The sequence below is a fragment of the Cydia amplana genome, chromosome 21 (assembly GCF_948474715.1).
Source record: "Cydia amplana chromosome 21, ilCydAmpl1.1, whole genome shotgun sequence".
In the NCBI taxonomy this organism is placed as follows: Eukaryota; Metazoa; Arthropoda; class Insecta; order Lepidoptera; family Tortricidae; genus Cydia; species Cydia amplana.
This window is the reverse complement of record NC_086089.1, coordinates 4,196,097-4,683,683: the sequence shown is the minus strand read 5'-3', so window position 1 is coordinate 4,683,683 and position 487,587 is coordinate 4,196,097. Positions and strand designations below refer to the sequence as shown.

The following is a 487,587-nucleotide window of genomic DNA, read 5'->3' as shown; positions in this document are numbered from 1 at the left end:
AATTAGAACTGAGATAATTAACAAAGAACGAAATTTCGTTCCTATACAAAAAATACCGGTATAAATATCTCCCTGAAATTTCAGTACAATGCAATAAAGAACCACCACATTTCGCTATCTGCTACACGTTTACCGTAAATAGGCCAGCGGGCCGCCAGGCGGACGTTTTGCTCGTCAGCGGAATTCCTGCTTTTTGCTGTCGTGCGGCGTTGTTGCATTGTGCCGTCCCAGTTTAACTCGGCCGAGTCAGTTTAAGAAGTCTCAATGGCCCAGTCTAGTAGTGCTCAATAGGAATAGTAAGAAATGTAAGAATGTCATATCAATTCAGCTTAAACCATCATTTTTGCCTTGGACAATCAACATCGGACGATTCGCAATACCGGTATTGAAATCTCAATACCGGTATTCCGGAAGTAATACCGGTAACCGGTAATATGCATTATTTAAAAGTCTTTAATGCTTAAGTATATAATATTTTTTGTTTATATTATAATTTTCGTTTTATAGAATACACGCTACGGAATAGATTTTGCACAAACTTACCCGTAAGAATGCATAAATATCCCTCTAAGCTCAATAATGATGTAGCATTTGGCATGAAAGCTTAGCATGGTCTGCTAGGCTTCTTGGCAGAATTGGGTTGGCAAGAGTAGCAGTACCCACCACGCAAAATAGGCGCAATTTTATGACGCCGAGTTGCGGAAACCAAACCCGTGAATACCTATAACCTTAGCATGGTTGGACTCTAATAACATATTATTTACCACAAAGTAAATAGGTATACAATTATGCATCATACAATGATGGCACCTAAGCACAAAGACATATATCATTATATAGAGACCCAATCATTAAAACACTGACTAATAGAGTCAGGTGTTAATAAGTTAGACCTTGATATACATCAGCGGTGATTACACAACTGGAATCTGACCAGTGGAATGTGAAGCCAATTGATTTTATTGTCAACATGTCCACCATGCAGTTTATATAGGCAGGCGTGGCTCACTCCGCGATTTCGTCGCTTTGCTACAGGTAGCTAAAAGTACATCCGTTCCGCCCCAATTTTGGGGAAAGCCATAAGCCGCGCGTGGCGCTGTCGCCACCTAGCGGCCATATCTGTGCTGATCGTAACAGACGTGTTTTTTTAGAGAGTGAGTCTTCTGTACTTAGTACTATTATTTATTCTGTGTCATGGTTGTTTTCTATGTATTTAAGTATTTGTATATTATATATATCGTTGTCTGAGTACCCACAACACAAGCTAGCTTACCGTGGGGCTTAGTCAATTTGTGTAATAATGTCCTATAATATTTATTTATTTATTTTATTTATTTATACAAGGTTTATTTATACATAACACTAGGGCTGCCATCCGTCCAGGTTTCCTCGGATTTGTCCTAGTTTGGAGGCCGAGAAAACCCAGACACTTTTATAAATGAAAAATAAAGTGATTGTTTTTTTAAATATATTTTTTTCGGACACGTCTGTGGAAAAAATGCTATTTACGCCAAATGTTTTGTCCAGGTTCGGTGAATTTAGAGATGGCAGCCCTACATAACACAATCCAAGCTTACAATATAATATTTATTTGAGATGTTTTTGTGTGGTGTGCTTAAAGCTCACATCAATTTATTATTCTACTTTTAATTACCCAAACATGTTTCTCATACAAACTGAATAGGGTATTTGACTACTAGTCAAATCAGTTTCTTTATTTGAAATGTCAAAACAATTTTTCTAACATGGAATTTATATGAAACACTAGCATGTGAAATCACAATCAAATTACCTACTCTTTATAGTTTTATATGAGTTTTAAAATGGAATATGTGTCTTAAAATAACTGCTGTCTATGTTTCTCTAATAATTTTCTGGTGCTTTATTTCATGCACAGTGTAAAATAATTTATTTTAAATGGGTGTTTTCTAAAATAAATATCGAAAACCTGATTCTTTCAAATCTGGACATTCTTGGGCTCATTCTACTCAGAATCGACAGCATCCTCCATCCTTCCATTAAAAAAGGATGTCCCAAAATGTCCATTCCATTACATCACGTAAAACGTTATGAGAATTTTTTTCACTTGTATGGACGTGACATAGTGGAATGTATAATTATCATACAAATTTTTGGGACAAGTTTTTTTATCATCAGGATTAAATATGCTAGTGATTCTGAGTTGAAAGAACCCAAAAACATCAGGATCTGTGAGAATTGGGTTTTCAATGTTTATTTTAGAAAACGCCCAAATACAGTCAAATACCCTATTTGTCTTATGATTACTCATGATATTCATTCATTAAAAAAATATTCCTTTACAATGTGTAGGTTTATTAGTTATCTTTTCTCTGTCAGAGTGGAAAATGGAAGCCCCGTGAAACTGGACCTTGTCAACTGGTTAGGTTTTATGAGATGAACTTTTAAATGAAAAAATCTCACGTAGTGGATAATGTTTTATGGAAAAGAATAAAAACAAGTGAAAGTAGAACAGGTGCAAACAAGTTAGTACAAGAGATTTAATACAAATAATACAAAATATTTTAAGAAATGGGTTGAAGCGTTGGAGCCATTCAATGTAGAGTTAGGTATGTATCCTAGAGTTTTGAAATTGACAGGTAATAGGTACCCACTGAGAAAACCACAAGTACCTGTAACTTGCCTGTATGTATAATCATATTCATATTATTGCTCATACTATCTACAGGAAAATTGTAATTTCAAGGCAGGCGTAAAAAATTACCTATTTTTAGTGGCAGAAATTTATTTCTATAAATATCTCCCCAAAATATGGAATGTTTTTAATGTATAACTGATAACATAAAATGTATCCATTTACTTGTTTAATACCTAGCCTAGTATGAGGATATGTAAAGACATAAGGAGGCATGTTCTGAGGCGTATGAGTCGCTCTAAACGAGACCAAGTGACACTGATTTCTCGGCGCGGTGTTTACGCTAACCGGTCCAAGAAATGCCACCGTATCAACTTACAAAAACTACTGTTTCGCTTCATCTTACTATAAACTTGGCATACGTTTACACACAAACCAAATACATAGCGCATATACGAGAACTAAACAATAAAAGATTTAAGAATCTCGAGATAGGAAAGGATGACATTCGGTGACACAAAGTAAAGATCAATTTCTCATCTTATCTAAGCGAATTAAAGCAAATAACTTACAGATTTAAATTTCAACAATAAACACTGCACAGCACAGCACTGGTTTCTGTCTTTATAACAGTAAACAATCACAATTATAGAGAAAACAACAAAACCACAATTGACTAAATCCAAATATTGAAATTATTGACACCCTTTAAACCATAAGCAAATTGTTTTGCTTTTTAATTGTTTTACTTTCAATTTCGTTTATTCCAAATCATTAGCTTCTAAAATTACTAACTTTTATAATTACATACAACTGCATACAATTAAATTTGTATGTTTCATTCGTAGCTTATTAAAATAGTAAACAATGGTTAAATTTTATGTTTCTTTTTTATGTTGTCTATGCTTCATATTCAGTTTATTTTTGCTGGCAACATAAAAACTAATGTCAAAAACGAACGTCCTTTCATTTGACGTCCTGTCATGGTCCTGTCTAATCCATGTTCTTTTCCAAAGAGTATAATAACTATATATAGTAAAAGAGAGCCAACTCGCGATAAATGTCAAAAAACGTCTACACAAACGCTCCAAGCGGAATTTGACCAAACTAACCTTTACGTATGTGTGCGTGCACAGTGCACACATGCATACTAATAAAACTATGGCGCCTTTTTCCTTGACCGTTTACAGTGAACTACAAATTTGAGGTTTCCATTCTTTCACCTTATTGCAAAGCAATCACGTGAAAAATGAATACACCTCATTGTAGTACACTGTACACGGTCAAGGAAAAAGCGCTAATATATTATGTAATACCTAATTACCTATTCATGCAGTGACGATTTACTACAACCTATTTATTTAGTATTTTATAAATGTTCACACCAAAGAATACTTTAGTCGCAAAAGTAAAAACACGGATGTATAAAAATGGCATTTATTTTTCATTACTTACATGCATAACAAACCATAAAAAATATATTTTCTACGGCTACCACTTATAGTAAATTAGTTCGAAATATAACAAATCCACTATTAAAACTTAGACCACACTTGGACGTAAATTTGACTAGCTATAGCACATGCCACGAAGAATTGACGCGTTTTGGAGTAATTTTGTTTTGATTCGCACAGCCGATAAGGCAGTATCGTTTTTTTCTCCCAGGCGCACACATTTTCATCAATTTATAGTGATTAAATTAAATTATTAATATATAATTTCAGAAAATTTAAGTTTTCTGTTTGACTTTTATAGTTTGACGGTTACTATGTTTTTTTGTTTTAACGTTTCCTTTCACGTAGGGCACTTGGCGAATCTATTTAGTTAGTTGTTGTTAATAAAAACGATTATATTATGTTCATATAAATAAAATGATATTAAAACTAATATAAACGATATAAAAAATGTGAGGTACTTAAATTACAGAAAATTTTAAACGTTTTATACTTGAAACGGAATTTGTGTCAAAAATGCAAAGACAATTTTTTTTTCTTTTTAATAATTATGGGTTGGATGCGAGTTTTTTAAACACATGTTTTTCCGATGTTTTTCCGCAGTGGCGCCATCTGTTTGATTCATTTGGAAGCATCAGGTGAGGAAATATTGCAGTGACATGATGCTACTGCGGATACAGCGCTGATTTCCATACATAAGGTTTAAGTTTCCTGCCCCTGTTCTTTTCATTGAGTTCATCGGTCGCATTTGCGTAAACACACTTATCTTTATAAATTCAAGATTGTGCAGTACCAAATAGTCCAGATAAAACAGCACCGTATGGCGTTTACAGATAATCAGTGAACCGCGTAGTGATACGTGAAAGTTACAGTGATTTTAGTGCGTAGCTCGAACGATGACGGAACAAGCGAAATTCGAGGGGAACTCTGACCCTATTTTATCGAATGCAGCCGTGACGCCTGGTGGAAGTGTGCCAGCCTTCAGAAATCCCATCCCATCGACCTCTTTTGCAAATAGTACTTTAGGACCCCCAGTTTTACCACCTAGGCCAGACTTGGCTATACAGCCTTCTTATTCCATGACCCCCGGGTATTCTTACGGAGGGATGAATTCGTACGGTATGGGTGGTATGGGGATGGGAGGGATGGGATACAGCAATTATGGATATGGGGGTTTAGGAGGTGGCTATGGGATGGGGGGTATGGGAGGTATGGGTGGTATGTCGCCTTATGGGGGATACAACAGATATGGACCGATGTATGGCGATATTGAAAACAGGTTTATTTTTCTCTATGGTTTTTGTTTGATGAGTCATACATTTTTTTTGTATTTAACAATTTCACCAAACATGATTAGATGTAGGTAAGTTAGAAAGGTAAGGTGTAACTAAATGTTGTGATATTCTTAATGTAAGAATGTTTTACACCAAATTATGTAACTCAATGTAAACATGAAGAAAGATAACATGATGTAATTGAGTTAGATTATTAAGATAATATCTCAATTAACATGTTATGCTATGGATATCTCAGTGAAGTCAATTTTTAGCTACATTTTCATTCATATCATTTCAAAAATGACTTGTAGAGTATAAATAAACAGTGGCAGTGCAGACATGACAAACTTCACATTTTACAATGAGGAATACTTGATTGACTATTTGGGCAGTATAATTTTTTAGAACATTAAAAAAATTACTTAAGAATGTATTATCCACCAATACTTGACCTAGTACAATTGCCATCAGATATATCAGAGTGGCCAAGGTGTTCACAATATCTGAACACACACACACATTTACTGTACACATTTACTGGATGATCTCTGTGTTATGTATTTGTTTTGTGCAATAAAGTTTACTACTACTACTACTACTACACACTCTAATGCCCTGACAATAGAGGTGTGTTCAGATATTTGTGAGCACCTTGGCCGCTCCGATAATGATGGCGACTGTTCATTTGACAGTTAAAACTACAGCTGCATAAAAATATAGGACTTGTGTGGTTAAAATACAATATGTATCTTTTCCAGATTTATTCAAATGGCAGAAGAAAGCTCACGGCCTGCCTTTGATTCGATACAAAGTCTAGTCAATGCAGTCGGCAGTGTCGCCATGATGCTTGAAAACACATTCTTTGCTCTCACCAGCTCATTCAGAGCTATTTTAGGTAAGTTAGACTCTAGACTTCTTAATAAAACTTCTTCTTTCTCTTTGCCTTATTCAGGCTTATTCCCATTATTTGGGGTCGGCTCTCCTCGTTCTCAGGGAGCGTTTAAGTATTACGTAACGCAATTTTTGGACATTTTTGACCCCCCCTCCCCCCCATGTAACGCGCCGTAACGTTTTTCTGTGCCCCCCCCCCCCCCTAGTAAAACGTTACGTAACCACCAAGTGACCATTTTTTTACCTAAAGGCCACAATTATGTGGCGTAAGGTTTATTCGGGTAATTCCGGAAATCGGGTAATACCGAAAATCATTGTAAAATCACTCGTATTCCGATGTAGTAAGAGTCAGCTTTCGGAATTATCCGCCACTATTCGTCATTCGGAAATATCCGAATACACCTTAAAGTATCGTAAAGTGGCGAAAAGTTCTGAAGGGTTAAAAAACAATGATACGTAACGCGTAGTTCAAAGCCCCCCCTCCCGCCCCTGTAACGAGTGTAACGCATCGTAACGTTTTACAAGACCCCCCCTCCCCCCAAATTCGTTACGTAATACTTGAACGCTCCCTCATGCGCCAGGACCGTCTGTCCTGAGTTGTCTTTGGGGTAAGTTGGGCTCGTTCCAAGTCGCGGGTCACTGTAGACCACCACGTGGCTTTAGGTCTTCCTTTTCTGCTCGCTTCCCTGTTCGGCAATGCCAGGGCTTGCCGGACTACATGGTCTTCGGGGCGTCTCATCACGTGGCCATACCAGCGAAGCCTACTTTCCGTGACTTTGTTTGTGATGGGTGCAACTTTGTAACTACCTCTGATGTATTCATTTTTCACTTTATCGAGTCTTGTTACTCCTGCCGCCCACCTCAACATCTTCATCTCTGCCACGTGTAATTTTTGTTCGTGCGCCTTTTTGATCGCCCAGCATTCTGCCGTGCTAACAACATACGCAGTAATCGCAGTTGTAAAGTCATGCAATTGTTTATCTTGTTCTCTTTGAATAAGTTCTTTATTTAAACGATGATTTTCATGCAAGTACTGCACTTACTATTAGCAGGGCAGCATTCAGCACCGTACTTCATTGCCGGTCTCACGGCTGTCTTGTAAACTTTGCCCTTAACTTTGATTGGCAGACTTCTTAATAAAACTATGGGACACAATAATAATTTAAAAGTCAAATACAGTAATATGAAAATATAATCATTGGTTTTAGTTTCCCCACCATATAGCTAATAGCACATGCACATAGCCAATAGGATCATGAAATGAACCCAATAGGGCCCTTAGTGTTCTAAGCAATAAATTAAATTTATTAAAAAAAAATACTCAGAGAGATCAAAAATATATTCAATTTTGAAATTGTTAACCACAAAAATTTATAAATTGTTAGCAAACTTTCAAACATTATAAGCAGAAAATGATGTTTGTGTTCAATGTCAATAACTCAAAACAGGTTTTTGGTCTCTAACAACTTGTTAAGTTACATAAATACGGTTTTACCGCGCGTCACGTTTCGGAGATACTATTTATTAAGATTTGTTTTTAAGGGGCCCACTGATTAACAGTCCGCCGGACGATATCAACCTGTCAGTTAGAACAAAAAGTTGACAGTTCCGAACAACTGACAGGCCGATATCGTCCGGCGGACTGGTAATCAGTGGGCCCCTTTAGGGTTTCCCCAAAGGGTAAAAACGGGACCCTATTACTAAGACTCCAACTGTCCGTCTGTCTGTCTGTCACCAGGCTGTATCTCATGAACCGTGATAGCTAGACAGTTGAAATTTTCACAGATGATCTATTTCTGTTGCCGCTATAACAACAAATACTAAAAAGCGGCCAAGTGCGAGTCGGACTCGCCCATGAAGGGTTCCGTATTTAGGCGATTTATGACGTATAAAAAAAAACTACTTACTAGATCTCGTTCAAACCAATTTTCGGTGGAAATTTATATGGTAATGTACATCATATATTTTTTTTAGTTTTATCATTCTCTTATTTTAGAAGTTACAGGGGGGGGGGACACACATTTTACCACTTTGGAAGTGTCTCTCGCTCAAACTATTCAGTTTAGAGAAAAATGATATTAGAAACCTCAATATCATTTTTGAAGACCTATCCATAGATACCCCACACGTATGGGTTTGATGAAAAAAAAATTTTTGAGTTTCAGTTCGAAGTATGGGGAACCCCAAAAATTTATTGTTTTCTTTCTATTTTTGTGTGAAAATCTTAATGCGGTTTACAGAATACATCTACTTACCAAGTTTCAACAGTATAGTTCTTATAGTTTCGGAGAAAAGTGGCTGTGACATACGGACGGACAGACAGACGGACAGACGGACAGACAGACATGACGAATCTATAAGGGTTCCGTTTTTTGCCATTTGGCTACGGAACCCTAAAAAGTAGGGAACCCTCGGTGGGTGAGTCCGACTTGCACTTGTCCGCTTTTTAGGGTTCCGTAGCCAAATGGCAAAAAACGGAACCCTTATAGATTCGTCATGTCTGTCTGTCTGTCTGTCCGTCTGTCCGTCTGTCCGTCTGTCTGTCCGTCCGTATGTCACAGCCACTTTTCTCCGAAACTATAAGAACTATACTGTTGAAACTTGGTAAGTAGATGTATTCTGTGAACCGCATTAAGATTTTCACACAAAAATAGAAAAAAAACAATAAATTTTTGGGGTTCCCCATACTTCGAACTGAAACTCAAAAATTTTTTTTTCATCAAATCCATACGTGTGGGATATCTATGGATAGGTCTTCAAAAATGATATTGAGGTTTCTAATATCATTTTTTTCTAAACTGAATAGTTTGCGCGAGAGACACTTCCAAAGTGGTAAAATGTGTGTCCCCCCCCCTGTAACTTCTAAAATAAGAGAATGATAAAACTAAAAAAAATATATGATGTAGATTACCATGTAAACTTCCACCGAAAATTGGTTTGAGCGAGATCTAGTAAGTAGTTTTTTTTTTATACGTCATAAATCGCCTAAATACGGAACCCTTCATGGGCGAGTCCGACTCGCACTTGGCCGCTTTTTTAATACATATATTTGGATGGTGCAAATTACTTCCAAATACTAGCTAACTTTAGAATATTTAACACTCCTTTCATCGGTGATAATGAAGGAATAATACATAAAGAATTCAGAATAATTTTAATGCTAATTGTCTGTTGCATTTCATTTACAATTTTAATTAATGAGGTTAAAAAACGACAGATTATAATTGTTCCGACTGCCTTTGAACCAAACCAAAGTCTGTAGAATATGATTTATGTTTCATTGGATTTGCCATATCTAAAGACATGTTTTTGCAGTGATTGCAGCGATATCTGTAATAGGTATACTGTTGTTAAATGATTTATTCGTTTATTTTATTTCTGTATAAGGTTCAAGGGTCAGTCAAGTTGCATCTTTGCAGTATTTTCTACATATAATGGCTGTAATAATGTTTCCCTGCACACACCTAACAATAGATTCATAATGATGAGAAACTTTGACAGCTATTGTTTATGTCAGGGACTCCCAACATTTTTATATGATTTTATTTTTTGTTTTAGTCCAGTCTCGATGCAAAAATGACTTGCTTGAAAAACATGCGGTTTTTTTTAATAGATAGAGTGATTCAAGAGGAAGGTTTATATATAATTTTTTAACACGTGCGAAGCCGGGGCGGGTCGCTAGTAAAAAATATGATTAAAAAAGAGATCCACGGGAAAACCAAAGTTGTCGACATAGCTCACAGTGGGTAGGCCCCAAATTAGATGGACCGACGATCTAGTTAAAGTCGAGGGATACCGTTGGTTGAGGGCAGCGAATGACCGTTCGTTGTGGAGATCCTTGGGGGAGGCCTTTGTCCAGCAGTGGACGTCTTTCAGCTGAGATGATAATGAGGATAAAAAGAAATTAGACAATCGACTTATCATTTGAGTGTTTCAGATATAAAAACAGAGCTTAGTCACAGTGCGGACACGCCATACATCAAAAATGATTGGCGTTTATATGTGTGCGCGGCACGTCTGTACACGCGTCATTGTGTATCTGACGGACTTCTGGCATGCTCTCAGTAGAGCGACTTATGCACACATTCATGTCGCGGCCAGTCACGGGGCGAGGGAATCCGAGCCGGGGCGGGGCGGTGCGTGTCCGTTCTGTATGATAATGGTATTACTTATTCTGTGGCTTAGTTCAATGTTTAATCGTATAATTACAGGTGTAGCAGAGAACTTCGGTCGCCTCAGGTCTCTGTTCGCGCAGTTCTGGTCGACGTTCGCCGTGGTGCGATCTCTGAACTGGCTCGTACGGAAACTGATGGTCATGCTTGGAATTAGGACTGAGAACGAGTTCAAGGTATTCAAATAGTACACTCGTGCGCGAAGCCACGAACGCGAGTGTGAAGTCGATTTTCGCAGACAGCGAAATCGACTCCATACTCTTACTCGCGCACAGTCTGGAGGAGGCTTAACACTGAACGCCATACCGCATCTAAAGGGGCCCACTGATTACCAGTCCGCCGGACTTTGACGATATGAGCCTGTCAGTTGTTCGGAACTGTCAGCTTTTTGTTCTAACTGACAGGCTGATGTAGTCAGGGGGACTGATCATCAGTGGGCCCCTTAAAGTAAGTACACTATCACACTAGGTATGCACGAAGAACAGTAAAGGAAAGTCATTTCGTATTTCTATCGACGACGAGCATAATTTTATCCTCGTGCAGCCCAATGTACATTAGGATGTACACTCAGTTTCGATGGAATGTCAACCTTATATAAAAACAAAGTGGGTAGCATTTCATTTGTCTCGTAAAATTTTCGAACTAATGAAATTCAACCCAATTGAAAATACAACAAGGTTCAAACTTCCTTGGCTATAATTTTGTATGGTGGGCGGCATGAGGATATTGCTGCCCCGCTCTCTTGCTGCAGGCTTTCAATGCCACTGTGCGAGCTGAGTAGGAAATAGCGGGTGAATTAACGGAATTCTTCGTGTTTAGCGCCTTTACTTTACAAAACCGTTAGTTAGTTAAATAATTATCTGTTTTAAGAGTCACACGAACCTAGTTGCATTTTAAAACAACACTGAAATAACATGAAGTTTGACATGAACATTCAAGCAACATATATCTATACTTAATTACACAATCTATATTTAATTACCGCGATATAGTTTCATTGTTTTTACCTTAAATACCGACGTGTCAGCGGAGTTGCACCAGCTGTGGTCACGGAAAGACTGACGTCCCAGCAAATGTCAACGGAGATATAAATAAAACAACACTGAACTACCCGAAATTAGTTTATAAAAATGTTCGGGGTAGACAAAGAAATTGCAACTACCCGTTAAAGTTTAATATGTGAAGCACAGAAAAGCGTCCGCGCTAGGGCGATGAAAATAGTAGTTTGTGTTACAAGGGATCAAAATGATACCTATATTTCCGTCAAGGGCGTACATTGAATCCTGAGCGTAATGAGGGATTCAAGTGTTAACGTCCAAGACGAAATAATTTTGATACCGTGTGACACATACTGCTTTTCACATCAACTATGAGGAAAATAAAAAAATCTTAGTGTTGACACAATCTGATGCTTAAACAGATAATTTAAGCTAAAAAAATGTAAAAATAGTGTCCTTGAACAGAAAAGTGTTACTTTGATCCCTCCTATCAGGGAGGAAAAAGCTCTTTTCCGAATAGGAGGTGTGAAAGTTTAATTTGTAAACGAATTTGGAAAATTAGGCTCAGTTTTTCTCTTTCAAAATCTAAATTCCATATATAACAACAATCTATATTTTCAGGCATGGGCCGAAGCAGTTGCGGCTACGCAAACGGGCACAGGCACACCCGAGCAACGTGCCAAGGGAGCCAGCTGGCCTATCCTCCTATTCTTCGGAGTGATTGCCGCCGCCCCATACATCGTGCTGAAGATGCTGAGTGGACTTACCACCAGCGTGAATGAGAGACGTAAGTTATACCTACCGTAAGAGCCCATCAACGTGCACACTAGCGCCACTGTTAAATAAACGTGATTATTTAAATTTAACGTAATATATTTAAAAAAGGGGGCCGCTACGGACTGTATCATGTATTAAAGTACCTTTTGAATACATCAAACTAAAGTCTATTTTTTAATTCCGTAGACTGAAATGACAGTTAATAGTATGAACATGAAATGTCATTTCATACTATTAACTGTCATTTCAGTCTACCGAATAAAAAAATAGACTTTAGTTTATATGTTGCTGGATTCGTCGATCTATGAACTCAAAACTAAAACGGCCGTTTTATAACTTTGGACGCAATAGTTTTCTAACCCCTTTTGTTTTCTCCACAGTAAACGATCCAAGATCCTGGCAGAACCCGCTCCGTTCCGTGGCCCAACACGAATTCCAAGCGACATCACCTCAGGAGCTCAGCTTCCGGAGCGGCCAGGTCATCCTCCTCGCACCACAATATCTTCAGGGCCAGCTCTGGAACAGCGGCTGGCTCATGGGTAGCACGGACAGACAGACAGCCGGATTGGTACCGGTGAATTATATTAAAGTTATTAAGCCGGAGGAAACAGGTGAGAAAAGTATGGAGGAGATGAATAAGCATTTTAAGCAGGAGTTGTGATGCTACTGACTTTTGAAACTGAAATAAACATTATATATCGCCGCTATACTTACTCAACCTCGTATCTGCAACACTCATTTGATGACAAAAACACCCGTATTCCGAATGAAAGAAAAGCGACATTTCCATCAAATGATTGTTGCAGATATGAGGTTGAGTAAGTATAGCGACGATGTTTGAGATGGAACATAATGACTATGGCGTCTGGTAAATTTACTGGTATACTAACGCCATCTAGTAAAAGTCTCTTCCAAATGTCCTTGCAGAGATAAGCAGTCTATTATCTTTGGTATGAGACATTGTATATCTGAAACACTTCGATTATTATCGGTTGTATGACGTCATTATTTATCCTGGAAAACTATACGTGTCGTTTTATTCCCCGAAATTATAAACATATTATACACGGGTTATCATCTGTAGTAAATGAGTAACAGGTTTATATTTATATACTAAATTATATTCAATATAATAAGATTTATGAAATTTCTGTCGCATCGGGGCTTACGGAAAGGCGAAATAATTCTAATTTTATATTAAATTATAGTTTTAATTTTAAAATAGACATGTAAACATTGTAAAACTGGCTATTTCCACGCAACGATTCTCTTCATGTATTATTTGGGGGAAAACATTGCTAAAATGCTGCCATCTACAACAATAATATGTTTGAGAACGCAAATGTATAGAAATAGCAGTCTTTATTTACGTAAATCTCTAAGATGTAGTTACCAAACAGGTGTGGAAGTAATTTTAATATTATACGTAGATTAAAGAAAATCAAGCAGCGCTTGGCAAGCTCTCTTATCGATACAACATACGAAAAAAATAATGTACTAGTTTTGGATATTTCCGTACAGTCTACATTGTTTATGTTTAGTAAGTTGTTTCCATACAAATACCGGGTGATTTTTCAACCCTTTGAACGCTTTACCAAACATTAGTGAATTATTTAGTTCGTATAAATCGATACTCTTTTATTCAAAAGACATTCCAAATTAAGCCAAATGAAATAACATTAAAGTAGGTAACAATGCAGCCCTATTTGCATACAATCAGTATAATTAAATTCGTATACTCATACTCATACTCATACTCGTTTATTCATAAAGCCAATTTACATGTCAAATAAATTATACACTTACACTTAAACTTAAAATTATATATACAATCAATCGAAAATTAAAACAAAGCTTATTTACATGTCGAATTAAAATTGGAAAACGTTTAAAATTAAAATTGAGGTCAAGACGAAAGACTTAAAATTTAAAATTAGGATACATTTTAAAATTACAATTAATATAAAAAAAGCTGATTCCCGTGTCTAATAATATTGAGGTCAAAATTGAAAAATAGTAGAAAAGCAAAAGTCAAAATTTAAGTTTAAAATAGTAGGTAAATATGATACATTTTTAAGATGTGGTAAAAATAATAATTATTCAATGTTAGTATATCTCACAATGGTTTAAATTTGAAAAATAATACATTTAATAACTGAAAGTCTGTTCAGATGGGCACTGACCCTGTATGCATAATGAACTCCCCGTAGGTGTAGAACGGGTGATCGACGAGCCAGTTCTTTAATCGATGCTTAAAGTTGCACAAACTTGGTGCGTCAATAACGTTTTGTGGTAGTTTATTATAGACAGCAGGTCCCATTACATGAGTTAATTTATTCGATTTCTTTAATTTCCTACTAATTCCTACAAGTTTTTTAGCATTACGCGTATTGTAATTAGACCCCATCTCTTTCGTTTTATAAGTGTCTAAGTTTCCTCTCACGTATATCGCTACCTGCATTATTACTATTGCGGGCAGTGTGAGAATGCCGAGTTTTTTAAAAAGCTCTTTGGCAGGGGTGTCAGCGGGCACTCGTGCAATGGTCCTGATGGCACGTTTCTGCAGGCGAAAAACTCTTTCCCATTGCGCACAGAAACCCCATAGCTCTGCACCATACTGTATCAATGAGTGAACAGTAGCGAAATAACAGGTTCGTGCAACCTCTGGAGCCACTATCTTCGTAACACGACCCAAAGCGAAGCATGCACTTCCTAATTTGCCACACAACCTGTCAACGTGCAGATCCCACTTTAAGCCTTGATCGATTTGGAATCCTAAGAAGGTGGTGGAGGCGGTTTGTTCAAGCATTTTTCCATCGATCTGGACTCTCAGTAGCCTCGTACTGCGGCCCGACAAATTGAAGTGCAAGAAGTGCGTCTTTTTTAAATTTAATGCCAGCCCGTTCCATGCGAACCACCGAGACAGCTGTGCTGCCGCGGTGTTCAGTCCTTGCTCTAAACCGTCAGTGGTAGGCGCTGTAACGATCGCGGCAACGTCATCGGCGTACATTAGAGTTTCGGCGGCCTGAATGGACTCGGGTAAGTCGTTGAGAAGTAGGGAAAAAAGTATATTTGATACAGATGATCCCTGCGCAACACCCATAGTCGCTTCCAAAGGATCCTATCTTATCTTACCGCCGTCACCTACTACAATTTGGGATCTATTTCTGAGTAGGCTAGTAAATAGGGACAGTGTTGAGCCTTGAATGCCGTAATGTTGCAGCTTTGCCGCTATCACAGCATGGTCAGCGACATCAAAGGCCTTGGAAAGGTCACAGCACAAGATTGCGACCTGCTGTTGACCTTCCCTGGCAGCCATGGTACGGCGGATTAGTTCCCGAGTTAGAGAAGTCGTCGAATGCCCTGTACGGTACGCATACTGCCGTTCAGATAGCGCGTTCGTAGCGACCAGGAAGTTGGAGAGGCGTCTACTCAGGCCACTCTCAAGAACCTTCGATACCGCTGGGATGATAGAAATAGGCCGGTATCCATCCATATTTTCTCTCTTACCTTTGCCTTTGAAAATCGGAGCAACTTTGCTAGTCTTGAGCAGAGGGGGCATAATGCCCTCCTCTATGCAGCGGTTGAAGAGATGTGCCATAGCAAACGCAAGCGGGATTGGGGCTAGTCTTAATAACTTCATGCTTATGCCATACACATCCTTCGAGGCTTTTGGTGGTATTGTTGTTGTTATGAGACGGTGCACCTCATCAGCAGTAAATGGCTGAAGAGAGAGGGTTCCGGTCGCAGCCGGTCGAACGGCACGCAATTCATGCATCGCGCACGCAACATCGGCGCTCGGCGCCCCGCACGCCGCTGCTGCACTCAAAAACCTACTATTAATCGCATTCATGGCGTGTTTCTTGCTGGGGAACTCTGATCCATCATCATCTACAATAATATCTGCGACATCTAACGCAGGACTGTTGTTTTTTCCACGTTCCTTGTTTATTACTGACCACAAAGTTTTAGATACATTATCGCTGGATTTTATTAATTTATTGTAGTGACTAGATTTGCTATTTTTTACCAAGTTGTTATAGTGTAGTCGCATATTCTTTATAATTTCATCAATTAATTCATTATTGGGTTGCCTATCTCTTATTTCTACCATGTCAAATAACAATGACTTGTACAGTTTCACTTCCGTTGTAATCCACGATTCCGTTGTACTCTTCATGATTCGCTTTCTAAGGGGGAAACTAACTTCATATTTATTCACTATTATATTTAAAATGGCTGTAGTTAGTTTGTCAGCATTAGTATTTTTAGTAACTATTTCCATCCAGTCAACACTAAGAATAGCATCAGCAAAGATAGCCTGGTTGCATTCAGTGAAATGCCTACAATATGTATGGATGTTGTTTACCATTTTACTGTTTCGTAATCGCACTTCCGCTTTGATTGCAAGGTGGTCGCTTAAATTAGTTGTTAATGGGCTAACATTGACGGAGCCTGCCGATAAGTTTGAATACAAATGGTCCAAGCATGTTGCTGTATTGTCAGTTATACGCGTGTAAAAATTTACCTCATTAACAAATCCGTGCGTACACAGTAAATCGGCCCATTGTTTAAGGTTCGCATTGCTATCGCCTAGGCAATTTACATTAAAATCCCCAATTACAATGCAATGTAGTTCCAGGTCATCTATTTTGTCAAGCACCCGCTCGAACACCACAAGGAAATCATTTATACTGACAAGGTTAGTTCTATATATACAAAGTATCGTTATACTATAATCAATAAGGTCTATAGCCGAGATTTCACAATATTGTTCTATGGATAGTTGCATCAAGTCAGTATTTTCAACACATTTTACACCATCACGCGCGTACAAACATGACCCACCGTGTAATTTATTTGTCCTACAATAACATGATATTAATTTGTAACCGTCTAAATGTACACATGTTTTGGTGCATGTGGAAGGAGTTGCACGAAAAAACCCCGCCCTCTCCGGAGTCTCCGGTGCTTCCGCGTCAACAGTGGGCAAGATGTTCGTTTCTCGTTCTGGGATACTTGGTATATTGTTGTTGGTACTATGTGCATTCTCTGATTGTACTGTTGAGATAAGCCGCGACAAGTGTTTGAGTATGTTTTGGACTCCTGTTCTGCCTATTTTACCTGTTGTTTGATAGTAATGTTCTAGGTTTAAATGTCTGTTAGATTCCAAAAGAAAGCCATATTTGTATTCTCTAATGTCAGGTATTAGAAGATTAATAAATTGCTTCACTCTGCTATTGTATAAGGGTGCACCACAGATATACGTAGGTGTAGTTAATATTACGTTCGTGTTCAGGATAGGCTTTAAGGTCTCTCTAATTGATTTTACTAGTTTGTTGTAATCGTGAGTACTGTTGAAATCTGACTCCCCAATCATAATTACGCAGTAGTCTTGATTTGTGTATTCTCTTAACTTATTCTGTAAGGATCGGAGAAGTATATTGATGCCCACATTTGGCATGAGTAAGTGGCAGTAATCGTATTCACTGTAAAGATCGCTCGACTCTATGTTGCGTAGAATGTTATACCTTTTATTGCTAGAGATGATACATAGCTTACGTTTAATTGTCGATTCCAGTTGTTTGTCGAGGGTATTTTTTGTGCCTATATAGGATGGAGTTTCGGGGTGTACAACATGTGGCTGATTGGGAATAGAATATCGCAACTGTTGTTCGAGTTCTGTAATGCATTCTCGTAGGCGGTGCACCTCTTGTTGAGCACTGCATAGTTCATTTTGCAAGTCTCTAACTTGACGCTCCAAGGCAATTGAGTGTAGTGTATATTTTGACTCTAGGGTAGAGTTTTGAGTGTTATTGCTAGACAAACTCTTTCGGTCTTTTCTCGACTGTGCCGGGGACTTGCATATATTTTTGAGTGCCGATATTTCTCTAACCAGTTTTTCGTTTTGACGGCAATATTCATTTTTTTCCATTATAATAGTTTGGAGTTCGTTTTCAGTGCTGGATAGCTCTATTTTCAATCTTTGAATTTCATTTTTTAGTTCTGTTACAAGGCTTACGTCGTTTTGTATCTCTAAACTTCTTGACAAACTATTGAAACTGTCGTCCATAAATTGAAGCGAGTCGGTGTCATTTATAAAATCACCCTGTATTAGTAATTCGCTAGATTTAGATTTAAAGAGCGTTATGTTTTCTACTTCTGTTTCAGTAAAGGCCGAAATACGCGGCTCAGGTGTGTTTGGAGCCCTTTCAGATTCTGTTACCTCGTAAGTAGTTGGAGCCCTTTCAGATTCTGATTCTGTTACCTCGTCAGTAGATGGAGACGCTGGTGGCGTGCTGTCTTTTATGGTTACTTTAGCGTCAGAGACGGGCGACGCATTGTTCAAGCTTAACTGCTCGCTGTTGCTGGGTGACGCTGGTGACATAATATCTGCATAATCCGAGCTTAATTGAATTTTAACGCTGGGTGACACTGGTGGCGGACTTGCAGTATTTTCTAAGTTGAGAGACGCTGGTGGCGTGCTGTCTTTTATGGTTACTTTAGCGTCAGAGACGGGCGACGCATTGTTCAAGCTTAACTGCTCGCTGTTGCTGGGTGACGCTGGTGACATAATATCTGCATAATCCGAGCTTAATTGAATTTTAACGCTGGGTGACACTGGTGGCGGACTTGCAGTATTTTCTAAGTTGAGAGATGCTGGTGGCGTGCTGTCTTTTATGGTTACTATAGCATCAGAGACGGGCGACGCATTGTTCAAGCTTAACTGATCGTTGATGCTGGGTGACGCTAGTGACATAATATCTGCATAATCCGAGCTTAATTGAATGTTAACGCTGGGTGACACTGGTGGCGGACTTGCAGTATTTTCTAAGTTGGTTTCGGTGTACGTAGGCGCTGATGGCGGGCTAACTGCAGATTCTACTCCTAATCGGTCGTCGGTGCTCGATGAGGCTGGTGGCGAACGCGCTACATTTTCTAGGCGTGTTTGAGTATCGGCGCTGTGTGAAGGTGGCGGCGATGTTGTTGCGTTTTGATAGTCTAATTGAGCTTCCATGCGGGGTAATATCAGCGACGGGCTCGTAATATTTCCAGGGTCTGTTTTGGCGCAAGAAATAGGCTCTGAAGTTTTGGTGACTTTTACTTTTGTGGGGGAAACAACTAACGTCGGTGTACTTTCCGTATTGTTTTTCTTTTTTTTTGTTACGTTGTTGAATTCTACGGTTTTTGTGGTCACAGGAGACATTTTTTTCGCAACAGTGTTGGGCTTGTATTTGTTGGTTCTACATGTAATACATACCCATTCTTTCCGTCTTTCAACTGTCATGAGTTGGAATAATCTCTGTGACCTTCCCGCACAATGCGCATGGTAGGTTTGTATACATATCGAACATCGCAGGACGTCTTTGCCTTGTACGTCCTCTTTACACTTTGTGCAAGGTGTGGTAGTTGGGGCCATCTTGCGGTGTAATCCGAAATTATTTATACGATTTAAGCACAGATCCTCGGTACGAAAGTTATGCACTCTTCGTATTCTTGTGAAGGACAAAGTTTGTTGTACTTCCAATAGATGGCGTGATGCAGCACTAACAACTAAAGATTAAGTTCCATGCGCATGAGAGTGCTAGCTAGCAGGCAGCTTACGTGGTAGTTATGTAAGTTTGCGGTAGATGGCGTCCGAAGTATGATACTTAGTTATTAGGCGTGCAAAGGTTTCGTCGTCGTATACTTGCTGTTTGTCTATAGGTGGCGCTGAGTAACATATGATCGAATCAGCTGATGTGTCAATGTCATTGCTTGGCCTTTGTTTATATGTAGTTAGATGTTTTGAATTGTAACGGTGTTATTTCTGTATGGATCGCGTCTTAAAACCGTAATCACTCACGTTTTCGGGTTCTGTTATTGTTGTAATGATTCAAAATATCCGTATTTGAGTTCTGTGTCACTGAATATTATGTTTCTTCTTATAAAAGTCACTAGTTCAATTGATCACTTCTAAACGGTAAATATTTCTTGTCTCAATTAATTTTATTTAAGGATAACACTCACACTTGATAATTAGGTATTGTTTTGCACATTTGTAACTTTTAACTAGTATACACCACTTTTTTGTAATTTTACTTGCATTTTTTTAACGGAGCCGAAGTTGCGCGTGGCAGTGGCGCCACCTATATATATACTACTGGTGTAGGCAGCCTATGAACTATAAATGAACTGTTTGTTTTTATTTTATTATTTGAGATTGTTATTATTCGGCATTTTAAATGTACTATATTTTGTTTTTATAAAGGCCTGTGCACTCCGGATGCGTGTGCATATATGTTCATGTGCGCGTTGTAATATACGAATTGCGTGACAGAGCTGGTGTGGTGTGCACATGCCTTTAATTTTGCATTTTTTCTAAGACTGCATTCATCAATTGGAATTATTTTAAGTTTTGATCGTAAATATGCAATTACGTCTAAAAATCTTGATATTAGACAATGGCTAAAAAATTAAATTAGGTTTAGTTTAGGGCAAGACAAGAGTAATGCGAGTTTATTGTGTGCTTTTTTAATTCAAATTTAAGTTTTTTTATAAAAGTGCACCATTAATAAAATACGCACACTAAAATCGTGACTCGCGTTACTTTTTCGTAGAATCGACTTTTAATGTGACTTAATTGTCAATCTATGTTCAATTGTACACAATATGGGATGGACTGATTTGTTAAGATTAAGCAATAAACGATTTCTTATTGGACTTCTGTGTTTATTTGTACACTTTTAGACTATTTTAGACTTAGACTTTCGTATGTGTGGTGAAATCGCAATTTTTTTAAATATAAAACGCTCACGTCCCGTCCGGAAAACGCGCCTGTGTGACGGAACTTTTAAGGCTTCGTCACACAGGCGCGTTTTCCGGGCGGGACGTGAGCGGGGCGCGCCGCTTTTACATATAAAACGCTCACGCCGCGCCTGGAAACGCGCCTGTGTGACGGAACCTTTACGATACGCACACGATAGGCGTGTTCAAAGACTTCAAATGGTTAACGTGTGAAATGAAACTTGTCAGATATGGATTTTGTTTTATTGTAAAGTCATAATCTAGTTTACAAGTAGGGCTCCGGGAACTCGAAGGTCACCTCGCGCCCCGTCAGCTTCTTGTACACAGACTGGAAGGTGTCAACCTGTGGACAAACAAAACTATTGGTTACAAACACTGACAATCCAACCTCTACACTGAGCTTAGGCCAATTCTTTCATGAAACCGATGCTGCCAAAAATACGGGGGTGCGGGGGGACGAGGTGAGCGAATCCCGTGCCGTGATTGGTCCGTTCAAAGGCACGGACCATTCACGGCACGGGATTGACCCGAAGATGGAGTAACGCTACCGTATGTGTGGCAGAGGGGGTAGCGCGACTATGCTATGTCTAGAGGTTGGATTGTCTGTGGTTACAAATAACTCTACACCTGAAATCTGCAGGCACATAAATAAAATAAATATTTATGGACATTTTTACACAAATGACATGAATGATCACATGAGATGATGTTAATTATAAGATGTAATTGGGCGGTTTTTTTTTCAAATTTGGGTTTTTTATGTTATTTCTACTCAGAATCACGAGCTCTTTCTATCCTAATAGGAGAAAAAAAGTGTTCCAAAATTTCCATACATTTTTCAGTCTTTCCATTCCGCGACCGCCATACAAAGACTATGAAAAATGGTGACGGAATGGAAATAAAAACCTTAGGACACTTACATAGTCTGACAAGAAATTGTAGAAATAAAAACCGGCCAAGTGCGAGTCGCACTTGCGCACGTAGCGGTCCGTACCATTACGCAGAAAACGACAAAAATTCACGTTTGTTGTATGGGAGCCCCACTTTAATATTTATTTTATTTTGTTTTTAGTATTTGTTGTTATAGCGGCAACAGAAATGCATCTGTGAAAATTTCGACTGTCTAGCTATCACGGTTCTTGAGTTACAGCCTGGTGACAGACGGACGGGCGGACGGACGGATAGCGGAGTCTTAGCAATAGGGACATTGCACAACTGGCTTCGGCTAAGGCAAAAACAAAGGTGGAAACGAGAGGTCCGATCGCTGTGTCTAGCTCCAACCTATGGTTGTCGCCTTAGCCGAAGCCAGTCGCGCAATGTCGTGGCCAGGCCGTTATATTATACAGTCTGCCTGGTACAGTCGACGTTATAGATGTTGTTTTACAATTGTCGCCTTATTAAAAAGGCATAAGCTGCACACAATTATTGGTGCAATAAAGAATATTTACTTACAATTTTAGGGTTGAGGCTCTTTTACTTATTTTACTGGGTCAAATAAAAATGCGACAGAACGTGCCACTGCTGCTTGAGATCTACAGGGTGTAATGGTCAAAGTGGTCATCACTACATAGTATACAGGGTGGATTTTCTTTTTGGGTCAGTGAGGGCAGCTACCAGATCCCGTGCTGCTACGAGAAAACGGTCTAAGAAGACCTGGAGAACATGTGAAATTTAATTCACATTTTTCTATCTGGCCAATCAGTCCTGTTACATTTAAGGACCATAATACTGTATGAAGACATTGCTGTAGGACTGATGGGCGAGATAGAAAATTGAGAATAACATTTCACATTTTCCCCATAGTAAATGTATGGAAAAAGTTTTTATTAATTTGTGGCTTTTTAGTACATTACCGTAAGTTGACCCCTAGGAAACTATTGATACTGGATAGGAATGGAATCGATTGGCATACAAAAACGGCATGTGAAAAATAAAAGTTTTCATTTTCATACAAATTGTATGGGAAAAGTTTTCCTCCATTAGTGGCTTTTCTAGCCGGAAATTTTTTTTTGGTTCCATACAAGCTTTTGATCCTTAATAGGAATGGGATCGATTGGCATCAAAAAAAAAGTTTGTCAAAAATGACCTTTTTCTCGCACCCTGTATGTCTTTTCCAAAATCTGTAAAAGCCAATCTTCATTAATTTGAAATCGAGGGAAGGTCTTCTTAGACCGTTTTCTCGTAGCAGCACGGGATCTGGTAGCTGCCCTCACTGACCCAAAAAGAAAATCCACCCTGTATAACAAAGTCGCTTCCCGCTGTCTGTCCCCATGTATGCTTAGATCTTTAAAACTACGCAATGGATGCGGTTTTTTTTTAATAGATAGAGTGATTCAAGAGGAAGGTTTATGTATAATTTGTTAACCCGTGCGAAGCCGGGACGGGTCGCTAGTATAACCATAGAGAAAAAAATACATAGAGTGCTCACTCCATACATCAGTTTTAGTACCAAAAAGACTATTAGCATCGAGTAGCGGAACTATCAGTACTGCTACTTGACAATAGATGTCGCCACCGACCGGAAAGTCTTATGCTGTTGAGATAAGACTCTCCGGTCGGTGCTACATCTATTGTCAAGTAGCAGTACTGATAGTTCCGCTACTCGATGCTAGATGTAGACACTGAAATTAATAGTCTGAACTGATGTATGGAGTGAGCACTCTATGCATTTTTTTCTCTATGGTATAACATAAGCTTGTAATACCTTGTGTTCAATAGTAGTCTGCTGGTTCTTGTCTAAGTGCACCTTGATCAGCTGAGACCCATCCAGCTTGATGCGGATGCGCTTGCCCACGATCTCGGCGGGAAACACCAAGTCCTCCAAGATGGCGTCGTATACTGACGTTAGGGTCCTGAAAGATAAGTGGCCATGTTTCTAAACAACGGGTTCCAATTATCCCCCTTTCTCATGCAAAATAGGCACAACAGTTGTTGGCGTTGGAAAATGCCCAGAAAACTAACCAAACTAAGTTTTAGCATAGAGAAATATAGTAAGACAAGAGTGCTCACTGCATACATCATTGGTACCAAAAGGACTATTATTTTCAGTGTCGACATCTAGCATCAAGTAGCGGAATTATCAGTACTGCTACTTGACAATAGATGTAGCACATATGTTGTTGAGCGTAAGACTTTCCGGTCGGTGCTACATCTATTGTCAAGTAGCAGTACTGATAATTCCGCTACTTGAGTCTTTTTGGTACCAAAACTGATGTATGCAGTGAGCAATCTTATGTATTTTTTTCTCTATGGTTTTAGATATAGAAGTATAGCAAACTAGACCAAAACCAAACCTGTTTCAGTTTTGGCAAGAAATATGGTATTGGTTGGACACTAATAATCATAAACATCTATCAAATCTAAGTTACAAGTTGGAAAACCCAGCGACGTGTCGCGACTGCAGACGAAATGTCGCATCCGCGTGTCATGTACTAATCATTGGTCAGCCGCGGTCATCTGCAACGCGACACACTAGGTTCCAACTTGTACCTTTAAAGTGCCATTCATAATTGTCTCTCCCTATTCATTCAATTTTGACATTCGTTTGTTAGTAAAGGACAATATTTACACATTAATTGCCACCCAGCCAAACAAGACATCCGCGCCAGGCCACAAAAATTCGTCAAATAAATTCAATTCAATTCTTTATTGCAGATAACAAATGATCCATATTAAAAACAATAAATAGGAACACTTAAAAATTATTACAATTAAATTAAAATAAAGCTGTAGTACCACGATCCCGACAATCGGGTCGTCCGGCCTGGGGACGAAATCATAACATACCCGATAGTCGGATTTTTGGCACTGAATGTGTCAAGCACCAGTTCTGAACAATATTAACACGGGGTTAATTTTTACCTTGATCGTGGCCTCTTCTGTTTGTTGGCGACGCGCGTCTTGTGGCTGGGCTTGGGCAGAATCTTGCGGTCTCCGATGAACACTACGTGTTTGCCGCTGAACTTCTTCTCCAGCTCTCGGACCAGGCGGATCTGGATCTTCTGGAACGCCTTCAGCTTGGGCATCGGCACGTAGATGATGATTGACTGGAAATTAGAGAGAAGTTTGTGAATTGTGTATGTATTAATAACTAGGAATAACTATTAACTAATAGAAAACTTTTTATCCTGGAAGTCAACCCCTAAGAGGGTGAGATGAAGGTTGAATTTTAGAATGAGGGTGCTCTATTTGAAGAAACTTATGCTTTCCAACCAAGCGTGATTTGGTTAAGTACTGATGTCAATTTTTTTTTTGTTGACACTTGTATATATATTATATGTAATATATGTTTAGTATTTATGTATGTAGCATGTGGGTGGATCAACTATTTCTTGTTGTTATTCTGTCCGGTCACCCAAGAGACAATAGTAGCATAGTTTGTTAGAAGACATTGTCCACCACCTTCTTCTGACACGCTTGGTAGACGACCCTCAATGGAAAGGGTTTATAAGTTTCACAATAAAGCGTGTTTGGAGAATTTAAATGCCTAAAAATCAGATTTTAATGAGTGACCCAGGGGAACGTAACCATGGCAACGAGTGACAAGAAAAAGTTGATTCTCCCATGTATTTTATTTTATAATATTATTTATGTATTTTATTTACTTTTGGACATTTTGGTTGGGTAGTTTACTTTTAAATTGTTACTGTGCATTCCGTAAGTTTGTCTATCTAATTTGAATTCTCTCATCTACTCGAAGGTTAGCTGGAAGAGATCCCTTACAGGGATAAGTTCGCCTTTGTACCTTTATTTTTGTAAATATTATGTAAACCTGTGTTGTGTCCAATAAAGTGATTACTACTACTCTATGGAGAGGCCAGTGGGGCCAGTATAACATCTAGGAATATAAATCATTGGTCACTACTTGGTAAAAATAAAGTAAGTGCTTATATATTATCCTGTCAATTCAAGCTATAAAACTCATAGTATAAAGCAGGGGTCACCAAATGGCAGACCCGATCCCTATCCGGACCGCCAACATATTTTATTTTTTTGCTTATTTAATAAACTCAAGGAGAGGCAAGCAATGGTCAATTTATTTTAAGAATCGGACCCCTGAAGAAATAATTGGTGACCCCTGGTATAAAGAATGAATGTATTATTTTGTAATGGAAGAGGATTAGTTTTTCTTTAAAGTTGGATCTTATTAAAGATCCTTTCCACAAATTTCGACATTTGAAACTTAGATACTTCTGTTCGTTTCCTTTTAAAATACTGATTAGTTAATTACATCTGATATTTATTCCATTTTTCATGTGCATCAAAATAAATGTCACATAACTTAGTTTGGCAGAGTATCATCAGTCTATCCCAAATAGTTTGACTTGCCTTGGCTTATGAGATGACTGATATGCCATAGAGTCTGTGCGGAAAGTGAAGAGTCGTGGAATGTATGGGGCCCAATACAATCCACGACTCTTCTCTTTCCGCACAGACTCTATCTTAGACATGCTGTATCAAATTTGAACATAAACAAAACACGACACCCCTTCTAAGAGACCCTAAAGTTGTTTCTAAATCAAATAAATTTATTGAATAAATACCTTTTTGTTGTGCAGTTCAATCTCCTTAGCCTTGGTAATGTACAGCTCCCTAAGCTGCGCCTTCAGGTCGGAGTTGGTCTCCAACTCGACCAGGGCCTGCGAGATCGACGTCTCGAAGGGGTCGGCATCCGCCGCGCTAGCTTTGATTATCTTCGTACTCATCTAGAAACCACAATTCACAATTTCAACACGGCCATACATTTATAGGTTAGAAAACTTATTAACCTCACGACTTAGCAATTAACACCGAAATTCACTAAGGAATCACCACTAACAGCTTTTTTAATAAGGCTTTAAGAACTGCTAAGGTTAAATTTAATTTTTATTTCACTTTAACCAACAAAAACAACGTTGAACACAGAGGGATCCGAAGTGTCACCACAAAATATCTATGTAATCTTTACCGTAACTGCGGGATTATGGGAATAATTAAATTCCTAATTAAATAAAAAGCTGGATAAATGTATTATTTGTGGAATAATGCAATTTATTTTACTAAAATTATTTAAAAATTCTCATCGACAGCTACCTTGAGAACTAACCGGGAGCGAAAGAGATAGAAAATCTATGTGCCCAGCGTCAACACTTAAAAATCTCCCATGCGTAGTTCCATTTTAAACAACATGAAAGTAGAGTTAAATTAATTTTAAATATATAATTATGTTTATCAATGACTGAAATAATCTTATTTTTTTAGAAAGAGGAGTATTAGTTCGTCAAATTTAATAAATTTGATCATAGATATTCAAATAAACTACTAAATAGCATAAAAGTTATGTCTGGTAACATTTAATTCGTTCGGAAATGTAGTATTATTATCAAACTAATTTGAAAAGAATTATTTTTGAGGTTACAAAGACAAAAATTATATATTTTTTAAAGATTCTACTGGACTATCGACTTTTAATTTAAATTCAGTCATCAAGAGATTAATATCAAACTATAACGTAACGTGTTTCATTAAAAAAAAACTCCTGAACGAGCAGTGCTGTTGCTGTCAGTGTCACTGTCAATGTCAACCAACTGTTTCAGTTTTCAGTTCAGACCGTAGATGTATAAATTAAAATAGTTTAGTGCTATTTGCTATTGCTATGGTGTTCCGGTAATTCCTATGGGGAAAACCAAACCAATAAAATGCGCTGACTGCGATACCTAACGTGGATCTGATTTTATTATTAGGACTAGCATTCGTAAACTTTCTCGTGCTAGTTAATAGGATAGCCGTGTAAAATATATGTAAACAAACATTTCAGCCGCCTGTTTAAAGCTATGAAGGAAAGAGTTAATTTTCATTGAATAAACAAACCTTGAAATTGGACGCGTGTAGTCGCGTAAGCATTTATGTTACATGTTACAGTCTTGTGATACAATGCAGCCACAAACTAATGGAACTAATGGGTGAGTAATATTAAATACATTTTTAAAATATTAAAATGTGAGAAAAGCAATGAGTATTAGTATTACCGTTGTAAGCAGTGGGTAATCATGTTTTAGATTTAACCTTATGATAGTACCACTTAAACGTATAGGTACAATACAGTCACCTGCAAGAGTATGTTACTCTTTGAAGGCCGCAAAAATATGTGACTCTCGTTTTCTTGCAACTATGTTTCAGTTAGTTATCATGTTTTAGAAGTATACCGACAATGTGAGTAAAAGAAATAGATGCCAGAGTTAAAGTATGGGTTATTGTATTTTGATAAATGTAAAACCTAAGTAAAATGTAACCTGATGAAAGAGAGTACTTGAAAAGTTCTGGAGGAGCTTACATTTTACAGTAGGTACAACAAGACAAGCATAATAAATAGTTATTTGTACAACAAGTGATCAAAGTTTGATATTTCTTCGAGTGCTTATTTTGAGTCCCGTGCAAGCGAAAGATTCTATAATAGATTCACGAGCGTAGCGAGTGAATCTAATTTAGAATCTTGAGCGTAGTAAGGGACTCAAAAGCGCACGAGATGTAAATAACTTTGATCTCGTGTAGTACACAACATTTTTCACCTCAGCGCAGTGAGAACATACCTATTAGACAACTTGAAAAATGTAATCCTTCTTCATCACTTAATACCGGCACTCATGTTTTCTTAAGATATACAAACAATTAAGTTTAATTACCGCAATGGAACACAAAAACAAAACGTAATAATAAATTCCAGTAAAATAATATAGAAATAACAAACATTAACTGACACTTCAATCGACAATTTGTTTTTGTAAAAAAAATCTTTGTAAGATACGGTCCGAATTGCGGATACCTACTAATTGTCAACTATGGTAGAAATTCTTAAAAGTAAAATAATTAATTTTGTGTGATGATCTGTGTATTTTTTGAGTTCGTTATTTTAATTGTACAATAAAATACCTAAAATATAATATTTTATCAGTTTTTATCAATTCTTAAACTTTATTTTTATTTATTAATTATTAAGAATTCATACTCGTACGTGGTTTGGAACGATGCGGTCTGAAGTTTTTCGGGGGTCTATTATAAATCGTGAATATACTGTTGAATGTCGTTTTAACTTTTTATTGTCTGTTTTTTTTTGCTAACAGTGTGAAAGGGACAGAGATAATAGAACTCAAGTATTTCGAACTTTTATTAGACCCCACATGTTGAAATGACATTTGACTATAAAGGTCACTTGAATGCCATTTTGTCTCACTCAGTGAGCAAAATCGCATTTTGCTCACTGTTTTTAAGAATCAAAGTACCCTTGTTCGAGCTGCTGAGGTGAAAAAATATTTGCCATATATGTATAATAAGGTATTTATTTTCCTACTAGTAATATGGAGGTTATATGAAACAAAAACATTACATTGTGACGTTACGGTCAACTCACCTACTTTTTATATTTCTATCTGATTTATCAAATAGAACTTGTGTTTAAAAATAACTGCTATCTAAAGTCTATTTTTTTATTCGGTAGACTAAAATGACATTTCATAGTATGAAATGACATTTTATGTTCATACTATGAACTGTCATTTCAGTCTACCGAATAAAAAAATAGACTTTATGTTTTTCTAATAATTATCTGGTGCTTTATTTCGAAATGTGAAAAAAATAACTTCTAGTGGAAAAATAAAAAAAATAAATGAAAAAAAAAACATTGAAAAATTGTAGACATGGTCGTTAAAAATACCACTAGGGGTGTCGATTTTTATTTTTTTTTGTAATTCCATAATAAATTGAGATATATTTTTTTCTTTTTTTTCCTCGAGTAGTCATGAGCAGGTCCATCTTCTGGTGCCAGCTTATCGTTGAATTTTGGGACATGTTGTATGTGAAGTGTCATTCTATGGAACTTTCTAACTATGTAAACAAAAGTCACTAGTAAATTCATAATTCAGAGACGATTTCAATATGGCGGTTTGTTTACATAGAAGTGGTTAGAATTTAGAAATGATAAAACAAAGGAAAATGTGACCAAGGCCTACAGCACCCAGAGTTGTAATCAAACTAGTGACCTCTGCAATTGTGGCAGATGCCCAAAACCGCTTGGCCATTTGGGTCACAAAAATTCAGTTTTATAGGGTGGTTAAAAATTTAGTTTTTTACGGTGACGGTTTTTAGTTGTTTATGGTGAATTCCGGCTGTGGAATGAGCTCCCTTCCGAGGTTTTCCCGAGGGTCTACAGTATGGGGTTCTTCAAAAAAGGAGTGTACAGGTTTTTAAAAGGTCGGCAACGCCTATGGACGCCTGCAACTCCAGAGGTGTTACATGCACACCTCTGGAGTTGCAGGCGTTCATAGGCTACTGTGATTGCTTACCATCAGGCGGCCCGTATGCTTGTTTGCCACCGATGTGATATAAAAAAAGTGCGAGTCCGACTCGCGTTCCAAGGGTTCCGTACATTAAGTCCGACTCACGCTTGACTGCACATTTCTAATAGGTTTTCCTGTCATCTATAGGTAAAGAACTATTTTGTGTATTTTTTTTCAAAATTTTAGACCCAGTAGTTTCGGAAATAAAGGGGGGGGAATGGTCATTTTTTGCCTATTTTCTTGAATTACTTCTAAATTGTTTATCCTTAAATTATAAAAAATATATATTTGAGATTCTCACAATAAGCTCTTGTTTTTTTTTGATACGATTTGATACGTAACACGACATAGTTTGAAAAACTTTATTTTTTAATTTTCTCATTTACCCCCCAAAAGTGACCTCCATGTTCAAAATTCATTTGTTTACGTTATATGTCCGTCATTGGGTCACAAACTTACATATGTGTGCCAAATTTCAACTTAATTGGTCCAGTAGTTCCGGAGAAAATAGGCTGTGACAGACGGACGGACAGACAGACGAGACGAGTGATCCTATTAGGGTTCCGTTTTTCCTTTTGAGGTACGGAACCCTAAAAAATCAAGTTTGTAAAGGTACCTGGTCCACATTTATGTAATATATGTATTGTCTCTAACCTTCCCATTTTCAGGTAAAAAAATTATATGTTTTCTAATAAATCAATAATTAATATTGTCTCTCAACAAAGATACGAGGGGCGTTCAATATATAATGAGAATGAGATGCGAACTCTTTAAATATTAGGAAAGTAAATACTGGCCGGTAAAGCTAATCTACCTAGCTGATTGCCATGAAAAAAAAAACTAACTGTTTTTTGTTTAAAAATAAAATACGGCGATTTCTTTGCGATGCTATTGAGTACGTTAGCGAAAATGGAGAAAATTGAACTGCGCGCCGTTATCAAATACTTGTGTTTGAAAAATTTTTCTACGGACCAAGTCAATTTAGATTTACGGGACACTTTAAGGTCTAATGCTCCTCCGTATTCGACAGTCGCACGTTGGTGCGCCGAATTTAGACGTGGAAGAACATCGACCATGGATGACCCCCGCTCCGGACGCCATACTACAGCAGTAACTGAATAAATTGTGAAAAAAGTCGAAAACTTAGTTTTGGCGGATCGTCGTGTCACGGTTCGTTTTATTGCTGAAAATGTAAAGATTTCAACGGGGAGCGTGCATAATATTTTACATGAACGCTTGGGTATGAAAAAGGTATCAGCGCGTTGGGTACCCAGAATGCTTATTGACACACAAAAACAAACTAGAGTCGAGATTTGTCAAGAAGTTTTGGACCTGATACAGCAAGACCGGGAACTTTTTTGGCGCGATTTATAACAATGGACGAAACATGGCTCCATCATTACGACCCTGAAACGAAACTGCAGTCTATGACATGGAAAAGGCTATCATCTCCAACTCCGAAGAAATTCAAGGTGGGCCCATCTGCCGGTAAGGTCATGGGCTCTGTTTTTTGGGATGGTAAAGGGGTCGTAATGATTGAGTATCTCGAGCATGGAGCCACTATTACGGGCTCTTTATATGCCAAACAAATAGCAACATTGCGCATTGAGATCCGTGAAAAACGGCGAGGTAAACTCTCGAAAATTGTGTTGTTCCATCAGGACAATGCACCGGCACACAAGTCCGCCGTTGCAATGGCTGCAATACGTGATGCTGGGTTCGATATCCTTAAGCATCCTCCGTATTCACCAGACCTCGCCCCTAGTGATTTCTACCTATTTCCGAGATTGAAGGAATACCTAAGAGGCAAGAAATTTGAAGACGACGACGCGGTAGTCGCTGCAGTACAAGATTTTTTAAGTACTCAAGATGAAACCTTTTTTAGAAATGGAATTTTAAGTTTAGAAAAAAGATATACTAAGTGTATTATGCTAAAAGGTGACTATGTCGAAAAGTAAAATTACATTTAATAAAAGTTGTATATAACATACTCATTCTCACTTTTTATTGAACGCCCCTCGTAGGACAATATGACTTTTAAACTAAAAAAAGTCTTATTGCTAAAAGAATAATATTTTCAAAGGTTGAATTTTAGTTCTCACAAATTAAAATGTGTATTGAAACAAGTGTTAAGCATCTATAATTTATTGGTAAGTAGAAAATGTAATAATACGAGGGGCGTTCAATAAAAAGTGAGAATGAGTATGTTATATACAACTTTTATTAAATGTTATTTTATTTTTCGACATAGTCACCTTTTAGCCTAATACACTTAGTATATCTTTTTTCTAAACTTAATATTCCATTTCTAAAAAAGGTTTCATCTTGAGTACTTAAAAAATCTTGTACTGCAGCGACTACCGCGTCGTCGTCTTCAAATTTCTTGCCTCTTAGGTATTCCTTCAATCTCGGAAATAGGTAGAAATCACTAGGGGCGAGGTCTGGTGAATACGGAGGATGCTTAAGGATATCGAACCCAGCATCACGTATTGCAGCCATTGCAACGGCGGACTTGTGTGCCGGTGCATTGTCCTGATGGAACAACACAATTTTCGAGAGTTTACCTCGCCGTTTTTCACGGATCTCATTGCGCAATGTTGCTATTTGTTTGGCATATAAAGAGCCCGTAATAGTGGCTCCATGCTCGAGATACTCAATCACTACGACCCCTTTACCATCCCAAAAAACAGAGCCCATGACCTTATCGGCAGATGGGCGCACCTTGAATTTCTTCGGAGTTGGAGATGATGGCCTTTTCCATGTCATAGACTGCAGTTTCGTTTCAGGGTCGTAATGATGGAGCCATGTTTCGTCCATTGTTATAAATCGCGCCAAAAAAAGTTCCCGGTCTTGCTGTATCAGGTCCAAAGCTTCTTGACAAATCTCGACTAGTTTGTTTTTGCGTGTCAGTAAGCATTATGGGTACCCAACGCGCTGATACCTTTTTCATACCCAAGCGTTCATGTAAAATATTATGCACGCTCCCCGTTGAAATCTTTACATTTTCAGCAATAAATAAACATCGTACTGGCTTCATGTCAGATTCGTTCTGCGTGCAGGTAGCGCGCCTTTGGAACCGACTCCCCCTTAGTATTAAAAATGCCCCAAACAAGTTCGCTTTTAAGAAATCGGTACGTGCTTTCTTTGCTGCTAGAATGAAGGATTCCTAGTTTTAGTTATATAATTTATATATTTTATTGTATATATTTAAATTGTTAGGTATATGTATTTATATTATATGTATCGTGTATATTATGTGTGTAAAATTTTTTAAATTAGCTTTGCGGTTTATATTAAATTTTGTTAGTAGTAGTAGCAGTTGCACCGCCCACAATCTCTCTGCTTTGCCTTAAGGTTGACTGGTAGAGAATGCTTTTGGCATTAAGTCCGCCTTTTGTACGATAAGTTTTCTTTTGTGCAATAAAGTTTAAATAAATAAATAAATAAATAAAACGAACCGTGACACGACGATCCGCCAAAACTAAGTTTTCGACTTTTTTCACAATTTCTTCAGTTACTGCTGTAGTAGGGCGTCCGGAGCGGGGGTCATCCATGGTCGATGTTCTTTCACGTCTAAATTCGGCGCACCAACGTGCAACTGTCGAATACGGAGGAGCATTAGACCTTAAAGTGTCCCGTAAATCTAAATTCGACTTGGTCCATAGAAAAATTTTTCAAACACAAGTATTTAATAACGGCGCGCAGTTCAATTTTCTCCATTTTCGCTAACGTACTCAACAGCATCGCAAAGAAATCGCCGTATTTTTTTTTAAACAAAAAACAGTTAGTTTTTTTTTTTCATGGCAATCAGCTAGGTAGATTAGCTTTACCGGCCAGTATTTACTTTCCTAATATTTAAAGAGTTTGCATCTCATTCTCATTATATATTGAACGCCCCTCGTATATGCAAAATTTACTCAAGGTGTCAAATTGTACGAGGGGCATTCAATATATAATGAGAATGAGATGCAAACTCTTTAAATATTAGGAAAGTAAATACTGGCCGACAAAGCTAATCTACCTAGCTGATTGCCATGAAAAAAAAAACTAACTGTTCTTTGTTTAAAAAAAAAATACGGCGATTTCTTTGCGATGCTATTGAGTACGTTAGCGAAAATGGAGAAAATTGAACTGCACGCCGTTATCAAATACTTGTGTTTGAAATTTTTTTCTATGGACCAAGTCAATTTAGATTTACGGGACACTTTAAGGTCTAATGCTCCTCCGTATTCGACAGTCGCACGTTGGTGCGCCGAATTTAGACGTGGAAGAACATCGACCATGGATCACCCCCGCTCCGGACGCCCTACTACAGCAGTAACTGAAGAAATTGTGAAAAAAGTTGAAAACTTAGTTTTGGCGGATCGTCGTGTCACGGTTCGTTTTATTGCTGAAAATGTAAAGATTTCAACGGGGAGCGTGCATAATATTTTACATGAACCCTTGGGTATGAAAAAGGTATCAGCGCGTTGGGTACCCAGAATGCTTACTGACACGCATAAACAAACTAGAGTCGAGATTTGTCAAGAAGCTTTGGACCTAATACAGCTAGACCGGGAACTTTTTTTGGCGCGATTTATAACAATGGACGAAACATGGCTCCATCATTACGACCCTGAAACGAAACTGCAGTCTATGACATGGAAAAGGCCATCATCTCCAACTCCGAAGAAATTCAAGGTGGGCCCATCTGCCCGTAAGGTCATGGGCTCTGTTTTTTGGGATGGTAAAGGGGTCGTAATGATTGAGTATCTCGAGCATGGAGCCACTATTACGGGCTCTTTATATGCCAAACAAATAGCAACATTGCGCAATTAGATCCGTGAAAAACGGCGAGGTAAACTCTCGAAAATTGTGTTGTTCCATCAGGACAATGCACGGGCACACAAGTCCGCCGTTGCAATGGCTGCAATACGTGATGCTGGGTTCGATATCCTTAAGCATCCTCCGTATTCACCAGACCTCTCCCCTAGTGATTTCTACCTATTTCCGAGATTGAAGGAATACCTAAGAGGCAAGAAATTTGAAGACGACGACGCGGTAGTCGCTGCAATACAAGATTTTTCAAGTACTCAAGATGAAACCTTTTTTAGAAATGGAATTTTAAGTTTAGAAAAAAGATATACTAAGCGTATTATGCTAAAAGGTGACTATGTCGAAAAATAAAATAACATTTAATAAAAGTTGTATATAACATACTCATTCTCACTTTTTATTGAACGCCCCTCGTATAGCATATCAATTTGTATAAACTTTGTGAAATTTGACACTCCTTTGGTGGTGTTATTTCACAAAAAGTTATATAAATTGTTCCAACTGCCCAATTCTCGAGTATATGCAATCTTAGAAAGACTAGGCGTCTTTGACCAACTCTAAGGACGAGCAGTACAGTCGCCATCAAATATATCGGAGCGTTCAAGGCGCTCACAAATATCTGAACACGCCTCTATTGCCAAGGCAATAACTGCTTGCAGCAGTAAATTCTATTACTCGTATTTCGAGTCTATTAGTTAGTCATAGATGTTATAATACGTACTGTAGATGTAGATATACACCTACATACTAATATTACTAATATACAGTCATCATTATGTAATTTAGTTAAACAAAATAAGTAGGTACTTATATTTTGGTTCTACCATGTGTAACATACTTTCAACTAAATGTTTACTTAATGGCCTATACAAATATGCATTGTAGGGCATTTATCGTTCACCGGATATGTCGCCTTGCCACTGTTGTTTACTATTTGCAGTTCTATTTATTAGATATGACCAGTAGTACATACGTATTAATTTCCGATAGTAACATGTGAAAATTTGCATCATTGAATATTTGGATGTGTGTTCAAGTACTCAAAAACGGCTGATTCTGATGAAATTTGGCATACAGACAGTTTATAATCTGGAAAAGGACATAACATAAGGAAATACTTTTTATTCCCCAGTATTCATCCCGAAAAAGCTTTTATGTGGATTGCTATTTAGTACAAAGTACAGTCTCGCTCTATGATTGTTACGCCATTTAGGGTTCTAGCTAAAATTCCATAGCGTAAGTATGGAACAACCAATTTAGCTAGGACGGTAGGACCCGTATCAATCCCGTGTGGTGACTCTACAATAGTCCTAAAAGGGGAAGGGGTAGTTAAACCGGTTTAACGACTTGATAGTGGCTAGTAAAACCTAAATTTACTTCCTTTAACAAGATTATGCCAATCAATCATATTTTACACACAGTATTACTGAAATATCACTAAACATTACAACTGATACAAGCATTGATAACGCAAGTAGCTGTAATGTACAATTGATAACTTTGCCTCAGTGACCGCACCGCAGCCACGTTGGACGAACGCGCGCGTGTTCGTTGCCTTTATTAATTTAAAAAGTTAGTATTTCTTTTTAAATTGTATTTTTTTAATGTTTAGAGTTTTGTGTTTCTGTGTGGCCAGTGTGTTTAAAGTTTAAGTACGCGTGTGAAAGAATAAGTGAATTGCCTAGTTAAGTTTACATGCATACTATATTTTTTTCTTTATTTTCTCTACATCTCTACTATGTGAGTTGTGACTAATTTGGTAGTAAAATAATCCTATAAAATTTTCCTATCACTTGATTGACTTGATACTTCGACAATACAATAAAATACTTAGACGGTTACATCATTTGTATTCTTAATAGCTAATCCTAGTATTTAATTCGTTATCGTAATGTTCGAAATTTTATTCTAATGCTTATTGGATGTGATAGGTACCTACTCGTATACCTAACATTATTTGGAGAAAATATTCAATAGGTATACCTACCTTAAAATGTATTTCGGTTTACGTGTATAAATATGAATAGGTATCTGAGAGACCGAGCTTTGCTCGGAAAACATATTAAAACTCAAAAATGCGCGTTTTCCCAGATATTATACCTAGCTAGATCGATTTTTCACCCCCGGAAACCCCCATATAGCAAATTTCATCGAAATCGTTAGAGCCGTTTCCTAGACCCTCAAAAAAAATATATACATATAAATAAATAAATACCTACCCAAGAATTGCTCGTTTAAAGGTATAAGATTTACTTATTTATTTCTGCATCGCTATACATACCTACATATATTGGTCGTTTTTAGGGTTCCGTACCCAAAGGGTAAAAACGGGACCCTATTACTAAGACTACGTTGTCCGTCCGTCCGTCCGTCTGTCACCAGGCTGTATCTCACGAACCGTGATAGCTAGACAGTTGAAATTTTCACAGATGATGTATTTCTGTTGCCGCTATAACAACAAATACTAAAAACAGAATAAAATAAAGATTTAAGTGGGGCTCCCATACAACAAACGTGATTTTTGACCGAAGTTAAGCAACGTCGGGCGGGGTCAGTACTTGGATGGGTGACCGTTTTTTTGTTTGTTTTTTGTTGATGGTGCGGAACCCTCCGTGCGCGAGCCCGACTCGCACTTGGCCGGTTTTTAAATTAACTATCAATAGTATCAATATCAAGTATTTATTTAACTAAAAACTCGCAACATTTTCAGCGCAATGTCCTCATCGATCCTTATAACCGGCGGGGCGGGGTACATCGGCTCCCACACCGTGGCCGTCCTCCTCGAGGAGTCCACGCCCCACGAGCTCGTGGTCGTGGACAACCTGTCCAACGCGTACAGAGAACCGGGCCAGAAGAAGCCGGAGCCTCTCAGGATAGTGGAGGAACTGACGGGGAAGAATATACAGTTCTACGACGCTGATATTAGGGATGCGGAGAAATTGAGCGAGATTTTTAACAAGGTTGGTCTGGGGTCCCTTTGTTTCCCATAAAGTTTTAGGCTTAATGTTTATACTAATAGAAATATATTTAGCAATCCGGGCTAACGCCTTGAACCCCTTGGCCACCCCGCCACGGTGGAACCCGTCTCAATTTCTCGACTACATGCCATCTTACTAAGACCACAGAATAACTAATAGTACTACCGTCTAAGACTAGGCGTCTTTGAGCAACTCTAAGGGCAAGCAATATGCGCTTGCACCTCCAATACGAATTCCTTACGGAATTACGAATTTATATATACTATAGTAGTGTGACTACTTAAAAAAAAACACAAATCAAAATGTTTAATAAAATAGTTTGATTTGTTCCCAAAGTTGTGTAATAATGCATTGTTTGTCATATCATACTATCATTAGTCCTAAAACTGAAACCGTTAACTCTTCAGGATTTTCGTAAGGTTATCCTATAGATGGGTTAGGTTTGAACTGTTTAGACGACATCGGTTTCACTCACTTAGATTTTTAGTCGCTATTGGCGACATGTTTCGGGCCCTTCGTGGGTTCTTCCCCAGACTCGAGTGCTCGCAGCGGCTGCCCTTCGTGCACTGAGCGCGAAGGTTAGGTTATGGTTTGTTTTATGGCAATCCTTTAATAAATTATGACTAACGAAATAGTACATTACATACGGTGAATTCGTGAATGCTCCAGATCGTAGGCTCCAGATCGCATATTTGTGGCCCTCACCTTCGGTTCGGGCCACAAATATGCGATCTGGGGCTTTACGAATTACCGCCCGTGGTTTGTCTAAAGTTTTACGTCTTGCCTTGGCCAGCAAGTGAGATTTTCTCCTCGCGTAGCGGGGAAAAAATCCCACTTACGGGCCTAGGGTGACGTAAAAGATATATTGGTACTTGAAGATAGATCATGGTTATTTAATTAGTCGTTCAAGACTTACTAAGCTCTTTTTTATTTCAGCACAACATACAGTACGTCATCCACTTCGCGGCGTTGAAGGCAGTGGGGGAATCAGTAGACAAACCATTGGAGTACTACCAAGTCAACATATCTGGGACATGCACGCTCTTTGATGTAAGTTTGATAAAAACCTATCATACCATCACCCACACTGTTAACTGTCCATCGGTAAACCTTATAACAAAAGGCATAAGGTCCACTAATGGACAGTTAAGAGTGTTGTTGTTTGTACATTCCTATTAGAGTCTGTGCGGAAAGAAGAGTCGTGGAATGTACGGGGCCTAATACATTCCACGACTCTTCTCTTTCTGCAGGCTCAGCACGGTTCCATTTTTATCGACTATCACTATGCCCGTCACTTTCGCACTTACATACTTGTTAGAACGTGACAGGCATGGTGATAAACGATAAAAATGCTACCGTGCTACTAGGGCTGAACAGACTACAATTATGAGTAAATTAACACATTCATTGCCACCCAGCCAAACAAAACCACGATAGTACCACGATCCCGACTATCGGGTCGTCCGGCCTGGGAACGAAATCACAAAATACCCGATAATATAATCATAAAATACCGGTTTTCGGCAATGAATGTGTTAAATAACTAAATTAGATACGTGACAACACTATTTTTTTATCGTCAAACCCAACAATGGTGCTTTCACACGATGGCAATAAGTTACGTACCTATAGGAAGCATTTTATTTATGCGTCAGGACGAGATCCGCCTAATTTGTAATAGATATAAAGAAAGAAAAGTCCATAAATGGCACATTTTTTTTTAATTAAAAATGGGCTTACTCATGGCCACAGACTAGACGAGGCGAAGACGTGGCCTACGATGGAGCGGTGGACATATACAGGACTAAAAAAAGAATAATATATACCTCCCCACATAAAAGAGATTTGCTTCATTTATTTTCCTTGAATGCTTAGAGTCATGAATTAGTATCAACTCTTTATTACCGGACTGGCCCCGTAGACAACATGCCAATCGCTAACGATCCGTAGCGAACGAAACGCAACTGTCACACTTAGTGATTGCAAATCCGGACATACTTAACAAAATCCGGATTTTCGGATTATGCTTCGGCTGAAATCCGAAGTTCGGATTAAATCCGGATTTTAGTGTTTTACTATAAAATTTACGAAAAATTGAGTTAGAACCCCAATTCTTGCTATATTTATACCAAAACATTACTTTTTTATTGTATTCTACATGTACATACTTAAAGGATGGCCTAAAAATATGTTGACCTAGGTTTTTCTAATTATTTTATTAAGTACTAATGTAACGAGTACAGAATAAGTTAAAAATTCAAACTACAGTCTTTTTATTCAACAAAAATTAATTCTCTTCAAAATAGCCTCCTTTCGCTTGGATACACAAACGCAAAACGTTTGTTAAAATTTTCAACGAAATGCCGCAGCTCCTCCAGGGACATTTTTTCCCATTCTTTGGTAAGTGTTGCTTTTTGAACGTTTACACTTCTGTGTTTAGTAGCACAGGCCCTTAATTGTCTCTAAGATTGACCACAAACTATAATCCATTGGATTTTGGATCAGGCGAGTAAGGTGGCCACTCTTTTGAACGAATGAATCGGGGAAAATTATTTTTGCAGCACTGTACGTATCGTTATATTTTATGTCGGATACCAATCAGTAGTATGAATATCGGAGGAGTCCAAACGATTTCATTTCAATTACGTTTGATAGTGTAACAAATTTTTTTCCACTTTTAGAAGATCTTCGCTGTCGATCATTTTGTCGGTTAAGGGATGGTAACTATCAATAGTTACAAACACGTCGGGAGAAATAGTAGATTATACCTACGTCAGGTGGTGCTTGTTAGTCGTAATTTGGCTCAAAGTCCAAATTTACAATGGGTTTACAGTTGAGGCAAAAATATCTCGAAAAGGCATTATTTTTTAATGCAAAAACATCAGACCACATTTTAGTCACTGAAGTGTCGTTAAAACCCTCCCGGTGCCTCCCGACCGTGTACTCGTATATAGATGATTACATTTTAGATTTCGCAGTAACGTTCCTTCACCATGCGTATTTGACTTATGTATATGCGTATGATTTTAATCTGCTGTGACATAAACCCTCAGTGGTTGCAAGTTGCAAAGCACGTTCGTTGAAGAAAATCACCTTTTCGGCTCGACACTTGTTATTTATATTGCTAATAATGTGTTCAAAATTGAGCGAAAATGAAAGCTCTTGCTTAAAACGCATATAAGTTAATTAATCGTTTGAAAAATATAATTATAATTCGAATTTGAGCTATGGCAGTAAGTTACACTCGTTAATTTGCAATATTGCATGGTTATACAAAAAAATCCGAAAATCCGGATTTTGTAAAAAAAAACCGGATTTTAGAACGGATCGGAAATCGCCGTGAAATCCGGATTTTCGAACTTCGGATAATCTGGATTGCAATCACTAGTCACACTAATATCGGAGAGTGATAGAGAGATACAAAGCGTTCCGAGGCAAAGCGCAAGCGATTGTCACTGGTGATGCGGAGAAACTTACGTACATGCACTGGTTCTGCGTTTTCCTCCTTATAGAGTCTCCAGTCTCCACTGATTCGGCGGCACTTTATTTTTAACCGACTTCCAAATCTAAAAGGAGGAGGTTATCAATTCGGTTGTATGTTTTTTTTAATTTTTTTTTTTTTATGTTTGTTACTCCATATCTCCGTCATTACTGGACCGATTTTGAAAATTATTTTTTTGATTGTATGTATATGCATACAGATTGGTCCCGTTTTTGTCAAAACCCAGTTCTGATGATGGGATCCATGAGGAATCGAGGGAACTCCTCAAATCTTAAAGGCACACATATAGTGATTTTTGTATTTTTATCAACAAATCAAGCATATACATTCAAAAAAGTGACATTTGATGAAGTGGAACTGCTGATGATGATCAGAACGGAACTCTTTAACGATGCATAGCACACGTCTGACGATTTGTCCTCTTCGTTATGTTTGTTAAGCAAGTTAAGTTTTTAAGCCACAATTTTGTCAAGCTCGAGTTCTGATGATGGGATCCACGAGGAATCGAGGGAACTCCTCCAATCTTAAAGGCATGCGTATAGAGATTTTAGTATTTTCATCAGAAAATCGAGCATTTTCATTAAAAACTGTCGCATTTGATGAAGTGGAACTGCTGATGATGATCATAACGGAACTCTTCAACGACGCATAGCTCGCATTTGGCGATTTGTCCTTTTCGTTATGTTTGTTAAGCAAGTTAGGTTTTTAGGCACATTTATGTCAATCTCAAGTCCTGAACATGGTATCCATGAGGAATCGAGGGAACTTCTCAAATCTTAAAGGCATCCGTATAGAATTTTATATATTTTCATCAGAAAATCAAGCATTTACATTAAAAACTGTGGCATTTGATGAAGTGGAACTGCTGATGATGATCAGAACAGAACTCCTCAACGACGCATAGTACACGTTTTGTGATTTTCAATTTCGATTTTGACTTGGATTGGGCCCCGGACTCCGGACGCGGACCCGTACTCGGACTCGGACCCAGACCCGGACCTTGACCCGGAAAACCACTATGATACCTAAACTAAATCAACCACTATGATTACCATAAAATGTATACATATTACCAAATAAAGTATAAGCACCGTTAAGTGGGTTAGGCTAGTAGTTAGAGAAGTCGGTTTTTTTCTATTAAAGATTATATTGTATGTATACTTAATTATAGGGATCCCTTTGGTTTCATTTTCTTCAACACACAATATCGAATCGAGTTTTATTTTACATGTATTGACGTGACATTTTTCTTTTTATTATCGCCTTGCCGTCTATATTGAAAACCCGACAAGGAGGTCAGAATACATAGGTTAAGTATTTAATACGTGGCGCAAACATTCCCCCGGCCTTGAAAGGAATAGCTTTCAAAAAGTTATTTAAATAAATCATTTACTACATAATAGCATCCTTATTGCTCAGAGAAAACTAAATTGACATAAACATATGAAGCCTCCATAACTTGAGAGAGATAACTAAATACTAATAGAAATATGAAATTATATTATTGAGAAGGCAAAGGACATAATTTTACCAAAGGTCTTTTAAGTGTGCCTGATTTTGTTTTAACCAAAGCAACTCTGGCAATACCGTCCATGCCTGGAAAGAGTTGAGTTATAAGACCTAACGGCCAATGTAGAGGCATAACATTATCTTGAAGGATGACTACAACAGTTCCTTCCTTAATAGGCTGAGAAGGAGTATTCCATTTTTGTCTGGTTTGCAACGTGTGCAAATACTCATCGCGCCACCTCTTCCAAAATGATTGCGTTAAACGATCTAATAATTGATTTCTTTGCAAAAGATGATCAGATGTTACCTCCGCTCCGCAACAGACGCAGCTGGAAGATATTTCAATGGAGTAACATTAAGAAAATGAGCTGGCGTCAATGCGGAAGGTTCAGCTGGATCAGAGCTTAACACGGATAGCGGCCTAGAATTTAATAAAGCCTCAATTTCACATAGAACTCTCATTAATTCCTGAAATGACAAGATTTCTTTACCTATCGTACGAAACAAATGTGATTTGACGCATTTAACATTACTTTCCCAACATCCTCCAAAATGTGGAGCACTGGGGGGAATAAATCATTTGGAACCTCAGATAAATATTTTTTATCAATATGTTCACGGATAACTTCATCATAAGCTGGTTTTAATTCAGGTTGCATGACGAATTTTCTTTCAAGCGCTAAAAATCTGCGTTCAACAGTCTTGTAAGAATCGCCTAAATTGCTTGGGTCCAATTTAAACGGAAGTGCTACTTCATAACGTCCGTCTTCCAAATGATTGATTGTATTCTTGAAAATAACTTCAGCTTTTTTCTCGTCTGGACTATGAATCACTCCTCCATCCAAATCTTCAATTTCCCAGAATTTTTGCATTAAATTTCCGACATCAACCGACGTAAAATACCCAGCTGCTGAGTAGGAAGCGTTAACTGCGGGAGCATCGCCTAGTATGATGTACCCCAGTGTAGTTTCTAAAGCGTCAGGCAAACCAGGCTCGTTTTCAATTTTATCTGACATTAATAATTTGGTGAATAACTTAACACCAAGAAGTACGTCAATTTCACCTTGAATCGCCCAAGAGTCATCTGCTAGATGTAAATTATCAAACAGATCAGTTGCAGATTGATCAATATGACAGGTCGGTAAATCAGGCGTGATCTCATCTAAAACAAGCGCTTCGATAGTATATTGATGTTTAGGATCATATCTTGACCTAAATGTTAAGTTGACAGTTCCTCGGATGGGTTGTGTTATCGTTGTTCCACCTAATCCATTTATTGACGTCACTGGGCTGCTGTGTACAGGAAGACCTAAATTCTTGCAGCACTTCAATGTAACGTAATGTTTCTGTGATCCTGGATCCAGCAGACATCTCAAAACCTTGTCACTGCTTAACTTTGGAATCATGTCATAAATATTTTGTAAACGCATGAAACATTGAGCACGTTTTGCTTCCGCGAGCTTAAGTCGCGTTGCCATGGTTACCTAGTTATTATTATGATAGCACGAAAAAATATTATGAATAATTGTGCTAAGATGCACAAATAATTATAAATTATATTCAACCTGTATAGTACCTTAATGCAAGTCGAAGGAAAAGGAATTAAATACGAACGTTCCGCTTGTATAATAACTTAATACAAGTGTAACCTTCGCAATAGGTTAATTACAGTTTATGAAAAACTGAGGCTTTCAGGAATAATTTACCCGTAGCTTTCAGTTTAGTTGAGTGTATTTAGTAACTTAAAATACACTGAAATTATATAACGATAATGGCATGCAGAAAATGTTCCGTGAAAATTATGTCACAAATGTCACAATATGACTGTTATAAAATACGAAATTTATTTGTAACGCATTTATTAATAAGGTAACGCGATGAATAATCTCACACGCTACGCGTAAATGAAATATTAAATAAAATAACAGACAATAAAAATAAATTAGTTTACTGACCGTACTTTGAAATAGAATTATGACGGGAACATTTGTTGAAAAATTAAGAAACCGAAATGCTAGTTTTTAATTTCTTTTAGTAATACACTGTATATACGAGGGGTATTCAAAATATTCTCGGTATGAGAATGAAAACAAACAAGTACGAAAAGTTTGATATTTTTATTTTTCAATATACTCCCCCCCTATGTTCATACACTTAAAAGATCGATCAATTATTTTTTTTAATCCCTCGTAAAAATATTTTTTATCTTTCGTGTAAAAATGCTCCTCCACTGCCGCCTTCAATGCTTCATCGTCAGAAAATTTATTTCCACGCAGATCCTTTTTAAGATTGGGGAGCAAAAAGAAGTCGCTGGGGGCTAAGTCCGGACTATACGGTGGGTGAGTAACAGTTTTAAACCCACGTTCAACAATAGCTGCCTTGGCAATATGAGCAGTATAGACGGGGGCGTTGTCATGCAGAAGCAGAATACCTTTGGTTAACTTTCCTCGCCTCTTTTCTTTAATTACATCCTTTAATTGACGTAGAATGTTAGCGTAGTACTGTCCTGTGATATTTACACCTTTTTCTTTATAATCGATTAGTAATACTCCTTCACAATCCCAAAATATCGTGGCCATGACCTTGCCAGCTGAATGGATAACCTTCAACTTCTTGGGATGAGCTGAACCCTTAATGTGCCACTGCATGGACTCTTGTTTACTCTCTGGGTCATAATGATGAACCCAGGTTTCATCTCCAGTAACTATTCTTTGCAGCACCTCATCAGGATTTTCACCGCACAGGTCAATAAAATCGGAACAACAAGCTACACGCATGTCTTTTTGAAGCCGAGTCAGCATTCGCGGAACCCATCTTGCACTTACTTTTGACATATTAAGATGGTCATGTATAATATCATGTACGGTACCAATAGAGAGATTGGTTACTTGTGCTATAGATTTTACCTTCACTCGACCATCTTCCAATATAAGTTTTTCCACTTTATCAATATTTTCTTGTGAAGTAGCTACTACAGGCCGGCCAGGTCTAGGGTCATCTTCAATACTCTCCCTTCCGCGTTTAAACTCGCTTGACCACTTTTGAATGGTAGATAAAGAAGGAGCAGACTCACGGTAAACACAATCCATTTCCTCTTTTATGGTTTTTTGATTTTTACCCTGTTTTGTCAAGAATTTTATCACGCATCGATGTTCTAATTTAGTTAACATTGTCAATTCGCACAGGATGTTCATGTTTGTTCAGCAATTGCAGAAAAACAAAAGACTATCTCGGTTCGAATTATACTTTTTTTTAATGTCAATGAATAAACCTTAGCGGCCAGTAACGAAAGAAATTTTAGAAGAGGTCGTAAGATATCAATACCGAGAATATTTTGAACGCCCCTCGTATCTTGTTTGTAAATAAATGATTATTTAAAGAAACCGAAAGGAAATCCGAAATTATATTTTGTACCTACGCAATTCAGTGAGCAAAGGTTATTATGTAATATTTTTAAAGGTAAATTTGGAAACCGGTTCAAAGGCCGAAAATGGGGATGCGGAAAAACTTACATGCACTGGTTCTGCGTTTTCCTCCTTATAGAGTCTCTAGTCTCCACTGATTCGGCGGCACTTAATTTTGTTGTATGTATACTTAATTATAGGGATCCCTTTGGTTTCATTTTCTTAAACACACAATATCGAATCGAGTTTTATTTTACATGTATTGACGTGACATGTGACATTTTTCTTTTTATTATCGCCTTGCCGTCTATATTAAAAACCCGACAAGGAGGTCAGAATACATAGGTTAAGTATTTAATACGTGGCGCAAACAGTCACCTTGGCTAGACCGCCTGTACCTATACGCTTTAAAAAAGGGCCTCATTCATGTAACTTGTTTCGCAGGTAATGCGTAAACATGGCGTCTACAAACTAGTCTACAGTTCTTCCTGCACCGTGTACGGGGAGCCTCAGAAACTGCCGATCGACGAGTCCCACCCCACGGGCCTTGGCCTCACGAGCCCCTACGGCAAGTCCAAGTACTTCTGCGAGGAGATCATGAAGGACATTTGCAGGAGCGACCCTGTAAGTATACAGGCTACCCATCACACATGGGTACTGTACGGGGGCCTCAGAAACTGCCGATCGACGAGTCCCACTCCACGGGCCTCGGCCTCACGAGCCCCTACGTCAAGTCCAAGTACTTCTGCGAGGAGATCATGAAGGACATTTGCAGAAGCGACCCTGTAAGTATACAGGCTACCTATCAGACATGGGTACTGTACGGGGGCCTCAGAAACTGCCGATCGACGAGGCCCACCCCACGGGCCTCGGCCTCACGAGCCCCTACGGCAAGTCCAAGTACTTCTGCGAGGAGATCATGAAGGACATTTGCAGAAGCGACCCTGTAGTTAGTTAGTTAGTTAGTGTTTCTGGGCATTTTCCGCAAATCGACAACCATTGTGCCTATTTTGCGTGAAACGAGGTAGCGCTACTCTAACCACCCCAGCTCCTCCATGAAACCTAGCAGTGTTTTCAGGTTGCTGACTGCCTCTTTTAGTGTGCTCGGAGTTCCTAGGTATTTGTTCCTGTATGTTTCTACCTGTTTGCAGTCTAGGAGTATGTGTTTTGTTGTTTCCTCTTCTTCCATGCATGCTCTGCACAAGGGGCTGTCCGTTTTACCCATATTGTGTAGGTGTTTGTTTAGTGTGTTATGTCCTGTGATAAGTCCTATTATTTTACGTAGTTGTTGCCTAGGTGTTTTCAGTAGTATTTTGGTGAGCTTGTAGTTCAGTTCCGGTAAAATATCTTTAGTCTGCCTGCATGTGTCCATTTCATTCCAGTACTTATTATGCAGTTGTCTGTGATGTAGGTCTAGTTGGTTGTGTATGTAGGATATTGGAAGGGGTATAATGGGCTCGGGTCCGTATGCCGGTGTCTCTGAGCCTTTCCTGGCCAGTTCATCCGCTGCATCGTTTCCTCTTGATCCACTATGCCCCTTTATCCATTGGATTGTTACTTTGTTGCCTTCCTTGCTCACCTCAGTAAGTCTTCGATGACATTCCAGTATAAGTTCCGAAGTTAGTTTGTCACTGCCTAGCGCTTGTAGTACTGATTTACTGTCTGACAGTATTAGTATATTCTCGTGTTTCACTTTTCGTCTTGTTATAGCATTGCAAGCTTCTATTATACCTACGCATTCAGCTTGGAATACTGTGTTGTATTCGCCCAGGGGTTTTGAGATGTGTATGTTCAGGTCCTCTGAGAAGACACCACATCCTGTTCCTGTGTTTGTTTTTGAGCCATCTGTGAATATTCTTAGTTTTGTTTGGTCTAGTCCTTCTTTAGGATCTTCTGTTAACGATATGGTATAGTCTTTCCAGAAGATCATAGTTTTTGGTATTTGGTCAATTGGCGCTTCCAGCATGGGCAGTTTTGAGATCATATTGTCATAGATCCTCTTGTGCGGTGAGCTGAAAGATGTCCATAGGTTTAGATTTTTCAACCGAAGAGCTGTGGCAGCCGCTTCTTTTTGTATGTATATGTGTAATGGCAGGAGTCCTAGCATTGTTTCTAGGGCCGCAGTCGGAGTAGTTCTCATACAGCTCGTCGCAGCTACACATGCTAGTCTTTGTGTTTTGTGCAGTTTATCTATTGCCGTGGTTAGCTGGGTGCGGGGCCACCATACAACCGCTCCGTAGCTGATCATTGGCATTATTACCATTTTGTACAGCCACAGTATAATGTTAGGGGCAAGTCCCCATCTCTTGCCCACCATCCTCCGGCATTGCCAAAAGGCTACTGTTGCTTTGTTCAGTTTATTTTCTAGGTGTTTGTTCCAGTTCAGTTTATCGTCCAGTATTATGCCTAGGTATTTTACATCCTTTGAAAGTGTCAGTCTTGTGCCAAACAGGGTTGGCATTTGGTATGTGCCCAGTTTTCGTTTGTGTGTGAAGAGAATTGTGTCGGTCTTTTTTGGGTTTACCGATAGGTCATTCTCCTTGCACCATTTCTCTACTATTTTCAGTGCTGACTGTGTGAGATCGCACAGTGTGCTTATTACTAGGCCGCTGATTAGTATTACTAAGTCGTCCGCGTAACCTAAAGCGACCCTGTAAGTATACAGGCTACCCATCACACATAGGTACTGTACGGGGGCCTCAGAAACTGCCGATCGACGAGGCCCACCCCACGGGCCTCGGCCTCACGAGCTCCTACGGCAAATCCAAGTACTTTTGGGAGGAAATCATGAAGGACATCTGCAGAAGCGACCCTGTAAGTATACAGGCTACCCATCAGACATGGGTACTGTACGGGGGCCTCAGAAACTGCCGATCGATGAGGCCCACCCCACGTCCATCTGTATGTCTGTCTGTCCATCCGTATGTATACCATACGTGTGGGGTATCTATGGATAGGGGTTTACTAATGAATGGGCCAAAAACGTTTCCCAAAGTATCACATCCCAAACTATGTTTCCCAAATTATCATTTCCCAAAAAAATGTTTGGCAAAACAACTTATCGCAATTTTTCAGTTAGCAATAGTCTTTTTTGGCAAGTTATTGTTTAGCAAATAATTACTTGGTCAAGTTTCATTTTATCAAGTATTATTTAGTCAAATGTATCATTAAGCATAACTTACATGTCCCAAAATATTACATGGCATACAATTTACATACCAATAATAGAGGGCAGTAATTTTATTTTTGCTTTCATTTGAAATACTTTATTCCGACCTTGGTATTTTTTATCATTTTGGTTATGTTTTATGCAAACGGATGTAATTTGTTGAACCATGAATTCTATGCATTTCGCTCTTACTGACATATTAGTGCGAGCGAGATGTAGGTACTATAGAAAGTAAATTACATGGTTACGTATATGTCAGTGTTGACACTGTCAGTGACTCATGGTTCGGGGTACTGAATGGTAACCGTAAAGTTCCAATTTTAAAAGACACGTATTTAACCGGTCAACTAATTAATCGAATTTGGGTAGTTTAAATAAATAGAAATGGCTACTAAAATTAATAGTTTGGCAACAAAAATAGAGCCTTAAAATATATCAATATGAGTTGTATTTTAATGCCGTTACAGGTTTTGATTATTTTTAGGCAGGTACCATTTATTTGGCAACTGAATTAATATATTGGAGACCATTTATGAAGCACATTTAAAAAAGAAAACGGCTATCTATTAATTAAAAAATTAAGTTCTTTTAAAATATTTTGTTTGGTCATTACACGGTCAACCTAACACGCTCCTCCTCGCTTCGCTCGTCGTCGCACCTATCAGTTGACTCTAGCAGAACACAGTGGTAACTATTGAAATAAGTAATTAAAAATTTAAAGATCTAATGGTATGACATTTTGATGATTAAAATTTTTAAAAACATAGTAATTTTTTTGGTACTGCATTGTACCTACCTACTATAACTTAATTTATGAAGATTACCCCCAATCTGCATTACACAGAACTGTGATTTTTTGTATTATTTCCAGTTAGAATCACGAGCTCTTTCGACCCTAATACGAGAAAAAATGTGTCGCCAAAATTTCATACAAATGCAGCAAAAACGAACGAACGAATTTAGGTTCAAATTTAAATAGTGATGCCTATTTGCCAAATTTGCGAAGTAACAATTTGAGCAAACATCTTTTTGGAATATAATATTAGCCAATAAAAAACGTTTGCTAAATAAGTTTTTGTCCTAATAACATTTGACAAAGTAAAATCATGCCAAATGATAATTTGACCAAATAAGTTATTGCGAAATGCAACTTTGCTAAAGGTTCCTTTGGGAAATGAAACTACTGCGATAAGTTTGTTGGGAAGTGAAATTTGGCGAAATATATTTGGGCCAAACGGAAGTACACCATGGATAGGTCTTCAAAAATGATATTGAGGTTTCTAATATCATTTTTTTCTAAACTGAATAGTTTGCGCGAGAGACACTTCCAAAGTGGTAAAATGTCTCCCCCCCCCCTGTAACTTCTAAAATAAGAGAATGATAAAACTAAAAAAAATATATGATGTACATTACCATGCAAACTTCCACCGAAAATTGGTTTGAACGAAATCTAGTAAGTAGTTTTTTTTTAATACGTCAAAATCCCCTAAATACGGAACCCTTCATGGGCGAGTCCGACTCGCACTTGTTTAATAGATAGAGTGATTCAAGAGGAAGGTTTATGTATAATTTGTTAACCCGTGCGAAGCCGGGACGGATCGTATTTAATAATAATCTTAGAAACTAAAAATAATGTTCGTGAATCTTGGTATAAAATATTTCACATTCTTTATTGAATTTACTGATCTAACCTTAATTTTTACATGTTATAGAAATGGACAGTGGTGTCTCTGCGTTATTTCAACCCGGTCGGAGCTCATCTGAGCGGCCGCATCGGCGAGGACCCCGCCGGCACGCCCAACAACCTGATGCCGTATATATCACAGGTTTGTCCTAGTAATTGACTTTTGTACGAGTAATGGACGTTTGTACCAGTAGTGGACAGTGTCCGTACAACCCTTTGGAGCCCATCTGAGCGGCCGCATCGGCGAGGACCCCGCCGGCACGCCCAACAACCTGATGCCGTATATATCACAGGTTTGTCCTAGTAATTGACTTTTGTACGAGTAATGGACGGTTGTACCAGTAATGGAGTGTCCGTACAACCCTTTGGAGCCCATCTGAGCGGCCGCATCGGCGAGGACCCCGCCGGCACGCCCAACAACCTGATGCCGTATATATCACAGGTTTGTCCTAGTAATTGACTTTTGTACGAGTAATGGACGTTTGTACCAGTAGTGGACAGTGTCCGTACAACCCTTTGGAGCCCATCTGAGCGGCCGCATCGGCGAGGACCCCGCCGGCACGCCCAACAACCTGATGCCGTATATATCACAGGTTTGTCCTAGTAATTGACTTTTGTACGAGTAATGGACGGTTGTACCAGTAATGGAGTGTCCGTACAACCCTTTGGAGCCCATCTGAGCGGCCGCATCGGCGAGGACCCCGCCGGCACGCCCAACAACCTGATGCCGTATATATCACAGGTTTGTCCTAGTAATTGACTTTTGTACGAGTAATGGACGTTTGTACCAGTAGTGGACAGTGTCCGTACAACCCTTTGGAGCCCATCTGAGCGGCCGCATCGGCGAGGACCCCGCCGGCACGCCCAACAACCTGATGCCGTATATATCACAGGTTTGTCCTAGTAATTGACTTTTGTACGAGTAATGGACGGTTGTACCAGTAATGGAGTGTCCGTACAACCCTTTGGAGCCCATCTGAGCGGCCGCATCGGCGAGGACCCCGCCGGCACGCCCAACAACCTGATGCCGTATATATCACAGGTTTGTCCTAGTAATTGACTTTTGTACGAGTAATGGACGGTTGTACCAGTAATGGAGTGTCCGTATAACCCTTTGGAGCTCATCTGAGCGGCCGCATCGGCGAGGACCCCGCCGGCACGCCCAACAACCTGATGCCGTATATATCACAGGTTTGTCCTAGTAATTGACTTTTGTACGAGTAATGGACGTTTGTACCAGTAGTGGACAGTGTCCGTACAACCCTTTGGAGCCCATCTGAGCGGCCGCATCGGCGAGGACCCCGCCGGCACGCCCAACAACCTGATGCCGTATATATCACAGGTTTGTCCTAGTAATTGACTTTTGTACGAGTAATGGACGGTTGTACCAGTAATGGAGTGTCCGTACAACCCTTTGGAGCCCATCTGAGCGGCCGCATCGGCGAGGACCCCGCCGGCACGCCCAACAACCTGATGCCGTATATATCACAGGTTTGTCCTAGTAATTGACTTTTGTACGAGTAATGGACGGTTGTACCAGTAGTGGACAGTGTCCGTACAACCCTTTGGAGCCCATCTGAGCGGCCGCATCGGCGAGGACCCCGCCGGCACGCCCAACAACCTGATGCCGTATATATCACAGGTTTGTCCTAGTAATTGACTTTTGTACGAGTAATGGACGGTTGTACCAGTAGTGGACAGTGTCCGTACAACCCTTTGGAGCCCATCTCAGCGGCCGCATTGGTGAGGACCCCGCTGGCACACCTGATGCCGTACATATCACAGGTTTGTCCTAGTAATTGACTTTTGTACGAGTAATGGAGTGTCCGTACAACCCTTTGGAGCCCATCACAGCGGCCGCATTGGTGAGGACCCCGCCGGCACGCCTAACAATCTGATGCCATATACGAGGGGCGTTCAAAATATTCTCGGTATTGATATCTTACGACCTCTTCTAAAATTTCTTTCGTTACTGGCCGCTAAGGTTTATTCATTGACATTCAAAAAAAGTATAATTCGAACCGAGATGGTCTTTTGTTTTTCTGCAATTGCTGAACAAACATGAACATCATGTGCGAATTGACAATGTTAACTAAATTAGAACATCGATGCGTGATAAAATTCTTGACAAAACAGGGTAAAAATCAAAAAACCATAAAAGAGGAAATGGATTGTGTTTACCGTGAGTCTGCTCCTTCTTTATCTACCATTTAAAAGTGGTCAAGCGAGTTTAAACGCGGAAGGGAGAGTATTGAAGATGACCCTAGACCTGGCCGGCCTGTAGTAGCTACTTCACAAGAAAATATTGATGAAGTGGAAAAACTTATATTGGAAGATGGTCGAGTGAAGGTAAAATCTATAGCACAAGTAACCAATCTCTCTATTGGTACCGTACATGATATTATACATGACCATCTTAATATGTCAAAAGTAAGTGCAAGATGGGTTCCGCGAATGCTGACTCGGCTTCAAAAAGACATGCGTGTAGCTTGTTGTTCCGATTTTATTGACCTGTGCGGTGAAAATCCTGATGAGGTGCTGCAAAGAATAGTTACTGGAGATGAAACCTGGGTTCATCATTATGACCCAGAGAGTAAACAAGAGTCCATGCAGTGGCACATTAAGGGTTCAGCTCATCCCAAGAAGTTCAAGGTCATCCCTTCAGCTGGCAAGGTCATGGCCACGATATTTTGGGATTGTGAAGGAGTATTACTAATCGATTATAAAGAAAAAGGTGTAAATATCACAGGACAGTACTACGCTAACATTCTACGTCAATTAAAGGATGTAATTAAAGAAAAGAGGCGAGGAAAGTTAACCAAAGGTATTCTGCTTCTGCATGACAACGCCCCCGTCCATACTGCTCATATTGCCAAGGCAGCTATTGTTGAATGTGGGTTTAAAACTGTTACTCACCCACCGTATAGTCCGGACTTAGCCCTCAGCGACTTCTTTTTGCTCCCCAATCTTAAAAAGGATCTGCGTGGAAATAAATTTTCTGACGATGAAGCATTGAAGGCGGCAGTGGAGGAGCATTTTTACACGAAAGATAAAAAATATTTTTACGAGGGATTAAAAAAAATAATTGATCGATCTTTTAAGTGTATGAACATAGGGGGGGAGTATATTGAAAAATAAAAATATCAAACTTTTCGTACTTGTTTGTTTTCATTCTCATACCGAGAATATTTTGAACACCCCTCGTATATTACAGGTTTGTCCTAGTACTTAATGGACTTTGGTACGAGTAATGGACGGTTGAACCAGTAATGGACAGTGTCCGTACAACCCTTTGGAGCCCATCTGAGCGGCCGCATCGGTGAGGACCCCGCCGGCACGCCTAACAACCTGATGCCGTATATATCACAGGTTTGTCCTAATAATGGACTTTTGTACGAGTAATGGACGTTTGTACCAGTAGTGGACAGTGTCCGTACAACCCTTTGGAGCCCATCTAAGCGGCCGCAGTAAAGGAAGATATTTATGTTTTAAATACAACAGTTTTTAAGAGTTGTCCAGTGGAACGTAATCCCACAATCTCCCGGACGGTTACCCATGGCAACGAGGGACACTAATAAATTGAGTGAAACAATTTGAAGTGAAAATGCTTGTTCTCGATAAGCACAATGTACAGCGAGCGGTGATCCAATTGACATGTTATATTTTATTTCTAAAAAGACCGGTGCCTATAATTTAAGTTCCTTATAGTTGGTGTGACGTATAATGCAGTGGGTGTACTGAACCAACGGAACTGCTTAATCAAACTTTGTACTCGTACCTATTCTACTAATTTTACTTGTCATGTGATGTGTGTGTGATGTGACGACTGGTCTGGTCTAGTGATCCTGCCTGTGAAGCCGCGGTCCTGGGTTCAAATCCCAGTAAGGGCATATATTTGTGTGATGAGCACAATTATTTGTTCCGGAGTCATGGGTGTTTTCTATGTATTTGTATATTATATATATCGTAGTCTGAGTACCCACAACACAAGAGTTCTTGAGCTTACTGTGGTACTTAGTCAATCTGTGTAAGAATGTGTTATAATATTTATTTTCTCAAAAATGGACGGAAAAGTCGACGTTGCCGGTTAAAAAATTGGTCACGAAGTGCGTAGTTTATGGTCAGTCAAAAAATTAAAAAGTTAAAAACATTGCAGTCTCGATTTCGGGACTGCAATGTTGCACACAAATTTCATTATTTAACGAGTTCCAAACTTTTTAAAAGTTGAAATGGCCATATCAAATGAAGGCATAGGTCCAATTAAACAGGTTGGCGTATTTTCAGCAGAAAAATACACTTATTTTTTTTAAAGGCGGCAATACAAGTATTTTCAATGGTTTTACTTTTTTCTGTGATAAAGACCGTTGCTCAGGTAAATAATTACTATTTCTTGCACCATTTTTGAGAAAAGCACTATATATGACTCGGCTGGAAGGCTACTTGCTGGCTTCGGATTCAATTAAACGGACTCCCAAGGTCGTCCGTTTAAAACGAATCCTCAGCCTGCAAGTAGCTACTTCCGAACCTCGACAATAATGTACTATTATTTATTACTGCTATGGCCATAAAACATAATTATGGCATGGCATAGGACCTAACTCTTTTGACACTTTTTATTTAGATTCTAATGTCTTCCAGGTGGCCGTAGGCCGTCTTCCAGAGCTCCAGGTGTTCGGAAACAACTACCCGACCTCGGACGGCACCGGCGTGCGAGACTACATCCACGTGGTGGACCTGGCAGCTGGACACGAGCGCGCCGTGCGCCTGCTACAGCAGCCAGGTGCCAGCGGCTTCCACGCTGTCAACTTAGGTATGTACTGTAATACCCATTAAGCAACGGTTTGGTGAACTATAATGGTCATATTGCAACAACTACCCGACTTCAGACGGCACCGGCGCGCGAGACTACATCCACGTGGTGGACCTGGCAGCTGGACACGAGCGCGCCGTGCGCCTGCTACAGCAGCCAGGTGCCAGCGGCTTCCACGCTGTCAACTTAGGTATGTACTGTAATACCCATTAAGCAACGGTTTGGTGAACTATAATGGTCATATTGCAACAACTACCCGACTTCAGACGGCACCGGCGCGCGAGACTACATCCACGTGGTGGACCTGGCAGCTGGACACGAGCGCGCCGTGCGCCTGCTACAGCAGCCAGGTGCCAGCGGCTTCCATGCCGTCAACTTAGGTATGTACTGTAATACCCATTAAGCAACGGTTTGGTGAACTATAATGGTCATATTGCAACAACTACCCAACCTCGGACGGCACCGGCGTGCGAGACTACATCCACGTGGTGGACCTGGCAGCTGGACACGAGCGCGCCGTGCGCCTGCTACAGCAGCCAGGTGCCAGCGGCTTCCATGCCATCAACTTAGGTATTACGAAACAGTTTGGTGAACTATAATGATCATTATACAACACTTTCTAGTGCTAGTTTATTCTATGCGTCAATGGTTTGGTGAACTATAAATACTATAATGACCATATTGCAGCAACTACCCAACCGCCGATGGCACGAAATATATCTAAATAAAATTAATTATTTTACGATACAAGTAGGGCATGCAGTACCGGTCCCGGTACCAAGAATTTCATTTCCCGGTTCTGAGCATGACTGGAACCGGGATTCCCGGTTCTCAAAGCATCTTAATATTATTTTAATGAAATTGATTGGGTAGCATACAATCTTTATGAATGACTTATTTTCATTTAAATAATTGCATAATTATTAATAAATGACTTATTTTATGAAAAAAAAAACTTCAACTAGCGTTCCAACCTATTTTACGAAATTAACCGCACACTTTGCCTCCGCCAGGGCTGGGCTTAACGGTTTACGGCCGTAGTCGATGCACTCGGCACTATGACGGCACGGCATACAGAAGTTAAAAATTCACCTGAGAACGGAATATTTTCATATAAATATAAAACCAACTTCCTAGAAGAAGAATATATTCGAATGTAAGATCCTACTTAAGATTTAAAAGTTGTTTAAAGATATAGCTTAAGTCACCCGGGTGTATGTATGTATGTAAGCGGCATAAAAGTAATGACCGATGTTTTAGATAAACACAAAATTTTAATAGAAAACTGGGTGAATTTTTACAATTTACCATTATCAGTAATACTTATAGATTGGAATGCCTACTTTACTAGGTTAGTTTGTCGGGTTATTTGGGTCCCCCGTTTCATAGCACCATTATTAAAATGTTATTTAATGTCCCGAGCTAAAGTACTAAAACATAACTACTATTGAAATAGGATTAAATACGCATACTGATGAGAACCGGGAAGTACCGGTACCGGGTCTTCAGTACCGGTTCTTTCGACACTATAAAATTCCCGGGAATTTGGGAACCGGGAATTCCCGGGAGCATGCTCTAGATACAAGTGCGGAATAAGGAAATTCGCAATGAGTGGCGATAAATTAAAACACGACCAAAGGGAGTGTTTCAAATCGACCCGAGTTGCGTCAAATAGCACCATATGTACTGTAAAAAACATTACTGAATGCCAAAGATGTGTTACATCATTTGAAAAGTGCTGATACCTCTTTAAACTGCTGGATCGACTTTTATCAAGCTAAGAACTACCACAAGGAACCTCTATTTAACGTAAAAAAACCGCATCAAAATCGGTCCATCCGTTTGAGAGCTACGATGCCACAGACAGACATTGCAGTCTAACTTATGATACCCCTCTTTTTTCGTCATGTGTTAAAAAAATAAATGTGCCATTCTCAACCAAAGGGGTACTTATTGTCGGTTGTCAATAAGGCGCTATTTCCATATAGCGTCAATTTGAAATCAACCTTATCGACAGACAATGTGATACCTTTTGGTTGAAAACTTGGTCACAAATAAAGTCCAATTTCCAGGCACCGGAGTTGGCTACTCCGTCCTACAAATGATAAAAGCTTTCGAAGAGGCCAGCGGACGCAAGATCCCATACAAAATAGTCGGCCGTCGCCCAGGAGACATATCCGAGAACTATGCCGACGTCTCGCTCTCGCACAGGCTGCTGGGCTGGCGTGCGACAAGGACGCTCGAAGACATGTGCAGGGATACTTGGAGGTGGCAGAGCGCGCATCCTAACGGGTTTAAGAGTTAGATGTTATTGAAAAATGAATTTTATTTGCATCAGCATAAGGTTTATTTCCAAATGTTATACCAAATTTTACTAAGTGAAAGATTTATTTTAAGTGCCATTTTGACGAATAGTTGACAGAATTAAGTTTATTTTATTTATATTTTAACAAGGCGTTCCTATTATGTTGCCATACTTATTTTAAATGGTACTGTAAATGTACATGAAATATTTAGTTTATTAATTATTAATATTTATTTTACCAAAATGAATACCAAAGGCACTGTTTGAAAAACTAATTATTTATTTAAGCATTTAATGTGAATTATGCATTTGCTTGGTGTTTTATTTTATTACGATTTACACATTTTATTACTGGTAAGTTTCAAAAGGTATTTTCAACACCTATTTTCTATGATTTAAATGTTTTAACTATATCTAGAACGGATGAACTAAAAAATGAATGTTGATTTATTTACATTTATATAAAAATCCAGTGCATTTTTTAATGTTATTATTACTTATCATTCCATTTCATCTCAGTGTTATAGATTTCAATTATTTCTTGGTGCTACTTACTAGCAAACTTATTTCGTGTTGACTTGTGTATTTCAACTTGTTATGAATAAATGGATTATTAAAGATCGGTTTTTTATACTTTTAAAACCAATTTAATCTGTAGAGTGTAGAGGGTCATTTAGGCCCTTAACCCCTCGTATGCGACCTGTCAAATTTGATCATTGAAAAAATTGACCTTGACAATTAAAACAATAGATTTAAATTCTCACGCACGGATCCGTGTTTAAGCGTACGAAGGGTTAACAATAAAAATTTGTTCAACAAACTACAAGGGAAGTTTTCTCTAGACTTTAGTCTAATAGTGAATTGGTTCAATTTTTGTTGGCAAAAAAGTAACACTAGTACTGTTACTTTTTTGCCAACAAAAATTGAACCAATTCACTATTAGACTAAAGTCTAGAGAAAACTTCCCTTGTAGTTTGTTGAACAAATTTTTATTGTTAACCCTTCGTACGTTAACAAACCGCCATATTGAAACTGTCAAAAAATATGAATTTACTAGGGACTTTTGTTTACATAGCAAGTTCCATAGAATGATTTTTTTAAGAAATGTACAAACAGCAACACTCTTTAACTGTCTATCGGTGGACCTTATTACTAAAGGCATAAGGACCACTAATAGACAGTTAACCCCTCGAACGCCAGTGTCAAAAATTAGCTACTGATTAATAACCTTCCAACTGTTAATTAGGTACAGTCCAAATTGTCAGGGACGGATACGGGACAAGGCAGTTGCGGCACAGAATAAATAATAGTACTAAGTACAGAAGACTCACTCTCTAACAAAACGCGTCTGTTACGATCAGCACAGATGTGGCCGCTAGGTGGCGACAGCGCCACGCGCGGCTTATGGCTTTCCCCAAAATTGGGGCCGAATGGATGTACTTTTAGCTACCTGTAGCAAAGCGACGAAATCGCGGAGTGAGCCACCACCCGCGCGAGCCAATGTTCGATGGTTTGCCGCGCGATATGGAGACGAGGCTGTACGGTTCTGACAAATACGTCGAATTATGTAGGCGCTATGAAAGTTAAATAACAGGGTATCGAATAAAACATGCCATTTATTGTAATCCTTTGTATTATCTAAAAATTACAAATCTTTCATAATTTCAATCATTACATACTAGCTTCATGTGATCAGCACGTTTCCTGTCTAAAAATATCTATCAGATTTACATTTTTACAACATTCACTAACATTAGGCTCCATACAAACTTGTCTTAGTCTAATTAAAATGGAGATTCATTTTTAATATTATTGGATCCTTTTATAAATTTTACCACGAAAAATTCAGCTAGTTAAAAACTTTTTAGAAATACAAGACAGCATGATAAATATGATAATACTTATACTCTGTCAAGCCATTTCCGTCAGTAGAAAAGAGCGGCAAATTTAAAAAGGGTAAGCGCGAAGAAAATGGAAAGATAGAAAAACCCTTAGAAAATTAGAATTTCGCGCCTTTTTCTACTGACAAACTTGTTTGACCGGCTACATTACGATTTTATGTGATAAAATTTAAAAGATTTTTTTAGGATACTCGATTTAATGGTGAAACTAGTCCAGGCTAAGTTCTATGAAGAAAAGGCACATTTGCTATCATAACTTCAAATTATGTATGAAAAAAACGAGTAAGCCAAGATCATACGGAGCACGGTTGAAAACAATTAAAAATAATGCAAAGAATTTACCCGACTGCCAAAAGTGAGGTAAATTGATGGCATTATGTTTTACTACAAAAATATAGTGGAATTGTAAGCAGAACTAGAAGTGCTGAAGTCTAGAGATAGCTTAAAACTAAAAAGGTGTTTCCTGTTTATTTTAAATCTGATTTTTGCAACTTTCGTGATTAGGGGGGTCCATACAGAACGAGCCGCCTTATATAGCAGATGGCGCCATCATAGCTTGCCCTGTCAATCCCTAGAATTGTCAAATTTTTGTTATATTAATGCCCCGGATGCCAGCACTTTAAACCAAATCTGATAGAAAAAGGGGCAAGGTATGATGGCGCCATCTATGCAAACCTTTGAAAATTCTAACCCCATTGCCTCGGACGAGGCACGTCTCCGACGCGGCATTTCCTCGCGAGGCGGGTGGTTCTGTGTGGATCAGTCTGATGACCCATAGATAATAATATATCATTATAGGAAACTAATGGTCATAATTAGTAGACACATCGAAAAAATATTACTTACAAAACTTGAAACAATGCCTCGAAAATTCACAAAAAAATCAACCTATAAAATAAACAAAATTAATTTTAATCGAAGAATCTTCTAAGTTATCGTAAAGGATATCTTCGTTAAAATTAGTTCGATTGAAAATCACCCTAAAGAACATAAGGATAATTGAAAGTAGCAAGTTTAAAAAATAAAATAAAAAATAAACCTTAAGCCAATATTCAGTTCATTGGATTTAGCTTGTAAGATACATACAATTAGTCCAGTCGCCATCAGATATATCGGAGCGGCTTACGTGCTCACAAATATCTGAACACGCCTCTATTGTCAAGGGGTTAGAGTGTTCAGATATTTTTGAGCACTTCGGCCGCTCCGATATATCTGATGGCGACTGTCCATACATTCAAAAGGTATACATTGAAATAATGCACTTAATCTTATAAGAAATGAACATTGCACCTATTGATATAAATATGTTTAGAAATTAAACACAATTATTTGTGAATCCATGACTTTCCCAAGTCGGAACTACTATGGTGCATAAAACCTGTCATTTTAATACATTTTATAAACTACCAATTATTTTTAGGTTACAAAATGTATTCAAATAACATGTTTATCATATGGGGACAAACCATATGTTATCAAGCTTAGAATAAATTTAAAAGTGGAAACATTTGTCTTGGGTGAGACTTGAACTCACGGCCTCTGGATCGATAATTATGATACCATCCTAGTTGGACCAGTTGGACCTAAAGGGTAAGTATATGCCTCGAGCTCGAAGAATAAAACTGAAAACTCAATCACTATTGCAAAATGTCTGCAGCACTATGTATAATTGAGGTTAACGCCATCTAGCGTTATTTAGTCGCATTACTTGAAACCCCTAAGCACATCACTGTTAGTACTCGAGTTATATTAATACCAGTTAGAGCGAAACTCACTAGATGGCATTTAAATCAATAAAGAAAAACTCAATGACATTGAAGTAACAGTTTTTCGATCAGGTCACGTGTCCGTCTTACGTCTTACGGTCACGTGACACCTCTCGCGAGTTTAACATTTTTTCCCCATCACAAAAAGTGCACAGCGCCGCTAAAGAAGTTTTCACTTCTAAAAAATCGGGCCTTTTATGCTACCAGTGCTTGCGAAAGAGACATAGATGTGATACTTACTATACTTAGCACAACTTGACCATCCCATTAACCCGGGGTTAACCCGTTAAACCGTTAACCCAGTGTCAGTTCTAGTAACCATGGTAATAACCGGTTAACCCCGGGTTAGTGGAATGGTGCAAGTGGGCCTTAATGTACAAGTTTGGATTATAACTAGATTAATTAAAACTATGAAAACGTTACTAGATAGGTATATTCACAGAAATTATTGCGGGGTGAACAACAACAGCCTTATTATTAAATAGATACACTATTATCAGTAATAATGAAAGTGTACATCGATGTTAAATATGACGTTATCTATGAAAAGGAACCTCGATTTCGAGGAACTTCAAAGCAATATTTGGGGCATTCTCTATGAAAAGGGACCTTATTATCGACGGCGCTTACGCCATTATTAACGATGCTCCGATATAAATACAATGCCGCGCGACGCTGTGCCGCGTAAGCGCCATCGACAATAAGGTCCCTTTTCATAGATAATGCCCCAAATATTGCTTTGAATTACGTATTGTAAGGACAATATGGTATCATTTGGTATGGTCAAAGAGAATTTGAAATAGAGGCGGATTGTCAAAGTAAATTATGTAACCAGAGTAAATTCACTGCCATCTTTCGACAAAAGATTAAAACTGTTAGAACGCCATTTGACTTTGATCCTTATTCTTTCACTGATATGTGTTAATTTGTTAAATATCCAAAATTAACGCCATCTACTCGACAGTAGGCCAAAGGTATGGTGAAATCTTCTCGAGCGATGGCGCCATTACCTGTGTACCAAATGGCGCTATTATTTACTAGAACTGTCGAATTTATTTAATAGTTCTGCACTACTTTCGCGTAGGTATTAGTTTTTTTACGTTAATACTTTTTATGATTTAGGAGGCAAACGAGCAGGCGGAACGACTGATGGTAAGCAAACCGTCGCCCATGGACACCTGCAAACCAGAGGTTGCAAGTGCGTTGCCGGCCAAGATGGGAGTACAGTATGCAGCAATAGTTGCAGGCGAGGTGTTTAAAATTATCTTGACGCGACTTTATTATTAAATTATGCAACGGGACTTAATCGCGTATCTAAGTTTTAAGATTTACCTCCGACGTTTCGAGGACGGCGTTGTCCCTGTGGTCTCGGAGAAGACTGGCTTAAGTTGACATCAGCATCTTCTAACCGCGCGAGTTTTTCGAACTACCCGCACTTGGTCTTGTTTATCAGCTTGAACGTTTTGCGCACTAGGGATGTCACTCTGTCGACACACAACACTAACGATATTCGATTTATCGAGTGTCGATATTCGTTTACGCTTACATTTACTAATGACTGGATTGTTGTGACTTTATTGTTAAGAGAATAAGAGCGTGTCAAGGTACTTTTGAACACCTCGCCCGCTTAGCAACTTCTGCTGCTGACTGTACAGGTTAAGTTACAAAATCAATGTACAACGTTCATTATTAGATATACCTCGACAATAGTAAGGCAACCATTGGTAGAGATAGTGTGGTGATGTTAGCACAGAATGAACTAAATACTTTCCACTCATAGCTGTTGAAATCATTCAAATTTTAATAACATAACTTTCGTCAGACGGTAGTCGGTCAGTAATAGTCAATTGCAGCTTATTTTTAAAGAAATAAAACCGGCCAAGCGCGAGTCGGACTCGCGCACGAAGGGTTCCCTACCATTACGCATAAAACGGCAAAGCAAAAAATCACGTTTGTTGTATGGGAGCCCCACTTAAATATTTATTTTATTCTGTTTTTAGTATTTGTTGTTATAGCGGCAACAGAAATACATAATCTGTGAAAATTTCAACTGCCTATCTATCACGGTTCATGAGATGCCTGGTGACAGATAGACGGACAGTGGAGTCTTAGTAATAGTCCCGTTTATACCCTTTGGGTACGGAACCCTAAAAAACCGATATACTAGTAGTAGTGTAGCTATGGAAATAATATCTTATACCTTCAAACGAGCAATTTTTTTATATTTATTTATTTATGTATATATTTCGGGGATTTTGATGAAACTTGCTATTATGGGGGTTTTCGGGGGCGAAAAATCGATCTAGCTAGGTCTTATCTCTGGGAAAACGCTCATTTTTGAGTTTTCATGTGGTCTCCCAGATATTTAGTGTTTAAATCTAATTCAATTCGACATCAGCTATGGGTGAAAAGTTAGAAGTTATGGAATAACTAACTTTACGACGCTTTGGCTGCTAGGTAACTTGGGTATTGAAGGGATGTACGTTCTTTCTGTGCTATACATTTAGAAACAAATCTATCGCGATTATCACACTGACGCCTCTCCGGTGTGTGAGCGGGACAGTGCTATGCACGTGTACAGCGATCCCGCTCGCACACCGGTTAGGCGTGCGGGCATCCATGTGACGACCGCCTAACCTAAATGTTGCTCACATACAAACATTTCAACTCATTTTCGCTTAACTTATATAAGATTTTTGTGTTGTGTTGAGAATTGGATTTCTATACAACTGAAAAGTTTTGTTACAGAATTCAAAATATTGTTTTGACATTTGACATTTGTCAAAATATAGTTGATCTACCAATTCTGGCAAGTTAATAGCAGTCACTTTAAGCCATAGACAAACAAATACTAAGACATGTAAAGTTCTTGTAGAATATTGATGCAAATTTTACCGCTGAAGTAGAAGGCGCAGCACGGCCCTGTACACCCAACTGCAAAAGTGCATGGCCACTTCCACATGAATTCATTCATAATGTGTTCATGCAATTTTGCAGTTCGCTGTACACCATATACCATAAGGCCTAAGTTGCCATGGCTGTATTTATTTATCATAATTTTATCTTAGTATTTCTTGTCTATGATTTTTACTGAAATGCAGTTATTTTGAAGTTAAAATAATTATCTATTTTGAATGAGTGAATTACAAACCTTGCTGTGAAGTATAAAATTACAAAAAAAAAGAAGTTTTGATTCCAGTGTGCTAAAAAGGCTTATTTATATTGCTAAATGCACATTAAGAGCATTATACGTGATTTAATTTCAACAGTCAAATACACACTCAAAAACATGATTTGATAAAATGCTTTAGAAAAGCTAGAAAAGCCGAGATTCACTATTACTCGTAGAGTAATTCGCCAGTAACGGCCACCCTAAAGTAAAAATGAATTCTATTCACCTATAAACTGAATTAATTTTATTATAAGGGCGTTTTTTTTTTAAGTTGTCCCCTACACTTTTTTTTTCAAATTTGGGATTTTTTATGTTATTTCTACTCACAATCACGAGCTCTTTCTATCCTAATAGGAGAAAAAAAGTGTCCTAAGGTTTTTATTTTCATTCCGTCACCATTTTTCATAGACTTTGTATGGCGGTCGCGGAATGGAAAGATCGAAAAATGTATGGTAATTTTGGGACACTTTTTTTCTCCTATTAGGATAGAAAGAGCTCGTGATTCTGAGTAGAAATAACATAAAAATCCCAAATTTGAAAATAAAGTGTAAGGGACAACTTAAAAAAAAACGCCCATAAGATGATGATGATGATGTTTTAGTTATTGAAGGTTGGCCAGTTATTGAAAGCTTATACTAAAATAAATTCTGTTTATAGGTGAATAGAATTCATTTTTAGTTTAGGGTGGCCAGTTATTGGCCGGTAATTACCCTATATGGATTTATAGAAAAATAACACAATTTGGTGCCTTATACGTAGCACAGTTTTAACAAAAGTACCCATGGTAGGTCGCTAAGACAAATTTAAGCCAATCACCGCACGCACACATACAAGTTTAAGCCAATCACCGCTCGCCCTAGAGGTATAAATGTGTGCGTTGTGTGGAAATTAGCGTGTTATGAAATTAAAGTTAGGTCTTAGCGTTCCTCTCTGGCTTACAAGTCTGTGTGTGTAAGTATCTTTAATATATTTTATGTCAAATATAATTTCATATATGCCCGAGACCGCATCGGAAGTTTCGAATCATTGACGTTTTATTTTGTTAGTAAACTGCAAACACATGCATAGACTGTTTAATCAGGTGATATTTTCGCCAATATGGATATTCCGCTAATAACAGCTTTTAATAGCTATATCATCAATATTTGATTAATATTGTCAATGTCGAATTAACTAGTTTTTTGTGGTAAGGTCATTGGGACTATTCCGTCCACGAGCGTATATTTCTTTGATTTTTCGTAGGAAAAATAATCCATTATCTTTTGATTGCCGAAACTAAAAGCAATCGCTGCTTTGTCGATGTATTTATAAATTTTGTTCGTTGTTCGAGAAAAACGCTAATGGACGGAATAGTCCCTATGACGGAATTAGCCACATTGACCTAATGAAACCTGACCTTAGTGTGATGACATTTAGATTATCAAAGATTAGCTGATCGTATAAGATGTGTAATGTCAAAAACAAACAAACAAATTCGTGCTTCAAATATGATTTTTCTTAAGAGTTGATAATCTTTATGCAATCAATAAATTTTTAGTTATTTCATATTAACGCTGTCTTATTTGTGGCGTTAGTTATAATCGCGCCACAAGCCTCAATTATCAATTAAAGGTCTTTAATTACCTTAATCTGTTATCTCAACTTATGTAGGGTCAGGTGGCGTAAAAATAGGACTAAGTTTTTAACACTCAAAAACTTATTATACTTCATTCCTATTTCATAAAAAGAAGTGTTGTGTGTGTTCTTTTTAAATGGAATAGGAATGAAAAATAATAATATTTTGAGTTTTAAATCTTAGTCTTATTTTTACCCCACCTCACCTTTGTAAGAAAGAGATATCCTCCTAAGGCCCAAGGTCCTACCTATAGTACTGCTTCAGTTCGATGTAATTTAGACCATGTTCGATAGAAACAGAGTTGCTTTTGCTTTGTTTCGTTCAATTTTAAAACAATGCAAAATCAACTCTATTTCCTATAGTTTAGGTTCAAATTTCAGTGGATTTTGGATGTTTCGTTTGTTTGGCTGGGCCTTAGGAAGATAAATAAACCATGAATTAACTAATTGAGGCTTCTAAAGCTTTATGAATAGGTTTAGTAACTAACTTACAGTCTTCAACACTGTTGTTTGATAGGGTCTAAACGTTGGGGATACAAAACTGCCGGGGTCCCAGGGTCTGCAGGCGGGGACAGGTGCGGAGGCTGTCGTTAGCCTTCCCGCTTGATGCTGGGCATCTGTGGCGGCGGCTCGGCTAGACCTTTCACCTGTAAATGTCCATTGATTAGGATATAGCAATATATACTTGGTCAACCAGATCCTGACAGTAGAAAAAGGTGGCAAATTTGAAAAATGTAGGCGCGAAGGGATATCGTCCCATAGAAAATTTGAATTTCGCGCCTTTTTTTACTGACAAGATTTGGTTGACCAGCTATACATAAATGCCCATTCATTTGGATATAGGAAAGATCTGAAAACTAGGTATGTATGTTTTTGGAAAAAAAAAAAAAAAAGAATTATATTATTATTGTATTTTATAAATATGTGGTAGTTTATATATATTTTATTTATTTATGTAATTTATAAGTATAGTTTGCTTTTTTAACTCACTCAATATATTATCTCTCTCTACACCAATTGAAGGTAAGTATCTCTGTTTGGCCCTATGGTTGACTGGTAGAGAATGCCATTTGGCATTAAGTCCGCCATTTGTACATTGTTGTATATATTTTGTGCAATAAAGTTTAAATAAATAAATAAAATTGGTACGGAACAATCGGTGGGAGAGTCCAACTCGCACTTGTCTGGTTTTTTTATACCATGTCAAGCCATATGTTCACTTCATGTTAACGTTTAACAATCCAGTTACTACGAAACATATAGTACGATATATGGTTTTCTCATGTAATACCAACAGTTTTCTCTCAAAATTTCTTTCTTCTATAACACATTCATTGCCACCCAGGCAAACATCCAAAACATCCGCGCCAGGCCACAAAAATTTCGTCATATAAAGGTGTAGTACCACGATCCCGACTATCGGGTCGTCCGGCCTGGCAACGAAATCATGAAATACCCGATAGTAGGGTTTTCGGCACTGAATGTGAGAATGTGTTAATAAAATTTGCGCGAGGAAATTTCCACGCGAATCAGCTCGGTGGAGACGTGCCTCGCCCGAGGCAATGCGTGATCCATAATTTTTTGCTATTGTCAAAGGACAAATCAGTAAACCACATGACGTTTCTATCAGAAATATAAAAGGTGTAGTGATGGTAATACCTTGAGGCGGGCGGCGTTCTTCAGGAAAGCTGGCAGCTGTTTTTGCGACACGTTCACTTCCCCCGCGTACATGAACTCCAGGATGGCTTGCAGGTGCAGGTACGACACATCCTTCAGGATTATTATAAAAGGTGTAGTGATGGTCATACCTTGAGGCGGGCGGCAGTCTTCAGGAAGGCTGGCAGCTGTTCTTGCGACACGTTCACTTCCCCCGCGTACATGAACTCGAGGATGGCTTGCAGGTGCAGGTACGACACGTCCTTCAGGATTATTATAAAAGGTGTAGTGATGGTCATACCTTGAGGCGGGCGGCAGTCTTCAGGAAGGCTGGCAGCTGTTCTTGCGACACGTTCACTTCCCCCGCGTACATGAACTCGAGGATGGCTTGCAGGTGCAGGTACGACATGTCCTTCAGGATTATTATAAAAGGTGTAGTGATGGTCATACCTTGAGGCGGGCGGCAGTCTTCAGGAAGGCTGGCAGCTGTTCTTGCGACACGTTCACTTCCCCCGCGTACATGAACTCGAGGATGGCTTGCAGGTGCAGGTACGACACGTCCTTCAGGATTATTATAAAAGGTGTAGTGATGGTCATACCTTGAGGCGGGCGGCAGTCTTCAGGAAGGCTGGTAGCTGTTCTTGCGACACGTTCACTTCCCCCGCGTACATGAACTCCAGGATGGCTTGCAGGTGCAGGTACGACACATCCTTCAGGATTATTATAAAAGGTGTAGTGATGGTCATACCTTGAGGCGGGCGGCAGTCTTCAGGAAGGCTGGCAGCTGTTCTTGCGACACGTTCACTTCCCCCGCGTACATGAACTCGAGGATGGCTTGCAGGTGCAGGTACGACACGTCCTTCAGGATTATTATAAAAGGTGTAGTGATGGTCATACCTTGAGGCGGGCGGCAGTCTTCAGGAAGGCTGGCAGCTGTTCTTGCGACACGTTCACTTCCCCCGCGTACATGAACTCGAGGATGGCTTGCAGGTGCAGGTACGACACGTCCTTCAGGATTATTATAAAAGGTGTAGTGATGGTCATACCTTGAGGCGGGCGGCAGTCTTCAGGAAGGCTGGCAGCTGTTCTTGCGACACGTTCACTTCCCCCGCGTACATGAACTCGAGGATGGCTTGCAGGTGCAGGTACGACATGTCCTTCAGGATTATTATAAAAGGTGTAGTGATGGTCATACCTTGAGGCGGGCGGCAGTCTTCAGGAAGGCTGGCAGCTGTTCTTGCGACACGTTCACTTCCCCCGCGTACATGAACTCGAGGATGGCTTGCAGGTGCAGGTACGACACGTCCTTCAGGATTATTATAAAAGGTGTAGTGATGGTCATACCTTGAGGCGGGCGGCAGTCTTCAGGAAGGCTGGCAGCTGTTCTTGCGACACGTTCACTTCCCCCGCGTACATGAACTCCAGGATGGCTTGCAGGTGCAGGTACGACACATCCTTCAGGATTATTATAAAAGGTGTAGTGATGGTCATACCTTGAGGCGGGCGGCAGTCTTCAGGAAGGCTGGCAGCTGTTCTTGAGACACGTTCACTTCTCCTGCGTACATGAACTCCAGGATGGCTTGCAGGTGCAGGTACGACACGTCCTTCAGGATTATTATAAAAGGTGTAGTGATGGTCATACCTTGAGGCGGGCGGCAGTCTTCAGGAAGGCTGGCAGCTGTTCTTGAGACACGTTCACTTCTCCTGCGTACATGAACTCCAGGATGGCTTGCAGGTGCAGGTACGACACGTCCTTCAGGATTATTATGGGGTGCTTCGAGGGGTTTTCCTGTAAGCATACACATCATATCAAAAACTACTTCATAAGAAGCGCAGGGCCCTGGTGCAGTGTTATAAGGATCCTACAGCAGTGATATTAGGGATATTTATCTATCTAATACCTTTAAACGAGCAATTCTTGCATATTTATTTATTTATGTTTTCATATATATATTTCAGTGATCTCGGAAACGGCTCTAACGATTTCGATGACATTTGGTATATGGGGGTTTTCGGGAGCGAAAAAGGTCTTATCTCTGGGAAAACGCTAATTTTTGAGATTTTATATGTTTTCCGAGCAAAGCTTGGTCTCCCGGATATTACAATATTATGCAACTATTGTTTATTTTTTTAATTCTTACTACTAGGCACAGATCTACAAACCAATATTTACTTTGATTTTATTTCAAATTTTAGGTGTTTACCACTCTCTCAGAAAAAATATTGTGTGCAACGGTACGTAATTAGGTCTTAAAATACTCGGGCCTGTCTTTACAAAACTCAACTTTTGTTTTGTAACTTTGAACCTTGAATTTTAAGAACCCTTATTATGTACCTGTTACACAAAATACTATTATTTATTTCCAGTTGTTAAAACAAACGGGAAATGTAACAACAAATTTCTGAGTAAATATTAGATAGATAAACAAATGGCCCCAATAGGTTGTTAATGAGGTGATCTATAGTACTTAAAAAAAAATTGAGCCTATGTACGTCCCACTGCTGGGCACAGGCCTCCTCTCATGCGCGAGAGGGCTTGGGCTATAGTCCCCACGCTAGCCCAATGCGGATTGGGGACTTCACATACACCTTTGAATTTCTTCACAGATGTATGCAGGTTTCCTCACGATGTTTTCCTTCACCGAAAAGCCAGTGGTAAATATCGAATGATGAATGATATTCCAAAGAACTAATTGGTACGAGCCAGGATTTGAACCCGCGACCTCACTCCGCGACCGCGACTCAGGGAATGGGTCAAAGATTTTCACGTTTCATGATATGCCTGATCTTACGATCGGCCGCCGACATCAATATAGGCTTTAAGCAAAGCAAAAGTTCACAACTTTGTCTGCGTTAAAGTAAATCATTCCACCCAATTTTCATTTCTTTGGATGATAATCATCCCCTAAAAGTGCTTTTGTATGTCCGGCCTTTCATCTCTACAGGTAGCGTTTCTCAACTGATTCTTGTGAAATTATGAATTTTGACGTGATAACGTCTTATAAATCGATGAACACGAAATGCACGAAAAAATGTCACGTTGTGGACAGATCTCCATGGTAATGTTGTGGACAGATCTCCATGGTAACATCTAAAAGTATGCAAAGTTTCATCAATGTTTTCATTATGACGTTATCACGCAAAATTATCGTCCGTAAACCGACTTTACAGACAACCATTTTTTTTTGCTTATCTAGTTTAATAGTTTTTGGTAAAACCATAGAGGTTCACAATGTCTGTGGCTCAGAGCCACTAGTATATTTAGAAGATTGTACACCACTCACCTCTAGTAAGCTTTTAAAGTATGGACTACACGCTGAGAGCACCATTTTGTGCGCTTTGCATGTTTGACCTTCACAAGCTAGTGTCACCTGAAATGTAACAAATAAGGAACATGATTCAAGTTCATTTAAGCCATACATATTATGTGCAATTAGGCCAAATAGTTTCAGTTATGCCATATACAATTGTAGAATTTTAAAAGTATGACACCTGACTCTTCAAATGGCAGTCCCTATGGGAGTTCCTACTAGTCTCTTTTTGGTGGGTTTTATAAAAAAAAATGATTGTGTTTCAGTCCGGTGAAGGAAAACATCAAGGAGAAACCAGACTAATCCCAATAAGGCCTAGTTTACCCTCTGGGTTGAAAGGTCAGATGGCAGTCGCTTTCGTAAAAGCTAGTGCCTATGCCAATTCTTGGGATTCATTGCCAAGCGGGCCCCAGGCTCCTATGAGCCGTGGCAAAATGCCGGGACAACATGAGGAAGATGAATCATAATAAAAATAACTAACAAGATATATACAGTGGTATTACTAAAAGAAATTAAAAACAAGCTTAAATCTAAAATAGGCCCTTGAGGCATTGTACCAAGGATGCTGGCGACATTTCCTCGCTGTATCGCAATGCTGATACATTGTGCGAGGTAGCCACCAGCTCAAAGTAACTCGGCACCTCTGTATGGCCTAAATCTGCATTACTTACAAGAAAACATATTTCGGTGTCAAATACTTGAGTTTTAATCATGTAATGCAGGCTAAAAGAATAGCACTGAGAATCATAAACAATACGTAGTTTGAGTGAATGTCATAACTTTGTTGTCTAAATGATCTTATCCTGACCTTTGACTCTAGTTTTAAGCACTAATATTCTAGTGTGTACATATTAATCTTACAATAACAATAAACATTGATTTTGTCATTCTTTGTGATGTTTTAGTAAATAAACAATAACAATATGATGATTTTTAATATGGAGAGCATATCGAAATAAGCATAATCGAAATTTTGAAGCTTTCAAGAATAAAAGTGTGTTAGGTTAAAATGCCATATTTGTTTGTTTGTAATCAAAACAGCCATGGAGCTGACCATAACTTTGTTTACTCACGTCGGTGAAGCTTTTCTCGTCCCTTAAATGCCTGAACGAAGTCACCATATTCGTTTGAAAATCATTCCATTTCAGGAAAAACTGTTGATCGCCCATTTTGGATATAATATTCTAAATACCTGTAATGTAAACAATGTTTAGAAACACTATAAATCGTAAATATTAAGAGACTATACATGAAATAAAGAAGATATAGGGTTATTATTGTTAATACGATAGTGTTTGATGTTCATAGTTTGTAATTGTTTCGGCAAAGGCCACCGAAAGAAATAGTGTACCTACGTCACTATGTGAAATGCTTACTGCATAGAAAACAAGCTTACCTATTATTTATTACAACTATAGCCCTCACACGAACTATCTCTATCCGTTCTACAAGGGCACAGTGTAATGTTTCGCAACTGTCTTTAAAAAGTTAAGCAATTGAAACTCAAAATGAAGACGCCGTGTCGCATAAATTAGCGACTTCTTTCTATTTCTTAAAAATTCCTTCACTCACATATGGGGTGACCAGCGCAAAACTATTTTTTACCATTATTTGCTAACTATTTATTTATTTAATCGTATGGCTACCAAAAATTGGTCACTTACTAACAAAATATTTGTGGAATTATAGACTGCACAGGAGCTCCGCAATCACAAGTCGATAAATTTATCTAGCCACACTTAAACATGTAGTCCCCGCAGAGTCCATTTTCTGTTCTAAGCCTGTTCAACTGGCACTGGCACTAATCCCGTCTGGAGGCTGAGAAGCCGAACGGCTTCTGCTTGGGGTCATAAGTTGCAACGTATGTATTAAAAGTTTCGTAAACTTTTTCTAAGTAGCAATGTTTACCCCATTTTATTGAATATTTTTTTACACCGGCATCACAGACCGTTGATTGGCTAGAATCGGCACAAGTGGGCTTCCGATGCATTCATAAATTTATTGCATTGCAATTTATTTTTGTGTATTTGTCACTAATATTACGCATAATTAATTGTAATACGTATAAATGTAAGTATATTGTAAAATAATTATGATAAAGTATTTTGCAATAATTTAATTAATTATAATTTTTTTTTTATATGGTAACATTTTTGCTGCCATCTAGTAACGAGTAGTCATGATAAAGTTTACTGCTACTTGCCACTAGATGGCACTAAATTTAATAGTTTAATTTTGTGAAACATTTAGCCCTTCGTACGCTTAAACCTTAAACACGGATCCGTGCGTGAGAATTTAAATCTATTGTTTTAAATGTCAAGGTCACTTTTTCAATGATCAAATTTGACAGGCCGCATACGAGGGGTTAGATTTTATAAAATTAACTGTTTTCATAGAGAAAAAAATACATAGAGTGCTCACTCCATACATCAGTTTTAGTACCAAAAAGACTATTAGCATCTAGCATCGAGTAGCGGAACTATCAGTACTGCTACTTGACAATAGATGTAGCACCAACCGGAAAATCTTATGCTGTTGAGATAAGACTTTCCGGTCGGTGCTACATCTATTGTCAAGTAGCAGTACTGATAGTTCCGCTACTCGATGCTAGATGTCGACACCGAAATTAATAGTCTGAACTGATGTATGGAGTGAGCACTCTTGTCTTACTATATTTCTCTATGCTGTTTTACACTTATGTTGGGTAAAGGAGTTTTGTTTTTAATTGTTCTTGGAAAAACCTTAAAAAATATAATATTGAGAGTAGTTGTAACAGCATTAAATGTTGAATTGAATGCTAATGCATATTACCCTAAATTTGTATCTAGGTATGTACTATGTTGTAGTCTGCTAAAGCATATTTCGTAGGTATCATTGCTGAGTTTCGACAAACTTTAAGAAAGTCGCAGGTTTTAAGAGCAAAAACAGACTCCAAAAAGGATGAAATAAAATATTATCCTTTTTGAAGTCTGCGTTACCAACTGATATGTTTGAAGTCGGTGCCAAGCCAAATAGTAACAATACCAGTCAAAAATGGGATTTATAGCCATAAAGCTGATTATTTTTGTCTGGTATTGTTACTACTTGGCTTGGCACCGACTTCAAACATATCAGTTGGTAACGCAGACTTCACAAAGGATAATATTTTATTTCATCCTTTTTGGAGTCGGTTTAATTTTTTTTGTAAAAAGTTTTTATTTTTCCATTTTTAGTTTTAACGCATTGTTAAGAGCGCGACACATGAATGAAAAAAATCGTTTTCCTACCCTTAAGGTTGTTTTTTTTTTTTCAAATTTATATGGGACCAACTTCGGGGTATACCCTTTCCAATAAAAAAATAATTATCAAACAAAATCGAACTACTAGATCAGTCAAATCTTACAATAAAAAACCATTGCGTGATGTAGTTCTATATTTTTGTGTATGTTGTTTGGAGTCCTTGGAGGAATGTAAAACTATGTTTTGCAAGCAAAAAAAAGTTGTGCTCCCTTCGTAATTTGCAAAAAACTGCAAAAATTTACCTAGTGTGGGTAATGGTAGCTGATTCTGATGTATCAATTTGTTGTGGTTAGGATATTATCGTGATCTTGTATTAACACGACTCACAGTACACTCAAGAGCACCAAGAAGCGACAGCTAGACATCTAATGACACGACTTCCAGTGATCCCAGTGCGTTTCGCCAACACCACGCCAATCACTGTGAACTATCGTCAAGGTCGTATCAAAACAAGATCAAAACCAAAACTAATTCTTAAATAAGAATCGGTATCGTGGACTACAATCAATGGCTACGACCAAAAAGTGGAGCCGAAAAACAAGCCAAACTACAGTTTGTATCTAGATTTCATTACTGAATGAATGAAGTGCTTACTCGTAAGAGGGGAGTGCATTTTAAAAATGGTTGATCTCTAACATCGCTCTGCTGCTATCGGAGAAGGCCGGTAAAAGCGTAGATGGCACTCTCGTCGATGGTACTGCCTTTTGTAGGGATTTTGACAATGCCTTAAACAATACATTAGTTGCCTTCCTCATTATAGCAATTTCATTTTTAGGGTTCCGTAGCCAAATGGCAAAAAACGGAACCCTTATAGATTCGTCATGTCTGTCTGTCTGTCCGTCCGTATGTCACAGCCACTTTTCTCCGAAACTATAAGAACTATACTGTTGAAACTTGGTAAGTAGATGTATTCTGTGAACCGCATTAAGATTTTCACACAAAAATAGAAAAAAAAAACAATGAATTTTTGGGGTTCCCCATACTTCGAACTGAAACTCAAAATTTTTTTTTTCATCAAACCTATACGTGTGGGGTATCTATGGATAGGTCTTCAAAAATGATATTGAGGTTTCTAATACCATTTTTTTCTAAACTGAATAGTTTGCGCGAGAGACACTTCCAAAGTGGTAAAATGTGTGTCCCCCCCCCTGTAACTTCTAAAATAAGAGAATGATAAAACTAAAAAAAATATATGATGTACATTACCATGTAAACTTCCACCGAAAATTGGTTTGAACGAGATCTAGTAAGTAGTTTTTTTTTATACGTCTTAAATCGCTTAAATACGGAACCCTTCATGGGCGAGTCCGACTCGCACTTGGCCGCTTTTTTTACGATAACTAGAGAACTGTAGAACTTACTGACCCTTTCTTGCACTTAAATGAAAGGTAATTAAATTTGCTACAACTTTATTCACGCAATATATCTCATAGCATGAGCGGTTGTGCCGATATTTGTCCTGAAATATAGGAAAAACTAAAAAAAATCATTCTAAGGAAAAAAATACCCTTTTTTTAAAGTTCCATATCTCATGAACTATTTGACATACGGCGCTGTAAATGGGCTTAAATTGTACCAAATTTAATGTTCTTTCAACATTACATAGCAAGCTTTGACCAACAACCCATAGTTTTATAATAAAAGTGCAAAAACTAAAAAAAGTCCGAAATTTATGCAGTTTTTTGCAAATTACGAAGGGAGCACAAATTTTTTTTGCTTGCAAAACATAGTGTCACATTCCTCCAAGGACTCCAAACAACATACACAAAAATATAGAACTACATCACGCAATGTTTTTTTAGGAGAATTTTTTGTAAGATTTGACCGATCTACTCTGTAAAAAGTTATGCGTGGTCATACATTAAAAAAAAAATATATACGCGTCGACTGGAGAACCTCCTCCGTTTTTTTGTCGGTTAAAAAATAAAACATTTGTATTTATTATACACAAAATTTAATTCACAAAAACGTTTTTAAAACGACACCCATATTGCATTAAAGAAAGACAGGCATAAAGTGAATAGTAAACATCTTACTACATTTAAAGTCAAGAATTATAAGTCACATATTTAGTATTGGTATATATTTTAATTCATAATTATTAATTACTAATAGTAATTATTAAAACGACACACTACACACAAATACTACGATTGAAAGGCCAAGCGGTGTTGCCACTCTTAAATATTAACTTACCTATATTTTATTACTGGCTAATTAAGTAATTAACTACCAATACTTATAATTAAGTGACACAAAAAATAAAGTCATGCACATGGCCCTAAGTAAAAGTAGCAAATAATTTTAATTGAAATAAATAATTACACAACATGTCGAGAACGTTCTCTTTTTTCTAACTATAATTGACATCAAGCAGGATTTTGTATCAACTTAGAATTAATTAACTTACTTTGGTGTACGATAATATTATTAATTATTATTTTAAAACAGTTTCAATTAAGAATATCTAATTAAAACGCTAATAAAACGTACAGTGACTTACTATATTGCTCACAAGAAGTACCTTGATGAAGATTCTCTGAAAATCAGACGAAATTTAACTAATGCCTTGCACGAAGCAAGACGCGAAGGAAAGCACGCAATAATTCGAAATAATAAATTGATTATAAATGGGAGGGAGTGCTCATATGAGCCGTCGCAAACAGTAAACCAGACACCATCAGATAATTCTGCCATACCAGGCCAACAAACACAAGACGTGAACAATAGCCAAACAACCCAAAACCATTCCTTTCGAGTCTAACTTCAATATATTAGTACAAAACACACAGAGTTTAAAAAATAAAACCCACATAATTGAAAGCCTACAACTAGACCACCAGTACCAGGTACTATGCCTTCTAGAAACATGGATCACTCAAGAACAAAAGGACTATATACAAATAGATAACCATACCATTGCCGCCAGCTTCAATCGTGTTAACCACCGCGGCGGCGGCGTTGCGATCCTGGTGCGGGACGGGGTGCAGTACAGCGCGTGGCAGGACATAGCGGACCTCTCAGTTGAATGCGTCATAGAGTGTTGTGCCATTGAAATAAAACCCGATATAGTACTAATAGCTATTTATAGACCGGACAGAGATATTGAAACCTTTTTTGAAATATTGAGTAAGATATTGAATAAAATAAAGTCAAAAAATAAAAAGCATATTATACTAGCAGGTGACTTTAATATAAATAAAAACGAAAGCTGTAATACTTACTGTAAATTAAAGAATATTATGCTAGAATATAACCTCCATCAGATAGTAGACCAGCCCACCAGAGAAACCAACTTAAGTTCGACTTGTATAGATTTTATCTTCACTAACAACAAATTTTTTGACAAAAAAGTAGAAGATTTGGGCATTTCGGATCATAAAAGCATATTGTATTCGTTTAAACAAAATTGTCCTTCAAATAATCCAATTCATAAACATAAAAGATATTTTAATGTATCTAATATTATGTCATTTAAATCTGCACTGTGTGAGGTAGACTGGAACAATATTCTGGTTGATACAAATAACCTTGATAGTAACTACAATTCCTTTGATTCAGTGCTGACTAAGTTATTAAATACTTACATTCCACTAAAAAATGCAATACTCAAAAATAAAGTTCGAAAAAGTTGGCTTACAACCGGATTAAAAATTGCCTGTAAAAACAAAAGATCCTTAAAAGCTCTTGCAAACCAAACAAACAGTAAAGAATTTAAAAAGCATGTTGCCACATACACAAACATCCTTAAAAAATGTGTCAATAAATCTAAAAAACTTACCTTTGCGCATCAAATGTACAACTCGAAAAATAAAAATAAGACTATGTGGAATATTGTTAAACAGGCTACAAACAAAAATACAACACAAAACCACAAAAATATGACTATTAAAAAAGATAATAATATCATAAAATGTCCAAAGATGATTTCAAATACTTTTAATGATTTTTATGCATCAGTAGGCAACACCCCGATAGATGACAGCAGCGACAATACGTCTGCAGCCGGTCGCCCTGCGATACAAACCTCCCTCAACTCCATGTACCTATATCCAGTAACAGATAAGGAAATACGTAATATTATAAACCACTTACCCAATAAAACAAGCTGCGGCATTGATGAAATCCCCTCTATCTTAATAAAAGCATGTGTAAACGAGCTAACTTCACCGATCACCAAACTAGTCAACCAATCATTTAGTGAATGTAGCTTCCCAGAAAAATTAAAAATAGCCAAAATAAAACCTGTCTTAAAGAAAGGAGGTAAAACAGACAATCCCTCTCACTATAGACCGATCGCGCTGCTACCCGTTATTTCAAAAGTTTTTGAAAAATGTATGACAAACCGCATCTACAGTTTCTTAGAAAAACACAATTTGTTAAATGATAATCAGTTCGCTTTCCGTAAAAAACGTTCTACCACCCTCGCAGCTTTTAACTACGTGCAAACAATAGTTGACTACTTAAGAAATAAACACTACGCAGTGGGACTATTGTTAGACATGTCCAAAGCATACGACAGAGTGTCACACCCCATACTGTTACAAAAATTAAACGCAATAGGCATACGTGGTAAAGCACTAGATTGGATGAAGTCATATCTCACGTCACGACAACAATATGTAGAAATAGAACACCTTGAAAACCAAACCAGAACATTACACAATATCCAATCCAATATACGATATATCGAGAACTCAATCCCACAAGGAAGTGTCATAGGATGCATCCTATTCCTCATTTACATAAATGACCTTCCAAAATCCACTGAACACAAAGTTGTTATGTTTGCCGATGACATATCGATCTTATTCCAATGCCCAGATAACAATAGCAGCAGTTCCTACATAGAACAAACTTTTAACTCAATAACTCATTGGCTCCACGATCACAACCTCATAATAAATAATGACAAATCAAAATTAATCCAATTCAGACCAAGACAAAAGCAACCCCTAAATCTCAACACTGTAATAAACAACCTAAATATTGAAGAAGTACCCGACTGCACCTTATTGGGCCTTACACTGGACAGCCATTTGACATGGAAAATACATGTAGAAAAAATTAAAAATAAACTTGCCCGATTTGTGTATGCACTTAGCGTACTGAAGTGTAGCACTACCTTAGAGTGTGCGCTGGCGGCGTATCACTCGCAAGCAGTCGCATGGCTACGCTACGGACTTCTCTTGTGGGGCCACAGCACCGACATTCAAAACGTTTTCATCATGCAGAAAAAATGTATCAGGATCCTAGTAAATATACATCCACCCCACAGCTGTAGACCACACTTCAAAAATCTTAACTTACTGACCCTCCCCTCTCTGTACATTTTGGAAGTAGCTACATTTGTCCGAAAAAACCTACATTTATTCCAATTTTGTCAAAACCCTCGACGTCAACACTACATAGAACTCCCGGAGCCTAAATTAGAAATATACAAGAACGGACCATACTACAGAGCCATAAATGTTTACAATAAAATCCCCACATATTTAAAAACAGACTCTAACTTCATAAACCGCCTTAAAACTATGCTGATGGATAAATGTTACTACTCAATAGCCGAATTTATGGAGGATGATATTATGTAAAGCTATGTACCTTGTATGTAGCTTGTACTTGTAACTTGTGTTGTATATATAAACATAATTGTATATTATAACATATTTTATATTAAGTAAAACGAACGGTTATACTTAATACGAATATGTAGAAACCCTTGTTTATAGGTACCTAACAAGAAGTATTAGTTAGAAAGTGCAATTTAGAAAATTTTGAAAATGTATAAGAATGATAATAATTAGTAAGAAGTAATAATAAGCAAACTGTGATATTGTGAACTACCTAATTTTTGCTACACCCTTTCCAGGGTCCATGTATGTAACATCTATACAATGGTATGCAAATAAAGATCTCTATCTCTATCTCTATCTATACAGATTTTAGAGAAAATAACATAGGTACTTAATTACTCATAATATACAATATTACCGTCTAATAAGTTTTAAGTCTAATATATAATCATTTATTCGGTATTTTATTAGCAATTCAAAATATACAAAGCACAATCGAACTTAGGTATATTCTAGCGTATGATTCGTCGATCCACTGAAGGAGACTCAAAAATAACCTAAAACTATTATATAGGATTTATAACCCTTTAATTATAATATATTGCCCCACCGAATAGACATGTAGAAATAAAATAAAACGTTTCTCAAAAACTAACAAATAAATTTAATAAAATTTCTTACCAATCTGGTAAACTAATGTCCACCTTTGGTTCAAAGCATAATCTTAATTTGCATTCAAATCCTATTATATTAAGCTTACATGTTTATCCATAATTATAACTATGAAGTATCTAAAATTAGTAGTAAAGAAATGCTGGTTTTGAGCAAATAAAATGTCATTCATATAAGTACTTACAAGAATTAATAATATGTAAAAGTACACTAAGATGAGACCTACGTATTTAGATTTTTGAAGAAACAGGAAGTAAATAGGAAAGATGAAAATTGAAAATACGATGAAACTCTTAAAAGTTCTTAATTCGAAATCTAGGTCTATTCATTGGTTGGTATTATGAGGTCTATTCAATATAACTGACTTACATTACTTACATGAAATTTAAAAATTACTCGCAATTTGGTATCATAGCTTAGGTTCGATATAAGAATAACGTTTAGGTAAATGACTAGAAATTTTGGATTTGCTTCAAGTTTTTTGGCTGGATTCACTACGTTCGAAAAAAGTGTGAAAATAAGACCAAAGTGGGAAATTATGCGACTAGATGGAAATGCAATAAATTCTGGCTCAGCTCGAAACCCAGTAACAGAAACGTGCTGCTCGATATAACAGTTAAATATCAAGACACTACCACAGTATTCAGTCCCTATTCCTAGTAAAACTACGTCTAATTATAATTACAGATAAAAATACAATCATGTACTTTTATAACTGGCACTAAATAAAAATCGTTGCTCGACACCCACTTTAAGAATTACAAATAAGGCAGAAATAGGACGGTTTACACTTTCATTATAATTTAAGGCAGCTAAAGGCACCTAGTTATCGAATAGCGATATTTGAAACACACACAATAAAATTTATAACGTGAATCATAGAGAAATATAGTAAGACAAGAGTGCTCACTCCATACATCAGTTCAGACTATTAATTTCGGTGTCGACATCTAGCATCGAGTAGCGGAACTATCAGTACTGCTACTTGACTATAGATGTAGCACCGACCGGAAAGTCTTATCTCAACAGCATAAGATTTTCCGGTTGGTGCTACATCTATTGTCAAGTAGCAGTACTGATAGTTCCGCTACTCGATTCTAGATGCTAATAGTCTTTTTGGTACTAAAACTGATGTATGGAGTGAGCACTCTATGTATTTTTTTCTCTATGCGTGAATAAAATACGCGCTAGTGCGTCTACTCGTTGCTAGATGGCGTAACGTTCGTTGACGTTTGGAGCGGCAGTTTTAGTCCTCGCGGGCCCAGCATGAGGGTAGCGGGCATAACGAAGACTAAAGCGTACTCTCATTTGTTTACTCCGAGGAACTTGGCCGCCTCGTCTGGAGACGATAGCAGTTTGTTGATGATAGTTTTGTCGGGGATCCCTAGTAGTTTCCCGATGAGATCGCCGCCATTTTCCGTGTCGTTTTCAGTTTCCGAGGAGTATTTGCGGGAGGTCATCTGTATTTTGAGCTTGTTGTCATATTGCGACGGTGGGGAGTTGTTGTTGTTGACGTTGCTCGGGATCTCGTTGCCGGAACCGTCGTCGTGGTAGCTGTATCTGAAATAAACATATAACGTTAGTAATGCCACAGAGAAATAAATACATAGATTGCTCACTCCATACATCAGTTTTAATACCAAAGACTATTAGCATCTAGCATCGAGTAGCGGAACTATCAGTACTGCTACTTGACAAATAGATGTAGCACCGACCCATAGAGAAAAAAATACATAGAGTGCTCACTCCATACATCAGTTTTAGTACCAAAAAGACTATTAGCATCTAGCATCGAGTAGCGGAACTATCAGTACTGCTACTTGACAAATAGATGTAGCACCGACCGGAAAGTCTTATGCTGTTGAGACAATACTTTCCGGTCGGTGCTACATCTATTGTCAAGTAGCAGTACTGATAGTTCCGCTACTCGATGCTAGATGTAGACACTGAAATTAATAGTCTAACTGATGTATGGAGTGAGCACTCTTGTCTTACTATATTTCTCTATGGTAATGCTACGTTTTACAGGATGAAATCAAATTGGTCGGATCAAAGTATGACCGATTTGCTCTACGATGTCTAAAGATATCGATTTGCGTCATTATCTTGGAATTCGATCTTGATTTTATCTTCGATTTCTTGGTCAATCTATTAGTGATTTACGAGGGGTGTTCAAAATATTCTCGGTATGAGAATGAAAACAAACAAGTACGAAAAGTTTGATATTTTTATTTTTCAATATACTCCCCCCCTATGTTCATACACTTAAAAGATCGATCAATTATTTTTTTTAATCCCTCGTAAAAATATTTTTTATCTTTCGTGTAAAAATGCTCCTCCACTGCCGCCTTCAATGCTTCATCGTCAGAAAATTTATTTCCACGCAGATCCTTTTTAAGATTGGGGAGCAAAAAGAAGTCGCTGGGGGCTAAGTCCGGACTATACGGTGGGTGAGTAACAGTTTTAAACCCACGTTCAACAATAGCTGCCTTGGCAATATGAGCAGTATGGACGGGGGCGTTGTCATGCAGAAGCAGAATACCTTTGGTTAACTTTCCTCGCCTCTTTTCTTTAATTACATCCTTTAATTGACGTAGAATGTTAGCGTAGTACTGTCCTGTGATATTTACACCTTTTTCTTTATAATCGATTAGTAATACTCCTTCACAATCCCAAAATATCGTGGCCATGACCTTGCCAGCTGAAGGGATGACCTTGAACTTCTTGGGATGAGCTGAACCCTTAATGTGCCACTGCATGGACTCTTGTTTACTCTCTGGGTCATAATGATGAACCCAGGTTTCATCTCCAGTAACTATTCTTTGCAGCACCTCATCAGGATTTTCACCGCACAGGTCAATAAAATCGGAACAACAAGCTACACGCATGTCTTTTTGAAGCCGAGTCAGCATTCGCGGAACCCATCTTGCACTTACTTTTGACATATTAAGATGGTCATGTATAATATCATGTACAGTACCAATAGAGAGATTGGTTACTTGTGCCATGGACTAACCTATTAGGACTCGCAATCGCCATTTTGAGTAGCGTACCCCGGAAGAAAACATTTTTTTTGTATTAGACTTAGATGGCGTCGGTCATTCAGCGGGCTGTAGGTTGTGTAGCCCATTCCGCAAGAGGGCGCTGCCACTAGAAGAGTTGTAGACGTTGTAGTTGTTAAGGTGTAGTTCTTAGTTTTTCTTAAACGAATGGATAGATGGCGCAATAATTTTAATATTAGGTAGCTGGTCAACCAAATCTTGTCAGTAAAAAAAGGCGCGAAATTCAAATTTTCTATGGGACTACATTTTTCAAATTTGCCGCCTTTTTCTACTGTCAAGATCTGGTTGACCGAGTATACTACCGCATCATTTGCGTTTCTATGTGTGAACAGCGCATCTGTACACGTGTCATTGTGTGAGTTAGTTGTTATTATTATAATTAGGGCTGACTTTCGTTTTTTGTCACAGATAGCAATCAAATGTATATGTTTTAGATAAAAATGGTCTTCACAGCAAGATGTGTTGTCGTTAATTGTGTAAACACTAGCAGAAATAGTGACTGCAAATTTTATAGATTTCCAAAAGTAGTGTGGAAACAAGAACACGCAATAAATGGATAATTGCCGTAAGGAGAAAAAAAGTAAGTCACCTAACCTAACCTCTAAAATCATACCTTCCTTAAATACGCAAAAATTTGATTTATGTTGTAAACGTATCAAGTTTTAACGGTGAATTATTTTGTTATAGTCCCGATGGCACTCAAAACCGGACGACAGAATTTGCAGTGCTTACTTTATTGTTGGTAGAAAGGCTGATGAAAGTGATGAACAAGCCAGTCCCAGCTATGTTCCAAGAATCGAGACAAATCAAGACGGATTGACGAAAATGCGGCAATATCGAGGTTCCAACGTTATATGGAACGAAGAAACGCGAAAAAATAGAAGCTGTTAGTGCTATTAATACAACTAATACAAGTGACTTTGAATTGCTGGAAAATAGTGTTAGTGTGACTTCAAAATATTGATAGTGAATGTCAAGTGGACCTGTATACAGGTGTACAAAATCCAGGAAAGACGTTTACGTGCAACAGGTACATATTTTATGGTAAAAAAACGTGATGCCGAAGTTCAAACAGAAATATGTAGATATCAGTACCAGTGTACGAAGATTATTAAGCATTTTAAAATAACAAAACTCGAAGTCTGTAATACTGCTAAAAGTATTTCTCTGGATCTAGCCACCATAACTGACAGTAAATATTTTGCTGGATTTTAATTTATTAAAACCAACGAACAGGGGCCGATTGCATAACAAACTACAACTAATAATACAACCGGAACTCCTTATTTAATAAGTTAAATTAGAAAAGGAGTTCCGCTTGTAATATTAGTTGTAGCAAGTTGTAATTTGTTATGCAATCGGCCGCAGCTTGTAGATCTTGCAGGTGTTACTCTTAACAACTTCAACTTTTTATTAAAAACTACACAAATAAATTATATGGTGAGCGAAAAAGATAGACTTCTACTTTTCTTGATGAAAATAAAACTTGGTGTCACATTTTCAGCACTCAGTGTTTTGTTCGGTATTCATAGAACAACAGTGTCAAGAATATTCTGCCCGTATGTTGAAGAAGTAGCAGCTGTTACATCAAATTTGGTTTTTTGGCTAGAATGCTTCCGTCCGGAGTATAGTAACACTTGAGTACAGAGTTGCCTATAGTACCTACAGAGCAAGTATAGAAGTACCATCAAGTTTTGCTAATCGTGTGTATTGCTACTCACACTATAAAAAGGGTTTTACCTCAAAAGTGCTTATTGGTATTACTCCAGGGAGGCTTCATATCGTTCAAGTCAAAAGAATGTGGTGGAAGAAAAAGTGTCTCCCAAATAACGAGTCAGGATTAGTAGACTACTTAAAAAATTGGGATATTGTCTTGGCTGATAAGGGATTTCCGGCAATAAAGAATGTAATTGATGAAAGTGGAAAAGAAATTGTTTTTTTAGACTGGAGGAAACCGGCCTGTTTTGAGAAAAGTCGTCGACATCTCTTCTAAATACCTAAAACTGGTATGGATGTGTTCCTCGTGATCTCTAGAATACGAATTGACCGGTTTTGGTTTATGGAGGGGGGGACGGGTCGAAAAAAGGGGGGGGGGCAAAGATGTCGGCCGACCATCATTGATATTTGTGCTATTATCTATGAAAAGGGAGCTTATTGCCGATGGCGCTTACGACACTGACATCGATAAGCAAAAAACGTAGTAGTTTAAAATTGGGGATTCTGGCACATGTTTAGTTGTTTTGATTCCCAATTTAGCAATTAAGTTTCTTTGAATACTGGAACATTCAATGTTGCTGTCTATCCAATGCGGAGGTCAATTTATGTTATGTGACGCTGATGGACTGATCAGTCATGTTGTGTTAGAAAACTTAAATCGGATTTAAAGGTCCCTTTGTAGTTTTTTATAAATAACTCTTAGACATAGACATAGAAAAGTTTTATTCAACATCACATGAAGTTGCACGCTTAAACGGTGACCTGTAGCAAAAATGATCTGATACATAAGTAATCTTCATAAAATTTTCTACATTAAATATTCTATACGCTTTTTCGCTAGGATCAATATTTAAAAAAATATTTAAGGGAAAAAGTTAATTATAATCAATTGTTAATATTTTTTGTAAACGGTGGCCTGTAGCAAAAAATGTTCTGATACATAAGTAATCTACATAAAATTTTCTACATTAAATATTCTGTACACTTTTTCGCTGGGATCAATATTTAAAAAAATATAAAAGGGAGAAACTTAATTATAATCAAACAATTAATCAATCAATTTTTTGTTAATAACTCGTAAACGGTGGCCTGTAGCAAAAAATGGTTTGAAACATAAGTAATCTACATCCAATTTTCTACATTAAATATTCTATAAAAAAATTCGGTAGGTTCAATATTTAAAAAAATATTTATGGGAGAAAGTCAATTATAATCAATTGTTAATAATTTTGTAAATAACTCGTAAACGGTGGCCTGTAGCAAAACATGTTCTGATACATAAGTAATCTACATAAAATTTTCTACATTAAATATTCTGTACACTTTTTCGCTGGGATCAATATTTAAAAAAATATTTATGGGAGAAAGTTAATTATAATCAATTGTTAATATTTTTTGTAAATAACTCGTAAACGATGGCCTGTAGCAAAAAATGTTCTGATACATAAGTAATCTACATAAAATTTTCTACATTAAATATTCTGTACACTTTTTCGCTGGGATCAATATTTAAAAAAATATTTAAGGGAGAAAGTTAATTATAATCAATTGTTAATATTTTTTGTAAATAACTCGTAAACGGTGGCCTGTAGCAAAAACTGTTCTGATACATAAGTAATCTACATAAAATTTTCTACATTAAATATTCTGTACACTTTTTCGCTGGGATCAGTATTTAAAAAAATATTTAAGTGAGAAAGTTAATTATAATCAATTGTTAATATTTTTTGTTAATAACTCGTAAACGGTGGCCTGTAGCAAAAAATGTTCCGAAACATAAGTAATCTACATCCAATTTTCTACATTAAATATTCTATAAAAAAAATCGGTAGGTTCAATGTTTAAAAAAAATATTTAAGGGAGAAAGTTAATGGGGAAGTTAGTGCACTGAGTTGTCCCTTTTGTCCCAGGCGATGCCGCTTGACACAATTGTTCCTTTGATCATACTTAATTGATGTGAAGCCTTAACCTGGATATTAACTTTTGGCTTACCCCCAAAAAGGGAGAGGAGAAAAGTGGTTCCGGCTGTACACTGCGCTCTGTTTGATATAAAGCCGCAATCCGATGATTGATTGACATAATTGTTCTCCCAGGAGGTTCGTGGGGTATTTGTCTTTGGTACGGTCGTATAGAGAGCGGCTGGGTGACCTCCAGAAAATTCCGACTTTTGGTCTACCGCTTCCGGTCAGAAAAATGTTTGACGGCCCGGCCAAACGGTCGGACCTAGGTGGGGGGGGTGCTCGACCAAATGTCATAGAGGTACCCTGGCAGTTTTTGACGCCGCCATTTTTTTGTCAAAATGGCAGACTTTTATTTTTTATTTTTTCAAGTTTGTCCTAGCGCGCTGAAATTTTGGTCACGGAAACTTGGGGTCCCCTAGATTATTTGTAAAATGTTTTAATTGCGGAAAAACTGGGCACTTTTATTTTGTATGGTAACTTTTAAACGGTGCGTGATAGGTGGGGGGTGCTCGACCAAATGTCATAGAGGGCCTCGAGGGAAATAAAACTGCATTGAAAAAAATTCAAAATGGCCGACTTTTTTTTAATTTTTTCAAGTTGGTCCGAGCGCTCCGAGATTTGGCATGGCAGGAGATAGAGGCCTCTAGATTCCTATAAATTTTTTTTTTTTTTTATAAAACCCAAGATGACGGAAAAAATGGTAATTTTTATTTTGTATGGCAGCTTTTAAACGGTGCGTGATGGGTGGGGGGTGCTCGACCAAATGTCATAGAGGGCCTCGAGAAAAATGGAACTGCATTTAAAAATTTTCAAAATGGCCTTTTTTTTTTTAAGTTAGTCCGAGCGCGCTGAGATTTGGATGCGACAAGCCTGGGGGCCCAAGAATACTATGTGAAAAATTTATTTGGAAAAGTCCAACATGGCGGCGGACACGGGCAAAAGTCAAATTTCCAAGTAGGTTAAGCGAGCCCGTAGGGCGAGCTTCAGGCTGGGAGGCCGAAGGCCGACCCCGCGGAGGGCCGTTAGGCCTGGAGCTTCACCCCGAGTGTCCAAGCGTGGCCTACCCCCAGTAATTTTAGGCGAGGCCGAAGGCCAAGCTGCGGGAATGACGAACCAAGCAAAATCCTATACAAAAACTGTGTTAAGCGAGCCCGAAGGGCGAGCTTCAGGCTGGGAGGCCGAAGGCCGACCCCGGCGGAGGGCCAAAGGCCCGGAGCCTTCACACCGACTCCCAAGCGTACAACCCCCAGTAATTTAAAGCGAGGCCGAAAACCGAGCTGCGTGAATGCAGCGCTTCCAAGCGTTCTACCAAGTCAACTGTCTTGATAAGCGAGCGTTGGCGAAGCGTCGAGGTTCGCGAAGGCCGAAGGCCGAGCTCCGCGTAGGGCCGAAGACCCGAAGCGTTACACGAGAGGGGGAAGTTGGAGCTTAAACACGACCCAATAGTAAAAGTGGCTTAGACAAGCGAAACGGCGGGCCGAAGGCCGTAGGCCTCCTGCCATGCCAAATCTCGGTGCGCTCGGAGCAACTTGAAATTTAAAAAAAAAAAAGTCGGCCAGTTTGATTTTTTTTCAATGCAGTTTTATTTCCCTCGAGGCCCTCTATGTTATTTGGTCGAGCACCCCCCACCTATCATCCATCGTTTAAAAGTTACCATACAAAATAAAAGTGCCCAGTTTTTCCGCAAATAAACATTTTACAAAAAAAAAATTTTTCATAGGAATCTAGGGGACCCCGACTTTTCGTGACCAAAATTTCGGCGCGCTAGGACAAACTTGAAAAAATAAAAAAATAAAGTCGGCCATTTTGAAAAAAAAAATGGCGGCGTCAAAATCTGCCAGGGTAAAATATGACATTTGGTCGAGCACCTCCCACCTAAATCCGACCGTTTGGCCGGGCCGTCAAACATTTTTCTGACCGGAAGCGGTAGACCAAAAGTCGGAATTTTATGGAGGTGACCCAGCCGCCCTCTATACGACCGTACCAAAGACAAATACCCCACGAACCTGCTTCTGGGAGAACAATTATGTCAATCAATCATCGGATTGCGGTTTTATATCAAACAGAGCGCAGTGTACAGCCGGAACCACTTTTCTCCTCTCCCTTTTTGGGGGGAAGCCAAAAGTTAATATCCAGGTTAAGACTTCAGATCAATTAAGTATGATCCAAGGAACAATTGTGTCAAGCGGCATCGCCTGGGACAAAAGGGACAACTCAGTGCACTAACTTCCCCATTAACTTTCTCCCTTAAATATTTTTTTAAATATTGAACCTACCGAATTTTTTATACAATATTTAATGTAGAAAATTGGATGTAGATTACTTATGTTTCAAAACATTTTTTACTACAGGCCACCGTTTACGAGTTATTAACAAAAAATATTAACAATTGATTATAATTAACTTTCTCCCTTTTATATTTTTTTAAATATTGATCCCAGCGAAAAAGTGTACAGAATATTTAATGTAGAAAATTTTATGTAGATTACTTATGTATCAGAACATTTTTCGCTACAGGCCACCGTTTACGAGTTATTTACAAAAAATATTAACAATTGATTATAATTAACTTTCTCCCTTAAATATTTTTTTAAATATTGATCCTAGCGAAAAAGCGTATAGAATATTTAATGTAGAAAATTTTATGAAGATTACTTATGTATCAGAACATTTTTGCTACAGGCCACCGTTTAAGAGTTAATTATAAAAAACTACAAAGGGACCTTTAAATCCAATTTAAGTTTTCTAACACAACATGACTTCATCAGTTCATCAGCGTCACATAACATAAATTTACCTCCGCATTGGATAGACAGCAACATTGAATGTTCCAGTATTCAAAGAAACTTAATTGCTAAATTGGGAATCAAAACAACTAAACATGTGCCAGAATCCCCAATTTTAAACTACTACGTTTTTTGCTTATCGATGTCAGTGTCGTAAGCGCCATCGGCAATAAAGTCCCTTTTCATAGATAATAGCACATTTGTTCACATCTTGAGTCCTATGCGACCGATCGGTTCGTGTGAGGTGTCGTTTGAAAGAGTATTAAATGTGCTATTATTGTTTCATAATAACTGTAGTCAATTACAAAATATTTTAAAATATTTGAGTTTTTACCGTGCATGGATGGCATAAGTAATGAAATGATTAACTATGCGTCTAACTCAATAAATTACAACTATACCGCAATTATTTTATTACAAAATATACGAGACATTTCATTAGCTTACCAAAAACATAATAGACCCCGAGCCAGGCGCAAATTTCGTCAGTCATCGCCTCCCGGGTGAAAACTCGTATACTGGTTAACGGCCATATATGATGAGCCCTCGTGGACGTCAGCTGCCGCTACGTTATGACTTGGTTATATAATATCATACACCATTAAAACTTATAGACCGCGAGCCACGAACAGGTTTCCATGACCAATTAACGGCTACGTATGATGAATCCTCGTGGACGTCAGCTGCCGCTCCGTTGGTGGGTTGAGGAATGGCAGCCACCGAAACATGTAAAAAAAATTGCGGTAAAGTTATAATTTATTGAGTTAGACGCATGTTTTGTCAGTACTTATGCCATCCATGCACGGTAAAAAATCATATATTTTACAATATTTTGTAAACGACTACAGTTATGACTACGGTTATTATGAAACAATAATACCACGTTTAATACTCTTTCAAACGACATCTCACACGAACCGATCGGTCCCATAGGAGAGCGTTCAAGTATTACGTAACGCAATTTTTGGACATTTTTGACCCCCCCTCCCCCCCATGTAACGCGCCGTAACGTTTTTCTGTAACCCCCCTAAAGGCCACAATTATGTTGCGTAAAGTACCGTAAAGTGGCGAAAAGTTCTGAAGGGTTAAAAAACAATGTTACGTAACGCGTAGTTTAAACCCCCCCTCCCGCCTTTGTAACGCATCGTAACGTTTTACAAGAACCCCCCCACCCCCAAATTCGTTACGTAATACTTGAACGCTCCCTAGGACTCAAGATGTGAACATATCAATGCTGGTCGGCCGCCCACTATCCCCCCTTTTTTTCGACACGTCCCCCCCTCCATAAACTAAAACCGGTCAATTCGTATTCTACAGACCACGAGGAACACATCCATACCAGTTTTAGGTATTTAGAAGAGATGTCGACGAAAATCGTGAAGGAGACGACTTTTGTTTAATTTACCTATAGACTATTATTATGCCACCTTTTCTCCAGAATAAAGGTGAATTTACAAGGGAAGTGACCGATGCAACTTATAAAATAGCTCGAGTCAGAATTCATGTCGAAAGAATAATGCAGCACTTAATAATTTATCAGATACTACATAAAATTCCTGTAAATGTATTTTATCATAAACTGAAATAAATGTCATATACTCAGAAAAAAACAGAGACCACCGACCGAGATCGAGAGGTAACAGGCACCTGCCGCGATAGCAGAGGACGCTGGTTCGATTCCAGCCTGGGGCACTAGAGGCTAGGGTCACTTTTTCTGAGTATATGACATTTATTTCAGTTTATAATTTATATAGTAGTGTGACTACTCAAAATAATAACAAATTAAAATATTTTCTAAAAATAATTTAATTTGTTCTAGTATGTTATTTTATCATATTGATGATATATTACATGTTTAACCCTTTAACCGCCAGAGTCTGATATATAAGACATTACATATCCAGCTCATCTCGCCACAGTCTGATGAATAAGATAAAGATCTGATTTGGTTTTTACAGCACATTTATAACTCCCGTAACTATGCCAACCTTACTCTGCGTGGTACAATTACTGTCGGTGGTGACACGAGCACGCTCGATCAAAAATTGCTGACGGTTAAAAGGTTAATTGTTGGGTACTAGTAAACCTGCAACCACCTATATTTTCAAACAAATAAAACAACAGTTATTTTTACAATATTTACATTATTTAAAAAGCTATTAAAACATTGCATTTTTATTTAAATTTGTTTTTATTTCACACATAAAACCTGTAAATATTATGTGACTTTTCATGCCTGAAGGACCCTTATGCACATGGAGCATAAGGAACCACAGGCATTGACCACCACATATTTATAACATGGGCCCGTGGACCTATGAAAATGTGTCAGTCAGGTTAGGGTTTAATATGTCCAAGCACTGGACTGATCAACATTTTTATAAGTCTAATGTACAGTCAAGTCAAGTACAATGGATTAAGGTTAAGAAATGCATACATATTTATGAACTCTACTGTACATACCATTAGTCATATTCCTTTATTTCAGTCACATGCATAAACTTACAGCTAAGGATGCCAAAACGCTTATGTGGTAGGGACAATACATACATCAGAATCAAACATAGTCTAAAGCTAAAGATTATTAAAACAAAACAAAAACAATCAAATAAGGTCAGGTTAATATTTAGGTATGCTAGGATTCTAAGATATAAAAATGTTGAGTTCCTTACTTACAGGCCTTCCAGCTAGGTATGCGTATTGCAAATTTTCACAAAGCGTGATACTGCAATATTCAGCTTTACTATACATATAAAAAAAACAGTAATAAACATTTTGAGTTAACAACATTTAAACATATTATTTTACTTAATACTACTACTACATACTACTATTTGAAAAGTTAATTACCTAACATTGTATTGATTATATTTTTTCTGTAAAACTACGCTTTGGCTGGTTTTTCTCACTCAAAGTTTGGTTTGTTCTTGTAGAATACAAGAGCCGTAGATAATGAGCGAAGTAAAATTATTCACTTATTAAAATTGCTGCTTTAATAAAGTCTTTGTCTCTGTCTACTCTTACTATACAACTACCTTTTGGTGAATATATAAAGAGATCATACATAGTCATACCAGTGACATACATTTGCACTTGGATTTGGGTATAAGTTAATATGGTTTGCTTCTTTTTAATTCTGGTTGATCATTCACAAACTGCGAATATTGCACATTATGACATTACATTTTTGTTTATCAAAATCTGCAATAGGTGGTTTTTACAACATACAGGACATTTAACTTCTACTAACACTGACACATTCATCGCATATAACAACACCATCTACACTAGTGCACAACCAAGGCTGATCTTTGCTAACAATCACTCCGACACAAGAAATTCTTAGTCTCCTCGCCGAGTACCACTCTTCAGACATTGATTGTTCTATTGGGTCACTACAGAATTTAAAAATGTCTTTATCTGCCAACGCAACATTTGCTTCATAAAAGTTTTTCTAATGTTTTTTCTATGACTAAAAAAAATTTTTCTATGACTTTTTAGTCTAGCTTCACTTTTGTACACATCAAACTCTTTTCTAAAAATACTAAAGTTTTCAAGACATGTAACACATTCTTCTTTTTTTTTATCAGTCTGTTCTACTAAATTTTCCGACAACCTTGCTAACGGAAATTTCAATATCTTCTGTACAATTTATTTCAGCAACTTCCAGTACACGTTTCAAGGCACAATCTTCCTTTAAATCTGTGACATCGAACTGAAAAGGTTCACACTTGTGTTTCTTTGATGTAGGATACATTTCGTGGAAGTATCTCCCTTTGGAATACTTTTCGTTCGTAAATTGTCGAACACTTGGCTTGCCCCATTTTTGTTCCTGGCTGGTTTAGGTGGAACTCTCTTCATGATTGATGTAGTAAATTAGTGCTGCAATGCTGCTTGAATTTGCCACTTTTGTTATAAACAATCGCATGTTACTCTAGTAACATGACGATTGATATTACGAATTAAGGCTGTCTTATACGCTGTCGCCGTCACAGAGGCTTGACGAACCACTCGGGCTTTGATTATGTAGCTCCTGTCGCCTTGCCAGATGTCTTGCACCTCCAGTACGTGCCGGTAACGACCAAATTTCATGGGTTATGGCACGAAAAACCCTGTTCCCGTCAGAAGCACGTTCATTTTAACTGAAAACCACAATGCTAATGTAATTGTCAATACAGCCGTCGTCCAAATATGTCGAATAATTATACTGTAATATCATTAGATTTCATTGAAATTATTACGATGTTTACTTACTTCACGTTTGAAAGTTTTCTGACAGAATATCTCAAAGTTGCGCTCGCTAGGACAGAGAGTCATACTATCTTTGTCTTACACTAGTACTATCACCCAAAAGAAAAGGATGAGTATAGTTTTTTTTGTTCCTATTTACTGATCTATACCTATATTCGATTTTTCAAAGATATCTTTGATACGTCAAATACGTAAAGGCGTATCCAGATTAGTCAATTTTTCACCAATCTGGAAGGGAAGGGAATCGAATCAGGAGGTGCGGACGCAAACGGCAATTTGGCTCACTGATTCGATTGCCCGATCAAATCAGGAGGTGCGGACACAAAAATGCCAATTTTCGAAGCTAGTATCTATGGAATGCTAGGATCTGTACGTACTTTTTACAATCTGATCAAATTCTCGTGTCGAATCAGGCCGTGCGGACGCAAATACCAATTTGATTCCCCGATCACATCACATTGACACAAAAATGACAAATTTCATAGTAGAATGCAAATTGGTGATTTAATTTCTGTACGTGTGGACGCTAGGCAAGATAAGATTGGCCAAATATTTTCCTGAACAAATCGACTGATTTGATCAGTCCCGTCTGGATACCCACTAATTGGCCAATCTCATTTAGCATCCACACGTAGGTACACAAATTAAATCACCAATTTGCATTCCATAGATAATTACTGTGAAAATTGGCATTTTTGTGTCCGCACCTGCTTATTTGATCGGGGAATCAAATTGGTATTTGCGTCCGCTCGGCCTGATTCGATCGGAGAATTTTATCAGACTGGCGAAAAATTGACTAGTCTGGATACGCCTTTATGCATTACTTACCTTTTTAGGGTTCCGTACCCAAAGGGTAAAAACGGGACCCTATTACTAAGACTCCGCTGTCCGTCCGTCCGTCTGTCACCAGGCTGTATCTCACGAACCGTGATAGCTAGACAGTTGAAATTTTCACAGATGATGTATTTCTGTTGCCGCTATAACAACAAATACTAAAAACAGAATAAAATAAAGATTTAAGTGGGGCTCCCATACAACAAACGTGATTTTTGACCGAAGTTAAGCAACGTCGGGCGGGGTCAGTACTTGGATGGGTGACCGTTTTTTGCTTGTTTTGCTCTATTTTTAGGGTTCCGTAGCCAAATGGCAAAAAACGGAACCCTTATAGATTCGTCATGTCTGTCTGTCTGTCCGTCTGTTTGTCCGTCCGTATGTCACAGCCACTTTTCTCCGAAACTATAAGAACTATACTGTTGAAACTTGGTAAGTAGATGTATTCTGTGAACCGCATTAAGATTTTCACACAAAAATAGAAAAATAACAATTAATTTTTGGGGTTCCCCATACTTCGAACTGAAACTCAAAAATTTTTTTTTCATCAAACCCATACGTATGGGGTATCTATGGATAGGTCTTCAAAAATGATATTGAGGTTCCTAATATCATTTTTTTCTAAACTGAATAGTTTGCGCGAGAGACACTTCCAAAGTGGTAAAATGTGTGTCCCCCCCCCCCCCTAACTTCTAAAATAAGAGAATGATAAAACTAAAAAAAATATATGATGTACATTACCATGTAAACTTCCACCGAAAATTGGTTTGAACGAGATCTAGCAAGTAGTTTTTTTTTTAATACGTCATAAATCGCCTAAATACGGAACCCTTCATGGGCGAGTCCGACTCGCACTTGGCCGCGTTGATGGTGCGGAACCCTCCGTGCGCGAGTCCAACTCGCACTTGTTACATATGTTGAGTATAATATTTGAGGTTGTCATGGTACCCAGTGTAAATAAATATGTCAATAAAAAAATAGAACTTTATCAAATATATTACAAATAGGTAAAAATACTTTTCTCCAATATGCTCGGAAATGTTCACCTTATTGTAGCAAAAATAGTACGGGAAGATCTTCGTTATTGTCAAACTCTAATTTAAAAAAATCAAACTATCGCTGTCCTTTTCTAGCGGACGGGAAGTAAAAAAACACTACAGTAATAACTTATTACTGTAGTGTTTTTTACTTTTTAAAAATAAAAAACGTAAACAGCCAATTATTATAGCCGCGAGCCGCGTCTACACGACCCGATCAGCTATCATTTCAAGCTATAGGATAGAGTGAGATAGTAAGCCTTTCATGTCTCGTTCTTACAAGACCGTTGTGCTCGTGTCTGATCGTGCGAATACTGCTTAATAAAATCAAAGATTATTTTTATATATTTTTTAAGGATCTAAATCCGTGTTAATATTAAAGCTTTTATAGTTTGTCAAAGGACTATCTCATTTCAAACATAGACAGAGAGAATCATACTATCTTTGTCTTACTCTAGTACTAGCACCCAAAAGAATAGGATGGGTATAGTTTTCCTGGTTCTTACTAACTGACAAATTGGTTTGACCAACTATATTGCACAATTATATTGAATGAACGAATATTGAATGGTACTGAATGGCCGAATAAGTTTGTGCCTTTAACTTTTAAAAATTAATTAGAGGGGAATTGTTTTTGACATTCTTGATGTGAAGGTTCGATTTGAGTGATGCTTGATGCTTAAATAATTATTATTTGAGCTTATTTCCTCGCATGTTTGGAGAAAAGCACTATATATGCCTCGGCAGGAATAGCAATTCGTGGATTCGTCTTCTTTGTCGGACTCCGCTTCGCGTCGTCCGACAAAATCGAAACTCATCCACGAATTGCTCTTTCCCGGCCTCTGCAATAATGTACTATAAATGTAATGTATCGTGTTACCGCGCGTCGGTAACATTAATATTATGTGACAGAAAAATGTATTACGAGTTATTAAAATTAGTAAGACATCGCTAATGCTATTATATTTATATTTTATATGAATGAATATATTTATATTTTTTTAATATCAAACATCAAAAAAAAATGCGTCAAATGAAACGAATTCAGTACGGGGTATGGTCGAAGCGCCATCTCACGAAATATATTATCAACATTGAGGCAAGACGAGAGCATGACGATAGTTGTCATTCCAACCCGTCACATGGCATTGATACAGAATCACACTTATTGCAACATTTGACACTACTAGAGACATCTGCTATACTTTTGGGAACTAAATATAAAGTCACGCTACTCAAAATGGCGATTGCGAGTCCTATGCTTGTGCTATAGATTTTACCTTCACTCGACCATCTTCCAATATAAGTTTTTCCACTTTATCAATATTTTCTTGTGAAGTAGCTACTACAGGCCGGCCAGGTCTAGGGTCATCTTCAATACTCTCCCTTCCGCGTTTAAACTCGCTTGACCACTTTTGAATGGTAGATAAAGAAGGAGCAGACTCACGGTAAACACAATCCATTTCCTCTTTTATGGTTTTTTGATTTTTACCCTGTTTTGTCAAGAATTTTATCACGCATCGATGTTCTAATTTAGTTATCATTGTCAATTCGCACATGATGTTCATGTTTGTTCAGCAATTGCAGAAAAACAAAAGACTATCTCGGTTCGAATTATACTTTTTTTTAATGTCAATGAATAAACCTTAGCGGCCAGTAACGAAAGAAATTTTAGAAGAGGTCGTAAGATATCAATACCGAGAATATTTTGAACGCCCCTCGTATATGAAAACGCCAAGAAAATACACATCCATGTTACATGTTAGAATAGTCAATTAAACATATCAGCACACGACATATTATCTCACTTCTACTTGACGATTAAAATGTGTAAGGTAGTTTACCTACTACGTGTACAGTAGTGACTGACTTGAAAGTCCCATGTCTCCTATGTGAGTCAAAGATCGTCAACAGCGCGCCGCCATTTCTTTTTGTCTTATGCTGCGTGTTTCGCCTCGGTTCATGATAGTCCGATTACATAGTTTGAAACTATTGTCACGGTTGAACTATTTCATTTCATTTATTTATTTCAATCAATTAGCACTAACTGCAGGCGCGTCTCACTCCGCGATTTCGTCGCTTTGCTACAGGTAGCTAAAAGTACATCCGTTCGGCCCCAATTTTGGGGAAAGCCATAAGCCGCGCGTGGCGCTGTCGCCACCTAGCGGCCATATCTGTGCTGATCGTAACAGACGCGTTTTGTTAGAGAGTGCATGAGTCTTCTGTACTTAGTACTATTATTTATTCTGTGCCAACGGCTAAACTTTACGTGCTAATTGGCTTATATTACTTATTGTCTATGACTTTATAGGCACTACGAACTTGTACTATCACAATACTCACCCATTGCCAACAGTCTGAGGAGTATCCGGCAGCGTGGGCTCCTCATCATCAGTCTCATCTCTATGCTTCTTCCTGTGTCGCAGCATACTGTGCTTGACTGCTCATTTCTAATAGGTTTTTTTGGTTAATGACTAAATTACCTAGCAGTCTAGCACTTACGCCGATGCTAAGACGTTCCTGTACCGACCTGTTCCACATCCGCATCCGCATTAAATCCGCATCGATTTTATGCGGATGCGGATGTTGAAAATAATACGGAAGTTCCGCGGTTGCGGATGCGGATGCGGATATTCGCAACATCCCTGATCACAATACTCACCCATTGCCAACAGTCTGAGGAGTATCCGGCAGCGTGGGCTCCTCATCATCAGTCTCATCTCTATGCTTCTTCCGGTGTCGCAGCATACTGTGTTTGAGGGTGAACCGCCGCCTGCAGAGCCCGTATGATGCGGATGCAGATGCGGATGTTCAAAATAATGCGGAAGTTCCGTGGTTGCGGTTGCGGATATTCGCAACATCCCTGGTGTCTATGACCTTGTTGGCACTATGAACTTGTACTATCACAATACTCACCCATTGCCAACAGTCTGAGGAGTATCCGGCAGCGTGGGCTCCTCATCATCAGTCTCATCTCTATGCTTCTTCCTGTGTCGCAGCATACTGTGCTTGACTGCTCATTTCTAATAGGTTTTTTTGGTTAATGACTAAATTACCTAGCAGTCTAGCACTTACGCCGATGCTAAGACGTTCCTGTACCGACCTGTTCCACATCCGCATCCGCATTAAATCCGCATCGATTTTATGCGGATGCGGATGTTCAAAATAATGCGGAAGTTCCGCGGTTGCGGATGCGGATATTCGCAACATCCCTGATCACAATACTCACCCATTGCCAACAGTCTGAGGAGTATCCGGCAGCGTGGGCTCCTCATCATCAGTCTCATCTCTATGTTTCTTCCGGTGTCGCAGCATACTGTGCTTGAGGGTGAATCGCCACCTGCAGAGCCCGTATGATGCGGATGTTCAAAATAATGCGGAAGTTCCGCGGTTGCGGATGCGGATATTCGCAACATCCCTGATCACAATACTCACCCATTGCCAACAGTCTGAGGAGTATCCGGCAGCGTGGGCTCCTCATCATCAGTCTCATCTCTATGCTTCTTCCTGTGTCGCAGCATACTGTGTTTGAGGGTGAACCGCCGCCTGCAGAGCCCGTATGATGCGGATGTTCAAAATAATGCGGAAGTTCCGCGGTTGCGGATGCGGATATTCGCAACATCCCTGATCACAATACTCACCCATTGCCAACAGTCTGAGGAGTATCCGGCAGCGTGGGCTCCTCATCATCAGTCTCATCTCTATGTTTCTTCCGGTGTCGCAGCATACTGTGCTTGAGGGTGAATCGCCACCTGCAGAGCCCGTATGATGCGGATGTTCAAAATAATGCGGAAGTTCCGCGGTTGCGGATGCGGATATTCGCAACATCCCTGATCACAATACTCACCCATTGCCAACAGTCTGAGGAGTATCCGGCAGCGTGGGCTCCTCATCATCAGTCTCATCTCTATGCTTCTTCCGGTGTCGCAGCATACTGTGTTTGAGGGTGAATCGCCGCCTGCAGAGCCCGTATGATACGGATGTTCAAAATAATGCGGAAGTTCCGCGGTTGCGGATGCGGATATTCGCAACATCCCTGATCACAATACTCACCCATTGCCAACAGTCTGAGGAGTATCCGGCAGCGTGGGCTCCTCATCATCAGTCTCATCTCTATGCTTCTTCCGGTGTCGCAGCATACTGTGTTTGAGGGTGAACCGCCGCCTGCAGAGCCCGTATGATACGGATGTTCAAAATAATGCGGAAGTTCCGCGGTTGCGGATGCGGATATTCGCAACATCCCTGATCACAATACTCACCCATTGCCAACAGTCTGAGGAGTATCCGGCAGCGTGGGCTCCTCATCATCAGTCTCATCTCTATGCTTCTTCCTGTGTCGCAGCATACTGTGTTTGAGGGTGAACCGCCGCCTGCAGAGCCCGTATGATGCGGATGTTCAAAATAATGCGGAAGTTCCGCGGTTGCGGATGCGGATATTCGCAACATCCCTGATCACAATACTCACCCATTGCCAACAGTCTGAGGAGTATCCGGCAGCGTGGGCTCCTCATCATCAGTCTCATCTCTATGCTTCTTCCGGTGTCGGAGCATACTGTGTTTGAGGGTGAATCGCCGCCTGCAGAGGTCGCACGCGAAGGGCCGCTCGCCCGAGTGGGTGCGCATGTGCCGGCGCAGGTCCTCCGCGGACCAGAAGCGGCGCACGCAGAACGCGCAGACCACCTGAGGATAATGGGGGGTTAGTACGGGTTGAAGAGGGTTTAGATTTTTTTAAGCCGAATGATATTAAGATATGTAAGTACAATTAACCTGGTTTATAAGTAGCCGAGTAACAAATGTGGATGTATTATATTGTCTGAATAAAGAAATTATTTATTGGAGTTAGTGGGTTTCAAAAAATTGTGTTGAATTAGTTTTTCGCTGATAACAGTGATAACTTTTATATAATAATAACCAACAGCCAAAACTTGAAAAAAGTCAAACGAAATTATAGTAACCAATAGCAAATATACTTACATATGAAAAACATGTTTTTCATTCGTGTTTAGGGTAAAAATTAGTGAGATTTTATTGCAATTGTTTATTAAAGGGGGTAAACAAGAATTTACGAATGAGCCCGAAGCCGAAAGGGAGGGCTTAATTAAAACAACTTCTTCACCACACTTGTGAGGAAAAAATACTTCTGCCTAATTTCGGATGAACATTTCAGCTTTAGGTCCAAATTTTGGATTTACGAACCGCTTTGGCTAGCAAGTGTGATAAAAAGTAACAAATAATAATAATGGCCACATGCGACCAAACAATAAAGAGGCTAAATTTCTTAAGGATGTTTTCACCCACACACAAAAAAATATCAAAGTAAACACATTAAATAACAAAACTTCCGTGAGATACCGTTAGCGCAAGCTCCCGATGACGCCCCTCGGTACGGAGAGAAACATGTCGAGCGTTTTCGACTTAAAATACGTGAGTGACCCGTTTTTATTATTAATATATCTATCTATCTAATCTAATACCTTTAAACGAGCAATTCTTGTATATTTATTTATATGTATATATATTTCGGGGATCTCGGGAACGGCTCTAACGATTTCGATGAAATTTGCTATTTCGATGAAATTTCGGGGGTGAAAAATCGATCTAGCTAGGTTTTATCTCTGGGAAAACGCGCATTTTTCAGTTTTTATGTTTTCCGAGCAAAGCTCGGTCTCCCAGACATTTTAAAGTGAACACTGACCTTTCTATTAGCATGATCCGGTAGTTTCCCCTTCTCGTCATCATCGGCGCTTTCGCTGCGGTCGCTGGCCGCGTCGAGCGCTCCCTTGCCCACCAGTTGCCCGTATTCCGCCGCGTGCGCGCCCGCCAGGTGCCGCAGCGCGCCGCCCCGATCCCCAAACGACCCTTCACACAAGTGACACTTGAACGACAACTCCCCATTCGGAGTCTCATCTTTTAAAGTGAACACTGACCTTTCTATTAGCATGATCCGGCAGTTTCCCCTTCTCGTCATCATCGGCGCTTTCGCTGCGGTCGCTGGCCGCGTCGAGCGCTCCCTTGCCCACCAGCTGCCCGTATTCCGCTGCGTGTGCGCCCGCCAGGTGCCGCAGCGCGCCGCCCCGATCCCCGAACGACCCTTCACATAACTGACACTTGAACGCTAACTCCCCATTCGGAGTCTCATCTTTTAAAGTGAACACTGACCTTTCTATTAGCATGATCCGGCAGTTTCCCCTTCTCGTCATCATCGGCGCTTTCGCTGCGGTCGCTGGCCGCGTCGAGCGCTCCCTTGCCCACCAGCTGCCCGTATTCCGCTGCGTGTGCGCCCGCCAGGTGCCGCAGCGCGCCGCCCCGATCCCCGAACGACCCTTCACATAACTGACACTTGAACGCTAACTCCCCATTCGGAGTCTCATCTTTTAAAGTGAACACTGACCTTTCTATTAGCATGATCCGGGAGTTTCCCCTTCTCGTCATCATCGGCGCTTTCGCTGCGGTCGCTGGCCGCGTCGAGCGCTCCCTTGCCCACCAGCTGCCCGTATTCCGCCGCGTGCGCGCCCGCCAGGTGCCGCAGCGCGCCGCCCCGATCCCCGAACGACCCTTCACACAAGTGACACTTGAAAGACAACTCCCCATTCGGAGTCTCATCTTCAGGATTAGGTGATTCTGGCTGGGATTCCCCAGTGCCGTGGCGCGAGGACATGTGTTTCTTTAAGGTTTCTAGAGAAGAAAACGTGCTGGTAGGACAGGAAGCGCATTTGAACGGTCTTTCGGGGACGGTTCGGACATCGCTTGGCGGGGACACTGCTTCTATAGGCTCGGCTAATATAGCTCTCGCTGAGCCGCCATGCTTTCGCAAAAGATGACGGTCGCAGTTGGATTTGGTAGTGAAAAGTAAAGGGCAGTGCGGGCATTTGAAGGGTTTCTGCCCTGTGTGCGTGAGGACGTGGCGACGGAGGGATGAGGACCAGGGGAATTTCCGGTGGCAGTAGGGGCAAGAGACGCGGTTAGGGGCGAGGCTGTACGCGGACTTCTTCTTGGGCGGTTGGGCGCTCGTGTCCGCGTCCGATCTAAAACAAGGTGGTTCGTCAGTATATAGAATTTGCTTGTGTTTAAACCAGCACTAATAGTATAATTTTTTAAAGTAAAGCGCGTTTTCACTTCGGTGGATGGATAATACAATTAACACTCGAAAGAACTATTATCGAGACTTTATTAGTAAATTATTTATTTTTATAGTGTGTCAAAGGTCTGTTTGATTTCAAACATAGACAGAGAGAATCATACTATCTTTGTCTTACTCTAGTACTAGCACCCAAAAGAAAAGGATGAGTATAGTTTTTTTTGTTCCTATTTACTGACAAGATTTGGTTGACCCAGTATACATGTTAGTAAACATCTTTCTTTTTGACAGACTGTTATTGACATAGTAAAAGTTGTTCAAAATCATGAAAGATTCAGGTTTGATTATCTTGTATCACGTTTTTGATTACACCCTGTATATGACATTATATACACATTAAATATCTTGTATAATATAAGCACAATCCTACAAAATTTTTACCTATCTGACTTACGAATATCTTGTTGAATTAAATAACAGTCAGTGGGTGTAAAAATTATTTCAAAAGTGAATTTATTTCAGTGCTTCAAGATTGTGGTGGTCATAGTGTGTCAGTGCTTATCTTACAAGACTGTAAGTAACTTTTTTTAATAAATATTAAACTTTATTGTATCTAGGTAGATAGGTGTAATCAGGGGCGTATTTTGAAATTTGGCGTCCCGGGCCAATACGTTTCGCCGCCCCAGAAGTCAAGGAAGAAAAACAAAATGCAATCCGCTAGGGGCGGCATATGCCGCCCCATGTCGCCCCTGAGGGTTGGCTCGGGCCATGGCCCGGATGGCCCTAGGGTAAATACGCCCCTGGGTGTAATAAAATTTCGTAAATATACCAGCTTACAAAAGTGTTAAGTTTAGTAAGCAATACTTACTTGTTTTCATCACTCCCGGAGTTGTTGCCCTCGCTAGTAGACGCAACCAGCCCCTCCTCATCCTCCTCCTCATCACTCCTGGTCGGCACCACCGCCACCATCAGCGGTTCCACCGGCACCGGGACATCCTGACCTTCAGCCTTCTCGACTATAGGCGCCGGCTTGTTGATCAAATTCCCCGCAATCTTGAGATCAAAGTCCTTATGTAACTCCTGCTGCCGCGAGGCCATTAGGATTTCCTCAGCGACCAGATGCGCGGCGCGGTGCTCTGTCTTAACTTCAGGCTCTTCGTCTATAACTAGAGTGTCTTCCTCGTTATCGGCGACTTCGTCGGAATCGCGACGGATTGGCGAGCGATCTTGCTGAATCGGTCGCTCTAAATGTCGAGCTAGGAGCGCGAACTTGACTCGGTCAGCTAGAGAGTCTGATGAAGGGTACGGTGGCGCTCGCGGCGCTGGTCGACGCACGCTCCAGTGCTGAGGGTGCTGCTGTTTGACGTGACGCTCCATATTCGAGCGGAGCGTGAAGCGAGCTGAACATTGCGAGCATGAGAATGGTCTTTCCGTGCGGTATCGCCGCTGTTTCTGCTTAGGCATTAGCACGCCGTTTTTGATCACCATTTTAACTGAATCGTTCTGCTGGATTAAATTGTTTAACGGCCGAGGCGGAGATTCAGGGCGGGGAGGCGGGACTGGAGAGCTGTCTCGAGTTGGTTCCTCTTCTTCCGGTTCCTGTTTAGGCTGAGGTTCCTGCTCACCGGTCACGAGTCTACCACCAGACATGCTCAAGCCGCGGATGATTTCTTTCTGGATACGCTGCTTTATTTCCGCCAGCTCTTGGGAATCAGATGGGTGGGGAAAAAAAGATGGTTGAAGAAAGTAGGGGTTGATAGGAAAGGATGGCGGGAGGCCGGGTAAACCTGGTAGACCTGGGACGGAGGCGTACAGTTGCGATAGCTGAGTAGCGTAGTAGGAAGGGTCAATTTTGGGGAGGGAAGTCTCGAAGAGTCTCTGTTGTGCTAGCAGGAATTGAGTCTTCTCGAAAGTGGACGCGGCGACAGCGGCGGGATCAGGTTCAAACGCCGGTCGAGAGTTGGTTTTAGGTTCCACATCTTCTACATCACGCTTCTTTTTACTGAGATCAAGAACGTCACAGTTGTCGTTGGTGCTGAGATCCACTGGCGTCTCTTCGTCATAGTTGTCAAGGTCATCGTTGTTTTTAATGGGGAACTCTGGAGGCCTGAACTCGGGTATTTGCCTCAGCTGCCCGATGCCTTTTACTTTGATTCTAGGCGCAGGCGGCTCTGGGTCTCTAGGTACGATAGGTAGATCTACTAAAGGTTTTGGAGTTAGCGATGCGACGGGGTGTCTATCGGTGATGAAGCTAGGCGTAAAGTGAGACAGAGGGGTGTCGCGTCCGGTGGGTTCAGGGCGTCTGTCGGACTCAGGCGGTGACTGAAAAGCTAGAGATCTCTTCACTTCGTCACGAGCTAGCTTGGAGTTGACCTCATCATTGTTAGGATCCTCTGAAGGATGGTAGATGATTGAGCGCTTGACGTCTTCTCTAGTGACTTTGGCGTGACGATTCCTGAGATGCCGTTCGCAGTTAGCTTTGGTAGTGAAGGCGTAGTTGCAGACGGCGCATTCGTACGGGCGGTCACCGTTGTGTGTTCTCATGTGTCTTACCAAAGCTGCTTTGTCTAGAGACGCGTGGGGGCACATGTTGCACTGATAAGGCCCAGGTCCGGTTCCACTTAGATGAACTCTATTATGGCCTTTCAAAGCTCGAAGATTAGGAAACTTGGCTGGGCATAATCGACAAGGGAATTCACCTCTGAGTTTCATTCGCCTGAACTCAGCAGCGAAGTTGTCTTGCGTCTCCTCTTGTTCTCTCTCCTTACCAACAGTATCTGGAGGGGTCAAGACCGAACTTTCCAAAGGCACTCTAGTGCCGGTAAGTCTTTCTAAGAGACTTCCAGTTGAAGTAACGTTTAAGATAGACTGGATATCGGCCAAGTCTCTCGCAGCATCAATGTGACGGATGCCGTTGCCTGTGTAATGGGAATCTTCGAATTTGGGCGTGAAGCGTTCCATGGGAGGTGTTAACGTGCCGGGAATACCGTATCGATTTCTCAAGTCGAGTTTGGCAAAGAAGTCTTCTCTACGATCGATGCGTTCCGGGCTCTGCATACTGACGGGATCAGCACAGGTTTTCCTGTGTATGTCCAAGGCCTGCCTGCATGGGAAGTCTCTAGAGCACATCTCGCACCTGTACCTCTGTTCTGTGATGGAAACGTGAGGGTTTCGCTCGCAGACTCCTCGCGCTATTTCGGGGAACTTTTTGCTGGAGAAATCTACGAAGGTGAGATCGTTGAAGCCGCGCGTTTCGTCTCCGTGGACGGTGAAGCGGTGGAGATCACAGGCGTTGCCGGATTCAAAATGTTGGCCGCATTTCGGGCATTCGAATCGGGCGAATATTTTGTCGAGTGGCATTGGGGATGGTGATGTTGACGCAGCCCTTTTGCGCGCTCTCCTAGAGTCTTCCTCCTCGCTCCTGTCCGAGCGATTATCGCTGTCGATGCTTGTTGTCCTTGTCACTCTAGGTTCCTGTTTCTCCGCCCTCATGTCTTCCATCTCGTTCGTCTCGATCTTCGCCTCCCTGATGACCTCTTCTGTTTTGATTTCTGCAACGACAAAACAGTGTGATTACGATTGATTCTCTGTTTGAATAACGCATTGCTTTCATTTTCCTATTCCAAGAAAACTCTACAATGGGTGACTCAGCCGGTTCGTTGGTAATACTAATGTAGATGGTTTTATTAAAATAATACAATGAGATGTAACACTCATTGTGGGTGCGAGGTTACACGTACGTCAATCAGTTAATAGATTTGCATTGTATTATTCAATTCGTCATGTTACCAAGCCGGGTTTTAACTAAAATTACGCTAAACAATCTTTGAAACTGCTTTCTTTGTCGCATGTTCTGCTACCTGGCAACAGATGGCGCGCGCAACCAAAACCCGAAACGACTCCACAACAATATCGATCGCTATTAGTTACAAAACAAAGCTTTTTATCTGATTCATCATCATGCCCTTTGTCTCGAAAGATTCTGTCGCACGTACACAAGTGTTTCAACTACGTAGGTATTCCATTATTTGCATAGTCTGCCGCGGTTAGGGCATAAAAATCAATAGTGCCGTCGACACCCTAGTCTAAAGCCTGCACATTTCTCTGTTCTGAAACGACCTATGTTTGCAGGATTCTAGTAAATATAAGCCCTTTTCTCCTAACGCGTTAAAATATACATAGAGTTATAGATATTTGCAGGTGAGTCACGTTAGAAGATATCGTTGTTTTTATGGCTGTTCTCGGTTGCTCGCTCTATAGCAGGTTTATCTTTAGGTATTTAGATTAAGAAAGATAACTTGTAATCGATACTTCGGCAGTAATGAGCGACTTACGTGTCTTAGACTTTGCTCGCTTGAAACTTAGGTACTTACTGAAAAAGTAAATATTGTGTCAAACGGGTAGATATTAGATAGGTCATCATCATCATCATCATCCTGGCGTCAATCCCAGCTGTGCCCCCGCGCGGGGCGCGAGGACCCGGGGTCCGCCTTCCGACTCCTTCGTGTCCACTTTGCCCGATCTTCGGCGTCCCTGGTGGTGAGTCCGTTGGCACGCATGTCCTCCTTAACGACATCAAGCCATCGCTTCCTGGGCCGGCCTTTTCTTCCCGTACCGGGAGGAGGCGGCATGGCCAGGCATTTGTTACCCACGTAACTTGCCGGTCTGCGCGAGACGTGGCCATACCAACGAAGGCGGCACTCTTGCAGTTTGTCAGCGATGTCACGGACGCCAAGACTACCCCGGATGTGGGCGTTTCGGACGCGATCCTTGCGTGAAACTCCGCACATCCACCGCAGCATCTTCATTTCCGTGACACGCAGTTCCTGCTTGTGCCGCTATAGTAAAGGCCAAGTCTCGCTGCCGTACAGAAGGGCAGGTCTAATGATGGTCTTATAGACCTGTCCCTTCAATTTAATCGGCATTTTGGGGTCACACATAACCCCAGTCAGGTACCCAGCTAAAACCTAAAGGCATCTTGTTTGAGAGAAATATCTGTGTCAAATTTACACGATAGACGCAATATAATTCATGTCAATACGTAGACTAACGCCAAAACCTACGATTTACACTTTAATTCCCAATTTAGGCTTAGGTTTAGGTTTGGTATTTAGTGTAGGTCTACAAAGGTCTTGGCTGTGCGTTGTCTTTCCAACGCGGTAACTTGTAGGTATTGTAGAAGAAAATGCATTTCTTTTGCAATATATCACGAATCACCCTTAACAAATGAGTTTGATAACTAGGTATTTGTACGTCATAATCCATCAAATATTACTCGACATCTTAACTGTCAAGGAACTTTCACATTACGTACGTACGTGTAAATGAATCACCATGTACCTGAGTCTCATCAGTTGGCGATAAAACACTGAAATGGTCAGCTGGAGCTGTCACTGTTAATTCCCGATTGACCGTGCCGTGACTCAGAATTGTTTAGGCAATTTAATCCGTACTTAAAACCACCCAACTAAAGTCTAATACTATAAATGTGGTCCACAGTTTAAATACCTACGTAATTAATAGTCACGCTTAAACAAATATACCTACTCGTACTTATATGAGTTAATTTTAGACTATAGTTGAGTGATTTTACGGTAGGTACGCAAACCTGTCAAACATAATTTTTTGTCTTTACATAAAATTGTCTTTTCAGTACTCAAAAGTTGAAGATTGCTGAAAAATATTAAAATATATCTTAAATTTTGTTCTAAAATTACGTCGAGATTGGTTTAGGTCAGTGTTTTTCGATCTTTTTCATGACGCGACCCCCTTAGTATGTACATGTACAAAATGTTTCGCTTATGTATTGCCTTACAGCTGGTAGGAGGCTTCGCGACCCCCCAGGGGTCCCACAGTTTGAAAAACACTGGTTTAGGTTAATTGACTACACGTGTTACAAAATAGTTTTAGGGGTTTAGTAAAAATGTAGGCATAGGTACCTACTTTAACTTGGCCAAATGAAAGATTGCATTTTTAACCAGACATAAACACGTTACATCATGTACTTACCAACCTACATTTTATAGGATTAATGGTTATAGTTTTATTGTTGGAATGATTAATGTCTATGGGAATTGTAGCGTACGTAGTACGTAAGTAATAAACATTACTCAAATGGGAATATTATTATAAATTTATTATTTTTACAATCAGTCAATAAAGTTCGAAAGCTAAAAACCAGTAGGTATATTGCAATATTTAACTCCAAAATAAAATGCCCAATTTTATGAATTCCAGGATATTATGAAAAGTGAATTTCCTACAAAACCAACGATTTCCGACCGAATCGGATTACGATTTATCAATGAAACATTGTTTTCGTCTAAAACTGCCGATTGTCGCAAAACAATTGCAACACAGCAATGTCACAGCACGAATTAAAACTAAACCGTAACAGATAAGCAGCCCTCATTTAAATATGCATCTTAACTCTAATGCATCAAGGTATAAGTTTGTTCAGGGTTTGTTGAAGACTTGTGACAGTTTTGTTTTTTAATCGTGATAGAATAAGACACCTTGCCGACGCCGGATTGGTATCTCATTCATGAATTAGAAACATGTTATGGAGTGCAGATTATACGTCCGGTTACGTAAAGAGGAAATCAGAAACTGAGAGTTTATAAGTTTTCCATGAAATATAGTCATTCATCATTTTGGTCGAGATCGTTTCAGAGATATTCTAGGCATATAGTTATATATTACCACTGAGGAAAAATTACCTAAATAAAAATATTCCCGAGTCGCGAAAAACTGTTTAATTTCAAAGGAGGCCGCAAAAAGTTTTATTTAGCCAAGGGACTCGCGCCGTGAAAGGATAAGAGGGCTGAACAGACTAATTTTGAATCGTAGAATAGTTTTAGGTGATTTACAATATAGGTAAGTAGGTCTCATTGCTGGATAAAGGCATCCGTTTTATTGTACCTATGACCTACGAGTATTATGTACCTATTTTGGTACAACAGGATTTTTGGGTTTGGAAGGATAAGAGACTGTAGATGAATGAATCCACATTTTAATATAATAGGAATGAGACTGTCCTGTAAAACACCTAGTTCCTAGTTAGCCTACTCTAAAATGCCTTATTTAGGTATTTTATGAAGTATTTACCTGTAAGCAGTGTCATGTTCCGTCAGATCTGAGGTAATACGACCCGGCGGCGTATTAAAAGAAACAGGTCATATACTCAATGTGTGATTAAAAGAAAGATTTATATTTGTTCTAGAATCTAGGTATAAATTGACAAATACTTATATAGGTACATTTGCTTAAAATTCTTAATAGCGCACTTCAACAGTATATTAATGAAAATATATCTACATATGTATTAGAATAAGTACGTATGTATATAAAATGCCATATATTATTATAGGTTACCGAGCGGACCCCAGGCTCCCCAAGTGAGTCGTGGCAAATGCTGGGAAATATCATGATAAAATACATAATTGAATCACACTAAGTAAGTTTTATATGTACCTATTACAAAAATAATGAGGTGCATGGAATAATTCCCTGTAGAAGAAAAACACAGTTATTTGTATTAGAAAAATTCTCATCTAGGTATCTACCTAATTTTCAAATAAATCGCTAGTCACTACCTAAATCGTATAAAACAAAGTCGCTTCCCGTTGTCTGTCCCTATGTAGGTATGCTTGGATCTTTAAAACTACGCAATGGATTTCATCCGGTTTTTTAATAGATAGAGTGATTCAAGAGGAAGGTTTATGTATAATTTGTTAACCCGTGCGAAGCCGGGGCCGGTCGCTAGTGATTGATATATAGAACCTAGTCAAGAAACATTTTTATTCATTTCTCTCAATTTGGAAATGAAGTGTCCAACCCAATAAAAGGAATTCAACGCGCTATCGTATTCGTACAATACAAACACATTTCGGGGAAGTCATCTTTCCAAAAATGCAGATTTTAGACGAAAACGCAACTCGATGATATTAACCGATGACATGGCACTTCAATTGTTTCGTATCGTATTTAAAATGTCGTATTTTAACCGAAACTATACGCGAGAATTCTTGGTATTATGTTCAAAGAAATGCGAACGAAATACGACCAGGAATTATACCTTACTCAAATGGTCGAGGTAGATGAAAAATGTGAGAACTCTGGTAATGTTATGTCCATTATTATAATGCGATCGAAATAGTTGCTGGTAGAAAGAAATACATAATTATACATTACTTAAGTAAGTATTTAATTCAAGACTAGCGACCCGCCCCGCACGCTTCGCACGGGTTAACAAATTATACATAAACCTTCCTCTTGAATCACTCTATCTATTAAAAAAACCGCATACGCTAAATCCGTTGCGTAGTTTTAAAGATCTAAGCATACATAGGGACAGACAGACAGCGGGAAGCGACTTGGTATATAGTGATTACTATCTGAAATCTACTTCTGATTGCAACTCGATTCTAAATCCAAACCGGACGGCAACCGATAAAATCAACGATTCTCCGCGAAACATAGTCGTGCTTCAAAAACAATCGCCTGCTGATTTATTCCCCTGGCCATCACGATAACCGGACGAAAACCATCAAATCCTCAGGTTCACTCGAGTTCAAATACGGAGAAAAGGTGTGACATAGATGCGCACACGTCTCAGACTTCCTCCTTCCCGCTTATTCAGAATTTAAATCGACCTATCGCCATCCCGACTCGTCCTTCGCGTCAATCGATTATACTCCTTATTTATTCGTCCATAAAGTGCTCACGCGCATATTATAAGCGTTTTGATTGATATGGCGAGGACGTCGCCGGTCCCGCTGCTTTCTTCCACACTCCAATGGGCCTCAACGGTACTGGATTACACCGTGTCGTATCTCTAAGCCCTCATTTATGGTGTCGCCATTGACAATTACTGCCTACCGTCTACTTACTTGATAAGTTCTGACGATTTCAAAAGTCTCAGCCCAAGCGAATTGTATCTTTATGCGACGGCGATAGGATTGAGATTAGAATGTTTACGGGAAACAGATAAAAGGCGAGTCCGATATGTGACAACGGTAAGGCTGCTATTGTCTAGAAATTGATAATACGTGTAGCACGGTCATTTGCGAAGTTCGTCTTGAGAGAAATTTAATGAAAAGGCCGCCGAAATTACGTGGGATACATCTACGAATTCCCATGTCACATTTTCAATCGGGCTCGCTGCAATTTTTTTGTTTACGTAGGTAAATCATGGCCAGTATTTTTGTCATGTTTTGACAGGTTAACTAGATGAAACGTGAGCGTTAACCACTTAAAGGTTTCCGTGTCTTTTTTGAAAGTTTTTTTGTAATTTTGAGTGTGATTAAACTACGGCAGAGTTGAAACAATGTTAATACAAGGAAAACACTAATTAATAAATGTTCTTAAAGCATAAACGTCGAGCAAACACGAAAGTTAGAGTATATATTTAAAGTTTTGAAAGACATTTTCCATGTAACCTTGCTCAAGCATGCTATTCAGTGAGTTTTTATGCAAAAAGTTATATAAGCATCAAGTTATACCAAGAATCCATTGACAACAGTAATAATGAACACTACAATTCATTACAACATATACAAAACCGAGGCACGTCGCCCGCTCCGTTACTCTCAGCCCTTCAAGAATTAATATTCTCGCTCGATTCATTCAATCGTTCACTCGTTCATTCAGTTCACTCGTTCAGCGCAATTAGGACACTTTTCCGTTCGGAGAAAGTCGGTTCGATTGGTTTTCGGATGTCGAAGGTTTCATAGCGCGCACATAACTGCGTTTCGCTTCTTGTCATATTAGGACGTATCAATGTACTGTACGTTAATATTCCAATGGGTGTCTGTATCGGTTCCTTATAAAATAAACGCTGGAGTAAAACCGGTGTAAGTATTCGGTTCCTTATGCAAAAAAACGCTGGAGTAAAACCAGTGTAAGTAATGGCCTTCAAAAATTCAATGGAGTGGAATACTTATACAAAATGAGCTTAGACGAAACAAATCACTTTATAAATAAGTAAGTAGACAGTGTAAGGCATATTTCAGCCTCGGATTATAAGAGCTTCTAAGTTTAGATGTACACCCTTCTTGCATGATCGAACAAGATGATCGATTAAGAGGCAACAGGAGTGGTCATTTCTCCATACAAACGTACTCGACTGTTTCCTCCGTGAGCTTTGAAACTAGAGCAATGATTTTTTCAACACAGATAATATTGTCAATATCTGTGTCAGACCGTTTCGCTTTTTTTGATATTTTTGATTTTTAAGGCGCTAGAGCAGTGGTTCCTAACCTTTTCAGTCCGGTCACCCCTATGACTAACTAGGGAACCTGATTTTACCCCTCCACCCAATGGTACCTAATAAAAAATAAAACGTGTACGTTTGTTGTATTGTTATATTAGGTTAGCTTATTACCCCTGTAAAATACCAGTTTTACCCCCACGGGGGTAATTACCCCCAGGTTAGGAACCACTGCGCTAGAGCCCTTCAAAAATGGCGTGGTATTCAAAACTGATATCAATTAGCCAGAAAAGCAAAACGGTTCGACACAGATAATTTCATAATCATTTAGATTTCCAAATTTGGTTACGATTGGTTAAGTTTTGGAGGAGGAAACAGTCGAGTACGAAACCTCAATTTTTGAGATTTTTACGCAGGTTTTTTCGCCTTGTCCTTATCGCACTAGTTTTAGGAGCCGCTTTCGTTAGCGAGACGGGTATATTTACCTAAAATATTTAAATCTCAGCTCCTGTTTCGTCTTAAGCTAGTTAACTAAGGAATAGCTGACCGTCCATAGTTTAAAGTGTTTAAACTGAGTGTTACACTACTTAGGGGTTGTTCCACTGTTGGACGCTGGGGCAAAACGCAATTGACCACGAATCTCAGTAAAGTTTTACCTATTAAATTGTCTTGACTCAAGACAATGTATTAATAGACAAACGCACTCAAGATTCAGGAGTGTCATAAGCTTCATAACCACCGTTAGGCGCGGAAGGCGCAATCCTGACGTGCATAGCGATCATTTCCAAGATGGCGGCGGTTTCTTGCTCAAGTTGGTCACATAGTTATCGATTTGGTGTGTTTTAGTACTAAATGATGATAGCAAGAAGCATACAGCTTACAGATAAGTAGTGACCGAAGATAATAAATAAAATATCATCACACATAGCAATGAATACCGTATAGGCGTATAATGTTTAATACCCAAGTAAGATGATCCCCAATATGCGAAAGCAAAGTTTATGATATGTTTTCGGTATTTTTTCTGCACGTTTATTGCCAAACCTTCTTGCACTTAGTTTCGATTACTATGACAATTGAAATAGACGCAAATGAGAGACGTAAATATTAAATGAAACAGTCGTCAACAGTTATAAGTAATAATCCCTAATCCGAACGGGAATTTTCTAAGTGGCAACTTGCATGAGATTTTTTTCATGAAAGTTCCGGGACATTTTGAGAATATTCTGCAACTCGCTATTGCTAATTACGATCACTTAGGATTATGAAATATGAATCAGTTTGCAATCATTAGAATGTTCGGAAACAGCAAAAATCTATTGTTTATCAGAATTTCCTGTCCGATGCAAAGGTAAACAACCTGGGCACGTGTAACAAACCTACGAGTAACATATTATTTAAAACGAGACGTGACACATTTCGTAATGGTTTATATGAAAATTGTGACCATTTCCTGATGAATGCGTGAAGTTACTTACAATTTGAAGAAGAAAAGAAAGAGGTTGATTTTTATTTTGGGAAAATTTTAGCATTTTACCTTTTTACAGTTTATCAGATAAATATCCTCTATATGTACAGTTATACTCGTAGGTATATATGTACAGAAATTACAGAATTATTAAGAGTAAAATAGCAGCAGATACGTTATATAAATACATATACCTACCTATAGGTCTGAAAAGTCATGTAAATAAAATAATGTTTAATTCATAATAATCATAACGCGGCAATCTTATGAAACCATAGAATTAGATGAACAAGAACAACTGTCAATCTTCAAAAGTGTGACCAAAAATGAAATGCAAGTGTGTGCGTAAATTGTCTATGTGAGATCAAAAATTGTGATGTCAAGTTACAACATATTAATAATCTGTCGATGTTTGATTGCTTTATCGACTACATTTTCAAATTTGTTATTTTAAACGTTAAAATTCTACGACATTAAGACGTATAAATAACACTTGCACTGCGTGTGCTATCAAAATCCTTGCAGATTTATCTTAATTTAACTCTTACTGTGTTGGACAGTGAAGTTTTAATTTATTGCTAAACATGAGCACCTTCAAAAAGGTATAACATTCGGTATTATTTCAAGTCGGTTATAATCTTAATGATGTCTTGTGAAGAAATAATTATACTTGGTCAACCAGATCTTGACAGTAGAAAAAGGCGGCAAATTTGAAAAATGTAGGCGCGAAGGGATATCGTCCCATAGAAAATTTGAATTTCTCGCCTTTTCTTACTGACAAGATTTGGTTGACCAGCTATATATAGCTATTAATATACCGACAAGTTATCGATACTGTCATATGAACATTTTGTCAAGCCCTAGCGTAAAGTAACAGATTATGTTTTTACACCAAATATTTTAAATTATAGACTAATATGATAAAATATTAGCACACAAAGGAAGAAAAACTTATAATGAACTGTATAAACCGGCTTCTTACACTTTTTACGCTGTTAATTTGACAAAATATCGTTATGAAAATTTCGCTCGGAATATCATAAAACCTCTGAAATGAGTATTTGCTTGGATTATTTGGCCCTGTGACACTGCAACCCGGCACACTACAAGACACCATCTTCACTGAATTACTTTATTTAATACTTTTCGTCCTAATCCGTGTATATTTTTCAATTTGAAAATGACCGTGATACGCTCTTGGCCGTCAGCGGCCGTCGTCAAACTCAAAAGTGGTTACGTTTTCTCATTGGTAGTCTGACTCTTTCGCACTCAAGGGATGTTCATATATGTGATGGCTTCCCTTTCGCACACTTAAGCTGTCTGTCAAGCGCGAGCGCGGATTCTAGGTCTGTGTATGAAACGCACGCACTATAACATTTTTACATACCCAACTGCTTGGGTAAGGTGACAGCTGTCATCTCAATACAATTTATATAACCTTCAAATGCAAAATTTTATTGAGATTACAGCTTTAACCGTACCCAACCTATGAGAAAAATACTGTAAAGTTTACATTCGAATCGAGACTCCACCAGCGTTACTGTTGCAGTGTTGCTGTGCAGCATTGCCGTCGGCTGCACGCTGCATTAGCGCAGGCGCAGTATGAATCCGAATGCCACCTTAATCTTGATATGAGCGACATGTGTCCATGACGTAGTATTTATTCTGTTATTTAAAGACGCGCATACTTTGATTTACGATTTGCGATTAGAAATTAACAAGCTACATTCACAACGGATTCCAGGGAAACAACGCAGTAAAAAAATATCAAGGTTCCACATTTACATAACTACAATAAAATTAAATGTAGGTATATACATAAGTAAAGAAATTATTTGCGCGTACAGCGGGTAGGAATCCAGTTTGCATTTTGCTTTTAAATATTTGGGAGACTGAGCTTTGCTCGGAAAACATATAAAAAATCAAACATGCGCGTTTTCCCAGAGATAAGACCTAGATCGATCGGTTTTTTGCCCCCGAAAACCCCCATATAGCAAATTTCATTGAAATCGTTAGAGCCGTTTCCGAGATCCCCGAAATTTAAAGTATACGATAAGAATGTTTAAGGCTAATTAAAGTAATTAAACAATCTTATATTCTTTAAATTACACTCAATACTATAGATTCATAGGGTTGACGGTGTCCTAATCTTAACCTTAGTCGCTTCGCTAGTGACCTTGCCTACATCAGGAGGTCCCGGATTCGAATCCCGGTAAAGGCATATTTATTTGTGTTTACCACAAATATTTGTTCCTTAGTTATGGATGTTGTCAAGTGACACCAGGATGCTGCTATATCGTCGTCTAATATCCAAAACACATGCCATGCCATCTTACTGTTGGACTAGGTCGATTTGTGCAAAATTGTTCTTTAATATTTAATATCTGATCTGGGAGACCGAGCTTTGCTCGGAAAACATAATAACTCAAAAATGTGCGTTTTCCCAGAGACCTAGCTAGATGGATTTTTCGCCCCCGTAAACCCCCATATACCAAATTCTATCGAAAACGTTAGAGCTGTTTCCGAGATCACCGAAATATATAAATAAATAAATATATAAATAAATATGCAAGAATTGCTCGTTTAAAGGTATTTAATAAATTAATATTTATTTGTTATAGCTATAGTTAAAAGACCTATAGTTCGTCTGTCTAAAAACGTTTTTTTTTTAAACTAAGGGTCGGTTGCACCAAACTGTTTGTCTTCGTTAAAGAGTTCAAATGTTATTGTATGGAGAGTTTTACAGTAAACCGCCACGGCGCGCCGGTGACGTTGATCAGCCTGTCAAGTACGGATGATGGTGCAACTGGCACTAAGCCTTTTCTATCAATAACTATCTTGAAAAACCGGCCAAGTGCGAGTCGGACTCGCGCACGGAGGGTTCCGCACCATCAACAAAAAATAGAGCAAAACAAGCAAAAAAACGGTCACCCATCCAAGTACTGACCCCGCCCGACGTTGCTTAACTTCGGTCAAAAATCACGTTTGTTGTATGGGAGCCCCACTTAAATCTTTATTTTATTCTGTTTTTAGTATTTGTTGTTATAGCGGCAACAGAAATACATCATCTGTGAAAATTTCAACTGCCTAGCTATCACGGTTCGTGAGATACAGCCTGGTGACAGACGGACGGACGGACGGACGGACGGACAGCGGAGTCTTAGTAATAGGGTCCCGTGTTTACCCTTTGGGTACGGAACCCTAAAAACTAAGTCATCAATGCCCCGTTTAAACGTAAACCCATTACTCACCTTTTATCAAGTCGGTCCAATTGCCCTAACTCGGCACCGGAACCGGTTATCTCCAGATAAAGGTACCGTTTAGATGTCCAACGCCTTCGACAAACTGATACAATGAGTAAATGTACGATTTTGTGGCCTACTTAGAAAGTATGACTAATGAGCTGATAAGTCGGCTAATTATTGAATTCGGAAAGTGTAAAGGAGATAAATTTACTCAAACATACTCAAACTCAAAACCTACAGTACTGATGCTGATTTACCGTTGGAAAGTTTCCATAAGTAATTGCAAAATTTCTAAATTTTTTGGAAACTTCTTTCCCATTTCCGAACGTTTCCTTTATTTCCTGTGATTTTTTACCGTTATTTCCTGGAAATTTCCGAGCTTTTTGGGAACTTACACTTTTGTTATGTTTTTTTTTTCATATATTTTGAGAAAAGCACTGTACCTATCTCGGCCGTGATAGGAATTATACCTACCGGCCTTGTGTTCATAAAATGGCCTCGCTTCTTGCTCTTTATGTCACCCTCGGCCAGTAATCTTTTTCCTGGCCTTTTTTAGGGTTCCGTAGCCAAATGGCAAAAAACGGAACCCTTATAGATTCGTCATGTCTGTCTGTCTGTCTGTCCGTCTGTCCGTCTGTCTGTCCGTCCGTATGTCACAGCCACTTTTCTCCGAAACTATAAGAACTATACTGTTGAAACTTGGTAAGTAGATGTATTCTGTGAACCGCATTAAGATTTTCACACAAAAATAGAAAAAAAACAATACATTTTTGGGGTTCCCCATACTTCGAACTGAAACTCAAAAATTTTTTTTTCATCAAACCCATACGTATGGGGTATCTATGGATAGGTCTTCAAAAATGATATTGAGGTTTCTAATATCATTTTTTTCTAAACTGAATAGTTTGCGCGAGAGACACTTCCAAAGTGGTAAAATGTGTGTCCCCCCCCCTGTAACTTCTAAAATAAGAGAATGATAAAACTAAAAAAAATATATGGTGTACATTACCATGTAAACTTCCACCAAAAATTGGTTTGAACGAGATCTAGTAAGTAGTTTTTTTTTATACGTCATAAATCGCTTAAATACGGAACCCTTCATGGGCGAGTCCGACTCGCACTTGGCCGCTTTTAATTTTTATAGTTATAAACTATTTCGGTGCAACAGCGAGACAAATAAAGAGAAAACATCTCATTACGCCATTGGAATGCGTCAGACTCTGAGAGGAAGCATCCTTTTGTACCGCCACTTGTGTCTACAGACATCTTTCTGAGACGTAGACGACTTTCTATAGATCCCGCATCAGAATAGGTATAGGTACATACTAGTTAGCATAGAAGGCGTTTTTTCCCCAATTTCTCCCGTATAGGCAAAACATCCGAGATAAAAAGTATCATGCCATGTTAATCTTGTTATAAGCTATCTATTTGCCAAATTTTGTAGAAATATTTGCAATTTATTCGTCATTGAGTAAAAAACATGGAATCGTACAAATCGTCACATTTACTTAAAACCTAATAATTAGTAGAATTTACGAATATGACTTAAGATATCTGCTATTCTTATAATTGAACTAGTCGCAAGCCGATCCATTCAGTTCCATTGCATCATTTGCATCACATACGCGTTTAAATTTTCACAGATGATGTATTTCTGTTGCCGCTATAACAACAAATACTAAAAACAGAATAAAATAAAGATTTAAGGGGGGCTCCCATACAACAAACGTGATTTTTGACCGAAGTTAAGCAACGTCGGGCGGGGTCAGTACTTGGATGGGTGACCGTTTTTTTGCTTGTTTTTTTGCTTGTTTTTCTCTATTTTTTGTAGATGGTGCGGAACCCTCCGTGCGCGAGTCCGACTCGCACTTGGCCGGTTTTTTAAATATTTATTACGCGTGAACAGGTTCTAAACTGCATTAGGTATACATAGAGATCTTTATCGCATCCAAGTATGTATTTACCCTTGATCCTGGTAGGATGACGCAACACTCGCAGCATACATAATGCTAAAGAAATTAAACGGCCGCGTGGTTGCGCGGGTTTAATTATGCCCCATCTAGTGGGATGTGTTCTGAAGCCTTATAGAATCGTTGTGCAAACACGAGACAACACGCATAATTACTAGAGTATGCGACTATCAAACGTAGATGGAGCAAAGGATACCGCTTTTACTTAGTCTGAACAAATGGTTTTCAAAAACTGTGCTAATGAAATAAATTGTTCTTACTAGTTTTTAATCGTGTGTTTTCTTCAGTTTTAGTTATTATAGTATACCTACTTATGTAAATAAATCAATTTAAAATTAAACAATGTTGTATTACGAATTTTTGTGGCCACAAGTGGAACAGGACTTGAAACGTCACATTAACGAAACGCGCATATTCGTACACCTCTCAGCTGGTAGACGTCATTTTGTATTGTTTGAATAACAATCTTTTGTTAACTATTTCAATTCTAAATTTCATTGAGTCAATCGTCTGAATTTGAGCCGCTTAGGTCTAGTTGCGAATTAGATATTTACTGTCATTGCGTCTCACTCTCTCATTAAGCAAAATGTGAGACGCAATACACATTGGACAAAGAAATTGGATAGGTGGAATACTACCCTTAGGTACTAATGGACTTTTTGCATATACATGTATACCTATTTTAGCTAATTAAAAAATTAAAATTAATACATGTGATTTTTTTTCATTCCACCAACCCAAGCCAAAAACTTCACCTAGTTCTAATGTCTATTTCAAATCATTTGACTCATTTACATTTTTCAATAGATCTGCATAACGCTACACATATACGAGGGGTGTTCAAAATATTCTCGGTATGAGAATGAAAACAAACAAGTACGAAAAGTTTGATATTTTTATTTTTCAATATACTCCCCCCCTATATTACACTTAAAAGATCGATCAATTATTTTTTTTAATCCCTCGTAAAAATATTTTTTATCTTTCGTGTAAAAATGCTCCTCCACTGCCGCCTTCAATGCTTCATCGTCAGAAAATTTATTTCCACGCAGATCCTTTTTAAGATTGGGGAGCAAAAAGAAGTCGCTGGGGGCTAAGTCCGGACTATACGGTGGGTGAGTAACAGTTTTAAACCCACATTCAACAATAGCTGCCTTGGCAATATGAGCAGTATGGACGGGGGCGTTGTCATGCAGAAGCAGAATACCTTTGGTTAACTTTCCTCGCCTCTTTTCTTTAATTACATCCTTTAATTGACGTAGAATGTTAGCGTAGTACTGTCCTGTGATATTTACACCTTTTTCTTTATAATCGATTAGTAATACTCCTTCACAATCCCAAAATATCGTGGTCATGACCTTGCCAGCTGAAGGGATGACCTTGAACTTCTTGGGATGAGCTGAACCCTTAATGTGCCACTGCATGGACTCTTGTTTACTCTCTGGGTCATAATGATGAACCCAGGTTTCATCTCCAGTAACTATTCTTTGCAGCACCTCATCAGGATTTTCACCGCACAGGTCAATAAAATCGGAACAACAAGCTACACGCATGTCTTTTTGAAGCCGAGTCAGCATTCGCGGAACCCATCTTGCACTTACTTTTGACATATTAAGATGGTCATGTATAATATCATGTACGGTACCAATAGAGAGATTGGTTACTTGTGCTATAGATTTTACCTTCACTCGACCGTCTTCCAATATAAGTTTTTCCACTTTATCAATATTTTCTTGTGAAGTAGCTACTACAGGCCGGCCAGGTCTAGGGTCATCTTCAATACTCTCCCTTCCGCGTTTAAACTCGCTTGACCACTTTTGAATGGTAGTGGTAGATAAAGAAGGAGCAGACTCACGGTAAACACAATCCATTTCCTCTTTTATGGTTTTTTGATTTTTACCCTGTTTTGTCAAGAATTTTATCACGCATCGATGTTCTAATTTAGTTAACATTGTCAATTCGCACATGATGTTCATGTTTGTTCAGCAATTGCAGAAAAACAAAAGACTATCTCGGTTCGAATTATACTTTTTTTTAATGTCAATGAATAAACCTTAGCGGCCAGTAACGAAAGAAATTTTAGAAGAGGTCGTAAGATATCAATACCGAGAATATTTTGAACGCCCCTCGTAAATAAATAAATATTATAGGACTTTCTTACACAGATTGACTAAGTCCCACAGTAAGCTCAAAAGTCTTGTGTTGTGGGTACTCAGACAACGATATATATAATATACAAATACATAAATACATAGAAAACACCCAAGACTCAGGAACAAATATCTGTGTTAATCACACAAATAAATGCCCTTACCAGGATTCGAACCCAGGACCGCGGCTTAACATGCAGGGTCACTACCCACTAGGCCAGACCAGTCGTCAACACAAATCAACAAGTCAATCAAACAAGTCGTCAAAATAAATGCTTATACAGACCATATAACCCTTTAAAACTCAGCTGGTCTTATGAGCTGAGGGGTCATAATGGCCGGTGTCAACTGCAGCGCGTGCCGCGGTCAGCTTACGGTCATTTTAGGGTCATATTGCGGTCATAAGCTACAGAGATAAGGATGTTCTGTATTGGGTTCGCATCCTGTTTATACGATGGGTAGTTTGATTTGTATTGAGCAGAAAAGCCTAGGTATATCTAAGTTTAAACGGTGCTGTCGATTTCTTGTTCTAACTATTTAGTTGCTGGAAATCTTGCACACTTAACTAACTCCTGATTAGACTTTAAATATCGACCGGGATATGATCCGTGATCGATTACTTTTTGTATTGTTTTCGAGCTCCCGATATTTCGACGCAGTTACATGCATCTTGTAATGCATGCGTCCGTCTTGTTGGTCGGGTTTTACCAAATTTGATGTGGTTCCTATTCCACGCGTTTGGATCGCTAATATATGTCATAGACCATAGGCGCGTGACATTCCAAGGGCTCCTGACCTACTTGCCTAACCAGAGGGCTATGGTCCGCACGTTCAACGCTTACGCCGATCGCCATTTAAAACAAACTAGCGACCCGCTCCGGCTTCGCACGGGTTAACAAATTATACACAAGCCTTCCTCTTGAATCACTCCATCTATTAAAAAGAACGCATCGAAATCCGTTGCGTAGTTTTAAAGACCTCATCATACATAGGGACAGACAGACAGCGGGAAGCGACTTTGTTTTATACTATGTAGTGAAGCACGAAGGTCGGTGCCTGCGTTCCGTCCGTGGCCATCGGGTTGGGGTTTCTAGTTGAGTAAGGAATCTTAAAAGCGGCCAAGTGCGAGTCGGACTCGCCCATGAAGGGTTCCGTATTTAGGCGATTTATGACGTATAAAAAAAAAACTACTTACTAGATCTCGTTCAAACCAATTTTTGGTGGAAGTTTACATGGTAATGTACATCATATATTTTTTTTAGTTTTATCATTCTCTTATTTTAGAAGTTACAGGGGGGGGGGGGACACACATTTTACCACTTTGGAAGTGTCTCTCGCGCAAACTATTCAGTTTAGAAAAAAATGATATTAGAAACCTCAATATCATTTTTGAAGACCTATCCTTAGATACCCCACACGTATGGGTTTGATGAAAAAAAAATTTTTGAGTTTCAGTTCAAAGTATGGGGAACCCCAAAAATTTACTGTTTTTTTTTTCTATTTTTGTGTGAAAATCTTAATGCGGTTCACAGAATACATCTACTTACCAAGTTTCAACAGTATAGTTCCTATAGTTTCGGAGAAAAGTGGCTGTGACATACGGACGGACAGACAGACGGACAGACAGACAGACATGACGAATCTATAAGGGTTCCGTTTTTTGCCATTTGGCTACGGAACCCTAATAAAAGCGGCCAAGTGCGAGTCGGACTCGCCCATGAAGGGTTCCGTATTTAGGGGATTTTGACGTATTAAAAAAAAAGCGGCCAAGTGCGAGTCGGACTCGCCCATGAAGGGTTCCGTATGTAGGCGATTTATGACGTATAAAAAAAAAACTACTTACTAGATCTCGTTCAAACCAATTTTCGGTGGAAGTTTACATGGTAATGTACATCATATATTTTTTTTAGTTTTATCATTCTCTTATTTTAGAAGTTACAGGGGGGGGGGACACACATTTTACCACTTTGGAAGTGTCTCTCGCGCAAACTATTCAGTTTAGAAAAAAATGATATTAGAAACCTCAATATCATTTTTGAAGACCTATCCATAGATACCCCACACGTATGGGTTTGATGAAAAAAAATTTTTGAGTTTCAGTTCGAAGTATGGGGAACCCCAAAAATTTATTGTTTTTTTTCTATTTTTGTGTGAAAATCTTAATGCGGTTCACAGAATACATCTACTTACCAAGTTTCAACAGTATAGTTCTTATAGTTTCGGAGAAAAGTGGCTGTGACATACGGACGGACAGACGGACAGACGGACAGACGGACAGACAGACAGACATGACGAATCTATAAGGGTTCCGTTTTTTGCCATTTGGCTACGGAACCCTAAAAACTACTTACTAGATTTCGTTCAAACCAATTTTTGGTGGAAGTTTGCATGGTAATGTACATCATATATTTTTTTTAGTTTTATCATTCTCTTATTTTAGAAGTTACAGGGGGGGGGGGGGGACACACATTTTACCACTTTGGAAGCGTCTCTCGCGCAAACTATTCAGTTTAGAAAAAAATGATATTAGAAACCTCAATATCATTTTTGAAGACCTATCCATAGATACCCCACACGTATGGATTTGATGAAAAAATTTTTTTTGAGTTTCAGTTGTAAGTATGGGGTACCCCCAAAATTTATTGTTTTTTTTTTATTTTTGTATTAGAATCTTAATGCGGTTCACAGAATACATCTACTTACCAAGTTTCAACAGTATAGTTCTTATAGTTTCGGAAAAAAGTGGCTGTGACATACGGACGGACAGACAGACGGACAGACGGACAGACAGACAGACAGACATGACGAATCCATAAGGGTTCCGTTTTTTGCCATTTGGCTACGGAACCCTAAAAAGGGTAAATAAGAAGGCACTCACGTTGTGAAGGGGGCGGTTCGGCCGCTGGCGCCGCGGGCGCGCTGGCCGCTCCCTGCATGGCCCGCGAACTGCGACCCCGACGACGCCTGTTAACAAATACGTGTTTAAAATTATATCAAGTCTATGGCCTGATTCCGAGGCCACGAAAAACGCTCGAGCGAATTTAATATACCACAAATAGATAGTTAGGTATTGGTTTTCGGCGCTCTCGGCGTTAATGTCATGAAAATAAGGTCCATCCAGGAAATGTTGAATTGTATGCTATGTTTTGAAGTTTATTGATGTTCCCATTGCGTGGTTATATTTACAAACTGTTGAACGCTATATAACATGTGATTAGGTACCTAACATACATACATATCAACATATCCGTGTAGCAATATTTATTATCCCTATATTTTCATGTATTCACCTTCTCAGTATACCTGATTCAGGCATTACGAGTATCTCAGCGAAGTGAGTCAAGTGTGATCCCTTATCTGTAACGACTTCCCGTACTTACTTAGCTTTCATCGATCGGTTGTTGTAGTGTAAGGTGACCACGCCTTGCTTTTTAATGTGGACAAGTTTTGACCGTCGCGGACTTATTTTCTACTAGCGCCCCGCCCCGGCTTCGCACGGGTTAACAAATTATACATACACCTTCCTCTTGAATCACTATATCTATTAAAAAAACCGCATCAAAATCCGTTGCGTAGTTTTAAAGATCTAAGCATACATACAGACAGACAGCGGGATGCGACTTTGTTTTATGTTATGTAGTGATGTAATGTGTAGTGTGTACCTAACTGTTATCCCGGCGAGATTTATCATCTAAGAAAGCAACCCCAATCTCAAATGTGAAATGACAATGCAATGATAAAACATCGCTAGTAAAATAAATATATACTTAGGTATTTCAGAAACAAACATAGGTATTTAGGGTGGGGTTTATCAGGACTGCCCGTCAATTTCCCAACTTATGGTCAACTCTGCCAGCCATACGCGATGACGCGCGCTCATTCGCGTAGAATATGCATGCTTAACCTGCATACACATGCATGTTGGCATGTTGTTTAGACGTGGATTTCAGGACTGTTCAATGTGTCCATCTGCTCTTAACTTGTGGTCGCTCCAGCGTACCATATGCGCGAGCGCCTATTCGCAGACAATGCGTGCTAACAACCTGCGCGCTATGCGCATGCACATGCGCCTTAGAAATAGGAGCGCGGGAGACGTTTGGAGACTTGAGTTACGTGTGAGGAATCTTAATATGTTATAAGAGGAGCGAGATGATACTGCCAGAATGTCTATATTAATGGCGTTATTCATAAGCGGCTGCTAACTTAATCAGTTGATGATCGTCGTTTGTCCTTATCTGTCGTTATGCCATAGAGAGGGACAAAACGATCATCAGCTTATTAACTAAGCAGACGTTGATGAATAAGTAGTTAAGCATTGTAGTTATAGGGCTAGAATGCGCCGTCTTTCTTTATTATTTCTTATCCTACTGCCTACAAGCAAGAGAAAACTGGGAGATGTCTGGATGGAAAAGACCGACATTACAAAAATGTCTGAATTGGAACTAAGTAGACCGACATTTGAAAAATGTCTGGATTGGAACTAGACCGACATTTGAAAAATGTCTGGATTTTGGGATTCATATCTGCATTGAAAGTTTTTTATTAATATAAGTACGGTGTAATCTATTATTTTCTTTATGTCTTGTCTATTATTTTCTTTATGTCTTGGCTAAGCGCATGGTGGAGGAACTAAAACGACAAAAATGTAAACTTAATTCGACAAAATAATTACAACAATTTTCTCATGGGACCTAACATCTTGCAGAATATCTAGAATGTAATACAATGTTCGGATCGAGTGGACAAAGGCGCCGCGCGGCGCTTTAGAACTCCGGGAAAGTAATACTATATTACTGGCCGATAAGCTTGTTTAGACAGTTAGATACTGTAAAACTTATATTCGTTTTTCAATATGATTTTGAGATTAACTGAAACGTTTCTGTTGCAGTATCTTCTTCTTATTATTTAAGAGCTGTGCTCTTGTCAGTGGAGCAATCTCCAACTCGTCCGGTCCTCTGCCAACTCCTTAATATTCTGGTATGACACGACCTGAACCTTTTCTTTTATTTGGTTGAAAAAAAAATACTCGGTCTTCCTCTCCTTCTCTTTCTTTTTATTTTTCCTTCTATGATGTTCTTAAGGAACAGGTCGTGTCTTAGCAGATGTCCAATTAGTGTTGCAGTATGTTTTGATTAAAAGATTCGGCTCGGAGCAAAGCTTCGGTAGCTTAGTTGGTTCATAAATTACCCATGGACCGGTATCATACCTCATGAGCCTCGACCACTTCGGAACTAGCTTGATGTCCTTATATCCGTTTTTAAAAAATAGCCACAAAAACTCTGTGTTGACATTTTCTTCAACAACATCGGCTCAGTTATTTCGATATTATCGACCTTATCGTTAATTGATTGCATTTTGAGTTACATCGTGGCATTCGATCGATGGATCGAATTCATTGCGCCTACTTAGCCGGCAAGCGATTTGCTGCAAGGCCTGTAACATAGGTCTTTTGGTGGAACAAACAAAATAAGAATAGGTATTAAGTACAATACATTCATTTCACAGACCGTTTCGTTATTTATCTTCTGGTTAACATAAATACAACAGCATGTAAGTATATTAATTGTCTATGCTCAATTAAATAGTTCACACCTTAACTTCTCATGAGTTTTCTCATTATTATTTCTCTCTAAATGATTTACTAAGATTCTGCGAACGATTTATGATGTTTACAGAAACGGTTAATGATTGTTCAATTATCAGTTTATCGATTTATCATTATCTTCCTCGAAATAGTTAAATAATTAGTCAACAAGAATGATTACCGCAGGTGACAAGAATATAATCAGATAAGTACCTGATTATAAACGAGATATTTTAAATCCCTATCTCAAAACGTTCGAGCATTCTTAATGTGTTTGGCAATATTATATACCTAATATCCCAGGTAAACCGCATAAGAATATTGAAATGATAATCAGTTTCGCCACTTTTTTGTCCAAGATGTCGAAAATCATTAGATTACCCCTTACAACTAAGGAACAAAATTTAGATTTTATTTCTAGTTTGGTCTAGGGCTAGCGCTTAGTCACATACCAAATCTTTTAGATATTTTTGAATCCAGGACTGCCCATCGACTGTAATTAAAATTAACAAATAATTTCTTAACACAATAATGTCACAAAATGTTATGTAACCAACTTGTCACATTGCCTTTATCACGGCTCGGTTAGCCAAGATTGATTCTTATTTATCTATCACACGTCTTCCGACAGGTATTTAGATAGCGGAGCCAATTGGTTTACAATAGATATACGATGCGGTTATAACTACGTAAGACCATAGATAAGAAAATGAAGAGATGTCAATTGAAAGTAGCGTGAACTTTCCGGAAGATGCCCTAGATGGCGCTCGTGAAAAATGCCGCAGACAAAGTAAGCTTGTCGGGGCACAAACCTACCTATGGCCTCTCCAAACGTCACCGACAATCGCATGCGATTTGCAATACATTGCGGCATTTGGTCGAACGATTGAATTCTTGCTCCTACTTAGCCAGCAATTATCTAAAATCGCATGCCATTTGTCGCAACATCTGTAGAAGCCTTTACCAAAGTATTATTGAGGCTATGCAGACGCTAACTACGCAAAACATTAGGATTAATAACAGCTGTTGTGTACACCTTTCAAATAGGTACCTATAGTTACAACAGGTGTGCAAAGCGTGTAGGTACATGGTAGGAAATAATCACATTCTACTAGATTGTAAACAGTCAAAGAACCTAGGACACAGGTCTGTGACCTAAGGTCCCCGAGCGCCCTACACGAAGCAAACTCAAGGAATTGCTAAGCTTAGTAGGCAAATTAGGCATCATCATGGAATTCATGGAGGAGTTGAGGTTTGAATATAACACGACCTCTTTTCATGCTAAATAGACATCTACGCGAACAAATTGCCAAAAAAACAATCAAGATGGTGATAACAGGATTGTCCTACTAGCCTTTGAAAATCTGGTTACCGTCATTCAAATATTTTACTTTTCTTTTGTAAAATGTAGATGTAAAAATAAGAAAATTCGTTTAGCGTAACGTAACGGCGTGAAGGGTCACGGTCCTTGCAGTCCTGCAAGAGCGAGAGGCAGTTATCTGCTAGAGTGAAATAGAAAAGATTGGATGGAATGTATGAGAGATGATATGAACAGGAAGGAAGTGTAAACGAAATTACAGAAAATACAAACGATATTAATGAGTAGTAGATGATTAATGAGAGACTAAAAGGTTTGGACAATACAATTAATACAATTATAAATCAGATTTAATTAATGATGTAGGTAGGTAGTTAACATATTTAAGGCACTAGGAAAATAAACTTAATGTTTTAGAAGGAAAATGGTAAATTATCCTAATGTTTTTAGGGTTCCGTAGCCAAATGGCAAAAAACGGAACCCTTATAGATTCGTCATGTCTGTCTGTCTGTCCGTCTGTCCGTCCGTATGTCACAGCCACTTTTCTCCGAAACTATAAGAACTATACTGTTGAAACTTGGTAAGTAGATGTATTCTGTGAACCGCATTAAGATTTTCACACAAAAATAGAAAAAAAACAATAAATTTTTGGGGTTCCCCATACTTCGAACTGAAACTCAAAATTTTTTTTTTCATCAAACCCATACGTGTGGGGTATCTATGGATAGGTCTTCAAAAATGATATTGAGGTTTCTAATATCATTTTTTTCTAAACTGAATAGTTTGCGCGAGAGACACTTCCAAAGTGGTAAAATGTGTGTCCCCCCCCCCCTGTAACTTCTAAAATAAGAGAATGATAAAACTAAAAAAAATATATGATGTACATTACCATGTAAACTTCCACCGAAAATTGGTTTGAACGAGATCTAGTAAGTAGTTTTTTTTTATACGTCATAAATCGCCTAAATACGGAACCCTTCATGGGCGAGTCCGACTCGCACTTGGCCGCTTTTTTGTTAAATACGTCCGAAATCCCGTCAAGTAACTAAAAAGCGGCCAAGTGCGAGTCGGACTCGCCCATGAAGGGTTCCGTACTTAGGCGATTTATGACGTATAAAAAAAACTACTTACTAGATCTCGTTCAAACCAATTTTCGGTGGAAGTATAAGTAATGTACATCATATATTTTTTTAGTTTTATCATTCTCTTATTTTAGAAGTTACAGGGGGGGGGACACACATTTTACCACTTTGGAAGTGTCTCTCGCGCAAACTATTCAGTTTAGAAAAAAATTATATTAGAAACCTCAATATCATTTTTGAAGACCTATCCATAGATACCCCACACGTATGAGTTTGATGAAAAAAAAATTTTTGAGTTTCAGTTCGAAGTATGGAGAACCCCAAAAATTTATTGTCTTTTTTCTATTTTTGTGTGAAAATCTTAATGCGGTTCACAGAATACATCTACTTACCAAGTTTCAACAGTATAGTTCTTATAGTTTCGGAGAAAAGTGGCTGTGACATACGGACGGACAGACAGACGGACAGACGGACAGACGGACAGACGGACAGACAGACAGACAGACAGACAGACATGACGAATCTATAAGGGTTCCGTTTTTTGCCATTTGGCTACGGAACCCTAAAAATGGGTGAAAAATGAATACTATGTAGGTACCTATATATATGTGTACCATTGTAACCCTGATCGGTCCTGCGGTTTCGCGGAATTCCACGCGCCCATAGGCTACGGTGACCTTAGTATCAGGCGGGCAGTATGTTTGTTTGCCACGTGATATGAAAATTAAGTGTCCACTTATTCTAAAAAAAAACCCGTTTTAATGCGGTTTCAGTACCTGTCACTAGAAACAATCTTTAAGAAATCCTATTCCTATCAGAATTCCGTGACAGTATTGTCATAACATCTCAAGATTTGACGCAACATCTCATTACTTCTTCGTGTCTCGACCATACAGATAATGCTTTAACGATAGCATTAAGTACATAATGCTTTTCTCAAGAGCATCTGATAGGATATCGTTGCGAGATATGATGGAACTAATGGCTCAATCTGTGATATGGAGTTACGACAAAATCTGGTTCACGGTTGGGGGGTTTGATTTGTTTTTAAAGGGGTTTTCTGAAGCGCGAGTAGGAGAGTTTATACAAAGTAGTTAATCTTCAAGGGTACCTACTCATCTACATTTCACGCAGAAATCGCAGGTACAAGCTAGTTTTACCATAATCGAGTAAAAATCAGGCTTTTTGGACGTCAAATAACGCACCTCCGTTAAAATTTTACATATCGACAAAATACGGACAAAATTAAAGCTAATGGTCTGCGACTGCGATAAAGTATGAAATTAACTTCCTTAACTCTTTTATGGATGTTGTTTAAAATATGTACCTCTGATTCAAATGTTTTTAATCTAGATGGCCAGGAAGTGTATGTGCGTTTTTTTCAAGTAAGCCATGTTTTTAGAGTTAGACAACGCTAAGTTCTATGAAATAAAATAGCACTTGCAGTTTTGCACAATCTGGGCTATCAAAATTGCTGCCAACTTAGCTTCGTCTCTACCTATATCCCAGATATATTCGATTGGCCAATTTAATATTCAATCATTGCTTTTGTATAAATTTAATAATTTTGGATAATTATTGTAATAGTATGTCTTTTCCCGGTAGGTACCTACTCAAACAGTATCCGTACCGAATTAAGTCAAAATCAGTTCAGCGATTTAAGCTTGAACAGACTCGTATTTTTCGCTTTAATAATATTAGTAGGTCTCTGTAGTAGTCTGTATCCCTTATACAGATTTCCATAATCGGCTAAAGATCGATTGAAATTAACCGATTTTCCTACATTCGTAGGATTTCTAACTGATACCGGTACTTGGTAACAGTCCCTGTTTTAAGAGGACCAGGAAACATCTCAATGTATGCACATCCGCACACCGGTAAACAAGCCACAACACAATCAAAGATGAACATTGAACAATCACTCATGTTACTTACAATCATTCAAGATGACCGTTTCCCCTTTCAATGTTGATTGCTGATCTTGTTTTGTGTACAAAAGACAAGAGATTTGGTTCTGTAATGTACCCAAGGTAGTTTTGTTCTTATTTGTTATTACAATAATATAAACTGATTATTGTTAGAACAAATACAGTTACCCAAAAATACGTTGCCAAGTTTTTTAGGAATATTTTTTTCTTAGTTACACATCTTTTACTAAATTTCATTTAAAATTAAAACAACAATCTTCTAAGTGAAACAAAACGTATTAATTTCAAAATATTCTCATTTGAGTTTTATACACAAATGCAAACATTTGTTAAATTAAAATGATCAACAATATGTAAGTTGTACAGTAAAAAATCTCTCGGTCAACGTCAGTAGGTAATTTATATTTGCGACCGACCTGTAAAATCTATGGGTAAGTATAGGTAAATTAACCCTTTTATTGGCAAATAAAGAAAACATGAGTTCAAGCTTGCGCTTGATAGAGCAAAAAAATAAATACAAAAGAGGGTGTAAAATATTTATCTTGAAAGATACATTGCCAAGAAAAGTGTTCGTAAAGTGTGTAGTTTGATTAACTTTTTACTAAATTAGGGGTTATTAGTTAAATTCTATGTAGTTTAGTATGTGGTTATATCCTTGTTTGTATGAATTGTGCATAAAATGAGGTGTCACAGGGAGGTAAATAATCCGATACTTTTCCTTTTCGCCGTCGCAATAATCAAAGAAGAAAAAAAAGCGGCCAAGTGCGAGTCGGACTCGCCCATGAAGGGTTCTGTATTTAGGCGATTTATGACGTATAACAAAAAACTACTTACTAGATCTCGTTCAAACCAATTTTCGGTGGAAGTTTACATGGTAATGTACATCATATATTTTTTTTAGTTTTATCATTCTCTTATTTTAGAAGTTACAGGGGGGGACACACACATTTTACCACTTTGGAAGTGTCTCTCGTGCAAACTATTCAGTTTAGAAAAAAATGACATTAGAAACCTCAATATCATTTTTGAAGACCTATCCATAGATACCCCACACGTATGGGTTTGATGAAAAAAAAATTTTTGAGTTTCAGTTCGAAGTATGGGGAACCCCAAAAATTTATTGTTTTTTTTCTATTTTTGTGTGAAAATCTTAATGCGGTTCACAGAATACATCTATTCACCAAGTTTCAAGAGTATAGTTCTTATAGTTTCGGAGAAAAGTGGCTGTGACATACGGACGGACAGACAGACGGACAGACGGACAGACAGACAGACAGACATGACGAATCTATAAGGGTTCCGTTTTTTGCCATTTGGCTACGGAACCCTAAAAAACTGATTCCGCTTGCGCTTTTCTTTTATTTAATAATCTCATTAGTTTTTTGTTAACGGGCGTTGCTTTATTTTCCTGGTAAATTAAACGGCCATCGGATATCTGTTCGGTTAAATTAGTAGCATCATTTTTTTTTACTCATTTTGAGGTATTTAAAAATTGACAATAAATTAGGACTGACGTACCTACTCGATTTTTATTGTTTCAGGATCTTGTGCATTAAATCTTAGCTGTTTAATGCACAAGATCCTGTTAGGTTTTATTTTCTTATTAGATTCTAATGTTTTTCTTATTATGGTGTATAGGTCGGTATAAACCTTGCATTTATTTTACCGCCGGTTTTGGAAACGGGTTCATAAAATTTAGATTTTCAACAATTTTAATTTTAGTCATTTTTAGTCGTTTAGGTTTTTTTTGGGTGGCTTATTAAAAAGGTTGCATACTTAAATTAAAAAAGTTAAGTCGACTTTTTCAAGACAGTACTTTGGTTAAATAGGTACATCAGTAAGTGTTACATATTATCTCATTTAACATTCTTAGTGCAATAATAAGTTTCTTAAGAAAATGCCTTATCTCTTATTACTAAGTGGCTTGCATGCGTTGGTTATTAAGTAATTGGGAGATTGCGCATAAACAAATGAAGTTTAGACATTAGGTACTTAATTAATTAATTATTTTGCTTATCAGTTAATTAATAATCGATAGGTGTTATTCTTAAAAGACAAATCTGACATCATCGTTGGCAGTTATTTATTATTTCAATGATACAGATTTAAATATTTTAAATACCTATTTCAGCAGTTTCAGTAGGTAGTAGGTACCTACTAGGTAGGTAACGATGAGTTGACTTTTTACATAATAGTTTATAGTGAATAAATATTGTGTTAATTAATGTTTTTGAAATTATTACCTAATAAAAATCAACAATAACAACATAACTAAAATAAAGTCGAAAATAAGCTCGCAATACTTACTTTCACTACCAAAAGACGTTAAATCCATTTCAAAAAATATCCTGCAAGATTTCCGAATCGTGTTCGATTTTCAAACGGATTCTAACTTTTTTTCGCGCATTCCCGTGACCTGAGGTCAAGACTCGATTATTTGACAGCCGGGGCAACCACGCGCGGCCTACTGGTTCAACAAAGGACAGGGCGACGGTCCAACGATAATTTGCATTGTAATCTAATCGAAATAGCACTCACCCAATCGTGGATAATTTCGCGGTATCAGTACACGCCGAAATTCAATAAAAAGTCCAATTTCACCAGCGTCTCAGTCCACAAAAACACCTTAAACTTAATTATTTGAGCACAGATTTACAGTCTTATAATGAAAACACTACGAAAATTAAAACTTAAAAGGCACTTATTGGAATTGAATATTGTTACGTTTTGCGTCCGCAGCGCATCTTGCGCGAGCGACAACCTCACTCAGTGAGATGTCGTCTCCTTGTGATGACTCGATGAGAGTACGCACTGTCGCTCTGCTCTCGGGGGAGCAAAAGATGGCCGCCGATTGGTCGAGAGCGGCCGCCGGGCGCAGGGAGAAAACGAGAGGGCGCATCTCGCGCGGGCCGCGAGTGAGCAAGACAGATAGCGGCGTTCGTTGCGTCGCTCGGCTACAGAGATTGTCTACGGGCGCGTCGTGGATCATTTTGTTTGAGAGCGCGCTATCATAGGATGGAGATGCCGAACGGGCCCTGTATTATTTATCGGAGTTAGGTATTGTTTTTATCTAACTAAAGATATTATTATAGAGATAGGCAGTTTATGTATTGTACAGTACGTTGTGAACATTAATTATTTCAGACGATTTCATCAGCTTAAAGTAAATGTTTGTCTTAGTACATAGGAAGCAAATATGAATAGGATAGGATCATACCTACCTTACATGTAATTCTAACAGGTCATTAACTTAATGAATATGATCAATGTAGTTAATTACGTAATTATAGGGTAATTGTGTCAGATACCGTCCAATTATAGGAGATGCCAACTTTGAAATGCGAAAAAAAATTTATTTAAGTACTCTTACTTAAATGTGTATTTTTTTTGTATTGCTCATATTGTCTATTTCAGGTTAAAATTACTAAACCTTAAATAACATTTACGGTTTATTTTATTAAAAAAATATTTGAAAAAGTTCTGTTATTTTAGTTTCCGACCACCTATGAGCTAGTGTTCGTCCGCGTGACAGATACCTGGAACGGTTCTCAAGGGTAAGATATACGTATGTCCGTATCAAAATATTCAAAATTATAAAACTATAAATAATATTGTAAAACACGAAATGTTGTACTTTTTAAACGCATCGTCAATCAAAACGACTTCTAATAAGATTGCAGTTAGCTGCCAATAAGAATTTGGGGAATAGCAGTGAAAGTGTTCTAGATACACCGCTCAAGAATGATTAAAATACAAAATCAAATACGTAGGTATTAATTAGGTATCATTCAAGTAATTTAATTTAACACTTCCTTTTTTTTATTGTTAATACAATACAATACAAATCCTCTTTATTGCACAACCTCGGAATAAATGTACATGGAAACACAAGTAATACATGAAGACCGAGGTAAATAACAGGCGGCCTTATCGCTAAGGAGCGATCTCTTCCAGACAACCTTATATTCCGAAGCACAAATTATATTGTACAGAGCTACATTATGGTTTTCAAGGAGCAGCGTAGTGTCCGGCTTACGTACGGCCAAGTTCGAAGAAAATACCTAATATATACGTAAGTGTCAACACTTTATTTTTTTACAAAATAATAAGTGCGTGTCCAGATAATTTTGAACACATCAGCAGCTAAGCCACCTCTGCCTCCTCTTTCTATGTCTGTAATTTTACCCATCAGGTTAAAGTTGACTACGTAAGTAGTAGTTACGTAGGTACCTATTGTTTACTTGTTCTTCGTCTAACTAAAGTTAGTTTAAATTCTGACCATAACATTCTACAAATCAAGTTACTCATTGGAGCATTAATTGGCGCGCTTAATTACGAAACTACCTACCGACGACTTAGATCAAATCAGATATGTTTTGTATTAGATGTACCTATAGAGGTAATATCACATACAACGGATCTACTAAAAATCCTAAACATTTCAAAAATCAATACATTATCGTTCCTACATCTCCAGTGACCTCTGATATCGGTCAAACTTCCCTCTTACAAACAGAACGTCACAATTTCTACCACGTATGAAGGCGCTTACGTCATTTAGTTCTAAACGCATCTTGCCCAGGCGCATCTGTCAACACGTGGTCAGCTTTGCTATAACCATCACTTAACGGGCGCTTGCCTTTACAATCCAGTGTAAGTCTGATGAATGCGCATATTTACTATGGATATAAAGCCCATTTTTAAATTGGTTTTTGAGAAATTTTTTTCAACGATCGACGAAAATACACCGGCATTGGTAGTTTCCTCCTCCATTGACCCGATAAGGCGTATTTGGTTTCGGCTATGGATTTAGATAGAGATAAGGGAATGAAGATTTAAATTATGTTGTTTTTGAAGGTCTAGTTTTGATTAAGATTTTTTTTCGATAAAGAAGCAAATCCTAAATGCGACTGTTTGCTTTTTTTGTCCGTATTTATGGGTTTGCAATCATTAATAGCCAATACCTACGATAATTAGGTACCTACAACATTTGTTGTTAGAAGTTATGTAACTTTTCAACTGTTTTAAGATCAAGGTTAGCAAAACTGTTGCAAAAGTTACGATGAAAACTACAACTCAACAGATGGCGTTAGTATACACATTCACCTTAAATATAGGGGTCGTAAGTCGTAACGTAAGTACAATCGGAGTAGGTATAGACGGTAGACCTCCAGTGTTTGAATGAACAAGTCAGTTTTAAAACTTTTAGCAGTCTGAAAAATAAAGTTTGTGAGTCGTCATGGGGTGGAGGATTTTTGAATGATCAAACGAACTTACCATAAGTGAAGTTCGATCATAATTATCTTGTCTTCGTCGAAGAGATTTAAAAATATTATGTTTTACTAATGTAGTTATGTCCAGAGCAACTTGCGAACCTACTCGCACCAGTATTTTAGCGCTGAAGGAGGGTAAAAAGGAAAAAACTTTTCGATACCTACCCGCAACGCTACCTTATATAAGGTCTGCCAGCAGCTAGCGACCTCATTATTTTCAGAGTATACCGTAAGCATTGATTTTGAGGGGCCCAGAAAGGGAGGGAGGGTTTTAAATCTCTTCGACGAAGACAAGATAATTATGATCGAACTTCACTTATGGTAAGTTCGTTTGATCATTCAATTATCTTGTCTTCGTCTCTTAGATTTAAAAATATTATGTTTTACTAATGTAGATGTTCAGAGAGTAAAAATCAATGCTGCAAAATCAAAGGTATAGCGACAGGTATATAAATTATAATAAAAAACATGTATAGTCACATGATATTTATTCTAAATTAACAAATAATCGACAAATAGCTTTTACTTAATTAAGGATTATTAATAACCGGTCTATTATAAAAATTTGCAAAAACAGCTGACTGGTTAGACCAGCCAGCTGCTTTTCTGATCACCTCAATGCTAATGCCAGCCCGTGAGGCTGCGGAGGTTGTGGCATGGCGCGTCGAATGAGCGCCAAAAATGCTAGTATCAATGCCACTCTCCTGGAGGACCTGTTTAATCCAGCGACCGATTGTTTGTGATGAAACAGGTCTGTAAGGCTTCTTATGGGTGAGTATGAGTTTGTCTTCATTCGACCTATAGGCTGCAGTAACTGCAATATATTTTTGTAACGTAGCCGCCGGGCATATGCCTGGCCTTTGATTAAAAAATGGTAACTCTATTACTGGTTGTGCTCGCCCAATTCCCGATGTTTTAATTAAATCAGTTATGATAATTACAACCTTATCGCTGTAAAATTTAATATTTGAGATTCTAATCAAAGATAAAGTTTGGGTCCTTTGAGCAGTAGCCAAAGCAAGAAGCATAACCAGTTTTTTACTTAACTTCTCTAAATCAATTGTATCATTTGATAAAGAATCTAAATAATCTAATACCGTACTAGGATTCCATGTTACACTGTAACGAGGGAAAGATGGCCTTAATTTAAAAACACCTCGAAAGAACCTTCTAACATTCTCGTTTTGACTTATATTATTAGATGAGATCAAAGACACGGCGGATCTATGATTATTTAGCGTACCATAGCTTGATCCGCTTTCAAAACATTTAGACAGGAAATCTAGCAATGATGGAGTTCTAACATCAAAAAAATCAACCTTATTTTCTTCACAATATTGCCACCAGAGCTTGAGACTAGAAGAGTACTGTGACTTGGTACCTTGTGTTACTGAGGAAAGTAAGACATTTAAGGCAGACTCTGGTACCCCTTTTTTGATAAAGCTTTCCCTGATAACACGCTCGCTGCCAGGGTAAGGTGTTGGTGCAGCGGGTGGGTTAATCTGAAAGCAGATGAAAGGAGATATTTATTCGGAGAAAAGAATTCTACTTCACCCATACTTAATATCTTAAAAAGGGGATACCAGGGTTGCGACGGCCAGTAAGGAACGATAACTATACCAGTCGCGTTATCCGTAACGATTTTATTTAAAGTTTTTAAGATAAGTGCAAACGGTGGAAATGCATAGAAGAAAAAAGGTTTCCAATTAATAGTAAATGCGTCAATATTATACGCGTACGGATCTCTTTTCCAAGATATATATTTAGGGCATTTAGCATTTATGCGGGACGCAAATAAATCAATTTCTGGTCGACCAAACTTCTGGATAACCTTAATGAAAGCTTTGTCCTGCAATTGCCATTCGCCGTCAATGTTAATTTTCCTAGACTCACTATCTGCTTCAATATTTAATGAAGATTTAATATAAGATGCAAAAATAAAGATCCTTCTTTCCTCGCACCACTTCCATATCATATTAGCCACATAATTAAGGTGTGGATATTGCACGCCACCCATTCTATTAATATACGATATGGCGGTGGTATTATCAACGCGAAGGAGTATATTACAATTAGCTTTATCCTCAGCAAATGATTTTAAACCGAAATAGACTGCTAACAGTTCCAGATAGTTAATGTGATTTTTACGTTCTATATCAGTCCATTGACCTCCGGTTTTCTCACCATCCGAGGCAGCACCCCACCCGGTAGTGGATGCATCGGTAAATATTTCTTGTATATAGTTATACTTTTGAACAGGGTTAAAGGCTGTCAAAATGTTATTTTTCCACCACCGTAAATCATCACGCACACTATCTGGAACTGCCATAAACTTATCGTAATCATCATTAGATTTAAGTAAAGCCAAATATTTTGCTCTCTCCATTGACTTAGTGTAAAGCCAACCATATGTGATTGCCGGGCATGCAGCTGTAAGTGTGCCTAGAAGGCTTGCGAAGTCACGAATACGAATGTTTTTAGTATTTAACAATTTATTTGTGCGTTCTAAAATATTGTTCCGTTTTTTTTGTGGTAATTTTAAACACATCATTTTAGAATCTAGAACAAAACCTAAATATGTACTTTCTTTTTCCGGAATCAAATTGCTTTTAGTATAGTTAATAATGAATCCTAACTTTTCTAGGCATTCAATAGTTTGGTTAGCATTTTTTAAACAATCTTCTTTAGTATGTCCTATACAAAGTATATCATCGAGATATCTTACAGACTGAAAACCTAATGTTCTTAAATATGCCGCGACCGGTTGTAATATTTTTGTAAAAATATACGGAGCTGAAGAGAGCCCGAATGGGAGAGCCATAAATTCATATATCTTATCCATAAAAGAGAAACGTAAAAATTTTCTATGAGACTGGTGAATAGGCAATAACAAATATGCTTCTTTCAAATCGATATTTATCATATAGCATTCTTCTGTAATAAGCTTTGTCGCTGTTCTGATATCTTCCATTTTAAAATGTTCAGTGTGAACATATTTATTTAATTTTTTAAGGTTTAAAATAAACCTCATACTTCCGTCACTTTTTGGAACAAGGAAGATATCAGACAGAAACTGGCCCGGTTCGGGTTGACACTCTTTTATTGCATTAATATTAGTTAAATGTAATAGTTCTTTTTCAATCAGCGATCTGTCAGAGATGGAAAAAGACTTCTTAGGGTAACTTTTAGGATCTTGTTTAGGTATTGTTATAAAGGGAATTTTGTAACCTTGTATCGTATTTAGAATAAATTTATCATTAGTTATGGACTCCCACGCATTTAAAAAATATTTTAAACGACCAGCATGTACCTGTGAGTCTATGTTTGTGGCTGGTTGGCTGACGGGCGCGCTGCCTGCGCCGCTTGTCGCCTCGGTGGCGGAGGCGCCGGCGGCGGATGCTGCGTCTGTCGCCGGAATGCCGTGTTGTGGGCTGGGGGCGCTCGGCGCCTGGGCTGGTAGTACGAGTATCCTCGGAGCCCACCGCCGCGGCCGGGATACGGCAGCTGGCCGCCTCGCTGTAGGCGTGGGCGTGACGGTGGGGGCCTCCAGTTTAAACCGGAACTTGAAGCAGATGCTGTGGGTGCTGCTTGAATCAACTGCCCAGTTTTCTTGATGCCGCGGGAGCTTTTAACTAAATCGCCAAGCTTTTCGCCAAATAAAAAGCTATCCCTTTTCCTATCTTTGAAAGGGTCAATGAGCGATTTGTCAACCAGTGGAATTACGACAGACCGACGAGTTTCAGTTTCGGCGAAGTGAGCGTCGGCAACTAATTTTCCGACGTCGCTTAGCGTACGTATAGCTTCAGCTATATTAGGCTCCTTTTTCAAAAGGGAGTTCATAGCCTTGCCTAGACCTAAAAGGGCTTTTCCAATCTGCTGTTGTTTGGCAAGAATCCTATTATCTCTATTTCTAGATGCCTCGGTCAGCATGGCGGCTATTTCCGGATTCAGAGTTGGGGCTTTTGAAAAAGGTACGTTTTTTGGAAATAAGTATTTTTTATGTAATTCTTCCTTTGCTTCTTTTTTTAGCCCATTCAAAAGGATGTGCTGAAAATGTTTAGCAATATCTTCGTGAATGTTGTCGCCCCACTCAACAGTGTCTGGCTCAAACTCGCCTAAGGCTCGTAATAAATCGGGATCAAAATCCTCGGTGACAACGGTGATCTCGTCATTGGTATTTGTTTCGGCAGGAACTAAATCCTTTTGCACGTCTGTATTGCTAGGCGCCGAATTTTCTGCTTCGGCATGAACTTCTGCGGTACATTGGACCACGTGACTAGCAGGGGCAGCTAATATAGCAGATTCCGTTTCCAATTTATCTGGAAATTTATAAATAAGCATTTAGCAGAATAAACGCATGTAATTCACACACGAGTGATTAACAGAGCCGTAATAGACAAAAAATATGGCTATAGAAAAAAGGTATATCTACCTTCAATTGCATCATCGTAAATGTACTCGTCATATTGCGCAGCGGAACCTGCAGGCTCATAACACGTGTCTCGTTCGTATTCTTCATGATCTGTAAAATGCCATAATAATATTAAAAACCCGTGGTTAATCACGTAATATACGTTTAAGTACCTACGCAACAAAACATGGAGGTACTTTTGTTTTACAAATAAAATTTGTACTTTCCACTACAAATGCAGTGAAGGAAAAAATTGCTACGGGTTAATATCTCGTATTAACTCTGAGCAGAAAAGGGCTGTTGGCCAATATCGCGTATTGGCTCGAAGCGAAAAAACATTAAATAATGGCATATTTTATCACAACGAACGAATCACTTGAACTTACCTTCAATTATATCATGTTCATCGTCCGAGTAAACAACACGGTGAACGTTCTGTTTTTCTTTTAACTTTGCCTGGTATTTTTTTATTCTTCTGCGCCATTTGTCCTCTTCCGCCTCGTCCCTTTTACGCTTAGGCATCGTACCTAACACTTTAACAACTCGTAGAACTTATTTTAATACTAGGTGCGAATGCCGCGCGCGCACGAACAATAATGAGGTCGCTAGCTGCTGGCAGACCTTATATAAGGTAGCGTTGCGGGTAGGTATCGAAAAGTTTTTTCCTTTTTACCCTCCTTCAGCGCTAAAATACTGGTGCGAGTAGGTTCGCAAGTTGCTCTGGACATAACTACATTAGTAAAACATAATATTTTTAAATCTAAGAGACGAAGACAAGATAATTATTAAGATTTGTGTTATTTAACATTCGGGATTTTAGACTACCTATAGGATGGTCTCATCGGCAAAATTGCGTGTAGAGAGAACTAATGTATTTTTGTGATTTAGGTCTCTAAAGTCGCCCAAAATGGTTTGTGTGACCATCGGTTGATGTATCCTCATTTGATTTGCGAATTACGAACTTTGCTGTCACACTTCCGTGTGTATTTTTATATGGTCCTCTAGTTTTGTTGATCCGTTGTTCGTCGCTTAATTTACGTATATGACTGAAAGAAGTCTTAGATCCGGGCAAGCGCTGTCATGAGAATAAATCCTTTGCTATAATACGTAAGTTGTATGTTGGTATTAGGTCACTCTGTGTATCACTATCACTACATAGTATAAAACAAATTCGCTTCCCGCTATCTGTCCCTATGTATGCTTAGAACTTTAAAACTACGCAACGGATTTTGATGCGTTTTTTAAATAGTGATTCAAGAGGAAGGTTTATGTATAATTTGTTAACCCGTGCGAAGCCAGGGCGGGTCGCTAGTTAGGTATATTAGGTAATAGGCTTAGTAATAGGTATACATATATTATCTAAATGTAAAATGGTGAAGGAATAATGCCTGCTCACAATTACTCAGATGTTTTTAATAAAGAATAATCTCTCGCCATGACATTAATTGATATTCGATATCGCATAGATAAGATAAACCGTTGTCTGGGATAGAAATGTTTTCTTGTGGAAAACCAGAAAGGATAACGTCAATTTAGATATTGGAGATTTAAAACATAAATATGCAAGTAGTCATAAGTCTCTGGATTGCCATATTTACATAACTTTAACGGACGGAAACCTTAGGAAGGAGTTTCTAATGAATTTCTTATTTAATCGGAACTGTAATCAACAAATGTGTGCATATCTGCGGGCACGGCCGTGCCCCCGCCAAGACGAGACAAAGGGCAAACGGAATACTATGTTTGTTTAAAATAGCATAAAATTTAATAAAATAAAATCTTAGCTCACTGTTCCTGAATTGTATTATATGCGAAATTTAAGTATTTAGTTATCTTGACTACCATCAAATATTATGATTGTCCTCTTTCCTCCTATGACATACAATGTAATCCCATCAAAAACATTACCTACATGTAAAAAGATGCAAGTCTCGCAACGATGTTCTTCTACTACCTACTAAAACTAGCCAAGTAAAATTCAGAACTTTAATTACATCCCAAGCGAACTAGAACCTAGATCTCAATTCTTTTTCCGGCGAAATCAACAACGACGCAAGCATATTCTCAATATTGAACTTGGCTCTCATTTAACATTTATGTTTTTGATGGGATTCAATTCAACGTCATATGCAAAAATTATGAAATTAAGATTATTTGTCAGGACGAATGCAAGGAAAATATCGTCGTGTGTATGTGTATTAATTATAAATATATATTAAAATCCAAGATGTTTGTTATTGGACAAACAAGACTAAAATCTTATCAATCCTCTTTGTACCGCCAGAGTGCACGCACCTAGTAAATATCTCTGATGCCAAAGGAAATTGAACCTTGAATCGCTGTAATAAAGTCCTTCAAATGTATAGCTTCTCTCACTTTATCTACTGTGGCGTATCTTATGTACTTATTTACTTATTAATCTTATTATTGATAGGTACTGATCAAGGTTGGCTCATGACTGAAATTGGGATTTATCTTTATCGGGCATTATGTTTAATTATATTTCACGGAATAGGTTAGGTTAGATTACTGAGGAACAAAGAACAAATTAATCTATCTAATACCTTTAAACGAGCAATTCTTGCATATTTATTTATTTATTTATTTATATATATATATATATATATTTCGGCGATCTCGGAAACGGCTCTAACGATTTCGATTAAATTTGGTATATGGGGGTTTTCGGGGGCGAAAAATCGATCTAGCTTTGAGCTAATTTTTGAGATTTTATATGTTTTCCGAGCGAAGCTCGGTCACCCAGATATTAGGCTTTAACTGCCGTATTCGAACTTCAAGATATTCACAAGAGACGACACGTACTAGATCCATTCTAGATACGTTATGGTTTAGATTTCAACTAGTTCTCTTTTGCAGCGCAATTCGGGCAACCAATGTCACTTTTACGATAGATCGTGTTAGATATCTATTAGATGTGAATTAGATCTCTAAGTAATATCTTGTGGAAATCGTTCAAGAGTATCTCCAGAATCACGGAAATGTCAAATTTGACAGGTTAGATCTTAAACTTATCGTTATCGTATCTTGGCGATGTCTAAAAGATATCTAATAGATGTCTATTACAAAATCCGAATCGGGCCCTAAAAGTGGTAACTGGGGCCGCCGTCGCCGGTCGCGTAACGTCGTGGCCGAGCCGTTATTTGTCTCTGTTAGTCTGCAATCAGGAAAATACTGTACCTATTGATATTTTATTTGTTAAAGTATATATTGGTCGTATAAGTAATGTATACTTAGGTACATTTTATCAACAGATTTCAGATTTGCGTAATAACCGCAGAACATCAGGAAAACTGGCCATGTATAATGCACTAAATTAGTAATTTTCAATTTCATTGACGTACGTATTGTAATAATTATAGATGGGGAAAATAACGTACTTGCCTATTGCCTAATACGGTAGGTAAGTAATTCATTTCGCTATGTAGCGATACAACAGTCTTATTTTCTATAGATACCTAAATAACTATTTTTTCACCACACCAGCTCGGAAAGGCTTACTTTGCACTTCAAAAACTGATACTTAGCAATAAAGTTGCATTTTATTCACATCACATGTGAGGCAAAGTAATCAAATGCAAATTTTGAGTTGTTTTCTTATGTTTGCTGGCAGAATTGACTTTTAAATGATGATTTTGGATGATAAATATTTAATAACATTCATTTGGATTTGATTTGGTTTGATTTTGTTTTATATTTTACATTTAATAATAATATATGCTTCGGGTTGGTATGGTGAAAAATTTTGTGTTTCACTCGGGGGCAAATTTTGTATAACCCTCGTGCTTTGAAACCCTTGCAACGCTCAAGAATCCATTTTTCGAACCACTCGCTACGCTCGTGGTTCAATTTTGGAATCTTTCGCTTGCTCAGGTATCAATATTAGCACGAGCGGTTAAACAACAACTTTGCCCCCTAGTAAAACAAATAACTATTGTTCTTATTTACTGACAATATGGATTGACCAACTATAATAGGTATACAATTACTTATCCAATAAAAAATCGATGACCCTCGCGTACCTACACACGCTCCCGCCGTTTTGCGGAAACCGTTCGAAATTCGAAATTCATTCACGAACGACCGTTTACAAACATGGCCACCGACGGAAAAAATAGTAGGACAGGACGTTCGGGCCACAGTTTACTAAATACGGGCTAGCTAAATCCTTTACAACAATAGTCTAGTGCTGTTGTCGCTTGTGGCACCAAAATATTGATAAAGCATCCCTTCCCGATGAGGCGACGGTACTAAGATGCGAGTGGAACCTGGATAACGTGATGGAAGTGATGAAACAGCCAATAAATAAATAATAAATAAATTGAATAAAAAAGCCTTATGTTTCTTACAAAAAAATAAAATTACACACTTTTAAATAAACCTATTTCTACAAAACAGTTCTACGTTCTAACATCGCTTTATACTTAATTTATAATATCTAATAATGTAAGAACCCCTCGCTACTCGTAGGTGAAGGCCTCCTCTAGTGATAAACAGCCAATAACGTGTAAATTTCGCGTTTTATCTTGCCTGATATTAGAGTCCGTCTTGGTCTAAGCTAACTGTGCGCTGACTTGAACATATTTTCATAGAAATTTGACATTAGGTAGTAGACTCTTAATGAATGAATGAACCAGCATACACCATCAAACACTTTTCGGAGGAATTTATATTTAAATTTCTTAAGTTCACCGTTAACCTCTTGATTCGAGCGATAACCTCGATTTAAATTAAAAATGTAGATATAGCTATTTATCTAAACTACACATATACGTATTTAGGACTGTAGTAGCTCTTGCCCAGTTTCATAATAGTCATAAAGGTCAAGATATAATTTAACAAACTTCATGAAAGTGTACAAATGCAAGTTGAACTTGAATCTGACCTCGTTGCACTCAGTCATTAAAAAGACGATAAACTCAATATTTTCGTGTCTCCAATTACGCAACAAAAACATAATATCATCCTAAACGTATCGCTAATTCCATAATAGTGTGCGTTTACGAAGCATATCGATATAGACGTAAAAAGTGAACAATCTTCAGCTCAATCTGCCCATTACCGTAGAACAATCATTGCACAATAGACGGCACACGCCGGCTCTCATGTAATTGAAGCTAGATGGTTTAACGCTGATTTGCTTGCAGTTTTTCTTAGTTTTTTTTTTTTTAATAGTTATGGCCTGGATGCGAGTCCTTTAAGCCAAGTCTTTGTTTTGCTATTTTTAAAACACTTCATTTAAAGAGTTAAATGGCAGAGAATGCACTATTAATTTTGTTAAAACACTTCACTTTAAATCTTCAACGCTGTATTTTTGATATACTTGTATAACGGAACGTAACTGTCAACGTTTTTAAGAATGTCGTTGAGGCGGCGGGGGACATTATTATCAAACACTTCACTTAATTCACTTGCAAGGATGAGTCTTTCAAACGCAAACACTTGGCATTTAAATATAAGGTGTTCAACATCTGCAATGCTACCATTCTGGCAGTGAGGACATGTACCATCGGCTATAATCGAAAATCTGGCTAAGTGCGCTGGTGCACAGTTGTGACCAAATCTCAATCTATTGATTGTGGTAATAAAGCTACGACTTCCTATCTTTATCTTCTCATACCAAGGCTTTCCAGGTAAGTCGGTTTGAATACTAGCGTACCATCTTCCTTTTGTCTCTCTGTCTCTGTTTGTGTCTCTGTCTGTGTATCTTTGGTCCATATATCTATCCACATCTTCACAACATCAGTCTTAACAGAAGCTTGACAATCAGTTAGTGGAATTCTAGTACTACATCTTACATCTAATTCGTTAATACCTAAATAAGCAGCTTTATCTGCAGCTTCATTCCCTGTTATTCCAGTATGGGATGGAATCCACATAAAATTTATATTTACATTAATGTTTTTCAATTGTAATAACATCTTTTTAATTTTATACAAGATAAAATTATCTTTATAATGCAATTGATTATTCTGTAATCCATAGATTAAGCTAAGTGAATCAGTGAAAATAAAGAAATGCTTATATTCTGACACTCTTATTATAACTTTCAGGGCTTCAAATACAGCATACGCTTCAGCCGTAAATATGGAACATAAATCGTGCAACCTAAAGCTCTGTACAAATTTAGTTTGAGGATCATACACGGCACTTCGAACATGAGACTCTGCTTTACTACCATCTGTGTATAACTTATAGTAATTTGGAATTTGTGACAAGAAATGTAGAAAGTCAGTATTATTATTGATAGATTTTGTGCATACTGTAATGTTTAAAAGTTTACTATTAAAGCTATCTTCATAACATGGCCAAATTTCATTTTTATATATATTACAAAACTTAGCTTCCACCTGTAAGAGTAATGCTGTTAACTTAGGGATCCTGGGATGACCCTTTATACTTCTTATTACACTTTGGTTATCTTTAGCATATATCTTAATTAAATATCTATAAGCTAACAACACCCATCGAACAGGTAAAGGCAGTTTTTCTTAGGATTAGAGGCGTTTTTACACATATCAGACCAGCTATCATGGTCGCATTTTTATCACCTTTCATGCCATGCGTCACTTTCGCACTTACATATTTGTTAGAACGTGACAGCCATGGAGACAAATGATAAAGAGCCGGCCATTTTAGCCCTACTGGAGTACCAAATTAAGTCTTTTGATGCAATATAAAGAATGTTGGGCACCTCTCTTGGGTCTTTCAACGAATTCTAGCGATAGAGGAGATTTTGATGTCCCATTAGATGTTAGAGGTGCACGTGGTGCCTCACGGTACTGCTCAATTTGCTTACTGGTTAATCTGGCATTGCATATCTATAGCTGGTCAACCAAATCTTGTCAGTAAAAAAAGGCGCGAAATTCAAATTTTCTATGGGACGAAATCCCTTCGCGCCTACATTTTTCAAATTTGCCGCCTTTTTCTACTGACAAGATCTGCTTGACCATCAGCTATAATATAAAAACATTATATGGTGGCACTTTATTCCATTTCAATCAATCAATAATCATTTATTTCAAATAACAAAGATTCATAATACATGGTTAGTAACATAATAAATATCTGTATAACTTATTGTCTACGTTAGTATTCTTATATCTAAGGTATTTGTACATTAAATAACTAAATACATACTCCATTGCAACAGTGCGCACATCACTCGACTACTTGAGCATAGTTAGTGATGTGCAAACTGCAGCAATGCCATATAAAAGGACAATCAATCCTATCCGCTATCATGGCCAGCGGGCTCAGCACGGTTCCATTTTTATCAACTATCTTTCTAATTGTTGCATAAAAGCAGTCAACTCTCGCCTCCGCAAACATCCCTGATGCGCTGCAGAAGCGGGGCAGTCGCATCAGCACCCTGAACGCATTATTATATTGTACGCGTAGGGCTGAGTACGTTTTTCGAGTGTAGTTTACCCACAGGCTGCTCGTGTAAAAAGATGTGCAATAAGCTTTAAAAAGCGTTTTTTTAACTTCGTTGGAGCAACGAGCAAACCTGCGAGCAAACATATTGGCTCTCACTGACAGCGCCCTACGCTCCCTTTCTAGATCACTATCGTCTTTAAGACTCGGAGTAAGTATATGCCCCAAGTATTTAAATTGCTGCACTCTTTTTAGTGGAGAACCATATAATTTAACCTCCGGCACACTACTAGGCACTTGATTTACTTCTCTATGATTCATTTTTCCTTTCTGTGCCTTCATTCAAAATTTTAATAAGCGTAAAAATAATAAACGTAGAGTAAGTATAGTAGGTACGTAGTATGTAGATTTTCAGCACGTCTCCGCAATCAAATCCCACCCATACCAAAATCTTGGATCCACCACTGCTAGGGCCTGCAGTGGAGTCAGTATGACAGACATAAGCACTAATCGTATTACTGTATAAAAACGCCTCTGCGGTAACTGACACTGGCCGGTAGGAATTTCTAACGACCACTTACGCTCGCTAAGAAAAAAGTTAAGATTCTACCTCACTCGCTTCCTTACAATCATTGGCATAGTATATTAACCAGATTTCAACCTTATTGCAACGAGATAGGGCTTTCTAATGGTCAGTTATATGTGTTGTTGTTAGTACAATCCGTCGCGTGATGAAAATGATGTATCGGCCACCGGCTTTCTTTCACTTTCCTTTGAGAATAAATCGGTTTCGTTTAGCTGTTCCCGGTTTGTTTTTATTAGTTACCGTGATTTTGGGTAGATATAACTGTGCTAATTAATGTAGGCTGAGTTCTTTTCAGCTGAAAATTTTGTCGGAAAATAATAACAATAAGTAGTAAATTTATCGAGGTTGAGGACAGGAATTTTCGGGGTTATTTACTCAGGTTGATGGTCACCGTATATTAGGTTCCAAAGTAAAACCTAACCTTTGCGGCCCTGGAAGGTAGCATTTTGTTTGCGTCTATCAGCATTACTTAAGCATCGTTACTACATGAAGCATTGCAGCAGCTGAAACGGGCGATGCCCCAGCAGTCAATCTCATTGATGAAATGACAGAGATCCGTTCTAATCGCAACAGTACTGTGCTGCACTAGTACAAATTAATTTTAGGGATTTACCAATGCAAATCCCTTAATTTTAGGCCTCCATATCCCAAGCATCCCAACATCCCGTAGTTTCGACCGAAAGTAGGTACCTACATAGTTGGAAATTGGAATACGAGTATACTTTGTCCACAAGGCAGAAACTTTGCATAAAATAAGCGGTCTGTCCAAAAAAACTAGCTGCACATACCAAATACAGGTCAACCATCCCAATCCTAGTATATGTTTGTTTGCGATATCAAGAGGTCTTGGAATTTCAAACTTAATAATTTCAAGTTTCATGAATCATGTAGGCCAGGGCAACCTTCTTTTGTTTCAATACACAACGTCATAGATGGCGGCGGTTTTACCGAATATTATGCTTTTGATTCTATATTTTTTTATGTTGACAAGATGGCTAAGTAACTAAAAACGGACACGTACACACAAGCTGAAATTAATCACCGAAATGGACGGAATGTCTTTGGTCACGGATTTTTTCTGTTCTTGCATTAGCTAGTTCCTAACCTAACAGTATTGTATTGATTTCCTATATATTCGGTATAATAAATGCTTTGTCCAAACAAATCTAGCAAGTACATCTCTCTCGAGGTCACCCATCCCGATCCTATCATTTGGGCACATATTTGTTTGCGATATCGCTCTCTGCGAGTCAATATTGTCACGTCGTATTATGGGGTCAGTGACCTCGGTGCATTGCGCGAGAATTGTATCTGGAAAATTGTCATGTGTAAGATACATTTAATTAAGTGTAAAACGAGAAAATATTGAACTGGGGTTCTTGGCCAATCTTTTCAGAGAGGCCAGCCAAGATGACATTGACAAACGCCACGTACGGCCTGCTTCGAACTTTAAGATACGTCAAAAATTTGCTAAAGAATACGATATGGATCGGATATGTTAGTGTCAAAAGACATATTCCATGTTCCCTGATCACATATCTCACACATAGACAAATATATGTTTTGATTTTCGAGCGTACACATTCAATAACTACGACTTCAGAAGGTTGTTTTCAGAATTTTCCATGATTCCACTTTAATTCATTCTGTTGTAATTAAATGCAAATTCATTTACAACAACACATATTCCAAGTTCCCTGAACACATATCTCGCCAGATGAGCCTTTGTACCACCGCAGCTGCGCACACATAGACAAACATGTTTTGATTCTCGAGCGTATAAACCTTAACTATTCAATACCTATTATTTGCTGCATGAAAGGACTGTTGCATAAAGAAAATACCTTGATATTGTACAATTTAATAATTGCTGGTAAAAGGAAAGTCACATGAGGTTTTGGGCGCCCGAGTTTTTTAAGCGAGACAAGCCTCTGTCTCTGGCAAGGACGCTTGAAAGAAATAGATGGAAATTTAAAATAAGAATAAAAAGCTAACTTAGGTTAGGCCTTTAAAAACGTAGGGTACCTTCAACATTAAATGTAAACCAAAAGTTTCCGTAAAAAAATAATCGACATTAATTGATAGCTCGACGAGTTGATGATGAAAAATCGCAGGCCATTCTCTATGAAGACTAAAGTTGGACCGGGATGTTTTGCGTAAGTATTAATACCTACACTTAAGCTAAAACTGTGGAAAGAACTATGGCGTGTATTTCCGGACCGGTACGTACTTCAAACCTTCAAGAAAAGAGCGTTATACTGCCAAGTAAAATCCGGCAACGCACTTGCAACTCCTTTGGTGTTGCAGGTGTCCACTGGCTACGTTAGTTGCTTTAAATACCATCAACAATTTGTCCACTCGTTTGCCCTGCCGTTTGCCGAAAAAAACCTCCAAAAACTCCTGAGAATTTTTGGCTAAAGAAATTTTTCATTTTGGAGACCTTCCCCATGCTTCGACTCAAATCGCCGAATCAGATTCCTTTAATCTGTTGTTTTGCCTTTAACGTGATGTTTCGTGGCCACCCATCACGAACAAAAGGAAATAATTAAGACAATCTCATTACCCACAGACAATGACGACGACGATCGATGTAAATGAACTCTTTAACTTAATATTCTCAATTCTCTCAATGCCTACTTGCATAATTTACTGAACACTGTTTGATTGTCACGTTGGTGGTACGTATAAAGATCTTGTACCTATGTATAATTATAAAACGGGTAACAGTAACAATGTAGGTATAACTTTTACGCGCTCTAATGTCTTTGTTTTATACAATTTCTAGCAACGAAAACTAGTACCTGGCATAAGTGGCAATAGATTACGAGTATGTTATATACGGCGCCAATGAATTAGAGATTCACTAGATATGAAAGAGTAACGATATGTAACGTTCCACGGCAAAAGGTACCCTATGGCGGTTGGCGCTTACGCTATTATTAACGCCGCTCCAATATTTTTGCGGCCATAAGGTACCTTTTTCCGTGGAACGTCACATATAGTTACTATTTCATATCTAGTGAATGTCTTATTCGTTTCCCGAATCGCGCCGTTAAACGTTAATGTCAAATTTCATGTTATTTCAGAATGTCGTTTTAAATTGAGAGCGTTTTTTCGATTGTGGTGGCTAGGTTCAGAGGGCCTACCGCGAACCACGTTCGACGTGTTGCCTCTCTGTCGCTCTTGTAAATTCGTACGTAAGTGTGACAGGGAGGCAACACGTCGAACGTGGTTCGCGGTAGGCCCTCTGGGGTCCCTTTCTTTCCCATAAAGTTTCAAGTCATAATGTTTGTCATATTATCATTAGTTATACTCATAAAACTGAAACCGTTAACATTTCAGGATTTTCACAAGAGGTTAGCTTAAGTTTTTTGTTGTTTTTGCATTTCCATGAACCAAATGACTATAACGAAAATGCGGGCAAGCAATTTATTCATGACTTAAAACTATTTGGGAAACAATAGAGACCCCTAGGTTCATGTAAATCTTAACCCTTTTAGGTATGAGTTGAAAGTGCGTAAATGGTTTAATCGGTTACCTTACCACATTAGCAACTACTTTATCCTATGCGTACACGCATATAGTCATTGACGTATAATATCTAAGGACGGGCTAATGGGGCACTAAACATCGTACTAGTTCAGCGGTGCTACCCACGAATTCCAGCCAATCGTGCAGTCTAACACGACTAGTTGCGACCAATAGCGCGCGTAATGCGAACTCGTCAACCAATCGCGCGCGTGATGCGAACTCATCAACCATTCGCGTTGTAGCGATTTCACACCGCTGTACCGGCCCCTGTCGTGCCTCATTATTATTGCCCGTAAAGCCAGTCCCTAGATATCTATGTCAATGCATATAGTAATACTTTGCCTTTGCGCCCTCATTATTATTTGATCACCAAGCGTAAAGTAAAGGCAAGGCCGAACTTAATTATAATAAGCATTTCATCTCAGCCCGGTTTTGTAATTATTTTAATTTTTATGTCAACGTTACAACATGTTAACGTGTTAACTAGAGTTGGTTAAGTCTAATTGAGGCTTCTTTTGTTTTTAATCTATTGTCACAGTGTACACACAGCGTACATTTTTTTTTCATTCAGTTTTAATTTTTAATGTGCCAAAGGTTGAATGTTAGGTAAGTAATGTAGGTTATACATTTTTTTTAAAATTCTGTGAAGTATGATGGAAATCCTTTGATCCATCTTTTGTTTTTCAGATTTTGCATGAAGTTCCCCAATTAAAAAAAACCGTCCATGTGCGACCAGGACCCGCACGTCGCCTGCTATCATGAATTGCGTTCTCGCGCGCGACTCCATACAACTAGCGCGACTTCAATTATGGTAACTTATGCTAGACCGCCAGGAGTCGTAAACCTAAGTGATTGTTGTGTATCACCCAGGTGTATTAGCGTCGGATGCTACCCATCTGTCCACTCAGAACGTTTGCGCAACATCATTAGCATTCCTCTCTGGCGCATCATTAAGTAATGGGCTTTCTCCACCTAATCTATATTACCTAATGGCTGCCCTAATGCAGCCACTGGAGATCAGCTGCGTGTGCTGATTCTTAATGAGGTACTTAATTGTGCATTTAGGATCGGTTGCACCAAATCGTCTGTCACCGTTTAAACGTTCATCATCAACTTAATCATCTTCCTCGCGTTGTCCCGGCATTTTATTAATCCCAGGAATGTGGCGTGGGCACTATAGTTTTTACGAAAGCGACTGCCTTATTGGGATTAGTCCGGTTTCCTCGCGACGTTTTCTTTCACAGAAAAGCGTAAATATCGTACATAAGTTCCGAAAAACTCATTGGTACGAGCCGGGGTTTGAACCCGCGACCTCCGGATTGCAAGTCACACGCTCTTACCGCTAAGGCCACCCACCAGTGCTTGTCATCGTTAATCGCATTTTTTTTAATGATATACCTAGGTAGTCATATAGAAAGCAAACGAGCAGACGAATGCCCATGGACACCGGCAATACCAGAGGGGTTGTAAGTGCGTTGCCAACCTTTAGGTAAGATGGAAATACGTTTCTTTCTTGAAGGTTTGTAGGTCGTATCGGACCAGCAAAACCGCATGCGACAGATGATTCCATAGTTTAGGTGTGCAAGAGGCAGGAAGTTTCTGGGGACACGCACAGTTGAGGACTACCACCCCAGGACCTTGACAGACCTGACAGTCGGGTGAAGAAAGAAAATGGAAAGAAAAGATGGAAATTTTGTCGCGTAGAGCGCTGGCGGAAAGAGGCGGATCCGAACAATTCCTAGGATTATATGCGAAATTTTTATAGTTCATCTCACAATTCTCACATAGGTATACATTTCAGTTTATCATAATGCTAGTTTTTTAAGACCCAGGTGATTCCCCGAATCTCTAACAATGTTAATTGTCTTATCATTTATTACGATTCGAGCAACCGTTCGATTCTATATTTGTATCGATAAACATCTGAACGTCAGACGTACGATTTTTACATATTCATACTGGACCGGACCCTTGACACTACGTCCGCTGCAGGCAGGTAAGATTATGTGGTTGGTGTTTTACGTTTTTACCTATTTGTGAGGGGCCTCTGTGAGGTTGTCATAGAGACTGTCATAGGGACCATCATTCGATGCGAGAGCTAAGATAGTTTCTTTGTTCAGTCCACAAATATACAAGACTAGGTACTTAGATGACAACTAAGTATTTAATATTTTACCGTAGGTATTTAGTGCAGAAAAAGCTGTTTAAAGTGCAATTTCGAGACATTGATACAACATGAGAACATACTTATAATTTAAACAAAAATCTGACTAGACGTTTATTTAGAGCGTTGGGAACTTACATCACTACGAGTAGATTTACTATTTAGAATATTGCCCTAATTTAAATCCTAATAGTAAAAAGGATATTTCTGTTCCTACATGTTTTAATAATTCTACATTATGACTAAGTATTACATAAATATTAGTAAATTTGCAAGTAAATAGGATGGAAACATTAAATAGACTTTATTCAACATCACAGAATTTAGTTGAATAGGTAGGTAAGTACATAAGGGATTATGAAATTGTACCTATTAATCCTATTATTCTTAGTTAAAAGTTGAATATTTCTTATGCTAGTTGTAGCAAAACCGAACAAAAGATTCGGCTATTTTTAGGCCAAAACCGAACCTTCGGCTGAGACATGATTTTTATGCGGAAACTTTCCGAAATCGAAACCGAAACTTGGTTCGGATACTAATTATAAACTTTTGATCCGTATTAAGGCTCCGTTAACGATTTTAGAGCCAAAATGTAAAATTGATAGATTTAGTCGTTGAAATTATACTCCTTTTGTTACTTAATATCTAAATAACAAGTATTGGTTTCTATTAACACGTCTTCTCATCTTGCCTTTTAATAATACGGTCCCGAGCTTGCGTCACCGGCAATATATGACGAGAAAGGGCAGTTTTTAAAAATTCATCAAAAAATTATAGTTATAAATTATAAAAAATGATGTATAAGAACAGTTTCAGGAAATGTTGTAGATTGTTTAAGTATTACGTGTACAAAATTACGTTGAAATTAAGTCGATTTTCACGAAAAATATTCACTTGTTTTGAAGTAATTTCTGGTGAAAATTGATTTCTTCTAACTTTCATTTACTCTTGTTAAATATCATATAACAAAAATGTAGCCTATGCAAGTTGGAGTACAGGATATGTGTAATACAAAATTACCATTTTTAGCAGTCCAAACTTTACGAAATTTACAAATAAGATCGACTAAATCAGTGCTTTACGCGCGTTTACCTAAACGTCCATCAGAAAAAAAAATCATTACTAATTTAGTGAGTCAGTTTTCAAAAAAATGATATGTAAAAATGCAAGATAAGAAGACGTGCTAATAGATACCAGGGGCCTTATTCGACATGCCACTTTTGACGTCGCATGTTGAAGTTCATTTGAATCTGAACAATCATGGGTTGTCGAATAGGTAAAGTGTGTCACCTGTCAGTGAATCTCATGTAAACAAATCATTTCATCGCTAGACTTGGTTGTCTATTGGTATGGCCGCCATGTTTGGATTTATGACATTTAAAAGGGGATTCTATGGCATAGAGTAAACTGCATTTCTATTTTCTATAGTTTTTTGATTCCCCTACTCGACGCAAGATGGAGTTAACAGTCAAATTTCGATCTTGGCGTTATAAAAATAAACCGCAAGAACATGACATGCAGTTGCGTTGGTGTAGATCTATCATGAAAACGAATATATGACAATTGTCCAGAATTAAAAAAAACTTGACAATAAACATACAGCAATACATATACCACTAAATGTCAAAAAGAAAACAGATTTAGTATAATTACTAGGTAACAAATTATATATAAAGTTTAAATTTTAAACCAATCGTCGTGGGTCCTAACCCCGGCTCTTAGCAATGAACTCTTGTAACTTGTGTGAAAAATATCATTTGATATTACACCAATTACTTTATGGTGAAGTAAAATATCATGAGTCATGAGGTAGACGGAGTAGCCAGTAGCCACAATAAGCTATATTTTTGTCCTCTGGGTTAGATGGCAGTGAAATAGGGAGAGATAGTGAAGAATGCGGCAAAATAAGCATTTATTGTGTTGTTAGTAGTTAGTAGACTAGTTTTTTTTTCTAAAAATGAAAATTGACGCAACAGCAAGCTCATAGCCCCCTATGAGCCAGTCTGTTAGGTGCAGGCTTAAGGGCTAATCCCGGGGGAAGCGGAGCGTCGGCGACTAGCTGGTGCATCTGCTTATTAACCTCTTCTCACTTTTACCTCAGGTCCTTTGATTAATAAATTAAGGTAAAATTCGTAAGAACTAGTGCCTGTGTCATATTCTAAATTGGACGCTATGCCTAATTAGTTGTTATAAATTAAATACAATAATTATTTATTTAATTAAATTTATAACAACGCAACGTAGGGTTATTCATGATGAATTTTAATGGCTTATATAAGACAGCGGTCGTATATTGCCTCAGAAATTTGGATTTTGTCAGTTTGAATGAACAGCAAACTGGAGACATTGAGATTAATTTTAAACTTATTATTTTAGGTGTTCGTAACAAATATGGTATTGACAGACATTGACGGAAAATCGCGAAAACCCGGCCAGGTGCGTCGGACCACGCAAAACGGAGGAGGATTCCATACTTACTTCTTCTACTATGTATCCATATGCCAAAATAGCAACAAAAAAGCCGAACAAAAATACCGTTTCTTCGCAGCACTAGATTTCAGTCCTTTTTTTAGAAAAGTAATATGTTTAGGTACATAATATATATATATATGTAAGTAATTTTGTTATGTGAAACTTATATGTTGTGTTACGAGACTTACGAGTAGGTAACTTTAAACTTTAACAGCCTAACAGATCCCAATAAGGCCTAGTTTACCCTCTGGGTTGGAAGGTCAGATGGCAGTTGCTTTCGGAAAAACTAGTGCCTACGCCAATCCTTGGGATTAATTGTCAAGCGAACAATAGGTTCTCATGATCCGTGGCAAAATCGAGATAACGCGAGGAAGAATAACTTTGTCACAAGAATATTTGGCCAAATATAAATCCTTACTCTCGTGTATTTGACCTACCTACTCGTATTGAGTCGTATTTTGCCACCTAGTAGCCTCGAATTGGTTGTTATATGTGGCTTTCCATAAATTAAGGGTCCTTATGCTTCAATAAGGACGTTTTCATGGGGTCCCGTTGTTTCCCATAAAGTTTTAAGTCATAATAGATTTGTTTTATGGCAATCCTGAAAAGTGACGCGTTTCTGAACCAAATGAATTATGACTAACGAAAATTCGAGCAAACAATACATTATGGCTTAAAACTATTTGGGAAACAATAGAGACCCCGTTTTCATCTGAAGTTGCAATAGAAATTGAAAAAGCCACATTTTTCAAGCTTTTACTTAGTTTCATCTGTCCCGTTGGTTGTCTGTCTGTTCCAATGTGGTTCCAATCAAATCATGCAAATTAAATCCCAACAAAAACATAAATGTGAAATGAGAGCCAAGTTCAATATTCAGAATACGTGTCGTTGTTGACTCGCCGACAAAAGAATTGAGATCTATATGGGTGCCAAGTTCTGTGCTGTGTAGAAAATCCTGAAATTATAAAGGATTTGTCTTGGCAGCAGCAGTTTGCCTAAGCTGAAAAGGAGACCCTCGCTAACGCGCGGTTAATTGTCAAAAAGTTTCAGTTTCACATTTTTTCTTTTGTATACGCCTTATAGTCTACTTTCATTCCAAATATCAAGTTTCTAAGTAATCTAGAAGTGGGTTAGGTTTTTGGTCTATAAGTATTTTTTTTTTCCATCGATATATCAATAATTTCCAGTTTTCAGATTTTTCCCTCTATATGCACCTAATAGTCTACCTTGATGCCAAATATCAAGTTTCTAAGTCATCTAGAAGTGGGTTAGGTTTTTGGTCTATAAGTATTAATTATTTTTTTCCATCGAAATATCAATAATTTCCAGTTTTCACATTTTTCCTTCTATATGCACCTAATAGTCTACTTTGATGCCAAATATCAAGTTTCTAAGTGATCTAGAAGTGGGTTAGGTTTTTGGTCTATAAGTATTAATTATTTTTTTTCCATCAAAATATCAATCATTTCCAATTTTCACATTTTTCCTTCTATATACACCTAATAGTCTACCTTGATGCCAAATTTCAAGTTTCTAGGTCACCTGGAAGTGGGTTAGGTTTTTGATCTATATGTCAGTCAGTCACAAAAATGCCGGTTTTTAAACGTTAATTTATCAATAACTGTTTGAGCTATGTTTATGAAATAGTGTATTTTGAACAAGCTAAGGGACTTGAATACATGTGCCAAATTTCATGTGTGTAGGTTAAGTAGGTTTCAAGTTGTGAAGGGGTCAAAAGTAGCTCGAAATGGTTCGTGTAATATTACACACGGTTGCTGCGTCGCCAGTTCCTTTTTCTTTGAACTTGGCTGGACACGCTACCGCGTGTCTAGTTTGACCCACTTCTCGGGTGTTCAATGAAGCTGAAAATTTACATAAGTACATAATATGTAATATGGGTGACAATACAATATTTTTATGGTTACCATCGAGCTGATCTGATGGTGATGATACAGACAGTGGTCTTTTAAGTCTTTTTAACTTTGTGATAAAACAACGCAACTTAATTATATTTGAAAATATTTAAAGAAAAATACAGTCAGAAATTAGAAATTTTGTTATCTAACCTCTCTATCACTCTTGCATATTCGAGCGATAAAGCAGGCAAATAGCTGAGTTTCGATTTTCGCACTTCCCGAGAGGCCCCTTTGTAAACAAACCGCCTTGATGTGTCTATGTCAAATTATTAATTGTCTGTGAAAACTTGTTAAAAAAAAGTTTAAAACAAAGGCGTAGGCAAAGAGTAGTATAATATGTATATAGCTGGTCAACCAAATCTTGTCAGTAAAAAAAGGCACGAAATTCAAATCTTCCATGGGACGATTTCACTGGGGACGATATCCCTTCGCGCCTACATTTTTCAAAATTGCCGCCTTTTTCTACTGTCAAGATCTGGTTGACCAAGTATACCTATATAGCGCTGGCGGTACACCGAGAAATTCAGTAAAATGCTGCAAATGATGTTAAAGGTATGAAAATCGGTACGATTGATCTGTAGAACATTTGAAACAATTTGACCCGAAGCACCAACAAATAAAAAAAAAACGAGAGGAGTTATGACGTCATCTTTTTTTGTAAGGAATAAAAAAATATTGTTTAAAAACCTATCATGTTTGGTATTAAACGAAAGGGCTTTCTGAGCCGATTCCAAACATATATCACATCATTACATTTCAGTATTTTTTTTTTTTATTATAATATAAATAATTTTCAAAACATACCAATTAAGTTTGGGTTTCTCCAGATACAATACGGTAAGTTTTTTTTGTAAAATATACCTCTAATCTTATACCTAATATCCTCATATCTAACCCTAATAAAGCAATTTTGAAATTATATACATTTAGGTTTTTTTTATTTTTCAATTTTACATAGTGTGATCTATGAATCTCTCAATTAAATATTTAAAAAGAAAGCATAAAATTAATATATAACGGTTTTTTTCAGAAAGTCGCTTATATCTCGGAATCTATAAGTCGTAGTGAAAATTGTCTATGTAATAATTAAGAAAGAATTAACCGAAAAAACTCACCTTTAACGTCCCCCCTTTCCCGAGTTCTCCACCCCCCACTCATCAGAACTTTTTCTTACTTAAAGCTTAGATATTACCAAAGGAACATGTAATAGTATTTTATGCAACTGTTGTTTAAGAGAGGTCAAAAAAGGCGAGTGGCGTGAGTAACAATAACAACAAACAACAACCGAAAATTGTTAATAAAGACGCCACTAGTATTTTTTGACTCAGTTAAACAACGTTGCATACAATACTTTTTCTACGACCAAGCACTTACTTTGAAATGCAATGAAATAATAATAAAAATGGATGATGATGATTGTTTCATGTCCTAATGTGATAGGTTGTTCAGTGCGTGGGATTCTTAAGGGGAACGAAAATTTTATTATTTTTGCGCTACGACGCACGGTTTAGGAGATACAGCCCTATAAATATTTTTCTTCCTGTTTTTCTTTTTTATTCTTTTTTTTTTCTTTTTTTGTGTTTTTTAAATCTTACTTAGGGGTTTCTTAAAGGGGAACGAAAATTTGATTATTTTTGCGCTACGACGCACGGTTTAGGAGATACAGCATTATAAAGATTTTTTTTGTGTTTTTTAATCTCTTTTTTGTGTTTTTTTTTTAATATGAATTAGGGTTTCTTACAGAGGAATGAACATTTTAATATTTTTGCGCTACGACGCACGGTTTAGAAGATACAAAAAAAATTATGGTATTGTATCTGGAGAAGCCCAAACTTGGTATGTTTTGAAAACTATTTTTATTATAAATTATAATTTAAACAAAATGACTGAAATGTAACTATGTGATATATTTTTAGCATTGGCTCAGAAAGCCCTTTCGTTTAATACCATACACGATAGGTTTCTAAACATTTTTTTTTATTTCATACAAAAAAACATGACGTCATAACTCCTCTCGTTTTTTTTATTTGTTGGCGCTTCGGGTCAAATTGTTTCAAATGTCCTAAAGATCAATCGTACCGATTTTCAGACCTTTAACACCATTTGCAGCATTTTACTGATTTTCGCGGTGTACCGCCAGCGCTAGAAGTGGGCAGCAAAGAGTAGTATAATATATAGAACAGTCGGCAGTCAACGTTTGTTCCTAATAAATATAACATTGATGAATCAAGGCGGTTTGTTTAAAGAGGGCCTGCCGCGATACCAATTTCGTTATCTGCCACCATTAAATTTCGCTCGTATATGCAAGAGTGATAGAGAGGCAGATAACGAAATTTCCCCCCACCCCCCTTTGGATGGTTCTTGTTTGAGTTATAATGTCACTGTATTGAGGACTCAACCTTTCCATTTTTAAAGTGTTTTTATATCGACATGACACTGGCTACTGTAGTAAATGCCAAAAAAGAAAAAAAAACGCTGTCATAGTAATCGTCAATCGAAATAAACAACGTAATATCCAAGAAAAATTTGCAAAATAGTATATGATAAATATGTAAAACATCATTAATTATCGAATTAAGATTACATACAACTTTGTGTAAAAAAAATTGAGGCAATTATACAGCCCGATTATACGGGTTACATTTTGAAAAAGATGATTATCTTGGAAAGAAGAGCAAATATACATAGGTGAACATAATGGTGAACAAAGGTATAGTAAAATAGGTAGGGACATAATTCAGGGTTTGCTTGTCTGGTCCACGCATGCTGTACCTATCACGACCACGGTACGGCCGTCTCCTGCTAACTTTTCGCTATAATAGTAAAATCATAGGTCTAATACCTATGATTTTAATATTATAGCGAACAATATTTCATGTTCATGATCTCGAATTTAAGACTTTAGCTTAGATTTATGGCGTGCGGCCTAACGCGCGTTGCCTCTATGAGGAGCTGTCAAAGCGCTTTATATCTGTATGCTTTTGATGATGCGGATCAGCATTCTTATCCAGCGGGGCAAGCGGCCAGCCTGCAGAAGGGCACCCTACCGCACTTGGTAGGTCACTACACTCACTACCAGGATTTAGGGCTAATAATTTATTTATAAGTTTTAATACCTTTAAACGAGCAATTCTTGTATATTTATTTATTTATTTATATGTATATATATTTCGGGGATCTCGGGAACGGCTCTAAACGGATTTAGATGAAATTTGCTATATGGAGGTTTACGGGGGCGCAAAATCGATCTAGCTAGGTTTTATCTCTGGGAAAACGCGCATTTTTGGGTTATTATATGTTTCCAGAGCAAAACTCGGTCTCCCAGACATTAAGTTTTTAATTTAAGTGTTTTTATCATGTTTCATATTTAAACTTACAGATGTGAATCACCAGCAGAGTTTTTGGAGAGGTGTGGTTTTCTTATTTCCTGTTACCAACCTGAAACACCATACCTACCTAAATATCAGAAAATAATAAAGTGAAGAAAATTAAATAAAGTTGAATGCTTAAAAACTTTAATGTTTTATTAAAATTAAACGAAAAAAAATGTGTAAACTGAAATAGATCTAATTTTTTTATTTGTAGTTGAATAACATATATGTATTTAATCTCCTTTAATTAAAAATCATCTCTGAGTAGATACATATTAAACAATAGGTACTTTTAGGTCTTGGTAGTAATGTTAGGTCTTATGACCTACTGTATTTGACTATATTACTTACCAAGACCGGAGCCTAACCTGTCAGTCACCAACTATTTTGATGCTCTTTGTAGGTAGCATCAAAATAGTTGGTGACTGACAAAGTTACCAAGTTACTAAGGTAGTAGGTACCTATATAGTAGGTAGCAGTAGCGCAATATTTAGTCAAAATATTTTGACTAATTTAGATTATTTTTATGCCAAAAAAGTAATACAAGCTATTCATGTTCCACTTAGTAATAAAATACGGACTTTTCTGAATATGTGGTTTACGAAATGTGTTAAGGTACAACTTGTGGTTTATTAACGTGGTTTAGAAATAGGCAGCTTGAGTTGAGAGAGGTGATGAGTAAATTGTTTCATTTTTTTACGATTTTGAGCGTTTATAGGAGAATGTGTGGAGCAAGCATTATTTGACGTGTAGGTGTGGGTTCAACAAAAAGATCGCTTGTCAATAAGGCATTCTTGCTGTTAAAATTCAATTATTAATAGCCTTTATCGACCATCAGCAATGTAGTCCCTTTTTGATTGATGGAAATTGTCACGTAAGTTCCACTACTCGCCGCCGCATCGCCTACAGCGCATTCGTTAGTCTATCGCTCACAAGATGTCATTAATTCATGTAAACTTACGTACTGAAAAAAAAAAGTTTTACTCTTTGCTATAAATTACCCTTTCGCACGTCAAAAACTCCAAGATGGAGCCGAAGGTCATAGAGAAAAAAGTCTACATTTGGAATCATTACTTGTCAAAATTTGACATTAGCAATCCACAGTTAGGTGACAACCAAACCAAACCATTATAAACCTTAAAGTAATAATAAAACAAAGTTGTTTTTTGTTAAATTATTGTTTGTACCAAATGAACTTCAGCACTTGATGAACTTCAAATGAACTTCAACAGTTGAATTTCAAATGACGCGAAATTTGACAGTTGCACATGTCGAATAGGGGCCCAGTACTTGTTATTTCTATTACGTAACAAAAGGTGCACAATTTCATCGACTAAATCTATCAATTTTACATTTTTGCGCCTAAAATCGATACCGGCCTCTTAACTTCTCTAATCCCTTATTGGGGTTGTAGGTATTAAATGTGTTAGACTGCTAGCCAGTCTGGTCCGATTTCTCTAATCTTTGCCATCCTCTGTTTACCGGCTCCCGAGTTTTCCTGTAGGTACGTTCTTTGTATCGATTATTTGCATACAGAGCCGAGCATATGCACTTTGACTCCAGATTTACATCTTGGAAAAAAACGGTCGATTTAATTGTTAATCTATGGTAATGGTGGACTATTGATTCTATTGTGTTAACAATCTAGATTTACTTAAGAACAAATACCTAGTATTTGGTTCTGAGGATATATCTATATCTAATACCTTTAAACAAGCAATTCTTGTATATTTTTCAAGCAATTTTTCAGAAACGGCTCTAACGATTTCCATGAAATTTGCTATATGGAGGTTTTCGGGGGCGAAAAATCGATCTTACATATTCTTCTTCGATCTTACTTATCTCTGAAAAAACGCGCATTTTTGAGTTTTTATATGTTTCCCAGATATTCTTTATTAATTTAGATACATGTAACGAAACGTTTTTAAAAGTTATCAATGTACAATCAGATGCAGTGAAAAGGAGCATAGGAATTTACATACAAAGGTGCTAAGCTAATATTGCTGACTGTACCTGGAAGACGGACAAAGACACTGATTTAAACTTTCACGATTTTTACACACATTATTAAATTGTAGAACGGGACTTAATCGCGTATCTAAGTTTTAAGATTTACCTCCTTTCGAGGACGGCGTTGTCCCCGTGGTCTCGGAGAAGACTGGCTAAAGTATAGACATCAACATCTTCTAACCGCGCGAGTTTTTCGAACTACCCGCACTTGGTCTTGTTTATCAACGTTTTGCGCACTAGGGATGTTACTCTCGACACACAACACTAACGATATTCGATGTATGGACTGTCGATATTCGTTTACGCATACGTCGGAGGTAAATCTAAAAAGACGGATAAGGGTCCATGGAATACCAGTTTCATTTCACATCAAAAATGTATGTAATATAATATCTAAAAATGTATGTAACTAGGTACAATCTAGGACATATTTTATTGACCTTTTAATATAAACCGTAATGAGGAAGAAAATCTATAAAGAAAACGGGTCACGTTATATGTAAAATATCCATATAAAGAGAATCGTTTTCAGAGCTCATGGTGGTATAACAAGAATTAATCATTCAAGCACTGTATCTTATTATTCATCTGTATTTTGATATACTTACATGATAACTTTATCCAGTTTTCTCACCGTCGGTAATGTTACGCTGACAAGCCAGCGAATATATCCAACCATCCACACTGTTTGTTGACTGACAATAAACCTTATTTCAAAGATATAAGGTCCATCAAAGGTCAGAAAAGTGCTGCTCTCATCTCATCCATCCCGGTGGTCGCTGTGTGAACCCAGCGATGACGCACCGTGCATGCAGATTTGTTGGTGCATCTCGTAAATGCGTCCATCAAAACTTTTATCTCCAAGTGGTAAAGTTCAGTTTTGAATAATGAGATGTAAGCATACCTAAGAATTGGTACTTACTGAACTGGCTGAACTGTTATTGTGGATGGTGGATGCGTTCTCGACTTTATTTCAATGGGATAAGTATGATTTTATGTTAACACGTTTTCAGGATCGATCGTCGAGATAGCCTATAACTTGAAAAACTCCCTTAAAACATCCTATTTAAAATCATAGAGTTACTTGCAAAAACTAAATGTAAACCGGACAAGTACGAGTCGGACTCACCCACCGAGGGGTTCCGTACTTTTAAATATTTGTTGTTATAGCGGCAACAGGTGTACATCATCTGTGAAAATTTCAATTGTCTAGCTATCACGGTATTCACGGTCCATGAGATACAGCCTGGTGACAGGCAAACTGACAGACGGACAGTGGAGTCTTAGCTTAGTAATAAGGTCCCGTTTTAACTCTTTGGGTACGGAACCCTAAAAAAGAACAAAAATTCTATTTTTATGTCTCTCAATTTATCTGTTTTATGATACTTGAACTTTGTAAGCAGATTCACCTAGTATTGCTGTCAAAATCGCCCATCGATATCTTCAGCCTGTATGTTTTGCCTAGAATTTTGTCCAAGTTAGGGCTTAAATTAGTAACCTAGTACTTACTAGGTCTAGCGTTCTCAGGGATGTTTACTTAGCGCTCAGGTGCGCTTTGCCGCGAACCGCCTGTTGATTCTGCATAACGCTAGGGTTGTCACCCGTCTAAAATCTTATTTTAATTACCAGTTTCTACAATGGCACTATTGGCAGTCATTTCATGTTTATTTTTTATTTTTTGATACTTACGGGGGGGGTCTCAAAGGGCCCATGATTTACAAACTAGGATTTAGGAAAGACCCCACACTTTAGCGTCTTTTGAGCGTCGGCGTCTTAGTCAGCGCTATGGAAAATTGCGTCGCTGCACATTTGCGCTAATGTCACGTCGATCAGCAGTGATAGAGTTGGCTAGATGCCGACCCTCGGGGCACGTGTGCCCTTAATGTTTTTTTCTACTTTATTATTATTTTATTTATTCCTTAAATTAACATTTACAGTCAAGCTACACATGTTAAAAGGAGTGACATTATATAAACATTGAGAGTCTCAAATTGAGACCAACAATTTACTTAAGTGCTAACTATTATACATTGATTGTGCTCGGCGTCGTTATTGACTCTAGGTATCGGCTATTACTGTCAAAAAACTAGCTTCATTGCATTGGAATGTGTCTAGTTCGCTGTCGCTTTTGTGGTATGTAGACGTTACTGTTACTGTTATGATCTTACGATACGATCGTATATGTTTTGTGATCGACGCGAAAAATCGTCTTTTATCTTTATCTTTAAATTGAGTTTCAAGTTCAGTGACAACCCTAGCGGAGATCATCTCTTGTATTCCAGTAAACTGCGCCGTGGGAAGCGCGACGCACACGTGGTCAGGGTGTTGTCTATACTGCTGTTACGGCATTTTGAAATGTTCTCATTAGCAATGAATTATTAGGCTATTGTCACCCATATTACCTAAATATATTAAAAACGGGTCACTCACGTATTTTAAATCGAAAACGCTCGACATGTTTCACTCCGTACCGAGAAGCATCATCAGGAGCTTGCGTTAAGGGTGACGGCGGCGGGTCTGCGCCGGACCGATTTAAAATACGTGAGTGACCCATTTTTAATGTCTGTGTCTCACGGAAGTTTTGTTATTATCAGCCAGTGATGAAATGAATATAGACAAAGCTCTAAGTGACACTTTTGACTTAAACTCATTATAGAACGAATTATACCGAACAATCTTCGACTTAAAATACGTGAGTGACTCGACTATAAATTACTTAGGGACTAAAAAGGTCCCTAATTGATCCCGAAATATCCTGACATTTGGAGCCTTTCTTCGGAACCATGAAGGCAATTCAATTTACTTGCTATCGAGACTTCGGTAATAATTTTTTCACCTCAGCAGCTCGAACAAGGGTACCTACTTTGCTACTTAAAAACAGTGAGCAAAATCGCATTTTGCTCACTGAGTGAGACAAAATGAGCAAAATGCGATTTTGCTCACTGTTTTTAAGTAGCAAAGTACTCTTGTTCGAGCTGCTGAGGTGAAAACTTAATTGTTGGTATATCTTAAGAAAACATGAGTTGAGCACATTTTTCGGGTTCGCAGGTGAAAAGTTTTGTGAACTACACGAGATCAAAGTTATTTACCTAATAACTTTCGCTTAATCTTTCGCTTGCACGGGACTCAAAATAAGCACTCGAAGAAATATCAAACTTTGATCTCTTGTTGTACAAATAATTATTATTTAATAGGTACGTGATCAAACTTCCCTTTGTTTTAAAACAATTTGTTTTTATTAAATTATGGTTTTACTTTTTTCCGTGAAAATTAGAACGTTGCTTGTGTAATATTTCTATTTCTTGCACCATTTTTGAGAAAAGCACTATACAGTGTGTAAGTCAAATACGGGCAATAAATTAAACCAGATATAGAATTTACCCGTCTTATCATTAATTAAGATGTTTTTTTAAGTTACACTTAATTATGACCCCGTGATTAATTTTTTCCACATGTACCGAGCAGCAATGTACTGTAAACATTAAGAAACAGAAGATGATAATGACATTACGAGATACGAGCTTTTCATAGTAACTGCCAACAAGCGTTGACAGTTACTTTAAAAAGCTCGTATCCCGTAACGTGTGGTGTATTACATTGCGGGTCGAATTATTTTGTATGGTTAAAATTTTAAATGCATTTCTAAGTAAAATCTATCTCAATATACTTTTTAGGTCCTATGCTAACCACCGTTTAAATATTCGCCCATATTGGATTTACACACTGTATATGACTCGGCAGGAAGGTACTAAATAATGGGGCTGAAAATGCATCCAGATATATTAGGAAATATTATCTTCCATTAAACAGAATGCCGTTTGGATGTAAGTCATACATATAAATGTAGTAGTAGTAGTAGTAGTAAACTCTTTATTGTACAAAAAGACATATTAAAAATAACATATAATTAGTAAGAAGTACAAAGGCGAACTTATCCCTTTGAGGGATCTCTTCCAGTTAACCTTTGAGTAGATGAGAGGAGAAAGTGAAAAGAGGGTGACAAATGCAGCAAAATGTACAATAAGGTACCAGAAAGATAAAGGATATAAATACATACAAAATGTATAAATAATACTGAAATCGAAACGGTTCGTCAGCTACTAATATAACTAATAAGAACTTCAGTTCAATTGCAGCAATAAACTTGACAGTTCAATTCCATATCAAAATTCTGCCAGAGACGAGTAAATATTAAAGACTGGTCATCCCATCCCATTGGTTGGTTAGTAAACACTTAGCGTCAAGGCCTGAACAAAAGAACAACCAGACGTTTGATATAATCACTTCGCAGTCTTGTCAAGACTGTAATTTTAGCCTCTGGGTCATTATTTCCAGGGGGTCTAGCCAAGATGACAATCGTTCGCAGAGAAACGAAACGAAACGATATGGCTAGCTCACCAGGTGTCAGCCGGGCTAGCACAAAATTGGCGGGACAGTATCACGCGGCGAGATAGACTATACCTTCCCTCTTCAAATAACATAGAAAAAGACGGGTAGGCTATCTCACCCCGAGATACTGTCGCGCCAATAATTTGCTTCCTAGGCCTACAGGTGTCCTATGATGTCGTTTGTTTTAATTTAGAGTCAGCTTAATCATCAGGGCCTTATTTTTCTAACCTAACCCACACTCTCTCTTCTCTTATTGTAGGTTGAGATGCGACAACATTGATGCGTTCCACCTCCATTTTTCAAGTCAAATTTAAACCCTGAATTTTCCGCCATGTTTAATTGAGAGTCTATTCATTTACCCGTCTCTGATCGAACGTAACAAGATGGCAAGTGAAAGTTCGGTCATTGGTCGCCAGTAGCCTGCGTGCGAGTCGATACACGACAACTAACATAACCATGCGTTCAACATCAACTTTATTACCTTTGGATATGGTTTATTTTTCCGTGATTGTGTGGTAATTTTAAAGTGGTTAAACACTACCGTTTTGCGCGTGCGTTATAAGATAATTGCCCTTTTGTTTACTACTGAGTAATTAGTGTTGTTTGATTTTAACTTTATATCTTAAGGTGTCGTAGATCGACATCTTTGCGTCATTGTTTTTCATTACTTAACCTTGGAATAGGTATTTCATTTGTCATGTTAATGGATCATAATGACGCGTGTTTATTTTGATGATTTTGGTAGGTACAGTCGCCATCAGATATATCGGAGCGGCCGAGCTGCTCACAAATATCTGAACACGCCTCTATTGTCAGCGCGTTAGTAGAGTGTGTGTTCAGATATTGTGAACACCTTGGCCGCTCGAATATATCTGATGGCGACTGTACTAACTCATATAATTATTTGGCAAAGTTACCGTTATGATAATTATTCACAGTTTTTCAGGAGAATTTCTTCCCCAATAATTTCACTGACAATATTTAGGTACCTGAAGGAAAGTTTGTTGAAGTCTCGATGTTTGCATGATTATATGACTATTGTGTTACATCTAAAGACATAATCACACACACATATTCATGAACTCTCGATGTCTATAATCGCCTTATCAGATTCACGAGACCCGAAATCATAACACGTATGAAGAAAACCAACGCTCTGCTGAGCTTGGCGGAAAAACGCGTTCTCATTTACAACCATTGTAATAATTACATTAATTACCAACAGTTTTCGATCTCTGCACCAACCGCCATGACCGTAGTCTAGAAAAGTTATAAGAAGAGGTGTAAAGTAAAAGAAATTCGGCTAATTCGACATTCGACTCAAAGGATTGGTCACATTTTTTTTTAGTTTTATTTTTTTTATTAAGGACGATTCACGCTTGACTAGCGTTTATTATTTGTTGTTAATAAGTGTTCTCATTACTAACAGCCATGACTGGCAGTAACTTTCCAGATACCTAAAATCGAACCGAACACTGAATCGAAAAAAAATCTATAACCTGTTCACAAAATTTCATGAGAAACGATTGAGAAATGCGACCTCTACACGAGAACATCCGGAAATACGAAGATTTTTGTCCAAGCTGAAACGAAGACACTCGCTAACGCTCGGCCAATAAATATTTTGCCGTAGAAACTACAACATTCAGGTAAGGGTCACATTATTTAAGTTAATTTTGGACCATAGTTGAGAGCTTTTGTACAATCACTTGAACTCACAGCCTCTGGATCGATACTCCAGCGCTCTGCCATCTGAGCCACCAAGACCTCATCCATAGCCAGCAAATCTTTGTACCATATGGGTCAAAGGGTAACCATATGGGCGAGTTCAAGTCTCACCCAAGACAGTAATTCGTCCACTTTTAAATTTATTCTAAGCTTAATAGCATCGTTCGCAGACGTTTCTGCTTGTTAAAAAATTAAGTTGGTACATAAGCAGTAAAATGGCTAGCCGAACTGTCATCTTGTCCACAATAATGACGATTCTCTCGTTGTTTTTACAGCGGTTGTCGGTCTTCTCTATTTACTAGCCTCTGCGGTCAGAGCAGATAATAAATTATAGAGCTACATATGTGGCAACACCAAACACGAAACAGAGAAAAAAACATTTTCGTAACCCGTCCGGGCAATCGGTATTGGTTCTTGTGATTTGGGGTTGCCATGTTTAATTGTTTTATTGCTTTTTATTTATTTCATTTTGAATGAAGAAATCTGTAACACTTCTTATACTACTGTGCTCGCGTCCGTAGGCTACGGTAACTGCTTAGCATCTGGCCATATGCTGTCTTAAAATTGTTTACAAATGAGTCAATTACAGGCTCTCAATCAGGGATACGTACCTTTATACTTACAAATGGCGTGAAGTGAAAAAAGGGTAGAGATTTTCATCTATAGGCGCGTTTTTATCGATTTTCTTTAGTATTTTGCGTTTTTTGTGTCGATTATTCTTTTTTCAGTATAAATGAAGTCCTTTTTAGAAACCAATAGTATAACCGATTAGCCATAAGCAACATTAATTAATAAACCCGCCGCCGCCGCCGCCAAGTTCGCCCACTAGAGACACATTTTGCCACAAAATAATCACTTTTGACACATGTACACAATTTTCATCCATAACCCCCTAAACATAAAGTCCAAGATGCTCGTCACAGTTTTATGAAATATGCTTACATTATTTTGACCAATTGTAAACCTTATTGTAAGGTATTAAAGTATACTAATACACAGTGAAGGGTTGTTTTTAGTAGAGGGTTGAGCGGCTATTAATATAGACGACACCTGAAGTCCCAAGGGTGTGGGTGCGGAGTTTAAAATTGTCCCTAGTAAAGTAAATGTGTAATGAAGTTAATGAAATAAGCAGCATATTTAATAACAGGAGCGTGAGATATTGAAGAGTAGTTTATTAACCAGTTTCAAAAATAAGGTTTTCAATTCGTCGTGGTGATTATGTATGTTTTCCGCTTTCTTGAAACTTTCTTTCTTAAACCGAAAAATTATTCCTACGTGTCAGTTGATTTCATGCAAAAGGTCAGGATCATGAGAAATTTTGGAAGCTTTTTATATTATTGGCATAGATACTATATGTATAACAGTGATTTCGGTATATTTTATAGTGAGTATTAACCATCAGGTACAAGTAAATTAATCTTAGAAATTGTCAAAGAAGATTGACATGGTATCTTAGCCGCGTTTCTTAGGAGAATTGTAATTTGCCATGAATGTTTGTATGAAATGTCAGTTTTTTTTGTCTATTTTATGAAAGATTCTTCAGATATATATTCTGAAATATTACTAAGTAGGTAGAATCAACAACAAAGAATTTGAAAAACACAAAAAACAAAGCGTAGTTATACGAGTATGTCATATTGTAAAAGTATAATTTTACGCTCGACCGCTAACCGCTTCTTCAAAGGCATAAAACAACATTTTATGTCTATATCTGCCGTACTTTCATGTAGTAGAATTCCAACGTAGTTTACGTAGGTACGTAACTATGTAATATATTTATAGTTAAAGCCAACTGACACACATTTTTGGGAAAAAATCGGAAAAATTCTAAAACCCACGTTGAGCGTCGCGCGTCACTTAAGATGTGATTCTCGACACAAATCCCCTCAATAAAATCTTATCTATCTAATCTAATACCTTTAAACGAGCAATTCTTGTATATTTATTTATTTATTTATATATATATCTCGGAAACGGCTCTAACGATTTCGATGAAATTTGCTATATAGGGGTTTTCGGGGGCGAAAAATCAATCTAGCTAGGTCTTATCTCTGGGAAAACACGCATTTTTGAGTTTTTATATGTTTTCCGAGCAAAGCTCGGTCGCCCAGATATTTTCACATAAGTAAAACCCTCAAAATGCTCGCGCATGGCAACACTTTCGCGCACCACTGGAGATGTGGCGCGTTCAATCAGGATGCGCGAATCTCACGCAACCAACGCACGCAGCGTTGCCACATGACACTGGTTCGTCAATCACGCTGCAAATATTGGCAATCAGTAAATTCGTAGTTTCTCTAATGGTTCAAAATTATTTGATCAACTTACTTATGTCCTGTAGGAAAAGCAACACCAGAGAGGTTCAATTTAACACATTCAGTACCGAAAACCCGACTATTGGGTATTTTATGATTTCGTTCGCAGGCCGGACGACCCGATAGTCGGGATCGTGGTAAATACTTACTACAGCTTTATATGACGAAATTTTTGTGACCTGGCACGGATGTCTTGTTTGGCTGTATGGCAAAGAATGTGTTAAACTAGCAAATTTTGATACCCACTCGTCAGGAGGTTAAACATATAAGTAGGTAGACACGTGGCACCTTATCAGACGCGTTAGATCCTTCGGCAGAGTGAATACTAAATAGCTACCTAGTACCTAGTATACTTTAAGTTACAACATGTGGAAGGGCGGTGTTATCTTAACACAAGATGCACCAAGGGCCCGTTTCTCAAAAGCTTGTAACTTGTAATACAAGTGGAAGTCCCTTTCTAACAAAAGCTGTCAAAAAGTGACATCCGCTTGTACCTATTACAAGTTACAAGCTTTTAAGAAACGAACCCCAGATCAAGACATACATGAATAAAACCTAGAATTTTGAACATGATGAGCACCGATCCAAATTTAGATTGTCTGGTGGTCTGAATACCCAATTTTTGACAATATATATACCTACATTGCTGGATGTGGATATACGTGTAGCACCCGCAGTTCACGATTCTGACGCATTTCTTTCGGAAAAGGCTCATTATTCTCAAACGACATTCTCATATCAACGTACAAACACAAGCGTCTCTTAATTCCGCCAACCGATAATCATCAATTAATTACCAACATTAAAAACATAGATAATTACGTTAATAAAGCAAACATAACCAAGCAATGAGTATGTAATTGCTAAACCGGCCATTTTCCACTAGCTGCACTTGCGCATAATACTGCCAACTTACGTAGATCCCTATATCACAGTTAATCATATGCATTTGATAGCTCAACGAAGATTTATGCATTTTTAAATGCCCATTGTATTGTGACCCCTGGTAAAGTATGTACACTACAGATGATTCTCAACGCTTAGCCATAGCTAGGGAAATATATACCTAGGTTAACTATACTGCGATTTTTTTACTATGGACCCACCCCAAAACCGCAAAAAAACAAAAATTTGCTCTACAATACTACAATGATCTGCAAAAATGTATGAACAATATTTTTTTTGCGTTTTTGTTGTTTGTCCAAGTCGCTCAGTATGACCTCTATCTTCACCTCGCAAAATTATGGCTAGAGAGACCCACACCTATCGACGCATAATCCAAAAGAAAAAGCTTTAGTGTACACAATAAGAGCGAAAAAGACTACGCTCGACGCGACGACATCCTTTTCGCTGTTATAAATTAAACTAGCGACTAGCTTCGCACGGGTTAACAAATTATACTTACATAAACATTCCTCTTGAATCACTCTATCTATTCAAAAAAACGCATCTAAATCCGTTGCGTAGCTTTAAAGATCTAAGCATACATACAGACAGACAGACAGGGAAGCGACTTTGTTTTTTTACTGTAGTGAAGAGAGAGGTCTAGTTACGTTGGTAAAATGTAAATAACATGCGCGGGAGTCGGTGATAATAGTCACGCGCCGCTGGGCACCGCAATAGAAATGTAGGGGCATCTGAGTTGTGAAGTATGAGCGTAATACAAGATTGTGACACTATAGGGACCGAAGTGATGTTTTGCGGAAAAAATCAGGGCGTTCAATTTGGTAAGATTTGCCTTTAGATCTGTAGGTACCTAAACTATTAGCTTAATAGCACCCCTGCATATACATATGTATAAATGTATGCAGGGGTGCTAAACTAATGCTGATTGTACAAGTACATACATAAATGCTCTACTCCAGCTCTAGAACGAATCATGTAAGATTAGATTATTGATGCTGGACACTAATCACAATAGTTGCTACCTTTAATCTTAATTGCACTGCAAAGTCTATCCCAAATGTTGTTTATTCGACGCTTGATTCAAAGGATCTTACGAGATGTTTGTATTTACTCAACTGTCAAAAATCTCATCTGTGCGCTACCACCAGTTTGGCACTGACATAAACGCCATCGAGAACGTAATTTACTTTCTATGCATCTCGCTCGAACTCGCATAGTAGTGCGAGCGAGATGTATAGAAAGTAAATTACGTTCTCGATAGCGTATATTATGTCAGTTTTGACACCGTCAGTGACTCATGGTACGGGCTATGAAATCCGCGTCAGCATTCGTGATACAACCACTTACATCTCGTAGGTACGACAAGGACGTACGATCGCTGAGATTAGAAGGCAGAGCGGGAGCTCTCCCCATCCCACCTGGCCCCGCCCGGCGCCCGGAAAACCCCGCCATCTTGGATTTTCGGAGTGAGGAAATTATCTACGAAATGAGTTTTATAACGAGGTTTCGTAAAAACGGCAAGCGGTACAGCGGCTTAATAACGAAATAAAGTTCGTACATAAATGTAAAATTCTAGGGTTAAAACGATCCTATGTCTTTTCCCGGGATAATTTTATCTCCATACCAAATTTATCGGTTCAGCAGTTTTAACCCTTAAATGCATGTTGCCAAATGTCTACAAAGCGTTAGACAGCTCACAGATTAATGGTTAAACAAATTCTATTTGTTCCTGTGTATTAATGCAATTGTAAAACTAATAAACTTTCCGAATTATTACATAAATTTACGCAGCATTTTAATTTATAAAAATTACATTTGTTTATAGACGAAATGTCGGAAAACTTAGAAAAACCTGGAAGTTGATGATTTTTAGTATGTGATTTTGGGCAGATTTTTCGGCGTTTGTAATTATTTTATATTTACAAACTTTATCATAGGTATATCACAAATAGTGTACCTTTCTAATGGTAGTAAAAATTTTCATATATCTATTACTGAAAATTACATATTTACATAAATATGATTTAGCCAATTCAACTTCTAACATTGATTTCGCAGTGAAAATCGAAGTTATATTTTTTTTACTATTTTTCCTAGAATCGGCAAACAATTATGTGATACATATATTAATTTCGGGCAAAAAGAAAAAGTCATGCACTTAAGGGTCTTAAGGGTTAAGCGTGAAGAGGTAACAGACAGATAGTAGGGATAGTAGGTGGTGATAGGTGCTAATCGCGGCAGTTATTGCGGCAACGATATGGATTAGACCATTCGATCCATAACTTAGCATGCATAAATAAACAAACATATATATCCTAATCACGCAAATCATATCCTGATCACTGCACCTAATTGTAACATGAACGTTTCGTACTCGCGACTATTAAAACGTGAATGTATTATACTAAAATATTGCATTGATATCAAATTGTTGAATAATTAATAAAATTACGTTTTATCAGGCAGGCGTCCAGTTTTTAGGGTTCCGTACCCAAAGGGTAAAAACGGGACCCTATTACTATGACTCCGCTGTCCGTCCGTCCGTCCGTCCGTCCGTCTGTCACCAGGCTGTATCTCACGAACCGTGATAGCTAGACAATTGAAATTTTCGCAGATGATGTATTTTTGTTGCCGCTATAACAACAAATACTAAAAACAGAATAAAATAAAGATTTAAGTGGGGCTCCCATACAACAAACGTGATTTTTGACCGAAGTTAAGCAACGTCGGTCGGGGTCAGTACTTGGATGGGTGACCGTTTTTTTGCTTGTTTTGCTCTATTTTTTGTTGATGGTGCGGAACCCTCCGTGCGCGAGTCCAACTCGCACTTGGCCGGTTTTTTTTATCCCTTACCTAGTCCAGTATTTAATCCCTCGCTTTCACTCAATAGCGTATCCGCTCTATAGACGCCTTACATTTCATTAAATTGTCTAATAGGCCTCTACGAGTTGGTTTCGGCTCCAAGTACGTCTCCAAAATGTCCAGAACCAATTGTTTGCTGGTGTGCAGAAATAGTAGATTGTTAACCAAGGGATGAAAGGCCCTCATTGCCTTTCACCCGAGTTAAACACTCTACTTTTCATTACGAATACGAGGAAAATAAAATGCATGTGTTTTTTTTTAAAATATGACTAAGTATAAATAAATAAATAAATATTATAGGACATTATTACACAAATTGACTAAGCCCCACGGTCAGGGTAAGTATAAAATTTTATAGTAAATATTGAGGGTAATTTCAATTAACAATTTAGGCAAAAGTATCGTTATTTATGGAATGGTGAGTTAAATATCAGAACGGAAATTGTATAACAAATACATTTAAACCCAAATTTCAGTTGATAATCGTAAAAAAATACATTTACAGTACATATGAGGCTACTTTTCCGCACTAGTGCGTAAAATAGCACTTTTCGTGCGTATGTCGAAACTTTAAAGTGCCATATGTACTGTAAAACGTTGTTCGATACACGTGCGAATAGGTAATTCGCAACTCGTGTCGATTTAAAACACTCCCTTCGGTCGTGTTTTAATTTATCGCCACTCGTTTCGAATTTCCTCTTTTTCGCACTTGTATCGAAAATAACTATTAAATCGTACTTGGAACGTAAAATGCTCTTGTGCAGAAACGTGTCATTTTCTGCACACCTTTTAGAACAACAATGACCCTCTTTCAGAGCATGAGAAATGAAAATATTGCATTGCTATCGAATTTTCGTGTCGGAATGAGGCAGCGCGGGGCAGCGGGGCGGTGCACGTATTGATCGCGCCACCGGAGAAGCCATTTCGTTAATCTCGTGCTATGTCTACTATCTACGTGCTCTGATCTTGTAGGTTTTGTAATCTTTGCTGTTTTTACGACCTGCACTGTGAAAATGTTTAGTATATTGTTTTGAAATGTAGTTTGAGACAAAATACATGCAATTATTATCTTACTGGAAGAAGTGGGGTATCTTGCACTGAAAATAAATGAAATATTATATATTTACTACGAAACTCCTTTTAGAAACTAAATATCTATAGGTACGCGATTCGCAAATTGCGGGCATTTTTCTCTGTGCTCATGCCTCATTGGAGTAAAAGATAAAGATGCCCGCAAGTTGCGAATTTCGTTTTTCGCGGTAGCCCCTCTGGTTTGATAACGAAACGTATACTCGTATAACTGCGACCATCGCATATAAGTAATACATATGTATCGTAGGTGTAAAGTAAATATTGTATAGATTCTCTCGTGACAAACTGTCTTTGCAAAACTTTTGAATTTCTTCATCCTAAAGGATCTCCGCAGTTTGCGCCAGCTTACTCAATGAAACAAAAACTGGTATCAACACGAAACTGAACCAACGCGAAAAAACGAAGTTATGCGTTGCGTTACATCCTTGCCACGATCTAATAAGCAATGATTGTAACTGAATATAATTATTAAAACTGGACGTTGAGACCTGTTCGTGATAACCTGTTGTGTACTCTCGACTTTCTGACCTGGATATTTGATTAGAATCCATTTAACAAAAGATGATTTAAGTATGATGAAAACAGAATTACGTATTCTGTGCATATGTCGGAGGCAGATCGTAAAATCGGCCATATCGAGATATTCCTAGGCATACCATGAAACGTCGCCATTTCATGATCTGACTAGCGACTACCAGCCATATCGTTCAAACATCAACGTTTGACGATTTGCCTAGCGACGTTTAGGCATATCAAATAAGTAGGGTGTGATATTCCTAGGCATATCATGAAACGCCGGCATTTCATGATCTGCCTAGCGCGACCATCAGCCATATCGTGCAAACTCAAGGGGTGATATTCCTAGGCAGATCATGAAACGCCGGCATTTCATGATCTGCCTAGCGACGACCAGCCATATCGTGCAAACCTCAAGGGGTGATATTCCTAGGCAGATCATGAAACGCCGGCATTTCATGATCTGCCTAGCGACGACCAGCCATATCGTGCAAACCTCAAGGGGTGATATTCCTAGGCAGATCATGAAACGCCGGCATTTCATGATCTGCCTAGCGACGACCAGCCATATCGTGCAAACCTCAAGGGGTGATATTCCTAGGCAGATCATGAAACGCCGGCATTTCATGATCTGCCTAGCGACGACCAGCCATATCGTGCAAACCTCAAGGGGTGATATTCCTAGGCAGATCATGAAACGCCGGCATTTCATGATCTGCCTAGCGACGACCAGCCATATCATGCAAAACTCAAGGGGTGATATTCCTAGGTAGATCATGAAACGCCGGCATTTCATGATCTGCCTAGCCACGACCAGCCATATCGTGCAAACCTCAAGAGGTGATATTCCTGGGCAGATCATGAAACGCCGGCATTTCATGATCTGCCTAGCGACGACCAGCCATATCGTGCAAACCTCAAGGGGTGATATTCCTAGGCAGATCATGAAACGCCGGCATTTCATGATCTGCCTAGCGACGACCAGCCATATCGTGCAAACCTCAAGGGGTGATATTCCTAGGCAGATCATGAAACGCCGGCATTTCATGATCTGCCTAGCGACGACCAGCCATATCGTGCAAACCTCAAGGGGTGATATTCCTAGGCAGATCATGAAACGCCGGCATTTCATGATCTGCCTAGCGACCATGCACCAGCCATATCGAGCAAACCTCAAGGCTCAAAAGGAACGTAAACTTGTATTAAAAGGTACGATCTGGCAACACTGACTCGGACGCAGGGCCATATAGAATGCAGCGCCACCAGTGGCAAAAAATGCAATTATTTTACGATGCGATCGGTATGAATGAAGCTAGGAATTCGACGAATTCATTGCTCCCATCGATCTGCCGAATCTTTTATAAGACAGATCGTGATATGCCTGAGTTAATTTTAGTCAGATCATGAAATGGCGGCGTTTCATGATATGCCTAGGAATATCTCATCAATTATTTTACGATGCGCCCGGTATGAAGCTAGGAATATCAACGAATACATTGGTCTGACCGATATGCCGCCTCTTTCATAAGGCAGATCGTGATACGCCTGGGTTAATCTTAGTCAGATCATGAAATGGCGTCGTTTCATGATATGCCTAGGAATATCTCGATATGGCCGATTTTACGATCTGCCGCCGACACATATACCTATATCGATACTGCTCGATAGTATGCAATTTATTTATGAGTCTAAAAGGGCCCACAGATTACCAGTTCGCCGGACGATATCAGCCTGTCAGTTGTTCGGAACTGGCACCTTTTGCGTTTAACTGACAGGCCGATATCGCCCGGTGTACTGGTAATCAGTGGGCTCGATCAAAAATATTAATTTGTGATTTCGAGTCGGCCATATCGTTTCCACAAATAAACAATCAAGGAAATCGAGAAACAAGAATGCAGTAACATTTAAAGCGAAAGGTTCCAAATGCGTATTCAAGTCCTTTCCAAAGCTGTTGACTGAAACCGTTGAAACGGGTGACGTTGCCAGTTCTTTGTGCTGGCAACAATGGAGCGGGAAGCGCCGTAAAAGCTGTTCGAATATTAATTACGGGATCCGGGGTAGGGGTGGGGGTGGCGCAGCGCCTGGCACCGAAATCCTCAAGTACGCCGAGAGCCAACACCCCATTTTGGAGAAAACTTTTGGGTTACATCACAACTACATAATCAAAGCTTCGTCACACAGGCGCGTTTTCCGGGCGGCGCGGGGCGCGCCGCTTTTACATATAAAATGCTCACGCGCCGCCCGGAAAACGCGCCTTTGTGACGAAGCCTTTAGGTCGAAGAAAATCTCAGTCCTTAGAAATTTCATGGTACAATATTTATAATACTTAGTATGTAGCTTTGAATTCAAAAAGTTATCCTACCTCATTTCACAAAATGGTCTACCATCATTTACCCTCTGGACTCGGCCCACGGATTCGTCTGCATAAAGTCAGTTTTATATCCTATTTGCATAGTAAAGGGATTATTTCTGGGATAGGTAACTATATACTACATATTTATCCTATGTTATTTTTCGGGATTCAAACTATCTTCATTACAAATCTCATCTAAATCAGTTCAGTGGTTTAAGCATGAAGAGGTAACACACAGAGAGACGCATTTATAATATATGTTAGTAAGGATTGTTTATCACAAGTCAGCTAGAGTATCTGTTAAACAGGTATAAGTAAATGATTGCCACAAACGCCCTGAATGCTAGAACTGGAGCTATTAACCCTGCATGATTGCACCGATGCGTCGTTACGACACCGCGGCACGCATCGATTTCGTTATCTCGGTAATCTCTGGGTTAGTCCTGTTTTACTGGCGAGTCCAGCCATCATTCTATGTTATAGGCTGATTATACGCTGAAGGCGAGATATTAGGTATGAACGCGAAATATAAAGTGACCCAAACCCACATTGTACTCCCTGAAATTCAAAAATTAAACGTGACCTCTTAGTCTATGATCAAGATTTTCCACAAAGGAGCCAACAAAGGTTTCACGGAAAGAGCCGGGGCGTTGGGTGTATTCTCAATGCACGAGGTCGAGCGAGTCAAATATTCGTGGGTCCCAGTGTATCGTGGTCTCAAGGCCTAAACATAGTATAGTCCACATTGTTATGTTAACTGATAAAGATATCTTAGAATGTCCGGGTCAGAAATGTGGTGCTGTCAATTGTCATTGTGTACGTACAGTTCACATTTAAAATTGTCCGAACAAGCGCGAAGCTGCACCATGGGCAGCTTGGGAAGCTTGGGCAAAAATGCTTTTTCACCAAATCAGCTCGTAAAGGCTCTCTTGATTGCTCAGAAGCCTCGTGGCTCGTGTCGAGAAGCCCTTGCAACGCTCAAGATTCCACGAGCGGTTCAACAACTTTGCCCCCTTGTAAATCAAATAAATAGATATAGTATGTCGGCTCTTTTATATGTCTGGCCATTTTCCTCCACAGGTCGCGTTTCTCAACCGAAAAATGATATTTTTTCTTGAAATGAAGTTTTTTGCGAAACTTCTTGAGCAGAACGACGCCCGGACGGTTTGACGGATGGTCAGCTGGCGCAATTGGTCACGCATTAGACCGGCAATCCAAGGATGTGGGTTCGAGTCCCACGTTGGGCAGAGTTGATCATCGTTGATTTTTTCATTGACATCTGTATTTACAATTTATAGACTTCTTGAGTCTATCTCGCCGCGAGATACGGTCGCGCCAATCATGTGCTAGGCCTACAGGTTCGATAGTTTTAAGGTGCTTTTTTGCTGATTCTATCTACAACTCACAGAGCAACTACCTTATTTAATATTATTTATATTGGTTAGTCTGAGAGAACGACTCGTCTTGTTTGGCGATCGATTCGAATCACATTGTGCTCTGTTTTCTTGAGGGCGCAAGTCAGTAGGGGTTGCAACGTCTTTCTGAAATGAGAAGGGGAGGGGGGGGGGAGTTAGGGGGGTTGGGAGATGGCGATGTATACTTGAAGAATGAGAATATGAAAATGAAAGAGCGGAGAATATTGGACGAAACTCGTTTAATACGCATAGGCACAAGGTAAGAAAGTAGTTGAAGAATTCATAATGCAATAATGATTCCGGTAGGCATAATGCTCTTTTGACATTTTTTTTTACTTTTTTCGGTAGTTTATTTTTTTCAATAAATGTATTTGTATGTATTGATTTTACTAACAAATTGCTGATATGCACATTAGCTTAAAATAGGCCAGCCGAAAGCAAGCCAGTTCTAGACTTCTAACTTGATAGGCATTATTTCAGAATCTTCTATCAGTAAGACATCAACTTCGTAAGATACCTATGCGTATTTTTAATAACATACTTTGAAATAAATGAACCTAGGCAACAAATATATAAATTATCATACTTAAGTTGAAATGTATACCTAACTAAACAGCTTTCTTTGTACATGCACATAATACAGTAGGCACAATTTAATTCTCTCATCTCGGCCCTCCATGAAATCTCGACCAATCCCTCTCAACAGAATACGCGGTCTTAAAATAATTCCTCTTGGAAAGATACTTCGCTACTCCCTGTTCAACCTAGTACAAGCAAAAGGATGATTAAACTACATAATCTTAAGGTATACTTTTTAATGACAGCCCCTTAAGTCACTAACGACGTTTTGAGTCTCAGCTGAAAACGAGATCGATTCTCTCAAAAGGGATGCTTCACTCCTGATATAAACTCTATGTCTAGTAGATAGAGTTGGATTTCATTTGTAAGCTCAGAAAGGATAGACCAATTTAAATATGGAACATTGCAAGATGGTTCTCTAGGGAAAACTCGTTGAGCGCGCAAGTTATTTTTTCCCCTATTTCAGGGGTTTTCGCTGAGTTTAGGTTGAATTCAGGTTGAAGAGTTGGGAGATAGGTCTTTTCGGTTCGGTTGGTGTCGGGTGAGATCGATTTGCTCTAGGGAGAAAAGGGGCCGCGGCAGATATTGTGCGCGTAAACGAACGTATGTGGAAAATACGTAATGCAGTGGTTATGGCGTATTTAGAATGCAGGTTTTCAGCGTGTTCATAGGTTGGGTGTAGATTTTGAAGCTAGTATTACTAATATACATTGTAGAATCGTTCCAACAATAGATACTTATCTTTTAGAAATAAGATGTATTGCTATTGGGTATTTTGATGGTTTAAAATTTCGTCGTAGCAAGAAGTCAATGATGTGTGATGACAGTAATTTACTTCATCCTTAAAAAAAATACCTAAGTAATATACATATTATCGAATTGAGAACCTCTTCCTTTTCAAATAATGAAATCGGGTACAAAGAAAATCAAACAGGTACCTATCAATAATTTGGTTTGTATCTAAAAGCCTAGGGCCTGAAGGCAAGCAGAGGTCCTTTTTTTCGAAAGTAAATTGTCTCAAACTGGAAGCCATTAAAACAGGTCACTATAAATGTATATTTTCAACACGAGTACATAAACAGATATTGTATATCGCCCCGTCCCCTAGCAACACACATAGGCGATTTTGAGCGCCCATGGGCGCCGCCCGCCCTCATCTGCTCTCGGGTGGGCCTTCCGCCCAACACAAGTGTGCTATAGTTAGACGTATAGACGTACTTCCGTATATATGTATACATAGACGGTACATTTATAATGGAAGAAGAAAATGGGAGTTTGTGGATCGGCTCTTTTATTTTTTAAGTAGGTTGGATGTGTTTTTGTTGTGGTAAATGCCGAGGTGGTAACTATTTGGTTGATGAAATAACAATTAGGTGAAAATGAAAGGGCAAGTTTTTATACCATAAGTATTTTTGATATGGGTATTGAAAAATACTCCAATTCGAGAATAGTAGCATGATTATTATCAAATCATGTAGCTGGTATCAAATATAGAGTCTGTGCGGAAAGAGAAGAGTCGTGAAATGTATGGGGCCCAATGGATTCCACGATTTTTAGGGTTCCGTAGCCAAATGGCAAAAAACGGAACCCTTATAGATTCGTCATGTCTGTCTGTCTGTCTGTCCGTCTGTCCGTCTGTCTGTCCGTCCGTATGTCACAGCCACTTTTCTCCGAAACTATAAGAACTATACTCTTGAAACTTGGTGAATAGATGTATTCTGTGAACCGCATTAAGATTTTCACACAAAAATAGAAAAAAAACAATAAATTTTTGGGGTTCCCCATACTTCGAACTGAAACTCAAAAATTTTTTTTTCATCAAACCCATACGTGTGGGGTATCTATGGATAGGTCTTCAAAAATGATATTGAGGTTTCTAATGTCATTTTTTTCTAAACTGAATAGTTTGCACGAGAGACACTTCCAAAGTGGTAAAATGTGTGTGTCCCCCCCTGTAACTTCTAAAATAAGAGAATGATAAAACTAAAAAAAATATATGATGTACATTACCATGTAAACTTCCACCGAAAATTGGTTTGAACGAGATCTAGTAAGTAGTTTTTTGTTATACGTCATAAATCGCCTAAATACGGAACCCTTCATGGGCGAGTCCGACTCGCACTTGGCCGCTTTTTTCTCTTTTCGAACAGACTCTACATATGATTCAAGGATAGGTGTGCTACTGATGTGCCTAAGGAAACTTTCAAAATTGCGAAATGTTTCGGAAATTTAACGTAGGAAAAATTCGGAAAATTTCTTACATTTTTGTATGAGAATTGAAACTTTCCAATTTTAAATTTAAATTTCCCATATTTCCTAGTGAAAGTTTAATGAAATTTCCGAGAATTTATAGAATTTTATGGAAACTTTCCGCAACTTGCACATCTGTAGGTGTGTCTTTTGCCGAAATGTCTTTATAAGAGGACTCTTCTGGCCGTCTCAACCTTTTGGCTGATATGTTCGAGTAGAAGAAGTTGCGGGCAGAGCCTAGTCGTTTATAGTAGGATGCTATCCCTATACACAGCAGTGGATTTGTGGGCACAGCAAAAATTCCCATTTCCGACAGTCAGAAAAAATACCTACCAATAAAGTATCTGGGTGCCTAATAGCCTAACCAAGGTGACAATCGCTTGCGCTACGATAGCGGTCGGCAACCTGCGGCCCGTGAACCTGTCACTTGTGGCCCGCGAGCCTCCCTGGCTATTTTGTATGTAGGTACCTAATATTGACAAACGACAATGTCTAATAAAGTCATAAATATTAACAAAGTACGGCCCGCGTCAACTTCGTTATAACTACTATGTGGCCCTTGGCTGCTAAAAGGTTGCCGACCGCTGCGCTACGACAACGAAACGCGTTGTACCTCTCTATCACTCTTCCATATAAATTTTATTAGACAATTGCGTTTCGTTCGCTACGGAGCGTACATACGATTGGCATGTTGGCTACGCAACCTGATCCCAGAACACTCAACAGCCTTATTCATTTCTGTCAACATTACCATATATATCATGTCGATCATAGTAATATTACTTACTAATCTAGTTCTAGGTAAAGTACCCACTGCTAGTCATTATTGACACTGGGCGCGGCGATCTCATACTTATTGATAACAGTTACATCACGAATGCATCTTTTAAGTACATACGGAGCTTTACTTTTTGATAACGATTAGTATGTCGCTTATGCATCCATATCCGTGTACGTATAGCTTAAGCTGTTTGTTTAAGTTACATACAAGTTTCTATTTTTCCACAAGGTTTAAATTCATGAAGTAAAGATACAAGATACAACGGAAGCATTTCATATGTTCTATCTGCTGTTAAATACTTGTTAGCCGTACATAAAGTGTTTCCTCACTTACTTAACCTCTTTGTCTGTGTATGATAAGGCTGTATTGGCAAATCTTAGCTACGACATCTCACCACGGGTGAGAGGATCAAAAATTCTCAAAATGGTGTCACGTAACTAATAGACGCACGTTAGGAATTGGCTGTATTCATCGATATTCAATACGAGTACTAAATTACCCTACATATAAAGCGTTAGGATAGGACAGCGGAATTCTAGTAAAATTTTCGGGTCTCTGTTGTTTCCCAAATAGTTTTAAGTCATTGTTTGCCCGCATTTTCGTAATTGATTTGGTTCAGAAACGAGTCTCTTCAGGATTGCCATAAAACAAACCTAACCTAATCCATCTATAGGATAACCTGACGAAAATCCTGAAAGTTACCAGTCTCTTACCAGTCTGAAAGTCACACTCGTTCCGTTGTTATACTTCATATTAAAAATAATAAGATTCTTATTTGTGTAGCATACCTACCGCCTAATTATAATAGAGATCAGTATCTTCGCGTACTAACGTGTATTGAGAATGCAATTTGTACATTTTCTACCATAAAATCCATAATTATTGGCGATTTCAACCTCTCCTCATGCACAAAAACTGATGTAGTTGACCAATTTAACTGTTTCACTGAATTTTGCAAACTTAGGCAATTGAACAAAATTTGTAACGAATACGGAAGCATTTTGGATTTAGTTTTAACTAGTCTCAGTGACGTGTGCGTGGGTAGCGATGTCGAGCCTTTGATACCAATAGATCCTTATCACCCACCTTTAGGAGTGACTGTCACCCTGCCAAGAGGACAGGCAAGACGGACCATATTATCTTCACCGTCACGTAGTGTTGAACATAGTGATGCTCCGACCGGATGGAATTTTTTTAAAGCTGATTTCCCTGCCTTGTATACAGAACTAGAGTCTATTGACTGGTCTGATGTTCTTAATTCAGATAACATTGATTCTGCAGTAGACGTTTTTTACAAAAAACTCTACCGCGTTTTCAATATTACTGTGCCCAAACGTTTACCCAAAACTAAAGTATATACATATCCATCGTGGTACACACCGGAAATTAAAAAATATATCGAACTAAAATATTATCACTTAAAGAAATTTAAATCATTAGGCCTACAATTTAACCTCGGAATGTTTAAATACTCTCTCGTAAAGGAGTTAATTAACAAATCTTATAAAAAATATCTCCATGATATTGAATGTAATATAAGTAAAAACCCTCAAGAATTTTGGAAATACGTAAAAAGTAAACAACAGAATAGAAACGTAATATCTGAATACATGTATAAAGGTAAAACAGTCGTTGATCAAGAAGCAGTCGATGCTTTTGCGTCCTTCTTCAGCTCCGTATTCCAGCCTGAAGCTCCGCAACTAGATCCCAAAAAAGCGGAACGGGAGGCTGGTAACAACAATGAATCTATGATTGCTATCCCCACGATCAGTATTTCAGAAATTAGAGCCGCTATTCGGAAACTCAAACCTAAATCGTCAGCTGGGCCTGATGGTATACCCCCGTTTCTAGTCAAGGACTGTGTATGCGTGTTAGAACACTCGCTACTTCACATATACAACCTATCACTTAAGCTGGGCGTATATCCATCCCAATGGAAGGTCTCGAGAGTGACCCCAATTCCTAAGATAAGCAAGTCCTCCGATATCACAAACTTCAGGCCTATTGCTGTATTGTCTGTGTTTGGAAAAGTGTTTGAGACCATTATAAATAAACCACTGCTTACTTAATCAGATAAATCGTAAATTAGTAGATTGTCAACATGGATTTCGCGCTTCACGATCCACTACTACCAACCACATCTGCTTCTTTGATAGCGTTTTACGCCAAATGGATACTGCACGACAAGTTGATGTTGTTTATTTCGACTTTAAGAAAGCTTTCGACTTAGTTGACAACAATACTCTCCTGTGCAAACTGTCAGCCTTAGGTTTCACCCCTCAACTTCTTGTTTTCTTCTCTGACTACCTCAGGAATCGCACACAATATGTCCAATTAAACTCTTACCAGTCTGAAAGGTATTACACTCGTTCCGGGGTTAGTCAAGGTAGCACTCTGGGGCCTACTCTTTTCTTAATCATGGTCAATGGAATCTAAGTGCAAAGTAATAAGTTTTAGCCGATCTGTAGATCCTATCCTCCAGATATATACTCTTACTAACATTCCCCTTGACCGAGTAACAGAAATAAAGGATCTAGGGTTAACCCTTGACACTAAGCTAAACATGCACTCACACATTATAAATATCTGCAAAAGTGCCTACAAAATTTTAGGGTTCATTATTAGAACGACTTCTGAATTTCGTGACCCTAAAATCGCAATAATTTTTTATAATGCCTATGTTCGCAGCAAGCTTGAGTACAGTTCTATCGCATGGGACCCTCGGGAAGCAAAATATACCATTATGGTCGAGCGCGTCCAACGTAATTTTGCAAGACATATTTACAAAAGGTATTACGGATACTACCCGTACTTATTTCCGTCATCCTTTGTATTGGGAATGGTAGGGTTAGAATCTCTCGAGCTAAGGCGTAAGCAAACGCTTGCCTTACACTACTGTCTACTTCTAAGAAATCATATTGACAACCCATCTGTTCTGGAGCGTATGCGTATTTTTACCCCAGACAACTACATAGCTGCAGTAGGGCGTAGCGTAGCGCACGTAGAGCCAGAAACCTTTTCGCATATCCAAATGTTCGCACCTATCACGGTTCAAACGCACCCACGTACCGAGCAATAGAATTACTAAACAACTTCATAACTACCTACAGTCCAAAACGCAGCCATATTCACAGACAAGTGGCCGTCCCTGCAATGTTACTTAATATCAGATTTTTTTTTTAAATCTCTATGTAACTTAGTAATGCATAATATGTATGTTTAATTCTAGAGATAGTTCAAAAAGTGGATAATGTGTAATACAAGTGTACTAATTTTATGATAATAATAATAATAATAACGAAAAGTCCTGGGCCGGATGGATTGCACAACTTCTGGCTAAAATGGTTCCGATGCTCACACCCGTGCTTGGCAGCACAATTTCAACAAGCCCTCGAGCTTGGTTCTCTCCCACCTTCCTTAACAACTGGTGTCACCTTCCTGCTCTATAAGTCCGGTAGTACCACGGAAGCGAAGAATTACAGGCCCATCACGTGCTTACCTACACTTTATAAGCTCCTTACATCCATTTTGAGGACAAAAATCAACGCGCACATTGTCGCTAACAATATTTTGGCCCCTGCTCAAAATGGATGTAGGGTTGGGTCCCGTGGTACTAAAGAGCTCCTCCTCATAGACATGACCATTTGCCAACAAATCCGGCGGAACAAGGAGGCCCTCTCAGCCGCTTGGATTGACTACAAGAAGGCCTATGATTCGGTGCCTCATTCATGGCTGGGGAGGGTCTTAGAGCTGTATAAAGTTGATGCAGCTTTGAGAGCCTTTCTAAGCGCGTGTATGAGACAGTGGACCACAGTCCTTCGTCAACCAGGAGGCGGGGATGACCGCCCTGGCCCGCAGGATTTCATAAGGATTGAGCGAGGAATATTTCAGGGTGATAGTCTGAGTCCCCTATGGTTCTGCCTAGCTCTGAATCCCCTCAGCACCCTGCTGAAGGATTTGGGACTAGGTTGCCGGCTTCGGAGAGAGGGTGAAGTCATTTCTCACCTTCTGTACATGGATGACCTCAAATTATTTGCACCAAATAACCAAGACTTGACGGAGCTACTGAAAACCACCGAAGTCTTCAGTAGTGCCATCAACATGGAGTTTGGTGTCGATAAATGTGCGGTTATGCATGTACAGCGGGGGAGGGTTGTAAATTCAACAAATTTACAACCTTCTGAGACAATGTCTTTCAGATCTATCTCTGAATCAGAAACCTATAAATACCTTGGTATGTCACAGTCGTTGGGTATTGAGGACGAGGGTATTAGACGGTCGGTGAAAGAGCGCTTTTTCAGTCGGCTCACAAAAGTTCTTAACAGTCTTTTGTCAGGAGGCAACAAAGTGCGCGCCTTCAACGCCTGGGTAATGCCCCTACTCACATACTCCTTTGGCATACTAAGGTGGACTCAGACCGAGCTGGACGCCCTGGATCGGAGGGTCCGATCACTGCTCACCGCGCATCGCATGCTACACCCACGCTCGTCAGTTATGAGATTGTACATCCCACGGAAATGTGGAGGCCGAGGCTTCCTAAACGCCAAGGATCTCCACAACCGCGAGGTGTACAATCTCAGGAATTATTTCCTTAACAACCAGTGTGGGATGCATCGTGATGTGGTGGCAGTAGACAGGAACCTCACGCCGCTCTCCTTGGCAAACGAGAACTGGCGCAAACCTGTGGTACTAAGTACTGCGGATCGCAAGACGGCATGGGAGAGTAAGGTGCTACACGGGCGGTTCTACAAGGCCCTCACGGGACCCGATGTGGACCTGCTCGCGTCGGTGAACTGGTTACGATTCGGGGATCTCTTCGGAGAAACCGAGGGTTTTGCCTGTGCAATTGCGGACGAAGTAATGATGACGAACAACTATCGGAAATATATCCTGAAGGACGGTACGGTCGACATTTGTCAGGCATGCCGCCGTCCCGGAGAGTCACTCAGGCATATCATTTCCGGTTGTTCTCATCTTGCTAACGGCGAGTACTTGCACAGACATAATCTCGTAGCCAGGATTATTCACCAGCAGCTTGCTCTTCTATACGGTCTTGTGGACCGCGAAGTACCGTACTACAAGTATTCACCTGTGCCAGTTCTCGAGAATGGTCGTGCCACGCTCTATTGGGATCGATCTATTATCACTGACAGGACTATTGTAGCCAATAAGCCTGACGTTGTGATAATAGATCGAGCGCAACGCCGGGCCGTGCTCGTTGACATCACCATCCCCCATGATGAGAATCTCGTGAAAGCCGAGAAGGACAAGTCCAGTAAGTACCTAGACTTGGCTCACGAGATAACCGCCATGTGGGATGTTGATTCGACGATCATTGTCCCGATAGTTGTTTCAGCGAACGGTCTAATAGCGAAGAGTCTCGACCAACATCTTGAGAGACTCTCGCTAGGTGGTTGGATCAAGGGCCGGATGCAGAAGGCGGTGATCTTGGACACGGCGCGGATAGTCCGCCGGTTCCTCTCTCTGCGGCCCTGACCACCGGTAGCTTGGGCCCTGCCCCGCTGCCGGCGGCATTCTAGGTTAGGTTTTTTATAATGTGTTTATATGTTTCTTTTTATTGTTTTGTAAGTGTTTTATATTTTACTTTTATATTCATATTATAAAAACCCTAACTTAAGAGAAAAGATAAATAAAGAGATAATAATAATAAAGCCATTTATTCCATATTTTTCATAAAGTTATACATTTTACAGTTTTTGTTAGTAAGTTATAGTAAAAAGAATAGAAAATAGGTAATTAGTATGTTAGTTCTTAATGTTTAATAAAATATGGACCCCTTCTGGGTAAAGGCCTCCTCCATCCTCTTCCATGCCTCCCTGTCCTTGCCTAACTGTATCCAGTCGGCTCCTGTGACTTGTATGATATCATCAGCCCACCGTGTTATTGGTCGACCTGGATTCCTTTTTCCAATTGGTCCTTTCCAACGTGTGGTTTCTATAGTCCATCTTCTGTCTCTGAGTCGTGAGATATGTCCAGCCCATCTCCACTTGAGTGAGAGCGCGTGCCTGAGAGCATCAGTGATTTTCGTTATTTGTCTAATGTTTTCATTCTTTATTTTTTGAATTCTTCTAATTTTTAATATACTTCTTTCCATTGCTGTTTGGCTACATTTGATTTTCTGTTTTATTTCGTCTGTAAATGTCCAAGTTTGGCAGGCATACAATAAGCAGGGTAATAGGCATGTGTCAAATACAGTCTTTTTTAGGTGCAAACTGTAGTTTCCTTTTAGAACTTCTTTCAAAGACCAAAATTTTCTCCAAGTTGCGTTGATTCTTCTTGCTATTTCCTCTTCGTTGCTAGACTTTTTGAATGACAGCTGCTTCCCCAAATATATGTAGTCATCGACATATTCTATATTGTTTCCTTTAATCACGATAGGTCTTTTACGATGGTTGGTCATAATCTTAGTTTTATTTATGTTCATTTCTAAACCAATTTTTGAGCTTTCGTAGTCAAGTGAGCTCATCATTTCCTCAAGGTCTTTAGCAGTTTCAGCAATTATAACTATGTCGTCAGCGAACCTGAGATGGTTCAGATAACGTCCATTTATCCGCACTCCCTTATTTTTCCATTCTAATTTCTGAAAGATATTTTCGAGTACTGCGATGAAAAGTTTCGGAGATAGGGGGTCCCCCTGTCTAACTCCTCGTTCTATATTTATTTCATCTCCTGTAGTTTCTAGTCTAACTCTACTTTTACTGTGCGTGTAAATATATTTCAAGATGTTGATATATTTTTGGTTTATATTTGCATGTTGTAGTGCGTTCCATATTGAGCTGTGACTAATGCTGTCAAAGGCTTTGCTGTAGTCTATAAAAGCCAGATACAACGGTGTATTAAACTCTCGGTGTTTATCAATAATTTGGTCTAATGATTGTATGTGGTCTGTTGTGCTATAACCTGATCTAAATCCCGCTTGTTCCTTTGGTTGCAGTTTATCGATGTCTTGAGATATTCTTTTTAAAAGTATAGATGAGAACAGTTTGTATATACTTGCTAAAAGGCTTATGGGTCTGTAGTTCCCGATATCTAGAGGGTTTCCTTTTTTGAATAGCAGAATTATATCTGATGTACACCATTGTTTTGGTACAATTTCTGTATCCATTACCATATTGAAAAGTTGGCACAACTGGTGAACTAAAATTGGTGCTCCTATTTTTAGGACTTCATTACATAATCTATCTGGTCCGGGGCTCTTATCAGCTTTTAGCCTTTTTATGTGTTCATAAACTTCGGCGTCTTCAATTGGTTTGATGGGACTAGTATTACTTATTTGAAAAGTTTGTGCCGCTATTTCAGTGTCATTTTGTCTCTTGTATAGTTCCTTATAAAAGTTAGTTGCATGGTTGATTATATCTTCCCTTGACTTAGTTTCCTTCGAATTTTGTTCCAATTTTTGTATCCATGTCTTACTTGTAGTTAATTCTTTATATGCTTTTTTTGTACTTTTGAAGTTCCTGATATTTCTTGATATGATTTCGTATCTGTAGTTACTATAGTCCTTCCTGATTGATTTATTGGTTACTTTATATAGTCTGCTAAGTTCGTCTTTCATCTTTTTGGTTTTATTTTTTGTCTGGATTAGTTCAGTGCGCATTTTTATTAGTTGAACTGTGCTATTACTGAATATTTTATGTTGAGCTGGTTGGGTGTTGCTTTTGGGGGGCAAGCTCTCTGTTAAGGCTTTTTCCAGGATGTTGTAGTAGGTCTGGATATCAGTGCAGTCCGGTTTTATATTTCCTATATGTGATTGTAGATTTTTGATGTAATTTTTGATTTGTGCTTCCGTTTTTGGGATATTAGATGGTGTTCTAAAGTTTTTCCTGCTCTTTTTAGGGTGATTTAGAGCTAGAGTAGCTCGCACTGGTCTGTGATCAGATGGGAATTTTATGTTATTTAGAATTTCAATGTTAGTTATTAGTTTATGGTTATTTATCATTATAAAATCAATTTCATTTTTGACCTTTTGGTTGGGAGATATCCAAGTCCATCTACGGCTCTCTTTTTTTCTGAAAAATGTGTTCATTATTGACAGACCATATTGAAAGCATAGCTTACAAGACGATCACCTCTTTCATTGCGCACTCCATAACCATGTTGGCCCATAACCGGGTAATGATCCGTTTTGGGGCAACCTATTTTGGCGTTAAAGTCCCCCATCACTATAACATTATCATCACACAATTTTATGATACTGACTACATATTATATTAACAGTAACAGTATTAACAGTATAAGTGTCTTGGCTATAGCTGTAAACTTATACTTAGTGTTTACCTGAATAAAGAATAAAGTTAACGGTTTTATGACTAATGATAATATGACGACAATACATTATGACTTATGACTTAGAACTTTATGGGAAGCAAAGGGACCCCAAAATTTTCATTCTTTTTCTTTGTATTGATAGATACTAACTGGTTAGCTTCAGGAACTAACGGTTGCTTTTGACGTTGATATTTCCTGTGATCATGGGCGCGCGCTTATGACGTGGAACATATATTACTCATCGCCGATAACGACAGGGACAGTCTCATACTTTTGTTAGCACACAAATGCCATCCGTATTGTAAGTTCTCATATTAAAAAAAAATCCGACTACGGAAGTGGTTTTCAGTCTAGGAACCTCACCGCCTCAAAACCATTAAGCCTATTGTGACCAGGAGACATCGAAAGTTTACTGATATGTCAGTTCATTTGGGGCAGGTCACAGGATACATGAGTTTAAACCAAAATGTAGATACATCCTCATGATTGGTAAACGTACTGGTGCTCGACGCGGTCCCAGTATCTTCAAACTTAAGTCATTGTGAATAGAGGTGACAGCAGGGTGTCATCTATTGGGCATTAGCATGTCGGGCACTAGTACGTTTACCTTACTTTGGAACAAAAGTTATTTGATCACCTTTCATTTCATACCATATACCAATATGGATTCCTGATTCAGTTTGGATATAATTCGCACTTTTCTTAACGAGGCGGAAGTCATTTCCATGACGTTACAGACGCAGAAGATGACTTCCCGTGACACTGTTTCTGTAATGCCATTCCATGGGTACAACAACACACTGAAAGTTGGTACCTACTTAAATACTTACGGGTTTCCGAATCTGAAGTGTGTTCCCATAATTCCGATAATTAAAAATATTTCATAGTAATGGTGTCTTGTCGCTTTCTCGATTGGATACAGTCTTTGTTTGCGATAGTTCTAGAAAAATGAAGATTGCCATCTATTTACTAAGACACTGTTAGTATCTACTGCACTATAATGTTGGTACAGAGCCGCCCAACTGATAAGCATGCTCAGGGCCGCGCCTGCGCAATGCGGGTTCCGGTGTTCCCTGTTCCACTATCACAAACAAAACGAACGCATGCGCATATCGTCTTAGTATGGTTTACTCCCTTTTTCGACTGAGCGAGAGACTGTTTATGTTACCTTAGGACTTAGGATAATAGTAGTTATAGATATAATTGCTCTGCGGAGTTTATAAATCAATATGCATTTTTTCTTGCGGAAATGTATCATAGTGACAATTGAAGGTAGTTTTTCCTGTGATATGATATGTATGGAAATTATCGTGATATGTGATAGACAGGAAAATATCGTGTCGCTTCCGCGTTTCCGTATGACATTGCCGGCCTGCGTTTGCCTAATAGACGCGGTCATAGTACTTTCCTACCCAAAATTTTACTTTCAGATTATATTTAACTGCCTTTGCTAGATTACATCATGTCAGGGATTGCCATTAGGCAATCTTTAGTTGGCTACCTTACTAGAAAGTAATGTACTAGTCAACGATTTTCACGTTTTTTTCTATCTGTATTTACAAAGATAGTGAGAATAAATATCATTCAAAAATAAGTTTATTTTCAAGTTATTTATACAAAAAGAACCGACTGTCAAAACATCAACCTGCTACTTGAAGATAAAGAATTTTTGGTTAAATTAGATCATCTTTATCTACTTATCTAAATTCGAATAAGCGATTTGGAGCAAACACACTTATCGACGCGCGATCATCGCGCGCGCAGATTATGACTAGGTACTTCAGTTAGGTATAAATAATGCTTCAGAATGTGATCGGAACGATGAAGGCTTATATACTTAACCCGCATGAGATTCTAATTAAGGAACAACAATGTCGTTTAATGGATGTTAAGATTTATCACCATCCTAGAGGTGCTCTAAATACCTCAGGGGGCCTAGCTAAATAATTAAGTTCCGATTAGAAAACACTAATCGCAACTTAAATACCTACTGTATGGAAATAACCACTTCACTTTTCGTAGCACCTTTCATCTCACTTTTTTTTTTATATAGCCTATATTGTGTCCCACTGCTAGGCAAAGGCCTCCCCTGTCTTTCGCCACTCGTCACGGCTTTGTGCATGCTCCCGCCAGTCGCCACAGAATGAGTCCAGGTCATTTCGCCATCTCATTTTTGGTCTGCCTCTGCCTCGGGTGATCTGTGGTGCCCATTCGGTCGCTATTTTAGCCCATCTGTCCGGGTGCATCCGACAGATATGTCCCGCCCAATCCCACTTGAGCTTGGCGGCCTTCACACCCACATCTGCGATACCAGTTTTGGAGCGCAGCTCTGTGTTCCTTATCCGATCGATTCTACGGACTCCGAGTATACTGCGCTCCATTGCTCGCTGGCAAATCTTGAGTCGGGACTTTTGGGCTTGTGTCATCTCACTAACTATTTTTTTTCTTTTCGTTTGGCATTTGCCGATGTACGATTGCCCCCAACCAATCATAACAATTAACGCCTAAGATGAACCTTAAATTACCAGTTTAAATGTATCTAGGTTGTATTTGTCAGCGAAAACAAATGCCAGGAGCGAATCCATTCCTGAACACCTTACCTCACTTATCTAATCGACAAATAATGCTGAATAACAGAATCGTTCGCGGATGTATGTCAGTCGATATCTGCTAAGACGCCGTCACTTGAGATATCCTATCGCAGCTACCTGAAATGGCCTGAAAATGGGCTGTTATTACCAAATCATGCAGATAGTGAGTGACATATCCGAATTATTAGAAGAACGATAGACTTATGTTGTAGATTCTTGAAAAAGTAATGATCTGCCTCTAAAGTAGTATATATACGTCATTGTTTTATGTTCTCAATATGCCACTTCACCAAACGACATTTTTTGAGAGAAAATGCACGAAAACTCAAATCCAGTCGGTTATACATATTAAACATCAGGTTTTTGGTTTTGTTTGATACTCAAGTAAGAGTTAAACTTCCGTTATAAATTCAAGATTATACACGCCTCAGTTTTTCATCTCACTTGCTCATCAAAGGTGTACTGTGCATATTAGTACCTATCTACTACCAAAAGATTGAGATGGACCTAAATGTTAACGTAATGGCGGCCGCTTTCAGACGAAATGACTGAAAGGAGCACTTATCAATCTTTGTAATTTTTGCAACTAAAGCAACTAATGATCAATCGATGTCATGGTGTTACCTGTACTTGTACACTCGTCATCAAATATATCAGAGCGACCATGGTGCTAACAAATATCTGAACACTTCTTAATTGCATTGTGCGTGTTCAGATATTTTTGCGGACCTCAGTCGCTCCGATATATCTGATGGCGACTGTATCATACCTAAATACAATTAACCAACTATATTATGCTTCTTCGGCTTCAAATTAGAATTCTATTCGGAGATAAGATAACCAGGAACTTGTATGCGAGTCGCGTGGAGTGCTCCACAAACATACGGACGAATTATTGAGACATTATCGTGATAACGGGCTAGCCTAGTTCCGAGATAATGTTTGGACGGATTAGGAGATGAGTTGGTAAGCGATGTTTGTTTAAGATTCCGGGTCGTCTCATAATAGTCAAGATGTAGATTGTAGGTATTGTATGTATATATGTGATATGCCTAGTTGTCTTAAATTTTCTCGATAGCTCCGAATTGAAATCTCTCGCAGCTATGTGAGTACACCATATCACCGTTGCGTTCTACTCACTGTCTTCTAGTTGTCTAGTTCCCAGAGCCGCTAGTTCGAATCTCGTTTGTTTCTTTTTATTCAAAAAAATTAATGGTCGGTATATTTACCTTAACCTTTTATGGTTATTAAGAATTAAATGGAGCTCTCAAACTACACCACGAACTAACTATATTTTTACCACACTGTATAAAATGTATGAAAAGGCTGCCATCACCAGCAGATTGGTACTCATATATAGGTACTTTCAGATCAAAATATTTCTCTTCATGATACAATGCGTCATCGCTCACACAAGAACCCATCGCAAACCCATTATAGACTCCGCACACACCAGCTCCCCGTACCCATACAGTATATGACATGACAGTTTCGAGGAAGCCGACAACCGAGATTTGAATGCAACACATCCTCTCAACCGACCATACTACTTTGATCTCCCCTTCCCCTCTGCTTCTAAAGATTTCCAGTACTATAAACGGTTGTGGAGAGTTGAGAGAGAGCTCAAGATTTTCTGGTGAGCGTTTTGATAGACCCGCGATCACCGTTACACCTGATTGTGTATTCTCTTTGCTTACAGAGTGCTAGTCGAGCACATGAACATTGTTATACTGGCCTCAACATGTATGAAAACTCTGTGTTATTTGGATAGCGTTTTATACTGGTCGGTTTACCGATTAATTAGGTAAGTGGTTGTAATGTCAGCCTGATCGAATGCTATGAATGAACGCTCCATTCACTGTTTCAAAGAAATCGGGGATCGGCGTCGTGTAGATTCCATTGATCGATTTAGTTCGATGTGATCGTCACAGTTTTTCACGGTTTTCTTGAAAAAATAAAAAAATCCATGCTATAACTAGGTAGCTTGACTTAAAAGGAGCGAAGTTTTTGTTATAATTTTGATATTTCCTGTTTCGCCAATCATTGACCTGTTCTTTCAGAAGTTTTCATGTAGATATTCAAAATTCTAAAGCTACACCTTCAGGTAGCGCATTCAGTTTCAAATTTGGGAAAACTGCTTCAATCAACCGGCTTCAAGAAATCGAGAATTGGCACTTTTCGCTTAGAAAACTTCACATTATTCGAATTAATGCTCATCCTTTGTAGATACTTCATCAAACCAAAATAAGTTGCTGCAAGGGTACATGACTAAAGTTTCTAATCCTAAAATAGCCGTTTTTGTCTGACATTACCATCTCAATCAATATGGGCGCCGCATCCCAGGGCAATGCTCGCGGCTTCCGCACTTTTTTTCGTTGCATCCTCTAACATTACTTACTCATCTCAGCGCTTTTCCAGTTGCATCCTAAATAGCCTAGGGTTCAATATAATACAGGTTGACCTTAGCCATTGGACAAACCTTGAAATCCCACGTAGGGTTACTTCTCAGAAATGCTCTAACGTGAATATTTTTTTAATTAGGAGATAAATAAAAATTATGTTTTCAAACAAAAGTTATTTCCAATAATCGACCACAAAAAGAAACATGTAGGTCATTGGCAGTGCTTTTAAAAATTTGTTTCAAAACGTAAGGGGCGTGGAAATATTATGAGGATTTTTTGACCAACCTTTAGTGAGATATCGTGAAAAAACTTTCGTGTAGGTAATTTGGGGATATTCGCCTTGATTCCTCTCCTGAACAGCTCACATAATTAATAGACTCCCCTTATCTCCTGTTTGGAAGTCAAACGCCTGCCGGCGTTCATGATGAAAATTTTTGTTTTATCCGAAAACAGGGGGTAGGGTAGTTCCAGATTATTGCTTGAAAATGACACATTAAGTTTCTAATCCTAAAATAGCTGTTTCTGATTACCATCTCCATCAGTATGTGCGCCGCATCTCGGAGCAACGCTCGCCGCTTCCGCACTTTTGGTTATTTCTTCCTTTCCACGAAGATCTGTATTTGCATATGCTTATATATGCTGGGATAAAAGGCATGTTGAGAATAATTAACAATAGAACAGCACCTACCAATAGTTATTTGAGCAGAGAGAGCTAAGTTTTTGCAACCAGTGCTGAAATTGCTCAGCGGAACGGGGAAGGTAAAATTGACAATTAGGATTGTTCATTTTTTTTAGACCCCCATTTTTATTTTATTTTCTGAAAATATAGGTTAATTTAAGATACCAATTTGAATGATTTAGTAATTCGTGGCTCGGTTGAATATTTCTAATTTAATGAAAATATAAGATACGACTTCTCGTAAATTACATGTCGTGGCTGATTGGATAAAGCACAAGCAACAACAAGCATTAAAAAATAGTTGTCATTGTCAATTGATTGTAATTGTCAACTGTCGACAATGTCAGTGTCACGCGTTTTTATAAATAATGTCGTCTCGAATACTCGTTTCATTTGAATCCCTGAATCAATAATTTCAAAATACGCTAAATTTGTGAAAGCTGATTCTAGAAATCTGCCTAAGTTATATAATATAACTTACGTTTTATTGAAATATATGTATCCATATAGCATCCAACTCCAACCATAAGTTGGCTGAAATCAGGGGAACAAAAATAGAAAATGTAAGTTACATCATATATTTTTTCACTGATTCGATTTTTAAGGAGATTGGATTCTTAAAATTGTTACAAGCGTCCATTGCTAAGGTCGCTTAACACCCAGTGGATACTTTCTACCGGCTTGTCACCATTGTTTGGATATTGGATTAGGTACATGCTAATTTAGCTAATTATATTCTATTATTTCAGGTCATCGTGTGATTCCTATTTAGATACGGCTGTGTGATATGTAATGTACAAAGGAGATCATTTCAAGGGTCGAAGTTAGAAAACGAGACGTAGTCGAGTTTTGTAAAAAAAGACCCGAGAATTTTAAGAACCAATTATGAGCTGTTGCATACATTACTTTTTCTATGACAGCTGCAGCAAAAAAAAAAAAAAAAGTTATTATTAAAAAAAAGAGTTATTATTAAAAAAAAAAGAGTTATTATTTAAAAAAAAAGAGTTATTATTGTAAATGAAAACATACCTCTTTCAATCAAGATAATCGGAACTTGTATCTTTAAAAAAAATAAAGCAGTTGTATTATACTCATAAGATGACTGCTAGCAGTCATCTTATGAGCCTATAGACAAAGCATTCAAATGACATTGCTTTAGATATCACTGTCAGTCATTTAATTGACACATTTAAGTGCTGGAGTAGAAAAATTAATAAAAAGTAGATAAACAAAAACATGTTTTATTATTCACAGATCTTTATTCACTTATATAAGTCTTGTCCACCATGATATCAGCAGCTTGAACTGCAACATGTACCTGGAAATTAGAAATTATATCTGTTCAAATAAGCAGTTTCAGGCTGCATTTTGAGTATGACCATGTATTCTTGTATATTCATTCTTTCTAGTAGGCACCATCTCTGTTTAACGGTTTGCCTTTAGATACTCTGGCTACATTACCACAGAAAATAAATAGGTCCCCACGACCCTACTAACAAAGTGAGCTTTTAAATAATTGTAGTAAATAATATTAATTAATACTTACATCGACGTGATCCTCACAGCAATACTATGTTAAAACTTGAAGTAGGTAGGTAGGTATTCCATGTTTACTTCACGACACCATCTTTCACGTCGTAAGTAGGTCCTCGCGGATTCGAACTATTATTTTTGTGAATCATTCCCACACGTAGGACCAAGGTTTTTGATTTATATTAAGCAATCAAATCTACAGTTTAGGTATCAATTATAAATCAAATCGTAACAAACCAAGAGCGGTTTTTTTTTTTTTTGTATGAATGGCTTTTGCTGCCAGGGCACTTTGCCAACGTCAAGTTTAGTTATAATATAAGCGGTTTAACTGAAAAATTAAATTATGACAATTGATGACAATGATAACTTTGACAATTACGTGAGTGACGGATTTATTTACTATGGTTCGATAACTTTTATTATGCGATGACTTTACATTCAGCCCAGGAGAAAGGTCAAACTAAGGTCATAAGGATATTTGTTGAAATATCTTCAATCCTCAATTATTATATCGCAGCAAATGTCGGAAACTGTTTGAAAACCTCATATCTCGAAATGGTTTTCGAAATAGAACATTAAAAAAAAAATGAACAATCCTAATTACATAGATGTTCTGTTCTAATTAATTAATATCTGGGAGACCGAGCTTTTCTCGGAAAACAATAAAAACTCAAAAATGCGCGTTTTCCCAGAGATAGACCTAACTAGATAGATTTTTCGCCCCCGAAAACCCCCATATAGCAAATTTCATCGAAATCGTTAGAGAAGTTTCCGAGATCCCCGAAATATATAGGAATATAAATATTAAATAAGCAAGAATTGCTCGTTTAAAGGTATATTATGATGTGTATTGTGTATATAGCATTGTCGAATTCTCAACAATGACACATCAGTTGAGAGCGCCATCTACAATCAACTTTGACCAGCTCAGCTGTCAGATTCTGTACCAATAAACAAATGTGCCATCGGCTAGGACGCCATCTACTGTTGTTGTCTGGTTCAATGTCAATGCCCAATATTGCCCACGACTGCATTCTGCCACCGCGCCGCTCGCCGTGCATTCATCCTCACACCCTAAAACCTAAATGGTCCCACAGTACATTTTCAGAAGATTTTCCTTCCGCGAACGCTTCGGCTGTATAATGTGCCAAGGTTTTCTCAAAATATTATACCTAGCAGGTATTAGGTTTTTTTTTATCAGTCAGAAACGTCTTCGAGTGACACTAAAAAGTTTTATATTAAAGGAAAAATGTCATCCTCCGTGAAGGAATGGAAAGATTCGCACAAATATGGTAAGCCTCCGTAGCTCAGCTGGCAGTAGCGATTGGAGCGGCGTTCCAATGGTCGCAAGTTCGAGTCTTACCGGAGGTGTAAATATTTCCATTTTTCATATTATTTAAAAAATTGTAATGGGTTGTTCTAAAAAGTATTGGGTTTCGAAGTGTCGGCAACGGGATTATGTCAATGCAAGCATCATAGACTGCGATCATCAATTCGGTCTGTTCGCTTGTTTACTACGGACACTACGGACGTGGTAGCGTGGTACAGTCGCCATCAAATATATCGGGGCGGCCAAGGTGCCCACACATATCTGAACACGCCTCTATTGTCAAGATGTTAGAGTGTGTGTTCAGATATTTTGAGCACCTCGGCCGTTCTGATATATCTGATGGCTACTGTACACACACTACATACTAATAAAGTATAACGGTTCATGCAGGCTGTCAGATAATCCGTTGATATTGACTGCTCTTAAACATGATAAGCTGATAAGAGATGTATCACACATTGTGTAGAATCAATATTGGCCGGAGATTTATGTTCCCAGGACTGTTAACGGTTTATTCTACATTACCAGTTCCCTCACCATGAGTTTTACCAGTTCCCTCACCATGCGTTTTACCAGCTCCCTCACCTTGCGTTTTACCAGTTTCCTCACCATGAGTTTTACCAGTTACCTCACCATGAGTTTTACGCGGCCATACGCTAAGCGACTGCGTCAATTCGATCTAATACGGCTCGGCCACGACATTGAGCGACCTGCGACGGCGGCAGCGATAACCATAGGTTGGAGCGAGACACAGCGATCGGACCTTTCGTTTCCACTTATGGTTGTCGCTGTCGCCGTCGCTAGTCGCTCAATGTCGTGACCGAGCCGATAGGCCAGTGATTGCAGCGTCTGCGATGACTGAAGAGTCCAATACCAGAGCGGCATCTCCTGCCACAGCAATCACAATCAACAACGCTGCGGTATTCATTTAAGTAAGGTATCAGTAAGCTAGCAATAGGGTTGCCAGATCGAAAGGCGCTATTATCGGGAATTCATATCAATTTTTCGGGATTTTGGGACTTAAGTCGGGAAAAATAAAACATTCAAATTAAAGTAATTGTATCAAAAACAACGATATTTTACATTATTGGCACTACGTCACCTGCTCTGTCCATAGACGTTTTTATATAAAAATTGTATAAATTATTTGAGATCTTGAACAAACAAAAAAAGTGTCTTCTCATTATCTATACCTGTATTATGATTTATGATACTTATACTTACCATGTATTTTATGCCACATGTATTTTATGTTACTTTTTACCATCAATTTTACAATTTTTTCGCCTTTTTCACTATTTAACGTGAAGCTGTTTTTCGGGACAATTTTCACTTTGTCCGGGAATCGGGAACACATGCTAAAAATCGGTAGAATCCCGCCATTCCATCCTAACCATCTGGCAACCCTAGCTAGCAAGCACTCGATTGATTGAATTCGATGCACCAAAGTACTTATGTACTATTCAGAAATGTGTCGAAAATCGTGTGTAATTTTGCAAAGTCCGTAGAGCCCTGCATATAGTACCAGATCTTAGATCCCATTTTCTAAGGGGACCTTGCATTTTGGAGACAAAGCAAACCGCTTGGAACAGGTGTTCCTGGGGGTGATCTGAGCTGATTTCGCCCGGTTGCCGAGAGGTCCCCCCTAGCAGGTGGGCAGGGGAGGGGGGGGAAAAGTGTCTCCGGCGCGCCTCACTCTAAATTTTATATCTGCATACAACTAGCAACTATATCAAGTTTGGTGTCTTTTTCGTGTAATTCGAGGATAAGGAATTCATTTCTGTGACTAAATTTTCACTCACCCATACAAAAAATACGAGAAATACAAAATTCAAAAAAAATCTTTACACTTTTTTTTTTCGAAAATCCTCTACAGAATTAAAAGTATGAGGATTTTCTCTAGAAAAAAAATACCTGTGAATAGCCCAGTTATCCTTCTATATAGAATAATAAACTTGGCAGACATTTTTCTTTTATAACTCTCGTTAAAATAAATGTTTGGTGTCGCGAGGCCTACCTGCATTGTAAGAGCGGTATGCAGCTTTAGGATTTTTAAGCATGTTTAGATGATTTCTGATAAGTTGTTATTGTTCTGGTTGTAGATTAAATTAATAAATTACTTTTGGACGTGATAAATTAAATATATAAATAAAGATGTTGGGAAAACTTTCGCCCGTAGAGTTATTATAAATGTGAAAAACTTCTGTCCTTTCTGGTCCTGTAAAATTAATTATAATATCTAGGATAAAAACTCAAAAATGCGCGTTTTTACAGAGATAAGACCTAGCTAGGTCTATCTAGCTAGATCGATTTATCGCCCCCGAAAACCCCCATATAGCCAATTTCATAGAAATCGTTAGAGCCGTTTCCGAGATCCCCGAAATATATATATAAATAAATATACATATACATAAATAAATAAACACAAATAGCTCGTTTAAGGGTATTATATTATTATAATATATTATAGATACCTGTCTATGCGTTACAAATAAAATCATATTATATTTAAAGAAAGTTTACAGCACGTGACCAATTGCCCAGATGACCTGTATCGTACTGCGGTGACATATTTATTTTATTTACAATTAATGGAGGAACTACAAAAGTTACCTACCTAAAGAAGCTGCAATAGAATGGCACAAGAGGAACTGGCGATTCTTTCCTGTGCCAATATGTACCCATAACTCCTGGAGCTCCGGCAGTTGTGATAAACATATAATGAACAGTAGCAGAGATAAACATAAACGAGATCCATGTAGCCACGAGGAAGCAGACATGCGCATGATGGTCCATGTCGCTGATGCTGTAGTCCAAGGTCACACAAAAAATATGTTACGCACAGTGGATACTGATGTCGTTGTTCTCGCAGTTGCATTGCATGTATATCACAATTGCCGGAGCTCCAGGAGTTATGGGTACATATTGGTACAGGAAAGAATCACCAGTTCCTCCCGTGCCATGCTATTGCAGCTTCTTTGGGTAACTTATGTAGTTCCTCCATAGATATATAATTTATTTTAAAGGACCAAAAAGGACAGAAGTCATGCCATTCTTCCTTGCCTTTTCAGGTTGTGACACTGTTTTTTTTTGCGTGGAAAGGGGAAAAAAAGCGTATTTCAAGCTTGGAGCGCATATCCTGCTGTAACTGAGGTATTTAAATACAGCAAACAAGGCAATATTGAGCAGGCGTTGCCAATAATGGAAACAATTGTTATTGTCTTGTATGACAAGTAAGAGTCTTACAATATTAGTCTGAACAGATTTGAATTACGAGGTGTGAATTGGTCCCTAGACATTATTTTAACACTATTCATTTTGTTACTGATTTCAGATCAGGTATAAATGTAAATGAGTGCCGTGAAGTACTTTTTACAAAAAGAAATTTCCAGTAAGAGAATCTGTCTCCAACGGAAGATGCGCTACGTAAACATATTCTCCGTGCAGTTTACCAAAGAGGCTATTTTTGGGGACAGATGATAGCCCCTCAGTAACAGCTACCATGCCCTGCTGACTGGGGCTCGTCCAAACAAAATGGTTAAATATTGAGAGTATTTGAGAGCCCATATGGACAAGCCTACCTGCGGCGGCTGCTGCTTGTTTAGAGCTTATTAGTTGCCGCTGCAAAACAAAATGCACAGGGAGGTGCAACTGCATTAAAAAACCGGATAAGTGCGAGTCGGACTCGCGTTCCAAGGGTTCCGTCCATTAAGTCCGACTCCCGCTTGATTGCACATTTGCACGGACCTATGTTCATTTTTTGTCAGATATATCCTAACTAAATATGTTAATTTTATCACAATTATAATAACTCTACTGGCGAAAGTGTTCCCAACTTCTTTATTTATATGAATTTAAAACTGGAAAAATTACTGTCCTTGGTGAGACTTGAACTCACGGCGTATTTTTTAGTATTTTTTCCAATTTTTAATTTATTCTGAGCATAATAGCATCGGTCGCAGACATTTCTGCTTCTTAAAAAAAAAATGTATGTGTATATATATCAAGTCCAGAAGTAATTTATGTTATCTACAACCAGAAGCATAACAAACTTATCAGAAATCATCTAAACATACTTAAAAATCCTAAAAGCTGCTTACCGCTCTTACAATGCAGGTACGCCGCGCGACACAAAACATTTTTTTTAACAGGGTTATAAAAGAAAAATGTTTGACAAGTTTACTATTATATGTAGTAGAATAACTGGGCTATTCACAGGTATTTTTTTTTTCTAGAGCAAATCCACATATTTTTAATTCTGTAGAGGATTTTCGAAAAAAAAAAGTGTAAAGATTTTTTTTGAATTTTGAATTTCTCGTATTTTTTGTATGGGTGAGTGAAAATTTAGTCACAGAAATGAATTCCTTATCCTCGAATTACACGAAAAAGACACCAAACTTGATATAGTTGCTAGATGTATGCAGATATAAAATTTAGAGTGAGGCGCGCCGGAGACACTTTTCCCCCCCCTCCCCTGCCCACCTGCTAGGGGGGGACCTCTCGGCAACCGGGCGAAATCAGCTCAGATCACCCCCAGGAACACCTGTTCCAAGCGGTTTGCTTTGTCTCCAAAATGCAAGGTGGTGGACCTTAGATCTCTTGCTAATAATGAGTTGTTACGACTTGAAATGGTACATCTAACATCATGTATCTGTGACAATCGATCTCTTTCAACGACTGTTGTCAAATACCTAGTGAGATAAATTAGAGCCACTGGAAATTCTCAGCAAACGAGGGCCAAATAGATCTTATCAGGCTTTAAATATGTAAAATATTGTCATTGGAGCTAGAAGCGGGCGCTGCGCACGAGTCATTGCGCATTCCATGCGTCTGCGCTGGGCAATGATCTCGGGCTTCATATTCGCGTTCGGACGCTGATATATGATCGAGCATTTGCATTTTAGGGTCACCCCACACCAGCGTCTTGAGCGTCGGTGTATAGTTAGCGTTATGGAAAATGGCGTCGCTGCGCAGTTGCCTCAACGTAGCATCGAGCAGCGTCCATAGAGTTGACTAGACGCCGACGCTTGGGAGACGCTAGTGTGGGGTCTCGAGTCTCGACCGGAGAAGGGAGTGTATTGTTTTTTTACAGGGACGAAGCCAGCTCGTAAAAGCTCTCTTTATTATTCAAAAATTGAAGAGACAGTTTTAGTTTATCGACAAGAGTGACAAAGTATCTTGGTGCATGAGTTGCTACCTCATCTGCTTGTGAAAGTTGATTTTTAAGCGACTTAGTATTTTTCTTGTGTTGGTGTGGAGTAAAATGGTGTGTTTCACTCGGCAGCAAAGTTTGCTTAACCTAACCTAACGTAGACTTATACCTTTTCTCGACAGGATCGATAGGATCGATATAAGTCTAGTGAAACTAACCGTGAATCATTCAAAACTGCTAACCTAACCTAACCTTGAAACCCTCACAACATTCAAGGTTCCACTATTCTAACCACTCGTGAAAAGCTCGTGGATTTAATGTGTATCAATATTAAGCACGAGGAGTTAAACAACAACTTTGCCCCTTTGTAAAACGACTAACTATTGTTGGTTTAATTCATCATACTGATTTAGCTTCTAAATAGTTGGTGGTATGGTGGTCCCTGGCAAGTGGCAATAAAATGTACAATCACTGTCAAGTGACTGTACATGTCCCTTGTGTTTGTCAAGTAGCTGCGCATGATTCGATTTCACCACGGATTCTGCGTATCAAGAGATCAAGCGCCGTGAGCATACTAATGCGCCGAGAGATGGACCTAAATACCTGCGACGCTCAGGAATTTCGATACGTACCTATTGTGTTATTTGTGTTCACATTATTGAGTACTCACTTCACTTGTATCTACTGGGTTATTTCATTTGATGATTCGATGACTACCTTTTTACAAGCTTTTATTTAGTTTCACCTATCCCGTTGTCGGTCTGTTATCAAATCTTGCAAGTTAAATTTGATCCACTTCCCGGTTTCCGATTGAGCTGAAATTTTTCATACACATGTAAGTCGGGTCACAATGCAATATTATGGTACCATCGAGCTGATCTGATGATGGAGACAGGAGGTGGCCATAGGAACTCTGTGATGAAACAACGCAACCTAATTGTGTTAGGGGTTTTTAGAATTGTCTCGATGAGTATTAGTTGTCTGTCGTAAGAAAAGTACAGTCAGCGATAAAACCTTGTATATACCAAAAATGAAATTTTTGCCAAAAACACATTCAACCATTTAACAAATACCCAAACTATATGATTTCCGCTCTAAACCTAAATGTAGGATCGACATGGCTCCATGACTGATTTCATGTTGATTCCATGACGATCCAAATGGCAAAAGCAGAATCCTTTTTTCAGGCATGAGAAGGCAGGTCTTTAAAACCACGATAGTCTCCGCACGGACAAGAAATCTTCCATAAGATATATTAGTCCCAAACGGTGCTAAGTAACATCTCAACTCTATCTAAATGCATAACATACTCATTATGCGTATCGCCATGCCTTATCTAAATGAATCAAACGCATTCGAGCGACAAACTATGTATCCCAAGCCTCTCACTCATCTAATAATATATTCCAACCATCTGAGCTACCTCCGCGCAGGTTTCTCACGCGTCCACATACATTTCCATGTGTGCGTTTTATCTTAGTGTGCTAAAGGTTATGAAGTTATCCTCTTCGAAATTTTCCACGCAATCAATTCTCAACGGTATTCTGTAAATGTTTGAGTTGACTTTCGATCGGGAATTTTAAGGGATGTTAAGCCGTTTGGAAGGGGGATCGGTAAGTAATTTATTTCATTAGGAGAAGGCAGGATACATGTCCCTCGGACTCTTCACGCAAGAGTGCTTCGCTGGTCGAAGCATGTCCAGACGAGAAAAAACACATAATGACCCCATCTTTAATGCGAACTCGCAAACCATTAAAGTGGATGGAAGAAACTGGTTAGGTTTTATCTTTTGTTGGGTTTCCGGCGGAATAAATTACGGCGACAATATACTGGGGTGTCCTTAGGTTATGTAAGTCTGGCCTCGATTGGGTGTTCTTGCGCATAATTGGTAGACCAATTTAGTGCTAGAAAAAACCTTCTTTGCCTATTCATCTGTTTACACAGACCACAAATAAAATACATAGCCTTATTTAAATGTGAAATAAGTAATTAGGGTTTATTTCGGTATTATCTTTTTAAGCTTGATCAATATTAAAGCCTAGGAATGTAATGCCATACAGCCGACTTGTTAAAAAAAACCGGCCAAGTGCGAGTCGGACTCGCGCACCGAGGGTTCCGCACCATCAACAAAAAACAAGCAATAAAACGGTCACCCATCCAAGTAGGTACTGAACTGACCCCGCCCGACGTTGCTTAACTTCGGTCAAAAATCACGTTTGTTGTATGGGAGCCCACTTAAATCTTTATTTTATTCTGTTTTTAGTAGTATTTGTTGTTATAGCGGCAACAGAAATACATCATCTGTGAAAATTTCAACTGTCTAGCTATCACGGTTCGTGAGATACAGCCTGGTGACAGACGGACGGACGGACGGACGGACGGACGGACAGCGGAGTATTAGTAATAGGGTCCCGTTTTTGCCCTTTGGGTACGGAACCCTAAAAAATTAAACCTAATCCTGACTCCATCTTTATTGCACACTATGAAAGTGAAAGAGCAATACTGCAATGTCTGCAATGTATCCTGGATACTGTGTCAGAATAACATATTAGTTAATGACTATGATGATAATAATATTTCTGAATTGGGAGCAAAAAAGCGGCCAAGTGCGAGTCGGACTCGCCCATGAAGGGTTCCGTATTTAGGCGATTTATGACGAATTAAAAAAAAACTACTTACTAGATTTCGTTCAAAAAAATTTCGGTGGAAGTTTACATGGTAATGTACATCGTATATTTTTTTTAGTTTTATCATTCTCTTATTTTAGAAGTTACAGGGGGGGGACACACATTTTACCACTTTGGAAGTGTCTCTCGCGCAAATTATTCAGTTTAGAAAAAAATGATATTAGAAACCTCAATATCATTTTTGAAGACCTATCTATAGATACCCCACACGTATGGGTTTGATGAAAAAAAATTTTTGAGTTTCAGTTCGAAGTATGGGGAACCCCAAAAAATATTGTTTTTTTTCTATTTTTGTGTGAAAATCTTAATGCGGTTCACAGAATACATCTACTTACCAAGTTTCAACAGTATAGTTCTTATAGTTTCGGAGAAAAGTGGCTGTGACATACGGACGGAGAGACAGACGGACAGACAGACAGACATGACGAATCTATAAGGGTTCCGTTTTTTGCCATTTGGCTACGGAACCCTAAAAATCATTTGGAAAACGTCTTGGAGTCTTCTCTGGATGGTAAGGGTAATTAATAATTAAAAATGACCAAGTTGCAATCCGTTCATCAACGTGTCAACGTATATCGTCAAAATTTGCTTGTCTGAGAACAGTTTTCTATGGGATGACAGTTGACGCAGCCATATTTAAAGTTGATTAGTACGTTGATATTATGTGCTGGAAACTGCCCTAAGTAAATAGGTCCCAGGTTAGAAATATTATTTTAAACTAGCGACCCGCGTCGGCTTCGCACGGGTTAACAAATTATACACAAACCTTCCTCAAGATTCACTCTATCGATAGGTGAAAACTATAAGAAAATCCGTTCAGTAGTTTTTGAGTTTATCGCGAACAAACAAACACACAAACAGACAGACGCGGTTTTATCCGGTGTAGTGATCAGTGACTAAGTATACTTACCAGTGGCTCCGTGTCCATAAAAGCCGATTCCCACCTGCTTGCCTGTATTTGGAAGTTTGAGCAGACTTGTAATGGAAATATGTAAGCCAAATTAGCCCCGGCTTGCCTATGGATATGTTGGACCGCCGCCACTGGTACTTACCTATTATAAACAGAGATCGGACAAATTTGCGACATTGCTCGCAATAATGTGGACATGACTCCAAAATTGATTAAAAAATTAATCATTTAATTAATTTCTTACCTGAGGTTTAATTTTGATTCCTAATCAATAAAAAACACAAAGATTTCTTATAATGTAAATTTATTAAAGAAATTAATCAGTATGTTTTCCAAATTTTCTGTAAGTACTCATTTTTTTATATCAATAATATATTTAAGTGCTATTTATTGACGAGGGAACAAAATTAAATCTCAAGTAAAAAGTTAATTAAAATAATTAAATGATTAATTATTTAATCAATTTCGGAGTCTTGTCCACATTATTGCGAGCAATGTCGCAAATTTGTCCGATCTCTGATTATAAAACAAACTGTGCAAAGTGTGCAATGAACTTAACTGTGCAATGAACTGTCGCCTATGCTATTCAGACCGATACGACCTTCAAACCTTCATGAAAAGAGCGTACTCCCATCTTAAATGCCGGCAACTTACAACTCCTCTGGTTTTGCGGGTGTCTAAGGGCGACGACGTTAATCGCTTACCATCAGGCGATACGTCTGCTCGTTTGCCTCCTATATGATAAATAGTTCTCGAGATACTTAGCAATGTGACAGACAGACGGACGGACGGACAGTGTCGCACTATAAACCTTTTTGGTACGAAACCCTAAAAAGACGCAGGGCAAATTGGTAACGAAACCAGTCAAATGAGAAACCTTTAGGGCCCGAGGCAAGATGTGTCTCAGCTGCGTCATGCTCCGCCAACTTCTCCTCAAGCCCTCACCCTGCAGCAAAACTAACCCTTAAACACACGTTCTTTAAACAGATTTTCCTGTAAACCATCTGGTGCTTTAACACCGAAGTTCGCAAATTGCGGGCATCTTTCTCTTTTACTCTAATTAAGGCGTAATATCTGGGGGACCGAGCTTTGCTCGGAAAACATATAAAAACTTGAAAATGCGCGTTGTCCCAGAGATAAAACCTAGCTAGGTCGATTTGTAGCTCCCGAACAGCCCCATATAACAAATTTCATCAAAATCGTTAGAGCCATGCGCGTTTCCCCAGAGATAAAACCTAGCTAGATCGATTTTTCGCCCCGAAACCCCCCATATAGCAATTAAATTTCATCGAAATCGTTAGAGCCGTTCCCGAGATCCCCGAAATATATATACATATAAATAATTGCTCGTTTAAAGGTATTAGATAGATAGAGTGATAGGCTGATAGGGAAAGATGCCCGCAATTTGGCAACTTCGGTGTTTGTGGTAGGTCCTCTGATTCCGCTAGAGAACTGAAGAGTGAAGAGATCCTAAGCCGATTTCAGTAAGGTTGATATTGATGCGATTGCTGAAGATTGGTGAGACAATCGCAGTGCAAGTGTTATCAAAATCGTTGCACGCTTTTCTTGGTCTATCTCTAATCGTTTATTCGTAAAATAATTAAAACACGATGTCTCATAATTTTTTTACAAATGTATGAACTCTTGAAACTGTGGGCCCGATTCGGATTTTGTAATAGACATCTATTAGATATCTCATAGACATCGCCAAGATACGATAACGATATGTTTAAAATCTATCCTGTCAAATTTGACATTTCCGCTATTCTGGAGATACTCTTGAACGATTTCCACAAGATATTACTTAGAGATCTAATTCACATCATACACATTGACATTGCATGTTGTGCGCTTTTATTAATGGAACTTTTTTTTTGTTATATGGTAAATATTTTTGATTATGAGTTCCCCGCCTAAGACGACGTGCCCTTACTGCCATAACTCGTCGCGATTATTCACATCGCGCGGCCTTAAATCGCATATTAGGTGGAGACACGAAGGGGTTTCCAGTTCTGCGACGCTGCCCGTCAGCGGTACTGCCGTAATCTCTGATGCCGCACAACCGGTACAAACGCGCAGTCACACAGTTGCAACCTGGATGAACTCGCGTCTTTTAAGGAATCGGTGCGGGTTCTTAGGCACATTGCGAGGGGGGCGAGGAGCGTTGCGGCTGATAAATTGGGCAAAATTATTCAGAGTTGCATTACCATTAATGGAGTCGACGACTGGTACGCTCTGTTGTCTTTTGCGTATAGGGCCCTAAGGACTCCCGAATCGTATGGCACAAGCTCTCTTACTGCGAAGGTCAAGGCAAATGTGGAGGCCTTCTCATACTTATCGTCCGATGATGGGACTGCGGCTTCACGATCGCTGTCTCTCACGAGGACAATTGAGGCCAAGGTTCATGAGGGGGATTTAAGGGGAGCCGTCCGATTACTCATGAGTGAGGACGTAATTGCTCCGTCAGGATCAACACTCTCGCAGCGCTGCAGTCCAAGCATCCTAGCCCTTCCCGTCCTCTATGTTTCCCGGCAGAACCGGACCAGGACTGTCCCACTTTGTCTATGAAGGTGGAGGACGTGGTTCTAGCGATCAACTCATTCCACAATGGATCGGCGGCGGGGCTTGATGGCATTCGTCCGGCTCACTTGAAAGAGCTCATATCTGGCTCGGCTGGGGACGGTGGGGTGCGCTTGTTGGAGGCTCTCACAAAACTGTGTAATTTCCTGTTGGGCGGCAAGTTAAATCCCCTCGTGTGTCCTTATTTGTATGGGGCTACATTATGTGCTCTCAAAAAGAAGGAGGGTGGAGTGAGGCCGATAGCTGTAGGGTGCACCCTTCGTCGCCTGGTGGCGAAACTGGGGTGCCGTGCAGTCAGAGGAGAGATGGCTTCCTACCTTCAGCCACATCAGGTAGGGTTCGGAACTCGTTTGGGGTGTGAGGCGGCAATACATGCCGTTCGAGCTTTTGCATTGGACCCAGCAAATTCAGGCTGCGTGATTGTCAAACTCGATGTGAAAAACGCGTTCAACTCCCTGGAGCGGGACGTTTTGCTAAATGAGGTCAGTAATAATATTCCAACGCTCTTCCCTTTTTTTCACCAGGTCTATCAACATCCTTCCAATCTCTTTCATGGTTCCGACCGTATCCTTTCTCAGGTAGGTGCCCAACAGGGGGATCCTCTCGGTCCGCTTACCTTCAGCCTGGCAATTCACAAAGTCATCACCGAGCTCAAATCTCCCCTTAATGTCTGGTACCTCGACGATGGCACAATTGGAGGAAAACCGGATGAGGTAGAGCAAGACTTACTTATCCTATTGCCACATCTAAGGGATTTGGGGCTGGAGGTGAATACCGCTAAATGTGAGTTTTTCCCCTGTGGGCCAGAGTCTTCTTGTCTTTTCCCATGTTTCTCTTTTTTACTTCCTGGCCTCAGGCAGCTAGACACCAACTCTTTTTGTTTATTGGGGGCTCCGATATTTCCGTCCGCAGTTCCTGAAGCGCTACGGGTGGGCAGAGATCTTCTTCAGCTCGCTGGCGAGCGTCTCAAAGAAATAAGTCCGCATATAGCGTTGGTCCTAATGCAAAAGTGCTTCGCCGTTCCGAAAATGACGTACCTGCTACGTACATCTCCAGTTTGGCAGTTCCCGGACGAAATAACTTCCTTCGACGACACCATTAAAGCCATGATTGAGGCAGTTGTCAACGTCTCTCTCAGCGATGACCAATGGAGGCAGGCGGCTTTGCCGGTCCGGCATGGGGGCATTGGGGTGCGACGTGTGCAGGACGTAAGTCTGCCGGCCTTCTTGGCGTCGGCCCATGGGGTGGCGGACCTTGTTGCTGATATTTTGTCCTTGAATGGCGACAAGGCGAGCATACCTTTCGTGGCCGACGCGTTGAGGGAGTGGTTGACTCTCAATCCTGGAGCAAACGTGCCGGAAAACCCCAAAGTTCAGCGGGCGTGGGATGACGTGGGGTGTAAGGACACGCTGTACGGGCTTATCGGGAATGCTGTGGGCACGGAACGCGCAAGACTTCTGGCTGTATCGCAGTCAGAATCCGGGGCATGGTTGCACGCGCTGCCTTCTCCTCAATTAGGCACCCTGCTGGATAGTGACTCATTGAGGGTGTCCGTTGCTCTCCGCCTGGGCTGCAAGGTATGTGAGCCACATATATGCATTTGCGGTACCATGGTGGGGGCCGACGGCCACCACGCGCTGAGTTGCCGGCGTTGTGCTGGCAGGCACCCGCGTCACCATGCCCTCAACGATATAGTTCAGAGGGCTCTCAGGTCGGAGGGCATTCCGTCGGTACTCGAGCCTCCTGGCCTTAGTCGCACGGATGGCAAAAGGCCTGATGGGCTAACGCTCGTACCGTGGGAGAGGGGGCGGTGCTTGGTGTGGGACGCTACGTGTGTCAGCACCTTCGCCGCCTCGCATATCAGTCGCACGGTGCGCGCGGCTGGAGCGGCGGCCGAGTCTCAGGCTGCAGTGAAGCGGCAAAAGTATGCCCCCCTGGGAGCAGGATACATTTTTGTCCCTTTCGCGGTAGAAACGGCGGGCTGCTGGGGGGCGGACGCGAAAAACATGGTGCGCGACATAGGCCGTCGACTTAGGCAGAAGGGGGAGGACCCTCGCTCCGAGGCGTTTCTGGTGCAAAGGCTATCCATAGCCATCCAGCGCGGCAATGCCGCGAGTGTTATAGGCACTTTTGCACCGGAAGCATCTAGGAGCGGCAGCAATGTTTAGTTAGTAGTTAGTTTGTAAGTATGACCGTATGTATGTCTTTTTAATTGTATTTTAACCTGTCTTTTACTGCAATAAATAATGAATTAATATTCACATCTAATAGATATCTAACACGATCTATCGTAAAAGTGACATTGGTTGCCCGAATTGCGCTGCAAAAGAGAACTAGTTGAAATCTAAACTATAACGTATCTAGAATGGATCTAGTACGTGTCGTCTCTTGTGAACATCTTGAAGTTCGAATACGGCAGCGTACTTCCGTACTTGAACAAGTGTCATGTACGTAGACGCTACTTCCAAAAGGCAGTATATTTATATAAAACAGCAGTAAGTTGAATCGCTGTGAAAGAGGGCAGTAAAGGTAATGAACGCAATACGTTTACGCGGTGGATACATTTTGTCTACTTTCATATTCCGCGGGGCTGTCACGCAATATTTTTAAGGTTCCGTAAAATATGTCTTCCATAAACCCTTAATTAAATGTAGTAGTAATAATTACTATATCGTAAACAGGTTCACGTAATAAAGAAATTGAGGTACAAAAGCAAACTTATCCCTATAAGGAATCAATTAAAATATAATTTGGAGCAAGTGCCATGTATCAATCAAATTCACATTTATTTGCATAAATTTTATTTTATTTTATTTGGGAAACATACAGCATATTTATAATAACACAATAAGGTAAAAGATATAGTTAGAACATAAGCTAAAACAGTTTCCACTTGTAGTTATTACGAAATTCCTTTATACATATTTTATAAAGACACATATATAAATAAATAAATTGTCTAGGACTAGTTAGCAATGCCTGTGTTGTGGGTAGGTACTAGACGACGATATATATAATAGATAGTTATATCTTAATACTTATATACATAGAACACATCCATGCATAACTCAAGAACAAATATTTATGATAATAAAAACACATTTAAATGCCCTTACCAGGACTCGAACCCGAGACCTCCTGCTTCGTAGCCAGGGTCACTACCGACTAGGTACCTAGGTAGGATGTTCGTTTGTCTGTCATTTTTATTTGTCTACTCTCAATTGCTCAAAGGTCGACTGGAAGAGATCCCTTATAAGGATAAGTTCGCCTTTGTACATTGTATAATTTCTTTTTAATTGTATCTTAACCTGTCTGTACAATAAAGTGTTTACATAAATACATACTAGGCTAGTCAGCATTATCCTAAATAAACTATACAGGACCCTTCTGCTTTTATAAAGCACTCACGTGGTGCTACTCTGCGCAGTACTATTATTTATTTATTCTGTGGCACTTCATCGCTATATTTTCACGAACGAAATGTTTTGCTCTTATCATTTCCTGAACGAATTGTTTTATTCCTCTAATGTTTTTGTTTTGACTTATTTGAATAATTTCTTATTCCTTTCAGTGATAAACGAACCAAAAGATATAGAAATAAAATTAATTTATTAATTGATTACCTACATTTATTTTGTTATGAATAGCAAAAAACCGGCCAAGTGCGAGTCAGACTCGCGCACGGAGGGTTCCGCACCATCAACAAAAAATAGAGCAAAACAAGCAAAAAAACGGTCACCCATCCAAGTATTGACCCCGCCCGACGTTGCTTAACTTCGGTCAAAAATGACGTTTGTTGTATGGGAGCCCCACTTAAATCTTTATTTTATTCTGTTTTTAGTATTTGTTGTTATAGCGGCAACAGAAATACATCATCTGTGAAAATTTCAACTGTCTAGATATCACGGTTCGTGAGTGATAGACGGACGGACGGACGGACGGACGGACGGACGGACAGCGAAGTCTTAGTAATAGGGTCCCGTTTTCACCCTTTGGGTACGGAACCCTAAAAAAAGACATTTTGCGTCTTAAAATGTGAAAGTAAGAAACAAACAATGAAATATGTAGCCAATAAAAATATCTATACTATACAGGACAATACAGGTTGTTCAAAAATATCTGAACATGCTTTTTAACGCCTTGTGTAGAGTCGTGATTACATACTTGTCTGTGGCCACTTTGTTTGCTCCAAAAGTTGATTGACAACTGTAAATATATAAAATACGTAGATAACTAATTAACTGATAACCTTCTAGCTGGAATAAAATAAAATTCGAAAAAACATAAAAAAAGTTGGCCCCCACCGATTGGTCGAGGCGACGTTGCCGGTTGAGCTCACTTGAGATGCGCATGCGCATCCTCTATCCCTTTTTTTCCCGCTTGTTTCTTCAACTATATGTCTCTCTCTAAAGTCCGCAGGATCGTCTCGCTTCAAGACGCAACCGAGATAATTTATCTGGAAGCTTTGAACTTCGAACGTGAGTTTTTTTTTAATGCGAAGGGCCAATGGAATCGATGTGGCCAGTGTTTATATAATAAGAAAATGGGAGATGATTGACACATAATCATGTATACTGGCAAAAATGGATTGGTTGAGCCTAGCTATAGCAGCAGAACTTAGCTAGCTACTAGCAGTAAAATAAATAGTGACAATTTTATTTTTGGAATGTCGCTGTGGGTAAATGCCATTAGGTATATTCTATAAGCTAGATAGTTTAACAAAAAGTAGAGGTTTAAGTACTAGAGTAGTAGGTATTATGTACAGTGAAACCTGGTTAAGTGGGACCTGGATAAGTGAGAAACCTCTATAGCTGGGACTCATGGTGCGGTCCCGACACTTTAGCACTGAATTACCTCTGTTAGTGAGAAAAAACGAACCTCTATAATTGGGATTAGCTGTTGTGATTTTATAGTCACATTTACCTCTATAAGTGAGACAGAGAGTGTATTTTACCTCTTTTACTGAGACTATATTTATAAGATTACATTTTCCTAATTGTTTTTTTAGAATTGTATAGGAATTGACCTCTGTATCTGAGATAACGTCAATCTATGACCTCTCTAACTTGGACTTTATTGATCAATTTCCGTATTCTTACTAACTCTTAGTCTATGCACAAATTCCGCATTTGATTAATTGTGTCTAAACGACTTCAAGTTTCATTTAGTTACTTTATGTACTTAGTTAAAACTATCGAAACGAAAGCTGCAATCTTGATAAGTAGGTTAACACGAATAAACAGATTTTCATTAAGACGCAATGAAGTCCGTATCAAATTTAATTGAAAAAATCTATCCTTTGGAGAATCATTCAAAATAAATTCAAAGAAATATTTAAACAGACTTAAAAAATATTTAGGGACAAGGATTATTTTACCTTATTTATGTTTAAAGACAATTACAAAATACATACCTTATTAACCACCTTTATAACTGAAATATATCCTCTATTCTCACCTCTATTAATGGGACCCTCTGTAAATGAGACAGACATTTATTTGTACCTGGCTAACTGAGAGCCTGGCTAAGTGAAATACCTCTTTAAGTGAGACAAATCTGCTCGTCCCTTGAAGTCTCACTTATCCAGGTTTCACTGTATTACCATTTCAATAATATGTATTTATTTACTTACTCCCATGTTATAAAAATGTTTTTATGAAAAATTCAGTAAATTCAAATTTAATAACAATTTGGTAGTAAATAAGCACATATATGAGGTCACTCTTGGTGCCTTAAATAAATAAAATAAACAATTAATATCAGAACTTTTTCTTCCATCCGCCAACTTTCCTTGGACACATTAGATAATTAGGTAAGTATTTTTTTAGTAACTCTTCTGGATCCCGTTTTCTCGCACGATAACATAATTCCTTAGATCAATATTTCTAACAACCTACAAATAATAAAACAATTTAATAAATTTAAATAATATCAATAGGACTTACATTTAAAGTTTAAACTGCGAACCATATTTTTCCGGTTAACTTTTCTGCGTTAGAAATTTGTATAAAATATGTACCGTATTTCATTGTAATAAGAACGTTTATATACCTACCTATAAACCTGTTTGGCGTCGACTGTGATCTTGTGATAATCTGTGGTGCCTGTGGTGGGCCCAAGGCCGTCCATTGTTTAATATTATGTTTTTTTTTGGGAACTTTTAACCGCAGACTGACTATGTTAACTTAATAATTAACTACTGAGTAAGTACGTGCGAAGTCCCGGAATGACTAAAATGTGAATCTCTAGCCTCGTCCTGCCCAATGTGATTCCTAAAGGACATGTTCCATTTTTATCAAGATATCAATGAAAAAGCTTGAGGTTACACTGAAACTTCTTTTTTTTACTTAAAACGTGAAACAATGAAAAATCAACTCTATTTTCCAAACAATTTGGTTTCAATTTCAATGGGTTAAACTGAGTATGGTTTTATTTTCTCTATATGCGAATGATCTGCCACAATCTGAGGTCAAGGTGGTCCATTGTCCATTGTTTTCGTTTTCTCAAAGTTATGAGCTTTGGACCAATGGTGAAAACAGCATAACTGACTTTATTATTTATTAGTCTTTGGCAGTGGTAGTAGAGCGAGCTTCGAGCTTACGACAGGTGCACGCGCACGCGCGTAGCGATCAATAGATGTAAAGACTGGTAAGTACTAATTAATTAATTACTTATCTCAAACCAGAAACATGAAAACGAACAAAGATCACTTATTTTTTGACATAATTTATAATTAATTAATCGGATAGAACTAAAATAAAGTAGATGACTTGATCGTGACCTCACTTGTTCTGTTTTCATATAAATTTCATTGTTGCTAATCGATTTGTCAGTTTAAAAAAGTAACTGATTTGACTAGCATGCGAGTACCCTATTACGTAATGTTGGCACGAGCATAAAGTCGTTATTTTACGTAACAAAGCAGGTGCGTCGGCGCACTCGTTATCCCTGTAATGTGGGGTGCTAATATCGATTGACACGTCACGGTGCAAAAGTCGGTGCCAGTAAAACAGATGACAGACCTCCACCGACGAACAGCTGCCAGACGCCTGGATCTAATAATTCAGTTCAAATAAATAATAAAGATAGTATTCGGATAATTTCGGAAATTACGATTAATTATTAAAAATCACTCGTATTTCGTTGTAGGAAGAGGCCCTTTTTAGGGTTCCGTACCCAAAGGGTAAAAACGGGACCCTATTACTAAGACTCCGCTGAAGCGCTGGTGGCCTAGCGGTAAGAGCGTGCGACTTGCAATCCGGAGGTCGCGGGTTCGAACCCCGGCTCGTACCAATGAGTTTTTCGGAACTTATGTACGAAATATCATTTGATATTTACCAGGCGCTTTTCGGTGAAGGAAAACATCGTGAGGAAACCGGACTAATCCCAATGCGGGCTTAGTTTACCCTCTGGGTTGGAAGGTCAGATGGCAGTCGCTTTCGTAAAACTAGTGCCCACGCCAATTACTGGGATTAGTTGCCAAGCGGACCCCAGGCTCCTATGAGCCGTGGCAAAATGCCGGGACAACGCGAGGAAGATGATGATTACTAAGACTCCGCTGTCCGTCCGTCCGTCCGTCCGTCCGTCCGTCCGTCCGTCCGTCCGTCTGTCACCAGGCTGTATCTCACGAACCGTGATAGCTAGACAGTTGAAATTTTCACAGATGATGTATTTCTGTTGCCGCTATAACAACAAATACTAAAAACAGAATAAAATAAAGATTTAAGTGGGGCTCCCATACAACAAACGTGATTTTTGACCGAAGTTAAGCAACGTCGGGCGGGGACAGTACTTGGATGGGTGACCGTTTTTTTGCTTGTTTTGCTCTATTTTTTGTTGATGGTGCGGAACCCTCCGTGCGCGAGTCCGACTGGCACTTGGCCGGTTTTTTGAAGTTATCCGCGTGTTTACTTATGGTGATTTTTCTTTCGGAGTAGTCCGAACACATCTTCTTGAACAGTTTTCCAGGGCTAGCACTCCTTTTAGAGTCTGTAAAGAAAGAGAAGAATTGTGGACTGTAAGGGAACCAATACATTCTATGACTCTACGCAATTATTAAATTAACTAGTACATATTATAAAACATGTTTTGTTAATTACTTATTTTCGAAAACTGTTCCCCTTCCCCTTCTTTTTAATTGAAATGGTCAGTTCTTTTTGAAAAGGTAAGACTCTATTTTACGTAAGCAAAGACAGCAGGTGCTCCCGCACTCGTTATGTCCCTATAATGTGGGGTGCCATCGATTGAAACGTCACGGTATAAGTTATAGCCTGGATAGAGCCTAGAGGTAGGTCTTTAGGACTTCATATTATGCCTTTAGGGGTTTAGTACGTATTTAATTATCTGGTGTTCGTGTTTTGCACCTATGCTTCGGTCATGGGTTTGAAATTAATTAATTAATTCTAACGCTACTTTCGTATGTATTAATTTTGAAGGAAGGTAAATATGTTAGGCTAAATTTGGAATAATTTAGTTACTCGCAAATAGAGAATCTTCCTACCCCTGTGGTCGCGGTTCTACCAGCAATATGCCCTACCTACTGTCATATAAGTAGGTTCCTACACCAATATATGTGCCATATTTAACATTATACGCTTTAAAGACACCGCCTTTAATTGTGACAAGTAGCACAATGCACCATTACGTTCGAAGATACACCCGGGGAATACAAATAGTGTTTTTCTATGTCATATTAATAAGTAGTTTGTCGTGAGGCGGCATGCGAGGCTCGCATCCATCATCGACTTGTGGACTATGGAAGAAAGTTAATTGATAGATTGCATCGATGTTATAAAATTATGCCCATTAGGCCCATAGATACCTAACATACATACAATTGTAGGAACCACAGAGGTTCCAACCCGCACTGGCCGTTTCTTTGCCATAGAATATTATACTTATGTCGACACGTCAGTTAGAAAATTCGTTTATGTTCAATGCAAATTATTTACGTTAATCTTATTAGTTATAGTTATTTAAATACAGTTTATGAACCATACACAGTGGTTTGATTGTGTTACCACACAATAATACAAAATAAATATAACAAGCTAAAAATTATTTCGGCGACACGGTGGTTTTCTGTTGTGTCGCATAAAGTGCTTCGGCAGTGCTGAACGCTAAATGTCCTCACAAGTCAACAAATAAATGAATGACTTCCTAACCTAGTCGGTAGTGAATGACCCTGGTTACGAAAATGACCCTACTGGTTACGAAACAGGAGGTCCCGGGTTCAAATCTTAGTAAGGTCATTTATTTGAGTGTTAATCACAAATATTTGTTCCTGAGTTATGGATGTTTCTTATTCATTTATGCTCCGAGGAATTGTTCGGGTTAATCCCTGCCGCTTTTTTCCGCTATCACTCTACGCGACATTTCCATCTTTACCACTTCTTTTTTTAATACAATTAGAATTAGATGAGGGTCAATCGCCAGGAGTAGATACGGGCGGCCACCAGTTTCTCCTGAAACTTTCTGCCTGAGATTATAAAAGTTAACTCTATTTACAAGCTTTCATTTAACTTGCAACTTACCTGCGTACGTAAATTGGGTGGTAAATAATGCAATATTTTGTACTATCGAGTCGATCTGATGTTGCATGGGCACAGGAGGTGGCCAAAGGAACTCTGTTATAAAATAAAACAACGCAAACGAATTGTTTCTGGGTTAAAATTGTCTCGATGAGTATTAGTTGCCTGTTGAAAGAATAATATTATAAAAAATTGTATCAAATAGGTTTTTTTTCTTCTTTTTTTTATTCAATGACGCTTAATCGAGATTGCCAATCACAATGATAACAATGTTTTTATTCGGACAGCCCCTGTAGCCAGATGAAGAACAATCCTTGTTTAAACTCGGCACGAGCCATTGTTACAGCACGCACCCGACACCCATAATATTTGTGGACGGCCGTCCAATATTTTAATTATATTTAGGACGAGACACCTCATCACATTAACATTGATTTATTCCATTCGTAAAGATTGCTGCTGACTCTCTTTTTCTTTGAGTCAAATCATGTGATCATATTTGGCCTATAATGATGCGGGTACCCTTAAACGCTAAGCAAGTCTAATGTCGTTTCTACTGTAATTGCATAGGTTTATGTTCAAGATGCTAATATCTCTCAAAATCAAGCATCGAAAAAACTGCTTATATAAAATATAGCGGATTATTTGACCTGATTACATTTTTAAATAATATTAAGGTTTTTGGCTTTCCCGCTTTGAAAAAATAAATACACGTGATATCTCTTCTCTGATCACCCCTCCCCCATCGTGATCATGCGTGATATTTTTCTTATCACGTTTCATGAGATACAGCCTGGTGACAGGCAGACGGACAGAGGAGTCTTAGTAATAAGGTCCCGTTTTTATTACCCTTTGGTTATATAACCCTAAAAAAGATTATCATCACCTGTAAATGGCGATGCGAGCAGGGTACGTGTCGCCGCCGGTTTTGAACAAACGCTCGCATGCTACTCGCCCGCGGTGACCGAAAAACGAAGTAAACATGCCTTTTTGCGCCACAATAACCTTCAGATTGAGAAGCCAGACATCAAATCTGTCTAAAGGAGGCGTATCCATTCACCAGGCACACAAGTTTTTACTACCGTTGCGCGAGTGTTAGTAAATTTGGAGAGGAACGAGCGGCGACACTGGTTCCGATACTAACTGCGCGCGATAGCCATTCTAACCTCTTTAATAGTATGTTCTGTGATTATCATAATAAACTGTTTAGAAAAATTAACCCTTAAATTACAGTTACCAAATTGAGAAAATGTGCACTATTTTACATAGCAAAAGCAAAACAGTTGTTACAATTACATTACAACCTCAAGCCTACCCCATCTGCACCCCAAGACTCGCTTCCGGGAGGGCCGGGGTTCATATCCGGGCAGGGGCAGTTGCCATGGTGATCGTACAGGTGATTGGGCAACTTTGATAGGATATTGGATATAAGAACTGGCCAAGTGCGTGTCGGGCCACGTATAATGAAACAAGTTAAAACCTTGCAAAACATGCACTGACAGAATTAGTAAGAGTAAAATGACTGGAATGTAATTATAAATAAGAAACACAATAATCACAATACCTTATTAAATATAACTGATATATTTATAATGTCTAAATACACGCCAAATTACTATTTCTGATTATAATACATTATGAATGTACTGTCACTGATCATGGCTTGGTTTTGTTAAGTCTATTAGACAGGCGTTTATAATAATAACATGTTAAGTTAATAACTACTAATAATTCATCGCTTAAAAAATCTGTTACTCGAAATCAAATAAATTAATAACCACGCCGAATGAAATCGTGACAATTAGTAACAGGTCATAGCACAGATCATTACTGCCCTTTCCCCCTACCCTACCCCCTCGCAATATGTACGCTTTGGCGACGGTATTACTGCATAATGGCTCGTCCACACAGTGCGACATATTCGGATAAAGTCAGTAACTGTGTTATTTTAATTGAAATCGTGACAATTAGTTGTTACTAATTGTCACGATTTCAATTAAAATAACACAGTCACAAGCACAGATCTACCGCCTCGCAATATGTACGTTTTGGTAACGCAGTTCTGCATAATGGCTCGTCCACACAGTGCGACATAGTCGGTTAAGGCCGTGCATCGAAAAATAACAGGATCTTAGAAAGGTGGAAGTGGCTAGCCCCGGAAACAAACAGTAGTGATTTTCGGATATATGTTTCTTGACTATATGATAAGAGATTTCGTAGTAGTCGAAACACGAATGCTTAAAATTTTCTCGATAGAAAATAAATCCAAACTTACGTGCTCATTTTTCGGTTTTAGCTTCGTGCAACTAGAAAACACATCCATATCCAGCACAACCCACCTTACAGCAAAGGTTTTCATCTCGTCTTAACTTTCAAAGAACTAAATATTAACTTATTATCCTTTACCGATGGATTTATTATCGATTTTTGATTTTATGAATTCAACAGCAAACGCCCATTTTACGCAGTTCCGTTTCTCTTTCTGTCATGCGTCAAAGTCATAAATGCATCCTTTATGCCAGTAATGTTAGATGGCCGTCGTGCCTCAAAGAGGTAAGACCTATGTCACTTCGCGCAGCGCTCCGAATTACGTAAAATTTTAATATCCAATAAACGTTGAGTCGTAACTCCATTGAGTAGTAACGGAATCGGAAGTAAACCTATGATGGTGCCTTCTTACAGGGCTATACGTTACGCATGTGTGCGTGTTTGCTTAGCTACGTCATGCTACGTCGAAATCTATACTCTTTGTCAGTTACAACGGGTTAGGAAATTTCGACAGATATTGAAATGTATCGGTAGCTGTTTGGTATTTAGCCATCAGAATCTAAGCGTAACTTTTTGCTTTATTTTTGTTTGAAAATAAAATATCTATAAGAATATATTTTTTGCTTTTTTTCTATTGTAATGATAAAAATAAATCTAGTATGTTTCATGCTCAAATAATTTAAAATAATTGAATAAATATTAAAAACTAATTGATATTATTCGTTTTAATTATTATATTATTAAGTTTGTTTGAATAAAATATTTTATTTCAATAATACGAAAAGTTATTATATTTAAGTACCACTAAAAAAAGGTCCTACTTACAAAAACTCACTTGCACGGGCCGGGGTTCGAACCCGTGACCTCCGGTTTGAAAGTCTCACGCCACTACAATTTCACATAAGTAATTTACAATGACATGATACCGTAGAAAAAGTGAATATTACAATGTACTGTGTTACTATCATTTTATAGTTTATTTTGGCTTGACAAGGAGGAATGAGAAAAACGTGCAGAGCGAGAGGATTAAATCTCTCTGTCCCTTTCTTAAAGTAGCCAATCCTAATTATGACATCTGTTTTGATATTAATTCTTTGAACATCATTTGTCGATGTTCTTTTTTATATAATCGAGAAAGATTTTTATTTAAAAAATGTGTTGAATTTATATGTTTTATTTATGTTTTTTGGCATAAATTTCATTACTTTTGACAAATTTTGATTGTGATGACAAACGATTTGATGTGATGTGTGAAACGAACCATGTGATCAACGATTTATCTAATAAAACTTCATTTAGTCGAAAAAAATAGTTGTCTACTACCGGGTGGAAAAAAATTATGGGCCCTGGAGGGAAAGTGCCTTAAAACCTTAAGTTTGCTCATTTTACTTAAATGAAACATTATTGTTTTTTAAAGAAACAACTGCATTCAAAGATTTTTGAAGTGAAAACTTCTTTAGCGGCGCTAGGCACTTTTTGAGGTGGGGAAAAAATGATAAACTCGAGACAGCGTAAGGCGATCATGTGACCGTAAGGTTTAGATGGCCAATCATTTAGATGGCATTTAAATCAATAAAGAAAACTCAATGACATTACATGAAAAAAGTTATAATCTTGTACGGGCTGAAATACGAGGATCTCACAGTATTATAACTTTATATCACTCAAATATAATTCAATAAAGCTACATCTTGATGAAATCGCCTATAAAAGTGAACTCTAGTACTGGTGAATAAAACTCAAAATATCATGACCAAATATATTTAGATGCGAGGTCTGCAAGGTAACTACAATTTCTATTCGAATTTTAAACAATTAACGCTATAAATTTGAATTTCTAATTTTAAACAAGCTCACTGACCAGCAATTTCGGAACCAAAAGTTTTCAATAGAAAGGAGGATGGGTCAATTATACATAGTGCTGCAGACATTTTGGACTAGTCATTGAGTTTTCACTTCTGTCGGCACTCCCGGAATGCAACACGTTGTTTTTTTTTTTAAATTCGCTTAGTCGCGCCCGGGAATCGAACCTACTTTTTCCACACTGTATAAAAGAACACAAATGCTTTTCTTCTGGTAACTTAAATGTTCTATCTATCTTGGTGATATGTCAATGCAATCAAATAATCTGAAAAAATAATAATAACCCAATTTATGAATTCCGTTCCTTCAGAAAAATGCGAAATGTACGTACAATTTTTAGGGATATCGTACTTTTCCCAGAGACAAATTTAGTTGGCTAAGAGACATTTTCACTGATTTGGGGTCTGGGCTCTAAAAATCTAGCATAATATGATAAGGACTTAATCGTTTTAACCTCAAGAGTGAGTTTTCCTAAAGCTTTTTCTAAAAATTATGTCTTTATTAACGTTAGGAGTGCACTGCAGCATGTCAAATGTATGCCAAATTGTCAAGGGAGAGAACAATAAATTAAGTTTCAATTCCACTTCCACTCATCAGCAAAGTGATATAAGTATATCAGCAGTTTAAAGTTATTTTAGATTACAAAATTAGCGCATCAAAAAAATCAAAGTGCAAAGAAAAAAAGTCTCCTGAGTCATAATAAAATTGATGTCTCTTGGGTCACCAGAAAAGTCACCAGGGAGAACGATGACCCAAATCACATTTAAAAGAAAATGTAAATTTTGTGTACTACCTACGAACATTTTTCAAAAAACTATATTTTTATAACATATTAGACCCAGGATAGATCTAATACCTCTTTTCGTACCCCGGATAAAATGGTCGGCGACTAAAAAAGTAACTGAAACGTTACGTTATTAGGTTCACGATGCCGCGTTGTACCCTTGCCTTCGTTGCGATATGTTTGGTAAGTCAGGAAACTTAAAAAATGAGCCATGATTTTGGGACATATTAACAAATATTTTTTTGAATATATATTAATTTTAGCTGACTTTAATAATTTACCAGTTAAATTAGACGTAAATACCTTTTTAGTTAATCGTTAATATGATATATTAGTAGCAGTAAAACACTTTATTGTACAAAAAGACACATAAAACATGAAAAAACACACGTCCTTCGTATATGGTACAATATATTTTTCACACTTATAAGTAAAAACCAAAACCGATACGCGATTGGGATACGCTCTTTTTGTATGGGATACAAAAAAAAATCTCCAGGGTCACCAAGAAAAATCGACATTAAAATAATTCAGTTCGTTTTTAAGTTCTAGTCAGATTGACTTTTTGGTTATTTGAGATAAATTACAATAACGCTTAGATTTGAAAAACATGATTTTCTATTTTACTATTTCTATTAATACGGCGAATTTGAACTTTTGTTTGTTGTCGTTGTAAAATGTATTAAAAAATAATGTAGGCACCCTTGACAATTGAAATTCAAAATTATCCAGAAAAAGCGGCCAAGTGCGAGTCGGACTCGTCCATGAAGGGTTCCGTATTTAGGGGATTTATGACGTATTAAAAAAAAACTACTTACTAGATCTTGTTCAAACTAATTTTCGGTGGAAGTTTGCATGGTAATGTACATCATATATTTTTTTTAGTTTTATCATTCTCTTATTTTAGAAGTTACAGGGGGGGGGGGGGACACACATTTTACCACTTTGGAAGTGTCTCTCGCGCAAACTATTCAGTTTAGAAAAAAATGATGTTAGAAACCTCAATATCATTTTTGAAGACCTATCTATAGATACCCCACACGTATGGGTTTGATGAAAAAAATTTTTTTGAGTTCTAAGTATGGGGAACCCCCAAAAAATTTTTTTTTTCTATTTTTGTGTGAAAATCTTAATGCGGTTCACAGAATACATCTACTTACCAAGTTTCAACAGTATAGTTCTTATAGTTTCGGAAAAAAGTGGCTGTGACATACGGACGGGCAGACGGACAGACAGACAGACAGACATGACGAATCTATAAGGGTTCCGTTTTTTTGCCATTTGGCTACGGAACCCTAAAAATGAGTGTTTCAAAAAGGCACCCTGTATTCCTTACATACCTAAATAATCTCTTATTCAATAAAACATATAATTACTAAACACTGTGATTTATTTCAAATAAATGCAAATCGATCGGATAAAAGATATTAATACCTACCTATACAACAATGAGTACGAGTACAGTCAGCTGCAATAATATGTTACACACCGAAGGCCGTTTTGCGGTAGATCATGTTAGATCTTATTTGTAGAGCCATAAGAGCGTGTCACATATTTTTGCGGCCGTCGAAGAGTAACATATTATTGCAGGTGACTGTACCTATGAAAAATTCGAGGGTTAAAAAGCATTTCAACCAAAGCATTTATAATAATAACGACTATGGACGCCTGCAACCCCAGGGGTATTGTAACCCCATAACAATAAGGTTGAAATTTGCATTTAGTGACCGCAAAGTCAGGTGAGCGTAATCAAGTAAATCTGTTTTCATCATATTTTATCAAAAATAATCTCTTTTCTGTTCTTGTGCTATTTTCTTATTATCAGTACTCTTAACTTATATGCTATATACGCTGCTGCTTCTATGCTGTTAACATCTTCCAAAACAACAATAAATATTCAGGTTTATTAATTAATTATTTTATTGTTTGCTATTATGAACAAGTAACAACGCCATCTGGTTAAATTTTTTCCGAATTTAAGTTTCTGGCCGACTGCAGCGACCGCGTATAATGGTAGTTACCTTTTGTAACGTTAGATGGTGCTAAAAGGTCACACAAACTTCACGTGCGGCGCGAAGCGTTTCCATGTGTGCGTGTTAGCGGGGAGGGAAGAACTAGCGGGCGTGGTTTACGAAGCGCCAGACGCGGCTGCAGTAGGCCCTTAAAGTCAGTAACTGCGCTAAATGAAATCGCGATAGTTAAGTAACAGGTTACAGAGAGTAAGTAAGTAGTAAAATTAAACCGTGTCAGGTTTTGTATTTTATTCGAATATCAAAATCATTACATAGTATAAGACAAATTCGCATCCCGCTGTCTATCTGTCCCTATGTATGCTTATATAGATCTTTAAAACTTTTTTAAATAGGTAGAGTGATTCAAGAGGAAGGTTTATGTATGTTTAATTTGTTTACCCGTGCGAAGCCGTAGCGGGTCGCTATTAGTGAATAATAAAAGTTCATTGCACATTATATTTTAATTATGAGAGGTAATCCTCCTAATACTCCTAGGCAGGACTCACTAATCGGATAGTGTGGACGTGCCATAAAGTCAGGTAACTGCACCAAGTAGGGTGGGGTGCGACCGGAAGTTGGACACAGGGGAGATTGACAGGCGATTTTTATTCAAAGCAGCTTTGAAACAAGCTTGAAGCCAGTCAAAGTCTTAATTTTACCCATTAACTCAAATAGAGGTTTTCTAGATAAGTTAGAAAAACCACAAGTTTCGGTATGAATCTTATTGACCGAGTGTTTATCTTTGATTACCAGGCCCCATCTTAATTTTTAAGGTTCCGTACCCAAAGGGTAAAAACTGAACTCTTTTACTAAGACTCCACTGTCCGTCTGTCTGTCTGTCACTAGACTCACTAGGCCAGTAGTTCCTAACCTGGGGGTAATTACCCCCGTGGGGGTAAAACTGGTATTTTACGGGGGTAATGAGCTAACCTAATATAACAATACAACAAAGGTACACGTTTTATTTTTTTATTACCAATGGGAGGAGGGGTAAAATCAGGTTCCCTAGTTAGTCATAGGGGTAACAGGACTGAAAAGGTTAGGAACCACAGCTGCACTAGGCTGTATTTCATGAACCGTGACAGTGCCAGCTAGACAGTTGACATTTTCACAGATGATGTAATTCTGTTGCCGCTATAACAACAAATACTAAAAAACAAAATAAACTAAATATGTAATTGGGGCTCCCATACAACAAACGTGATGTTTTTGCCGGTTTTTGCGTAATGGTACGGAACCCTTCGCGCGCGAGTCCAACTCGTACTTGGTCGGTTTTTCTGGATTGGTCGAAACTCGAAATACGTTCCCGAGTTTTGGGCAATGATGTCGAGTAGGTAGGTAATGATCATGTAAGCCAGTTAAGTTAAGAAGCATGTCATAAACAAATCCCGCGCTAGGGGAAGTAGGGGATATCGTCTGTAAAATAGATTTGTAATTTGATAGGTTTCTCATCTTATTGGATTTGGCGTTGCCGGTCTTCGCCAGATGTTACTTTTGTAGTGGAATCCGGTTATTTTTGACAGTGAAATATGCATGTTTCTTTATATAATAAAGATAATGTAGGTAATGTTTTATGGGATTTTGGAGTTGAGAGTAGTGTTGGCAGGAACTCGAGTCCTTTGAGTCTGAATTTGAAGAACTCCGTTATTGTACGATTTGTGTACCTAATCCACAAATACATAAAGACAATTTCGATTTTTTTTTTGTAATTTTTTTTAAATTGTATTGTAATTGTAATTGTAATTTTTTTTTGTAAAAAAAATCGAGAGTTCTCTGAAAAGGACTCAAGTCTTACATAAGAATAGGGTCTCTATTAAGTTGAAAATAACTCGAGTTTAGGCTTAATTATAAGAGTCTGAAAAACTGAGTCGAGTCTTGAAGCAAAGAACTCAAAGGACTCGAGACCTACCCAACACTAGTTAGTTGAGTCATGACAGGAGTCGTGCGGGACCAGTAGCGTTGGTTGTAATTCAGCGGAGCGGAGATGATTACCAATGCTATGTATTGGTTGATTTCCGAACGTCTCTTCCTCAGTGGAAAGGCCGCCTTAAGACAACAGGCTACTCCTTGTCACTTGTAAAATTTTCAACTTCATAAAAGGTCTTCAACAAAAACAAACACTTTAGCCTTAATAAATGTAGAGTAATTAAATTATTATAATTAGGGTGTCGACTTGTGACATGACGGATTGAGGAGGGGAGATTAGTTACTTTCGTGCGGAGTTCTGACCCAAATAAGCCTTGCCAGAAATAGTGCGATAATCTAAAGACGAAAGTAATAGAGTACCCGCGCGAAATCGCCTTTTCATACATACGTGGTCCTCATTTTCCTCTCTGGATATTAACATACTTAATTGTATATCAACCACAGCTGAACAATTCTCAAAAAGTTTGTACATTTCGTCACCTTCCAACAACTTCCACCACATTTCCCAAAATGTATGTTTCACACCTCCTATTCAGAAAAGAGCTTTTTCTTCCCTGCTAGGACGGATCGAAGTGACACTTTTCCTCCCTGCTAGGAGGGATAAAAGTAACACTTTTCTGTTTTAGCACACTATTTTTAAATTTTTTTGCACATTATTATTTTTTGCTTAAATAATCTGTTTAAGCATCAGATTGTGTCAACACTAAGATTTTTTTTTATTTTCCTCATAGTTGATGTGAAAAGCAGTACCGTAGTATGTGTCACACGGTATCAAAATTATTTCGTCTTGGGCGTTAACACTTGAATCCCCATTACGCTCAGGATTCTATTGTAGAATCCATCGCTTCATTCAGGATTCAATGTACGCCCTTGACGGAAATATATCATTTTGATCCCTTGTAACAAAAACTACTATTTCCGAATAGGTGGTGTGAAAAGAATATTTGTTGTAGGTATACATGATGCTTCGAAAACCTTGTTAAGAGGACAAAAGCGTCTTCTGGGAACGTCCGTTGCCATGGCGACGCGCCGCATCAACACGCCGCGCGTGTGAATATCCAGGTGACCTGATAAGGGCGGGCGTGTAGCGGGAGCGAGGGATTCCTCTTAAAATACTCGCCTTTTGACACAGTAGTATAGTATTTTTGGGCAGGTCACGTGGCTAGGTACCAAGATGGCAGGTGGACTAAGACAGCCACCACATGGAAAGGGCCAGACGGAGACCGCAGAAGACCAAAAGGGAGATGGAAAGACGAGATCGTAGAGATTGCCGGGGAAGATTGGACAGAAATAGCATCCGATAGAGACAGTTGGAAATGCCTGGAGGAGGCCTTTACCCGCCGAGGGGTCCACACCTAAACAATGTGTTCAAATTTAATGACATTATATTCTTAGTGTAAAATCAATATTTTCTTAATTAAATGGACAATTTTTAAACAATGGAATAATAATATAACTACGCGAACGTAAATAAAAATAATATATTATTAAAAAAATATATTTTAGAACACTATCAATTTTAAAACAATTTTTAAATGCATGCTAGTTAGCAAGAAATAATTATAATGTAATGAAAGTAAAATAAGATTTTGGAATAATAAAGGCTTTTTTATTTTTATAGTTTATTATTTTTATTTTATAGTATAGTATTTTTCGAACACGATAGGTACGGTGACACATGTCATCTCAAACTTCAGTCCGACAGTACCAAAAATATAGTTTCGGCGCGGCCGAAAAGTTCGACAGTTTTTTGACCGAAACCTAGGTACCACAACTGAAACCAAAAGTTCGGTGGGACATTCTAAAGATGCTCGTGCGAAGTTCCATTAAGGGGCCCACTGATTATCAGTTCGCCGGACGATATCGGCCTGTCAGTCGTTCGGCCTTTTGCGTAACTGACAGGCCGATATAGTCCGGCGGACTGGTAATCAGTGGGCCCCTTTACAGGCGCCTGTAATGATGGACTCGCCACGCCTGAAATTCTCGTAATATTTTTTTCTCGTATCGCGTGTCTGTCTCTTCAGTAGACCCCCGGCTTGACTGCATGAATGTGTGCGTGTCGTGTTTATCTGCACACTTCGCCTCACCCACACACGCAAACGTTACTCGTTAGATAATGCGGAGAAAAGCTAATGGCGGATATGGCGGTCTAGCATGACTTATATATGGTCTAGCGAGTCCATACTTGAAGTCGCGCTAGATGTATGGAGTCGCGCGCGAGAACGCAACTCATGCTAGACCGCCAGGGGGTAGATGGGAGTGGTTAGTTATAGCAGGTTATAACAATAAATACATATTTATACTTGGTCAACCAGATCTTGACAGTAGAAAAAGGCGGCAAATTTGAAAAATGTAGGCGCGAAGGGATATCGTCCCATAGAAAATATAAATTTCGCGCCTTTTTTTACTGACAAGATTTGGTTGACCAGCTATACATCTATTATGTACCATAGCCATCAGATAGGTATTGTTGACCGTGTTCAGATATTTTTGACCTCCGATCTCATAGCAATGTTTGTAAGCAGAGTTTTGCCATGAAAATATATTATCACACCAAAAATCCTTACATCTTTAATGTATAAGATGTAAGTTATACTCTGATGAAAAAACCTTACAAACCACCGATACAAACAATACAAATACATTAACTCCCTTCAGAAACGGCCGGCAATCTGTCACGGTGCTGACTTCCCGGCACCTGGCAATCACTGGCGAACAATACCCGAATTTCCGAGCGGGTAAAAAATGATCTGTCAAACTGCTTTCCCGCCAATTTGCGCCCAACGCGCAATTAAAATGGGGTGATGAAGCGATATCTATCGATACTGTACATTATTGTATGTATTAATAAACGATATGGATACTTTTACTACATAGCCCTTTTTGTATTTTTTCTTCTAAGAGCATTTTTTGCACTATAAGGCGCAAGCGAAGCTTGACTCACGATTAAGTATTTTAATTTTGCTAATAAAAGAGATAGGAAAATTAAGTTGTAGTAAAATGCAAAATTCAAAGAAATTATCCCTATGACTGTAGTAAGTAGTTTAGGTCCAGAATTGATAGAGATTCCGCGTTAACATTATGTTGTCATATAACCTCCCGGTGATAGATGTTATGTATGAAATTGTTCATGTTGAACTTACTTACTCAGTGGAGTATTCCGTCCATCAATTACCTAAGACATTTCGGCATCCGTTGCCGTAATTATTTGCTCACCTGATATCACAGACAGACACATGGACAGTCGAGCATGGCGAAATTATGATAGTTTCAAAAAAATCGAACATCACATTTAGTATACAAATACCATGCGAAATAGTACATTACTACAGAGGCCGGGACAAAAGGGGTTGCCGGCCGAAGACATATAGACATAGGTCTGAGGCGGGCAACCCCATATTTCCCACCGAGGTATGTATAGAACAAACATGCAATGAAATAAATAAAATAAAAAGCGGCCAAGTGCGAGTCGGACTCGCCCATGAAGGGTTCCGTATTTAGGCGATTTATGACGTATTAAAAAAAAACTACTTGCTAGATCTCGTTCAAACCAATTTTCGGTGGAAGTTTACATGGTAATGTACATCATATATTTTTTTTAGTTTTATCATTCTCTTACATATATTAGCCAAAAAAGCAAGTCCTCACGCAGTTTTAGTAGCATATCATGGTTTCGTGGCTTCAAGGTTGCGGTATGGTATTATCTTTTGGGGAAAATCCACCAATAGATAATTAGTTTTTAAGGCACAAAAGAGGTGCATTAGAGCAATGTGTGGAATCAAAACACCCGATAGTTGCGTACCATATTTCAAAGATTTGAAAATTTTAACGATGCCATCGCTTTTCATTTTTGAAGTGATAATGTTTGTAAAAAACAATACAGGCTTATTCAAAAAACATGTTGATATTTCTCACAGAAATCTGAGAAACAAGCATATACACAATCTTTGCACAATTCCTGCAAATACATCATTATTGCGAAAAAGTGTGTATTACTTGGCCAGTAAAATATATAACAAATTGCCGATCAACTTTAAGTCACTAAGTATATTAGAATTAAAAAATAAGCTAACGACATTATTGATTCATAAATGCTATTATTCCATTGCAGAATATTTAAATGATGACTTAGAATGATATGTATTATGACAATTTGTATTATATTTTCAATAGGCATCTAATCGACATTGTATTTATTAATTATATGGATAATAATAGTGATGGAAATCTATATTTTGACATCTACAATTCTCATGAACTATGTACCTGATATTCATTAATTATCATAGCTGTAAGTAGGATTAGATTATTACTCGTACTCGGTGAGCATGATAGTTTAGTTGCTAGTATTAAGTTCAATGTTTTTGTACGCCGTTTGGCAAAATATAGTGAAACTGTACATATTATAAACTGACCACCACTGTAATTCTACCTATATTTACAAATAAAACACTTACTTACTTACTTACTTACTTACTTATTTTAGAAGTTAGGGGGGGGGGGACACACATTTTACCACTTTGGAAGTGTCTCTCGCGCAAACTATTCAGTTTAGAAAAAAATGATATTAGGAACCTCAATATCATTTTTGAAGACCTATCCATAGATACTCCACACGTATGGGTTTGATGAAAAAAAAATTTTTGAGTTTCAGTTCGAAGTATGGGGAACCCCAAAAATTTATTGTTTTTTTTTCTATTTTTGTGTGAAAATCTTAATGCGGTTCACAGAATACATCTACTTACCAAGTTTCAACAGTATAGTTCTTATAGTTTCGGAGAAAAGTGGCTGTGACATACGGACGGACAGACAGACGGACAGACAGACGGACAGACAGACGGACAGACAGACGGACAGACAGACAGACATGACGAATCTATAAGGGTTCCGTTTTTTGCCATTTGGCTACGGAACCCTAAAAATCCACGAAACCCAAGTTTTATTTATAGAAAAACTAAAAGTAAACTACACCCAAAATATAACTAACACGTTCCTATATATCTTTATCACGCGTATATTTTACACGAGTCGTGTATTTTTACTACCCGTATATTTTCATGTATCTTTGATTTTTTCGCATTGTATCCGTCTGGCTGTCGTTTTCGTCACATAAGTTTACATAGTCTTTCATGTTGATATCATGTTTCACATACATCGTTGCTTTATGCATGGAGTAAATAAGTATAATTTCCACAGTGTTGACGATTTTGTAGATTTCTTTATATTTAATTATTATTATATAAATATTTAAGATTAAAATATGCCACAAAACTGTTTCTAATAAACTGTAAGCATTTTTCTTAGTTTCTCAAATAATAAAATTGGCATATACCTACATACTTCGTCTTTGACTTGGCGGCAGAGGCAGCAAGTTATTTAAAATCAATTCTGCTTACGCTGCCAATTCCAACTCCTACGATTACAATTAATATTAATTTCACTATTTCGTAAAGTAAAAAAATCAACAAGGCACCATAAATCCAATAAAACAGAAATACAGAATGATGATTTTTCAACTTTGCCTCCATAACAATTTAAATAAATAACTAGCGTGTTTGAGTAGCCCTTTTTACCGCTAGCGCTTAGATGAAATATTATAAATGTTTTTATTTCTGTAGTTAAATTTGTAATTTCAAATTATAGAATTTGGTTAATAATGTATTATTTATTATGTTCATGTTGATTTAATACAAATAAAACTGCAAATTATAGCAAACGTTTTTTTTATAGGCGTAGTGGCAGTGTCATTACGAACCATAAAGCAAATACTTCCTCTAGTTTTTTTTAATGGATGAATGCCACTATGCTGTGTCACAAATATCTGTGAAATGGAAATTAAAAAAGAGGACTTTGCCGGCCTAGGCCTGCAAGATTTGTATGAAATTCCATTAACGACCTCTTGTCCTAGCCGCACCTGAAATGTCATACTTCGCAGCCTATTATAAGTAACATAACATCAATATTTCATTGCATGTTTGAGAAAAAATACTTACAGTTACAACGGTTCTTACAGGCCAAAAAACGTTCCACTGATATCAGAAAGACATCTAACTGATGTTATTGATTCAGTTATCGAGCATGTCGCTCGTACTTGTCACGTAAATAACATGTATCAAATATTATTCCGATGTTGTATGTTCGAATTGGCCTGTTAGCGTTTCCATCCGCAGATAACAAGAAAATTAACATTTACCGTTCTAAAACTTGCAAAAAACAAACGGCTGACCTTTCCATGATTGGCATTAAATTGCTTGACCTTTTCCAGATCCCCGTGACCTTTACCATCTCACCAGATACCCCCTCGAGATGTGCCCTTTGGGGCGGCAGCGCCATGGCGACGCGGCGCAAACATCACAGGGGAGGGACAGGACTTTCTGCCGTAAAAACATTATTGACGTGGTGTTTTGACAATTTTCACCTGATTGTAAATGATGTGTAAATCATGTCAGCTATATTGAAATAATTAGTGTTTGGACGACTCTGACAGAAGGTCTTTTACATTAAGTTGTACACTGCACTGTTAATTTGTAAATTTTTATATTTCGACTCAGAATCACAAGCTCTTTCGATTCTAATGGGTGAAAGTGTCCCAAGATTTACATTACCATTTTTCATAGACTTTGTATGACGGTAACGGAATGAAAAAAAACGAAGTGTAAGTATGAAATTTTTGAGACCGTTTTTTTCCTTTTAGGATGGAAAGAGCACGTGATTTTCATAGGTATTGGGTAGGTTTTAAATTTTAAAATGCTTTAAATCTTATTCATAATGGATATTCTCTACGTTAGCACCCCCTTTATCGGGCCACAAAACTGTACCATATGAAAATATCATTATAATATAATCTAATAACAAAATCGGCAACAACAAAACAGATACACAATTAATTAACCACTTATCTCAATCTCGCCAACATGCTAGCTTTCCAAACGATATCAAAAAGTGCAATTGCTAAATAAAAAACATACAAAACTGAACCCTATCACAACTATCATAAGCTTCAAATCAAAATAACGCATCTTAAAATTTTAACTATGATAACAATCAATCAATAATCAAATGAAATTGAACCTTAACTCAAACTATTTAAGGTTGAAGTTCCTCTTTAGCTTGTTCGTGTATTAGTTATGGTATAATAAAAGGGGAGGTTGGGGTCTTGGGGTTTAATTCCCGTAAAACGCAGCGTATCTCGGGGGAGAGTGGGCAAACATCATTACGTTACAGAGGCGTGTTGATATTTGTCGTGTCAATAGGAATAAGTGTATTGTTTTTCACTTGTGTGGGGTTTTTCTTGGATTTCCCACCCTAATATGACAGCAATCGGAACAAGATACATTTTATGCTTTAATTTTAAAACATTAAAGTTTCTTCTTTAATATACATTTAATGCTAGCAAATCTACTTCGTCTTATTTCCCCAAATAGAATATGAAACCAAATATATAAAAATAAATAAATATCATGTGACAATCTTACACAAATCGACCTAATCCCGCAACTAAGCTCAAAAAAGCTTGGACTGTACTAGAAGACGCTATATGTAATAAATAGATGGCTTTAATATTTATATCAATACATTGTAAATGTACACAACTCGGAAACAACTAAATAATAAATAAATAAATATCAGCACAGCACAGGACCTAAAAATCACCCATTAGAGTCCCGTACTACAATACAACAATGGTTCACAACTTCAACACGTAACTTTATAATATGTTAGTCATTATTAGTACAATATTCTTTTCACCACACCAGCTCGGAAAGGCTTACTTTGCACTTTAAAAACTGATAGCAAAGTTGCATTTTATTCACATGTGAGGCAAAGTAATCAAGTGCAAATTTTGAGTTGTTTTCTTATGTTTGCTGGTAGAATTGACTTTTAAATGATGACTTTGGATGATAAATATTTAATAACATTCATTTGGATTTGATTTTGTTTGATTTTACATTTAATATTTGGGTTGGTGTGGTGAAAAATTTTGTGTTTCACTCGGGGGCAAATTTTGTTTAACCCTCGTGCTTTGAAACCCCCGCAACGCTCAAGATTCCATTTTTCGAACCACTCGCTACGCTCGTGGTTCAATTTTGGAATCGTTCACTTGCTCGCGTATCAATATTAGCACGAGCGGTTAAACAACAACTTTGCCCCCTTGTCAAACAAATAACTATTTTGGTATTGCCTGTACTTTTTCTTTGTGTTGCCTTGAAACTGCGACATTCAAATAATATTCACATTGACACCAACGAAGACATTCAAGTTAGTTATGCGCCATAGTTTAGTTGCTTTCCGACATCTGCATAATAATAATGCTTTATATATCGCGCGTAGATTTTTTCCTTAAAGACCACGCATTTGTAAAGGCATTTGTACCTCATCACTATCAAAATAAACGATTAGGATGAGGTGGTGCTATTATTTACCAAATTATTTCCTAATATAACAAAAACATATATTGTGGGTATAAAGGTAGGTAAAGTAGCAGCCCACAAGCTTTCATCGCATCGGCATCGATCGAATGTCATTCAATATTCTCTTTGGAGAAAATTATAATACTATCCACTGGCATTCCTATATAAATAAGACTTAAACACAGAGTTTTATTGACAGTGACAGTGCAAATAGTTATTTCCCACGGCTAAAAATGTGTTGTTTGACGCTAATGCTCCCGCATGGGTACATATACATATTGAAGGCTGAGGAAGATATATATTATATGTAGGTACAAGATTCCATTGTGTGTAAGCTGCAATAGGGATGATGACACATGTTGAATTTTATAACAAAATCTGGTAGAATAGATAGCAAACGAGCAGTTTATCACAATGAAAATACCTACATTTCCAACGAAGGCCGTTTTAGAGTTTCCGAGAAATCACTGTTTCGTAAATGAGGGAACTTCGTAGAATACGCCATATACCTATGACGAACTACAACTTATGCATGAAATGAAATTGCGATGCGCTCCCACCCAATTTATTCAAGTGCCGTAAAAACGACCCAACTAATCGATCTAGAAACTAGCTTTTGGAAAAATATACGCAGGGACGCGTGCTAATGGCAGGTAATAGGCCGTGTTGTGTTGGCCGGACCTATTAGAAAAAAATACTATTAGAAAAAAATATTATTCTACTTATTCTGTGCCGGAGCATTCTGCGTCTAAAATATGATGTCTATAATTAATACGAGTTATTAATAATTAAATGGGAACAATAATCTTAGTTAAAATTAGTTAATTTGACCCATGGCTTTCATGTCGTTAGATAAATATGTTGACAACACTGTTTAGCGTACGAAAGACGGTTGTTTGTATTTTTAGACGCCCTAACCTCATGACTCACTGCATACGAAATTGAAAGCTCAGTCAGTGAGTCATTTACCTTTAATCGAGTGACCTTCAACAAAGCCCCTTGTTTTTCTAGCAGTAGCCGTTTTATCTCTTGGTCTACCCTTCACAAACTCCTTATGCCGAACACCTACACATATTGCTACATATTTTATTTTACTGTATGTTTAAATACCCTCCATGTTATTAGTTCTTTCGCTAATTTCATGGAAAATAAATGTATTTGTGTAGTTTTAAGTTGTCATATAGGTAAGTGAATTGTAAAATTATTAGTGAGAATAAAGAATCTTAAACCTAAATATTAGGCCAAGGGCCAACGTAGGACGTAGGTCAATCTAAGGGGTCACCGTTCTGCGTTAGAGGCAGCAACTTTACTGCTATCTCATCCCACTGCACAGCTGCGTCGTTTAAGGGCCTATTAGATCCACATTTGCCAACGGGCCCGACGACGGAAAACGACTCTGGGCCCGATTCGGATTTTGAACTAGATATCTATTAGACATCACCAAGATATGTCAGTGTCAAACAAGTGTCGTCAAAAGTGACGTTTTTGTTTGAAGAAACGTCACTTTTGACAGTTTTGACACTTGTTTGACACTGACATATCTTGGTGATGTCTAGTAGATATCTAATATTTGACGTATCTTAAAGTTCGAATATGGCTGGAGTGGCCCAATATGATTGTGTACTCGGCATTAGACTTATCATGATCATATAATGATATGCTTTCGTCCATTGTCGTACAAAACCCTTCTACAAGTTATCTTCACAATTGGGATTTTGTATTTATTCCGCCCAGAATTACGAGCTCTTCAAACTTACCAAAACCACTTACAGACTTAGGTACAGAAGATTCACTCTCTAACAAAACGCTTCTATTACGACAGATATGACCGCTAGGTGGCGCAAGCGCGAGCAAGCGTCCGTTCCGTAGTGGTGCGCGGAAACTACAATGGCTAGACACCAAAATTGGTGTGGGCCGCATGTACTTGCTGGTACTTGTAGCGACGCGACGAAATCGCGGAGTGAGCCACGCCTGCCAAAATGATCAAAATATTGTGAAAAAAAATTCGACAACAAAATAAAAACCGTATTATTAAATGTCTGATGAGGCAAAAAGATCATGTTAACAACGCAAATAAATTTGATTAAATGTATCAGAGGCATAGGGTGGAAACCACCGCATCTCGTGTTCACCCTCTTTAATCCGGACGATTGCATGATGCTATTATAATTATAACGTTTATAACATTTCCGATCATCAAACTAATATAAGGTCTTATGTACAGTCGACTTCAAAGACATGTTTACAGTTTTCGCCTTATTACAATGGAGTAAGGTGCAAAAGTGTAAACATATTTTTGGCGTCGACTGCACGATGAATAAGATCAACGCATCCGGGTTTTAGGGTTGAGCCGATCACCCCTTAAGAGGAAAAAGCGTGGCAACGGGATTCACAAAACTTTTTGACTCGATTGTGACTATGACTAATGTAACTTGACTCTGAGGTTAGTATTAACTTGTTGTAATGAAAGGTCTTTTTGTACTGGTTCATCTGTAGTATTGTTTTGTTGATCTGACTTGATGGTGTCGATTTATCGCGATCGGCAGACTCGTGCTCAATTAACTAGGGGTAATAGATTGTATTTGGGTATCGATTCGTTTTGGTTGAGAATTCAGAATCACTACATAGTATAAAACAAAGTCGCTTCCCGCTGTCTGTTTGTCTGTATGTATGCTTAGATCTTTAAAACTACGCAACGGATTTTGATGCGGGTTTTTTGAAGTGAAAACTTCTTTAGCGGCGCTGTGCACTTTTTGAGGTGGGGAAAAAATGTTAAACTCGAGCGTAGCGTAAGGCGATCACGTGACCGTAAGATTTAGATGGCCACTCATTTAGATGGCATTTAAATCAATAAAGAAAAACTCAATGAGATTACATGAAAAAGGTTCTAATCTGGTACGGGCTGAAATACGAGGATCTCACAATTCTCACAGTTAGATTCTAACTTAATATCACTCAGATATAATTCAATAAAGCTACATCTTGATGAAATCACAAATAAAAGCGAACTCTAGTACTGGTGAATAAAACTCAAAATATCATGACCAAATATATTTAGATGCGAGGTCTGCAAGGTAACTTTACAAATTCTATTCGAATTTTAAACAATTAACGCTACAAATTTGAATTTCGAATTTTAAACAAGCTCACTGACCAGCAATTTCGGAACTAAAGTTTTTCAATAGAAAGGAGGATGGGTAGGGTTTGCACGACGGATCCGAAATGTATGGGAAGATCCGCGGATCCGGATCCAGATCCGGATAATTTCATACATTCCGGATCCGGATTGCAAACCCTAAGGATGGGTCAATTATACATAGTGCTGCAGACATTTTGGACTAGTCATTGAGTTTTCACTTCTGTCGGCACTCCCGGAGTGCAACCCGTTGTTTTTTTTAATAGATAGAGTGATTCCAGAGGAAGGTTTATGTATAATTTGTTAACCCGTGCCAAGCCGGGGCGGGTCGCTAGTTTAACTACATTTCCTTAGCTTACCTCGCACCCTCCTCTTTCCTCATCACCACGGAACCCCAAAAAAAAAACAAAAAAAGCGCGTCGAGGGTTCCGCACCATCAACAAAAAATAGAGCAAAAAAATCGTGTTTGTTGTATGGGAGCCCCCCTTAAATATTTATTTTATTTTATTTTTAGTCTTTGTTGTTATAGCGGCAACAGAGATACATCATTTGTGAAAATTTCAACTGTCTAGCTATCGCGGTCATGAGATACAGCCTGGTGACAGTAATAGGATCCCGTTTTTTACCCTTTGGGTACGGAACCCTAAAAAGAGCAAAGAGCACTCCTCCCCTCGCTGATCTGGCGTCATCTCGTTAATGAAACCGCACCTTTATTTGGGGTTCATGGCCGCTAATGAGATTGCTTTTTACGGAGTTTAGTTTTGACTTCACATTTCATTTGAAAGTGTTATAATTATTTCTAGCTAGCTCCTTTTGTCTTTGCGGGTTTGATACTGAGATTTTTACTTGACCTATATATATTTACATATATAGCGACCCGCCCCGGCTTCGCACGGATTACCAAATTATACATAAATTTTCCTCTTGAAACACTCTATCTATTAAAATAAACCGCATCAAAATCCGTTGCGTAGTTTTAAAGATCTAAGCATACATAGACAGACAGACAGCGGGACGCGACTTTGTTTTATACTATGTAGTGATGACCAAGTAACATACAAGTATAGCAGTACACATTTGGCTTATTTATCACACAGCTAAAAATTATGTAACGTTGGTGTAAAAGTTGTAGAAAACAACCTAATTCTGTATTACGTTGTATGCCGGCCGTTATATGCCTTACGATTAGTAAAATCTGTATAAGTAATGTTACGTTATTTGTTTTGTTATAAGTCCCCTTGAAAAAGGCCTGTATTACCCAGCAGTAGGATGTATACAGGTCTGGAGATGATACATATAACATACATATCTATAGCTGCAATGGCCGGCGCGTGCGGCGCATCACGGCACTGCGTCACGACGTAACATCGTGATGCACAGGTGTGACGAGAATACGTCACGACTTGACACGTTGACGTCACTTACGTAGTAACAGTATATGGAGTCTATAGAGAGTTACTGCGTTTTGGCAGTGGAGAAGGAGCTACGTGATCAGATGATGTGCGGGAAGTTCAATGGTCAATTAGCTAATGGGAAATGATATGCAACTATAATACCTAAAACGATTATTATTATTGGGATGTTATGAGCCTTTGAGTGCCGCATCGACCAAGCATTGATCTAATTGTGACGGCCCTTTAAAGTTCATTACTAATGCTCGTTGCATCCAGAAAATTAAAGATTTTGGTCGCAATGTTCTTTACCTCATAGGGTTGCAATATTTGCCGCCCTAAGTAGGTACTTCTTTTTGACATTAGTGGTCCACAGGAACAGAGAATGTACCTAAAACGATAGTGGACCACCACTTCACCATACTAAAAGTTTTCCCGTTTTCCTGCCTTGATATTGACATTATGGAATATATTTTTATACAGAATTCGTCTCCTTTCCTCTTAAATGACTGCTGAGAGTAGTTTAGACCCAGTTATGTCTTAGATGCTGTAATGTCTAAACCCCTCTGTAGATCTTTACAGGTAATTTAAACGCGAGGGTTTCTTTTCGAAAAATACACAATGACTGACGTACACGGTGGCACGTAAGTAGGTGGTATGTACTTAGAATATAAAGATAAAAGATAGTTTATTTCAAGTAGGCATACCTATTACAATGCGCTTATGGACGTCAAATAAAGCTACACCGACTGTAACCCTAGTCACAGACCAAAACGACAGTCACTGAAAATCCGTAGGTTATTTGCGTATATACTTATTAACAGGTTCACACACTCAAGCCACTAAAAATATACATAATTTCGTTTCCGAATTAAGTCAAGAACTCCCCGCACATGCAAAACGCGGAGGTCGTTCGAAATATAATATTTTAATATTATTTTAATGAGCGACAATGTGGCAAGCGTCCCTGCGTATTGACCCACTTGCTTAAGATGCTTCTAAGTTTATTAGTTTGCCTAATTGTTATTAGTGCTAATGTTGAAATCGCTTCAGCGGCGCAGTAGTAGTATAAGATACAGTAGGCCCATGTAGAAGTTATTAGCACATTATTTATTTGAAGATACAAAACCTTTAATGTTAATTTTAATAGTTTACACAATAGAGTCGTTTTATATGTAGGTAATATATCGTTTCCATAATTGTACTAACATTTGTAGGTACAAAGCAAAACAATTGTAGGTAACAAAGACGTATATTTTGAGTCTCATTTAAATTCATTACCAGTCATTGGGACAATTGAGCATTTATTCACCAAAGTGTGACAAATCTAACAAACCTATACTGAAATTAAACTGAAATTAAGGTTTAACCTAGAAATTATAAGTAACAATGTAACAAATAGTTAGAAAATTTAATTAATGCTGCAAATTACATGTATCTCAACCAGTTATAAACCTGAATCTTTTTCTTTATCTTGAACCGTAAAAAAACTTTCTTGTAGACTTACATGACATTTTAATGTAGATCTGGCCTCCCGCGATACAGGCGTCGTAGTGCGGGGACTCCTGGAAACTCCGTAGTCAATCTAGTTATGCACCAACTTTTTGAAGCAACTGCTGTCACAGAATAAATAATAGTACTAAGTACAGAAGACTCACTCTCTAACAAAACGCGTCTGTTACGATCAGCACATATATGGCCGCTAGGTGGCGACAGCGCCACGCGCGGCTTATGGTTTTCCCCAAAATTGGGGCCGAACGGATGTACTTTTAGCTACCTGTAGCAAAGCGACGAAATCGCGGAGTGAGACACGCCTGCTGCTGTATACCTTTTCTGTGTTCTATTTGTGCAATAAAATATTTTTTTTATTTTATCTTTATCTATCCTAAACCGATGATAATCATTTCTCCCTCTTTCATTCTTTTTTCTGTCATCAATCACATTTTCGTCGTCAGAAGGAGACAAAATGTAACTGAGGTGTGTGAGAGTTTGTAAACTTTAATGAATTAAACTCGCCTACTGTTCGTAATTGTATCCGCTGTAGCGGCGCGTGCGACCGTAGCGAGCGTACATTATCTCGTTATATGAGCTAAGTAATTCATTATCATTATGTTTATACGCCACCTTGATGTTAAAACCGATGTGTATTGACGTTTTAATTAGATATGGTATTGGCTTTGCTGGGTCATTATGCTCATTATTCGGGCGTTTGATCTGAACTTTCGTGGACACGTTTTTGATAGAATTTTATGTCGTTTTTGTCTTTTTCTTGCAAGCCGTAACTTAGCGTAAGTGATTTTTGTCTGTATTCATTATAAGAGCGTTTCTTTAATTTTTTGCCATTTTTATTCACTGAGACCTTTTTTGCCACTTTTGTGTTACCTATTTCTACTCAGAATCACGACCTCTTTCGATCCTAATAGGGTAAAAAAATGACCCAGAGTTTTTTCCTATTATGTTACCATTTCCCCATATACTTTGTATGGTGGTAACAAAAAGGAAAGTTTGAAATATGTACCTATATGGAAATTTTAGGACACTTTTTTTCTCCTATAAGGCTGAAAAGGGCTCGCAATCCTGACTAGAAATAACACAAAAGTGGCAAAAAATTTCACAATATATAAAAATGGCAAAAATAAAAGGAACCCTCGTAAGCATGTATCAAACGGTCCTCTGGTAGACCTTTATAAAATAGTATACTGCAAATTTTATTAAAATCTAGTGTGAATTCTTTAAAAATGTGTGATACCTACGGGTATTCTTTATTTGGTAGTGCAACTAAAGCTGTCCAGATTTGTTTAAAAAACAAAGTTCTTCGATTTTTTCCTCCAACAATCTTAAATAAAGTTAGTCCCTCCTTAAATTAATTATCTGTACTTATAATTTGTAACTACTTAACTCTGTCCTAATTATTTCTAATGGCTCTATTAAGCCTATTTTTTGTTGAAAAATTAACGACTTCTTTTATTTCATCAATTTATTTATTTATTTATTTATTTAAACTTTATTGCACAGTAAAAAAATGTACAAAAGGCGAACTTAATGCCTGAAGGCATTCTCTACCAGTTAACCCTCGGGCCAAACAGAGAGCAAGCAGTAATAGGTGCAAGAAAAATTTAAAGTACGAACAGTTTAATATTAAACATAATTTTTATGTTGTACAACATACTATTTCAAATATACATATTATTATTGCTATAATATACTTACTTATACATACATAATATACTAATATACATACATATATATATACATATATACATACATATATATATACAAATATTATATAAATAAATATATACCTGCTTTAAGATTTTTATGAGACTTAGCTAAGAGACTTTTCTAAAAGATGTCTGCGCAACTTGATTTTAAACAGAGTTTTGGTCTGACTTTGCCTTATCTCGAGAGGGAGGGAATTCCAAAGACGAATCGCATGTGCAGTGAAGGAGTTGGTCATGGATCCGGAGCGATACAATGGAACTGACAAAGTGAGTTTTCGGGAGGAACGTAGCTCACGGCCTGGCTGTGCGGTAACAAACTGGAATTTAGACCGCAGGTACTCCGGTATCGCTGGATCGTTTAATATGCTGTAGAGCATACACAAAACCCTGAGACACCTGCGTTCCCGTACACGAAGCCAATTAAGTTTCCGTCGAAAGGCAGAGACATGGTCGTACTTGCGGAGGCCGAAGATAAATCTAATACAGCTGTTTAAGAGTCTATCCAGTCTGTCTAAGAGTCCTTGTGAAAGGTTGGTAAGGCACACATCACTATAATCTATGACTGGAAGCACAAGAGCCTGAATGAGTAAAGTTTTAGTACTGGCCGGCAGGAAATGTTTGAACCTGTACAATGCTCTCAGGGTATTTGTAACTCTGCGACACACGTCAGAAACCTGTGGCTCCCAAGTTAGGCCCCGATCAATGATTAACCCCAGATTTCTTACTTGGGATGATAGTGGTATTACGGTACCCTCAAAGAGAATCGGTCTTACATGTGTGAAGTCAGAGAGTGAGACTGAACGTGGGCTCCCAAGAACGATAGCCTGACACTTAGATGGGTTGACAGCGATCCCGAAATCATTCGACCAGGATGCTATGCTAGAAAGGTCAAGGTCAATTTCTTGAAATAAACAATTTATCAAGCTTTCAAATCCGTACATGGCTATACGAATATTTCAAAAACAAATGTATGCCTATATACGTCCTCATAGCAAATAAACATAACAATGCATTATCTATCTACATATCCTTCTTATGGCCTAGATTCCTCTTGGACGTTCAACGACATTTATTTCATTAACTTTTAAAGACAATGTGATGTGCCAATAATAAATATAATTTTACAGTACACCAACCCAATCTTCGCTTTTAAAACCTAAGACATACAGTATAGTTTTCATTGTGTTTTATTTGTGCAAGTGCATATTAGGCTAGAATGAATGCGTTAGAAAAAATAGAACAAAGAGTTGCCATTTTTGACAGTGGATGTTTTAGTCTATGAATAAATATTTTAATATGCGTGATGACACGATAAGAGATGACCATTAGATTAATTGAGCGGCGCTTTTAGATGGACGAATGGTATATTATAGAGCGGGAGTTAGAAGTATATTATTTACATTATTTTTGTTTTTATTTTACACCACACCTGACTGTCGTGACCGACAGATGGGACAGTGGCCTGATGATTAAGAGCCCGCGCACACAGAAAGTTCTGCTGACCACTGCGCCGATCGCTTGCTTTACGAAAGCATTCTGACGCACACAGAGTAGCGTCCAAACTTTTGCGTTCCATTTTTGTTAATGCTATTGTATGTGCAACATGTCTACAGGAAATATGTATGGTCCTTATGTTCTTTCTTGGATCTCCGTTTGACTTTTAAGAAAGGCAAGCAGCAGCTGGCCATCACTGGATATGCGGATGCAGACTGGGGCAGTGACGACGTGGACCGCCGGTCGTACACGGGCTATGTCTTTAAAATAGGTGAGTCAGTGGTTACTTGGGAAAGTCGCAAGCAAAAAACAGTTAGCCTTAGCTCTACCGAAGCCGAATACTACTCTTTGTCAAATTCATGTAAAGAGGGTTTGTTTATTCGTACATTTCTGAAAGAAATTATAAACAAAGAAATTGAACCGACAATTTTCAATGACAATCAGTCAGCGCTAAAATTGTGTAGGAGCTCTTTACATCATGCTAGGACCAAACATATCGATATACGGCATCATTTTATTAGAGAACTTGTAAATAGTAATAAGATTACTATCGAGTATCTAAATACTAATGATATGTTGGCAGATATACTGACAAAAGCGTTGTGTAAAGTTAAACACAGTAAGTTTGTGAGACAGCTCACATTACTGTCATAGGTAAATGCATATAACTATGTATTCTATGTAATAATTGTGTTCTTATTGTAATTACCATCATGGTTATTTGTTGGTTTAGTCAAACATGATAGTGATTACATAAAATTAAAAGACTCGTTTATTTTATAAACATTTATTGAATAACAATTCATAATGTGGATAGCTGAACTTTGTTGATATGGTGTAGCGAAAGTTCAGTGCATATGTTTTTGTTAATTTAATGTTGTAGTGAAGTGTATGTAGGTCACTACCTTAGTTTTGTGTTTGTGTGTTGAAACAAGATTGCTTTGGTTTAAGGGCCAGTGTTGGAAAGTGTCTTCGTAAACTAAAAGAATCTTGTTTACAGGTAACTGCATAAACGCACGTGGAACAAGTTTAAATGTTTGAATAATATAACAGCTTTTGTTCGCGTGCGTGATGCCGTCACATTCTTTCGACCTTACTACTAAACAGACTAAATTTGTAATCAGTGCTTATTCCTTCGACAATATACATCTTCATATGGACTTCTCATAGTTTCCTTTACGCCCGAGATCTAACAGCTAAATAGTTCATCTTCCGAAGACGAAGAGTTGCTTTTGTGCCTAGAGGCATCTAAAAAAAAAGCACTGAGTTCACCCATTCAATACAACGCGAGAAGAACAAGGTGAATTCCATATTATTTTTACCGAATTACTTGGCGATGAGGAACGATTTTATATTTATTTCCGCATGTCTCGACGATATGAGCTTGCCAGGAGGAGCCAGAATTTCCCGCCAGTAGTAGAAGTAGAAGTTCACATCTGTAACACATGAATGATGAATTTCAATATACTTACAGCTTAATGTATATCGATTCTTCTGCGTTAGTAGGTATGTTGATTCATTTCTTTCAAAGTTTCATTCTAAGATGTAGAGCGTCCTGGTGAACAAAAAAACATTCATCATCTTTGTTATTCCCTATGTAATGTAATATTTTTCTCCCGCGGTTTAACGGACAATCCGCTTTTTTTTAATTAACTGTAGAAAAATCATTGTAAATTTTCTAGGCCCACTCCCAGCTCAAGATCCTTAGTATTCAGGCCACACCAGCAACTTCCACGAACGTACCAAGCTCCAAAAACCCTCTGACACAAACGATCTTATTCCAGAGACACAAGATTCAAAATCCAACAAAAATCGAAAGAAAACCCCCGGAGTCCTGAAAGTAATAAAGACCATATCGATATCATGCGTTTGTCGACTTTATTCAAAAGAGGTTTGAGTTGATATTAGAATACAGGAGGTAGAGAGTTAGTGCTTTTCTTAGAGATTACCGTCCAAATAATGCAGAGATGCGCGTTGGTGTTCGTATTAACATTTCTTTTAGGGCAGGAGCAACGCACTTTCGCGATCGATGTCAATCGATTAATGAGCTATTATGATCGTGTCAATCAACCTAAATATTACGAATATGTAAACCACGAAATTTTCTTGTACTGATGGCAGTGGTGCTACGATATATGCTATAATTTTTAATAAAAAAATATAAAACATACGAAAAATCTGCACATAAATCATTAGGCAAGTAGGTAGTCAATTTCTTTTACTTTATAATGGGCCGATTTTTAAATAATTTGTAGATTATTTTTCGTCAGATTTCTATACCAATAATACACGGAGATCCCTATTCTGTACAATACAGGCTCAATTTCACTGTATGTTCTAAAAAAACTTCCACTGCGTTAAGAAAAAACTGACTCCCGTGTGACTGTGATATAAAAGGGTCACTCACGCGTTTAAGTCGAAAACTCTAGTGATCCGTCCGACTTACGTGAGTTCCGCGTTTAAAATAATAGGTAAAAATAAAAATCTTTAGCTGTTAGATAATGTCATTTAGTTACAACAAAATTAAACATTTTAAGTCTGTTATGCTGACTATAAGCGCGTCAGTCATTCTAAATGAATAATATCGTATTTCATCATCGTAAGTAGGTATCGTAACCATATAAGGGTTTGCTTTTGTCAGTCACTTCTGAGTCAGTTTTGCATTAATTTGATTGAAGATTCCAATTGAAGAATAATATTACACGAATAATGGTCACCTATGTAAAAATAAATAATAACATATGTGTTCTGCTGCTATAATTATAATATCATAATTAAAAAATCGATAAACTCACACAAAGGGGTATAGCTGTACCTATAGTTAATATGTAGTATGTCCATTAAATTAGGTACCTACGTAACATTTTTCAGAGAGGAATATGGGGACGTTTGTATGGAGTCCCTTCGTCCCTTTCGTCTTAAAACAAGTCTAAAAGGTGCAAGTTTTAAACATAGGTTAAACATACCTAGCCTAACTATTTCGAAAAAGTAGAAACATGTACTGCTTAGTGAGTGCTAAGTCTAAGATGCTTAGCCTACAGATCTGTTCTAACTTAATAGGTATTTTTTTTTTCAAATGCCCAATCCACTTTCTAGAATAAACCGCCAGATGTTTTACGCATCGGCTGTGAATGTGGAATAAAGATCTCAGTAGAAGATTTATCTGTGGCGACGAGAGTGTCGGTAATCGGCCCGAGAATGCTGTTATCTTGGCACGCGTCACACATAGGCACAACAATACGTAGAACTCACAGTGGCAAAAAGGGAGAAGGATAATTAAATATATTAAAACGGTTCACTCACGTATTTCAGAGAGAGTCAAACCAGAATACTTAGTTATAATTAATTTCTGTCTATTGGATGTTTTTTTCTTTTTTAGACTCCGCTGCTGTCAGTCTGTCCGTCCGTCTGTCCGTTTGTCTGTCATCAGGCTGTAACTCATGAAACGTGATATCTAGACAGTTGAAAATTTCACAGATGATGAATTTCTGTTGCCGCTATAATAACAAAAACTAAAAACACAATAAAATCAATATTTAAGTGGGGCTCCCATACAACAAACGTGATTTTTTTGCCGTTTTTATTGTTGGTTATTTTTGTTATCAGTCATTATTGTTTCATCGAATGATCGCATCCGAATATCAGCGCTGGAACAGCTAGAAGTCGCAGCTAGAAATCATGCTGAGACGAGATCATTTCGTAGCATTTTCTCCTTCCTTCTTATCTGTTTTGTATATTTTTTTCTTCTGTGTTTGTGCTTATGAATACATTTATATTCAATTCTAAATAGCCAATTCTATACATTTCAGACCCAACAGGGATGTTGAATTCATCTCCCGAACGTCACGGCTTATCTCCCTAAGCGCCTGTCCAACGGAGGCACTTATATATTCTACCTAAACAAAGGTCCCAACTATCATACAAACCATACTCACATACACCCTTGTCACATTAAAGGGTTTACGTCCTCTTTGACCGTAGATGTCTTAAGTGCTTTTGTCTAGAGTTAAATTGTTTTAGTTTTTGCTGCCTACTGAATTCGTTAGGTTTCTTTGTTTTAGTAAAATGGGTTAATGAGTATGGTGTTTCTATACATTATTGAGAAACAAGATAAGTTTACGTAAAGCTTTTATTTCGATATGTAAGTAGGTATAGACCTAGCTAACAACAAGTTAAGTGTCATTCAATAGAACTTGCTAACTATGTAAACAAAAGTTACTAGTTAATTGACATTCAGTGTCAATTTTAGTATGGCGGTTTGTTTATACATAGTTAGCAAGTTCTATTGAATGACACTTTATACGGTAGTGAATTTTCTCGAATGCTTATTTTATTAAGCAGTAGGTAATTATGTGTGTTATGGGTCTGAAAATTTCAATGACATTTAGGAATTTAGAAGTCAATTAACCTGTTTTCCTATTTAGATCATGTTTTCAACTCAAATAAATCGTTTACCCAAGATCTAGTGCTTATTGTTCGTACTAGATACAGCTCCTACCTTGCAGATTATTTATACTAGAGAAAGATCGTGAGGGAGCGAAACATGTCTAGAATTATTCGATTAAAAAGTCTTAAATTTATACCTATATGAGTTCTTGTGTTTAAAGCTGAGTGACCTGTACAGGTACACCCACACCTGTGACCTCTACAAAGGCGCTTAAATATCCATTTACTTACCTATGACTATTAACATTAGTAATAAGTTTTTTTCAATCTTTTTTAGGGTTCCGTAGCCAAATGGCAAAAAACGGAACCCTTATAGATTCGTCATGTCTGTCTGTCTGTCTGTCCGTCTGTCCGTCTGTCTGTCCGTCCGTATGTCACAGCCACTTTTCTCCGAAACTATAAGAACTATACTGTTGAAACTTGGTAAGTAGATGTATTCTGTGAACCGCATTAAGATTTTCACACAAAAATAGAAAACAAACAATACATTTTTGGGGTTCCCCATACTTCGAACTGAAACTCAAAAATTTTTTTTTCATCAAACCCATACGTGTGGGGTATCTATGGATAGGTCTTCAAAAATGATATTGAGGTTTCTAATATCATTTTTTTCTAAACTGGATAGTTTGCGCGAGAGACACTTCCAAAGTGGTAAAATGTGTGTCCCCCCCCCTGTAACTTCTAAAATAAGAGAATGATAAAACTAAAAAAAATATATGATGTACATTACCATGTAAACTTCCACCGAAAATTGGTTTGAACGAGATCTAGTAAGTAGTTTTTTTTTATACGTCATAAATCGCCTAAATACGGAACCCTTCATGGGCGAGTCCGACTCGCACTTGGCCGCTTTTTTTTTCCTATTCTTTCACCCACACAACGCCGCATTGTCCGAAAACGGTGGGGAAAGCCGGTGTATACCTACCTACAGTTATTATGTACATACAGACGGGAGGTTTGGGGGGTGCTTATCTGTCCAACGCTCCCCTGAGAGACGCGTGTGTATGAAATATTAAAACAGCATTGGCAAGTTGGCCAGGGACGCAACGGCTAAGTGCTACCAGCAGACATATGTAGTAGGTAAATTCGTTTGGATGTTAGCAGCTTAAAGGATGACTCACGTGAGACCGGGCCGTGTCCGGGCCGGAGCTTCCGGAGCTTCGTTTTCTATGGAAAGCGTGATCACCTGTCATCTGTCATAGAATAGTATAAGCGCCGGAAGCTCCGTCCCGGGCACGGCCCGGTCACGGCCCGGTCTAACGTGAGTCATCCGTAAAACTCACTGTGTCAGATGATAGATGTGACATACGACCAAGTTGCTTACATCAGCGATAGACTGAAAAAGAGGAGGGTAAGCTCCCTAAGCCTTGGTGGTGTAGTTTAAAAGACCTTATCCGATCAGGCGGTCTAGCATCTCCCATACATCTTGCGCGTCTTCAAGTATGGAGTCACGCGCGAGAACGCAACTCATGCTAGACAGCCAGATGTAGGTTCACAAATACAAATAATTTTTATTTTACACCTCAGTAAATGAAAATAGTTGGTACAGACATATCTAGATTAAAAGTAGAGGCAGATAACAAGCGATCCTTATCATATATCTACCTATTTTTCACAGAGATATACTTATACAAGATGTATCAACCCTAAAGAGAATCTCAAAAACGTGAACACGGTGACCACGCGACGAGTAAGCTCCGTGCCGACGAGTCTGGCACGCACACAGGCGCAGAGACTGACTCACCTCGCCTCACCTGAGGGTGAGTAGGGTCGCCATGAGGCACGGGGGTGGCGGGACTGTCCTGCGGGGATAAACTGAAGTTTTTTCTGGTTCTCGCGCGACAATCCAACTCGACTTAATATTATATGTACCGACAGTTTCACTGGCACTGGATTTTTTTTACTTTACTTTACAATAATAGAAAACTACGGAACCCTAAAAAGAGAGGCAGAGGAAGACCGAGACGTGTGTTTTTGGACCAGGCCAAAGAGAAAATCAACGTAGTGACGTATCAGGAGCTCAAAACAGTGGCAGAGAGAAGAACGGAATGGCGATTACTCCACCGACAAGAGCCAGGCTCTTAAGAATTATAATGATGATAGTTTACTAACGACGTTCTTGCTTAGGTGTTCTTTGCTTTCCAAGATTTTTATAAGCAGGCACTGTAGTTACCTCAGCATCGTACCTAAGCATGGTTTAGGTATTTACCGATCGACCGAAAAATCGATCTAGCTAGGTCTTATCTCTGGAAAAACGCGCATTTTTGAGTTTTTATATGTTTTCCGAGCAAAGCTCTGTCTCTCAGATATTGACAGTATAAACGTGGGTTCCCGTTGGCACACTTAATATTGACAGTATATGTATAAGCCCTAGCGCCTGTTGTGTTGAGTTTGTAAAAATATGAAACTGCGCTTCTCATCGCAAGACGTTTCATCGCTTTTATCCCTTGGCTACAAGACCTCTGGGTAAGAATTAATATAACTGTCCTTGTTATCTCCTACTGCGTGGTCGACATATAGCTTGCATATCGATTGGCGGGGAGGCAGGGGCTGCTCTTTTTACGTGCACCTAAAACAGGATAAATGCGGTTTCCCATACTGAGGATACCGAGAAAGGGGCGTTCGCTTCCACCCGTGACTTTCCAACAGATATGGCATTATAAAAGACATTTTTGTAGAGTTTTTTATCGATTTTGATGCGTTTGTATTGTTGACGATAAAAGAAAAGTAAGTAGATTATTTTAAGTAGATTATTTATGGTATTATGTTGATAGTAACATTATTTTTAGGACACATTGTAAGTAAGTAGTTACCGTAAAACCTCCCAACTATAGTCCAATACTGAAAGTATGGCCCACAAGTTCAAAAGGAAATTAAGTATCAATACCAATGTTCCTTTTGTTTTTCTTCTATTTATAAGCATACCTTTCCTTAGAACTACAAAAAATACAGTAAAAGACACACTTACACGAAAAAATTACAGTAAATTTGGGATCACAGTTGGGAGCTTTGGACTATAGTTGGTAACGGGTAGATTTAAGTTTGGTAGATACTGCTATTGGCTACGTGCGCCGTACGTAGTAGGGAAAAAGCGATGAATGCTGCGCTCAAAATGACAAAATCAAGACTTTCCCTCAAATTTTCATACTCTATGATGGCAGATGTGAAATATCTGATGTGTTCCATAGCCGCCCGGAGCCTACTGTCACAGATTTCCCAAGTATACAATAACAATCAAAACAGGCCTATTAGGGTTGCCAATGAACCATCATCTCAGTTCTCATGGCAGACGACCACAAAAGAATGACAGTGCGCAGTGACACAGTAGATTTACGCAAAACGGCCACGCTAGCGGTCGGCGTTCTCCACTTGTGTCGATATTTGTCAGAGTCGACAAATGTCGACACAAGGCGTGGAGCAAGCAGGGCTTTTTCGACGAGAAAATCAGAAACTTGAGGATTTGATGTTGAGGCTTCGGCGAGCTCTAGATAACCTATGAAAACCGGGATCTCAACAATACAGCAAACAATTCCATAACCCGCCATTCAAACTTTTAGCAACTACCTAACGCCCGTACATCATTTTGTATATCGAAACGATACCTCAGCGCGGGAGTCAGGACATTTTCCTGCAAAAAAATCTTCTTTTTAACCTATTGATAGATTGATTGAAAAATCGTTGTGGTTTCAAAGAATAAATTGAGCTATCTTTTATAATTTCTGATATACCCTTACATCTTAGCTATTTGAATGTAAGGGCTCCTCTACACGATGGGCCTGCGCCGGCCACTCCAAGGGACGCAGCCATGCGGTAGAGGGAGCAAGTGATATTGCTATCTCATTCTACCGCATGGCATTCTACCCTTGGAGTGGCCGGCGCTGGCCCATCGTGTAGAGGAGCCATACCAGTATAGTATAGAATCTGTGACTAGAGCCAACAGTGCCAACACAGATCGAAAAATACGAGTAAATAAACACTTAAGATCGTTCTTTCGCTTAGGTGCATTAGGATTACGTCGACATCAGTGGAAAATCACAAACATTATCTGTTTGCAGTGAAATCCTAGAATGTCGGATAATAGAATTAGAGGTATAGGAGAGGAGAGGCGATCCCACGCGGCATGTCAACTGTACTGACAACTGTATTGCTTCACTAGTAGCCCACGACTTAGGTACTTACATACCTAACCTACCTATACTAAAATAGGTTTAACAAAAATAGTGGGTAACCGTTTAAGGGCATATTCGGTATGGTGTTCTGATTAGGAAAAAGTAGGAGTTAGGAAATACTGTTCAAACTTTTTACATGTTCTTTTAATTAACTACTAGCGACCCGCCCCGCCTTCGCACGGGCTAACATTATACACAAACCTTCCTCAATAATCACTCTATGGATAGGTGGAAACCGCATGAAAATCGGTTCAGTAGGAGTTTTTGAGTTTATCGCGAACATACAAACACACAGATAGACGCGGCGGGGAATTTGTTTTATAAGATGTACGAGTATAGAGTCTATCGAGTATAGAGACCACTATCTGTCTATACTATAGCACAGAATAAATAATAGTACTAAGTACAGAAGACTCACTCTCTAACAAAACGCGTCTGTTACGATCAGCACAGATATGGCCGCTAGGTGGCGACAGCGCCACGCGCGGCTTATGGCTTTCCCCAAAATTGGGACCGAACGGATGTACTTTTAGCTACCTGTAGCAAAGCGACGAAATCGCGGAGTGAGACACGCCTGTCTATAGACAGATAGTGGTCGAGTAGCTAGGAATCTATCTCATAAGTAGATGATTATATTAAAGCCAAATACGTGTGTCATTTTACTGGCATTTGTTTTGACAGAACTTACACACCGACTACACTAGTAGACGTTGATCATTTAAAGTGCCAACAATTATAAAATATTCACCAGACAATAGAATGAAGCGCGTTTGTGTCTAGACAGTCTTACATAGGGAAATATAACAAAAGGACTAGCTAAGTGTTTGCATTTCTATAGTAAATACTCTGTATGCAGATGCCATAAGGCCATTGTAAAATGCGTTTAAGTAAATAGGACTATCTGTACCTAGGTACCTACCACAAAATGGTATAAGTACCTACTACTAAAATACCTACCGATCTAATATAGGCACATTACATATGTACCTACATATTTTGTATAGGTAAGTCAAAACAAAGTATTCTTGAATCAAATAGGCATAACAACAAGCACTTTCAAATAAATTTTATTTGTAAAGAGTTAAAGAGTTCTGTACCTAAGAATTATTATCGATAAGAAAACCCGGGAAATGAAAAGATATAGGTACCTATTATTTAATATACTTACATATTATTTTAAAAGAGTACCGAGTAAAGAGTAAATATTAAACTACTATCGCGACCACGTCTCTAAAAATAATTATTATTTAAAATGGTCAGCAAAGATTAGGACCGGAAACAAATCTCCCTAAAATTATATTCAAATAATAATTACACTTCGCCTATTGGCCGAACCTTGACCACTCATTTAAATCTACTTGACCCTTCGGACATGGAAATTTGACCAGGGGTCATCTGGACCAGACCGGACAAAGCTGGACATTACAAAAATCCCATTGGCTCCTTTTAAAAAGTGACCCTTAAATTTGGGGACAATGGGCGCGACCCCTGTGAGCATTTTAGGGTTAAGATTAGAGGTGTAACGGCCGTGAAAGGGTTGAAAGAAAAGGTGTCGGTTTATGGATGTTTACAATAAGCTTTATTTTGTTTGGAGATGTTTTTTATCTGTGAATATTTATTGGAGGTAAGATGAATAGTTGAATGGAACTTGGAATAACGATCTAAGACAAATATTTGATTTGATGAATGATGATTGTTTCATTAAAAAAAAATATTTTAGTAAATATCATGGATTCAATTCTTACCTGATTAGAATAGGTAAGTATTAACTTATTTATTAAGTCCATCTTGGTTTCAAAGTGTTATTATTATAGGATTATAGCATTATTTTTTTCAATCATGAAAGCGTATAGGTACCTATAGCTGGTCAACCAAATCTTGTCAGTAAAAAAAAGGCGCGAAATTCAAATTTTCTATGGGACGATATCCCTTCGCGCCTACATTTTTCAAATTTGCCGCGTTTTTCTACTGTCAAGATTTGGTTGACCAAGTATATCTAAATATTTTTGGAAAAGTGGTAGTCTTAAGTAGTGGTCAAGATAGTCTTTTTTAGAAACATAATCGGCATATTAAATGCACATATTTGTAGCGAGTCACTCGCATGCAGTGTGGATAAAATTTCATCCATAATCCATATTTTAACAATATTTTTTTCTTTTTCATTTTTAACTGTTTTTAACCAAAATGGTTATAAAACGTCTTGCACAACTTCATTCCAGCCACCATTGTTCTATGAAAACTAACTATAAATCCTAAGATCAAATCACACTTTACATACCAACATTATGTCAACTCTAATTTACATACAATCTGCCACATTCCATCGTAATACATCAACATTGTATGTAAGTACGTAAAGGTGGCATTCGGATTGTGGTCGATTGCAGCTTTGCTGTTGCGGCGTTACTGCAGCCACAGATCTTGAATGTACAAGATTGCCTGTCAAATAACAAAAGTGTGACCAAAATCGGAATGATGTTAAGTGTCTGATTCTGTTCTGTATGATTGCGTGAATTATTTGCTTTTGTAATATTAGGTACCTATTAGGTACCTATATTCCCAGAATTCGCCTAACTCCCGAATACAGATCCAGTCCGCTCATCTTAAGTTTTGGTACAGTCAGCTGTAGAGAAAAGGTAACCCCCTCTGCATAAAAATTTGTATGCAAAGGTGCTAAAAGCTAATAGTATTGCTGACTGTACATACAATGTTGATGATCAGTTTGATGCTGAGATTGGTAAATATGTATATGATCAGCCACGGACTGGGTGAAGAATTGACTGGATTCAGCCCCAAAATTCACAAATTTTACCAAGGAGGTTTATAGGCTACTGCAACGCTGCAGCAATAAAGCTGCTGCGGTCATAATCCGAATCTAACCCTAACCTGTTAAACGACAAATAACTCTCTTCTCAGGGAACGTAATAAAATTAACAATCATTGTGCATACGATGAGTTACTGCATGTAGCATCTCTTGTAAACACAATGCTAATAGTTGACAGATGATGTAGTTGACAGAGTCGTAGTGTTTGGAGTAGGTAAGTTATTTTATTTGGATCTATGAAACGGAGTAAGTTATTTGGACGAAATTATTCTACTTACTTATTCATAAAATTATCCAAACCTTCGTTAAATTTTGTACTTTTCTAACAAAGCCAAATGTTCAATGACAAACGATTATCAAGGGTTATGAAAACGCCATTTTATTTTATTGCATCTGCTAAAAAAACTTCTAAAAATACTTAGGTCTAACCTTAAGGTCTTAACCTTAGAAAACTAGAGGTATTTTGATTCCAATCCTGGTAAGGCCTTTTATTCGTGTTGTCAGTTTTCTAAGTATTTTTGTATCAACTCGTATATTTCGTATAAACGTCGTGTAGTATTTAGTTGTAGTACTCACTATGCAAGCCTTGTTCAGCTTACTATTGAGACTATTTACCTAGGTCGATTTGTGTAAAAATTGCCCCATCGAATATTTTCTAAAGCTACAAAATTTCCGTGAGTTTAAAACATTAAATATAATTATTAAAACGAGTCACTTTTAATGTTTTTCAAGTCGACTATTCGACTTAAAAACGTGGGTGACTCGTTTTAATACAACATGCCATATCTAAAGGTCCACTTTGTACAAATTGCTTACTCCAAGTTTCACGCTCGTGCGCGCGCGCAGCTTCGCGGGTTTCCGCGCAAAACACCGCCATCTCGGCTCATGTGGGAAATGTTCGCACGCGCTCTATCCCTTTTTCGAGCTAATGAGATCATTTACGAGCAGCATTCTATAAGTTACTTTTACTTTAGATATGAGAGGAAGGGTATGATTTCAAATTTTAGTAAGTATCATTTTATATTATGTACGTAGATTTATTTATTTAAAGTTTTCACTCAATTGTGTGTTCTTCCTAATGTCCGCCACTGACTATGACGCCAAATCAATCTTGCTTCAGACCTATAATAATCTACACAGGAGTTCGCGCACGCACTATTATTCTGCACAGTCTCCATGTTTATTCACCGATCTGACCGATCTGGAATGCCGTTTCTGCCATTTACTAAAGAGCGAAAAAAATAAATGAGAAGAACATTGCAAGATCGATTAAAATCAAGGAGCATGGCTGCCATACCATCTTCGTAATGACATCCATCATCATCATCATTTAAGACCTTTGCTCTTGTCGGTGGAGTAATCGCCAATCATTTATTTCCTGGGCTAGTCTTTTGATTTCCTCATACGAGTACGACGCATTCTTTTTCACTTGGCTATATGTGATTCTAGGCTTCCATGACCATTATGAATAGTCTGAATGTGCGACTGAAGAGAGAATAGATGATTTCTGCAGTCTATGGCCCTTGTAATCATATCACATGATCGTCGCCATTTATATACACTTCATCTCTGATTATTTGAGGTATTAAATCCATTGTTTTCTTTTCCATGTTGGCTAAAACTTTAAATCTCTTTTGCTTAAAAGTTTTAAGCACTGGATACTCAATTCCTGGTATATCTAGGAAATCTGCATCATTTTCTTCAGAGAAATCTTGGTTTTTAAGCATATTAAACCACTCAGTGGTAGTTTTAGCTGGTATTATGTAAAGAGAAAACACTGTAGAAGTGATGATAGACAATACTAGTAACTTGAGCCATAGCTTCATAACTGATGACATCTTTATCGCAATTTTACGGACAGAAATCGATTTAATGGTTGATTTTCTTCACTTTGAGGATACGCCAGTAAAAGTGTCAGTCAGTTGTGTACTTTCATTAGCTTGCAATTGGCTACTTTCCTACTAGTCAAATCAGCTTCTTATTTAGAACTGTCTAAACGATTTTCTAATATGGAATTAGGTTATGAAATATATGAAAACGCGTGTAGTGACGTCACGTTCAACTCACCTACTTTTTATGTTTCAATCCAATTTATTAAATAGATATAGTATTTAAAAATAACTGCTATCTATATTTTTCTAATAATTATCTGGTGCTTTATTTCGTGCACGGTGTGAAATAATTTATTTTAAATAGAGGAAAGTACCCAAATTAATTATCTATTATCTAAAGCGATTGAAAGTCTTTGTCTCTTTGTGTTGTTCTAGGGTATAGGTACTTGATGCTAACTTACTAGAATGATCCACAGAACTTTTTAAATTAGTGCTTTTGTCTCGGTTTTTCGCCTTTCATTTCAACAAGCCTCACTTTCTGGATGTGTGGCACGCTAAAGACAAGTAGCTTTTGCATCGGACAGGATTTCTTCTCTCAAGTCTCATTCCACATTCTCCTATTTCCCTGGTCCTATTTGTAGCCCATTAGACTTAGACCCCGTGATATTCATCAAGAATCATAAGATTCTCAAAGGTCAGCAGCCCTTACGAGTTAATTTCTATGCCAATGCTCAAATATCTTGTTAGTTCAATTTCAAAGTTGGTCAGATGTCTCCTCTAACTTCATAAAAAATTATCACATTGAGAGAGACAGTTTTCTCACATAGGTACTCTTCTTTTTATGGAATCTGTTGGTTTATGACATCCGTACTGAGGTAATTCTATGAGTTATTATATCAAATAATGTGTTTGAATCTGCACTATCCAACGACCATCCTCGTCCAGCTGTTGTCCAACAATAGGGACCCGAAGAATAGGATTCGCAACCCGTTACCTGCGAATTTTTAATTGCTCATATTTGCATAAACGGGGAATAGATAATAGAAGACGTGATTGATGGTCGAGGGACTAGGAGAGGGTTAAATCCGGACGTCTTAGGTGTATGATTTTGAAGAAATTCGGTTACGTTGACATAGGTAGATATACCTACTATTTCATATTAATATAAATGCAGACATGAGATATGCTGAATGTAAAAAGTTACATAACTTCTCCAGAATGTCTGAAATATTTACAATAATGAAGTTTTGATTCTAGAAAGTTATCTATTAAACATTTGAGAATTATCCGAATCGTTTCATGTGATCAACACTCTTTTTTTAACAAACTGAAACATAATTTTCTTGAGAAATTAATAAGTAAACAAGTGCGAGTCGGACTCGCGCACGGAGGGTTCCGCACCATCAACAAAAAATAGAGCAAAACAAGCAAAAAAACGGTCACCCATCCAAGTACTGACCCCGCCCGACGTTGCTTAACTTCGGTCAAAAATCACGTTTGTTGTATGGGAGCCCCACTTAAATCTTTATTTTATTTTGTTTTTAGTGTTTGTTGTTATAGCGGCAACAGAAATACATCATCTGTGAAAATTTCAACTGTCTAGCTATCACGGTTCGTGAGATACAGCCTGGTGACAGACGGACGGACGGACGGACGGACGGACAGCGGATTCTTAGTAATAGAGTCCCGTTTTTACCCTTTGGGTACGGAACCCTAAAAATCGTACTTGGAACGTAAAATGCTCTAGTGCAGAAACAAATCATTTTCTGTACACCTTTTAGAACAATCTCTCAGAGCAAGAGAAATGAAAAAGGATTTTTTTAATTTACTTGTATGAGTTGTATGTATGGAGTACCTAACTTTCACTTGTCCTCACTCACACTTTTTAAACAAAATTGCACCCGTCAAATCAAGATATGGTCATAGATCGTATCCCCTAGACAGACTTTATTAGAAGCGTATCTTGAAGCATGCTCTTTATTTCGGAGCTGAATGATAAGATGCTCAAAAGGTCTCAAAACAGAGAAATCAGTAGGAATAGAGTTTCTTTCTGCCTAAATACATATCTCAAATTAGGCAAACTGATAGGAATAGAGTTCTTTGGAAGAAAAGGGGACCAATTGATTCTTCATTAATGTAAATATTCAAGTATTTTTTTAACCTCCACATTTATGTATTTGTTATCTAGTTTATCTTAGGCTCTTATAGTAATAGTTGTCGTCATAATCGAAATTAAATAGATTCAAATAAGAGCGGTTCAAAAACGTTTAGCCATTTGAGGAATTCCCACAGTTAATAGGTATAATCGATACATTCAATTTTTTCCATGGCATATTAATTTTTATCAATGGCCATACTAAATGGTAAGACGGCTGCGCAAACGCATAAACCGTCACCAAAAAAAGCGGCCAAGTGCGAGTCGGACTCGCCCATGAAGGGTTCCGTATTTAGGCGATTTATGACGTATAAAAAAAAAACTACTTACTAGATCTCGTTCAAACCAATTTTCGGTGGAAGTTTACATGGTAATGTACATCATACATTTTTTTTAGTTTTATCATTCTCTTATTTTAGAAGTTACAGGGGGGGGGGGACACACATTTTACCACTTTGGAAGTGTCTCTCGCGCAAACTATTCAGTTTAGAAAAAAATGATATTAGAAACCTCAATATCATTTTTGAAGACCTATCCATAGATACCCCACACGTATGGGTTTGATGAAAAAAAATTTTTTGAGTTTCAGTTCGAAGTATGGGGAACCCCAAAAATTTATTGTTTTTTTTCTATTTTTGTGTGAAAATCTTAATGCGGTTCACAGAATACATCTACTTACCAAGTTTCAACAGTATAGTTCTTATAGTTTCGGAGAAAAGTGGCTGTGACATACGGACGGACAGACGGACAGACGGACAGACAGACAGACATGACGAATCTATAAGGGTTCCGTTTTTTGCCATTTGGCTACGGAACCCTAAAAAAAGGGTAGGGTTTGCAATTTTTGCGTATTTTTGTCGTCAAAGTTACCTAAGCATATATACCTATAGTTTTTTAAACCCAAAGAGTTTTATAAGGAAACAGAAGTGTTTCTATTTTAATGTGATATTTAATAATCAATCTCAAAATTCAGAATTAGTATCTGAGATACCATTTAAGATAAGATCCCAAATAGCGAGTATCATAAACTTCTATTATCATAGTCTCAAAACACGACCACTAATCCCATCGCGACAGCATCCCCCACGAAAAAAAAAAACAATAAAAAGGCCAAATTACCATAAACAACGCATTATGAGACGGCGGTTACCGAAAACCGGTCCAAAACCGGTTATATGCGGAAATATGCAGATCTCTTAAACTTACAAATTTAGATTTGCAGTCAAGAAACGCATTACAATCGTTAGCGAGTGTAGAAGTTACCTGCGTTCATGCTTATTTGTTTTGTTAGCGGATGGTTGCAATAAGTTGGTTAAGTGATAGCTTCCTGACACCATTGAACAATTGGCCCTTTGTCTTTTTAAGCGTTGGTCCATTGGCCAGGGTGAGATTAGTGAGAATAGATGGACAAACATGGGGATGGGTCTTGAACTTTTGTTGGTTAATTGCGGGATTTTTGCCTGTTCCCATGGGATGACGGAAGTCTGTTATAGTTATGGATGTTAGGAATGGGTTATATCAGTTAGAAGACTTATAATCTCTCTAGAAAAGTACTATGTTCAATCATGTTAAATCACGAATAATGGCAGGGCCATAGAATTTACCTAATGTAATTAGTATATAAAGTGTGTTTTTTTAAAGGTATACAAATTCAAAATTAAATAAAACACGTAAAAAGAAATTTTATTATAATTGTGTTGATTTTATTTAAAAGATATTCTTATGCCATTAGTTCTTAAAAATGATTTCGGGCATATGGGCGCCACGGCTGGCTCGAATGAAGCGTAATCGGGAAGTCCAATTTTCGACCACTTTTTCGAGCAACTGGGGCCGTATATTGGCAATAACGCGGTGAATGTTAGCTTCCAAGTGGTCCAACGTTATCTGCGTAGACCTGTGATTTCACATATCCCCAAAGAAAGTAATCCATAGGTGTGAGATCACACGATCGTGGAGGCCTGTTCACAGGTCCATTACGGGAAATTATGCGCTCATCGAATGTTTCCCGCAATAAATTGATGGTGATTTTGATATTCAAAATAAATTTGCACATTTTGCAATCGTTGTTCTGGAGTAAGTCTATTCATTGTGAAAATGGCAAAACGTATTGATCACAAATAACCCGCCAACTGTTAAATTAACAATCACTAGAAACAGTTATGCCAATTTAAAAACCAAACCTTAAAAAAAACACCCTTTACATATAAAGATACGGTAAAGTAATCAGTCGTAAATAAGCTAGATCTTACACTGCAAAAAATTATTAGCCAACATCATTGAGTAATTTAAAAAAAAACTGAACTTAAGTAAAAAAGAAATGTATTTTGATCTTGATCAAAATCCTCCATCTATATAGGTAGAATCTGTGCGGAAAGAGAAGACTCGTGGAATGTATGGGGCCCAATACATTCCACGACTCTTCTCTTTCCGCACAGACTCTATCCAAAATGAGCCTCCAACACAAGAGCACGCCATTTTGCTCGGTCCTGGATTCCTGCCAGCTATCACAGCCGAGCTCACGGAGATCTTCATCCATTCTATCTGCCGATCGATACTTTTAGGATGACCAACAGGACGGCGTCCAGGTGGTCCCCAAGTATGCTCTTTTAACTGTCCGATCTTCTCCCATCCTTTCGAGGTGGCCAATCCAGCGGAGGCAATGGCTCACCTACATTCGACTCTTAATTAGGTAGGTTTTTTTTAATAAACCATTGAATCATATTTTTTTCTCTCATTTTATCTGCTTTCGGCTGTTTTAGCCATAATCAGATGGTATGTCTTTTTTTAGAGTTTTGAGAGATACTCTCTCTTGACTTTGATAGAATTTATCTTCTAGTGCCACTTAGTGCCTCTGGTCTAGCCGCATTGAATCAATATGATAATGAAATCTGCAATGGAATCAAGAGAATAGACAAAATAGTTAATAAAATTGCACATGGTTAATTTGGATCTTGTTAAAAAGAAAATACAGTTACAAAGCAAATAAATGAGTTAACAGTCCATAAAAAGAATTCAACTTAAAAATCGATTGTGATCCTGCATCTGCCAACTGAACCGAGCTGATAAGCCGTGCCCTGATAACAGACCGGTTTACGCCAAGCAACCAGCTAAAATAAACCTTAGTCCTTCGACATAAAGTCCTTAAAAAGCAGAGAAATTACAACGATAAAAACGAACGAATGTATTATCCATGTTAAGAAATTGAACTACAAGGCGCAAGCAATTTGTATCTGTATTTTAAAAAGCTAAGGTTGGTTTTGGATTAAGTTGTATTTTGGTAGTATTTAGTTATTGAGGTCAACGTTTTGCACCTTTGAAGCTCGTTCGGTTATCGGTTGACAAGAAAATGTGGGGAGAAAATCGATGGCTCTTTGTACGGCGTTTAAATAAAACGTTGGTTTATTCATACTTGCTCGTTTTGCCTTTAACGGACAGGTATGTTGTATAACTGACAACATAACCTGGTTATGATTTTACATCGAATTGTAGCCTAACAAGAGCTTCATATGAACTAGGTAATCATCAATCAAAACGGCCATCTTTTTTAAACTAGAGTGCAATTTATATTTAAAATCAATATCTTTTATATTTATCTTGAAACGTGGAACTATCAAACCAAAAGCTTGGAACAAAATCCAGAATTTCGGTTGTTTCATGCCTCTTTAAATTTTGTAAGAAAGAAAATTCAACTTTTAACTAAAGAATTTAAATAGGTGTATTTAAGTAAGACTTCGTGTGTATTTTGAAACCTATTTTATCGGTTGTTTAGCAAGGGCTAATGTGTTCAAGATTTTTTTGTGAATTCTTGATCCACAAAGACACAGACATAATTTCCAAGTGGAAACAGTATTTAATACTAGTGACTTTCAAATAAGACTCTAATTGGTAAATTACTTAAAACTAAAATAAATCCAAATGTTACCTACGCCTACCCGCATACTTCCTGCCTCGCACAGTTAAAATATGAAATTAACCGCGGTATTCGGAAAACAAGATCCGTTCTAGAGAAGAGAACGATACGATATGTACTAGATATCAACTAGTTTCGATTTCAACTAGATATCTTTTGCAGCTCAATTAGGGCAACCAATGTCACTTTTACATTAAATTATCGTTTTAAAATCGTTTTGAGATATAAAAATACATAACGAGACGCTTTAGACATTGCGAAAATCGTTCAAGAGGATCTCCAGAATCGCGGAAATGTCAAATTTAACAGGCTAGATCTTAAAAATATCGTTGTCGTATCTTGGTAATGTCTAATAGATATCTAATTGATATCTAGTTCAAAATCCGAATCGGGCCCTAACTGTCGCCCGCCCGACACGACACTCAAACCTTCAAGAAAATAGCGTACTCCCACTTTAACGGACGGCAACGCAATTGCAACCCCTCTGGTGTTGCAAGTGACCATCGACGGCGGTAATCGCTTACCATGAGGCGATTCGTCTCAATACCAAATAATTAAGGACATTTTTTTCTCATACAAAAAAAGGTCTCATAAAAAAACCATGTGAGCATCTCAACCCAAGTATGCGCAAAATCCCATAATGACCCTTCCCTGTTTTCGAAATTTCAAAAAGCCACAGACACTTCCTCTTCCGCCGAACCCATCACTTAGTCCACTGCATCTCAGCCTATTGTCGGTAACCTTCTAATTTGCATAACCGATGCACAAAGAACAGTGTCGACTGACCCATTTCATTCAATACCCTTTCTTCGCAGATTTTCCCACTGGCCAACAAAGACTGTCCTATCTTCACCCTTTTCGCTACCATTTTATGGGAAACAATTCTCTATGCTCTAGTTTTTGCATTGTCCGAGCATCAATAGGCCAACGGATTCGCCAAAGGCGACTTGATTAATAATATTGTAGGAATATTGTTTAGCCTTTGTTGTGTGGCCGTTACTCAACAATTATATCAAGTAAATAAATATATAACATATGGAGCAACTGGTTGACAAAATCGTTAATACCGTTAAAGAAGCAACCAAATTGTATTGTGTGTATCAAATGGCATGATCAGTAAATATACTTATACAGGCGAAAACTTGTACGCCTTTTCTAACGGAACAGCCCAAGAACTTGGTCAATTGATCATGGACCTTTTAAAGTAGAGGAAAGGCAAGTAGAAATAACATTAGGTAGGTATTGTTTATGAATTGCCGCCGCGAGTCCGTTAATTTCGTAAAATAATAATATCCAATGCTACCTTGCAAGTGATTCGATTTAAATTATACATTGTAAAATAACCAGAATTTCTAGTAACTTAAGTAATGGTTTACAAATAGCCCCATAAAAGTATCTCCTAAATCAAACATGAAAGCGAGAGGTTATCGCGATTTTCCAGATTTGCCGGTCCCGTTCTCATTTTAATTGGAGGGATGGTCAGCCAGGTAGCCAGCCAACCCGTGCCCAGGGGTCAATACAACCCTTTACGCCAATTTAAAGACCCCAAAATCAGTGCACCGTGAGCGATGGGGTCAGCGAATGACCCAACTGACCTTCTTATAGAATTCCACCCCTTTCTTACAAGGCATTATTAGTAATCCCTTTCGCGAATCTATTCCATTGTACTCTATCTATTATGTCCCGATAGTTTTTGGACATGTGTCTATCGCTGAAATTTTTGCGTGCGTGAGAACGTTCTAGTTTCTTTGCAAAATCGTAACGTCTGTTTGTATAGGAGTGGGAAAGCCGGGTTTCTTTGGGTCGGAGACAAAGAGTGGTCTCTTTTTAATGATTGGTATTGTGTATTTTGATACAGTTTTTTTGTTCGGTCATCGGTGACCGTTGGGCAACGGATTTGGCGATGTTATTTAAGGCCCGCGCGACCGTTAGACGATGCAGAATTGGTTGGACAGTTGATCGGACAGTTTAGTTCCTAACGACCATCGGTGAATGCATTTCTTGACATTTGTATTAGTTCAACCGTAAGCGACCGTTACAAGAATTTGATCCAAACCATGCATAGGATAAATTAAAATTGCCAATGCGTGGATAGAGTCCAAGTGGTGAATTTAATATAATTTTCTGTGGATTTCGATCCTTCCCAGTTGCCACAACCCACAACTGCATTGAATTTTTGCTTATTTTTATTTAAGCACGGGTCGGTATGGTTTTAAATATTTATTAATGTCCCAGTAAAATATAAGAAATTCTTAAAGTTTTACGGATTCTAGTCAACATTTCTCCTGTAAACTAAGAATGTTCTTTTACTTTTAAACAAAATGTAAAGCTTTGCAATTTAAGTTTCTATTTCATTATTTTAGATTTCCATTTTTATCTATTCGTTCAATATAAAAGGGTCACCCATACTATAAATTAGGTCCTGTACTATAAACCAGATAAGTCAAAGCCGGCTGCTATACCTATAATTTAAATTCAGTTACACCTATAAACGATTCACATGAATAACTTTAAATACGCACATATAATTATACTACCACCCGCACCCTCTGCAATATACAGCCTACTTTCTTTAAAGACAAGAACGGTCAATGTCCACGTCCCCGGATGCAGCGGAAGTGGCGGGGGTGGAGGGGGGAGAGGGGGACAGTTGGCACGTGCGCTCGCGCAGGTGCCTCTGGCTTGCGCGCGGCGTCGACAACCTTTGGAAACCTGTAGCATTTACAACTTTGGGAACAAATCAAATTACTTATTTTTATCAAATTTATTTTGATGACCGGTCTGGCCAAATGGGTAATGACCCTGCCTATGAAGCCGATGGTCCTAGGTTCGAATCCCGGTAAGGGCATTTATTTTTGTGATGAGCACGGATGTTTGTTCCTGAGTCATGGGTGTTTTCTATGTACTTATTTAATTATTAAATATAATTATTATACAGTGGAATCCGTTTATTATGACTCCGCCTATTTATACTGACCAACCGCTTACCATGATGTAATTACTGTGCGAAGTTTGGTTTTCATATAAAATTCTTAGTGACAAAGTCTGATAAGATGACTTCGTTTATAGTGACAAACCGCTTACTATGACCTAAAAATCCTATTTCCATGAAATTATGTCCGATTATACTGACATTTCGCTGGTTTTCGTGGCCGTCCCCACATCTTTCCCTGCGAGGACGTTTAGTGCGGGCGTGGCGTTTAAGTTGTTTTAGTTTTGACTCTCGGTGACAAGTTGATAATTGGTTCCAGGTTATTAAAACTCATTTCTTACAAAGGAATTCGAGATTAATTTATCAATAAGTAATAAGAAATTAATCCACTATATATGCTTTATATGACATCCGCTTGTCACTTTCGTTCGATGCCATTATAAGCGGATTCTACAGGTATATTGTTGTCTGAGTGCACACAACACAAGCCTTTTTGAGCTTACTGTGGACTTGTGGAGTTGTATACAGATACAGTATACATGTATGTAAATGAAAAAAAAAACTCTGGAATATATGTTAAGCGGAAAATTGCATTCATGGGTTGAAGTAATTTCTCTACAGAGATTATATAGGTAATAAAAAAGGTTGCCTACCCCTGCAGGCTCTTCTCAACCGTCGCCGGCGCATGTGTTGATCCGTTGTTTGTTTTTTTTTAATTTTTTATCGGATCAAAGACTACTGGGGCCTGGGAATGTCTAGAAATACTAGAATACTAATAGGCATTCCTGCGTCGGTGTCAGATGCGATCGTGACGGCATTTGTCCTTTGTGCTGGCCCAGCAGGCCGCTTAGCAATTAAAGGAGGTGTCTTAGGATAATACCATAAATAGGGTAACGGCACCAGTGGCCAGCCGGGTACCAGTGGTCAGCCTTTTGAGCCGTTTATTGGTCATAAATATCTGGTATATTCGTTTAAACAAATCGCGAGTACTCAAATAGGAGCTTTGATTCCTTATTGGTTAATATGTCACACGACAAGTGCGGTGAGGGAACGGGGGGAAGAAATATACTCGTTCATACAGGTGCTGTTTGTCGACGAGTGCAATAGTGTCATGTCGGCCATATTTTTTACTGCACGTGGTGTTCTCTTAACAGGCAAGAAAAACTATGTTTTAATGTTAAAAGTTATTGTTTTTGTTAATGATTGGTTTATTTATTAGTTTATCTATTAAATTGCATTATATTTGAATGAAAATATCAATATTTCACTTATAAATTGAGGGGGCTGGCCACTGGATAACACTTTTTTCCAAAGAATCCAGTGCCCAGCCCCCCACGGCTGACCTTTGGGTTATTCGTTTATTTTATTATTTTCGAGCCAATGCGACCGTTAGGACCGTTAAATTTACATTTTCAAATTTAGTTAGGCATGCCCTAGTCAATTTAAAGTAAAACCCAGTAGTCAGCCGCATTTGAAATAACGTTTTAATGCGGCTGAGCACTGGGTTTCGCGGATCCAGTACTCAGCCATTGACCTTGCTTGGTACGTCGTCGCCAAAAATATGTCCACATTTTTAAACCCTATCTCATTGAAATAAGGTTCAAAAGTGTATACATATTTTTGACGTTAACTATACATAACTATCATTTTGCTTTTTCCTGGTCGGTATATGACTTTGTTTATTAATGATAATTAGATCTGCATAGACTCGATTAATTATTTTTTACCGAATACCTACTAGGAACATAATTATATATTACCTGATTTACCTCATTAATTTTTGACGGATTAATTATTAGAAAATAAATATTGCGATTCTTAGTTTGCAAGAATAATGTTAGTTAATTAAGTACCTATGGCCAACAAATTTCGTGTCATAAGAATTGTATGTACCTATAAGATTTTTTATTTATTAAATAAGTAAACAAGTAGGTAAATAATACAAATGTATATGCAAAAAAATTATAAACTAAAATTAAAAACTACAACTAACTACAATAACAATAACTAAAATAGTTCTACATGACATAAAAGCTCTCCAAGGGGCCTCTACGTGTTGAATCTGTGTCCCCACGCAAGCCTATCAAAAAACCGGGATTATAGGCCCGTGATATCCAAGGAGATACAAATAAACTAAAATAGTAATAAAAAATAGATATTTGTATAACATCGTTGATTTTGATATATGCAAAAAATTATAAACTAAAATTAAAAACTACAACTAACTACAATAACGATAACAAAAATTATAAAGAAAAAATAAATATTATAATATCGTTGATTTTGATATAAATATTAGTGATTTTGATCTAATTATTATGAATAGTTTATATAGGCTGAGTACTGGGTACACAGAGGCTGCTTACTGGATTTTGGAGGCTGACTACTGGAGAAAAGTGCCATTTTTTGTTTAAACTTAATTAGAGATATTATAAAGAGGATTGTTATTTTTTTAAATATTTTGTTTTAAAACTATGATAAACAATTGATCTAACCATGTCATTTGTTTAATTATCCGACTAATGCTGTAGAAATGCCGAACGTTCAAACTTAAAAAAGTCGTTATAAGGCTGACTACTGGTGCCTTTACCCTATTTATTTTATTTTGTGTTCGTTATAAATAAGGGCTTTGTGGAAACACGCCATTGATAGGTATGTGTCAAGTTACAATTGTAACCTATCACATCATTTAGTAGTTTTAATGGTTACTTATTAGTTCATATGCGGTAAACTGGGGTGACTTTGAAATGCAGGGGCGACTTCAAAATTTCATTTTTCAGCCGTAACATATTTTTATTCGGTATTTTTAGTAGTAGGTAAACAAGAATGTATAATAATCTAACTTGTTACACAAACAGTTCGTGAAAATAATGAATACATATAATGCTAATTTAGTGGCCGTTTTAAAACTATCAAAGTATCCCCAAAATTCCTAAAGTCACCCCGTTTTACGGTAGTAATCCAGTAAATTTGTCAAATTTTGTAACGTGGCTCTTCTGCGTCAAATCCGATAGTTCTGATTTTTTGCAGACTTGTTTATGATGTTGGCTCAATGAATAATCCAAGTTTGTGACTTCGTGCGCCGAACGCAACTTTGTCAAAAATCGAAAAAACCGCGAAAATTTCTGTTTTGTTTTAGATTTGGGCGATTCTAACCCTAAAGGACTAGTTTCTGAAAGGTTAATTAACTTTTCTGGTATTCCCATAGGTACCAGAAAAGTATCAGGTAAGTACACGTACTTACCTCACGACGCTATTTTAACACTTCTTTTAACGCATCTTCTGAGTGGCTAGATTCAAGATGTTTTAATAAATAATATGTTGTGATATAACCAATAAGTATTGTGGCGTGGCCATTATAAAACTCGGATAAGCGATAAAAAACACACATACATATTATAGTTTTATTTTCCAAATAATTACATCTTCAACTAAAGGTTAAAAGCTTCATTATACATATTACCTTTTAATCACGCGAGTACGTTACGAGCGAAATAATTTAATAGGACGATTATGAGCGCAGTCCATTAGACTGTAAAATTGTCCATTTTATGAAAATTGTGGCAATTATGTCGTATGTGCTATCAGCCCTAGTAGCACGGTCGCATTTTTATCATTTATCACCATGCCTGTCACGTTCTAACAAGTAGGTAAGTGCGAAAGTGACGGGCATAGTGATAGTGGATAAAAATGGATCCGTGCTGAGCCCGCTGGTCGTGTGCAAGCGTGACATGCACTGGCGTGTTTTTTTAATTTAGGTACCTTGCATTAGGCCGCGTAGCCAACATGCCAATCTTAATTTTTAACAAGCAGAACGATGCGAACGATGCTATTAAGCTTAGAATAAATTTAAAAGTGGAAAAATTACTCCCCCCCCCGTCTCGATACGTCTTTTTACTCGGGTCCCCTTGACCCATATGGTGGAAAGATTTGCTGGCTATGGATGAGGTCTTGGTGGCTCACATAGCAGAGCGCTGGAATATCGATCCAGAGGCCGTGAGTTCAGGTCTCACCCAAGACAGTAATTTTTCCACTTTTAAATTTATTCTAAGCTTAACATGCCAATCGCTTACGCTCCGTATAGCGATCGAAACGCAACTGTCACTGCACTAATATGGAAGAGAGAGAGCCAAAGCGTTTCGTTGTTGTAGCGATAGCGATTGTCACCTTGGCTATGCCGGGTCATATTTCTTAACTGGTTATCGTGAGATTTTGTGAGCAGGTTCGACAGTTGGATATAATTTTTTGTCGTACAGTTATTTGGAAAATTTACAAAATGGCGGAAATTAGCTTAAGGTGGCTTAAGGCTTAGCGCCAATAGGGCGCTATGGCACATAAGATTATGGTGAGTTCGCTGTGACATTTTTAATCTTATCGCGAGGTCTACAGCCGCAGACCACAATAACATGACAATTACATGTTTGCAAGTCGATGGATGGTAGTGTCAGATGTATCTGCGGCACTGTGAGGCTAAGGTGGTGAACGAAAGTTGATTGCTAAATATTGTGGATATCTTACGTATTTTATAATTTATAATCCGATGTGTACAGTGATTTAGTTTCGACTGGAATGTTGTATATTATATTTTCAAAATACTTAAATAAATTAATTAAAGTATCGTATCGTACTCCACTCGCATAGACGCACAGGTGCGTCGCCCGCGCACCCCTATCTGCGCCACTTCCTTTGTTCGGGACTCCGGTTGCGCATGCGCGGAACTACGAGCGCTTTTGTAGTCTGGACCGAAATAGAAAGTTTGTACATATAATATTTAGATAAAATATCTTTTCACAAGCTTTTATCGCTGATTGTACTTTTCTTTTAATCAGATCCAGCCCTAGTAGCACGGTCGCATTTTTATCGTTTATCACCATGCCTGTCACGTTCTAACAAGTATGTAAGTGCGAAAGTGACGGGCATAGTGATAGTCGATAAAAATGGAACCGTGCTGAGCCCGCATGTTAGCATATTATTGCATTGTTATCGGAAATACCTACCTATGGAAGTATGCGAAATTTCAGCTCAATCAGACAAAAAGATAATGAGTAAAGATATAGGTAACATAGGCAGTGAAGCTAAATAAAAGTGTGTAAGTACCTAATAATTACAGTAACTGAAAAACACCCTCCCTCGCCAGTCAGAAAGCGTGACTCAACACAGTGAAAGAACACGCCCGTTACTTTCTTGTGCACGTGCGCCCTTTGTCCTTAAATTGGACGTCAGGTGTGCGGGCGCCCTAAGACAGAGCAGAAGGACGAACGTTAGAAGCCGTTACTTTTAGCGGGAAGTTCGGAATTCGAATTGGAATTTTGAAATAGAGACTTGTTAATGTTAACCAAGGGATGTTGCCTTTCACCCGAGCTAAAGACTGCTTTTCATTTCTAATCACTTTCGAATACGAGGAAAGTAAAATGTACGTTTCTTTTTAAACATAGATTTTTATAGTATTTTTATAGGGTACTTTCATTTAACAATTTAGGCAAAAGTATCGTTATTTATGGAATGGGGAGTTAAATATCACAATGCAAATTGTATTTCAAATCCATTTAAAGCCAAATTTCGATTGCTTATCGTAATAAATTGAAAAAAACCGGCCAAGTGCGAGTCGGACTCGCGCACGGAGGGTTCCGCACCATCAACAAAAAATAGAGCAAAACAAGCAAAAAAACGGTCACCCATCCAAGTACTGACCCCGCCCGACGTTGCTTAACTTCGGTCAAAAATCACGTTTGTTGTATGGGAGCTAGGGCTTGCAATTCGAATATTCGAATATTCGAATTTGTCGAATATTCGACCTGTTTTGATATTCGAATATTCGGCCGCTCAGGTTTCGAATATTCGAATATTTTTTATTACTATAAAAAAAACTATGTCATGCGCTGTAGTTACAGTTTCTGTGTGTTTTACGGGTATTTACAGTGAATGAGGAACGGTAGGTACCCAAATACGAAGGATATAATATTTTTACTGTATTCCTCTCGATAGACTTCGTGAATACAGTGAAACCTAACTCAATTTAAAAGAAAACGAAATCAAAAAGTATGTTATTTTTACGGTGCGTAAGTTTTAAGTTAAAGGGTCATTCTGTTTATTCAGTACAAGCGTACGTTAAGCGAATTTTTGAAGTCTAAACCTTGCCATTTATCGCAATTCTCAAAATTAATCATACCAAACCTGCCCAACTTGGTAATCTAACCATGCACCTTTAGCTGACGAATAATCCAACCAGTACTCAACTAACTTTTTCCCTTAAATATTCCAATATTAGCCGACCATTAGGAATAATAACTTGCCAAAACAAATAAAGTCAATAAAGATTCAAAATACAATGAAATTAAAGGCCTTTTTACAGGCCTCTGAGTGATTACAAGTTAATTTAAATCGGAAAATAATTACCTACAAAAAAAATATCTTGCATACCTAGGTGTTTGGATGGTTAAAGTTATATTATTTCACGCAACGACGCATTAATAATAAGTTTTATCTAGAAATATATAATTACGTTTAATTTTGGCGTTTTACTTGTTTTTATAAATGTGGGCATCTTATAAATAGTAGGATGATAAAATCTAGTCAATTAAGTGGATTTCTGCCAAATATCCTTAGTTTTAGCAATATGTGAAAAAAGCTTTTGAATAAAACTCGAATACGAATTCGAATATTCGAATACGTCGTCAGAAAAAGTCGAATATTCGAATATCTGAAAGTTTCGAATATTTGCAAGCCCTAATGGGAGCCCCACTTAAATCTTTATTTTATTTTGTTTTTAGTGTTTGTTGTTATAACGGCAACAGAAATACATCATCTGTGAAAATTTCAACTGTCTAGCTATCACGGTTCGTGAGATACAGCCTGGTGACAGACGGACGGACGGACGGACGGACGGACAGCGGATTCTTAGTAATAGGGTCCCGTTTTTACCCTTTGGGTACGGAACCCTAAAAATCGTACTTGGAACGTAAAATGCTCTAGTGCAGAAACAAATCATTTTCTGTACACCTTTTAGAACAATCTCTCAAGCGGGTTTTCCACCGCGAGCGGAGCGGTCTCATTAAGGACTTAGTTTAACTCGCAAAACTAAACTACGTACTTGTGTTTCCACCAACAAATAGTCGAGCGGAAATGACAAAATGAGCAAAAAGAGTTGAAATGAGCTCGCTCAGCTCGTGAGAGCGGAGCGGTGTCATTACGGAGTCCGGTCAACTCGCAATGGTAATTACGTTTCCACAGGGAAAGAGGTGAGCGGAGCGAGTCAACTAGTAAAAATGAGCCCGCTGCGTCAAGGTCCGGCCGACTAGTTTGAAAAGGACTCGTTGCTGTCTCCGCCCCTCCCTGCCCGCCGCCGCCGGCACTGAGCGCGCTTTAATATTGCTGTGATTGACTGACGAGTCGTGTTTTTTGGCAATGGAGCGATTTATTGAAGCTGTTCGACAATACCCATGTTTATGGGACATAGCAAGTAAAGAATACCGAAACATAGATATAAAGGAAGCTGCATGGAAATCTATAGTTGAAGATTTGAATTCGGAAGAAATAAAAGATGGTAAGTAGTCTTTTCAATCAGATGTATTAATTTCAAACACAAGAATCTTGGAACCATTCTACCAGTATTATTAAAATAATCGCTATCACTTGATTCCGTATAGCTCGACATCATGTTCAAACACGACCACACGCAACCAGTTCAAAACTTCAACTGAACTCGCTCTCTGTGGAAATCGACTATTCATTTTCTATTTCTCATTTTCCGTTCAGCCCTCTCCGCTCATTCCTCTTTTTCATTTCTCTTTTGCGGTGGGAATCAAACAACTAAACTCTTTGTTGGTGGAAACGCAAACCTATTTTTTAACAACGAAGTCCGCACCGCTTAGCCATCTCTCGCTCATTACTCGTTCGCGGTGGAAAACCCGCTTCTCTCAGAGCAAGAGAAATGAAAAAGGATTTTTTAATTTACTTGTATGAGTTGTATGTATGGAGTACCTAACTTTCACTTGTCCTCACTCACACTTTTTAAACAAAATTGCACCCGTCAAATCAAGATATGGTCATAGATCGTATCCCCTAGACAGACTTTATTAGAAGCGTATCTTGAAGCATGCTCTTTATTTCGGAGCTGAATGATAAGATGCTCAAAAGGTCTCAAAACAGAGAAATCAGTAGGAATAGAGTTTCTTTCTGCCTAAATACATATCTCAAATTAGGCAAACTGTACGGATATGATGGTCGTTCTTGTCTACGTGACAGCGTGATAAAACGGTGTCCGTCACTTTCTTTCCCACGGTGTTAAACAGTGACAGTTATTTTATCACGTGGATAAAGATGGATAAAGCTATCCATAATAGGCTGGCTGATAGGAATAGAGTTCTTTGGAAGAAAAGGGGACCAATTGATTCTTCATTAATGTAAATATTCAAGTATTTTTTTAACCTCCACATTTATGTATTTGTTATCTAGTTTATCTTAGGCTCTTATAGTAATAGTTGTCGTCATAATCGAAATTAAATAGATTCAAATAAGAGCGGTTCAAAAACGTTTAGCCATTTGAGGAATTCCCACAGTTAATAGGTATAATCGATACATTCAATTTTTTCCATGGCATATTAATTTTTATCAATGGCCATACTAAATGGTAAGACGGCTGCGCAAACGCATAAACCGTCACCAAAAAAAGCAAGCACTTGTCCAGTGTCCACTGATGACGTAACCATTCCATAACCAAAAAAGGGTAAAACAGAAAAAAACGGTAAATCGATACGTTGCGTAACTTCGCACCTGGGGGGCAGCTGGTACTGGAACCAACACTCTTTACATTCTTAATTGACCATCGATGGACCTTATAATCTTTACAATAAAGCTTATAATCTGTCAGTTAATCGTGGATACGACACGTGCCGAACCTTCGGTTTGGAAAAAGGACGAATCTTTAGTGTAATTTTGGTACTTTAGGGCGTTTTGGAGTTGACGGGGCTACAGATAAAGCTAGGTTGGAGGGTGATTAAATAAGCAGTATCGATTTATTGTGTGGCATTTTTCCAAGTTTTGGTTTTTATGTGGAAATTCTTAATGATCAAATGATCAAATACGTTGAAACGTCCAATGCCAATTATTGAACCTAATACTTAGTTTAAAGATGTGACACTTTTTGTCTAAAGATATTGGTACCTACTTTAAGTAATTAAGAAGTACCTAAACATCAACCAAAAATAACTGTCATTTAAAAATTTCAAGCCCAATTATGGCGTGTTAAGGAATAAATTTCAAAACATCATTTATAATTGGAGCATTTACAATATTAGAATAATAGTATAATATTACCTAAGTATGTTCGAAATTTCATGGCACTAAGGCACTTTAGGCTGTGCATTGTCTATCACCGATCAGTTTATATTAGTACATACATATAACTGTTTTTTTTGTAAGTACTATTATAGATAAAGTAGCACCAAACCACCGTAGACCTAATTTTAAGACAGTCAAGCACGTGCCTAAAACGTTGCTGGAATATATTCACCATACTGTCCATACTTATTCACGCGAATGACGCGTGCCAAATAGTGACTCCAATCCATAGGTAGGTACTCCAAAGCCCAAAAAACTGTTACCTACGCGATAATTCATACAAGATTTGCTTTCAATGTACTTAGTATTCAGCTATAGCTTTATACATTCCAGTACAAAAGAAAGCCTATTGTTTCAATACTAAAAGTCACAATTATAGTCTGAGAGCGTTTGCGGTTACTTTCACCGTATGGCCCTCGGCCTATAATAATTATATAACCTTTTCTTAGCACCCTCCCTTCTTGTTATAACGTGGCTAAGTGAGTTCCAGCGCTGCAGTTTTATATTAGAAAGTCGCATGTTTTAGTCAGTAACAGGTTTTCCCACATATGAAATATGTTTGCTACCATTGAAACTTCACTACATAGTATAAAACAAAGTCGTTTCCCTCTGTCTGTCTGTATGTATGCTTAGATCTTTAAAACTACGCAACGGATTTTGATGCGGTTTTATTAATAGATAGAGTGATTCAAGAGGAAGGTTTTTGTATAATTTGTTAACCCGTGTGAAGCCGGGGCGAGTGAAGGAATAAAACAGACAATTCGATACCGATAAGGATATAAAGTACGAATATTAGGCTTAACAGTTCTTTTATTTTATGATGTCCATAGGAAAGTAGCAAAATCTTTTAAACTCATACTAAAAAGTATTAAAGTGGCAATCCATTTCCAACCGCAGCTGCACTACTGTTCAATTTACTATGGAAATTGACAGTAACAGCGACGCGTTCAGTACCAGTAGTGCAGCTGCGGTCAGAAATGGAATGTTACCCTTAGACCTAGTTTCTGAATCGATTCTCGTGAAATATTATGAGGCCAGGGGGATCGTGGTTCGCGAGATCTACAGCTCACAAAGTAATTTGCTTGAGTAAGTGCCTTATTTAAAACTATATTAGAAGGCAAGATCGAAGCTAGAAGAGGAAGACCACGAGCAAGCTATACACAGCAACTACGCAAAACAAAGGCAAATGTCGTGTCTTACAGGGACCTGAAGAACCTGGCCGAGGACCGCGAAAACTGGCGCATACTCCACCGACAAGAGCCACGTTCTTAAATTATGATGATGAAAGTGCCTACAGTAGCACTTGGTGGTAGAATGTTCGCGATCCAAGGATGTCACATTGTTGGAAACGCTAGTAGGTAGCTCCCCCTCCCCCTTTCTCAGTAGAAAGAGCCGGGAGATGAGAGTTGAAAGTCCCACATAGTTCCCACAGCGTCAAAAATCGCACAGTAGCAGTGCTCAAACCCGAGTAGTGCCGTAATGCGCCCCCACGACACATCGAAGACGTTAGGGCCGCCCGAGCGCGACTCCTGCGCAGATGTCCGCGCATCTGTGCGGCCACTGACCCACGGTACTTGACCTGAACATACATAAAGATATATGTAATATAGATAAGAAACATACAGAAAATATACTAATCCATATATACGTCATGTTTTTAATATGTACCTAATCAGTCCAATGTGTCGGAATTAAAATTCATTAAATTAAAAATTAACAAATACCCTAAGCGTTCGAATCTCGGCATTGAAAGTACAGAAGGGCGTCGATATGAACAGAGATAGCCTAGCATGAGAACTGTTGTCGACCGCACTGCGGTCCGCCGCAGCTTCCCGCCATGAGATAACTCACGTCACTTATGGGAACATATGAAGAGGTACCTATTTGAATAAGATAAAAACAAAATTTCTAAATCATTCATTTTTGGGACAAGCTTTTATCGCTGGCTGTATTTTTCTTTCGACAGCAACTAATACTCATCGAGTCAATTAGGATTAGGATGTGTGTTGTTTTATCACAGTTTCTATGGCCACCTCTTGTATCCATCATCAGATCAGCTGTATCTGAAAGAAAACATCATGAGAAAACAGAACCCAGCAAGGCTAATGAAATCTTCACCGCTTTTTCTGAAAAGTCACGAAAGTTGGCGGCAATTTTTCGCTGTCTAAACAATTTTTCTCATCATTTCAAGTCATCGAATACCTATCGACTTACGCTTGAATGAAAACTATACAGAATATTAATTTGGTAAATGTTAGTTTGTCAACCTAACATTTACATATTAATTGACAAACCCTCTCTGATAAGTTGGGAAGGGAAAGCTATAGGAAATTAGCCGAATTTTTTCTCGCCAAATTGGTAGTAGGGTGATCTCATCTAATTGGGTGATAAAATTGAAATTTGAATAAAAGTCCATGTTATTATCAATCAATGTCTTTACTTTTAATAGGAACTGCAGACAGTCTTACTATTGGCATATTCAGACATTTAAATCTTAATTATAACAAATAATCTTCTTTTTTTTATGCACCCTGAACTTCGCTAATTTGGTGACAATAACCTTAAGTCGGTGATACGTACTACTCTAATTAGACTATAACCAAATTACACAAGTTTTTATTTTTTTTATCACATAATTAGGGATAATGAAATTTTATTAAAATATATTTAGAAAACAATATTAATTATAAGGTATTAAAATAAATTGCTTGTTTAGATAAAAAGTCTTGAGAATACAATTCACTACAAGAACGACACCTCCAGTCATTTTCAGTCTTTTCCTTCATTTTCTGCTTTTTTTTTGTTTTTTCTGTATTCGATTCACCTTTATTTGAACTTTTCCTTACTTTTTTTGGATCTAATGTTCTGAGAATAAAAAAATTACAATAATAAGTAAAAAAATAACTCATGTAATTTGGTGATACAGGCCCCCAAAATAATATGCTAACGTTACTTATGTATCGCCAATTTATTAATTATAGACTTTTCAATACAATACATGCATTAAATAATTAAAATACCGCATTGTAACTACATTTCACTCATTTATTTATTTCACACTTAACTTACCTTGTTTTATTTGGTGATACCGTTGCGGCGTCAAACGTTTGAAAATGATAATTTTTTGACCGGCTTTCACAACATACTGTGAAAAAACTATGCAAGTTGTGTTAAAAATAATAATGGATATACCAAAAATAATATCCTTTTACTACTCTGTGCACTTTTTGTACAAATTAAGGCACTTTTAGTATTTAAAAACGAATTATAAACGGAGAACCAGTTTGTACAAGTCCGCGCGGCGCCGAAATGAGGTCTAGCGCGAGAAATTTGCAAATATTAACTATCTCGCTCTCTCAATTTGACCCACAAGAATGCAAACGGAATTCTACCTTAATACTTTGCCGTAAAGTCACATTTAAAAGGCCCTAAATCACTAGCTTTACTGGGTGTCATGCTTCAAAACTTGTATCACCGAATTAGGCGTGTCACCAAATAATGCGAGTTTACCCTACTGTATCTACAGTACTCGTACAATACACCATTTTTAGGGTCCCGTACCCAAAGGGTAAAAACGGGACCCTATTACTAAGACTCCGTCCGTCCGTCCGTCCGTCTGTCACCAGGCTGTATCTCACGAACCGTGATAGCTAGACAGTTGAAATTTTCACAGATGATGTATTTCTGTTGCCGCTATAACAACAAAATACTAAAAACAGAATAAAATAAAGATTTAAGTGGGGCTCCCAATGCTCCCATACAAGAAACGTGATTTTTGACCGAAGTTAAGCAACGTCGGGCGGGGTCAGTACTCGGATGGGTGACCGTTTTTTTGCTTGTTTTGCTCTATTTTTTGTTGATGGTGCGGAACCCTCCGTGCGCGAGTCGGACTCGCACTTGGCCGGTTTTTTATATTTCTCCATGGTAACTACGAAGACCAAAAGAATGTCCGAAACAAATGTAAACCTAAATATGTACCTATATATACGTACAGTGGAGTGGAAGCAGTGGTGGTGTAAGGCTTCCCATACTCTCGGATTACTTTCCGGCCGGACATAGGGGACACGGTCGGTACACAACGCACACAAGTGTAGTTACTACTACACACAGTCGTACACACGTGTAGTGAGCCTCTTATAAAAAAGATTAAGGAGTTATAAAGAGTGTTTGAGCCTAAGGGGCTACCGCGGAAACCGAAATTCGCAAATTGCGGGGATCTTTCTCTTTTACTCCAACGAAGGCGTAATTGGAGTGACAGAGAAAAATGGCCGCAATTTGCAAAATTGGGTTTTCGCGGTAGCCCCTCTGTCCTATAAGACAAGACAAATTGGATCAATCGTCGATTTTGTTAAGCAATTGGGCGCAGATCATACTAGAGCATATATATAATTGAAAAGGACCTCGAATTCATCGTCATAATTTCTAGATTATGATGGTGAAAACAGAATCACAAAATGAAACGGGAATTTTGCGAAATGACTGCATTGAAAACTTGAACCTGACAAGAAAAGCTTTAAACAACAGCCCATACTATTCACAGTTCACACTATTCCATAGTGCGGCTTTTTAAAAGAAAATGACAAAATCTGACATGGAAATGAAATCAGAGTTTACCAGAGTATAATAGCATTATCAATAAAATCACCGACTATGACTCGTCTGTTCTCCATTCATATAACCTACTTCCGGCATTGTCATTATGATTTTCTACCTGTCTCGCCCTTATTTTTTGTTTCTAAAACTGTACATCCTTCGATCCTAATAAGACCATTTGATAGCGGAACTGATTATTTAAATTTCGAATCACTGAGCGTCAACCATTATTTGTTTAGACCTGTTACTCTGGTGTTACTTTGGAATCGGGGATCAATTTATAAAAGCTAACCCCATTGATCTTTGGAATAACTTTAAAAAATGTTGGTGGATGTCATTCTAATTTCCGTTATGTTGCGGTGATTTTGTTTTGTCACAATTTGCTTACGAACTGTTTAATTACTGAATTTAAATTCGGTTTCAATGACGGGAGGAAACATTTTTTAGAACAATAATCCTTTAGGATAATTTATACATATAATGCAGCCAGATAACATTACTTTAATGCGCTCTGAAAAGCAATAATAACACCAAATACTCGGCATTAAGTATACCCTCGATATGCCTACTAAATAATGTCGATTGCTAAAAAAGTTTTCTGCAAATGCGTACCTATATAATAATTTAATCCTGAGGTCCGCTCGGCAGAATTAGCCCTAAAATTAGCAATAACTATCACAAACTTTTTCGAAAGCAACTGCCATCTGATCTGACCTTATAATTATAACCCAAAGGAGAAACTAGACCTTCTTGGACAAATAGACATGAATACCTACATCAGGTATGTATTGTTACTAGATAACTCTTACCTGGGGTCGTCATACCGGCCAACGAGGTGGATTCGGCTGGTCTCCATACTTTTGGCCTACGAAAAGAAAGTAGTCGCTGTAGCACAGGGGTCGGTCGGCACATTTATGAGAAGAAGACCCAACTGCTGTTGTAGATGTCACCAGTTTTAGGAATCACAAAGAGCCGCAAATGTTGTTTTCAGTGGAAGAACTCCAAGGGTTAATTTTATGGGTGACTTAAAGAGCCTCAATTGTAGCCAAAGAGCCGTGGTTTGCCCACTCCTGCTCTAGCATGCGACCGTTACTGACCGTTCTGCCTGGGCTAGCATGAAACCCACGCATTAACAGTCGCCAAAGATGACACGTCTGGGAGACTCCACGCATGTCGCGATGGCGGAAAATTAGAGAGAGCCTGCAACGGTATCGATCGTAAATGCACATCATAATATTAAAAATATAACTGAGCCCGTACCATGAGTCACTGACAGTGTCAAAACTGACATTTACGCTATCGAGAACGTAATTTACTTTCTACACATCTCGTTTGCACAAATATGCGAGTACGAGCGAGATGTATAGAAAGTAAATTACGTTCTCGACGGCGTTTATGTCAGTGCCAAACTGAGTAGCCGTACTGGTGTATTCGCCTTACGTACACTCGAGAGCAAAAACACGGGTCACGTGGAAAACTCCAGTGACCAGTTTCAATTGGTCGTGTCTTGAAAGTTTTAATGTTTTGCTTGTCAATTGATACGTATACTAATAATCATTCATTTTTAAGAGAGAAAGTCGGTGGACCATCAGGCGGGCCGTACGCTTGTTTGTCACCTTTATGGTACAAAAATAAAGACGATATGTTTGGTAACAAATGTAATTGATGACAGTAAAACGGAGGGAAATTCAGAAACAAATGTAGGTATGAAATATCAAGTTTTCAAACTTCTAATTACAACCTGAACAATTTTAATATTTCCCTTTTCTTTTCTTGACGGAAATGGCTAGCCAGAGACCTAGAAGGCAGTAAGTATTAATTATATTTTTTTAGCTGGGTACCTTTTCCGCCAAAACCCATATTCATTAGTCCATTTGCATATTAACATGGAGTCAAAATGGCGACGCGACGACAAAGGAGCGGAAACACGATTCAATCGAGGGTGCTTTGGTAAAAACGGGGGTTGTTATGCTGATTGCGACAGTGTTTTAATGTGACTGTGGGAAAAACGGGGCGATGTTACGAGTTGTTACAGCAAAAAGTATCTAATAGTAGCTCTGTAAGCTGTAGACCTTGCGAACATAGCTTAAAACTGAATAAATGACCCCGCAATTAAAAAGAAATCCAAAAATTGAATCTATGAAATAAAAAAAAACATTGAACCTGCGTTTCACGAGAATCGGTTAAAAATTGCGATTGTAGAGAACATCCGACTCCATCATCGATAAACAGTATAAAAAATACTGTTAATCAAAAACATAAACAAACTAACGTATTTGTTGTAAGAGAATGCCCATAGTTTCTGAAATAACAACCATAATGACGTAAGCGCCACACTACGCATATGAAACATGTGTCATTTTGTCACTGAAGTTGCGCGCGAGTGCGTCGACTCCGCAGGTGCGCGGACGCACACCTTGCGACGCTTATGTGATTCTAATGAGATTAAGACCAATTGGAAGATGACCGGGATCGCCCTATACTTATTTTGACCCCTCGATGTTTGCGTATATTTATGTGCATTCGAATCAAATGTGAGATTTGAACTTTATTTCATTGGGATAAAGGTATAGGAGCGATAGTTTTTTGGTAATAAACATACCTAAGAAACATATATGCTCATTTTATATTCCTCTAAGGCAGGGGCGTATTTACCCTAGGGCCAAGGGGGCCATGGCCCGGGGCGGCAGGCCTCGGGGGGGCGGCGAAGCCGCCCCCTCGCGGCTTTTTCTTGGCGCCTTTTATAATCAACTTAGCTATATTTTTTTTCTATTTTAATTGACATTTAAATTAATAAACAAATGAACGCTGCAAACCCCACCAATAAATTAAGCAACATTTTCGTTCATAAAGTACCTATTAGTACGGCGTAACTAAAATAAAATGTAACTCTGGTAACCAAACCGTGTTAATGAAAAATGAAGCTATAGGGTTGATTAAACTGCTAAATTTCCTAGAAACGGCCATCCTGTCAGAATTTTGGGAAGCTGTTTTGAAGCAATTTAACATAGCTTCAAAAGTTCTGCAAGGGGTTGACTCAGACCTGGAGGTTGTTTCTAACCTTTATCTACACACATGTCATTAGTGCTCTATAATGCGTTCAGAAACCGTAGGAAATGACAAGCTTTATTACAACCAATTTTACTATGAGAACTTTCTTATCTGTGGTAGTAGGAAAATTTGTACTTTAATGTACATAACGTTATACATTTTTGTAAGGTTATGAGTTTAAATTTGGAACAGCAGTCAAAACTCAAGTGGGTCTCAATTCTAGTATCCATTAGATATTGAAACAGTTATCGATACGAAACGTCAATTTAGTATGTTTTTTTAATATAAACCGCACGATATTTGATCTCGAGTGACGTGACAATAGGGACTTCATTCTTTTGTCTAGAAATTAAAAAAAACCACGGATGTGTGACATGTGTGAAAAAAGTTTTCATTCACCGCCATTTGACGTACAGTTTATCTTTTAGTACAAAATTAATATTGTTGTAACGACAACATATAAAGCATTGTAATAATTACAAAATTATTATAATAATTACTTTTAGTTAGTTTTAAGTATGTGTTTAGATAAAGTAGTGTATGTAACTGTACATAACTAGGCATTAAAACACTCGTGTGATCCTTTTAAGAAACTCACTAACGTTCGTTTCTTAAACCCACACTCGTATTTTAATGCCTCTCATTATGTAGCAGTCACATAAACTACTATTATACAATCGTGATATAATGGAGAGCTTTTCAGTCGAGTACCGTGTTTAGGCAACGAAGCTTGCTGAGTTGCCTAAGTAAGGTACGAGATTGAAAAGCTTGATTATATCACTATTGTATACAATACTTTTTCTACGAGTCAACAAAAAAAAATACTTAAAACTAGTAGAAGAGTCATATATGTAGGTAAAAAAACCAAAAGTATACAGCTAAGATGCGCGAGCAGCCGCAATACATTCATACTCTTACGCGACCCGACCCCGCGCCCCGCGCCCCCGGCCCGTTGGTCAACGACACCTTCTCGTAACTCATGAGGCCCTGGTACTTGCTCCGCGCTTTCGATTGGTCAATTTCATTATAGTTGACTAAACTGTATCGAAATTAATATTATAATTGACTAAACTGTATCGAAATGAATATTATAGTTGAGTTGGGGTCCCATAGTGAAAAAAGTATGCGATTTCACTTCTTAATTCAAGCATTGCAGTCGAAGAGTAGAAAATAGTACATTATTGTCGAGGTTCGGAAGTAGCTACTTGCTGGCTGAGTATTCGTTTTAAACGGACGACCTTGGGAGTCCGTTTAATTGAATCCGAAGTCAGCAAGTAGCCTTCCAGCCGAGTCATATATAGTGTTTTTCTCAAAACTGGTGCAAGAAATAGAAATATTTGACAGAAGCAACGTTCTAATTTTCACACAAAAAAGTAAAGACATTAAAAAGATTTGCTTGCCGCCTTAAAAAAAAAAAAGTGTATTTTTCTGCTGAAAATACGCCAACGTATTTGAGACACCTAAATAGTCGCGGTACCAACATTATAATAATAAGTGCTGATCATCTGTTTGGCTGTAAATTCATTTGATATGGCCAATTAAAGTTTTAAAAAGTTTGAAACTCGTTAAATAATGGAATTTGTGCAACATTGCAGTCCCGAAATCGAGACTGCAATGTTTTTAACTTTTTAATTTTTTGAATGACCATAAACTACGCTCTTAGCGTCCTATTTTTTAACCGGCAACGTCGACTTTGCCGTCCATTTTTGAGAAAAATACTATATCGTCACTGATGAAGGGGGGCGGCAAATCAAAATGGCCCGGGGCGCCAAATTTGTAAATACGCCTCTGCTCTAAGGGTAGTAGATACGTGGCGCCCTCATTCCATATTAGTATACCTCTAGGTCATGACGTAAAAAAAACTTAACACTCAAAAAAGTCTTAACTGATACATATTACCTAATACAATAAGCCAAATACTTGAAGTAAGTGACGACCTGTCATTCGTATCAAAGTGCGTTTATTTATGTGCGCTTGCGCATGAGTCATTGTCTGGAGTGAAATAAAATATTCGAACTATCCAGTATGACGCATCTCGCGCGACAATCGCACGACCTATATGATTCATATTAGTGCAAAGGATTTGGGTCAAATACTGCATTTCATAAAATACTTACACCTGCATAGGCTTTTTTGTTGACCTGCTTTGGACTCTATTTAAAGTTATTGTTCAGTATAAACTAGCTAATCCCAATACATACCATATCACCTCACAGAATATGGGTAAACTTACTAAAAAGATTATGTATTTTATTTATAACCCTGATAGGTGGACGAAAACACCGTTTTTCATCTAGGCTCTACTATTCGTATAAAAACCAGTGTATTCTTTTAAAAACCATTTAAGATTTTAAACCAACCAAGGCACTAAAACACAACAAATACACGTAATACCTTCCCTTCGGGTCAACAACCTCCCACCTAAGATGGAGAGCAGGTGGGTGGCAGCTGGATTCCCTCCAATCTATATTCCCCTGTACTGAGGCTAGGCTAGTTGCTACCCGAGCTATGTCTGTAATGACTTCAAAAAAGTCGTCAGTATTCCAGTGGCTGTGTAGGCAGTTATGCGTGGTGGGACAGCAGGGTAAAAGGATTGTGTATCCTTTACAACGAATCATAGTCTCTGAAACTTATACCTACTTTTCCCCATACCAGTTTGCCATAAGACGAATTACAGTCAACATAATCAAAGTTACCTGCTATGTAGACGATGTTTGTACATAAGATTATTGTTCAGTTGCCCAGATTTGTTCAACTGAATGCTTTCCGCACAGTTTTTCCATATACCACAATTGCAATGCACCAAATTCCCCTCCCTTTTAAACCTCTTATGGGATAATTTCCTGGACAAAATAAAATTATATACCTATCTTTCTCCGGGGGACTCGAAACTCCTGTACTAAATTGTATCCAAATAAGTTCAGCGGTTAAGAGGTAACAGAAAGACATGCAGACATTATTACTTTCGCATTTAAAATATTACTAACATACCTTACCTACTTAATGAAATGACGCAACGCAGTGCATTGACACCGTCTCATCTCGCACGTAATTATAATTATGTGATAAATTCGCACGCGCTTAATTGCATGTTCGCGGTCAATGTCAGATGAGTCAGACGCTTGCTCTCGATTCTGGAGCCCGAGTTATAGGAGGTAGCGTTCACATCTACGACATCTACGTTAATCATTTTTCACATACTTATAAAAAAAATTGGTGTATAGTCAAGTGTAAAAATATGGGTGCACGCAAACAAATGTCCCATAGCTTATGACAGCGAATTAAAAACTATGGAACATATTTTTGAGTAAGCTGTATGCACCCATATGTTTACACTTGACTGTACAAAGCCTTAACAGAGTACCTTAGTTTATCGCCGATTTCTGATAGGCGGATTAGACTCTCGCGCGAGCCACGAGACGAACCGCGAGCCGCGCCACGAGACGCGAGTGTAAGCGGTGGGCTCGCGGCTCGTCTCGTGGCTCGCGCGATAGTCTAATCCGCGTATGAGGAATGGTATTTTGATTTGACTCTTACAGATATTAAATAAAAATTGCAAAGAGGATTCGATATTGTTTTCGGTTCAGTCCCACGGGGTGGGGTTTCGATGAGTCTTTCAAAATAATACGAGTTTTCATAACAATCATAACCCATTACTTTATTAAGTGGTTAGCTGCATAAAAACGCTTGTCCAAAATCAAAGAATTCAAATAATTCAAGCAATTTACGAGTACCTATATGCATCTTAGGACACTGGTAAGTATACAAAAGTTTTTGAAAATGATATTTAAATAAGAAAAAAGAAATCCGTGCAAGCAGGGGAGGTAAAATATATAATTGAAAGTTTTGAACAACTTACCCGCTATCCGCTTCTGCCTTTAGTCCCACAGCCGCGCGTGCGCACGCTCCCGCCGCGAGATGCGCGCGCGCGGCAGCTGACCGCGCTATGTTTTTTATACTCTACTCTGATCTTGATACTTGGGACAATCTTACGTTTATATTATTTTCAACTAAAAAACAATTCTCAGAGATAAAAATAAATGAATTGTATAACAGACTATACTAGGCCAATTCGAGTTTTAGATACACTGATCTGTCAATGTCGAAACTGACGCTACTGGTTGAAAACATATTTCACCCAAAACTGGTAAACCCTGATTTAAATACTGTAAAAAGCACACTTCTGTCAGCCAAATTCATATAATTGGGGAATTTAACCAGCTACCCCAATTGACGCCTCCGCCGTGTAGAGAGACAGTATTGCATAGTGCGTCGTTGAAATAAATAACCATGAATTAAAGTTATAATTTTATAGATTTTGTTTATACTCTTCAGCAACATTACAATCGATGGCTGCCTGGGACTTGTGTGGGACTTCTGCGAAGGATTGTCGTCTCAAATAAAAACAGACTTCAGCTCAACCAATCTTGTATTGTAATTTACCATAAATTAGATACAAATTGGTCACGTCACAATGTAGATGAATGGATTAAACACATAATTATCTTAATTAAATAGTAAAATAAAAGATCACATTTTGGGAACGAGTTCATACAGAACGATATGTTGGAAGAATATCTTTTCGGTCAGCGACCGCCAGTTCTAAATTTAAATAAATCTACTGCCACTGCCAGTTACTGTCCGTCGAATGAGGAGGCTGTCTACTTGCATAGGTACTGTTAAGGTGGCAAACCTTCACAGTATGCAAGTATCAAGAGCATGCGGCGCGTGCGCACGGCAGATGCGCGCAGCATCTGTTCGGCAACCTGTCGCCCAGCTGATCGCGGCTTTCTTTTTAACGTCCGATGATTTGTTTATCACGGATTATTGGTTTATTCACTTTTTAGCCGGGATAAAGTAACACTATTTACATGGGTAAAGACTTAATTAACTAAAATTTAGGTACTTACTGATGATCATACCATAATACAGTAGATCCCTTAAGTATGTAGGTATTTTAAAATCCCCGATATCTGGGCCATTTATTTTAATTTAGAGATTTAAATACAAGAGTAAGTTTATTTCCATTAATTGTTAAGTTACATGTTCATTTGATTGTTATTTAGATACCTATATGTATGTAGGTAATGATAATAAATTAAATTTTGAGACTAAATATCTATAGTCTGTCAAACAACTTTGTCAGTTGCAAAAGGCGCGAAATTCTAATTTTCTATGACTGATTTGGCTTAACAGACTTTAATTATTAGCAATGAAACACACTCATTAACATTATAGTCGAAAATATACGGGTGAGTATTCTGTTATAAAACGTAAAAGTTTACTTCAAGAGTCAATAGGTACACGGGGTATAGGTAGTACACCTGATGAATTGTTCCCACGTCTACAGATTCCCAATACTGGCAATACTACAGATTCCCATTTCTACAGATTCCCAATACTACAGATTCCCATTTCTACAGATTCTCAATACTGCAGATTCCCAGTACTACGATGATAATTTGATATTAATATCTACTTAATACCTTTACGCGTCTAAACAGACTGATAGGTAAACGGACATAGAAGTGATAGTATAAGTAAGTAAGGGCTCCATTTTGCCTTTTGAATAAAGACAGTCGAATTCTTTCTTTTTCGGGAAGTTCAAGTTCTAAAAAAGTTCAATTGACTCGTGCTGCACCGTTCAAAATCGACGTCCAACTTATTAAGTTTTTTGTTCTAATTGAAACCTTCATTAAAGGATGCTCAAAAACTGGTACAAATCGCATCCTGTAGCTCGTGGCTTGACGCTCCAGTAAGCTTAATTATTATCTGGTGAAGACAATTGAACTTTTAATGTATTTTACTAATAATTGTTTTCTTGTGTACTAACATAGTTTTTTAAGTACATACTAACATACATACTAACAAAAAGCGCTGGTGGCCTACCGGTAAGAGCGTGCGACTTGCAATCCGGAGGTCGCGGGTTCAAATCCCGGCTCGTACCAATGAGTTTTTCGGAACTTATGTACGAAATATCATTTGATATTTACCAGTCGCTTTTCGGTGAATAAAAACATCGTGAGGAAACCGGACTAATCCCAATATTAAGGCCTAGTTTCCCCTCTGGGTTGGAAGGTCAGATGACAGTCGCTTTCGTAAAAAGTAGTGCCTACGCCAATTTTTGGGATTAGTTGCCAAGCGGACCCTAGGCTCCCATGAGCCGTGGCAATATGCCGGGATAACGCAAGGATGATGACTAACATATTTAATTATACTATAGGTAGTTAATTTTAATTGTATTGTAGTTAGTTTATTTTACTTAAATGTATGTATATATGGAATTTTATTCTGAAATAAATTATTTGTATTTGAATTGAATTTGAAGACTGTCTACAGGGGAAGATCGTTTACAAGTTTTTTCGTCGCTTTAACTCTTATTGTCGGTACTCCACTGAAAGCTCGGTAGAGCTTCTAGGAGCGAAGGTCTTCCATTCTGTGTCTGAATACATAAAATCCAATCTTCCACACTTTTCTCCCAAGAATCGTACAATAATTATAAATTGAAATAGATGTTAAATACGAATGAAAAAGTGACCAAGGCCTCCAGTGCTCAGAGATGCGTCTTGGTCACTTTTTCTTGGCCTTTGACATCTATTTCAGTTTATAAGTAGCCTAAGTAAGGTAATTTATAAAGTTTTGCTTAGGTAAGCTCCTAATAATAACATAGACATAGACATAGAACATTTTTATTCAACATCACATGAAATTGCAGAGTTAACCGATAATGTAACACATTTTTACAGAAAAACCTTAAATAAAACCTTTAACCAAGTAGCAAGCACTGAGCAAACGATATTACGCGCGGATTTTAATAGTTCTCATAATTTTTTTGCCTCTAATTGCACCTACAGCTACTTGCTTTTACGGTATTAAGGTATAAAAGGTAAAAGTTCACATCGAACCTGTAGCAATAAGAAAACTACCGCCGACAAAAAACGAGACGAAATTAATGGAACGGCAAAAACTGGCGACAGATGCCGCCTGGACAGTCGCGCGCAAAAGTGTCTACACACTATCATATTTCAACACACAAATCGGTCAAAAAACAGTTGTGCAGTAAGTATAAAGCAGAAAATCTTTCTCGAAAATTCAGTCAGGAGACTCAGGTCAGGTTAGGTTAGGCCATTCATAAGAGGTTAACGGACAATGTTAAACAAATCTAACTAAATGTAATATTCAGAATGAGATAAAATAAAAGTACAGTATTTTGGAGAAATATTTTGCGTTTCAGGCAATTTCTAATGAAAATATTTGTTAGAAGTTATCAATTCGTCATGTCATAAAAGTATATACCTAGGTATTGGATCCATCCATGTCTTAACGTGGTACCTAATCTTATCATTTTATCAAACACAAGGCCGAATACGTCAAATTCTGAAAACGATGAATACGCTCAATAATGCTTGGGTAGTGAATACTGGACATTCTGGACAGCCAGACGATACATCATTTAATGATAGATTTATACTTTCTCAAATATTTACATAGAAAACATTGCGTGCTCGTCACACAATTAATTGCCCTTACAGGGATGCTATCCCCGAAACACCAATGCACAGGCAGGGTTATCTATAATTTCAGAATAAAGGAAGTATAGTTGGGTATTGAGTTAAAACTGGCAGGCGACAAAATACTACCTATATAAAACTACTCGTAACGATGTAGGACTGTAGGTACCTACATCTGTTTCGCACAAAATAACAAATATCGTCCTATTTTGAAAAACCGATCGGACTCGAGCAGTCTTTAAGATAGGTAAGTAGGTACCATAACTTTCTAGTTTTCCTTTGCATATTTTGTAATTTTGGACTCTCTCGTTATTTCGCTTACGCGCACGAGTGTACCGGAAGGTGTCGGCACGAGCTATAGACCGGTACACCCGATTGTCTCCGCCGGCCGACGAACTGGGTGCCAACGGTGGACAGGTTTCACAAGTATTTGTCATGTATACTAGTCAAATCAGTTTCTTTTTCGAACTGACAAAATGGTCGAGCTACCTACTCTTTATAGTTATATTCTAAAGGATTTATAAATAAAATATAAAGTAAAGTAAAGTAAAGTAAAATTTTATTTGTAGAACACAGGTGATACAGGTGTTAAGTAAAAATAGGTGACTACAGGGCTCTGTGTTTCGCCTATTGGCGTACAAATGTTATAAAACTTAAAAACTATGGTGACTCTGTGATATTAATAAATTCTTACAATTAAATTAGCATGTTCTCAGAAACAAAACAATTAACATTTAAGGTATTATTTATACGTCATATTAAAGATATACCATATCAAAAACATTCAAGGCAATTATATTAAGTACAAATTAAATCATTACATTCATCACATATGTAGACTGGACAAGTTATAATTGTGTGCTCTAAGTATCGCCAAGAAAATCATTTACTGGGATTTATTAATTAAATATGATTTTAATTGTATTTTAAATTGATCAGTTGGCAGGGACTTTATATTATTTGGGATACTATTAAAAACAAATTGGGGCCATACCCAATGGTAATTCCTGGGTAGATGGCCATAAGAGCGAGATTGCCCATCGAAATACTTCTTGGTTCTGATGGCTAGATCAATTACCCTAATGTTACGTTCTGGTGCTTTAATTCAGGCATGGTGTGAAATAATCTATTTTAAATACATTCAACATCTGTGTTGTAGAGCTCTAATAAGAAAGGATTTTTTTCAAATTCAATCCCAAATCATTCAGTCTTCTATACGGACGAAGCCGAGGGCGGAGGTACCTTTATGTAGAGGTACCTAGGTGTAGGTAAGTACTTGTAGTATTAATTACTAACAAGGTGTTTCAATCCTCAAGGTTTAAAGCGAAAGTGGGCAGATGTGAGCTTTCTCCCCATTTAATTAGTTATAAACTTCATAATGAACGTTTTGCGCCTACGTACATTATGACTACGTACATTAAAACGACATGATTACTATTTCATGACGCATAGACTTGTGACGTTTTGGTTTTAGCAAGGCGACCGGGTGTGGTACCAACGTCATGACAAAAATTGCAAGTATTTGTAATTTGAGACTTGTATGATTGCGTTACATTACAAAGCAGGGTCATTTTCCTTTCTTTACACTTTTACTTACTCAAATATTTTATTTTAGGAATTTCAGGAAAGGGTACGGTACCTACTTCTTAATTGCTACTTTCGATGTGTGCCGAAAATGAAATGTAGACGCCATTTAATATTGGTTATCTACTTACCTATTTATATTTCCATATAGGTAGGTATTGTGTATATATCCATTAATTTACTCATTCGATCTTTTCAAATTTCATATCAGCTATAAAAATACCTACTTATGTATCTATATGACTAACTGTTCACATTAAATACCCAATTATAAAATGACTAGACTAGCTCTGCTATAGCATCACCTAGTGAGTCCTAGTGGTTACGTTTAAGGTATACACGTAAAAATAAAAACCTAGTATCCCAGAATAAGGTAAGAGCATTAAAATTATTAATTCCACCAAAAATATTTTCATGCAAAATTTTGCCAAGACGAAACAATAAAAGGATCGTACTGTCAAAAAGTTATCAGATCTCATGTAGAGCCAAGCTTCATAACTCTATACAAGCCCTAACTTCGCAAACTCTACCTACACCTTAGTCAAAATACATATTCACCGTTCACATTATTAAGCCAGTGACCGTTCTGTAGATTACTTTTCTGTTATATGTATTAGGTACAATAAATCTTGTAGTAACTAAATCAATTCTCAAGTTAACTCTACCTTATAATTAATATACGTGTTCCATCTCTTTTCTAAAAAACAAGACATACTGAGTCGTAGGTAGGTAGGTATTGATTCTCAGTTAAGGAGATAATAAATATTCTTAAAGCTATCGAAAGCTCTCTACTCGTCTAAAGCTAGGACATAGGTATAAAAAGTGCACATTCATAATTCTAAATACAATCATCACTATCACTACATAGTATAAAACGAAGTCGCTTCCCGCTGTCTGTCCATCTGTCTGTATGCTTAGATCTTTAAAACTACGCAACGGACTTCGATGCGGATTTTTTTAATGGATAGAGTGATTCAAGAGGAAGGTTTATGTATAATTTGTTAACCCGTGCGAAGCCGGGTCGGGTCGCTAGTGCCATATAAAACAACTAACAACCAATAAAAACAAGTTCAACGCGTTCCGAACTAAATTACATCTCAAAGTGTACCTAACTTACATAAGATTGTCCCCTACTCAATCTGTCCCCATCTGATTGAGATAACCATTGGAAGCTGCGCGGACCAGGCCACGCCCCGCGCGCGAGATCCACCAATCACAGAGTCGTGGGGTACTTGTTTATAAAAGAAAGATTATAGCTATGATTTTGCTCTCGAAGATACCTATTGATATAGAGTGCATATTAGGTATATAAGTGCGTCATCTGTTATTGTTTTATACCCTGCCTATCTATAGATAAATAAATTGATATCTTTAAAATTGTAATAAGATTTTTTTTATCCTAATTATACATATGCGTTTGTTGCATTGATATTTAATATATAGACGGTCAAGCAGATCTTGTCAGTAAAAAAAGGCGCGAAATCGAAATTCAAATTTTCTATGGGACGATATCCTTTCACGCCTACATTTTTCAAATTTTCCGCCTTTTTCTACTGACAAGATCAGCTTGACCATCTATATTATAAAAACTATAACATCACGTGACACGGTTATTTTATAATTTTATATTATTAAAAAGAGGAAGAGCGATATAGTAGGTATCTTGAAAAGTTCCCTGTATGATTTGCTATAGGCTATAAATTTATAATCCTACTAAGAATTATCTGTAGCCATTCTGTAGGTAGAGCTAAGGTTGTCTGAGAAATACAGGTTGGTACATTAAAAAAAAACTTATATACATATACAAAACTTGAGTTACTCCTGTCTGTAATCGTTAGTAATAGCTTAAAACATCTTATAAACTCTTCTTTTTAGGGTTCCGTACCCAAAGGGTAAAAACGGGACCCTATTACTAAGACTCCGCTGTCCGTCCGTCCGTCCGTCCGTCTGTCACCAGGCTGTATCTCACGAACCGTGACAGCTAGACAGTTAAAATTTTCACAGATAATGTATTTCTGTTGCCGCTAACAGAATAAAATAAAGATTTAAGTGGGGCTCCCAATGCTCCAATACAACAAACGTGATTTTTGACCGAAGTTAAGCAACGTCGGGCGGGGTCAGTAGTTGGATGGGTGACCGTTTTTTTGCTTTTTTTGCTCTATTTTTTGTTGATGGTGCGGAACCCTCCGTGCGCGAGTCCGACTCGCACTTGTTTACTTAAAGACTCATTAATCTCATTATAAACGCAACTCAAACATATACATGAAACTCGTTTGTTTCCATAGGATGCCGACAGAGGCGCTGGTGTGTACAGCCAGAGAGAGCCAACATTCGAGACGAGATCAATAACAATAACCGAGTACCTGGGGTAGCGGTTATCCTGAATTATTTGATGCTTATGTCCTTACATCACGGACTTTAAGCTATAGCCCATCCTACGACATAAGGTAAGATAAGGTAAGATAAGATAATAAGCATTACGAGCTCGCGAAACGGATTAAACGAAAAACGTACATAATTCTTTGATGTGACACAGGACATCCTAGCTCAGAACCCATAGGCATAACATAAATGTATCTTGTACCTACCTACGTCTCAAAGCTCAAAGTTTGGGACCACTACCGCCATCTATTACGCTTTACCAAAGTTTATTCGCCGGCTAGCGCTAGTACTATTAGTGATTCTACTCGACACTGGATGGCGCTGTACAACAAAGGAATTACATGGCAACACTTCAATCAGTATTGTTCGATAGTGGTAGCATTGGAGCCTCAATGTATTTTAGCCAATAGGAAGCAAGATTCTCAAGTTTTCATTCACTTTTCATTCCGTTCAAACTTTCCCGCTGTGGCCATTGTTCCCATTATGGAATTTCCGATCGATCTTTTTTGAAGTTTTTATTCTTATTATTTGTAAATATAAAATAGAATAGCTTTGAAATTATTTTAAATATAATGATAAATCATTTAATTTATTGTATATTAACGGAAGTAGCGGATAAGTTGCTTTTGTAATCAACAAAAGTTTATTTAGCTTTTCCTGGAATTGCCAAGTTTAGAGTTGGTATTGTATAAAATTATATTTATAAAATAGAAGCAAGATCGGAAATGTGTATTCAATAAATTATAAGAATCATGTGTGAAAATGAAACCAGTGAAACTATTTACATATGGAAAGTGGGCGACATCGCCATAGCTTGGTTATCCAAGAAAACTTACGCAAAAGTGACAGTAGTGAAGGACAATCGTGGTCGATTTCATGGTGATAAAGGTAAATAGCACCTTTTTCTGTTTGTATTTTTCGAAATACAGATGATACAGAGAACATTTTATAAGTTTGTTGCCGGCTAGCCCGCAGCTTTACCACGGTTACCACCATCAATTCCACTGACGTGTTTGCGGTCAGAGCCTAGTAAGACAGTATAGTAAGCATAATTTTATAGTTTTAGGCGTAACAGTGGCAAAGGATGGCTTATCTGATAAAGTGAAGTGGAAGAAAGAGCTGTGCTACCATGTTGAAACTTTCTGCACAAAACAGCGTCTTTGGATACCTTGGACTTCGCTACGTCTCGCAGAGAGGTGCAGACCATTCTACGGGCCTAACAGAGTAATCAAACCGAAGGGTGTTGTTACTAAAACGAGCCCTGGGACTGTGAAGAAGGTATATAAACATTACAAACTACATTTCAACTGTTTTATCAGCATTCTAGAAACTCTTAGCTTAGTATGATTAATAACAAACAGTAGTATTATATCTTATATCTCACTCAAAAATAAAAGATGTGGTGATTATTTGTCACACTAACCCTGCATGTTCCTATTTTTTTGTGGGCTAGGGTGAGGACTATACTCTGTTGTACTTAACAATAAGTGGAGGCCTTTGGCCAGCATTAGTAGGTATATAAAATGATAGTAATGAGCAGAGCAAGATAACATTTTGTACTACTTCCCAAAAAAACATGCTATATCATCAATGTCTGTCAGTCTCAAAAGTGTATTTCCACCATTTACCAACTGAGGATTTTTTTTATCCGTCCAGTCCAGTGGCAACTGGTTAATGGTAACTACTGGTAATTATTTTTCTCAGTTCACCACTGCCACCACTGGTAACAACTAGGTAGTAACTAATGGGAATAACTTATCTTAAATGTGCTGTGTGTTGTCACAAGTAAAGAACTGAATACTGAATTTTTCCTTTCCAGGTCACAAAGGTAGATCCCCTGCTACCGTTCAATGTGAAACCAGACTACTACAAAACGCCAGACTTCAACGCCAAATATGACCAGTCACATCAACCGCTCAAGCAGGGCAAACACGCGAACTCTTTTAGGGAGTTTGTGCGGAGGGGGAAGGAAGTGTTCTTTGACACATATTACAAGGTGAGAACATGTACTTGTAATTTAATTTAATTTTGACATGTGGTTCGTTAAGTTAAGTATTTTGTTTTTGTATGAATTGACATGTTATCATTATCAAATATTTATTTAATTGTACGTAGTATTAAAAATTATGAGTTTTCAACGTTTTATATTTGACATTATATTATTTTATTTTTACTTGTGACTTGTTATTCATTGTTTAAATTATTATTTGAAATTTATTTATTTGCTGACATGTCCCATCATACTAAGTTTAATTAAATTATAAGCATGTAATTAGTTCATAAGTTTTCTAACACAATGTATTATTGTTAAAGAAATAAATAAATGAATGAATGAATGAATAACACCGAATTAGCTGACAAACAAGCTTGCAAGTCTGACAAACTGTGATGGTAAGACGCCTGCATTTCCAGGGTGTCACACGCGCGTTGCTGGCCCTTTGTGAATGAACACCTCTTATTTTCAAGAACCCCACCATAATTTTGGCAGGGATTTCGTTCCACAGAGTTTTTATCCAAAAGGTACCACATTGTCGGTTGTCAATAAAGTTGGTTTCAAACTGAAGCTATGTGGAAATAGCACCTTATTGACCGACAATAGTACCCTTTTGGTTGTGAATGGCACATTTATGCTTTTATTAGTTTTGTGCCTACAAGTAAAGTGGTAAAGCAAGTCCAAGACTTCCAAAGGATTTACTTCTCACTAACAGCGTTATTCAAACGTCTGCTAAGTTAATCAGCTTGTGATCATCGTTTGTCACTCTCTATGGCATAACGACAGATAGGGACAAACGACGATCATCAACTGATTTTAACATTTTACAGGTGTTGATGAGAGAGCAAACAATTGATAGTCGAGATACACTCGACTATCTCCTGCAAGTGGACGCCAGTACGGAGGATAAGTTCGACCTGGTCATTAAGGTAACTTTGAGCCTCTTTAAAAATAAGTTTTTGGTACAAGCTTTTATCGCTGACTGTACTTTTCTTTCCACATGCAACGAAGAGACAATTCTAAAAACCCCAAAGACAAAAGGGAGTATTACTGCAATGTTTTGCCGCCAGAGTGCAGCACTAGTGACTTAAGTATACCATAGAGTAACTCGTACATACTGTACCATAAACTGTTTTTTGACAAGTTTTCATAGACAATCAAATATGACATTGATACATCAAGGCGGTTTGTTTAACAAAGGGCCTACCGGGAAACGCGAAATCGAAACTACCTGCCTCTTTATCGCTCGAATAGCAAGAGTGATAGAGAGGTTAGATAACAAAATTTCGACTCTCTCGTTTGCGGTAGACCCTAAGGGAACGTGACTTATTTTGGGAGTGGCGCCACCTACGCAGAGTTTCGCGTAATATTCCCTATTAGGTTGCGTTGTTTTATCACGGCCGCATGATTTGCCACACTGCCTGTTGATCTTAGGTAGGCACTTTGTGCCTGCAGTGCCATGTTTATCGAAAGCTTGTAACAAAAGCTGTCAGAAAGTGACATCCGCTTGTATTACAAGTTACAAGCTTTTCATAAACAGGGCACTGGTCAAATGGTCATGTGAACATCCTAGAACATTTAGCAATACTTTACCCTGGACTTATATCGACCGGGATATGAACGGTGATTACCTTTTGTATTGTTTTCTCAGTCGATATAAGTCTAGTGAAACTAACCGTGAATCATTCAAAACTGTTAACACTTTACCCATTTTTAGGGTTCCGTACCTCAAAAGGAAAAAACGGAACCCTAATAGGATCACTCGCGTGTCTGTCTGTCACAGCCTATTTTCGCCGAAACTTTTTTTTTTTTTTCTCTTTATTGAGGGGCTTTTTCGAAGTTCTCCGAAACTACTGGACCAATTAAGTTGAAATTTGGCACACATATGTAAGTTTGTGACCCAAAGATGAACGTGTATTGTAAATAAATGAATTTTAAATATGGAGGCCTTTTTTGGGGGGTAAATGAGAAAATTAAAAAATAAAGTTTTTCAAACTATATCATGTTACATATCAAATGAAAGAGCTCATTGTAAGAATCTCAAATATAATTTTTTTTATAATTTTAGGATAAATAGTTTAGCAGTTATTTAAGAAAATAGGCAAAAAATGACCATTCCCCCCCTTATCTCCTAAACTACTGGGTCTACAATTTTGAATAAAATACACAAAATAGTTCTTTACCTATAGATGACAGGAAAACCTATTAGAAATGTGCAGTCAAGCGTGAGTCGGACTTAATGTACGGAACCCTTGGAACGCGAGTCCGACTCGCACTTGGCCGGTTTTTTGTCTATACTATAGGTACTATAAAAGAATGGTCTATAATATTAAATATAAAATTCTTTCAAATTTTGGTTAATTAAATGTAAATCCAAGTTTAGTTAAGGGTTGTTATTAGTAAAATGTTATATGAATTTTGCTTAACAACTGGTTTCTCTTGTGACAGAATATAATGACAGAGAGGGAGATAGAAGATTACTTACACCAGTGTTGGAGGTACAACTACGTGCATAAACGTCTGCCGGTAAATGCTGAAAATGAGACAGGAGAGGTATAGTCTTACCATTTGTAACTGGCCCGAACGGCTAATCCTTTGTCTATTGTTAAGTAAACGCGCACGTGCTAATTACCTGCAAAAAGGGTCTTATTATTGTAATAAAATAAAAAATATATATGTTGACATTCGCATATATTTTCATAAATTATTATAGTTTTTATCTTACAGATAATTAATTAATTACATAATTACATGACATAGCTACTTAGTCAAACCCGTTCCTTATCGCTTCCGGTGCAAAAGTGCCCATAATGCTCACGGCATTGCCCCGCTGGATGGCTATGGACAGCCTCTGCGCCAGAAACAAAATGTTACAATTTGTTGACATATCATCATCATCATTTATTTACTCACAGACTACAATGGTCCACACATAATATTACACAACACAATACATATTGATATGAACTTTATAACTGTCAATAGAGTTGAATACGATATCCGCCATAAATAGCTTTGTATGCGGTAAAGGGTTAAAAACAAAAACTTCATGTGTTATTTCAGTATACACCAGTTCGGAAAGTGTCTCCGATATCGTGGTGCCTCGTGTGCGGTAGTAGCGACGGCAGGCGCCGCGAGTGTCCGCGCTGCCCCGCCTCATACCACCTCGCCTGCCGGAAGGAATGGCTCGTCAAAATCATACGTAAGTTATTTTTATACTGGCCCTAATCTATAAAACCTTTGATAGCAGCCTTCCCCATTCTGAAGTTCACCGTCACTTTTGCATTGGAGTGACGAAAGCGCCATCTATTGGACGGATATTATAAGTACGTCTGTAGGAAAAGTAGCTTCAATATAGAAAGAAATCGCTTCGAGTGTCCGCGCTGCCCCGCCTCCTACCACCTCGCCTGTCGGAAGGAATGGCTCGTCAAAATCATACGTAAGTGGATTGACGACAGCGCCATCTATTGAACGGATATTATAAGTACGTCTGTAGGAAAAGTAGCTTCAATATAGAAGGAAATCGCTTCGAGTGTCCGCGCTGCCCCGCCTCCTACCACCTCGCCTGTCGGAAGGAATGGCTCGTCAAAATCATACGTAAGTGGATTGACGACAGCGCCATCTATTGAACGGATATTATAAGTACGTCTGTAGGAAAAGTAGCTTCAATATAGAAAGAAATCGCTTCGAGTGTCCGCGCTGCCCCGCCTCCTACCACCTCGCCTGTCGGAAGGAATGGCTCGTCAAAATCATACGTAAGTGGATTGACGACAGCGCCATCTATTGGACGGATATTATAAGTACGTCTGTAGGAAAAGTAGCTTCAATATAGAAAGAAATCGCTTTGAATGTCCGCGCTGCCCCGCCGCGTACCACCTCGCCTGTCGGAAGGAATGGCTCGTCAAAATTATACGTAAGTGGATTGACGACAGCGCCATCTATTGGACGGATATTATAAGTACGTCTGTAGGAAAAGTAGCTTCAATATAGAAAGAAATCGCTTTGAATGTCCGCGCTGCCCCGCCGCGTACCACCTCGCCTGTCGGAAGGAATGGCTCGTCAAAATTATACGTAAGAGGTTTGACGAAAGCGCCATCTATTGGACGGATTAAGTACGTCTGTATGAAAAGTACATAGACTAGGAATCCTCTAGACGGAGTTTAGAGCAATTATTTCATGAAACCGATGCTGCCAAAAATACTGGGGTGCGGGGGACGAGGTGAGCGAGTCCCGTGCCGTGATTGGTCCGTTCAAAGACACGGACGTCACACAAAGACACTTTGACTCGAAAATGGAGTAAAACTACCGTATATTTGTGGTAGACGGGGTAGCGCTAGTATGCTCAGTCTGGAGGATGTCTTGTCTGTGGAAAAGTAGCTCTAATATAGAAGGAAATCGCCGCGAGTGTCCGCGCTGCCCCGTCTCCTACCACCTCGCCTGTCGGAAGGAATGGCTCGTCAAAATTATACGTAAGTTGTTTTTATACTGGCCCTAATCTATAAAACCTTTGATAGCAGCCTTCGCCATTCTAAAGAGAATAGATATGAGCGCCGATAGGCATATAGCCGGCGGCGGCGCGCCGGTCAAAATTGGTCGGCGGCGGCGGCGAATCGGCGGCGTGGCCTTGAAACACCTTCGATTAATGAAAAAAGAATTCAAACCAAAATTTTACCGAAAAAACATGTATTTGCTGTAAGAAAGTTATGAAATAAATGCATTTTTTATTTTCAAGGATAATTTATTGAATAATGGTACGAAAAAAATTGATATCGTATAAACTGTGGATAAGCGGTATCGCGCGGCATCTGAGGCAGTCTTAATCTTGGCGAGGCTCTGGCCGGAAGATCTTAGCGAGGCCCTTATCTTTTGTGCTAAGTTAAAAATTGCGGATTGACTGTATCAGGGAAACGTCTTGTCGACAGTCCAAAGAAAATCGAGCTCCGTCATTAACCAATATCGATTCATCAAAACCAATTTATGCCAAAAAGTGAGGCCCAACGCCGAGCTCCATGTAACACCGAAGACTTGATTTTGACGCCTCCCAATGCGAGGCCAGAGGATGAGCTGCAGGTAAGCATACAGCTAAGAATCGAACGCCAAGTGTAAGCTTGGCTGACGGCTGAACGCCTAGAGCGCTGATTGCGGCGCGCTTCTGTGCGAGGCCGAGCTGCAAGAGAGCAGAGCGAGGGCGCAGGCCGATAAAGACTGAAGCCATAGTGTTAAAGATCTGGAGCTTTCCTGCGGGCGCATTCGTGCGACGCCAAAGGCCGAGCTACAATGGAGCTAAGATCGCATAAGGACCAATGCTCAAGCGTTTTAAAACAGGCCGAAAGTTGAGCTCCAAACAGGACCAAAAACTTGCAGGTTCAGATAGCGGCTTAATTCCATGCGAACGATGCAAGGCCAAAGATTGAGTTGCGAGAGAGCAAAGCTTGAAATTTGAACAGTGGCCAAGTATATTTGAGACCCGATTCCGACGCCTTTCCGTGCGAAGCCAACGGCCGGACATTTGTACGTGGAAACGCTTAATATCTCAAAATTAACCCCATTTAATACCTTTTAAAGACGTTTAACCATGCTTGCAATGGTTAAATTCGCGGTAAATGACGGATGGTTAGCTGGCAAAATTAGTTATGCATTGGATCGGTAATCCAAAGATCTGGGTTCGAGTCTCACGTTAGCCAGAGTTGATCACAGTTATTTTTTTTCATTGTGATTGACATATGTCTAGTGTAGTGTACTCGTATATATACAATATAAATTGTAATGTGGAACGTTATAAAATAAAAATTGAAGGAAATCAGTATGTTTATTACAAGCATATTGATGTTAAAATTGATATTAAATAATTTCGTTTCCCCAAGACTACTAGCGCGGTTACTAGACATATAAGTTTGCATTTGCCTTCGATATTTTTTAATTATATGGGCCTATAATACCTTTTGAATGCCTTTAAACTATTCGAAGTGGCGCCGTTAATGATCTAAACTCGATTAAAAATATATTATCTGATTCCGAAAGTAGTAGTAACTACCAAGGTCACGCCGATGCCACGCCGATAGCGCAGCGTCGGCGGCGGCGGCGCGAAAATTTTGTCGGCGGCGGCGGCGCGCCGGCGCGGCGCTCATATCTAAAAGAGAATAGGTAGTATAGAGGGGTCCTGTCATAGTAAATTTTGTGGTCACAGTAAATTTACTGTCATCTATCGACACACGATAGAATGAGATAACGATATTCATCTCTCATTCTGTAATATAGCTGTGTCCTTATTTACGTAGGTAAAAAGCAAAACTTACAAGTATCTTGGGCCTGACAACGGAACGTCTCGCATTATTTTACGCGTCTTAGCGCCACTTGCACCATCCCACTAACTCGGGGTTAACCGGTTACACCTGGAGTTACCATGGTTACCTGGACAAGGACAATCACGCTGGGTTAACCCCGGGTTAGTGGGATGGTGCAAGTAGTCCTTAGGGAAACAGTTGCACCAAACCTGTTAATCCTTGTATAGTTTGTAGCTTTCTAATAGACCCCGACGGCTACTCCTATTGTCTATTGTTAGTAAAACCGCTCGTGCCACGTGCCACAACCACCTGCATAAAAAATCGCTCGTTCACTTTACCCAGGTAATTGAATTACAACTCCTATGGAAATTGCAATAAGATTCAAAATGAACTAATGGATAAATATTTTGTACCGATGTGTGTGGTCATTACTTCGGTTACTGAGTGCCGGCGAGTCGAACGTTACAGAACCAGTCTAAAATGTGTCATTGAGATGCGTAACAAAGGCGCGTTATCGGAGAGCGCACCTACACTGGTTTTTTGAGCGTTGGACTAGCCCGCGCTCAGGTGCCAATTAGAATAAATAAGACCCTTTTTTGCAGGTAAGTAGCAAGTGCGGTTTTACTGAACAATAGACAATAGGATAAGCCTTCGGGCTCTACTAGAAAGCTACAAACTATACTAATAAAAACCGTAATTTCTAGATCGAAAGAACCCTCCGAAGAAGCAGGTACAAGAAGAGGCTCCCACCATCTCCAAGGTGTTATCCAGCACACGGACCCTGACCTCCAGTACTGTGGTGCCAGCACCGCCGCGGGACCAGCTGCCCTGCCCGAGTTGCATGTGGGGACCCAGGCCGGGGTAGGTCTTAGCACAAAACAGATACAGTACAGAAATCAATCTACATACAAAGTGCGCTCGAGCAACGCACACATAGACACTGCTCACGGACACGATATCTCGGACCGGTTGGGACCAGTGCGAGCGCGAGTGCCATCCGCTTGAGACACGCGCCTGTGAACTTTTTTGTGCAATAATGGAGAAACAAAAACAAAGTTATTACAACTGTTCAGTGGACGGTTGTTTAAATTCAACATTAAACGGTGAATTGTCGTTTTTAGGGTTCCGTAGCCAAATGGCAAAAAACGGAACCCTTATAGATTCGTCATGTCTGTCTGTCTGTCCGTCTGTCCGTGTATGTCACAGTCACTTTTCTCCGAAACTATAAGAACTATACTGTTGAAACTTGGTAAGTAGATGTATTCTGTGAACCGCATTAAGATTTTCACATAAAAATAGAAAAAAAAAACAATAAGTTTTTGGGGTTCCCTATACTTAGAACTGAAACTCAAAATTTTTTTTTCATCAAACCTATACGTGTGGGGTATCTATGGATAGGTCTTCAAAAATGATATTGAGGTTTCTAATATCATTTTTTTCTAAACTAAATAGTTTGCGCGAGAGACACTTCCAAAGTGGTAAAATGTGTCCCCCCCCCCCCCCCCCCTGTAACTTCTAAAATAACAGAATGATAAAACTACAAAAAATATATGATGTACATTACCGTGTAAACTTCCACCGAAAATTGGTTTGAACGAGATCTAGTAAGTAGTTTTTTTTAATACGTCATAAATCGCCTAAATACGGAACCCTTCATGGGCGAGTCCGACTCGCACTTGGCCGCTTTTTTTTTAGCTGCCCATACTCAACTTTCTGGGAGAAATTGGCCTCAATGCAACTTTGAAGTGTGTTTTTTTTGGTAAATATAAGTTTGAGCCAAAATAACAAAATACGTGTCCATTATTTTTTCATGTTCTCCAACATATATTCAAACAAGTAATTAACTAGCAATTTTCTTGAACAAAACTCTCTATAGAATTTAGTGCGTTTTGTCACTTTTCAGTACTTTGGAGGCCAATTTCTCCCAGAAAGTTGAGTATGGGCAGCTAAAAAAAAATACGTGTTCGTTATTTTAGACTACTCTATAACATATTTAAAAATAAATCGGAGCTGACCAGTTGGGTACCCTTCCTTATTAGTGTAAGGCCTGAGTGGACGCTCGCTCGGCGGGGCGTGCAGCGTGGCTGTGGGCTCACGCGTGACGTGAGCAGCGTGCACTAAGGCCGCTCCTATACGTGCGCATTTGTTTAACATGCACGCCGCACGCCCCGCCCCGCTGCACGCACAACAAGAGCGTCCACTCAGGCCTTATCTTGACGTGTCTTTTTATTGAAAAACGCGTTTTAAAAATAAATAATGGCAAATATGTAACAATTATGAATCAAATACGATCATTTATATTCTTCTGCTTTCATAAGTAGTAGTTACTGATTTTTAAAAAGCGTTTTTCAATTAAAAGACATGTCAAGATCGCTTACCTTCTTTCTAATGCTAATAAGTTTATGGCGAAAATTTCATTTTTGGTACAAGCATGCAGCTGCCAATTTTCATGACGCTACGATCCTTGGAAGATGGTTAAACTAGTTACCTTAGATTCCATTACATAGTCACATACGGGTCGACCTAATAAAAGCTTGTTAAAAAAACGAACTACAACAGCGCGAAGCAGCCGACAGAACAGCGACATCTACTGTGACATTGAGCAAGTATAAAAACTAATGATAACTACATGTATATTGGCAGGTACGATGACGTGGTGTGGCACAAGCTTGGCGCGTGCGCGTGGTGGCCGGCGCGCGTGCTGGCGCCAGGCGACGCGCCCGCGCGCCTGCTGGCCGCGCAACACACCGCCAGGGACTACCCGCTGCGGTACTACGGTACGGTACACCTAACCATAGAGAAATAAAGACAAGAGTGCTCACTCCATACATCAGTTCAGACTATTCATTTCAGTCTCTACATCTAGCATCGAGTAGCGGAACTATCAGTACTGCTACTTGACAATAGATGTAGCACCGACCGGAAAGTCTTATCTCAACAGCATAAGACTTTCCGGTCGGTGGCGACATCTATTGTCAAGTAGCAGTACTGATAGTTCCGCTACTCGATGCTAGATGCTAATAGTCTTTTTGGTACTAAAACTGATGTATGGAGTGAGCACTCTATGTATTTTTTTCTCTATGGGTACGGTACGGGGAACCTAAGTGTAAGGCCTGAGTGGACGCTCGCTCGGCACGGCGTGCAGCGTGGCTGTGGGCTCACGCGTGACGTGAGCAGCGTGCACTAAGGCCGCTCCTATACGCTTGCATTTGTTTAACATGCACGCCGCACGCCCCGCCCCGCTGCACGCACAACTCGAGCGTCCACTCAGGGTCGGTTGCACCAAACTTTAGTCATCGTTAAAGAGTTCGCTAAATTTTATTGTATCGAAAGTTTCATAGTAAAGCGCCGAGGGCGCGCCGGCTGACGTTGATCTGTCTGTCAAATGTGGTTGGTGAAACTGGCCCTTACTCGTACTGTCATGGCAAAGCCTAACCAGTAATATATGATCAAGAGGGCGCTGTTATTCTCATGTATAGGGTGACAGTTCAGTTTAGTATGAAAATATTAGTTCCAGCTAAAATCCGCAACATGGCGCGTGATCGTATATTCCTTGTCAGGCTTTAAATAGGGTATTTTCCTACTAGTTAAATCAGTTTTTTTTTAAACTGTTAAAACGATTTGCTAATATGGAATTTATATGAAACATTACATCGTGGCGTCACGGTCAACTCACCTACTTTTTATATTTCTATCCGATTTATTAAATAAGACTTGTGCTTAAAAATAGCTGCTATCCGTTTTTCTAATAATTATCTGATGCTTTATTTCAGCGGTCGGCAACCCGCGGCCCGCGGGCCGCATGTGGCCCGTGAACCTGTCACTTGCGGCCCGCGAGCCTCCCTGGCTATTTTGTATGTAATATTGACAAACGACAATTTCTGATAAAGTCATAAATATTAACAACGTGCGGCCCGCGTCAACTTCGTTAACTACTATGTGGCCCTTGGCTGCTAAAAGGTTGCCGACCGCTGCTTTATTTCATGCATGGTGTGAAATAATTTATTTTAAATACAGGAAAATACACCCAATTTGACTTACGGTACTCTCGATGTCTCCATACTTTTTGACCCTGCGGCCACTCTTCGCGGGCCAAGGTAAAGGCCGGCCGTGCCGTAATTTGGAGACCCCTTTTTTTTCCTTCCCTTCCCTTATGGATCCCACTGGCCCGGGAAAAGCCCTGTGGGTATCTCCGACTTCCACGGACTAAACCCCCTGGGGTGTTCCGCCGCGCGCTTTGTAGGCGGGGTTTCGGGAACTCGATTGTAGACCTCCGATAATTTGGAGACCCCTTAACCCAACCTATGCATTATGCAGGTACGCTGAACCACTCCTGGGCTCGGAGCAGTCAGATGGTATTGTTTCTGCCCTCGCACGCGACTCGAACCGGCGACTGCGTATTAACACAGGCCATCATGGACGCTGCCGACGACTATATAGCTGTCTACCTCACATAACTTAGTCACAGGGCGGACACGCCATACATCAAAAACCGGCCAAGTGCGAGTCGGACTCGCGCACGGAGGGTTCCGCACCATCAACAAAAAACAAGCAAAAAAACGGTCACCCATCCAAGTACTGACCCCGCCCGACGTTGCTTAACTTCGGTCAAAAACCGGCCAAGTGCGAGTCGGACTCGCGCACGGAGGGTTCCGCACCATCAACAAAAAAGCGGCCAAGTGCGAGTCGGACTCGCCCATGAAGGGTTCCGTATTTAGGCGATTTATGACGTATAAAAAAAAACTACTTACTAGATCTTGTTCAAACCAATTTTCAGTGGAAGTTTACATGGTAATGTACATCATATATTTTTTTTAGTTTTATCATTCTCTTATTTTAGAAGTTACAGGGGGGGGGGACACACATTTTACCACTTTGGAAGTGTCTCTCGCGCAAACTATTCAGTTTAGAAAAAAATTATATTAGAAACCTCAATATCATTTTTGAAGACCTATCCATAGATACCCCAAACGTATGGGTTTGATGAAAAAAAAATTTTGAGTTTCAGTTCGAAGTATGGGGAACCCCAAAAATTTATTGTTTTTTTCTATTTTTGTATGAAAATCTTAATGCGGTGTACAGAATACATCTACTTACCAAGTTTCAACAGTATAGTTCTTATAGTTTCGGAGAAAAGTGGCTGTGACATACGGACGGACAGACAGACGGACAGACAGACAGACAGACATGACGAATCTATAAGGGTTCCGTTTTTTGCCATTTGGCTACGGAACCCTAACAAGCAAAAAAACGGTCACCCATCCAAGTACTGACCCCGCCCGACGTTGCTTAACTTCGGTCAAAAATCACGTTTGTTGTATGGGAGCCCCACTTAAATCTTTATTTTATTCTGTTTTTAGTATTTGTTGTTATAGCGGCAACAGAAATACATCATCTGTGAAAATTTCAACTGTCTAGCTATCACGGTTCGTGAGATACAGCCCGGTGACAGACGGACGGACGGACGGATGGACGGACGGACGGACGGACAGCGGAGTCTTAGTAATAGGGTCCCGTTTTTACCGTTTGGGCACGGAACCCTAAAAATGATTTGAGTTTATATGTGTGCGCGGCACGTCTGTACTCTGTACACGCGTCATTGTGTATCTGACGGACTTCTGGCATGCTCTCAGTAGAGCGACTTACGCACACATTCATGTCGCGGCCAGTCGCGGGGCGAGGGAATCCGAGTCGGGGCGGGGCGGTGCGTGGCCGTTCTGTATGATAATAAATAATAATAATAATGATACATATTATAGGACATTATTACACAAATTGACTAAGCCCCACGGTAAGCTCAAGAAAGCTTGTGTTGTGGGTACTCAGACAACGATATATATAATATACAAATACTTAAATACATATAAAACAACCATGACTAGGGAACAAATATCTGTGCTCATCACACAAATAAATGCCCTTACTGGGATTCGAACCCAGGACCGCGGCTTCACACTAATACTTCACACTAGTGATAATACTATTACTTATTCTGTGGCTTAGTGTAAGGCCTGAGTGGACGCTCTTGTTGTGCGTGCAGCGGGGCGGGGCGTGCGGCGTGCATGTTAAACAAATGCGCACGTATAGGAGCGGCCTTAGTGCACGCTGCTCACATCACGCGTGAGCCCACAGCCACGCTGCACGCCGTGCCGAGCGAGCGTCCACTCAGGCCTTACCATAGAGAAAAAAATACATAGAGTGCTCACTCCATACATCAGTTCAGACTATTAATTTCAGTGTCTACATCTAGCATCGAGTAGCGGAACTATCAGTACTGCTACTTGACAATAGTACATCGGAAAGTCTTATCTCAACAGCATAAGACTTTCCGGTCGGTGGCGACATCTATTGTCAAGTAGCAGTACTGATAGTTCCGCTACTCGATGCTAGATGCTAATAGTCTTTTTGGTACTAAAACTGATGTATGGGGTGAGCACTCTATGTATTTTTTTCTCTATGGCCTTACACATACCTCGAGAAATAGGGCTCATTTAGATGATGCGAGTTGAATTACATTGCGTTATTTGATCGGTCGGCTGAATTGATGTTACCTCAATGGTCCGCAATGTAACTAAAATCGTATACGAGTTCGCGCGAAGTCTAAATGAGCCCATATTAGAAAAGTCACAAGGGAGCAAATGAAATTTACGGCGAGGGCGTACATTAAATCCTGAGCGTAGTGAGGGATTCAATTCAAGTGTTAAAGGTGAGGGCGCTACTGGACGGCCGATTGCCTCTTAATAAAGATGTAAAGGATATTTTAAAATAACAAGCAGAAATATCTGCAAACGATGCTTAGAATAAATTTAAAAGTGGAAAAATTAATGTCTTAGGTGAGACTTGAACTCCAGAGGCCGTGAGTTCAAGTCTCAACCAAAACAGTATTTTTTATTTACTTTGACACGCTTTAATTTACTTTGACACGTTTTAATTTACTTTGACATATTTTAATAAAATGCCTACTGAATATAATTTGATGTTAATATGGAGTGGTTTACCTATCATATAGGTATTTGCAAGTCAGCACTTAATTTCATATCCATAAAGGATTTGGGATAATCCCTTTATCTGAAGACGTGATAAAAATAGCGATAAAAAACATTTAAATTGCAATCAATCATTTGACACATCATTTTATCTTTTTACGTTGACTACGAAATAGATGTTGATTAGATAATTTTAGTGCGTAATTATTATTATTATTGTGATATTAGTTTATAATTTTTACCTAAGTGGTATCTTATATTAAGGTTGTAATTTTTTTTTGTTAAAAATAAAATAATCTAACTAATAATATTATCGTGCCTTGACAGGCACGATAATATTATTAGTTAGATCATTGATAAAATTTACATTATTTTGAAACCAGAATACAATTCTGTCATTTTTGTAATCATTTTATTTATAACAAAGGACCAGTATGCTGACAGGGCCCAATGATGGACACTCGTAACGGGGGATGTTGCGAATATCCGCATCCGCAACCGCGGAACTTCCGCATTATTTTCAACATCCGCATCCGCATAAAATCGATGCGGATTTAATGCGGATGTGGGACAGGTCGGTACAGGAACGTCTTAGCATCGGCGTAAGTGCTAGACTGCTAGGTAATTTAGTCATTAACCAAAAAAACCTATAAGAAATGAGCAGTCAAGCGTGAGTGGGACTTAATGTACGGAACCCTTGGAACGCGAGTCCGACTCGCACTTGACCGGTTTTTTGAAATAAAAATTACTAAAATGTTATATTTGACGTTTTTATGGTACTATCTTGACATCCGCATCCGCGGATGTAAGCCTTTAAAAATCCGCATCCGCGGATATCAAAAAATCGGCATCCGCAACATCCCTGCTCGTAACACCTTTACATTCTTTAAAATAATAATTTTTATCCATTATTGGGTCCTTGTCCATTTACTGGTGCCGTTACCTTGTTTTTAAATGTCCCTTTACACTATCTATGATGAGAATTAATCTGTCTAAGATGATAATAAAACAAAGTACATATATACATCTATTTTTATTTCAATTTTACATAAAAAATAATACTTTAAATAATTCAACACTTAACAAAGCATCAAACATGATACGGCGTTCACTTTTGTACTTATAAAAAATAAACTTAATCGGTATTAACAATAGTCTACATACATACATACATTGTTGTTGTTGTCTGTCCAACATACAACATACATACATTAGGTACAACTTGTAAAATATCTTTCAAAGATAAGTTACAGCCCTTTGCAGATAAGATAACTATACGAAGTTCACGAATTTTCTGGCGTTTGTTTCTAAACTCCAGCCACCATTTTACCATCGTATATTTTCACGGAATCGCACGAACGTGTCATACTATTTCAGTCAGTCTCAGTACAAAAAAAACCGGTCAAGTGCGAGTCGGACTCGCGTTCCAAGGGTTCCGTACATTACCCAATTTTTAATAATGTATAATGTGGAACGTGAATGAAATGTGACGTCCCACGGATAAAGGTACCTTATGGCCGTTGGCGCTTACACTATTATTAACGCCGCTCCGCCGCCGCGCGCTATTATTATTGCGGCGCTATGCGACGTAAGCGCCAAGTGCCATAAGGTACCTTTTGCCGTGGAACGTCACAAATGTCTTTAAAAAACCCGTAGGCGTCGGTTCAAAAACTAATTAAGTCCGACTCACGCTTGACTGCACATTTCTAATAGGTTTTCCTGTCATCTATAGGTAAAGAATTATTTTGTGTATTTTTTTTTTGAGGTACGGAACCCTTAAATTACTGAGGTTGCCTGAATCAGGCGTGGCTCACTCCGCGCTTTCGTCGCTTTGCTACAGGTAGCTAAAAGTACATCCGTTCCACCCCAATTTTGGGGAAAGCCATAAGCCGCGCGTGGCGCTGTCGCCACCTAGCGGCCATATCTGTGCTGATCGTAACTGACGCGTTTTGTTAGAGAGTGAGTCTTCTGTACTTAGTACTATTATTTATTCTGTGCCTGAAGTGGGATGACAAATACTAACGTTTCCGAAAAAATACGATGGCTAAGGATTGTTCACTACTACTGTAATTTATTTCAATACTCCCAAATTTCTCGAATTAATCAAGTGAGGCATTATGAGGTAACATTAAACAAGATACATTTGAGAGAAGCAAAATCTACACTACATCTGTTTTCAAAATTGACAAGTCTTGATGGCAAAAATTTAAAAGAAAAAAAAATACCTGCATTTTTAGTGTACCGCACAAACTTTGTTCGCGGTACACTTAGGCTTAGCACGCACTGCGGTTTTTAAAAAGCGGTTCCGCTACCGCAAAAAATGTAACGTACGGCATTCTATATAAGCGCACGCACGCAACTTGCTACATTTTGACCGCAACCGCAAGAAAAAAGCGGCCAAGTGCGAGTCGGACTCGCCCATGAAGGGTTCCGTATTTAGGCGATTTATGACGTATAAAAAAAAACTACTTACTAGATCTCGTTCAAACCAATTTTCGGTGGAAGTTTACATGGTAATGTACATCATATATTTTTTTTAGTTTTATCTTTCTCTTATTTTAGAAGTTACAGGGGGGGGGACACACATTTTACCACTTTGGAAGTGTCTCTCGCGCAAACTATTCAGTTTAGAAAAAAATGATATTAGAAACCTCAATATCATTTTTGAAGACCTATCCATAGATACCCCACACGTATGGGTTTAATGAAAAAAAAAATTTTGAGTTTCAGTTCAAAGTATGGGGAACCCCAAAAATTTATTGTTTTTTTTCTATTTTTGTGTGAAAATCTTAATGCGGTTCACAGAATACATCTACTTACCAAGTTTCAACAGTATAGTTCTTATAGTTTCGGAGAAAAGTGGCTGTGACATACGGACGGACAGACAGACGGACAGACGGACAGACGGACAGACAGACAGACAGACATGACGAATCTATAAGGGTTCCGTTTTTTGCCATTTGGCTACGGAACCCTAAAAAAACCGCAGTGCGTGCTAATCCTTATGGGATCACATCGGTCTTGCAAATCAGTTTTTTAAGACTGATACCGAATATTTGGTTGATAAGGTAGATGTCCTAGAATTAGACAGCGCGATTCCTATAGTTGACACAGTTTGTCACCTATATTGGTGATTGGTGGCAATTATTCGGACAGTGTCCATCACTGGGATATTTATTCATTAAAGTGTCATTCTATGGAACTTGCTAACTATGTTAACAAAAGTCACTAGTAAATTGACATTTAGAATTTCAATATGGCGGTTTGTTTACATAGTTAGCAAGTTTCATAGAATTACATTTTAGAAATACACCCTGTAGAACCCACAGATATCTAGAAATATCATGAGTAATTACTACACGCAAAATTAAAAGGTGAATGGTCGAGATATCTATTCTACGTCAATCAGACATGTTATTAACAAAATAAGATTATATCACAGACCATCTTTACAAAACACTCCGTACAAACCGTAACACTCCTAACTGTACATCGGTGGACTTTATTACAAAAGGCATAAGGTCCATGTACAGTTAACAGTGTGGGTAGGTAATGCATGAATTTGCACTCGTAATGAATAGGGAATATTACGCGAAACTCTGCGTAGGGGGCGCCATTTCCACAATCTAAGGATCTATCGCAAACGAGATAGTCAACATTTTGTTATCTAACCTATCTATCACTCTTGCATATTCGAGCGATAAAGAGGCAGATAGCTGAGTTTCGATTTCGCGTAGGCCCTTTGTAAACAAACCGCCTTGGTGTATCAATGTCATATTTTATTGTCTGTGAAAACTTGTCAAAGGACAGTTTAAGGCACAGTATGTATGTTACTCTATGCCTCTATGGTTTACGAAAGGCGCTAGTGTGGCACTCTGGCGGCAGAACATTGCAGTAATACCCCCTATTGACAACATGTTTTGTTCTAAATAGATTTCTAAGATTGAACATTTTGATCGAGTTTGAACAAGAAACACTTGTGACAAATTATAATACGAATGAAAGTTAAATACAAGTATCAATATTTTTTGCATTTCTCTGTACTTACAGATCGATTCTACGGCTTACTTGAATAAAATGAACTAAACAAATATATTTTCGCGCATTATCTTTTTGTAACGTAATTCTTTTAAAAAGTATTCAATAATAGCGTAAGTACTAAACTAAAATGCACACTTCCATAATCGTTCTCATGTCATAAAATAAAATGTATTGAAAAAAATCTTAATTATGAGTATACAATGTAACATGGAATTTTCATACAAATACAAAACTATTAATTTCTATTTATGAACAATATCCAACGACAACATTCATCATTAATTAAATAATTTTAACGTCAGTACTGACAAATATCTTATTAACAAAACTTCCGTGAGCCACAGACATTAAATAAGTATATTAGAAACGGGTCACTTACGTGTTTTAAGTCGAAAACGCTGGACATGTTTACGCAAGCTCCCGATGGTGCTCCTCGGTACGGAGTGAAACATGTCGAGCGTTTTCGATTTAAAATACGTAAGTGACCTGTTTTTAATATATTTAATATGACAAAATGCTTGTTTCGCTAACAAAGCGTTGTATTTTCATCATTGAACTATTATTACTAACGTCAGGCGTGGCTCACTCTGCGATTTCGTCGCTTTGCTACAGGTAGCTAAAAGTACATCCGTTCGGCCCCAATTTTGGGGAAAGCCATAAGCCGCGCGTGGTGCTGTCGCCACCTAGCGGCCATATCTGTGCTGATCGTAACAGACGCGTTTTGTTAGAGAGTGAGTCTTCTGTACTTAGTACTATTATTTATTCTGTGGTAACGTATCTAGAACCGGCACAGAGTACCAGTACTTTGCGCCAATGACTTGTTGTTGTTTTGACAAGGATTTTACGGCGCTTACGACGTTTTGGTCGCGTGGCACATGTTGTGATTGCGACATTGCTATGGCGTATCTATAGTAATAATAACACAATGATTTTCATGTACAAATATTGTCCTAGCTTTTAATCGTCAAAATGATTATCTTTTTTAGATAATCATTTTATTTGAGTGGAATCAACTTTTTTGTGTCGTTATGGTTATGCTATTCTGTTGGACAAGGGACAATAGTGATACAGTTTGTTAGAAAAAATGTAATACTTACCTATCAGTTTCGACTAGATTCTGTGCGGAAAGAGAAGAGTCGTGAAATGTAGGGGTCCAGAGGTCCAGGGGTCCTTTCAATTACAGAGGTAATAAGTAAGACTTGTTTCAATGATAGAGGTAATTAGAAGAGCTAAAATAACGGATTTTTTTAGCACAGTGTCAATTATAGAGGTCTTAGTTGCGATGTGGTCAATTACAGAGGCATAATTACGAAAAGCAATTAAATCTAAATTGCAATCATAGAGGTTCCAAAATTTCAATTATAGAGGCCTTTTGGTCTCAAGGGACCGGGACCGGACCTTTGGTTGCATTTAATGAGGTTTTGCATTTATCCAGGTGCCAATTAACCAGGTTTCACTGTACTACAAAAAATCATGTTTCAGTAAAATAGGGTTTTAAGAGTTGCCCCGGAGAACGTAACCATGACAACGAGTGACACTAAAAAGTTGATTCCCCCTTATTGACAGTTACAGCAATTTTACGCGTCCAAGACGAAAAAGTACCTTTTTGGGCGTCCGCTAGATGGCGCGGGTGAGCGGGTTAACGAAAAATAGTATGAGCCTCGTCAGTGTTGGCTGAACCATAGAGAAAAAAATACATAGATTGCTCACTCCATACATCAGTTTTAGTACCAAAAAGACTATTAGCATCTAGCATCGAGTAGCGGAACTATCAGTACTGCTACTTGATAATAGATGTAGCCACCGACCGGAAAGTCTTATGCTGTTGAGATAAGACTTTCCGGTCGGTGCTACATCTATTGTCAAGTACTTACCAGTACTGATAGTTCCGCTACTCGATGCTAGATGTAGACACTGAAATTAATAGTCTAACTGATGTATGGAGTGAGCACTCTTGTCTTATTATATTTCACTATGGCTGAACGTTAATTGCAATTGACCAATAACCAGTCCAAATTGAACCGCAAACCGTAACGGACGGTTACAGTTTACGGTTCAATTTATAATGGTTATTGGTCAAAAATGGTAAATTCGTTGCTAACTGGCGCGGACGCGTGCGACGATTTTACCTATAATGGCACCCGCGTGCGCCCGCGCCATCTAGTGGACGCCATTTGAATACACAATCATTCTGATCCTATAGTTTGTCAAATATGCACGTTAATTCTCAAAATAGTCAAGATTATCTATAGAATCTCTTAGACGTCGAGGCATTCAAATTAGCCCATATCGATATATATGTGACATTCCATCAATGAAGGGTCCTCCATCTGCATTAGGACCCTTCTCTGTTGGAAAGCCACATATATGGATAGATCTTATTGATGGAGAGCAAACATATATTGATGATAAAAAAGAGAAATAGCTCCCTGACTTTGACAGCTGAAGTAGATGGTACTGTGCCACAAAACATACTTTCAAACTCTAGTCAAACGTGAAATATTAAACTTTTGTAAACCAGGGTTGTAGGGAGTAGTCATACAGCCATCTATGACAGTTGTCAAATTCAAAGCAAGAATTTTTAAAACAACTCTTCGACACTAAAACTCTTTTTTTCACGTCTTTACACAATTTACACATATATATACAGTCGAGTTCATAAACATGTATACATTTCTTCATCATAACCCATTGCAATAAGGAGAAAAAATGTGACATTTTCAAGCAAAAGGTACCTTTGTTGCTTACCAAAAGGACTAAATTTGCTTGTACCTTTACACGAATCAGAGCTTTCTATGTCAATGTCAAGATTGGCAAGCGACAATGTGGTACCCTTTGGTTAAAACGACACAAATGTATACATATTTTTGAACTGGACTATACATTGGATTCGATCAACAAAATATAAAATCGAACAAAATTCCCGGAGCGTATATTAAGTGCACAAAGGAACTATACAACATACATTACATATTGTCACTTACACGTAAGAATTGTCTATATTAGTCGGGGCCTATGAACAGCGCGCTCACGGCGAAGAACAGGAACACTAGGCCACCGATTATTGTCACTGCAAACGGAAAATAATAGGTTAAATAACTTCTAAAATATGTAAATTCAACCGGCCGAAGACTGTCTACAGGCCCCGTAGACAACATGCCAATCGCTAACGCTACGTAGATAACGAAACGCAACTGTCACTGTCATGCTAATATGGAAGAGTGATAGGGAGACACAAAGCGATTCGATAGCGATCGTCACCTTGGCTAGGCTAGGCGTAGCGCATATTGTTTTTCATAGATTTTCACGACGAACGACGAAACGTACGAACGCGTCTTGCTATTTCAGTCAGTCTCGGTACAAAAAATACTGAGATTGACTGAAGTAGCATGACAAATATGAACGTTTCCGAGAAACGGTAGTAGACTAGCGATGGGCGAGTCGAGTTATCTGATTCGAATTATTCGAATCAGCCTACAGATGAGTTAATTCGAATCAAAACTATTGGCAATTCGAATCAACTCGACCACTAGCTAACTCGGCGAATGAATCGCCAACTCGCCGAGCCGAGTCCACGCTATCACACTGCTACTAAGGCCATTCAAAAATAAACCTTAATACCGTAGCCCGAAGGCTCTTTTTACAACAACTGCCGCTCGATTCGCCGTCTCAACTCGAGTTGGTACTATGACCATTCAAAAATAAACCTTAATTCCGTGACTCGAAGGTTCTTTTTACAACAACTGCCGACTGATTCGCCATCCTAAGTATCCCAACTCAAGTTCACTGCTAGTATGGCCATTCAAAAATAAACCTTAATTCCGTGCCCTGAAGGTTCTTTTTACAACAACTGCCGCGTAACTCGCCGTCTCAACTCGCTCCGCGCCTGTGCCTGTGACCTTGTCGCGAACCACGCGAATCGTCGAGTCGAGTCAACTCGATTTTGAATTCGAATCAGCGGCCGAATCAATTCGAAGATTCGATTTGAAAAAAAAGTGGACTCGTCACATCGCTAGTAGACTAGACGGTAATAGGTTCCATCCATGAATCTAGTATTAAACTGGATTGGGCATGAGTGGTGGGGATAACTGACAGAACGGGATAGTCTTATGTATCTTTCAGTAGGAGTAGCAGCGAAAGCGCTATTATTGTTTGTCCTTGTCACAGTCTCACTTTTTTTTTATTCCCCACCATAAATTAGTATGATGATTGGTTGAATTTATTTGTTGCCCACCATAACAAATAAATTCGACCAATCATAGCGTCGCATTGCGTATGTACGTCCCTCACGGAGGCACGCGTAGACCACTTCTATAGGATGCTACCTTCTATGGTTCCATCGTATACCAGTACCGTCTACCACACCACGTATTAACGTCTAACGTTCTCTTTAGCACACGTTCTTTCCCATCCATATATATGTACATCCCACGGCGAAACTTCGTTAGCACGATGCAGCACACATAACAGCGACATCTACCTCACAATTGAGTAAACAAAAGCCTCACCAGTCCTAACGCTAATCTTCTGCGCCACCATTCGGCCTCCTATGACCGCCAGGCCGGTACACAGCGCGTGCCCCAGCGAGACATCCATTATCCGTCTACCGTCTCTTTAATACACGTTCTTTCCTATCCATATATGTACATCCCACGTCGAAACTTCGTTAGCACGATGCAGCACACATAACAGCGACATCTACCTCACAATTGAGTAAACAAAAGACTCACCAGTCCTAACGCCAATCTTCTGCGCCACGATCCGGCCTCCTATAACCGCCAGGCCGGTACACAGCGCGTGCCCCAACGAGCCATCCATTATCCGTCTACCGTTCTCTTTAGCACACGTTCTTTCCTATCCATATATGTACATCCCACGCCGAAACTTCGTTAGCGCGATGCAGCGCACCGCACAGCGACATCTAGCGTACAATTGAGTAAACAAAAGACTCACCAGTCCTAACGCTAATCTTCTGCGCCACCATTCTGCCTCCTATGACCGCCAGGCCGGTACACAGCGCGTGCCCCAGCGAGCCGCCGACCACGACCCCGACCGCGTTCTCGCGCGTCGCTAGCACGACTGTCGCCAGCTGCGACCGGTCGCCCCACTCGGCGAGAAACGTGAGGGTCGCGGCTTGTAGAAGCACCTTTAAGGAGATATATCGATCAGTGGATACTGTTATTTTACGCAGAAAACTGTAAATGTATACAGAGTGGCAAAAAAATATCTACATTCCCGTTGTCAGGGAGGTTTTGGGATTATACTGAGCAACTTTTACTATGGAACCAATCCCGAAATCGCAAAAAAAAATACCCTCCCATAGAAAGTGGACCAGCCAAAATGTATGAAAGAGCCAAATTTTTTTTTCGCGATGTCGGGGTTGGTCCCATATTAAAAGTTGCTCAGTGTAATCCCAAAACCTCCCTGGCAACGGGAACGCAGTTATTTTTTAGCCACCCTTATACCAGCATTCGAAATAGCACCATTTTGGCTCACTCTACGTAATACCACAGAATAAATAATAGTACTAAGTACAGAAGACTCACTCTCTAACAAAACGCGTCTGTTACGATCAGCACAGATATGGCCGCTAGGCGGCGACAGCACCACGCGCGGCTTATGGCTTTCCCCAAAATTGGGGCCGAACGGATGTACTTTTAGCTACCTGTAGCAAAGCGACGAAATCGCGGAGTGAGACACGCCTGGTAATACGCCGTTTACACATCGCTCGTGCCTCCGTCTTACAGTTAAAAGTGTAAAAATATGGGTACATGGGGCATACAACTTACTCAAAAATATGGTCTTAATACGCCGACATACTCGTAAGAGCTATGGGAGATATTTTTGAGTAAGATATGTGCAACCATATTTTTACGCTTGACTGTACGCATTAGGAAAGGGTTTACAGTTACACGATGCCCGATGTAAACAACGTATAGGCAGAAGATATGGAATGAAACAACAGTAACTCACCTTAATAACGGCGTTTCGTTTCCGCCGTCGGCTCTCTGCTTGACCCTGTTCTAGCATGTCTAAGGTCTCCTCTTTTTCGTCCTGCAATTTCAAGAACACGTTAGGATAATGGTTATGACACTTTTTGAAAGAGTGATATACTGTCTGAAGATACCAGTGGCGGCGCGTCCATTAAAGCCGATTCCCATCGGCTTGCCTGTTTAGGGACGTTTGAGCAGAGTTGTAAAGGAAATATGTAAGCCAATTTAGCCCCGGCTTGCCTATGGATATATTTGACGCGCCGCCACTAAGATACCGAACAAAAATTTAAACATTGAAGATTATCGGTCTGTTTGTTAAATAATGGTCTCAGTTTTCAGGTCTATTCAAGTGTGAAAAAGATAAGAAATTTTTTTTAGTGGAAATATCCAAAACAGTAAACTGTAGGCATCACTGCGTTACGAGTATACGTGTATTAACTTACTAACTAATGCAAATATTACATGACATGATTCAATTTGTATGAATATGAATTACTTATATAACATTTTACATTACAACACATGCCAAGCGCGAGATAAAATGAGTATTTAAATGTATCTTTTGGTAGATGTTTTAGATACACCTTTAAAATTTTAAAGAAATACAAGGTGGCTACAGTAAACATCGAAAATCTATCTGCATCTCTATCGCTCTTAACCTCTTTTCTGCGTATGATAAGGCGGCATCTTTTAAAAGTTGCTTTATTGCTGTATACAGCATACTCGAGTTTTGAACCTACCATTTTTAACCATTAAGCCATAGAAATGTAGATAGACGAATTTCAGATTTCGACGTCCGCGGTATCCGCCCAGTTAGGTAGGTATTCGTCTATCAAATGTTTGATATTTTTAGAGTGCACGTAAATAGATTGCACCTTACCGTGCACGTGAATAGATTGTGCCTTATAAACGAAACCAATTATAAGAAGATAAAATGCTGTACAATTTTTTGGCAAATAAACAATATTAAGGGGCCCACAGATTACCAGTTCGCCGGACGATATCAGCCTGATGTCAGTTAAACGCAAAAGGTGACAGTTCCGAACAAGGTAATGGTAAGGTAAGATAATCCCTTTTAGGTAATTTAGGTATGTACCTAATATTGTTTATTTGCAATATGTATCCGCCGAGAGATACGTCGTTTTGTATAATATGTACATAATATGATACTAAACTCGTATACAGGCATATATAAGTACCTAAATGAGAGCAAATTAAATGTATCAATGGGGTATGCCTAAATACATCTCGAGCAGGACATACAAAGCGATCCACAAATGCTGAATTCCTTTTCTCAAAAAACGCAAAGCTTATGTGCTAAACGTAAAAATGCTAGGCTAAAAAGAAAAAAACTAATGTGTCATTCGTACTGCCAGGCATAATGACGAAAGTTCACCCTCGGTTCGGGGGCCGTGGAAGGACCGGGTAGGGGGTCTTCGGGAGTGGCTCTCGAACTTGGCTGCTCTAAAGGTAGTCCAGGGGACGACCGTTCGGTCGTATGACTGGCATGCGAGCCGGTGGGCGACCCGCGCTCTCTTGATGGCTCCTGCTAGCAAGTTGATTCCATTTTTTTCTGTTTTAATTCTAACTACTCATTTGAAGGAATTCAACATTTGTCCGAAAGTCTAAACATTTATTCGGTTCTAAGGGACGAATTACGAAGCAGTTGTCGTTCCCCGCTTTTCCTAGAGCTACCTAGCTTTACTTGTACGGTTTGAGTCAGTCAAGAAAAGTTTATTTAAACTGTCGTGAATCATACTAACATCAAGTTAATTTTACGGTTTAACTCACGTATTTTTAGTCACTCGCGCGACATGTTTCGGTGAGCCTAGGTCACCATTTTCTAACACTACTCAATTCATGCACTGTTAGTGCTTGAAAATGGAGTCCTTGGCTTACCGAAATATGTCGTACGAGTGACAAAAAATACGCGAGTTAAACCGTAAAATTAACTTCAAGAAACTTTTAGTAGGCATTACGTTTTTATTAGTATTTAACTCTAACAAAGTTTTGGTGGTAACTACTGGGAATAAAAATTCCCAGTAGTTACCACTAAACCGAGTTGGTGGTAACTACTGGGAATTTTGTTCCCAGTAGTTACCAGTGGTAAAAGGTGGGAAAAAAATTCCCAGTAGTTACCACTGGTAACAACTTGGTGGTAACTAGTGGGAATAACCCGGCATTACGGTCAACTCATCAATATTGTTATCTGAGACCTAGAAATACCTAATTATATCGAGGTATTCAGTACGAGTATGTCGTACGTACACTTAAAATCATTTTGACCTTTAGTTGGCAAAACTATAGGGTACCCATTTAAAATACCTACCCTAAAGTCTATTTTTTTATTCGGTAGACTAAAATGACATTTCATAGTATGAAATGATGTTTTATGTTCATACTATGAACTGTCATTTCAGTCTACCGAATAAAAAAATAGACTTTAATTAATTATATTTACCTACAGGGGCCCATTTCTCGAACGGTATTAGTCTAATATTATTAGTACGTTGTCATGGTAACCCATGCGACTTGACTATTAGTGGACTATTAATATTAGTCCAACACCGTTCGAGAAATGAGGCCCCAGAGAGCATCTTTTTTGTGTTAAGATTATTTGCGTCGTGTATAAGTACTTAATCTTAGATTTAAACAAGATAGATAGAAACAAATCACGATAAGCTGCTTGCTTTGTACCGACTGATAAACAGATAACAATTTAATCGCTTAAACCAATCATAAAACCCTTCAATCTAATCTATTTTTCACCTGACATTTTTGCTGATCATTTGCTTAAATTAAAATGATATGCGGTAAAAACCATGATAGAATCGGTACCTAACACTGATTTTTATGATTAAGTAGAATGTTATTAATAAAAATAATTAATTAAATAAGAAAACTATTTAAACGCGAACGCAAAAGAGTCAATCGTATAATATTATTACGATTAAAACCCCTTGAGACTTATTTTAGCAAATTGACAACTGTTTTACTTCTACAAGACTTCTAAGTATTTTAGGGAAAATATCTACAGGGTCCAACCCTTAGTCATACTCTGCTAGGTGAATAGTGGGACTTACAGTCTTACAGAACAACTTTCACTATGGCCCAAATTCCGAAATCCGAAAACCTATCCCATAGAAAAATCAATTTGATAGAAATTTATCAAACAACCAATACTTTTGAAAAGCTGGTCTCATAGTAAAGATGTTCAGCACAATCTACATATATGTATCACCTTGCAAAGGATGGCTGAGTTTAAAAACACTAACTATACTTGGTCAAGCAAATCTTGTCAGTAGAAAAAGGCGGCAAATTTGAAAATTCGCGGGTTAGCAACACTATACGTTTGAATTGTTCGAAAATCGCGTGGCATTTATATCTTATCCGTGGAACTATTTTGTTTACATTTCATCGTTGTTCGAGTTCGATGTACATTGCTGTTTTTTGTTCGTTTCTTAGGGATACCATACTTTAGTTTGCTTTACATTGCTACTGACATATCCAGCTTAACAGACTAGAGTTCATGAAATAGCAGAAGCTATACTGGATCAACCAAATCTTGTCAGTAGTAAAAGGCGGCAAATTTGAAAAATCGCGGGTTAGCAACACTGTGTTCGAATAATTCCAAAATCGCGTGTCATCTGTGTGTTATCTGTGGAATGTGGATCGTGAATGACAGCCATCATCTTATTGTTTACATTCTGAATCGTTTCTATTTCAAGAGAAATTTCTGCTGTCACCATTAAATACCAAGATTATGCATGACCTCAAGCAAAGCTAAGGTGCCTACAATGTACAAATTACAATCATGCTCGTTGACGGTAAATATTACTAAAATTTGAGGTTATGATAATTCACTCGAACTGACGTATGAAAGGCGGAAAAATAAACACGTTTTGTTCGATGTACATTGCTGCTTTTCCTAGCGCAATTCTGCTCTTTGAGTGTTACATGGTGTTATACCCTACTTTAATTTGCAGTACATTGCTACTGACAAGATTTGCTTGACGCACTATATCTCTAAACCTCCCAAGCATTCAGTGAGCATATAAAACAAAACACAAACCTGATCCTCCCTCTTCTTCAATTCACTCTGCACCTCCTCCAACTCCTCCTGACCCTCATTCGGATCCATCTTCCATCCATCCCTCAGCATCTTGATACCAAATATGGCGAACAACGCCGCACTGATATAATACGTGTATATCCTCGGTATGTACGTCGCTATCCAGCCGAAAGCGGCAGACAGGATTGTCATGAAGACGAGGGCAGATATGGCGCCGGCGAAGACGATGATGCGAGGGTGCTTCATGGCCATGATGGCTGCGATGAAGAAGGTTTTGTCGCCGAGCTCGGAGACTATGACGACGGATAAGGAGGCGAGGAAGCCCTGCCAGAAGCTCCCGGTGGTTGCCGCGCGCTGGAAAGAAAGAACGATTATGATATAATTTTATTTAAGTTAGAATTTATGGACGAAGCTTAAGTTTTAAGTTAAGTAACTTCTGATAATGATGAGGATTGATAAAACTATCCTATATCCATTCCCGGGCCTCAAACTAACTCAATGCCGAATTTCATCTTCGACACTTCTCTTCTCGAGATTTTAACTTTTGTCTAGAGACTAAAGTAGGACAACTTGTAGATCCAATAATTGGCCGACTTGGATTATTATACTCGTATTAGACACGTGTTACACGTGTTGACATTATCTTCTTTTTCTAGTTTGCGAGGTAATTATATAAGTCTTAAGACCTTTAAGTAAAGTTTGGTTTGTTTGTCTAAGATTTTAGTTTGCGATTCGCGCTACGCAAATTTCCCGCACTATCGCAAACAAATATTTAACATAAGTGTAAAATAGTAAAATTCAACGATCTTATTTGACGCGCATGCGAGGTGAGATTTCAATGTCTTACGAGGGGTGTTCAAAATATTCTCGGTATGAGAATGAAAACAAACAAGTACGAAAAGTTTGATATTTTTATTTTTCAATATACTCCCCCCCTATGTTCATACACTTAAAAGATCGATCAATTATTATTTTTAATCCCTCGTAAAAATATTTTTTATCTTTCGTGTAAAAATGCTCCTCCACTGCCGCCTTCAATGCTTCATCGTCAGAAAATTTATTTCCACGCAGATCCTTTTTAAGATTGGGGAGCAAAAAGAAGTCGCTGGGGGCTAAGTCCGGACTATACGGTGGGTGAGTAACAGTTTTAAACCCACATTCAACAATAGCTGCCTTGGCAATATGAGCAGTATGGACGGGGGCGTTGTCATGCAGAAGCAGAATACCTTTGGTTAACTTTCCTCGCCTCTTTTCTTTAATTACATCCTTTAATTGACGTAGAATGTTAGCGTAGTACTGTCCTGTGATATTTACACCTTTTTCTTTATAATCGATTAGTAATACTCCTTCACAATCCCAAAATATCGTGGCCATGACCTTGCCAGCTGAAGGGATGACCTTGAACTTCTTGGGATGAGCTGAACCCTTAATGTGCCACTGCATGGACTCTTGTTTACTCTCTGGGTCATAATGATGAACCCAGGTTTCATCTCCAGTAACTATTCTTTGCTGCACCTCATCAGGATTTTCACCGCACAGGTCAATAAAATCGGAACAACAAGCTACACGCATGTCTTTTTGAAGCCGAGTCAGCATTCGCGGAACCCATCTTGCACTTACTTTTGACATATTAAGATGGTCATGTATAATATCATGTACGGTACCAATAGAGAGATTGGTTACTTGTGCTATAGATTTTACCTTCACTCGACCATCTTCCAATATAAGTTTTTCCACTTTATCAATATTTTCTTGTGAAGTAGCTACTACAGGCCGGCCAGGTCTAGGGTCATCTTCAATACTCTCCTTTCCGCGTTTAAACTCGCTTGACCACTTTTAAATGGTAGATAAAGAAGGAGCAGACTCACGGTAAACACAATCCATTTCCTCTTTTATGGTTTTTTGATTTTTACCCTGTTTTGTCAAGAATTTTATCACGCATCGATGTTCTAATTTAGTTAACATTGTCAATTCGCACAGGATGTTCATGTTTGTTCAGCAATTGCAGAAAAACAAAAGACTATCTCGGTTCGAATTATACTTTTTATGGTTCCGTAGCCAAATGGCAAAAAACGGAACCCTTATAGATTCGTCATGTCTGTCTGTCTGTCCGTCTGTCCGTCTGTCCGTCTGTCTGTCCGTCCGTATGTCACAGCCACTTTTCTCCGAAACTATAAGAACTATACTGTTGAAACTTGGTAAGTAGATGTATTCTGTGAACCGCATTAAGATTTTCACACAAAAATAGAAAAAAAACAATAAATTTTTGGGGTTCCCCATACTTCGAACTAGGGTTGCCAACCGTACTATATTATATAGTATTGTACTATATTTTGGCTCTCTGTACTATATACTTTTGGAAAAATATATAGTACGCTATAATACTATATTTCTGATTAAACGTATGTTACACTTATGTTTAGTATTTTATCTAAAAGTACCATATTTTTTTGAAATGTACTATATTTTTGATGCCCTATTCTGGAAAATACTATATTCTACCAAAAAATAGTTGGCAACCCTACTTCGAACTGAAATTCAAAAATTTTTTTTTCATCAAACCCATACGTGTGGGGTATCTATGGATAGGTCTTCAAAAATGATATTGAGGTTTCTAATATCATTTTTTTCTAAACTGAATAGTTTGCGCGAGAGACACTTCCAAAGTGGTAAAATGTGTGTCCCCCCCCCTGTAACTTCTAAAATAAGAGAATGATAAAACTAAAAAAATATATGATGTACATTACCATGTAAACTTCCACCGAAAATTGGTTTGAACGAGATCTAGTAAGTAGTTTTTTTTTATACGTCTTAAATCGCCTAAATACGGAACCCTTCATGGGCGAGTCCGACTCGCACTTGGCCGCTTTTTTTAATGTCAATGAATAAACCTTAGCGGCCAGTAACGAAAGAAATTTTAGAAGAGGTCGTAAGATATCAATACCGAGAATATTTTGAACGCCCCTCGTAGAAGCATTAATAAAACCAAAAGACAAGGTAATTTAGAGTAAGATACATATAATTATTTGCACATATTAACTAGTGAAAATCTCCATAAATATGGGTCGTTCCGAAGCAATAAGATAATCACTATATAGTACCTATAAAACAAAGTCGCTTCCCGCTGTCTGTCTGTCTGTATGTATGCTTAGATCTTTAAAACTACGCAACGGATTTTGATGCGGTTTTTTTAATAGATACAGTGATTCAAGAGGAAGGTTTACGTATAATTTGTTAACCCGTGCGAAGCCGGGGCGGGTCGCTAGTTTTATATAAACAAAGAAAGAGTCATAAAAGAGAACGACAGATAAAATCGGCCAAGTGCGATACGGACTCGGGCACCGATGGTTCCGTGTTAGGTAAGAGCCCGTACCATGAGTCACTGACAGTGTCAAAACTGACATTTACGCTATCGAGAACGTAATTTACTTTCTATACATCTCGTACGAGCGAGATGTATAGAAAGTAAATTACGTTCTCGACGGCGTTTATGTCAGTGCCAAACTGATGGTAGCCGTATAGGTCACGTTAGGTGAAGTAAATTAAATTAAATTAAATGTAAATTTTACTTTTTTTTTCCCTAGGTTAAGTTATATTTTAAGATTTGTCACGCCCTAGCAGGGTCCATGCTGTACTTTATAATGTTATTATTATAATATGTAAACACCTTGTAATACCATGGTTGGCATTCAAAAAATGAAATGAAATGAAACTATAAAAGTATAGTAATACATAATAACGTATGAAATAATGCATGCGTCAGAAGTATGTGCCACCCTGGAATTCTTTTCCAACTGGAGATAGAAACTACAAATATAAGTTTGTCATCGAATAAATAGGAGTTGTGGAACCCTAATAAGAGATGTTTATCTAGGTACTTGATACCTTATCGGCGATAGAATCGATAGATGGTACAATCTATGTGTCAATGGACTTCATTTGAATTTATATCGTATCAACCACAGAACATATTAAAGAGGTTAGAATGGCTATCGCGCGCAGTTAGTATCGGAACCGGTGTCGCCGCTCGTTCCTCTCCACATTTACTAACACTCGCGCAACGGTAGTAAACACTAGCTAGCGCCTTGTGTGCGTGGTGAATGGATACGACCTCCTTTAGACAGATTTGATGTCTGGCTTCTTAATCTGAACGTTATTGTGGCGCAAAAAGGCATGTTTACTTCATTTTTCGGTCAGCGCGGGCGAGTAGCATGCGAGCGTTTGCTCAAAACCGGCGGCGACACGTACCCTGCTCGCATCGCCATTCTAACTTGTTCTGTGGTATCAACGTATCTGTCGGTCGGTTGACAATAAAAGGCGTTATGCACTTGAAGTTTTTAAGATTCGCTCTTATTGATTACTTTGGTGGTCAAAACATGTGATATTTTGTTTAAGTCTACGCCGAGACAGTATCTGTGACATGATCTCTTCAAACACATATTTAAAGAAAGTATCTAGATTGTAGATACTTCAGCTCGCCGATTATAATGTATGGAATATACAACATATATAATAATAATATATTGGCTGCGTGCCCATAACATACATAGCCAACACTCAAAATCACGTTCTTAGAAAATGTCGCTTATAGGGGCCCACTGATTACCAGTCTGACAGGCCAATATCGTCCGGCGGCCTGTTAGTCAGTGGTCGGCTTTAGAGATCATAATATCTGGGAGACCGAGCTTTGCTCGGAAAACATATAAAAACTCAAAAATGTGCATTTTCCCAGAGATAAGACCTAGCTAGATCGATTTTTCACCCCCGAAAACCTCCATATAGCAAATTTTATCAAAATCGTTAAAGCCGTTTCCAAGATCCTCAAAATATATATATATATATATAAATAAACATATAAATAAATAAACGAGAATTGCTCGTTTAAAGGTATAAGATAACAAAAAGAGGCATATAATTTATGAAAATATGTATCTTTATAATTTTTTGGAGGTATATCCCGTTCGGTTGTCATTTGTTTTTCAGGACTGCTGGCTATTTGAAAATTGAATGACAGGCGTGATTCCAATTTTGACCCGAGCAATTGATTGAGCCATACTTTTACACAATTTTGATTTTGGGCTCAGCCAACACAACAAAGCTTAGCAAATAAATATAGTTGGTCAAACCAATTTTTTTGTAAATAAGAACCAAAAAACCCATACTCATCCTTTTCTTTTGGGTGCTAGTACTAGTGTAAGACAAAGATAGTATGATTATCTCTGTCTATGTTTGAAATGAGACAGTCCTTTGACAAACTATATATGTACATTTTTATATGTACCTAATAGGCTTCACTTATATTTTTATAATAAAACCTAGTTCTTGTACGACTGTTTAAATACACTTATAATTTAATCGCTTTTGTAGTTATTTAACGGATGATGAGGATTTAGTTTCTTACGTAATATGTACCTACTTAAATTAATTGTTTAATTCTGTTAGTACCTAAGAGGAAGTGATATAATAGTATTTTCTCGCAATTTGCACAGTTAATGTTTATTTAGCAACGCGTTTAGATACATATATGGTTATGCAAACTGTTAACAAACAAATCACTATTATAATAGATCTAATCAAATATTTATTATCTGGGGGCACGGTAGTGCCCCCGCCAAGACGAGCAAAGCGAAGCGCAAGGGCACTACTTACCTTTTCTCGAAGCGCTTCGTCGTTTTTTTGAACCCTCTTAACTTGGGTTTGGATTACTTATACCAGATAAACAAAACTCTCGGGATATGATGTCAATGGTGGACTTATTAAGCATAAAAAAATTCAATTGCATAGCTCTTATACTTTGGATTTTATTAATGTCCAAATAACCCCGATTTCGTCACTGACTCATTCACTCACTGTTGATCATCAAAACCTCTAGGGTACTTCCTGAAGTCATAGGAAACTGAAATTTGGTATGTGAGATAGTATTAGTCCACAAACAACAAAATAATTCAAAGACTTGGGTGGGGAAAAGGGGGGTGGAATTTTGTATGGGAAATCGATAACCGCGGAACCGATTTAGTTGAAATTTGGTATGTAGATAGTTATTGTTATGGGGAAGGATATAAAATAGTTTCAACCCCAAAATCACCCCGTAAGGGTGAAAAGGGGTGGAAAAAGGCATCAGGGGAAAAAGGGGGTTGAAGTTTGTATGGGGAATCAGTAAAAAAGCAGATTGTATGTATATAAAAGATGCCCCCCCAGGTACGTATTTCAGGATTTTTAATAGTAAATCACCCGCAACCCTTTAAATCAGAAGATTGTCATAAGCAACTTAAAAAAAGATGTGAAATCCCACCAAAAACATTTTCATGTAAAATGTTGCCAAGACGAAACCATAAGGCTCGCACTGACAAAAGTTGTCAGATATCTTGTAGAGCCAAGCTTCTAACTCTACAGGCCCTACCTTCACAGACTCTACACCTTAGTCAAAATATGTGGCTTGGCCGTTTCATTATTACAAGAACTATTTTATAATAAAAAATAATGAATAGTGAATACATATTTCACCTTACGCCCATGTGACGAAGCGGTCAAGCCACATATTTTGACTAAGGTGTAGTCTGTGAAGGTAGGGCCTGTAGAGTTAGAAGCTTGGCTCTACAAGATATCTGACAACTTTTTGTCAGTGCGAGCCTTATGGTTTCGTCTTGGCAACATTTTACATGAAAATGTTTTTGGTGGGATATACTCTTAGTAAGGTCAATGAACCATGGCACAGCCGATGACAGATTACGTAAGACTATAGTTTTTTTTTTTAGCATTAGAAATAAGGTAAACAATCTTGATGTGTCTTTTAATTGAAAAACACATTTTAAAAATAAGTTACGGTAAATATGTAACAATTATGAATCTAATACGATCTTTTATAGTCTTCTGCTTTCATAAGTAATAGTTATTGGTTTTTAAAAAGTGTTTTTCAATTAAAAGACATGTCAAAATCGCTTTCCTTCTTTCAAGTTCTTTCTAATGCTAAAAAAAACGAACTATAAAACAATACACTCTTTTTTTTGGGCAGTCGTGTAAAAATAGGTTTGCCACTCTTACGCAAAAACAGAAATCCTCTATTATTCTCCCTTTATTGGCAAGCTGAAATGAACCTTAAAACATTTTGTACAGTTTTGAGATGAGAAAATAACTCATTTATTATACAGGGTGTCCCAAGAAGTAGTGATATACTGAAGCTGGGAGGTAGAGGACCTAGAGGGCTATCTGAATCACCCCCATGTATGTTCCGCGATTTTTCGTATTTTCGGAGTTATGATTTTTTTTAATTTTTCACCTATCGCCGAGTACGATGAGATTTTTATTTATGGTGACGTGAATTATTGCGGTAGATGCTTGATTTTTTTTGTGTGCTAAGCTGATAGATAGGCCAATTCAGTATGGTAACATTTATACTATCGTTAGATCTCTGAATGGACTTAAAAAAAAAATTAATGCCAAGAAAGATAAAATTATAAAATTATTAGAAAGATAATATTAAAAAGATAAAATTATTCGTCATGTCTGTCTGTCTGTCCGTCTGTCTGTCCGTCCGTATGTCACAGCCACTTTTTTCCGAAACTATAAGAACTATACTGTTGAAACTTGGTAAGTAGATGTATTCTGTGAACCGCATTAAGATTTTCACACAAAAATAGAAAAAAAAACAATAAATTTTGGGGGTTCCCCATACTGTGTACTGAAACTCAAAAATTTTTTTTTCATCAAACCCATACGTGTGGGGTATCTATGGATAGGTCTTCAAAAATGATATTGAGGTTTCTAATATCATTTTTTTCTAAACTGAATAGTTTGCGCGAGAGACACTTCCAAAGTGGTAAAATGTGTGTCCCCCCCCCCCCTGTAACTTCTAAAATAAGAGAATGATAAAACTAAAAAAAATATATGATGTACATTACCATGTAAACTTCCACCGAAAATTGGTTTGAACGAGATCTAGTAAGTAGTTTTTTTTATACGTCATAAATCGCCTAAATACGGAACCCTTCATGGGCGAGTCTGACTCGCACTTGGCCGCTTTTTTAAAAGTTTATAACACTCAAATTCCACGGGTTGTCCCGGTATTTTGCCACGGCTCATGGGAGCCTGGGGTCCACTTGACAACTAATCCCAGGAGTTGTCATGTCGTGGGCATTAGTTTTAGTTCCGTAGCCAAATGGCAAAAAACGGAACCTTTATAGATTCGTCATGTCTGTCTGTCTGTCCGTCCGTCTGTCCGTCTGTCTCTCCTACGGACATACGGACGTCACAGCCACTTTTTTCCGAAACTATAAGAACTATACTGTTGAAACTTGGTAAGTAGATGTATTCTGTGAACCGCATTAAGATTTTCACACAAAAATAGAAAAAAAAAAACAATAAATTTTGGGGGTTCCTGTGTTCCAATACTGTGTACTGAAACTCAAAATTTTTTTTTTTCATCAAACCCATACGTGTGGGGTATCTATGGATAGGTCTTCAAAAATGATATTGAGGTTTCTAATATCATTTTTTTTCTAAACTGAATAGTTTGCGCGAGAGACACTTCCAAAGTGGTAAAATGTGTGTCGCCCCCCTCCCTGTAACTTCTAAAATTAGAGAATGATAAAACTAAAAACAATATATGATGTACATTAACATGCAAACTTCCACCGAAAATTGGTTTGAACGAGATCTAGTAAGTAGTTTTTTTTTAATACGTCATAAATCCCCTGAATACGGAACCCTTCATGGGCGAGTCCGACTCGCACTTGGCCGCTTTTTTCTATTTTTGTGTGAAAATCTTAATGCGGTTCACAGAATACATCTACTTACCAAGTTTCAACAGTATAGTTCTTATAGTTTCGGAAAAAAGTGGCTGTGACATACGGACGGACAGACAGACAGATAGACAGACATGACGAATCCATAAGGGTTCCGTTTTTTGCCATTTGGCTACGGAACCCTAAAAAGTAGTCCAATAAGTCATATATTACAGGAAAACCTATAAGAATGGTCAAGTGTGAATCTATTTTAAGGAAAAACTGTTGTAAATACGGAACCCTTAAGACGTGAGTCAGACGCACTTGGCCAGTTTTGCAGATAATTAATACGGTTAAAGAAAGAAGAAGAGTCCATAAAAGAGGGGGGAGGGCTTTGCCCAGCAGTGGGACACGGTGGGCTCTGAATAATAATAATAGTCGTTTCAGTGAATGGTCTAATAGCGAAGTCTCGACCAACATCTTGAGAGACTCTAGCTAGGTGGTTGGATCAAGGGTCAGATGCAGAAGGCGGTAATCTTGGACACGGCGCGGATAGTCCGCCGGTTCCTCTCTCTGCGACCCTGACCACCGGCAGCTTGGGCCTTGCCCCGCTACTGGCGGCATGGCACACTAGGTTAGGTTTTTTTATAATATGTATATAAGTATTTTGTATTGTTTTTGTACGTGTTTTTGTATTTTATTTTTATATTAATATTATAAAATAACCTACCTTAAGTTTGAAAAGAAATAAAAGATAATAATAATAATAAAGAACGATACGTTTTAAACGCATTTGACACTGACACAATAGTATTTTATGCAACCGTTGTTTAAGAGAGGTCAAAAGAGGCGAGTGGATGAGTAACAATTTGTCTGTCTGTATGTTCGCGATAAACTCAAAAACTACTGTACGGATTTTGATGCGGTTTTCACCTATTAATATACAGGGTGTCCCAAGAAGTAGTGATATACTGAAGCTGGGAGGTAGAGGACCTAGAGGGCTATCTGAATCACTCCCATGTATGTTCCGCGATTTTTCGTATTTTCGGAGTTATGATTTTTTTTTTTAATTTTTCACCTATCGCCGAGTACGATGAGATTTTATTTATGGTGACGTGAATTATTGCGGTAGATGCTTGATTTTTTTTGTGTGCTAAGCTGATAGATAGGCCAATTCAGTATGGTAACATTTACTATCGTTAGATCTTTGAATGGAATTAAAAAAAAAATAATGCCAAGAAAGATAAAATTACCCAGTATGTTCACAACTTCAAGGGCGCTTAGAAAAATAAAACATACTAGGTAATTTTATCTTTCTTGGCATTAAATTTTTTTTTAATTCCATCGGTTACTAAAGACGCCACGAGTTTTTTTGACTCAGTTAAACAACGTTGCATACAATACATTTTCTACGACCAAGCACTTACTTTGAAATGAAATTGTAAATTTAACAAATATTTTTCATGTCATCTAGTGGACTTCTACCTACGGTACGAAGTATCTATATCTACCTATTTTTAGTGACTTCTTGATGGGCTATCAGGCTATCACTGACATTTCTTCAGGTGTAGACACTAAGTTTTCGTCTTCATCCATTTTAACTTGAAAGACACTGTTTTTGGACTCAAAAGTTAAGTTTTTATTCGACAACCACAATAACCACATTCAAGAAGTAGCAAAGAATGCAGGGTACGGGCGGGAAAAGAATGAATGAAATTAAAAAAAAAAACATGTCTATGGTTCACTTATTTGTCAGAGATGACATTTAAAATAAGGTTGGCAACAATGTATTTCATACAATATTTTTTTAGGTGATCATTACACGAAGTATCGAAAAAGTGCCAAAAAGATACTGCGTGTATGCATAAATGCTTTTACACTACATATGGGGCTACTTTTCCGCACTAGTGCGTAAAATAGCAGTTTTCGTGCGTATGTCGAAACTTTAAAGTGCCATATGTACTGTAAAACGTTGTTCGATACACGTGCGAATAGGTAATTCGCAACTCGTGTCGATTTAAAACACTCCCTTCGGTCGTGTTTTAATTTATCGCCACTCGTTTCGAATTTCCTCTTTTTCGCACTTGTATCGAAAATAACTATTTTGGGGAATAGACTATAATTATATGTAAAGACTTGTCTTGATCACTATAAGGTAGGGTTTTAAAGATGTGTGCACGACCCTTTAAATGACAAATAAAGGTAAGTACGGGAGTAGAAAAATATTTATTTTTCTATTACTTGAAATATAAACATTTGATCCTGAAGATAAAAAGTAGGATATATTGGTATGTCCGCCTACAATCAGGAAAAATAAATACCTACAGAACACAATGTTGCTAATTCTACATTGTGTGCAACTGTAGGTATTTACATATAATAAATTCAAGTAGAGCAAATATTTAAAGAACTACAGTGAGATTATTCACAAGCGTGTGTTGAGGTCGTATAACCAAGGTCGATGTGTTATTCATTTACAACTTTTTTCCTTTATTCATTTTTAGAGTTCCGTGCCCAAAGGGTAAAAACGGGACCCCATTACTATAATAAAAAAATTATAATCGGAGGCCGTTAAAATGAACGATTGAACGAGACAAGATATGGCGATTGCACTTGTAGATTTCTTGATTACAGTAATGTAGAATTGCAAAATAAGCGTGCAACGAACGATAAAAAATGTTGTTTTTCAAGGAAAGGATTTCAACGTATTTTATTTCGTCATGTTTTGTATGTGGTAGATGTCATTTTCCATGTGTTTCCTAAGGAGAAAATAATAGTGATTTATCCAAATGACCCAGTGAACCAATGCACACGTTTAACTAACTTTTAGGGGTTAGTATAGCTTTCTAATAAACCCTACCACTCGCCAAGGTCCCCCGCGATCCTGACAAAGGACCAAAAATCCTGCCATGTCAGGGGAAACCCTGACGCATGTCAACCCTAATAGTACAACATTCGTGCCATCTGATAACGACAGAGTACCTTTTGAAAATGTCGATAGTAACGTCACATATATCATATCATATACACCTAATCTCAATAGGATAGCTACAAGTGGGTGAAATTGGACTACCTAGGTGATATGATAATCAAAGGGTACATTCTAGAATCTAGATCGTGCGACAGAAAACTTTTTCCTGTCAACGGTTGCCATGGCTACGGTCGCCTGACATCTATCTATCAATAGGGTATTTGACTACTAGTCAAATCAGTTTCTTTTTTCGAACTGTCAAAACGATTTCGCTACTATGGAATTTTTTCATATAAATTCTACTAGCATGTGACGTCATGCACATTCAGTTGCGTAGTTTTAAAGATCTAAGCATACATAGGGACAGACAGACAGCGGAAAGCGACTTTGTTTTATACTATGTAGTGAATACTTAATTTTTAGGGGTCCGTACCCAAAGGGTAAAAACGGGACCCTATTACTAAGACTCCGCTGTCCGTCCGTACGTCTGTCACCAGGCTGTATCTCACGAACCGTGATAGCTAGGCAGTTGAAATTTTCACAGATGATGTATTTCTGTTGCCGCTATTACAACAAATACTAAAAACAGAATAAAATAAAGATTTAAGTGGGGCTCCCATACAACAAACGTGATTTTTGACCGAAGTTAAGCAACGTCGGGGTCAGTACTTGGATGGGTGACCGTTTTTTTTTGCTTGTTTTGCTCTATTTTTTGTTGATGGTGCGGAACCCTCTGTGCGCGAGTCCGACTCGCACTTGGCCAGTTTTTATTTTTTTGTAACGGCCCGCTATTACGCGTGTGGAGCGTAGACTGTAGTTTTGAAGTTGAATTAAAGTTCTGCGAGAAGAGAAGAAACAGCACTCAGGAACGCGCCAGCCGGGATACCTTCGAAGTCCGCTTGCCGTACCTCCAATACCACCATTACCGGGTTAGTGGGTTAGTATGTTAATAAGAACACATATTTATGGTTAATATGTTACGTGTTAAGGCATATGTTGCCTGTAGTAGTATGTAGTGATGAGTGAGTAAGCTACCACGGCGGGAGGCGGTATTTATAGGCGCGCGCCCCACCATAGCCACTTAGGCCACGCCTACTTAAGACGTGGGTGTTACGTGCAGAGTCAGTCAGGAGAGCCATTCGGAACCTCGCACGGACGCACCTCACCAGCACCTGCCTATCCGACCGACGATTTTCTGTGAAAATCGAAGCCGGAACGCGCCCGGCCCCTGCCGGAGGGGAAGCCCAGCTGTACCCAGAACCCATCCACCGACGGTCGCCCTGCCCAACAGGACCGACTGACGGTGACGCGTCGCGCAGGTCCCGCATCATCACGGACAAGAAGCCACCGATGTCCCCCCCCGTCCCTTCGGGGCGGGTGGGTAGACAAGAAAACGGATTTTACAATCCACCCGCAGCCACAACAGTAAAACTCGCGACCCACCCGGTCCCCTCGGATAGGGTGGGTAGTTCGCAACGCGAGTTTTACGAAGTACCCGGCGACACCAAGACCCCGGAATCCACCTACGGCCCCTCAGAGCCGTGGCAACCTGACTTCGATGGCCTCATCGAAGCCCTCGGACGCCCCTACGCACCACCCCCATGGGTAGCCCCAGACCGACTCTCCCCTCGCGGGCAACTTGATCGTGTTCGTATCAAGGCTGCCAGCTTGGCGCAAGTCGGTCACATACCTCCACGCCCGGAAGTATGGCCAACAGCCTTCCCTAGGCTGTTGGGGCACGCCCCTGGGACAGTGGAGCCGTCCCAGGAAGAAGCCCAACCGCAGCGCCACCAGGACGAGCACCCTGTCACTCCACAACCTTCGGCAGTTGAGGAGAAGCCGGAGTGCAGCACGCCCGACAAGCAGGACCAGGAAGGGTCCTGTGACACCACCCCGCCACCGACGGACCCGCGACCCCGCGCCAGCCACGGAGCCGCCCCGCAGCCCCAACAAGGCCCCACCAACCAAGACACCGCACTTACAGAGGCCCCCAAGCCGGGAGCCACTGTACCTGCCCCCCCGGCCCCCGCGCCGGCATCTACACCCGCAGCCCCTGACACCAACCACGCAACCGCCGCAGCCCCGCAGCTGCGCCTAACAAAAACGCCTGAGCACGCCGAACGCTCGGGCCCCCGCCGCCTACTGGGCATCGCGCCGCTCCATGCGCGCCCCCCGGATAACCGCCGGCAGCGCCAACGCCCCCAGGGCACTGGGGCAAGCCGAAGAAGGAGGAGACACCAACAAGCGGGCACCGCGCCGCTCCACGCACGCCCTCCGGACAGCCGCCGACAGAGGGAGACAGCCCACAGCAGCAGCGTGGCCCCACAGCCACAAAGCCACTGAGCGGCTACACCGAAGATAAAATGCCATGACAGGCCAGCCGGCTAGTTATGGCCATGAAGCCACCGCCCTAGAATAGGGCACTGAAAAGACCCGCCCGTAGTTACGGGCGGCGAGTTGAAACCGCCAAAAATCCCCAAAAGGGATGGGAAGGCATCTCATACCTCCCTTCGGGAGGTATGAAAGAAGCAGACGAGCAGAGTCAGTTTTCCTTTATTCGACCAATAAGCTTACGCTATTACATTTGATTGGGGAATGGGTAAAATATATTTATTAGGAACATAATTGACTTAAATCTAGGCATATAACACAAATAATATTATTAATAACACAATATAAGTTAAAAATACACATGAAAGTAAAGGGTACATAAAACATAATAAAAACGCTTAAAACTAACATGCTTAATTTTAATGAGCTATACACGACAATCTCCCCCACGTGTGTCAACACCGTCTGTGTGCGAAGAGTGTATAGGTATAAGTCTGGAAACTGGGCGACGGACTTCACCTGCGCGGGTGCGGACAATGGCTACTCTCACGTGGCCATCAGGGCCGGGAAAGAGTTGTGCGATTACGCCTCTAGGCCATGTCCCTCGTGGCATGGAGCTATCCGCTACGATGACTACGTCCCCTACATGTAGTTTCTTTACGTTTTGATGAGCACCTGGCCTAGGGAGGAGGCTGGGTCGGTATTCTCGCTGCCAGCGCCTCCAGAAGTGGTCGGCTAGCGTCTGCGCTGTTTTCCACGAAGAGAGTGACATAGTCGCGTCTGTGAAGACGCCCAGTGGTGACATGGAGCTCGATCGGCCGATGAGAAAGTGGTTCGGCGTCAGGGCTTCGACGTCTAAGTCTGGATTCACTGGTGTCAGCGGTCTAGAGTTGACTATGTGCTCTGATTCTAGCAGTAACGTGTGTAGAACTTCTTCGTGGGGTGCTCTCTCTTTTAATGTTACTTTCAGTGCTGTTTTTACGCTGCCTACGAGTCGCTCCCAAGCGCCGCCGGCGGAGGGGTTGCCGGGCGGTATTTTCTTCCAAGTTATAGCTCGCTCGGTCAAAAATGGCTTGAGACTGTCGGGCAGCGTCCTTTTGGCCTCTGCTAGTTCTCGTTCCGCGCCGTAGAAGTTAGTGGCGTTGTCGGAATAGAGAACTGTAGGCGTGCCGCGTCGCGCTATCATTCTGCGTAGTGAAAGTATCATAGAGGATGCCGAAAGTGAGGCGGCAAGCTCTAAATGTACAGCGCGTGTCGTGAGGCATGTGTATAATACGCCCCATCTCTTCTCGCGGCGGCGGCCTATAGTTATGTGCATAGGGCCAAATAGGTCTACGGCTGCGGCGGTAAATGGCGGTTGATTCGCCTGGAGCCTCTCTGACGGTAGGTCGCCTACAGGAACCTTGAGTGTGGTTCCCTTATAGGTCCGACACCATTGGCACTTATTCGCTAGATAGCGAATGCTACCGCGCAGCCCGATAATGTAGTATCTCTGTTTCAACTCGTTGATGACGGTCGCGTGGTTGCCGTGTTTGAAGAGAGCATGAAAATGATGTACTAGTAACTTGACGAAATCTTCTTTCGCTTGCAGGACGGGTACGTGTACGTCTTTGTCGATTCTAGCGTTCAGCACGACGATTCCGTTCTTGTCAAGTTGTACAGCTATCTTGTGTAGAGGAGATTTCTTCGGTAGTGGCCGCCCAGTTTCCAGTAACTTAATCTCTTCTGGAAATGAAGCGTGCTGACTCCGTCGAATTAGCAATATCTCTGCTAAATTTAACTTCCCCTTATTCACCTCTGTGTCTGCTTTCCTTGATAGCAATGAGGCTTTAAATACCTCGGCGGCAACCAGAATCCTAGCGGTGGCGCGGACTAGTCTTACGAACTTCGAAAACCTAGCTACCTCTGGTAGGTACTCAAATTTATCCTTTACTGCGCCTACCGCGCACACGAGTTTACTAGCGCGTTCCTCGCCCGTATTGGCGACGGGCGCGGGCGTTGTTTCTGACGGCCAATACTCTTCGGGTTTACGTATAAACTCGGGCCCTACAAACCACCGGTGGTTCGCTCCGAATTGGGCCGGTATACCGCGTGTCGCGTCGTCGGCCACGTTAACCGTGCTCGGTACCCAGCGCCAGTTGGCGGGGGTAGTGGAGTGTTCGATCTCTGCTAACCTGTGCGCAACGAACGTCTTATATCTCCGCGGGTCTGCACGTATCCATGAGAGTGCGGTTTTGGAGTCCGACCAAAAATACCTATCCTTTATCGTGTAGTCTGACTCTTTTACTATTGAATCCGCTAACCTGGTAGCTAACACGCAGCTCTGTAGCTCCATACGGGGTATGCTGACCACTTTGAGTGGCGACACGCGGGCCTTAGCCGCTACTAATGCCGACGTCCTAGTCCCCTCGGGAGTTATGCTAACTAGGTATACTGCCGCGGCGTATATCTTTTCACTTGCGTCACAAAAGATATGCATGTACGCTTCGCGGTTGAATGCGGGCACGTGACGCGGGATCTCTAAGTCCCTTAGCTGCTGTACGTTATCTATGAACGATCGCCATGCGGGTGCGAGCGAGACGGGTATAGGCGAGTCCCAATCGATTCCCGTTCTCCATATCTCCTGCATTAGTGCCTTACCTAATACCGATATGGGACTTACGTAACCGATCGGATCGAATATTGACATCGCGCTACTCGTGACCTGCCGTTTTGTAGGTAATTTCTGACCGTTAAGTACGTCTTCGGGCGTATTACGAAAGTTTACGTTGAAACCTAAGGTGTCACGCTTGTGATTCCACTTCAAACCTAAGGTACGTTCGCTCTCGTTCGCGCCTAACAGCGACGTTTCCTCTTTACTTTTAACTACGTCAGCTATTACCGCAGGATGGTTCGATGCGAACCCGCGAAGCTCGAATGACGCGCGCATGTTTAACTCGTAAACCTCGTGTTTAGTCGTTAAGGTTCATTTTGGAGTGAAGGTGTTAGAAGAAATTAAAACAGGTCCATACGCTTATGACTATTTATTGCAACTAAACTGCGGCGGGTCATCTCATCATAGGTACATATAGGTATGCAGTAGGTATGCGTGTATAGGTAATAAAAAACAAATTTCAACTTAACATACCGCCCACCAAAAACAACAGTTTTTAAACTATAAGCTTTAGAATGAGTAAGGAAACATTTGTTAACCTAAAACCTCGAAATAACACTAAGTACATTGTAAACTTTAACCAAAAAAGGCATAAGGCACGAAAATCTAGTCTTTAAGTTTACATTAAACGTTAAGTTAACAACTAACAGTCGTTATACAAACTTGAAACTAAACTATCACAAAAAAAACTGTAGGTCCTCACTCAGTACAATAGTTACAAACTTATACTACAATATCGGCGCTAATTATTTTATACTAAAATATGTAGGTACATTTTATTCGTTAGAAACACAATATTTATCTATGGTCGGGCCTTAGAGAATATTATTATCTCACAAACAAGTTAGCTTGGTGCTAATTACGTGCTACATAACTAGTCAAGCTAGGTACCCACAAATGTATACTAACTATTAACTAACAATAATGTTAAAGAAGTAAACAAAATCCCATCACCCAGCTGCTCGTTTACATTTGAGAGATATACGTACATATGTTATCAACATTAAACAAAATGCTTTGAACCTTACATTCATAGAAATAAAGTGCAATTTTCTATAGTTCATGTTTTCTAATTACGTTGTTTCGCTTCTAAATAATGTAAACTGAGCAATTTAACAAAATACTTAAAGCAAATAGATTACAAATAGAAGAAATAATAATTGATTAATAACTATTTGTAATGTAATCTAAAATCTTACATAGTAGCATGTAACATGCAGGTAAGACATCTTTACGTACTTACAACTATAAAAATATTCGATTTTACAACATAACATCTTGTTTGCTAACGGAATTTGATAAAGATTCAATTGTAATGGACTGTATGGATTGTTTTAGGTACTTTTAACTACAAACTTGGTGTTAGCTAAACAATGTCTTTAGTGAATAATATTTAGTTTAAGTACGAATATAGAAACTTCTTATTCATATTTTTTAAACAATCTAATGAACACACTCGAGTATAAGTCTTATTATAATACAATAAAGTCTCTTTTTGAATGATGTTTGATGTTGGCGAACTAATACCGCAGTGGTTTAACTAGGTATATCATTTCAATGTTTACAAGTTACGTTTATAAGTAAGTATGCACATGTATTCAGATACATAACGGGAAAGTGGTTATGTAATGAACGTTTAACTTTACTCGCGAATATACCTAAGTCTGATTGGGTTGATCAGAGGTTTTACCTGATAACTTGATAAGTAGGTATTTCTTTTATACTTGAATTAGGTATACTTAGTTTAAAAGGCTGACCGCCCACCCTTTTTCAACTCGGGTTTGTACATCACGATGGTGACATACAAGTGTACGACCTATGTTGATGGTAAGCGGACACTGTAGCCTAATTATCGGGGTGCTTTGGCAAGAGTACTAATTTTGACAAGGGCCTTTTCAGAAGGTTGTTTCCTTTACACTGCACCGTAACAACTCGCACCAGCTGATCAGGTCCTGGATGTAAGGCTGTTATCTTTCCTAGTAGCCACTTTGCCGGCGGCATGTCATCCTCCTTGATCACAACGATATCTCCAACAGTTGGCGGATTAACTGTGTCCTGCCACTTGTAACGTTGTTGTAAGGTGTTTAGGTATTCCGCTTTCCATCTTCTCCAAAAATCTTGCGTCTGTTTTTGTATAAGTTGCCATCTGGTCAGCATGTTAACATTTCTATTTTCATAGTTTATATCCGGAACGCTAGTTACCGGTTCTCCGATCAAAAAATGGCCAGGTGTAAGTGGATTTAAGGTGTCTAACGTTTCATCTAAATGTGACAAAGGCCTTGAATTACAACAAGACTCAATTTGAGCCAGCTGAGTCGCTATTTCTTCGTATGTCAGCTTTGTGGTGCCATTAACACGATTTAGATGTCTTTTTACCGAGCGTACGCCAGCTTCCCAAAGTCCACCAAAGTTGGGAGCCTTCGGGGGAATAAAATGCCAGGTTGTGCCATCATTGGCTAATAGTTCCGCTATTTCCTTAGTTACACTTGAGTTGCTCTTTGCGAACATGTCTCTTAGCTCTTTGTCGGCCTTTACAAAATTAGTCCCGTTGTCGCTCCAGAGATGTAAGCAGCGGCCTCGTCTGGCAACAAATCTACGGAAAGCTGCAATGAAGGCTTGCGCTGTGAGATCCGTTACAGCCTCCAAATGTATCGCTCGGGTGGACATGCATATGAAAAGACAAATATATCCCTTTGTGGATGTGTGACCGCGACCCTTCGACGTCCTCAACTGCACAGGTCCTGCGTAGTCTACTCCACTGTTAAGGAACGCACGGTGAGGCGTTACCCTCGGGGCGGGCAACTGACCCATCAGTTGCTGCCGAGTTTTAGCCTTTTCAACAATACATGTCCGGCAACTGTGCGTAACTTGTCTGACAGCTGCCTTTAGACTAATAATCCAATATTTGCTTCTAATGTATGTCATCATAGCCAGTATGTCTCCGTGCAATGTTCTTAAATGTGCCTCTTTTATCAACAGTTTTGTGATATGTTGCTTACTGGGAATGATGATAGGGTGTTTTGCCTTTTCTGCTATGGAAGAGTTGTGGAGGCGGCCACCGACCCTCAACATACCATGTTCATCTAAGTATGGGGTAAGTGTGATTAAAGAACTCTTTGCCTTAATTTTACCATTATTTTTCAGATCTTTAATTTCATCTTCATATATCAAATATTGGTAGTATATTATACATCTCATTTCTATTTCTTCCATTTCAGCTGCTGTCAAATAATCTTCTCGACTTGTCTTGTTTTTCCAGTTTATAAATCTTCGACATTGAGCCAGTACTCTCTTCAACTTTGTCAAGGATGAGAACCTTTCCCAGATAGGAGTGTCACCTAGGTTAATGTGAAACGTCCTTTTTATTTCTAAACTTGTTGGTATAATGTCAACTCTAGTGAACTCAATATCCTTGTCTTTCAGCCACTCTGGTCCAGCCCACCATAGCCCATTATCTACTATCTCTTTTGCTCTAATCCCCCTAGAGGCAAGATCGGCAGGGTTGTCTCTTGACTGAACATGTCGCCATCTGTCATTGTCGATTATTTGTATGATTTCTGAGACTCTGTTACCCACAAAAACTTGCCATCGGCTTGGCTGAGACTGTAACCAGGCTAGGACCACCATCGAATCTGTCCAGGCATATGTCTTCTCCATCGGTATCTTCAGTAAGTTTGAGAGCTCATGCAATAGCTTCGCAAGTAAGACTGCGGCGCACAGTTCTAATTTCGGGATACTCAACTGCTTCAGTGGCGCCACCTTTGTTTTTGCAGCTATCATTGTAATATGGACTTCGTCATCCTGATCTACGACTCTCACATAAGCTACTGCGGCGTAGGCCACTGATGATGCGTCAGCGAACCCATGCAGTTGTATATCCTTGCAACCTGCTGTGATTTTCATCCACCGTGGAATTCCGATCATTTGTAGCTCGTTCAGCTCGTCTCGGTAAGTAACCCATTCATTTACCAATTCTGCGGGCAGTTCTTCATCCCATCCATGGTTGCAAAGCCATAATTTCTGTATCATGACCTTCGCTGTTATGACGACTGGAGCCAGCCACCCTAAGGGATCGAAGAGACTCGCTACATCGGATAAAACTAACCTTTTTGTTACCGGATTCCTGAGTTCCGGTAAGTTCACAGTAATTTTAAAGGTGTCTTCGTTCCTGTCCCAGGTAAGTCCGAGTATCTTTATTACCTTATCTAGCTTTATTTCTAGACTGTTCACTGTTTCTTTACTGTCACTAACCTCTTGTAAGTACTTTAACAACTCCTCAGAGTTGCTTGACCATTTCTGCATGTGAAAGCCACCTGCCTTTAATAACTTGTTAACTTCATTACATATTACCTTTGTTTCAGATAAGTCTTCGTGGCCAGTCATCAAGTCGTCCATGTAGAAGGAGTCCTTAACCACTGCTGCGCCTCGTGGATACCTTTCAGATTCATCGTCAGCGAGTTGAAGTAGCGTTCGTACTGCTAACCAAGGTGCCGCAGCAGTCCCAAAAGTGACTGTTAATAGCTGATAACTGCCCAAGATCCCAGAAGCTTCATCTCGCCACACTATTCGATGTAAATCGGTATGGTCGTTTGTCATCTTCACTTGACGATACATCTTAACTATATCGCCTACCACACAGATTTTGTGACATCTCCAGCGAATGATGAGGCTGCGTAGGTCAGGTTGCAAGGTAGGCCCCACGAACATGCTGTCATTTAAGGATCTACCGTTGGAACCCTTTGATGACGCGTCGTATACTACTCTCACCTTTGTAGTGTCCTTGTCCTCACGAATTACAGGGTGGTGGGCTAGGTAAATAGCTTCCCTTTCATCTTCCTTCTCTACCTTCTTCATATGACCTAAATTCAAATATTCATTGATGACTTTCGTGTATTCTTCTTTCAATGTGTTGTTTCTCTGGAACTTCCTTTCTAGTTGTTCGAACCTAGTAATTGCTTGCTGCTTTGTTTCACCGCAAAGCTTTATTGTTTCTTCTTTTGTTTGTTTCAGAGGCAGGTGTACTTCATACCTTCCTGTTTCATCTCTTACCGTTGTATTTTTGTAGATTTCTTCACAACTTTCTTCTTCTTTAGACCAAGCTTTCTTGGTTGTGTAAAGTTCTGTTTCCAATTCCCAGAATTTTCTTAGTAGATTGTTATCTTCCTCGACCTGTCTTGTGATGTGAAAGCTCCTGACATTATGAGACCTGCTTGAATTTACCTCAATATCACCTGACAGGATCCACCCGAGACGTGTGTGCTGCGCGATTACGTCGCCTGGCCCCCTAATCAAACCATTGTCTATTATCTTAGCATAGATTTTCGTACTAAGTAAAATATCTATCCTACCTGGTACGTTGAAGGTGGGGTCAGCCAGTTGTATATCCTTAAGCTGAGGCCAAGTATAACCTCTAATTTCCCTTTCAGGTAACAAACGCGTTATAGACTTTAATATATATGCATTGTTTACATTAAAGGAGAAATTTGTATCGTATCTAGACGTAATCTGTAAATCTACTAAGTGCTTAAGAGATGTGCGATTACCTTCACCAACACCAAACATAACGCCGCTGATCTCGTTTTTCTTTAAACCTAATAAATCGACGACTCTTGATGTTACTAGTGACACCTCTGAACCTGGATCAATGAGAGCACGGAAGACGTGTGACTGACCTGAACTCGATGTGACGTCTACCAGTGCTGTTGCCAACCATATATTCTCACCAGGCTGTTCTCCGCTTGCCACATGCGCTGTGACCTTGGTGACAAACTTTTCTTCGTTTGTGTGCGCAGGCGGATCCTCTTTCGTTGCAGCTGGAACCTGTTTTTCTTCACTTACTGTCTTCTTCTCTCTATGTAATAAGGAGTGGTGTTTTCTCTTGCAAATTTGACATGTCGTGCGTTGTTTGCATTTAAACACGGTGTGATTAGGTATGAGACAATTAAAACACAAGTTGTTGCCTTGAACGTAGCTGTACCTCTCTTCAATAGGTAGCTTGCTAAACTGCTTACAATGATGTATGTAGTGCTTTTCTTTGCAGAAGGTACATTGCAGATCGTCGTTGCTAGCCGTTGTGTGAAATGCCTTCGGTTTAACACTCGGTGGTTGTTTGTAACTTCTATTTGCAGGTTCTACCATCTCTAATGTGCGAAACCGTGTTTCCAAGAACTGCTTCAATCTTTCAAATCCAGGCAAGTCATCGCAACTATCTTCACTAATTGTCTCTTCCCATTGTTTATGACTGCTGACATCTAGCTTAGATATGACGACAAACATGACGATTGCATCCCACTGATCGGTAGGCAAACCTAAATTCTTGAGCGCGTTCATACATTCTACAGTGGTATCTAACAGCTGTTTAATCGCGGAAGCCGATTCTTGAGATAACGCTCGTTGTCCAAAAAACTTCTTAAAAACTGTATTCGCGATATATCTCTTGTTGTTATATCTCTTTTTCAGAATCGCCCATGCCTCGGTATAATTTTCTCCAGTGATAGAAAACTGCCGCAATAATACTTCAGCATCGCCCGTCAGACTACTTTTCAGGTAGTGTAATTTCTGTACGTTTTCTAAAGACGAGTTGTTATGAATTAATGCCACAAAAAGGTCGTGAAATGATTGCCACTCTGTATAATTCCCATTAAAAGTAGGTATGGAAATTCTAGGCAAACGGACTTCACTATTGGATGTACTTGTGTTACTCACTGTTTGTTTGGATGTGTCCACCTTTGCGATTTCAGGACTAAGCTTCAATAACACCGTCCTCAACTCTCCTTTGTATGTATAAAACAACTCCTCAAACTGGTCAAACATATCCTCGGAGAAGTACGGAAGTAATTGTCTGTCTTCTACAGAAATCGATAGAAGTATTTTCTCGTGAACTATCTTAAATTCCTTCCAATAAGTATCTAAAGTATCCATTCTTCCTTGTACATATCCAATAGTTATCCTTTCCTTAGGCGACTTTTTGTAGTTGCTATAAGCCTTTTCTATCTTTTCATAAGTATCTTTCTGAAGTAATATACGTTTTTCTATCTGCTCCATTGTGTAATTTCACTGTTACAATATCACCAAATTAAATACCAAATCACGAAGTTCTAGAATGTTCCAACGCGGCACTCACTTTTTACCGTGTAGGGTAAGCGCATAAGTACGTAGGTAAGTACGCGCTGCATATAAGTACGTAGTGTCCAATGCTATCTTATTTTGCCGCTGTTTATGTATAAATGCACTATTTCACTGTCCTTTGAAACATGCCAAATCACTCAGTTCAATTTAGTTCGGATAATAACGGCTGTAGAAACATTTGATTGTAAATCCTAAATTTACCAGTCTATATCGTTCTTTTCACTTTAATTCACTTAAACACGTTTTAATCCGTTATATTGTCCACTTTTTTGCACTGATTTGTCCATATTTAACTCCAAATTACATTAAATTCACTCCGCGTAATAGGTCACCATGATATCCGTGGTCGATGGACCATAATGTTTAGTCGTTAAGGTTCATTTTGGAGTGAAGGTGTTAGAAGAAATTAAAACAGGTCCATACGCTTATGACTATTTATTGCAACTAAACTGCGGCGGGTCATCTCATCATAGGTACATATAGGTATGCAGTAGGTATGCGTGTATAGGTAATAAAAAACAAATTTCAACTTAACACCTCGTTTACTACGCGTCTGGCTTCCTCCTCCGACGTATCGAGTGCGATCAACATGTCGTCCATGTACGTATTCTTTATCGTTTTTTCAGCTGCGATCGGAAATTCCTTACTATGCGTTTTTGCGTTTTCGTTTTTGACGTATAACGCGGTTGTCGGCGACGCTGCCGATCCGTATATAAGCCGCTTCATTCTGTATTCTTGCGGTGGAGAGGTGCGGTCCTCCCCCCGCCAAACGAAACGTAACGCATCGCGATCTTGCTCAATTATTTCGATCTGTAAAAACATTTCTTTGACGTCGGCTATCACGGCGATTTTACCTTCGCGAAAGCGCACTAATACGCCAAAAAGTGACTCTAACAGATCGGGGCCGGCCAACAGCGCGCTATTTAGCGAACGTCCGTAAGCTGTGGCGGCCGCGTCCCACACTAATCTCATTTTGCCGCGTTGCGGGTGAAAAGTGGGGAAATGCGCTAGATAACACGTCCGGGGTGCATCGGGGGGCGGTGGCGAGTCCATTTTCTCCGCGTAACCTTTGTCGAGCAAATTGCTCATATGCTTCGCATATTCGGCTTTAAGTGTCGCATCGCGGTCTAGTTTCCGTTCTAGACTGTATAGCCGTTTTAATGCTTGCGCTCGGTTATCGGGGAGTTTCTCGTCATCTGTCCGCCATAGTAAGCCCGATCGATACCTTTGCTCCCCCGGTATCTTCTCGCATGTGGCTTTCAATAAGTCTAGCGCGCGTTGGTCGGGGTCGGCCCGAGGTAACTTTTGCGAAACGCCTAATGACTCGATATCAAAATGCCGTTTCATAAGTTCCAAGGCCTCGTCCTCCGCGGTTTTAGGCCGTGCGTGACCTACGAAATGAACTGTGGCGCGCCGTGTGCGATCGGGGCCATGCAATACCCAGCCCAGCCGCGTTAGGCTCGCTACAGGAAGGTTAGGCGGGCCGTCTAAAATTTGCCGAGTAACGATGAGATGCCAGTTATCTTGACCTATGACGATAGTAGGTACTGCGGGCGGGTAACTTAATTCGTCCGCGATTTTCGATAAGTGATCGCACTTATCTACTACGTCTCGCGGTACGCCCTGCGCGCCTAAACCTACATCGCAAACTGTGAACGTCTCCACCATTTTCATATGTCGGCTACAAAAACCCCGTATGGCGACTCGTAATGAATACGAATCTGGGTCCCGTACTACGCCGCCTATACCTTCTATTTCTAAAGTTTCACCGCGTACGCGAGGCGCGATTTTGTCCGCAGTTTCGTGTAGCATCAAAGTCATTGCCGCGCCTTCGTCTAATAGCGCGAGAGTTTGGACGGTACCTAACGGTCCCGACACCTCTACAGGCATGATTTTGAGGTACGTCTGCGGAAGTCTAACGTTGAGTACTGATGCCGCCGGAGTACTATTACCGTTCGCGGGCGCGGCCGCGTTCAATCCGTGTAATAGTTTATTATGTCCGGCTTCGCACTGACTCATGCGGCACGCGACATATTTGCACTTAAACGGCTTACGGTGATTCGCGTCTAAACATCTAAAGCACAATTTAGCACCCTTCACTAAGTCCCAACGCTCAGATATCGTCGCAGCTAGAAATTTAGAACACTCACTAACTTTGTGCTCTTTGCCGCTTTTACATATGACACACGTAGCGTGCGAGACAGAGACGGACGATATCTGCCTTTTGGGCTTAGCTCCGGTTGACGCGGGCTTTTTTTTCAAATTACCATCGCGGTGCTTGACTTGAGCTACAGTCGGTTTACTATTGCGCGATCTACTTCCCGTATCACGTGCGTATGTTTCGTGGGAATCTGATTCATCCGAATCCGAACTATAATCGCGGTGGAACGCGGGGGCGCGAGACCCAGAGAGAGCTTGGCTCGATCGTCTCGGTTCGTGCTCAAAAGACACCGTGTTCACCGTATTCCGCAATCTATTAGACGGCCTATGTCGGTTGACGCGCTTGGCTGCAGTGCTAATTTCGTTAAGAAACTCGGATATCGCAACTAACCCGGGTGATTCTACGTTAGACTGCCTATACTTTGCCCATTCGTAGCGCACTATCAGATTCAATTTGTCCACTATTTTGTTCACGAGTTCAGGCGCGTGTAAATACTGCTCTTGACGCAACGATCGAATGGTGGCGACGGCGTTCGCGATATGCGCGGCGAATGACGCTATGTTCGAATTGTCTTCGGATAAACGCGGCATGCGTTTTATATTATGAAGTTCCGTAAGCACAATTTCCTCGGGGTCGCCGAATTGCCGTTCTAGCGCTTCCATTATCTCGTACGGGTCCTGAACTGTGTACATAATCGATTTTACGGCCGTCCGAGCCTCGCCCTTAAGCGCGCGCCTAATACGACTGACGTTATTGACGGCACTAAACATGGGGGACGTGTCCTCGAACTCTGCCCTAAATGATATCCATTCTGTGATATCTCCGCTGAAGGCGGGTAACTCGGCCGGTTTGTGGTAGATAGGTGCGTAATTATTATGTGGCACTTCATAAAATCGCGGTTGCGGTCTGCTAGCCCGGTAGGCGGCGGCGCGCGGCGCGGCGGTCTGTTTCGGTAACGGGATTTTACTATCATTCGCGATCTCGTGCTGTGACTTCGGCTGTCGTTCTACCCAATTCCTAGTTCGTTCTTCGACTTCAGTCGCGATACTGCTGCCGTCAGATTGCGCCTTTACTTGGGCAATCTGCAGCCTCAATTTTGCAGTATCGGACTCTGTCTTAGCAACGACTAGAGCGGCTTTATGAACCTCGAGCCGAGCCATTAGCACGGCTATTTCACTATCGCGGTCCCTATGTACCGATTCGCGATCCCTATTTGATGCGCGATCAGACGGCGCCCGCGGCGGCGGCGCGACAGCGGTTTCATTACGTACTAGCGTATTCGACCTACTGCGAACTACTACCGTATCATCAAACACTTCCGAGTGTACCGACTCATTATCACCACTAGTTTTCTGGTTGCCACTGGTGCCTTTGCTCCACGTATTCGTCTCGCCGGACGTCGTCTTGCCCGATGAGGGGGTAGGGGTGTCCGCGTTGGGCGCGGGGGCAGGCAGGCCCTTCCTGCGCGAGCGAAGGCTACGTGCTTCCTTTTCCGACATCTTCACTGGAAACACTTTACACTTACACTTGACACACGCGGGGGGTCCCTAACTATATACAGATTTACCTACCTAACGCCTATGCTCTGACGTTACCGAGCGCAACGTCAGTGCCCCTAAGCGTGGATCCCTCGGTGCACTGAATCTCCCGCAATGGCTAAGTGCAATGCCTAGAGCGTTCGAAAGCAGTGTGTTGGTATCACCATGTGACACATGCAACTAAAGTTGCCAGGACACGTGAGTGGAGGAGAACCTACAACACAACACGGTCCGACCGGCAAGCCGGTAATGGTGGGGTATGGGAAGGTTATTGGGGTAGGGTCTAAGCCGAAGCGAACTTCTAGGCTCAGCGCGTACTTGTTTCTTTTTTCCAGTCTGAGTGTTACTTGAAACTCAGCGCGTACTTGTTTCTTTCTTGATCTGGCAGCGAAGGACCAAATTGTGGAGCGTAGACTGTAGTTTTGAAGTTGAATTAAAGTTCTGCGAGAAGAGAAGAAACAGCACTCAGGAACGCGCCAGCCGGGATACCTTCGAAGTCCGCTTGCCGTACCTCCAATACCACCATTACCGGGTTAGTGGGTTAGTATGTTAATAAGAACACATATTTATGGTTAATATGTTACGTGTTAAGGCATATGTTGCCTGTAGTAGTATGTAGTGATGAGTGAGTAAGCTACCCGTCTGCTTCTTTCATACCTCCCGAAGGGAGGTATGAGATGCCTTCCCATCCCTTTTGGGGATTTTTGGCGGTTTCAAATCGCCGCCCGTAACTACGGGCGGGTCTTTTCAGTGCCCTATTCTAGGGCGGTGGCTTCATGGCCATAACTAGCCGGCTGGCCTGTCATGGCATTTTTTCTCCTCTTCTATGTAGCCTCTCAGTGGCTTTGTGGCTGTGGGGCCACGCTGCTGCTGTGGGCTGTCTCCCTCTGTCGGCGGCTGTCCGGAGGGCGTGCGTGGAGCGGCGCAGTGCCCGCTTGTTGGTGTCTCCTCCTTCTTCGGCTTGCCCCAGTGCCCTGGGGGCGTTGGCGCTGCCGGCGGTTATCCGGGGGGCGCGCATGGAGCGGCGCGATGCCCAGTAGGCGGCGGGGGCCCGAGCGTTTGGCGTGCTCCGGCGTTTTTATTAGTCGCAGCTGCGGGGCTGCGGCGGTTGCGTGGTTGGTGTCAGGGGCTGCGGGTGTAGATGCCGGCGCGGGGGCCGGGGGGGCAGGTACAGTGGCTCCCGGCTTGGGGGCCTCTGTAAGTGCGGTGTCTTGGTTGGTGGGGCCTTGTTGGGGCTGCGGGGCGGCTCCGGGGCTGGCGCGGGGTCGCGGGTCCGTCGGTGGCGGGGTGGTGTCACAGGACCCTTCCTGGTCCTGCTTGTCGGGCGTGCTGCACTCCGGCTTCTCCTCAACTGCCGAAGGTTGTGGAGTGATAGGGTGCTCGTCCTGGTGGCGCTGCGGTTGGGCTTCTTCCTGGGACGGCTCCACTGTCCCAGGGGCGTGCCCCAACAGCCTAGGGAAGGCTGTTGGCCATACTTCCGGGCGTGGAGGTATGTGACCGACTTGCGCCAAGCTGGCAGCCTTGATACGAACACGATCAAGTTGCCCGCGAGGGGAAAGTCGGTCTGGGGCTACCCATGGGGGTGGTGCGTAGGGGCGTCCGAGGGCTTCGATGAGGCCATCGAAGTCTGGTTTCCACGGCTCTGTGGGGCCGTAGGTGGGTTCCGGGGTCTTGGCTTCGTCGGGTACTTCGTAAAACTCGCGTTGCGAACTACCCACCCTATCCGAAGGGACCGGGGGGGTCGCGAGTTTTACCGTTGTGGCTGCGGGTGGATTGCGAAATCCATTTCCTTGTCTACCCACCCGCCCCGAAGGGACGGGGGGGGACTTCGGAGGCTTCTTGTTCATGGTGCGGGACCTGCGCGACGCGTCACCGTCAGTCGATCCTGTTGGGCAGGGCGACCATCGGTGGATGGGTTCTCGGCGCAGCTGGGCTTCCCCTCCGGCAGGGCCGGGCGCGTTCCGGCTTCGATTTTCGCAGAAAATCGTCGGTCGGATAAGCAGGTGCTGGTGAGGTGCGTCCGTGCGAGGTTCCAATGGCTTTCCAAGTAAGCTACCACGGCGGGAGGCGGTATTTATAGGCGCGCGCCCCACCATAGCCACTTAGGCCACGCCTACTTAAGACGTGGGTGTTACGTGCAGAGTCAGTTTTCCTTTATTCGACCAATAAGCTTACGCTATTACATTTGATTGGGGAATGGGTAAAATATATTTATTAGGAACATAATTGACTTAAATCTAGGCATATAACACAAATAATATTATTAATAACACAATATAAGTTAAAAATACACATGAAAGTAAAGGGTACATAAAACATAATAAAAACGCTTAAAACTAACATGCTTAATTTTAATGAGCTATACACGACAACGCGTGTTAGTGTAATGTTTTGCAAACACGCCGATGGCCTTTATTCTAGCCGAGTGTACGGCGGCCGCCGAATGCTAATGCGCGCGAAACGAGCACACAACCTTATGCGACTTAATTGCATCCTTGCGAACTACTACTTTACGCACTCTACTGGGCTATAACCGTGAAAATCGAAGTTCGCAAATTGCGGGCATTTTTCTCTGTCACTGTAATTACGCGTTCATTGGAGTAAAAGAGAAAGATCCCCGCAATTTGGGAAAAACGGTTTTCGCGGTAAGGGTAGCCCCTCTGTTATAATGTACATAGTACGCGATTCGTAAGTAAACAAGAAAAACGTTTGAGATATGCATTCGTCTGGAATGTCTGGATTAGTCTCTGTCAACGAATTCCTGTTTGGCTGGTTTGAAAAGCTGGGCGGAATAAATATGAAATACACAAATGCTTGCTATTTAAAAAAAGGTTCAATCAAGTCAATATCTAAAATAAAATTATTCTAGTTCGTTGGCGACTACAGATATCCTGCAAAATGCAGTCACTTACTACGAAACCCCAAAACGATCAAACTGATCAAAGCGATGGTAAATGTCCCACGGGAACCAAAATAAAAACGCGTTGTTTACTAACTGAACTATTTTTATTTAACATACGACAGCGGAAGAGGTGACGTCAAAGTTATTATTGCCAATTTTTATTTTAGGTATTTAGGTAATAATGTCAAAGTGCCAAAATAGTTAAAGTCTCAGCTTCTGCGTTCACTATGCGGTAGGCCGTTATTTTTACCTTTGGGTTTGCTAATCTAACGTGCCCTAATGCCCTTACATCAAGATCAACATTTCTATACAACTAGTATGACGACGTGGGTAGTTACAGTTGGGGCACTTACTGTAAGTACACCTAGCCGCAAAATTGAATGGCCACTTTATGAATAAATTCAATCGGTGTCCATGCAATTTCACAGCTCGCTGTAGAGTTAAAGACTTTGATTTCATTGTCACAGAGGCAGTCATTATGAAAGCCGCTAGGGAACTCATATTATTGTGACAAGATACGAAGTGCCACGGAAATCAAATACCTCCTCTATTTTTCTGACTGTTAACTTTTCAGGGCTAAACTATTGAAACATTTGATTGATTACACTATTTTTACATGCACTCCCTTGAACCGTAAGTAATAAAAGTGAGCTTGTGACTATTGACTAAAGTAAAGGCATGATTTATTATTATTTAATGAACTGGCGGAAACAGAGTTGCTTTCGGTTGCAATGGGTTCCGTGTTCCATCCCACATTTCTGTTGACAGTAAAATTGTTAATTTTGAGATTTTGATAACTGATATGGCACTGGCCCCTTGATCAGACAATTCTGGAGTAACCAAAGTCCATCTGTGCCGTTTCTGCTGTTTAAGGTCAATGTGGTGAAGACCGGCATATAAAATTTATTGCTTGGTAAACCGTCGTAGGGCATGAATTTGTATATGTGCGTTGCTCAGACATAGAAAGGAAGGGCTTCCCACCTTCTGTACCGACCGTCTGTATTTCTGTAAGTGGATTATAAAACTTTACTTATTTTTGGTCACGAATAAACGCTCTCTATTCTATTCTATTCTAAAAAAAGCGGCCAAGTGCGAGTCGGACTCGCCCATGAAGGGTTCCGTATTTAGGCGATTTATGACGTATAAAAAAAAACTACTTACTAGATCTCGTTCAAACCAATTTTAGGTGGAAGTTTACATGGTAATGTACATCATATATTTTTTTTGTTTTATCATTATCATTCTCTTATTTTAGAAGTTACAGGGGGGGGGGACACACATTTTACCACTTTGGAAGTGTCTCTCGCGCAAACTATTCAGTTTAGAAAAAAATGATATTAGAAACCTCAATATCATTTTTGAAGACCTATCATTCATTTAGATACCCCACACGTAGGTATGGGTTTGATGAAAAAAAAAATTTTGAGTTTCAGTTCGAAGTATGGGGAACCCCAAAAATTTATTGTTTTTTTTCTATTTTTGTGTGAAAATCTTAATGCGGTTCACAGAATACATCTACTTACCAAGTTTCAACAGTATAGTTCTTATAGTTTCGGAGAAAAGTGGCTGTGACATACGGACGGACAGACAGACGGACAGACAGACGGACGGACAGACAGACAGACAGACAGACATGACGAATCTATAAGGGTTCCGTTTTTTGCCATTTGGCTACGGAACCCTAAAAATCCGGAGGGGTGCTGATCTGCAGCGAGTGTGGCCGCACATTTGCTGCAAATATTGGCTACGTCAGTCACATGAGAGCGCACCAGCGATGCTCTCAGCGGTAGAAAGCAGTCGCTATGGTCGAAAACGGCTAGGTGATGATAAATAAAAGTAACACGGAACCCCAAATACTAAGTAAAAACGAAGCGGAAAGCGGATCGAAGCCGCATCAAATTAAGAAATCAATATTATCAACTTAATGAAAAGTTATTCAATTGCCTAGTTTTCACCTACTGTTTTGCTGACTGACTGATTTCAAAAAAGATGGAATTGATAATTCGTGGGGATTTTTTATGTGATTTCCCCCTTGAATTTAGTTTTTTTGTTTATTTCAAAAGCATCAAATTTAATTGGCGCTATCGTCATCTCATCAAGTCATTCGTTGAAGCTGGAAAAATCGAGCAAGTCATTGTAATATTATAGACACACCACCCTATAACTATTCTAGTATTTTTTTGTATACTAACTCGTTAAAAACTGACATTTGTTGACGTGGAACTGCTAATGAAGACCACAAAATAATGGCATTTAAAAATTGTTTTTCTACTCCAGCACTTGAATGTGTCAATTAAATGACTGACAGTGATATCTAAAGCAATGTCATTTGAATGATTTGTCTATAGGCTCATAAGATGACTGCTAGAAGTACCATCATCTTATGAGTATAATACAACTGCTTTTTTTTTAAAGATACAACTTCCGATCATCTTGATTGAAAGAGGTATGTTTTCATTTACAATAATAACTTTTTTTTTGGCTCTATGTTTTGCTGTGTGCATATTAATTCATACAAAGTAACCCATTTTCTTAGTCTCAACTGTTTTGTGTCGGGTGCAGCTGTCATAGAAAAAGTAATGTATGCAACAGCTCATAATTGGTTTTAAAAATCTCGGGTCTTTTTTTACAAAACTCGACTACGTCTTGTTTTGTAACTTCGACCCTTGAATTTTAAGAACCCTTATTATATCACTGTTGCATAAACTACTATTTGAAAAGTCAGTTCTTCTTTTGTTTCAGTTTTTTCAGTTGTTTATTTGTTCAATAAACAGTAGTCGGCAAAAATAGGCTGAAAACTCAATTTTATTTATTTTAAGAATCGCGCAACATAAACTTTTGCATTTGTACCAAAAGTTATTCTAGTTATTTTAAATTGATATTGAATAAGTGGGGCAAAACGAATTATTACTATTATGTTAACGTTTATTAACAATGAGTGTTTTTAAACCCAGAAAGATAACAAGTTACCCACTTAAAACACGGTGATCTCATTTTAAATATACTTAATTCATGTTTAAAGAGGTTTCAGGTTATAAACTGTCTGATTATGAGTTTACACAGATAAGCGCCACTTGCACCATCCCACTAACCCGGGGTTAAGCGGTAAAACCGTTAACCTAGTGTCAAATTATACTGGTAACCATGGTAACTCTAGGTATCCGGTTAATCCCGGGTTAGTGGAATAGTACTAGTGGCCCAGTGTATTAAGAAAGGGGTTAAAAAGAGAAGAGTCGTGGAATATAAGGTAACCAATTGATTCCATGGCTCTTCTCTTTTTCAAAAACGTTTATTTTCACCGAATTTCATTTCAGTTTTTCCTCTGAAAACGAATGTTATTTGTTAGGTTTGAAAAAGTGAACGAATAAGACAAATGTTTTTAAATTAGGTAGTTATTAACAATCCAAAAATATATATAAAATTATATAAATGTGGATGGATTTTAAACTTGCTAAAAAATGGTGTACCTAATTCTGCCATTGTTATTAGGTAGAAACTAAATTATTTATTGTTATTCGGTTAAACACTTATAAGCAATAATCCTTATATGGTATTTGGAAAATGTTCCTTTTGTATACATATAGCTATTGACCAGTGTTCTTTTGAGCACAAAATATCACACTAACAATTTTCACAGTCGAGGTAAAGCTTTTGTTTAATAAAAACATATAAGTACACATTGTTTTAAAACACACCTGCAAAAATATATTCGTCAGCCATGTCGCTATATCAGAAGTTTCTGTCACCGGCACACTATCAGGCACTACAGTTGTGCTAAACCAATCAAATTGTGTCGTATTCATTTCCATTTTCAAATCACTACACTATTATAACCGTCACCCGCACTGCCCGCGAGAAAACAAAACACTGGAGTTCTGAAAGCGTCTGCTATCATTCATAACTTTATCATTATCATTTTCAAGATGAGATAATGTTCATATTTATATACATTTTAGGTACTAGTACTAGGTACACGACATGCGCGCGCCGCGTTAGTGCGTGGACTGACACTAAGCGTGTATTTTCGTAGGGAAACTTGTGTTATTTAGGTACAGTCGACGTCAAAGATATGTTCACATTTTTCGCCGTATACAAACTGGAAAACTATAAAAGCGACTGATAGCTTGATTTGTCACGGGGGTACCGGTTTGCAGTGTTTACACATGACTGGTTCAATGCATAATTGCATATCACCATCGAGTTGGACTTCCCCGATTAAGATAGTAAAAATACCAGGGTAATTTTATAAAAGGCTGTAAATTGTACCTATGTGTTTTTTTCTAAAAAATATGGTTTTTAAACAGTGGTTGGTAAACGGCGATTTCGGCGTTGAATTTATGGGTAGTTTTTTTTTCAATAATATGTTGAAACGACTGTCTGAATTGTTTTTCATATGATGAAACCAGGTGATTCACTCGTTTAACCGCGGTCCTTTTGTTCTGCAGACGAGATGGCTTATCACAGTCATTCTCATAATCATGAAGTGACCGACACTTATCTGACACATACTCGTATTCAATGAAAAATATTTCTTCTCTAAAAAAATTTATATTTTTATACAATTATTTATGTTAAACCTTTTGCGCGGCATTACAATATTTGATGTTCGTGTCACAATTCCCGTGGGTCATTAGGGTTCCGTACCCAAAGCGTTAAATCAAGACCCTATTACTAAGACTCAGCTGTCCGTCCGTCTGTCTGTCACCAGTTCTGTCTAGCTATCACGGTTCATGAGATACATTAATGAACCGTGATAGCTAGACAGTTGAAATTTTCACAGATGATGTATTTCTATTGCCACTATAACAACAAATATAAAAACCGGCCAAGTGCGAGTCGGACTCGCACCATCAACAAAAAATAGAGCAAAACAAGCAAAAAAAACGGTCACCCATCCAAGTACTGACCCTGCCCGACGTTGCTTAACTTCGGTCGAAAATCACGTTTGTTGTATGGGAGCCCCACTTAAATCTTTATTTTATACTGTTTTTAGTATTTGTTGTTATAGCGGCAACAGAAACACATCATCTGTGAAAATTTCAACTGTCTAGCTATCACGGTTCGTGAGTTACAGCCTGGTGACAGACGGACGGACGGACAGCGGAGTCTTAGTAATAGGGTCCCGTTTTTACCCTTTGGGTACGGAACCCTCGGTGGGCGAGTCCGACTCGCACTTGTCCGGTTTTTTTAACTCTAATCAATTCTGTGGCCCTAGTGAAAAAGGGTACAAGTCTCGCGCAGCTTAGGTGTAAAAGGGACCCTTAGACCCTTTTTCACTACGGCCACAGAATTAATCTAGTTCGTTGTATCATACATACCTATTGTATACTTATTAATACCGGTACTGACAGAACTGTATGTGTTTTACTAGGTTAAGAGACTTAGTTAAGTGCTAGACATACATTTCTCTGTTATCTTACTTATATTATCAGCACCGAAGGTCAAAACGACTCGTCTCAAATGATATTTTCACACGAATAGGTGGATACAATTTGCGAAAGTAATTTATCACAATCAGTTTTACTAATATTACTCGTAAGTAATATAGGTACGTATATAGCTGGTCAAGCAGATCTTGTCACTAGAAAAACGCGGCAAATTTGAAAAATGTAGGCGCGAAGGCATATCGTCCCATAGAAAATTTGAATTTCGCGCCTTTTTTACTGACAAGATTTGCTTGACCAGGTATAACTTGTATTTTTATACAGGTAGAAAATGGCTCTTTACGCATTGTTAAGTACCTAAGATATATATGTAATATTGTTATGCGGAAACCTGTTAAGTAAGAACCTGATTTATGCGATAAATAAATCGTAACTGTTTATACGACAACGGTTTCACTCAATTTTTTGTCGCTATTGGCGACATGTTTCGGGCCCTTCGGGGGTCCATCCTCAGGCTCGAGTGCTCGCGGCGACTGCAACTAGTGTCGTATTAAACAGTTTAAAATATGTCTCACGAAAGTTTAATATCGAAAACTACATAATGTTAAAAAAAGTCAAAAAATTACGAAATACTAAAATATTAACTATAAAATTATTGAAAAACTGGTTGTCTATTGGGTTAACTATACCTAGTTTCGCCCACTAATGTCATAAGTCATAACTATCACATAGGGAGGGAAGTGAAAACGCAAGAATTTACCTAATTATTATACACGCAACTAACAACTATCTAATTTACAAAACGTTCAAAACTGAACCAGCATAAATAGACCTCGTAATTCGTAGGAACTGTGGGTGTTCAGAGTTCTCATGCTGGTTTAGTATGTTAGTATGTGTTATGACATAACAGTCCTGCGTAATGTTTATAAACATGCCCTTGCCGTGTTAAAGAATGGTTGCAAAAGCGATGGCGAGTAACGTACTCTGGCTAACCAGGGCAACGTGACATTTTGATTCAAAACTGAAAATAGATGCAACTACTAAAAATCGAACAGGTGCGAGTCGTACTCACCCACTGAGGGTTCCGTACAATATTTTTTTCTTTATTTCATACAAATTTATAGTTTTGAGATTTTGTCCTGTACTTGTTGTGTATTACTTGCCAAATTTCATAGTTCTAGGCTAACGGGAAGTACCCTATAAATTTTGATTCTCTTGAGAGTGTCGAAATTTACGTTTTTTTGCGGCATAAACGGTTGTATGTTTTTTTAATGTTAACTTACAAGTTTGATTTTTTCACAGCTTCAAGCTATAGTTTGTAGCTTTCTAATAGACCCCGACGGCTACTCCTATTGTCTATTGTTAGTAAAACCGCTCGTGCCACGTTCCACAACCACCTGCATAAAAAATCGCTCGTTCACTTTACCCAGGTAATTGAATTACAACTCCTATGGAAATTGCAATAAGATTCAAAATGAACTAATGGATAAATATTTTGTACCGATGTGTGTGGTCATTACTTCGGTTACTGAGTGCCGGCGAGTCGAACGTTACAGAACCAGTCTAAAATGTGTCATTGAGATGCGTATAGTTTGTAGCTTTCTAGTAGACCCCGAAGGCTTATCCTATTGTCTATTGTTCAGTAAAACCGCACGTGCTACTTACCTGCAAAAAAGGGTCTTCATTATTCTATTTGGCACCTGAGCGCGGGCTAGTCCAACGCTCAAAAAACCAGTGTGGGTGCGCTCTCCGATAATGCGCCTTTGTTACGCATCTCGATGACACATTTTAGACTGGTTCTGTAGCGTTCGACTCGCCGGCACTCAGTAACCGAAGTCTGACCGCACACATCGTAACAAAATATTTATCCATTAGTTCATTTTGAATCTTATTGCAATCTCCATAGGAGTTGTAATTCAATTACCTGGGTAAAGTGAACGAGCGATTTTTAGGGTTCCGTAGCCAAATGGCAAAAAACGGAACCCTTATAGATTCGTCATGTCTGTCTGTCTGTCTGTCTGTCTGTCCGTCTGTCCGTCTGTCTGTCCGTCCGTATGTCACAGCCACTTTTCTCCGAAACTATAAGAACTATACTGTTGAAACTTGGTAAGTAGATGTATTCTGTAAACCGCATTAAGATTTTCACACAAAAATAGAAAAAAAAAACAATAAATTTTTGGGGTTCCCCATACTTTGAACTGAAACTCAAAAAAATTTTTTTCATCAAACCCATACGTGTGGGGTATCTATGGATAGGTCTTCAAAAATGATATTGAGGTTTCTAATATCATTTTTTTCTAAACTGAATAGTTTGCGCGAGAGACACTTCCAAAGTGGTAAAATGTGTGTCCCCCCCCCCCTGTAACTTCTAAAATAAGAGAATGATAAAACTAAAAAAAATATATGATGTACATTACCATGTAAACTTCCACCGAAAATTGGTTTGAACGAGATCTAGTAAGTAGTTTTTTTTTATACGTCATAAATCGCCTAAATACGGAACCCTTCATGGGCGAGTCCGACACGCACTTGGCCGCTTTTTTATGCAGGTGGTTGTGGCACATGGCACGAGCGGTTTTACTTAACAATAGACAATAGGATTAGCCATCGGGCTCTATTAGAAAGCTACAAACTTCAACAAAGGCGCGTTATCGGAGAGCGCACCTACACTGGTTTTTTGAGCGTTGGACTAGCCCGCGCTCAGGTGCCAATTAGGATAAATAAGGTAAGTAGCAAGTGCGGTTTTACTGAACAATAGACAATAGGATAAGCCTTCGGGCTCTACTAGAAAGCTACAAACTATACCGAAGACCTAAATATATGGTTTTAATTTCAACTCGATACCTCCACGCGTTCCCGAGATAAAGGGTCTCGACAGACTGACGGACGGACAACAAAGTGATCCTATAAAGCAGCGGTCGACAACCTGCGGCCCGCGGGCCGCATGCGGTAGTCTATCATCTGGAATAGCATCACTGCATGGGCAATGTTTATCAACATGTCCTTCTCTTTGTCTAGCGGCGGTACTAACAATAAAACTAGCTAACCATCGATACACCTTATGTCTTAACAATAAGACCCACTTGCACCGTCCCACTAATGCGGGGTTAAGTGGTTAAACCGTTTACCCAGTGTAAAATTGTACTGGTAACCATGGTAACTCCAGGTTTAAACGGTTAACCCCGGGTTAGTGAATGGTGCAAGTCGCCCTAAGAAGGTTTACGTCTTGTCATTGTCAGTGAACAGTGACGATGGGACTGTCGCCATCAGACATTATATCGGAGTGCCCGTAGCTCACAAATATCTGAACACGCCTCTATTGTTAGAGTGGGTGTTCAGATATTTTTGGGCACGTCGGCCGCTCCGATATATCTGATGGCGATGATGGTACGCGATGCTATCTTAGGGGCCATCCATTAATTACATCACACGTTTAGGGGGAGGGAGGGGGTCAAGAAAATGTGACATATTGTGACATGGGGGAGGGGGGAGACACAAACTTTGTGACGTCACTTTAACTTCATCAGTAATCGAAAATTTATTCAAATTATTTTATTCGCTGTACATTTAAATAACAAGTTTTTAAAACGATAATCGTTTTTATTCATTTAATTTTCTTTGCTAAGCAGTTTTGGGTTATAAAATTACTAATATTTATATCGTCAAAAATATTTTAATAAAATATTAATAATACTTAGGTACTTACTTAATTCGATTTGGCGATTTCGTAGAAAAAAATGTGACGTCACACTAGGGGGGAGGGGTTTGCCAAATGTGACCAAGTGTGACAAGGAGGGGGGGAGGGGTCAAAAAACCTAGAAATTCGTGTGACGTAATTAATGGGTGACCCCTTAGGGCGTGCGGGCAAATTTGACCAAGGCCGACCTTGTGCGGTATCGATTAAGCAATCAAAAGCGCGGATTCTCGGTGATACGGCCATAAATATAGAACAAAACTACTATGGATTAGCAGAGGTCAAGCATTTTAGTTCAAAAATTTATAGATGGATATGTGACAGTTCATAAAGTTACTTTCAAAGAGAATATAACCACTACGTGTTACTTTCTAATTCTAAGGCTACTTCAGTCCTATTTAAAAGTTTGGCGAGCCTAGTTGTCTAACTAAAAGTCTGTCAAGTTTTTATTGGTATGTGACATGTTTGAATTAACTATCGCCATTTGACCCCTAGTCTAGCCCATTTGACAATATTTTCAGCCAAATATTTGTTCACGCCATGTATCTTTTTCCTGATTTATTAACGGCCCTATCTTAATAGCAAAATCCCAATGGAACTTAAGTCTAATAAGCAATACAATAAGGTTATATGAGTTGTGAGTTAAGTTACGTTAAGTATGAACAATGGCACAGTCGCCATCAGAATTATCGGAGCGGCCGATATGCTCAATATTATCTGAACACTCACTCTAGCGCCTTGACAATAGAGGCGTGTTCATATATTTGTGAGCACCTTGGCCGGTCCGATATATCTGATGGCGACTGTATCTAACGAATCCGAAATACTGCAGGCTAGATAAATACCCGAGTAATTATGACCTTAGACTTGTCTATTGCATTATTTGCATTCAATCGAATGATTAGTTATTAACCGCAATTTTTCTAACGAATCGAGGTCATTCGATCACGAAGGTAATTACGATAAAGGGGTCATTGACCGATAACCCGATTATATTACTGTCTGTCACGAATTTGTATCTAAGTAATAAACAGAAATAGTTTGCGCGAGAGACACTTCCAAGGTGGTAAAATGTGTGTCCCCCCCTGTAACTTCTAAAATAAGAGAATGATAAAACTAAAAAAATATATGATGTACATTACCATGCAAACTTCCACCGAAAATTGGTTTGAACAAGATCTAGTAAGTAGTTTTTTTATACGTCATAAATCCCCTAAATACGGTACCCTTCATGGGCGAGTCCGACTCGCACTTGGCCGCTTTTTTAGGGTTCCGTACCCAAAGGGTAAAAACGGGACCCTATTACTAAGACTCCGTCCGTCCGTCCGTCCGTTTGTCACCAGGCTGTATCTCACGAACCGTGATAGCTAGACAGTTTAAATTTTCACAGATGATGTATTTCTGTTGCCGCTATAACAACAAACACTAAAAACAGAATAAAATAAAGATTTAAGTGGGGCTCCCATACAACAAACGTGATTTTTGACCGAAGTTAAGCAACGTCGGGCGGGGTCAGTACTTGGATGGGTGACCGTTTTTTTGCTTGTTTTGTTTGCTATATTTTTTGTTGGTTGTGTTTTTTTTTAAATGGCGGAGTTGTTAATAGATAAGTGGTCTACGCTATACGCTTTCCAGCGGGGTATACCTAGTCTATTTTTTTATTCGGTAGACTAAAATGACATTTCATAGTATGAAATGACATTTTATGTTCATACTATGAACTGTCATTTCAGTCTACCGAATAAAAAAATAGACTTTACGCGTGTACAATCAACAAATTAAGCAATCGCATGCCCTCAAATCGTTAGCGATTAGCTAAGTTTCCCAGATTGTTACACGGAAATAGTGCATAATGACACATGATGTTCACGTGCCTTATCACGGTGATGAGTTGATGACAATGATGACATCATGACTGGCACACTCAAAAGAAAAAAGAAAATATTTACAAGGACGGAACGAATTATAAAATTTAATTTGCATTAATGTACGAAAATCTATCTGTAAAGCGTCTCCTCTTGTCTTGATGACCAATGAGTAACATATGTATATCTCGAATGTCTTCGCTTCCAAGTGTGACGTTCGTAAAATGTAAAATGTTGTTTGCCGCAAAGAACAGTAAACAACATTTTACAGACAAGAGTGCTCACTCCATACATCAGTTCAGACTATTAATTTCAGTGTCTACATCTAGCATCGAGTAGCGGAACTATCAGTACTGCTACTTGGCAATAGATGTAGCACCGACCGGAAAGTCTAATCTCAACAGCATAAGACTTTCCGGTCGGTGCTACATCTATTGTCAAGTAGCAGTACTGATAGTTCCGCTACTCGATGCTAGAATTGCTAGATGCTAATAGTCTTTTTGGTACTAAAACTGATGTATGGAGTGAGCACTCTATGTATTTTTTTCTCTATGATATAGTCTACCAACATTAATTTAAAAGAGACATATAGATTTAAGTTGCGGTTTTCCGTGCTGGGGAAGTACCTACTTAAAATAAATGAAGGCTTATGTCAGCACTATAAAATGTACCTACTTACTATTCTTAATACCTAATCTTATGCTCGTACAGTCACCACACGGGATTGTTACGCTATTTAGAGTCCTAGCTAAACTGGTTGTTCCATACTTACGCTATGGAATGCCCAATTTAGCTAGAACCCTAAATGGCGTGACAATCACGGAGCGTGACTGTACCTATAGTATTTTAAAGAAAGACATTTTAATTTTGTAGTCAACTCTACTATACTTGGTCAAGCAAATCTTGTCAATAGAAAAAGGCGGCGAAATTGAAAAATCGCGGGTTAGTAACACTACGTTTGAATTTGACGACACATTCTAACAATTGGGTTATAAAAAGAAAATAATACTTCTTTTTATAACCCAATTGTTAGAATGTGTCGTCAGTACAATGATTTAGCATCACAACATAGAGACATCGACATTTTCAACTCACGGCTAGCGGTTTTCAAGAGGCAAGTCGTTAAGGTTCTTAGCCATCATACTACACAACAACAATAGTAAGCAATTTAACATGTTAAGATCATTTATGTAATTTAATAATTAAGTCGATTTAAAGATATTTTTATTTCTCAAAAAGAATAACAGTAGTAGTTAAGTAGTAGTGTTTTTTTATAATTTTAGGATAGTTTTTGCTCGTTATTATTTATTGTTCTTGCTGTGCTCACTTATTTTGGGTGGCATTTCTATACAAAGCCTACCACTTTTATTGTAATCATGTATTGAATGTCGTCTGTAAAGTGTGCCTTATAAATAAAATAAAATAAAATAAAATTGTTCGAAAATCGCGTGTCATTTATATTTTATCTGTGAAACTGTTTTGTTTACATTTCATTGTTGTTCGATATACATTGCTGCTTTTTGTATGTTTCCTAGGGATACCATACTTTAGTTCGCTTTACATTGCTACTGACATATCCAGCTTGACAGACTATAGCAGCAACACTCCTAACTAGCCATTAAGGGACCTTATACCTATCATTGCAATAAGAATAAGGATTGTAAATTTTCAGCTATTACTGAGGACAAGACAAGGACATTAATTGCCGGGTTAGCACTAATTGTCTTGTACGTTATTATTTCGCGGATTAGCAAAGTAGGTAATATTTTTATTTGTTGTAAGTAGGCAATAGACAATCTAGAGTTTTTATCACATATTCGTAATGGCTGACGTCATATCCTGCACATATTGTTTGTTCAAGTAATGCGGGACAAAACCGTGTGGCTCATCTTTTTGTGTCTCTGTAGGTATGTAATTCGTCACACATATAAATGATAACACTTAACTACTTTTTGCGAAGAAAATACACCTCTATATCTATACTATACGAGTACACAGGTACGTACTTCATTTCATACAACAATTCTTGTCTAGTTGAATAGTTTTTCAATAATTAATAAATAACCATGCACCGATGTGCAAGTTGCGGAGTTTATAAAAAGATGGATAAGTTATTGGGAATTTGTCTGAAGACTATAATATGTGCTATAATATGTCCGAAAAATGTTCAAGAAATATTTCATAATTTCGAAACACCAGAAAAAGTCTGTCTCTAGTCAATAATAATACGCATCAATTAAGTAAACTTTAAAGATTAAAATGTATTTTCTTATGTTCAGTAAAAATCATTAAAATAAATATTTAAACTGCGTTTGGTTTTTCAAAACAGAAATAAATTATACATAATTACTTTTAATTTGCCGCTTTGACCATAAAATTTTTAGTTCTTTATAAAATTTCAATATCACAACACTGCGCTAGCGCTTTTGACAACAAGCGCCATCTATGAAAGTTGTGTGTAATTACCTCCTTTAAATAAGCCGCTAATCCTACATGTTACATTCTTAATAAGAGCGCTCTGACTCTGAGGAAAAATTCCTAGTTATTATTGTTTTCCGCTTGTTGATTTAATTCTACCACAAAATTATCTTAAATATAACAATAGCTACGTTGTCCACGCTGCATACGAGCGCCATCTCTGGCAGTTGTAATGAACTATCTCCAATAATTAGTAACTCTGTAGCTAATCGTCAGATTCACGTGTTCTAATTAGAACCTGTAAGTGTATACAAACGTGACGCACTAGAAAGATAATCAACATGAGTGCGCTTACACATAGGTAATATAGGTACCTATGAGATACAGTCGTAGGTTAGTAGTTCTATAAGGAACCTAACGTATCTAGTGGGTCCTCGCGTAATTTAAACCTCACGAATCCCCCATGGCCACTTTGAAAATAATCCAAACACTAGATCAACAATAAAATCCCTACTAATAGTTATTAATGTTATTATAAATGCGAAAGTAGGTAACTGTATGTCTGTCTGTTACCCCTTCACGCTTTGAACGCTGAACCGGTTTACATAAAATTTGGTATGGAGATAGTTTAGTTGAGGATTGTTTCTGTTTTTATCAATCATCATCATACCACACAGACATTCGAGCAGAAACTAATTTTATATCCTCTATCCGGCCAGACATCAAACCTTGCCAAGAAAAATGCAATTTTGATTTGTCAAAACAAAGATTAAAATTAAAATGGAACAGGAGACCTTTTTATAGGTCTCTGGGCGGCTAGAGGATATAATTGAGGAGTTTCTTTTCAAAAGGGTTTATTTTTTCTGGGAATCTATTTCTAAATTGGACCTTAAGTTTTCTTGAGCAAGGTTCTCTCTAGAAGTACCGCTAAGAAAAACATAAACCCTTTTGAAAAGACACTCCTCAATTATGAATTCTGCCGCACCAACAAAATAGCACCTTTGTCAGAAAATAACACGTTTATACAGCCTTTTATCAATGCAATATCACTTGTGTGGATAATCTTACCATTAGTCAAACCATAAACGGTTAAATGCCTTGATAAGCAATGTCACGGCTATAAACTGCATGCATAGTCAATATTTGTGTGGTGTAAAATTATTACTGATGTACAAGCAGTTTTTTTCTTTTCTGATTTTACTCATAAAATAACATAAATAAGATCTTATCTAATTCATATTAGAGCGCCAGATAAAATTGATTTAGACACAGTACAATTTTCACGTATGGAACTGTCTGGTAGTGCCTAACTGAAGTTTCAGTTTCGGCAGATTTCAGCATAATAATTATGTTTCTTGAAACTAGAGCAAAACCAAACCTCTGGTTTAATAAAAAGATAAGAGTTTTGGAAAAAAATCATTAATGGCTCATCATCACATTTAAAATAATTTGCTTGATTGTTTTAAATTCTATTTAGAGGAGGAGGAAAATATTCCTTTATAAATATTATTCCAATTGTATAAGTAGCCATTAGCAACTGGTCGGAAGTGTCGGAACTAGTAGGCAGATAAACCTTACCTCTGTAGCAGCTGTTGATGACATTCCCTGTGCATCGCTGCCCGCGGCTATTGCCCACGTCACCGCAAACGCCATGGCGCCCAAAATATATGACCGTCTTCGCACCATGATGATCACTGCAATTAAAGTATTTTGACTGTGTGAAGTGCTTCTACTTTTAAGAGGTGACATTTAGGATTAAGGATTTCTTTACAAGTGCATGAGATTATGATTCTATTTACAAATGAGACAGATTATCACAAGATAATCCTGTAAGTCAAGTCTTTACAAGTTTACATTGTACAATAATTGTTCATTGTGCAAGACAGAATGTTTGATAACATGATGTGCTTTTTAATACTAGCAATAAAAAATGTTTTGAAATAATGGGTACCTAAATGGAAAAATTTATGGCATTGGACAAGACTCGAAACATCTATGATACCAGCCAAGAGCCAACCAATAACAACTGACCTACCAAGAGTTACAACTTATGCATAGTAAAAAAAAAAAAAAAAAATACTTTATTATTAAATCATTATATAAAATCTACTAGTACCTTGAAAGATGTACCTATTTCATTTCACAGTTTAAAACTAAATGAGCTGCAGTTAGTTTATAGTAAAGTTTCCTCAATCTATTATTATTAAAATGATGATAGCTACAAGGCAGTTTTGACAAAGGGTGCTAAAAATGACTTACATATCGTAAATTAACATTCAGTAAACCGCATACCAGTGTACAATACATTGTTTGATAACGATTGACATATATAAAATTTATTATGATATAGGTACTATTACTTAACAAGGGACCTATCAATATTTTATATTATTAACATAGTTTGAAGATCTTAATAGTTTTGGTAATTACATCGATAGAGATTATAAAAAGCACTGAAGAAAAGAAAAGTCAAATGGCTAGAGAATAGAATAGTGATAGTTGAGGAGAATGGAATGTTACAAGTTATGATGTTGCTACGAATTTACAGAAAGGGAGATGACTAAAATGAACAAATACTGAGTTATAAGTTCTAGGATAAGGGGAGTTATCATAGCAGCAACTTAATACATTGCTTTCGGTAGGAAAGTAACATTATTTCAGTAAAATCGTTGAAACGTCACCGGTATTAGTGAATGTGGCGATTGCCTGCTCACCTTATCTTCACTCTACCTACTCTTCAGATCACTTGTTAGATCAATAATACTATATTTCTATCACGACTATACTATTGTCACATTCCTTGATTATTAATATAAAAGTAATAACTGGATATCACATGAAAACACACATTTTCAGGAACACATCGCGTTTCCTAAATTGACATGACAGATGATAGATCCGTTTTGATGTTTATGTTGGCAACTTGGCACTTGGCAAGGTCCATTTCAAGGCAAGTCCACAGAATCGTAGAATTTTCAAATAAATAAATAAATCAATATCGAATTTAGTTATATTCCAGATTTTAATACTCGTAGCTACTAAAATGAATCTAAATAAAAATATTAATTGATAAAATAAAAATATCGATCGTTATAGTTTGTCAAAGGACTGTCTCATTTCAAACATAGCATAGACAGAGATAATCATACTATCTTTGTCTTACACTAGTAATAGTACCCAGAAGAAAAGGATGAGTATAGTTTTCCTGGTGCTTACTGACTGACAAATTGGTTTGACCAACTATAAATCTGCCGAGCAATATTATAAAAGTTAAGTAAACTAAACGTTAGGTTGTGCGAGTAGCAATAACAAAACGCTTCAAAGTGACGGCCAACGGTGCCGTGCGGTGACGCCGGTGACTGCGGTGACGGGCGGTCACAAGTCAACAACTTGAATTATAACCCCTAAAATAATCAGAATGCCTCTCGACTATCGTAGATTTAACGGCCCAGAAGACAGTGTATCCTATAAACGTTTCACAAAAGACTATTTCAAAACCTACGACGAGCTGCACAAAGATTTATTAAACGACAAAGGGTCACGGAAAGATGGGCGCGCTCTATCCGAAGCCCGAAGCATGTGTATGTTTTGTACGTGTTTACTATTGTGAATGAGTAAATATTTTATTGAAAAAGTGTTATGCTAATAGCGTAGTTTTCTTTCAGTTGCGAGGACAGACATGGTATCACAAGCAAAGGGGTCGGCATATGTAGAATTGAAGAAAACTAAAGTTGTATGTTCTGTTTTTGATCCCAGAGAAATACCCCACCAGAACGAGTTCAGGTTTGTTGTTCCTTATCGCACATAGTTTTCCTATTCATTATTAATTCATATGTGGTATGGAGAGTCATACAAAACTGACATAATATTATTAATATTAAGTATTTAACCCACAGATGGTATTTGTTAGTTTTTTTACACATTCATTGTAAACCACAAAAAAATATTAATATACCACGGTCCCGACTATCGGGTTGTACGGCCTGGGAACGAAATCATAAAATACCCAATAGTTATAGTTCGTTTTTTTAGGATTAGAAATAAGGTAAACAATCTTGATGTGTCTTAATTGAAAAACACATTTTAAAAATAAGTTACGGTAAATATGTAACAATTATGAATCTAATACGATCTTTTATAGTTTTCTGCTTTCATAAGTAATAGTTATTGATTTTTAAAAAGTGTTTTTCAATTAAAAGACATGTCAAAATCGCTTACCTTCTTTCAAGTTCATTCTAATGCTTAAAAAAAACGGAACGAACGAATAGGTTTTCGGCACTGAATGTGTTAATTTTAGTTTAGGATTTATGCCTAGTTTCAATATTGTTTATCACCAAGTTAGATGTGTATTCCTCAATTTTGGCTTTAAATTACCGTATGTGTTCAACAGCCAACTGGGTCAATTGTACTGTGAAGTCAAGTTTGCTCCATTCTCGTGTCCCCGCGAACGCCGGCCGCACGCGCCGGACACTGAAGAGAAGGCATTGTCTGTAGCGCTGAGACAGGCGCTGGAGCCAGCGGTCTGCAGGCATTTGTTTCCTAATTACCAGGTAATTACTAGCCTTGTATGCAGTTAGAGTAAACAACACAACAAACTGTGCAAGCATCATTTTAAACATAATTCCATAGAAGTTTTATGGTTGATTTAGACAGAGACTATTTTGAGACACCTAAGTTACAGCCTACCTACAGCACATATTCAGACCGTTTAGACAATTACTATTTTCAGCCGCCTAAATCTTGCCGCCAGTGACCAGCAAACCGACATTAGTAATTTACACGTGCCTTTTCAGGACCAGTCATTAGCAAAAAAAAATAGGCGTCCGAAAAATAGGGGCGGGGCAGCGATGCGGGCATGAAAAAATGGCACGAAAGTGTCTATACGTGCCTATTTTAGTCTTTGTCTAAACCTACCTATGTATGTTCAAAATAACACTTGTGCAGTAATATGTTGTGATGTTTGTGTGTTGTGTTGTGACATATTCTTGCGTTTGTTTCAGATTGATGTCTTTGTCTACATTTTGGAACACGACGGAGCCTGCCTAGCAGCAGCCATCAATGCGGCAGGCCTAGCATTAGGAGACGCTGCAGTCCCCATGTACGATATAATCACTGCTTGCTCCTTAGCTGTCATCGGAGACAAGACATTTATAGATCCCACCGAGGCTGAAGAGCATGTAGCCGTAATGAGCCCAGGATACAACACTAACCATGGAACGGTCACCATGTCTATGTTATCAGGGTTAAAACAGATATCGGACTTCAGATTGACGGGCTCAATGGATGTTGAATTTACAACAAACGCTATGGAGATTTTAGAAAAAGAGTGCGATAGAATTGTTCCAAATATACAGAAGGTTCTTGTTGTAAATGTTGTGAACCGTTTGAAACAACAGGCAGTTTTAAAAGAGGAAGCTAAGAAGAGGGAAGAATCGTTGAATGTGAAGATGGAGGAGTGGAAATCATTATTAAATGCTGGATGAAGTTTATATTGTGTTTTATTAAAAATATCCTTATGAATACTTATGATAGCTTTTTTCGGAGCTGTTTTTTCAGAACTGTTCTTTTATACACGTAAGTTGGCAGTATCAGTTAAATATTTTGCAAAATGTTATGTCCACAATTACCATATCCCACAGTGTCGGGTGCAGAAATGTTTTAACACTAGCCAATAATTTGGTAAAAACTGTAAACTGCAAACTATTTTATCATTTCTAGCCCCATTTACAGCTTACTACCTAAATTCATAATTTGTCATTTCTGCACATGACTGATTTATACAGAAAAATTTAAGAAAATTGTATATTAATTAAACTTAATGATCTGTACTGGAAGTACCAGTCCTCTCATTTCTATTTGCTACACATTTCCACTAATTAACACATTCAGTGCCGACAACCTGACTATCGGGTATTTTATGATTTTGTTCCCAGGCCGGACAACCCGATAGTCGGGATCATGGTACTACATCTTTATATGATGAAGTTTTTGTGGCCTGGCGCGAATGTCTTGTTTGGCTGTGTGGCAATGAATGTGTTAAATGTATTCCAAACTAAGAGAATATATGAACAGATTTAAAAAAACAGCTTAGTGCACACTTAGAATTAAATTAATCTTCAGGCTTCTCCGGCGGCGGGCCGCACGGCTGCAGCATCTTCTCCATCAAGTTGAACTTCACTCGAGCTTTAGACTCATTTTCTACGATAGCAAAGTAGCTTAACAAGTCTGGATGTCCCATGTAACTGCAGCACGAATCCCTGTGCTGGTTCGTTAACCATTCGTACTTCGTGGTGTCGGCGTGACCGGTACCGATGTATTTGCTCTGAAGATGCTCTAGCTGGCTGTGGATATTGTATCTTTCACCCATTTTAACACGGCTTGGGTATTTCTAGGTTATCTGGTTGATAATATAACACGAGATAATTCCAACGTTAATTTTACTTTATAACGTGTAAAGTGTCGGTAATTATTTAATGTCGAAAAAGATGTTACTGTGTTAAAATATAGTATAAAATAAAATATCAAACAAGCTACACGACACAGCAAATCAAACAATTGGTACTTTTTTTTAATGGCTTGACAGCGATGTCAGATTCGGATTCCGGTATGTTAGTATAGAAATACTTTTCTTAGAGCTGGCAATACCAAAATTACCATGGAAACGGCGCTATTTTCAAACTGAATCGATCGATAGGATTCTCTTATTTATATTTACATTTTTAGGGCATTTCAATTTTTTAAAATGTTAAAAGGTTGTCGGAAATCCAAATTAAAAGACATAATGCAAAATGAAGAAGAACTTCGAAAACAAGCGAAAGATATTCTTCGTAAAAAGCAAGCCAATCAAAAAAGGGTGACACATCTATTTTTGCATGAGAAAGGCCTGACTGAAATAGTAAGTTATTACACTTATTACCATTTAAATTCTTTACGCATTCGTGAATAATATACAGTAAAGGGCAGATTCCTGGGCCTTGGGCTGGGTCTAGCACAACAGTTTCAATGTTTAACTGCGAAAAAGATCAAGAATTTGATCATGCGACCTTACTTTCAACTTTTAAAGCTAAATAGATCCACCCTTGTATACAAAGTAATGTAAGTATTGACCCCGGCGGGGCCGGATCTAGGGTAGAGCGAGTGGAGCGGCCGCTCTAGGCGCCGGATGGTAAGAGGGGCGCCAAAATGGCAAATGAGAAAAAAAAGTTTTCAAAGGCGCGAGTGTGGCGAGGGGGGGGGGGGTGAATACGCTTGAAAACTTCAACGAAGGGCGCCAAAACCCGATTTCGCTCTACCCTGATCAAGGGCTCGGGCCGGCACTGACCCCTGTAACCCATACATACTGTTATTGACTTTCGAGACTTATGGCATTAATTTTCTTTATTTATGGCAAATACTTAAATTAACATGCTTTATTTGTATGCAGCCCAAACCAAAAAATCCAACGCATATTGTATATGCTTACTATCACAGCAATCAGATAACATTGATTGAGAACCTAGATCTTTTATACAACTTGACTCATTTACATCTTCAATGGAACAAAATAAACAAGATCCAGGGTCTGGAGAAACTTCACAAGTTAAAGAAGCTATATTTGAGCCATAACAGGATCAGTGTGGTTGAGAATTTAGAAACTCTGAAATATTTGGAAGAACTTCATATTGAGAAGCAAGATGCCAACAACCCGGACGGGCTGTGCTTTGATCCCAGAACTATGATAGCCATTGGGGTAGGTATGCATGTAATTTCTTATTTGCATATTGTTTTATACAGGATTAAAACCAGTAGTTATTTGTTAAGGTACCTATACGACAGAATAAATAATAGTACTAAGTAAAGAAGACTCACTCTCTAACAAAACGCGTCTGCCACGATCAGCACAGATATGGCCGCTAGGTGGCGACAGCGCCACGTGCGGCTTATGGCTTTCCCCAAAATTGGGGCCGAACGGATGTACTTTTAGCTACCTGTAGCAAAGCGACGAAATCGCGGAGTGAGACACGCCTGCCTATACCAGTAATGATCTCTCTTCTACTACCCGGCCAATGAAATTTTAATTATTTATTCAGATCAAGATGTAGTTATTCAATAATTATGTTGATTCATAGAGACCTGTTCTGTTCGGATAGAGAATAGTCGTGGAATGTATTGGGCCCCATACATTCCACGACTCTTCTCTTTCCACACAGACTCTAACTTAGGGAGTTCATTTTTGTTTAATGAGCGATAGTTTCTGGTATGATTTAGTTTAGCAACCTACTTTACATAAAAGTTTTTCTTGGTAAGTTATATATAATTTTTTTTTCTTTTCAGCCATCGTTGCGAATTTTGAATGTATCAGAGAACAAGCTGACAGATGTTGCATGGGCTAAACCACTCCGTCGATTGGAAGTGCTGATAGCCAAGAAGAATAACCTAAATGATTTTTCCGTGAGCGCTTTTGTTTTATAATTCCTAGTTGCCTGAAATAAAGATTTCATTCAATTCATTCATTCATTCATAATATTTCCATGCTTACAAATGTTGTCCACGTAAAAGTTGGATCAAAAGAAAAGAAGTGATCAAAACAATAAACAGATAATTAATAAAGGCTAAACTACATTTAACGATTACTTTCAGGATGTCGCAGATGGCCTTTGCACATTGATATCACTAGTGGATGTGAATTTCTTAGGCAACCCAATGACCAAAAAACATCGATATAAGGAAACAATCATAGCAAGATGTTCGCAATTGCGTAAGCATAACAATACAGCTCAGTTACTTAATATTTTTCTTTAGTTTGCCAATAATTTGATCTTATTTCAGGAGTCTTAGATACAGTGGTCTTGCACACTGCATCCAAAACTTTCCTCCGAAGTTTTGATAAAGCCCTGCGACTACGCCAAATGCACGAAAATAATAAAATCAGCATGACACAACGAGGCGTAGATGAATTCCTCGAACTTAATATGTTGCCGGGGCCACGAGCTCATAGCGCCATCACTATTGCCGAGACGGAGAAGAACCGAAAATCGAATGGTTAGTTTTATATTTTTTATTTTCCCCTACTTTTAAAGATATTTATCCCTTATTAAACCCCTGTTCACAATGGGCCATCGCCGGCCAGTCCAAGGGACGCAGCCATGCGGTAGAATGATATAGCAATATCACTTGCTCCCTCTAACGCATAAATGCATCCCCCAGAATGGCCCACGCTGGCTCATTGTGTACCTGCCTTTATATAGACTATTAAAAGATTCTTTCTCGCTCTGACTTATGGGTGCCACGCACCAAGGTCACGGTGCGGTGCGATAGTGTGTTATCACTTTAAAAGCTGTCGCAGATGGGCGTACCGGATCGTGACCTTGGTCCAGTCAGCATATTTCTTTCTCGCTCTCGCTTACAGCTGCGTCCTTAATAGTGATAACACACTATCGCACCGCAGCGCGACCTTGGTTAGTGTGTTACCACTTTAACGGACGTACGGGGAACCATTGAATAATTTTACAACGAAAGCTTTTTTAATTTTACAGCTGGAAGAGATCCCTTACAGGGATAAGTTCGCCTTTGTACCTTTATTTCTGTAAACATTATGTAAACCTGTGTTGTGTACAATAAAGTGATTACTACTACTACTACTACTACTAAAAACTATTCAATGTTAGCATGTCCCACACAGTTTAAATTCGATTAAGGGGAACCACCTTCCACTTGATCGAACCGGACCAAGTTCATGGTCCGGTACGCCCGTCTGTTACAGATTTAAAAGCTACAACAGACTATCGCACCGCATGTCGACCTTGGTGCGGTGCGGCGCACGTATCGATAGTGTGTAAGGTGGTCGCCGTATGTGCGTTAAGGACACAGCTATAAGTTAGAGTGAGAAAGAGATATTTTGACCGCACCAAGGTCGCGGTCCTGTGCGATAGTCTGTGATGGCTATAAAATACAACGAAACATAAATATTTTCAGTGACCGTAGTCGACGCTACCAGCAACTTAATGCCACGCAATTTTTGGAATAGAACATTACCATCTCCCAACGAAACTATAGCTCCTCCGAGTGAAGCACAGAAAGGAAAAGAAGCTTTTACTGACTCCTATGAGCAACCACTTAAGGGAATCTTGAAGAAACCCATGCCTATGAAATATATTTAATAATTTATAATATATGTAATTAAATTCAAAATTAAATTAAGTTGCTTTGGATTTAAATAAAAATAGTGTGTTCATTTTAACTTATTTTTCAAGAATCCAAACTAGCACCGATTAAAAAAAATTGCTGTCAATGTCAATAGTGTCAATGCAGTTTTTGGTTATGTTTACATGATAATAAATTCAGTGTATTTTTATGTTATTATGTCTTAAAATCGAATTAAGGAAAGTCATGACTAGTAGTATTATTACTGATGCTTTTAACGTCCTCCACGAGGAGTCGTCAGGTAACAGTTGATATATTTAAAAAGTAAACTAGATTGTTATAGGAGTATGTTTTTGTTAAGATTTTTTCATATTTTAGATCTATATTTGGGCGAGAGTCTGCCTGAAACACGGGCATTAGAGCCTCTAGAGTTCTTCAGAGAATATGTATCAAAGAACATACCAGTCATCATCAGAGGAGGCTGTGCTAACTGGCCGGCAACAAACAAATGGAATGCTGCTTATTTTAGGTAAGCAAATTAAATACCTTCATTCAAAGCGGTTAAAACCAATGTTGAATGAAAGAATTTGGGGTGATTGGGGCTCAAGCGGTTTGGGCATGACTCATATGATTAGTGTATTTCTGGTAAAGATATTTTACGATATTTTGGGATTAGCCAGAAATAACAACGAATAGTGCCTTTATTGGCCAATTTTACCTGACTAAAGTGTGATTTTCTTCTTAGCTTTAATCTCCCAAGTTATTGCTGGTTATCAACTTATTTCCTTGAATTAATGTTCCAGGAAAACAATACCAGATAAAACCGTGACAGTAGCCGTCACACCCAATGGTCTCGCTGATGGAATCACCACCAATGATGAGGGGAAGGAATATTTTGTCATGCCATTTGAAGTGGTGATGACAATGACAGAGTTTTTAGATCGCTTAGAACAGAAAAGGTATGTGAAGAAGAAATACAAACAAATGTATATAAAATAAAACTACTGCCCTTAAAATTTATAGTTTATGATGGTTCATTATTAATGATCGGACACCGGTAGCATTTTATGTCATTTTGACGTGCAACATAATGACTAATTGCTCGTTTAAAAGTATAAGAGTATTACGTTGGACATCAAAATGACATAAAATGCTACCGGTGTCCGATCATTATTCATTATATTGCCCTACAATCTTTACCCATAGGGTAACAAATTCAATCTATTCAACTAAACTTTGTTGTTACACCTAGCTGCCGCCGTACAAACAGCAACACTCTTAATTGTCCATTGGTGGACCTTATGCCTATTATAATAAGGTCCAACAATGGATAGTTAACAGTGTGGGCGAAGGTCTCATTTTAAAACAATATTCTGAAAAACATGAAATTGAACAGGAACATTCAAGTAACATTTATTTTAGTATAATTGACTTGATATCACAAATGTTTTTCCACAGAGAAAACTATATACCATACATACAGAAACAAAACTCCAATCTAACGGAAGATTTCAAAGAACTATTATGTGACATACAATCAGAAATACCCTTTGCCAGCGAGGCATTCAACAAGTCACCGGACGCTGTCAACTTTTGGATGGGAGATGACAGGGCTGTGACATCAAGTAAGAAATGAAAATTGTATACTCGTTGTTTGAGACATAAGGTTACAATATCTGTGTAACTTAAGGCTTCGTCCCACAGTTGCGTTTTCCTGGCGGGGCGGGGCTTTTCCATATAAAACCGCTCACGCCCCGCTCACGCCCCGCTCGGAAAACGATCTTGTGGTGTGTCAAGCAGCGGACATTATCAGTTCTGCTAGTTGACAATAAATGTAGCGGCAAACTAAAACTCTAATGCTCGACAATTTTTAGCTAATATTATAACCGGATTACCCAGAATTCTATTTTCAACTCCTTCTGCTTATAATATTAGTTGTAAATTGTTTTAGTACCTAGTACATTTTTCGTCGGTAGCGAAACTTATGCCATCTGTTGTCAAGTAGTGGTACTGATAGTTCCACTACCTTGACATTAGATGTCGAGTAGTAAGAATATTGATGTATGGAGTTACCATACCTCTTTCTTTACTTATATTTCTCTATGACATAAGTTTCAATGATGTTGTAACAATGGATCCATTTTTATTTATCACTCACAGTGCACCTTAGACCCGTATGAGAACATCTACTGCGTGATAGACGGCTTCAAAGAGTTCACCCTCATACCCCCCACGGACCTGCCTCTAGTGCCCTACCACCGCTACCCTAGGGCCGAGTTCCAGTACAGTGGGGGTTGGGAGATTGTGCCGGTGAAGGATGAAGATGAAACCGGGTTGCCGTGGATTTGTGTTGGTAGGTATATCAGTTCATCCTCATACCCCCCACGGACCTGCCTCTAGTGCCGTACTGTGCCGTTACCCTAGGGCCGAGTTCCAGTACAGTGGGGGTTGGGAGATTGTGCCGGTGAAAGATGAAGATGAAACGGGGTTGCCTTGGATTTGTGTTGGTAGGTATATGAGTTCATCCTCATACCCCCACGGATCTGCCTCTAGTGCCGTACCACCGCTACCCCAGGGCCGAGTTCCAGTACAGTGGGGGTTGGGGGATTGTGCCGGTGAAAGATGAAGATGAAACCGGGTTGCCGTGGATTTGTGTTGGTAGGTATATGAGTTCACCCTCATACCCCCCACGGGCCTCTAGTGCCGTACCACCGCTACCCTAGGGCCGAGTTCCAGTACAGTGGGGGTTGGGAGATTGTGCCGGTGAAAGATGAAGATGAAACGGGGTTGCCTTGGATTTGTGTTGGTAGGTATATGAGTTCATCCTCATACCCCCACGGATCTGCCTCTAGTGCCGTACCACCGCTACCCTAGGGCCGAGTTCCAATACAGTGGGGGTTGGGAGATTGTGCCGGTGAAGGATGAAGATGAAACCGGGTTGCCGTGGATTTGTGTTGGTAGGTAATATGAGTTCATCCTCATACCCCCCACTGGCCTCTAGTGCCGTACCACCGCTACCCTAGGGCCGAGTTCCAGTATAGTGGGGGTTGGGAGATTGTGCCGGTGAAGGATGAAGATGAAACCGGGTTGCCGTGGATTTGTGTTGGTAGGTATATGAGTTCACCCTCATACCCCCCACGGGCCTCTAGTGCCGTACCACCGCTACCCTAGGGCCGAGTTCCAGTACAGTGGGGGTTGGGAGATTGTGCCGGTGAAAGATGAAGATGAAACCGGGTTGCCGTGGATTTGTATAGGTATGTATATTTCACTACTTGTTAACTGACCAATGGTATAAGTGTTGCTGTTAGCCAGCAAAATTGATCATGAAATTCATGAATTACTGTTTATTAAAATAAACATTTGATTTTCACGCCATCTTGTTTCTACCGTCAAATAAAAACTTACATCATACCATAGAGAAAAAATACACAGAGTGCTCACTCCATACATCAGTTTTGGTACCAAAAAGACAATTATTTTCATAGTCGACATCTAGCATCGAGAAGCGGAATTATCAGTACTGCTACTTGACAATGTTGCACCGACCCAAACATCTAATGCTCAACAATTTTCAGCTAATAATATAATAACCGGATTAGCCGCAACTCTACTAAAACAATCCTTTACGCATTTATTTCAGATCCCAAGCAGCCAGATTACAAGAAATACCCCCAATTCAAGAAGGCCCACAAATACAGCGTGAGTCTAGAGAAAGGCGACTGCCTATACTTACCCAGCCTTTGGTTCCACCACGTCACGCAAAGCCACGGGTGCATAGCTGTCAACTACTGGTACGATATGGATTTTGATATCAAGTATTGTTATTTTAAGATGCTGGAAAAGATGTGTAAGTTTTAGTTTGTGTTATAGGTAAACCAGAACTTTGGGAGTATTGTCAAGAGGGCGCTCGTTTTGAATTTTATATAGCAACAATTTGTATAATGGGGACAATGGAAATTGGCAGATGATTTTTGTTTTATTCCGACAACTTTAATAAGTGCGAAGTTTGATGATTGGATATTTCTGCGGTTGTTACGCTTTAATGGCTGACTCGATTTAGATAAAATGAATAGCGTAAAGTCAATAAGTAACGCAAGAGTTATAAGTAAGAATTTATATAGATAATTTTACAAATAAAATTATTTAACGTACCAAATATGTTCTATTCAGCATAGTTGAAATCGGGATCTAAATATTCTTCAGTCATGAAGGAATTTGACTCGTTCTCAACATTATACTCAAAATCGGAATCTAAATATTCTTCAGTCATTAAGACATCAACCAAATCGTGACGACCTGACTATAGTGACATTTGTCTATAAGTTTGAAACTTACCCGTCAATTCACATGCTAATTTCGTTATGTTTTTAATGGAAGTAATTTCTCTCCCGCACGTTTTTTTCCAATAAATAACTATACTTATACACTATTTACAACTTTTTTCTCTATAAAATCTAAAACTTTCGGCATGATTATTGCAGTCTAATAATAATTCACACGAAACTAGACAAAGCAATGTTTACATTGTCAATATTGACAACTATCATAGAGGGTAGATGTTGTCTATTATTAAAATTGTTGCCATTGCTAGAAATTAGTACCAACAAATTTCCGTAATATGGCGCACCCTCAATAGATCCTGGTTCACCTATACGTTTGTTATATTTTGTTAATAAATGTTTTAATTATTGTATTTTTGAGAGTTTTATTCCTAGTTAGATGTATGTACCTGGGCGTTTTTTTTTGTTGTCCCCTACACTTTTTTTTCAAATTTGGGATTTTTTATGTTATTTCTACTCAGAATCACGAGCTCTTTCTATCCTAATAGGAGAAAAAAAGTGTCCCAAAATTTCCATACATTTTTCGATCTTTCCATTACGCGACCGCCATACAGTCTATGAAAAATGGTGACGGAATGGAAATAAAAACCTTAGGACACTTTTTATCTCCTATTAGGATAGAAAGAGCTCGTGATTCTGAGTAGAAATAACATAAAAAATCCCAAATTTGAAAAAAAAGTGTAGGGGACAACAAAAAAAAACCGGCCAAGTGCGAGTCGGACTCGCGCACGAAGGGTTCCGCACCATCAACAAAAAATAGAGCAAAACAAGCATAAAAACGGTCACCCATCCAAGTACTGACCCCGCCCGACGTTGCTTAACTTCGGTCAAAAATCACGTTTGTTGTATGGGAGCCCCACTTAAATCTTTATTTTATTCTGTTTTTAGTATTTGTTGTTATAGCGGCAACAGAAATACATCATCTGTGAAAATGTCAACTGTCTAGCTATCACGGTTCGTGAGATACAGCCTGGTGACAGACGGACGGACAGCGGAGTCTTAGTAATAGAGTCCCGTTTTTACCCTTTGGGTACGGAACCCTAAAAAAACGCCCACCTATTAAAGATTGAGGGCGTCCGCAAGGTTGGCGCGGGTGCACGGAGCGGGCGCACGCACGCGGGTCCATTGTAGGTAAAATTCGTCGCACGCGTCCGCGCTAGTTAGCGTTGCCCATACTATTTTTTGTTAACCCGCTTCGTGCAACCGCGCCAGCTAGCGGACGCCCTGAAGGGTTCCTTCCAGAATCCGATTCTAACCAAAGGAAGAGTAGATGAGGTAAACGTCCCAGTAATGCTCGTACACAATAGATGACACTGTTCTTTTTAGGGTTCCGTAGCCAAATGGCAAAAAACGGAACCCTTATAGATTCGTCATGTCTGTCTGTCTGTCTGTCTGTCTGTCTGTCTGTCTGTCCGTCTGTCCGTCTGTCCGTCTGTCCGTCTGTCTGTCCGTCCGTATGTCACAGCCACTTTTCTCCGAAACTATAAGAACTATACTGTTGAAACTTGGTAAGTAGATGTATTCTGTGAACCGCATTAAGATTTTCACACAAAAATAGAAAAAAAACAATAAATTTTTGGGGTTCCCCATACTTCGAACTGAAACTCAAAAATTTTTTTTTCATCAAACCCATACGTGTGGGGTATCTATGGATAGGTCTTCAAAAATGATATTGAGGTTTCTAATATCATTTTTTTCTAAACTGAATAGTTTGCGCGAGAGACACTTCCAAAGTGGTAAAATGTGTGTCCCCCCCCCTGTAACTTCTAAAATAAGAGAATGATAAAACTAAAAAAAATATATGATGTACATTACCATGTAAACTTCCACCGAAAATTGGTTTGAACAAGATCTAGTAAGTAGTTTTTTTTTATACGTCATAAATCGCCTAAATACGGAACCCTTCATGGGCGAGTCCGACTCGCACTTGGCCGCTTTTTTTACCTCTAGGTACTAAACTATAGGTGAACCAGGATCTATTGAGGGTGCGCCATGTTGCGGAATTTCACTGGAACTAATTTTTTCATACTACACTGAATTGTCAGCCTATACATGAGAATAACAGCGCCCTCTTGACAATTATAGTCTAGGTAGGTACTAAAGTCAGTATGGTTTTCACAGTCACCTAGTTTAGGTAATTAATAAAACGTCTGTTTTAAAGTTAAACCTTTTTATTTCACCACAATGAATACCGATAGGCAGAACACAAGTGAGGGCGTTATTTGTAGCTGTGTATGTTTATTCCTGGAGGCTCTTTGCCTCATCAGTGTGACCTGCTGAAAAAAAGCCAAATTATTCATTAAAGTTACAATTGGCAGTAGGTACGTTCGATTAAAGGAATAGAGGCAACATAATCGTACTTGCCATCATTTTAGGTCCAGGAGCCGAAATACTTAGGTACGAGGGGCGTTCAAAATATTCTCGGTATTGATATCTTACAACCTCTTCTAAAATTTCTTTCGTTACTGGCCGCTAAGGTTCATTCATTGACATTAAAAAAAAGTATAATTCGAACCGAGATGTTCTTTTGTTTTTCTGCAATTGCTGAACAAACATGAACATCATGTGGGAATTGACAATGTTAACTAAATTAGAACATCGATGCGTGATAAAATTCTTGACAAAACAGGGTAAAAATCAAAAAACCATAAAAGAGGAAATGGATTGTGTTTACCGTGAGTCTGCTCCTTCTTTATCTACAATTCAAAAGTGGTCAAGCGAGTTTAAACGTGGAAGGGAGAGTGTTGAAGACGACCCTAGACCTGGCCGGCCTGTAGTAGCTACTTCACAAGAAAATATTGATAAAGTGGAAAAACTTATATTGGAAGATGGTCGAGTGAAGGTAAAATCTATAGCACAAGTAACCAATCTCTATTGGTACCGTACATGATATTATCCATGACCATCTTAATATGTCAAAAGTAAGTGCAAGATAGGTTCCGCGAATGCTCTCGGCTTCAAAAAGACATGCGTGTAGCTTGTTGTTCCGATTTTATTGACCTGTGCGGTGAAAATCCTGATGAGGTGCTGCAAAGAATAGTTACTGGAGATGAAACCTGGGTTCATCATTATGACCCAGAGAGTAAACAAGAGTCCATGCAGTGGCACATTAAGGGCTCAGCTCATCCCAAGAAGTTCAAGGTCATCCCTTCAGCTGGCAAGGTCATGGCCACGATATTTTGGGATTGTGAAGGAGTATTACTGATCGATTATAAAGAAAAAGGTGTAAATATCACAGGACAGTACTACGCTAACATTCTACGTCAATTAAAGGATGCAATCAAAGAAAAGAGGCGAGGAAAGTTAACCAAAGGTGTTATGCTTCTGCATGACAACGCCCCCGTCCATACTGCTCATATTGCCAAGGCAGCTATTGTTGAATGTGGGTTTGAAACTGTTACTCACCCACCGTATAGTCCGGACTTAGCCCCCAGCGACTTCTTTTTGTTCCCCAATCTTAAAAAGGATCTGCGTGGAAATAAATTTTCCGATGATGAAGCATTGAAGGCGGCAGTGGAGGAGCATTTTTACACCAAAGATAAAAAATATTTTTATGCAGGATTAAAAAAAATAATTGATCGATCTTTTAAGTGTATGAACATAGGGGGGGAGTATATTGAAAAATAAAAATATCAAACTTTTCGTACTTGTTTGTTTTCATTCTCATACCGAGAATATTTTGAACACCCCTCGTAGGTATTACAAAAGAAATAAGCTCGCGCTTAGAAAGGTTCTGTCATCGAAAAACTCGAGGATGATCCGATCTCTGTCAATGAACAATGACTAGATTGACTAGTAAAAACCTATATGTATGTATATAAACACTTCGAGGTAGGTAATTACCACTGTCTGGCGAGGTTGCGGAAGAGTACTTCGGCGTTCCTGGGACCTGGCTGTATAGCAGCAAGGCGGCAACAGAGGGATTTTAATGGGCCAGGGGGTCTATTAGCCCACAACAGGGAGTCCCACATAACCATCCCGGCCCGTCCCCGCGCCGGGTGGTATGCGTAAAGCATAAAAAAAGGTAATTACCACTGTGTCCGGGTACAGGTTGGACCGCGGCCGGTCCCTCGCCATACACACGCCGTTGGTCTCGCACGCACCGACAGCGTTCTGCGTAAATACACCAACTGCCCACTAGCCACGCGCGTATTATGAACGTCGGTTGGCAGGCTTCGCACAGTCGTATCGTTAGGGATGATTCGAATCTCGGTCAATGAGGAATGATCAGAAACCTATGTATGACTTGAGGTAATTACCACTGTGTCCGGGTACAGGTTGGACCGCGGCCGGTCCCTCGCCATACACACGCCGTTGGTCTCGCACGCACCGACGGCGTTCTGCGTGACACACCAACTGCCCACTGGCCACGCGCGTATGAACGTCGGCTGGCAGGCTTCGCACAGTCGTATCGTTAGGTTCGCTGAAATTATGGCGTTTAGAGTCTGTGCGGAAAGAGAAGAGTCGTGGAATGAATGGGCCCCAATACATTCCACGACTCTTCTCTTTCCGCACAGACTCTATTATTATCAATTCATCAGACAAGTACACGAAATAAATTGGCCTGATGGTTCCGACAGTTTCGGATACGCTTATATTCTCATTTCTGGTTTGTTTAGGTTATTTAGCGGCGTAAAAAAACCTAGTTGTCGCAAATTTTTGTTTGACAATTAGGTTAAACAATTAAGAGCGTGCTCCATCAGCCAGTGTTGGATGTTGTGTTTGAGACATTGACGTATATCTCAGGACGCGCCTTACGCGGTCACTAAAAATGGTACTAGTTCAGCGGTGTCACTCACGAATTCGAGCCAAGCGTGCAGTTTCTAACGCAATTACTTAGTTGCGACCAATGATGTGATGCGAGCTCGTCAACCAATCGCGTTGTAGCGGTGTCACACCGCTGTACTGGCCCCATTCATGTTCCATTCTTATTGCCCGTAAGGCCAGTCCTGAGATATACGTCATTGGTTTGAGAGTGGTTAAAGAAACGGGATACCGGAGCACACATGGAGCCAGCACAAGGACAATATTTGAACATTACGGGCCGATAAAAGGTAGGTAGATGCTCCGTAAACGCTACAGATGTAACTTTCCAGGCTGCCAGGGTATAGACCCTAAGTGCATAGCGCCTAATAGGCACTATAACTATATCACTTTATTAGAGACCTCGGATTCTGCCAGCCTATATATATATAGGTGTATGGACTCATTTAGAAGGCGAGCGAATTCGCATGTGAGTTATTTAGCTACACTGCGGCCTATTGAGGTTACATCCAATTCATAATACGACCGATCAAATACCGCAATGTAATAAAACTCGCCTGCGCCTGGCACCGTGTAAGGGCTCATTTAGACGATGCGAGAACACACATGCGACATTCATTACATTGCGGGTTTTGATCGGTCGGTTGAATTGGACGTAACCAACAGTCCGCAATGTAACTAAAATCGCATGCGAGTTCGCGCGCCGTCTAAATCCGCCCAAATGACCCCTAAGTGTACCTAGACAACAAACTCACGGCCTGAATACTCGTTAGAAAGCCACTTCAGAGGGCTGGTCTTGCGGGCTCGAGCTGCGACCTCAGCAGTGACGCAGCGCTGCATGGAGCCCGGTAGCTCGCAGCAAATGCCACACATGTTGGCTTCTTGAAGTCTGCCTCCCTATGCAATATTCATAATTAACAACAAATAAATTATTTTTTGATAAATACTTTGATTTATGTAAGCTGAAGATGCCGGTTCGATTTGTCCACTTGGTCACTTTTTCTTTAGTAGGGTATTACTTACCTATATGACATCCATTTCCATTTCAGTTCCTTTATAAAAAGTTACGCATTCCTATTGAACTATTTATCACTACCGTATAGAATTGCCACAGAGAACAAGTATTTTGCGCCATGAGTTGCTGCCGTTTTGGCATCAAACCATAGAAGCGGAGCGTGGATCTCGCGATCTAAAAGCGTAAGCGCCGTGAACTTTACGGCGCTTACGACCTTTTGGTCGCTTGGTACAGGTTGTGGTTGCGACAATTTCATTGTTTGGTATGTCGTCTCTATAGTAATAACTCAATGCGCATTCCAAGTGTTTCTGCCAAATGGGACTTTGTACTAGGAATATATGTCTATGAGGAGATTGTGGATACCATTGCCTGTGGCGTGCACTGGCACTCGCGAAGCCCCTGCGCCGCGCACTCGGCGGCGTGGCAGGTGCCGTCACTGAGACAGCGCCCGTCCAGCCCGCAATGGCAGGACGAATCCGTACAGGAACATTCCTGGCCTAATCTCGAACAATCCTGTTGATTGTGAATAGATGTTCAGTTGTCAGTAATCAGTAGGTATAATATTCTATAGCTATTAGGACAGGGTCGCCCAGATCACATTGGCAGAATAGAGCCGTAGGAATATCTTGGCCTGATCTGTATAAATCCTGTTGAGCGCGAATATCTTTCAGTTTTATGTAGTTGTTGGCATTAGGACAGTGTCGCCCATCCAGCCCATAACGACAAGATGAGATGGACCTGTACATAAAGACTCTTGGCCTAATCTGAAACAATCCGGTGGACTAGGTTTTTTTTTTCACCTCAGCAGCTCGAACAAGGGTACTTTGCTACTTAAAAACAGTGAGCAAAATCGCATTTTGCTCACTGAGTGAGACAAAATGAGCAAAATGCAATTTTGCTCACTGTTTTTAAGTAGCAAAGTACACTTGTTCGAGCTGCTGAGGTGAAAACTTAATTGTTGGTATATCTTAAGAAAACATGAGTGAATAGGTAAGTGATGAAGAAGGAATACATTTTTCGGGTTCTCTGATATGTTCTCACTGCTGAGGTAAAAAGTTTTGTGAACTACACGAGATCAAAGTTATTTACATCTCGTGCACTTTTGAGTCCCTTACTACGCTCAAGATTCTAAATTATATTATAGAATCTTTCGCTTGCACGGGACTCAAAATAAGCACTCGAAGAAATATCAAACTTTGATCTCTTGTTGTACAAATAACTATTTTACATTTATATAGTTGTTGGCATTGTCACAGCGCCCGCCTAGCCCTTGTGGGCACGGCACGGCAGCGCGGGACGGATCTGTACCGGTACAGGAAGAATCTTGCTGGCCTAATATTCAATTCTGTTGACCACGAAAATCTATGAGTCATTGATTGACCGATCTATTAATAGCTTGAGAAATGCTTTCGAATGTCGGCTGGCTATTATCAAAATATCGGAGCCATAGGGTTACGCGCGGTGTGGCGAGGTCCACATCTCACAGCCATTACTGCCACGTACTAGTCTACATTTGAGACCCTACTCGTAAAGCGAGATTTTGCTATTGTATCCCACAAAAGATCAGGACTTACAATGCCGAATTCTGTAAGATTGGCGTGCTGACACTTGTTTGTGCAGCACGGCCCTTGCGAAGGATGGCAGGCCGCCGTCGGTGCCACAGCGCAGCCGCTCTTGTGCAGTGTGCTACAAAAAGAAACCAATAAAATAAATACAGAGTAATAGCCTCCTAAGGCCCAAGGTCCTGCCTATAGTACCTATTCAGTTCGATGTAATTTAAACCATGTTCAATTGGAACAGGGTCGCTTTTGCTTTGTTTTGTTCAATTTTCAATCGACGCAAAATCAACTCTATTTCCTATGATTTAGCTATTTAGGTTCAAATTTCAGTGGCAAATTTTGGATGTTTCGTTTGTATGGCTGGGCCTTAGGAGGATAGGACCCTAAGTACTTATCGTATTAAACTCCAAAGTAACATTCATTAGTCCTGTTTTAGGGCGCTTCATTCATGCGGCGGAATTGAAGACATAGGTAGCTAATTTTACACTCTAATACAGTTTAATTTGCCTAACGTTCCCCATCTTTACAGGAGCAGCATTGGATTTGACATTGTTCTTTTACTCAATCTTTCTCATTAGTATCAGCCGGAAACGTCAACTGCTGGATATAGGTATGGTAGGCCCCGATTGCAATAAAAATCGGTTCATGAATTTTGCCATTGCCGACCCCTGAGAACCCTGAATAGACTCGCTTCATGAAAAACCCTATGTCGTAATTCAAATAAATTACCTCAGGAGGTAATTACACATTTTGAACGTTCTTGAAAGAAACGAGCGACTGGGAAGTTTCATGTCCATCTTTTACATATGCTACAATACATATACCATACCTGCCGTAAACTATAACGCTGCGTCTTACGTAGGCGAACAACTCGTGAGCGCGAAGCGATGCGGCGCCGGCGCGGCGCGGCGGGCCCTCGGCGTTCGCGTTCGCAACGAGATCGCCCACGTAGGACACTTCTATAGCTGTATCAAAGGATTGATTCACCCCGCGCCGCATCGCTTCGCTTCGCGTTCGCGTGTTGTTCGCCTACGTAGTACGCTGCGTAATATAACAGTATATTAGGAGATTTATAACTACTCGTACCCCTCTTCAAAATGCTCGGCACCGCCGGTGCGAGGGGTGCAGCACGGGTCGCTGAACACACAGCGCACGGGCAGCCCGCAATCGCATGCTTCACCCTCTTCTACTATACCTGGAAATTACCAAATCATAAATTGATACGAGTGTTGAGAAGGGTTAAGGGAAGGGAAAGGTAGAAACGCTGATGGTGTGGGGTTCGATTACGGATATATATATACTTTATTTAAAAAAAACCTACCAAACATGAGACACCGTCGATCGTGGAGGTCTGTGTCTGTGCGCCCTGACTGAACAGATTTCTGCAGTAATCGCACCCCTACAGGTAGATAGTGAACATCGAATGTGTCAGGCTGATTTTAGTGAAGCGCTGATTGACAGCACAGATAGCAGTGGTAGCCCAATATGTATGATGTCTGGGAAGGGTTTTAGTTGTCAATTGGCGTCAGCGCTGACGTAAATGCGGCCGTGGCCGTACCGCACGCGCCGTGCGTCTGCGCGCTGAGCGGTCAGCACCGACCGCTGCTCTCACGCCCTGCCTTACTTTAGTGTTTTATTATCAAGTTTAAAGCCAACGGTGACATTAAAACCAGCCAGGAGCCCATGAGAACTGACCGTTCCCGCAATAAGGTCGCCACTCCTCGTACATACAGTGGCTGACAGCATCTAGCGTGGCAGCGATAAGTCGTTTGCTGCACAATGAAAACTCGAAATGCTTTAAACTGTCTGCAGTAGTGGACTGAGCGCCCATGAGGTAGCCCCGGCATTGCCTGTTCGGGAAGTTGTCGTCGTGGTGGGCGCCGAAACTGTGACCTGGGGAAGATAAGATAAGATAATATTTTAGTATAGAACAAGTTTGTTGATTGATGTGGCATGAAAACCGGAGTGACAAATAGGTAGGTCGCGCGGCGCAGCGTCAACAATAAACAAATAGAAACGTATACGAGTGGTATTTGTGCTAGGTACTTATATGTGCCTATTTTGGTATTCGGTACCAGGGTATACCTACCTAAATAACTTAGCTGACAATTTTAATGTATACCTTATACATAAGTAAATTTCTATACTTACCAACATATTGAATCTCATTTTTACATAAATAAAATACAATAAGTATTTAGGTATTCACTCAAATAACGATAGTAACATTTTACATTAGTAGCTAGTTATGTTCCGCGTTATCAGTGTGCCACCAGATACTTCTTAAAAAATTGAATGTCATTATTTAACGATAACATTTTATTACTATTGAATATGGCAACACAAGTATATCTTTCAACTGGGGAAAATCCGGCGGCGCGCGCAACTGCGCAGTTACTCGATAGCCCTAGGGAGGGATCTCGGTGACTCAATGGTCACGTGGCGCTTAGCAACAGCCATTAAGCGCTTGAAGTGTATTCAGCTTTTAAGTGGTTTTTAGGGTTCCGTACCCAAAGGGTAAAAACGGGACCCTATTACTAAGACTTCACTGTCCGTCCGTCTGTATGTCTCTCACCAGGCCGTATCTCATCTCATGAACAGTGATGGCTAGACCGTTGAAATTTTCACAGATGATGTATTTCTGTTGCCGCTATAAAGTCTTAGCTATAAAACAATACTCGTACAATACTTTGCTCCATAATTGCATGCGCGGAAAAACAGTAAAAAAAGTTGAGTTATTTACTGGTTTTTTGAGCTGGCAAGAAGAAGAAGAATGCTAAAAATGGAATACATGCAATAATTCTTCGTTTTCAAGCGCTGAAAGCGCTTAGCGATTAATCTATCCTTTATCTGCCATTTTACATATCGGACAGAAACGCATCAAATATGCATGATTTCCTAAATAGATGTGATGTTTTTGTTGTGTGAACTTAAATGAGATATCGTCCTATTGATTTCGTTACTTCGCTTGAAACTCTCGTGGAGGAATCTAGTTCATAGTTTCATTATTTGTTTCTTATATTTTGTTGTGTAGAGTAACGAACTTTGCTTTCTTGGTGTTTCGTGCAAGGGGGCAAAACATTTTGGATATTATTGTGAGTATTTTATATTAGTTTTTTTTCGTGGCAAGTTTTTTGTAAAGCAGATATATGGCAAACTTTTAGATTCGGTTAGATTCAGTTGTATTCCCTAGGTACTTTCCCTAGTAAAGATCTAGCTAGGTCTTATCTCTGTGCAAACGCTCATTTTTACACGACTGCCCAAACAAAAAGAGTGTATTGTTGTGTTTTTATATGTTTTCCGAGCAAAGCTCGGTCTCCCAGATATTTATAATTATATCACCTTCGTAATAATACTTTTTAATTTATCTTCCTTATAGGTACATATACTATAAGGTGTGTTGGGATCCCCTTTGAAACAAAAATATTTTGATGAATATCTTAAAGTTATTAGTACGACGGTAGCATTTTAGCTATATTTTACGATGATTATTAGGTATCTATTTAGGTACTTAATTATCAGAGCTCGGCGGGGGTGAGCTATTTTCCTTATAATATGACGTAAGACATGTGAAATTATAAGGTAAATAGCTCACCCGCGCCGAGCTCTGTTAATTATCAACGGCAAAAAAACGTTTAGGTACTATTTTCGAACGAGCGAGCGAAGCGAAGTGAAGTTCTTAAATTCAACTTGGAACTCACAACTGGCTAGGGGCACGTCCCGGCATTTCGATGTTTTACAGCTGAACTATCAGAGGATAGTTTGATACACAATAACTTAAGTAAATTTATTCTAATTTAAATTAAATTGGGTGAACGTAAAGTTGAGGGCATTATATTTTAGTCATAAAATTTTGAGCAGGCTCGATCAAGACGTTATTGAGTTAGAAGAGCTTAAAATGCTAAAAAGGTATTTGTGAGGGATCTTGCTATTCTGGTCATTTTAATTGCAAGAAAGTATGGTCGAGTTTGGTATCAAATGAAAGTGGTCGGTTTACACATTTATAATATTGTTTTTTAATTTAAGATTTTAAAATAATTAGCAAGATAAAACGAAATAAAATAAACATAATACATATTAGTATTTGACATTTGACAAGAAAGATTACGGCTTACTACAGATACAGTTTATTTTAATTTCTATGGTGACTTAAATTTATCAATTAAGGGCTCCACAGATCTTGCAATAAATCGCACGCGGTTTTCGATCCTTTGACGACTAAAGGGGCCCACTGATTACCAGTCCGTCGGACGATATCAGCCTGTCAGTTAAAGGAATAATTTGACAGTTCCGAACAACTGACAGGCTAATATCGTCCGGCGAAATGGTAATCAGTGCGCCCTTTTAGTTTAGCACTGCATTCAATTGATCTTTTTGGCCAACCGCGAGTTCTCAGTTCGGGGCGAACTATAGGTTTAAATTATAATACATGTCGGGAACCCAGTGCACAAACCACGGGTCAAGCCTGATGACGTCACCTAATCTCAAGTGCTGCGCCAGCGCCGGCGCTCGGGCGGTGCCACGGGACAGTTCCTATCGACCCTTGACACGTGTAGACGCATTGATTTCCGAATATTAATTGTGATTACCTAATTTGTGATTTTGATTAGAGATTTGGCAATACAAAGACGTTGTATGTTGTTTATTGACTTTCGTGCAATTACATTGTGTCTCAGTTGAATCTAGACTGTTTTACTATCTCGAGGAACCCTAGGACTAATTAGTCATTACGATGCCCACAAATAGACAATAATCTGATGATCCAGGCCATTCTGCGACATAATATGTAACCCCGATACGATAAGCCCGCCGCGCGCTAAGGCTGCCTGTTGTTTGTTTACCTCTGTCTTCATGTATTATTTGTGTTTCCATGTACATTTATTCTGAGGTTGTGCAATAAAGAGGATTTGTATTGTATTGTATGTAGGTATATATATACCAAAGCTCGGAACCGGATTTTTCTTCATACAAAAATACCGGTATTATTACGTTCCATTTTGTTCTTTGGTTTATTTATTATTTCATTTTTAATGGGACAATCTAATAATACGAAGTTGTTACCTAAATACATGATTCAGTCCTACTTAAAGAGCATAAAATAATTTATAATATTGGGATATTTTGGGTTTTATAAAAAAAAACCGGTTCCGAGCCCTGATACATACATCGCTCGTTTAGTAGGCAGTAAATACAGGATTTTACGAATTCTACACAAGGTACCTGTTGATTTTACGTAAAATATGGTAATTAAGTAGGTATTCCTAAGTGCTCAAGCCCAGAATTTTATTTATTTTTGTTTCGGTTCTTGGCTTGCAGTTCCGCCTAGGAGTTACCAGAAAAAATGGATTCCAAAACATCACCAAGCAAAATACCAATTGGAATACTTGGAACTGATCTACCAACCGATAAGGAGATAGAAGCCACGTTACAACAAAGACACGGAACAAATAACGACACAGACCATGATGAGTTGGAGAGAGATAGTGAGTCAGACGGAGATGAAGTATCCGATTGTGACTCCGATTTCGACGGCATGGAAAACCTGTGGGACACTTTAATAAATTCAAGTGAACCTTACGGCAACACCGTAGAACACTTGAAAAGAATATTACAAGCCCTTCCACAAAGACTAAGCACGCGATCTCACAAGGAAGTCGATAGATTCGACCAAAGAGTTCACGATAAGAAACAATTGGAAAAGATAGACAAAATATTGAACTCGCATTTGGTAGATCCTGATATCGACCAGGAGATTCTGATGGAGAATTTGGAAAGAATGAGAGCTAATATCCGAAATATAATTAGAAAGAAACAGAGAGCGGCAATAAAATAAGAGATGGTGCAATGAACGATTAAAGACAGCAACCAAAGGATGAAAAGAAGGAATGTCTTAATAGTTATTTGTTTTACAAGGGGGCAAAGTTGTTGTTTAACCGCTCGTGCTAATATTGATACCCGAGTTAGCGAAAGATTTCAAAATTAAACCACGAACGTAGCGTGTGGTTCGAAAAATGGAATCTTGAGCGTTGCGACGGTTTCAAAGCACGAGGGTTAAACAAAATTAGCCCCCGAGTGAAACACATAATTTTTCACCACACCAACCGAAGAAAATATTAACTGTAAGATATCAAACAAAAACAAACCAAATCAAATCCAAAATGAATGGTATTAAAATAATTATCATTCAAAATCATCATTAAAAAGTCAATTCAACCAGCAGACATACCAAAACAACCCAGAATTTGAATTTGATCACCTTGCCTCACATGTGAATAAAATGCAACTTTGCTATCGGTTTTTGTACAATCAGGAGAGTTATACCAGTTGGTGTGGTGAAAAGTACTTTAATTGCTAATTTGATACAAGTTTTAAAAAAGCTAAAAAAGCAAAACATTATATTCCTTTACATATTTACAAGATATTTTAATGTACATACTTATGATGTTATTCATTTTTGTTGTTTTTTATATGAGTTTACATGACATGAAAATTTAACATAGGTAAGTAATGTTTTATACTTAACAAAACGTATAAAATAGTTATATTTTTTTTCTAAATCGTTTTGTTTTATTCCGGTTTTGATTTATAACTAAGATTAAACGTCCCCTCTAAAAATTACCCCAAGTTGTACTTACCCAACGTAACGGCACAAGGGGTCATCAAACTCACTATAAAAAACCGGCCAAGTGCGAGTCGGACTCGCGTTCCAAGAGTTCCGTACTTTACACAATTTTAACAATGTATTTTTTATGTGAAACGTGAGTGAAATGTCTATTAAAAACCCGTAGGAATCGGATCAAAAACCAAGTAATTAAGTCCGACTCACGCTTGACTGCATATTTCTAATAGATTTTCCTGTCATCTATAGGTAAAGAACTATTTTGTGTATTTTTTTCAAAATTTTAGACCCAGTGGTTGCGGAGATAAAAATTTAATAATTTTTTGCCTATTTTCTTGAATAACTGCTAAACTATTTATGTTAAATTTATAAAAAAAATATATTTGAGATTATTATAATGAGCTCTTTCATTTGATATGTAACACGATAAAGTTTGAAAAACTTTATTTTTTAATTTACTCATTCACTCCATATTTAAAATTCATTTGTTTACCTACGTTACATGTCCGTCTTTGGGTCACAAACTTACATATGTGTGCCAAATTTCAACTTAATTGATCCAGTAGTTTCGGAGAAAATAGGCTGTGACAGACGGACAGTAAGACAGATAGACAGTCGCACGAGTGATCCTATAAGGGTTCCGTTTTTTTCCTTTTGAGGTACGGAACCCTAAAAAAAACTAAACCATTCAATTTATAGGAGTAGTCTAGTCTAAGTTATTGTTTTGCTTCGGAATAAAGAGTTATTAAAGGCTTGTGCACACCGGCTGCGTGTGCGTGACGTGCACGTGTGCGTGCAGCGTTGTAGTATACAGATCCTTATGAGAGACGGCACACCGCTTGCGTGACGTGTGCGTGTGCGGCTCCAACATTTTAGCGCACGCGCACGTGCACGTCACGCACACGCAAGCCGGTGTGCTCAGGCATTAAGAGCCAACAGGAGCTAAGATTTAAATATTTTAGGTAAATATACCCGTCTCGCTAACGGAAGCGGCTCCTAAAACTAGTGCGATAAGGACAAGGCGAAAAATCCTGCGTAAGAATCTCAAAAATCGAGGTTTCGTACTCGATTGTTTCCTCCTCCAAAACTTAACCAATCGTAACCAAATTTGGAAATCTAAATGATAATGACATTATCTGTGTCGGACCGTTTTGCTTTTTTGACTAATTGATATCAGTTTTGAATACTTGGAGGATATAATCAAACGGAGACGCCATGTCTGTAATTTTCTGTACAAAACAGTCTGCCGATTTTTGCGGGGGAGGGGAACGTCAAATGTATGCGTAACGTAAAAATAGCCATGTCAGATAAACGTCAGTCCATACATTGTGTATGACCGTTGGCCGCCTATTTTCGACAGAGGGGAAAGCCTGTTAAAGGCTACTCCGTTTAGTTGTATCCTCCAAGTTTGAATAGCACGCCTCTCATTGCGGCATAGTCAATTAGGCCATTTTGGCCATTTTTGAAGGGCTCTAGCGCCTTAAAAAACAAATATATCAAAAAAATCAAAACGGTCCGACACAGATATTGACAATATTAATCTGTGTTGAAAAAATCATTGCTCTAGCTTCAAAACCCACGGAGGAAACAGTCGAGTACGTTTGTATGGAGAAATGACCACTCCTGTTGGCTCTTAATGCTCCCAGAATTTGTAAAGTGTAAGTACTTAATAATAAGCGGACCTTAAAAATTAGAGTTTATAAACACTGCCACTGGTTGGTGACCTTCTGTCTGTAGTTGCATCTAATGACAATTTTCATACACATATATATATGGTCGCGGAAATTAGACCGCAGATATATTTTTTGATAATGACCGAGCGTAACATAATTTACGTTACTGTACAGCGCCCTGCCGGGCTAGCACAAGATTGGCGCGACAGTATCTCGCGGCGAGATACAACTGACGCATGCAACTGACAGGCTGATATCGTCCGGCGAACTGGTAATCTGTGGGCCCCTTTAGCGACTTACCAATCTCATGAGCGAGCGTGAGCGCGGCGATGCGCTCGGGCACGCGCTCGTCCCCGCTCCCCGTAGCGTGCGCGATGGCTAGCGTGTTGAATGAACGCCCGAACTTCCGCCGGTCGCAGAGCCCGCCCGCTGAGCGGCCCAGCCCGCCGCCCAGCGACGTGAAGCTGATGACAAGTCAAATGTGTTTCTGATTAGGTGTAAGAATAAGAAGTCACCGAGTGTCCATTTAAAAGCAAATATGGCGTCGAAATTCGGTAGCACATGCACGAGGGTGCAATGAGCTCCTACGCTGCGCTGCGCTCCTAGTCTGCGCTGGAATTTGTAGAGTCAGGGACCCTGTGACTGTGACAGACAGACGCAAGAGTGATCCTATAAGGGTTCCGTTTTTTCCTTTTGAGGAACCCTAAAAATAGCTTACCTCAGTATTCAAGTCAGTGTCGAAATCCTTGCTCCGGCCATTCACCAAGAGCTTCTGAGCGTCATCAAACACACAATTTTGTCTTCTGACACTAGTACCACGTCCTTCACTGAGAAAGCGGGATTTCAGGGCGTATGTAACTTACTTCATGCATGCATGGAAGAAGAGGAAACAGCAAAACATTTTCTCCTACATTATAAACAGGTAGAAGTATACAGGAACCAATACCTAGGGACTCCGTGCACACTGAAGGAGGCAGTTAGTAACCTGAAGACACTGCTTGGTTTCATGGAGGAGCTGGGGTGGCTAGAGTAGAGCTACCACGTTTTTTCACGCCAAATAGGCACATTGGTTGTCGACTTGCGGAAAACGCCCAGTAGTTTTACTGTTTAACTAACTGACTAGTAACTTAACTTACCTCAGCCCAAGCGTCCTGTTCTGAAACGAGTGTCCCGAGAACGCGATCCCGAGACAGACCTCGCTTAGTCTGCGCAAGCGCGAGAATCGCTTGAGATATTCCCGGCCGTCCACCGAGTGCTCCACGGCGTCGCCGAAAACCCGCGCGTTCGTTTCTTTAGACGCCAGTACTAGGATGTACTTCACTGAGAAACCTGCGAGGTGTCGTTAGAGTAACTTTGTATCACAGACAAGACATCGTCTAGACTAAGCATAGCGTAACGCTACCCCCTCTGCCACAAATATACGGTAGTTTTACTCCATCTTCGAGTCAAAGTGTCAAAATCCCGTGCCGTGATTGGTCCGTGTCTTTGAACGGACCATGAAATAATTGCTCTAAACTCCGTCTAGAGGATTCCTACCTAGTCTATGCTTTGTATTTTACACAGGCGGCCAAGCCAAAGTGACAATCGATATCGTTACGACAACGAAACGCCTTGTGTCTCTCTATCGCTCTTCCATATTAGTGCGACAGTGACAGTTGCGTTTCGATCGCTACGGAGCGTAAGCGATTGGCATGTTGGCTACACGGCCAGGAATATATGATCACGCGCCATGTTGCCGAGTTTCACTGGAACGAATTTTTTCATACTATACTTACTGAACTGTCACCATATACATGAGAATAACAGCGCCCTCTTGACAATGTCATATATTACTGGTCAGGATTTACTTTTAAGTCCATCTAAATTAACTTTGCACCGACTTGAAAAGAAAAATGTGAGTTGAATAGAAGAGAGGGAGTGTCATAAACTTTTAAATTCATATCTTCATAGAAATTTGACATGAATGATGATGTCATCATTGACCATGGGGTGTGACCATGTGGTCACACCTTGTCCTTGCAAACGCCATGCAGAATTAGCTTGGGTCGACTCCAGGTTCCTTCCGTATATTTTTGTGATTCAATCTTTTGTAAATTAAATTTAAACCATTTGTCTGGTCTGATTCAGTTAAAATTTGGAGTAGGTTACTTCCGTGATTCCGATGACAATGCAAAATAACTGATGATGAACAAGCCTAAGCATATGATGGAAAAACTCAAACACATTGAGTTTAGGCTCATTAAAAAGGTCTCGAGAAGTTCTTTTTACAAATGCACAGGAGAAGAAGCACTGCAGTAAAAAAAAGATTTGTTTTTAACGGTTGTTTTAAATTAAATTATAGTAAGGAAGAATTATAGTATTGTATATATGTATTATATGAATATGTGTTGTGTATATATGTGTAGGTATAAATAATTAAAATTTAAAGGTATTCTTTCTAGTTTAAATCTAGTTTTTTTGCACCTCCTAATTATATCATTTTTCATTTCTCCACTACCTAAAGGTTGTCTGGAAGAGATCGCTCTTTAGCGATAAGGCCGCCTGTTGTTTACCTCTGTCTTCATGTATTATTTGTGTTTCCATGTACATTTATTCTGAGGTTGTGCAATAAAGAGGATTTGTATTGTATTGTAAATTGACAAACTGCTTAGCCTCTAGCCACCCAGACGTCAAACCTTGCCAATAAAAATTCAATTCTAATTTGTCAACATAAAGATTAAAATTAGAATGGAACGGGAGACCTTTTTATAGGTCTCTGGGCGGCTTGTGGTTAAAGTAGTGGAAACGACCCGGTTTTTTGGCCATATTGGACTTAGGTGACATTGCATAGGTACAAAATAAATAAAGGGAACCAATTTTATCTAATAAATGCTCACCAATGTTATCCGGCATACCGTCCTCGTCGAAGTCTGCGTTCCTGATGATGATGTCTGCTTGGGCCACCGCATGCACCTGTATTGCATAACATTTTACAACTCATAATACAAGCGGACGCCTCTTTTCATTCCCTTTTATTAGAAAGAGATTTCCGCTTGTATTATGAGTTGTAAAATGTTATGCAATAGGCCCCAGAAAATAATTATAGTCAATTTACTAGTATAGGGATGAAAGTGCAGGTCTCACCGAATCGGATTATGCACTTCTGGGCAGCTAAAATGTCAATTGAAGAACCCAGAGCGCAATAAATGTATACGAACAGAATATAATCTACAGGATTGGTCACTTGCTCAGTAAACCCCAGGCTCCTTTAGAATGTAGTTAAGAAAAAGATGTAAAAGAAACTGGAGGATTAGCTGCTCAGCTAGCAGACCTTAGCCCTAGGTCCCCCGTTTTGCAGCACGTACCATACGGCTCACGGTGATTCAGGCTACCGTGGGCATCCTTGTCTTTTTCACCTCAGCAGCTCGAACAAGAGTACTTTGCTACTTAAAAACAGTGAGCAAAATCGCATTTTGCTCACTGAGTGAGACAAAATGAGCAAAATGCGTTTTTGCTCACTGTTTTTAAGTAGGAAAGTACCCTTGTTCGAGCTGCTGAGGTGAAAACTTAATTGTTGGTATATCTTAAGAAAACATGAGTGAATAGAGGTAAGTGATGAAGAAGGAATACATTTTTCGGGTTCTCTAATATGTTCTCACTGCTGAGGTGAAAAGTTTTGTGAACTACACGAGATCAAAGTTATTTACATCTCGTGCGCTTTTGAGTCCCTTACTACGCTCAAGATTCTAAATTAGATTCACTCGCTACGCTCGTGAATCTAGTATAGAATCTTTCGCTTGCACGGGACTCAAAATAAGCACTCGAAGAAATATCAAACTTTGATCACTTGTTGTACAAATAACTATTGTCGGCCAGCGGGCCCAACTTACATACGCTTACCCTGTTACGGATCTGCCAGCTTCTGGCGGCTTACAACATGGCCTACGCGGGCATTTTCAAGGAACTCCTTGTTGGCATAATGCTGAAGAATGTTAGGGATGAATATCAACATTCATCCCTAACATTGTTCAGCATGGACTTCTTCAGGACAGAGAGCGGATGGAAGACCCAAAAAATGATGGATGGATTGTGTGAAAGAGGATATAAGAAAGAAAGGAGTGAGTGCTGAGGTGAAGCAAGATACAGGAGAATGGAAGAGAAAAACATGTTGTGCCGAGCCCACATAACGTGGCATAAGAGCAGGAGGAAGAAGACCCTGTTACGGATCTGCCATCTTATGGCGGCTTACAACATGGCCCACGCAGGCCGCAGGCGTTCTCAAAGAACTCCTTGTTGGCCGGCAGATACTTGCTGTTCCGGGTTTTCCGTCTTCTAGAACGTACCATGCGGCTCACGGCATGGTTCAGGCTGCCGTGTGCGTCCTTGTCGAAGAACTCCTTGTCGGCCAACAACAGCAGGTCGCAGATACGCGCCCGCGCCGTGCCTGGCGGGGGATCCTCTGTCTCTAGCATCGATTTCGCGTCGAAGCGGCCGACCTTCTACAAAATATTAAGTAAGTTAATATTGCTGGCTTCTCTCGGGATATGTAAGTTTCAACCATGAGCGTAGATACAACACCTACCCAACATATACACATATACATAATCGACCAATCACCACGAAACGCTCGATAACTAATTTAAATAGATAAAGATTATCACTTTATCATTTGGCCTCTTGAGAGTCTAGAAAGAGAGCGCATATCTGCGTTAAATATATTTTTTTACATTGTTATTTTACAAGTTAATTTCATCTCAAAAATTTGTCGGGTGACAATGCAATATTATGGTACCATCGAGCTCATCTGATGATTTTTTTTTTTATTTTACTTTATTAGGTACACTAAACAGACATCGTACAATATCATGGGTAATACAATTGTACATTACGGCTTAAATCTAGCACGAGATCCAAAACAAGTGTACACAGCATGTTTTACAATTTAGCGGAAATATTACAAACTAATTAACACCATATTATAGCTACAGTGAAAAATATCAGAGAAAAAAAAACTATCTAAACATTACAATTGATGATAGAGACATGACGTGGCTATAGGAACTCTGTGATAAATAACGCAACCTTGTGTTTGGGGTTTTTAGAGTAGTCTCTATGAGTATTAGTTGCTTGTGGAAAGCAAAGTACAGTCAGCGATAAAAGCTTGTACCAAAAATGATTTTTTTGGCAAAAACTTATATTTTTATTTCTTTCTTTCTGTTCCTTATTTCGTGGGTGACTGTTTCCTAGTACTGTGCGCAAGAGCATTTTACCCGATAAGGCCAGACAGTTAAACAGTGGAATCTACCTACCTACTACCTACTATGGATTACCTACTATTTCTGTGGCCCTAGTACGAAATGTCAGTCACCTGTTCACCTGTACAAATTCGCGGCGTGGGCGTGCCTGGCTGACGAAACTGCCGTCTTCGAACGGCCCGAAAATCTTGTGGGGATCGTCCCGATTGTATGGGTCAGCGTACAGAGTGCGGTTACCTGAAACCTATTATTCCTAAGGCCTTGGTCTCCGGTTGGCGGATAAAATGTGAACCGGAGATCGCTTATGGTGAACCAGTCACAAATAACGTCAAATATTTCGTCTGACTTCGAATTCTGGCCGCGTAGCCAACATGTCAATCGCTTACGCTCCATTAGAGATCGAAACACAACTGTCACTGTCGCACTAAAATGAAGAGTGATAGTGAGACAAAGCGTTTCGTTGTCGAAGCGATAGCGATTGTCACCTTGGATAGGCCGGCTGGTGTTCGGATGGAAGTTCGATCCTATTCGTTTTAACTAATATAATAAGTTAAATTGAGGGACTAGGTCACACTTACACGATTAAGTGCTAAAATGAATAAGCAAAACATACCCAGATGTAAGACCCCGTAAAAATGTCCATCCTGTCCAATGTATCCCTCAGCGGAGCCAGCAGAGGGCGCCACCAATGGGAACCCGGAAGCCAGTGCCACGTCACCAGGTGCGAACGCCTTGATCACTCTTTCGTCTAGGTCTGGGTCTAGGTAGATACGCGACACTTTGGTGAGCTCGGATGACACTGAAAATAGTTTTTATGCAAAGTTTTTTACACGGCGCGAGCGATTACATGCAATATAAACATTGCTAACTAAAGAGAATAATGAATTCAGTCGTTCGACTTTCAAACACCGCAGTCGAAAATCGCAAGTAAGTTCTCGTTCCGTCTAAATGGGATCTTAAGGTAAGAAGTCATGGCAATGGTAATCTAGCTAGCATATAGTTGCAGGCATCAGACTAGTCATTAAGTAGTACGCACGTACGCACGTAGGTTATTTCATGAAGACAGCAAAACTTACCATGCTAATTAATATTGGGCCCCAGAAAATAATTCATGCTAACCAAATTTAGCAGTTCTCGCGACTGTACGTTCTTTTGCAAGATTGCTTGTTAACAACTCACGTGCGTTTTATAGCGAGCTGTGCAGTGCTCGTGCATGCCCGAATATTGAGGTAGCGGCACAGAATAAATAATAGTACTAGGTACAGAAGACTCACTCTCTAACAAAACGCGTCTGTTACGATCAGCACAGATATGGCCGCTAGGTGGCGACAGCGCCACGCGCGGCTTATGGCTTTCCCCAAAATTGAGGCCGAACGGATGTACTTTTAGCTACCTGTAGCAAAGCGACGAAATCGCGGACTGAGACACGCCTGGTAGCGGCACATTCGCATCAGATCAGACGACGCATCATCAGACCTGCGGGCTCAGCACGGTTCCATTTTTATCGACTATCACTATGCCCGTCACTTTCGCACTTACATACTTGTTAGAACGTGACAGCCATGGTGATAAACGATAAAAATGCTACCGTGCTAATAGGGCTGGTCAACTGAAACTTGGAAACATACCTATTGGCACCATTTTCAGACATAGCAAGTGTTGCTCAGCACCAAACTTGGCCACGACCACAGAGTACTCCGGCAAATTGCACCAGTAACTGTAACTACCGAGATCTATTTCCTCTCCCATGACGCTTATGATAACAAGCAACAGCATCCACGATACGCACATGGCGAAATTTTGAATTTTTGGATTGTTTACACTCTCTGAAGCTTCATTGTCAGTTGACAGTTGGTAGGTTGACAGAAGAATTGTCTTATGGTTTGCATTGTTTATGATAAAGTAATGATCTCAGAGGTAGAGTACCTATTTAGTTAAAATAATCGAATCTTGAACGTTGCGAGGGCTTCAAAGCACGAGGGTTAAACAAAATTTGCCCCCAAGTGAAACACAAAAATTTTCACTACACCAACCCGAAAAAAATATGTAGGTATTAATTAACTGTAAGATATCAAACAAAATCAAATCCAAAGGTTATTAAATATTTATCATTCAAAATCATCATTTAAAAGTCAATTCTACGAGAAAACATAAGAAAACAACAAAGTTGCATTTGTTTACTCAGCCTCACATGTGAATAAAATGCCACTTTGCTATCCGTTTTTGAACAATCAAGAGCGTCTTTATCAGTTGGTGTGGTGAAAAGATACGTTACATCCATAGCGCCTCTCTATTTCACATTAGCGTTATCTACTTACCTACTGATTTAGCATTTCGGATCCGGGTGTCATTCTGAATCCCTAACAACGTTTGTCCTAAAGTCACTTGCCCTAACTGGTTTGTCCTAATGGGCACATGCCCTAACGATCAATTGTCATAACGATTATTTTCCATAATGTAAGGTTCTGAAAAATGGTTAGGTTTTAGAACTTGCTGCCACAAAAGTGGGTTAGGTTAGGGTTAGAACTGTGACCCTCGCAAAAAAGAAAATATGCTTAATAACATTAGGATAAGCAATCAATAATTAGGGAAACCAAAATTAGGGTTTTTAGTGTTAGGACAACTGATCATTATGACAAACAATATTAGGGAATGCAAAGATAGGAGAAAAGACTTTAGGGATTCAGATATAGATCCTTCGGATCCAAATCATACGACCAAAGCGCTGGATCCAAATCTGGATACGGATTGTAAGCTCAACACATTAATTGTTAAAATTATAAACATTTAGGCTGATCGATTTATTCAGCTTTCATTATATACATGATATACCTACGTGAATGTAATAATCTAGAGAAAATGTAGAGAAAAAACCGACTTCACAAAACAGTTTGAAATGCGATTTACATTAATTACAACCATAGTGCATCTCATAATTAAAATGAATTAGTCCTTAGACGTATTAGTCGTGCAGGAGTTCCATTAATGGTCTTCATGACAATCAATCAATGTTCAAATGCAAAAGATTGATCTTCAGAGAATAATAAACCGGATAAGTGCGATTCGGACTCGCCCACCGAGGGTTCCGTACTTTTTAGTATTTGTTGTTATATCGGCAACAGAAATACGTCATCTGTGAAAATTTCAACTGTCTAGCTACCAGGCTGTATCTCATGAACCGTGATAGCTAGACAGTTGAAATCTTCACAGATTATGTATTTCTATTGCCGCTATAACAAAAAATACTAAAAACAAAATAAAATAAATATTTGCTGAAGTTAAGGGGCTCCCAATACAAGAAACTTGATCTTTTTTATTGGTACGGAACCCTTCGTGCGCGCGTCCGACTCGCACTTGGCCGCTTTTTTTTAAGGTCGTATCGGTCTGGAAATACCGCAGGCAGCACTAATCATAAAGGTGCGTAAATTGTATGATAACGATGAGGTAGGTAGCACACATGGAGAGCATGGTGGTGGGCAGGCGCAGGTCCAGAGGTAGGAGACGCCATGCTTTGCGCAGGAGTGGCCGAGCTTCGATGTAGCGCAGGGTGCGAGCGGATGATGATGTGTCTTCTGAAAACATCCATAGTTACGGCATAGAGAAATATAAGTAAAGAATGAGTGGTAACCCCATACATCAGCTTTCTTACCATAACGCGAGGTATTTCGTAGTCGACATCTAGCGTCAAGTAGCGGACATTATCACCACTCTTTCTCTATGGTTTGTTAGGACAAACAAGTTAGGACATGTCAAACTAAATTTTAGAAAAGTAACGTACGTAAAACTAGCCAAGTCACTTCCTGAACTTTAATTACAGTCCAAGTGAACTAGAACTTGGCATTCATATAATATAAATATCAATTCTTTTGCTGGCGAAGTCAACAACAACGCATATTCTTAATGTTGAATTTATGCTTTTGATGGGATAAGTATTTTTGTCAGTAGGTATTGTGTAGATTTATCAACTTTACCTACCTTTCTCGGTCACAAGCCACTCATGCAGAATCAATTTAATCTCGTCTGTTTGAGCGATTATCATTTCAGCGAATACCGCCGGAATGCAGATCTGAAGCGTCGCGTGCATCGCGTACACGTATGTTGATGAACTCATCAGCCATGACTGAAACAACATTAATTCATATTAACCTTTTCGACGCCGTGTCAAACACAAAAGCTGTCACTCAGACGCCACGTCACCGAAGTGTCAAAACTGAAATTGAACTTTATGCATATGCACCTAGGTCTATGTTGCTCTGTGGTCTATGCCCGATTAATACGTCTTTGGCGTTGAACCTGCGGTGCGTATATATCGGTCATTGGCGTCCAAAAGGTTAAATCTATTGATGCACACTGTCTGTTCGAGACCCCTCCCAGGTACCGCTGGAGAGACGAATTGCTAAAAGACCTTAGCGAAATCGGCGCCGTCGACTGGACAGAAACGGCTTTGGACAGAGAAGCATGGCGGTCTTTGGTGTCGGAGGCCAAAATCTACTTTGGATCATCACGCCAAAGTAGTAAGTAATTATATAGGACACTGTAATTGAGACACGGACACACCAAAAACTTTAATAAAACGTTTGACGCAATAGAGCGCCTACCTAAAAATGAGGAGCAAAAATGCTTTTCAGCGTTACGACATTTTACTTGGGCACGCGTTTATCAATATTTTAATCGATAATGCACTCAGCACATTTTAATTGATTTTATTTTATTTATTTATATTTATATTTATTTTTCATCATAAGTTAGGTTATTTATAATATGAATATAGAAGTAAAATATAAAAACACTTACAAAACAACAAACAATAATATTTATATTATTATTACCTATGAGCCTAGAGTGTCCCACTGCTGGGCAAAGGCCTCCCTCCTCCCTTTCCACGTATCCCGTTCTTGACCCGTTGATTTTAATATAAGTTATATAGTCAATAACAATATTACCTGGAGTTGAGTCTAAGAACACATTCATAATACAATTAAAACTTACTTTAAATGTCTTCAATGAATGGAGATAGTTCCACATCACAAGCATAAATTTAGGAGAGTCAGTTAAGAACCCCCAAATGAACTGGAAAACAAAACGAAGTTTTTAATTTTAATATTTATGAATTGTTGTCCAATCTCAATACAAATTAACACTTACCATAGCATCGTAACCTCCTCTAAATTTATCAAAACAATCTGCCACAGCTTTATACTCAGTTTCTAATTGCACAAAAGTAATTTCACGCTGCGACAGTTTAATTTTCAAATTTCTCATTCGAGTGTATACGTGGTAGAATATAAGACTGTTAACCACGGGTACAACGTCCAAAGCCAGCATAGGGACGTGAACGAAAAACTGTAGGAACATTTTGCTCCTGTCAGTGCATGTCGTCAACGCACAATACAACATTGCTCCATTTATTTTTAATAAGAACATCAATAATGTGTAAACCCAAGCCACCAACCCTATTCTATTAGAATCTGGTGCCACAATTATTAAGTCTGACAAGAATTCGCAAACAGTGTATTTCATCGAGATCAATATGCAGAAAGTCGGTATGTACTGCACGAATGTTATAAGTCTCCAGTAATGCCCGTTCCCTGCATCAGATGGCACCGCCGTGAATGTCAAAAATAAGGCCGACATCATGAAGCAACCCATGACGATAGAAAACCAATGAGCTGCCATTTTGAATTTTATATTTCTCACTTTTGTACACCCGAACTTGAAACCGAAAACCATTTGGTAAAGCGCCAGAAATGATAACAGCGAATTTGGTATCCGTTGTTTCATTGCTTCTTGCACAAATATTCTTCTTACTCTTGGTTGATACATGTTAACACAATGTGTCGGTGGAATGCAATATTGCAATTCAATAATATTTCCATTATTACTAATGTGATTACAATTTTAAAGCCTAGGTAGTTACCTACTGTTTATTTATATTTCAGGCCATTACTTACAGAAGATTACTTTTCTGCAAATATCCTGTTAACTTAGCACCTGTTTGTGTTTGTCCATAATAAGTACCTACCTATAGTGGATGATATTGAAAATTATGTAGATACGGTTTTTAACAGTTTCAAATCAATTACAAAAATTGGTTCAGAAATATTTATTTATTTATTTAAACTTTATTGCACAATACACAAAAATAATGTACAAATGGCGGACTTAATGCCTAATGGCATTCCCTACCAGTCAACCATCGGGCCAAACAGAGAAATAGGTATGTATATTCTTTGATTTTAGTGCCATCTGTTCTAAATAATATGCACAACCAAAATATAAGTAGCTATTCATGTTCAAGTGGTTTTGCTACTCGCCGTTAGACGGCGCTGTTTTCAGATTCAGCATAATCCAAGCCCCTAAGCCCTGGATGGCCCTGGCACTCCTAAGCCTCTTGGTAAAAAATTATGGCTTGGCCGTTTTCGTTGGAATAAAAATATTATAGGGATCTGCATAAGTGTTTTTGTTCTTGCCAATTGCCAATACTAAACAATAAAGGCTTCGTCACACAGGCGCGTTACCCGGGCGGGGCGTGAGCTTTTATATCATTTATATGTAAAAGCGGCGCGCCCCGCTCACGCCCCGCCCGAGAAACTCGCCTGTGTGCCGAAGCCTTAAGGGTGCTTGATCGTCGAATATGGAAACCTAATATAAACACCCGTAAAAAATACAAGTCAGTTTTTGCAAGGCTGGTGGCAATTCTCCCCTACTTTTTTCGATTAAGGATTTGGAATGAACTGCCGCTGTCGCCAGGCGTGGCTCACTCCGCGATTTCGTCGCGTCGCAACAAGTACCTAATAAAAGTACATCCGTTCCACACCAATTTTGGTGGCTAGCCATAAGCCATGCGTGGCGCTGTCGCCACCTAGCGGCCATATCTGTGCTGATCGTAACAGACGCGTTTTGTTAGAGAGTGAGTCTTCTGTACCTAGTACTATTATTTATTCTGTGCTGTCGCCCGCAGTATTTCCGGACCGATATCGATACGACGTTCAAAAGGAGCGTACTCCTTATCCGTATCTTAAATGCTGGCAACGCACTTGATACCCTTCTGATGTAGGTGTCCGTGATCGACGGTAACTACTTACCATCACGCGATTCTTTTACTCGTTTGCCTCCACCATTCTTAGGGTAACGTAACATTCCATTTCTGACCGCAGCTGTACTACCTGGTATACTGAACGCGTCGCTGTTACTGTCAATTTCTATAGTAAAATGAACAGTAGTGCAGCTGCGGTTGGAAATGGACTGTTACCTTAAGTGCCCGTCTTTAGATATACATACATATGTCAATGAAATTGCGGGTTAAAAGAGTTCGCTACTCGTACTGAATTTTAGTTCCAACATTAGTAGCTAGATGTCTCTGGGTGTGTTTAAGATGGCGTTATCGTTTGTCTTTCTTGATATATTTAATAGCTATGATATAAAACATTAACATTAAACTCCGAAGTATTTCTTCAATTTTTGAATTCGTTCTTGCAAATACCAGCAAGAAGGATACAAGTTAAAAGTATGTCGCTCCGGTAAAAAAAAATTAAGCCCGGTTCCGATAAGACTTGTTACGGTTTTGATCTTATTTTGATACGACCTTGAACAACGCACACGCTGATTGGTGCATGCAAAATGTGAGATGCGCACCATTCACCAAGATGGTCGTATTAAACCATAACAGATTGTTAAATTAGAATCGAACTCATGGTTGATGCGAAATCATGAAACTTTTATTTAACTTGCAATGTTTGTATGTGCGACATAAATTAGTAGAAATTAATTGAAGGGATGTTTACAAAAACAACATAACTGCTTAGAGCGGTTGACACTTTTTTAAGAACATTGTAAATCGTTTCAGGTGTCAACCAGTGTAGTCAGTTATGTTGTTTTTATAAACATCCCTTCAATTAAAATGGAACTACCATTTCCATACTAAATTGTTGCATTTAACGTCAAAAATGTGACAGTTACGTAGGAAGTGGCGCCCTCATTTATTTTATACAATTTCTTGTCAGACCCGTCAGTAGGCTTGTGTCGGTCGCGAACTAAGAACTGTTAGGAATGAAATCCCGTGACGTGAAGGACCGAAATGAACTAAATCTTTTTGCGCGCTCTTAATCGGTCTTTAGGTCCTTTAGTTCAGTGGGATTGGAGAGCGCTTGACTGAGTGAAACGGAAAACGGACAGAACGAAACGTTTCAAAATGTCGCTAGCACAAGTGCGAACGAGACAAAGAACGACGTGACACGCCAAAGTCCGAAAAGTATGATGGAAAATCAAATATTTTTCTATATATTTTAATGTTTTTTATTGTGTTAAGGTGTTTAATATAAACATAATCTTATCATACAATTTGAATTTAGCAAAGATTGGAAAAAACTTGAGTGTAAAACCGATTCCTATTCATTCCCGGCTCCCAACAAGTTCAACGACCGAACTGAACTAAAGGAACTAAAAAAGCGAACTAGTTCGTTTGAGCGATTGACCGAGAGCGGAGCGCTCTCTGTAGTGAACGAGCAGGCACAAGCCTACCCGTCAGACCGTATGTTCGGGTCAAATCTTGCGAACTAAATCAGACCCACTCTCTGTATTTCGTAACTCTCTAAGGCCCACTTGCACCATTCCACTAACCCGGGGTTAACCGGTTAAACCTGAAGTTACCATGGTTACCAGTACAATTTGCCACTGGGTTAACGGTTTAACCGCTTAACCCCGGGTTAGTGGGATGGTGCAAGTGGTCCTAAGTTGAATATGAAAGTAAGCATATGTAAGTCGGGTGATAATGTAATATCATGGTACCATCGAGCTGATCTGATGATGGAGACAGGAGGTGGCCATAGGAACTCTGTGATGAAACAACGCAACCTGATCGTGTTTGGGGTTTTTAGAATTGTCTTGATGAGTACTAGGCCTATGTAAAGAAAAGTACAGTCAGCGATAAAAGTGTTCGAGCCGATAGATTTAGATTTATTTATTTCATAATATGAAATAACATTATAAATTATTCTAAGCCAGCGGTTCTCAATATTTTTTTTGACGGAACCCTTTTGGAAAGCGAAATCTTGATGGAACCCTACAATAAAACAATAGTTTTTAGAAGTGTATTTTTTTATTAATAAGCATAATAATTTTGCTTATTTTATTATTCTAAATTATTCTAAATTCTTGCGGAACCCCTGCAGGGGTGTCGCGGAACACACTTTGAGAATCTGTTCTAAGCTAATCTATACGAATTTATATTATGATCGTCAACTATTTATTATATACAAATGTCAATACAGATAAAAATCATCATCAAATATCAATAGCAAAATAAATTCATCACAAAGTCAAATAAATATTGCGGGATGTTTTTAGTTTGTTGCTAAAATTTCTTCAAAGATGTCGCTGTTCCCGACGCAAACTAGATAACGGTAGTATTACTTGGAGCCTATTAATACGATGTCATATAACATCTTTTCTCTGCCAAAAACTTATTGTTACTTATATGTAAATTGTTTCGCTTATGTTTTCGAATAAAAAAAAACACTAATCTAAACAAATCGCAGGAACTGCATAACCAAAACCCATCACGATTCCCATAATTAATTATGGAAATACTCGGCGCTGCTGACGAAATATATTTTTGTCCCGTTGGCAGTGGAGACTGGAGACGTCCGGGTATTGCTGCGGCGAGCGTGATGGGCACCTTTGCGTCTGGAAGGGCGCGGGACGAGTTGTTTGACTAAGTTGTGGCCTTGATAAGTTTAAATTTAGTTTATAGTTAATGTAATGTTAGGGAAAGATATATGTAGTTATTCAGATTAAAATAAATGTGTTTATTTGTTAAATTATTGACCGACAAAGAAGATTTTTTATTCTATTCTATATTATTTATATTAGCAGCTGTAGGCACATAATATAACTTACATAATTATTATCACGCATGACGTGCGGATATCCTTTTGTGGGCATAGTAACTACACTACATTCTTCATAATTATGATGCCTACGCATTGCTGACATAGAGATGTCTCTAGACTAGGGTTGCCATACGTCAGGATTTACCCTGACCACAGAATAAATAATAGTCCTATGTACAGAAGACTCACTCTCTAACAAAACGCGTCTGTTACGATCAGCACAGATATGGCCGCTAGGTGGCGACAGCGCCACGCACGGCTTATGGCTTTCCCCAAAATTGGGGCGGAACGGATGTACTTTTAGCTACCTGTAGCAAAGCGACGAAATCGCGGAGTGAGCCACGCCTGCCCTGACATAAACCGAAAATATCTGGGAGACCGCGAGAAACATATACAGTGGAGTCCAGACGAGACAATTTTTCGCCAATCTGATGAAATTGTCCGATCGAATCAGGCCGTGCGGACGCAAACGCCAATTTGATTCCCCGATCAAATCAGCAGGTGCTGACACAAAAATGCCAATTTTTGAAGTTAGCTATGGAATGCAAATTGGTGATTAAATTGTGTACGTGTGGACGCTAGATGAGGGCGCCAATTATTTTCCTGATGAAATCGGTCGATTTGCCCAGCTCGTCTGGATACGGCTTAAATCTCAAAAATCCGCGTTTTCCCAGAGATAAGACCTAGCTAGATTGATTTTTCGCCCCCGAAAGGGTGTGGAACTCGCATGAGAATTTTCACACGGAAGTGCCAAGAATTTTTTGGAAATTTTGAGAATGCTCAGCAACATGCACATTACTATTCTCAATTCAGCGTCTAAAATAAAGAGATATTTAAGCAAATTAAGTGTGAGAAAACTTGAATTTAAACACCCGGAGGCAATGCTATGTTTGTTGTCAATACAAGCACGTTCGTCAAACAAGCACTGTCTACTGACAATAATATATGATATAACGTTCGCTAACTTATTGATTTAACATTGATATATATTATATATGTCGCAGCCAACTGGTTAAATTAGCCAGCTAATTAGTCGCCTAGCCCGTTCATTAAACCTAGCCAGTTATAAAAACTTAAGTAAACTATACTCGTAACTCTCGCGGTCCTGGGTTCGAATCCCGGTAAGGGTATTTATTTGTGTGATGAGCACAGATAATACCTATTTGTTCCTGAGTCTTGGTTGTTTTCTATGTACTTATTTATATATTTGTATATTATATATCGTTGTCTGAGTATACCCACAACGCAAGCCTTCTTGAGCTTACTGTGGGACTTAGTCAATCTGTGTAAGAATGTCCTATATAATACAAACTCTGCCCAAATGGCATTTTCCGACGCACCTCAAAAGTACGTCCCAAGGTCTGGCACAATAGGGGCCGGGGGTCACTATGCTACATGATTGACCAACTAATTTCTATTTACAATATAATCGTATGCTAATCGCATGCAGTCTGCTGCCTGTATGTCGTCGAATAATTTACAATTAGGTGTTGCGACGTAGAGATGGTTTGGTTACCTTCCGAGTTAAATCTTCTTTTATCTTAGCTTTTATGAGAAATGCATAATGTCTGTGCGTTGTTCATATACAATAAAAGGAGTTCGCCGACGTAGGTACATAATGAACCCTTAGGGCCACCCCACATTTGGGGTCTTTCGGGCGTCGGTCGGCGTCTGGTCAGCGCTATGGGGCGTTTTTTTTGTTGTCCCCTACACTTATTTTCAAATTTGGTATTTTTTATGTTATTTCTACTCAGAATCACGAGCTCTTTCTATCCTAATAGGAGAAAAAAAGTGTACCAAAATTTCCATACATTTTTCGATCTTTCCATTCCGCGACCGCCATACAAAGTCTATGAAAATTAGTGACGTAATGGAAATAAAAACCTTAGGACACTTTTTTCCTCCTATTAGGATAGAAAGAGCTCGTGATTCTGAGTAGAAATAACATTTTTTTTTTATTTATAGCCTTATTTCAGAATACATTTTTTTTTATTATATCTACAGTTTTCCTTAATTTACTATGGTAACTGATTCTGTGTGCCTTCGGGCAAAGGCCTCCCCCAATCTTCTCCACTCTTCCTTATTATGAACTAATCTGGTCCATGTTTTTGTTTGATCTAGCACGGTTAGTGAGTATATAGTCAATTTCATTCTTATAACGTCCGTCAGGCGAGGACCATGTCCATCTTCTGTTTTGTTTTTTCTTGTAAAATGAATTCAAAATTACTAAGTGTTGTTCAAAGGCTAAATCTATTAATTTCTGTCCATTTCTTGTTCTTTTGCCTTGGTAGTGGGGTCCCATTATGATTTCCTCTCCGTCTCTCCTGTTCCCTATTTGGGCATTGAAGTCTCCCATCAGGATTAAATTTATACTTAAAACAAAAACGCATCTTAATATCTCTACAATAAGAATTACAGTTCGAAATGGAATGACTAGAAAGGAATATCAAATTAAATCTCTTCTTCATCTTCTTTTAATGTGATAAAGAGCGTTTTGCGTTGCCTGAATGGCTATACACATTTTCAGTTTGAATTGAATGCAGTTCACCTATTGTCATAGTCGCGTTATAATAGGACAAGATACTAGGAAAATCCCGGGATATTGTTAAAAAACTAGTACTGGTGGTGCAACTCAGCTGAAACGTCGGAATTTAAGGTAAAAAAAGCGGCCAAGTACGAGTCGGACTCGCTCATGAAGGGTTCCGTATTTCGGGGATTTATGACGTATTAAAAAAAAAACTACTTACTAGATCTCGTTCAAACCAATTTTCGGTGGAAGTTTGCATGGTAATGTACATCATATATTTTTTTTTAGTTTTATCATTCTCTTATTTTAGAAGTTACAGGGGGGGGGGACACATTTTACCACTTTGGAAGTGTCTCTCGCGCAAACTATTCAGTTTAGAAAAAATGATATTAGAAACCTCAGTATAATTTTTGAAGACCTACCCCACACGTATGGGTTTGATGAAAAAAATTTTTTTGAGTTTCAGTTCTAAGCATGGGGAGCCCCCAAAATTTATTGTTTTTTTTTCTATTTTTCCGTAAAAATCTTAATGCGGTTCACAGAATACATCTACTTACCAAGTTTCAACAGTATAGTTCTTATAGTTTCGGAAAAAAGTGGCTGTGACATACGGATGGACAGACAGACGGACAGACGGACAGACAGACAGACAGACAGACAGACATGACGAATCCATAAGGGTTCCGTTTTTTTGCCATTTGGCTACGGAACCCTAACAATGAAACTATATCGCGGTAGACCCGTTCGTGTAATTAAATACGAGTATGTGTACAAAACGCGAGAGTTTAAAGTGTTATAATATAATACAATACAAATACTCTTTATTGCACACCTCAATAAAAACAAATAAGGTATTTAATCTTTTCTCTTCATCAGATAAATCTTAGAATAATTAATATATTCATTAAACTTCCTTAGTAAAATTCCCTACCTCAACCAAGTGCGATCTCAATATAAGATGCCCTACAAACGAAATAGAATTTGAATGCAGCGACACTGGATGATCCACAGACACACGCACACACACACACACGTACGCACACACAGAGCGTGTGACCTAAAAATTGTAACTAAAAGATGCAAACAATCTTTTTAAGTTTTTATACCAGGTCCGGATTGGGTGGACGAGTCGCTAGCCCTTTGTGAACCGCCGTAGCAAAATTTTGGTCTGACTCTATCAAGATGATTGAATAATCTGCTCCAGTAAAAATCGTGTGGGCAGAGTAGGTGTAGGAACAGGAGTCAGGCGGCCTAGCCAAGGTGACAATCGCTATAGCTTCGCCATCGAATCGCTTTGTGTCTCTCTATCACTCTTCCATATTAGTGTGACAGCAGTGACAGTTGCGTATCGTTCGCTACGGATCGTTAGCGATTGGCATGTTGTCTACGGGGCCTCGTATTTTCTGATTATTCTGTAGTTTCAGGAATGAGGGTCTACTGCGAAAATCGGAAATCGTTATGTCTCTCTTGTATTCGAGAGATAGTAAAATATCGATATTCTATGAACGCGGACAACGCGGTAGGCCCTTCGAACGCGTAGCGTTTACACGCGCCCTAATCCGGCCCTGCATCTTTCTATTAGAGTCTCGCTCGACCTATTTAAGGGATTGCAACACACGCAGGGCCACTCGCCTTCCGCGTGCGCCCGCGCAGTTATATAATTTAATTACTGCGAGGTCGAGGTTTGGACCCTTTTTTAACCTTTCTGCTAATGGGTTATGGCTTGACAGGAAGAACAAGGCAGGAGCTTAACGACTGCTCCGAGCAACATTATAATACGTCAACGTCACTTTTGTGTAATGTCACAAAAGTGACGTTTTTGTTTGAAGAAATGTCACTTTTGACTGTCACTGAAATATATTATCCAATCCATATCGCACCCAAAAGAAAAGATGTGTAGAGATAGAGCTAATTTTTAGTATATTAAAGTTAGAATGAGGCCGTAAGTCTAGTGAGAGAAAGAAAATGCATGAGTCATAACACGGTAGGAAGGGACAGCAGTTCATTGACCGAGCGTTAGCGAAGGTCTCAGCTTCAATTTAAACAAAAATGCTTTCATATGTCCGGATGTTCTCCCCTGAAGGTCGCATTTCTCAATCGATTCTCGTGAAATATTATTCATAGATTTTTTTTGTAGTTTCGTTTTACCCTTGGATAAAATTCAAACGCTCTTCTTAAATTTATAATATCAAAGTTATAGGTGAGGTTATATTATAAAGTTTAAGCTTGCTTCGACTCTCGCGCAGGCATGAGCGGCGTGGGCGCTGACACACTTTCGCAGCGACTACTCTTTATTTTCCATTTAGCTGAGGTTTTGTTGGTTTCATTTTTAGCAGTTTTGCGAGCCTTAGACAGAGAAAAATGTCCAATTAAGAGACGAAGTGTTTCTTTCATCAGCATCACCTATGTTTAGGGTCACTTCTGGTGAGAGGAGCAAGGAATGCAATGGCGGAAAGTTATAAAGGTATAATCGGCAAATAAACCGAAACATGACGTTCTCATATTATAACTTATGTTGACAAGCCGGTAGGAATCGAGTTCTATGGACTTTCGTCTTTGTCCAGAAATGATTACCAACCAAAACACTGAATTTATTAATAACAGAGATTAAATAACAAAATAAAACAAAAATCTAACCCTAAATTAGCCAGAGGCATTGTTCCCAGGACACTGGCTGCGTTCCTCCTCTGCACAGTGAGGCTGAGTTTTTGGGCAAAAAAAGCTCTAGCTCGTAGGTCAAAAGGATAATTATCATTATCAAGTTCTTATAATAATTATTTATTCCTAAGGAACCCAACGTTTATGTAGGTAATTCTGAAATTTAATGCAACTTGAACGTTCTAGATTCCGACCGATTCAGTTCAGTCGGTGCACAAATGCATTCAACTCGCACTTGACCGTACGATTACAAAACGAAGTTATGCACTATCTAGCACCTAAAGGTACCAGGCTCGCATAAACGCAAGATAGAGCGCACGTCGCCCTGCGAAAGTGAGAGTGGCGGTGAGTGTTGCGTAACCACGACGGCTTCGTGAGGCCCTGGTACTCGGCGGTGCCGAGATTCGTTGTTTTCGATTTCCACAACGTTTGAATCGATTTTAATAATGCGGCGGTATTATGAAATGGTGACAATAAAGCTAGATCTAGGAAGTTAAGAGCCAACAGGAGCTAAGATTAAAATATTTTAGGTAAATATACCCGTCTCGCTAACGGAAGCGGCTCCTAAAACTAGTGCGATAAGGACAAGGCGAAAAATCCTGCGTAAAAATATCAAAAATCGAGGTTTCGTACTCGACTGTTTCCTCCTCCAAAACTTAACCAATCGTAACCAAATTTGGAAATCTAAATGATTATGACATTATCTGTATCGGACCGTTTTGCTTTTTTGACTAATTGATGTCAGTTTTGAATAGCACGCCTCTCATTGCGGACATTGCGGCATAGTCAATTAGGCCATTTTGGCCATTTTTGAAGGGCTCTAGCGCCTTAAAGAACAAAAATATCAAAAAAAGCAAAACGGTCCGACACAGATATTGACAATATTAATCTGTGTTGAAAAAATCATTGCTCTAGCTTCAAAACCCACGGAGGAAACAGTCGAGTACGTTTGTATGGAGAAATGACCACTCCTGTTGGCTCTTAAGTCTTGTTATACAATTTATCAAAACATCCGCGAAATTTGGACAAGCTTCTCGAGTGATAAACAGTGATCATTAATTTTCCAGCAATTTTGGTGCAGCATAGTAAAAATAAAGGATTTTCTTCAATTTTTTTCTAGGGAGAGGATTGGTTAAGGTTAATAGGTCTGTTATTAACCCTAATTATCTATTCCACCTAGAGTAGGGCATACAGATGATTATAACCAACAATGCTGCACCAAAATTGCTTGACAATTAACGATCACTGGTGATAAATTCGGCTGGGAGATAAACCTACCTACTTTAAATATGTACCTACAGTAAGAATCAAATACATAGTGGCGGCAAAAGTGGCCAAATAAATCGAGCACATTCTTATATTTTATAGGGTAACAAAGGTGTGTAACGATTACGACCGTTTGTGTATAACCCATATTAACGATTTCAGTTTGATACTGTCGTATAATGGTTACTATCGCCGTATATTTTCGATGCAATTTCTATTTTCTAATGCTTCTGACAAGGAAAATCACGAATCAAATGGAATATTTCACGTACAACAGGGAAAAGAGCACAAAAACTCACATCTTACGCAACTCAATGCCAGTCGGTCAGCTTACTACTTACTTGGAACTTGACTCATGATCGTCATGATTTGAATCGATAGGACGTAAAGAAAGTAGCACATCCTTGGTTTGACGTGATGACCCTCGCGGATATAGACCGGTCTAATTGTGTGGGTTTTTTATGCAGTGAGATAACCGGATGCAAGATCGTGAAGACCGCCATGCAGTGTTTACAGGTTTATGAGTTTTTACTTTGCAGACCGGAATGGCGACTTGACTTGATGTATTAGGTAAGTACACGATTGATAAGGTTCAAAGGCGCGACACTTTTTACTGAATATTTTTAAGACGGCTACGTACTTTTTGCTTAGGTCGAGCAATCATTACCGTTAGGTTCCTATTTTAAGTAAGGCTTTTGTTTGTGTGTACGTTTTAAATTTAAATGAAGATTCTATACTGACTATGTTGTACCAATGATGTTGGCGTGTGCGTTGCTTTTTACAAAACTTTTTTTACTACTAGTGGCTCTCGCGAATGTCGCTGTAGAATGTATGGCTTCGCCATTTTATAAATATAAAATAAAATTTCAACTGAATCGAAAAAAAAACTACCTAAATCATCGAACCTGCTCTCAAAATTCCACGAGAATTGTTTGCGAATTGCCTGTAGAGAAGAAGCGAAAGCATTTTTGCCCAAGCTGAACCGGAGACCTTCGCTAGTGCTCGATCAATCAGGGCCTTTTCTTTCCTCAAGTTCCTGGCTGTGTACATTCGATCGATCGGTAGAACTGTCAGTTTCATGCCAGTATAATAACCAGCTAGAAGAATTTTACGTCTAGAGTCTGTTCGGATAGATAAGAGTTGTAGAATGTATGGGCTCCCTTACATTCCACGACTCTTCTATTTCCGCACAGACTCTATCATAAGTGTGTCATCTGTCTTACAATCCCAGCGGTGGGACTAGTGGGTAAGGGTGGGCAGGTCAGCTAGCGCAGTGGGTTAGCGGCGCGGTTGCGTCACTGAGACTTTCTGCTGTCGCTAGCCCATTTACCCACTCACTGAGACGACGGGCCGCACTGGATTGGCTCCTTCGCAGAAAGTTTGCGAAATCTGTGAGCTATAGCAGGGATCGGATACCGGTATTTTTTTGTATGGGAACGAAAATAGTATTTTTTCGTTCTTTGCTAATTATTTCATTTCTAATTGGGCAATCTAATAATACGAAGTCGTTACCTAAACACACAACTTAGTCCTACATATCGAGTATAAAATAATTCGAAAAATTTGTTTATTTCCAAGTTTTTGCAAAAAACCGGTTCCGATCCCTGAGCTGTAGACCCCGGGAATCACCATAGCTCCGCGATTTTTAAATATTTCAAATGCCTGCAATCTAACAGTCTACTTTAGGCGGAAATCTTTTGACGTGATAACGTCTTATAAATCGATGAACACCGGTAGCATCACGAAAAAGTGTCACGCTGTGGACAGATCTCCATGGTAACGTTGTGGACATATCTCCATAGTAACGTATAAAAGTACCTATGCAATTTTTTATCAATGTTTTGACGTTATGACGTTATCAAGCAAAATTATCGTTCGTACACTGACTTTACAGACAACCATTTTTTTTTTTATATTCCTAATGCCTGTAAACGTGTGCAAACTAGCAGTCTACTTTAGGCTAAAATCTTTTTAATTTTCTATTTTATTTGTACACTAAAGGGGCCCACAGATTACCAGTTCGCCGGACGATATCAGCCTGTCAGTTAAACGCAAAAAGTGACAGTTCCGAACAACTGACAGGATGATATCGTCCGGCGAACTGGTAATCTGTGGGCCCCTTAAGAAGCTCTACTATGCCTTACGAGTATTTTCACATGTGGAATATTTTTAGTTGTGTGTATCATATTATTTGTGAATATTTAGTAGCTTAAGTAACAGGTGTTGTTTAAACTTGTCTTAATTATCCTTTCTTCATAGACTCGGCCCAAGTTAATTTTGAAATATTCCTCACTTTGTTATAGGTATTCAAGTTGTTGCAAAGTTATACGGGCACTATTCGATTTCTTGAAACGCGCATCAACCAATCCTCAATACTCGCACTATGCGCCTGTGCCGATTGCGTCAATCGCCGCTCACTACCCCCCACTCGAGTAGGGGGGGCTACCAGGGCGGCAGTACTGGCTCCTAGTAACTTGAATGCAAGTTGCTCGGCACTGGCTCGCACACGACGGAGGAACAAAGTTACAAATATAATATGTAGTCAAAAAATCAACCCCCCCATTATTCAAAAAATAATTGTCTGTTACATTTTGTCCCTTAATTATTAATACTAAGAAATTTAAATTAAGAATACCTACAATTCTCAAGCATACATTTCTTAAGCGATTCTCGTGAATTTTGTGAACAGTGGGCGCAGCATGGTTAGGTACATTTTTATCGCCTGCCACTATGCCCGTCACTTTCGCACTTACGTACTTGTTAGAACGTGACAGGCATGGTGACAAGCGATAAAAATGCCATCGTGCTACAGCCACAGGTTCGGTAGTTAAATACTTATTTTTTTTTGTCATTGTCTAATTTGCTTTTATAAAAATAATCGAAATGGCGGAAATTGACCTAAAGGAACTTATTCAGGGCAATAACACCTGCAATTAAGAATCATTGTTTAAAATAAATTGAGCATTAAAATGGTTATATCCTATTTTTTTATGAATAAAATATACGAACACGTGTTAACCCAATATCGTTCGGAACGTTCGACCGAATGATGACTCGCATAATTTGACACCGCCCTGCTTACATACAGGTCAATTCGAACGTACAGTGATCAGAATGATATTTGAATCATGTTATATATTTTTTCTACTCCCGTACTTTTATTTGCCATTTAAAGGGTCGTGCACACACCTTTAAACCCCTCTCTTATAGTTGTCAAGACAAGTCTTTAGTCTATTCCCCAAAAAAGTATTTGTGCATACACGCAGTATCTTTTTGGCACTTTTACGATACTTCGTGTAATCACCACTTAAAAAATATTGTATGGAATACATTGTTGCCAACCTAATTTTAATTGTCATTTCTGACAGATGAGTGAACCATAGACATGTTTTGGTTAATCATCATCATCAGTTTTCATCTTTACAGGGCTGTATCTCCTAAACCGTGCGTCGTAGCGCAAAAATAATCAAATTTTCGTTCCCCTTTGAATCCCGTAAGTAATATTTTAAAAACACAAAAAACTAAAAAAAAATTAAAAAAAAAAAGAAAAATGTTTATGGGTTGTATCTCCTAAACCGTGCGTCGTAGCGCAAAAATATTAAAATGTTCATTCCTCTGTAAGAAGCCCCTAATTAATATAAAAAAAAAAAAACAAAAGAAAAAAAAAGAGAAATAAAAAAAACTTTATAATGCTGTATCTCCTAAACCGTGCGTCGTAGCGCTAAAATAATCAAATTTTCGTTCCCCTTTGGAACCCATAAGTAATATTTAAAAAACACGAAAAACAAAAAAAAAAAATAAAAAAAAGAAAGAAAAATGTTTATGGGTTGTATCTCCTAAACTGTGCGTCGTAGCGCAAAAATATTAAAATGTTCATTCCTCTGTAAGAAGCCCCTAATTAATATAAAAAAAAACAAAAGATAAATAAAAAAAAAACAAAAAAAAACTTTATAATGCTGTATCTCCTAAACCGTGCGTCGTAGCGCAAAAATAATCAAATTTTCGTTCCCCTTTGAAACCCGTAAGTAATATTTAAAAAACACGAAAAACAAAAAAAAAATAAAAAAAGAAAGAAAAATGTTTATGGGTTGTATCTCCTAAACCGTGCGTCGTAGCGCAAACATAATAAAATGTACATTCCTCTGTAAGAAACCCCTAATTAATATTAAAAAAAAAACAAAAAAGAAATAAAAAGAAAAACAAAAAAAAACTTTATAATGCTGTATCTCCTAAACCGAGCGTCGTAGCGCGAAAGTAATAAAATTTTCGTTCCCCTTTGAATGCCCTAAGTAATATTTAAAAAACACGAAAAACAAAAAAAAAAAATAAAAAAAATAAAGAAAAATGTTTATGGGTTGTATCTCCTAAACCGTGCGTCGTAGCGCAAAAATAATAAAATGTTAATTCCTCTGTAAGAAACCCCTAATTAATATTAAAAAAAAAACAAAAAAGAAATAAAAAGAAAAATAAAAAGAAAAACAAAAAAAAACTTTATAATGCTGTATCTCCTAAACCGTGCGTCGTAGCGCGAAAGTAATAAAATTTTCGTTCCCCTTTTCAATGCCCTAAGTAATATTTAAAAAACACGAAAAATAAAAAATAAATAAAAAAAAACAAAAAAAATATTTATATGGCTGTATCTCCTAAACCGTGCGTCGTAGCGCAAAAATAATAAAATTTTCGTTCCCCTTAAGAGTCCCACGCACTGAACAACCTATCATATTAGGAAATTAAACAATCATCATCATCCATTTTTATTATTATTTCATTGCATTTCAAAGTAAGTGCTTGGTCGTAGAAAAAGTATTGTATGCAACGTTGTTTAACTGAGTCAAAAAATACTCGTGGCGTCTTTATTAACAATTTTCGGCTTCGCCTCAAATTGTTACTCACGCCACTCGCCTTTTTTGACCCCTCTTAAACAACGGTTGCATAAAATACTATATTGTGTGTATCGCTCGTAGCTCTCCGTTCATGTATAGGTGCGGGCGAGAGCACAACAAATAATAACATGATTCATAATCATTCTGATGGAAGTCTACGTCCGAATTGACATAGGAGGCTCGTATTGACTAAATCGGTATAGTAACAGTAGATTGTTTGAAATTGTACACATTGTAGGTAAAATGTACGTAAACGTGCGTATTGTTGATGGAAAAGATAGATAGATAAAATACTCTTGGCTCACCTCAGTAAAATATACAGCTTAAAGAAAGACAATCGATCGATTAAAGTTAGTGTAAGGCCTGAGTGGACGCTCGAAGCGGAGCATTCGGCGGGGCGTGCAGACAACAGGCTAGCAACAGGCTAGGCAAGATTTGTTGTACACCACACTTCTTTAATTTGTAATTTTTTATGTTAATTTAATACTCGTTAGGGTTCCGTACCTCAAAAGAAAAATACTGAACCCTTGTAGGATCACTCGTGCGGCTGTCGGTCTGTCCGACCATTCTCCCCCTTTATCTCCGAAACTACTGGGCCTAAAATGTTGAAAAAAATATACAAACTAAACAGCCATATTCGAACTTTAGGTTACGTCAAATACTAGAGATTGAAACGATATGGATTGGATATGTCAGTGTCAAACAAGTGTAAAAAATGACGTGTTTTTTTGAAGAACCGTCACTTTTGAGACTTGTTTGACATTGACACTGACATATCCAATCCATATCGTTTCAATCTCTAGTATTTGACGTATCTTAAAGTTCGAATATGGCTGTAGTTCTTTACCGATAGATGACAGGAAAACCTATTTGAAATGTGCAGTCAAGCGTGAGTCGGACTTAATGTACGGAACCCTTGGAACGCGAGTCCGACTCGCATTTGCCCGTAATTTTTCTTAGTGGTGGTTATGAGTAGAAATAATTCATAATCCCAAATTTGCTTGTTATGAAATATGATACAATCAATAATAGCCTCCGATCAAGGCATCGTATTGTGACGGACGGGTAATTAAGTGAGCATCCCGACATGCTCTTGGTCGGTTTTTTGAAGTGAAAACTTCTTTAGCGGCGCTGGGCACTTTTTAAGGTGGGGAAAAAATGATAAACTCGAGACAGTGTAAGGCGATCACGTGACCGTAAGGCGATCACGTGACCGTAAGGCGATCACGTGACCGTAATGTTTAGACGGCCACTCATTTAGATGGCATTTAAATCAATAAAGAAAAACTCCATTGATTGATTACATTACATGAAAAAGGTTCTAATCTTGTACGGGCTGAAATACGAGGATCTGAAATAAAAGTGAACTCTAGTACTGGTGAATAAAACTCAAAATATCATGACCAAATATACATATTTAGATGCGAGGTCTGCAAGGTAACTTTACAATTTCTATTTGAATTTTAAACAATTAACGCTACAAATTTAAGCTCACTGGCCAGCAATTTCGGAACTAAAGTTTTTCAATAGAAAGGAGGATGGGTACATACATAGTGCTGCAGACATTTTGGACTAGTCATTGAGTTTTCACTTCTGTCGGCACTCCCGGAGTGCAACCCGTTGTTTTTTTTAATCAAGTGTCGGTCTTAAATTTTAACTCACTAGATGGCGCTGTCTTAATGTTGTAGTTTTTTTTAATTATACTTATAGTACAGTCAAGGTATTAAATATCGACACGAACAACCAAAAAACCTATAATATAAACACAACCTTATTGCCCACACATTACGGTAGTGTGAACATACTTTTGGCACTTTGTCCGTGTTGATATTTAATACCTTCACTGTACTGTATAAAAAGAAAACCACAGCTCACACACCTCTTATACTCATATACTTAGGGCATACTGAAAATTCCTGGACTGGCCAGTTAGAAAAAATAAGTCGTCTCATATATCAGAACCCAGAAACTTTCAGTATGGCCCACGTAATGCGTATTTAGGCCACTCGTAGTACACAGTATGGTAACACAACAATGAATGCGCATGGGCAAGTAGCGTTTTGTTTACGCGTGACGTAACGGATGACGTCGAGACCCGCCTAGTGACGTAGTGGAACTAGGTTTCAGATTAGGAGGAAAATTTAGAACTTTCAGGCTGTTTTCCTGGAGTCTAGAATTTTCTAGTTATTTAAATAAGGAATAAATAGTTTTAAATTTTTAAACTGCATTCGTTTTTAGGGTTGCGTACGACTGATGGTTGCTGGCAGGCGTGTCTCACTCCGCGATTTCGTAGCTTTGCTACAGGTAGCTAAAAGTACATCCGTTCGGCCCCAATTTTGGGGAAAGCCATAAGCCGCGCGTGGCGCTGTCGCCACCTAGCGGCCATATCTGTGCTGATCGTAACAGACGCGTTTTGTTAGAGAGTGAGTCTTCTGTACTTAGTACTATTATTTATTCTGTGCTGCTGGGACCATATTACTAAGCCACTTCTATCCGTCTGCCTATCGCTGTATTAGAGAGCGCTTTTTTTTTAGCGATAAGACCGCCTGTTGTTTACCCTCTTCTTTTTTGTATTCTTTGTATTGTTTTCTGTAATGAGGTGTGCAATAAAGAGTATTTGTATTGTATTGTATTGTATTGTATTGTATTGTATTGTATTGTATTGTATATTTCAGGAGTGATGGCGGAAAGATGTGGCATGTATTAATCCGAACAATTCCTCGGAGTACTGATGTGCCTAAGGAAACTTTCCAAAATTGCGAAATGTTTCGGAAAAACGTAGGAATAATTCGGAAAATTTCTTACATTTTTGTATGAGTATTGAAACTTTCCAATTTTAAATTTATATTTCCCATATTTCCTAGTGAAAGTTTCATGAAATTTCCGAGAATTTATAGAATTTTATGGAAACTTTCCGCAACTTGCACATCTGTACCTCGGAGTACTCCCCTTTAATTATAGAGGGCGCCACTTCCTACGTAACTTGTCACATTTTTGACGTAAAATGCTTAAACGTGGCGACAATTTAGTATGGAAATGTTTTATAGTTTGTCTGTCTCATTTCAAACATAGACATAGAGAATCATACTATCTTTGTCTTACACCAGTACTAGCACCCAAAAGAAAAGGATGAGTATAGTTTTTTTTTGTTCTTATTTACTGACGATTTGGTTTAACCAACTATAATTCCATTTTATATAATTTCTACTATTTTATGCCGCACTTTTTATATTTACATGCGATAGAAAATGCATGGCTGGCTACGAAAACAAAGCGGTTGGAAAGAAAACTATGACAAAGCAGAATTATTGTTAGGTACCGTAAAACGGGGTGAGTAGGTTTCGCGGGGAGAGGTGGGTTATGAATGGGGAGAGAAGGTTTGAGAGGGGGGTTAAAAGGGATTTTAAGGCTACTGCTACAAAAATAATGTATTCCAATTTAAAATGGAGCTATATTAATACGCATAATAAAAAAAAACGATCCAACAATCTTCCAATTCCAAAATCACCTTTGTATAAAAACCCCCCCATACGAGGTCTCACCCCAAATACGAGACACTACGGGGTGAGGTGGGTTTTCCTCTTTATTGTCAAAGTTATGAAACTACCCAAAATAAAATAAAAACTAAAATACAAACGTCCGGAACACTTATTATATACACCATTCAGTTTTCATATGTAAAAATAAAATGTTATCGAGGTTTGAATTTCAGTTTTGTCCCTACTCACCCCATTTTACGGTATGCTATGATGATAGGCAGTTAGCATAGAGTAACTTATATAGGGTAATTCGCCAGTAACTGGCCACCGGTCAATAACTGGCCACCCTAAACTAAAAATGAATTCTTATTCAACTATAAACAGAATTCATTTTAGTATCAGGTTTCAATAACTGGCCAGCCTTCAATAACTAACCACCTTAATACTAAAATAAGTTTTTGTCAAAAATTTCATTTTTGGTACAAGCTTTTATCGCTGACTGTACTTTTCTTACGACAGACAACTAATACTCATCGAGTCAATTCTAAAAACCCCTAACACAATTAGGTTGCGTTGTTTCATCACAGAGTTCCTATGGCCACCTCCTGTCTCCATCATCAGATCAGCTCGATGGTACCATAATATTGCATTGTCACCCGACTTACATGTGTATGCAAAATTTCAGCTCCGATTGAGCTGGGAAGTGGATCAAATTTAACTTGCAAGATTCCATTACATAGTTACATACTACAGGTCGACCTAATAAAAGCTTGTTAATGAACTCTGTTTATAGATGAATAGAATTCATTTTTAGTTTAGATTGGCCAGTTATTAACAGGTGGCCAGTTATTGGCGAATTACCCTACCTACGCAGTTAGGTAAAGATGGGGTAATTTTATGACAGTAACTTATGTCTAAATATGATAACATAATTATCTGTATCTGTGTATAAACTAAACGATATGCCAGATCGAGCCAACAACGACGGGTAGGCAAATACTAAAAGGTTTTTGTCCATCATAAATTAATAACTAATTAATATAATTACATAAGTTTTCCTGGCGCCGATTGACCACGTTCGTGCCGTGTCCGATGTTGAGTTGATATCACGTGCTATCACTATCAGTGCGTGATGATAGGGAGGTGATAGCGATCACGTGTGGTGATGACATTCCTGGTTGTAGCACAGAATAAATAATAGTACTAAGTACAGAAGACTCACTCTCTAACAAAACGCGTCTGTTACGATCAGCACAGATATGGCTGCTAGGTGGCGACAGCGCCACGCGCGGCTTATGGCTTTCCCCAAAATTGGGGCCGAACGGATGTACTTTTAGCTACCTGTAGCAAAGCTACGAAATCGCGGAGTGAGACACGCCTGTTTGTAGTGGTTGTCACGTTTGGGGTTTGGGGATGGTGGGGTGTGGTTACGGGAAGCTCAACCGGCTGAGTTAGGGCTATAAGGTGGCACTTTAATCAGCGTTATCAAACAGTAATCACTACATATTATAAAACAAAGTCGCTTCCCGCTGTCTGTTCCTATGTACTTATGCTTGGATCTTTAAAACTACGCAACGGATTTTCATGCGGTTTTTTTTAGAGTGATTCAAAGGTGAAGGTTTATGTATAATTTATCAACCCGTGCAAAGCCGAAGCGGGTTGATTTTATAAAAGATTTAATAAAATGAAGATCGTGAACTTAGATTTAATTTTGAGATGAAAGGGGAGAAAGTTACGTAACCGCTTGTCCATACAAACGTAGTCTCCATTTTCTTCTTTAGATAATCATTTATTAATTTCATTTATTTCGACCCCCTGCATGGGATCATACAAACAAACACAACAACAATATTACATAACAACAAATTAAATTAGTTAATAATATAATGTAATATTTGTACTGTGTGTGATTTTTGTACTGTGTTTTGACCCCTTTTGTATTTAAATAAATGACGAAATTTTGTAAATTGCATTAGTTAATTAATAAAATTCCATTTCATTATAATACCTAACATGTGTTAACTTCTTTAGAAATTAACACATATTTCGACTACCGTGTAGACTTGTAGAGTTTGTGAAGTTAGGGCTTGTAGAGCTAGGGCGTGTAGAGTGAAGCTTGGCTCTACATGAGATCTGATAACTTTGATAGTGCGAGCCATATGTGACGTTCCACGGCAAAAGGTACCTTATGGCACTTGGCGCTTACGTCGCATAGCGCCGCAATAATAATAGCGCGCGGCGGCGAAGCGGCGTTAATCGCCAACGGCCATAAGGTACCTTTATCCGTGGGACGTCACATATGATCTCGTCTTGGGAACATTTTACTCGAAAATGTGTTTGGTGGGAATTCACTTCCTTGGTTGGGGGGGTTGAAATGCTCTACTATCAAATCCTATACTACGCTTGTTTGCCACCGAAGTAGTATTAAAACCAATTAAATTACTTATAAATATGATTCAGTATTTCGAGTAAAGGTTTCAATTGACAAGAAACGCGCATACCACAGCCATTACGTGCTTCGCAATATAAACAAAACGAGACAATTCATTAACACGAAAGTGGACGCCCCGAAACTCGCCTTTTCATACAAACGAAGTCATCATTTTCCTCTCTGAATTTTAATATTAATGAAAATATTTTGACACAATTTATTGTATATCAACTACAGCTATGCCCCTGCGTTTTTTTTTTCGAATGTTTAATTATTATAAAAGTTAGGAACATTCAAAAATTTGTATGAAATCAATTTATATTTATATTTTGTATTATTATGTTTAAGCTATGCCAGATCATTACTATGTTTATATAATTGTGTATTTTTCGTTCCTAATTTTAACAATATTCAAAAAAACCGGAACAAGTCAAACGTAGGGCCATAGCTATGGTTACATAATAAAGTACATCAAATTATGTAAAAATATTTTCCATAATGTCAATATCCAGAGAGGAAAATGGGGGCTACGTTTGTATGGATAAGCGGCCGTCTGCTTTTGTTTTAAGAATAAACAAGTGCAAGTCGGACTCGCGTTCCAAGGGTTCCTTAAGAAGTCCGACTTACGATTGACTGCACATTTCTAATAGGTTTTCCTGTCATCTATAGGTAAAGAACTATATTGTGTTTTTTTTTTTTCAAAATTTTAGACCCAGTAGTTTCGGAAATGAGGGGGGGAGGGGGATGGTCATTTTTTGCCTATTTTCTTGAATAACTGCTAAACTATTTATCCTAAAATTATAAAAAAAATATTTTAGAGATTCTTACAATGAGCTCTTTCATTTGATATGTACTCGTAACATGATATATAAGTACCTACATAGTTTGAAAAACTTGATTTTTTAATTTTCTCATTTATCCCCCAAAAATGGCCTCTATATTTATAATTCATTTATTTACGTTACACGTCCATCTTTGGGTCACAAACTTACATATGTGTGCCAAATTTCAACTCAATTGGTCCAGTAGTTCCGGAAAAGCTGTGACAGACGGACAGCCAGACGCACGAGTGATCCTATAAGGGTTCTGTTTTTTTTCCTTTTGAGATACGGAACCCTAAAAAAAGCAGTTTCCATTCAATCGAAGTTACACTCTTATTTTGAAACGTCAGGATTCAATTACGAAACTAGAATTAATGGCTTCGTCACACAGGCGCGTTTTCCGGGCGGGGCGTGAGCGTTTTATATGTAAAAGCGGCGAGCCCCGCTCACGCGCCGCCCGGTAAACGCACCTGTGTGCCGTAGCCTTAAGAAAATAGAGCGACAAAAGGGTTTGTAGGTAGAATTTTTACACGCTCGTAAACTAGTACAGTCGACGTCAAAGATATGTTTACATCTTTCGCCTTAATTACAAATGAGTAGGTCATTTTAATTTACCTTGAATACACTAAAATTGCATTGTCAGATTTTTACACGTTTCTAGAAAATGCATAGTTGTCATTTAGCATGCAAAACAATAATAAAAAAAAAACATTCGAGCAGCGACCTCCTAATTTGGTTACAAGTAAGTAGGTTAAAAACATTACGATCTAAGTATAGCTCTATGATATGATGTAACAGTAGGTAAATATTTACATATTGAAGTAACTTGTTTCTTAAAGCCGGTCTAGTCATTTTTTATAGAAAGAGAAGATATACTGGATCAACCAAATCTTGTCAGTAGTAAAAGGCGGCAAATTTGAAAAATCGCGGGTTAGCAACACTGTTCGAATAATTCCAAAATCGCGTGTCATCTGTGTGTTATCTGTGGAATGTGGATCGTGAATGACAGCCATCATCTTATTGTTTACATTCTGAATCGTTTCTATTTCAAGAGAAATTTCTGCTGTCACCATTAAATACCAAGATTATGCATGACTTCAAGCAAAGCTAAGGTGCCTACAATGTACAATCATACTTGTTGACGGTAAACATTACTAAAATTTGAGGTTATGATAATTCACTCGAACTGACGTATGAAGGGCGGAAAAATAAACACGTTTTGGTTCGATGTACATTGCTGCTTTTCTTAGCGCAATTCTACTCTTTGAGTGTTACATGGTGTTACCCTACTTTAATTTGCAGTACATTGCTACTGACAAGATTTGCTTGACGCACTATAGGTATTAAGAGAGTTCAGAGAATTCAGAAAAAAATCTGTCATTTTAAGGTTGCCTAGTCAAACTAGGAAAATACTAAGTACAGGCAGGCCAATTTTTTGGGTTCCGTACCCAAAGGGTAAAAACGGGACCCTATTACTAAGACTCCGCTGTCCGTCCGTCCGTCCGTCCGTCCGTCCGTCCGTCCGTCCGTCTGTACCAGGCTGTATCTCACGAAACGTGATAGCTAGACAGTTGAAATTTTCACAGATGATGTATTTCTGTTGCCGCTATAACAACAAATACTAAAAACAGAATAAAATAAAGATTTAAGTGGGGCTCCCATACAACAAACGTGATTTTTGACCGAAGTTAAGCAACGTCGGGCGGGGTCAGTACTTGGATGGGTGACCGTTTTTTTTGCTTGTTTTGCTCTATTTAATGTTGATGGTGCGGAACCCTCCGTGCGCGAGTCCGACTCGCACTTGGCCGGTTTTTTTGTACTGCGGCATATGCGGAGACTCCTGTTATATCTGTAACCTATTGCTGAAATAAATGATCTTTATTCTTATTCTATGTTTGATAAGTAATATTCACAGACGTTTGTTGTACATAGTGTTAATTAATTTTTGTAAAAGTGAGTGAGGAAAAGTTTCGAAATATTATTTGTCAACGTATATTTGGGCGACTCTATAATTGAATTTCAAATAAGGTATTGACAATGCTTTTGTAGACCCTAGACTTTTGGGAAAGTATTAATTTTCTTTTAGACATAAAGTTTGATCGGACAAGTTAACCGTAAGTTAAGTTTTAAAACTACATTTCATGTTAAAAAATATTATTGACCACTAAACCTAGCGAAAGAATGTCAAAGTCACTCAATGAAGGTGACAGAATAAAAAAAAAACAAATCCGAAAAAAGATCAGGAACAGAACTTTTATAAACAAAGCTTTCATGAAATCACGAAACGAAGTTCGTAGCGCCGAGTCCGTAATCGCAGTAAAAGTACAGTGGAACTCGAGTGCTTCCTTCCGGGGCGGCCGGCCGGCGCGCGCGCTGCGCCAGTCCGCGCCTCGCCGCCGTCGCGTCCGCACGCGCCCTCTCTACCCGCTCCGCACAAACACACGCGATCAGTGCCAGCGACGACTCGGATACCAACCACGGTGTATGTGATTAAGTGACGGCTTCCCAGTGCTTTGAAGTGGAGGCGCGGGCCGCCGGCGCCGCTGGGCCCGCTTGCGGCCCGGGCGGTGGGATGGACTCCCCACAGATGTACGATGCGACCGGCGCGCCGCCGCCGCCGCCGCAACCCGATCTCAAGAAGGTTGGCGATGACAAGCGCGCGCCCTTCCCGCCCCCGGACCTGGACGAGCTCAATGGCCAGGAGATCAGTCTGGACCTGCAGCACCTCATCGAGGACCAGTTCCGGGGAGAGGAGACCATGGCGCTCTTCCAGGAGATCCTGCCAGGCGGTCGCTCTCCGCAGCCGCGACACTTCACACGGACCACTCTGGCTTACATGCCGCAGCCGGTACATTCGGGAGCATCATACGCGCCCGTACCGGCCACCGCGGCACACGAACAACAGCCACCCATAAAAGAGGAACCGCCTGAGCCACATGATTTTAGGCGAAACGTCAGTTGCGCTCAATATACAGGCCAGTACAACCCTCAACCGCCCGTAGGCGTCGGCGGTCCATATGGTGGAGGATTTACCTCCTTACCGCCGCTCGGAGCACCGCTCCTGCCTCCCCTACTCAAACACAAACAGACCCCATCGAGACGCACGTCCGGAAAGTCCGTAGACAAAGGCACAGATGAATACAGAAGGAGACGTGAGCGCAACAACATAGCTGTCAGGAAATCTCGCGAGAAAGCTAAAGTGCGCTCTAGAGAGGTAGAAGAGAAGGTGAAGACCCTGTTGAGAGAGAAAGACGCGCTGCTGAAGCGGTTGGAGGCGGTGTCCGGGGAACTGAGTTTACATAAACAAATGTACGTGCATCTGATCAATTTGAATCACCCGGAGATCACGGAGCTGTGCCGCTCCATGCTGCAGCTCGGGGCGCCGCACGCGCCCGACCACACGCTCTGACCATAGGTGAGTGTGTGTTGCGTTGTCAACTTGTTACAGAAAGCTGTGTTTGTGTGTGTGCCCTCGTTTCAGTGTGAGCGCGGAAAGTCGTAAATCACATGGTGAATAGAAAAAAGGGTTTTTTTATGGATGAGTTACGTAATATATTTATTGCATTTGAATGTGTACAGTGTTTGAATCGATTGGATCTGTTTTGCTGTGTTTGGAGTGATTAAGAGGTTCCAAATTAGTGAGAATTCTAATGGCCCTAATGAGGTGTTTTTCGGAAATCGCCATCAGCGCAATGATTAAGTCTGTGTTATTAAGAAGCGTAATGGAAACATTACATTAATGATTTAGCTTTCTTTTTAGTCATCGGCTCACGTGTGAGATTTGTTGTAATAGTTGGCGCGAGAAAATAGTTATTCAACGATTATGAATCGAAGCACGTGCTTTTCAATAATAAAGTCACGTGTAACTTAACTAAAACATTACCTCCTGCAACCAGAGAAACTATATTGAACACACTCAGAACAAATAACTCTTTCTGATGGTTACTTAAACTGAAATTAGAGTACAAGTAAACTGAAAACCGCTCTTAAACTCAAACTATAGCTTAAAATGTAAGAAAATCATTTGCCAAACGTCAATGTCCAAATTGGGTTTTGCTACTTGGTAAATAAAAAACCAAAAACTTTGAAAAGATATTTTTTAATAAAATTCTTCTTCTTAACTTTATCATATGGTTCTGCCCGTTTTTGGTTGATGTAAAAACTTCAATAATAAGTGAAAACTCCCCACATCAAAGACTACAATTACAATAAATTTTAAGGAAATCTTGTACTCCAATCGCAATGCTCTAAAGATACCATCGAATTTCCCAAACACCGCCAACGTGACCAGAGACACGTTCTACCCGAACCGCAAATGTACACCATAAACGTACAACTGTAGAGTCCAAAATTGAATACAGCATGAACAAGGATTATGGTAACCAAATGTACTGTCGCTTTCTAAATACAAGAATGGTAGGACCTGATGTGATTGGGGTTTTAAAGAGACAATCATATGTAAAATTTTGGAAGAAAACACGTGTTGAACTGTTGAAACAGGATTTAAAAAACATTGGTTTAAGGATCGAGAGTGGTTCCTTGGGAAATGTTTATGTTCAGTATCTAATGCAGCGGTCTCAATCTTTTTTTTTGACGGAACACTTTTGGAAAGCGAAATACTTGATGGAACCCTACAATACGGTGGCGGCATAGTAAAATTTTTCGAGGCGACTAAAGCATAGTGTTCTAAATTCTTGCGGAACCCCTGCAGGGGTGTCGCGGAACCCTAGGGTTCCGCGGAACACACTTAGAGTATGGCTGATCTAATGAATTTCCGTTGATTAAGAATTAGCGTAGTTTACTTTTTCATCTCCCTCGGCTTTCTTTCAGTGAGGTTTTCTTTTTTATGGCTTTCCCCTCTTGTAGGATTTGGCGGGAGGGATTTCACCAATCACAACATACACATTTTGATTTGGTTTTAGCTTGCTCGCGTTAGTACTTTAACACAGTATTTATTTGTTAACTTGGGCTCATAAAATAAATATGGATGGATATTAAATTTTCTAAAGTTGGCATGAGATGGTTTAAACGATTGATTACAGAAAATTAGGGACTAAGAAAAAAATCAATTCGGCATTCATGGCATTTTCGACAAAATTGTTGATGCAATAAAAGGAATTGGTTGACAAACTGTGAAAACGCAGTTATAAACAAACGTATAGAAATATATAGATGTAAAATCACAAATTGCAATTGGGTCAATTAGTACATCCTGCAAAGTATGCAGTTCGCAAGTGTAATGAAATGCTAACATTTATCGCAAATTCTGCCTGCTAAACATATTGACCGTATCTGCTTTCCAAACCTCATTTCAATTTAGCACCTTGTTCCCATTATGGAAGTTAGGTATTTGATTGGGTTTTGAATTGAAAATGGGGCGAATATGCTGCGGCATGCAATTTTTATATCAATTTATTTTTTGTTTGCTATCATTCAGTAACTTTCTAATCGGTTAAGTGCATTTTGACGTATTTGGGGTGCGATTTTTGATAGCATTGGAAATAGAAAATAAAATAAATTGAATACCTATGAGAAGACGAAAGTAAATTAAAATAAATAAATAAAATAAAATAAAATCAAATAATAAATTTGTGTTTTGTACAATAAAGAGTTTATACATACATATACATACATACGAAAGTAATTGCAATACTTATGAGTAAATTCTTAAAAGTACTTAACAAACAAATGCACATACAGATGTACGTAGGTACTATATGTCAATCTAGCCTTCTAGCCTATAGTAATTTTGGTAGTTTCATTCATTTTTAGGGTTCAAATGGCAAAAAACGGAACCCTTATGGATTCGTCATGTCTGTCTGTCTGTCCGTCCGTATGTCACAGCCACTTTTTTCTGAAACTATAAGAACTATACTATTGAAACTTGGTACGTAGATGTATTCTGTGAACCGCATTAAGATTTTCACACAAAAATAGAAAAAAAAAAACAATAAATTTTGGGGGTTCCCCATACTTAGAACTGAAACTCAAAATTTTTATAAAGTGTATGGAATCTAGACTAGGACCAGTGTTTTGGAATATCACAGAACACAAATCAATCAAGAACTTTTTATAATCACTAGACCTTTTTTTCAAAATTTCTTCGTTCTTTGTGCACTGGCTGAGAGACAAAGATAATTTCGGACTTTTTTTTCATTTCTGGCTTGGACATAAAAAACGCTACTCCATTAGCTTTGCACCCACTTCTAGTTAGGGGGTTAGATCATATCTGGCAACTTTCTCCTTAGTCCATGGTCCAATGTAAGATTTTAAATTCTTATCTGTTTATCAAATATGCCTTCCTACTTTATTTTGCCCGGACCTATCTCAACAAAAAATGACCAGTGACATGCAATATTCAACATGTCATTATGGAATTCGGTCACCGGGTACATTCGCGACTATAACTCTTCCGAATCGAGAATTCAGTATTCAAATTCGTTTGTGCAAAACGTTCTGTTTGCAACTTTCGTTTTCACTGGTCACCTTTGCTCTTTGATACTCGACTCTATGTGGCCTGCTCTAGGTCCCCTTTGGCATGCAATTGCCAAAATTTTCGCTTGCCGCGTCCTACTTTTATGACTTCCGACATTTAACTTGTTGGTTTTAATTTTAACTAGGTATTTTACTATGAACGGAACAATAGTGGAAGCACAACGGTATTCTCGTGTCGAACTTTAGTTTTGTTTTTAACCGTTAAAACCATATGGTGTACAAGTTACACCATCAGTTTCTTTTCACTGTGATAGATAGCAGCAAAAGGAATAAGCGTAAAAGTTAAAATCGTATCTTTATTATTTTATTTTATTTTATTTTCAGCTTCACTTCTTTTTTATTTACACTTCTTTTTAGATTTACTTTATTCCTAGCTTATTCTATTACTTATTTATCATTATCATTTACTTGTACAGTTAGTAGCACCTTTTCTTTATCATATATTAAATAATATTGACCTACTTAACTAAAAATTCTATTAGGTACAGCTAGGGTTGCCAACTATTTTTTGGTAGAATATAGTATTTTCCAGAATAGGGCATCAAAAATATAGTACATTTCAAAAAAATATGGTACTTTTAGATAAAATACTAAACATAAGTGTAACATACGTTTAATCGGAAATATAGTATTATAGCGTACTATATATTTTTCCAAAAGTATATAGTACAGAGAGCCAAAATATAGTACAATACTATATAATATAGTACGGTTGGCAACCCTAGGTACAGCGGAAGTGGGAATAACTTATTTTTGACGTCACAATCGTCATATCCGTATGCTACATCGAGTGCCAATTTTGAATTAGACAAGTTACGACCAGTTCGGTTTTTGCTTTGATTTCTACTCTCACTTTTGAGATGACTAATAATTGTTTAGAGCGTGAAGTGATCAAATTTAATTTTTGGTTCAAGTTGTACCTTGAACGACCATCATTTGGAAGTCATCAGGGATTATAATTTTTATTATTTGTCAGATTTCAAGTGTTCTTAACATAAAATTGATTGACTGTACGAGGCTCAAAGAAATTAGCAAAATAATTACCGTTTCTCCAAATCAGATATAAGCTTTTAGCGTATTTTGTCTGATAAGGTGCAGGCTAGAAATTACAATCATTGTTTGTATATACAGTGACAACACGTTAAGAGAATTCGGCGTACAAGTATACTACCTAAATAAAATTATCATAATGCAAAAGAACGGAAAGAGATAGGCAGATAATTAAACCTACTAAACCGATGTGATGACGCCTGTGAAAACGAAAACCAAACTGACGCAGCATTTTATAATAATACAATTTAAACTCATGAATGGGCGAAGTGAATTCACTAATGCAAATGTAATCATTATCATAATCAAACAAGGACATAAATACTCCTACAATCATGAATCACCTTAAGATTACATCCATCGCCAGTATGCTAAGGCCTTTGCGACCATAAACTGTGCTTAATGAAATGGTTCTCGTTAAAATGGTGAGCTAATGAAAATAAATCAACGCTGTTCAATATAACTTGGCTCCCGTAATGTATTACGTACAGTCTAGATAAGAGATCTTGATTTTCTGGTAGTATACGCCTAAAATAGCTTGACCTCTGAGCTCTATGTAGCGACATTAATGCGGGGTTCTTAATGTGCTGGTGCTTGATGTAGTTTGTACGCCCCCACCTAGCTTTCACTTTTTTCGTTAATATGCCTTTTGTGTTTTGGGACGACTTTATGCCAAACTGTTTTGGGTTTTAAAGAAAATATTTTGTTATTTTGAGTGTCCACCGTTTTGAAGACTACACAATTTTTTGTTTATTTTCTCTAGACAAATTGACATAAAGAACAACATCGCGTACATGTTTATGGTCAACAAAAACGCGATAAGAACAAGTAAGTAACATTGTAATAGTGATTTTAAAAATCGAGTCAAATTAATCCAAGTTGGTCGCAAATAAATTAATTTATTATTATTAAAACTTGTGTGTTATTCTCCTTTTGATTAACTTGTTTTAACGATCGGAAGTGCGATGCGCAAGTGCACGCACCGTGACATAAGGCGACACACATAGCGATTGCGCCACTCGTTCTGCTCGCTGGAACGGCTAATTGTTAACACGCTTTAGCCAATCAATCGATTACTTAAGAATTCTCAAACGAATGAAGCTTTTGCGGCTGTGTATGTTGGTTTGTAGGCCACGAACTTTTCAGTATTTTTTTAATTTTATATTTTATGGAATACAGTATTGAGTAATATGTGCGCACAACGAAATGATAGTAATCAGCCAGGTACAAGCTGGACTCAGGCAATTAGGTTTTCGTAACAACACAGAAATATATTACAAAAATATCAGAAATATGACAAAGGACTGTCTCAGTTCAAACATAGACAAAGACTATCTTTGTCTTACACTAGTACTAGCACCCAAAAGAAAAGGATAAGTATAGTTTTTCTGGTTCTTACCGACTGATAGATTGGTTTGACCAACTATACATTACTTTTTACAAAACTCCTGCAACTGCAATAAAATATATTACTGTAATAATTATATTACTGGGAACAATGCCTCAGGCTAATTTAGGGCTAGATTTATGATTTATTTATTTTGTTATTTATTACTGTAATTAAAACGCTACAAACAGGAACAACAAACACTTGTTTGCTGATTCATAATCAGCAAATTTTGGCAACTTATTGCATGAACATTCCCTGGAGTTTTGGAAAGTGGGGAAATCGGTGTCGCCAGAACTTTTGTCGTTTTAAACCTTTGTAACTATGGTTCATAGGTTTATGGACAACATTAGTTCGTTTTTTAAGTTGTACCTTTTTTAACGATTTTAAAACTTTATTAATACATTTTTAAGTTGTCTTAAAATATGCGCCTGCCAGATTTTTTACCTGACACGTTGGACATTTTTTGTGTGTATACTATTGTTACGATTGTCAAATAACACATTAGATATGACATTATAAAACGTAACGATGAAATAGGGACACAGTCGTTTTGTGAATTTGATAAACTGGCGGAAGACTGATATAATCGTGCCGTAGCCTTGTGACATACAAATTGTAATTTAATTACTCATTTGAAACATTTATAGGGGAAAGAACCCGCTCCGAGTCGTTCCTCGTGCAAAGGCTGCCCGTGGTGATCCAGCGTGGCAATGCTGCGAGCATCATGGGCACCTTTGCGCCAGAAACGACATGAAGCGTTTTGTCTTTTTAAATTTATAATTTTTATATTTATTTGTGATCTTAATTAATTAGTCGTTTTAATTGTTAAAAGATAGGCCGTTAAAGTCAAAGTAAGCATAATTATATACCTTATGATTAAAAAAAACCCGATGTAAAATAAAACAGTAGGTACGTATATGACGTCTGCTTTCTTAACCTTCTTTTTATAGAATAGAATAGAATGAAAATATATAAAAAGAGATAAGACCTATATGTATGTGTATAGGTAGACCGTTTTTTAGCCCCCAAAAACCCCCATAGCAAATTTCATTGAAATCGTTAGAATTGCTCGTTTACAGGTACCTATAAGATATGATTCTACGCAACACTGAGTGCCTATATGTTTTCAGTAGCAGTATATACTTACTGTTTTGTACAATCATATTGATCACAAATGCGAAGATTGTATAAAAATAATGACTGTGAAGAATAACAAATGTGATCAAATGCAGTTACGTCATTCTACTTTTTTATGACCATTAAATGTATTGTCAGAAAAAAGTATGATAGATATTGAATTCGTATGCTTAATAAAAATTGTACCTGAACCACGAACGAACGATCCAATAATCTTCCAAAATCACCTTTGTATGAAAATCCAACTCACCCCAAATACGAAGGACTACGGGGTGAGGTGGGATTTCCTGTTTATCGTCAAAGTTATGAAATGAAACTACCCAAAATAAAATAAAAACTAAAATACAAACGTCCGGAACACTTATACACCATTCAGTTTGCATATGTAAAAAAAATGTTATCGAGGTTTGAATGTCAGTTTTGCACCTACTCACCCCATTTTACGGTAATCTTAAATATGCATTTTACGAAAAAGTTACAAATATTTATGTACTTATAACGAAAAGTAGAATGGCCGAGTTGTGTGGAATTCATAGTGTGCAAAATCGCGAATCGCGAATAGGAAGGGACAACAACGGCATAAACATCGAATAATCCTAAAAATGCACTATAAAGAACTATTTTGATGACGAGTCTGGCCTAGTGGGTAGTGACCCTGCCTGTTAAGCCGCGGTCCTGGGTTCGAATCCTAGTAAGGGCATTTATTTGTGTGATTAACACAGATATTTGTTCCTGAGTTTTGGGTGTTTTCTATGTATTTATGTATTTGTATATTATATATATCGTTGTCTGAGTACCCACAACACAAGCCTTCTTGAGCTTACCGTGGGACTTAGTCAATCTGTGTAAGAAAGTCCTATAATATTTATTTAATATTTATTTATTTTATTTATTTATTTTGCCTTCTGTATAATCCTGTCTGAGAGGGAGTATATATACTCGTATTCAGTTCACAGATGATTAGACGTTGAAACATTATTTTATTACGTCGAGCCTTTTGGTAAAAAAAAACACCCCTCTTACGTTATCGTACTTTAAAAATAGAATATTTCCAATGAAACTGTGACCGTAGCAGCCAAACGAGGATGTATTTTTGGTTTTCCAAACTTCAGTCACGTTGGGGGGCGTTGGTTGCTCGCGACACGTTGAAAAGAATTTTCTGGAGTTTGTTCATTCATTTTAACTTTGCCGCGTGGTCGGGTCACATGCCAAATAATACCTACCTGAAATTGTTTGTAATTTTATTTAATCGTATGGCTACAAAGTCTGGTCGCTTACTAACAAAATATTTGTGAAAATATAGGTAACAATTAAGGACTATAATCGAATATTCACCCAGTGGGCTGCGTTCACATGAGGGAAGAGCAAGTCTAGGGAATATCCAGTGTATTTCCTCTTTGGACAGTCATAAATAATATGTTTGTAATTATAATAAAGTGCAATGGAAATGAAAGTTTCTTGTCTATTTTTAGCTTAGAACATACAACAACTGGAACTGTTAATACTATTATAGTGTTATGTTTTTGCGTACAAAAATGTCTGCCGAATTTTGCGGGGAGGTGAACACTTGCAAAAGATTACTCACATATGCGAAAAATATCTGTTCGAAACACGAAGAGACACACTGCCGTATTCGAACTTCAAGATATTCACAAGAGACGACACATACTAGATCCATTCTAGATACGTTATAGTTTAGATATCAGCTACTTAGTTCTCTTTTGCAACGCAATTCGGGCAACCAATGTCACTTTTACGTTAGATAGAGTTAGATATCTATTAGATGTGAATTGGATCTCTAAGTCATATCTTGTGGAAATCGTTCAAGAGTATCTCCAGAATCGCGCAAATGTCAAATGTGACAGGTTAGATCTTAAACATATCGTTATCGTATTTTGGTGATGTCTAAAAGATATCTAATAGATATCTAGTTCAAAATCCGAATCGGGCCCACACTCACATTTAAATAAATTAATACATTCTCATTTTGAAGCACACAAACATATGAATATGACACAATACGGATATGTTTTTATACGATTTATTGCACGTTAAAGGGGCAAGTTACTGAAAGGCTAGTCCCTCTAGTCCGGTTATCTGTGGTCTAAGATTTTTAGCAACGAAAAGTAGTACCGCCACAGAATAAATAATAGTACTAAGTACAGAAGACTCACTCTCTAACAAAACGCGTCTGTTACGATCAGCACAGATATGGCCGCTAGGTGGCGACAGCGCCACGCGCGGCTTATGGCTTTCCCCAAAATTGGGGCCGAACGGATGTACTTTTAGCTACCTGTAGCAAAGCGACGAGATCGCGGAGTGAGACACGCCACCGCACATAAATCCGCCGAGGAGAGCCGCTTTTTTGCAGCGGGTGCTTGTGACTCTTAACTTATTTATTCTTGGAGCGCCAGTAGGACTTTATATACCTATTACTAGCTTCTTTATTATATAATAACCCTATATCCGTCTCCATGTTGGCCTTATTAAACTATATCCATGCCAAATTTCATCTAAAGCGGTTTAAGCGTGAAAAGGTAACAAACATACATAGTTACTTTCGCATATATTTTATTAGTACCGTAAAATGGGGTGAGTACTTCGCGGGAGTTGGGTTATGAATGGGGAGAGAAGGGATGAAAGGGGAGTGAGATATGATTTTAAGGCTACTGCTACAAAAATAATGTATTCCAATTTAAAATGGAGCTATAGTAATACTCATAATAAAAAAAAGATCCAACAATCTTCCAAAATTACCTTTTGTATGAAATCCCATCTCACCCCAATTACGAGGGACTACGGGGTGAGGTGGGATTTCCTGTTTATCGTCAAAGTTATGAAATTGAACTACCCAAAATAAAATAAAAACTTAAATACAAACGTCCGGAACACTTATTATATACATATACACCATTCAGTTTGCATATATGTAAAAATAAAATGTTATCGAGGTTTGAATGTCAGTTTTGCCCCTACTCACCCCATTTTACGGTAGGGATTTGACATCACTTGCGGTAATCTTACTTTTACAGCTTTACAATGTTGAATTTTATTTGATTATTTTTAAGCAATTATGTACTTAGTTTTGTTTGTCACGTGACGACTTATAAATTAGTGCGAAAGATATACGCGGCGACGGGCTCATAGGCTTCGTCACATAGGCGCTTTTTCCGGGCGCGGCGTGAGCGGGGCGCGCCGCTTTTACATATAAAATGCTCACGCCCCGCTCACGCCGCGTCCGGAAAACGCGCCTGTGTGACGAAGCCATTAGACGGCGCGCAAACTCGTATACGATTTTAGTTACATTGCGGATCATTGAGGATACATCAATTCAGCCGACCGATCAAACGACGCAATGTAATCAAACTCGCATGCGAGTTCACTCCTCGTCCACAGAATAAATAATAGTACTAAGTACAGAAGACACACTCTCTAACAAAACGCGTCTGTTACGATCAGCACAGATATGGCCGCTAGGTGGCGACAGCGCCACGCGCGGCTTATGGCTTTCCCCAAAATTGGGGCGGAACGGATGTACTTTTAGCTACCTGTAGCAAAGCGACGAAATCGCGGAGTGAGCCACGCCTGCTTAAACTATCTCGAGTTGGGCGTGCAGCGGGGCGGGGCGTGCGGTGTGCATGTTAAACAAATGCAAGCGTATAGTAGCGGCCTTAGTGCACGCTGCTCAAATTACTTGTGAGCCCGACGCCCCGCTGCATGCCCCGCTGAACGCTCCGCCTCGAGCGTCCACTCAGGCCTTAAGTACACTTATACATTGGTGCGAAAGAGACATGCGGCGACTTACGAGCGATGTATTACTAAAGTTCGCATGCCACTTATGAGATAATGGTCCATCTCAGAATCGCGTAGATTTCGCGCCTCAAGGCCTCGTAGCACGTAGATCGCTACGCCGTAGCGCCTACCACAGGTTCTCAATTCGCGACTTTGCATTATGTTCTACGAATCTTGAGATTTTTCTCGAAGGAGACTCTCCCTGCCGTGTTCGAACTTCAAGATATTCACAAGAGACGACACGTACTAGATCCATTCTAGATACGTTATAGTTTAGATTTCAACTAGTTCTCTTTTGCAGCTCAATTCGGGCAACCAATGTCACTTTTACGATAGATCGTGTTAGATATCTATTAGATGTGAATTAGATCTCTAAGTGATATCTTGTGGAAATCGTTAGTATCTCCAGAATCGCGGAAATGTCAAATTTGACAGGTTAGATTTTAAACATATCGTTATACTTCAAGATATTCACAAGAGACGACACGTACTAGATCCATTCTAGATACGTTATAGTTTAGATTTCAACTAGTTCTCTTTTGCAGCTCAATTCGGGCAACCAATGTCACTTTTACGATAGATCGTGTTAGATATCTATTAGATGTGAATTAGATCTCTAAGTGATATCTTGTGGAAATCGTTAGTATCTCCAGAATCGCGGAAATGTCAAATTTGACAGGTTAGATTTTAAACATATCGTTATCGTATCTTGGCGATGTCTAAAAGATATCTAATAGATGTCTATTACAAAATCCGAATCGGGCCCAGACTCTCCGTAAATGTATATACATAATAGTTTTTAGTGAACTTAAATTATTCTGAAATAATTTCGCTTTTTGTAGTGACATAAGGAAGAGTGAAATAAACTTTACAAATTTATCTCAATTTCATCTCGGTCGAGTTGACAAACACCTTTACAAGTCATTGTTTCAAAATAGTTATTTTCGATACAAGTGCGAAAAAGAGGAAATTCGAAACGAGTGGCGATAAATTAAAACACGACCGAAGGGAGTGTTTTAAATCGACACGAGTTGCGAATTATCTATTCGCACGTGTATCGAACAACGTTTTACAGTACCTATGACACTTTCAAGTTTCGACATCGCACGAAAAGTGATATTTTACGCACTAGTGCGGAAAAATAGCCCCATATGTACCTACTGTAAATAAATATACATAATCTTCTTAGGGGTCATCCATTAATTACGTCACACGAATTTCTAGATTTTTTGACCCCTCCCCGCCTCCTTGTCACACTTGGGCACATTTGGCAAACCCCTCCCCCCTAGTGTGACGTCACATTTTTTCTACGAAATCGCCAAATCGAATTAAGTAAGTACCTAATTATTATTAATATTTTATCAAAATATTTTTGACGATAAATATTAGTAATTTTATAACCCAATACTGCTTAGGAAAGAAAATTAAACGAATAAAAACGATTATCGTTTTAAAAACTTGTTATTTAAATGTACAGCGAATAAAATAATTTAAATAAATTTTCGGTTACTGATGAAGTTAAAGTGACGTCACAAAGTTTGTGTCTCTCCCCTACCCCATGTCACGTTACAATATGTCACATTTTCTTGACCCCCTCCCTCCCCCTAAAAATGTGATGTAATTAATGGATGACCCCTTATCAGTGTTTTCTTAATTAAAGGCGTGTACTATTTTTGGATTGTTGGCTTGTAATGATGTTTGTGAGTCGACTGTACCACATCGCGCTCGAACAAAATTTACTTAAGTACGAGATAATGATACATAAAATAAATAAATAAATCAATAAATATTGTAGGCTATTCGTACACAGATTGACTGTCCCACGGTAAGCTCAAGCATGCTTGTGTTGTGGCACAGACAAGACATCCTCTAGACTGAGCATAGTAACGCTACCCCCTCTGCCACTATATACGGTAGTTTTACTCCATCTTCGAGTCAAAGTGTCAGAATCCCGTGCCGTGATTGGTCCGTGTCTTTGAACGGACCAATCACGGCACGGGATTTGCTCACCTCGTCCCCCCGCACCCCCGTATTTTTGGCAGCATCGGTTTCATGAAATAATTGCTCTAAACTCCGTCTAGAGGATTCCTAGCCTATGTGTTGTGGGTACTCAGACAACGATATACAGTGTGTTTCCTGTAACAGGAGCAATAAATTAAACTGTAGGCGATACTCCTCAAACTGACCAACATTTGTTCAGCAACTTTTAAAAATAACTTGTTTTGATTTTTATCACACTTCAAAGTTCAAAGTTTATTCTAAGACGTAATGTATTGCAAGCAACGCTAAACATACAGATGTCAGCGTACATTGAAGGCAATATTTATTTTGTATGAAAAAGAGGAAGTCTAAATCTAAAGAATTCATAAATTTTAAAAGTTGTTTAACAAAAGTTTTGTAGTTTGAGGAGTATAATATATGTTTTTTCTACTCCAGCACTTAAATGTGTCAATTAAATGACTGACAGTGATATCTAAAGCAATGTCATTTGAATGATTTGTCTATAGGCTCATAAGATGACTGCTAGCAGTCATCTTATGAGTATAATACAACTGCTTTATTTTTTTTAAAGATAAAAGTTCCGATCATCTTGATTGAAAGAGGTATGTTTTCATTTACAATAATAACTCTTTTTTTTTAAATAATAACTCAATTTTTTTAAATAATAACTCTTTTTTTTAATAATAACTTTTTTTTTTTTTTTTTTTTGCTGCAGCTGTCATAGAAAAAGTAATGTATGCAACAGCTCATAATTGGTTCTTAAAATTCTCGGGTCTTTTTAGGGTTCCGTAGCCAAATGGCAAAAAACGGAACCCTTATAGATTCGTCATGTCTGTCTGTCTGTCTGTCCGTCTGTCTGTCCGTCCGTATGTCACAGCCACTTTTCTCCGAAACTATAAGAACTATACTGTTGAAACTTGGTAAGTAGATGTATTCTGTGAACCGCATTAAGATTTTCACACAAAAATAGAAAAAAAACAATAAATTTTTGGGGTTCCCCATACTTCGAACTGAAACTCAAAAATTTTTTTTTCATCAAACCCATACGTGTGGGGTATCTATGGATAGGTCTTCAAAAATGATATTGAGGTTCCTAATATCATTTTTTTCTAAACTGAATAGTTTGCGCGAGAGACACTTCCAAAGTGGTAAAATGTGTGTCCCCCCCCCTGTAACTTCTAAAATAAGAGAATGATAAAACTAAAAAAAATATATGATGTACATTACCATGTAAACTTCCACCGAAAATTGGTTTGAACGAAATCTAGTAAGTAGTTTTTTTTTATACGTCATAAATCGCCTAAATACGGAACCCTTCATGGGCGAGTCCGACTCGCACTTGGCCGCTTTTTTTACAAAACTCGACTACGTCTCGTTTTGTAACTTCGACCCTTGAATTTTAAGAACCCTTATTATATCACTGTTGCATAAACTACTATTAATTATTTGCTCGTGTTACAGGCAACACCCTTTATATAATTATACAAATATGTAGATGAAAACACCCAAGACTCGGGAACAAATATCTGTGCTCATCACACAAATAAATGCCCTTACAGGGATTCGAACTCAGGATCGCGACTTCACAGGCAGAAATATAGTCGACAATAAAAAAAAAAGATAAAAAGATAGTTTATTCAAGTAGGCATAATTACAATGCGCTTATGAACGTCAAATAAAGCTAACCGGCTCCAACCCTACACCTCTGCCCCGAGAAGATTTAAATCCCCCCTCAATTGGAGGAGGGTATCCCAATATGGGACCGGCAAAAAACTCGGCGGGACACGCCTTTAAAAAAAAAAATTAACATGCATTAAAAAAAATGCAATTTAAATTACTATAGAATTATACACATAAGGTGTAATAGAAATTTGATTTTAATTTTATTTTTAATACCACAATACAATACCACACAATACTCAGAGGGAACAAGACGCTTACAATCTACTTCTGTTTTCTAAGTTCTGGTGATATATATTTAACCATCTGTTACTATCGATATACTTTTATTAAAAAAAGCGGCCAAGTGCGGAGTCGGACTCGCCCATGAAGGGTTCCGTATTTAGGGGATTTATGGCGTATTAAAAAAAAACTACTTACTAGATCTCGTTCAAACCAATTTTCGGTGGAAGTTTGCATGATAATGTACATCATATATTTTTTTTAATTTTATCATTCTCTTATTTTAGAACTTACAGGGGGGGGGGGGACACATTTTACCACTTTGGAAGTGTCTCTCGCGCAAACTATTCAGTTTAGAAAAAAATGATATTAGAAACCTCAATATTATTTTTGAAGACCTATGGGTACACGTATGAAACACGTATGGGTTTGATGAAAAAAGTTTTTTTGAGTTTCAGTTCTAAGTACCTATGGGGAACCCCCAATAGTTATTTGTACAACAAGAGATCAAAGTTTGATATTTCTTCGAGTGCTTATTTTGAGTCCCGTGCAAGCGAAAGATTCTATAATAGATTCACGAGCGTAGCGAGTGAATCTAATTTAGAATCTTGAGCGTAGTAAGGGACTCAAAAGCGCACGAGATGTAAATAACTTTGATCTCGTGTAGTACACAACATTTTTCACCTCAGCAGTGAGAACATATTAGAGAACCCGAAAAATGTATTCCTTCTTCATCACTTACCTCTATTCACTCATGTTTTCTTAAGATATACCAACAATTAAATTTTCACCTCAGCAGCTCAAACAAGGGTACTTTGCTACTTAAAAACAGTGAGCAAAATGCGATTTTGCTCACTGTTTTTAAGTAGCAAAGTACCCTTGTTCGAGCTGCTGAGGTGAAAAATGTATTGTTTGTTTTTCTATTTTTGTGTGAAAATCTTAATCCGGTTCACAGAATACATCTACTTACCAAGTTTCAATAGTATAGTTCTTATAGTTTCGGAAAAAAGTGGCTGTGACATACGGACGGACAGACAGACAGACAGACATGACGAATCCATGAGGGTTCCGTTTTTTGCCATTTGGCTACGGAACCCTAAAAATATAGGTACAGCCTGGTACAGTGAATAATAATTACACGCTATGTTAAAACGTCGAGTCTAATTCTAAATGTTGACGACACTCTTTAAATACATACTAACAAAAATTTTTTTTTTGCTATTCAAAATGAATGGAGCACATGGCTTTTTACCATGTTTCAACATTGTCCTAGACGCAACCGTGAAGTAAACAAACCCAACGTTCCTCAAACTTGAAGTTTGCGAGGCTTCGCCACGGTGTGTCGTGTTTTGCACGTTGACTGCGACCCGTCACGTTGGCTAGGCCGTGCACGTTTTTTGTTAACTTTTGGCAGGCGTGCCTCACTCCGCGATTTCGTCGCTTTGCTGCAGGTAGCTAAAAGTACATCCGTTCGGCCCCAATTTTGGGGAAAGCCATAAGCCGCGCGTGGCGCTGTCGCCACCTAGCGGCCATATCTGTGCTGATCGTAACAGACGCGTTTTGTTAGAGAGTGAGTCTTCTGTACTTAGTACTATTATTTATTCTGTGCTTTTGTTTTTGCAAATTTTTAACCATCGTCCATGTTTGTAGACCTCAAGTGAATGAGACATGATCAAGGAATGATGTTCGGCGCTGGGAATTACTTTTTGGAATTTATTCCATTAATTAGTTATTCAAATAGATATGTTTTGTTTGGTTAAACACAAATAACTCAAAGATAAATTTTAAATCATACTATAAAAAAAAATGGCTGGGGTGCCACGACGCCCACGACGCTGTTTTTCAGGGCAACAGTAAAATGAAAACTTACAACTAAACTTAGAGTGTAAGGCCTGAGTGGACGCTCGAAGCGGAGCGATCGGCGGGGCGTGCAGCGTGGCTGAGGGCTCACGCGTGATGTGAGCAGCGTGCACTAAGGCCGCTCCTATACGTTTGCATTTGTTTAACATGCACGCCGCACGCCCCGCCCCGCTGTGGATGCCCAACTCGAGCGTCCACTCAGGCCTTACACTAATTAGAAATACATTTTTTAAAATTCCATGATTGAAAGTCCGATTCAACATTGCTTCACGTTAAAAAAGATAAAGAAATAGCGAACACTCCATACTTATTTAGGGCAAACGATAACAGTGACACACATGCGCTATCGATGGATAGACAAACAAACAAACATGTATCTGATTAGTATCGAGACGAGTTTTAGGCTACCATTGCATAATCCGTGGCAAGGCCGGTAGACTCTAGACTTTAGTCATAGAAGACAATTCAAACTTACATGGTGACATAGTTTGGTGGTACCGTAAAATGGGGTGAGTAGGCGCAAATCTGAAAATCAAACCTCGATAAAATTTTATTTTTACATATGCAAACTGAATGGGGTATATAATAAGTGTTCCGGACGTTTTTATTTTATTTTGGGTAGTTCCATTTCATAACTTTGACCATAAACAGGAGATCCCACCTCACCCCGTAGTCCCTCGTAATTGGGGTGAGATGGAATTTCATACAAAGGTGATTTTGGAAGATTGTTGGATCGTTTTTTTTATTATGAGTATTACTACAGCTCCATTTTAAATTGGAATACATTATTTTTGTAGCAGTAGCCTTAAAATCCCCTTTCATCCCTTCTCTCCCCATTCATAACCCAACTCTCCCCGCGAACCCTACTCACCCCATTTTACGGTATAGCATTTCGATATGTATAATGCAATGTCTAAATTTCCAAGTTGGTGTTAACTTAGCGTGGCACGAGTGTGCTAGCTTTAGTCCGTGAATTCGTTTGCGTTCGTTCCTAAACTTTAAGGATGACTCATGTTAGACCGGGCCGTGTCCGGGCCGGAGCTTCCGGCGCTTCATTTTCTATGGAAAGCGTCACGTGATCACCTGTCATCTGTCATAGAAAAGTAAGCGCCGGAAGCTCCGGCCCGGACACGACCCGGTCGGCCCGGTCTAACGTGAATCATCCTTAAACACAGTGTTGGGCTGTCAAATTCATAACGTTTTCAAGGTACTATCTTTGACGCGTAGTCGGATCCACTACTTTTGATGCTGACTGTCCAATCTTGTAATTCCAACCCGTCATGTCAAAGAGATATTATTTTACATTTACGCTAATCTACTATCTACTACTACTACTAATCAGAAACAGTAATAAATTCTTGTAGTTCGCAAAACCCAATTTATGTGTTAGTAGTAACCACAGACAAGACATCCTCTAGACTGAGCATAGTAACGCTATCCCGTCTGCCACTAGGTATATACGGTAGTTTTACTCCATCTTCGAGTTCGAGTCAAAGTGTCAGAATCCCGTACCGTGATTGGTCCGTGTCTTTGAACGGACCAATCACGGCACGGGACTCGCTCACCTCGTCCCCCCGCACCCCCGTATTTTTGGCAGCATCGGTTTCATGAAATAATTGCTCTAAACTCCGTCTAGAGGATTCCTAGTCTATGGTAGTAACTAAATATTTTGTTACTGTTAAGGCGGGATTCGTGCCGCACACTGGTGGAATCCCGCCTTTATGCAAACATTTCTTTCTGTACCTATATATCGCTCAAAATTATAGTACAGTTCTATCGTTTTCACCCGTTTTTGGTAACATATTATGATATTATGCTTCTTTGTACATCTATAAAACCACCTTTTAGGTAAAAAATACAAGAAAGCCGTATTGTTACGGTAAGTTACCAGAGCCCGTACCATGAGTCACTGACAGTGTCAAAACTGACATATACGCTATCGAGAACGTAATTTACTTTCTATACATCTCGTTTGCACTAATATGCGAGTACGAGCCGTATAATATAGTTATCTCAGTGGGAGCGCGTGAGAGTGTGTTCCCTGTTTCCGACGCACTCAAGATAAAATTCTTTAGATAACTGGCGACTTGTTTTTCATGTTGCTGAAGTTTTTATAAGTTTTTCAGCGGTGTTTTATAGGTACTTTGATTTAACCACGTGTTTTTGCTATGATTGAATATACACTCTAAAAAATGAAGACCAACTAAGAGCAGTTTTCTCTTAGTTGACGTTAAGTTAATTATAACAATAACGATCTTATATAAATCAAAGAAACCTGATTACTTAAAACAATAAGTGTATCTGTGATTGAACTAATAAAGTAGGTATGTTATTAATCCTAACAATTGTATACTTTGCATCTATCATTAACTTGTTGGCATAATTATGTAACGTAGGTTGATTCAATCCTTAACAAATTAATTAAAACAGATAAATATGTTAATAGTTATGAACATTTTAATAGTTTATGTGATTATTTTCTCTTTGTTGATTTACATAAGACTTGGTATTTTAATCAACTAAACATATAATATTTAGAACAACGAAGATAAAACATTCAATCCCATTATGATCAAGTTATTGTATTAATTACGAAACTAATATTCCATTCTATTAAGAATTATTTGTTAAATCGATTTTCTTCATAATTAAATTAAATAATCAGTTAATCCGTTCAATCAAGAGATAAGTAGGGGGGCGCCGGTGCACCCGCGGTCCTCCCCGCCCGCGCCCCTGCGGCGCCTGTGACCGTGCGAGTGGGGAGTCAGTCTCAGCCTCGACGTTCAACATTCAACTACTTAGTCATTCAAGTACGCGTCAACGAAATAAACTTTACTTGTGCCTTTATTTCACGGCAAGCCTGGAACAGTGAACGTGTTACCTTTGCTTTGTGTACCTAATGTATAATAGTGTATGTGCAACATGGAGCAAGTGCTAATCGCGGCAACGGGAATAAAAGGCGCGGGGACGGGCCGGGATGGTTATGTGGGAATCCCTGTTGTGGACTAATGAGACCCCAGGTCTACCCAGTAAAACCCCTGTTGGCCGCCTCAAGGCTTTAAGGCGAGGCACGGGAAACGATCGGGACCATGCTTCCGAAACCCCGCCAGCGGCTGTCCGAACTGCGGACTCGACTTCGGAGGAACTGTTTCCCTTTACTTCTCTAAGTGTGCGCCATTTTTTGCGCATTGGCCATCCCAGGGACCCTCGTGTAGGCGACAGACGTCCCCGAGCCTGCCGCCAACCCATAAGGGGGAAATCGACGGTTGTACGCCAAACGGTCATTATATTTGTAGCCCGTTTTAAATGTTAATTATAATATATATGTAAGGTATGTAAAAGTTCGATTTTTAAATGTAAAACGTTTAGTTTTCTAAATGTTTAGATGAATAAATAACATCTTATTATGTATATTTTTTGTTTTATTCATTTACCCCCTTTTCATAAAACTTTACTTTGTTAAATTTGAATCTCAATTGTTTAATCAGTTCAACTATGAAGCTTGTTGTTTGTTGTTGTGTTTTATTGTACTAGTACAATTGATGAAGAATGGTATATTGTACTAGACATGCTTCATAGTTGAACTGATTAAACAATTGAGATTCAAATTTAACAATTTCTTAGTTCTGGCTAATAAGATGCATAAGTCGTGCAATCATGTTCTTAGTTGAACTTATTAGGGTCAAATAGTTGATACAGTAATTCTTCATGTTAACATTGATTTACATCTTAGTTGAAATGATTAAACAATTGAGATTCAAATTTAACAATATCTTAGTTCAGGCTAATAAGGTGCATTAGTCGATGTAATCATGTTCTTAGTTGAACTTATTTGGGTCAAATAGTTAATACAGTAATTCTTCATGTTGATATTGACCTACATCTTAGTTAAACTGACTTGTTTGTATTAGTTGGTACAGTTACTTATCATGATAATAATTATCAAGCCCTTAGTTGATCTTGCTAGGATCAATTAGTTAGCATAATTATTTTTCGTGTAAATATTGAACAAGATCTTAATTGGTTCAGTTACATAGATATAGTAATAGCAATCAGAATTACCTTATTTGATGTGTCTAAGTTCTTGTTAGGCTCGTATGGAATCAAGATGCTTGATTACGACTATCAAGATATTGATAGGGCCAACCAAATTTTTTTTAGAGTGTACCTATTAATGTAGTTTTTCCCTAGTGTGTTATTTGCCAATGATTATCATTTAACTAGTTTCTGCCCGCGGTTATATCTGCGTGGAATGACGATAAAAACTGTCATATGTCTTTTCATTAAGCTTAAACTATCTCCAAACCGGTTCAGCGGTTTAAACGTGATAAGGAAATAGACAGATAAACAGACATACCTACAGCGCTACTATCGCATTTATAATATTAGTATAGAATTTTTACTTTTCATATTTTTAGATTCGTTTTTTAGGGTTCCGTACCCAATGGGTAAAAACGGGACCCTATTACTAAGACTCCGCTGTCCGTCCGTCCGTCCGTCCGTCCGTCCGTCCGTCCGTCTGTCACCAGGCTGTATCTCACGAACCGTGATAGCTAGACAGTTGAAATTTTCACAGATGATGTATTTCTGTTGCCGCTATAACAAGAAATACTAAAAACAGAATAAAATAAAGATTTAAGTGGGGCTCCCATACAACAAACGTGATTTTTGACCGAGTTAAGCAACGTCGGGCGGGGTCAGTACTTGGATGGGTGACCGTTTTTTTGCTTGTTTTATTGCTTGTATTGCTCTATTTTTTGTTGATGGTGCAGTGCGCGAGTCCGACTCGCACTTGGCCGCTTTTTTTTCATCCGTGTTTTGTTCTTTGAGGCTGAAACAAAAACACAAGAAAATGCAATATGATTGGTTAATGTGTATCGTTTTTATAAAACCGTGGGACCAAACCTCCGTAGTGCTGGTATAGAGTAGAAAATATCGTCCTCGAAAATGCAAAAAATAAACTAAAAATTCGATCGTGATCCTCATCGTACACAGACAAAAGAGTTTAAGTTAAAGAATTTCACAGATGCGCGTTTTCTAATAATAATAAAAATTCTCAAAAATTTGTGTGTAAATTCATCTTTCCACTACGTCACGCATATACAAGTGAAAAACTTTCACACTAAAACGTGACGTAATAAAATGGCCATTTTGGGACATCTTTAAAAAAAAAAATCGTTTATATATATGAAATAAACCCTAACATACATATTTTTTTCTTCTGCCTAACTGCAGGACAGTTTGTTGGCAGAGGGAACTCCCTTAAAACATAGATGGGTAAACTTAGCTAATTGCCTAATTAATTTAATGGTAAATGGTAAATTAATTTTTAATGGTAGGATGGAGAACGCTGTCGATTCTGGGTAGAATGAGCCCAAGAGTGTTCTGATTTGAATGAATCAGGTTTTCAATATTTATTTTAGAAAACGCCCAGAAAGTAATTGAACTTATTATGTGCTTGGAGAAATGATAGGTATTGCGTGTGAGTGCACGTTGTTTACTTACTCATGCAATTTATCTAATTCTATTTTTATGGCCGTGAATCAGCCTGAGGATGAAGGGACTCTCTGTTTATCATTGTTATGATGAGAATCAATACTTTGTTTATTATTTACAATATAATTACTAGCGTTCTATCGTCAACAAGGCTTTTTGAGTGTGATTAGATGACTGAAGAAAGGATTGGCAACGCGTACGTGATACACTTTGAGTTGCGAGCGTCCATAGGCTACAGTGATTGCTTACCATCCGATGGACTTTAAGTTTGATTGCTTGAACCCTCACCATGAGTATTACGCGGCGCACGCTAGCGACTGTGTCAACTCAAACGCAGTGCATATCGCTAGCACCATCTGACGTACGAGGGAGATGCATTGTGAGTTAGTTTACGCAGTCGCTAGCGAATGTGTCATTGGCAAACTCGTGGTAAGGATACTGATCTTTAATTTGGTTTGACTTTTTAACTCCTAACCGTTTCCTAGTCAACCATATTATCGAAACTACAAACATCTTAGTACCATGATTCCCTAGTACTCGATACGTAGGAGCGCATTTTCTGTGCTCTTAGTATCTTAATATAAACTCAAGACACCATAGATATACATAATAGGAACTATAAGCACACAAATACATAATGTTGGCTATACCTACCTATATGTATATGTGTGGCATTGTTATCTCACATGTTTTTATGCCCGCATATATTCATGTACAGGTACCAGGATTTCAGAACAAGATAGCGTTGTTATTGAGTACTGAGACTTAACGCTGGTGGCTACGTAGTTTAATTTATACTGGGTCTTCATGAAATTGAAGGCAAATTGAATTTTACGAGTAAAGGACCATTATCTATATCTCACCAACGTAGGAAGATAGAAGATACGAATGCTAGTCAGTTACGTGTAGTTTTCGATGCGTAAACGTAGAACGTGTTTTGCGCAATATAGTTATTTTTAAATACCAGGAGTTCAGAATATGCAAGTGTGTCATGCGTAAACTGTAGGCCAGGGAACGTTACACACATATCATATACGTACTATATTACGTACGTTAGAATCTGAAACAAACTTTTTATCTGCCTAAGCGGGCGGCTTGTATCTCAGGTGCAACTTATATCGAAACGATTAGAAGTATTGGAACTAAATGACCATAGGTACATATATTACTTGCGATTGAGAATAGTATAATTCAAGGAACAACTATTTCGTGGTCTCGGAGGCCTTGAAAAAACATATTGTACATTGCGAGCATATACATTAATTTGTCCTGCATTTATGCTACATCTGGCATCTCAAAATAGAGTCCAAGTTATCCCACCATCAATAAGATCTGCCGGATCCCCGTTTTAACTCCCGGTTTCTCAGCCCCGGTTTGATTTGGTCTTTGTGTTATATAATAATAAATATCTGGGAGACCGAGCTTTGCTCGGAAAACATATAAAAACTCTAAATTTGCGTTTTCTCAGAGATAAGACCTAGCTAGATCGATTTTTCGTCTCCGAAAACCCCCACATACCAAATTTCATCGAAATCGTTAGAGCCGTTTCCGAGATCCCCGAAATATATATATAAATAAATAAATAAATAAACATACAAGAATTGCTCGTTTAAAGATATTCGATTTTAACTATACAGGCGTATTCTGATTTTAATAATCAGTCACGAATTTAGTACATCTACATCAAATTCATATCAGTCTGACACCTGATAGTCTGGAAAACTAGTAGTCAGTAGAAAAGGGTAAGTTAGTTGAATAAGGTCGAGTCCCATACAACTTTGAATTCGCGCCTTTTTTACTGACATATTCTATTACCAGACAACCTAAAATAATTAAAGAAGGGTTACAAATTCAAAAACAAAAGATATTAACCAGCTTGGTATAAAGCAGGGAAGATACGCATTACGTTTATCTCACACAGCGCAGCGCCGGCGCACTTTCACTCAGTGAACTACCGGGGGCGTGGCCGCGCGCCCTACATTCGTTACGTCACGATGTACGAAGCAATGTCACGATGCGATGCGTTTTTACGTCGCGTTTACGCGCGATTATTTTTGTACGCGGACAATTGTTGACGTTTTCAACTGCCGTATTCGAACTTCAAGATATTCATAAGAGACGACACGTACTAGATCCATTCTAGATACGTTATAGTTTAGATTTCAACTAGTTCTCTTTTGCAGCTCAATTCGGGCAACCAATGTCACTTTTACGATAGATCGTGTTAGATATCTATTAGATGTGAATTAGATCTCTAAGTAATATCTTGTGGAAATCGTTCAAGAGTATCTCCAGAATCGCGGAAATGTCAAATTTAACAGGTTAGATCTTAAACATATCGTTATCGTATCTTGGCGATGTCTAAAAGATATCTAATAGATGTCTATTACAAAATCCGAATCGGGCCCCAAGCGTTGTTATTTTAAAACCAAGATTGTGTGTATTTTTGAATTTGTAAGTTAGTTATTTGGTAATTTCTCAGCCTAACGTTTACAGTTTACTATAAAATTCTGCTAAATAATGTTTACAGTCTACCAGTTGTAATGTGTGCGATTTTCAATTGTTTTAACTCAGTTAGGCCCACTTAGCCGCTTAAACCTGGAGTTACAATGGTTACCAGTACAATTTGACACTGGTATGACGATTTAACCTCTTAACCCCTGGTTAGTGCAAGTGGGCCTAAGTAATATAAATAAATTGATTTAGTAGGTACTTACCTACTCCATATTGTTATAATAGTACATAGTTTATATTAGTAGCAGTTTAACAATTCTGTATTCATAATTATCTATTTAATCATTTCAATTTCTTATGACTGTAAAGTACATAATACTGTCTTTCTAGTGTCGGTTAATAGTACGCACAAAATAAAATAAAATCTTATCTCCATATGAATGTACAAAAGGCGACAGATAAAAAGAACCAATAGAATTTCAGCAAATACTACTAAACCGATAAGGATAATATCGTTTTTCGACCGATTTCCTATCGCTGTCTATATATAGCTTAGTGTTTATTTGTAGAATGCCTAAAATATATTTGTGTTTGTATCTATTACATCATGATAACAACTAGGTGCCTATTTATAGATTGTTACGATAACAAAATAATTAGTCAGTATGAACAGTTTTTCTTTTTACTTTACCTAAGAATAATACGTACTAAGGTATATATATCTAAAACCTTTAAAAGAGCAATTCTTGTTTATTTATTTATTTATTTATTTATATATGACACCGTAAGATTGTGAACCCGTTAGTTTATAATCTAACGTAGGTTAGGTTAGGATAGATTATAATCTCCCTACCGTCAGTTTATAATGTAACTAGCGAGATTATAATATGACGATAGTTTACAATTTTACGGTGACATATATATATATATTTCGGGGATCTCGGAAACGGCTCTAAAGATTTCGATGAAATTTGGTATGTTGGGGTTTTCGGGGGCGAAAAATCGATCTAGCTAGGTCTTATCTCTGGCAAAACGCGAATTTCCGAGTTATTATATGTTTTCCGAGCGAAGCTCGGTCACCCAGATATTTGATTTTAAAGTGTTGTTTTTTTTTAATTTCAAAGTAATTCGTTCATTGGCACAAATTGATAAAACTACGTAACGTACATTAAAGATAGTGATAGGTATAATTACAAATCTAATGCCCTCGACTCTACTTATACTTAGTTTAAAGTACAGCTTTCATTGCTTATATATTTCTATATAAGAGTATTAGATAACAAACAATATCTTCCTGTGAACAGTAAGCATTATAAACGAACCTAAACTTCAACCAATACAACCAACCAACAGTATCTTTCTTTTGACATACATTCCCATTCATGAAAACAATATTATCGGCATTTCGTCACATTCGTTACGTCATACCGCCTCCGATCATTCATGACTCGAGGATGCATTGACATTACGGTGCGCGTACGCACTTCGACATTATTCAACTTTTGTTAGGAACGAGTTATGTCGAATCAAGAAACCTATAGAGTCAAATATCAAATATCTTTATCTTTATTTTGCATAAATTATGGTACAAAAGATGGACTTAGTAACTAAGAAGCACATGCATACTTCACCAGCAACTGGCATGCAAAAACACAAATACGAGCTATGCTACATCTATTAATAATGCTAATAAATCTAGTATTATACATGTCACTTCTTATGATTATAACGCTAAATACAAATGTCATACTTAATCTAATTCCAATTGTCAGTACCTACCTATGTAGTCTGCCATGACAACTCTGTATAACCTTTGCCAAGAGAAAATGTGGCAACATCGTTAAATCTAATACTTTTAAACGAGCAATTCTTGTTTATTAGATCCCCGAAATATACGAGTATATATAAATAAATAAATAAATATTATTTAAATAAATATTATTACCCAGATATTTTTAGGGTTCCGTAGCCAAATGGCAAAAAACGGAACCCTTATAGATTCGTCATGTCTGTCTGTCTGTCTGTCCGTCTGTCCGTCTGTCTGTCCGTCCGTATGTCACAGCCACTTTTCTCCGAAACTATAAGAACTATACTGTTGAAACTTGGTAAGTAGATGTATTCTGTGAACCGCATTAAGATCTTTACACAAAAATAGAAAAAAAACAATAAATTTTTGGGGCTCCCCATACTTCGAACTGAAACTCAAAAATTTTTTTTTCATCAAACCCATATGTGTGGGGTATCTATGGATAGGTCTTCAAAAATGATATTGAGGTTCCTAATATCATTTTTTTCTAAACTGAATAGTTTGCGCAAGAGACACTTCCAAAGTGGTAAAATGTGTGTCCCCCCCCTGTAACTTCTAAAATAAGACAATGATAAAACTAAAAAAAAATATATGATGTACATTACCATGTAAACTTCCACCGAAAATTGGTTTGAACGAGATCTAGTAAGTAGTTTTTTTTTATACGTCATAAATCGCCTAAATACGGAACCCTTCATGGGCGAGTCCGACTCGCACTTGGCCGCTTTTTTTATTAAAATATAATGTTTATAATGACACTGACTCACTATTATATTCCTATCGGTGCAAAGTTAGCTTAAGCGGATACTAATATTATAGACCTCTACTGTAAAAATATTATATTTTAACGCCACCATTTCCATTTCATTCCATTTCTTCAATTTCTTTCTTTAATATAAAAACTAACAGTAACACAAAACAAAACTAAAGAAACGACATAATAATATGACAAACGAAATACTTACCATATTCTAGTTTCTATAAAAAAACGAATTACTCTCACGCAAGCCAAGGTCATAGAACTCGCGTACTCTGTACGCGCATCGAAAAAAAAATCACACAACGCGTTCATCGACCCCCGAAACCGGCCATTGCACTCGCATCTGATGCACTTTGATAGCGCCGGGCGATAAGCTTAGTTAGAGAGACGATGAAAGAAAGCATGCGACAACATGGGCGAGTTGAAAGAAAGAAAGAATAGAACGTTGGTGAAAAGTATTTATAAACTGAAATAAACCAAAACATGGTCAATTTTCTTTAGTGTAATATGATATCTATTTCAGTTTATAATTTATCTAATACCTTTAAACGAGCAATTCTTGTATACTTATTTATATATATATTTCGGTGATCTCGCAAACGGCTCTCTGGTTGGCTAGGTCTTATCTCTGGGAAAAAGCACATTTTTGAGTTTTTATAACTATGTTTTCCGAGCAAAGCTCGGTCTCCCAGATATTATATTAGTGTGAGTTGTGACTATACTTAAAACACAAATCATAATATTTCATAAAAAAAAACAACGGGTTGCACTCCGGAAGTGCCGACAGAAGTGAAAACTCAATGACTAGTCCAAAATGTCTGCAGCACTATGTATAATTGACCCCCATCCTCCTTTATATTGAAAAACTTTAGTTCCGAAGTTGCTGGTCAGTGAGCTTGTTTAAAATTCGAAATTCTAATTGGTAGCGTTAATTGTTTAAAATTCGAATAGAAATTGTAAAGTTACCTTGCAGACCTCGCATCTAAATATTGGTCATGATATTTTGAGTTTTATTCACCAGTACTAGAGTTCACTTTTATTAGCGATTTCATCAAGATGTAGCTTTAGTGAATTATGTCATTGAGTTTTTCTTTATTGATTTAAATGCAATCTAAATGAGTTGCCATCTAAACCTTACGGTCACGTGATCGCCTTACGCTGTCTCGAGTTTATAATTTTTTCCCCACCTCAAAAAGTGCCCAGCGCTGCTAAAGAATTTTTCACTTCAAAAAATGATTTGATTTGTTCCCTAGTTGTATTTTTAACCAACTTCAAAAAAATTGAGTATATAAATTCAAGTATTTTTTGGACTTGTTACCCGATTACACAGTCAATCACCAATTAATTTTGTGGATTCTTTAGTGTTTATTAGGTGTATCTTAGAGGTGGTCCAATATTAATTAACATGAAATTTATTCAACACTATTTAATAAGAAGTTTCTAGTAGGTTATACCTATAATACAGAATGTAATTTGTCGCGTCTGATACTGGTTTCAGAAAGTATGTGATATTGATCAGTTACTAATTACTTACTGATTCAGAAGATCTGATAAACTTTTCAAATGAAAATTATATTCACTTTATAAATCTCATTACAACTTTTATGACACCAAACAAAAAATTCAGCAATGACAATAATTTTGAGAATTAAGGCTTCGTCACACAGGCGCGTTTTCCGGGCGCGGCGTGAGCGAGGCGTGAGCATTTTATATGTAAAAGCGGCGCGCCACGCTCACGCCGCGCCCGGAAAACGCGCCTGTGTGACGAAGCCTTTAAGCAGGTGGAAATGAAGTTGTAGCGTATTAATTTTCAATAATTAAAAATAGGCAATACAGGAAATATGTATGTGAAAACTACGAGTAAGTACAGCTCGATTAAGGTATTCTTCATATAATACCTTACCTTAATCGACTATAGAACTCTTTGTACACCCATATACACTAATGGTATCTTTTGTTCTAAAAAAATCTCAAAAATCAGCACATAATGTACAAATATTCTTTAGTGTAAGGCCTGAGTGGACGCTCGGAGCGGAGCGTTCGGCGGGGCCTGCAGCGTGGCGTCGGGCTCCCAAGTGATTTGAGCAGCGTGCACTAAGGCCGCTCCTATACGTTTGCATTTGTTTAACATGCACGCCGCACGTCCCGCCCCGCTGCACGCCCAACTCGAGCGTCCACTCAGGCCTTACACTTAGTCCTATTACCTAAATTATCAAATCCTTATTCGAACCTTAAAGTCTCTCACTAGTTCCAAATATGTTATATTAACGTTATCTGCAGTGCAATTCGGGGTTAATGAACTTTAACGTTAGATACATGCTTCCAGCTTCCGGGACTACCTGATATGACAATAGGAACACACTTTCGTATGTACGAGTATATACATTTTTAGGGTTCCGTACCTCAAAAGGAAAGAACGGAACCCTAATAGGATCACTCGCGTGTCTGTCTGTCTGTCCGTCCGTCTGTCACAGCCTATTTTCTCTGAAACTACTGGACCAATTAAGTTGAAATTTGGCACGCATATGTAAGTTTGTGACCCAAAGACGGACATGTAACGTAAACAAATGAATTTTAAATATGGAGGCCACTTTTGGGGGGTAAAAGAGCAAATTAAAAAATAAAGTTTTTCAAACTATATCGTGTTACATATCAAATGAAAGAGCTCATTTTGAGAATCTCAAATATATTTTATTTATAATTTTATGATAAATAGTTTAGCAGTTATTCAAGAAAATAGGCAAAAAATAACCATTCCCCCCTTTATCTCTGAAACTACTGGGTCTAAAATAAAAAAAAAATACACTAAATGAAGGGTACACGGAAAGAACATGTCTAGTCACTTTTTTCGGAAAACGAGATTATTATCTCTAAATGAAGAGCTCTTAACCCTTCGTATGTCTAAACACTGATCAGTGCGAATAAATTTAAACCTATTGTAATAAACAATGGATTTAAATTCATGAGCACTGAACAGTGCTTAGATATACGAAGGGTTAATGAACTATTAGTTATATCTTTTGCTACCACTGTATAATAAATGTGACACAACTTTTTTTTTGTTAAATAATACCTGGTCACGGAATTACCATACGTTTTGACATTGTTCTAAATTTTAAAACCGCGATTACTCAAAATGTTACTGAAGTGACTAGCATGTTCTTTACGTGCACCCTTCAAATAGTTCTTTACCTATAGATGACAGGAAAACCTATTAGAAATGTGCAGTGAAGTGTGAGTCGGACTTAAGTTTTTCACTTTTCATTAAAAAAACATATTGTTAAAAATACATGTAACGTAAAAAAAGAATTTTAAATATCGAGACCACTTTTGGGGGGTAAAAGAGCAAATTAACATTAGCATTTCAAACTATATCGTGTTACATATCAAATGAAAGAGCTCATTTTGAGAATCTCAAATATTTTTTTTTATAATTTTAAGATAAATAGTTTAGCAGTTATTCAAGAAAATAAGCAAAAAAATGACCATCCCCCCCCCTTTTATCTCTGAAACTACTGAGTCTAATATTTTGAAAAAAATACACTAAATAGTTCTTTACCTAAAGATGACAGGAAAACCTATTAGAAATGTGCAGTTTTTGATGGGTTTTTTAAAGATATTTTACTCACTTTTCATTAAAAAAACATATTGTTAAAAATTGTGTAATGTACGGAACCCTTGGAACGCGAGTCCGACTCGCACTTGGCCGGTTTTTACAAAGTTTCATTGAATTTGCGGTGGTTGTGAGTTTATTTTGTGCAAGTAATATTTAAGCCGGATGATTAAGATAAAAGTTTAGATATATTATCTATTTAAATTTAAGCTATTTTATGGTACAGGCCAGGAATTTAAGCAATTTTATGGATTATGTGCCGGCGAAAAGTTTCCGAAATTGTGCAATTTGCATATTGAAAATTTTCAGAAACTTCTCATATTTTTGTACGGGGATCGACATTTACCGTTTCCAATGAAATTTTCCCGAAATTTCCGAGAACTTTTCCAACTTTTTTGAAACTCCTTCCCACAACTTGCGTATCTGTGCGCGTCAACTCAAACTTTTGTAAGACTTCTTTTCTTCCAAAAAAGTCCGCTTGCCAAGAACAATCCGTCTTCCGCCTGACCTTCGGAAGACTTTTAACCCCAATTTTCGCAACAGCATCAAATCCAAGCCACCATCAAAGTGTGTCAGTGGTCATTATTGGCATTTCCCGCGCGCCACTTTCTATCAGTCAAGTTTAGCATTATGTAACTCAGTGGGACATTGGGTCTGTGGGTCTTGCATAAGTTTTGGAGTTGCATAAGTGTGAAAGTCGGTCGCCGCGCTTCCGCGGTTATGCAACCGGCACAGTTCTTGCTGAGATTTTGGTGAGCGGATTTTATAGGACGGCCTGATTGGGAACTGGTGGAGAACGAGTGACTATGGCCTGATGATCGGTTACGGCATCGTCTTTGGTGAACCAGTTTAGATGTCTAAAGTTCAGTAAATGGGACTTTGGTCATCAGTGTGTCAGACCATAGAAAAATAAGTAGGTAACTTAATAAGTGCACACTCCATAGATAAAAACTCATTCGTGCGAAAACGTATTTATACTTAGTGGCATTTAAGCTTAGAGTCTGTTCGGAAAGAGAAGAGTCGTGGAATGTATTGAGCCCCATACATTCCACGACTCTTCTCTTTCCGAGACTAATAAAGTATTATGTGCTAAGTGCAAGTTTAAAACTTCTTAATAGGTACCTACCTAGTACGTTTTACCATACCTCCAATCATCTTCCTCGTGTTGTCCCGGTATTTTGCCGCGGCTCATGGGAGCCTAGGGTCCGCTTGGCAACTAATCCCAATTACTGGGAATAACCATACCTCCAATATAACTCATTATTTATAAATTAAGGATATGCCAGGCACTCTAAGCTTACTGATTTCTCTATGCTCAGGAAATATGCTGCTATGCTAGAGCATAGCATAGATGCTAGGGAATCCTAGTTCAGGCATTTGTAAATCACTTGTCTTTATAAATTCTTAGTCTTTAAGAGCAACCACTGTACTATACTTTTCTCAATAAATTATTTGTATTTGTTTGTATTTGTATGCTCAGACGGTAAACGACTTTCTTCATTTTTACGGAGAATGTTAAGTTTATGATGTGTATATCGTCTCTTGAGTCCTTTTCATGTTGCAAGCCTTAAATACCGCGCCCTAATTGATAATTAACTGTGCGCCGCAGTAACTATTTAACTTCAAACAAATACCGACAGGACCTTTAGAGTTGCAACGTTTATAGGTCTTACCGGATGTATCGACTCGGACCAAGCTATACATGGCCTTTGCAATAGACAAAGTCTGGAAAGTCATCATAAATATCCAGTTTCGGTGAAAATATGACGTTCTGTGTCTGGTTCACCTGATGTCAGAAAAGAATGGCAATAACACTATAGTCTGTGCGGAAAGAGAAGAGTCGTGGAAATTTATGGGGCCCAGTACATTCCACGACTCTTCTCCTTCCGAACAGACTTTACTTGAAAAGCCGTTCTGTCCAGCATATTCGATGTACTTATTTTAAAACTCGTACTCGATCAATTGTGTAACGTTTTGTATGAGTAGTATGGAGTTTCAAATGCAGATGCCAGAAATGTGCCTGTCACACTTTTGTGTCACGATTTTCTAAAGTAGAAGTCGGAATTTTAAAGGGAAGAAAGTTTGTAACGAAAAAACAAGGTTAAATCTTTGCATCTTGTGATATCATAGCCCTATACGGATATTATGGTCGTTCTTGTCTACGTGACAGCGTGATAAAATTGTGTCCGTCAGCGTCACTTTCAATCCCGCAGTGTTAAAATGTGACGGTTATTTTATCAAGTGGTTAAAGTCATCCATAATACGCCTACTCAAATTGTTGATGTAGATATTTATTCTATTTTGTTTAATATTTGTCTGAAAGGTGATCTTTTGAAAGTGTTTTATAGTTCATAGCTCTCTGTGTGACATTTACGTCATACTAAGCAGATGTCATATAAAGCATAGTTGATATAGTCCGTCAACCAAATCTTGTCAGTAGCAATGTAAAGCAAACTAAAGTAGGGCAACACTCAAAGAGCAGTATTGCGCTAAGAAAAGCAGCAATGTACGTCGACACCAAAAGAATTTTTTTTTCCGCTGAGCGCGCCCTGCGTACGTCAATTCAAATTGTCACTCGCGGTTTATTGAAAAAATTTGAAACGGACGGACAATTTAAAAGCGATGTTAAAACAATGTTAATCAAAATGATGAACAAATTTGAAGATATCAAAAACAACTCCCTATCGTAGTGCTTATATTCTCTTTGTTCCCTATCTATGTCTTCTAAGTTTACTAAAATAAAATCATATCAAAATGCAGATAATTAGATAGTGCATATATTTGTTATTTACAATATAATATGCCACTTGTTAATGTAAATTAGTGTACTCTTCTGGATGAATATGACATACCTGTGTAATTTTTTTGATTGGTATATATTGTAAAATAGGATTACATATTGAAAATAAAACAACTGATATTTGGGTGTTTATTTAATTTAAAGGTAAATAAGATAAGGGTCACTTTAGCTTACACTATAATTCAGGTCATTATTTGAAAAAATATAATGAAGTTACCAATGTTACCGGGTCACTTCAACCAAGCATAATACTCTGTAGTATTCTATTGCATCTTTGTAAATAGTCACAACTGATTGCTGAAAATATTAGACAGGTGGGCCTACGGACGGCTTCCAGGACACAATTTATGGTCTTGTTGGATAGATTTAGGCATACGTTTTAATTTTATTTATGCCTTTTAACCCTAAAACAAAAAAACTGAACATAATCTTAAAAGTTCGAAAGAGTTCTTCCATGTACTTGTCATAACCTCAATTTTTAGTAATGTTTACCATCAACGAGCATGATTGTACATTGTAGGCCCCTTAGCTTTGCTTATTCTCATTTAATGTATTGGTATTTAATGGTGACAGCAGAAATATCTCTTGAAACAGAAACGATTCAGAATGAAAACCAAATGAAAACAAATAAGGTGACGGCTGTCGTTCACGAATTTCACGATCCACATTCCACAGATAAAACACAGATGACACGCATTTTGGAATTATTCGAACACAGTGTTGCTAACCCGCGATTTTTCAAATTTGCCGCCTTTTACTACTGACAAGATTTGGTTGACGGACTTTAACTTCCTATTTTTGTTAATTTTTCCCATATTTTTTCAAATTAATCTTAAATTCCTTTGTGAGAGATGAGTTTTATTAACTTATCAACTTGTCACTGAGAATCAAAACTAAAACAACTTAATCGCCTCGCATGCACCAAACGTGCTGGCAGAGAAATACGTGGGGACGGCCACGAAAACCAGCGAATGTGTCAGTATAACCAGACGTAATTTCATGAAAAAAGGATTTTTAGGTCAGCGAAGTCATCTTATCCGAATTTGTCACAAAGAATTGTAATATGAAAACCAAACTTCGCACACTAATTACGTCATAGTAAACGGTTGGTCAGTATAAGCGGAGTCCACGCGGAGTCATAATAAACGAATTCTACTGTATTTAGCTTTTCAAAGATTCCTTTTTGTCGAGATATTTTTGGTTATATTATGATTATTTTTAATTTTATTTTTCTTTTGTTACAGATCGAGGTGCCGGGAGCTATGTGTGATATCGTGCATTAACTCTGTAAAGTGACCTACGTTAAGGGTAGTTAGCGAAATTATCATGTGATTTATATTGTTTATTGTACACGGATAGTTTAGTAGTATAAGTCCATCCGCAGTCGATGCTGTGAAGGCTTGGGGGCGATAGACTACGCGATTTTTGAAAAAATAAATACAGATATTTAAGTTAAAAATGTGTTTTTACACTACGATGCATTATTGCCGAGAATCGGAAAAACATGCTTGATGAAGTAGTTGCAGGACGAGCTTTGCCGAGTTCTGATAAAAGTCGAGTCAGACACTACTATAAATTAAATTTAAAATGTCGCGTAGTCTGTTCAGCCTTTTATATTGGCGCTTTTCTTCTGAATCGAAGGGTGAGCCTTGGTCCAGACCCCAGGGTGTGACTAAGACTAAGACTGACTTTTTTGAGGCTTTTGCCATTTAAAAAGCACCGATTATGTTTAAAATGTAATTGTCGTGAAGAATTGAAGATAGTACTCATGTGAGCGTGAGGGTGTTATATGTAGGTGAGCTTATACACATTATTACGCCACGCATATGAGTTAAACTATCGGTAGTTTTTTATACGATGTATTGGTGGCCTAAGGCCTTACAGTGCAAACTACTTTTTATACGTTAAGCTATGTCCACATAGTGATGTTTTTATCTTCATTTTACTTCACCTTTTTATCTTGTTCAAAACTCATGTTATGTGATTGCCATTAGCGACGCAAAATAACTTTAGTGTATGGGGGTGTTAGTCACACTTTCCTTGAGCATAGAAGCATTGACGTGGCGTAATAATGTGTATAAACATTATTACGCCACGCATATGAGTTAAACTATCGGTAGTTTTTTATACGATGTATTGGTGGCCTAAGGCCTTACAGTGCAAACTACTTTTTATACGTTAAGCTATGTCCACATAGTGATGTTTTTATCTTCATTTTACTTCACCTTTTTATCTTGTTCAAAACTCATGTTATGTGATTGCCATTAGCGACGCAAAATAACTTTAGTGTATGGGGGTGTTAGTCACACTTTCCTTGAGCATAGAAGCATTGATGTGGACATAGTTTATGCTTTTTTACATAAAGCCTTTTCACATGCTTTCGACTCATAAGCGAGTTCTGGCCGCAAAGAAGTGATCTCAAAAACGGCGGCTGCACCCGCTGGCTCACATAATCACTGCCATGTGTCTCGAAAATGTACTCTATGGACATAACAATACGTACTGATTTACGACGTAAAGGCTGCTGTAGATAATACATTTGCAAAGATATGACATTGGGATTCAAATTTAGAGTTGAAATACATTTAATTTTAAATCCCATTTATAGATGTCGCTAGACTCATCCAAGATTTTAAAATTAAGGATCGTAAATACCACAAAAACATGGAAATATGTGACTGATTTTTACCGTTTTATGGTCGGAATGAATATTCTTTAACTGTATTGATACATTGAGATGCAATGTAGTTTGTAATATACTAAAGCAGGGTAGAACGAGGCAAATCGGACACAGGGCGGATCGGATCCAACTAAAAAAATCTGTTTATATTTACAATATTTTCGATAAATGTGTTAAGGGGTGACGTACGGTGCAAGAGATTTTTTATCTTGGTCCGATTCGCCCTGAGATCTATTTCGCGTCGGTCTACCCTAGCTGCGTAACCTGTAAATTTGGTTGTAAATAATCTTGAAAAATATATAGATGTAAAGTTCTTGTTTCTGAATTGTTTCTCAGCTTCTCCAAAAATCTAACTAACCTGTTACTCTTGATACGCCTAGGATTGTTCTCTTTGAAGTTTATTGTAAAAAAAAATTCGTTTAATAATACCTTAATTAATCGATATAATGTAAATAATAGGAATTTTATCGTTAACGCTAAGCGTAGGGTTAGCAAAGGGCTATTTTAACTATTTTGTTGAGTTCTAAAATTTTTATTCCTAAAAAGTACCTTCTATTAATTCTTATTATTGTTAGATTTTATGTATGTTTAAGTTTAAAATAAGATTTAAATTAATTATGATTAAATCATTGTTCTACATACTGCCGTGGGAAGTACAAGGTGTATTTATATGAAAAATCGATGTAAATTTTCTAAGCTACTTAATTGCGTATGACGTTACTCTAGTAACATGTTATAAGCTGCTTAAAAGAATATTATAATTGTAAAAGATATACTTTGACTGCCAACCTCAGAGACGAAATTTTAAAACTGTTGTAACTTAGGGTTGGCACTCATTGTAAAAACGGGTCGCGAAACACATAGTTACCATAACAAATCCTACGATTTAAATAAAATGGAGATGGCTACACACCAGTCACTATAAATAGAAAATAGAAATAGAACATATTTATTCGTAAACACAAACATAGAAAAGAAAATTACATATACAATAAATAGAAAAAAATACATAGGAAGGGGAAATATATTTACTCTAACTCTAAGTAACTCTAAGTACTTATGATATTTTCAATACAGAAGTTACCCAGAAATAATACCTCATATATTTATAGCAGTTTATAAATACTTTGGTGTGTAGCTGTCATTATTTAGTCGTTGTGCTCCGTCCTGCTTTTACCTACATACATTATACGTACATTCAAGAAAAATATATTTTAACTACTTACTATTGCATATCTTTGTGACAAGCATTCTTGTATACAGATTTTATATCAATGTTTAAATATTGGAATGTATTTCATATACAACATGAAACTGTTTTGATGGAGTGATTTGAAAGCTTTAGAGGTCTTGAAATTGTGTTCTAAAAATATCTTCTATGCCTAAAGGCTCGTTCAAACTGAGGCTTCATAATGTTTTCTTTTTAAAAATATTTATACATATGTAACAGCAAAACCAACTAAAAATACTTTTTGAAGTCAGCATTCTGATGCTTCAGTTTTAATACTTTTGTTTATTTTATTAAATATTGTTGATTTATTTTTAAATAATTTATGAATCATTATGTTTTTATCTACGTCGTCCAGATGGTGCTAAGAAATGCGAGATCAAACCTTCTTTCTTGTTCTGAGCCAAAGACTTTTATTTTCTACTCGGGTGTCAAACTATGTACTTAAAAATACACAAAAATAAATATAACATTAGTTATTGCAATGTCATTTAATGATTTTGCTTACATATTTTAACACTTGATTTGAGTGACAACCCCAGCGATTCTTCAGGCATTTATTTGTGACAAATCATGCTTGTATGAAGTTACTCTTCTGTACATGTTCGTAAAAAACAGTCAGTTAATGCACATTTTTATTACATATCAAAAAAATAACTTTTTTACATAACAGAAGTATAAACAAGTACGTATTTTATTGGATGACTATTTTATGTTACGTTGCTAATTCATGTTATTGTGTATAATTTTACGTTTGTATTAACGGGGTTAGAAACTGTCAAAGGATTTTATATATGTTGCCAGCATAAATAAAAAAAAAACAAGATTTTCGTAGTTTTGCCAGGTAAAACCTATGCTTGCGAAATGTGTAAAATACTTGGCCAACCCGAATTGTCAGTAATTTTACAGTTTGATACTCTTGTAGACTGTCACTTGCTTTACAAATTTCTGTCAAAATGAATGTAAGAGGCCTTGAATATGTCTGACAATAATGTTAGTGTAAGTGGGTGATGCCCCTCGATGTTATAGGTGCAATTAAATTTAATATATACCTATTTAATATAAATTGTTGTATTTATTTTCATCCCTTTACGGTGTAGGCCCAATAACTGAATCTAAGAATTTCACCTACCTATCTCTTTTTAAATATTTTATACAAATCTAATACAAATCGTCCTAGCCCCACAGACCCCACAGTACGCTCAATAAGTGTAGGCCTGAGTGGACGCTCATGTTGGGCGTGCAGCGGGGCGGGGCTTGCGGCGTGCATGTCAAACAAATGCAAACGTATAGTAGCGGCCTCAGTGCACGCTGCTCAAATCCCTTGGGAGCTCGACGCCACGCTGCACGCCCCGCCGAACGCTCCGCTTGGAGCGTCCACTCAGGCCTTACACTAAGGCCTGAGTGGACGCTCATGTTGGGCGTGCAGCGGGGCGGGGCGTGCGGCGTGCATGTCAAACAATTGCAAACGTATAGGAGCGGCCTTAGTGCACGCTGCTCAAATCCCTTGGGAGCTCGACGCCACGCTGCACGGCCCGCCGAACGCTCCGCTCCGAGCGTCCACTCAGGCCTTATACTTACACTAAGGCTTGTGTTGTCGGTACTAGACGACGATATACCTAAATTATATAATATATAGATAAATACATAGAAAACAACCATAACTCAGGAACATTTAATTTGAAAATAAGTAATGAACGCACAAATAAATGCTTTTACCAGGATTTGAACTCGGGACTAGGCTAAGAGGCATTTAAAACCCGTAGGTATTTTAACCCGGCAACCTTCAAATCAAGGGTGAACAGGCACCTTCTGGGCAGACTCGCTCCATCGTAGGCCACGTCTTCGCCCCGGCTAGTCTGTGGCCATGAGTAAGCCCATTTTTAATAAAAAAAAAAAATTACCTATATTTTACAGAAGTATCTTTGAAAGAGTGTTACTTGTCTGGAATTATATAAAAAAGATTGACTAATACAAAAAAAACTAAATATTTTAAAAATGTCGAGCAGCGCTTCTAAGGGATCATATCGTCAGGTGACAAGCAAAACTCACTAATTACTAAAAAAATTCAAACAAAAATCAACCAAATCTTCTTTTAGTACAAATATGGTTCACTATGGCTATGAACTTGTGGTAGTCACTCATGTTGGTTGGGTGGTCGCCTCATTTTTACACGACTGCCCAAACAAAAAGAGTGTATTGTTTTCAGCGTTCATGTTTGTATGTATATATTTATTTATTGTGACATACATCTGTCATTATATTTGACATTGCATGTGTTTACATCAGTTGAAGCATAGTTCAATGTTTTTGGAAGGGTTGTTTGTTTTACATTGGAGATGGGCCGGATATTATAAGAGAAGGTGACGAAGCCCATGACTCAGGAACATCTACGCACACCATACAAAAACAAAACAACGGGTTGCACTCCGAGAGTGCCGACAGAAGTGAAAACTCAATGACTAGTCCAAATGTCTGCAGCACTATGTATAATTGACCCATCCTCCTTTCTACTGAAAAACTTTAGTTCCGAAATCTGGCCAGTGAGCTTTAATTTTTAGCGTTAATTGTTTAAAATTCGAATAGAAACTGTAAAGTTACCTTGCAGACCTCGCATCTAAATATGTTCGGTCATGATATTTTGAGTTTTATTCACCAGTACTAGAGTTCACTTTTATTAGCGATTTCATCAAGATGTAGCTTTATTGAATTATATTTGAGTGATATAAAGTTAGAATGTAACTGTGAGATCCTCGTATTTCAGCCCGTACAAGATTAGAACCTTTTCATGTAATGTCATTGAGTTTTTCTTTAGTGATTTAAATGCCATCTAAATGAGTGGCCATCTAAACCTTACGGTCACGTGATCGCCTTACGCTGTCTCGAGTTTATCATTTTTTCCCCACCTCAAAAAGTGCCCAGCGCCGCTAAAGAAGTTTTCACTTCAAAAACAACGAGTTGCACTCCGCGATAGAAGTGAAAACTCACCTCACTATGTTACCGACGCCCGATAACACGATACATACGTTTAGCGGAGGTATTCTATTTATTTATTATATACAGGGTGGCCAAATAAGAGGTATACACTTTATTTTTGAAATTTTATTCTATAAAACAAAAAATATTAAGTAGGTATTCCTTGTTAAATATAATATGTAGGGTCAGCAATTACACATGGAAAATAATGTCAGACAAATGTCCACCTCTAGCAGCATGGCAGATGCGAACCCTTTTCATCGCGTTTTTCATCACTTTTTCACACATTTCTGGCGTTATCTCAGCGACAGCGTTTCGAATATTTTGTTTTAATTGCTGAAGGTTCGTTGGCCTATTAGCATAGACACGTCCCTTTAGATAGCCCCACAGAAAAAAGTCAGGAGCTGTTAAATCAGGCGATCTTGGGGGCCAGTCAATGTCACCGTTTCTCGAAATTAATCGACCGGGAAACGTTATTTTTAATGTTTCTATTGTTTTTAATGATTAAAACACGTTATTCCGTCGTAAAACGCTCCATAATAAATTTGCCGTATCTACACAAACTAATTTTCATGCAATAACTGTCATATTTACCGCCAAAATAAAATGGCGGCAAAAAAAGTTGTATACCTCTAAGTTGGCCACCCTGTATTATTAATGTGTAATTTTGAATTTGAATTTGAATTATCATTCTCAAATAAGATCACACTTTTTCATTGACATGTTTATTTACATACTGCCATGACAACGTCAAATTATTTGAACATAGGTAAAGAGTGTGTAAAAAGGTAAGTATAGGTTTTGAAAAGGAGTCCGTAACGTAAATGTCAAATAACATTGAGTTTTTCTTTGTTGATTTAAATGCCATCTAAATTATGAGTGACCACCTTACGGGGCTTACGTTCACGTGATCGCCTTACGCTGTCTTGAGTTTATCATTTTTTCCCCACCTCAAAAAGTGCCCAGCGCCGCTAAAGAAGTTTTCACTTCAAAATATCCCTTATAGAGCAAAGCCGTCTTAAACTATGCTGGGGAGTGGGGCCCTTGGACACATAAGAATTTGGGGCCCTTTTGGTAAGTAAAGAAAGTAAATTAAAGTAGCATTTTTAACAAGCTTTTATTAGGTCGACCTGTATGTAACTATGTAATGGAATCTTGCAAGTTAAATTTGATCCACTTCCCGGTTTCCGATTGAGCTGAAATTTTGCATACACATGTAAGTCGGGTGACAATGCAATATGATGGTACCATCGAGCTGATCTGATGATGGAGACAGGAGGTGGCCATAGGAACTCTGTGATAAAACAACGCAACCTAATTGTGTTAGGGGTTTTTAGAATTGTCTCGATGAGTATTAGTTGTCTGTCGTAAGAAAAGTACAGTCAGCGATAAAAGCTTGTACCAAAAATGAAATTTTTGCCAAAAACTTATTGTACTATGATCTAAAAACTAAGACCTATTGTACCTTCCTATGTTTAACAAATAAATAATTTGGAATTGGAATCTTCTGTTTATGGGTAATCAAATACTGTTACTGTGTGTCATTAGGGGCTCCCTGAGGATAGGGGCCCTGGGCATGGGCCCCGTGTGCCCTTATGGTAAAGATGGTATTGACCAGGAGTTGTACCCAGGACCATCGGCTTCATAGGCAGGGTTACTAGGCCAGACAGGTCGTCCAATGTCGTAATGAAGGTCTTAAATCGCTGATGTAAATCCAAAGCTATATTGCAAGTCCGTATACTATCGAAGACTGTTAGATAACTCAGAAAGCTTACAATCAGTCCATAAATAAATGTCAGTCAAGGTAGTCAGGGAGACAATGTGGCTATTCCTGGCCGTCGACGCTGCCAGGTGCTCGGCCAATGTTGGGCTAATACATTGTCTGGTGAGAGCCGAAAAGTAGTGATACGGGTCACTCACATGTGTAGTCAACGGGTCTCATATTGTATTGTATATTTATTTACTTTAAGATAACAGTGATCCCATTGTGTTAGTATTAGGTACATATTATAAGGCTTAAAAACTATATTAATACTTAAAAGTTATATTAGACTTAATTAATTTAATTAAACTAATCATTATGGGACAACAAACGTGATCAGCAATCATCCTTAGAATGCTGTTTGTGCTATCCCTGGTTCTACGCAGTAATGAGGCCGCTTTCTTGCGTATGATTGCTGCAAAGGCATCAGTTCGAGCCTCCGCAAACATGGCTGAAGCGCTACAGAACCTATATCTTAAATGGAATTATACGAGGTTGAAGTTATGAGTAGTGCAGTCGAATTATAGACGTGTTAGGCTGCTTTTCTACTGAAGCGGAGATGAGCGAAGACTAGCGGGAAATTGGTTGTAATCCAGCAGAGTGGAGACAATAATAAGTTCCGAAAATCTCATTGGTACGAGCCGGGGTTTGAACCCGCGACCACCGGATTGAAAGTCACACGCTCTTACCGCTAGGCCACCAGCGCTTCTTTATCATAAAAATAAATATTAAATGCGGCCCGACACTATCATGACTTGTCATGGTATTTCACAATAGGGATAAGTGTGAACTCCCGTTTAATTTGGGCGGGATTCTAATCTATTCGACGAAGCAACTCGGATGATTATGGTCGAGCTTCACTTAAGGTAAGTTCGTTTAATCATTAACTACTGGCTGTGTGAGTTGTAGACCTCTCGAACCCCCATAGGTCCGCCATTTTGGACAACTGAATAGACAAAAAAAATCTGTATGATTATAAATTGATTATAGACTGCTCAAGAAATGTCAAGAGAATCAGTGTAGAAATGTGTCCCGTACCAGAGAATATGAGGGGCCCGTTTCTCAAAAGCTTGTAACTTGTAATACAAGCGGACGTCACTTTTTGACAGCTTTTGTTAGGAAGGGAATTCCACTTGTTACATGTTACAAGCTTTTGAGAAACGGGCCCCTGGACATACGAACACATTTTACCCATTTATATTTTTAACAAGCAGAAACGTCTGCGAACGATGCTATTAAGCTTAGAATAAATTTAAAAGTGGAAAAATTGTCTTGGGTGAGACTTGAATCCAGAGGCAATGAGTTCAAGTCTCGCCCAAGACAGTAATTTTTTGACTTTTAAATTAATTCTAAGCATTTTTGCCTAAGCAGAAATGGAGACTGTCACGTAATGCAAGTTCTCCCGAACATTGGCCCCAACATTGGCACCGGATATGCGTCTGCGGTCACCAGATCAAGTCTACTCATCGTGCAGAAATGTGCAGCGGGTATATTTAGACGCACTATACGAGTACACTTAGTATCTAACTTTCATATACCTGTTACGAATAAAGAGAGCTAATTAGGTCATACACAGACATACAGGCCAATTCGAACGTACACTGATATTAGAATGACATGACATCTAATTGAAGTCATTCAGTCATCATGAATTTATATACACGATAACTAAGTGTCATGTCAATTAACAGCGTGGTAAAGGTCTCCTATTGTAAGATATTCCTACCTTCAATTGGGAATATTACGCAAAACTCTGCGTGTGGGGCGCCACTAGCACAAACAGTAAACAAACGGCCTTGATGCATCAATGTCATATTTATTCGTAACATCTGTGAAAACATGTCAAAAAACTGTTTACGGCACAGTATAAGTAACTCTATGGTAACTTAATAGCTAGTGCTGCACTCTGGCGGCAGAACATTGCCGTAATACTCCCTATTATAAATGGGTGAATCAACTTTTTCTTGTCACTCGTTGCCATGGTTACGGTCTCCTGGGTCACTCTTTAAAATTTAAATTCTCGTTTTGTGGCATTTAAATTAACCAAACAAAATTTTTTGTGATAGTGTCCTTTCTACAATGCGCCATCATGCCATCAACCAAGCACGATAATATAACACGGTACATGAGTTCTTTTAACAAACTGTAGGTACTATTGTCTCCTGGCTGACGAAACAGAATAACAACAATAAATAGTTGATTCACTCAAATTCACTTGTATAATATTCGGACAGGTATTTACCCAGGAATGCATTATATAAATTGCTTACACGAACTTAAATCAAACACTTTGCATTTATGCAAACCTGGACAAAGTTACATTTTCAACAGCTTTCCATGTCTTTGAACTCTATTTACTTTACAAAGGTAAGCAGCATGATCGGTTTTAGATTTCGTCGACGGCAAATGTAGCTTGGTCGATAACTTACGAGTTGATGTGTTGACTAAACGGAAATTATTAAAATGTAATTTGTTGTATTGTTTGATATCTTTGGCTACCTCGTGTTTTGCTCAATTGTATGTAACGTAAACAACTGGTATGTTCCTATTTAGAGTTCCGTACCCAAAGGGTAAACACGTGACCCTAATTCTCCAGTACCTATATCCTATATCAAGCTGTCTTAGCCAATTTGATCACAAATGCGACTTTCAAACTAGGGGCGGAAGTGGTTTGTTTGTGGGATGTTTTCATCTTTAGGTCTCTTTTCTCAGTGGACCACCAGGAAGGCCTTGAAAGGAAGGCCTAGGCCAGGCCGTGAAAATTCCCTGCCCCCTACCTTGGTAGTGATATTGAGCACGATTTTCACGGAAACTATTCCGTCTCATCTCCAGTAAGACCCTGGTGAGACGAGACGACAACTAGTGTTGTCGAGATGAGAAGGTATCTAGAGGTATATCTCTCGCTTTAAGGCCTTTTACACCTCTAAAGTGCCCTGGCATAACAACAATATCCCAAGGATATAATAACAGAATCGATGAAACCTTAACTATTGTTGTCTATTATCATTATTATCAACGGCTGATCGTCGTCACATCGCGTGCTTCAGCCGCGGAAAAAAACTCATCCCATTGTCTTTGCCTGTTTATCACCTGCTTCAATTATATTGATGTTCCTGTACTTTGCTTTTCGCCTCATGTAAACCAGTTAAATCATAGACCCTTGAGGTCTTCTACAAGGCCTTCTAAATGACTAAAATCTCTTCTTGTTTTCTTGAGTTCTTTCAACTCAACTGTTTTATTTAATTACTTTATCAAGATTATCACAAATGTAACTATACCGAATGGGTTCTACACAGCACTATTACTAATATAAAAAAAATAGTTCCAAAAAAAAAAGAATTTGCGTCTGGTCTTTCTTCATTTAGGTTCTGCCCAATCATAGAAATATCCTCCTCTTCCTCTTCAAATATCTTCCTGCGACTCACTCTAAACTTGCTCAGACAATCTATCCTTTTCAAACCTTGCCTGCTTAAACGATTCCAAGAAGTTCAAATCAAGAGCTTTCTTTTTCAATTAGGAAATGAAATCATGACTTCAAAAACTACCACCAGTTCGAAATCAAAAATCTCCAGCGTAAACCCGAAGTAAGAAAACTTGTCGGTTCTAACGTACGAGTACGTAGCGTGATAAATCTTCGAGCTGAATCTATAGCTTT

General features: G+C 38.6%; 14 protein-coding genes and 2 long non-coding RNA genes across 18 annotated transcripts; 7 read left to right on the top strand and 9 right to left on the bottom strand.

The window, feature by feature from the left end:
* Window positions 1-4,793: 4,793 nt before the first annotated feature.
* LOC134657926 (peroxisomal membrane protein PEX13) lies at window positions 4,794-12,844 on the top strand. Its single transcript, XM_063513510.1, has 5 exons — window positions 4,794-5,347; window positions 6,104-6,240; window positions 10,448-10,584; window positions 12,028-12,193; window positions 12,564-12,844. Exons 1-5 carry the CDS (start codon window positions 4,965-4,967, stop codon window positions 12,842-12,844), a joined length of 1,104 nt encoding a protein of 367 aa, XP_063369580.1. The 5' UTR covers window positions 4,794-4,964.
* A 7,579-nt stretch (window positions 12,845-20,423) lies between these two features.
* LOC134658185 (disintegrin and metalloproteinase domain-containing protein 10-like) lies at window positions 20,424-412,523 on the bottom strand. Its single transcript, XM_063513794.1, has 15 exons — window positions 412,403-412,523; window positions 411,388-411,579; window positions 410,896-411,011; window positions 409,863-410,015; window positions 408,417-408,492; window positions 406,677-406,869; window positions 405,841-406,004; window positions 398,944-399,141; window positions 398,335-398,443; window positions 397,264-397,375; window positions 396,053-396,202; window positions 395,430-395,571; window positions 394,170-394,333; window positions 392,078-392,186; window positions 20,424-20,436 (listed from the first exon to the last, which is right to left on the bottom strand). The coding sequence occupies exons 1-14, from the start codon at window positions 412,521-412,523 to the stop codon at window positions 392,082-392,084; spliced, it is 1,995 nt and encodes a 664-aa protein (XP_063369864.1). The 3' UTR covers window positions 20,424-20,436; window positions 392,078-392,081.
* LOC134657841 (small ribosomal subunit protein eS7) lies at window positions 21,200-27,104 on the bottom strand. Its single transcript, XM_063513419.1, has 5 exons — window positions 27,043-27,104; window positions 26,514-26,675; window positions 24,832-25,016; window positions 23,675-23,822; window positions 21,200-21,313 (listed from the first exon to the last, which is right to left on the bottom strand). Exons 2-5 carry the CDS (start codon window positions 26,673-26,675, stop codon window positions 21,236-21,238), a joined length of 573 nt encoding a protein of 190 aa, XP_063369489.1. The 5' UTR covers window positions 27,043-27,104; the 3' UTR covers window positions 21,200-21,235.
* Window positions 27,725-58,788, top strand: LOC134657879 (UDP-glucose 4-epimerase). The gene is made up of 7 exons (XM_063513460.1): window positions 27,725-27,911; window positions 37,807-38,056; window positions 39,011-39,124; window positions 46,934-47,113; window positions 51,371-51,484; window positions 55,981-56,152; window positions 58,225-58,788. The coding sequence occupies exons 1-7, from the start codon at window positions 27,862-27,864 to the stop codon at window positions 58,455-58,457; spliced, it is 1,113 nt and encodes a 370-aa protein (XP_063369530.1). The 5' UTR covers window positions 27,725-27,861; the 3' UTR covers window positions 58,458-58,788.
* Window positions 67,395-73,461, bottom strand: LOC134657888 (longitudinals lacking protein-like). The gene is made up of 5 exons (XM_063513466.1): window positions 73,274-73,461; window positions 72,951-73,069; window positions 71,851-71,937; window positions 70,209-70,355; window positions 67,395-67,557 (listed from the first exon to the last, which is right to left on the bottom strand). Exons 2-5 carry the CDS (start codon window positions 73,044-73,046, stop codon window positions 67,501-67,503), a joined length of 387 nt encoding a protein of 128 aa, XP_063369536.1. The 5' UTR covers window positions 73,047-73,069; window positions 73,274-73,461; the 3' UTR covers window positions 67,395-67,500.
* On the bottom strand, window positions 82,581-135,885 carry LOC134657853 (ras-responsive element-binding protein 1-like). Its single transcript, XM_063513431.1, has 6 exons — window positions 135,620-135,885; window positions 126,048-126,133; window positions 104,995-107,677; window positions 103,440-104,073; window positions 101,514-101,728; window positions 82,581-82,964 (listed from the first exon to the last, which is right to left on the bottom strand). The coding sequence occupies exons 2-6, from the start codon at window positions 126,103-126,105 to the stop codon at window positions 82,709-82,711; spliced, it is 3,846 nt and encodes a 1,281-aa protein (XP_063369501.1). The 5' UTR covers window positions 126,106-126,133; window positions 135,620-135,885; the 3' UTR covers window positions 82,581-82,708.
* LOC134658187 (uncharacterized) lies at window positions 141,673-143,287 on the bottom strand. Its single transcript, XM_063513796.1, has 3 exons — window positions 143,152-143,287; window positions 142,787-142,876; window positions 141,673-142,673 (listed from the first exon to the last, which is right to left on the bottom strand). Exons 1-3 carry the CDS (start codon window positions 143,285-143,287, stop codon window positions 141,673-141,675), a joined length of 1,227 nt encoding a protein of 408 aa, XP_063369866.1.
* On the top strand, window positions 147,943-149,090 carry LOC134657895 (uncharacterized). The gene is made up of 2 exons (XR_010097655.1): window positions 147,943-148,416; window positions 148,837-149,090. It is a non-coding gene; the product is annotated as an uncharacterized LOC134657895 (long non-coding RNA).
* Window positions 303,029-315,048, top strand: LOC134657826 (uncharacterized). The gene is made up of 9 exons (XM_063513398.1): window positions 303,029-303,202; window positions 303,375-303,592; window positions 304,134-304,310; window positions 305,138-305,236; window positions 306,756-306,860; window positions 307,371-307,509; window positions 311,296-311,452; window positions 313,235-313,368; window positions 314,909-315,048. The coding sequence occupies exons 1-9, from the start codon at window positions 303,067-303,069 to the stop codon at window positions 315,046-315,048; spliced, it is 1,305 nt and encodes a 434-aa protein (XP_063369468.1). The 5' UTR covers window positions 303,029-303,066.
* LOC134658071 (uncharacterized) lies at window positions 318,596-318,844 on the bottom strand. Its single transcript, XR_010097684.1, has 2 exons — window positions 318,780-318,844; window positions 318,596-318,733 (listed from the first exon to the last, which is right to left on the bottom strand). It is a non-coding gene; the product is annotated as an uncharacterized LOC134658071 (long non-coding RNA).
* Window positions 324,553-378,333, bottom strand: LOC134657837 (putative divalent cation/proton antiporter TMEM165). 2 transcript variants are annotated; one of them, XM_063513414.1, is made up of 6 exons: window positions 378,163-378,333; window positions 377,027-377,142; window positions 331,684-332,037; window positions 327,592-327,672; window positions 326,572-326,764; window positions 324,553-324,688 (listed from the first exon to the last, which is right to left on the bottom strand). In XM_063513414.1, exons 2-6 carry the CDS (start codon window positions 377,132-377,134, stop codon window positions 324,621-324,623), a joined length of 804 nt encoding a protein of 267 aa, XP_063369484.1. In that variant the 5' UTR covers window positions 377,135-377,142; window positions 378,163-378,333; the 3' UTR covers window positions 324,553-324,620. The 2 variants fall into 2 exon arrangements, with proteins under 2 accessions (XP_063369484.1, XP_063369483.1); XM_063513413.1 differs by lacking the exons at window positions 377,027-377,142; window positions 378,163-378,333 and adding an exon at window positions 365,783-365,976.
* On the top strand, window positions 378,817-385,595 carry LOC134657872 (uncharacterized). Its single transcript, XM_063513453.1, is given in 9 exon segments — window positions 378,817-379,029; window positions 379,114-379,231; window positions 379,839-379,998; window positions 380,449-380,941; window positions 383,080-383,177; window positions 383,762-383,878; window positions 384,068-384,185; window positions 384,257-384,469; window positions 385,403-385,595. Coding segments are annotated over 9 exon segments (1,665 nt in total). The 5' UTR covers window positions 378,817-378,866; the 3' UTR covers window positions 385,588-385,595.
* On the bottom strand, window positions 381,492-381,883 carry LOC134657848 (splicing factor 3B subunit 5). The gene has a single exon (XM_063513427.1). It carries the CDS (start codon window positions 381,813-381,815, stop codon window positions 381,558-381,560), a length of 258 nt encoding a protein of 85 aa, XP_063369497.1. The 5' UTR covers window positions 381,816-381,883; the 3' UTR covers window positions 381,492-381,557.
* On the top strand, window positions 385,770-389,428 carry LOC134658186 (bifunctional peptidase and (3S)-lysyl hydroxylase Jmjd7). Its single transcript, XM_063513795.1, has 9 exons — window positions 385,770-385,871; window positions 385,949-386,099; window positions 386,374-386,529; window positions 387,029-387,202; window positions 387,739-387,969; window positions 388,013-388,077; window positions 388,124-388,228; window positions 388,542-388,676; window positions 389,211-389,428. The coding sequence occupies exons 1-9, from the start codon at window positions 385,781-385,783 to the stop codon at window positions 389,426-389,428; spliced, it is 1,326 nt and encodes a 441-aa protein (XP_063369865.1). The 5' UTR covers window positions 385,770-385,780.
* A 1,656-nt stretch (window positions 412,524-414,179) lies between the features above and the next one.
* Window positions 414,180-416,586, bottom strand: LOC134658009 (uncharacterized). Of its 2 annotated transcripts, none has more exons than XM_063513606.1 (4): window positions 415,920-416,586; window positions 415,764-415,844; window positions 414,750-414,894; window positions 414,180-414,346 (listed from the first exon to the last, which is right to left on the bottom strand). In XM_063513606.1, the coding sequence occupies exons 1-4, from the start codon at window positions 416,553-416,555 to the stop codon at window positions 414,180-414,182; spliced, it is 1,029 nt and encodes a 342-aa protein (XP_063369676.1). In that variant the 5' UTR covers window positions 416,556-416,586. The 2 variants fall into 2 exon arrangements, with proteins under 2 accessions (XP_063369676.1, XP_063369677.1); XM_063513607.1 differs by having other exon boundaries at window positions 414,180-414,343.
* Window positions 416,587-441,073: 24,487 nt separating this feature from the next.
* LOC134657835 (CCAAT/enhancer-binding protein-like) lies at window positions 441,074-476,700 on the top strand. Its single transcript, XM_063513411.1, has 2 exons — window positions 441,074-442,144; window positions 476,531-476,700. Exon 1 carries the CDS (start codon window positions 441,302-441,304, stop codon window positions 442,136-442,138), a length of 837 nt encoding a protein of 278 aa, XP_063369481.1. The 5' UTR covers window positions 441,074-441,301; the 3' UTR covers window positions 442,139-442,144; window positions 476,531-476,700.
* Window positions 476,701-487,587: the final 10,887 nt, after the last annotated feature.

What these genes read in the sequence shown, in the direction of transcription:
- LOC134657837 (XM_063513413.1), bottom strand. Translation starts at nt 365,896, where the DNA reads ATGGAAATGAATACGACACAATTTGATTGGTTTAGCACAACTGTAGTG. An exon ending in AACGAAACGCCGTTATTAAG is followed by an intron (nt 326,765 to 327,591) that starts GTGAGTTACTGT and finishes ATCTCCTTAAAG; the next exon opens with GTGCTTCTACAAGCCGCGAC. An exon ending in GAAGATTAGCGTTAGGACTG is followed by an intron (nt 324,689 to 326,571) that starts GTGAGTCTTTTG and finishes TTCCGTTTGCAG; the next exon opens with TGACAATAATCGGTGGCCTA.
- LOC134657841 (XM_063513419.1), bottom strand. Translation starts at nt 26,675, where the DNA reads ATGAGTACGAAGATAATCAAAGCTAGCGCGGCGGATGCCGACCCCTTC. An exon ending in TTGAACTGCACAACAAAAAG is followed by an intron (nt 25,017 to 26,513) that starts GTATTTATTCAA and finishes TCTAATTTCCAG; the next exon opens with TCAATCATCATCTACGTGCC. An exon ending in CAGAAGAGGCCACGATCAAG is followed by an intron (nt 23,823 to 24,831) that starts GTAAAAATTAAC and finishes CTTATCTTTCAG; the next exon opens with GACCCTAACGTCAGTATACG.
- LOC134658185 (XM_063513794.1), bottom strand. Translation starts at nt 412,523, where the DNA reads ATGGGAGAGGAAATAGATCTCGGTAGTTACAGTTACTGGTGCAATTTG. An exon ending in TCTGAAAATGGTGCCAATAG is followed by an intron (nt 411,580 to 412,402) that starts GTATGTTTCCAA and finishes CATAAAAACTAT; the next exon opens with TTTCAGTGTCATCCGAGCTC. An exon ending in ACCATGCCGTGAGCCGCATG is followed by an intron (nt 408,493 to 409,862) that starts GTACGTTCTAGA and finishes TATGCAATACAG; the next exon opens with GTGCATGCGGTGGCCCAAGC.
- LOC134657888 (XM_063513466.1), bottom strand. Translation starts at nt 73,046, where the DNA reads ATGGGCGATCAACAGTTTTTCCTGAAATGGAATGATTTTCAAACGAAT. An exon ending in ACTTTAAAAGCTTACTAGAG is followed by an intron (nt 70,356 to 71,850) that starts GTGAGTGGTGTA and finishes GTATGCTTACAG; the next exon opens with GAAAACCCCTCGAAGCACCC. An exon ending in AGACTGCCGCCCGCCTCAAG is followed by an intron (nt 67,558 to 70,208) that starts GTATGACCATCA and finishes GGACATTTACAG; the next exon opens with GTGAAAGGTCTAGCCGAGCC.
- LOC134657848 (XM_063513427.1), bottom strand. Translation starts at nt 381,815, where the DNA reads ATGGGTGAAAGATACAATATCCACAGCCAGCTAGAGCATCTTCAGAGC.
- LOC134657853 (XM_063513431.1), bottom strand. Translation starts at nt 126,105, where the DNA reads ATGCAGGGAGCGGCCAGCGCGCCCGCGGCGCCAGCGGCCGAACCGCCC. An exon ending in CGGATCATGCTAATAGAAAG is followed by an intron (nt 101,729 to 103,439) that starts GTCAGTGTTCAC and finishes CATTATCCTCAG; the next exon opens with GTGGTCTGCGCGTTCTGCGT. An exon ending in CCTCAGACTGTTGGCAATGG is followed by an intron (nt 82,965 to 101,513) that starts GTGAGTATTGTG and finishes TGTTTATTTCAG; the next exon opens with ATACAGCTACCACGACGACG.
- LOC134657879 (XM_063513460.1), top strand. Translation starts at nt 27,862, where the DNA reads ATGTTACAGTCTTGTGATACAATGCAGCCACAAACTAATGGAACTAAT. An exon ending in ACATTTGCAGGAGCGACCCT is followed by an intron (nt 47,114 to 51,370) that starts GTAAGTATACAG and finishes TACATGTTATAG; the next exon opens with AAATGGACAGTGGTGTCTCT. An exon ending in TGATGCCGTATATATCACAG is followed by an intron (nt 51,485 to 55,980) that starts GTTTGTCCTAGT and finishes AATGTCTTCCAG; the next exon opens with GTGGCCGTAGGCCGTCTTCC.
- LOC134657835 (XM_063513411.1), top strand. Translation starts at nt 441,302, where the DNA reads ATGGACTCCCCACAGATGTACGATGCGACCGGCGCGCCGCCGCCGCCG.
- LOC134657826 (XM_063513398.1), top strand. Translation starts at nt 303,067, where the DNA reads ATGTGTGAAAATGAAACCAGTGAAACTATTTACATATGGAAAGTGGGC. An exon ending in TCGATTTCATGGTGATAAAG is followed by an intron (nt 303,203 to 303,374) that starts GTAAATAGCACC and finishes ATAATTTTATAG; the next exon opens with TTTTAGGCGTAACAGTGGCA. An exon ending in CTGAAAATGAGACAGGAGAG is followed by an intron (nt 306,861 to 307,370) that starts GTATAGTCTTAC and finishes GTGTTATTTCAG; the next exon opens with TATACACCAGTTCGGAAAGT.
- LOC134657926 (XM_063513510.1), top strand. Translation starts at nt 4,965, where the DNA reads ATGACGGAACAAGCGAAATTCGAGGGGAACTCTGACCCTATTTTATCG. An exon ending in CTCATTCAGAGCTATTTTAG is followed by an intron (nt 6,241 to 10,447) that starts GTAAGTTAGACT and finishes GTATAATTACAG; the next exon opens with GTGTAGCAGAGAACTTCGGT. An exon ending in CACCAGCGTGAATGAGAGAC is followed by an intron (nt 12,194 to 12,563) that starts GTAAGTTATACC and finishes TTTTCTCCACAG; the next exon opens with TAAACGATCCAAGATCCTGG.
- LOC134658187 (XM_063513796.1), bottom strand. Translation starts at nt 143,287, where the DNA reads ATGCCTAAGCGTAAAAGGGACGAGGCGGAAGAGGACAAATGGCGCAGA. An exon ending in TGAACATGATATAATTGAAG is followed by an intron (nt 142,877 to 143,151) that starts GTAAGTTCAAGT and finishes GGCATTTTACAG; the next exon opens with ATCATGAAGAATACGAACGA. An exon ending in TTACGATGATGCAATTGAAG is followed by an intron (nt 142,674 to 142,786) that starts GTAGATATACCT and finishes ATAAATTTCCAG; the next exon opens with ATAAATTGGAAACGGAATCT.
- LOC134658009 (XM_063513606.1), bottom strand. Translation starts at nt 416,555, where the DNA reads ATGAAACAACGGATACCAAATTCGCTGTTATCATTTCTGGCGCTTTAC. An exon ending in ATTCATTGAAGACATTTAAA is followed by an intron (nt 414,895 to 415,763) that starts GTAAGTTTTAAT and finishes ATGTTGTTTCAG; the next exon opens with TCATGGCTGATGAGTTCATC. An exon ending in GTGGCTTGTGACCGAGAAAG is followed by an intron (nt 414,347 to 414,749) that starts GTAGGTAAAGTT and finishes GGATGTTTTCAG; the next exon opens with AAGACACATCATCATCCGCT.
- LOC134658186 (XM_063513795.1), top strand. Translation starts at nt 385,781, where the DNA reads ATGTTATTATGTCTTAAAATCGAATTAAGGAAAGTCATGACTAGTAGT. An exon ending in CCTCCACGAGGAGTCGTCAG is followed by an intron (nt 385,872 to 385,948) that starts GTAACAGTTGAT and finishes TTCATATTTTAG; the next exon opens with ATCTATATTTGGGCGAGAGT. An exon ending in GTTGCCGTGGATTTGTGTTG is followed by an intron (nt 388,677 to 389,210) that starts GTAGGTATATGA and finishes CATTTATTTCAG; the next exon opens with ATCCCAAGCAGCCAGATTAC.